The 576716-nt window shown below is 37.0% G+C and overlaps 2 protein-coding genes and 1 pseudogene across 6 annotated transcripts; 1 reads left to right on the top strand and 2 right to left on the bottom strand.

Moving 5' to 3' along the window:
• Positions 1–207483: 207483 nt before the first annotated feature.
• TMX3 (thioredoxin related transmembrane protein 3) lies at positions 207484–251560 on the bottom strand. 2 transcript variants are annotated; one of them, XM_047696568.1, is made up of 16 exons: positions 251327–251560; positions 250253–250307; positions 243130–243169; positions 241822–241945; positions 234030–234075; positions 232616–232696; positions 229135–229234; positions 228452–228529; positions 224447–224513; positions 222131–222229; positions 219739–219796; positions 219498–219551; positions 218621–218677; positions 214062–214191; positions 212205–212273; positions 207484–210789 (listed from the first exon to the last, which is right to left on the bottom strand). In XM_047696568.1, exons 1-16 carry the CDS (start codon positions 251370–251372, stop codon positions 210532–210534), a joined length of 1362 nt encoding a protein of 453 aa, XP_047552524.1. In that variant the 5' UTR covers positions 251373–251560; the 3' UTR covers positions 207484–210531. The 2 variants fall into 2 exon arrangements, with proteins under 2 accessions (XP_047552524.1, XP_047552525.1); XM_047696569.1 differs by lacking the exons at positions 234030–234075; positions 243130–243169; positions 250253–250307; positions 251327–251560.
• A 46-nt stretch (positions 251561–251606) lies between these two features.
• Positions 251607–455230, top strand: CCDC102B (coiled-coil domain containing 102B). Of its 4 annotated transcripts, XM_047696565.1 has the most exons (8): positions 251607–251844; positions 254400–254545; positions 358512–359124; positions 360949–361169; positions 373941–374049; positions 401033–401149; positions 441170–441380; positions 453534–455230. In XM_047696565.1, exons 3-8 carry the CDS (start codon positions 358528–358530, stop codon positions 453602–453604), a joined length of 1326 nt encoding a protein of 441 aa, XP_047552521.1. In that variant the 5' UTR covers positions 251607–251844; positions 254400–254545; positions 358512–358527; the 3' UTR covers positions 453605–455230. The 4 variants fall into 4 exon arrangements, with proteins under 4 accessions (XP_047552521.1, XP_047552520.1, XP_047552522.1 ...); XM_047696564.1 differs by lacking the exons at positions 251607–251844; positions 254400–254545 and adding an exon at positions 314875–314955; XM_047696566.1 differs by lacking the exons at positions 251607–251844; positions 254400–254545 and adding an exon at positions 314970–315235.
• On the bottom strand, positions 287387–288107 carry LOC125081834 (adenylate kinase isoenzyme 6-like; annotated as a pseudogene).
• Positions 455231–576716: the final 121486 nt, after the last annotated feature.

Genomic DNA, 576716 nt, shown 5'->3' with positions numbered 1-576716 from the left:
TTCTCGGCTATATGACTTGTTATTTTTGAATAATGATTCATGCCTGGCAACACTGGGAACTTGGCTCTAATTGCTGAGCTCCCAAGTTTAACCCATGCCAACTGATAAAGTAAGGTAATTTTCCAGCTATACAGATTTATAACCACAGGAAGTAAACGAGCATCTGCCCTTAGCAACCTAGCTATTTATATAAACATTTTCTCATTTATGATATATAAAATCCTTCTCCCCAATACTTCTTTGACCTGACACATTATTATCTTCTTGTGAGTTCCTTCATTAACAAGTTAATATACTTTGACATGTGCTCAAGATCAATTTTTCTAAGAAATTTTGCTCTAACAACTCATAACCCACACACTCCATCAACTGACGATATTGCCTCCAAGTTCCAAGAGAATAAAATGAAGTTGTCAAGAGTAAAAACCATTTCATTACCCCCACTCTTCACTTATCTATAAAGCTATAATTATCTGTCCTCAAAATTATATCCTTTCCTGCAGTGTCAAATGAGAAAAGTGTTCTTCTATTCTAGGTGCATTCCTGTACTTGTGTCCTTGATCCTTTCCTATGACAAAGCCCCTAGAGCTTTATTATCCCCCACATATAGATCCTTTCTATATGATCTATATCCCTTCATGGTTTACCAGTCCTTCCATACAGGCTTCTTCCTACAGCAAAGACATGACAACTACTTGAGCTACAACATCACTAATTACTAGGATGTGAAGAAGGATAGAAATGGATAAAAGAGTTTTCATTTAGTTATTTCCAGCAGGGACCATCATAGCTCAGACAGGGGGAGTGTCAATGAAGATGGAGAAAAAGAATGTGTTCAAGAGACACTGTTGTTATAAAATGGGAAGGATTTAGTGAGAGATGACATAGGGGAAAATATTTATGGGGTGCTTTTCGTATGGGGGTGTCTAGGTGATGTTTTTAAAATGGAAAACACCAGGGAAAGAAAAGGGTTGGAGGTGAGGTGTTGGGTAAGAAAGTAGAGTTCAGTTTTGCCACTTTTTACTTAAGATCCCCACAAAACATCCAAATGAGGGTGGATACACAGCTGCACGTCAGTAACTTTCGGAGATAGAGACAGAAATTTGATGGTCACTGGCACTGGAGGGGTCATATTTAACTCTAAAAAAGTGGATGAGGTAACCAGAGAAACAAACACATGGAGAAAACAAAAATGTAGTCTAAGAACAAGGTCTGAGGATACTCCATATGTATCAGCACAGTAGCAAGGAAAGAGCCGGACAAAATGATCCAGAAAGGAACTAGAAAGGCAGGAAAGCATGGTATCATGAACTGAAGGGAAGGGAGTATTTCATGGATAAAGTATTCAACTGTGAGGTCAAGAAGTTGAGCAATGTGTTCATTGGACATCTGCCACATTAAGATGTTTAGTTAGCATCCCACATGTAATTTTCATAGAGTAAAAAGGGCAAGACTGGTTTTGAGTGTGCTCAACAGTGAATGGAAAGTGATGAAGTGAGTATCTATAGTCTGCGTTTAAGAAGAGTGGGGATTATGGACACTGGGGAGGGTATGTGCTATGGTGAGTGCTGTGAAGTGTGTAAACCTGGCGATTCGCAGACCTGTACCCCTGGGGATAAAAATATATGTTTATAAAGCTGTAAAAAAAAAAAAAAGAAAAGAAAAGAAAGGATGAATCCCCAAGTTTTGTAGCAACATGGACGGGACTGGAAGAGATTATGCTGAGTGAAATAAGTCAAGCAGAGAGAGTCAATTATCATATGGTTTCACTTATTTGTGGAGCATAACAAATAGCATGGAGGACAAGGGGAGATGGAGAGGAGAAGGGAGTTGAGGGAAATTGGAAGGGGAGGTGAACCATGAGAGACTATGGACTGTGAAAAACGATCTGAGAATTTTGAAGGGGTGGGGGGTGGGAGGTTGGGGGCACCAGGTGGTGGGTATTGTAGAGGGCACGGACTGCATGGAGCACTGGGTGTGGTGCAAAAATAATGAATACTGTTATGCTGAAAAAATAAAAAATTAATAATAAAAAGTTTTAAAATGAAAAAAAAAAAAAAAGAAGAAGAGTGACCGTAACTTTCCCTAAAGAGCCCAAGTTGTGTCTGTTGTTAAGGCAAAGTTATAAATAGTATCCTTTTTTTTTTTTTCAGCATAACAGTATTCCTTGTTTTTGCACCACACCCAGTGCTCCATGCAATCCGTGCCCTCTCTAATACCCACCACCTGATTCCCCCAACCTCCCACCCCCTGCCGCTTCAAACCCCTCAGATTGTTTTTCAGAGTCCATAGTCTCTCATGGTTCACCTCCCCTTCCAATTTCCCTCAACTCCCTTCTCCTCTCCATCTCCCCTTGTCCTCTATGCCTTGGAAAACTGTGGAGATTCCTCAGAAAATAAAAAATAGAGCTACCCTATGACCCTGCAATTGCGCTACTGGGTATTTACCCCAAAGATACAGCTGTAGTGAAAAGAAGGGCCATCTGTACCCCAATGTTTATAGCAGCAATGCCCAAAATAGCCAAACTGTGGAAAGAGCCAAGATGCCCTTCAACAGAAGAATGGATAAAGAAGATATAGTCCATTATACAATGGAGTATTATGCCTTCATCAGAAAGGATGAATACCCAACTTTTGTATCAACATGAAGGGGACTGGAGGATATTATGCTGATTGAATTAAGTCAAGCAGAGAAAGTCAGTTATCATATGGTTTCTCTTACTTGTGGAACATAAGGAATAACACGGAGGACATTAGGAGAAGGAAAGGAAAAATGAACTGGGTGAAATCAGAGGGAGAGACAAACCATTAGAGACTGTGGACTCTGAGAAACAAATCGAGGGTTTTAGAGGGGAGGGGAGTGGGAAGATGGGTGAGGCTGATGGTGGATATTAAGGAGGGCACATATTGCATGGAGCACTGGTTGTGGTACATAAACAATGAATCTTGGAACACTGAAAAATAAAATTTTTAAAAAATGAAAAAAAATGTTCACTGTATGGTTACCTTGTAATGAGAGGTAGGGATTGAGATATAAATGGTATGATTATTAGAGTGGCAGGTAGGGATCTATGATTATCCAAGAAATAATACACAACAAATGGCAAATCTTAAGACATATGCCTTTCTGGATAATTAAAAATTTCCCCATAGATTTTTAAACATTACAGTGTTTTGTTATGCCATAGATTTAATGGGATTCTCCTTGAAACAAGCTAAATATTCTCTTACTTTCTAAAATAAAGTAGAATGAATGTGACTTAATCTTTCTGGATCATTAGCTTATGGGAACATGCTGATGTATACTATAATGTTCTTGAGGGGATACCCTTCAAGTTGGCAGGGATATCAATCATTCACTAAATTATGTGTATATATTCAGTTACACTTGCATGTGAATAATGGAATGGATGCATATGGGTAATTGATGTGGGAGAGAAGATATAGGAGAGAGGTATAGAGGAGTGATGGGGGGAATAGTTCATGAAATGTGGAGGAGAAGTTTAATTTCATGGAAAGTAGGGGATAGGAGAAAGGAAGTATGCTGATGCATGTGAATATTGGCATGTATGTGTTAAGACGTGTATATGTTGTGATTGTGAATAATAGTTATGCTGATATTGGCTGTGGTCTGTGTGTTTATATGTATGGAATCGGTTGTACTATCTGCATGTATGTGGGATTTAGAATAGTATGTATGTAAATATGAGGTATTATGTGTACACAGGGATTGGGGGTAGTGTGTGTTTATGTTAGGAAGAGCATATATGCACTGAGACAGATGTTTACAGGTGAGTGTTACATGGGCTCTGTGGATACATGTGTCTGTGTTGAAGTATGCATGTTAGCATGTGTGAGGAATGTATTTGTTTCCATTTACTGTCTTTTTCTTTCTATTAAGTTATTACTTTCTCATTGTACCCAATATGACTGATTGACAGTCCCCTTCTACATCCTTATAAATTTCCGTATTTAATCTTTCTGACAATGATACCCATGCATGTTAAAATTATGTTCAGTAGGAAAATACCCTCTTTTTAAAGATTTATTTATTTATTTGGGAAAGAGAGCATTTGGGGGCTGGTGCGGGAAGGGCGGAGGGAGAGGAAAAAAATCTCGGGCAGACTCCCCGCTGAGTTGGGAGCCAGATCCGGGGCTCAGCGACTTGGGGCTTGATCTCACAACCCTCGATCTCATGACTCTGAGACCATGACCTGAGCTAAAGTCAAGAGTTGGAAGCTTAACTGACTGGGCCACCCAGGCACCCCAGGAAAATACCCTTTGAATAATTACCTGAGTGGTATTCCTATTAGTGAGCAAAATATGTAAGTTAAGTCAGTCGTGACAAAGAATTTGAGATTCAGACAGCTTTCCTTGTTCATTTAAAATTCTGAGCTTGGTTATAGACAGAGCTTTTGCAAAGCGTTTCTAACAGAAATTACATAAACAAAATGGTCATCTTTGTAAATTCATGTCTCCAGAGACGATGCACCTTAGAAAATTTTTTGAAAACATCTTACAACACATTTAGATTATGGTGAAAATATAATAAAAAAGGAGGAACTGGTAAATATATAGTTAGACAGCAGTGTCTAACTATATATTTTAAATTCTAAAAAAGAATTTAAATTGTACTTTAAATTTTTCCAACTTTATTTTTTTTATTTTGTTAAAAGATTTTACGTATTTATTTGTCAGAGAGAGAGAGAGCACAAGCAGGGAGAGTGGCAGGAAGAGGAAGAAGGAGGCCGCCTGCTGAGCAAGGAGCCTGATGTTGGACTCTGATCCTAGGACCCTGAGATCATGACCTGAGTCAAAGGGAGATCCTTAACCAACTTAACCAAGTAAGCCACCCAGGCATCCCAAATTTTTCCAACTTTTAACAAAATATTTGTCTTTGAGGATATTTTTCTTTTTTTTTCTTTTTTTTTAAGATTTTATTTATTTATTTGACAGACAGATCACAAGTAGGCAGAGAGGCAGACAAATAGAGAGAGAGGTGGAAGCAGGCTCCCTGCAGAGCAGAGAGCCCGATGTGGGGCTCGATCCCAGGACACTGGGATCATGACCTGAGCCGAAGGCAGAGGCTTTAACCCACTGAGCCACCCAGGTGCCCCTGAGGATATTTTTCTGATTGGCATTTCCTGAAAGGCTACCAGCTAATCAGCTCATCTCCCCGCTTCTCTATTTTTAGCACAATTTGCAGGTCTTCCAAGATCACTACTATTGAAGAAATTAGGGGAATATTTGGCTACTACTTCTGGAATGCATGATCTGCATGTAACTAGCCTTAGTGAGGTTTATAATCAAACCAGGTTGAAAATACGCATGTGAGGAAATGAAAGATTTAAGAGCAGGAGTTAAATCAAAGAGAGATTTCAGGGTCAGTATGAAAATTCCTGACCACTGACATGTTCTTCTCTGCTACATAGATAAAAGGATAAAAATTAATCACCTTGATGGAGGCTCAAAAGGCAGGAAAGAGCCAACTGGAACAACTTGAGCTGAAGTTGCAAGTTCAGGCAGAGAAACTGTCTCATTCAGGGACCTTGGCCCAATCCATTTTATCTGACAGTTTAAAGAAAGATGTGCAGGAACACAATCACATTAGGGAATAGAGAACAAAGCATCAGAGGAGAACAAACAAGAAACTTGGCTCTCACACCAAGGGCACAGCTAACAGTAAGATGCTTTAGTTTACTGGATTCCGAGATGGAATAAAAGTATTTTTCCAGTAAGTACTACTGAGGGGTTTGTGGGAGCACATTAATGCCAATCTTCAAGTACTCTGTTGAGATGACTCAGCTTTAATTTAGTGTCCATTTCCAAATTTAGATATTTGTCTGCACTGCAAAGGACCCCAATGCTATAGTCTATTGAGATAATGGGGGAGAAACTTTTTATAAGGTCAAATCAGAGGAGAGAAATAAGGAATTGCTTTATTTTTTTAAAGATGTTATTTACTTATTTTTGCAAGAGAGAAAGAGAGAGAGAAAGGAAGAGAGAGGGTATGGTGGGCAGGGGCAGAGGAAGGAGCAGACTCCCCAGTGAGCAGGAAGCTCATCCAGGACTCCTTCCCAGGACCCTGGGAGCATGACCTGAAGACAGACGATTAACCAACTGAGTAATGCCCTAGGAAACTGCTGAAGAGGTATCACAAATGGCAAAATAACATCTAAATTATTTATCTGCTGGTTTTCCTATGACTGAGATATATGGCTGCAAAGTAGCCTAGTAGAGAGGTAGCGACAAACTGAGAGCAGTCAGACACCAAACTAATGCCTGACATGAGTCCTCCCCTGTGGTACACACTCAGCTAGATTTAGTAGACGATGTACGAACTTCCGGAGTTAGGAACTCCCTAAACCATATCGTCCATGAAGACAGAGGATACTTCTGGGAGAGAGAAATAAAAAGCCATGCAAAGGACATAACATGTATTTAGAAAACTTAAAAAAAAAAAAAAAAAAAAACTGAACAACCTGTGTAGACCTGTGCCAGAGAAAGCAGAAATAACGGCACACAGAATAAGAAATTAAAATAATCATGTCAAAGACACAGGGAAGGATATATGTAAATGAAGCAAGTATAAGAAGTCATACGTGACCAAAAGGAAGTACTGTCTACGAAAACTGTAACAGGCTGAATAAGGAATATAACAGATAAGCTAAATAGCTGAATGGAAATAGCCAAAAAAATGAATAAATAAGTTAGAAGGTTAGATCAAGAAAAAGAAACAGAAGAAACGAAAATCGGATATGCAAAAGAAAAATGAACTGTCAACATTTGTTCAAGAGAGGAAAAGACATGGCTACGATCACAACGCACCGATGTTTACTTACTTTTGAGCTGCAATATTTTTCTGGATAAAAATGTATTTAATAAAAATGTTACATTAAAATTGGCATAAAATTATGAAATAATTTAAGAGGATATTTTTAATATTTACAGCTGTGATTTTCCTGATCCATTAATTCTTATCCCTTAACTCATTTTGCACATGACATGTTGAATGCATAATTAATAGACCAGATACACATCTAGTAAAAAAATAATAGCTTTAATTTTAAGCTGTCATCACCGAAAAGAAAAACTGTCTTCCTAAATCCTGATGCATCATCATCCTCTGAAAATAAGCACTGTATTTTTTTTTCTCAGATGATTCTCCTTCTCACCTAAAGCTCAAAAATCCTCACCCACATCTGTGAAAATTCAAAAAATAAAGTGCTATGGGACTCCAAAGAGCCTCTTTACTGAGGCTACTAATACTGTTGTTGCCTTTTTCATGTCAATCATGCTTCACAGGTAGCTTTTAGCACCTGCTATTGAATGTCAGGAGTCAAAACCTAGAAAAAACAATGACTAAGTAACTATTTTAGTGAGCTGCACGTGATCACCTAGTCTGTCTAGTTAGGACTAAGGGATGCAGGGTATAGGGCTGATTTCCTTCATTTCTCATAAACAAAGACATTTAAAAACGTGACACAGAAAGGAATAAATGTAGCGTACAAAGTACCCTCTTTTTCCCTACTCACCTGACCCTTGGTTATTTTCCCAGAAACTTCCCTGGACGTGCCTCTGCCAGGTTCTCTCCTTCAAAGGACCTGCAGTTCTCCGAACATCCCTTTCCTGCTCTCACATCCACGGCTCCAACCCTTCATTGTGTATGTCCTCTTTTAAACTCAGTTGAGCCCTCTCCTCTGTCCAAGTCACGAGGGAAACTGTATTTCCTCCACTACCTGTTCTGCCACCTGCCACCCACCACCTGGTAATTGTTATTTACTTCTCTGTCTCTGCCACTCATACTTACAGCCCCAGCATCTTCAAATAGTTTGCACTTGAAATCTATTCATATTAGAAGCAATACTTTTTTAAAAACTCAAATCATCTCAATACTTTTGCCAAAAAAAGTATATGATATTTGAATCCAAGGTGTATTATAATTCTTTACAAAAGATAATTGCCACTATTAAGTTCTTCAGTTGACAAGATTTTGTCACACAATTGCTGTGTCTCAATAAAAAAGTGAACTCTTGATGATGATGTGCCTAGATCTGCATATGTTAACATTCTGTTCTGTTTGCAACCTTTGTCTCTAAAGACCCGGTTTACCGGAGAACTCACACTTAGCTACTTTTAGACTTTCCATCTTGCATTAAAAGCTGTGTGCAGAGAGGTACCATTAATAATTATGGTTTGAATTGTTGCATTTCTACGCATTTAATCATTTTGGCTGTGTTGTTGCCCCTCTACGGTAGACCACCAATTTATCTAAGTGTGAGTATGTGTACTGGGTCTTCTTTTTTATCCGGTTTTTGAATCCTCGAAAAAACAATAGCCTTCTCTTCACAACGTCCTTCCTTAAGGGATCTCTGTTGACCACCGGAACCTATAATCTCTCTCAAAAGAAAAAAATATGAGGAATGGGCTAGAAATGGAGTAAAGAGTGATTATGGCCTATCCTTTAGCATCGGCATGTGGGATTTAAGTACAGTTGACTCTTGAAATGTCGGGGTCAGGGGTGCCAACCCCCTGTACTGTTGAAAATGGGAACATCACTTTTGACTTCCCAAACACTTAACTATTGCTTGCCTACTGTTGATGGAAGCCTTACTGACAATACACACAGTTGATGAGACCTATTTTGTACATTATATGTTTTATATACTGTATGCTTATAATAAAGCAAGCTAGAGAAATACAATGTTCTAAAGAAAATCACAAGGAAAGGAAAAGACATTTATAGTACTGTACTGTAAAAATTCCACATATAAGTGGACCTGAGCTGTTGTAAAGGGTAAACTGTTTACTTTGCTGTCTTCAGATGTCTTTATTGGTCTTTTTGATCTGCCAGTAGCCTCTCTGTGCAAAGTGATAAAATTAATTACGCTGACCTGGACTGGAGAGGTCCGTGGAAAAAAGATACTAAAGGGAGATTTTTAAAAAGGCAGATTAGGAAGTCTCAGAGCTGGTCACATCAGAAGCTGGCAGCCGGGCTAGGAACTGACTCTCCATCTAGTGGCTAAGAGCATGACATCTCATTCGTCTCCTGAGTAAGGCATGGTGCTTTTACTCTTTAGTCACAGGATGGCAAGTACATTTGGTTAATACTGCCTTTTCTCTTGAGTCAGGGCCATTCTACATAAGTGGAACATACACTGAGGTAAATCTCGTCAGCTTTCTTCAACCTGGATTTACCAGCTACTTGTATGTTAGGCTGTTATTTCCCCCATGTCTTTCTTAAAAAGAGTAAAAAAGTAACATTATCAATAGAATGCTGATAGTCTGAGAATTATCTTAAATCTCTTTACATGGATTATTTTGGTCAACAGACAATGTAGTTTTAGAAATAATGCCAACTATTTTCCATAACATTATCATTAATATAAGACATTTCAATATGACAGACTTAGTGACAATTCTCTCAAATGCATCAGGAAACTCGTGTCTTCAAATCAAGATAAATTAAGATCAGAAAGATGAAAGCCAGAAAAAATGGTAAACTTTAATTTTACTGGTTTTTTTTTTTTGTTTTTTTTTTTTTTTTGTTTTGTTTTTTTTTTTTTTCAGAAAGAACCAGGTCTGTTAGTAATTGCGTAGTAACACAACTGAATTGTCATGGTATCAAATAAAACAGATTTTCAACTAAGACATAAGTATTGTTATTCTGAGTTGAAATTTTAAAATAGTTTAAGTGGGTGTGGAATTTACTTTCTCAAAACCAGTACAATTTCTGTAAGTATTCTTGTGCAAGATGCAATAAAGATATGAATGCCTTACCTTATCATATTTTAAGCCCAAGTTAAGTATTACTACATAAGTGGAATCAAAATACATGGAAGTAAAAACACAATTTACCAAGACAGTCTGAGTGCTGACAATTTCATTTTTTCTATAGCTACTCTTCTGTAACTTGTATATTCACTTAAAACCATATTTTAGACATTCCACATACTTTTTTGTATTTCTATTAATAATCCTCCTCTCTCATATATTAACCAAAGCACTGGTTTCAAAAACCTCTTTGAACCTGATATAAAGAAGACGTATCTCTTTCATTTCAATGTACCTGTAAAATAGATTCATTTCAAATTCTACCTCCAATGTAATGATGGACAACACAACATGCAAAGAGAATTTTTAAAGTGAACTTTTATGGAGTGTTTAAGGATATGTCAGTATTGTTCTCAGAGAAATAATGAAACATCTCTTGAGTTAGGTACTACTATAATTACTATACTTGTAAATCATAAAATGAGGCACAGAGAAGTTAAATATTGTACCCAAGATCATACAGCAAGCAAGTAGTCAAGACATCTTTGGTATATAGCCAGTTTAACTCCAGAATCTGTGTTCTTATGGAATATAAAATTCCATGTGTGTGAGAAAGAAAGTAGGAGCGAGACACAGAGAGACAAAGAGACATACAGGGATGGAGGGAAGGAAGGAAGGATGGAAGGAAGGAAGGATGGAAGGAAGGAAGGAAAGAAGGAAGGAAGGAAGGAAGGAAGGAAGGAAGGAAGGAAGGAAGGAAGGAAGACGGAGGTAAGAAGCAAGAAAGATTTTCTAAGGCACTGCCAGTATGTTATTGTTGAACCTGTATAATGGTGACATGAGTGTTTTATTTGTATTACTTCAAAAGGGTATACGTGTATTTTATACAGTCTTCTCCTTGTATTGTGTTTTTTGCAAAATACACTAACATATTTTAAATACACATAAAAATGTGCTTGAAAAATTGCCATTTCAAACGTTCATACTAAAAAACCAAAATATCTATTCTCTGGGGCACAGAACTTCAATTACTAGGAATATACTTTCAGGATATTTTAAAAGAACTTTGATTTTAAAAACGTAGGAAAAAATAATAACAACAAAAATTTCAGATCAAAACCTAACATCTCAGGTACACACAGTGGGTTCTCGTACCTGAGCATTTGGGTTCAGTCACGAGTACAGGTGGAATCACCCACGAAAACAGGTGTTCAGCTCAACACCTTGGTGCTGCTCAAAACACTGATCTTGACAAAAAGTCAGATGTCTTTCTTTTACAGGAACAGGGGCTTTTGCCTTTTTTAACCCTAGGAATGATGCAGTGAACACAACCCAGCATCAACTTTACTTATTCTTCTAGATCTGCAGGTGATTGTTGTCCAATCCTAGCCATTTTTTCCATTTTCAGACATTTTAGTTATACAAAATCTCTCTCTCGGTCTCTTTCTTTCTCCCCCCCCCCCATCTCCCTCCCCCAAAAGAACAGTTAAATACTTTTGGTAGAGTATTCCTAACTTAGAGACCTACAATAGAGTTATAACATTAAAATACAGCGTGTCCCCAAATTTTTACTGATACTTTGAAACAAATGTAAAAATAACATTAAGTATATACACAAATTCTTACAATTTCTCATAAGCTACAGGGAAGTCAGATCCCTCACCCCTGTAAACTGAGCAACACTACATTTTCCTGACGAGCAAAAGGAAGGCACCGTACAATGGAGAAAGCACAGCGGTTAGTATACAGGATTAAAACTTTCCCATTCAAGGGGCATCTAGGTGGCTCAGTCAGTTCAATGTCCAATTCCTGCTTTCAGTTCAAGTCATGGTCTCAGGTCCTGAGACTGAGCCCCAGGTTGAGCTACATGTTCTGTGGGGAGTCTGTCTGAGGTTCTTTCCCTCTCCTTCTACCCCTCCCCCCACTCACACTACACACGTGTGCTCTCTATCTCCAAAATAAATAAATATTTTAAAAAATTTCCCATTCCAGTAACCTAATAAATTTCCAGTGACCAAATGAATCTGGAAGAGATATCAAAATAAATAAACAGAAATGCATATTGAATATCCAGAGTATGTATCTGTTACATTTGCTTAGAAATGTCAGTCTACTTTCAAATCATAAGAAGATCACAGGTTGAGCTCACAAAATGGCAAAAATATTTGAAGATACTCTGACATGTCTTAAATACATCCCTGTAGTTTTGGGGCACCTGGGTGGCGCAGTCATTAAATACATCCCTGTAGTTTAGAGGCATGATGTCAAAGGGGATATCTGGATTAAACGGAGCATTTCCTAAACACAGAGTCTATAAACAGTAAGTAACAGTGAAGTACACCATGACTAATAAAATCAATCTAATTGTAGACTGGGCTTTAGACAATACATTATTTTTCCAATTTAATTTCTCAATGGCAATTTTCAGAACTCTCCTAAACATGATTAGAAGTAAGCAAGGTCAAGTAAACTGAAAATGACTAATTCATATCTAAGTTCAGAAAAGAGACCAAATAGAGTTCTCTGTGAGTGAGCAGACTAGCTCTGAGATTAGAAACACCACTCAGCTGCGCAGTACCAGGCAAAATGGGATCCCCCAAATCATCACATATGTCTCTATTGCTCTCCAGGGCTGTGCTCCAGGGACAACCAGGAGGCAAGATGAGAAAGGATTCTGAGAATAGTCACACACTGACATTCCATTATGATTTCCACTTCTGTTTAGCAACCTGCACTCCTGCTAGATGAACATCACAGAAAACTGAACTAAACTTAAGAAATTCCAGGTTACTATACAGTAAAAAAATCATTTAATTTGAAAAATATGAACAGTGGTTCCCAATATACAACTATTTCATAAATCAAGTCTTAGGTTGAGGGTTTCTTAAAACATACACAACAGTTATCATTCCTTGTCAGATAACTTAATCTATTTCAAAAGCACCTTTATATTTTAAAAATGAACAAAATCATTTTTCCAATATCCCTGTATATGGAGTCGGTATAGAAAACAGGCAATATTTATTCTGGGAAGTATGAGAATTAATATGTGATCATGATAAATGCAACACATATGGAGAAAAAAACGATTGATTTTTCCATTAGTTAATGAAATTTCAACATACCACAGTTTAACGGACATTTAATGGAGTCACACAGGAATTTCCAAGGTGACCGCAACTGTCAATCAAGTGCTATTAGAAGCTCAAACTCCAATCTTACTCTTTCTGCCAAATCAGTGGGGCCATAAAACCCATTTCATGATGCAGAACATAGCATCTTTCAGAAGGAACCAAAACGAGAGCACAGACATATAACTCAAATTATTCCGAACAGAGAAAACAGACCATCATTGAGATTGAGCCACACAAAAGAAAAAAAATTCATTTAAAGGAAACACAGTTAGCAGTAGGAATCTTTCAATGCAAGCCAAAGAAAAGAAAAAATCAGACAATGTATTTGGGTATTTACACTGAAGTTTAAAAATTACTGAAGACTAAGTAAGGCTGATTTCTCTACAACTACTAGAAAAACAATAAATCTGAGTGTGTGAAGCAAAAAAAAAATGTAGGTTAAAGTAGCACATAGACTGAATGATAACAGAGAAATTTTCTTCATTATGTCTGCTTAGAGGTTTTTCATTAATTTCTAATGGAGAGAAATTGGAAGTTATGTCAACACCAACATATGACTCATATATACTAAATATTATTATATAAAATATGTAACATGTATTAATTCCTATTTATCCAGAGTAGATTATACATTACATTACATAACCAGAATGTTACAAAAACATAACTCCATGGATACAATCAGAAAATGACTTTATTTTTGCTGCTTTAAATTTGCACATTGGGGCTAATTTTTCCTTTGCCCCTCTGGAAAAACTGAATTCAAGATGTAAAATTCTCCAGTCAATCTTATAAAATAGAAAATCTTATAGTCATCCAAAATAATGAGCACGATCACAGTCTCAATTCAGTAATATGTTCAGTCCCAAGCAATCCCACCTTGGGTTAATAGAAGAACTTCCCCTATCACTGGGAATCTGTAATCTGCAAACTCCTTAATGCAGGAAATTGTATTCCACTTCTACCTGGTTAATTAATACCGCATCAGCCCCTAGAAATACGACATCTTAAATATGTCTCACTTCTCCATGTGAATTTACTGAACAGAACCCAATACAATTTCACATAAGTACTCTCTAGCATGTGGCCTATTATCTATCTGGTCCATGTAAAACATGCATCCTTTGCCCTAATAAATCATAAACTGCAAGTCAATACCAGTGTTGCCACTAGGGGACACATACTGAGTTCTATTTTCCCCACCAAACATTTCTCACTAAGTTTGAAGTGAGACAGGAACCTCAACCTCCACTCCTCCTATTCCCTGTAGAGATTTCTTATGTCTGATGTAGTGTTTTAAATACAGATAGATGATAAATGATGAAAGGAGGATAGATGCATAGACAGATATAAATAGAAATAAAATACAAAGTCTTCCCACTTTAGAATAGGGGCAAGACAAAATGACTCTCTATAGTATCTTTTGGTTGTCCCCTCCAGCTCCATTCAAAACCATTCATCAATTGTCCTGTGAGGTAGATGAATGCCACTAGGAGGACGGTATAATCAATCAGTATAGGATGGACTTATCTCAGGTATCCTTCCAAAATCAAAGACTAAACTCAATTATCCAAACCGAACTGAGGCTCTAAAGCCTACCAGCTGGCTAGAATGTCATGTTGGAGAGAGCCAACATGCCCCTCCCCAACTGATGTGGGTCTTCCTAGAGGGCATCAACAATTGCAAACATCACTATATTTCCAGGAATATTATGTGCACCCTTAAGACTACATCTTGTGTGGAAGTCAGTTATTATCTTTCCTCTTCCCCCAAACATGGTGGCTTGACTACATGGATCGTCATGGAAATACCACCAATATACCATGTTAAGACTCAGTTTACTGTGGAAGTCTATAAAAAAATGAAGTTAACCTTGTTTACTGAAAAAAAGATTCCCAAAGCCATAACCAACTCATATATTACTATGACTTATATTTATCCAGTGGCACTTATTCCTACAATAGTAGTTTTCCAGTTAAAAGCATGTTGTTTCATTCTTCCTGATGTTATGTGACATTGTGAATTATATCACCTTAACCACAGAAAGTAATCAGACCATCCACAATTCAATGGTCAGGATGGTTATGAATGAGAGAATTGCCCTAAACTTCTTTCCAGCTGGCCAAGGTGGAGTCTGTGCAATACTCTAACATTTCCTACTGTTCTTGGATTAATATCTGAGTCCAAGTAGAAATGTCAATTACTTAAGGAGAAAGCTGCCTGCATTTCTAAGATAGACCCTGACAGGATTTGTTCAGTTAGGTCTGGGATCCTGGGAGACACAGGGACAAATGAGGTCAATCCTGCAAGTTGGCCTCATCCTAATATTTGAGGTCATACTGGTAATAGTCCTAAATAAAGCCTGTTTGAGATGAATTAAACAAATATGCTTTCACTTTCTACTGATCATATTTATCAGTGGCAGGCATAGTAGTGTACTTAAAATTCTTCAGAAGTTAACAGACACAATTCCAAGGAGGTCCACACCAAGACACATAGTAATTAAAATGGCAAAAAGTAGTGATAAAGACAGAGTTTTAGAAGCAGCAAGAGAAAAGAAAACAGTTACATACAAGGCAAATCCAATAAAGCTACAGTTGATTTTTCAGCAGAAACTCTGCAGGCCAGAAAGGAATGCCGTGATACATTCAAAATGCTGAAAGAAAAAAACCTTGCAACCAAGAATACTCTACCCAGCAAAGCTATCATTCAGTAGAGCTGGAGTGGTAAAGAGGTTCCTAGGCAAAGAAAAATTGAAGGAATTCATGACCACTAAACCAGCCCTACAAGAAATGATAAAGAGGACTCTTAAAGTGGAAAGACATAATCCCTCTCTGGCAGTATGTGTGCAAGCCTCCATCTGGGCACATCTGCAGTTTCACCATGGGAGTCGGCAATAAGGGGAACTAGTGCAAATGTGCAGATGCTTGTGCTTCTTGCTGTGCTGTGAGTAATACTTTTCTTTATCTCTGACCCAGGAGTCTCATGTCTTTTTCCAGGATCTATAAAACTATGGCAAACTAACTTGTTAGTTTACAGGTAGGGTCAAATCTTCATAGTACTTGGTAGACATCCAGTCCAGAACTAATTCTAGTATTACCAAGTAATATGTTGAGTATACAAAAATATGCACAATGTACATTAATTTTACTAAATTTTAGCTAAACAATAAAGTCAGTTTTTCCATTATACAGAATACTAAAAAGCATATGAAAAATAGTTTAGTCATCTTCTGAGTTTCTATCATTTTTAACTTAAAAATCCAAGTTAATGCAAGATAATTGAGTTTCTAAATATTTATAAGTACTAGAAATACCCTTGAATTAGGCTGCTTTGAGACCTCATCAGAGAAGACATAGAAGTCTAACCATGGTCTTTTTTTTTTTTTTTTAAGATTTTATTATTTATTTACTTGACAGAGAGAAAGATCACAAGGAGGCAGAGAGGCAGGCAGAGAGAGAGAGGAGGAAGCAGGCTCCCCACCGAGCAGAGAGCCCGATGCGGGGCTCGATCCCAGGACCCTGGGACCATGACCTGGGCTGAAGGCAGAGGCTTAACCCACTGAGCCACCCAGGCGCCCCTCTGACCATGGTCTTGATGGGAGTCTGACACTGATAACATGGATTATGGTATGAGGTGAATTAAGCAGGGAGAATATTATAAACAAGAGCAAGAGAAAGCAAAATAGGGTCAATTATTTTGTACGGCATAAACTTTACTATCCATTGAAATCATTATCTCAAAATTATTGAACAATTTTCTTATTCATATTTACTGAATTCTATTACTCCTCTAGGACTAGAAAGGTTATACCAGAGGTGCCTGGGTGGTTCAGTCATTAAGCATCTGCCTTCAGTTCAGGTCATGATCCCAGGGTCCTGGGATTGAGCCCTGTGTCCAGCTCCCTGCTCTGTGGGAGGTCTGCTTCTCCCTCTCTCACTCCCCCTGCTATTCAAATAAATGAATACTGTCTTTAAAAAAAAAAATTAAAATAATAAAAAATAAATAAATAAAAAGTTTACACCAGATTCACACTCACAAAATGCATTGCTTTTCCCACTGGTGTTTGTCAGCATAGATCCAAGAGGAATTCATAGCCTCTGCTGAATCTGAAACCACTTTATTAATATGGAACACCTGAGTTAACAATTTGCACTGTGTCAAAGATTTTCATCTCCGAGTGACAGCATTGCTTCTTCCAAGTAATTCCAAATACTAAGTGGGGAGAGCAAACAAAGGCTTTTGAATTTCTTGATGTTTTTACATAAAAGATACACATTATTGCATTCTGGTTCAGCAATCCCAAGCATTTTTTTTTTAAAAAGAATCTAGAGACTCCATTTTCATGTTGATTTGCAGAAGCTGTAGTTCTAAATTGAACAGGTGGTGTATTCCCCTGTGCCAGAACTGGGCAGATGGATCACTCCTCACTGTTGTTGGTCATTAATGGTGAGCAGCTGCCTCTTGCCAGAAAAGTGAAACAGCACATGAGTCATCAACCCCATTTTAATGTATTTCTGCAAACAGTGACTCAACCACTTCATCTTAATGGACTTGTTCAAATATTTTCCCCCTTCCATTACACACCACAATTTGAGTAATAAAAATGATTGATTATAAATACATACAAGTTTTACTTTTCTCCTTTAATATATACTTCTACCTTGTAAGTAGGAAGCTATCCCTATTCTATGGTAGCTTTTGAGGCATACCAGCAAACCTGGCTTCCCAAAAATATTGTCCTTGATTAGCGTACTACAGTTCCTAAAATGTCCACATGAACATTTATTCCTTCAGGTTCTAGGCAATTTCACTGTAAGCATCTTTGCCATAAGCATTTTTGTCATATAACTAATTGGCCATAAAGCAATTTTGCCCTAAAAGATAAGTCAGGAAATATAAAAGAGGGACAGTCATTTAAAATGATACAATGAAACATGAAAAATGAATAACAAAATTAGGGACTTTATTGTAAAATATAAAAATCTGAGTACATCTAAATATGTTTAGAATCATGGCAAACTGCACAAATAACTGATCTGATTTTGTGGATTGCACTTAAGCACTTGTCTTCAAAGTCTTCCATTTACAGGATTCTACCTTTTTTTTTTTTTTTTTCATTTTTCTCCCTCCTTCTTTCCTTTCCCTTTCCGTTCCCCATCCTCCCTTCCCCTTCCCCCTTCCTTTCCTTTCCTTCCCCTTCCCCATTCTTTTTCTTTCCTTTTCTTTCTTTCTTTTTGGCTTGCTGATTTTCCTTCTTATTTGGCATCCAACTTTTTCTTCTTTTGCTAAATTTTTTTTCTTTTTTGCTAAAATTTTTTCCTTCATGAAGAGAGGTATCAGTTTCCAAATACTAGGATGCATGTTTGTAACCAAGCTTTATATTGCACTGTGAAACCTTTTACACTGTTATTTGTACTGGGCATATTGTCTGTTGATAGATATTTCAAAGTTCCTTGAGATAGATATCAACTTTGCACCACAGTATAGGCCAGTATGAAGCTAATATTTATATAATATAAAAAATGGAAGCACTGTCAATCTCCATTGATGAAACAAAACTGTCAACCTGTTGATGAAATCAATAAACCGTTAAACTAACTCAAACCAGCTATTTTTAAAAAATCTTTATGGTGAAACTGCCTTATGGCCAATTAGTAACATTTGTCCTCAAGTATCTTTTTTTCAAATGCAGACCCTCCTTACAGCAACACTGAACCATTAGCAGTTAGTGATGATTTCTTTTGATACATTTATTCAATCAGAAACAGGGCAAATGAGTTTTGACATGGGTAGTAAAAATAGCTGAGTTCTTACACACAGTATAAGAGTGGTTTACCATAGCTAGGGATCACTGTAATTTCTTGGAATCTTGTTAAAAATAAAAGTTTTCAGGCTTCATTTCCAGAGACTCGCATTTAGTAATTCTGGGTGGAGCTCCATAACGTACTTTTGTGTAAGAAAACTGGGTAATGCTGATGTAGCTGATCAGCAAACCAATGTTTGTGAAACACTAATAGCACATCATCTACTAAAGGTAATTTTGATGTCTCCCGAGATACTGTGAATCCAGGTAGGTGTGTGTGTGTATGCGTGTGTGTATGTGAATTTGCACACACTACACTGGTGCTGGGTAAGCCTGGGAAACTGTATACTCCACATCCGTAGGAGCCATATGAGGAAATCTAGCTCTAGTGCCTACAGGAATGCCTATGCCAAGTAAGTATATGATCATTTTTGAACAAATGAATATACAGTGATGAGGGCATGAGAGACAGAACCAAAGAGGGAGGACAAGACAAAGAAAGAATAACAACATAATAATAACTTTGGTCTGCCCATGTTTTTTCCTAATGGCCTAAAAAATGCTTTAACTACAAAGCTAAACAATGGTTCTAAATATATTAAAATTTCTTCTTTCTTCATGGCAGCCAGGAATTTGTACTGAACAAAAGTGGTACCAGTTGAATGAATGAATGAGAAAGAAAACTGGAAAATGCAAGGAAAGAGTAATTCTACAAAAGTTCTGTAGCTTTGGAATCTGCCTAAGAGCAGTGTCTCTTATCTATTTAAATGATGTAATTGTTTTACTTCTCAAAATGTATATTTGCCATATATGGAGCAAGAAATCAATCTATAAATTAGCTATCAGAAAGAAGGAAGGTGTTGAAAAGAAAAGAAAATAGAAATGGGATTTAACCGCAGTTCTGAGATCTTGGACAAGATCTTGGACAAGACTTGTGATTGTGTTTTTCAATCTGCCAAATTTTCAATGCAGTACAAAAATGATGCGGCATTTTGTAGTATGTTTTATATGTGATAAAAAGGAGCAACAGCATACTAAAAATGAAAGTAATAACATTTTGCTTTTCACAAATAGGACATAATTTTTATAGGTATTTTTTCTACTCTGCGAATTCTAGTCAATGAAAGTAATTGGATTAGATTAATTTCTTAACTATTTCCTTTAAACAGGTGAAGAAAGGTTGAGCTTGATTTTTCTCTGGTAAGATTCTCATGGGCCTAGGGCCTTCAAGGAACTAAATTCTCTTCTGATTGCTAACACGGTAGCTTCACACACACACACACACGCACAAAGAGAATTGGGTATAATAGTTTTCAGAAACAAAGAAAATGAGCGAGGAGACAATAAAATTCTATAAAGTTTTTCTTGAAAAGTATCGCACTTTTTCTCAAAAACTAGGTTATTTGCATTGGCAATTACACATTTTTGAAGTGATTCACTATGTACCAACAGGGCCCAGGATATAAACTTGGAGATTAAAGTATGATTCCAAGTTATTTTTTCTAAAGTTGATGGAGACAACTTAAGGCCAGTGAGTTAGATGGGTTTTCTCCATAATCACTATAGTTGGTGTATTAGGACTATTAGTATTTTTCAGTATTTTTCATTTATGCTAAAAACTGTCAGTCAGTATTGTGCTAAGTCTTAATCATCTTGCCAAGTATGCTCCTTTTGGATAGAACTTAGATACATAAAGTTCAGAAACTTTATTCAAGTTCACATGAATAACAAATAATAAAATATGACTCAATGTGGCTTATTGAAACTAGGAACACAAAAGGAACGTGGCACTAGCAAACAGGAGAGCAGAAATCAATTAAACTGAAGAGGGATCACCAAGCAGGTATAGGATGAAGGAAGGCAACAGAAGTGGGTTGGATTTTGTTCAGTGGAAAATTATTACAGAAACGAGAGCTAAGAAAACTTGCCTCAGGGTTCCTTCCAGAGCTCCAAGGTAAAGTTATTTCTTTGCTGACACAGATAGATGACCAGACTGTTTCAAAGACTGAAAAGGTTTTGCTTTTGCAGTCTAGTCAGCAGTGCATGTCCTACTTTTAGAATAACATCTAGCTCACTGGTGGTGAAAAACTGATGTGCATCTCCTCTGAGCCCACTCAGGTGTGAGGACTGGGAGGTGTATCAAAGCCTGGGTATCACACAGACCTCTGGCTTCCACAAACTGCTGAATTTGTGTGGAGTAGTTGGCACAATGCTCAGAACTAAACACTGTCCTGCTCTGTTTAACACGTCAGTCTAAAGTTGACAAAATGGGACCTTGTTTCTTGAATTGTGAACCCCTTAAGATTCTGACAGAACTTAAAAACGCCTACAAAGATTGGAATTTGTTCAGAAATCATGGCCTACTCTTAAGATATGTGAACTATGGACCAGGAAGGAAGATACTTATCTTTACTTGAGGGTAATACTTAAAGGAATTTTCTGTCATGTGGGCAGAGCCAATGGCTTCCTTTTGCTATATGTAGGAAAACCACAGAGAATGGAGAACTCTTGGAACATGAGAGTCATTTTTGGTCCTGCGACTGATGATCTGAATTACTTCCTTATTTTACAATGGGTTTCTTCCTAGACCTCTACCTTAAAACTTGCAGGCAAAATTCTAATTAAATCTTTTATCTAATCCTTTGTGTTTGTCTTGAAATGTTGACATTTTCCTCCTTGACTCTGCCTTCTGCTCTAAGTTAGATGACCTCAAGCTGAACTTGAGTCTATGAGACTCTCCTCTTGAGTCTCTGGAACTCCAATATGGCATCACAGTAGAGCTAAAGTATGTGAGATGACTTACACAATAATTATGAGAATAAAAGATAACTTTACTAAACATATAATATATGACAGGAACTGTTCTAAGGACTTTACATATATTAGTTAACCTTTATAGCTATTTGAGATAGATTCTATTATGTTTCTCACTTTATACATGTTAAAACTGAGACAGGAGAATTAAGTAACTTTTTCAAGGTTCAAGGATACACATGAGGTAAGTGGCAGAGCCAAGATCCTAACAGTACAAAGTAATATATAATCTAATGAATAAGTAAGTTCTAGAATTCACAGATGGGAAAGAAAATTCACATGTGAGCATAATCAGAAAAGTTTCACAGGGCAGTTCTAATTTCTGCTAGGTTTTAAGTTGGAGAAAAGTAATTGAGATGTTAAAAAAGAGGAAGAGCCTAAATAAAGACATAAATTATATATTAGGATGTATTATTATATGTAAATTATATATATATGTAAAATTATATATTAGGATTAGCACATAGGAGTCAGTAAAGATTGAGGTGTAAAAGTTCATTTGAATACTATTTAGACATAAGGTGATAAAAATAACAAAGGGTACTGAATCAGCTAGACATTTGGTCAGAAATGGGTAAGCAGTATAAATCCACTCAGGGAATTTAGTGGAATGACATAACAAAAGTTCTGCTTAATGAAAAATAATCTAACAACTGTAGAAAGAAGAACATAGACGAGAAAAAAAAAAAACTTAATTCATGAACGTATGGTAGGATTTGAAAGAGCACAGCTGTAAGAAAAATGCAAAGGATTAAATTCATGAGGTGTTACTCTATGAAGAAAACAAATGGAATCTACAAATATTAGTGAGTGAACAGCAAAGTTCAGAGGCCCTCTACGTCTTCTTCCTGTCTGATAGCTATGGCTAGGACTTCCAGAACTATGTTTAAAAAAGTGGTAGGAGGGGGCGCCTGGGTGGCTCAGTGGGTTAAAGCCTCTGCCTTCGGCTCGGGTCATGATCCCAAGGTCCTGGGATCGAGCCCCGTATCGGGCTCTCTGCTTGGCGGGGAGCCTGCTTCCTCCTCTCTCTCTGCCTGCCTCTCTGCCTACTTGTGATTTCTCTCTGTCAAATAAATAAATAAAATCTTTAAAAAAAAAAAAGTGGTAGGAGTAGACATCTTTGTCTTGTCTCTGATATTAGAGAAAAAGCTCTCAGTTTTTCACTATGGACTATGATTTCTCTTTCCTCGTAGAGATTCAGGAAGTTTTCAGCTATTATTTCTTGAAATAAGTTTTCTGCTCCTTTTTCTCTTTCTTCTCCTTCTGGGATCCCTATAAGGTGAATGTTATTAAGCTTGATGGTATTCCTGAGTCCCCTTAATTTATTTTCATTTATTATTATTTTTCTCTCTCCTGTTTGGCTTGATCACTCTATCCCCCAGATCCCTGATCCATTCTTCTGCTCCCTCTATTGTACTACTTACTCCATCTAGTATATATTTAATTTCAGTCATTAAGTTCTTCATCTCTCATTGGTTCTTTTTTGTTTTCTATCTCTTTGTTGAGAGGCTCACTGAGGTCCTCCACTCTTTTCTCAGTTAAGTGAGTATCTTTATGACCATTACCATTAAATTCTCTATCAGACATTTTACTTATCTCTTTTTCATTTAGCTCTCTTGCTGTGATTTTGTCTTATTCTTTCATTTGGGACCTATTCCTCTCTCTCCTCCTTTTTTTTTTTTTTTTTTTACTAATTCTCTTTGTCTGTTTATGTATATTAGGAAAGTCAGCTACGTCTCCCACTCTTGAAGGTAATGGCTTTATAAAGAAGAGGTCCTATAGTGCCCTACAGTGCAATGTCCCTGCTCACCAGAATGTGGCACTTCAGTACTGGATCCTATGTGTGTTGCATGCACCCTACTGTGGCTGAGTCACTTTTGCCTTCAGTCCAGTCATCAGCAATTGTTCTCCTTGCCTGAAGTGGGCAAGGTGTGGTACTTGTATTGTTAATGGGTCAATCTGGAGCTGCCTCGGGTCTGAGCTGAGTCAGACCAGGAATTTGCCAGAACTGCAGTAGCCCCAAACTGTAGGGCACTCTCCAGTGTTGTCCCCAGAGACGCTTTCACTGGTGAGCAGCTCCTGCAGTCAGACCAGCTTTTGGCTCCCAGCCTTCTGTGAGGCCACAGCTGGATTGGTAGGTGTGCTGTCTTCCCCTCTCTCCAGGGCAGGGGTCACTTTGGAGTGGTTCTGGCCCTTGTCAGGGCAGCTTGCACACAGCCATGCCTGTGGAGCTGCTTGAGATGGATTCCTGCCAAGGGCAGGTCCACAGGAGAATATGAGGGCAGAGCATGTGGTATTAGCAAAGTCACTGCAGAGAACTCCTGCAGCTGGGCTTGAAGGGACAAACCCGAGGGAGAGTGCAGGAGGGGGGCTGCAGCTGCCTGGGCAAACGGCCCGGGCTGGGATGGAGTGGGTGAGTCTGCGGAATAAAAGGGTGGAACATGAGACATGAGCAAGGTGTGTGCAGGTCCACTGTAGGAAGGGGACTACAGCCTCCTGGGAAAACTCCTGCCACGTCTGGTTGGGTTGGAGGGTGCAGATCCACAAAAGGGCACAGCAGCAAGGTCTGCTGTCAGCAGGCTGGGTGGAGAGTACGCCCACTGAGGCCTGGTCCACGTGATGGGGTTTGTGAATACAGGTGAGGTTCGGTGGGGTGAGGTCCAGAGCCGATGACCAAGAGAATTCTTGAGACATCTTTGGTGCAAAATGGTGGTTTATTAAAGCACGGGGACAGGAGCCTTAGATAGAAAGAGCTGCAGCCCTGGAGTTGTGATATACCTGGTGTTGGGGGAGTAAGGAAAGGAGGTTTCCCAAAGGGTTTTCATATGTTAAAGAAGACTCACAAGATTCTGGAGGCCTTGCTAATGTCAAGTTAAGGTTGTTTTTCCCTCCAGCAAGGTGTTACACTCTGCCTGCTGCAGGTGTCTGTCAATGGCTGCAGGTCTCAAGGACATTTAATTGTATCTCCATTTCGTTCTAGAAGTTAGGTTATTGACAGAAATGCTTCTTTCTCGTAGACTGCTAAGACGTTTGTAAACTGAGGGAGACTCCTGTCATGCAGGATTGTGATCTCCTTAAGTTAACTATTTGTTTTTCCTTTCCTTAGCTTTAGGGCAGCCAGAAGTGCATGAGGAATGTCACATGTATCCCACGGGGGGGGGGGGGGGGGGGGTGGGGATGTGTGTCAGCTTCTGCTTTGTCCCCCACTTGCCTTCTATTCCCTCATCATGTGTGTCTAGGCTGAGGTGGGGGAGGGGAACAGTGCTCATCACCTCTTGTTCTTGGAGAAATGTCCCAAGATCCCTGCCCCTCCAGCACTTGCTCTGAGGTTAGTAAACAAATCTCCCTCCTGTTTACCCCAAGTGTTTTTCAAGTTGCTGCTCAGTCAGTCATTAAGGCCCTTTGTTGCGCAGCCTTTTTAAGGTTGGTTTCCTATTGTCCACCCCACAGCTTTCCCAGGGTGGAGCCCTGCTGATTTTTAAAGTTCCAGGTGTTAAGCCCCATTGATTGTAAGAATTTGTTAAAATAGGCACCTCTAGTTTTCAATTCCAAATGTTATGGGAAATCCTATTCCCATCGTATTCACAGTGGGTCCCCCATGCCTCTGGTGCCTAGGGTGGTGTTCTGCCCCCTCACCCCTCTGCCCTGCAACATCACCCCCAACTCCAGACAGTCAGGGTCAGTTTGGCCCCAACCACATCTCCAGTCTTCCTACCGTTTTCAATGTGGCCTCTTCTCCACATTTAGTTGTGAAGAGTCTGCTCTGCCAGTCATTTTCTGGGTTATTTACCCTGATGTGGGTATTATCTAGGTGTATTTATGGGACAGGATGAGCTCCCCCACTCCACCATCTTTCCCGGAAGTTCTCCCTGGAAATGCACCTTTTTAAAATTTGTATTTATTCAGATTTACTTATATATCAAAATTAAAATTTATTTGGGTACAGTTGAGATATTACCTTAGTTTCAGGTGTACAACATAGTGATTCAATTTCTGTATGCATTATGCTACGCTCGCAAGTGTAGTTATCATGTTACCATACATTATTACAATATCATTGACTATGTTCCTTATGTTGTACCTTTTATTCTGCTGACTTATTCCATAACTGGAACCCGGTGTTTCCCACTCTCCTCACCTATTTTACCTATATCTTACCCCCTTCCCTCTGGAAACCAGTAGTTTGTTTTCTGCGTTTGTCGATCTCATTCTTTTTGTTTGTTCATTTGCTTTTGATTTTGTAGATTTTGTAGATTAAAGTGAATGAAAAATGCAGTTTAAACTGATAGAGACAGTGAAGACGGAATTTTAGTTTGGGGAGTTAGCATTCGCAAATAAAACAGGAGCTTTAATTGGGATTGCAGGGCAAAGGAAGGAATATAGACAATGGAGAATGCTCCAGGTGGAGTCAAGATACAAAAACACCCTGTTGATCTCTATAGGCCTTCCTTCTTTTTAAATCATAAATTTAAAAACTGACAAATGTTTAATATTTAGAAATTGACTTTCATTCAAATTATACTGAGTCTGATAGTATTTTCTCTTCAAAAGTTAATCCTGTTAAAATGGATAATATTCATGATATCTTATGAGAATATATATTATAATATATATTACTATTATATTATAACATCTTATGAGAATAGTTTTTTCTTTAATCACCTCTACAGGAAAAAGAAAATCAAGATTTCATTATTAAAATTTAACAAGGCATTATAAATACTTGACCACATGATAACGTAATAATATGTATATATTTTATTTCAAGTAATTTTTTGAATGTTCACTTTCAGCTAAATTTAAAAACTGTCAAAGTGATATCAAACTGCTGAAATATTTTTAGAAACCTTATCAGCCATATTTATACCCCCTGTGATCTCAAAGTATGTACCACATCAAAAGGATAGATGTCCAGAACCTTAATTAGACCCTTTGAGAAAAACTTACATTTCTAGCAATGATAAATGTAAATGGTTATACATACAGTTTTGAAGCTGTACCATATATACAACTTTTCTATGAGGAGAAAATCTAATTACATAAGCATATCACATAAGTTTAGAAAAGTTTGCTATATTCCAGCTTAATCTGAGCTAAAGATTGCTAGTTCCATGGAACCCGTAGTTTGTAGCATGTTCTGCAAACTGATCTCATCATATTGTAGAGCACCAGTGAAGCCAAGAGACATGTACTAACTCCCATCACATACACTCTGGCTTCGTCTTTTTCCTAGGGCATGACCTTCGAGACCTACTCAAAATTCAGAACTTAAAAGACCTAGTTACTTGAAATAAGTTACAGATCTGGTATTGTCCCTAGAGTATATGGATGACAGTTTAATAAGTGTTTTTGAAATAAAATAGAAGGTAAATTACAGAATTTCTATCTTAACAATGATTTAGAGGATTTTTCCCCAATTATTTCACTTACCCTCTTTTTCTTTTTTAAGATTTTATTTATTTATTTGACACAGAGAAAGAGAGAGACAGGGAAAGAGGGAACACAAGCAGGGGGAGTTGGAGTGGGAGAAGCAGGCTCCCTGCTGGGCAGGGAGCTGATGCAGGGCTCAATCCCAGGACCCTAGGATCATGACCTGAGCTGAAGGCAGCCGCTTAACTGAGCCACCCAGGAGCCCTTGTCCTCCTTTTCTATAACTTGTGCCTTATCCCCATCAAATGGAGCAGCTGTTGGCACCATACATCAGACTAAAAACATCAGGATGACTGCATTTTTAGAAAGGTGGTCCACCAATGCTGTTCTCAGTTCATCTCGTTCTACAAAATTGGTTGAGGTGTTTCACTACTAAAAATATATTGACAGTCTTTTCACATTAACAGAAAATTAAGTTGATTGGCCAAATTTCAGTAGTTCTCTGACATCCTTTTCTTAAAGGATGGCACATGTTAATACTTATCTGCTTGCTAGCAAAATCTAGATGATAATTTACTGAAGTCACTGCAAATACCTATTAATATTACTATTCCCGGCCTGTGATTTGCATTAATTAGATATTTGCCAAATAAATAAATGGGAAAATTTCAAAGAATCATGTTCAGTTGGGCTTTTTTTTTAAGATTATTATTCAGTGAGCATACATGTTTCTGGAACATTCCATATATTTATTCAATAAATAAATTCTTAGCCCAGTGTTCAGAACTGGTGAATTTGACAGACAATGGCCTCCTGGAGTTTATAATCTAGTACAGGGCTTCTAAAATTGTAATGTGCATGTGAATCACAAAGGTATTGTTAAAATGCAGATTGATTCAGTAGGTTTGAGGTTGAACCCAATATTCTGCTTTTCTAACAAGATCCCAGGTGATGCTGAGGATGTTATATGCATGGGCCACACGTTAAGTAGAAAGGATCTAGTAGATGAGACTGGCAGTAATCGTATAACTAAATAAACAAAATGTAAAATTAAAATTATGACAACACGCTATAAAGGAGACCATGTAATAGGAAATTTGTCCTGAGACGGTAAAACAGGGACATTATCTTCAAGGAAGCGAAAAATGAGTTGATACCTGGAAGACAGAAATTGTCTCAGAAAAAAAGACAAAGGGAAGAGGATCCGCAGAGAAAAGAGAGGGGGGAAAAGAAACCTTCAGGTTGCCCAGCAACAGTATAATCACAAACACTCTGCCTAACACAACCACAGTCAGATTAGTCACTTGGTCACCTTGGATAACTTCTCAGAGCATAATCTCAGACTGATAGTTCAATAAAGAATTATATAAGGTTTCTCAAAGTTAGACCTCAATCCATTTTAAATGAATTTTTGCCATCTGAACTAAATATTGTGTCTGGATTCTCAATCCACTTAACGGCTTGGGCTCTGTGCTGTTAAGAAACAGAGTTTTAGTAATGGAATAATTGTGAACAAAGGCCATTTAAAACTAGGTTTTTCAAATGATGATCAAATTCTGAGTAGAAAATAAAGCAGAATTCCAAAATATAGCAGAAGAGGCTCTCCATAACATTTCACATCATATTACCTATCTGCATGAAACTGGATTTTTCTAAAAACATCTTCACAAAACAGTATGGAAATAAATATAAAATTAAAAATATATAATCAATACCAAATATCACAATGATATAAAAAATACATGTAATGCATGTCAAACTTAATTTCATATCATACCATTGGGTAATATAGCCCACTAACCTAAAACAGTATTTCCTAAAATTTGTTATATATTTGTCAGAATGTTTCATGTAGCAAAATTCCTTGAACTGCCTTCCATTTAACTGCATCTTCCCATCCACGAAAGAGGATAAGGACCTCTTTATATGCCACAACAGAGGCTCTCTGGTTCTCAAATTGACCATTGGGTACTTCTGAACAGCTCTCAGTCTGTCATCATCTGCATGGTATCAATGCAAATTAGCAGTCACCAGCCAGCTGCACTGTCTTTGTAAAGACTTTGTAAAGACTTTGTTAAGACTTTGTTCCCTCCAATTTTTCAAATGTCTGCATCATCATATCTGCCATAGCATTCCCCTATACCGGGATGTTTTCTCAAGACACCTCCAAGGATATTAGTAATACGTGAGCTGCCCACTGGTGCCCCAAACCACATGTGCCCCAGCTAGCAATCAGGACAGCATCCTACTTGCCTACCAGGAGGTGTAAGAGTCAGTCTCAAACCCTACTTTGCTTCATGTTTTGCTAAACACTCACAGTACCACTCACAGTAGACTGGGCCCACTGAAGACTCAAACCAAAGCAAGATTAAATATGCAATGATTTTATTAAGAAAATTGTCTTTGTATGATAAGATAGGGAGAGTCCTGGGTAAGGCTGGGGAAACCTGTCAGATCATGAGCCGTGTCTAACCTTGAAAGAAAAAGAGAGGAAGAAAGCTTTACCAAAACTGTTGGGGAATCCTGGAGCCACAGCTGGTCGTCAGAGGACTCTCCTGTCCATGAGGGACAGGTCTGCTTTAAGAATTCATGCAGCACGGTCACTGCTGGGAACAGCTCATAGGAAGCATAGCCTTGTCACAGATGTTGGAAGTGTGGCAGCTGGGGCCCTTGATCCATTGCATCCCCTGTAGTCAGAGGCTTGTGAGAATATCCTCATAACTAGTTAAATTATCTGTATAATAAATCCCCACAAATTCCTCGAGGTCTAGAACTCAGGAATACTGGTCCTACTAACACAGATAATACACGATCTGCCAAAATGCATACAATTCATTTGCATAAATAAATGAGTACATGAACGATCAAATTAAAAAAAAAACCATACATACCAAACAAATACACATTATTCCTTATTTTGTTTTTTACTTTTGCAAACCAGTAAGATTATCATTTCCTTTCTCGGGCTGGTAGGTGAAGCAAATATTAAGTCTATGTCCATCATCCCTCCAATCAAGTGTGCTCTCTACAGTACCAATGCAATCATCCTTAAAATTGCTATAAATACATTGCTCCACTATTAAAAAAATATTAGTGGTCATGTTGTTTTCCAGTAAATAGAATCGAAACAGCCTGGTCTGGCCTTTCTAGCCCCTCTCCTCTGCCCTTAGACCTGTCTGGGTCTTATCAGCAATTTCTGACCATTAGTGAAAATTATATTCCTTCCTGTTCCTTACCACTTTTAATTTTTATTTTCCAGACCTTGATTGCTAGCACTTCAAAATGTTTTTTCTCCATCATTTGTTAAAATACCTGATCTACAAATCCCAACATGGACCATGGCCATAAGATTTCTCTGCTCTCTTCAGATGAAAGAATTCTTGGTATTCCAGAACTCATGGAAATTTTCAATCTTCTCCTTATACTTTTGAAATGCAGCCTTGTATTATAATCTTGTTTATGAATTTTGTAGATGCCCCTCTAGATTACAGTCCACAATTCATGGCAAAGATCACAGATTTCCACACAGTGACTTGTGCATATAGGGATTCAATAAATATTGGTGGCATTAATTATGTAAGAATGAATTTGGTTTCATTTCAGCTATCCAAAATACGTTCTTTGCTGTTTTGTTGTTCTTGGATTTTTTTTTTAATCATTGATCAACTGTATTACAACAGCAAAAAAAAAAAAAATCAATTTAATTTTTAAAAATCTGGTATTCAAGGAGATAGAAATACTTTATACAAAAGGCATCTCTTGGGGCGCCTGGGTGGCTCAGTGGGTTAAAGCCTCTGCCTTCGGCTCGGGTCATGACCCAGGGTCCTGGGATCGAGCCCCACATAGGGCTCTCTGCTCAGCAGGGAGCCTGCTTCCTCCTCTCTCTCTGCCTGCCTCTCTGCCTACTTGTGATCTTTGTCTGTCAAATAAATAAATAAATAAAATCTTTAAAAAAAAAAAAAATCTCTTTTCTTCCCAGTGAATAATACTTGTGTTGGAAAGCAGGAGGTACAAGAAAAAATTCATGTTACTTTTGGCATAATTTTTACTCAAAAAGAGACTTTCCATTTTCTTACACCATTCTTTGCATTTTCTTCAGATTCTGAACAGTGTATAATAGAAGTATTGTTAAATGAAACTCATGTTTTCCTTTTAAGTGAAATACATGCTTTTTTTTTTTTTCTTTTTTGGTAAGCTACTCACAGTATTTTGTCAACACTGAAAGCTGTAGATACTTTTTGAACCCAAGAAGAGAATACACCTCATATCTCTCTAGCACAGAGGTCTATGTTGAACAAGAATGACAATTTTACCTCAAAACAAAGAAGCAAAAGGATAATTTTTAAAATACAAATTCTTAGTTAAAAAACAAGAATTCTTAAAAAGAACATAAATAATCTAAAATCCAAGTTCCTTTATTGTATGCCTCCTTGGCAAAGAGAGACTCTGCTATTTTCCTTTTATTCACTCATAAAAGCATGCAATTAAAAAAACCTACAGATTCTAATTTTTGATCTGACACAGTAATTGTTTCTCATCTTGCACTACTTCCTATTATCTCTCTTCTTGTTTAGACCGACAAAATTTTCTTGTGGCAGAATGTTTTTCACAATTCTCAGCTTTGAGAACCAAAGGTAAGTCCCATCACCAGCCAGTTTCAAATGAAGATTACTGTGTTGATTACTGTTATGGGTGGAATTTTCTCTCCCAAAGAATTTTTGTTGAAGTACTAATTCCTGGCACCTCAGGATATGGACTCATTTGTACACAGCATAGTTGCAGAGGTAATTAGTTAGGTTAAGATGAGGTCACGGTGAAATGGAGTAGAATTCAGTATGACGGGTGTTCTTACAAAAATGGAAATTTGGACGCAGACACACACACAGGAAAAAAGTCATGTGCAAACTGGAGTTATGGTTCCATAAACCAAAGGATGTCACAGACTGCTGGTCAACCAGCAGAAGCTAGGAGGGAAGCACAGAACAGATTTTTACGTAGAGCCTCCAGAGTGGCATGGCCCTACCCACATTTGATCTTAAACTTCTAAGCCTCCAAATCACAAAAGAAAGATTTTCTGTTGTGTAAGCCGCTCACCTTGTGACTTTGTTACAGCAGCCATAGGACACTAATACAGTGACCTAATGTGATGTCATCCTCTAAAGTTGTTTTATAACATAAATATAGGCTCAGAAACATGCCAAATTAAAAGCAAAACTCCCTTAAAATACTGAATGCTGTTCAATATCAAGGCCAAATCAAGCCCTGAGCCAGTTAGCTGACCTGGAATGGCTAGAGTCAAGAGCTCAGAATGATGCATATGGAATTTAAGAAACAAACCAGAGGATCATAGGGGAAGAAAGGAAAAACTAAAACAAGACAAAATCAGAGAGGGAGAGAATCCATAAGAGACCTTTAATCATAGGAAACAAACTGAAGGTTGCTGGAGGGGAAGAAGGTGGGGGGGATGGGGTAACTGGGTGATAGGCACTAAGGAAGGCATGTGATGTAATGACCACTTGGTGTTATAGAAGACTGATGAATACTGACCTCTACCTCTGAAACTAATAATACATTATATGTTAATTAACTGAATTTAAATTAAAAAAAAAAATCCAGAGTGAGGGGTTTCTACCAGACTAGTAAGAATGTCTGGATAACTCAGGAAGAGTGATATTGAAGTGCTAGTATTTTCCAATTTTTTTGAAGGAAACCTTACCATTAACTATAAAGCAGCTCTGAGTAGTGACATCAAGTCAGTGATAACTGATATTCTATAGTCTAGAGCCATTGCTATTATCCAGACACAGACAATAAAAATGCTGTCTATATGTAAGAGCTGACTCACGATAACATGTCACTTGTATTCTGGTCCTCATTAGCCTAAAAATGAGCTCCTCTGCATTCGTCAAGCCCTGCCGCATACCCTTCATATTTATAGATAGGAGCACCAGTTGCTAACAGGACTTCTCTTTTTGTTCTCCCTCAAGAAAAATACTTCTTCAACTTTGCTTAAGTCTAACATCTCAACATTCCAGGCACATTGTTGCTTAAGAGAGGGGCAGGAAAAAAAAAAAAAAGTAGCCAACTACAAAACAACCTGTTAAAACACCATAAGGCAAATTAATGTAGTGTAGGCACTTGCATGCATACATACACACACACACACACACACACAAACTCAAGAGTTTGAGAGGATTTGGGGTATGAAAGGATAAGTAAAAGATATGTTCATAATAACTCCTTATGTCTTGGAATCAAGACTATTTTTAGTTACCATAAAGATGTTTGATAGTGCTACAAAGAAATCAGGCAGGAGCTCTTTATTGTCAGTCCTTAGAAAATCAGAAATGTGGGTTTTACAAGTTACTGTCCTTTATACCTTTGTACATCTCTATTACAACAATCATTATAACACAGTTTAAAATGTCCTAATGAATGTAATTAGTCTCTAAAGGAGAGAACAGTATATGAGGCAGAAAAAAATTTGAAGAAATAATGACTGCAAGTTTCCACAATTTGTTGAAAGATGCAAATTTGCAGATTTACCATTTATATAGCCTCCAAGCAGGTTATATATTAGAAAAGATATGCCAAGACATAGCATAAAAAACTGATGAAAGACAAAAATGTAGGAAAATTCTTGAAAGCAGAACATATCACAAAGGAACATCTTTAAAATGTAGAAACAAAAGCAACCTAACTAATCTTTGTCTACATATGCTGAGCCTATATAGGAATCTAGTTTGAATTAATTTATACAAGAAGAATATTGGTGAAAATGGAATGTGGCATAGGCCAGTGTAGCGTGTTTTAAGGATACTCAAAAACTCCAGGAGTGGGGCGCCTGAGTGGCTCAGTGGGTTAAAGCCTCTGCCTTTGGCTCAGGTCATGGTACCACGATCGTGGGATCGATCCCAGCATCGGGCTCTCTGCTCGGCAGGGAGCCTGCTTCCCCCTCTCTCTCTGCCTGCCTCTCTGCCTACTTGTGATCTCTGTCTGTCAAATAAATAAATAAAATCTTAAAAAACAAACAAACAAACAAAAAAACAACTCCAGGAGTATTCTGCAAGTGTATTGTCACAGTGTTCCCGATTTTAATGAATATTCTGTTTAGAAAGTTTTTTTTTAAAAGATTTTATTTATTTATGTGACAGAGATAGGGAGAGCATGCAAGCAGTGGGAGTGGTGGGCAGAGGGAGAGGGAAAAGCAGGTTCCCGGCTAAGCAGGAAGCCTGATGTGATGCTAGGCTCCATCCCAGGACCTTGGGATCGTGACCTGGGCCAAAGGCAGATGCTTAACTGACTGAGCCACCCAGGTGCCCCTAGAAAGCTTTTAAAAGCATGTGTTCTGAATGTAGAAGCATGCACTATCTAGACAATACTGCAACATCTCATTTCTCTATTAGCGTTCACCGTGACCATTTGGATCAGAATATCATTAGGCAAATATTTTTAGTGAAAGGGAAGAATTTAGTGAAAGGGAAGAATTTAGTGAAAGGGAAGAGTAAAAATTAAAAGAATTTTTAGTGAAAGGGAAGAATCTTAGGTCCTAAGATATGAGAATTGTAGTGGAGAGTCCTGAAATTATCAGAGGTATAATGTGAAGTCCAGATACCTGCGGATCCTAATAGAGAAGATTTCAAAAGAAAGGGATAGCAGAGATGAAATGTGCCTATTCACAAGTATGAGGAGGCTTAGCCACAGCAATGTGTTCATTTTACGTGTGTTTGCTGCTGCAAAAGCAAGTGAAGCACCAGAAAGTGAGAGCGCATTCCTTTAGAGGTTGGCTGGGGGTAAATGGATTCAAATCTGAACAGACTGGAAGTAGAAGGAAACACAATCTCACACTGAGACTCAAATTTGTGCTAAAAGAGAAAGTGCTGCATATCTGCTCTCTACAGTCATGTTTGGCTGGCTTGAAAATAGCAAAGGTTACAGCAATGTTAAACCTCTGGCTTTAACGGAGCTATATTATCCCTCGGAGGAAACTTCCATTACGGAATAAATGAGAACAAATATGGTTATAAATTTTAAAAAGAGATAATTGTATTCTATTTCACCGGCTCTTTCAATACAGGTTCCTCCCATCCTCATACAGTTATATTTTGTTTCGCTGTTCAAATGAAAAAGGAAAACCAAAAACCAGTTAGGCTTTTTCTCCCCCATTTAAAGTAGATAACTTCTTCAAAGTGCAAACAGCTGCGCTGAATGTAAATCACCAATGTTGGTCCCGAGTCCTGCCAGTTTGAACTCCATACTTAAAGACACGGGGGAAGAGCCTCTCCTTTCACTGGTGGCGTTTGCTTGATGAAACATAAGGAACATTATATCAAATAGTCACTAAAACATGCACGTCTCCAAAGTCGCATATGTTGCTGTGATTTTCATCGTCTGGACCACTTGTAAATGGAAGCATTTCCATACTGATTGTCCAAAGATAAAATGCAAATTACCCAAATAAAATTGAGCATGGTAGAGAAAACGCTGCAGTTCTAAGGCATATTTTTAAAAAGCACACCTGGTCTTTATTGAAATATAAAGACTCTAATTTCTCTGAATTAAAAAAAAATTAAAATATGTAAGAACGCTGGCCAAGAATATACAAACATTTCACTTTCCTAAAACTGATGAAACTTGGGGAGGTAATATTTTACAACTGAGAGTCCTTGTTTGTTTATAATAAAGTTAGTAACAGCGCTAGAAATCTCACCAGCTTTCTGTGATGTAAATTCTTGAAAGATTAGAGCATTTCTGCCTGGACATCCAGATAAACTGACATTTTGGAAACCCAAAAGAGCATCTAAGTCAGTAAGACTGAAAATTAATGAGATCTTCTGAGATATCACTGGATAGTATAGTTAAAAACAGAACAGAGATAGCTAAACAGGTGTCTCCTACTGAATTCTAAAATAAGGAAGGACCCACTGATTAATTCAGTGATACCAAGCATGATTACCACATTTCTAGCTGGAATGTGATTAAAATTATTTTATGTCAGATAACTTATTTCACTCTAATTTCTCACTTGAAGAACTCATTTCTTTTTTGTTTGTTTGTTTTCTACATTAACTGGAGCCAGAAAGAGAATTTAAGACAATCTAAAGATGTTTAAAGTTGTAATTATCAAGAAGTCAAAATGACCTTACACAAAATTATGAAGTAGGAAAATGTGATCTTCAGACTTCCTGCTTTATTTTACTCCTTTTCTTTCTTTGTTAATCTCATTTTCTACTCACTCTGTTCAGAGTGTCCAAAACAAAACAAAACAAAAATATATAACCCATACTACAAATTTTCCCTCAGTGTAAAAAATTTAATTTGGGGGTTTTCTTACAGTCTGAAGTCCTCCGATAGAATCACAACTATGATAAAAAGTAAGTGTATAACTGTAGATTGTCAAAGTTAATCCTTAGCAGATGAGAAGTGTTGATATAGATGGCCTTCCAAATACACCAAATTCTCATAAGGAGGGGTTTACTAATAGTGCTTATGAGGAAGACTGAACTATCTTAACTGAGCAGTTGGAGCAAAATCCCTGGAATTGGTCATTTATTCATTCTCTCAACTATTGAAAGAGCTTCCACTAGCTGCCAGGCCCCTGATAATTTGGAGATGCAGGTGAATAAAGTCATCATACTTTCCTTGAAAGGATCTTACTGTCTATAGAGAAACAGATACAACCTTACAAATACATGTTGCAAATACAGATATGTAGCAAGGCTGTTGAGAGATACATATTTTTCAAGAGAGAGAAATTGCTATTCCTTCTAGCTCCTCTAAAAGTAAAGAATAAGAACAGATTATCATCCACAAGTTTTGGAAATCAGTTCTGTTCTTTTGTAGGTATTCTGCTTTTTCTTTCTGGGAGCTCTTGAGATTCTTTTTAATCTCTGAAGTTCTGCAGTGTCACACTGTTATTCCTAAAAGTTTGTATTTATTTTTATTCTTTTTACTCAGGATTACTGGATCTAAGAATTTGTGTCTTTCTTCAATCCAGTAATAGTCTCAGGATATCTTCAGAACTTGTCTTCCAAAACCCACATGCCCATATTCTGTTTCCCCCATTCTTCCCTTCTAGAACTTTTATGATGTGTTCATTGGAAATTCTTACTCTATCATCCAAGATCCTCAAACCCTGTTTTGATAACTTATTTTGTATATGTTTATCTATGTATACTAAATTGAGTTCTTCCTATAGTCTAGTTTGCTTATTAATTTTCCTCTCAACTTTGTCTAATCTGCTACTTTCTCCATTCCAATATTTTGTTCTGCCCAGCCCCTTACCTCTAGACTACATTTGCTTGAACTTATTTTTTTGAATGATTTGCTCACAAGAAATAGACACCCAACTGACTTCTTTTCAGACTGATTTATTTGTGAGGAACCAGAGGAAATCCTGAAAGTCACATATAGGAAGTGCTCTCCCACTCCAACGGAGCCAGGCTTTGGAAGGCCATCAACTATGACAGCAGCCACACCTTCTCTCTTCCCCCTCACAACCTCTCATCCATGTATGCATTTTACCCTCTCTATATAGGTTCCGATTTATCTAATTTGGTACTAACAGGAGTCAGTGTCTTTATAACAGCATATTAATCTATTTCTCATCTTAATTCTCAAAATCTCTAGGAAATATGGAGAGCTCTAAAAATGAGCAGAGTTATAAAAAAAGAAAAATACTTAACAACTCTTTAGGCACAGATAATTACCATTCAGGAAAGGGTTCCTGAGGTCACTTCCTGTACCAGCAGTTGAGTTATGGGTGATCTGTCATGCCTTTAGTGGAGGTAATTAGGTGGAACTGGAGCATGAGGAGCCTTGCAGAATTGGCATTTTGATTCTATTCAACTACTCCCACTCAATGGAATGGTTCTCAGAATTAAGTCTCCTGACTGGATTCTGATCTGCCATGTTTAGCATGGGTTTTTAACATTACCAATATGATAAACAGATTGTACTAAAGGCACTTCTCTGAAGCCCACTACCTTCTCAGACCCTCCTTAATGAGCAGGCTTCATGAGAACCCATAACCTGGATCCAGAAGTGAACATCAGCTAATCCAATCATATTGTCTCTCCTAGGAATTGGGAATTGATATGTAGAAACCCAGGTTAATAAGCTGTTGATGCAGGACAGGAGCTTACAAAAACATTTAACATTGACTCTTAGAAGCGAACCTGGTTTGGACAGAAATAGGTGAGTAACACATGTAGTGGGATGAAATAAACACACAGAGACCAACGATGTGAAGAGGACAGGAGAGAGCAAACTTCTGGTCTAATGGCTTCAGCAAAGCTTGGTTTTAGCCTCTCTCAAAGTGTGACTGCATTTCCTGTTGGTCAGTTCCTCAACATCTCCTGATTCTTTAAAGTGCATACCCTTTCTTGGGGCGCCTGGGGGGCTCAGTGGGTTAAAGCCTCTGCCTTTGGCTCAGGTCATGATCTCGGAGTCCTGGGATCGAGCCCCGCATCAGCCTCTCTGCTCAGCAGGGAGCCTGCCTCCCCCACCTCCTCTCTCTGCCTGCCTCTCTGCCTACTGGTGACCTCTATCAAACAAATAAGTAAAATATTAAAAAAAAATAATAAAGTGCATACCCTTTCTTAAGATGGCTCAGTTAGATTTATTCTTTTCATGATGAAATCATCCCTAAGACAAAGCCTAGCAACATATATTCCAGAATTTGGAGAGGGGAAGAAACCGTGTCTTGGGATGGAATATACACAATGACTTAGGAGTGCTTCACCGAGGCTGTTGGTTCTTAGCTTTCAGTTCATAGCTTTCATCAAGAACCTTATCAAAGCTATGAAACTTTTATCAAGAAAATTTCATGTTCACACAAAATTTTCCATGTAATATTTCAGGGCTTAAAACTCCATGAAAGCCATCCCTAGGCTCTAAAAAAGAATCTAAGGAGGCATGTTAACACCTACAAATGAAATTCAGTTTCTATTTTAAATTGATACCAAGCATGAAAAAAAATTATTTCAAAAACACTTTCAAGCATTAACTGATGTTTGAATTTAAGCCAGATCGTATTGGGGCACCTGGGTGGCTCAGAAGGTTAAGCACCCAACTCTTGATTCCGGCTCAGATCATGATCTCAAGGTTGTGAGAATGAGCCCCCACGTTGGGCTCATGCTGGCCTCGTGCTGGGCATGGAGTCTGCTTAAGACTCTCTTCCTGCCCGCTGTCTGCCCCGAGTTGCATGCACGCTCTCTCTTCAGAAACAAAACAAAACAAAAAGCAGATCTTACCATCCAAATGAGAAATGCCGTATTTTACTAAAACTTTTCTTATATGACATTAAGACTACAATATTCTGTGCCCATTTAAAATATTAATTAAAATTAATATTAATTAAAATAGAAATTATTAATAATTTCTATTATTTTTAATTAAAATTATTATTAATAATTTCTATTAATTTTAATTAATAATTAAAATAGAAATTAAATGATATGTCATTATGGATTATTCAACTTAAGATTTCACAAGGAAATACAAGTTTTCTCTTTCATGTTTCTCTTTCATGTTTAGAATGAAAACTAAAACAATCTATGTGAAGCATATAAAACCCACACACATCCAGATCCCTTTGTTCGATTAGGTACAGAGCGAAAAGTGCCATAACACAATGTATTTCTTGTTTAAATGAAGGCTCTATAGAACTGGTAAGGTTTTTTTTTTTTTTCCTTAAATCTAAAATCTTTTATTCACAGGTATTTTATCAAAGTGTCTTTCAAAAATGGGGTATATATGCAGTACACTTTCAGGGACACCAAAGAGCCTGTCTGCCCAAAAATATCTCTCCTGATGATCTGTCATTTCATCGTCTATAGCTCACTCTTTGTGAGCAGTCCCTCTGCAGGCATCTACTTTTAAAATGCCATTACTGTCGGTCTGGAAGCGTAGAGAAATGGTAGTACTGCATAATTGTCTTCCAAAGTTTTGTTCTGTTAAAAGTGATTTTTTTTTTTTGTCCCATTAGAACGCCACTTGTCAACAACCATTGATTGACAGCCAGTGTTGCCTCCTAGAGGAGGCAGAGTATTTCCCCAGGGTCACCAATGAAAACAGGCCACACTACCTAAGTAGCAGGAACAGGGCTCTTTTGCAGGGTGTGTTAAAACTGCAAAGATAAAGCCAGTGGAAACAAGAGGGCCCAGTCTAGAAGCAACAGGAAAGGAATCTGCTGTGGCAATTGCTGTAAAACTTCTTGTTCGGTTTAATGAGAATGAACAAGGGACAGAACTGGCTACTGCTCTAGGGGAAAAAAAAAATAATAATACCATTAGATTCTTGAAGGAAATTAATTTTTTAAAAATTGACACATAGAAGGCTTCACGGTAATTCTGAGTTTACATCATCAGGCCAGCCAAGCCAAAAGTAACAGCAGACATTTAAAAATCTCAGTGTGTGGGGGCGCCTGGGTGGCTCAGTGGGTTAAAGCCTCTGCCTTCGGCTCAGGTCATGATCCTGGGGTCCTGGAATCGAGCCCCGCATTGGGCTCTCTGTTCCACAGAGAGCCTGCTTCCTCCTCTCCCTCTCTGCCTGCCTCTCTGCGTACTTGTGATCTCTGTCTGTCAAATAAATACATAAAATCTAAAAATCTCTGTGTGTGAAGTGCAGGATATAAAAAGAGATAAGATAAGTGGGAACTTATCAAGGCCCTTGCTAATAGGAGCAGAAAACAGAGAAAGAGAAAAGTAGAAATGAGTAGCCCATGCTGATAGGCGATGTAGAATTCAAAGAACAGGCTTGGGAGTAAGACGGTCACGGTTCAAATTCCCCGTCCCATAGACTTACAATATGATCATGGTTCTGTGGGCTTAATACTTAACTATTTAAAAAAAAAAAAATGGGGAAAAATGCCCTTAACTCGCAGTGGCTACGAGAAGTAACTGAGTTTATACGTGGAATGTACCTACAACAGGTGTGCCTGGCATGTCACATGTGGTCAATGATTTTCGAGTGGTGTTTTATCGCTTATTCCAAGTATTACCTAGAAAATGTGGGGTTTATAAAAGTATTTGGTGCACTAAATAGTTTACTTTGATGAGCAGGAAAAAAAAGAAAAAGGCAAACCACCCATGATGGGTTTTGTGACTTTCTTATTCTAGTAATCAATGCTGGAGGAGACATTTGCTCCCTCCGTCAATACAGAATAACAGCTCAATTGGCTGTTGACAAGGCTGAATGACAGCACAAAACCCCAAAGTCATTCTCAAATCTCTTAGGACTATGCCCTACGGAAACACTTTATTTTTGTAATGGCAAATGTCATAGTAGAAACAGCCTAGTAAGTAAAACAACGGAGATTCAATTATTTGATTTTTGATAGAAAAATGATAGAAATTACTTGATCCAAGACCCTATTGCTGCGGAGAAAGAAACATGAGGACAGGAAGACTAAATGATGTGCAGGAAGGCACACAACTATTCAGCCATGCAGAGCTGAGACCCGCACCGCGCCCCCCCCCCCCCCAGCCCCATCTTCTGAGTACAAGGGGTCATGCTGGTGCCGATGCACCCGGAAGCCTCCTCTCCCGGGGCTGCATCTGGTACACACTGCAAAATCACTGAGAGGTTTTTCCTCCTTGATAAAAGAATACAGTCACCCAATTCCGAAACAAAAATAATACACATAAATAGGAGCCATCTGTCAACTTCACTCTTTTGCTTAGAGATGAATTGAGATCTCTCCTCCCTGAAAGGCATTGAGCTTGACTACCAGTCTTAACTAAAATTTAACAGAAGGAGTTCTTGTCTGAGTTTGAAGCGGTACTTCTCTCCCCTTTGTTTGCCTATCCTAGCTTCTCCTCAGAGTTCTCTTCTTAAATTCAGCAGGGGTCGTCACCAAGCCACACATCCTCTTTCGCACCTGCATTAGGCATTGGCCTTTGAAATAGTAAAAGCCTGCCCTGCCCTTCGTGAGAAGAAAAAGAATAAATAAAATAAAATCAAGAGTGGTGAGATGTGTTTTTAATGTTCTTTGCCTGAGCCAGATCTTCCATTTGAACTCAAAGATCTTGGTTTCAATTCAAAGTTAGTTTCTGCAGTTGCCTCCAGCTCACACAAAGCATTTAAAACCTCTCTGTTCCCACCATATTTCCTGGCAGGGTATTTTTTTTCTACTTAGGAGGAACATATTGAAAGATGAACATTTACCTACTCTTGTCCCCGATGTTAAGATACTCAGACTGAATTTTCTCTTACCGTGTTGACCTCCACAACCCCATCCCCAGCTGAAACTTGGCTCCTCTTTGGGGCCAGCAACAGAACCCACAGTAGGTGCTCTATCACTTCCTCCCATTCCGGGTCATTTCGAGTAGCAACGTTGTCTTCTCAGACGCTCTCAATGACTCAAGAATGAATGCGTGTCTTCAAGAACTTTCTCTACCCCTCCTCAAGTTGGCTCTGTATCATCCCCATACCCTCCATCCACACAGGGAGATTAAAGTTCCAGAATTCCCATGTGAATGAGTTTTTCACATTTTTCCAAGGAAGCTATGCAAAAACGATCTCACTGATGATACTGGATTAAAAACATTTGGTATTCATTCTTGAATCACTAAATATTCTACCTTTAGAAACTGTCATTCAGGGATTTCTATCTTCATTTATAATTTTAGTGCCAGAGCACATATTTTGGATGATGTTGATTTTGAAAACATAATTTTGACTGTAAAGACTTGCCAATGAAACTTCTTACATCTAGCAAATCAAATGATTCATAACCAGGTGTCATTTACAATGGCTCACTGTATAGTGTTCCTGTTTTTTCATTATATTCTTAGTTTCCTAGTTCTATAAATATTAAAATTGAATTACTACTACAACTTATATCATAATACATCGGGGTAATTTAAGTCCTAATTATAAAGCCTCCCATATAACTCATTTACCAATGAGTCATACTGAATTTCCTAAGTCCTTCTTATTAAGACATTATTCTTTATTATCTTTATTATTTTTGCCCGAGCTTTAGTTATATTGGACAAATGTCTTCATGCAAACTCACAATAAAGTACTTTTTATTTACTTTTCTGAATGGTATATGGTTCATCCATAAGAAATAGGATAGGAACCTCTTACACAAGCAAATTTCACCAAAGTGTTTGGAATATAATTAGATTTCACCAGTTAAAATTAGAGGAGCGTCCATATACTGCTTTCTGTTATGGAAATATGGTTCCTTTGTTGCATTTATTTAGACACTTTAAAAAACAATATGGAAAAATAATATGTTTCTTATTTTGAAATCACTTTTAAATGAACCTCCTTGAATTTCAATGTAAGAGTTGCAATGTCCTTTGAAAGCCACTCAGAATGGGGGAGATGACTAGCAATTCTAAGTCTCAATTAAATAATGGTCTCTTCCAATAGTACCTCTATATTTTAAAACTATTGCTTTTTAAAGCTGAATTTCATGAATATTTGAAACACCAGAGACCAACATATATTCATAAAGAAATAAATGTATCAGTGCATAAATGTCTTGTTATGCATGGTTTGTTGACAGAGCTAGAAGCATGGACGAGAAGAGGCTGATCATTGGCTCAAGACTGCCGTGTTAATTTTGTTAGCTTAGTAATATAAGGTGATGGTGTTTACACTAATTATTCCTCAAAATGCATTTAGAGTCACTCCAAAGAATCTTTCATTAGAAAGATAATTGTAGCAGAAAAAAAAAAATCTTGCTTAAGTCATGCAAATCAGTGTTGTTGAACTTGCCCCATTTATGTGTTGTGTTAGCAAATTGCTTGTGTTTTATAGACATTTAAACTCCAGATTTCTCACCACCAAACCAGAAATAAAACCCCTGAATCAGAATTGTCCCCAAGTTCACCTTGGTAGATATAAATATTATTAATGTCTTGTTAGCAAGGATTAATATTCTACTACTCAAGTGGCAGATAAACAACAATAGCAAAAAACCCCACCGATCAATACTCCAAAGTTCAAAATTGCTTGATAATTAACATGCAGCAGAAATCAGATAAAGAACAAAATATTGTGAACATCTCAAATAAAAACAATGCAAAAACTTATTCATCAGATACTGCGTACTGCTATGTTAGCACGTTTTGTTTTTTTTTTTTCAGGTCAGTTAAATTATCATTTATAAATGTTCTTATAACCACAAATGTATGTTTTTCTCTTTTGTAAGTACATAATTGTAATTGGTTCTCCAGAGAAATAAGACCAAAAGAAGCTAAAGTCAGCTCATTTAATTATGGAGGTTGAGAAGTCCAACAACCTGCCCTTTGCTAGGTAGAGACCCAAGAAAGTCAATGGTGTGATTCAGGCTGAGTCTGAAAATCTGGGGACAAGGACATCAATGCTCAAGAGCGGGAAAAGATGGATGTATCAGCTCAAGCAAAGAGTATAAATTCACCCTTCCTGTGCCTTTTTGTCCTAGTTGGTCCCTCAACAGAGTGGACCACATTGGTGAGAGCAAATTTCATCACTCAGTCCCATTCAAATACTAATCTCTTCCAGACACAAACACAAACAGAAACAATATTCTACCAAATCAAGCTGACACATAAAATGAACCATCACAATAATCATACTGCATTCATTCTATAGGACATTTTCCCCTATCTTCTTATAGCCCGTTTTATTTTATTCCCAATGAACAACAGGAAACCAGTTAAAAATAACAAGGATAACATGAAGTCTTTCATATTAGGGGTTTCAGAATGAAGTTTTAGCTTTTACTTAAACATAGATTTGACTGAAACTCTGGGAATATAGTTCCAATAAAAAAAAGTCAAAACACATGGTGAGAGTCTAATTCATTAGGATTGGAAAGCTCTTGAAACTCCCTGTTTTTCTGAATTCATTTGACAATTTCATGCCATGCCTGCAGTCACAGCTCTTTCAGATGAATCTGCCAACCTAGAAAAGACTTCTTCCTATTTCTAGGAAAACAAATAAAGAGGTGAATGTCAAAGAGGGTCCTTAGTGCATTAAAATGGTCCTTTCAGACATTATGGCAAAAGGTAAGGAATGTACTATTCACCTTGAAGAGACTACATCATTCTCTAAGGCATGAAACAAATACTTTGAGAATCATTACCAATTATAAGATGGCCCTTGTGCATTTTTTGTTTACATCTAGTGATCGAGCATAGATAATGTACAGAAAACTAAAGGAGCAGTAACCATATATCTAGTCACTTGTGTTTCACACATTAAATAAGAATTCTCTCTTCTAAAGAGATAAGCTATAATATTGTATTATACAATCGAGGTCTAATGGTTTACTTTCTTGCTTTTTATAAATCCCAGAGCACTTCTTTCTAAATTCTTACGTAAGTAAAACAAATGAGTAATGAAAAAAAAACAAAAAATTGAGTTTCCATTTTTTTTTTAAAGATTTTATTTATTTATCTGTCAAAGAGAGAAAAGCACACATGCACGCACAAGCAGGGGGAGCAGCAGGCAGAGGGAGAAGCAGGCTCCCTGCTGAGCAAGGAGCCTGACAACAGGACTCGATCCCAAGACCCTGGGATCATGACCTGAGCTGAAAGCAGACGCTGAACTGACTGAGCCACCCAGGTGTTCCAGAGTTGAGTTTCTACATATGGTTTTGCCATTTATCACTATGTGTTGCATCCAAGGCACAACCTCACCAAGTGAGTAAAAGGGCAAATGCCACCTTGTACAGAAATAGAATTTAAAATTACATAGATAAGTTTACCAAATATTTAGAACTGATTAAATAAAAGACTTCAAAATCTCCACTACAAACCTTTAGGTGAACATACCCTCACCTTAAAGAGGTAGGTGAGCAAAGAAACAGCTTTCTGTCCCTTGCTAGACTGGAGAATCCAGAGCTAGCTCAACACACTGAGACACAGGCCACATGGTTAAGCCTGACAGGCTAAGCTCTCATGAAAACATCTGGGTAATTTTGAGTAATCAAACTGAGTTGAATGTGTCTCAAACAAGTTAGTTTTGGTTCCCATTCTACTGGTAATAAAGCTGTTTATTTCAATGATGCTCATCATGACTCTTCTACGATCACTTGGGAATCTCTAAAAATTAACGACAAAATCTAGGCCGTACTTACAAAATCTGAATTAATGTTGTCAGGGGGGGCTTAAACAAAGGCATTTTTTACAAGGGCCCCAAATGATTACAGCAGTCAATTTTAGTATAAGTACTATAGGATAAAGAAATACTACGTTTTTCTTAATTATTCAATTTAAATGTATGTGTGTGGATGTGGGCATATGTGTGTGTAACAAGTATGAAAAGAGAGTTATATTCCTTATAGCTAATTTGTGTTCTTTGAAATACTTCAATAGAGGTGAGTGGCTTTAAAAAATGTGTGATTGGGGGCGCCTGAGTGGCTTGGTGGGTTAAGGCCTCTGCCTTTGGCTCGGGTCATGATTCTAGGGTCCTGGGATCGAGCCCCACATCGGGCTCTCTGCTCAGCGGGGAGCCTGCTTCCTTCCTCTCTGCCTCTCTGCCTACTGTGATCTCTGTCTGTCAAATAAATAAATAAATAAAATCTTTAAAAAAAAAATGTGTGATTGGTTACACGTGGGGAAAAAAAACTAAAATTTTAAAATTCAGAAGTATTCTGCATTCGAACTGTTCTGCAAGCATTACTAAATTCTCTTTATACTTCAGATAAACTGAAACCATAAATGACAGAAGATACGATGTGAATTATGCCAAAAAAAAAAAGATATTAGGTAGTGGTGTCAGAATGAGATTTACACAGATTTTTTGACACTGACTTTTCCTTCTGCTCAAGATGAAGTAGCCCCCGTTCCTCCTAGGTCTTAACTCTTACAACTCAATAAAAGCAAATGTGGAAGAGGAAGGATCAGTCTATATTCTCTATATTCATACTGAATGATCTATATTTTTCTGTTTTCTAGTTCTAGGATTTTCCTCTGATCCTTCCATTCTGCTATGCCCATCCACTGTATTTTTATTTTGGTTATTTTGTGTTTATGGACCCTAAATTCCATTTGATTCTCCTTTTTCTCAAGTGGGAATCAAATTGTACTGTAGAAGGATACATACTGTCCAGTTATGTAAAACTGGAGGAAGAGAAACTAGAAGCAAAGAGATCACAGAGTGATAAAAAAAAAAAAAAAGGTGGAATGTCAAAGATAAATTTACTGGGACCATTTGCATTTGATAGGTATTCTAGATAGGAGACATTAGAGACGGAGGACACTCCAAAACCCCTCAGAATTATGTAACATAACAGGAATAGGAAGTCTGTTCAAATAAAACTAGACTTCTAAATTGGACCAGAGGTAGGCTCTCTTCCCCTAAGTTTTGTCTCCAGCAGGAAAACAATTCAAATGGCACCTTATATCAGAGTATTTAAGAGAGGCAGTTGTTAGGAATAAATTATTGAGAATAAATTAGACGCTTTGAAAGACACCTAGATTCATGCTCTAAATATTAGATAACCCAGAATAAGAGACTGCAAGGTATTGCAATGTGCACCATGCTCTGGTTTAACATGCATAGCCAATTCTAATCAAACTGAGCAGAGAACTGTTCAGTTGCTATTTTTCAAAACACGGTGCTGAATTTGCACAAATGCGATTTTCCAGCAATCCAGGAAACCCGCTGCACAACTGCCACCACAGTCAAAGCACAGCAGGACATTTTAGAGAAATGATTCCTGGAGTACTTAGGTGGCTATTCTATTACTTTATAATATGCTCGGTTCTGAAAGGTGACTCCAATCCACCTGTCTCCTTTTCTACAGCTTCAACTCACTGTCACATATTAGTTCCTGTTTCATATCCACATGTGCATCCTCAGCAAAAATGTTAGTTAAATGAAAAATACTGTGCCATATTAAATATATACAAGATGAAAAACTGAATTGAGATCAAGAAAGATATTCCTGCATTTTACAAAAGGTTCTAAAATGTTGTCAGCTTCAATATTGCATAGGGTTATATGCTGATTAATGTGTCATTCTTCCACATTTTTTTTAATCATTTCCACAGAGGACAATCTTATAGTCCACTAAGACTATTTGCCTAATTATTGAAGCAATTATTTCTTGGTTAAAAAGAAGGAGGAGAAAAATAATCATTTTTCAAGTACTGAATACATTGAAAGCTAAAAAAAAAAATTGTTTTCCTTTCTGGATTAAAGGCTTAAGATGATTATTTTTACTAATTACAGTTAATTAGATTTGCTCTATGCTATTACCGAAGATCAAATTAATAATAGAGTAATTTGTAACAATAAAGTTTATATTAATAAAGGTCATCACCTTCAAATATTACAATATTTACCACAAGGAAAAAAGTGATACTTCCATCATCCCCATCCCATTCCAAACTGAGAGCTTATCACCACTTGGTAGGAGAGACAGGCTCCTCACCTAGATATTTTTCTTTTTTTAAATAATAATGGGAAATGATATGATGAAATTTAATGAAATGATATAAAAAAAAAGGTGAACTAAAACAACTCATTAAAGCCCTCTCCCTAGTTCTCAAAGTGCCATCGCATTTACCCTAGGAACATACATATGTCAGCTGGGGAAACGAACATTTCTGGCATTTTAAGTAGGGAGATGCTAAAGCAGATGATGTCTGGGTAACTTGCCTGTGGTCACAATGTAAATTTCAAAACCACCAATATCATTCTGTTGCATATTGTGCTCTAGATTATATCCCACTTTTATTTAAAAAAAAAAAAAAAAGAAGAAGAAGAAGAAGAAGATTTTCCCCAGAATGCTGTGACTGGGATTATCTGAGCAATTGTTGCCTGCACACCACAGGATCCTCGTGAGCTCTAAACACACTGGCCAGACCTGTAATGTCCTCACCCTGTAATTGACCTCTGCTCTGGTAAACTCAGTGATATCCATGGACTTGGAGTTGTTTCAACTGTCTTTTAACTCAAATGTGCTGTATTTCCTCTTGACTCTGACAGTTTGTAAGATACAGGTAACAGCTGCTATTGGGTAAATTGGCAAGCTCTTTCAGGAAAGCTCACTTTGCTCAGATGTGAGGTCTCCTTTTCCATCCTTCCCCTGTCTCCCAGCCTCCAATCTTCCTTAGTAGTTTCTGGGAAAAACTGTAGAACAGAAACAGTAGTTTCTGGCCATCAAGGGATGGCCTTGTACTTTTTGTATTCACCTGTCATTCCTTTCTTTCCTTCCCCAATTTCTAACTTCTCAAAAACATATTTGGGAACAAGAAACAAACTTCCTATGAAGCTTGTTGCTAATTATAAAAGTTTCATACCTACGTCTTTTTGTTTTAGTGATTGAATTAGTTAGTAATTTCCGGAAAATAACGAAGTAATGAAATTCATTTTTTTAAATAACATCATTAAAAACTCAACAGATCACAAAACCACAGATGTTTTACTGGATTTTTCTTGCCCCTTTCCAAATTCAATACTTCTTTCCTTCCACTTCACGTTTTTTAAGATTATAGTAAGATTGCGCAAGCAGTTCTTACTTATTGTAAATTGCCAAAAACGTAAGGAATGCAAAAACTTGAAAAAAGAGGTTTTTCTACTCCAGGAACCCCTGATGTAACTGTCATTGGGATTTAGTTTCTCAGATATATTTTCTTCCTTCCCACATTTTCTCTTCATGGTCCTGTCCACTGAGAAGCTAAGAAATCCCCAAATCATGCATCTTTCAGTATGTTTACTTACCCTTTATATGGTCACCTGGCTTTTCATCTGTCTTTTCTCAAATCTATTATTTATGGTGTAAATGTTACATTTCAAACTCAATATATCATGGCTCTTATAATACAAAGCTTCCTTCCTCTCAAAGCTCCTCTCTCTGCCATGGACTCCAAAAGTCAATTCTGATAGCCAAGGCAGAGCAATGAATGATTCTTCCTCTATGTATTTCTATGGTAACAATGCTAAGTGGAGGTCAAAATGTAAATAAAGACTTCCTCAGTACTACAGCAAAAGGAGTCAGAAAGGAAAATCACCTAGGCTTATGTTAAAATACGGAGAACTGTTCATAATTGATGACTATATCTACTTTCATATGTAGTTTTTTAAAAATTAGATTTAATTATTTAAAACATGTTCTTCCAGTGTTAGCATAATATGGACATATTTCCACGCCAGTAGATAAAAAATTACACTTATATTCCAAAAATAAAAAATAAATAACATAAATAAAAATAAAATTATGCTTACTTTCCAGTAGTTTTATGGTCTTTTATTGGTTAGATATATCAATTTTAAGAAATCATTCTCTTATTGATGAAAAATGTTACAGTGAACATCTCTACACATATATTAGTGAAAATACCTAAAGGTAGAATTACTGAATCAAGAGTCAGTCATTTTTCTAAATGCTATACAGTTTTGCCAAAATCCATTCATAAAATATCAGAGGAATCTTAACCATGGTTACACCTGTTTCTATAAACAGATGTAAACATTCCCACTTCTTCAAGTCCTTTTCAGTCTAAGAATTTTTTTCATTCATTTTTGAAAAAAAGTCAACAGATAATTACTAATACTACCAAAGGGGGGGAAAAAAGTAAGTTTCTGTAAAAGGAAAGTACTATTGTTTGTAACTCTTCCTTTAAGAAAAATAACTAGCTTGTTTTATTTTTAAGATTTATTTATTGTTTTGGGAGAGCGAGCTCATATAGGGGGAAGGGCAGAGAGGAAGGAGAGAGAGCAAAAGAATTTCAAGCAGACTCCCTGCTGAGGGCAGATTCCTTCTGGGTTCAATCCTAGCGCCCTGAGATCATGACCTGAGCCAAAATCAAGAGTCAGACACTTAATCAAATAAGCCACCCAGGTGCCCCAGAATTGTCTTTAATTAAGAGGTGATCATGAAGCAAAACATTTGAACATAAAAGTATCATATTTTTCGAATGCTTTATTCTGAATGTTTTATAATGTGTTGATAAGGAAACAAAGGCCTTTTGAACTAAGCAAAGAACTTTGTTGACTACCTATATAGACAGAGTCAAATGTTCCAAAAAGATTTTATTTGACTATGCTTTGTGTTACATCATGACTGGTATTTCTGCTTTTTTATTTCAATTCAATATACAGACATAAATATTATTGTAACTGAAAACACACAAAACAAAAAAAGCAGAAAACATGTAAGGTAAGAAGTCACACATGTAAGTCAGTAAAAATACAAAGAAACAGACTTAGAGTCTCAGGCTCTTTACTATTAAAACCATCAAACACAGAAAATAAAATAAAGCTATGCATGTCAAGGTTAAAAGACATAAAATATGTATTTTTTAAAGAGGCTATAAAAAGAATCTAACAAAGACCAGAAAGTTTGAAGGAAGAAAAAGAAAAATGTAAAAATAAATACTAAAATAGCTTAAGTTAAGAACTCAATGGATGGACAAGTGAGTGGCAGCATAAGTGAAGATCATTGACTTAAAAGAAACACCTGAAATGATTGGTTTGTTCATTTTCAAAAGAGGGAGAGAGCGATAAGACAGAGATGAAAAAAAGGAGAAAGCAAGGGGCAGAGAATATGAGACAGAAAAGAGATTTAAGAACAAGAAAGAAATGCTTATCTGAGAGCCCACCTAAGAGTTAAGATGAAACCAAATAGAATATGAATCAACAAAAAAATTAAAATTTCCAATATGTCAAAAACATAAATCCACAGAGACAAGCAGCACAATGTACCAGAATTTTTAAAATCTATAGACAAAAATACAAATAATTCTAGACCAGCACAATAAGACTCAGTAACATCAAAGCCAAAGAGCAGAAGTTTGAAGAAGTCAATAAAACAAAACAAAACAAAAATTATCTTCTGAAATAACACAGTCTGAAAGCACACTTAATGATATAAAATGTCACATACGAATTTATCATTCAAAAAGTCTCCCCTCCCCCTGCTCATGCACACTTGAGAGCATGCGCTGTCACAAATAAATAAAATCTTAAAAAAAAAAAATTCAGAAAAAGACTATTATCCCTGAGTTACGTAACTTCCTAGCTAAATTGACTTTCAGAAATGAGGGGGAATATAAAGATACTTACAGATAAATGCAAAACTGACTGTGTCTGCACCTCTAATGGATACTCTTAAAGAAGAAAAGTGAGCCCAAAAGGAAGGTCTGAGATTCAAGAATAAACAGGGAGTGCAGGAAATGCCAAGCTTATAGGTAAATCTAAACAAAAGTTTATAACATGGTAATAATGACGGTAATAATAATGTCTTATTTGGGGAGATAAAAATTCTAGAATTAAAATATGGAACTACTCAAGAGAATGAGAAGACAAGTCACAGGCTGGGAGTAAATCTTTGCATAAAACAGGAGATAAAGAACTGTTGACAAAATATCAAAAGTATTCTTAAAAGTCAACATTTTTCATTAATTAAGGAAAGAAACAACCCTATTTTAATAAAGGACAAACACCTCAACAAAGAAAATATACAGAGGGCAAATAAGCATAAAAACATGCTCCAAGGGGAGCCTGGGTGGCTCAGTGGGTTAAGCCTCTGCCTTCAGCTCAGGTCATGATCTCGGGGTCCTGGGATGGAGCCCCACATCAGGCTCCCTGCTCAGTGGGGAGCCTGCTTCCCCCTCTCTCTCTGCCTACTTGTGATCTTTCTCTCTGTCAAACAAATAAATAAAATCTTAAAAAAAAATGCTCCAAGTTCTATGTCCTTAGGGAAATGAAATTAAAACAATAGGGAGGCACCACTGTACACCTATTAGATTCAAAACACTGATAACCCCAAATGCTGGCAAGGATGTGAAGCAACAGGAACCTCTAATTCATTGCTGGTGGAAACATAAACTGTAAAATGGAAGAGTGACTTTGGAAGACAGTTTGAGAGCTTCTTACAAAACTAAACATATTCTTACATGATCCAGCAACTGCACTCCTTGATTTTTACCAAAATGAGTTGAAAAATCATGTTCACACAAAAGCTGTACACTAATATTTATAGTAGCTTTCTATATAATTGGAATTACATTATCTTAGAAGCAATATGTAGAAATAATATACAGTATGGAAGCAACCAAGATGCCCTTCAATAGGTGAACAGATAAACTGTGCTCCATCCAGATAATGGTATTATTTAATGCAAAAAAGAAAGAGCTATCAAGTCATGACAAAAGATGGAGGAACCTTAAGGGTGTATTACTGAGTGAAAGAAGCCAATCTGAAAAGGCTACATATGTATGATTGCAACTATACGACACTCTGGTGTGCCTCAGCATACTGCCAATCATTAGATGTCACTACTATGCAATGCTGGACAAACGACAGGGAAACAGAAAGTCACATAAAGTGCTGGTGGAGGTATAACTTGCTACAGTCTTTCTTAGTATCTCTTAAATGCTATAATGTTTATGTCTTCTGATACAGATAAGTAACTGTAATATATTTATACTATATTGTATATTTGCCCATGTAGTTATGTTCACTGGTGGTCTTTATTTTGGTACAGTGATTTGATTTTTCCTCTAGTGTCTTTTCACATCACCCTGAAAGCCTCCCTTCAGTGTTTTTGTAGGACAAGGTCTGCTGGGGACAAATTCTAAGCTTTTTGTTTGTCTGGTAATGTCTTAATTTATCCCTCATTTTTGAAAGTCAGTTTTATTGGATATAAAATACTTGTCTGAAAGTCCTTTTTACTTTGTCAATTTTATCAATCTTTTTTTCTTTTTTTGCTTTGTCTTATGAAAAATCTGCTATTAATCTTACTGAGAATCCCTAGTACATAATCAATTAGCCTCTTCTTTCTGCTTTCATGAGTCTTCTGGCTTTTGACAGCTTATGTGTTTAAATATGACTTTGTTTTGTTTGTTTTTTTCGGTTACCCTTCTCGGAGTTTGTTCCTAAGCTTCCTCAATTATAGATTCAAGTTTTTCATCAAATTTGATAATCTGTCAGCCTATTTTTAAAAATATTTTATTTATGTGACAGAGAGAGAGAGAGCGAGAGAGAGATCACAAGCAGGCAGAGAGAGAGGAGAGGAAGCAGGCTTCCTGCTGAGCAGAGAGCCTGACGTGGGGCTCGATCCCAGGACCCTGGGATCATGACCTGAGCCGAAGGCAGAGGCTTAACCAACTGAGCCACCCAAGTGCCCCTGTCAGCCTATGTTTTTTAAAAAATATTATTTCTGCCCCTTCCTCTCCCCTCTCTCATTCTAGGACTTCCATTAGACCTATGTTGGTATGCTTGATGGCACCCATGTTCTCTGAGACTCTGTTCATTTTTCTTTGTTCTTTGTTGTTGTTGTTGTTCCTCAGACTGGATTATCTCAATTGACAATGGTTCAATTTTACAGATTCTTTTCTTCTGCCTAGAATATACTTGGGAAGCCTGCTACAGAGTTGTTTTCTTTTCTTTTTATTTTTAAAATAAAAACTTTAAAAATTTTTTAATAATAAAACTTTGTAATCTTTTTTAAATCTTTTTAAACTTCAGTTCCCATACTTTCCAACTCCAGAATTTCTATTTGTTTTTTTTTTTAAATAATATCTATTGATATTCTCTATTCTGTGATACATTACTCTCATAACTTCTTTTAGTTCTTTGGATATTATTTCCTTTAGTTCTTTGAATATATTTAAAATAGCATATTTTACATTTTTGTTGAGTAAATTCAATGTCTGGGTTTCTTCAGGGATAGTTTTTACTGACTGTTTCCACCTCCCCTTACATAGGACATATTTTCTTGTTTTTCTGAGTCATATTTTTGTTGTTCTTGTTGAAAACCAGATATTTTAGATAATATAATATGACAAACCTGAGAAGAGCCTTTTCTTATTGCCCAAGTTTGGTGGTGTTGCTCGTGGTGGTGTCTTTGTGGGCATGTCTTTGTGTTGCTATTTGTTTTAGTTAGTGATTTTCTAAACTAATTCTGTAATATCTTTATTCTTTATCATGTGGGGCCACTGAAGTATCTGCTTGATTAATTTAGTGGTCAACTAATTATTAGACAATGATTTCCTTAAATGTCTGGAGCCAGTAAGTAGCCCAGTCCTTGCCAAGGGGATCTGTGTCTGTGTTGGGGCAGGCTTCTAACAACAAACCAGGCAGTTGATAACTCTGCCTTCACCAGCACTTCCTAACGAAAGCCCCAAGAAAAGCCAGAGATGCGAGATTACCTTCTTAAGTTTTTCCTGAACATGCATACAGTCCAGGGCAAGTGTGTATAGCCCTACTCATGTGTGTGACCTTCTAGATTCCCATAAATATGTCAGAGCTCTTCAAAGCCCTTACAAACATCTCACTCCCAAGATTTCCTTTTTCAACTTTTTGGTTTGTCTATTGTTTGTCCCAAATGTTATCCACTGCCTTAAGTGGCTCTGAATTTAAACAATTGCTGCTGATGATTTTTGACAAATGTCCCCAGGAGAAAAGCCTTGTAGACCCTTGAGTTAGGTTAAGTAAAGACCTGCAAGTTTGTTTTTTCCAAAAACTACCAGATAGGCCACATAACAGCAATTCTTTGGGAATAAGGCTTTGAAAAAGCTCCACAACCATTCTACCACTTCCAGTGGATATCTGGCTGCTGATTTTTCACTTTAACTCTGGGCTGTTGGTTATCAAAGCTACTGGGGAGCTGGGGAGAAGAAGATGGATACAGACAAGTTAAAATATCAGAAAACTCACTTTCTTACAAAGATTCTACTGTTTTACTTAAATAAATGCTCCCCAGATTCCTGCAAAACTTTATTAATTTCTAGAGTCCTGAAAACAGTTGATTCAAGATTTTTTTGCCAGTATCCTTGGGGCTTTAATGAAGGAGAGGATTTTGAGAAATCCTTATTCTTTCATTCCTGCTGATGTCACTGCCAATCAGTTTCAAAGGTAAAATGTGTGTGTGTGTATGTGTGTGTGTGTATACAGTTTTATTTTTTTATTTTTTAAAAACATGTATTGATTTAGTTGAGAGAGAGGGAGAGCGAGCATGTGCTCACGAGTGTAAGGGGCGGGGTGGGGGGGCATGCAGATTCCCTGCTGAGTGCAGGGACTGGATCCCAAGACCCTGAGATTGTGACCTGAGCTAAAACCAAGAACAGGATGCTTGGCTTTTTGACTTTTTGGTTAATTGACTTATCTTATAAATAAGAAAAATTTTGAAAAGATTTTATTTATTTATATGAGTGAGCAAGAGAGAGTACATGAGCAGGTGCAAAGGAAGAGAAAGAAACAGACCCCCCCGCTGAGCAGGGATCCCAATGTGCAGCTGGACCCCAGGACCTTGGGACCATGACCCAAGCCGAAGGCAAGACACCTAACCAACTGAACCACCCCCAGGCACCCTTAAACAAAATTTTTTTAAAAATAAACAAATGTTTAAAAAAACAGAACCTGTTCCTCTCTAAGAGTTTACAGATGCAAGATATTCAACAAAATGTTAATATTAAATGTCTGTACCTTCTTGCACAAGTAATATCCTTTTTTTTTTTTAAATAACTATTACGAAAATATAGACTACTTCTCTGTTAGTCTCATAAAGTGGTACTCGACTCTGGCTATATATTAGAGTCAACACTAGTCACCTCACATCTATTTCTCGCTCAGTGTGAAGACAATCAATAATTATCTCAGGAATGTCCGACTTCCCACACAGACTCTAGAAGAAGAGCTCTGTGAGAGAAGGGACAGCAGCCGGTTTGTTCACAATTCCAGTCCCAGCCTCAGTGAGCGTATCTGACACATAGTAGTACCTCAATAAACATCTGCCAAATGCGTCAGTGAATGGGCGCGGGCACAGATGATGGGATGAATCCTCGGAAGTCAAAAATAAGAATTACTGAAGTGGGGATAATGTGTGTGCCTGATTTAAAGAGAAAAGAAACTACCTATATGCAATTATCATTATGTTTATAAAACATATCTAGCAAATACGTTTGAATGTGGTTATTGGACTGGAATAATTTTATCACTATATTACAAAAATTGAATTTCACCTTTAAACAACAGAAAACTCAGTATCAACTTCCATCCTCCCGTTGATTTTCTAGAAGCTGTACAGCCGTGGGCTACATTGATCAAAGCAGCATGTACAGATGAAGGGAGCTATTGGTCTGGAATAGTCTCTTTGGTGACACATCACTTGAAGTGTTGTTTGCAGTTCACTCCTAGCCTCATTCACTACACTGTGCCTATTTCCACATTCTGTGAGGAAAAGCAGTTCCATTACTTATAAATTTTGGTCATAACACTAAAAACAAACAAACAAAACCTTGTATGCTGGGATGAGTAACTATGATGATGAAAGGTCGGACAACTTGTTATATGAAGAAAGGTTTAATTAAGTGACATGTTTGGCTTCAGCAGAAATTCTTGTGGGAAGAATTATTCACAAATATTTGAAGGACTGTCACGGGGAAGAGGATGAAATGTATCCTGTGCGGCTTTAGGGAGTAGAACCAGGGCCAGTGTGTGGAAATTACAGTGAAGCTGGCTTCGACAGAGTAAAAAGAAAACTTTCCAACACTTTAAACTTCTTGAAATTGGAATGAGTGGCTATATAAAGACGGCCTCTAAAAATAAGCTGAAATTGAATATTGTAGACAAAATTCTGCCTTGGATGGGGATCATTAGACTTGAAGATTTTAATGTAACTTAAATTTAATGGAATTTAAAATTCTATAAATCTTGAAACTCCTTTTCATATATCACTTTGAAAATAAAATGGGATATTGATTTTTTTCATATTGTATTTGTGAACATGAGACATATTCTTCATTATAAAAAGTTGTTGTAAAATTGTCCCCATAAATTATTATGTAAGCTTGTATAAAAACTCTCAAGTACACTTACTGTAAATTTGATTAGTTCCCTTACAAAGTGAAGAGAAAGCGTATGGATAACTTAGGGATCTTCAATTTTAAAATGTTTACATCTATGTTCTGGCATTTAAAACACATTTTTCTAATACATATTTAAATTTTTAATAATATATTAATGTCAGTATAATATGCCAGACTTAGAAGTGAATTTTGCTTCATAAAACCCATCAGTATTTTAACCCCACTTGAGTAAGCGATGGCGGTATCAGGGGGATGGAGATGGAGCAACTTCAAATCGATAATGTTGTGGTCTTACAAGTAGGTTCCCGCAGAGATCAGCTGAGAGAGGAGCTACAGGGATTCAAACTAAGAGATATGCCTTTAACCTAGGTTTTATTTCTACAGTATCCTACCTACATCTGACACTTACATAAATAGTAATTTCACAGGAAGTAGTATCTATCAGAAAATTACACTTAGAGTGTGTATGCACAGTAAAACTCACCTTTGAGACATAATATAATCAAGTGGGGGAAAAAAATCTGAAATTGCTTCACATCTATGAGAACAGTGAAAGGACTGCTCCTTGAATTATCAGCCCATGGGGAAACCCTTGTGTATACAAAAGCTACAACCCAGCAACCTCACATAACATTTAAAAATCTCTACCTGTCAGGCCTTGGACCAGGGAAATAACAGTCTTTCAGCCCATTAGTCCATCAGCAACCCTATCAACACAACGTTGTTTTAATCTATGAATACCAAGCAAGTGAGTCCCTGAAAGGCAACGGACATTTGCTCGAGCATTCTGCACACCACAAGAGCATCAGTGAGCATGCTTGCCTCATGAGAAGTGACTGCATCACTTTTACCTGAACACAGAAGAGCAATATTCTAAGAGGAGTCATGCCTGGAACGTCTCTGCAAGTAGCCTTTCTCAGTTGCCAAAATTAAGGCAATAATCTGTACCTGTGATGGAAGGTACAGATGTGAAGGAAGAGGAGTAGAACCCTAAAGGGCATGGCTCTCAGAAGAAGAAGGAATGCAATTAATTACGGTTCTTTATGTAGGAAAGAAAAATCTGGAGAAAGAGCAAACTTTAGACCTAAAATAATAACACATAGCTGAGATTAACATGCACTCCTTTAAAAACAGGATGGACCGGTACTCAAAAATGCAAAACCAAACTGCTCCACTCAGTGATTTACCACCTTGAGCTCGTCAGTTAGGCTCTCTGAGCTTCAGTCACAGCATTAAAATGTGCATATTAAATCTGCTGGCGTCCCTCATCAGACTGTCAATCATTAAAATATCACTACTATCCAATGGTGGACAAAGTAGGGAGAAGGAGAAAGTCACATAAAGATAGAGGTATAACTTGTTAAAATCATTTATCTCTTAAAAACAACAAGGTTTATGTCTTTTGATGCTAATATATAACTATAATTAATCTCACTTATGGAAATAAAAAATGTGCATATATGGATGAATCTACAAATGTATCTATGTATCTATATGTATGCATATATATAGAGACACACATAAACACATGTAAAAATAGATGCTGTTCCACATATATGTGCACACATGCATATAAATGTATACCCCCCATAAGTATGCATACACACAGATTCGGGAAGACTTTGGAAACATTTTTTATATATTTTATCTATATATATATGTATATATACATATATATGCAGATCCTTGTTTATATTATATAAAAAAGAGTATGTGGAGGAAAAAAGTGGCAGAATAACATGTCAGATATTATCCTGTTTTTGTTGTTAATATATGCATATAGTGTATAGACATGTGCGCATGAATGTGTGTAAAAGAAGAGGGCTACGCACCGAATGGTTAATACCCCAGGTGAGCAGGACTGAAGGCAAGAATGAAGGGTCCCTCCAAAGTCACGGGTGTTACATGCAACTGATGAATTATTGAACACTACATCTGAAACTAATGATGTACTCTATGTTGGCTAATTGAATTTAAATTTAAAAAAAGTCATTCCTCACTGCCTTTTTCCCTTGCCTCCTCCCACTCTACTGGCCTGAAAGTCAGGTTACCCAGGAGCTTCCATGTAGGTACATCCCTGTCTTCAAGTTCTAGCCAATGAGCAAAAGGGCAGTCAGCTAGGAGAATTCGGAGAAATCATGACTTCTGAATAAAAGGGACAGAAGCAGCTGGCACTGCTTTCTTCCTCCTTCCTTGCCTTAAACTTGAAGGGTAACAGAATATGCATCCCAAAACATGCCTTTTTTGGCATATGATTATTTTGACCTATTATTTTCAGAAGTAGCAGACACAAGAGAAGCTCTGGAAATAGGGCAGCCTGCTGCCCTTCTGTAAGGGACATTTACATTTATAAAGGAAATCTCCATCGATAAGCATGTCTTCTTCTCTGTACCAGGAGGAGGAGGATGCCTCTAACCCAAGAAACTCACATCGCGGAGAAGGGTCCAACTTCAGTCTGCACAACACACCTCACCCTTATTTACCTTGCTTCTCCCAGTAAGCTCCCATACCTTTCTTTCTCTTGCCTTTAGCTTAAGATGGTATTTAAGCCAGTATATAGGACATGTCAAGGAATTACTCATTTTTCCCCTGAGTATTCCCTATGTATACAGAAGTATATATGTTAATAAACCTGTCTTTGTTTTCATCTGGTTTATCTGGTTTTTTATTACAAGGGTCTCACCCAAGAACTTTGAAGGGCAGAAGGAAAATTTTTCCTTCCCTACACACTCAAATATGATTCTTGGAGCAATAATATTGTAACCATGAGAAACACACCTAAGGAGCTGCAGCGATACACTCTCAAGACCAGCCACGGCTAACATAAACGCTTCTGTTTATATGAGAAAAATAAATGCATATTTGAGACTATTAGTCATTTTCTGTTACTTGCATTTCCAAAGCATGCCTAACTGATTTAAAAAAAAAAAGAGAGAGAGAGACTATTAACTTTGTCTTCATTGCTTAAATTGCTATAATAAGCAGACATTATTATGTAATTTTTTAGAATGACTTTTTAAAGTAGAAAAATGAAAGATAAAAGCAAATGAGGCAATTAGAGGAAAGAAGAAAGAATTTTAGAAAGATTTATTTATCCTGTGCCATACTTTAAGCATTATATTTATTTCAAAAGAAATATTATTCTGTCACTAGTTTGTCTATTTGTTAAGCAACCCTGAGAAGTATTTAAGATATACTTGTAGGATTCCATAATCAAGCACTGAATCCTGAGCTCAATTATTGAAAGAGATCTCAAGTGTTAATAAAAATGGGTGTTTATTAAGTGTCAAGTGTATTTGAAAGTAATCTACAGCAATCATCATTCCTTCAACAACACTGAAAGTCTTCTTAAAATGTAAATATTAAAGCTATTCAAGAACTGTCACCTACATAGATAGGGAGAACTTTTTTCTCCCATGCCACAGGAACATGACTCTGAAGAATTTTTTTTTTCTGATTAGAATTTGAAACAGTTGCCAATCAAATACTTGCTTATTACAGTATTTGTTTAAAATGCATAACAAGGATAACCTTCAGGGTCTATACAAGAAATGACAATATAGCATTTTACAAGTAAATATTATATTGTAATGAAGGTAGATGGAGGTGATCTAGAGAAATGTAGAGAAGAGGGGAGGGCAAGGAATACAGAAATCAGTTGGCACAGGAGTTAGCATAGCACCTGATACTAAGAATAACAGAGGAAAAAGAAGGTTTGGTGGTGTTGGCATAGATGCTAACGGTACCTAACAAAATGCAAAATATATTATTTATACACCAAACTTGTTTTTTGTTGGTATTATAGAGAAAGTCTAATTATTACCTTTATTAGTAATTAGAACTACACAACTCATTTTCCTTTCTGTTCATCTTACTTGTTGTTTATAATAACTATATTAGTTTAGGATTGGGATTATATTCTCCTCCTCAACAGGGTTTGTCAATTTTATTTCTATTTTATATAACACTTTTAACCTTTCACTAAAAACTACTTAGTGAGCGGCTGTGTCAAGAAAAAATGTGAAAGACTGTGAAATGGAATCTATCTATCTATCTATCTAGATACATATATATATATGTGTGTGTGTGTGTGTGTGTGTGTGTGTATGTGTGTGTGTATATATATTCTCAACATCTTTAATCAAAAAGGTGAAAAAATGGGGCGCCTGGGTGGCTCAGTGGGTTAAGCCGCTGCTTTCGGCTCAGGTCATGGTCTCAGGGTCCTGGGATCGAGTCCCACGTCGGGCTCTCTGCTCAGCAGGGAACCTGCTTCCTCCTCTCTCTCTGTCTGCCTCTCTGCCTGCTTGTGATCTCTGTCTGTCAAATAAATAAATAAAATTTAAAAAAAAAAAAGGTGAAAAAAGATCATACCTTCCAGAGTTATCTCACTCTATAAGGACCATTCTTTTGTTGTCTTTGAACTATTTTACAACACTGTTATTTGTGGAGAACTTAAGATAATGCAAATTTGTCCCAAAAATGCACATGAATTGTATCCAATAGAATGTTCTTCATTATCACACCGTGAAGACAGAGCAAGGTTGTGTCCCTTTGTAAATGAATTTCAGCAAATTTTCCTGCCAAAATATGTGAGTTCTTTGAAAAGTTTTTTGAACTGATTGTAATATCTTTTTTTAAAATTTTATTTATTTATTGGAGAGACAGCATGAGAGAAGGAAGGAGCAGAAGGAGAGGGAGAAGCAGACGCACACTGAGTGGGGCCTGGAATCATGACCTGAGACTAAGGCAAATGCTTAACCGACTGAGCCACCCAGGTGCCCTGATTGTAACATCTAATTGCTTCCTTCATTATTTGAGTTAAGCATAATATTGGACATGTGATCAGTTTTAAAAAATCCGTTAGAGCATTTGGAAAAAAATAGGGGAATAAGAATTGAATAAACAAGTGAATGGATTTTATTCTCAACAGAATGGATAGGACACTTTGCCTCTGCCACTAAATATACAACATTAAACAAATAATTTAAATTTAACTTCTTTGATATTCAGACAATGTCAACTACAAACATGTCAGCTAAAAATGTATAGTTTTGATAATGTTGCTTGCCTTTAAAATCTGTTAACTCTCTCTGCAGCGTCAGCTACTCACAATCTCAGTGCTTTTCTCCTAGAATTCAAATTCTCATCTTCAAAGGAACTGAAGAGTCCCTTTTTCTTGTGTCAAATGCTTCCTTGCTATCAAAAGTCCTGGAGATAAATGCGGGATTTGCTTTTCTTTGACTAAATATTTAGATTCTTTGTTGACATTCATGTCTTCTCTCTGTTTTTGCTACTAGCTGTCAGGCTACGTTGCCTAGGTTGATAGAAAGGGAGGCCAAGATGTTCCCCTTAGCTTGACTAAACATTAGACAGGTGTCATTGTGACTTCAGGATCCTGACCTCCCTTTTCTTAGAAAGCATTACTTGCAATTGTAAATTCATTCTCTGCCCCTTTGAGATGTAAATCTCATAGGCAGGTTTATAGCACAGGACCCTGTTTCACAAAGACCTGGGAGTCCGCTCTCTGAAGTGTCATCATCAAGAAAATAGTACCCCAGCGTTTTATAGTTTTCAGAGTTCAGGTCCTTCACCACCTTGGTTAGGTTGCTTTTGGTGCACTTGTAAATGGGACTGATGCCTTAATTTCTCTTTCTACTGCTTCATTATTGGATTTCCATATGTTGATTTTGTATCCTATAAATTTACTGAATTTATCAGTTCTAGCACCCAATTTCAAAATGGGCAGAAGACATGAACAGACATCCCTTCAAAGAAGACGTCCAGATGGCCAACAGACACATGAAAGGATGTTCATCATCACTTACCACCAGGGAAATACAGATCAAAACTACAATGATATACCACCTCTCAGCTGTCAGAAGGGCTCAAATTAACAACACAAGAAACAACAGGTGTTGGAAAGGATGAGGAGAAGGGGGAATATTCTTGCATTGTTGGTGGAGATCCAAACTGCTGTAGATGCTCTGGAAAACAGTGTAATATTTCCTCCAACAGTTAAAAACAGAACTACCTTATGATCCAGGAATTGCACTGCTAGGTATTTACCCAAAAATACAAAAATACTGATTCAAAGGGACACATGCATCTTGCATCTGCATTATTTATAGCAGCATTTAGAATAGCTAAATTATGAAAACATCATCACTGATGACCAGACAAAAAAAAGAACTAGTATATATATACACGATGTACCATTATTCAGCCATAAAAAAGAATGAACTCTTGCCTTTGCAATGACATGGGTGGGGCTAGAGAGTACTACAGTTAGTGAAATAAGTCAGTCAGAGAAAGACAAATCCATATGATTTCACTCCTATGTGGAATTTAAGAAGCAAAACAAATGAGCAAAGGGACAAGGAAAAAGAGAGAGGCAAACCAAAAGACACACTGTAGAGAACAAACTGGTGGTTACCAGAGGGGTAGAGGGGGTGGGGATGACATAGGTGATGGGGATGAAGGAGGGCACCTGTGATGAGCACCGGGTGTTATATGGAAGTGCTGAATCACTATATTGTCCCCTGAAATTAACACTACACTGCATGTGAGCTAACGGGGATTTAAGCAAAAACTTAAAAAAAGAAAAAGACAAAACAGCACCCCCACCTCCCAGTGTCTGTGGATGGTAGGAGCCTAGCAACAGCCACCAATAGCTTAATCACATTGACCAACCTCCCAGTACTTCTCCAGCACTTAAAAACTCTCTTGCTTTTTCTCTTAGCAGAGTTAAGTTCAATCTCTTTCATATTTCAATAGTCTTGCCTCCTATTGCAAATAGCTTTAAATAAAATCTTCCTGGACTGTTATCTCTATGTGGAATCATTTCTCTTTGACAAGAGTATATGTTGGACTGTTTAGTGCTGCTCCTCACTGAGGGTTGAGAACAGTCGTGTTCTCTAGTTTCCCTGTTCCAAGCGGCCTCTCTCCCCTGTTGTGGGTTCTCAGCCTCAAACTCTCTCTCTATCTCTCAGTAAGAATTTCTGTTTTCTTTTTCTGGACTTCTATCTGAAAAGTATTTCTTCAGCAACTCTACTCTCTTAGAAGATCTAAATTAGAGTTTACTTACATGGTTTATAGACAATATATTATCACCTTGTTAATTTTTCTACCAACTCTTTTTTTTAAGATTTCATTTATTTATTTGACAGAGATCACAAGGAGGCAGAGAGGCAGGCAGAGAGAGAGGGGGAAGCAGGCTCCCTGCTGAGCAGAAAGCCCAATGCAGGGCTCCATCCCAGGACCCTGGGATCACGACCTGAGCCAAAGGCAGAGGCTCAACCCACTGAGCCACCCAGGCACCTACAAACTTATTTTTTTTAAGATTTATTTGAGAGAGAGAAAGAAAGAGAGAGCGAGGTGGGGGCGGGGTAGAGGGAGGGAACGAATCTCAAGCAGAATCCCTGCTGAGCAGGGAGCCAGACACAGGGCTCCATCTCAGCACCCCTGAGATCATGCCCTGAGCTGAATCCAAGAGTCGGACGCTTGACCTGACTGAGCCACCCAGGCTTCCCTATAAACTTATTTTTTATGGAGATTGCTCTCTGGTATCAACCTAACTTTGTGATTCAGTCATAACACAGACACAAAACTAGTGTGATTTTTGCTTGTATGTTTGTTTGTTTTTAGCTCCTACCAAGCTGCCCCCTACTCTGGAACTCCAACAGCTCTTAACACTCCTCTCCAGAGATCAGCATTACCCAGAAGGCATTTATATGGTTATTTCTTACAACTGTCTATGGCTAAGTATTGGCAGATGTTAAATAATGTTTCTTAGCCAGTTTTATCCACTCCTCAAGGTACACACTACAATCGCTAGGCCTTAGCATTTTGGTAGAGGTGCAAGGGAGCTTGTGTTTTGGGGGATACTTTATGTTTAGAATGACAGTTCACTAATGACCTTTATATCAAAATAAAATGTTCTGAACAGAATAAATGAGAAAATGAAATAATTCTGTTGTTAGATTTCAGCCATAAAACCAGTTTCAAGAACAAAGTCAGATATGTTTTGTTCTGTTTTGTTTTGTTTCTAATAGGTGGTCTGGGTTTCTTAAAAATCAGCCAAAATTTGGCCTAAGGAATTGTTTTTTAAGGTTTTGTCTCATGGCCTTCATATCAAAATCACATGGACTTGTTAAACACGCGAGTCTCAGAGCCTCACCCTGGACTGATTGGACAGGAATCCTTGGCAACTCAGCTAAGATTCTGCACATTTTACGTGCATGCAAGACAATTTCTAAGCCTTGCTGATATCTGAGAAACTCAGCCTTGGGCTTCTCCAAATTGTGGTAAAGGTTTGTCTTTGTCTGAAACACAACCATCTAAGGACAGAGCATGCATGACAAGCTGTGTTGAAAGACCACGTACTCTTCTAAAGAGTGCTATGTTATTTTTCCCCCTCTGGTCCTACAATTAAAATATCAAAGCAGGAGTTCCTCCTTATTCTAGTACTCTAGTACCCTAGTATCTCTCTATTCTAGTATTCTTTATTCTGGCGGGAAAATACAAGTGGAAGAAAAACCCAAAAGAACAGAAAACAAAAAACCCTCACAAATATACTTATGTTAAAGTATGATAAATGTATCATCTCAAATTTGAGAACAAAGAATAGTATTTAAAATGCTATACACAATTTGACATATATGAGGGGAAAATAAAATTACATTTCATATTATATAAATAATTTCCAGATTTATTAAAGATTTCAAAGTTTAGAACTAAACAATAAAAAAAGATGCTATAAAATAGAAACCATAGAGATAGCTATAGGATAATTTTTTTTTTTTTATTTGACACAGAGATCACAAGTAGGCAGAGAGGCAGGCAGAGAGATGGAGAAGCAGGCTCCCTGCTGAGCAGAGAGCCCCATGTGGAGCTCGATCCCAAGACCCTGAGATCATAACCTGAGCCGAAGGCAGAGACTTAACCCACTGAGCCACCCAGGCGCCCCGCCATAGGATAATATTAAATGATTATAGAGTAGAAAAAAAATATAACCAAGGGAAGACATAACAAGGAAAATTCTGACCATGCACCCAAATTCTGCATGACTGAAGTGTAACAACAAACTAATAAATAAGTAAGAAACAGTGACCAAACTGTAAAGAAGATAAAAACAAATGGAAATAGGGAAAAATAAGTGTGTGCCATGTATGAACCTTGCTTGTCTCAATCGTCACTGTTCTAAGCAGTTCACAGCAACGTACCCTGACCCTTGCCAACAGTCCCAGTGCCCGAGTCACAGAGGGGACAGTTTGAGTCCCAGAGTTTTCTCCCGTGAGACCATGAACCCAAGTAGAAGAGGGGAGGCAGCCCGTGTGCACAGAGCATTTATTGTAATTTTTACATCTATTAACCACAACCTTGAGAAAGTCTAGAATATATAGCTTAGCACAGCATCTTTTATTTTCAACTCAAATATTTTTGCTCCACAAAACTCATTGAAATATGTCCTAAAGTCGCATTGTGCAAACGCATTTAATCTTAACCTTATTTGCATGTCATTGCCATCATCATGAGGATGAGATTTCATGACCAGGCCAGCCACATCTAAGGCCTCACAATTTAATCCTGTGGAACCTTGTTCCCACTTGACTAAAATCCTATTATGTCCTTAGTTGATCTGCAAACTTAATTGGGTCTTAGTCTTTATCTCCTTTCTGTCAGCCAATTATTCTTTCTCCTTATCTTGCCAACCAGGATAATTTCAGCACAAATCTTAAACCTTCCAAGTATTTATGTCCCTATGATCTCTGCCAAACTGTTAGCAAGCATTTCTAAAATCAATTGTAACTTACAGTAGCTATAGTCTAGGTATATTTCACCATATATTCACTCTCTAATATTTTTATTTACTTTGTCACATCCTGTCAATTGAAGTGTTAATATCACTGATTAAAAAAAGTTCTCACCATAAAGAAAAGCAAACACTACAATGTAACTTTCCGCTCAGAACGGGCAGCTCAGAAGAGAAGAATGGTAATGACCAATAAAGATAGAAAATATTTTATCTCCTCACTGCTCAAGGAAATTAAAATAAAAAGAACTGTGAGTTTGGGAGAAACACAAACATTCAGTCTGTAACAAGAACAATTTAGTCTTAACTATCAAGCCCATTAAAGAAAATGCCCATTAAATCAGAAATTCCAAGTCCTGGAAGTTATTCTCAGGAAATAAACACAGATCTACACAAAATTTTATGTGAAAAGTTTCTTATGACAGTATTGCTTATAATAGGAAATAAAGGACCATGAATACCCATTCAGTTGATGATTGAGTAAATAAAGGAAGAAACTGGATACAATTATTTAAAACATACTCTCAGAAATATTTAGGTAATTGGGGAAATGCTCATAATCAATTAAAATGAGAAAAGCACAAATTACATATCTATATAAGCAATATAACTTAATTAAAATACTTACTTGTGTATATCTGTATTTATGCATTTTATATTTAAATATGTAATTATGTTACATATCATCTTAACTGTAAAAATACAATTGAAAATGCAAAGATACATGTTTTTGTATATTGTCTCATATTTTACCTATTACGCAATTTAATAAGCGTAAATATATGAGTATATACATATATACGTGTGCACCTTTACATGACTGATGAGATAATACACATAAAAATTAACAGAGGAGTTTGATGGGGCACTGGGATTACAGGGGACCTTTTAATTAGCTTTCTGTGTGTTCTAAATCTTCTATAAATGCATTTCCTCTCTAATAAAAAAACTACGAAGAAAAGCTGAAAACCAAGCCCTCACATCCTCTGCCACATCACAAATCCATCTGGCCCAGCACTCACAGACAGGAGGATGGGGGTAGGGCGTGGGGCCCAGAGAGCCAAGGCAGCCAGCCACAGGGTGAGCCAGGGACAAGTGACAAGTGACAGCGCACTGGAGCAGAGCAGCAGTAATGCCGCACCTCCTGCAGCAGCATACGAGCAAATATGAAAATCTCATGCACGAGGCGGAAGACGAGAATGTGGCCCACATTCACCTAGGACTTTGAGAGAAGGGAGTTCTGGAAAATAGAGTGCTCATTTAGCTAAGCTGGCACAGGACAAATCTACATCAACCAAGGTGGCTTGGCCCCCAGAGAGCTTGCTTTTCAAACAAAGGATCTGTGAGTGAGAAGTTGGAAGCAATACCTCAACTGTTAAAGGCCTTTCCCTTGACGTGTAACGTAGAAGTCCCTGTTAATTCCTCAGCATTTGATTTCCTTAGCCAATTCCATTCGCTTTACTTTCAAGAGTAACAGAAATTCTTCCAGACGTGTAAAATGAGAGCTGCCCCCCATCTTACTCCCAGGATTTAGTAAAGGAAACCAAACTCCATTTCCCTTACTCTTGAAAGAGGGACTTTTAAAATTTTTTACTTGGCAGAAGAGAGAACATTTACTAGCATATTTATTAGATGTGAAGGTATTGCCTCCAACTTTCCCTCACAGGTCTTAACTGGAAAACAAATAAACTGCCACAGACTTAATACCAAAATAGTTAAATTACTTTATCTTCTCTTATGAGAAGCTTGTGCCCCGTCTGAAACGTGCACTGCAAATGGCTCGAACAAATTACATTTGGGAGAAGTTCCGACACCCTCCTCCAAAGCAGCATGCATCTCGATGCAGATGCCTTAAACCTTTGCTTAAACGGGCAAGTTATAAATAAAATAAAAAAACACAAGCAAACATGCAAATATATTTTTGCTATACATTGACAGTAGTGCCCATTTCTTATTATCTGTTCATTTGGTGCTTCTAGCATTTGAAGCATTTTGGTGAAAGTGCATCTTTTATTTCAAAGCTCATCAAGAAAATCCCTATCTTGAGGGACTTTCAAAATGGAATGCAATACAGGATAACTACAATAATTCTCACAACTGAAAAAAAAAAAAAAAAAAGCACATCTATACTGCCTGAAGTTCGCCTTGACACCTTGACTCACATCTCCCTGTAGAACTTTTGTCTTTTGAGATTCATGAAGATATAAATACGGATTCTGTTTATAAAAACATTTTTAAAGTACTAAAGAAAGTAAACTAAAAATTATGACATTTGGAGGAGAGTTAGAGTTAAATAAAACAAAGGGATTTGGAAATATTGCTTAAAGGTGGAAAAGATTACTTGTAAATCAATTACCGTGTGTTGTGATTTTCTTCTGCGAAATAACAATAACCGGGTTATGTGGGACACATATTAAATGAGTCTTTGAAATATTGCAGCAAAATTCATGAGTAGAAAAAGGTTAAAACAGAGAGGCAACTGGAGAGAAAACATTTCAGATAGAAAAATGTGAGGTATATGAAAACACTAAATCTACAAGTTACATTCATTTCACATGTCAAATTCTAGGAGATGGGACTCTGGTGCTCTTAGCCTTTAAAAAAAAAAAGAGTGTCATATCTGTCAATTTGAAACATTTTTTTCAATTAACTGATTTTCCAACAGGCCATTATCTTCCCCCAAATAACATACTATCTCAATAAAAAACAGGCTATTAAAAAATAATGTTTGTGGTCATCAACACAGAGAAATACCAAAAAATTTAAGGAAAAGTAATTTTTTTCTTTAAGTTCCGATCACCAACTAAAAAGGCCATGACCTCTCTCTTCTGTATTCATATGTTTAAACCTGCTGCGTAATTAGCATACATGATGGGTCTGCATGTTTGACTCCTGGCTTTGTCAGCTAGTTAACAGATCAATGCCATTAGACAAAAGTAAACTGAGCAGGAATGCATCATCTCTTTGAGAAAATCCCCTTACTTCTCACTTAGTTTTTGTATTTCAGTATTGTCTGAAAATTAAAAAAAATATATATATATAGCATCCTTTACATTTTAGAAACCGAATCAGGTTTGATCCGTGAGGACTCCAATGATAAACAAACTTGAGGTTCTATGTATTTAAATGAAACCTGGTAAATTATTTCACCTTCTCCAAGTCCATTGCTGCACTCTGAAAGCATTTCCTTCCCCAAACTGAGGATGAATTTTGCAAACCCCTGAAAATGTTGAACTCAAGTTTCGTAGACTCCCTCGCATTACGATGGTTTTCTTAGGTCCACTGGGGCTGGTGCCATGTTCTTCTGTCTTCCTTGCTCGTGGTTCTTGATATAAATATATACAGAATGAATTCAGACGAAGATCAAGCAAAACACCAGCTCAATAGATGTTCCATTTGTTACCTAGTCTCAGAGGTATCATATTTCTTCTGTCAGTAGCCTGATTTTTAAGCCTACAATCTAGACATATTTGGATAAAACACTATTTTATGAGCCCACAGAACTAGGTAAATTCACTTCCTTGTAGAATAACTAGTTGGAACTTGAAGTTTAACCTAGCCTCATCTGGTATACAATTTCCTATAAAACTGGACTCTCTCTTAATGAGGAAAGATGGTTCTGACCAGATGTGCTTCGCTGGCTAGTTTAGGGGCCCAGCCTGTATTTCCTGCTGACCTGGGGTTTCCTGGAGACTATACTGGTAGGTAGAACCTGCTCTTGATAAGACTTTAAAGGAAGGGAAAAGGAAGGGACCCATGTTGCCTTTTCTATTCTTGGTCCCAGTCAAATCTAGCTACCTTCCATGCACCCATTAAACAGACCAAAGCAGAATGCTTATATACCAATGTGCTATAGCCACAACAACCCAAAGAGATCTATCATGCTTTGTGCTTCTTTTTTTTAGTTTTGAGTTTTAGTTTTATAATACCGTGTCCTTATCTGGGAAGGAAAGTCCCAACATGACCAACCCCACTGAATTCTTACAAACCTCACTTATATGGCAGAACCTTGAATTATCATGGAGTTTGTTTCCTCCCCTCGGTAATGAATTTATCAAGACCATCATCATACTTGCCATTTCTTCTTGTCCATCCACTCTGATTAGCCTGACATGATGTCTATTGACATAATGGACCCAGGAGACATTCTGCAGAATGTCTGGATGGTCCAGGTGCCTTTGCACTATATTGCAACAGAGGGAAATAGAGTTAATGTAGTCTTAGGGCAAGAGTGAAATATATACTTTTAAATGTTCTCACCTTCATTACTCAGGTTCCCCCTTTCAAGTTTTCAGGGTCGTGACACTGGTGTGGGGGCTTGGCTGACGCTGAGATTTCAACTGTCTCTAAAGTTCTACTACCCTCCAATCAGATCCTAAACCTCCCTCAAAATTAGGCCCCAAATGTTCCTCCACTCTGTTAGCCTTCTGGCTGCAAGATACTAGGATTTTTTATTTTTGTTATCAAGATTATCTGGCTTTCACATTTTGCTTTAAACTATTGATTAATCACTCTGAGCCAGTCATTGTCTTTCTTCAATAAAGAGTCAAAGATTCAGCAGCAGTCACTTGGTTCCATAATCCTTAAGAGACCATTTCTTTCACATTTTTCCAGTGCCAGAGATACTTTAGCAGCCAGTGCACCAAACTCACCCACCTCGGTTTCTACCAGTTTCTGCCAGTCAACTTTTGAACAACTGCACTGTTATGGTGCATTCTGGGCTATCAATACTTCATCTACTATCAGTGATCTGCTCCTCCTTGCCCACCAACTGGAGAGTAGTCCAGCTCCATTTTCCTGTTTTGAGTCTGCTAACCTAGGACCACTTCTGATACCAATTGTCTTGGAGCAAGTTCCCTGGAAATAAAAACTGAGATGGAGAATTCCATGCAGGTTTGCTAGGAGATGTTTTTGTGGAATACGCCATGAAGGAATTGAGAAAGTCACATCATGAAGAGGGAGAAATTTGCAACGTGATTACAAATGAAGCTTAAGATGCCGCACAAGGAACCTAGGAGCTGGGATGGCACTTCAAATACCCCTAAGTGAGCGAAAGGGCCAGGCCTTCTCCCCACTATCAACCAGTCATCGACCACAAGATACCCCAGCGAGGCAACATACATTTTAGGGAAGTAGGTATCCATTACTGAGGTGTTTCTACTGATGGGTTCAGTGCTGAGTGGTCAGAAGCAGATGAAGATGAGCGTTATCAACCTTGAAGAGGATGTCTGGACAGAGGCCTCAGTATCCACCACTCTGCAGTAATGCCACAGAATATCACAAAACCACAGAATGTCATGTAGGACTCTGTGAGTAGAGAAGTGGACTCTGAGTTATGGTTTCACTGTGCTGCTAAAATATAACAGACCTTAGAGGAAGCAGGGTAATACAGATTCATGGAAACTGTTGTAGGTCTTGAGATTAAGAATTATGTATCGTCACAAACCAGAAGATCCCTCTGTCTCTGGATGAATGACCAGAGCGACCAGAACAAGCATTTGTTTATATGAGACACTGCCAAGATTCTGAACTCAAATTTCTCATTGTACATCAACAGGAAGGAGAAAAGACCTCTTTGTGTAAGTTGAGATTTTTACAAACTCTTCTGTGAGCTGTAAAACACAGCTCCGTGTGATGGGGTTCAAAAAAATCAGGCCCAGGGGAATGGAAGTTGCTACTGGATTGATTTAGAGTGAAGCCTTACAGAGGCAACTTTGACTTCACAGGAGACCAGAGGGACTTACAGACTTTTCACTGTTAGTGAAACTAATTTGGGAGGATGAATAGAAGAAGGTCACATTGACTGCCTTGGAGAATAAAACCAAGGAGAGGAGCTGGATAGATCTGGAGGCTTCTGTTGAGATGTGGAAGCTGGAGTGGCAGATCTGAGTCAGCTCACAGTACACAGCTTCGCAGGAGGCAGGGATAAACAAGCCCCCATCTCTTGTAAAAAAGCTTCCCAGACCAAGATCTGGTTGGAAACTATTGCCTAAAGGATGCATGTAACCTTCTGGGATTTGGGATATATGTCAAAAATGCCTGATTCTGCTAGGGGAAAGACCACACATGGAAATTTCCAGAGTTTAGGACTAAGGGATGTGGAAGAGAATGTAGTAATAAAGAAGTCTTGGCTAGAATGATTCACTAGTCTGGACCCGAGAAAGTAAAAGCTTGGGAAAGATAACCCTACACTTTGCAGAAGACCAAATTCCTAAAAACAAGGCTGAAAGGGGCAAGAAGTCCTACTAAAGATAACCCTTCATGTTCTATGGATGTCAAAGACATGGAGGTGAGTCCTGGCTCTGAGGATAGAGAAGGTAGTCAAGAACTCTGGAAATGCTGTCTACCTTCATAGTTCCATCTGACGTTAATGTTAAAATTGACAGTGTCGGGGGCTCCTGGGTGGGGCAGTCAGTTGAGTGTCCAACTTTTGATCTCAGCTCAGGTCTTGATCTCAGGGTCATGAGTTCAAGCCCCACACTGGGCTCCACACTAGGCATGTTGCCTACTTAAAAAAAAAAAAAAAAATTGACAATGTATAATCGTTTTGCAATTCTCCAAGACCCACAGGAGCTGAATAAGGAGTCCCTGCTGGTGAAACTGATATGTAGGGCATGCCCCTGAGGGGAAAGCTCCCTCTGCACCCAAGCCAGGTGGGTGATCTAACAGCCTGGTATCACACCACGCTGGGGCGGAAGTGCTTGCTGGTTCTCTTCTCCTGCACCAGGAGTATTTGTGCTTTACTGTGGCTTTTTTCAAGTCTCTATTTCTTTTCAACATTTTTTAGTCCACTTTTTTCTTAACTCGTTCTTGACCTCTATACAGCCTCTCCATCTTTCACCTCTCTGCCTTGGAGCTTCTTCATTATTTTGATGATTGCATCTATCTTCAGCCTATTTTGTATAAATTTCACTCCAATTCCTTCATATTCTCTTCTTGTCTCTTCAACTCCACTCACAGCGCATCCTGCCTGTTGAAAGATTCATATATAAAAATATCTGGGTGGCTCAGTCAGTTGAGAGCCTGACTCTTGATTTCGGCTCAGGTAATGATCTCAGGGTGGTGGGATCAAGGCCCACATTGGGCTCTGGGCTCATCACAGAGTCTGCTTATCCCTCTCCCTCTGTTCCTCCCCCTGTAGTGCTCCTGGTCTCTCTCTCTAGCTCTTAAATAAATAAAACCTTAAAAAAAAAAAAAGTATCTTTTTCTAGGATTTACATTTGGTCCTTTTCATATCTATTATTTCATCACATCTGTTCTTTATTTTATATCTTCAAGATACTAACCATTCTTAAAACTGTGTTTATATCCCTTTACTCCATTGAATTAATCTTTTCGATGAATTACACTGGGGCTCATACTCCTTAAGTTAGTTTTATGCCCTTTGCAGTCACTTCTTAAACGGGTGGGAGTTCGAGTTCTTTTATTTTTGTTTTGTTTTGTTTTGTTTTTAGTTTTTCTCCCTGCCTTTACTCCACCTCTCTGGCTTCCTCCAAAATCTCCCCCAAGTCAGAAATGGCTCAGAGGGCAACACGGAACTCCCAGTCAGAAACAATATTTGGGATGCCACAGATTATTTGCTGAGCCAGAGTGGTTTGCCTCACATCCTGGCCTGAGGTAATTCTGCTCTCCTTGCTGGCCGACTCAGGCAATTAGTTTTAGATTAGCCATAGCCCTAGAAGCGGCAAATCTCAGATGTTTCCCAGCTCCTGCCCCAGACACAGTTCAACAAGCAACATGGGCCTTAGTCCTAGATGTACTTGGGGTATCTTTAATAACCCTTGTCTCATAGGAATCTAAACTCTCCTGAATAAAAACAAACAAACAAACAAACAAACAAAAAACAACATTCAAAGCAGCAATCAGAAGTAAAGTTTAGACCTAAAGAACTCCAGGTCTGAAATGCAGCAGAAGTGTCCCTCCCTGCTCCCCTCAGCTGTCAGCCTCTCATGAGGGGCCAGAATGCATATGGAACTGGACAGCTTGGAAGGTCAGGAATACATCCTGAGCAAAAGTCCTTATTTTCTTTAATCTAAGAAAAGCTGTATGAATGCACAGAAGGGGGGATTTGAAGATTGTCTGTGGTGTAACCTGAGACAGAATCTTGGCATTGTTCCTTCTCAGGACAGGTTCCCCTCTCCAGGAAACATTGTGAGCAGGTAACCTGTACCTAACTAGTAACCACAACATCCAGTGAGGCAAGGATTACTGACGTCCAAAAAACTGAGTATAAATAATGTTACAGTTTGGAATACAAAGTCTTACTGTTGGAAAGACGTGGACCGGGACTTGAAACAGCACAGCAATCCTCCACGTACTCCACATAAAACATCAGAAGTTACCAATATTTTTTTTTTTTTTTTAGAAGTTACCAATATTGAACATTTGTTTTATCCACGCCTTTTTATTTATTTTTTTTAAAGATTTTATTTATTTATTTGACAGACAGAGATCATAAGTAGGCAGAAAGGCAGGCAGAGAGAGAGGAGAGGGACGCCTGGGTGGCTCAGTTGGTTAAGCAGCTGCCTTCGGCTCAGGTCATGATCCCAGCGTCCTGGGATCGAGTCCCACATCGGGCTCCTTGCTCATCAGGAGCCTGCTTCTCCCTCTGCCTCTGCCTGCCATTCTGTCTGCCTGTGCTCGCTCGCTCTCCTCTCTCTCTGACAAATAAATAAAATCTTAAAAAAAAAAAAGAAAAGAAAAAAAAAGAGAGAGAGAGGAGAAAGCAGGCTCCCCGCTGAGCAGAGAGCCTGGGGCTCGCCAGGACCCTGGGATCATGACCTGAGCCCAAGGCAGAGGCTTAACCCACTGAGCCACCCAGGCGCCCCTCTACACCTTTTAAAAAGGCTGTTTAAAGCACTTGTAAATTCAATACTTGCTTCAGTATGCCTCTCTGAAAACTGCAGGCACCCTTACACATAACACCAGGGCATTCCCACACCTAACAAAATGAAGAATTCTTTGGTGCCACCTAAAATCCTGCCCATAACTAAATTTCTGCAGTTATTTAAAATACACACACACACACACACACACACACACACACACACACACACATATATTTTATGTGATGCATCCCTGTCTCCTTTTCTCCAACTCTCTCTCAATTCCCTCCTTCTGTTTGTGTGTGTGTGTGTGTGTGTGTGTGTGTGTGTGTGTGTGTGTCTGTGTGTGTGTCTGTCCACCCTCCTGGTCAACTATTACGAACTTGTTCTGGTCTGCCATGTCCTTGCTATATTTTTGTCCACTGATCTATTCACGTCTGTGAGAAGTGTGTTAAAGTCTCCTGTCATTAATGGTGAATCAATCTTTCTCTGTCCTTACAGCCCTTAAATTATGTTGTGTGTAAGTGGCTGCTGTGCTGTTTCATGACCACATACAGATGACTGATTTGCCTTCAATGCGAACTGTGTTCTATACTACTACAAACTTTACGTCTTTGTCTTCTATACCCATTTTTGACCCAAATTCTATCATGTCATGAAAATGATGGTCTGTGCTGTTCATTTTATTTGCATTTGCTTGGTATATATTTACTCATCCTTTCATTTATAACCTCACTGAGTCATTCTGTCTGATTTGTTGTTCATACACAGTACAGAGCTGGATTTTGCTCTATTAGCCAAATTGAGACATTTTTAAAATAGAGAATTTGTACTTATTCACATTTTCAGTATGGTCTCTATGTTCTACCTTAGGTCTGTGAGACTGTTTACCTTTTATTCACTTGATGCTATGTGGCGCCTGTTATGTTTACTCAGTCTTTCATTATTATTTCTTTTAGTAATAAAGATTTTTAATTTTTCTCTTGCCTATTGATTTCTTATGTACTACCCTTAGATACATCTTTCTTTGGGAGCTGTAATTGGATTTCTAGCCTGGACATTAGCTGGAAACCATGCTCTCCCGACTGGCCTCCATCCACCTCACCCTTCCATTCGAGTCATTTCTATGCGGTGTAACTCTCTGTAACACTTGGTTTGTCAGCATTATGACCCCCCCCTAAGGCTTTTCTACTTTCCTCTTACTCTACCACACCTCTTCCCATTTTAATAGAAATATATCATTACATATATCTTTTCATTGTAACACCATTTTTAAATCCTAGTACTATATTTAAATATATTCAATGATCACTGGAGACCTAATGCTGAAAGTTTCCAATCATGTTGTGATGATCTGGAGTTTGTTTCTTACAGTCCCTTCAGGAAGATTCCCTGAAACAACATTCTCTGAAGTTCACAGACGTGTGTTTGTGGTATTTTTTATGAGCAATGATTTGGCTAGATTTAATTTATTTTTTTCTCATGTTCTTTTCTTGAGTGTGTTGAAACATTGGTCCTTTTTTCCTCACTCTCGCATAAGAAGAAACTGAGTGAAATATGAACATTATCTTGTTTTCTTTCTCTTGGATATTTTGTCTGGATGCCCAAGGAACTTTTTTTTTTTAATCTTCCTTTAAAGACCAACATATTTACTAGGACATGTATCGGTGTTATTTATTCTGGTTTAATTTTCCCAGATACACATTATTCCCTGTCAATATATAGATTTCAACATATTGAATTAGTCCAGGAAATTTTTCATAAACTCACAGTCCCATTTTCCAATGTCTATCACTATCTGTAGGAATGTTATGCTTTTCATTTTTTTCTAGTAATAAATTAATACGTGTAGATACCTGTCATGAGCATGCCAAGAAGATGCACACACGAGCTGTGTCTTTCCACGATGTCAGCTTTGTTCAATCATAAAGCAGTTCAGGATTCCAAACTCAGTGAGATTCCACCATGTGATTAAACTTGGCTTCTCACACAGCACCCGGAGCAGGCCAGAAGACAAAGCACGCAAACGGGATTACGGCAGGGTGCAGGAAGTTAACGAACCAAACGCAGTCAGTCCGGCGGGCGTGTGGTTGAGCTAAGGCCTAGGTCTGGTCCAGGTGAGCTCTCGGCACTCACGGCTCCTGATGTTGGAGCAGGGCAGGATCTCAGTTCTGTTCGGACGTCAGTCAGGCAGAGCCTTTGGCTGCAGTCGCTCAGATATAGAGAGGTCATAGAGAGGTCTGGAGGTCTGACAGTTTGCTGCCAAATTCCTTCCCTTTTTAAAGGGATGTAATCGGTTTGGGGTCCCTGCAGACCTCCTCTGGATCCACTCCTTATCAGTTCCGGGGTGTCAGCTGACGTCGGTCCCGGCAGTCTCTCCTAGCTGCAGAACCTTAACTGCTTGTGTCACTGCTTGACACAGGCTTCTGCTTGACAGGAGAGACTCCATGCTGCTCTCTACAAATGTTGTTTCTCCTTTGGTGCCCATGTTAAAGTGGTCAGTCTTCTAGCTGATTAAAGAATGTTGATGTACCGAGGGTGGGGTGGGCTGGGACTGAGGAGAAGTCCAGAATCCCCATGTGGTCTCCACGGCACTGACCAGCGGGGCCTCACTACCATCTGGCAGTGATGACAATCCCACCTCCTTACGTGGCCTTTTGACGCCAGCCTGGTGGGTACACCGGGGCACCTCTTTACAACTTCTCAAGGGTGAACGCTCGCATCCTGACTTTACTGGCATCAGGGTCACAGATTTTTGGCATTCTTTGGCTAGAATGAAGTGGTTATTGTCTCAAAGTTGTCTATCTTCCTCTTTTGTTCACTTTCTGGTTCTTTGACTAGAGAAAGCAAGCTCCCCCCACCACCCCAAGCCCACCCCAACATCTGTTGGCTTTTCCAGGTTGCCATCTTCAGCTTCACATACAGGACATACCTGACAGAAAGAAAATCCAAGCTACTCACCAACATATCATTACTCACGTCCCAGAGTCTATGTCTCACCTTGTTTACATTCCAGAATCATCTTATGTTTGTTTTACATATAATGCCCACTGTTTTTGTTGTACTTCAAAAGAATAAGGGGCAGAATTCTCACCTCAATTTTTTTTAATAAACAATTTTGCTGAATAGAAGTAATTTCATTAGCTTCATCAGTTAATAAATACCATAAACTCCTTATTTAGTCATCTCAAAGCAGAACAAGTAAGCAAAAGAGAACTTGAAGAATACACAAGACTCAAAAAAAAAAAAAAGTCAACCAAGAAAGCAATGAGGTAGAAGCAGGAAGATTCTCTGAATGTATGTCATCCAAACTGAATTATTTTCCCCAAAATTTATTTTACATATGCCACAGTGTAATTTTCTAGCTTAAATGCAAGACTGAACAGTAACCAAGCTTAGCAAAGGTAGCTGAACAAAACATGGAGAAGGTTCTACTTGGGATCAGAGAGAATTTTGTGAGACATAGTGAAAATGTTGGAATTCACAGGAAAGGATCAGAAAACAAATCCTCATCTACACTACTCTGCCGGCAGAGGGCCATTCTGAAATGCCTCCTGTTGGACTCTAAGGGGTAACTTTCTATCTAAAAGTACCCATGATTCCTGAGCCAGAGAAAAACAATTTTGCTACATTCTTTTCTCTTTAATTCCTAATCTCCATTGTCAAGAATGAATTTAAATTTTGATACCATTTTTTCCTAGTATGCCTCATATTAAAATTAATATTATGTTAATTATTCATATAAATAAAATATACCATTGCTCTATTTATTATTAGATACTATTTATATACCTCTTATTAGCAAAATTTGTATTATCATATTTTCTTTGATTTTTTATTTACTGAGAAAATTGCTGGCATAGCCAGAATAGAATCATGTTTATTGTGAGATACATTTTACTTTTACTTACTTTTTGCATTAATTTATTTGTTATTCTTCTTAAAAATAATTTTTCATTGCTTTCTGGTCTCACCAAATACTCTGTTGCCCTGTTTAGCAAATATATAGGTATTTGCTCAATGCAATATTTACTTAGAAAATACTTCATCCTTGCTTTTAAATGATAATTAAATGATTTTATTTTCCTAAAAGAATAAAAATATCAACTGCTTAAGTATAAAATAAGATATTCACTAAAATAATTCATAGAGTTTTTTACACAGGGGAAAAAGAATATGTTATCAAGAACATAATAAGGGCGCCTGGATGGTTCAGTTGTTTAAGTGTCTGCCTTTGGCTCAGGTCATGATCTCAGGTTCTAGGACTGAGCCCCGTGTTAGGCTCTCTGCTCAATGGTGAGCCTGGATCTCCCTCTCCCCAACCCAGCCCTGCTTGTGTGCTCTCTCTCAAATAAATAAAATCTTTTAAAAAATTAAAAAATTATAAAAAAATTAAATAAAATGCAAGTAGTCCTTTGGGTGAAAAAAAAACCTTAAATTTTTAAAAAAGAATGTAATAACATTTTTTAAGTAATGGTTACATTTCAAAAAAAAATCTTAAAAATTCTATCTTGCAACCATGAAATGCTATCTTTGAAAAGTTTCAAACTACCCTGTAAACATAAATCGTATTGTTCTAAGAATTCTGTGAAGATAAAGATTAGTGACAGATGACTACTTCATAGTATAGGTGAGAAAACTAAAACACAGGGAAATTGAAAGGCTTGAGTCAGAGTTCTTAAAGGCAGAAACAGAAAGCCAACGTATTGATCTGCTTTTTTCTCAATGATACAGCCATTAAAATATACTTTTGCAGGGATTTACCTAGAATCACACAGAAATCAGTGTCTCTCCCTCACCTCTCCACCTACACCCTCCCAACCCTATCTACACACTATATCAATAAGGTAAAATGACAGAATGCAATTTTAGCCTATTCACAAGATTTTAACATTGTTCTAAAGACATGGAATTCTAAATTAAAAGAGCCTACAGAGAAAAACCCTTGAGCTTCTACTGAAAGAAAGACATGGTTGGAATTTTCAAGTTTTATAAACTCTCCTGATGATTCCTCCAGAGAAAATTTGCACACTAAAAATAGCAATTTTGTTTTCAGCTGACTTCACTGCCTTATTGTCCTTAATTATACTGCCAAATTCAAAACCAAAACTGCTGCCCATGGGCACAGAGAAGCTGGGGGTAAGCCGCCGGGATTCTTGCAACCTCAGAGGTGCACGGCGGCACTGGAGTCCAGTTACTGACACGAACACACTCGGTGAAATTTCAAGGACCATTTTCTTCTTTTGCTTTCATGTTTATTCCCCTTACCATTCAATAGCAGTAACTCACACACACACACACACACACACACACACACACGCACGCACATACACACACCCTGGTTTTGATTTCCAAGTAAATCTATCACTAAGACTGAAAAATCAGAGATGCCTGGATGGCTCAGTCAGTTAGGTGTCTGCTTTCAGGTCAGGTCATGACCCCTGAGTCCTGGGATTGTGTCCCTTCTTGGAGCTCCCTGCCCAGCAGGAAGCCTGCTTCTCCCTCTGCCTGCTGCTCCCTCTGCTTGTGCTCTCTCTCTCTCTCTCTCATAAATAAATAAATAAATAAATAAATAAATAAATAAATAAATAATTTTTTAAAAGGACTGAAAAATCAATTGCTTGCAAAAACTCTCCATGAAGAAGATGGGACGTTATTGTCCTTCAATAGCCAATATACTAGTAGCCATATATGTATGTTCTATTGAAAAATTAGCATATTTCACTGTCTTCCTCATCAGCAATGCTGACATATAAGTAAGTTGTCACTTCTGTATATCAATTTTGTAAGATAATGGAAAACAAATAGCTTCAGTTAATTTAGAGCATTATTCAGATTATATATACATTAATTCATTATTTTAAATATACATTATTATATATACATGAATAATGTGAATAATAATAGGAGTAGAAATCTCCTAGGCTTAATATTCCAATAACATATTATATAAACCAGAGCACTTCTCTGGTAGTGACAAATTATTCCTGCTTCTCCATCAGCTGATTATAGCACATTGCTATTCTCAGTGAAAGTCCTTATATTTTGAACAAATAATACTTTGGCTCTTCATTACACAGAAATTTCAAATACTAGTAAGATTTAAGTGAGTGTCTTTTCACAGTTTCATGAGGGCTCGTCTAATAACTAGTTTCTTTCAAGTTTTTAAATTTTTCTTCTTTTTTCATACATATTTCTGTATACATCTTCCCACCATCATGAAAAAAGCATTCTGAGGATAAGAATCATGTATGATTTGTATTCATATTTAATTAACAGATGTGTAGTTAAGCACATGTTGGCCCACCGACTGAATGAACGAGTGACTCAGGAACGCATTACTTGACTCTCACACTTGTTCTGGAAACACCACCTCAGCTGACCACCACAAAAATGGAAAATCCACATACGCATTATCCCACTGGGGATGAGGAGCATAGGAACCGAAGAGTTAAGCATTCCTCAGCTTGCAAGAAGTCAGATCAGTAAAGGACTCGCTCAGAGTTCCCAATATCTACACCCATGTTCTTCTCTCCTGTCTTTAGTAGATGGAGATACAAAGAAATAGCATAAGCCACTTTCTGTCGTGAAAACAGCTGAATCTGAAGCGTAAGATACAAATCGTCACACCTCACCTGCCAATGAGGAGACCACCCTCTGCAGATGAGCACTGGTCAAGGTCCGCCGCAGCAGACAGAGTGCAAGGCTGTACTGCCAATCGAATAACTCATCTTTTTTATTCAGTTCAAGGGCACGAACTTAACACATTCAATGATGCCAGACAACAATGAGCTTTAATTTCTGTTTCAACCAGTTCCCTACCAGGCGATTGAGATTCAGAGTCAGCCTTGCTAACCTTCCGTTTTCTCATCCACAAAATGTGAGAAACACCAGTTACTCACGGCTGTTGTAAGGGTGTCCCTCTGTATTTTCTAGCTCTACTCAGACACTCGTGTTTGGCTGTTTTCTTTCCTACAGATACTGATCTTCTGATGTCAAGGATTCTATCTCTAGGGGCAGAAGTGGAGACTGTGTGATAATGTCTCAGACTATTGACAAAGTGGACTATTGTGTAGAGATGAGAACAGCATGGGGCGCGAACACGTGGCCATCTTCCAGATGATACCAGAAAATATGAAGACGATTAATGGCAGTAATGAGAAGAAAAACTCATGTGCTTCTCACGTGGGTGAAGGACTGGGTCCATCTGAGAAGAGAGGAATGAGCTGCCCCCAAATACCCTCCTCCTCCTCCATCCGATTCTACTCCCCCTGGAGAAAGTTATGACCGTCTTTCTGTAATGTCCAATCTAATACTTGTTACAATATTAACTCTATGATCTGTTACCCTCTAAGCCTTCCCATTTGAGTTGCAAAGTCCTAGACTGGATGTAAGATAACAAACAACAACCACCCTTAGCTATTTCTTTCCCTCTGCTCTCCTGCTCAAAAAATCCTAATTCTTTTCAGGCTTTGTGGGTACCTCCGATTTACCAGGAATGTTTCTTTTTCCTTTGTTAAAGTATTAGCTCAATATTTAACTAATTTTTAGGTGTTCACATCATCTCAGGATTAGAAAATCAAGAGAAATTTCCAGATTAAAATTTTAAGATTGAATGTAATAAATGCACATTCAATATTTTTACATGTTGATTCATCAATTGAAAAAGAAAAAAAAAACATTTTGAGTGCCTGCTATGAGCCAACACTCTGCTAGATATAGGTAATATAATGATGACTACAACTTGTTCCTGCCCTGTACTAACCACAGGTGCGAGATGCAGCTATGGACGGATACATACACTTAACATAACACGCTTAGTCTTCTAACAGAGAGTTCAACACAAGAATAGTTTAAAAAGCAAGTATCTCTTCTGTTAAGGATATGGGAAGGAATATTTGAAATGAGTATTGAGAAATGAGTAAAAGTGTTAACTGAGGTAAAGGGCACTTCAAGCAAAGGAACTGAGATAGGAAAAGTGAGAGAGATGGGAAATAGCATGGCAAAGTTTACCGATGGCTGCTCATGGAAGAGTGCTGTGAACAATAACTAGACATGATTGCAATGCTGCAGAGAACGACAGAAACCACAGAAACCTATGAAACCATAGGAAACTACTGGGAGATAAGCTGCCATTATAGGATATTAAGCAGAGGATGTCTATGTGAGGATATTAAGCACACAGTCTATGTGAGGATTTTCTGTAAACACACATGCACAATCATTTTGCAACTGCACCAGAAACAGGAGCACAAGAATGTTCATGGCAACAATACTTGAGAGTACAAATGAACTAGAGATACTCTTAGAAAGATGAGTTTTACTAATGTAATGTCCTAAAATATTTAAAACAATTTGCCCCTCTTTATCGATAAATATCAAAGCAACTAAAATAGCACATTGGTGAGGCATACGTATGTGAAGGCACTTCTCAATTCTGCAAGAAAGTAACAAACATGTGGATGTACTCCTTGACCCAACGATCCCAGACATAAACTGGCAGAAATATGAAATAACAAGGCCAGGACTGTGGCATTATTTCCAGAATCAAATCATTGGAAAAAACTAAAATATTAAGGAAAATGACTGAGTAAAATATAGAACGTCAGTGCAATTAAATATCACATAGCCTCAAAATGAAGAAAATGTCTGCATACAAAGAGGTCTTTTAGACTACATCATTTTACTTAAGAAAGCATTTGTTAGGTTTTCTTCTTTATTATTATTTAAACTACTTTTTTTTTTTTATTTTATTTGACAGACAGAGATCACAAGTAGGCAGAGAGGCAGGCAGAGAGAGAGAGAGGGAAGCAGGCTCCCTGCCGAGCAGAGAGCCCGATGCGGGGCTTGATCCCAGGACCCTGGGATCATGACCTAAGCCGAAGGCGGAGGCTTTAACCCACTGAGCCGCCCGGGCACCCCTTTAAACCACTTTCTTGAGGTATGAATGACATGCAAAAATCTGTACACACGTAACATACACACCTCCATGAGGATAAGTATACAGCCATGAAATCACCACCACTATCGAAACTGTAAACCTTCAGTGAGAAAAATTAAACAACAAGATCCAGAGCAGTGTTTGTAATATTTGAAAAAAAAATAAATATTGGAAGGAGAAACAAAAAAATCTTTCCCTAAAGGAGAGAGGAGTAGAGCTGCAGACAAACTAGAAGTGAGAATTCTCTTGAACATATCTTGTAGATAATAGTTTTATTTTTCAAAATATACAGGTTTTATTTTTTAGGAAATGAAATAAAATGAAAAATCAATCACTAGAAGTTGAAAGGAAACTGAAATCAGGGGCGCCCGAGTGGCTCAGTGGTTAAGCATCTGACTTCAGCTCAGGTCCTGAGTCCCGCGTCCGGCTCCCTGCTCAGCGGGAAGCCTGATTCTCCCCCTCTCCCTCCCTCTGCTTGTTTTCCCCTATCTCTGTCAAAAAATAAAATCTGTTAAAAAAATGAAATGAATAAAACTATCTGCATATGAACTTGATAATTCAACAACCCAGAGAAAAATAGAACTGCAAATGAATTTAACAGTGTTTTGATAGCAGACCCTTATAGGAATATTGTCTAAGAATTAACATCACCTCAAAGAAATCCTAAACTGAATTCAGAAGCCTAAGTGTTAGCTGTTAGTTATAATATTGTTCTTGCTGTTGTTTTTAAAGATTTTATTTATTTGAGAGAGAGAGAGAAAGAGAAATAGGGAGGGAAGCAGACTACTTGCTGAGCAGGAAGCCCAATGAGGGGCTCGATCCCAGGACCCGGAGATCATGACCTGAGCCGAAGGCAAACTCTTAACTGACGGAGTCACCCAGAGGCCCTTTTGCTGTTGTTTTTTAAATGACTTTACCAAAGTGGTTTTTGGAGGAGGAAGGCAGTGGTGATGATCATTTTAGTCTGACTAGGTTGACATAACACTTCATGTTTTATTGTGAACATCTTGTATTTTACTTCCCAAAGTTCCCATCCTATCTGAAACTAAAGAAAGTATTTTAATACTTTTGTTCCATGATTTTTAGATACTAAAGCTCATTACACTAACTGCATTACCATGAGCCTCAGGAAAGCAAGAAGCCCTCAGGAACCCTCCGTAAAAAATTGCTGATTAATGACCCATTCTCTTTGTGAAACCATTTGTTATGTCAGGAGACTAGACCAAAAAAGTAAAGATCAGTCTAGAAAGAAGAACCTTATTATTAGTTTAGTTCAGTTTAAAGATTTAACTTTTTAAATGTAATCTCTGCACCTAGTGCGGGGCTCGAACTCACAACCCCGAGATCAAGAGTTGCATGCTCTACCGACTAAGCCAGCCAGGCACCCCAGAACCCCATTTCTCATCCCATCATAAATGCTCCTTCTACAAATATATCCAACCCAGAAGAGATTACAACACTTGCTGTGCTGTTCTTTAGTGAAGTACAAAATGTAAGAAACCCTACGTGTGAATATAACATGAAACAAATGTGTTAAACTATATTTACAAGCATTAGAAAAATACCATCACAATCTTAGAATATTAGATTGAGGACAGACTTCATAGGTTATTAGTACCACATCCTATTCCAGAGGAGAAATGTGTTAGAGAAAGGATATTATGATTTATAGTTGTACCTTGTGTCTGCAATACTTCTGAGGTACATAAATTATTTTATTTGATCTTCATTCCATTTTTATGAATCTGGTTTCATTCTAAATATTCCACAAATGAGGGGACTCAGACAAGAGATTTTCTGCCATCATGTTGCAGAATTGAAGGTAGAACAAATGACTTGTTCCCCAGCCTTTGTCTTCCAGGTGCCACCACGGACAGTCTCACTTAGAAATGTTTACACAGGGGGGCCTGGTGGCTCAGTCAGGTGTCTGTCTTCAGCTCAGGTCCTGATGGCACGTTCCTGGGATTGAGCCCTACATGAGGCTCCCTGCTCACCGGGGAGTCTGCTTCTGCCTATACCGCACCCCCTGGCTCGTGCTCTCTCTCCCTCTCTCTCTCTCTCTAACAAATCAAATCTTAAAAAGAAGAGGTATTTACGCAACTACTAGTGCTACTCATTTCACTCAGATTATAGTTGATTTCTGCGGATATCCTAAATGATCTGTCTTACCTCACTTTTTTATTAGAACCAACTTTTACTCTGCAGCATTAAAAGTACTGAACAGTGATATCCCTATTATAATCTAAATGTTATATTTAATGAGAAGATAACCCCAAATTCAATTTGAAATTTAAAATACAGAATTTTAAATCTATGTAAAGTGTTGCTTGGCCTCAAAATCTCAATAAATTCATTATATTTAAAGTGTATACATAAAATATCTTACAAGTTTCTTTTTTTAAAGATTTTTATTTATTTCCTTGACAGAGAGAGAGAGAGATCACAAGTAGGCAGAGAGATAGGCGGGGTGGGGGAGCAGGCTCCCTGCTGAGCAGAGGACCCTAGACCATAACCTGAGCTGAAGGCAGAGGCTTAACCCTCTGAGCCACCCAGGTGCCCCAATATCTTACAAGTTTCTATCTAAAAGCAGCACCTGCAACGTCTTAATCAGCATGCTGGATAATTTCCAACTGATGACATGAAGTATTGTACCTCGGGATGATGACACATTCATAGAACGCATGTGGTACCTCAAGGAGGCCAAAAGGTTCCCACGTCCACATTAGGTGTTCAGATTCTAAAAACAAGTTCCAGAGGTAATGACAGACTGCAGAATGTGGCTTAGAAATGTTTTAGAGGGGCGCCTGAGTGGCTCAGTGGGTTAAGCCTCTGCCTTTGGCTCAGGTCATGATCTTAGAGTCCTGGGATCTAGCCCCACATCGGGCTCTCTGCTCAGCAGGGAGCCTGGTTCCCTCTCTCTCTCTGCCTGCCTCTCTGCCTAGTTGTGATCTCTCTCTCTGTGTGTCAAATAAGTAAATAAATAATCTTAAAAAAAAAAAAAGAAATGTTTTAGAAAACATGTCCGTATTTTGACAAGTACTTATACATTTAGTAAATAATTGAAGAGAAAGAGCTAATAGAAGGCCCAGAAGAACACAGTGATTAGAATGCAAAGATGTTCTTGTTGAAAGTGTTGCCTTTAAAATTCCCGTGGCTGGCTCATCTCTATCAACTAGCCTATGACAGGGGAAAAGAAATGCACGACACTCCACTACTATTGCCTCCTTACGTAGTCTTTGTAGAACGCATCAGTTATGCAGTAAAATGGATTCATAAGGTATAGCGCATTTTCTATCCTGGGACCACTACAAATCTGTGAAACGCAAACAGCTGTCTAGCTCTCACAACCTTTCACTAAACTCCAGGCTACCATTCCATCAACATCATTTCTGCTGATTTCCCCAATGCCTTCTTCTGAACAACTCAAGGAAATCTCGTCACGTACTCCATTTCTTGTTTTCCTTCGGTGCTGTCAGCTTTATCTTCTCATTTGACTTACTCGAGTTGATCAGCTCAATTTAATTCGACTCACCAAACACTGTTGAGTTGCTGCCGTGCACCAGGTGTGATTCGAGGCTGCAATGATATGCCTGTGACAAAGGCAAGTCCCTGGATCTGAAGATTAAGATGTGTGAAAACAACCATGCCCCAACCCCTGTCCTTTTCACTTAACGCGGGGCCTCCTTTCTCATGCCTCAGCCTTCCTCTCCTGGACGGGCACAAGTTCACAGACAGACTTCTACTCCCAAATGTCCAGGCACTCGTCTCCGTCATCCTCCGGCCAGATCTGCTGGCCTCGAAGTATGTTCCTTGATTATTCTCCTGGGATTCCAGGGCTTAACATCCTTTCTAAGCTTTGACTGTGAGAAACTCTTGGGACTGTGTTTATTTGCAAAGGAAAGTAGTGAGGGAGATAGGAAACCCATAAGTGCAGTAAACGTTCTTCACTTTTTTCACTGACAACTGAAAAAATGGGCCAGGGACTTGTGAGTGCTGGTAGCTACTGGTTCTGCTGGAATCAGTCAAAGTTCAAATGTCCTACACCTACAGCATCTCAATAAAATGGAACAGATATAAGAATCCCAGGGACTATTGGAGAAGTGACACCACCAAGACCCGCTGATACCCCAGAAGCAGTGTGCTGGAGCCCAGATCTTTCCTCAGGGGCGTTTTCTTCCAGCTCAGCGGCTCCGGCAGCCCTGTGTGGCCTCCTCCAGCGGAACTCTGGCTGGGACTGCATGGTCATCCTGTGCTCCCATCCCTCCACCTCCACTCTCTACTCATACACACACAGGCCGACTCAACCCTGCCTCCTGCGAGGCCGCAGCCTTTCCAGATAGCTTGGCCCACACGCTACATGGAAAATTACATTTCTCAAAAGCCCCAAATACAGGATCACTGATCTGAATAAACAATGATAAAAAATTCTATGGAGCAAGGACCCACTAAATGCAGGCTATTTCTTACATGATATTAAGAATTAACATTTCTTTTTGAGGCCTTATGATGATCCTATTTTTTAGGTTTTTCTATATTAGGTATACTCCCAAGTAGTTACTGGTTAAGTAGTATGATAAAAATCTGCCTTAGAATATCCTGTTAAAAATAAACGTAGGAGCTTTAAGTGAAACCACAATGACAGAATTGTGACCAAGGTTGAGGGTGGGAAGATGAGTGATGGATACCTGGGGTTTCAAAATTCTAGTCTCTCAATTTATGTGCTATTTAGACTTAAAAGTATATGTTCTGATAAGAATGTCAAATGCAATATATTCAGATAAAATCTACAGTAGAGGTGTGTACCGAGTGCTACTGGATCACAGACAAAGGAGTAACAGATTCTTCTCAGGATTCCAAAGAAAGCTTTACAGGAGGGTGGGGGTTTTTGTACTTTTTTGACCTGATTGTTTTCTAGGTTTGCTTCAGTGCTGTCATTCTGGAAATTTTATTCAACAGACTTTTATCCCGTATCATTCTAGATCTTTCTTTTCTTTTCTTTTTTTTTTTAAGACTTTATTTATTTACTTGACAGAGATCACAAGGACCCTGGGATCATGACCTGAGCCGAAGGCAGAGGCTTTAACCCACTGAGCCACCCAGGTGCCCCTAGATCTTGATTTTCTTTCTCATACTCTTAATTTTCTGTCCTGGCTGGGACTCCAGGAAAATGCTGAGTAATTTTTAATTTGGTGGGCATCCTTATCATGTTTCTAACTTTAACTGGGATTCTTCTGTTTCACCATTTAAGTTTTATGCAGAACTTTTTTCCTATTCTTACGGTATTATTTTAATCTACCAAGGTGTATACTTATTTATCTCTAAATGCTGTCAGTCATTTCTAGAAAAATATTGCCTAAGGCAAAGCATTCTAAAATTAGTGGAATAACAGCCTCTCTCCATGTTATATTATTCTTTTAAAACAACTGAGTTTAGGGGCACTTGGGGGGAAGCATGGAGTCTGCTTCTCTCTCTCTCTCTCTCTGCTCCTCCCTCCAACTCACACACTCTTTCTCTTGCTCTAAAGTGAATAAAATCTTTAAAAAAATTTTAAAAAACCCTGAGTTTAATTTGCTAATGTCGTCCAGCTATTAGTATATGAAATTGATTAATACATCCTATTTTGTTTTGTTTCTGTATGTGACTGGGGCTATTTCTGTCAAGTATATCCAGTATTTGATAATCTAGTCTACTAGAAATAAAGACTCTTGTCTACCTTCTGTCCTCTAGAAAAATTTAACAGACATGGAAATAGCAGATGTCTTCCTTGCAATTTTAGTAGAACTCACCTACAAAATTATCTGGGCACTCTGCTTCTTTGGGTCATAGTTTCTAATCGTTTTATCTTACACTATCTTATGTGTTTATTCTCTACCTATCTAGGTATGCTGCTAGCATTCAGAAACCATAAACTTTTTTAATGTGGCCTCCCTCCAATGCACCATGTAAATATATGAATAAACATATGCATTCAGCAGGCCGTAAATAAGTCATGTAGTAAGGAGTGTGAGTTTTTGTTACTCATAGAAGCACCTGATATATACACAAGTATGTACTTAATGCATTAAAGACATTTTTTAAGAGACCGAATGCAGACAATGAAATAAAAGAAAAATCTCACACAATCTGACTTTCTAAAAAATCACTTTTGACTATTTTATATATGTTCTTTCAATTACATACATTTTAGTGAATTTCCCAGATCATGCTGGCACCTGTTAAAAAGTGTACCCAGGTGAAGTGGGCCAAATGGTGCCCTGAATGGTGTCATATCCTAATCCCTGGAACCTGTGAATGTTGAAACAGATTTTGCATATATGGTTAGTCAAAGATCTTGATGTTTTCCTGGATTATGTGGACCGACACAAAATACTGTAAGAGCAAGACAGAGGGAGATCAGAGGAGAAGGCAAAATGAAGACAGAGGCAGAAGTTGGAGAGATGTGGCCACAAGGAAAGGAACACACCAATGATCACCAGAAAGTGGAAGAGGCAAGGAATGGATTTTCCCTGGAATCTCCTCTAGAGCGTCCAGAAGAAAGGGGAAAATCACTGACACCTTGATTTCAGACTTCAGTGGTCCAGACTTGTGAGACAACAGCTTTCTGTTGTTTTCAGACCCCCTGGTTGTGGTGACTTGTTACAGTAGCTGTAAGAAGCTGCTAGAGGAATACAGTTGCATTGCCCTGAGCACGCCTCAAGAACAGAAACAGCTGCACAGCAGGTCTTCATACGTTCACACGGTATTTAACCACCATCGGTGTTATCAGATATTTAAGCTAGTACTAATTTCTCTTTAGTATTAAGAAAGGCTTAAATGAACAAATTACACCTTTTGTATATTGGTGATTAACACAGGTTACATTAGAAAAATGGGGGATCTTAAACAAGCATACCCAGCTGCAGATATTTTTACCTCATTGCTCTGGTCTGGAGATAAATACTGGTCAAAATTTTTTCAACAAATTATATGACTTGATGAAACATAAATTCCTATGAAAAATACAGGATTTTACTACTAAATTAACCACATGCTGGCAAATGTATTCAAAGAAATATCTCAAGATGCCTCATTTACCTCAAGAGCTCTTTACCTTATAGAAAATATCACCAAAATATTCAAGTTACATATAGCTGTTTAATTATTATACTTCACCCCATTGGTGTTTTCAATTTTTGTGTTTCCCATCATTTTATACATGTGTAAACATGGTAATGGGACTATCTAGTTTACAAGCACATTTGTGCAGCTGTAAAAATGTGAATATACAGAAGAGATACTTATCAACCTTATTTTTTTAAAGATGTATTTATTTATTTATTCATCTATTTGAGAGAGAGCGAGAGCGAGCACACATGAGCAGGAGAAGGGGCAGAGGGAGGGAGAGAATCTCAAGCAGGCTCCACGCTGGGTGCAGAGCCCCGAAGCCGAGGTTCCATCCCAGGACCCTGAGACCATGACTTGAGCCAAAATCAAGAGTGAGAGGCTCCACTGACTGAGCTACCCTGGTGCCCCACTTATCACCCTTATAACTCAGGTATTTTTTTCGGTGTCAGATGTATATCAAAGTGAGACATGTGAAGTCTTCCATTTCTCATAACAACTCTAGATTTGTAGCATTCACGTACTCCTCTGTCTGCTGGATTGTGCTTACTCCAGGATACATAGCCCAAAAAATGCCTAAAGGCAGTACGATCAAACGTTGCACCTTGTCAAGTTCAGCATGTCCAGATGCCAACTCACTGACGGCGGCCCTTCCAGTGGCTGCATCTGGTTTCTGGGCAGGCTTCACCCGCAGATGACTTTATGTTTCCCACATGTACATTTACTTGGAGGCATTTTGTGTCCTACAGAAACAAGTGTCTTCCCCTAACTTAACACATTATTATAATTTGTTAGGGTCAACATTTTCATATTATAATAAGATACCGGTGTTATAACAAAGTTGAATTCCTCTGCAATTCTCTTCCAAAGAAATATGAATTCGTTTAATGGTTTTCCATTTATTCTATAAATATGAAGTTGAAATTAATGAGTGGTTGGAGCTATTATGGCCTTGTTAGAGAAGCGGAGGTACAAGGAATTATTTGACCATTTACAGAGCAAATTAGGAGTACATTTGATACAAGTTGTCGGGCCTTTTATAAATTCCAAGAGTAACTGTATTCACATTCTACATTTCCTTTATTTTGTGAAAATAGTGCATGAAACATCAATTCTTATTAATTATGATGTTGGGGTGAATGTAGAGCAGGAAGTCAGCCATAAGAGCTGGCCTGCTAAAACGTTAACACAGAGGCCCCCGAGGGCAGGGAGGGTTTCAGAGAGGCCTGGAGACCACTCTGCCTTTGGATTGTCCCCCGGGAGGGAGGTGCTTTCCAAGAAGATTTGTTAGCCCAAACACTCAGCCCTGTGATCTAAGAGATCTATGCATTGTGCCTTAGGCTACGTTTAGCAGAACTCTTAAAACACGCAGATTAGCATCTCCTATCTTTCCCATAAACAGATCCCCCAGTTCAGTAAGACCCCTGTCACCCATCACATGCTTAAGAACAGTGATAAGGATTTGTCCTGAAAGACCAATAAAAGCAGGAGAAAAGAAGAGCAAAGGGTCTTCATCTCTGAGCCTTGACCCCCTTGCCTTCTCTCTTTCACAGCAAAGTTTGGAGAAATCTTTCATCTGTTGGTACCGGGACAGCTGGTCATTCCCAGCATCATGATAATGTAAAATGGATTGAGTTTTGGAAGGCTTTTAGAAATTGTGCATTTTTACATAGATCTTTGTATATCTGTAGATACCCAACTGTAGAATAAAAGCATTAAAAAGTAAAACCTTGCACTTAGAGATAGTGGGTTTTGTTGGTGATATACAGTAGGTTTCTATTTTTAGGTATCATTTTTCTAGGTGTAAATTCAATACCTATTCATGGTAGAAAAATGTACTCACCAATAATAAAAAAGAAGCCCTCCTATAATTAAGAAATCTTTCCCAAAAGGAGCATCATTTACAGATCACAACCTGTAAATCATGAACTTCATCCGCTGAATCCTGCCTTCGTCAGGGCAAAGCTATCTCCCCACAGGCCTCAAGCTGCTCAGAGTGCCATCCTCCGTCCTGGAGGCTTGAGCATGTCCTGAATGTGAGGCTTAGGGCCTGGAGTTATCACAGGATGGACTCCACTGATACCTGTGCAGTACTTCAGGACACAAACACCATTTCATGCCAAATAAATGATCCTGGTATGGGGTCGCTACTATGCATTAGTGATCTTCTTTGGGGAGCAAACAAGACAGACAGCCCAAACTCAACTTCTCACATTCCTGATGTAGGAAAGGATGTTGCTGCTTCTGCCAGAGTCATGGTTTCTGAACTTCAGCTCCCCTTTCTGCCCACCAGTAGTGCTGTCTTAGCTGGCCTCTCAGTGCTGTCTACACCTCAGTCCCCTCTCTTAACCTTAGATCTTCAGCCTGCCAACTTGATGATTCAGTTTGCAGTCACCGTTTTTCTGATTTTTTGCAGTAAATGACTTATAGCTGAAGAATTCCAACCATGAGGGCATTGGGAGAAATTTCATAAATGCTGGGAAGAAAACCACATTTTTTCATACTTAAAAAAGCTTCACTTCCAAAAGTGTGAGAATCCCTTGTGATGTATGTGAATGGTTCCTCATAGACACATAGAAGATTTTTTTTTAAGATTTTATTTATTTATTTGTCATAGAGAGAGAAGCGAGAGCGAGCACAGGCAGACAGAGTGGCAGGCAGAGGCAGAGGGAGAAGCAGGCTCCCTGCCAAGCAAGGAGCCCGATGTGGGACTCAATCCCAGGATGCTGGGATCATGACCTGAGCTGAAGGTAGCTGCTCAACCAACTGAGCCACCCAGGCGTCCTGACACATAGAAGATTAAAAAAAAAAAAAAATGTTTCTTTCATACTTGAAAAAAGAATGTCCTGATTCTCAGCAAGAAACCAACATCAGAATGGATTATAGGTGTGGTTTTAAAATATTAATACATTAATATGTATTAATGTATTAATACATGTATTAATACATGTATGTATTAATGTATTAATTAAAATATTAATAGTCACATGATGGAACTACAAATATATGAGTAATTTGTTAGGACGGGAAGAAAAGGGAACTGTGATTGACTGACCAACTTTAGGATAATCACAGGAAGCAAAAACTAACTTGACAGCTACACCGGACCAGCCCTAGAGATCAATGGAGAGGTAAGCGATATTACAGCCAGAATTGCTTTAATAATATGTTCTTATGTACAGACAGTCACACAAAGCAAATATATTATACACATGAATCCATTTTATAAAATACGTTGATATGTATAGCCTGAATAAATCTATGTGTCTCTTTTTTATGTTCCTATCTCTTAGTCTGGGTCCCACTGAAAGCGGAGTCCCAGACAAGGATTTGAGTGAAGGTTGGATAAATGTAGCATATTTGAGGCAAGGGAGTACACATATAAGTCACCTCTATAAACATCCCAAAGTTTGAATGATATTTTAAAATAGATTACTTAATGCACTTCTGTAAACGCCATTTGTCTACTTGAATGTGGGAATGTTATCTGCCTATTGAGGATTTTTCAAGAAAGGTTATAGCTGATATATGGTGGAGGCCAAGAAAAAGAAGGCTGAACCCACCTGGAGTCTAGCCCTGACATAAGTACAGCCATCTTGGCAAAGCGGAGGCTGGCACCTTGCACCCCCTCTCTGCCCACTCCCCTCCCCTTGGTAGTATGTGTGATATTCCTCAGCCACCCCTGGCTGCCCTAAAAGAAAAACAAATAGTTAACTTGCAGAGATCACAGTCCTGCAAGACAGGAGTCTCCCTTGGTTTACCACTGTCCTAGAGATTTACAACAAAGAAGCTATCTTAACAATAGCACAATTTCCAGAGGCAAATAACTCAGTTCCTTAAGCCCTAAGGTCGCCCTCCCCACCATAAAACTGAAGGAAACTGAGGCAGAAGGAAATGTAAATAAAGTTAAATTTCTTTTAAACCTAAATCTCACTGACAAGGACACTTGATAGGAGAAATGTGAAGCTTTATCTCTAAACCTCCAAGATAGTGTCAGCGATCATTCCCAAGCATATGACCCACTGATATACATCTAAAGGGTCTCACAAGAAAATTTTTATTATTGGTAATGAATAACCTTTTCCCCAGACAACAGCTAGCCCCTCAAGGTCCTGGAGACCTCGCTTCCAAAATTCCTTAGAGACTTACATCATCCATAACCCCCTTTGTCCTCACCCACCGCTGAGTCCACCCCTACTCTGCCTTTAAAAACTGTGACTGTAATCTGGCTCGGGGTCCAAGTCCCTACTCCGCTGTGTCGGGTATACTTGGGCCCAAGCTTAAGCTTGTCAAATAAACCCTCGTGTCATTGCATCGGTGCTTGGCTCCTTGGTGGTCTCTCAGACGCGAAAACTCGGGCATAACAATATGATCATGGAAAGAATGCAAGTAATCAATAGAATACAGCAACAAAAAAGGATGATTACTTGTTTACAAATAAAAATAGTAATAGTGACATTAACAACTTTATGGCAGCAATGTGCTCAAGGTTACTTAATGTTTTGACTGACTGATACTGTGGCATGATGGGAAATGATGCTTTAATGTAAAGCATTATTTTAAAAAAAGATTAATCTAAAGTCTTCAGATCTCTTAGGACCCTGGTTCTGCAATTCTCCAGCTACGTGGCTTTTGATATTGATTCAAATTTCTCTGTAATATTAGGAAATTTTACTTACCTATCTGTAAGTTTCTTAGTGGATCAATGTTTTATGGTTTTCGACAGGTAAACTAGATTGAGTACTTTAGGAATACATCAGTAAATAACACTGGTCATTAAAATGTTCTTTCCATAATCATGAAAAAAGTATTTTAGAAAAACAAAAAGAATGTACATCTACCTCTAACAACCTGATAATCTCATTTGAAGTAGTATGTAAAGCAAAGGTCTATATTAATTTAATTCTATCAATGTGTTCCAAAAATGTTTAGTGTTTTCCAAGCACTGCCCTAAAATCCTTAGGGGCCTTTTTCTCACTTCCTATATATAGTCTATAGTATTTGTAGTCACAGGTTTTCAATTGTTGCTTATATCTCACTTTTCACGTAAATCAATATTAAAGCTGTCTATTAAGGATTGACATTTAGATTCATTTAAGCTACTAATATAAGACTATTTCTTACCTTGTTTTTGCACAAACCCCAAAAGTGCATAATTTTTTTTTTTCTTCCCCAAAATCCAGTCAAAAATCAAAAGAGAATTAATGGATATCTTTGAAAAAATGAGGGTAAAACCTTTAGCCTATGGAAAAGTATATTTGTATCATTTTATACATGTAAGGAGATATGCATACACATTTTTGTATTCTGTGTTGAGTATATTTATTATAAACTTCCAAGGAATTATTTTTTTTTGTTTATTTTAAGTAAATGGAATGTAATATTTATTTAAAGTTAATACACAGGTTAATACTACTATACTATTTTGGGTTCTACATCTTTGATATTCAAAACAAATGAGGAATATTCCTCTTTGGTGGGACATACATTCTGCATTTTCCACTTGAGGTTCTAATAAATGGAGAAGAAAAAGCAGAAGGAAAATAAAAATGAAGCAAAAATCAACCAGGATCACCATCACATTGTGGTAGTAGCATTAATACCTGGATAAATCCTCCCAAGGAAACCTGGCCCTAAAATGCTGGAAAACAATCAGTTGGTTACCAGGAGCAACTCAGTTAGACAGCAGGGAGAGAGTCTCAATTTAGAGTGCAGTTGAAGAAGCACAGCGAGATCTTCAGATTTACCATCAGCCCTGTTTGACTTTAAAAACAACAAATAAAATGGGAAACTGAAAGGCTTGTCACCTTCAGGCCTAATAATGAATGGCATATCAACTCATATTTTGCCATGTATAAAATATTTTTGTAAATATCACAATTAAATACAATATGTGTAAAAACTAAATAAGTGCATTCTTCCCAAATGTTAACTTTACCACTTTTTATTTATAAACAAATAATCTAGGATTTGATCTGTCTTGAATTATTAAAAAGCAAATTAATTATATGCTAACTTTAGAAAAGAAGCACATTCCTGAGAGTCAAACTTGGCTAAAACATATCCAGCTAAGGAAATAACAGCAGTATAATGACACTGCAGTAGAAACTAATGCACTTATGAGAGGCTTTAACTATAGAGAAGCAAATGATTTTAGCTAAGAAACAAGCATATCAGGCCCTACAGAATAAAACCCCTCTATTTCATTCTGTAAGATTTACCAAGTTCTGGCACAGGACCAGACAATAAGGGCCTGATAAGGGCCTTATCTTCCCTAGATAAATTTCATTTATGAATACAGATGAAAAAATCCTAAATAATAATAGTAACACATAAAATCTAGCAGCTTATTAAAAGAAAAATATATCAGAATTGAATCGGTTAAACAAAAATGCAAAGATGTCTTAAAGGTTCACAAAATATATTACTGAAATTTATCCTATAAGCCAATTTCAGGAAAAAAGCATGTTATTCCCCCTAAATGACACGAGGGCACTTGGTGAAACTGAACAAACATTTCCAACTCAAAAATCATAATCCCCAGTCTTCTCTTAATTGATAATGGTTATATAGCAAAACCCAATCATAAATAATATATTTACTGGGGAAAAAATAGGAAAATTTCATTAAAGTTAAGGAAAAAATTAAGGATACACATTATTATCACTGCATCCTGCATTTCCCTAGAATTCCAGCAAATGTGGCAAGAATATAAAAAGAAACAAAATATAAATTATTAGAAAAAAAAATACAAACTGGAGTAGTTTGGATTTACTAGTAAATAATTTAATTGTCCACCTAAAAATCCAAGGGAATTAGCTAAGGTATCATAACAAATAAGAGCACTTAGTAACATGACTAGATGCAAAATCAACAGGCAAACATCAATAATTATCCTAGAAAACAACAGTATTTAACTGAAAAATAATAAAAGGGAGCCTCAACTTATAATACTAAATAAACTAGGTTGTACAAAGGAAAAAAAAAAAAAACAGAATGTCTAAAACTTTGATGAGGAAAATTATAAAACTTCATTGGAAAATTTAAAAGTTTGAATCCAAGGAAAGACATATCATGTCTGTGGATTTAAAGACTCAACCTTTTGAACTAGATGAAGAGTTCAATCTCCTGAATTTACTCGTCCAATGAAAACCTCCATAAAATTTTCAAAACAGACCTTGACAGGATGATCCCAATTTTCACTTGAAAAAACTAAATAGGAACTATTGATTGTATTTTGTAAGAACTACGAGGAACAATTTGTCCTAATATTTGTTAAAACAGATACAAAAGTTATTGAAAAAAGTTGAAGTGTGATACTGGTTCAAGAATAGACATATCAGGGGCGCCTGGGTGGCTCAGTGGGTTGAGCCGCTGCCTTCGGCTCAGGTCATGGACCCAGCGTCCTGGGATCGAGTCCCACGTCGGGCTCCTTGTTCTGTGGGGAACCTGCTTCTCCCTCTGCCTCTGCCTGCCATTCTGTCTGCCTGTGCTTGTGCTCTCTCTCTCTCTCTGACAAATAAATAAATAAAATCTTTAAAAAAAAATTATAAAAAAAAAAAAAGAATAGACATATCAGTGTAACAATCGAAAGTATAAAAGAAGACCCAAGGATATATGAAATTTTATTACAGATAAAGGTACTATTATTTCAAATAAATGAACTTCAATAATGGGATTAGGATACACACACACACATACCCAATTTAGATCATTAAGTCACGCCATTTGCAGAAGTGAATTCTAGTCAAAATAATAAGCTAAATATTTTAAGCCTTAAAATAACTACATGAGGGGTGCCTGGGTGGCTCGGTTAGTATAGCAGCTGACTCTTGATTCCAGCTCAGAGTCCTAGTTACAAGCCTCCCCTACACTCCTGCTCCCCCAAATTGGGCTCTGTACTCAGCAGGGAGTCTGCTTGAGGAGTCTCTCTCCCTCTCCCTCAACCCTCCCCCTGCTCACAAGCTGTCTCTCCCTCTCTCAAATAAATAAAGGAATCAAGAACACATATAAAATAAAATAACCATATTGAAAACATAGACCAGTATTGGTGTAATCTCTTATTAAAGATTAATGGCAAAAACCATACTCAGAATATTGACAAATCTGAATACATAACAATATGAAGTTCCCAAGCTACAAAAGACATTTTAAGGTTAAAAAAGAAAAATATGGAAAAACATGTGAAACACATAAAAGAAGTGATACTCATAGATGAATAATCTTAAAATCAAGAAGAAAAAAGATAAACTTTAAAAGAGAAGATTCATAATAGGAACAAGTCAGAAAAAAAAAAAGCAAACACTATCATGGGGTAACCAGCCAACTGTACACTGAGGTCACAATGAGACACACATCTTGTCCATCAGAGAGCAAAAAGTATGAAGTCTGAAAAAAACTGGTGTTGGTATCAGTGTGGGGAAATGGGAACTTTCATCTCCCATTTTTAAGAGTTCTGGATGGACAATCTGACAAAATCTGTCAATAAAAAACATGCATTACTTTTGATTCACTGCATCCACTTTTGAAAATCTTGTCTACAAAACTATTCACTTTACAAGGTGTGTAAAATCAAGAATTTTCAAAGCTACATCTATAAATAGAATCTTGAAATAATAAATGTTGTGAGCCATACTATAAAATTTAGAAAGAAAGAAGTGAAACTCATTATCCACATAAAGAAGATCTGTAAGATATAATGTTTACTAGAAAATGTACATTCTACTTAGAGAAAATACAGATAGTTACAGCAAATGTTAAAACATAAGCTATTCACTCCATCACTGCCTGCTGGATGCTATCTGCCCTGCTGTGCCTCTTTCATACCTATAAAATGCAGACAAAACTCATTAAAGAGGAAATTAATTTGAGGGACATACATTCTCTGTATGATGCTTAAATCTACCTGTTATGTGCTTTGTATTAGGAGCCAAGGCAAGAAAGGAGAGAGAATACAAGAATGAGTAAAGATTCACTATTACAGCCCTTATGAAATAAAAACTTGAATTTTAAAAAGGGGAATAAAAGCAGGGCACAAATAACTGTGAAATAAAGCGGTTTGCAATGGTCTTGAGAGAGAAATCATGTCAAGCTGGGCTTCATGAAAGCCAGGCCCTGAGTGATAGCTAGAAATCTGTAAGGTTGGGACAGGGCGAGTGCAGATTTCAGACAAAGGGAGCAGTGTGAGATAAGCTGAGATGTGTGGGGTATATAATTAGAACAGAATGTTGCCTGATCCCGTGGGAGCACTAAGTATATGAAGTTGTGGATAACAAAGCTGAAAAAGAGAGGCTCATTGTCCTCTGATATGGAGGGTCATCAACATTTCAACTATTCACATCTTAACACAGCACAGTCACAGATGAAGATGGCTGTGTTTTTGTGAGCTTAGCAGGGCTCTAGCAATGGGTAGCTCTCAAACAGGGTAGGAAGGAGGAGAAACACCATCTAACAAAGGCAATCCTGCGTCTCTCCTCTGTTTTCCTCCCCAACCCCCCCCCCACACACACACATACACTTTATTTTCTCAATGTTTTTACCATGATTTTATTTCCAGGCACTCAGATTTTCAATGTCTTAAGTCTTGTTTTTTAATTTCCTAAGAAAAATGTTGTATTATTCCAATAGTGTTTTTTTTTTTTTAAGATCTTATTTATTTATTTGACAGACAGAGATCACAAGTAGGCAGAGAGGCAGACAGAGAGGAGAAAGCAGGCTCCCTGCTGAGCAGAGAGCCAGATGCGGGGCTCGATCCCAGGACACTGAGACCATGACCTGAGCCGAAGGCAGAGGCTTTAACCCACTGAGTCACCCAGGCGCCCCCCAATAGTGGTTTTTAACCACCCACACAAAACATAGAATAATTTTAGATTGTATCTGTAAGAAAACTTAAAGATCATTCAATGCAAGCAGCCCATTTCCCTTACAGATGAGGAAATTAAGGCATTGTTCTTGGTAAAGTGATCAATAATAAAAATTAACCATATAATTTGCCCTAGGTACAGTAAACGGGTACCTAGTATTATGTGAGAAAAAGTAGAGCTTATTATTTTAAAGAAATTCACTCTGAACTAAAGACAAATAATAAATGAGGGTTTGCATTACTTGGAGTTACTACAATAAAATATAACTTTTTGACAGGAGGCTTACTGAACTTCACTGAAACTGAACATCTCACCCCAACTGGGCTTACTTGGTGCAAAATACACCTTTTTTTGGGAACTGGCTATTGAAATTCTCCCTTTAAGCTCAACCAAGCACAGCTGATTCTGTGGAAGGAAGAAAAAAGATACATAGATTATTAATGGGTAAAAGAGAGAACTCTGATGGTTTCCATTTGGGAACACAAGAAAAAAGAAAGTTGAAAATATTTCTTTCATTTGAAATCATAGTATTTCATTTAAGAGAAATGGCTTTGTATTAGACTGGTGAAGAAATAAGGAATGAGAAGCAATGTGTCATAGCAGGTTTGGATGAAAATAAAACTTTCTCTGCTAAAACCATTTGGGAAGTCTTCCTTCTCTCAAGGACATTTGAAATCTTGAACTTGAAAGGATAACATAGTTTTCAGTCTTTCTTGTTTAAGCCATTCATCTTGATTCCCATACCATGCACAGAAAAATCCAGTAATTAAGCCCACAGAGGTACTACAGTATACAATCAGAGATTATGTAGAAAATGATTTTGGCAACTGGACACACGTCAGACATAAAGTTTGCCCTATTCCAAAGCTCAAGAGTTACATTGTCTTGTTTGGACACAGAAGTTAGTTCTGTACTCTACCCACTTCCCTACATATTACTGAAACCACATTGCAAGAGAGGGGGGAAAAAAGGACAGAGCAGATCTTTAATGTTCTCACCAGTTACACACACACACACACAAATGTAACTATGTATGGTGGTGAGCAATACATTAGTTGATTGTGGTAATATATTTCACAATGTATACATGTATCAAAAATATCACTTTGTAAACCTTAAATATGTACAATTTTATTTGCCAATTATATTTTGTGGGAGGCCACAATAAGGCTTGAGACGAGGACCAAACCAGGCCCTGACTTGTGCCTCCTTTAAAGTCCGAATAACCTGACAAAATGTTTAGGACGGGAAAAGTTGAGTAGCACTGAGAAAGGGTCTGTGCTATGTGTTGTGTGCTCGCCTACGTGACTTCCCACATGCTTGCTAAACAAATGAGAACAATTCGGTTGGGGTCAAAAGTTCGTTGCTGGTCCTTGCTGCCCTAATACTGCTCATAAATTACTTTCAGGTTTGCTGTATCAATACAGAACAATTGTACTAGCATCGGCCGTTTGGCATCATGAAGTCTGCTTACAGTTAAATGTGAAACTTACTATGGGAACTCATGGTTGTTTAACTAGACACAGGTGTATTGCTTCTCCTATCACTATATATATGGCCTTAATGCTTTGGATAAACTTAGCACAGTTGGACATCCTCCTCAGTGCTCCTCCTGCCCCCATCTCTTTGTTTCTCGAGTTCTTTTCTTTATCCTCTTACCCTCACGTTCCTGGTCGATTTGTCACACCGGCTGTGACAATATTTCAATAAAATTGAGGGAATATTCTATGATGCAGCAGTTGCACTACGATGTACTTATCCAAAGGATACAAACATAGTGATTTGAAGGGGCACATGTACCCCAGTGTTTATTGCAGCAATGTCCACAGTAGCCAAAATATGGAAAGAGCCCAGATATCCATCGACAGGTGAATGGATAAAGAAGATGTGGTATATGTAGACAATGGAATATTACTGAACCACCAAAAAGAATGAAATCTTTCCATGTGGAATGATGTGAATGGAATTAGAAGGTATTACATGCCAAGCAAAATAAGTCAATCAGAGAAAGAGAAATACCCTATGATTTCACTCATATGTGGAATTTAAGAAACGAAACAGATGAACACAGGGGAAGGGAAGGAAAAATAAAATAACATGAAAATAGAGAGGGAGGCAAACCATAATAGACTCTTAACTCTAGGAAACAAACTGAGGGTTGCTGGAATGGAGGTGGGTAGGTGGATGGGGTAACTGGGTCATGGGCATTAAGCAGGGCTCTGGATGTAATGAGCACCGGGTGTTATATGCAACTGATGTATCACTAAATTCTACCTCTGAAACTAATACTACACTACATGGTAACTAAATCAAATTTAAACAAAAAAAAAATTTTAAAAAGAGAACCTTGGAATTTTAGTCCTTAAAATAATATGATAATACTAATTACCATTAAACTGATGGCAGAAATGGAGTCTAATAAATAAACTGTCAGTGTGTTTTATCACAGTTACCTATTTATTAGAAATTACCCCAAATATGGGGCACCTGGGTGGCTCAGCTGGCAAAGCATCTCTTTATTGGTTTCAGTTCAGGTCATATCTCATGAGTCATGAGATGGAGCCCTACGCAGGGGTCTGCACTAAGTGGAGTATTTGCTTGAGATTCTCTCCCTCTGTCCCTCCCCCACTCACATGTGCTCTACCCTCTCTTTCTACAATAAATAAATCTTTAAAAAAATTACCCCAAATTTCAAATAGAATTTGAGGCAATTTACTTATAATAATCACCGTGCATACAAATACAGAATAGCACACTTGCAGATATGAACATTAACATGTAATACAGTAAGATATAATTGAACTATGTACATTAAAATTAACAGCTCAAGTAAGTGGAAAATTGTTAGTAACTAACACTGGAGTGAATAGCATAGTTTTCTAAAGACATGGAGTTTTTCTATATCCAAGAAAGGGTTACATTCTAAAGGAATTCTAAAGGATATGTTGCTAGAATTTAAATAAAAACTGAAATATAGATAGGTAGATAGATGACAGGAAGATAAACAGATAAATGGATAAATGATTCTAAAGGAATTTGTACCTAATGACAACCACCTCTTGGGAAATTGTATAGTATCAAAATTACTGATCCAGGAAAACTTGCTCACGTTTTCGAAAATATCTCTGTATGCCTCTTCTATTTTTCTAACGATATAATTTCTCCGAGTTTTTAATTACTGTGAACATTCATTATCAAAGTATTTACTAAGTAACTCCCATGTGTCAGCTGAGTTTTAATATATACTAAGCTAAATAACCACTTTCTTCTCTATGAAAAGAGCTTATGAAGTAGGAGAGAAAAAAAAAGAATTCAGATATACAAACAAATAGCTCAACTGGAAACACAACATTGGGTATCAGAGTACTCAACTGTATTCTAATGCTCTGTATCTTATTCTTCCGACCTTGGTACCCAAGGGGCTCAGCAAAATAATAGAGTAGGAAGTCAGATTTTAATAAATATACATTTTTTAAAAACATAAAATAATTTTGGAATATTTCAAAATATTGTAAATGATGAATCTACCTGGTTGTTTAATCTTTATCTTTTCCCATATGTTTGACTTATTTTTAAGTTTGGTTTGTTCTTTTTCCTCCTTCCAAAGTTACAGGAAGGAATTTCTATACACCTGTATTATTTTTTTTAAAGATTTTATTTATTTATTTGACACAGAGAGAGAGAGAGATCACAAGTAGGCAGAGAGGGAGGCAGAGATAGAGGGGGAAGGAAGCTCCCTGCTGAGCAGAGAGCCCGATGTGGGGCTCAATCCCAGGACCCTGGAATCATGACCTGAGCCGAAGGCAGAGGCTTTAACCCACCAAGCCACCCAGGTGCCCCACACTTGTATTATTTTTGATGATACTTTATTTTGCTTCAATATTATTAAAACACCTAAAATTATTTTATACCTGTTATCCTTCAAGATGCCTCAGGAGACTGATTAACACAGATGTGGCTTCTGAAAAATACAACGAAAAGTGCCATCTGCTAGCTGTAATATTGGGCAACTTATTTAACTGCTCAGGGCCTCTGATTTCTCATCTGTAAATTGGGGGTAATATTAGTACTTACCTCATGAAATTATTGTGAGAATTAAAGGTAAAGTGCTAATAAACAGTCACAATTTTAATATTTTAGCTGTTGGATTATAAGTTTTTATGAAAAAGAGAAGAATCATGATTTTGGGGAAGAAGCTTATGTAAAAGATAATGCTTCTTAAAAAATATGTACTTATCTTATGTACAAAGAAATATGATTCTGAAAATTTACCTTGCACTTGGTAAAACTATTTTGTTTCCAAAGCCCTGATTAAGAAATGTCACTGAGTAACTTCATCATATGATGACAAAGTATAGCTAATTCTATTTGGAAATTAAAAGAATTTATTTAAGAATCTACAGCATCTGGGATAATATTCATTATAGTATTATATAATATTAAAACAATCAACCACCAGTACTATATAGCTATGAACCAAGGATAATATTATGAAGACTAACAATATGAAAAAAAATGTTAATGACATGTACAGCAATATAAACACACATACTGAGAAAGATAAGAAATATGTAATTGCAATTATGAAGTTATGAATGACATTTTAATTAATGCTAACGAAATGTTTTTCCTAACAATAAAAATATTGTTAAATAAAACTGGTAGAACCATTGGAACTATTCTGTTACTACACCTGGAAGAAATTAAACAGTTTAGGAAGTGGGTTTTCTGTATCCTCTGAAATAAAAGAAAATGGTTTAACTATTGTCATTCAAATAATGCCATATAATCCTGTTGTTTTTTTAATATGTTCACATTTTACATTAATTATTTATTGGCAAAAACATCTTTTTGTCTACAAGTGAAAGTTAAGGAGGTAAAAGCAATGATATATATTCTTGACTTGTTGATTTAGCCCTTTTGAAACAGGAAGACTTTTTCTTCAGATATTAAAGAAAAAAAAAAAGACTCTAATACAAAACAAACACTCATGCTCTTTCTATAAATCCCAGTAAAAGCAGTACGACAGAGCACATGAGTCATTTTCAATTACATGAGATTCATCTCATGGTTGGTTTTGTTTGTTTGCTTCATCTTTGTCCTTTGGTGGGGATACAGTTTTCTGGGTGAAAAACTTAGTCCTTGTTTTCAACTGGGTCCCAGTTCATTGAGGGGTTCGCAGCACATCAAATTGCTTTATTTTTCCCATTATATTATACTCACATGGGGAAGAATTTCAGCGGAGTGCTAGAGTCGGTTTGCACCGGCACCGAAGAGCCAACTGGTTAACTGGTAGTTAACCACTGGTACTTGAAACAGGCCATCGTGAGGGTATTTACACCGCAGAAGTCATCAACTTACAAATCAGAGCCTATTTTTTTCTAATCTTCTAGTGGTGCTTCACAATTAGCAGCCACAAGATGCATGCGTACAGAATTTTTATGAGTGCATCACTGAACTCAATGGACCCTCCACGTGAGACATTCCATTCACGCAAGCCCTGGAGTACGAGCACAGACACCTGTCAGACCGAGGGGCTTGCACGGTGCTTGGTCCGCACTACTGTCCTAATGCGGCCCACCTCCACTCCCATGAAAACACTCCCCCCTTGGAAGGAGCATTCTTGCCTGGAAACTTCTTTACCCTATTTGTGAGCTTTTTGCAGAGATAAAGAAAAACAATGTTAAACAACAACAACAAAAACAAAACCATCCACAATGAACTCAAAAGACTGAGTTGTGCCAAAATTAGAGACACCTGTTAGTCCAAAAATCAAATATCTATTAACCTGCTCCTGCAATAAAGATTCAATAAAAATTATTGTCCTCAATGACAATGAAGCCCTACATTATCACAAATTTTTCTAAATATTCAAAGAAAGAATAAATCATGTTCAATGTCATTTTACTATTTTCTGTGTTTTATGCTTTTATAAATCACTTATCCATGGACATAGATGTTAACTGAAGATAATTACTGGCTGTGTTGGACAAAGGAAAATGTATTCTTTTATTTTTTTAATTTATTTTAAAGATGTTATTTATTTATTTGTCATAGAGATAGAGAGAGAGCACAAGTAGGCAGAGCAGCAGGCAGACGAGAGGGAGAAGCGGGCTCCCTGCTGAGCAGGGAACCCGATGCGGGACTTGATCCCAAGACCCTGGGATCATGACCTGAGCTGAAGGCAGATGCTTAATGGACTGAGCAACCCAGGTGCCCTGGAAAATGTGTTCTTTTGAAAATATATTTATAACTTACCGTCTATAAAAATGAAGAGAATAGTAGTTTTTCTTTCTTTCGTTCTTTTTCTTTCTTTCTTTCTTTTTGTTACAATATGATGTAAGAATAATAAATTATATTTGAGAACTCTCTGGTGTAGTACTGCTCTTCAGAGGTGAGTAATGATTTCTGCCAGGTAAGTACCAGAGATGACTGAACTGATGTTAACACTTTCCTAGTTTCTGGAAGAAGGTATAAACTAATAAACACACACACACACACACACACACACACACACACACCCCTCGGGAGCTGATATGTTACCTGTTAACAAGACTATTTTAAGACAAGGTCACATAAAAAGCCAAGATTTATCTTCCTATTAGTTTGTGGTGGGAGTCACCTAACTTGGTTGTAAAATTAAAATAATGGGTACTAACTAATCCCAAAGGTGCTTAAATCCCCAAGTAGTAAATACCTCTAAAAACCTAGGGAAACCCTACTCCAAGAAAGGAGTTAACATTTATTTTGTGATGGTAAGGTGCCCTCTGTAATTGATATAGCTAAACCAGGAGCCCTGACTTTTTACTGTTTATTATTTACTCACCTCAAAACGCATGAGATCACAAAGAATCATTTTGTTACCACTAAAGCCATAACTCTGCTTATATAAATAGTATCACTATAACAACAATGGTCTCAACTTGAATTCCGTTGTAAATTTTTTTTAAAGCTTTTTTTTTTTTTTAAGATTTTATTTATTTGACAGAGAGGGAACAGAGAGAGAGGGAACGCAAGCAGGAAGAGTGGAAAGGAGCCCCATGCAGGGCTCGATCCCAAGACCCTGGGATCATGACCCGAGCCGAAGGCAGACACTTAAGGATTGAGTCACCCAGGCACCCCTGTTGTAATTTTTAAATGAGGAAAAAAAAAAGCAGCTGCTGACACTGGGAGCTAATATTACTCTCCCAGCTAAGCTATGTTGAAAAGGATTTTAAATTAAGTATGTTTGAAATATCTAGGGTATAAAAGGAATAATCACACCAGAAAGCAAAAGCGGGAAGTAATGAAGTAAGAGGGAATATGAAGGACCAAGTAGAAATCCTAAAAGTAAAAACATAATCATCGAAAGAAAAGGGACAACAGATGGACTATACACAGGCCCGATAAAGAGAGAATTTGGGTCTAAAAAGGCTGGATCAAAAGAAATTACCAGAATGCCACAGATAGATATAATAAAAAATATGAAAAGTTTCAAAGGTTAGCAAAATACAAATCTGACTAAAAAGCCTCAATATTTGGGGTGCCTGGGTGGCTCAGTGGGTTAAAGCCTCTGCCTTCGGCTCAGGTCATGATCTCAGGGTCCTGGGATGGAGCCCTGCATTGGGCTCTCTGCTCAGCGGGGAGCCTGCTTCCTCCTCTCTCTCTGCCTGCCTCTCTGCCTACTTGTGATCTCTGTCTGTCAAGTAAATAAATAAAAAAACTTTAGAAAAAAAAAAACCCTCAATGTTTAAGAGGAATTTAAAAAAAAAAAAAAGAGTTGAGAGAAAATAATAGAGAGTCAGTATTTAGCTTATAATTTTCCAGAACTGAATAAAAGATATGACCTCTCCAACTGGAAAAATTTGTAGATTATTTCATTTAACTTTCAGAACCATATTGAATGAGAACGACTTCTGGTTACAGAAAATAAGAACAAAGAGGATAAGTGAACTGACTGAATCCATTCCATGACCAAGTGGTAGATAGTTCTTGATTTCCAAACCCTGTCCCTTCCCTGTGAGTGCCTGTGTCTTGTCAGTTACATCACCACAGGTCTCATGGCGGTGCCCAGGCCCAATTCCAATACCCTCCATCTTCCTAACCACTTGCTTGCCATGTCACCTAGGCAGACCAAATCAAGTCCTGAGACACGGTGCTTGAGAAGATAAACAAGATGAAGCATTCATCTGGGTAAATAAAAAGCCAAGAGCAAAAACATAACCATTTTCAAAAAAGAGTAATAAAATGCTTTTAGCTAAAAAATGGTCCATTTTGGGAGAACCTTGAGCTGATAACTAGGATGCTTGAATTTGAATGTGAACTATCTCCCCACTGTGCCCCAAGTCCTCTGAGCCAAGGGCATGCTTTTTAGCTTGTTTTCACAGTAGCACCAATCAAGTGGCAGACGGGAGAAATCCTTTTTGAGATGTGTGAGGAGTTTGAGAACTAGACCCCAGAGAACACCCAAATTTAGGGACTTGAAACAGAAAAGGAGCCAATTAAGAAGACAGAGAAGAGTTCAAAGATACGAAAAGATTAATGTAGCATTAAGGACGTTAAAAGAGTCTAAAAAAGAGGAAGTAGTAATCTGTGTCCAGGGTCTCCGAGAGGAAAAAAAATGATCAAAGATGTGTAAGAGACTATTGGATGTGGCAACTGAGAGAGAAGCAGTGAACCCTGTTGAGTATGCCTATTTTCAGTAGAGAATGAAGAAAAGAAACCAGGTACAACGTATAATCTCCTCCTTCTGGGAACTTACAACCCAAGTGGGCAGATAAAATGTGATCATCAAATGTAATAAGCAATAAGAGTTATGAGCCACAACATTTTTAGAATTTCAACAAGCTCTTCTTGTTGTTTGATTCTGTAAAATAATCTCTACAAACTCACAAAAACAAACACAGAAAAATAACAATCTAATTTAGAGAATATTTTGAGATAGTCAAAGATAATCAAGGTAATCAACACTAGAAAGATGGAGTGCTGTAATTAAACTCATATTGTCTGGTATAGTTAACTAAAACAATAACCTTTAATCAGATAATCTTCCTAGATTTGAAGACTTACAGTTTAGAATCTATTACAGTAAAAGTAAAAATACATTCACAATGGTCATTTTAGAAATATTATTTTTCTCTCTTAAAACTTAAAGAAGATTAAATTTAATAAGGACAAGGTTATTTGTTTTGTTATGCTAGAAGTTTGATTTTTTTGAACATATTTCCCTTAAAACATAATTTTTTCTCTAAGATTTACAGAAGAGTATTATTTTTAAATTTCCTTTTTCAAAAGACAATCATTTTCACTCATGGCATTATCATTCATATTTATTCCTTGCAACATTAACACTGAACATTTTTATATATGCAAATACATGTATTGCATATATGTACATAAACATATGTGTGTGTGTATATATATATAGAGAGAGAGAGGATATACACAGTGTATGTATATGCCCATCTGCACAGCCCACCAGGGTAAGAAGGACTCATCTCCTGGGGCCTGAGGAGGAAACAACTAAGTAGTCTGCTAACCTTTTCAACACAAGCTGAGAAGAATAAGCCAAGAAATATGTATAATTAGTATTAGTAAGGAAGATTCTAATTAACTTCTCAGCAAGGCAAATGAGTTTCATCAGCATAAGTTTCTTATAAATAAGATCTGTTTACACTCCCACATGCTTTCTTCTTTGAAAATCAAAGCTCTCAAGAGAGGAGCAGCCGACAGCTACATTCAAGTCCGATATAACAACAGGAAATAAGTCATAGACATGGAGTTTGCTTTTGCAGAGAAAAAGAGCTACAACCTAATGTTTGCAAATATATCAAATGACCAACTGACTTTTTCCTGAATTCTCCACTTCCTTCAACGAAGGCTTTTATTTTCATGTTCTTATTTTTTTTCCTTTTTATACCAAAATTGTCATGTTCCATATCGACTTATGAGAAACAAAGCCTTCAGATCTGTGTAGAACAGAGCCTTAGCAGTAGTTCCTAATTAAGGGTGCACATCAACACCAAATAGGAAAACTTTTCCAAATATGCATACATTTATGGGCTTGTCTATAACTGAAACAATCCCCAGTGTTATTCTGTTACAAAATTCTGGGTCTGAACCACTTGTATAAACTATTTTTTTTAAAGATTTTATTTATTTATTTGACAGAGATCACAAGTAGGCAGAGAGAGAGAGAGAGAGAGAGGAGGAAGCAGGCTCCCTGCTGAGCAGAGAGCCCGATGTGGGGCTCGATCCCAGGACTCTGGGATCATGACCTGAGCCGAAGGCAGAGGCTTTAACCCACTGAGCCACCCAGGCGCCCCTTGTATAAACTATTTAGAAACTATGCGTATTGCCAATAAATATGTCAATGAGTCAATCAACAACTTGCTTTAATTGTTTGGATTCTTAAACATTTACCTTTGCATGTGAACGTGAATTAGATGTCAAGGGTCTATCTTCACCCTTTTTCAGCTGTCTGAATGCACCGCTTTCTTTTCATCTACATTTTAATAATCTCCAGTTACTTCCATATTAAAAGAAGGCATCCTGAACCTTTCCCCTCCTTTCAGTCATTTATTCTTCTCTCTCCTTTTCAACAGGTCTTGAGAAAGTTGTCAATCTGGTTGTTTTTACTTCTCACTCCCCAAGACAGTAAAAATGACCTCTGACTTCACAACCCCAGCATTCACCAATATTTATGTATTCCTATAGTACATATAAGGATGCCATGTGGAAAATTCAAAGACAAAACACGAAAGACCAAGCAGTGATGAATGTTAGCTATTGCATTTAGGGCAGCTACTCCTGTGGAGCGGGACCAAGGATGAGAGAGGCTGGGCGAGTAACAAGGGAAGGGATTCACTGGAAGACCTGCTGGTCTAAACCTCTGCTTTATTTCTAATTGCCTTGACAACTTTCCCCTCTAGGTCCCAGGTGTTGGTCACATACTGTCCTAAGCTTGCTGGAGTTACTCAGCACTGACAACAGATACTTCAACTAAAATGCAGCCCCCATAGAATGATAGCTTTTTTGTTTCGTTTTGTTTGATTGCTGATAGTTAATGCATAGCTAGTTTGCCCAGGGAGACAAACCTTTGCTCAACCATTGATTTTTATTTCAGGGGACAGATAGAGAGCAATTTTAAGCTATGGAGAGAGTGTGGATAGGGTCAGAGGCTGAATCCTTTAGGAAAGATGGGGACACGTAGCTAAACACTTGGCAAGGGTAGAAATAACACCGAAAATAAACCCAATTTTAGTACACGGTAAATCCCTTCATCCTGAAAATAACTTGCTAATTTGAATTATAAATCTGCTTTGCCTGTTGATGATCTATGGCTCTGAGCAAATCTTTCTTATATGTTGCAAGCCAGTTTCTACTCATAAAAGAAAGGAATAATAAGATTAACTCTGGCCTTCTAGGGATGCTGGAAAGATAAACGGGGTAATATTTCAAAAAGTGTGAAGCATTTCCTTAGAAGAAAATTATTATATTTATCTAAGGAATAAATGTAATTACAAGATGGCCCTCTTGTTATGAATTGACCTAAAAACAGTACCTATATCTCATGAAAGGATTTGGCATTATTGATGTGGTGTCCATGAAAACCAAGGGAGATCAGAGCAACTGTTTTATAACATTTTATTCATCAAACCATCTTGTATATATGTAGACGTAGATGAACATGTAGATTTATACATAAGTAGTTACCAACTCAAGTACATAGCACTATGCTAGGTATTGTGGGATTTTTTAAAAATAGCTATCGTTTTCCAGAGTTTAAAATGGTGTTACCAAAACAAGGTGATTATATAATCGTGTGTGTGTGTGTGTGTGTGTGTGTGTGTGTATTCTTATTTTTCAGATGGTTTGAATACAGAGATCAAATACATCATGGTTTTAAAATCTTCTCTAAAAATTGTGTACTAGCAAATACTTTGTTCTCGATTTAACAGATCAAATTATAGATGTAAGACTGACTGCATGAAAATAGAAATTTTCAGAAGACCAAAAAATGTTTTTAAAGAATGCAGTAGATTTCAGAATACTGAAACAAAAGGATTCATACAATCAGAGCAATCAATCATTATAGAGTTTTTATTTTGTGAAACTGGCAGTCTAAACATTATATGAAATTTGTATCTGCTCTAAAAGTCCTACCACAAAAAAACATTATCAAAATATAAACCATGTTACTGTTTAATTTCAAGACACCACTTTTAAATGGTACAACAAAAAATTCCTACGTAAACTTTTACGCATACATATAACATTGGGGTTTCCAAATCCTCCTTCCTTCTTTTTCCTGATTCCTCATCGTTTCTCTAGAACTATTTTCTTTGCATCTACATTTGAACGATTTCTAGTCATGTCCACATTAAACACACAACCTCCTCCTGAATCCTGTTGGTCTCTCCAGACCTGTGTCCCTTCATCTGGTACCTTTCCAACAGGGCTTGAGAACGTTGTCTATACTGCTGTCCCCACTTCAAAAATGGTCTCTGATCTTATGACTTCAGAAATCACCAATAGCCTTCTTGGTGACAAATCGAAGGGCCCATAGCTAACTCGCAGCATATGTTGGTGTTAATCAAGGCTTTTTTCATAAACCTCTCTTCTCAGGTTTTGTGACTGTGCAGGCCACACTCCAGTCTTCCCTGAGGGGCTGATCACTCTCCTTCCCACAGTTAGACATTAGCATTTCTCAGGACCCTCCCCAAAACACTGTTGTTTTGTTTCCTTGTTTGTTTGTTTGTTTGTTTGCTTTGGTTTGGTTTTTTTAGACACGCTGTTTTTACCAATACTATCTGCTCTCCTGGATTCAATAACATCCTCATAATAAAAACTTCTGTATCTCTTTTTTATGGTTCTACACTTTTATTGTTCACTCAGCAGACCATCATTTTTAAATCATAGGACCATGTCACTCTCCTGGTAAATCCTTCAATTGCTTTCATTGGAAAGGATAGAATTCAAATTCCTTAATAGAACTTATAAGACCACAGATGACTTAAACCCTACCTACCGCTCCAGCATAATTTCTTTCTTCTGTCTCCTTGATCCCTGTGTTCCGGGTCTGATGGCCCTCTTGGAGGTCCTGGACCACAACAAACTGCTTCCCCTCAGGTTAGCTAATCCCGCACACTAGTCAGTTCCCAGCTGTAATGTCATTTCTTCAAAGAAGACAGCCATGTTTTCCCAACATCATTTTGCTCTCTCTCACAGTTTTTTTCCAGGAAATGACACTAACTATCCACTACTATCCTCGTTGGTAGGGCCAAACAAACATCATCTGTTCTTAATTCTCTCTCCTATGTCCTCATCCAATAATTATCATGACTGTTTTTTTTAGTATTTCTCATATTCAACTCCATTATTACTATTACTACTACTACTATACTACCATATTTTAGGGCATCTATTGATTTTATTGAAACAATGAAATATTCTCCCACTGGTTTCTCATTTCTCCATTCTTGCACACTTTCTGAACCAATATCCTCCCCCCACAACCCATCTTTCACAGACAGGTATCTTTCTGAAACTTTAAAGTGAACATGTCTTGGAGTGCCTGGGTGGCTCAGTCCGTTATGCATCTGCCTTCAGCTCAGGTCATGATCCCAGGGTCCTGGGACCAAGCCTGCATAGGGACCCCTGCTCAGTGGGGAGCCTGCTTCTCCCTCTCCTTCTTCTACTCCCCCTGCTTGTGCTCTCTCGCTCGCTCTCTCTCTCTCTCTCTCTCTCTGTGTAAAATAAATAAATAAAATCTTATAAAGTGAAAATGTCTTTTCCTCCTCACACAAATGGATCAATGATTCCCCTTTTGCTGGCAGATATCTTCTGTCCCTCACATTGCCTTTATGATCTCACCACTCTATCTCCTCAGTCCCTTCTCGCTCTGGTCTTTCTCCACCCATGCCTGGATGATGCTCACACAGCTTCCGCTATCTAGAAGGCCTTGTCCTTTATATGGACTTCTCTGAACTGTTACTTGCTGTCCAGTCTCCCCAAGAACTCTGCAAGTTCCAGATTAGGTATCATTTATTTTGGAATATTTACATTGTTTGATCTCTAATCTCCTTTAAATCTTTGCTTAGATGTCTCATTTATAATAAAAAAGACCATGTGCAACACTCTCACTCCTCATCATTCTAAATCCCTTTAACTAGGTTAGACTTTCTCTATTTATCTATTTATCCATTATACCTTTCATCACTATATAAAAAATATACATAGAATATATTAATATAATAATATTGTTATTTACTTCCTTAATATGAAATGATAGCCTTAACACATTTTATTATATTTTTTACTGATATATCCCAAATACCTAGAATAAGTGTCCTGCTCATACTTATTCAATAAATCTATAAAATAGAATAATAATAACAATAATATAATAGTAATGCCTAACCTATAGGGTTTTGTAATCTTAAATAATTGCACCGTTCCTGGTATATGATAAGAGCCATATAAACATTAGAGGAAATGAAATATTTTAAGATAATGATCACCAAGATTTACTTACTCATTCAAAAACTTCAAAGAAAAGAAATTGATTCAAGGGCCAAATGATGAGCAGTATTAAATTATAAAGCCCACCCCCTCCACCTTATTTAGATTGTCATTCAACAGCAAACCAGCTCCAGAGCTCTATGTGCGATCACCCCCAGTACTACTTCCCAGCAGCCCAACTTCTGTCTTTGTCTAGTCCGGATCCCTCATTCTCCAGGAGCTGCTCTCTGGGAGTCTGCTGTCCCAGAAAACGCCTGCTTCGAATCGCCTCAGAGTCTTCTTCTAAGGAGTTCCAACTGCGCATCTTGATATTAGTCTGAGCAACGGACTCTAGAAGGAGACTTCAGAACAGGACTGGCTTCCAGTGACGGGCAGTGACAACCACATGATTGGGGGGGGGGGGTGCGTGGGGTACGGACAGACTTCTGCGTACAGCGGTTTTACAGTTGATATTTGCACCCCCAGCAAACCTGTGGAAGGTGATGGGTGAAGAAGGGTAATTAAGAGGAAGATAGACTTTAATGGCCATATCTGGGGTAACGGTTTTTTGGAAAAGACAATCGAAGTCTGAGGTTAGCAATTAAGGCCGAAGGTGAAAGTTGGAGAGCCTGCAAAGCAGCATTTAAGAACAGAAAAGCTAACTCCAGAACTCAATCCTAAAAAGAGCAGAACTGAAGAAAATACTGGATTCTCAGCTCTATAAGGTCTGCCATACCGAGGTCAGAATCTTGAATGAGGAGTGACAGCATGATTAAGAGCTGAGGAACTCGGGTTGACGCACTTAGAAAACAAGAGTTCCCAGATACCCATGAATTCTCTCTGGGTACGTCGATTTGGCCACTGTGTAAAGACAGTGTGGACTCTGCCTTACCAGTAAACACATGACCCTAAGTGGGAAAATACAAATGAAAAATAAGAGGCTTAATTTTGCCTGTTAAAATAAGGGAAGAATCCCTTTTCTTAGAGCACTGACTTTAGAAAACTTGTACATTTTTTCTCTATCACTTTGAAGTACATGTAAATCTTTTTAAAAGCTAAATAAGCTTCCTGTCAGCTTTATAACCCAGTAATGTTTTTCTTTAGAACCTGAGAACCATCTCTTTTGAAATGTAATCTTCAAAGAAGATAACTCCCTTATTTTCCAGTTTCTGTGGGAGGAGGGTAGGAACCCAACTTCAGAGGCCCCTCACTTCAAGTTACAAAATGACCTCTAGTCCCTCTAGTCATAATGGGAGAAGCTCATTTGTCCTTTGGATAATGCCAATTAACAAACACAGATGATCTCTCCCATTACCAGATGAATTTGAGAAAAATGTGTGACAAATAAGGTCTAAGTCCTCTGGCTGGAAACATTTACTGTTTATCTTGAGAACATGTGTGCAAAGGGTTGTATCTGCTTGGTTCTATGAAAGAGTGGGATCTCTTTCTGTCTTGGCAATATCTTACTGGATCTCTTGCCATGCACATTCTATTACAATGCTTATTCAATACAACACTGTTTCTCCCTCTTCTGCCTTTGTGGAGAGGGTTTCCTGGATTGGAAGGACATTTCTCCAACGCCATCCTCGTTCAGTCCCTGCCTTCTTCTGAGCACCAGATCAGGACCTGACAGGGAACTGCCAGTCTGCAAAGGAAGAGTCAGGGCCATCGGCCAGAGGAGCTGCAGGACGTGCCCGGGAGGACCGTGCGTGAGCCTGGAGTGAATCTGAGAATGGAGGACCAATAAAAGAAGAGAGGATCGGGTAGAGACTGTTTCAATATAGACGCATTCTCAGCAGATGGGATTTAACCCCCTCCTCGAGGTCTCAGCAGACTTTGTTTACAGTTGCTGCTAGATGACTTGGAAGCTTAAGAAAAGTGAAGTCGCCTATGAAATGTACTTAAAATGGTGGAACTGCACTGGCAGAGTCTGCAGGGTGGGATGTAAGGGTAGGCAGAGGTCTGGCGCGGCCGCATGAGACCCAAAGACCTACTGACGGACCCTGCTTGTTGGAAAGATCTGCCTGGCGCTCTTCTTATCAAAGCAATAAAGAGTGTCCACCTCAGTTTATCAGAGCATTAATGAATATGTATCTTCCCAAACAGGATCCCCCAAAACCAGAAAACAGTGGAAGTGTTCAACCTCCAGAGACGTACAGTACCACAGCGAGCAGCCAAAGTGACGTGGCAACCACCTGAGCTTCAGAAGTGGATGAAACAGGTAAAAGAAGATGGCCTTTCCAGATCTGTGTGGGATCAGAAAGGATACTGTCCAATCCATACAATCAGAAATACAGAGTAGATGATTAAGAGGCAGGAAGCATTCACTTTCATAAAAAGCCACAACAAAGCCACGACCCCTTGTCCAGTCTCGGGACATGCACTGGTTTTCAAATCTGGAATCCATTTCCTGAAGCAGAGGCTGGGTCTAGAGCAGGATGTACCCTGAAACACCATGGTGAGTGTAGAAGTTAAGGATTCCCCCAATTCACCCCCAAAAGACCTATGGCCATTTGCTCAGATGCTATATATTCCTACAGGGGAAATACTCATACATTTTGAGGTTGGGCACAGGGTCTGAGTAGTCACTGATATCCAGAAATACATAGCATCATCATCCTGTCCCTCTAGGACACAACAGAGCATATGTGTGAGGCAGTGAAAATGGACTTCTGGCCCAGGTCCAACTCATACTGGGTCCACTAGAACCATGGACCTCATAAATTAGACAAAGTGGTTGTCAGAACTTTTACAGGGGTCCTTGGTTTGGTGAGGAAAGATTTCTCATAGTGGGAAAGACCAGGTAGAAGTTTTTGAAACCACTTCCATCCTCTGCTGGCAAGACAGTGAAACAATCATTATATTGCATCCTGACATCTAGGTTAGACATTTAAACCAGTCTTAAAGGCTGCTGGGTGATGCTCCCCATTATATCTCCATTTAATTCATCAGTCTAGATTAGCACCTGGCAAACTTTTTCTGGGAAGGGACAGATAGTAAATACATTAGGCTTTGTGAGACATACAGTCTCTGTCACAATGATTCAACTTTGCTTTTATAGTACAAAACTGCCATAGATAATACTTAAATAAATGTGTGTGGCTCTGTTCCAATAAAACTTTATTTATAAAATTTAAGGGCCAGATTTGGCCCACAGGTTATAATTTGCTGAACTGCATTCTAGACAATATTAAAAGATAACAACTCATTTATTGAGAATTTACCATATACCACATACAATCAAATTCTTCACATTTATTGTTACATATTCCTTACTACAGAAACATAATTAAAGTCCATTATCGACCCCATTTTTAAAATACGGCTATTTTTCAATGCATAAAATAGGAAAATGTTTAGATCTTCAATAAGAAAAGAAAGTAAGCCAATATAAAATATGCGAATTATATGCCTAGGACATTCATAGAAGACAAAATTCCAACAATAACTAAACATATGAAAAGATACTGATGAGGGACGCCTGGGTGGCTCAGTCGTTGAGCGGCTGCCTTCCGCTCAGGTCATGATCCCAGCATCCTGGGATTGAGTCCCACATCGGGATCCCTTCTCCGCAGGGAGCCTGCTTCTCCCTCTGCCTCGGCCTGCCACTCTGCCTGCCTGTGCTGGCTCTCTCTCTGACAAATAAATAAGTAAAATCTTGGGGAAAAAAAAAAAGAAAGAAAAGATACTGATTAGATACTATTTTATATGTATGAGTACCACAGAGCAATAGATGTTCCTGCTCAAAATATGTAGGTCTCCTCCTGGAAGAGGAGGATACTTCTCTTATCTCATTGGTGTCAGGCTTGGTATGTAACTCAAAATTATTGTGTGATGTACAGAGTCTCTCCCTGACCTTAGGCATGGCCTTACCCCACGCCCCGCAATGCAACTTTGGGAGTGATCACGTAACTTGCTTTGGAAAACATGTGGACAACAAGGTGTGTCGCTTCTGAGTGGAAGCTTTAGAAACCAGCTCACAGCTGTGAATTCTTTTCCGTCTGCCCCAAGACAATGTGCGAGAGAGAAAGTGCTTCAGCAGGCACAAAGCAACCTCTGATGAACGGCGGGCTTGCAACAGGAGGACTGTGCAGAAACGGGGCTTCGCACGTATTTGCAAGGGTCACAGAAGTCGGCTATCACCACTCGGAATTTGAACCTCAGGGTCTTTGTCAGCAACTCCACCTTGGCCACTCTGCCTTTACTTCCTAAACTGTAAAATGTAGATAATGACAGTATTTTTAGAGATAAGTTTGTTTTGAAGATTAAGAGAATGAATCCCAGTAGCATATGCAGAATTCTTGGCACGTGGCAGAGAGTCAACGCTATCTCCATGACTCATTTTACTTAAGGAAATGAGTACTGGTTATGTTAAAAAGCTGATCTGGGTTATAGAATCCACAGCTACTGATAAGACTTGTTGCCCTTCCTCATTCTCGAACCTTCTCCTGCCATTATTTTGCATCAGGATATTTGTTTTGAATAGGAGATCCCAGAGGAACACAGAATCACTTGGCAGGCCCAGAGGAAGCTCCATTAGCATTTTCATCAAGTTTGGCAGATGGCCCCTCAGATAGCATCAGACAGCGTAAGAAGGGACTATGTTAAGGGCCAGGCGCCTGGAAAGAGTTTTAACTAAGTAGAATGTCTATTCAAAATAAAAAGAAAAAGGAGAGATAGGATTGTCCACAGGAAAGAATAAAAGAAATCTGAAAGTCATAGTAGTTTTATCTAATCTTTAAATTTTCATGTAGAAAAGAGTCATTCTTTCTGATGCCCGGTGAAGTCTGGTATTGTAATCACTGTGATATTTACATATGAAAAGCATCTAGTTAATTATATTCTGACTGTTCGACCTGTGCGAGAAAGATAATCAAAACAAAAAAAAAAGTGTCAGGAAGAACGTACAACATTCATAAGCAATCCAACGGAGTTCCGCCTCTGGAGAAGTGGGAAGTGCTTTTGCTAAACTAAGACACTAAGACACTTCAAGGGTCTTGTCAGTCATGATATCCCTGAGCATTGAGACTTAAAGGAACCTTAGAGTTCAGTTTAGCACAACCTGCATTCCTGGCACATCATGTGTCTGCCCCGCTCTGCTGGTGACTGGAAATAGAAAGGGAGAGTGAGAGTGAGTGCCTGCTGCCTAGAGGGACATACGCCCTCCTGGAGAACACAGGACCCATGAGCACAGTCCCATAGTAAAGGGACGTCTAACTACAAGCCAGTAAGCAGCAGAGAAATACAGAGGACGTGATTAAGCCTGCCTTTCTGAGTCAGAAAAAGAAAACTTCAGAGAGAAGTAAAATCTCATAATTGTAAGTTCAAAAAAAAAAAAAAAGTAACTTATCAAAGCTCACCCAGTTGGCTAATTGCAGTGGGATTTGAACTATATAGACTTATTTTTTGTTACATCGAAATCTTAAGACTTTTTTTCATTTTTTTATGGTTTTACTTATTCTAGGGTCATCTCTTTCAGAATGTAAATTAAAAATATTTCCATTTTTAAAATAGCATCTGATCTTAATTTGCATTAGGATAAGAGAGTTGCTCTGTCAATGCAAGGATTAGAGCACTGCTTCAAATTTAAAACTGGGGAAATTCAGACTAAAGTAGCAGGATCAAATATCCAACACGGAAAGCACATAGTAGAGAATATTTGGTAACTCACATGTATGGAAATACCCCTAACTGTCAGGAAGATGTCATTATTCTACAACATTATCTCCTTCTCAAAAGAAAAAGAAAAAAACTAACAGAAACATGTGAATTTCCTTTAGACAGTTGGGACAAATTTAAAATATTTTAAATTTATGTAATTTTTTGGTAATGCTCACTACCTTGGAAGTACTTGGGATTTGACCAACTTGTTAACCACTCTATTTCTAAGATCTAACTAAAAGCCTGGTGTTTTAGCCAGGCTTCTTGAGAGAATCAGAAAGAGCAGAATGTATATATTATACAGAAAGAGATTTATTAAAAGAAATTGCACATGCAATTATGGAAGCTAAGAATTCCCAATATCTGCAGTTGGCAAACCAGAGATGCAGAACTGACAGTGTAGGTCTAGCCCAAGTCCAAAGTTCTGAGAACCAAGAGAGCTAACGCTGTAAGTGCCTTAGATCTAAGAGCCAAAATTCCTGAGACCCAAGAAGAGATGTCTCAGTTCAGGTCTGAAAGCTGGAGAAAAAAAAAGATGTCCCACCTCAGTAGTCAGGCAGGAGGGACAGTTTCTATTAACAGAAATCTCTGCTTATTCAATGCATACCCCCACTGGGGAGGACAGTCTGCTTTACTTGGTCTCATTCAATGTTAATGTTATCCAGAAACACCCTCACACACAACCCCAGAATACTAGTTGATCAAATGTCTGGGCATCCTGTGGCCCACTCAAGTTGACACATAAAATTAACCATCCTGTCCGGCAAACAATAAAGCCAATCAACATTGCTTGAATGAATGAATGAATGAATGAAGAAAGCCTTGGAAATAGATTAAAAAAATGTGTAAAGATACAGTTTTATTCAGGTGCTGGACTGGAAACATGTTGTAATTTTTTCCTAATGCAAAAGAAAAAAAAAAGGATCTTTAGTCAAAGGAAATTAATGAAAAATATTCATTGAGCTTCGTGATCCTCCCAAATAAAGATCAAGTGGCTTGGGTGGAGAGGTCAGTTTTTCCTGGGTAGATGCACATGAGGTGTATGCCTCGCCATCTGGCCCCTGGCTGGTGCTTTTATTCCAAACAGCACACAGCTAGGAGGTATCAACCTTCCACTGAGAAGTAAACACCAGAAGTGTTTACTTACCAGAAGTAAACTCAATTCACTGGTTCCTCACAGGCAGGTGCCTGCCTTCCTCAGTAACAAGTCGAGGAATATTGTAATCAAAACTGCTTTCAATTTATTTCCACCCGAGACCCTTGGAATTCTACACCCACTCTGGGAGTAGCTGAGACTCCCACCTGCAGTGACAAGTCCGGCTTATTTGTAGCCGTTGGTGGTCTTCTCCTTCTGCGGTGCTTTAAACATCAGCCCCCCTCTCTGTTTAGGCTGCAGTCCCTTCCTTCCACAGCCTTCTTTGACCTACTCCCAATTTCTACTCTGCAACATTTCCACTGGCACACTGATGCAATCTCGCTTTGCCTAAACAATTAAAAAAGAAAAAAGGTGTGTATATATGTCTATGCGACATGTCGTTGTTTCAGTCATAACTATTAAATAACGAATGGTAAGGACTCATCTCCTAGGGATTTGCTATTAGATTATGATCTAGATTATCCCTAAAAAAATACTCTTTAAATCAAAATAACATATGATAAGCCCAGCAATTATTTAAATGAAGCATCAAATACTTGTACAGCACTATACTTTAGTCACTGTTCTTAATGCTTTACACACATTAATTTACTAAATCCTCACCACAGACCCGTGAGTTAGACAATGCAGCTATGCCCATTTTATAGATAAGGACCTTGTGGCAGGTTCAGTAACTTGCCAACGTCATGAAGCTCGAATGGGTTGGGATCAGAATTTGGACCCAAGCACCCTTGTTCCAGAAACTGTACATATCCTTAGCCATACACCATTTCTGGCGATGTATGGTATGAGTTCCTTTTTTTTAAGCTTTTATTTATTTATTTGACAGAGAAAGAGCATGAGAGTCAGCATAAGCAGGGGAGTGGGGGAGGGAGAAGCAGGCTCCTTGCTGATGCGAGGCTCAGTTCCGGGACTCTAGGCTGGGATCATGACCTGAGCGGAAGGCAGATGCTTAACTGACTGAGCAACACAGGTACCCCACTATGGCCTGAGTTCTTAGGGGAAAATAAGACTCTTATCTTCACTTGGACACTTCTAAGCTGCTGAGATGCTAGAAATGATGCCTTCTTGGCTTACATCCATTTTCTCCAAGTCACTCTCTAGTGTTGCGCTAATTGCAGCTGTCAACATCAGCAGATCAGTGGGATGAAAATGTCTGGCTCTTTGGAGGGAAGGAGTTGGGGAGTCCTTTCCAAAACATAAAGAATTACTATTTTACCCAAGAGCATGTCTTTCTCCAAGAATATACAAGAAGATATCCACCCCCAACCCAACTGAAGTTCTTCTTGGCCACTGCCCAAACAGCCTTTCTGGACTTTTCTTTACCATCTCTCTAAAATTTATCTATAATTTCTCTCCTTGACCTTAATCCTCCTGTTGCTTTCACTCCAAACCGTGATGCTAGAACTTGTTTTCTGAGATCTGTCAAGCTGTTCTCCATTCTCAATTACTTCACATGCTCATCTTTCTTCCTATAACTGAAATCTCTGTAGGCCTGTAAGCAAATATTCTATTCTCTTACATCTCAAGTACTTCTGGGTCAAAAGAATGGAGTTATGTCCTCCATTAATGCCATGTTGGAATGAAAACTACTGTTCCTAAAAAATCCCTACACCTTTGAGGTTCATCCCAATCAACTTAAACTATTCTACGATCTGTAGTAATAATCTATCAATGGGTCCCTTCCATTCACTGAAGACTTTGTTATATGACTCATGCTTTCCTCTTTATCAAACTTGAACCTCTTTAAGAGTAATCTAACCTCCTGCCCTTGTAATTCCTTGATCTTCTCTCCAATGATCTCCTTTACTCTGACCCAGTTCCCTCATTTCGACCCTTCACTTTTCATTCCCTGAAATTCCTTCCTACTCCATACCATTAATGTAAGTATCCCATCCTGAGACCACCACACCATCCTATATTTCCAACGTGATTTCTTCAGTAACGTCACTACAATCCTGTTTCGCTGACATCAAAACCTTCAGTCACTGACCCTTCTATTCATTAATCTCCTTTTCACTTAATTTTTTACTGAGTTTAGATTCTATGGAACATCAGTTAAGCATTGTATAAGAATTATTTTAAATACACTCTAAACTTCTTTGATCACATTTACCTGAAAAAACACAAACTCCAAGCCCTTGCTAATAAAAATGTGTCTAACAGACCAGCAGCACTGTATCACCTGGAGTTTGTTAGACATTAGAATTTCAGACCCGAGATCTAAAGAATCAGAACCTGCATTTTAACAAGATCCCCAGGCAATGCCTGTGCAGAGAGTGCTAGAGAAAACAAATTCCTGGGTCCTTACCGTCCTTACCATGTAGGTGTTCTTCTGTCTTGCACAAATTAATCTCTCCACATGTACCCTGAATCCCATTCTCTTCCCTTTTCTGAAAAGCTATGAACTATGAAATATCCCATTTCAATGTCTCCTTCTCTTTTAAATCCTTCTTTTAATTATCTAAGCATGATTTAGTCCAGATTTCTCAATCCTGGTTATATATTACAATCATCCAGAAAATTTCAAAACTTTACTGATGCTCCGACCAACTCCAGATTTATTAAATCAGAATTTCTGAAGGTGGGACACAGATATAACAATTTTTAAAATTCTCTCTGCACACAGTAAAAAGATCAGTGTTTCCCAGAGGCTGTGAGAAGGTGGGAGGGAAGAACAAAAACAGGCGGAATACAGATGATGAAATACTCCGTATAATACTATAACGATGAATACAAGTCATTATACATTTATCCAAACACACAGAATACACAAAACCAAGAAAGAATTCTAATGTAAACTATGCATTACGATGTGTCAACATAGGTCACCACATGAAACAAATGTACCATTCTGATGAGGGATGTTGATAATGGGGAGTCCATGCATGTGTGGGGGCAGGAACGTGAGAACTCTGGACCCTCCTCTCAGTTTTGCTGTGAATCTAAAATTGCTCTACAAAAATTAAGTCCTTAAAAAAAAATCTCTTCAGATAATTCTATTATGCAGCGAGGGTTGAGAATCAATAATCTAGCCTCTTTACCCTAAAACAGCTCTCAGTAATACACAATCCTCCCTTCCACTTACACAGCTAACCTGCTGAAATAGACACATGACTGATGTTCTGGCCCTGGTGCCCCTTAGAGCCTGAGACAAAGGTTAACACAAGAGCAATTTACTGGGGGTGTTTAATCCCAGGGACCTGGATCAAAGGACAAAGGGAGCAAAGCTGGAAAGCAAGAAGAGCCAACACAAAGCTGCATTATTCAATCAGCCACCTGGGTGACTTCAATCCCTTCATGGGGACAGTCTGCAAAGCTATAGAAGTGTCTCAGGGCTTTCTATTTGGGAGAAGAAGAAAGAAGTAAATATTTATCCATGGGCTCCTGTACCCACATTCTGAAAATGTGCCCATGGAGCATGAACTCCCCCACACGTCTGGTTTGTGACATCTGGGTGTAGAGCTGGCTCCGGTGCCATCTCACACTATGGCCAAAGCAAGGAAGCTCTGGGCAAGCTATGTGACCCGAAGAAAGCAGCTCTGTTTTGAAACCTCACCGCCTGGTCCCACCTCTGGTATACTGTCACATTTCCCAGGTGTCATTCCACATGGCACGTTCTCATCTAACAGACTTTCCGGGATCCTGGAGGACAGTACCGCACAGTGGTGAAGACCGTACACTTGCGAGTTAGAGTGCGAGCATCTGAATACCAATGTCTCCACTTTCTTTCAACAAGTTGTATGCCTGTTCCCTAATCTGAAATAACATAGTAAGACTTTTTTTTTAAGGTTTTATTATTTATTTATTTGCCAGAGAGAGAGAGAGAGAGAGCAAGTGCACAAGCAGGGAGAGCAGCTGGCAGAAGGAGAAGCAGGCTCCTCGCCTGAGCAAGGAGCCCAATGTGGCACTGCCAAAGGCACAAACTTAATGACTGAGCCATCCAGCCATCCCTATCCTAAAGGCTTTTTAAAGAGGTTTAAAATAAGTAAAATGCATGGAAGACTGCCTTACATAGAAGGACATGTGGGACCGGGGATGCCTGGGTCGCTCATTCAGTTTTGTATCCAACTGTTGATTTTGGCTCGGGTCCTGATCTCAGGGTCCTGGGACCAAGTCCCAATTCCAGCTCCACACTCAGCAGGGAGTCAGCCTGTCTCCCTTCCCCTTGGCCCCTACCTCTTTGTCCCCCACCCCACACATGTGTACATGCTCTCTCCGTACAATGATTTTTTTACATTAAAAACGGTAGAGCTGTTTTAAATAATTTTTTTTAAACAGAAGGACATGTTGGCAATTATTTCTAGGCTTTAATATTATGCTTCTACAGATTGTCAAATTTTATCATAAGCATAATCCTACAAAAAGTGCTTCCTCCTCCTAACATGAGCTGCAAAATGTTGACCGTTGTTTTGATTATTCACCCAGATCAGGTATTTCTCTGTTTACTTGACCCTGGAGTGTCCTTGAATTTGAATATTCCGTCTTTTATTCTCTCTGCCATAAACAACATTCCATGTGGGATATGATAATGGAGGGAACTTTTAAACTTCCTTCACTTAGAGAACCACATGCTTTCTCTTCTCTCTCTCCCTTCCTCTCTCACATACACACTTCAACCTTGAACAAAAGTGTTCAAACTTCTCCCTAGGAGAGTACCTTTGAAAAGAATATGGGACTGAAATCTTAAAATAGACAGGTCTAAATTTTAATTGCCAAAGTGACTAGGATATTTTCAAGTCTGCCCTAAAATGATATTAAGTGATGGGAAAAGATGAATCCCTGGAACACATATGAAAGGAACCTTTGAAAAACTGATTAGATTATTATATATCTAACAAATTGAAATTCTTCAACAAACTTATAACTAGTAAATACTTGTAACTTTTTTTTTAAGTTTTCAATTATAATTAGCATAGTATTTGCATCTCTGCTCTACGGCTGAATATAATAGGGACATGAATATATGGTCTGCTCTTTCACCAATGAGGAAAATTTTTGGATCAATTTGAACAGATTAAGTTCTAGGGATGTGGATGCAGTATAATGCCACCTTATAATGTTGACTACATTATTTTAGTAATACATACCTCCAATGTAAAATAAACCATTAATATATTACTTTTTCTCTGTGAAACAATTTGTTTAAACTCATCAAATGCATCTTTTATATCAATAATTTTTCATTCCTAAAAATAAACACTTGAGTTACCTAACCCAGTTTCCCAGAGCACATTTCTCTTTAAGTTGCGGAGGTAACTTTTTGAATAGAGGCATGGATGCTGTCACTAGAAGTTTTACGCAAAGCCACAATCTCCCCTATCTAACCCCAAATCTCCACTTACTCAGTCTCTAAAGACACGTTCATAATCATCCAGGCTTTGTGACTGTCATGACAATGTGTTTCCTGCAATAATCACTAAATCTACATTAAATTTCTTTGTCTTACATTATATTTACAAATTACTACAGATGACCTTTATGAGCAACCAAAAATTGCTACTAGGATTGTTTTAGGCTAATGTGTCTTCTCCAAGCTATACTTTGGTATTAACAATAAAGTTATTGATCGTTTATTCTTTAATATTTGTAACTTTTAAAGGAATCTTGTATGAGGTACCTTTTGCTTTCCTGAGAAAAGTTTGGGGAAGAAAAAAACCATACCTTATATCTAGGCATATCTAGGTATATACAAGATATCTTTGTTCGTCTCAATATTTGATTAGAATAAGGCTCGGGTACCTGGGTAGCTCAGTCGGTTGAGCATTTGATTCTTGGTTTCTGTTCAGGTCACAATCTCAGGTCCTGAGATCAAGCCCTCTTGCGTGCGTGCTCTCTCTCTCAAATAAATAAATGAATAAAATATCTTTAAAAAAAAAAAAAGCATTAAGGTTCTTTAAAAATGCTACTGATAAAATTTGGCCAGCAATTTTCTGTCACTTGCCCTTTCTCATTTCACCTGCAAAACAGAACAAAACCACTCTCCTTTTAAACGAGAACAATACACACACACACAAAGAGAAAGACATTGAGAAAACAGGGTTCATAAAAGATTTGTACTAAATATGTATTTTGGAAGTATCAAATATATAAATTAAAGACTATCTCTTCAAATATTTATTTGTTGTGTTATCCCTGTAGTACCAATAGTTTATCAATTTTAGAAGCTTAGTATGTCATAATTTTTAATTAAATGAAAATATTTTAGAGAAACTACATAAGTTAAACTTCAGGAAATCTATTCTGTTTTCTTTGGAGATAATGCTGGTATATTGTATGGTTAATAAATTATCTCACAAATATTTGATAAAATCAAAGCAGGAAAAAGTACAAATAAATTTAAGAATTTATTAATATATATTTTTTAAAGATTCTATTTATTTGACACACAGAAAGAAAGAGAGAGAGAGAGCAAGCACAAGCAGGGGGAGCTGCAGGGGGGAGAGGGAAGAAGGCTCCCTGCTAAGCAGGGAGCCCAACGCAGGGCTCTATCCCAGGACCTGACCTGACACTTAACCAACTGAGCCACCCAGGCACCCCTGGAATTTATTAATGTTTAACTCGACATTTTAAAATATGAAATCAGAAACAGCAATTGTGCTCACCTCTAATAAATAAATATTACGGGAATATTTTACGGAAATATTTTTAAATAAATAAATATGGAAATATTTTTAAATAAATAAAATTAATCTTCTTAACTTACTAAAGACTTGTTTCTGACGACATGCACATCATAGAGAATATTCCATGTATGCTTGAGAAGAAGGTATTCTGATGCTGTCTGGGTAGGTCTGTTTGGTCTAGTGTTGCTCAGGTCTACTGTGTTCTCATTGCTTTTCTGTCTGATGTCCTCCGCACTGTTGAGAGTCGGGTACTGAAGCATCCTACTACTATTTCATTTGTGTCTCATTCTCTCTTGAGATTCATCAATGTTTGCTTTATAGTTAGGTCCTCTATTGTTGGGTGCATATAAACTTAAGATTTATTTAAATGTATCTAAACTTGTACTTTGTATCTTCCTCATGAATTGACATTTTTGGTGATCATTATAAAATGATCTTCTCTCTCTCTTGTGACAGTTAAGCAAACTTCCTTGCTATCCTAGTAGTTAAATTACTCATTCTAATGAAAAAATAAGTATCTTTTTGTTGATATTAGAATCACCACCAATATTTTTAGTCAATGAAAACTAACCCTAGAGGGACTGTTTCCCCTCAGAGCAAGATGGGAAACCCAACTGAAATACAAGCAATGACGGCCACAGCAACCTTTTTCTAGACATGTCTTCTGAGGCAAGGGAAATAAAAGCAGACATAAACTGTTGGGACTATATCAAAATAAAAAGCTTCCACACAGTGTGGAACAATTAACAAAACTAAAAAGCAGTGTACAGAATGAGAGAAGATATTTACAAAGGATATATCCAAAAAAGGGTAGTATCCAAAATACATAAAGAACTTCTCTAAAACTCAACACCCAATACCAACAATCCAATCTAAAAAGGGGCAGAAGACATGAACAGACATTCTCCAAAAAGACAAAAAGATGGCGAAGTGACACATGAAAAGATATTCATCATCACTTACCTTCAGAGAAATGCAAGTAAAAACCATAATGAGATGTCACCTCACAGCTGTCGGAATGACTAAAATCAAAAACTAAAGAAACCAACAGGTGTTGGTGAGGAGAAAAAGGAACCCTCCTGCACTACTGGTGGGAATGTAAACTGGTATGGCCACTCTGGAAAACATTATGGAGGTTCCTCAAAAATTTAGAACTACCCTATAAGCCAGCAATCGCACTACTGAGTCTTTATCCAAAAAATACAAAAACACTAATTCAAAGGGATACATGAGCTCCTATGTTTACAGCAGCAGAAAACCTGGATAATATCAATTAATGGTAATTGAGATAAAGGTATTCTCAAGCGCTTATGGTGGGCATGTAGTAGTAACATCAAGTCCAGAGAATAATCTGATAGCCAAAGTAAGTACATTTGTATTCAATAATTTATCAAAGTTGTTTCTGAGTATATATTTCAGAGAAGTTGCCAGAGAGGTTCAACAGGAGATACTATGGGCCTGTGAATAGCAGCCTTGTATGCTATAGAGAAAGGTCTGAGCAGTCTACTTGCCCAACACTGGGGAGAATGGCTCAGTAAAAGGAAGTGGATACGTAGTTTGGAATACCATAAAAGAGAAGCAATGGACTGGATGAACCCAGATAATATCTGAACACGACCAGATATTAAAAAAATGATTCTAATACAGGGGCACCAGGGTGGCTCAGTCAGTTAAGCATCTGCTTTGGCTCAGGTCACGATCCTGGCGTCCTTGGATCTAGCGCCATAGTTGGCTTCCTGCTCAGTTGGGGAGTCTACTCTCCCTCTCCCTACTCAGGCTTTCTCGCTCATTCTCTCTAATAAATATTTTTTTTTAATTCTAAAAAAATTCCCAGATTTTAATATAATCTGAATTGAAAAAAGAAACAAAATAAGATCTATATCACAGTAATATATTTTAAATACAAATACATACACATCAACTACATGAGGAAAATTTTAATACACATCTGAAAGACTCAAAGAATATGAACAAATATATACTGCTTGTACTTAGATGGGACGACTCAAATTGCAAAGAAGTATTGAAATCAGGAGGCTTATTGTTGTTAATATTATGGTTGTAATTTTGAAATTATATTTGCTTTTGAGCAAGTGAATAATATGTTTCAATGTGAGAATTTTCATTGGGGAAGGAGGGGGATATAAATGTAGGAGAGAAGATGGTGAGAAAAACTTAATATTGAATTTTAATTACAGCTATCAGTACGAATTCATATTCTCTAAAATATGTGTATATTTTAGTTCTATTCACAGAAATACCCCAGGAGCGAATTAGATCCCAGTAGCCTTGAATAAGCCCATGTCTTGCAGGCTATGTTCACTCCTCACCAGAAGAAACCAGGGCTCCCAGGATTAATTCCAGGTCTGGGACAAAGAAAGTACAAATGAAACATGTGAATAAGTATTGCAACTTCTTGGATTAGAAGGCCAGAAAATACTTAAAGAGATAATGGGGCTGTATCAAAAACACACAGGAGTCAGCTGAAGGCATTCCACATTCCAAAGTCGTTCAATTTGGTCATGAAGAAGAAAAATTATTGCAAGGGATTTTGACAAACAGAATTTTTAAAAAATGGATCAAAAGAGGAAGGGATAGAGAAAGGGAAAGCTCTTACTAAATGCTAGGAACAGAGTTAGAAAGTAATTGTCCTGCAATTCCTAAGGTAATGAGAGATTGAAGGATCACAGACAGAAAAGAGACAACATGGTAACGACTGTAAATCTAAATTCTTCATTTTACTCATCCTTCAACATTTCTGCAGCTTTGTAAATTTTACAAATAAAACAAATTCTAAAAAGATACACATGGAATGCTGCCACATTTCTCAAGGACACATGCAAATAATACAAGGATCCAGGTCAAACAATGTATAATTATTTATGGTGGGACTGGAAAACATGAATAATGAAACACAAAAAAGAGACAGCATAACATTGTACTCTGAAATGACAGTACGAGGATTCCATTTCACAAGTGGAAAACAAACAAAAATAACTAAAGAAAAAAATGAATCATTATTTCTAGATCGATCCAGCCCCTAAAAAAACCTGTTTCATTTTAAATGTTTCTTCTCTCATCTTTTATCAAATGTAAGCTCTGTTTATAATTTTGGTACAATAAAATATCACAGAATAATATTTTCTTCTGTGTGAACCAGCACTACAATACCTATGTGCTCAGATACACAACTGTGTAGTAAATGTCCTTTGCATTTTTATTACTTACAAGACTTTCAGCAAGGGATTGGGAGCTGGAATGATCTGAATAGAGAAGAATCCTTATTGATTGGTATCATTATATAAAAAAATTCATTTACTCCTATTTTTGAAATCTTGCCATTATCTCCAACCTTTTAAATTTTACACTTTTTTCCAGAATAAAGATAATCACTTGATGTAATAATCACATGGACATTTGCATATTAAAAAAGCATCTACTTAATTATATTTTGACTACCAAACCTGCCCGAAAATAAAATATCAGATCATCAAAGCAAGCAGCCGATCAGCAGGACGTCCAGACATCAATAACAAGATAATTCTCAGTGAGACATAATATGTTAGCGCTTCTTAATTCTAGTATCAACAGAATCACACGAGGTTTTTTTTTCTTTTTTATGCAAAACAGAAAAAAGACTTTTAAATTAAAAGTGCCTGCATATGTAAACTGGTTAAAAGAACAGATTTCTGTGGAATTTTATACACTGTGGGATCACTACAATGAGGTTCCATCGAGTTCTAGGATTCTAAAATTTAGGAAAGACTTTGAGACAAGGAAGGATGGGGAGGGGGACAGTGGGAACACGGGACACTGCCTGAGCCGGCGCTCGCCATCACGGGTCATTCTCACTTCACAGGCATCCTTTCTGGAAGTTCCCAGCACCCGAAAAGGACAGTGAAAGGAGACCCTCACTGAAATGGTGGTCTGCGGCTCTCAGCCGTGAAATACCAACTTCAATAACCTAGACCCTCACCCACGACTGCTTTCACATAGGGTAAGCCCTGTTTTGCCTCAGAAATGCATTGATCATGAAGTTCCCGGAGCTTAAGCTTCAGAACTCGTTACAGGTGCACTTTTATGTGTGCAAAATGTGTATCATTTTTCTTTTTTCTTTTCTTTCTCTTGTTTTTGTTTGTTTTGTTTTGTTTGTTTGTTTGTTTGTTTGTTTCAGGACTACAAATGTGTATCATTTTTCTTAAACACCAAAACTGCTTTTGGAGACGTGAAGTTGGGATCTGTTAAGGTCATGAAGCAGGAGACCATTAAACTGATGTGGTTCTAAGGTCATCACGGTCTACGCAGCAAAGCAAACTCCAAGCCTATGCAAGCCTCAAGGTTATGGAATCAGGACGCTAAGGACAAGCAACACAACAGCCGTCAAAATGTCCCTGCTCGGTTTCTGCGTCTCCTCTCCAAAGGCCTCTCCCCGAGCTCCTGCGGGTGGAGAGCTCCTTCCCACGTCCAGACTGGCGCTGCCCAATTCAAATTAATTTTTGCTCAGATGAACTCTGAAAATGTTTAATCTGCCTCAGTTTGTCTTTTAACAATTCTTCTACCACAAGAGGGACTCGCAGGAAGCCCCCACCGGCGCCCCCGCCCCCGGCCCCCAGGTACCTGCTCGCAAGGGGGCAGTTTTCTGAGTCTTTCTTCTCTTTAACCTGCAGGAGTGGCTCTGGATTTTGAGAGGGTGCGCCATCTTGGGGGAATCCTCTTGCGTCCATGGGGTCATTCACTACTGCCAGGAATATTTACTGTTTCTTCTGGGTGAAACCTGACGAGATATTTGAAAGGTTTGTTTTTTGTTTTTTGTTTTTAAAGTATAGGCATGCATACCTCGAAGATACTGCCCGTTCAGTTCCGGACCACCCCAATGAAGCAAATACTGCAAGAAAGCTAGTCAAATGAATTTTTTTGGTTTCCCAGTGCATATAAAAGTTATGTTTACGCTCCACTGTAGTCTAGTAAGTGTGCAATAGCATGATATCTAAAAAATAAATGTACATACCTGAATATAATAATATTTTATTGCTAAAAAATGTGAGCCATCATCTGAGCTTTCTGTGAGTCATAGTCTTTTTGCCGGTGGAAGGTCTTGCCTCAGTATTGACTGATCAGGGTGGTGGTTGCTGAAGGTTGGGGTGGCAGTGGCAATTTCTTAAAATAAGAAAATGAGGGGCGCCTGGGTGGCTCAGTGGGTTAAGCCTCTGCCTTTGGCTCAGGTCATGATCTCAGGGTCCTGGGATTGAGCCCCGCATCCGGCTCTCTGCTCAGCAGGGAGCCTGCTTCCCCCTCTCTCTGTGCCTGCCTCTCTGCCTACCTGTGATCTCTCTCTCTCTGTCAAATAAATCTAAAAAAAAAAAAAAAAAATGAAATTTGCTCTGTTGATCAACTCTTCCTTTCACAAACAATTTCTCTGCAGCATGCCATGCTGTTTGATCGCATTTTACCCCAGGTAAATTCTTTTGGAATTACAGTCAATTTTCTCAAAACTTGCTGCTGCTTTATTAACTAAGTTTATGTAATATTTTAAAACCCTTGTTGTCATTTCAACAACCTTCACAGCATTTTCACCAGGAATAGATGTCATCTCAGGGGATCGCTTTCTTGCTCATCTGTAAGAGGGAACTCCTGATTTGTTCAAGTTTCATCATCAGCTCCTAGCAATTCCGTTCTGTCTTCAGGGTCCGCTTCTAATTCTAGTTTTGCTATTCCCACCACATCTGCAGTTACTTCCTCCACTGATGTCTTGAAGCTCTCAAGGTCATCCATGAAAGTGGGAATCGACTTCTTCAGAATTCATGATAATGTTATTTGGACCACTTCCCATGAATCCTGAATGTTCTCAATGGCATCTAAAACAGCAAATCCTCTCCAGAAGTTTTCAAATTTATTTTTCCCAGATCTGTAAGAGGAATCACTATTATGACAGATACAGCTTTATGAAATGAATTTCTTAAGATTTAAAAGTCAAAATGACTGCTTGATCCATGGGCTGTGGAACAGATGTTGTGTGAGCAGGCATGAAAACAACGTTAGTCTGCTATCTCGGTCAGAATTCTTGGGCGACCAGGTGAATTGTTATTGGACAGTAATATTCTGAAAGGAATCTTTTTTCGGAGCAGTGGGTCTAACAGTGGGCTTAAAATGTTCACTAAACCATGTTGTAAATAGACGTGCTGCCACCCAACACTGTAAATGACACTGGCTTCTACTCTATCAATTATTTCCTGACTTGCTTTCACCTTTTGTCTATAAAGGCCTCTCTTACAGCTCCTGTTGGTACTAACCCACTTCCAGTTTGGCATTGCCTGACTCAAACAGATTTTTACACAAATAAAGTTCTTAAGATTGTTAATATGCTTTAGTTTATCTTTTAACAATTTATCTATGTGCCCTTTTTCTCAAAACCAAGATAGTCCCCCAACAATAAATCTTGCTACCCCCTTCACAATAAATTTCCTAACCACATCTGTAGTTGAGCTTTACATAAGTGTTAGGAGGGACAGACTGACATTTCGAACACTTTAAGGCAGACAGTGTGCCAAATTTACTGAGATAAAGATTTCACCAGTTACATAGGATCAGTTAACGAAAAAAAAAATGTTATCAAATTCTAGGAATGGGGGTAGCAATAGCTATTTTGTTTAAGCTGTGAGGATTAAATGAGTTAATATATTAGTAGTATTTAAAAGGACAACATGTTACATAGAAAAGTAGTTAATACCTATTAGGTATTTTTAATCATTGCTTTTGTGTTATGGCTTTTTTTGAGTTCCTTAGTATCTTGTACAGGCAAACAAATCAGCTTTGATGAAGTAGTTGGCAGAAACATAAAGATAGATAGATAGATATAGATACAGAAGTGCAGCAAAATGATCCTATAGGAATGCAGCCAGGGTGGTTTCTAATAAGGAAAATAGAGGACAAATACATCAGTCTTGAGAGGGGACAGCAGCTAAATGCTCTGCTTGGAGAAGTATGAAGCATAAAAAAACACATAAAAAAGATTTAAAAACAAATATAGTAACAGTAAAAGCAATAACAATGAAAACAACACAAAACAAAATAATGCAAGTAAGAGCTATATTGTCAGCGAATATATAGAAAATAGTAGAGGAATTCTAAGTGTGGAGTTACATAGAGGTTTGAGCTTAAGTACTAAAAAAGGGTCATTTTTTAAAAAAATATGCACCTAGAGATTGATTTTAAAGGAACAATGAATTGTAGGTGGTGGTATACTGACTAGAAGGGTGCCTCCAACCATGAAATTTAAGATTTCTATGGGAAGGTACAGATGCAAGTAAGGAAAGGCATGGGCCATGGGGCAGGAATTTTGGCAGTGAAAAGGAAATAAAACTATTACCCCAGCCATGATTTTATTTAATCCTAATAAAGTCTCTTGTAATACTTCTCCAAATCTGTCTCCCATACTCTAGACTCTTGTCATTTGAATCTGTCCTAAACACTTCATCTTAGGAATCTTTTCAATATGATGATCAAATAGTAATACTCCCTTTCTCAAACATACTGGTGACTTCATTGTGATGTTTAAATTATGTAAAATTTTTCAGACTAGTCTGCAGGATCCTTCAACATCTTAAGTAAAATTGCTTCCCATTTATTCTCTGACTGTTCCCCCAAAGTATATTATGTGCTGTTGCAAAATTATCATATTTACTATTTTGCAAATATGCCTGAATTTTCAAGCTTCTATACTTAAATGGTTTTTCTTACCCTTAGTTCAGAGTAAGATTTTCACGTCATTATTTTGCATTCTTATATACTCCCACACCATACCAAGAGCTGCCTTCTTCATCAAGCCTTTCCTGATTGCTATGGACTGAAATGTGTTCTCTGCATATTCACATGTAGAAGCCCTGATCTCCAACATGACTGTATTTGAGATAGGGTTTTTAGGAGGTAACAAAGGTTAAATGAGGTCATATGGCAGAACTCTAATCCAATAAGACTCCTAGCCTTATATATATTTTTTTGCAAGCTCTCAGAGGAAAGGCCATGTGAGTTCAAAGAGGCCATCAGCAAACTAGGAAGAGAGATCTCATCAGAAAGCTGGTTTGGCTGGAAAATGAATCTTGGACTTTTCGGTCCCAAGAACTGTGAGAAAATACTGTTTCTGTTGTTTAAGCACCCCCCCCCCCAATCTGACTTGACTAATACATTGATCCAAAATGAAATCTCATCATTCACTTTTTTGGTCCATGTACAGAATTCACTTTTGCTAAACTGTGTAATTATTATAGTCTGAAGAATATTGTATCTACTGTTATAGCTGTCTTATCACAAATATTGGGATAAAAATCATGGAGGGGAAAAAATATAAAATTTGTTTTTGCATACTCTATCTACATTATATACTGCACATTCATTATATAATTATTATATTGAATTGAAGTTACAAAAATTCTTTGACTCTAACCAAGTCAGGTCCTATTAATAAAATTACTAAATATGTATGAATTGATGAAGCAATCTTCTCTCTCAGAAGTTAAGAGTGAATGCTGGAGCCTAATATTCCAAAAGTACTATCTTTTATGTAAAATCTTCACATTGCATACCGTATAGACCCATCTGAAAATCTATGTGGATATTAAAAACAACTGCCAACTAATGTATATGAACCTGTATTAAACTAGAAAAGTCACTTTCTTCCTGGACCACATTTCACTGTTCTAAAAGTAAAAGGAGTAGAATGTGATCTCCAAGGCTCTGGATCATTTTCATGCTTGGGTCCATAGATTTGAGATGAACAGACATGCCAGCCAGGTTGTGGTGTTTTCACTGTAGCACTTTCTTACAGCTGCAGTCTTAGCAATGGAGTGGCAAGGGCCCTTTAATTTGCCACTGTTTGGACTCTGATTAGAAGTCATTTGCAAGACTGTGATTAAATGAACAAGTAAATATAGGAATCTTCAAGGGGCACCTGGGCGGCTCAGTTGGTTAAGCAAACGACTCTTGATTTCTGCTCATGTTGTGATCTCAGGGCTGTGAGATCAAGCCCCACATCAGGCTCCATGCCCAGTGAGCAGTCTGCTTGAGATGCTCTCTCCCCCTGTCCCTCAGCCCCTTCCTCCACTCACATGTGGTTACTCTCTCACTCTCTCTCTCTCTCTAAAACAAATAAATAAATCTTAAGAAAAAAAGCATCTTCAGAGTACATTAATCATACTCTTGGTGTTAGCTAATGCTTTGCATTGGGCCCTTTAATATACCGTTTGCCTCCACTACAATCCTATCATGTTGATACTAGAACCCTAGTACCTTCAGAATAATCTCATCCAGAGATGAGACCGCTGAAGTACAGAGCAGTGGAGTTAAATTTCTCAAGATTTTGTTATCTAGATATATACATATATAATATTATGTGATTATTGTACATTATACATTATATGTTTTATTATATAAACTATCATTATAACATTAATATGGTATATATTTATGTATTATATAATAATGTATTATGTTACTACTATATCATATATATGATATATATTCATAAATATTACATAATATGAAATGTAATAACAATATAGAATAATATGATATAATATCATGTGATACATAGATATGTAGCTAAAGAAGGGATGGGCACCCTAAAACCTGTGCTGTTTTCAATATCCTGTACAGACTAAAACATTTATTTTTTATTTAAAGATTATAAAGTAGGGGCACCTGGGTGGCTCAGTGGGTTAAGCCTCTGCCTTCGGCTCAGGTCGTGGTCTCAGGGTCCTGGGATCGAGCCCCGCATCAGGCTCTCTGCTTGGCAGGGAGTCTGCTTCCCCCTCTCCCTCTGCCTGCCTCTCTGCCTACTTGTGATCTCTCTCTCTCTCTCTCATTCTCTCTCTCTCTGTCAAATAAATATATAAAATCTTTTAAAAAAATTATAAAGTAATTAGAGGAGAAATGATCATTTGAAATCAGATATTATTATCAGCTACTATTGATGTCTACAATGAGAAATACAAAGAAAAATACACATAAAGTGTCTCTTGCTATGCTGTGTATTAAAATCTCTTATCTTAGGTTAACTCTTTTCATTTTGGCTTTTTGATATGTATTGTATATTTCCCCACAAGGAATAAACTGAATTCCACATATCTTTAATTTAATCTTGAAACCTGACATATTATATTGAATTTCATTTGCTTCTAAGTAATGTACGGTATGAGTTTGGCCCATCAAATTATGAAATTCAGGGTTTTTTTTTCTTCCAGGTAATGGAAAAATTTTAAATGACATTTAGGTTCACTATATTACATTTGGTAGTGTGTCATAGATAAGAGTAGAAAAATGAAAATCTGAAGCATTTACATTTTTTAAAACCAAGTCCACTGTTTAATCTCTGTAATAACCTCTAAGGGTTTTTTTTCTTTCTTCTTCTTCTTTTTTTTTTTCTTTCTTTTTTTTTTTTTTTGGCTAAAATTAAAAAAAAATTCTTAAGCTTTTTCTGCACACATTAAATTGACTATTTTAAGGTGATAAGCATTTCAGATATTAGACATTTAGCATAGCTAAAAACCAACATTTTGAAAAAATGGACTGAGGACTGAAACCAATTAAAATTTATTGCACTGAATTTAATGCCAAAAGTTGAGATGTAATGAGCTCAGAGCATGAAGCTGTGAGAGAAATCTGTCAATACCCACCCCCTCCTCCCTCCTACCTCCACTCCAGTTATGTTCTGATCTCTCATTTTTAACTTCTTTGCAACTTCCCACACTTTCCTAGTTACCATGCAAGATCCACATCTATTAAATTCACCCATGCATTTTCCAACTTCTCAGTCCTTCCTTTAACTAATTACTCCACTCTGACCAGCTCTTCTTCATGGACTACCAGCCACGTGGGTGGATGATGGTAGAAAATCTCCCCTGCCTGCGGCTGGTGCCATATATGCCTCCATCCACAGAATTCGAGAACTCTTGATGGTCACATGGACTTCTGACAATTCTCCATTTCATAAATGTTGGCAACCCACATTTAGTTTATCTCAGGCTCTAAAACTTTGGAAATACAGAGGCATGCGAAAGCTTAGTATCCTGAGGACAGGCAACAGTTACTGTCTGTCAGCAACATGCAGGTGTCCTTTCTCAGGGAGCCCAGAGAAGGAGATTCCCCTGACCAGCCTCATCCAGCCTGCCTTGTCTCTTGCCCACGTCTGTGCACTTCAGATGACCGTCCCTCAGTTCCTCACACTACTGCCACATGTGTCTTCTGGAAACTCCTCTTTGCATATGCTGATCTCCAGCACTAGAACTTCATGCTCTATTATTACCTGTAAAGTAGAGTTAAAACCAATTAAGTTGATGCTCACATCACATCTGTCTCTTGATCAAGTCACAAGTCATTTGCTGAAATACTATTATTCGCCTGCAAGAAATCTGGGTACTTCTGAACTAGTCTTTTAGCAAACATTGAAACAATGTTACATATTTTTCCAGGCCTTCAAAATTGTTCTTCCTTAAACAACCTTTCTCCTTGCCTACACCTACCCTTCCTTTAAAACCAAACCAATTCCCACTTTGCAGGGAAGGTTATGACCATCAATTTTAGTGATATCTTCCTTGTCAAACTCCTATATGCTTCTTGTCTGCCTTGTCATTTGGCTTTTAGTAATGCTATCTCATAATATTGATTTGTATATATGTATTTTCTCTTACAGGCTATAAACATGTTGGGGTTAAAGACTATTCTCAATAAATTTATGTCAATCATGATAGAGAAATTAAGGTAATTCAAGGATATATACAATCAAGGAATTTGGGAATTAGCTTCAGAATAACCAGGCAGTCAACTAACCAATATTTATTGCCTACTTTGTTTATGAAGCTTGTTACTTTGCAGAGATTTTTTAAAATGCGTAGATAGTAGTCTTTGCTTTCTTCTCAGGAGATTAACAGTCTAATCTAAATAACATACATGAGTATAAAATACTTCGAACAAATGCAACTGATCATAAGATGCTGTAAAGAAAGAATACTGTACCTTGCCCTTCCCTTCAGCCTTCAGTATACAGTCCATACCAAAGTCTCTGTCCAGGTAGGTGTCTCTTTGAGACACAAGGAATCTGAAACAACATTTAAATGAAGGAGAATGGAAATTACAGTCTTTTTGAGACATATCTTCAATGAACGATCTATGCAGACTGTTGGAGATACTGCCAGGTGCTCAGGAATAAAATATTAAATCTCGCAACCTAGGGGAGTACACCCATGTCAATAAACTCCATTGTTTTAATATTAGATTGAATTTTACTTAATATAATACTTTTAGAACCTATGCTCATTAATATGTCCTAGACTCTGCATGGGCAAGGTCCTGCACTTGTTTCAGCGTATGAGTCATCTCCTTCCTTACCAGCTTCTGTAGAGCAAGACGATTGTGGTGTATCCACGGAGGTAATACAGTGTGAAGGGTGGGGAGGATTTAGCCTGGAATGAAGAGTTGTCCTTTCATGAAGTTACTGTCGAAATGTAACTGTTGAAGGAGAGTGGCACATGGCTTCCTCTCTAGCAAGGAGGATTTGAGAACTTTGGGAGTTCAGAGTTTTCATTTGTACTTTTCTCTTGCTACTTTCCCCATACCGTGATTCAGGTTCCCACTATGGACCCATCAAGGCCCCTCATACCGTCGGCATGGAGGCCTGGCGACCGTGTGCGGCAGTCGGTACTGAAGCTCTGCAACAGTATTGGTCAGGCTCTGAGCCTGGGGCTTCTGCATAACTTCCCTGCGGCTCCATGTAAACAACAAGCTGCCGTAGAAGACTTCTGGTTTTCCTCTTTTGCTTCCTGTTTCCTTCTGTGCACAGGGAGGTTTTAAAACGTCAATTTTTTTCTTTTCTCTTTGTGTTCTTTCTACATGAGATGCACCCCACCCCACTGCCACCATATGAAATAAGTGCCACAGCTCTTTCTTTCCACTTTGCCTCCAGCCGTGCTTCACCCCATGTCATCAACAGTTTGAGCAATTTGAGCACTTTGAGTAATTACCGACGCTATCAAATGACATATTAACATTGCCCCCTTTTTTCGTGGCAAGTCATACACTTGCTAATGCTCATCAACTGTTTGGCAACTCAATTGCAAAATTCCACCTTGGGATTCCCATTCTTAATACACATTATCTTATCAGTGAGGGTTCCAGCAGAAGCACATGTCAACACCAGATTAGTGATTAACAACAGTTTAATGCAGTGACTCTATCAAAGAAGTGTAAAGGGGGTTGAGAGAAACCAATAGCACAAAGCATCCCAAGGCTAGCAACAGGAGAAGATGCTACCTAGGACTGAATGGGCAGATATTCACTGGACTTCAGCAAGACCAAGTGGGCCATGATGGGAGCCATGGGATTTGGCTTGGCAGTAAGGCAACTGTTAGAAGTAAATATCCTGATCCCTCTTCCCCAATGCACTCCAACCTCTGCCTGTTTGTTCCTGTGGCCAAATCCTACAAGAACCATGGGGCAAAGAAGATGTATTGATGTGGTCCATAAAACCCAATCTTTTATTCACAGAGAAGGTCAGAGAAGGTTGAATGGTAGCTGCGTGGGAAAATGAGGGGAAAAAATGTACATCAGAATTTTGTACACAAATGGAACTCTGATGTCTTCTAAAAGAACTTTCAGAGGTCATTTAGCTATACAATAGTTAGAATATATATTTGTCCTTTTAAGGTTAAACTCTAACTCTGTGACCTACTAAGTGGATAAAAGAGTCACTTTTTGTAAAAAGGAATTCTCAACCAAGGTAAATTCTGCACTTGTAGAGTGTAAATTGCAGTGTAAATTCTGCACCGAAGAGAAATCTCCAGGATCATAAGTAGCTTACTAAATAATTGAAAAGCAATGAAAAAAATAAAATTGTATTAAGACTGGATTCCACATTTAAGGATCATGCCATTTACAAAACAAAATGATGTAGAATCATGTTTCTCTGATATAAACAACACCCTTTGAAAGTGAATGACTATAATGTGCTTAAAGTTATGAAAGCCTGGATGCCAAGGAGTTCAGATCTGGACCTCATTCACTGCAGCAGCACTAGGGAGCTCATGCAAGTGGGCCTGTGATTAAAGCTGAGAAGGGTGAAGTGGCAGGAAGAGAAGAGTAAAAACCGGGGACAACCCATTCACTAAGGACTGGATTAATTTCTGTCCTACTTAGGCAGAAGATGCTAGCCCTCGGTGCTAAGCCTTCTGGTTATTACATAATGTGATAACAGCCCTTTGGTTGGTTATGGCAATATAAGCTGCGGATTAATCAGTATATATTTAGAAAATCAAGTGCAAAGAAAGTAGAAATGGGCCATTCACAATACACTCTAGCTGAGATGCTAGGAAAGGAAGTCATTAATGTCACTACTCTATAAAAAATGTAAAATTTCAAAACAAGTGCCAAGAAAAAGACGTTTCTTCCCTCCATTTCCATAAATCAGTATGTGCTTTCTGATAATTTTTAAAATATTCAAATTTCTTGGAGGCATACTCCTAGAGCCAGTCTCCAGAGATTTGTGTCTCAGCTTCAACACTCACAAACGGGTACCACTGGAGCAATTCATTTAATAGGTCAGCACCTCAGTTTACTCTCCTGGCATTGGGGTAATAATAGCACCTGCCCGAGAGTGTCATCGTGTGAATAATGTGAGTGTCAAAGGGCCTAAGTGAGACGAGAACCCACGAAAGAACAAGTACCGTCTGTGTTAGCAATGTTTACTATGACATACAAATGCGGTAGATTCAAAAGCAAACAAATATGGATCTGTGACTATAACTTAGGATAAAAGGAGGTGAACAAAAGGGCAAAAATGCAGCAGTAATATTTCCTGAAGTCTATACTTATTTCTATTGGAAAACAGTGAACATTTATAAATGATATGAAGAAAAACTATATGAATGACGTGAAACAATGTATTTTAAAGGTTAGTAGTGAGTAATAATTCTGGTATCTATTCTGAAAACTAAAACAAATTCAAAACGTATCAATTAATGCTAATGGGTAACAACTGACAAAGGCTCAGAAAAAAGAAAAAGAAAAATGCTTAATACCATTACCTATGGGACCAAGGGAACACTACTTAAAAGAAGTTAAATAGGGGCGCCTGTGTGGCTCAGTGGGTTAAAGCCTCTGCCTTCGGCTCAGGTCATGATCTCAGGGTCCTGGGATGGAGCCCCACGTTGGGCTCTGTGCTCAGTGGGGATCCTGCTTCCCTCTCTCTCTCTGCCTGCCTCTCTGCCTACTTGTGCTCTCTGTCTATCAAATGAATAAATAAAATCTTTAAAAAAAAAAAGAAGTTAAATAGCCTAAATATCTTAATCAGTAGGGAATAAAGGTAAAAGTAAGGAATCTAAATTTTTATCTTAAGAAATTAGGAGAACAATTTAAAAAAACAAAGAGAAACTATGAATACAAAATTAATACAGATATAGCTGATGTAAACTGAAATTTAAAACAAAAGCTCTTTGAAAAACTAGATCTGAAATGATATTTGAAAATATGACTAAGGTGGATTAACTCCATGCAAACATTACCAAGGTACAAGGATAGAAACATTAACGACAAGATCAGAAATTAAATAGGAAACAGAAGAATAAATATAGGAAAAAACTAGGCCGATTATGGGCAAATACTTCAGTGAACTGGATGGTAGCAGATCTGAAAATTTAGGAAAAAATATGATTTCTTAGCAAAATACAAGTTACCAAAATCAAATCAAGAAAATAAGAGAAGGTGGTAATTCACTTACCATTGACAAAATTAGGAAAGTGTTTCTCGAGCCCTGTCATTAAAAAGGGCATGAGGAACAAATGGATTCACAAATGAGTTTTTTTCCTATCTCTTAAAGATCAGATAATTCCATGGAAAAAATGAAAACCTAATCTATTTTGTGAATATAACATATCCAAAACATAACAAAAGTAATACCAAAAACTAATCTGACTTAATAAGAGTAGAAATGCAGATATAACAAATAAATATTAGTAAAAAGATCTAAGAAGTACAAAAATATATTGTGCAGGGACCATATTGGGTCTGCAGGATAGGTACAATGCCAGGAATGGTTAAGTACATTTTACCACAGCAACACACTCAAGAATAAAAGCCATCAGATGACATTAATAGATACTAAAAAGTGCTTTATAACAATTCTGTGGTTATTAATAAAAACTCTACCCAGAACAGGAAGAATTTTGCTTGGGAAAATAATAGAATTCTCACAATATTTTCTTGCTACAGAGACTTGCATTTCATTAGATAAAATAAATGTTGTTTCTGGAAATAAAGGCACTTGATTACAAAAGACCCCTGGAGCTTTTAACTTCATCTCAGTTTCACTTTAAAATATTAAAGATGGAGTGTTAATTAAACATTAAGAGGTAAGATTTAAATATTAACTTGAAGACAACCAGAGTTATGCTTAAAGGAGAATGAGAATCAACATCTTGGAAGTGCTTGGGGGGAGCTTAACTCACACTCTACAATTTACTTCAAGACATTATTTTCCCCAAGTAAGTTCAGATTATTGCAGTTCTGAAAAAGACAGTGCAGGAAGCAAAGTATTTCCAAAGGAACAGAAATAGCTCTGAGTTTTCTTCACTGCCCACTTAAGGGTATCGTATCACTAGATCTAGGCTGGACAAAGGCAGTGGTGGCCACTTATTATCAGAGAATGCTCCCCTGAATTGGACTAGAGGCTTGCATTTTTAATACAAATGATGGAATAAAAAACAAGCAAGCAAGCAAACAGAACATTAAAGAAATCTTGTTCTAATTTGTTATTGTATGCTCTGCTAGTTAAGGAAAATCATGTGTTACTTCATTTGTGTCCTTATACCTGGAAATCTATAAAGGGGGTCTGTTTAGTTGGTAATGCAGTTCAAGATATTTTTTAAAGCACCTGTAAGCCTTGTCAGACGAATGTAATGATGCTTTGATATCATTAATTATGCTCACTTTTAATTGAGGGTATTTCCACATCCATGTGCTGCAGTATGTAAAACCTATTTATAATCATAGAAAATTCCTGAATTAAAAAACTAAAAGTGAACTCATCTGCTTTCTCATGAGATAAAAGAAAACACATTGGCTAAACGGTGCAGATTCTATATCTAACATTATTCTGATAAATTGAGAGCAGAATATCACCTTTCCCATTTAAATGGAATTCGATCTTTCTGAAAATTTGATTTGTAAAATGTCAACTTCCTAATTATATATGAACTATTAGCATTATCCAGCTCAGTGTGAAATCACTATCTGCCCCTGAAAATAATTACCCAGTGGCACCAATCGTATGTTTATAGCTCAATAAATTAAACAGAGGACTATGAAAGCAAATTTTACAAGAAGAGAAATTGTAATCTTTGGGTTTTGTAACCTTCACTTCACAATGACTATCACTTATGGACTTGTACTCAGTGTAGAAACACTGTCCCTTCTCAGGAGAAAGTTACTGTCTAGAGCAGGATACAGATATAAAAATCAAAATTAAATGGAATAGGCACGGAAGAATGATGTTAGCAAATGGTGGAATAGACTTTTACAGCCCTCATCTGTTAGAATTAATAAACAATTTCAGTAAAGTTGCAGGATATAAAGTCAACATACAAAAAGCAGGTGCACTTCTGAACCCTAACAATAACTATCCAAAAAAAAAAAAAAAAGAAGAAGAAGAAGAAGAAGAAAGAAGAAATGAAGAAATTAAGAAAACAATCCCATTTACAACAGCATCAAAAAGAACAAAATACTTAGGAATAAATTTAACCAAGGAGGTGAAAGATCTGTATCTGTATGCTGAAAACTACTAAACATTGAAGAAAAAAGTGCAAAATGTGCAAATAATCAGAAAAATATCATGTATTCATAGATTGGAAGAATTGATATTGCTATCCATACTACCTAAAGTGATCTAGATTCGGGCAATCCTATCCGAACATCACGTTGTACACCTTAAATATAAACCACTTTATCTGTTAGTTATATGTAAATAGAGCTAGAAAACAATCACATGGAGAAAAGCGCTGTGGCATGGTTCGCATGCTGTACCTCTGTAGGGTAGGGGTTTTGTTCGGCTATGAATAAAAGGAGGTGTCCCAGGAAGAAACATTTGGGATGAGAATAGAAAAAATAGAAAAGAGAATTAGCAAGGTAGAAAGAAGTCGTTTCAAGGAAGGAGAAAAGCTCATTGAAAGGCCCAGCTAAGGAAAGGCATGACTATGCTGAACACAGGGGAGTTACGTGATCCCATGGTAATCGTGGGAGAAAGGGAGGATGGTGACCCAAGTCAACGTGGTGGCAAGGAGAAGAGAAAAACTAAAGCTCCTTCAGAGATATAACTTGCAAGACTTTGTGACTTTGGGTGCAGGTAGGAAGCTGGGAAAAGGGTTGTTTTAAAATAACAAGCTTCAAAAATTGGTGACAGAGACATGCTAGTCACTGACATGTAAAACATGATAGGTCTAGAGGTGTATTGGGCAGTATGTTGAGTCCGAAGTGCTGCTGGAAGCTTGGAGACCGTCGTAGTGAGATACACTCACAGGCCCAGAGAAAGTCATTTGGGAACCTAGGAATGATAGCTGAAGCCATGAGTAAAAGCCTGTAAACTGTGGAGAGAACAAGAAATCACACTGCAGTAGTTAAAGGTCACAAAGTCTAACCATCCGTGGAACTCGAGTCTGTTTTTTAAGTGTTTTCTTCTAACAAATCCGGCAGATAGAACATACTGTCTTCTAAACCAGTCAGTATATTTATTAGAAATTCTTCTTTTTTAAAAGATCTTATTTATTTATTTGGGAGAGAGACAGTGAGAGAGAGCATGAGGGAGGGGAAGGTCAGAGGGAGAAGCAGACTCCCCATGGAGCTGGGAACCTGATGCAGGACTCAATCTTAGGACTCAGGGATCATGACCTGAGCCAAAGGCAGCTAGCTGCTTAACCAACTGAGCCACCCAGGCACCCCTATTTATTAGAAATTCTTCTGTATAATCTTTTAAAATGTCTCTCCAGATTCAATTCTTCTTTCTTAATGCTCATTTTCCCCCCATTGCTTCCCTTCAAGGACTCCACTTACACAAAGTTAAACCACTTGAAGCTCCACAGTTCAATGATGCTCTGCTCATTTGTTTGTTTTTGTCCCTGTGTTTTCATTTTGGGTGGTTTCTACTCTGAGTCTCCAAGTTCACTAATCTTCTCTTTTGTAATCTGCTGTTCATCCAACCTAGTGTGTCTTTCATCTAAGATATTGTAATGTTCATCTCTAGCAGTTTGATTTGAGTCTTTTTTTTTAAACCTTTGATGCTCTGCTTTATATACTGAAACTTACCTCTAGTTCTTTCATATATAGTATATTTTAAATAACTTTGATGCCCTTGCCTCTTAATTCTCATTCTCTTATGTACTGCTTTTGAATTATTAATTGCTCTCCCCATAGTCATAGTTCCCACTCCTTTGCATTCATAGTGATTTTCAACTATGTGTCAAACTTTGTATATTTACCTTGTTGGGTATTGGGTATTTTTGTATCCCTATAGGCATTTTGAACTCTTTTCTGAGATACAGTTAACTTGCTTGGACACAGAGTGATTCTTTAGTATGTTGTTATTAACATTGTTAGTCAGGACTATAGTAGTACATAGTCTAGGGCTAATTATATCCTGGGTTGCCAAATTTAAATAGAAGTGTAGCACACCCAGTTAAATTTTAAGACAAGCAACAAATAATGTTTTAGTATAAGGATATTCCATACCACATTGGGATATATTTATATATTTATTAAGTTTTCTTGAAGATCCAATTCATTCACTCATTTGTTAAATCCTAATGAATCTCAGATGTTCTATTATGGACTTGAGAGGTTGAAAAAAAAAAAGAATAATGAAGTAGAATATACTGTCTTATTCGGTGAGGAGCCTATAATCTATGTAGGAGTCTACACAAGAAGCAACAATAAAATATTTTGTTTAATAACAGGTGAACAAGTATTAGCACTGTTTTAGAATTTTAGTCCAGTGCTCCAAAAAAGTATGCTAAAATGTTTATAAATGTAAAAAATGATCACTTTACAGTGGGTGTTGTTTTAAGGAACATTACTCAAACTTTTTCGAGTTTAACCTGCTTAAAGAATGCATACCACAGAGCACTGCACAAGGTGAATTTTAAATGAATTAATGATGACATTTGCCCCAGGCAACTTGTAAAAGCTCAGCCTTGCATGCATGTGCTTTGGTGGTGTGAGATGGTCTCCCAAAACCCATTACTACTCCACGAATAAAATGTGCAATAGTATCCAACTGTATCATTAATATTGGAGCAGGGATTTCTCCAACACTGTTATCATTTCATATTCTTAAGGAAATTTAAGAGCAATAATAATTAAAAAATCCATTACTGAATTTCCAAATATTTTTACCTCAAGCAAAAGAAAATGAATAGTAATTGTACTGTATGTATCACCTGTTAATTTTGCTTTTTGGCCATTTTGTCAAATGGGGATATGTTAAAGGAAGATTATTTACTCAAAACTGTATTAAATAAGTACAAGGAGAAGAATAAGATCTATATGCTTGTTTAACTTTGAATTAACCCCAAATATTTACGATCTATTGAAATTAATGGTAGCCTTTTTAAAATGCAACTTAAAATTTCACAGAGAGAAAAAAACCTGTAAATTTAACAATGTTCTGCAAGATAATAAAGTTATATAAATTGAGTATCCATCAAATGAGTTGGGGATTATGATTTGATGCAGGATATATCCAAATCTAAATTAATTTGACTTTAAACAGTGGCGTTCTCCTTAAGGCAACTACCAGCAATTTAAACAGTTAGAATTTTTATATTTCAGAGCCAGATCTTTTTCTAATTAGAAAGTTTAAAAGACTAATTCTGCAGTTGGAATTTTATTTCATTTATTAGGAAAAAAATATCTGGTTTGGGAAGTTTGAATGATCAAATTCTTTGAAAACACCTTCATGGTACAGTTAGCTGCCAGATTTCCAAGAGACATTGCTCTGTGGAGGGCAGTCACAGAAAGTATGAATGAAGAAGTGTTTGTGTGTTATGGTAAGTACAATATCTGAAATCATATTAGATGAAAATTTTCTAGCACTTTAAATACGGACCTAAAATATTTCCTTGTAAGCATTTGAGACTTCTAAAATGCTTAGATTTCCAAAAAATACAAACTAATGACATCCCCCAAATATATCCTTTCATTGCCATCTCTTTTTTCTACATACTGAAACTCAATGCATACCATGGTATTTCATATGTAAAAGTGCCCTGGTTTTAAATGTGTATATTATCTTTAGGAAAAAGAAAAACAGGGGAAAAAATGAAAGTATTATGCACAAAAGGAACACTTAATATTCCAAGTCCTAATTAACATTACAAAGGTTCAAAACTATGATCCTTTCACTTGTCTTCTTTATATTATTTCCCTATTTACATAAACTGGATGTTATTTTTCAAACATAAATCTTTATGTTCTTTTATGGAATACCCAATTTTCACACACCCCTTTGTTATTTCAGACAAAACTTCTAAATGCACAGTGATCTACATAAAGAAAATTCTGCAACTCACTTTGTTTCTAAAAATTTTGATATTTAACCCCTGACATAAAACCATTTCATTTAGTATGTGGCCTGCAGCAATAGCTAGTAACTTAACTAGCTGTCTCAGAGAGAAGATGAAAAGCTCCCAGCTATGTTGTAAGCTAGTGCAGTAATATCTAGAGATGGGTATGTAGAATTGCTTTCTGATTCTGGGGATGGTGAATCTACAGGAGAGATTCCCCCATTATATAACCTTAGTCTACAAAGCTCCTACATATTGCAACATTTGCGTAATTGCAAGATGTAATTAAGGGGTTTGTGGTATACCTTCCTCGTAATGATAAGGTGGTACAGGTTTGTTTTTTTCTTTGAATTAAGAATGTATCCCCTGGGGTGCCTGGGTGGCTCAGTGGGTTAAAGCCTCTGCCTTCGGCTCAGGTCATGATCCCAGGGTCCTGGGATGGAGCCCCGCATTGGGCTCTCTGCTCCGCAGGGAGCCTGCTTCCTCCTCTCTCTCTCTCTGCCTGCCTCTCTGCCTACTTGTGATCTCTGTCTGTCAAATAAATAAATAAAATCTTAAAAAAAAAAAAAAAAAGAATGTATCCCCTAATGTTTTCTAAATGAATCTCCCTAATATTTTGGAGCACATATTTTAATGTTGAAATGGATCAAAGTGTTTTTGATTATTTATAATATTTCTTATATCTGATACTTTATAAAGCTTCTTTTAATACTTAGAAGCCTAGTTTTATAATCTATTAGTTACATTTTGGTGTCTTTATGCAGCTGTCACTTTACACAGAAGGATTAGAATTAAAAACATGCTTGCTTTAAAATGAGAACTATAGGTAAAAATAAATATTAAAAATGTGTTGAACACCTTATCATTAACAGTTGATAGTACCTTGTTAAGTTAAAAGCAACATAGATAGGAATGCGTATACATGTTTATAATGGTGTATTAATAAAATAGAATATTATACAGTCTTAAAAATTTTAGGAATAATAATTTCATGAAAAAAATGTTGACAGTACAATATATAGTGGAGAAAAACCACTGCTTAAAGCAAATGTAATAATTATTTAATTCAGAGGGTGAAAAATAGTAATTTTACAGTGAAAAAGTTGGGCAGAAATCCCTTTACCCAAGCATTCTGCTATGATGAGACTAATCATTGTGTGCCACCTTCCAGAAGGCAGTGAGGAGAACACAAAATCCTTTCTCTGACCTACCTGCAAACTATAACCTGGAACTTGTCACGATCAAACATCAGGCAAACCCAAACTGAGGGACACTTAACGAACTGCCTAACATGTACTCTTTCAGTGTCAAGGTCGAGAAAATCAAGGAGAAGTTGAAGAAGTGTTACAAATTGAAGGAAACTGATAAATACAAAACAAGATTCTGAATGTGAATACTTTTGTTGTAAAGAACATCACGGCAGAAAATGGCAAAGCTTGAATCGTATCTGAGGACTAGACAGTAGCGAATTATCCCAGTTCATTTCTGGGTTTTGATGGCGAAAGCCTACTTACGCAGGAGAATGTCATTGTTGATAGGAAAGGACATTGGTTTGGAGGCATTTGGGATCATCATGCTTCGATCTACACTACATGGCTCTGGGCGAAAGTAAGCTCTGTTCACTGGTCTTGCAGTTCTTTATGTAAGTTTGAGGTTTTTCACATAAATCAGTAAATGAAATTAGTAATTACAGGCAGCCTGGTTACCTCGATAACTGAGAAACACGATCTAGTTATGTTCTCATGCCTCTGTTCAGAAGTGTGTTTTCTAGTGAGTTACCTCTCACCTGGGAAGCTCAGTGAGTTCCCGAGGATTGGGTTTTAGTTCCACAGATTCATCCCAGCGCTCACTTGTCCTTTTCTCCAGCCAGTGTCCCTCCAGACCTCCAACTCATGCATCTCTAGACCGCAACTGCTTTCTCTGCATGACTTCTCCTCAAGTGCTGGGATAGTTAATATTATGTGGCCTGTATACTTGGTCAAATATTAATCTGGATGTTTCCTTGAGGGTTGCTGTTTTTATTTTTTAGGTAAGATTAATATTTAATTGGTCGATTTTGAGTGAAGAGGTTTACCCTCCATAATAAGAGTAGGTCTCATCAAACCATTTGAAGGGCCGACTAGAGCAGACTGATTTCCCATAAGCAAGAGGGAATTCTACAGCAGACTGTCTTCAGATTTGAACTGCAATGTTAGCTCTTTCCTGCGTCCCCAGGCTCATGATCCATCCTGAAGATTTTGGCCTCGCCAGCCTCCATAATCATGTGAGCCAATTTCTCTCTCTCTCCCTCTCTCTTTGTGTGTGTATCTGCGTGTCTCTCGCTGTTTCTGTCTCTCTCTGTATATATACATCAGCTGTTAGTGTAAGGAGCTACTTTGGGGGCCTGAAAAAACAAATCCAAGAAGCCCTACGTAGATTAAGGCAGACCTCACAGGACAAAGGTAGTTTCCATCCCCAAAAGGAATCTGCTAGCATCTGTCTATATTGGAGTCTTCATCAAACAACAAATTTTACTCCAAGAGGAAGAGTGGGGCCTTCCTTCTGTCAGGTTTAAGGGCTTTAATCTTTCCTGCTGTTGACAAGAAGGCATCTTGTTTCTTTGAGGACAATCCCTGATTTCACTCAACACCGTACTCTAGCTCCCATTTCCCAGGAAGGGGAATCATGTACATTTTCTTCTCTAAAACTTGCTACATTTCTTGTGTTTTCAACAATGAGCTTATAGTACATTTGTGATCACAAAGATATTACTTCAAATAAATTAACCATCCATTAAATTTGAACAAGTATTCAATAAATTCTGGCAGATAGCTTTGTAACTTTCCCTATAATGTATAAATTACGCATTGTAACTGTTATCATGTACTTTAATCACTGGCATATTTTGTCCAGATACCATTGTTAAACCAATTCTGCTTTGTGTTTTGTAAGTAGTAATTCAGAGTATCCTCTCAATGGGAAACCTGAAGCATTGGAGAAATTTCCATTGATTTCTAAAAATATGTCTTACCTAGAAATTTACTGCCTTATGCTATGTATGACCTACAGCCGTATGAAGTCTTCATCTGCAGATTTTTTTTTCTTCTAAATGGAAGCTGTGCTATGGCGACTCCCACGGCTGCAGGGTGCAGGTACGATGCTGAGATCAAGATTGATCATCACCCATCCTGGGCAGCTGTCCAGACACAGACACAAGTGAGCTCCAAGTGGAACTAAGAATGAGAATCTACAGAGAAGCTTCCACAGGTCCAGTCTATGCTCTAGGAAAATAAGGGGAGTGTGTGACATGTCCTGGTTTGGAGGAGACCTTTCATGCTCAAGCCACTCTGGAAAGGGCCAGACTGTCAGAACCTAGTCTTTTCAATCTGGAAAGTGCAGTCACCCCTCCATAATTTTACTAAGGCAGGTGTTGGGGCCAGTCTGATATTCTTGGGCAATTAGTCTGCAGCAGTGCCATATACAGTGCAACTTTTATTTTATTTTTTTTTAAGATTTTACTTATTTATTTGACAGAGAGAGAGAGATCACAAGTAGTCAGAGAGGCAGGCAGAGAGAGAGGGGGAAGCAGGCCCTGCTCAATTCCAGGACCCTGAGATCACGACCTGAGCTGAAGGCAGAGGCTTAACTGACGGAGCCACCCAGGTGCCCCAACCATGAGCAGTTTTAACCCACTGAGCCACCCAGGTGGCCCTACAGTGTAACTTTTAATTGAAGTTCCATCTTTAAAGTCACCCCTGTAGTAATATAGAAATACCCCTGTGCAGCCCCCCTTTTTTTTTCGTCTTTCTTTCTTTTTTTCTTTCTTTCTTTCTTTCTTTCTTTCTTTCTTTCTTTCTTTCTTTCTCTCTTTCTCTCTTTCTTTCTTTCTTTTTTAATCATTTTTTAAATTTATTTTCAGCATAACAGTATTCATTGTTTTTGCACCACACCCAGTGCTCCATGCAATCCGTGCCCTCTCTAATACCCACCACCTGGTTCCCCCAACCTCCCACCCCCCACACCTCTTCAAACCCTTCAGATTGTTTTTCAGAGTCCATAGTCTCTCATGGTTCACCTCCCCTTCCAATTTCCCCCAACTCCCTTCTCCTAACTCCCCATGTCCTCCATGCTATTTGTTATGCTCCACAAATAAGTGAAACCATATGATAATTGACTCTCTCTGCTTGACTTATTTCACTCAGCATAATCTTTTCCAGTCCCGTCCATGTTGCTACAAAAGTTGGGTATTCATCCTTTCTGATGGAGGCATAATGCTCCATAGGGTATATGGACCACATCTTCCTTATCCATTCGTCCGTTGAAGGGCATCTTGGTTCTTTCCACAGTTTGGCGACTGTGGCCATTGCTGCTATAAACATTGGGGTACAGATGGCCCTTCTTTTCACTACATCTGTATCTTTGGGGTAAATACCCAGTAGTGCAATTGCAGGGTCATAGGGAAGTTCTATTTTTAATTTCTTGAGGAATCTCCACACTGTTCTCCAAAGAGGCTGCACCAACTTGCATTCCCACCAACAGTGTAAGAGGGTTCCCCTTTCTCCACATCCCCTCCAACACATGTTGTTTCCTGTCTTGCTAATTTTGGCCATTCTAACTGGTGTAAGGTGATACTCAGTGTGGTTTTAATTTGAAATTTAAAATTTGAAATTAATTAATTTGAAATTAAAACCACATTGAGGTCTGTAGTTTGTCTAACTTTAGCTGATCTCATAGAATGAGCTTCGAAGTGTTCCATTCTCTCCAGTTGCTTTTGGTTTTTGTTTTTCTGTCTGACTGTTCGTTTTTGAAGAATTTCAGCAGGACTAGTACTAATTCTTCTTTAAGGTTTCGATGGACTTTTCCAGTGAAATCAATTTGGTCCTGGACTTTCTTTGTTGGGAAGTTTTTGATTCTGATTCAATCTCCTCATTCGTTATTGATGTGCCAGGGCTTTCTATTTATGAGTCAGTCTTCGTAAGTTATGTGTTTTTAGGAATGTATCTATTCCTTCTAAGTTGTCCAATTTGTTGGTGTATAGTTGTTAATAGAATTCTTGTATATTTATTTTTTTTTATTTCTGTGACATTTGTTGTAATGTCCTCTCTTCCATTTCTGATTTTAGTTTACTCTTCTCTCTTTTTTTTATTAGGTTTGTTAGCTAAGAGTTTTTCAATTTTGTTGATCTTTTCAACAAACCAACTCTTAGTTTCATTGATTTTTTTCCTGTTCTCTATTTGATTTATTTCTGCTGTAGTTTTTGTTATTCCTTTCCTTCTGTTGGCTTTGATTTTAGTTTGTTCTGGTTTTTCCAGTTTCTGGAGATGTAAAGTTAGTTTGTTAATTTGAGATCTTTCTTCTTTTTTAATGTACACATTTATAGCTATAAACTTCCCTCTTAGGACTGCTTTGTGTACCCTACTTTCAGGCTGTAATTTTAACCAATATTAAGTACCTTATAAAGTGTGTTTCTTTATTCTCCTTTTTTTCCCACACTGGATCCTCATTCTTCTGTGTGAAAAGTATCAGTTGAATGTCTTTTCTGTGCCAAGCACTGTATTGTAGCTGGTGGACATCACAGACAAACAAAAGAGCAGTTATCACAGTATAATAAAGACCTCAAGGAAAGTAGTATATGGTGATAAGAGAACATGATGAGCGCTGTATCAACTAGACGTTTTGTCTGCAAGCAAAAAATCTAAGTCATTTTGGCTGACAAATAAGGACATGAGCTGTATTATGTAACTGGAAATTCAGAGGAATGGCAAGCATAGTGACTTTCTTAAGTTTACAATTCTATCTCTATTTCTCTGTGATTCTCCAAGTCTGTTCTCCTTTGTATTTTGGGTTCATGTTCTGACTGGTAACAAGGAAGTACCGCAGTTATGGGGTACACATTCAAAAGGAACAATGTCTAAAGGAAGCAGAGAAATATTGCTGGCCAAAAGGATGAGATTAATATTCCTTATAAATGGACTTCAACAAAGTTTTCCAGAAACACTGCTTATAACTGTATGTCATATACTCTAGTTTTCTATTTTTCAATTTTTTAAAAATTCTGGTCACCCCCAAATAAATTTATTTAATAACTGACCTATGGAGCACACTCTAAGGGGTGAACGGTTGCTTAGATCTATCAGGGCCTACCCCCAGAGCTAGATATAGTCCCCAGAACAGCCTGGTGTTAGAGGCTGATAGCAAGATTTCAGGAAGGAGGACATTACAATGTCTGCCATAGGCTCCTAACCCAAACCGGTCAGGTTGTGGTGGGAGGTGAAGGTATTTGAAGCAGAGAACATTCAGAGAAGTTAAAAGTTCATTATGGCCAGAATATAGAAGAGGAGATCAAAAGTTTGAAGATGGGCATTGAAAGGAATTTTAAGCAGATAGGACTTATCCTAAAGTAAAAGGAAGTCATTAAAGATTTTAAAGCTGGGTGATAATAATAGAAAGGAAGATAATTCAAAGTATAGTGTAAAAAATGTCTTAGAAAAGTATGACATGTAGCTGAGCTCATGGTGGGATCTAGAGGGGATGGGTGTATGGACAAAGAGATTGAAAGAGTTAAAAAGGATTCTCAGGATCTGTGTAGTATAGCAAGGAAAATGTTAGCCATTAGTTAGGAAACAAGAATATTTGCTAGACTGAAGGGGGAAAATGAGCTAAAACTTGGAAATAGTGTGTTCCTTTGTCTTTGGACTTTCGGAGATAAATCAAATCAAGAGTCTAAATCAGGATTTGAAAATGAGTAGCATACAGAAAGAAATGGGATTAATCTGGAAGACTATGGGGAGTGAGAGAATCAAGGAACCGTAAGGCATACCCAGCATTTCAGGGGTGAGCAGAAAACAGGCACCTACAAAAACTGGAAAAAAAGTAGCCAGATCTGTGGGGAGATCTGGAGAACGTGATAGCAAAGAAGCTGAAGGAGAAGAATAAAAAGAGGAGAACCAGGAAATGCCATAAGGAGGTCAACTCAAGATAAATATGAAAATACATATTGGATACAGAGGAAGGGTAGAGAGGCAGAGATCCCTAACCATCTCTGGAGAATAACGCCACTGAAGCTCAGGGGACTGGTGTCCGCTGTGGGCTTAACGGGTGCATTATCAAATGAACAAATGCTTCATTTCCATAGACTTGGCTATGAAGGGCGGGAGGGAGATCTATCTTGACAAAGACAGACAGTTGAGGGAGGGATTTATTTTTACTAAGCTATAGAGACATGCAAATAACTTAAGTAAATATAACAGCACATTTTGGAACCACTAAGTTGCCTAGAATGTCATAGACAAGAGGTACTACATATGCCCTAAGAAACATGCATTGCAGTAGATCAAAATGAATTGGTGTTCAGCACAGTCAGTATAACTTATGGCATTTTCACAAGGATACCCCTTCTCCATCCTGGTTTCCCACTCAGAGCAGATGGTGGCCAAGGAGCATCATTACACTTCTACAGAGGCACTGCCACAACACTCCTGCAAGCAAAGGGGGTTGGTAATCTCCGTGCATATGAAAATAGCCGTGCAGCCCAGCACAGGCCCTGTTGGCGATGCATTGCCCAACAAAATGCAAGCAGCTTGCTCTCCCAGTCAGTACTTCCTCAGAAAAGCTGCATCATAAGTTAACTCCAAGGAATCCTTCCCCTTGGGCAGGAAGATACCTCCCCATAGGGGGTAAAGAAACCACTACCTTTCCTGGTTTCTCTGAAGACACTTGCATCGTTTCCTATGTGTTTTATTTCTAGGTGGTACTGGACATCTGTATTAATGGAACATATAGCTGGGATTTCTAAAGTAAGTGGACACACAATACTGAAATACAGTAGGTCGAAGAAAGAAGCCTTTGCTTCAAAGGCTCTGAAAGCCCAGTAAATTCCTCTACTTCCTATTTACTTTCACCCTCCATCTTCAAAAGGATAGTGTCAACCCACTTTGCTTCATATTCAAGGCCCTATGAATCTGGCTTTCAGATTACCATCTAATGTTTTCTCTAGTCAAATGCAGGAATTATTTAAGCCACCTGGTCTACCTTGCTAGCTCCTTGCCTTTGCAACAAGCATAGTGGAAAGTTGTCCCCATTCTATTCTGTTCAGTCTTCCCCAACCAACAGGTCCCACTGCCTGCTGCATATTGTGTTCCCTGAACACTCTACCTCCCTACCTTCTCATAATTACTCATGCTACATGTTTTGATATGAACTTCATAAAAAGTTGTGGGTCATATATAGCTTCCTCTTGTATTCCAGATATTCATTCAAGAAGTATTGATTGATGAGTTACTAGGAGCCATACAGTACACACAGAAAGTTCTTGCCTTCTTTGAACTACAGTTGTAGGGGGAAAAACAAAGAACAATTGTATAATTGCCATTCAAACCCATATCTTTTGACCTGACTCCTAGCTATACAGAAGACTCTGGAAGTCAATTTGTTGTACTAGGTACAGATTTGGAGTTAGAGATGCCAAATTCATGTCTCAACTCTGTGAAATAAGGTAAACCAGTTAACTTCTCTGTAGCTCGGTTTCATCACTTGCAAAATGAAACCATTACTGTCTACTTCTTAGGTTTCTTGAGAGAATTAAATAATGTAATGGTATGTAAAGTTTTCTTATACTAAGTGGTTGCTCACTGAACAGGTACCGAATGAATAAATGAATCTTTAGATCTGTGTGAAATGATTAAGGTGATATATATATATATACACATAAGTACATGAAAGTGAGACTTAAAAATCAAAATCACTGCTCCCAAAAACTATAGGAAAGGAACACAAAACTGAAAAAAAGGAACAGAAAAAAATACTATGACAAAAAAATCCAAAAAGAAAACTGAATGGCTCTCATACTGTTTTTTAGATGCATACTATGTGCCTAGCACTGGGCTAAGGAATTTAACTGTGTCTCTCAAAACCAATCTGTGAATAACCTTCCTTGACAGATAGCAAATTAAGGTTTAGGAAGGCAAGTGACAAGGCTAATAAGTATCGTATCTGTTTATGTTTACTGCCCAGAATACTGGCCAAAACATGGGAAAAGATTTTTTAACACACAAGAATTTTCCACAGACACACCAGAATAACTGCACCAAGGCTGCAACTCTAAATTATTAAGTTTTCACATTCTCTACACGTGGCTAACTTGTTGGCATTCATGGAAGACTCAGCAAGTGTTTAACAAATAAGAGTCAAGTTTTGTATCTAAATAAATGTTCAGTTTAAGTAGTCTTCTGTAGTCTTAGGAAAGTCACTTACGTCTTTCAAGTGTTATGATACTATTTATTTTCCAATTCCCAACACAAACAGTTCTACAATTTATGTAAAAAAGTTTTGTTGGTTTATTTTATTCATTCATTCATTCATTCATTCATTCATTTATTTTGCATTCCTGGAATTGGGGCATTCTCATCTTCTAAAAGTGGATGGGATTTTTGAAAATGATCAAAACTCATTCAAGACCAAACCTGGAAAATAAAGAGTCTGAGCAGGCTGGGCGCAATGATTGTGGCGTGGCTGGGAAGTCATACAACAGATCAGATAAGCAAATTCAGGTAAAGCAGGTGTAACAGATACTCCTTTGCTGTTGTGCACATTGCTTTCACTCCACTCAGTTGTTTGGTAGATTTGATTGATGCAAAAAGCACACCGTAGAAAGAGTGCAATTAACCTCCATCTTCATTTTCTATCCCTTTGGAGGAAATGCATAGTCAACACCATGTAGAATCACTCACTAGCAGAATCTATCTCAAGATACTGCTTTCATCGGACATTGTGAGTTATAACACTTTGCATTTGTAGGGTGATTTATGGTTTTTACATATTCTGCAGTTAGTTAACTTCCCAATGCCTCTAGAATGTAGCTGGTGGTATTTTCACTTCCTTTTTTCCCCTGAAGCATTGCAAGGAAATTTCCCTCACATAGTGTTTCTGCCACATCATTCTAACCTAAGAAAGTAAGTAATTCTCTTTGGGTTTTCACATTCTTTGGGAACTCTACTCACTTTTTTACATCCCATATTAATGTTGCTTTCAATTTGATTTTAAATTTTAAATACTAAATCATGCCTATTCAGAAAAGCCCCTTTCTCGGCATGAAAATCAACACACATCACAATACCACCATACCAGAAGCATTAAGACCAAAGATAGATGAATATGGCTACATAATTCAAAAATAAAAAAATCATCATATAGCAATAAACATCATAAGCAAAGCCAAAACATAGATGACAAACTGGGAAAATCATTTAGCAACTTTATATGACACTGTGGGTTACAGTATTTTGTACTTGTACAGTGATTTGTGGATTGAACATCATTACATAATTGCCATTCAAATCTATATGTTTTGGCCTTCCAACTAAACAGGACTCTGGAAAACAATTTGTTGTTGCACTAGGCAGGGCACGGACTTTGGAGTTAGACACACCTGAATCAAGTCTCAACTCTGTGTGGCATAAGGTAAACCACTTAAATGTTTGGTGGCTGAGTTTCTACCGTTGTGAAAGTAAGCCATTACTATTTACTTATATTTTAATGTAATGTAAGTGGTATCATTTACATGTGAAATCTGAAAAAAAAAAAAAGTCAAACTCTCAGATACAAAGAGTAGAAAGTGATTGGGAGGACATGGGGGCTGGAAGGAATGAATGGAAAGAGGTGAATAAAGGCCACAAACTTTCAGCTCTAAGATGAGTAAAATTCGAGGAACTAATGTAAAATGTGGTGATTGTAGTTAATAACACTGTATTGTATAACTGAAATTTGTCAAGAGAATAGGTCTTAAATGTTCTCACCAAAATCAAAAGCAAAACAAAACAAAACAAAACAAAAATATGATGAATGTGTTAATTAACCTAACCCAGTGAGGGGAATCCTGACACAATGTTTGCGTAGATCAATCATCACATTGTGCATTTTGGATATTTACAGTCTTGTCAGTTAAACCTCAGTAAAATTGGGAAAGTAAAATAAAATACAGACATACAGACATACAGACATTTGAGCATCAAAAAAAGTCATAAGGGCAAGCACTTTAGAAGTTATCAAAGATGTTAAAATGCACTAGTTATTATTTTTGCTGTTACTAATAGTAGTAAAGCTAATGGGCCAGTACTAGAAGTTGCCAAGATCCTAGATCACAACTCTGATGATTGATAAAGACTTCCTCTTTCAATTTCTTTCAGCTGTATTTGTGTGACCATGTAACAAAGTTTATTCATACCCTAGTTCTTTTCCTGAGAAAATAAACAGGGACCCAGGGTGAAATCCCATTGGTATTTTCTCTCATGTCATTTGGGAAAAAAAAAGCAGAAAGCATCTCTCAGCATCTCAGGAAATTTTGCCACCTTCATATTAGAAAGCAGAGTTTAGTTACGGAGTGTTTCAAAAGAAGCATTCCATTTCATGCCATTTCTGAAGACATCCAAACCAAAACCAGAATCAAGCTGATTGCTAAGCAGAGGGGATTTAAACAAGCCATTTGCAAATTTCATTCGCTCTCAGTGCCTGTATGCAGTTATGTTTTGAGAAAGATTATAGACCGTACCAAACATGCTTAAGAGCAGGAGTTAGAGGGGTGCCTGGGAGTCTCAGTCATTAAGCATCTGCCTTCAGCTCAGGTCATGATCCCAGGGTCCCGTGATTGAGCCCCACACTGGGCTCCCTGCTCAGTGGGGAGCCTGCTTCTCCCTCTCCTACTCTCCCTGCTTGTGTTCCCTCTTTCCCTCTGTCTCTCGCTGTCAAATAAAAGTCTTAAAAAAAAAAAAAAAAAAGAGCAAGAGTTAGAATCTGTTAGTACTTTGCTCCACCAAGATGGGAAAATACTGTTATCATAATGTTAGAGTTTTTGGCACTATTCAGAGATTACCCTTTAAGGGTACCCTGGCAGAAAATTCCTATGTTGAAAACAGCTGCCCCCCACCCCCACCCCACGGGGTCCAGTGCCTCACAGTGTGACAGTGTTTGGAGAGAAGTAAGTTATTTGCAGAGGTAATTAGGTTAAAATGAGATCACTAGGATGACTTCTGATCCAATATGACGGACGTCCTCATAAGAAGAGTATTTAGACAAAGATATAGACAGAAGGAAGATGATGTGAGGACACAGAGAAAAGATGGCCATCTACAAGGCTGTCTACAAGAGAGGCCTAGAAGGGACCTGTTTTCATGGCTCTCAGAAGGAACCAACCTTCCCAACATGTTGATCTCAGACTTCTGGCCTCCAGAACTGTGAAAAAATAGATTTATGTAATTTGAGCCACTCAGTCTGTGGTACTTACTTATAGGAGCCCTAGCAAACTCATGCAAGGATTGAACCATATATTAGTCCAAACGGGCAATTTCTTAACCACCATGACTGACGCCTGGAACCTAGATTGGGGCAGCATCCACACGAGAGACAAAAAGTATATATTCACGTAGGGATAATGAGGTGTGGAAAATAATGTAATTGTAAAGGGTAGAAGTAAATGTAGAAACACAAAAAGAAAACATTTGGTGACAAAACCATATGTTATGTTTTCTACTCACGTGAGTGTATTTTCCCTGTAAACTTCAGGAGATTTTGCTACCTTCATATTAAAAAACAGAGTTCAGTTACTTCGGGTATCAAAAGAAGGATTCCATTTGGTGCCATTTCTAAACCTAAAGCTCAACATACTGTAACTGAAATTAAAGGGTACAAATATATGTTTACTTCCATAATTGCCCTTAAATGTATTATTTATTTTAGAAGCTTTAAGATTGAGTGAGTCATCTAAAATACATAATAGAATGGGCTATTGTTGTGTGCCTTTCCCCAGTAAAGGGATATGTATTAAGGAAAAGCAATTGTTTGATGATGTGTGGGACACACCAGATCTATTTGTATTCTGCCCTTTGAAATAGTCCTTGTATATACATATTTTTTATGCCACACAGCTCAAGGGCTGGTGATTATCTCTTTAAAGGAACTGCTAACCATTTCAGGAAATTGTTGAATATAATATCTGAAAATGATTTCAGAGTGTGAAAACATTTTATACTCTTTGCAAATCATATGCATTCGGCTGGAAGGGACTAGCTTATGTTGCTGGCTCTATTTTGCATGTTTTTAATACTTAAGAGTTAGATGGTTTAGTCTGTGGTTTCTTTGATAAGGTGCAGGTGCAATTACATTGATACACCTCAGTAAGCGTCCTCCCTTAACTTAATGTGAGTTTTCAAGTTTGCCTCCTGACATGACATTTTCTGCTGATGGTAGAATAGTAAGCAAATTAATGGGTCTTTTTTCTATAGATTTTTTTCTGCTTCCAGTCACACCTAGAGTTAATGAATATAAAAAGTTCACTCAGAGTTGATCCAAAAAGAAAAAGGAAACAGTAAAATTGCAAGCAAAAATCTCTAACAAACTTGGGCTTGAAGCCAGTTTTAGAGTAACACCCTAATTAGTTTCTTTTGCTGACAGGGGAAAATGGGAATAAGTAAAAAACAGACATGCATAGCCATTAGCATAGGGTCACTACTTCTGTAGACTACGGCCCTAGTGACTCGGTCACATAGTGATGACATCCCTATGAGATCTGACCCTGGGTCTAGACCCTATTTGCCTATAAATTATATTATTTAAAAATACACAGTTCCAAGGGGGTATATGGGAAATTTCTACACATTCTAAAATGTTGCTGTGACCCTAAAACTGCTCTAAAAAGTTGCCTTTACAAAATTTCGTTTTAAATACATAGTCCTACTTTAAAAGAAAAAAAAGAAAAGAAAAAAAAAACACTTAAGAGAATGAAAAGGCAAACCATAGACTGGAAGAAAATGTTTGCAAAACACATATGTAATAGCGGACTAGTATCCAAACTATACAAAGAATTCTTAAAAATCAACAGTGGGAGAATGAACAGCCCAATTTAAAAAGCGAACAAGAGATTTGAACAGAAACCTCAGCAAAGAAAATACACAGATGGCAAGTAACTATATTAAAAGTTCCTCAGTATTGTATGTCTTTAGGAAATTGCATATTAAATCAGCAATGAAATACTACTATCCGTGCATGAGGATGGCTCACATCTGAAGCCTTGACAATACCAAATGGTGACAAGGCTGTGGAACAACAGGAACTTGCACTCATTGTTGCTGGGGAAACAAAATGGGACAGCCACTTTGGAAGACAGTGAGAGTTTCTTACAGAACTGAGTGTCTTACCATATAATCCAGCAGTTGTGCTGCTGTTTATTTACCCAGATTGGTTAAAAACTTACATCTATGCAAAAGCCACAGCAACTTTATTCACAATTGCCAAGATTTGAAAGCAACCAAGACGTCCTTCAAAAAGTAAATGGACAACTGTGGTACATCCAGACAACAGGATATGATTTAGCAATAAACAGAAATGAGCTATGAAAAACCATCGAGGAGCCTTAAATGCACACTGCCAAGCCAAAGAGGCCAGGCTGAAAGGCTACTACGTATTATATGATTTCATCGATATGACATTCTGGAAAAGGCACAGTTGTGGAGACAGTAAAAACAAGCAGTGGTTGCCACGGATTCAAGGAAAGAGGGGGAGCATTAATATGTTGAAAATGAGGACTTTTTAGGATAGTAAAACTGCTTCGTAGGATACAGTAATGGTGGATACACATGATTGTACATTTGGAAGAAATAGAATTACAGAATCCACAACACAAAAAGTGAGTCCTAATGTAAACTGTAGAGATAATAAAGTATTGATATTGGCCCGTCATTTGTCACAGAGGTGCTATACCAATGCAAGATTTAAGTTAATAACGGGAAGAACTGTACTAGGATGTGGTGGAGAGGGGGTCAGTGGACACTCTTTTTACTTTCTGTTCAGTTTTTCTCTAAATATAGAATTTACTAAAATTAAAGTCTATTAATTTTTTAAAACTACACAATATTATAGCCTATTGTAAGAAATAATTTCCTAAAATTGGAATTAAAAGCAAAGGTCTTGTTTTTTTTGTGACACTCAAGTAATACCAAGTGCCTTTTCTTTTTTTTTTTTTTTTTAAGATTTTATGTATTTGGGAGAGAGAGAATGAACACAAGCGGGAGAGAGGCAGGTAGAGAAAGGGGAGAAGCAGGCTCCCCGCTGAACAGGGAGCCCAATGTGGGACTCTATCCCAGGATCCTGGGATCATGACCTGAGCTGATGTCAGACATTTAACTGACTGAGCCACCCAGGAGCCTGCCCAAGTGTCTTTTATGCCTAGATTCTACTCATTTTTATTTAGTAGGTCTCAGCCATAATGGCATTTGGAAATGAAGGAAATACATTTTGTTTTTCAGCCATTTTCACATATTCCAGACTCTTCATTTCAAAATTTTTAGAGAACAATGGAAAAAATCTTCTAATAAAATATATACACAAAGATACAATGTTATTAGTTGTGCTTAATGCTCTATGAGCAATGACCAAAGGAAAAAATAATTTTACATTAACCTACACAGTGTTTACTTACTCACTTGGACATTTTTGAGAAGAGTGTCTCTTTTTTTTTTTCAAATAATTATATATTTAATAGAATATCTTTCCCTTTCTAAACACTGCATTTCTTTTATTTCTTCCCCCACCTCAATTATTTTGACAATTTTTTTTTTTTTTTTTTTTTTTTTTTTTAGAACTGGCTCTTGCTTTAATTAAGTTTGTGGGGGACCTGGGTGGCTCAGTTGGTTAAGCGTCTTCCTTTGGCTCAGATCATGGCTCAGGGTCCTGAGATCGAGGCCCACAGCAGGCTCTCTGCTCATTTGGGAGTCTGCTTCTTCCTCTCCCTCTGCCCTTGCCTGCTACTCATGTTCTCTCTCTCTTCCTCTCTCTCAAATAAAATTAGGTAAGTTTGCTATTTGCATTTTGGTAATTATTTATTTTCTATTTCATTTATTTCTGCTTTTTCTGTACTAATTTAGACATTTTACTTCCTTAGGACTTAATTTTGTGTCTTTATTTGTTGAATGAGATTCTTATCTACTTTCACCCTTTTTTCCTTTCAAAAATTTTACTTAAAGCTCTACAGTTTCTTCTCTACCAGTTTGATCACATTCACAGTTTTAACGGGTGGTCCTATTCCTATTGTTTATAATTCAATAGCTCTGAGTTGTGAATTTGAAGAACTCTATAAAACTACATTTTAAAAAATGCATTTAAAATATAATGTGTAAGCTTTTTATTTATTTGTTGTTGATTATAAATTAATTTTAAAGCAGTCAGAAAATAGTGATCGTATAATTTTTTCCTTGAAAACTTCATGAGGTTGTCTTTATGGCTAACACAGGGCCAATTTCTGTGATTGTTTATCTTTTTTAAAAAATAATATGCAATCTCTCTTGATCGGTTGTTTTCATGAATGCTCAAGATTCTTAACTGAAGTCTTCAGATTCACAGTATCCTTACTTACGTCTTCTATACTTGATCTGTTCAGTAACCAGAAACTACTTAAAAGTTTCCCACTGTGATCATTTTGTTTTCATATTCTAGTATTTTCATCAATTTCTATTTCAGATTTTTCAAACTTATAGTGTGTGTAAACATTCATGACTTTTGTACTCCCTAGTTGGATTATATATTCCATCAGTACAAAATATCTCTCTGGATTCCTTTTAAATGCCAAAGGCTATGTTGTGAAATAATATTAGTAAATCTGATTTTTAAGTATTTATCAGAAATCAGGTTTTTTTTTCTTTTTCTCGTTCTTGCTCTCTCACTCTCTTCTTTTTCCTTTTCATAAAATAATAAAACCTGTGATAGTAGCCAAATTATGCTAAAACAAAAGTGAGATATGAAGACTTTCCTTTTTAAAAAATTAACCAAAATGTCTTTTTTATCTTCAATGTATTTAAAATATTCCTCTGGAAATCTAGATCATGAACCTATATCTTATTCAATCCAAGCATTTTGATTTGGAGTAGTTGAAGCTATGATTCCAAAGTCTCCTTCTAAAAAGATCATTTAACAGAAAATTATCTTTTTTCCTATCCTGATCAAATTTCAAAATCCAAATTTGTCAGTTCTCACCTCTCCTCTCTAGAAACAGGCATTTCATTTTTTTTTAAAGATTTTATTTATTTATTTGACAGAGAGAGATCACAAGTAGATGGAGAGGCAGGCAGAGAGAGAGAGAGGGAAGCAGGATCTCTGCCGAGCAGAGAACCTGATGCGGGACTCGATCCAAGGACCCTGAGATCATGACCTGAGCCGAAGGCAGCGGCTTAACCCACTGAGCCACCCAGGCACCCCAGGCATTTCATTTGTAATATTACATATATGAAAGTAAGTATGTATCGAAAGGGAGAGGGTTGATAATTTTAAAGATTCAAGGTTTATTTTTAAAAATAAGGGGAGAAGGAAAATGACAATAGGGGAAAGTCCATAAACTGCTAGCAGACGCAGCACACAGCGGCATGTTCCCTCTCTCAAGAGGGTTTGCTGCCCCCCTTTGGTCTTTGCAGAAATAGGATTCAAAAGAAAAAAAAAGGCATTATAAAGGCAAAACTAATTTTTTCAAAAAAGTCAACAAATGGCAAGCACCTGTTAATAACGTTCTTAAATAATTCCCCCCCACCACCACAAAAAAGAGGCAAAACTGTAAGGGCTCGAGTTTCAAGTATTTCAAAGGACAGCTTCTGTGGTGTGTAAAATAGCCTTTGTAGAGGGATCCATGAGATTCTAAAGCTGCCTCATTCCTGGTCCCTACAGAGAAAGAGAGCATTAAGGATCCCACCATGTGAGCCGTCAGTTTTATGTTATCTGATCACTCCCACGGATAGGTCTCCCTAATGATGACAACCATCTATACAGTCTGCACAATCTAGACCATATGATGCAAACTCCATATCAAACTGCACAAGAAACGTACTTTGTGTTGAAAGATGATTAAACAACTTTATAGGACCCACAAAGAACCCTATATGAAATAAGAGAAACAGCAGGTAAAAGATGAAGTTGATAGCAAAAGCAGGAATTGGCACAAAAAAGAGATAAGAACACCATAGAGAAAACAAATTTTTTAAAAAGAGCTCACTACAAGAGTTCGCACATTGAATGAGCCGCAGATACCCAGCTAAGGCTATTGTTACATAGGACAACATGAAGCCTGTTTGAGATAATTCCCTATACATATATACTTCGCGATTTATCCTTACAACAAACCTATCTTACCTAAGGCTTAAATATATTACTTTCCTTCCATGTGAAGTGAAAGAGATTATCTTATATAAGCTAATTTAGATCTACAAAGATGTTAGTGATTAGTATATGTGGTAAGTCCCTAAATATGGTAATGAAAGAAGATCTGGCCCTGTTTTTAATTGTTAGAACATAGAATTATACAACTTAGACAAACTTTTTTTTTCAAATTTTATTTTTTAAGTTATTCCCTCTTTATTGAGGTATAATTGCTAAGAATTATAATATATTTAAGGTGTAGAATGTGGTGATTTAATGTGTATATACACTGTGAAATGATTACATTTCAATATAGTATATATTGATTATATAATCAATTTAGTGAACACATTACTCATTTCACATAGCTAATCTATTTTGTGTGTGTGATGAGAACACTTCAGATCTATTCAGCAAATTTCAAGTGTATAGTACAATATTGTTACTGTAGTCATGTTGCTGCACATTATATCCCCAGAACTTATTCATCTTATAACTGAAAGTGTGTACCTTCTGACCAACATCTCTGCATTTTCCCCTACTGTTAGCCACCAGCAGCCACCATCCTACCCTCTGTTTCTATGAATTTGACTTTCTAATTCTGTGTGTCATATTTGGTTTTTCTGTGTCTGGCTTATTTCACTTAGCATAATGTTCTCCAAGTTCATCCGTGTTGTCACAAATGGCAGAATTTCCTTCTTTTTTCTGGCAGAATGATATTCCGTTATACATGTACCACATATATCCATATATGTGTGTATACAAACAAACACACACACAGATATATATCACATTTTCTTTATCTATTCATCTGTCAGTGGACATTTTGGTTGTTTTCATATATTGGCTATAGTCAACAATACTTCAGTGAACATGAGAGTATAGATACCTCTTCAAGATACTGATTTCATTTCCTTCAGATAGATAGCCAGAAGTAGAATTACTAGATTATGTCATGGTTCTATTTTTAATTTTTTGTAGAACCTCCATACTCCTTTCCATAGTGGCTATACAAATTTACATTCCCACCAAGAGTGTACCAGGGTTCTTTTTCATTCACACCTTTGCTAACCCTTATCTCATCTTTTTAATAATAGCAGTGAGGTGATATCTCATTGTGGTTTTGATGTGTATTATCCAGATGATTAATGATGTTGGGCATCTTTTCATGTGTTTATTGGTCATTTTTATGTCTTTGGAAAAATGTCCAAGTCAATTAATAAATAATAAAAGTAGGTCAAGTAATGATCAAGATAAGGACGTTTTAAGGATTATGCTTATTTAATTTCTGTGCTCCTGAGATTCAAAAAGAAAAGGAAAAAAAGGAAGAGAGAAAGAATTAGAAAAATTAAATTTACAGAACAAAATGGTCCATACATACACACATAATTGGTGTTCTAGAGAATAAATTTTTTAGTGGAAGAGAAAAGTATCGTTCGATATATAATAAGAAAAATAAACTTTCTGAAGTACAGTGTTGATTTCATATTAAAAGAGGAAAAAGTGGTAAAGAATTACTAATTCTTACTTACACATTCTTACTGAAGTGGAGTCAGAAAAATATAATTTTTACAAGAAGAAAAATATCAGATATCTTAGAGTGTTCCAGTGAACTTCCAATGTCAGCAAAGTTTTAAGTAAAACAAAGTGCAAAAAGAGAATTTTATTCCTATTCATTTTTTCCTAAAAGTATTAAGGAAATAGATACTTATTTTCAAGCACATGTAACTCAGGAACATAGGACCCATGAACTCTTCTGGGGGGAAAAAAAAAGTGTATTTGAAGGTGAAATCCTGTCAACTCAAAGCAAATTTAGAACAAAGAACTCAGGAAGGGAATCTGTAGTAAATGGATTGGAGATGAGCATTAAATTGATTTACATGTAAAACTGTAACTAAACAACTCTGGGAACTATGGTTACAAAGCAAAATGTGGAAATTACAAACCTTATTAAAAATAAAAATATAACAAAATCAATAGTTTGGGAAAATGGATGTAGGAGGAAGTATAAGTAGATTGATTTCCTCATTTTTCATAGAAAGGAGTTAGTAGACAGGTCTAATTTTAATAGTCTTTAATGGACTCTAATCTCCTGCAGTGTTATTCATAGTCTTTGTTCTTGAGAGGAACCCTCAGGAAATAATATCGCTTTACCATGAAAGCATTTTCCTGAATTTCACCTATTCTTACAGAATCATGTAAAGATCTCAAGAAAAATGTTACAGTTTAAAATTGTATATATGGAAGTTCATACCACACTAAAATCTAGAAAAGGGAAAAGTTAATATCCATTCTAAAAAGAAAAATATTATTATTATTCATTCCGAAGAAAAAGCACAAAACAGAAAAGGAAGACTCTAAGGACATTTGGAAATTATTCGATTTTTTATATCATTTCCATCAAAAGGCAATCATTGCTGACTCATCACCTTTTAGGAAAGAAGCACAACCTGTGGCATTAACTCCTATGTGCAATGATATGCTCATCTGTTAATAGTTTGTGAGCTTGGATGAGAAACATAATCATTGTCGCTCTCACATTTTACTGCACAATCCTAAGTGACACTAATATCAGCAGTTTACTAGTCAACAATAAAATTTTGTAGTAGAACGTCAAACTAATTGACACACTCTTTTTTTCTCATCTGCTATTGCTGGAGACTGAGACTTTAATAAATAATTCTATGATGATATGAATATAATTTTGATGAACACAAGTATCTAGAAATATTCTTAACTGGGGGAAGGTTTCTATGCATGACTCTGCAATGACATTAGCTTTAGAAGACCACATTCCTGCCTATAGACCTGAGAGAAAAAACATGAAATGCTAATTGCTTTCCTCAGCAGTTTGGCATGGGCTACCTAAGAAATGCAAACTAGCCCTGGACACAGTAACCCCTAAATTTCTCATCCATCTTTTCGGACTCCTTTTTTTTATTTTTAGCTTTCTCTAACATTCTATATTCTACTTATTTATCCTACCTATTGTCTGTCCCTTCCACCAGTGTATATATTCAATAGTGGAAGGACTTTATGTTTGATCACTGCTATGCTTCCAGATCCTAGAAATTTGAGACATATTTATACTTCATTAGATATTTGTTGAATAAACAAATTGAATGCACAAATCTATAACCTCTAACCATAAGTTATATGCCATAAATTTATATTTTAGAGGTGCCTGGGTGGCTCAGATGGATAAGCGTCTGCCTTCGGCTCAGGTCATGATCCTAGAGTCCCAGGCTTGAGCCCTGAATCCAGCTCCCTGCAGGGGGGAGTCTACTTCTTCCTCTACAGCTCGCCCTGCTCCTGCTCTCTCTCTCTCTCAAATAGATAGATAAATAAATAAATAAATAAATAAATAAAATCATTTAAATATATATATATATAAAATATTTTATTTATTTATTGGCTAAAGTTAACAAGTCAGGGAATGACAGATGCTGGCAAGGATGCGGAGAAAGGGGGGCCCTCCTACACTGTTGGTGAGAATGCAAGCTGGTGTAACCACTCTGGAAAACAGCATGGAGGTTCCTCAAAAAGTTGAAAATAGAGCTACTCTATGACCCAGCAATCACATTACTGGGTATTTACCCTAAAGATATAAATGTAGTGATCTGAAGGATCATGTATACCTGAATGTTTATAGCAGTAATGTCCAAGATAGCCAAACTATGGAAAGAGCCTAGATGTCCATCAACAGATGAATGGATAAAGAAGATGTGGTGTGTGTGTGTGTGTGTGTGTGTGTGTGTGTGTGTGTGTGTGTGTGTATAATGGAATACTATGCAGCCATCAAAAGAAATGAAATCTTTCCATTTGCAATGACATGGTTGGAGCTAGAGGGTACATATGATCTCCCTGATATGAAGAATTTGAGAGGTAATGTGGGGGCGTTGGGGAGTAGGGAAGGAAAAAATGAAACAAAATGGGTTCGGGAGGGAGACAAACCATATGAACTTAATCTCACAAAACAGAGGGTTGCTGGGGGGAGAGGGGAGGGAGAGGGTGGTTGGGTTATGGACATTGGGGAGGGTATGTGCTATGGTGAGTGCTGTGAAGGGTGTAAAACTGGTGATTCACAGACCTGTACCCCTGGGGCAAATAATATATGTTAATAAAAATTTTAAAAATTTTTTAGAAAGATTTTACTGGGGCACCTGGGTGGCTCAGTGGGTTAAGCCTCTGCCTTTGGCTCAGGTCATGATCTCAGGGTATTGGGATCGAGTCCCGCGTCGGGCTCTCTGCTCAGTGGGGAGCCTGCTTCCTCCTCTCCCCCTCTCTCTGCCTGCCTCTCTGCCTACTTGTGATCTCTTTCTCTCTCAAATAAATAAGTGAATTCTTAAAAAAAAATATTTCTTTATTTGACAGAGAGACACAGCAAGAGAGGGAACACAGGCAGGGGGAGTGGGAGAGGGAGAAGCAGGCTTCCTGCTGAGCAGGGAGCCCGATGTGGGGCTCGATCCCAGGACCCTGGGATCATGACCTGAGCCAAAGGCAGATGCTTAATGACTGAGCCACCCAGATGCCCCTAAAATATATATATTTTAGAAGGAAGCTGTCATTCCCGAAAGGAATTGTCACTTTGGCCACATGACTTTAAAAATATCCTTAAATTTTTGAATGAAAGCACTTGTTAAACACTGAATCTGTGGCCTTTAATTGATTCTGATATGGACATAATTGTCCCTAATCCTATTAAGTAGTCCCATTTTAAGTGGAAACAGATTCATGTTCCCATCCCAGTAGCTCAGTTTACTAAAATTGTAAATGTACCAGCTATGTAGATTACACACTGGATATGTAGACTTTGGAAAACTACCTAGTCTTGCTAAAACTCATTTCTAAATTGTAAAATAGAGTGTATAGAGACATCTAGTGTTTATCCATGCCAATTATTTTTTTCACTTTGGTTTTAGGTGATTTTTTGCACCTGGAAAATAGAGCAGGACCACATAGCTGGTCTCACCATTGCTTATGAACATAAATTGCTTTGGCAACGGAGGAGCCCCCCTGTTTAAGATCACGAAGCACAAGAGAGCAAAGTCTCCCACAGTCAGGGCCCTTGAGTCACGTCTAGCAGGGCTTTTTACCCCACAGACTCATGCTGAATATATATTGTAAGCAAGAGAATAATCTGTGTAGTCAGCCAGTGGGAGTTGAATTTAATCTGTTACTGAGACAGAATAAAAATCGTGAATAATCTAGGAGAATGATGTTTACCTCATAAGATTATTGAATAACTATCTCATACATATAAAGCAATAGGCTTGGTGCTTGCACAACTCTTGTAAAAGTTTGTGATTTACATCATTACTATTATTAGTTACCATTGTTATTATTTCCTCTTTATTCACATAATCATTTTAAAATAATATCAAGATATATGAAGAGGGAAAAATGAGATTAAATGAGTAAAAGAAACTATAAAAAAGCTGAATGTGGAAGTTAAACTGGTTTTAACATTCATAATGGCAAAGATGATATACAGAAGTTAACTGCTGCATCCACAATATTAGCTTAAATTTCATTACATTAGACAAGACTTCCAAAAAGGGTGAATTTTAAGAAAGAAGAAGTAGGAATAAACAATATATGAAAGTATTCTAATCCAAAGAAAAACTCAATTTATTGGCTTTAGTTAAAGCAGTTACATGGAGGGGCACCTGGGTGGCTCAGTGGGTTAAAGCCTTTGCCTTCAGCTCAGGTCATGGTCCCCGGGTCCTGGGATCAAGCCCCACATCGGGCTCTCTGCTCCACAGGGAGCCTGCTTCCTCCTCTCTCTCTCTCTCTGCCTGCGTCTCTGCCTACTTGTGATCTCTGTCTGTCAAATAAATAAATGAATAAATAAATAAATCTTTAAAAAAAAAAAAAAGCAGTTACATGGAAATGAAGAAACCTACATCCTCCTCTCACCAACACACAGAATACAGGTTGGAAATAAAAATATGTTATATGATTTTATGGAAATAGAGAAGCTTATTCTAAAATTTATATAGAAAGGCACAAGCTCTAGAATATATTACAACAATTTTGAAACAGAAGAATGAAGTGACAGGAATCTACTGTCCTCAATAATGTGGTTTAGAATATAGGTACATTAGTCAAAATGGTATGGTATCTGCAAAGGGGTAGATACAAAGATCCGTGAAACGAAACAGAATACAAAACTGAGAAAAGATGTACACAAATGTGCCCAAATGATTTTTGACAAAAATGCAAAAGCAATTCAACAGAGAAAGAGTCTTTTCAATAAAAGATACTGATGATGTTGAACATTCATAGGCTAAATTAAATAGTTAATTAATCTAAATCTCATATTGTACCTAAAAATTAATTCAAAATGAATCGTGGACTTATATGTAAAATGTTTTTTTTTAAAGATTTTATTTATTTGACAGAGAGAGATCACAAGTGGGCAGAGAGGCAAGCAGAGAGAGAGAGAGAGAGAGGAGGAAGCAGGCTCCCCACAGAGCAGAGAGCCCGATGTGGGACTCGATCCCAGGACCCTGAGATCATGACCTGAGCCGAAGGCAGAGGCTTAACCGCTGAGCCACCCAGGTGCCCCTTATATGTAAAATGTTAACACTATAAGATTTTTAGAAGAAAAAAAGTTACAGAAGAACTTCATGATCCAGGGCTAGGCAAAAAGATCTTAGACCTGACATCAAAAACATGGTAAGAAAGAAAAAAAACATAAAGTTGTATCTAGTCAGATTTTAAAATTTGCTTTGTGAAAGGCCCTGTCTTTTCTTTATAAGTTTTTATTTAAATTCCAGTTAGTAAACGTACTGAGATTATGTTACTAATGTAGTATTAACTTCAGGTCTACAATATAGTGACTCAGAACTTCCATACTTTGGTGCTCATCAAAGGGCCCTCCTTCATCCCTATCACCGATTTCACCCATTCTCCCCCCACCACCCACTTTCCCTCTTGTAACCATTGGTTTGTTGTTCTCCACAGTTAAGAGTCTGCTTCTTGGTTTGCCTCTCTTTCTTTTTTCCTTTTCTCTTTTGTTTTGATTCTTAAATTCCATACATGAGTGAAATCATGTAATTGTCTCTCTGATTGACTTATTTTGCTCAGCATAATAGTCTCTAGCTCCATCCGTGTCTTTGCAAATGGCAAGATTTCATTCTTTTTGTGATTACGTAATATTTCATTGTGTGTGTGTGTGTGTGTGTGTGTACAGTTAAAGTCTTCTTTATCCATTCATCAATCAGTGGATACTTGCGCTATTTCCATAATTTGGCTATTGTAGATGATGCTGCTATAAACATTGGGGTGCATGTATCCCCTTGAATTAGTATTTTTATATTCCTTGGGTAAATACTGAGTAGTACAGTTGCTGGATCATAGGGTAGTTCTATTTTTTTAACTTTCTGAGGAATTTCCATACTGCTTTCCAGAGTAGCTGACCAGTTTATATTCTCACCAGCAGTGCAAGAGGGTTCCCCTTTCCCCACATACTCACCAACCCCTGTTGTTTCTTGTGTTGTTGATGTTAGTCATCCTGACAGATGTGAGATGATAATCTCAGTGTAGTTTTGATTTGCATTTCCCCGATGATAAGTGATAATGAACATCTTTTCATATGTCTGTTGGCCATCTGTATTTCTTCTTTGGAAAAAATGTCTATTCAAATAATATAATTTTTAATTGTATTTTAATTTAAATAATTGTATTATTTGGGTTTTGGGTATTGAGGTTTAGAAGTTCTTTTCATTTTGGATACTAACCCTTTATCAGATATGTCATTTGCAAATATCCCATTCTGTAGGTTGCCTTTTAGTTTTGTTGATTGTTGCCTTCACTGTGCAGAAGCTTTTGATTTTGAGGTGGTCCCAACAGTTTATTTTTTGTTTTTGCTTCCCTTGCCTTAGGAGTACTATCTAGAAAAGAGTTGCTACAGCCAATGTCAGAGAAATTACTGCCTGTGCTCTCTTCAAGGACTTTTATGGTTTCGGGTCTCATATTTAGGTCTCTAAGTTTTGCGTGTGTGTGTCTGGCGAGACATACTAGTCTGGTTTCATTCTTTTGTTTGTTGCTGTCCAGTTTTTCCAACACCACGTGTTGAGGAGATGTCTTTTTCCTGTTGGATATTCTTTCCCGCCTTGTTGAAGATTAATTGACTGTATGACTGTGGATTTGCTTGAGTTTTCTATTCTGTTCCATTGATTTGTGTGTCTGTTTTTATGCCAGAACCATACTGTTTTGATCAACTTTGTAATATGACTGGAAGTCTAGAATTGTGATGCTTCCAGCTTTGCTTTGCTTTTTCAAGATGGTTTTAGCCATTCAGAGTCTTTTGTGGTTTCATACAAATTTGGGATTGATTGGTCTACTTCTGTACAAAATGCTGTTGGTATAGTGATAGGGATTGTATTAAACGTGTAGATTACTTTGGGTAGTACAGATATTTTCACAATATTTCTTCTTTCAATCCATGAGCATGGAATGTCTTTTCATTTCTTTGTTCGGTCTTCAGTTCCTTTCTTCAATGTTTTGTAGTTTTCAGAGCGTAGATCTTTCACCTCTTTGGTTAGGTTCATTCCCAGGTATCTTATTGTTTTTGGTATAATTGTAAATGGAATTGATTCCTTAATTTATCTTTCTGCTGCTTCATTTCTGGTGCATAAAAAAAACCACAACCGATTGCTGTTGATTTGGTATCTGCCGCCTTATTGCATTTACCAGTTCTAGCAGTTTTTGGTGGAGTCTTTCAGGTTTTCTACATAAAGTATCATGTCATCTTCAAATAGTAAAAATTTTAATTCTTCTTTTCCAATTTGTATTCCTTTTATTTCTTTTTGTTCTCTGATTGCTGTCGCTAGAACTTCCAGTGACATGTTGAATAAAAGTGGTAGGACGAGCCTGGGTGGCTCAGTCAGTTAAGTGTTCAACTCTTAAATTTTGGCTGAGATCATGATCTCAGGGTAATGGGATTGAACCCTGTGTCAGGCTTTGCACTCACTGGGGAGTCTGCAGGAGATTTCCTCCCTCTACCCCTCCTGCTTGCTCACACTCTCTCTCTCTCAAATAAATAAATAAATCTTAAAAAAAAGTGTTGAGAGGAGACATCCTTGTCTTGTTCCTCACTGTGGAGGGAAAGCTGCCAGGTTTTCCCCATTTAGGATGATAGTAGCTGTTTTTTATTTTTTTTTTTATTTTTTTTTTTAAGATTTTATTTATTTATTTGACAGACAGAGATCACAAGTAGGCAGAGAGGCAGGCAGAGAGACAGAGAGAGGGGAGGAAGCAGGCTCCCTGCAGAGCAGAGAGCCCAATGTGGGGTTCGATCCCAGGACCCTGGGATCATGACCTGAGCCGAAGGCAGAGGCTTTAACCCACTGAGCCACCCAGGCGCCTCTAGTAGCTGTTTTTTAAATATAGATATGGCCTTAATTATGCTGAGGTCTGTTCTATCTAAACCTATTTGTTGAGCGTTTTTATCATGAATGGATGTTGTACACTGTCAAATGCTTTTTCTGCATCTATTCAAATGATCACATGACTATCTTTTCTCTTATAAATGTGATATATCTCCTTGATCAAAATTCCAATATTGAACCACACTTGCAATCTAAGAATAAATCCCACTTGAACAATGCAGAAAAATACCATACTATTTTGACCATTTTGATTTATTGAATCATTGAATCAATGATTTTTTTAATGTATGGCTGAATTCAGTTTGCTAGCATTTTTTCGAAGATTTTTACATTTATGTTGATCAGAGATATTTGCTTGAAGTTCTCTTTTTTTTGTGGTGTCTTTATCTGCTTTTGTATCAGGGTAATGCTGGTGTCATAGAATAAAATTGAAATTTTTCCTTCCTTTTTGTTTTTTGGAGTCATTTGAGAAGAATAGGTACTAACTCTTCTTCAAATACTTGGTAGAATTTGCCTATAAAGCAATATGGTCCTGGATTTTTGTGTTTTTTTTGGAATTTTTGGTTACTGATTCAATTTCTTTTTTGGTTGTCAGTCTGTTCAAATTTTCTATTCTTGTTTCAGTTTTGGTAGTTTGTATGTTTCTAGAAATTTATCCATTTCTTCTAGGTTGTCCGGTTGATTGGCATATAGTTTTTCAAACTGTAGCCTTGGTAGTTATTTCTCCTCTCTCATTTGTGATTTTATTTATTTGGGTCCTTTCTCTTTTCTCTTTAGCAAGTCTGGCTAAAGGCTCATCAATTTTATTCATCTTTTTCAAAGAACCAGCTCCTGGTCTCATTGTCTGTTCTATTGTTTTGTTTTGTTTTGTTTTCCAGCTTCTATATAATTATTTTTGCTCTGATCTTTTTTTTTTTTTTAAGATTTATTTATTTATTTGAGAATAAGAGAGAGGAAAAGAGTGTGTGTGAGGGGAGGGGCAGAGAGAGAGTGAGAGAAGCAGACTGCCTGCTGAGCGTGGATCCTGATGTGGGGCTGGATTCCAAGAGCCTAAGACCATGACCTGAGCCCAAATCAGGAGTCAGCTTCCTAATCTACTGAGCCACCAAGGTGACCCACTCTTTTATTCTTTATTATTTATTTCCTTTAGCTGGCTTTAGACTTCATTTGTTGTTCTTTTTCTAGCTCATTTGGGTGTAAGTTGAGGCTGTTTGAGATTTTTCTTGCTTCTTGAGATAGGTCCCTCTTAGGACCACCTTTGCTTCATCCCAAATATTTTGGATTATTGTGTTTTCATTTCCATTTATTTCCATGTTTGTTTGTTTTTTTTTAATTTCTTCTTTTATTTCCTAGTTAACTCATTCATTGATTAGTACCCTGTTGTTTAACCTGCATGTATTTGTGGTCTTTCCAGATTTTTTCTTGTGGTTGGGTTCTAATTTTATAACATTACGGTCAGAAAAGTTTCATGGTATGATTTCGATCTTCTTGAGTTTGTCGAGGCCTGTTTTGTGGCCTGATATGTGATCTGTTCTAGATAATGTTCCATGTGCACTTGAAAAGAATGTGTATTCTGCTGGTTTAGAATGGAATGTTCTGAATATATCTGTTCAGTCCATCTTGTCCCATGTGTCATCCAGAGCCATTGTTTCCTTGTTAATTTTCTGTTTAGATGATCTATTAGATGATTTACCCATTGAGATAAGTGGGTGTTAAAGTCCTTTACTGTTACATTATTATCATTAGTTTCTTTATGTTTGTTATTCACTGTATTTTGTATTTGTGAGCATAAATATTTACAATTACATATTTTTTTGGATTGTCCCCTTTATTATTATATAGTACCCTTCCTTTTCTCTTGTTACAGTCTGTTTTAGTTTGTCCAATGTAAGTACTGTTGCTCTGGCTTTCTTTTGACATTCATTTGCATGGTAAAGGTTTCTCCTTCCCCTTACTTTCTTTCTTTTTTTTTTTTTAAAGATTTTATTTATTTATTTGACAGAGAGAAATCACAAGTAGGCAGAGAGGCAGGCAGAGAGAGAGGAGGAAGCAGGCTCCCTGCTGAGCAGAAAGCCCGATGTGGGGCTTGAACCCAGGACCTGGGATCATGACCTGAGCCGAAGGCAGCGGCTTAACCCACTGAGCCACCCAGGCGCCCCCCCCCTTTTTTTTTTTTCCCTTCCCCTCACTTTCAACTTGCAGGTGTCTTTGGTCTAAAATAAGTCTCTTACAGGTGACATATAGATGGGTCTTGTTTTTTTTTATCCATTCTGACACCTATGTCTTTTGATTGGAGTATATAGTCCATTTATGTTCAAGTAATTATTTTTTAAAGATTTTACTTATTTATTTGAGAAAGAGAGAGAGGGAGAGAGAAAGAGAGCGCATAAGTGGGGGTGGAGGGGAGAGGGAGAAGCAGACTCCCTGCTGAGCAGGGAGCTTGACATGGGGCTTAATTCCAGGACCCTGCGATCATGACTGGAGTTCAAAGCAGACACTTACCCAACTGAGCCACACAAGTGCCCCTACATTCAGGTAATTATTGATAAATATGTATTTATTGCCATTTTATTACTTGTTTGTGGTTGTTTCTGGAGATTTTCTCTGATCCTTTCTTGCTTTTCTCTCTTCCATGTTTGCTTATTTTTCTTAATGATATATGTGGGTGTGATTCTCTTTACTCTTTAGATATTTATTAGTGGTTTTTATATATAGTTACCATTAGGTTTGTATATTACCTTTTCTGGATATAGCAGTCTATATTAAGTTGATGGATATTTAAGTTTGAACCCATTCTTTCCTCCTCTACTCCCTACATTTTAGGTATATGTAATTATACTTAATATACTTTTTTGTGAGTTTATTGACTGATGTTTTTCATAAATATTCATTTTTCACTACTTTTGTGTTTCCTCCCGTTGTACTGTCACTTTTGGTCTCTCCTTTCTCCTCATAGAGTCCTCTTTAATATTTCTTGCAGGGCTGGCTTAGTGGTCTTGAAGTCCTTTAGTTTTTGTTTGTTGGAGAAGCTCTTTATCTCTCCTTCTATTCTGAATAATAGCCTTCCTGGATGGAGTATTCTTGACTGCAGATTTTTCCCATTCAGTGCCTCAAATATATCATGCCACTGCTTTCTGGCTTGAAGAATTTCTGTTGAAAAGTCTCCTGCTAGCTTTATGAGTTTCTCCTTGAAAGTTACTCACTTCTTTTGTCTTGGTGCTTTTAAGATTTTTTTTTCTTTATTACTATATTTTGAAAAATATATGTCTGCCTTTGTTGACTTTGATGGAAGTTCTCTATGCTTCCTGGATCTTGATGTCTTTTTCCAGATGAGGGAAGTTTTCAGCTATTATTTCTTCAAATAAATTTTCTGCCCCCTTTTCTCTCTCTTCTCCTTCTGGGACTCCTATATTATGAATCTTATTATATTTGATGGGGTCAGTGAGTTCCCTAAGTCTTTTCTCATTTTGCATAATTTTTTCTCCTCTTTTGTTCAGCTTCATCATTTTCCATTACTTTGTCTTCTAGGTCATTAATTAGTTCTGCTTCTTCCAGCTTGCTGTTCATTGCATCAAGAGTGTTTCGTTTCTAATCTCATTTATTGTCCTCTTTATCTTTAATTGATTCTTTCATAGCTCTTTTATCTTTGTGGTAAGAGTCTCACTGCTGTCTTCCAGCCTTTTCTCAAGTCCAGTGAGTATCCTTTTGATCATTGCTTTAAATTCTCCATCAGGCATGGTACTTATATCTGGTACACTTAAATCTCTGGCTGTGGTCTTATTTTGTTCTTTCCTTTGGAATAAATTCCTGTTTTCTTATTTTGTCTAAGTCTCTGCCTGCTTCTCTGTGTTAGAAAAGCCAGTTATGTCTCCAGCTCCTTTGTTCCCAGGGAGGTTGAAGGCTGCTTCTCAGGGACACACTCTGTGAAGAGCAAATAATCTCCCTGCACATGCCTCTGGGGCTTTTCAGATTGCTGTTTCACACTCTCTGCCCCTAGGTTGTTTGCCTTCTGTGAAGGAGCAGCAGTGCCCTCCAGACTTTACCCCAGCCAAACTTGCTGACCTTTAAAACTCCAGACTTTAAATTCTGCTAATTGCAAGAACTCTCACAAAATTCATCCCCTCTTGAAGCCAGTGACTGTGAGGAAATATTTCCTTGTGTATTCTCCTTTGTGTTCCTCTCTCTCTTACCCTTCTCCATAACCATGGCTCCCTCCCCTGCACAGTAGCCAGGATCCCTTTTTCCCCTAAACCATGTCTCTGCACTTCCTACCTTCTTTTCTGTGTCATCTTCTCTCCCTTTAGTTGTGGTATTTGTTCTGTGAGTTTCCAGGCCAATTTCTGGGGTATTTAGGATGATTTGACATTTATCTAGTTGCATTTGTGGGATGAGATAAGTCTAGGGTTTTCCTAAACTGTGTTATATCTATACCATAGAATATTAGTAATAACGAGGAATGAGCTACTTATAGGTGGCAACTTAGATAAATTTCTTAGAATTATGCTGAGTGGGGCGCCTGGGTGGCTCAGTGGGTTAAAGCCTCTGCCTTCAGCTCAGGTCATGATCCCAGGATCCTGGGATCGAGCCCCGCATCGGGCTCTCAGCTTGGCAGGGAGCCTGCTTCCCCCTCTCTCCCTGCTTGCCTCTCTGCCTACTTGTGATCTCTGTCTGTCAAATAAATAAATAAAATCTTAAAAAAAATAATTATGCTGAGTGAAAAATGCCAATTTCAAAAGGTTACACCCCATATTTTTCTTTATATAAAATTCTTTTTGAATGACAAAATTAAGAGAGGGCAAACAGATCAGTGGTTTTCAGTGATTAAGAATGGTTGGGGGAAATGGGAGGGATGTGAGTCATGGTGTACAAGAGCAACATGAAGGATACTTTTGGTGTTGAAACTGGTCCATATTTGACAGTGGTGGCTTATACACATAACTACAAATGTGAAAAAGTGGCATAGAACTACACACACACACACACACACACACACACACACACACACACAACCAAAATAGGGTATCTGAGACTAGTGGATTGTATCAATGTCAATATCTTGGTTGTAATATTTTACCACAGTTTTTCAAGATGTTATTTTTAGAGGAAACTACGTAAAAGTACATAAACTCTTACTTCTGACAACTATATGGAACTCTAATAATCTCAAAATTAAAAGTTTAATTAAAAGGTGTTACTCAAAAGCATAAGAATGATGTTTTGTATCTCTAGTATAGAAAACGAGGGAAAAAGCAACAATTTTCAGGTCCTGAAGGAAAATAATCTTGAAACTAAAATTTATTATTTGAATTCTCACTGAAATGTGAGTACAAAATAACATTCTTAAAAAAGGCTAAGAAAGGTGATCATTCATTAGACTATTCTGGAGAAAAAAAAAAGACAACAATAACTTAAAGATCTCTTTTAGCAAAATGAGAAAGGATTCCAAGAAAGGAAAGCATTATATATGACAAATAATATACAAATTATAACACAATAGCAATTGTGGTAAAAATTATTATTGCACATTTTGGAAGAATATTCCTTAAAGATAAAGGTACTAGATTAAAATGGTTGGGTTAGATTAAGATGGTTCTTTATTTGATAAGTATGTTTAAATCAACTTTTTAAAGCTTTTAGATCATCTTCTAAAATAACTGAAATGGGATGGAAAGTATATCAGACCTTTAAAGGAATCAAACAGAACAGAAAATTCTAACAATTGAACAGAAATCTGAAATGAAAGGAAAAATATTAAAGTGTAACAAATAGAAAATATCAAGTAAATAACAATAAGACCAATGGTTATCACTAATTAATAAATGTGAAAGTATCAAATTACCATATAAAATAACAGATTACTAAACAGGATTAAATATTCAGTTGCATTTCCTTTACTAGTGATCCATTAAATCAAGTTAATAAAATTGAGAAAATAGGAACTGAAACGGGAAAAATTGAAAGAAGCGAATAAAAAATAAACAGTTTACTAAAGAAGAAATAAGAATGGCTAGTAAGCATAAGTGATATTTAACCCCACCTGCTAAATTAAGTAACATTTACTTTTTTTCACATTAGCTTAAAATTTTTTAAAAAATAGTATTCGATATTCACAAAAGTGTTGGAAACTAGCTCTCCAGTAAATCGCTATGAAATAAAATCTTGAGTGTGTGAACATTAACATATAAAAGTCTCTGTGAAAATTGCAGTTTAAAAAAGGAAAACTTTATGACATATTTAACCTCTTTCCCAAACTTGTTTGACCACAGACCCTTTATTGCTAAGTAAGATATGCTAACATCCTATAAAACAATGATGCATAACATGCTGCCTTAGTGGATTACTTAATGCAATTTCACAGGTCTACCTACCCCAGAGCAAGTGTCCATTTAAAGGGAATAATAAAAACAACCAAGTCACTTGAAAGAGAGCGAAAGGTTTTTATATTAACATTCATAGCTCCTAATACAGACTGTGCATGTCTTTTAGATTCCCCCTTGTATCAAAACTTAGCACTTATTTTCAATAATTAACAAATTAAGAAATGCTTGACATAGGGTAAATAGAATTAATGCATATTCAGTCTACAGTTTCTTTTAAAGCCATTGTTATTTTTCCAAATATAGTAATTATTTGCCTGGTAATATTTTAGATAAGCCTTAATATTTGCTACTTTTATAGGCAATTAGTGGAAATATTTTTCTTAATATTTTAGTTAGGATTCTACCAATTGTCAGCCGATTGTCATGAAAATAATCTTCTGTTCATGTACTGTCAACATCAACCATATTATATTAGAATACAAAAATATGCTGACTTTTAATAAGAATTTATATATGATAGCAGAGATTGATTTTTAGGTGAGACAGATTTAGAATTATTTACTAATTTGATCACAGAATAAATATGCTATTACAAGATATGTCAACAGAAGGTGAGTTGGAAAAGCCATTCCTTGCTAAAAACAATGTCATTTTGATCTCATCTTCACAAATACAATAATATGTAGATTTTACTGTCACAGAGAGCTGATCCCATCTAAATGCAGAACCCACCCCCCCCATACCTAGTCTGTTTCTAGAAACCTTATTGATGTGTTTCCATTCCTCAGACAGCTGGCATTGACTCAGTAGGGCAGGGTTGCACTTTTCCTCTCTTTGGATGCTTGGTCTGTGGTCCAAATGTTTATGCCCCCCTCCCATACTGATAGTTGAAATCCTAATGCTTGATGGTGGTGGGTCATTCAGAGGAGGTCATGAGGGTGGAGCCTTCATCAATAGAATTAGCGCCTAATAAAGAAGACTCCCTTGCCCCTGTCACCAGGTAGAAGGTGCCAGTGGTGAACCAGGAAGAGGGCTTTCACTTGACCATGCTGGCATCTCCACCATCCAACCTCCAGAACTTGGGAAAGAAATTTCTGTTGTTTATAAGCTACCCAGTCTGTGGTATTTTGTTACACACAGCTCTCTGCACCACCAGGATCCCCAACACAAAATAGACTACTCATCGGTCCTTTCATGGCCCTCCTCCAGCAGGATTTTTGGCAGTCTTTCTCCTGACAGTAGACCTGTGATTTTCATTTTACTGAGCTAACCTGAGGTAGGGAGAAGGTAGCCCCGAGTGGGGCTTATGGAGGAACCTGCAGCTCTGGAGATAGCGGCGTTGAACTTACACTCTCAATTTCAATCAGTTGGGTGACAGCTTGGCCTGATAAGATAAAGTAAGATCCGCTTCACTCACTATTCTCTACTCCCAGTGCTACAAAGAATCTTGTCAGTTTTAAGCATACTATTCAATTTGGAGTAGCAATGGCTCCAGAATTTCTGTTGTGGAGGGAACTTGGGTCATAATGTGGTGGGGAGGGATGGGCCAGGCAAGATAGAACAGCTAAGGAATTTATCTAGATTTTTTCTCGCCTATAATAACACACTTATCTGAGGATGAAGATGGAGATCCTGAAGGAGTAAAGATTATCATCAGTCTTTTTTGGTGCCAGTTAGCATTAAAACGGAAACTGCTTTTCTTCCGCCATTTTTCTGCAGTAGTGCGCTGCATTGCTTCCTTTGTCGACTGGAGGTTCCGTTTGTTCTTGAGTACCTTTAATTCTGTCTGGGCATGCGGTAATTGTGTAGTTCTGCAGACAACGTTGAGGCTGGATCCAGCTAAGTCCACTGTTTCTTGTGCTCTCAATACCCTCTCCCATTGTGTTATCTTTTGGGTCTTTTATAAAGATGCAGAGACAAATATAAAAATTTTTGTCTGTCAAACCCTGAAGATGCTATTGTCCTTCCACATTTATTGACTTGTCTTGATTTTTCATCCCTGGACAGGGTAGGTGACAGTGTGATGTTGTCAAGAGACAGGAGAAAGGAGTTGCCCTTTTTCTTTTATAATTAAGATCTAACTGACAGCTAACATCCTGTAAGTGTAAGGCATGTAACCTATTGATTTGATACATTTGTGTATTGCAATATGCTTACCTCAGTAGCGCCAACTAACACCTGTATCAGGTCACATAATTATCATTTCTTTTTTGCAGTAGGAACAATTTAGAGCTGGCGTCTTGGCAACTTTGGAGTTCACAATACAGTATTACTGTCTATAAGCACTGTGCTCTGCATTAGATCTCCAGAACTTACCTATCTACTAGTTCTGAGTTTGTACCCTTAAACGACATCTCCCAGTTCTCCCACACCCCCAGCCCCTGGTAACCACCCTTCTACTTTCTGTTCTTATCAGATTCAACATACAAATGGTATCAGGAGTTGTCTTTCTTAATTGCTTTTTATGGGCTTGTTTGGTTCTCAGTAGAATGCACTGAGCTGGTTGGAGAGCTGGGGAGGAATGGTTGAAGAGCGACCCTCTCAGGTTTGCTCATGCATAATGAATTCATAATGTTAAGTAGAGCTTTTCACCTATAGGTTGACACACTCTGGTTTAATGTCATTCCACTGATACTGCCGACTTTTTCAAGAGGATCTGGGCAGAGCTATCATTTTATTTAAGAAATAGTACTCAATGTGGCTTAGGGATAATAAACTTTACTGGGGAGCAAAGGGGGTTGGTTTGTCCCTGGAAATCTGCTCTTTCAAAGTCTTGCTCTGTTTTGTTGGAGAGTCCCAGAGTTGGAACTTGTTCCTCCAGATAAAATCTTGCTCTGAATAACAGCCAATAATGTGAGGTTAGAGATGAATGACAGGTTGTAATGAGAACATTTGTTTGCTCAACCACTGGATTTTTTTTTTTTTCCTGAGAAAGAAACTAAAACTAAATTATTCATGTAACATTACTGATTCCCACACAATTGATTATAATCGCCATCATCAAGTTGATCCCCCTCCAGCCATCCCAACAGGTTATTACTTACACATTGTGGTATTATTTGCTGCCAGGATTGCATTTTTAAAAATAAGTATAAACAGTGGGAAGACATTTTTTGCATGCCAGAGAGTTCCTTTCCTCTTGAAAATAACATAAGCTACATCTCTGGTTTTTAATTAATCAGATTCCAAGAGTTGATCCTAAAATTTCAGACAGGATCAAAATGAGTGGCAAATGATAAGTCTGAAGTAATTGCGTAGAGTAAGGGGAGAAAATTATTAGAATGAGCCTCTGTGATTTAAAATCAATGCCAGAGTACTCAAATATTGATCATTTTATTTGGTAAAAGATTGAAATTAAATGATATATCCATTAATTGGACTATAAGATAACAGTCTCTTTTATTATAAATTTAGGCTCTGGGTATAGAGAGAAAAATATGATGTATGGAAAACTATAAAAATTATTTATCATTTATTAGCAATTAGGAGATTTTTAGTTAAATATTAAGTAATTTCCTTGAAGAGTTTTCTTTTTCCCTTCAGAATGCTGAGAAAATTCCATTTATCCAATTTCAGTACGGAGGTTAATAACAAGCCATGCAATATATCAGTGTGCCAATCTGCAGAAGGTGTAACTAGGAAAAAGCACTATTATATCGTATAGGAAAAAATACACTCAGTGCTATATACAAAAGGAGTAGTAAAGGGTTATTTTATTCTTTTAAAATAAAATGCTTATAGTTTTGAGAAGCTGTCTACTCTAAGTCACACAAACAACCAGAATATTAGAAATTTATAATTCCAGGTTATCCTGGAGCAGGGTCTGGAGCATGTCAATGTGAGTTTCCCACAACTTACTCTAATATTTGTGACACATATTTTCCTGCCCTGAACATTATTCCTGAGGTAAAACTGTGGTGATCCCAACCAGCAATGATTTAAAGAGACAATGAAAACAAAACTCCAACAAACACAACACCGCCAAGGCATTATTCAACCCCAGTTTGTGCTCCTGGGGGACGGGGGGCACAGGTAAAGTTACGGTGGTTGTATTGGTTTCTGTGCTTCCACAGCTAACGAATCACAGTAACACTAATACCCTTACATGAGTCTTAACCTTACTCTTAGAGTTGTTACAGGTTTCCCATTTATGTATTCATCTCCCCTCTCCTGACCCCGGCTCAAGACCGAGAAGTTTTCCTAACGTCTAAATGATTTTTTTTTTTTTTTTTTTTTTTTTTTTTTTTTTTTAGTTAACAAACAGCATTTGGTGTATAGTGGATAAATAATACAGCCTACTTGAATTCAAATGACCCACCTTATATGGTGCAGACTTTTTATTTTTTTGAAGATTTTATTTATTTATTCATTTGGTTGGTTGGTTAGAGAGAGCAAGTGAGGGGAGGGGCAGAGGGAGAGGAAGAGAGAGTCTCTAGCAGACTCTGAGCTGAGCATAGAGCTCCAGGTAGGGCTCAGTCTCATGACCCTGAGATCGTGACCTGAGCTGAAATCAAGAGTTGGACACTTAACCAATGGAGCCACCCAGCCACACCTTTTTAAATTAATTAACTGAAGTTGTTTCTCTATTTCTTTTCTGTGCCTTATCACAGGCATGGGCCCAAATGCACATGCAAACACACATTCGACATCCACTTTTTATATCTCTGGTACACTTTGGATTTAATTACTTATACTCACTTGTCACTTGGTTTTCTCCTAAAGAAAGATATAAAATTTTTTTTTTTTAGTAATACAAAGTAATCTTTATTACATAGGGACAGATTGCATTCAAATTTCCCATTAGCCTATAAGGCATGTACTGAATGTTTTCCCATAATTTTTTTAATTTAATTTTGTTTTTTCCGTGTTCCAAAATTCATTGTTTATGCACCACACCCAGTGCTCCATGCAATACATGCCCTCCTTAATACTACCACCAAGCTTACCCATCCTTCCCCCAAAATAAACCCAAATTGTGGGAGAACATTCAGCACATGCTTTATAGGCTAATGGGAAATTTGAACACAATCTGTCCCTATGTAATAAAGATTACTTTGTATTACTAAAATATATATACACACACACACATACACACACACACACACACAATTTGAATTGCTTAACAGATTACTGTCACCAACCTGGTAAGCCTTCTCCCATCATTTAGCATGCCTGTAGCATTTTGGATTTGTTAAGTGCTTTATAATAATTTTTATTCTCTTAACTATCATACTTTTGATGAGTAACACTATTTCAAATGTACTTTATTATCTTCTGGTTGCTTCTGTGCAACACCAGGAAGGAGGAGAAATGAGATCTAGTGGGCTGTCCTTGCACAATATTAGTCTGAGACTTTAATTCAGAATATTACTATTTTAACCAAATAGAAAACTTTGGAATAAATAGTATAATGTGAATTAAATCACTGCTGCTTTCCTATAATTTAGATTTATGATTATGAAGGTAAAACTGCTGAGCCTTCTCCAGGGTACTCAACTTTGTAAAGACAACTTTGGGCTGAATCAGACTTGTCAGTAAATCACTGATTCACTGATAATTTTTCAGGTTCAATGACAGTTTTTTTTCTTCTTTTATATCACATTATGGACTCTGGGTCCCTTAAGATAATTGTATTTCATCTTCAGCTAAAGACAGAATAACCTGTATATACAGAGTGTACATTTAGATTTTCTGGTGTTTCATTAAGTATACTGTTTGAGAAATATATCAGTTACGAGTCATGATGCCTTTAGCATTTTCCAGTATCCTTTGCTTATACATACCCAGAGTACATATCAGCATACCTCAGGAATCGGAAGTAGCAAAGGACACCTTATTATAAACTGAAGCTGCAAATCAATAACCAATATTGATTGCTGTTTGTACAATACAGCCTTATTCACATGACTCTCAGTCATAAACCCTTCAAACTATGCACACGGAATCACTTAGTATTAGCAGCACATTGATTCATCACGTGCCTTAATTCTATTCTATGATCATGGATTTCATTGCTCACTTAAATTTCAACAATCATTTCATGTCCAATATTCACCTCAAGAACATGCCCCAGCTGTTGTAATCCATGGATGTCTCCAGGAACAGGTAATGAAAAAATAGTGGGAAGACTAGGTTTGAGTCCTGGCTTAAGTGTTTTCCTGCCCCATGACACCAGGCACATGATCTGCTTCACTTAGGTCCAGGTTCCTGATTTGTAGAAGAGAATGCTGATTGTATCTGTTTCTCGAGTGTACAATTACTCTAAAATGAAATAATTCAAAAAAATCATTAAAACCTTACGGCATGTAAATTGTTTTTAAATTTTCACAATTTTTTTTCATTATTACACTTGTGAATCTGTGCCTATCACCTAGCAGTTGAGAAACATGTTGTATCCTGTTTGCCTTACCTCCTAAAATAGATTATGAACTCTGTGAAGCTCAATAACATGAAGACTGATCTTATGATCTTTTGCACAGCTAGTCATATAACTGAGAAAATTTGATGGTTGATAGATTCTTTCTCTATTCGTTAGATAAATAAATAGTTGTCTGGTTTAGATGACTGGATTAACAAATGATTTTAACTTGGTAGAACTTATTTGACATTTCTTTACCTCTTTTCTTCAAAAGTGATTAAGGCACTTGTGCTATTTTAGAGAGTTTCTTTCTGAAACAAAACATTGGAAGAGTAAGTAAATAAAACAGCCATACTCTTTTATGATGGGAATGAAACACTCTTTTAGGATAGAGCAGCAATAAATATCATTAAAGAAAAGATTATATGTATGGAGGAAAACTGAAACAGAGTAAGCGTTAGACAAGAAAGGAAATAGAGGAATTTGAAAATGGTCTGACCAAGACAAACCCACTCTGAAAACAATTGAAGAGCAGTGGAAAACTCTGAGTTTTAGTGACCATTCTAGTTCTGAGGTCTTGCACAAGTAAGTTAAACTCTAATTACATGTTTTATCATCTATAAAATGAGGGCATGATAAAACCTGGTACATAAAAGTAGTGAAAAATTTTTATCAATTGTTAATTTTACCAAAAAACAAGCTCTCTGGTTCTCTAATTTTGGAAAGTTTTCTCTATAAATTAGTCGTAAGAGGAATGTACTAGAATGATCAAATCTGAAGAGGTCATTAACCTAATTCAACAGATATGCAGGGTTTTGATTTTTTTTTGTAATTAACTGAAAATCAAACCTTCATCTATTATTTATGAAGCATGTTTTCTAAAAAAACAGTTTCTTCATATCAAATAAACTATGTAACAATCTTAGCAATTCCATGTAATAAAGTACAAAAATCTCTATTAAAGCATTATTAGATTGCATCATTCCCCCAAATTAATTCAAAACTATAGACCTCCAAGTAAAATACAAAACTATAAAACTTCTAGGAGATTACATAGGAGAAAACCTAGATGATCTTGAGAACGGTGATGACCTTTTAAGTACTACTCAAAGGCACAGTCTATGAAAGAAAGAATTGGTAAGTTAGACTTCACTGAAGTTAAAAACTTCTGCTTCATTAAAGATACTGCCAATAGAATGAGGAGACAAGCTACAGACTTGGAGAAAATATTTGCAAAGACATGTCTAATAAAAGACTGTTATCCCAAATATACAAAGAACTCTTAAAACTGAACAGTAAGAAAACAAAAGAAAAATCAATTTAAACATAAGCAAAGGATTTGAACAGACACCTCACCAAAGAAAATATACAGATAGCAAATAAACACATGAAAATAAATTTAACATCGTATGTCATCAGAGAAATGCATATTCAAACAATTAAAAATTAAAACAACGTGCCTATTAAAATGTGAAATCCAAAAAACTAACCATTAAATGTTGGTGAGGATGTGGGTCAACAGGAGCTCTCATTCATTGCTGATGGGAATGTAAAATTGTACAGACACTTTGGAAGACAATTTAGTAATTTCTTACAAAACTTAACATACTCTTATCATATAATTCAACAATTGGCCTCCAGTTTACTCAAAGGAGTTGAAATCTTATGTATACAGAAAACATTTGGTCCAACTCATGAAAGTTTATTCATAATTGATAAAACTTGGATGCAACCAAGATGTCCTTCAGTAAATGAATGAATATATAAACTTTGGTCCATCCAGACAATGGTATCTTATTCACAGCTTAAAGGAAATGAGCTATGAAGCCATGAAAAGATGTGGAGGAAACTTGAATGTGTATCCCAAGTGAAAAAACCCATTTGAAAAGGCTACATACTGTATGATTCCAACTCTGTACATTCTGGAAAAGACAAAACTATGGAGGCAGTAAAAAGATCAGCGGGTATCAGGAGTCACGGGAGAAGGAGGGAAGAACAGGCTGAACGCAGAGGATTTTTAGGGCAACGAAGCTACTCTGTGTGATACTAGAATGATGGATACATGTTTTTATACATTTGTCCAAACCCATAACCTATACAACACCGAGGGTGAACCCCAAGGTAAACTATGGATCTGGGGTGATTAAGTTGTGTCAATGTAGGTCTCCTTGTTCACAACCATCCACTCTGGTGGGGAATGCTGACAAAGGGGGAGGCTGCACATGAACAGAGGAAAAGGGTAAGTCAGAATGTCCCATGTTTACCACCCAATTTTGCTATGAAGCTAAAACTCCTCTAAGAAATAAAGTTTATTGAAAAAAAATTATTAAGATACCTAGAGAGGCACAAATAAGCATAAGTTATTAATGGCTTCTAAGACAATTGCTAGACTGGTTTTGCTCAAAGTTTAAACATTTGAGCTTAAGGGTGCCTGGGTGGCTCAGTTGGTTGGGCAACTGCCTTCCACTCAGGTCAAGATCCCGGACTTCCAGGATTGAGTCCCGCATGGGGCTCCCAGCTCCTTGGGGAGTCTGCTTCTTCCCCTGACCTTCTCCTCTCTCATGCTCTCTCTCACTCATTCTCTCTCAAATAAATAAATAAAATCTTTAAAAAACAACAACAACAGCATTCGAGCTTAAGTCACGTGAAAGAGACAAAACCAGTGAGGTCATGGTTCTACATGGCCCTTCCAGTTTCTGTCCATGAACATGACACTTTTATTTCTTTAATCCTTCTTCGTCCAATCTTTATACCCAACCTTGTTCCTGTTCGCAGGCTTTCTAAATATTGATTTTCAAATTCCTTATTTCCACACCTATCCTAATCTAATTCCAATTTATGTAACTCCATTTCTTATTTTTTCGTTTTGGTTTCTGGCTGTATCTTGTCTGTGTTTAACTTGGAACTAAAAATCCTGGCCCCTTCCCTTTGCATAACCGGGAGGATGGCAAATGTGTTATTTAGATAGTGTTCATCTATTTTCTCAAAAAGGTGAAATGTAAGCCACTTCTATAAACTTGCAGGTCAAGTTTCATTTTCAAAAGTAACACTTTTATAGTGTAATTAAGATATAAAATAACACTTCATAATGCTAAACTAGATTGCAAAGCTGTTTGGAAATTAGATATTATATAATTTACTTTATATCCATGCATGTCTAAAATAATTATAACCAACTAATAGAAACTGTACCAGCAACAAATACAGACATTTCACAGACACACAGGGTTTTAGTTCCTGCCTTCTGTTGAGACCAGAGCAAGACCTGATTTCTTTAAAAACTACCTTTGAAAAGATTACTGGAAAAAAATAATGTAAGTGTGATAGGCCTTGGTTTTTTGGTTCTGAAAAATGACTTGTTTGATTCATATACAAATTAAGAGGATTACTCAGTTCAATTCAGTTGTCAAGAATTCTAAGCCTGCCAGTTTATCTTGGAGAACCATGAAGCAGACTTATTCATGAATACACTTGGTGTCTTACTTGATCAATATGACAGTGATTGCTTATACAATCAGCCTGTGAAGCAATTTCTTTACTACTCATCATCACACTAAATTAGGAGTAAGAATATGAAAGTTTTATATTCTTACACATACCATTTTTCAAGGATTTCTTCCCCCTCTTTAAATACTAGAAAATAGAGATTGAGAAGCAGAAATTCTGCTGAAAAGCAGAAATCATGCTTGGATTATATTTGCTCCTAAATGTGCTTCATAAAGTTTTTGAAGATAGTACAAGAGTTAAGATGCACACAGCTGACAGCAACAGAAAACCACATCACAAGCTAGTTTAAACAATGAGAAAATGCATAATCGCACACAGCAGGAAATACTAAGAACAGTTCCAGGGTTCAGTGAGAGAATAGCTAAAGCTTAAAGTGAGGGTTCTCGTCATCCTCTCACATGTGGAAGTGTGCCTGCTTGGCTCTCAGCTTAGTGTCTCATGGTTACAAGATGGATGCCAGAGTTCCGGTCCTCTCATGTTAACCTCACATCAGTTAGCAAAAGGAGATGGAAAAATCTTCCTGTGTGTCTTTTGTTCTGAGGATAAGCATTTTGAGGGGAAAATTGACAGAAAATATGTCGCATTTCCCTGTCTAAATCAATTGCTGGCAAGGGAAATTGGATGGTCATAACTGATTTACGAACACAAGTGAAGAGTGTGGATATAGAAATAAATCAACATATTTTTCTAGGAATCAATCCTGCAGGCATCTTCGCTGGCTGTTGTGGAACTGAGAAGCAAAAATTTTTCTCCAGCTGTTTTTAAAAATTTTAATTCAATTTAGGTAACACATATTGTACTATTAGTTTCAGGGATAGAATTTAGTGATTTGTCAGTTACATATAACACTTAGTGCTCATTACGTCCAGTGCTCTCCTTAACGCCCATCACCCAGTTATCCCATCCCCCCACCCACCACCCCTCCAGCAACCCTCAGCTTATTTTCTAGAGTTGAGAGTCTCCTATGGTTTGCCTCCCTCTCAGTTTTCATCATTTTATTTTTCCTTCCCTTCCCCTGTGTTCATCTGTTTTGTTTCTTTAATTCCACATATGAGTGAGATCATAGGGTGTCTGTCTTTCTCTGACTTATTTCACTTAGCATAATACCCTCTAGTTCCATCCACATCGTTCCAAATGGCAAGGTTTTATTCTTTCTGATGTCTGAGTAATCTCTCTCTCTCTCTCTCTCTCTCTCACACACACACACACACACACACACACACACACATACACACGTATCATCTCCTCTTTATCTATTCATCCGTAGGTGGACATCAGGGCTCTTTCCATATTTTGGCTACTGTGGACATTGCTGCTATAAACATTGGGGTGCATGTGCCCCTTCAAATTACTGTTTTTATCCTTTGGATAAATACCTAGTAGTGCAGTTGCTGGGTGGTAGAATTTTTCCACAGCTTTATTGAAATATAGCTGACAAATAAACACTGTATATATTTAAAGTATACAAAGTGATATTTTGATACATGTATACATTGTGAATTGTATTACCACAACCAACGAATTAACATACATATCACCACCTTACATAGTTGCCTGTGTGTGTGTGTGTGTGTGTGTGTGTGTGTGTGTGTGTGTGTGAGTGGTGAGAACACTAAAGATTGAATCTCTTGGCAAATTTCAAAAATACAACACAGTATTATTAATTATAGTCATCGTGCAGTACATTAGATAGCCCAGAACTTACTCATCCTGCATAACCAAAAGTTAATACCCTTTGGCCAACCTTTCCCCTTTTCCTTTAGGCCCTAGCCTCTGACAACTACCATTCTATTTTTTAGATTCAACATATAAATAGGATCACACAGTATTTGTCCTAGGTTCATTCTGGGCATCTCTAGAAGCCAAAATCCTTTGGCAGTTCCATGGTGTAATGTGAGCATTCTGGATTTTGCTTGTTTATATTTTATTTATTTGAGAGAGAGAGCAAGTAGCAGGAGGACCCTGAGATCAAAACCTAAACCAAATTCCAGAGTTAGATGCTCAACCAAATGAGCTAGGTGCCCTAAGCATTCTGGACTTTAAGAAGCAAGTTATAATTGACAATTAAGACATATCACTTAATTGTTCTTTATCACATGTGATTAATTTTATGTACCTTTTAATGTTTCACTTCACATACTAATTTCAAAATTCTTTATTTAGAGGATGATCTATTTACACCTTTACACTTTCCTTGTCCACATCACTAAAATTTCTGGAGCTTTACTACCCTCATTTCAAAAACATGAAAACAATTTTGAACCTTTTCACTTTGCTAATAAGATCTATTGAAATAGAAATGATACAATGGTTTGGAAATCTTAATGAATTATATTTCAATAAAGCTGTCTGATAAAAAGGTTTCAGGACATGGGGATGTTAGAGTAGATTTATAATGTAAGACCTAGGCTGAGAAGGCCCAGAAGACACATCTTTCACCACAGCCACGAGAAATAAATAAATGAGGGAGCTCTAGCACTTTCGAAGAACTCTGTGGTCTCTTCCCTGTCATCAGTCAGGAGAGAACCGATACTTGGAAGTGTTCTCTCAAACAAATGGGGATAATGGGACCCCAGGGTAGCAGGAGCCAAGTGAAGGACTTAATCAGTGAAAGGCAAAGTGAGTATGGTTTAGGTAATGGCACACAGTTTGATATGAGTTAGCCTAGAACTGAAACCAAAGGGCAGTCTGGTAAAGTCTTACTTGATCTGTATAAATAGCAAATCTGCAGGTCGATGAAGAACGAATTGAATCACGGAAAGGGGGCCATGCCCCTTAATGTGTGTATCCCCGATTCATATATCCAGAGTCCCTCAAATGAAGGGAAGGTCAGATCCCACTAAGGGAAAGATGCTGCTACTCAGTATATATATAAAAATTATTTTCCTGGTTCTAGAATGGTTACCTAGAATACAGGTATAACAGCTTCCACATGGTAACTGATTATAGACTGAGGGTTAGAAGAGAGTCAAATGGAAACCACTGGAACTGACTCTACCTTTGAAAATCAAAACCGAATGCAGTACCACATTCCTGAAAACACTGTATGAATTATTGCCATCATCAGGGGTGTAAAAAGATACAGGGGTGGTGATTTCATCCAACTCTCCTCTTTTGCCTGCGTGGAGAACAGATGAGTATTCAAGAATGGAAAGAGATTATTGACCACTTAATCAGGCCCTGACTATAATTGTAGCTGCTGTTCCAGAATGTGATTTCTTTGCTGGAGCAAATTTAACACATATCCAGTCCCCATCCCCACCCCCGCACCCCAGCTCCCGGCCTTGTGTCTGATACGTAGCTATCCATCGGTGAATATTTTTTTTCTCTCTCTATCAGGTAAACTGGCTTGCTGACCAATTCCAGCCTGGAGCTTGTTTTTGAAGAGGGCTTGAGTTAAGAAAGATTTTACAGTTTTCAAAGAGTTTTTAAAAAATAGAAGAGGGCCGCTTGGGTGGCTCAGTCAATGAAGCATCTGTGTTCAGCTCAGGTCATGATCTCAGGATCCTGGGATCAGGCTCTGCATGGGGCTCCCTGCTCAGCGGAGAGTCTGCTTCTCCCTCTGCCCCCCACCAAATAAAATTTTTAAAAATAAAGATAAATAAATAAATAAATAAATAAATAAAAAGAATATGTGACAGAGTCCATATGTGGTCTTCAAAGCCTAAATTATTTATCATCTGGCCCTTTACAGAAAAATATTTGCTGACCCCTTGTGGGGCTTTAAAGAAAATATGTCTCTTTCTGCATTGTGAGAGCTTTCTGAGCACATTTTACTGAAACGTGGGGGCCTGGGCTGGAGGCAAACCTCACCAAGCAATTTATGACTGTTTGCATGGAACTTGGGAGAGTTTGCCTTCTGGGGGTATTAGTTTCATTTCAAGGACGGGGTGGGGCTGCCGAGACCTAGGATTTGAAGACATCCCTGGTTTGCTGGATAGAATGGTGCTCTTTTTCCTGGAGAAATGTATTTACATTCCAAAGGGTTACAGTAAGAACTCAGAATACTCAGGAAGGAGTAGAGTTTTTTCCCTTCTTCTAAGAGGGAAGTTGGACATATATATAAGCACCTAGAGGAGTATATAAGCACCTCATTTTGCAGGATTTCTCACTCGCACCTCCATTATGGACTGAATGTTGGTGTCCCCAGTAAATCACATGCTCAAATCCTTACCCCAAATGTGATGGTATTAGGAGGTGGGATGACTGCGGGGGATTAGATCAGCTCTCATGGATGGGATTAGTGCCTTTGTAATAAACACTTTTGCCCCTGAAACCATATGAGGCCCACCAAGAAGGCTTCAAGTCTTTGGCTATGAACCAGGAACCCGTGGGGACAGCAAATGTTCCACCTTCCCTTGGGTCCTGCTTTTCTGCTCCGAGGCAGGTGTTCGTGTTGAGCGCTGTGAAGGCTTCAGAAGGATCCTCCTACCACCAAGGTCAGAGGCAACAAGAACGGACATGGGCTTCAGTCAGCTTCTGGCTCTCCACCACCTTATGTCCATCTCCCTGTCCAGATAGCCTGCTCTGTGTACCCACTCATCCAAGCACCACATGCAGAGACCACAGCCTTATGGGGAACTATCAGCCCATTCCTACCACCGTGCACATCCAAATTCCTGCCGTGAATCCCTGTGTGTATACGTGCATGTGTGCGCACGCGCGCATTACAAAAATCAGCTAGTGGTTCTGCTTCAGAGATACACTGTACTTATTGATTTAGCTGTCACACAGATGGCATTTTGCAGTTTTCTAGTTTTGTGGAAATATGTAATAGAAATGTTGCCTTGTAATATTGCCACATGAAAAGTATGATTTTTGAAATTTATGTGTATGCGTGGGCAGGCATTCCCAAGCAACTGGGAGTGAAGATAGTAGCCTTTATTCGAAGGGTTTTGGGGGAGCAGTGTGATTTGGGTATTTATACCCATTCTGAATTTTTTGAAAATTCTATCTTGTCTGTCTACACATCGATCAATTCAATCATTGTTCGTTCAGACTCTTATTGAACATTCAGCTGAGGCCACATGATGTCAACTCTTAAAAATATAATTAGTTTGCAATAAATAAATACATTTAATTCATTAATAGTGCAATGCTATACATTAAATATCAAATATGTGTATATCATGTCCTGTGTAGCAAGATGGTGGGAAGAAGAAATTGATATTCTGTGAAAGGGCTAGTGAAAGCATCAAAGAAGTGGTGATCTATAAATTAGGTTGGATTTTTTTCTTTTATTAACATTGTGATATCATAAATGATGGCAGTCAGACTTACTTACATGCTTTCCTGAAAAAAATTATGTCTGCTTATATATTTATTATTTTCCAAGTTGCTTGAAAGGGATGAAAATTTCAATCTAGACTCATGGCTTTTGAATGTGATTTACTCATTTATCTTTAATAGCAAGAGACTTTAAGATTCCATGAACCAATTTGTTCAAACCTTTCATGTGCATCTTTGATATGATATCAAGGTTTTCATTTTACATGAAGCCATTAGGCATCTAAGTTACTTGAGGCACAGTACTTCTAAAAATGCATGTACAGAGCTGCCAGAGTACATTTTATTCAGAGCCACAATGTATATTTCCATTATATTTAATATTAAAGACACCTCTGGGTGTACATTAGAAATTATCACAATGAAAGTAGAGTTGACAGTAATGCTTACTCCTATTTCCCCCCCAACATTTATTTTGAAACCTTTGAAACCTACGTGGAAGTTGTAAGAATAGTGTAATTGTTGATTCTATGTGAAGGGTTCAGGATACCCTCTGGTCCTTCAAACCACCAGTTGTAAACATGTAGCAACATTTGCTTTACCTGTTTCCCTAAATATCTACAATAAGAAATATTTGTGTGTGTTTTTTTAAATAGAACATATAAAATTGACTAAAAGCAGAACCACTGGGGGCCAAGCCATGGTGCTGTCCCTTCCTTTGTAACGACCGGCAACGCTCCAGGACAGACTGGGCATTTTAGTTCTCTTATTATTACTATTCTCCAACATTGTGAAGTTATATAATCCATGTTCTTAGGGAGGAAGCTGCTTTTGATCACAAGAGTCCAGTTACCTACAAATGAGGTGTGCCTGCTGAGCACAAGGGGCTTGAGCAGAAGTACCTTCCTACGGAGGTGTTCGGGTTTCCGACCTTTGTCTTACATGGTTAAATGGGTGTCTATGTACACAGTTTATATCTGGGACCCTCTCCTGGTCACATATAAACTTGTTCTATATTGAACGGTGTAGAAGAAAGCAGAGCCGTGAACACTTTTGCATTCCAAATCTCACTTTCTACACAAATGACTCGTGAGGACACCTGGAGCCAGCAAGCGTGACACCCTCACGTTCGTGCCTTGCTGGTGGCCTCCCCTCCGACAGCAAAGTCTCATCGCAGTGCACTGAGCCACACTGCCCATCTCTAGAGGAAGGAGGGGAGAATGAGGAGAGAAATAAATGGTCCCAGCTGGACATAACCCACTTTCTTGTTGACAAGAATAAAAACCACTTCCCTGAAGCTGCTAGTGTTGTGCGAGCAAGTCTGATCGCTCGGGGTCGGGAAGGGGCCCTGGAGCGTGTCATGCTCTCCCACCATGTTCGGCCTCGGGATGCTCACAGGGAAATCACGGAAAACACAACCTCTTTTAAAGGCGTGGACACGTTTACCTTTCCCAATAATCATTTAAACCAGTGGTTCGCAACTGGGAGTAGACAGTAAGATCAGCCGCGGGAGGTTTTTTCCTCTTCGTTTTGGCTTCAAGCAAAAGCTCATCCAAAAGCAACCAAATGGATTTTCTACCAAACGGGCTCTTGTATATTTTTAGGTCATCTGAGGCAGTGAATGCTTGTGTAATTCTGATAAGCACTCCTGGTTAAGAATCCATAACTTAAAATACAGTAATTATTAGCACAAGGCTAAAAAATTTGTTTAAAAATTTTTTTATAAAGATTTATTTGAGAGAGAAAGCAAGAGGGCGCGCGGCATGCACTCACGTGCATGCGAGAAGTGGCAGAGGGAGAGGGAAGGAGCATCTCAAGCAGATTCCCTGCTGAGTGCAGAGCCCAATCCTGGGCTCCTTCTCAGGGCTCTGAGATCATGACTTGAGTTAGAACCAAGAATCAGACGCTTCATGGACCGAGCCACCCAGATGCCAAGGCTAACAATTTTAGACTGACCTTTATTTGCAAAAGAGCTAATTGTTTATTTTTTAGTAGTAGTTGAGGGTTCGAGAATATTTGGTTGCCTAAAAGTTTTCATAGTTCTTGATCTCTAATCTCTTCTTTTTTTCAATGACTGTATAGATTTTAAGATTTTGGGCCCTAAATTAAATAGTATATAAGTCTTCCATACTAAGACATAAAATATTTCCAAAGCATATGACTCTTTCATATTAATTACTTATATTTCCCATTGCTCAGTCAGTAAGCATTTAGATACTTTTGGAACATGCATTTAAAATCTGCAATTAAGATAAGTCTTTGTGATTTTTGTTAAAATCAGAAACCTTCAACACTAACATACAAGTAATAAATACATCATTATATAAATACAGTATATTCAATTACTCATTCCTCCATTCATTTGCTCTGTAAGTATTTATTGAATATATACTTCATGCCAGCCATGTTTCAGGAACTGAGAATGTAGCCTTGAAAAAAACAGATAATGTTCTGACCATTCAGGGCTTACATTAGTGTGCATTTAAGGAGGGAAGCAGGCAGTAAACAACACATAATATAAAGAAGTTGGTGTAAAAAAGCAGCAATGGGGTTAGGGAGAACTGGGGGCCAGGAGGTCTAATTCATGCAGGATAGTTAATAAAGGCATTAATGATGAGGTGACCTCGAGTAAGGAGGGCGTGAGTCATACATATCCAGGAGAATGTTATTCTAGTCAGAGGAAACAGCAAGTGCAAAGGAAATAAGAGGAGTAAGAGGGTGGGAGGATATAACAGAATGAGAAAGAGGGTGGGTAGGAGACAAATGTGGTCATGGGCACGGAGGCTGTAAAAAAATAATTATAAGTTGCATCAGTTTATAGTGTTGCTGTAACAATGTAACACAAGCCATAGGGTTTAAACCACAGAAAGTTAGTGTCTCACATTTCTGGAGGCCAGAATTCCAAGATCAAAGTGTCTGCAGGGCTGGTGCCTTCTGAGGTTGGGGGGTAAAACCCGCTGCAGGTCTTTCTCCTGGCTCCATGGGGTTTGTTGGCAATCTTTGGCATTTCTCGGTTTGTAGAAGCATCACCCCAAACTCTGCCTTCACATGGGATTCTCCTTGAGTATGTGTTTGTCCAAATTTCCCCTATTAGGATCCACTCTACTCCAGTATGGCCTCATTTTAACTACTTATATCTGCAATGGCCCTATGTCCAAATAAAGTCACATTCTGAGGTACCAGAGGTTAGGACTTCAACATATGAATTGGGGGGGACACATTTGAATCATTAACATAGTCCATGGTAAGAACCTTCTTTGTGACACTAAGATAGAAAGTTACTGGAATGTTTTGAGCAGAAAAATACTATGGTCTCCCTTACATCATAAAAAAAGATCTGTTTAGCTGCTCTTTGGATAGTGGTCTGCAGTCAGGGAGTGGTGTAAGCCATGAAGCCTGGTGATGGGGACGTGGCAGCCTCAAGCAGGCTGCTCACCTGCACACTGCTGTGAAGTCTGGCTTGTAAGTATATTTTAAAGATATCACTAACAACATTTCTCAAAGATTAGATAAGAGGTGTTGAAGGAAAGAAGTCTCGTATTGATCCAGGATGTTTGGCCCAAGTAATTACAGTGATGATGTTACCATTTACTGAGATCAGGAAGACTGAGCAAAAGCAGGTATTTGGTGGACAACCGGTACTTTGGATATGTTGTTCGGTTGCTCACTAAACACCCAAGTGGAGAAGGTTGAATTGGACATAAAGTCTGGAGTTCAAGCTGAAGATACAAATCTGCAAGATGTCCACATGTAGATTTTTAAAATCAAGAAACTGAATGAGGAAGGATGTTGGGCACCTGTTAACAGGTTTTTGACCATTCAGATATTCTTTTCTTAAGGTTCCTATTCAGGTCATGGGCTCATTGTTCACATTGGGTTGTCTTTTCCTTATTGATTTGAAGGCATTCTTTATATATTCTGGACACAAGTTCTTTGGTTGATTTAAGTGTTGTGAATGTCTCCACCTTTTCACTCTCTTACTGGCGTCTTTTCATAAACAGAAGAACTTCTGTTCTTTTTTTTTTTTTTTTTTTAAAGATTTTATTTATTTAATTGACAGAGAGAGAGATCACAAGTAGACAGAGAGGCAGGCAGAGAGAGAGAGGAGGAAGCAGGCTCCCTGCTGAGCAGAGAGCCCGATGCGGGACTCGATCCCAACACCTGGGATCATGACCTGAGCCGAAGGCAGCGGCTTAACCCACTGAGCCACCCAGGCGCCCGAGAACATAAAGCATTGCTTGGAGAAGACATAGGATCTTAAAATCTCAATTATGCCAATTCAGAATCTCATAAAGTTCCTTTGACAATCAGTTTAAAAATTAAAAAAAAGGAGACCGAGGACTTTAACACCAATTTATTTACACATTATTTCTGTGTGTACAACCTCAAAATTTTTACTATTAAAAGTCATTGTATGAGTCATTAAAATCTAAGTATTTACCGTATTTTGACTGGGTTCTTAGGGTTTGGAAGAGAATTTCTACGGATCAGCATCAGCCATGTTGAGAACCTGCAACGTCATCCAGCTGCGACGGAAGGAAACCACTTCGGTAAGGAGAGCCGCAAGCGAGCGCTGGTGGACGGCGGCGCGGCCGCATGGAGCGCGCACCGGCAGAACGTCCTGGGCTACGCCTCGTAGGCCTCCGTTTCACTGGACTGCTTCCTCCACACAACTGAAATTTATTTTACTTAACATACTAAAATTGGCCAATTTTAATTTTTAAACATTTTTTGTTGGAAAGAGAAGGAACTATTGTAAAACCACACAGAAGGGGTCTTTAGTGCGTACGTTTACCGCCTCAGAGTTTCAGCGTCGGAAGGAAACTCGGGAACAGAGGGCTGTCCAGCTCACGCGTGTGGGTTCTCTGAAGCCCGGGAAAGCCCTTTCTGCCTCTGGAGAGTCTTCTGGGAAGGTCCCTTCCCGTGCACTGCCTCCCACACCCCTTCTCTCCACCTCCAGGACTGGCAGAGCCGCAGACACAACGAGGAAACCCAGCGCCTTCCTCTGGTTGAAGAAGGCTGTTGTGCTCTGGTCGGCCCGGGTCTCTCACCCAGAGTCCCAGAGCTGCTAAAGATCCTAACAGCAAGGATTTTATGTTGAACAACCGGCTATATGAACAGGAAAACTAAGGCAAACAGAAAAGTAGAAATCTTGGAACTGAGGATATTCTGAGGCTACGTTATAGCCGTCCTTTACTACTCATAAATTGCAAGAAAACTGCCACTTTTTTACTAGTTGTTGAAAACCCCTTTTCAGTTCATAGGGAGATGGACTTAAAGGAAAGCTGAGGGCTGAAGACTATTGTCCAGGACGGCTTGTTGGAAAATCAAATCATCTATATCCAATATCCATTAATATTCTAAATCTGTGTTCAGATAACATTAATATCCATCTACACTATAGACACAGGCTGATAATCCCACTGGATACTTGTATCCTCTTAGGCATATTCATTTTCACTGAAAGCACAAAACCTAAAGGATTTTTGGAGATGTTTTAAACTTAAATATTTGCAATTATATTTAATTTCAATGTTAAAGAAATATCAAGTCCTTTTCATGTCTATCCAAAATGTTAGAGCTTGAATTGCAAAAAGAAGCCAAGCAAATTTAAACCTATTAGCATTTCATATTCTCAAAGTCTTGGCTTTTCTCTGTGGTAAATGACGATATAAATTCCGAAAGGGGTAAGATGAGAAATAAATTGGATACATACATGTTATAATTTGAGCTGTTTTCATGAGCCAGCCATGTTCTAAACATGCCTCATGTGTAACTCATTCAATCTCATAATCCGGTGAGATGGGTTCCATTCACCTAGAATCAGCCCAGGAGCAGGGAGGGTGGACATCTTCCCAACTCTGCACAGGGGTGATGGAGTCAGGACTGGAATCCAGTCACTGACAGCAGGGCCTCAACACTCAAAACATAGTCCAGCCTCTCAGCAGTGACGTGGGAGCCTGTCACCACCCAGGGAATTCACGTAGTGGACACATTCGGTCACTGAGCAGGGACGCTCCTGATGAGCAGCTGGTCTGTAGTATTCCCGTGTTGGGGACAGCTGATTTCTGGGCTGTTGTTCCAGTGCCAGAGCAAGCAACTCTCACTAAAAAATTGTGCCCAGGTTCAGGCACCTGGGTGGCTCTTTCAGTGAAGCATCTGCCTTCAGCTCAGGTCATGATCCTGGGGTCCTGGGATCAAGTCCGGCATTGGGATCCCTGCTCAGCGGGGAGTCTGCTTCTCCCTCTGTGACCCTCCCCCTGCTCGTGCTCTCACTCGTTCTCTATCAAATAAATAAAAAAATCTTAAAAAAAAAAACAAAACCTGTTCATGGCATAACATATGAAAAATCGATTATTGAAAATAGTATTTGTACAAACATTTTTTCATAATATACTCTCCCAATTTGATACTATTTTAAAAAAAGAAAATCTTGAGGCTTTAAATTCCCATTTTACTGACAATGAAGAGGACAGGAGGATGTGTTGTGTCCAAGATAACCACTGTGGCCGCTGATCACAGACTCAAGACCAATTAGTCCAACTCTAAACCCTGAAATTAATGTTTAAAAATAATCTGATTTTACAAATAAAAAATGTATATAACCTAAGAATCTCAGGTTCTTCATCTATAAGGGAATTAGATAACACTCTGATCTTTCTCGCCTATTTAAACTCATTATATGTTTCTGTAATGACAAATAGCTTACAGTTTAATAAAAGGAAAAATAATTTGTTGGAAATCAGTCTTAGCTGTCCTCTGCTTGTACAAGGAACTATTAGTGTTGAAAACAAAACATAATTAGTAAAAATAATAAACTGTTTTCAATTAATTTATTTTAGAAAATCAAAGGTTTACAATTGGTGCCTTAAGGCAAGATTTCATGAATTCAACAAGTTAGTCATACAGACTTTCAAAAACCTTTATAGATTTAGTCCAAAGTAGAAAATTATTTTTTTGCCCACTCTTGGACTCAGACACATTCAGAAAAAATATATATTTATAAAAATAAAATGGCAAACCTAATCCCACCAATTGATAGTCTTAATATCCCACACTGGTTTATTTGAACAATGTCTGCATAATAAGAATAGCTAAGTAGTTTTCCCTGTCCTACCTCCATATCTCATGAAACAATGATGAAAATATGTAAATTGCTTTTTAGCAAACCCAAACCAAAAAGCCCCTGAAGCAAAACACAAATAACATCAACAAAAATCCACTAAACAAAAATAATATAGTTGTTTAACTACTCACATAGTTTCCATCAACCTCTAGACATTTGGCTCTTAATGCTATTTCTAAGTCAGATACCTGGGAAGCACTAGGGGAGAGGAAGAAAATACAACTTCAGCTCTCTAATACACCTCAAATAAGTTTCAGATAAAGTAACTAGAGAAATATTAATGTGTATGATGAAGAAAACAAAAAAGGCTGCAAGCTATAATGGGATGCAAAGCTTGATAAACACACATACTTTCTTTCTCCTACATATAATATTGTCTGAGCACTAGATTCAGCAACAGCAAGCCATCTAGGATTCTGAATTTTTAGGATTCAGAAATAGAATTTTATTGCAACTGAAAGAAAAGGCAAAACTCCAACTTACTCAAGGATATTCTCATTAATATCATAAGATGACTCACCACTGAGTTAGGATATCTATATTCTACTACTAGATTCATTAAGAAATTAATTTTATTTGGGAGTAATATTTCCTGAAATTAAAATTGCATTCCTAGTTAAGTGCAGATACCAAATTAAAGGCAAAGACCTACTAGTGAACAAAAATTGTATATTTGTGTTGTGAGAAGTCTGATAATATCTAAAGTAGAAACAAATAAAAAGCAAAATTCTAATGCAAAAAGAAAGAAAATTGTGCATTTACAAACCATGTACACATTTTGTTTCCTATCAGACACACTTTGGAAACACGAACAGAGTTTGGGGCAACATAGCTGTGAAAAAGGTAACAGAGAACTAAGACGTTAACTCACTGACTGGCAAATCTCAGAACACCAAGGTGGCTGGACTTCCGTTTGAGACATGCTGAGCTTTCACTTTTTTTCTTTCTCTACTGATGTCTTTCATCTGTAAGTGATGCCTGACAAAGGCCAAAGATGTGCAGACAATGGACATCTGATAATGATAAACATGAAAAAGAAAACCGTGACATTTTCTGTAATTTTCTACTGTCCGTGGTGGAGACTGGCTTTACCTTCCTGACGGGATTAGACTCCAGTGAGGCACTGTACTCCCCGAAGCTTTTTCCGCTGCTGCAAAACAAGCCTGACCACTGGGAACATTAGTATTTATCCTCCAAAAGGACCCCTCATTACTCTCTGGAGAGGAATCTACTTGTTAAGTTAATGGCATTTGATTATGATATGCTACAAGAGCACATGGATACAACAAAACAATTGCTAGTAACTTCTCAGTACTCAGATACCAGTTTCGGTTCAGCTGTGACCAGCGTGGCATCAGAGACAACCAGCAGCTGCCTTGAGGACCGAAGTCCAAGCACCTTCAGGATCAGGACCATGAGTTGCATATTTTTAAAGTGATTAACCATTACAGTCTTTAATAAAAACCATTCTAATCATCACCCAAACAACAGTCATCTAGTAAAAATCCTAAACTTAGCTCAAATGAAGGGCTTAAAAAATAATCTGTAATAAACATACCATAATGTTGCTTAAAACAATGCCAATTTTATCCATTACTCAGGATAGAATTCCTGTGTTAAATCCTTATAGAGAAGAGAGGTCACTGGCTAAAGTGGGAGTCAGAACTGACAGGACAGAGAAGGTAACTGGCAGATCTCTTAAGTCACTGGGTTATCATAAATTTGTTGACAGGCTGATTATGTCACTCATTACTCATTATGAACATACACATGCCCATAATATTACATAATAGACATATGTCAATAAATTTTATCTATGTATACGTAAATATATTGTGCACGTGTGTGTGTATATACACACAGATACACACATATCATAAATTACCACAAAGTCACCATAAACAAAAAGTCTGATATATATTACTTTTTAAAAAGTAGTAGGAGCTGTTTCTCAGAATTCTTACAAGAAACTCCAATATAAAACAGAGACCCTCCCCTTCCTACAGCAACCACTGAAACACCTGCTAAGCATGTCCCAGGGCATGGTTTAAAATCAGTGTTCCAATCAAATTGACTCATTTTGCAAAGATTAGACATAAGACTATTTTTTCCCACTGTACAGATCTATATGAAATTTTCATAACATAACTGAGTATAAAGTTAAAAAGGAACATTTCCTCTCTGTTAAAGTAGTAACTAAAAATAAAATTGCTATGCTATATAAAACCAAATTATTTTTAAGTCATAATCTTAATTTCATCCATGGAAAAAGTTGTTTGTTCTCCTTAAAGTGCCTAAATTTTAAAGATTTAATTTTGTCCATGTAAATCTTATCTAAAACACGAGGAGAATGAATGGTGGGGGGTGAAGGTATTGCTTTTCTTTATCAAACATGTATCTTCTACCTGATTGACCAATTTAAATATTCTGCCCGAGAATCTTAATTGTGTCACAGAATATTCAGATAGAGAAACATGCAAAAGAACTGATCTGCTATAACATCTATAAGGTGAATTCTGATGGGGTGTCTGGATTTTTTTTCAGGATAAACATATCATCTCTTCGCTCCAAACATTTCCCTGCTTATGAAGGACTACTTTAACCCATGCAAGTTGATATTAGCAAAATACAAATAACATATTCTCTTTTGTAAAGATCATGGTTAAATGTCTAAATTCAATAAATAGGCTCTTTAATAATTTGAAATCCTATCAAATATTCTATACTAGCAAAGTCTCAATCTTTCTTCTTCTCTAATACATCTTTGGGTCCTTGCACTGTAGGCACTAGGGCGTCTCCACTCCTTGGCTCCTGTTCTTTGCTTTCTTCTGTTGGTTCTTGGCTTTCACTTTCACTTCTGGATACTTCATATCGCTCTTCGATGTAGCCTCCATCTGTGTCAGCTGTGTAGATGCCGTAGCACATGATACTGATGACACCCAGCGGAAGGCCAAAGAGAAAGCAGCCCATAAGCGGAGAGCTCTTGAAGATAGACTGTGGGAAGATAATCACAACTCAGTTCTCCTCCTATGTATTCCAGGATAAAATACATGAACGATTTTAAAACCTCTGCAAATTTCCTCCTCTTGCTACCACTCAACTTGCTCTTAGTTCCAATGAATCAATGTCAATATTTCTTCAGCACTACATGTTAAAGACAATGTAAGAGGCAGAAATTTTACACGTGTGTGTGTGTGTGTGTGTGTGTGTGTGTGTGTAACCAGGTACCTGCAGCAGCAAAAGGCACCGAATATTTTATAAGCTCACATGACTCTATTAGCCACAAAGATCTCTGGCAACTATGTGCCAACAGCTCTGGAGCTGTATCCTGGACTCCAGGAATCTGCCCATTGAGAATGCTGGTCATTTACCGTAAAGATGGTATATACCCATTTCTCCACATGACATTTTAAATATTTTTTACTTGCTGGTTAGCAGTAAAGCCACGTTAACTTAATAATCTCCCTCAGTTTATACACAATCTCCTTAGTTCTCAGAAAAGTGAAAGGAATTTTGCTGTGCAGGTTTTTCAACTCTACTGTCCTCTATAGCTTATGACTGTAACTCGAGCGCTACACAGGCACACTCAGAGGATGGCAAGGTCACTCTGGTCTGGGGTAACAGAAGAAGACTTCCCAGAATATGGGTGTTCTGAGGCAGAAATCTGAGCATCAGTAAGAATGAGGCGGTGTGAGCACTAGCGAGAAGCAGCAGGGACGCTTCCGCAACATTCAACAAATAATGAGACCATGTGAGATGGAGAGAGTGTTCTCACATGTGTCACTGGAAAAGGGAAGGACAGTGATCACAGTGGACTATTTTAGTCGTCTTCATTGTGTAGTGGTACATGAATGAATGGGAGACGGGGTAACAGGAAGTGAAGAAACCACGTGGAAGTTAGAGCAGCGCGAGGTACAGTGTCTTGAGAGCTGATCCGGAGGATTCCTACTTTGATGACTGACTGCTTTTGGCCTTAACGAAACATCCATGGAATCAGTAGCTCAAGAAGAGAAGTAGAACGAAAGTTGTCTAAAGCTCAAACAAATTTAGGAATGCCTGTGCTGTGAAGCTGACTGAGAGTTGAAGCGGATTCAGATCCAGTGACTGAAAAGGGCAGAAGGAGAAGAGAGTCTGGAAAACACTCTGAAGTCATGTCACCGAGGTAACGATTCTGAATGCCAGTTAACTCACCTGAATCACACAAAAATGAGTCATTAGAGAAACTTAATTTCCACCTGAAGAATATATTTTCTTAATATAACTACAGACTAGTTCTTATCTTTCAAATTAAAGATGCATTTTTACGTAATCCTTTAAAATTTCAGATTTTGCCTTCATTAGACATAAAGCAACTATACACCAACCTATTCTCAATTATCAGTGACACTAAGCAGACTGTCACAACTCACCACAATAGTAGATTTGGCATCAAATACTATTCTTTTCAGTCTCTGCAAAATGCTGTCACCTCCTTGGGCCTTAAGTTTAACAGGAAAAAACAAAAACAAAAACAACAATTAAATTGTTATTTAAGTACCATGACTTCATTTTTCTGTTCTCTAATGTTACAACTGCTGGTCAAGGGTTGACCCTACGAGATTACGAAAAGCACTCGAAAGAGCCTTGCAGTACGTTATTTACTGTTTTTTTTTTCCTTCTGCCTCAGCTTCATCTGCTTTCTTGTGGGAACACACTGTGATGCTCTTCTGAATCAGTCTCCCCGTCACACTCCAAGCAGCCTGGCTGAGGCTGACCCAGCAGCCCAGGCCTGCCTCACTGCCAGGGTTCAGGTGAGCTGTTAAACTGAGGTTGCTATAGGTATCTTTGCTATTGTGTCTCCCTAAGAATGAAGCCCCCATGCCCCACACCCACCTCATCCAAAAGTGCTGAAAGGCAGAGAAAAATTCCTGATGAAAATCGATCAAATCTCTGCATTTGGCCATCCCCGAAGTCTGGCTCATTACTCAAATTTCCAAACTATGCGAGGCTGTCTTTGTTATCAAACAGTTTGAATTGGATTTCACTAACTTATACATAGAGGAGTTCTCCCTCATAGAGGTGAGTTTCATTTCAACAAGTATTATTTTCACAAATATGAAATGCCCACTCTGCGATTGTTCCCAAAAAAGAAATGCTTGTTATCCTGTGAGTCAACTTTCAAATAAAGTTTGTAAAGCCTGAACAAAACTTTAATAAAAGCCTAGAAGTCACATATTTTTTCTATTTTATTCTAGTCTGTTGAAATAAGATGCTTGCTGGTCAGTGTGCTGAAGTAACTTCACGGCCCTGTAACGTGGACTGCAACCCACAGTCTGAATGACACTGCCGTAAGATTTATAGAAATAATGGAAAATTCAGACTGTGCGTTCAGATTTCTTTTTTAAATTCAATTAGCCAACAGATAGTACATGACTAGTTATGGATGTAATGTTCAATGATTCATTAGTCGCATAAACACCCAGTGGCCATCTCATCACGTGCTCTCCTTAAGGCCCATCCACCACTTACCCCATCACCCCTCCCCGCTTCCTGTAACCCTGTTTGTTTCCGGGAGTCAAGAGTCTCTCATGGTTTGTCTCCCTCTGATTTCTTCCCATTCAGTTTTCCCTCCCTTGCCTTGTGGTCCTCTGCACTATTTCTTGGGTTGCACGTATGAGTGAAACCATAAGGTGGTAATTGTCTCTCTCTGCCTAACTTCTTTCACTGAACATAAACCTTCCAGTTCCATCCACGTTGATATAAATGGTAGGTTTTTATCCTTTCTCCATTATTTCTGAGAAATATTTTATATCATTGGATTTGGAACTCTCCACCGAGGCTCTGATTCTCAGCACATTTTAGTCTTACTCACAGGTTTTCTTGGAGAAGCAATCTGAGTAACTTAATCCAATTAGCCTCTTGAACCCAGAAAGGTTAAGGGCCAGGAAGGTTTAATACTGGGATAGCTCTGAACCCTGCAGACCTCTCAGCGTCCACAGCCCAACTCCAAATGGCAAGAGCACCTCCCACTCACTGTGACAACCGAAACCATCTTCCACACAACCGTGAAAGAGGCATTTCCACCCATGAGCAGCTTCTTCCACAGAAGAACCTTCTATGTGTCTGAGAATGTGGCTCTGTGATGTGTGAGAAGCCAGCTGGGGAGGACTGCCCCTCACCCCAGGGGATGACTCTTCCTTTCAGAATCAGAGGAAGAGAAGAGAGCTTGTTTCTCCTCAGCCTCCTCCTTTCAGGAAGTCCCTTTGAATTGGGAGCGAAGGACTCACCTCTACTGTGCCGTCCAAGATGTTATTAATGAACTGCACCATGTCCTCAGCATCTTTGATCTGTCTGTCTAGTAAAAAGTATTGTTGGTTTGAAGTATTCAGTACAACCACAGTTGGGACTTTCAATTCACTGAAAACAGAAAAACAAAGAAACCAAAATACACATTAAACACAGAGATAACAAATATTCTGATATTCATTTATATCATGTCTAAGTAACTATAATCACAAAAGAAGGAAGCTGGATGAATAGCTTTGCCTCCCTATGCTTACAAGAAGGAAATTTCAAATTGTGCATTTAAAAAAATAGCTAAATTATGAAAAACATTATAGGGCATCTGGGTGGCTCAGCTGGTTAAGCATTTGACTCTTGAATTCACTAGGTCTTGATCTCAGGGTGCTAAGACCGAGCCCTGTACTGGCACCACGCTCAGAGGTGACACTGCTTGAGATTTTCTCCCTCTGCCTCTCCTCCCACCCTCCCACTTGTTTTCTTAGGGGGAAAAAAAAAAAAAAAAAGTGAAAGGAAACATTCCAATATATAATATTGGACAGTTGAGTATTTGTGATTAAGCTAAAACTTATTATGCACAATCCATTTTTTTAAGCCTAATGCTTTTCACGTATTAATGGGTAGGGTGAGTAGTTGGAGGGTTGTAAAAATTATGTGAGAAAACTTGGGGCGCCTGGGTGGCTCAGTGGGTTAAGCCGCTGCCTTCGGCTCGGGTCATGATCTCAGGGTCCTGGGATCGAGTCCCACATTGGGCTCTCTGCTCAAGGGGAGACTGCTTCCCTCTCTCTCTCTCTCTGCCTTCCTCTCCGTCTACTTGTGATCTCTCTCTGTTAAATAAATAAATTAAAAAAAAAATTATGTGAGAAAACTCAAGTTAAATATTCAGCACATTACCCTGTGTTCAGTAAATACTATTCCAAATTCTCTGAACTACTATCCCCCTACGTATTCTGCCGCAGCCTCAGGAAGTGCTTCACTGATTCACAAACATCAGTTTGCAAAAAGAAAACGTTATTAGAAAATGTTACTAAAAGAAAATGTTACTAGTAGTACTAGAAAATACTTCAATGCCATTTCACTGAAATCATTTTTCTCCTTTCAAGGATAGGTTGTTGCATAATCATAAAAGGAGGAAGGTGCTTGATTCTGTATGTCATCTGCACATGGGTTTGTGGTTATTGGTAGGTCTCTATGAAAATTATGCAGAAGTATAAAACTTTACAGTAGAAGCAATTCACACTGCAGTATAATCGCCACACAAGTAACGTGGCTCTGATTCTCTACCGTCACCACACAATCCCCTTTTCCCAGTTAGGCAAAACACGCTCATGTGACCCTGATGTTGACTTGGCCAAGGGGCAGGTTAACAGAGGCTTGAAGAGTGTGTGCATGGACAGGCTTGTCTTCCTGAGTTTCCGTGATGGCCACACGACTCCGCCCCCCCCCCCCCCCCCCCCCCCCCCCCCCCGGCCAGGAAATAGCCTGCCAGGGTCAGGACATGCAAGACTGTGCAGACCTGAACCTCAGAACCTCAGTGGCAGTTTGGAGCCACCTGTGTCTGTGCCCAGTCACCGTCAGCCAAGCCCAGGTACGTGAGAGAGAGCACATACCATAGCTTGAAGTCGCTGGGTATCAGGCCAGCGGATCACCTGCTATCATCAGGCCATCGCTGACCGCAGAATTAAAAAAAAAAAAATCTTAGCTTCACTCTCGCTTCATAAAATATACACAAGACAACTTTCTGATTTATAGCAGTTTAGTTATTAGTTGTAATAATGCATAAGTAGCAAAAAGTTCTATTCTAACAGAATGGATCAGAACTTAGCCTGCCTATGAAAACATGTATTATTAAAAAAAAAGTTAAATGCACAGTGGAACTACAAACTACCTGTTGTGAAATAATTCAATTTGAATAATTCGATTTGATTTGAACATCATTTCATCCTATTCCCTCTTAATTACATTCACAAAAACCCCAAACAAAACAATTTAACAGATTTAGGGTCTGACCGTACCCTACTTATTTTGAGACAATGTAAAACATAGTCATTGCTGTTGTATAACTATCTTACACCTTATCAAGTATTCGTCCTAAGTTAAAAATACTTGGGTAGGGGCACCTGGGAGGCTCAGTGGGTTAAAGCCTCTGCCTTCGGCTCAGGTCATGATCCCAGGGTCCTGGGATCAAGCCCCGCATCGGGCTCTCTGCTCAGCAGGGAGCCTGCTTCCTCCTCTCTCTCTGCCTGCCTCTCTGCCTACTTGTGATCTCTGTCTATTCTGTCAAATAAATAAAATCTTTAAAAATAACAATAATAATACTTGGGCATCCATACTTATTAAACTCCAGTAATTCCTCTGACAATATTAATGTCACAGAAGAGCTTCGGAGTGAATGGGATGCGACTTGAGAACTGAATCTCTTTAACTTACTTGTTGGGCCTCCTTTGGCATATTACTTAACTTCCTTGAGTTTCTTCTAAATTTCAATTTCCTCATCTATATAAAATGGAAATAATAATAGTACTTACACCTCACTGAGTTATTGTCAAACTTAAAAAACACCTACTGAACCACTCACTATAGTGCCAGTCACAGAACTAAGTGCTCAATAAGGACTTTCAATTATTATCACATAACCATCATCACGTGCTTCCTCTTCTTTTGAAAAAGGAAAAAAAAAAACAAGATATGAATAAAAAAACAACACAATGCAACAAGGTGTTGGTGGTAGAGATTATTGTTCTCGGAACACAACTGTAGCCCAAAATTTCTGCTATCTCACAACTCACATTAATAATCATACTCATGAAGGAATATCCACCCATCTGTACACATTCTGAATATTACCCTGAATCAAGGAATGGCTTATTGGACCCAAATTGCTTTAGCCTCTTACAATGTTTTATTGAATATTGGCTTGCCTTGAAGAACATTATAGGAAATGGATCTGTCAAAGTCCCTACTATATATACTGTAAAAATCCCTATCAAAAACATATTTCTACTATAGAGTGTCCTCTTCTGTGAGTTTCTATAGCCTAACAATTTCTCTTAGCTTTCTACAAGGTCTGCCATACTCCTTGTAACCCAAAGTTATTTTATAGGCTATGGGAAATGTATAAATAATGTTTTTCTACTTTGTTTTGAGTATTAAAAATTCAGGGCCAAAATTTTCAAGTAACTTTAGTAATTACCTATAAATGATGAATACCTAAAATGATATAGATCCTTTATTTTCCTTTGTCTTGATTTCTTCATTGTATATTATATCTGATACTTTATATCACTAGTAAAAAGTCTCACATTCTTATTGGAATAAGAGGGATAATAAATAAAAATGAACAAAAGTAACACTAATTTATAACGTTAGGCTTTCAACTGAAAATTCTGAATGTTATTTTGGGTTGTGAGTTTCATTTTTATTTCCCCAGTGTTCTTACTTGTAAAATGGAGTAATACACTGAAACATGAATGAAGGCAACTGCTACCCCTTTGCTACTGAGCAAAGCTGGAGAATACCAAACACAGTATCATGTTAACTTGAACTGGAACCTCGACGCTGCTGGATGGACAAGGTTACTTGTCTCCAGTGAGCTTTCCTCATCTTCACTTCATGGACTGGTTTTCAGGTCCACACCCTCCAGAGCTCCATTCTCCTACCACACACACACTCTTGTGTGTGCTCTGATGCCCTGCCTGAAATAATGTCTCCGCATTCTTCTTCCATGTAACTTCATTACTGCCTCCTCTGACAAGCATTTTCTGATCCCTTCCGCCTTTGTGTGTAATGGGGTGTGGGTGGGAGCCTGTACATTTCTAGAACCCTGTACTATAAAGACCTTTTCGTACAGGTTTGCAAATACTATGTTATCTTACCCAGCAGACTACGAACATTTGGAGACAGGGACTCTACTCATTTTCTGGATCAAGAGTACCAAACACAGTGTGTGACATACAGTAAATGCTAGATGTCTACTGCATAGAGTAGCTTTTTATCTGAAATTAATTTACTCTAAGTATGAAGTTTTCTAATAACAACTTTTTGAAGTGGCAAATGAGATTTTTATGTCATAAACATAACTGATGGAATTATTTTAGAATTGTGTATTTTCTCTGTAACGTTATTTTTACTCTGTTAAAATAAATTCTTCTAGCATAGCAGCCAATTCTTGAATGTAAAAACTTCCTACTTAAATTACCTTTACTCACGGAAACTGAACTTAAGGTAAGGTGTGCGTTAAACAGAATCTATAAGATTTTTAATTTTGGAATGCTGTCTTCTTTCCAAAATACATGGAATTTAGAGATAAATTTTTAACATGGAATTGAGAGATACATTTTTAATACAGAGCAATACTAAAGTTCAGTGAGTTTCCAATTTAGATTTAAAAACTAAAGTACAATACTTGGAGAATATCTGCATCAGCACAAATGAAAAGTTCACTTTTTTCCCCAGCTAGTAACGCTTTTCAGTGTCTCAGAAACATAAATTTTAAAACTGACAAAATTGAGAGCAAAATCACTCAGTCATTTAGAACTTTACTTACTCCATCAGCAAGGTATTTATATAGTCATTTCCATCCATATGGCCAAACTGAAAATCCCTAACCAACAACAATAACCAAAAGAAAAAGAGAGAGAGAGCAATATTAGGTACAAAATGAGGTAAATGTGTACAAAGAACTGAACATGAGGGCTGGAGCATGTAAACACTTAACATACAACTCATATAAAATAAATGCAGAAAAGAGTATGCCTTCTAATGGCTTCTGAGATAAAATACATATGAGTACGAGTAAATAAATTTAAGATATTTCTACTCTACTCTATATATTTAAAATGTAGGTCAATACTAGCATTTCTAACTAAAATATGTTTAAGAAAAATAACCCAATTCATTTACCAAAGGACTTATAAGAAGATGCTCCTACTATGTAACAGGAGAAATATAAATATATATCACTGATAAATCATTAGAAGGCTCTGAATAAAAAGGGAATAATTAAATAATATAACAAAATTTATAGGCTGTATGTTATGGCAGCAACAAACAGAATGATTTGGCACAAAGCAACAAGATCACTTTTTATATTCAGTTACTGTCTGAGTTCCTGTTATAATCATCATCTGTCTATATCTAACTTGTGATTGTTCACTTAACTTTATCTCAAATGAATGAGTACTTACACCTATTTCCTAACAACAAATGTATCCCAGATCCCATCAAGAAGCAAGTATGATACAAGTTATAAGGTTTTTTTTCACTTGTATGACAGAGCAAGTCCAAACAATTCATACTGAAATAGAACACACTGTAATTCATTTCAGTATCTTGATTTAAAGTATAAAACAGTTCCACTTTTGCTGTACTATACTACAAAATATAGTCGAACAAAAATAATCTTCTTGAATGCAAGCACCTACCTGTGGAATTGGTCTCTGTAATCTCTAGCAACTTCCTGAATAATTGACTTTAATCTGTGAAAGAATACATGAATATTTCATCTCTTCACTTCAGAAATATATTATCATTTTTCAATTATAATATCTGCTGCCTTATCTAATACTGTGGGGAAAGTAAGATACTGTATCAATTTTATCTTACGCCACGTAAAGTCTGACTTAGATGGTATGTGAAGCTTAAAACTATTTCAAGACACTATACCTGGTATGTTCAATTGATGTATTTTTCTCATCAATAACTGCAATAGCCACAAGCTTTCCTGAAATTAAGAATGACATATCTAAATTCAATAGCCCTCATCATACAAACTTTTCAATTATCATTGTAGCTGTGAACTGGGAATTAGTAAATAGTTTCTAGAATTTAATTCCGATTATGCTACGTGTTACGCACAGCAGAATGAATCAATGAATCAGTCAATTGGAAGTGAGAGGTTCCCTCCCACCTCCCATCCCCCAAATGTAAATAATAGTAAATATTTAACAGTTTACTAAATTGTACTGTTTTCACAGTACCCACAAACTGACTAAAATGAGTACTTTGTCAAAATCTAAGACATTAAGAAATAAAAGAAATGTATTATTAATTGATAAAAGGAATTTATTATTAGTTACTGTAACTCTAAAAGAATGACATATAACAAGAGAAGGATTTTTAGATGCTATTCCCTCCAGTACCATGGGTCACGTCCCTACTCGCCAGTACTAATACACAAAATGAAACGGACTCAAATTTAACCCTCAACACAACATAAATCACACTCGTCTGGAACATCCTCTAGCACCAGCGGACACAGTAACCAGAGCACTGGTACCGGAGTCAGAAGACCAGACGCCGCAGCAGAGCGTGAGGGTCCCATTCTAAGCTGGCCGGGAGACACCTGCGAAGCACCATTCACCAGCTGAGGGCCGGCCCCGGGGGGTGACGCGCACATAGACGCGGCTCTGAACTAGTGGGAAGCACAGTCTAGCAGGGAAAACAATAGACACATCCAAAGATCATTTACAACACAGCAAAAATGTATGGTTAACAAGGAGGAGAGCCGTGAAGGTGTTCGGAAAGAGACTGGAGTGAGCGTCGGCAGTTCGAGCGCATGCCTAGAAGACTTGCTGAGAAAGCGATACTCGGTCTGAGTCTGACGATGAGCATAAATTAACTGTACACTTCCAGGAATAAAGATGCGCTGATGCAAGGTGCGCGGCCTAAGAGACGTCAGTGTGGCTGGAGAAGGGAGAGTGAGGAACGAGCAGACTGAGAGGAGACGGGGACTGAGGCGCCGTCAGAGGATGCAGGGACCGCGGCTGCCAGGACTTCCAAGAAAGACAAGCCTGTCCGAAACCACGAGCGCCTGGCCGTCTGTGCTTGTGGGGCGAGGGGCCGGGTGGGACAGTGGGCAGGAGCAGAGCCGCAGCAGCACAACCAAACAAGGGCAATGAGGTTGGATACAAAAAAAGAACATTCCATAGCCAACTTCTTTCCAAACTCATTTGGGAGAAGACACTATCTGCTGAGAGCCCGAGCTGCCGGTTTTAATTACCTCAAGGTCATGCCGTCTCCTATGACTACTGAACTGAGAGCAAAACTAGTGCATTCCCCACATTGTTTCCCCTTTCCCTTCCCTTGAGTCTGAAAGAATCCAAAAGTAAACCCACAGTCTCTGACAGCATCCACAGCAACGTCTAGTGCTGAGCTAACACACGCATCCCTCTGCAAGGATAAACAAAGAAGGAAACGTCACCAGACACAGAACATGAATACGCAGGCGCAGGAGGCAGAGCAAATAACCGAAGAGTTTGAAAACACCACGAGGACCTATTAGAACATTTCTAATTTGTATTTTTAATCAGACTCAAAAGCAGGAAATCACGAAGAGGAAAAGCTACGCACACTACTTCTCATATTAAAGCTGAACCTTGAGTACAATTTTCCCGTTTTATTAAATCTAAAACTGTATTTCAATCCCCCTTATCATGAAGTTGTGAATGAAAACAAATGTGGCAATAATATTCATGAGTTCTCTAATTCATTATAAATTTACAAAACACTTCCTCCTAAAACTTTCCACGGTAACTTCTTAGAACCGTGGCAGTTTGCATCTACTTGAGACCATCCATTCACAGCTTCTTACAGCTTTCATTTTTGTATCTATAAATATATTTACTTTGCTTGTCATTTTCAATGTTGTGACTTTAAGAACCACGCCAGCGTGGCGCCCAAATTTTCCTCACAAGTAAAAGCAGGTTTCAAAGGTTGTGATGAGGTGTATTCCAACTCCTACTACAAAATCAGCTCCCAATACAGCTTCCTCGTTATTTCTTCTCATCTCCTTATCATCCAGGCTCTGCTTTTCCTGTCGCTATCAGCTCTAACTAGTAAATCTTTCCTAACTAACTCATCTTTTTCCCCGTACAAATGCTGCTTCTTTTTTAGTATTTTAATCTATATTCTCATGAAGAAGAACTGGCATTCAAGTCTTAAAAAGGAAGGAAATTATGAAAGAGAGTTTAAAATTCATTTCCTACAGAATCAGATTTAAGAAATCAATTAAGGAAAATTCTGCAGAGTGATGGAGAGTTGTATATACGCTTGTTACCAGTGTCTCCAAGTTCATACAAGAGGAAGCCATCCATAGTAAGGTAGTTCTGAAACCTCTCCCTGTTGATCCAAGATGACAGATCACCATCCTCGTACTCTTAAAAATAAAAAAAGCTAATAAGTTATATGTAAGTAAGAGTTTTAAATGTTTATAATGTTCTAATCTGGCAATATGTATAAAATGTCTTGACACGGAATCATAATCATAACTTCATAAATTTCATTTTTAGGAATCTATTCTAAGCAAACAATGAGACATACAAAAGCATTAATGGACAAAGAAATTCTTCACTACAGCATCATTTTTAAAAAAAGCAAAAAATAAGGAAATAAAAATAAAGGAAATAAGTGAAATACCCTAAACAGGAAATAATTTAAATAATTATGGGACAGACTGAGGAAGACCATTTATAGTCTTTGAAAAATTAATAAGTAGTAAAGCAGGTTGTAAAACATTATTACAATATGACTGTAACTTTGTTTGAAAGTCAAACTGACAGCATGATTAAATGAAGGCATACACTCCTAACTAAGTGGTTATCCTGGGTTGATAGTTATCCTTGAACAATGGCAATATGAGTAACTTTTTATTACAATTTCTTTGCTGTTTTCTATTTTCTGACATTTCTACCTCAGTTTACAACTCTTTCTCATATGTAAAACACAACACAAATATGAAGCCATAGTACTTTAGCCTTTTTCCAACATCGAATAATTCCCCTGCTAAGCAGACAGAAAACATCTGTAATATCAAGAGAAAAACTATGTCCTGATTAGAAATATAATGCTTAGGTAACTGTGAACAATTATTATAACTGCATGAAAAGAAGCTGATATAAAAGCCTACCAATATGTTTGGCTGAAGATTGGATTTTAATGATTTCGTGAAAGATAACGTTTTTTCTGTCACTTGCATTGCTAAACAAAACATTTTCAAGTTATCAAACCTATAAAATAAGCCCCATAACACAAACCTGAAAGTATTTATGGGTTTGGACTTACAAATTAGGAAAATAAACATAAAGCTAGGAGTTGAGTCCTGGGGCCACAATCTCCATTTCAGGTCAAAAGCCAACGTTTTAAGATTGTTCAAAGTGATATACATGAAACTCATCAGAAGATAAACCATCCTCCTGAGCCCTAACCCAAAGCATCAAAACTTATTGACAATTAAATATTAGAATAAGCATTCAAGGTATAGTCTCTGTATTAGCTGAGGCTTCAGGCAGGCTCTACATACTAACACCTGCAAGTCAGAAAATGACAGCCTCTCCCATAGCTAAAGGTACTTTTCTTATTCCTCCTGGCGACTCCCGGGAGGTCACATTTGAAACACGGAGAGAAGAGGAGGGGCAGTTTCTTAGCTATGATTACAGAGCAGATTTACATCCACACAGATATGATGACGCTTGTTCCAAAGATAAATAAAGTGGCTCTCTGGAGTGTTAACAAATTCGTACTAGAACTAGAACAAGAAATCTGAAAGCTGGGGTGCCTGGGTGGCTTAGCTGGTCGAGCAACTGCCTTCAGCCTCAGGTCATGATCCTGGAGTCCTGGGATCGAGTCCCACATCAAACAGCTCCCTGCTCAGCAAGAAGCCTGCTTCTCCCTCTCCCACTCCCCCTGCTTGTGTTCCCTCTCTTGCTGTGTCTCTGTCAGATAAATAAATAAAATCTTAATAAAAAATACTTCAGCGAAGAAAAACATTGTTGAAGCAAGTATGTTAAGATTTTGGTAATTGTCTAACGTGGTTGATGGGTATATACATAGGATTTTACTATTCTAGCAGTGTCTTTATTATGAGGTAGGTTTGTATAACAAAAGTATTTTAAAAATACAGCAAGTGTTTACTTCAGTGAAGAAATGCTGAATAACAGGTGAACGGTTGGTTACTCCTGTCAGGGAGGGACAGATGAAAGCAGGAAAGATCACGTCCTCCAGGGTCCTCACCAGTACTGAGGGGTTTTATTTCTTCACCTTTTTGTGAGTCTGAAATGTTAGATCTTTTTTTTTTAATATGAATAATTTTGAATGTTTTAAAATAATGTACAGAAAATGCATGCATAGAGTTCATGTCTCAAAAGGCCAATGACCTGACAAAAAAAGAAAAAAATAAATCACTGAAGGCAGAACCCAGAAAGCACACTAGACAGAAAAACCAAAGTGGAAGGCTAAGAAAAATCTGTTACTCAACTAATAGGAAATGTAAGAAGTAGCTGCACCTACCAAATCTTTCATCAACAACTAAATCCTCTAATAGGGGCAGCATTTTAATTTCAACATGTTTTGTATGAGTTAAAACGTTGGAACTTACCATCGTAAACAAAGTAAGTTTCATCTTTGAAAACAAGCACAGCGGGCATCTCTTTCAATGTCACATACTGCAAAAAATCAGATGTGTAAACAACTTTTACCATTAAAAAATTTTTTAGTTGGTAGCTATGATTTCAAAAGGATTGAAAGATACCAGAAAAAACCCACAACAAAACTGTTACAAACAATGAAAAAGACTCCCACAGTCCATCCCAAAGTCACCCAAGGACAGTTTTATCTCTATGCAACACCTGGCACAGTGCCCTGTTTGCTACTAAGATTTGCTACTGAGAAAACTGTGGATTGTTCTTAGAGCTGATAAGAGACCAAAGACATCCCGGGAAGTACAGGACAAGACATGCTCTGAGGAAGCTAAAGAGCCGTGGCTAAGGCAACAGCCAGCACTGGTAGGTCTGAGTCCTTCCCCACCATTCCCGGGCTGTGTGACCTGGGAGTCCACTGCTGTCCTGGGGAGCTGGCTTCCTCCTCTGTAAGTCAAGGACACCGAGTCTCCACCTCACTGCACAGTTACTAGCAAAACTAGATGCACTAACACATGTGAGAGCAGGTTTAAGATGTAAATTGGCTTTATAAGTGGGAACTTATAATGGCAACTAATAAGAAGAAATTATTTCAGAGGGTACCTGCCTCTTATACCTGTGCTGTCATTATTTCAAAATACTGACATTATAGTAATCAGTATCCCCCTGGGTTTACCACGTAGAAATAGGACATGGTGTGATAATACTGAAAAGCAGTGACAAATAATCATTAAATAACTAATAACAATAACTTTAACAATAAAATAAAAACAGAGATGCTGTCCTGGAAATACAAAGAAGGGAGAAGGAATACCTCAGGTAGTATAGAATGATTTCTTACACAATTACTAAAACATGGTATAGCACCATGCAAATAGCTATCTGGAGGGCAGTGGTGAAGGTCTTCGGTAAGTCTCTGTCATCACGGACGCCTGTGCTCATCTGCTCCCGGCAACGCAGCCACGGAGGGACTCTGCACGTATATGATAGCATCCGGCACCCCCCTTTCAAGGATACCCGCACTTGGCCTCACTCTGTAGATGGGAGCTTGCAGCACTGACTTGCACATACTCTGAATCCCCCTCCTCCTTCCTCGTATTCCCTTCAACTCATTACCACAGACAACAGTCATCTGTCCACAGGCCATTTTTCTCCATTCGCCTGTAAGTACCCTGAAGTCAGAAACTGCCCTGAGTCATCCTTATATCCCTTTATTATGCTTACTAGGGATTTCATCAATACTAGACGTAAAGCTAAGGAAGCTTTGCATGATCAAACATTAAAATTCAAAATATGGGGGAAATATAAAATTATGGGTCTTGTCCTTATTTGAGAATTCTCTGTGGTGGTAAAATTCCTCATACTACTCTGAAAGAATACTGATTCCCCTGAGCAGACTTTTGCAACCGTATACACAGGGGAAAAACAAAAAAGAGAGAGAGAGATGAGAAATACTGGTATTTGCAGGCATAATTAAGGAATGTTTGAGGAAACTAGTTGAGAGGTCAATAATAATAACCACAAGAATGCCCTCACTGCAGATACTGTGTGTGCCTACCCACGCAGAAGTTCTAGGTGCTGGAATTTTGATCTAAAACGTCTGTCACTATACAAGGACTAGGGGTGGGGGGGTGCCATGTGGGGTCAGGGCCTAGAACACAGCATGTCCTCTGGTGCACTCCAAGTAAATTGCTTGAACACTTCAAGACGAGGGTACGGTGTACATTCTCATGTCTAATACTAAAATGTGGCCCACTGGGCTTGGAGATGAATGGATTAAAAGTTCCTAGGCCTGGGCTGAGAACTAGATTCCATCCATTCTGGGCCTTTACACCACAGTAAGTATTTTAAGACATTCCAGAATACAGATTCTTAAGCTTTGAAGGCATCGATTTGAGAATCTAATGGCACATACAGCTCTTCTTCCTTCCTCTCATCTCCTCCCCATCGAAAGTAAATGCATACACATAAAATACTAAAAAAAAACTTCTGGGACAAAACTAAGTAAACCTAAAAATGAGTTTAAGCCGACCAGATTTGTCTCAGGTTCTCCAAAGGAAGTGACAATCATTTCAGACTATATTACACATTTATAAGATAAACATTTATACACAACATATTGCAAGAAGCACTAGACACATACAGTCTTAAAAATATTTAAATATTAAAAAATATTAAACAAAAATTAATCAAATGTGTAATATGACATACCTTTGTGGGGAAAAAAAACTGTTTTGATTTTCTGTAACTTACACCGATTAAAAAGAAAAAGCTTCCCTTGATTTATTTCATGTTTGCTCATAGCCACTGCCTAATTTCTCAGGCCCCCTTTTCAGGGAAAACTTTAATTTCTCAAGTCCCCTTCTCAGGAAGACTTTTCTGAAGAGAAGAGTCCATACCTGTAACCTACAATTTCTTATCTGCATTCTCCCAGATCACACCAATGAGGTACCTGTCCTTCTCGTAAAACCACTATAACCTCCACGTGGACAAGTGTCACAGTTATTTTCCTCAACTGATCTCAATCACTTTCCAAGTATCTTGCACAACAGACCCTCTTTTTAAAACATTTGTTTATCTTGGCTTTTCACTCACCTTGTTTTCCTACTCCCCAGCTATTTTCTTCTCATGTCATCCTTTGCAGTCTTTAGGTCCTGGGCCTATTTATTTCCTTAAAAGTTTGCATCCACGTCTAAGAAAGTTGTTTATACAGCCTGACTGCCAGGCACCTCTATCCACCTGAGAATTTGATGCTTCTTCTTGGATGTCTAACTAATATGTTGAACCAAGTTTAAATGAACAATTCAAAACTCTTGATCAGTCCCCCATTCCCAAACTCATTTCTTTTGCAATAATCCAAGGTCGTAGATAACACTACCACCGACCCAGCTTATAAACTAAAGACCTAAGAGTCATCCTTGATTCTGCCTTTCTCCTCCAGGTCAGTGAGCACAAACAATTCTACCTCTAGAAAACAATGCTTTTACTTCTCTCCCATCCTTTTGCAAACCTCCAAGCTTAAACTCCCCAGATTACTTCAAGAGTTCAACTGATCTCTGGGTCTATTCTATCCAATTCATTCTGTTCTCAGCAGAGAAATGTCCTTAAAATGAGCATGAGACAAAGTCCTTCACCAACCTCAACCCATCACATGCATGGCCGTGACCTGCAAGGCCTCCACTGCTCTCTGCCTATCTCCTATCTATCTCCTTTCTCACTGTATTATAGCACACTGGCCTACTACCTATTTCTCAAAGATGCCAGCAGTGTTCTTTTCTTATCTTGGGCATTTGTAATATCTACTCCCTGTTTCTAGTTTATTCTGGACACAGATCTTTGCGAGGCTCCTTCACAGCATATATGGCTCAGTTCAAATATTTTCTTCTCAGGCAGACATTTCCGGATCAACCAATCCAAAGCAGCCATCCGACTCCCATGTTCCTACAACCACAATGCTCTTTTACTTTTTTCATAGCAGTTACGTCCTGTTCACATATTTGTTTGCTGGAGATGACTATCTCAGGCTGTCGTCTGCAACACCAAACTCAGTACACTTTCTTTACCCACGAGAACGTGGGCTCTTCCCTCCCACGACCCTGATGTGTTTGCTTCTCACCAACGATCCAGGACTTAACACAGGGCACGGCACATGATTAGATAAGCAGCAGATGTGCATTAATATACATAAATATATTAATCACTCCATTACTTATAAACCAATTTAACAGTCTGGGCTATCATTTCTTACTACTGCTATTACTCTGAAGAGAAAAAAAGTATCAGTGTAATAAACAGTCCCTAAATGCTGTGAATCCGTGGTATTTGCTTATTAACAATCTAGTACCAGTAGTAAAGAGTTAACACATTTACTGTTCTACACATATGAGTAAATAAATCTGATAAATAAAATCAAGTAATAATTTAAAAAATGAAATTGATCATTACAGTCCATTTTTAAACATTACCTCAGGAACCACTTCTTCTGAGGCAGAAAAGAAATATGTATATACAATTAATTCTGAAGCAGCATCTATGTATTTCTCCTGTGAAGATACAAATAGAAAAGAGGTGACTTTTAAATATTAAGATCAGAATTCATTCCTCATTAAACACTCAGAGCAGGTAGTACCATCCTGGGCCCTGTCATCCCAATTTGATGCCTTAAGTGTTTTTATGTGAAAAGATGATGGAATATAAGCAGCAAATGAAACGAACTGTTTCTAAAGTAAAAGACCACCATAACTCAATGCTTTAATACTCCCCTAAATAAATAAGCTTAATTCATATATTTTAATTCAAGAGTTACAGGAGATATCTGTGCATATATCCACACATATAAACAATTTTCAAAGTTTACGTTCAAACTGCACTCCGCAATCTCAAAGAGCCAAAAATGCTAAAAAGTAACACAAAATCTGAATAACCAGGGCAAGCAACATCTTTTTATTCATTTCTGTTTCACGAAGGCAAACACAACAGGGGACATATAAGCAAGTGTTTTCATTAGAAAAACACTTAGATTGAACTAAAATATTTCCAATAAAAGTGAAATAATTTTAAGTTTTTGGGTCAAAGTTTTGGCTCTACTGAAAATTAAATTGTAATACATCTGTGTTTGTGAATTTAAAAAATAAAATCATTTGATAACCTTCAAAGGTGACTCTCCGCCTATGTAAACAAAAAATACACGATGTCTCTTTTGCACATGTTCAAACATTTGCTGACTTGGAAGTGGCCGAATTAGAGCCCTGTTTGAAAACAAAACAAACAGAAAATAAACTTGCATTTGAAGTAAAGATAATACATAATTTTAAAGTTACAAAGTTTTAATGTTGTATTAACTGAATTTTAAGTAATCACCCAATCCACAAAAATCTAATAAAACTTCTTAGCCCATGACCAAAACTGTACTCACACAATGAAAACAAAGTACCCACAACTTAATCTATCAATTTAAAAAATAAGTTTAAAATACATCCCTTTAGAGAGTACCATCTTGGCCAATATTGTGATAGTCAAGAACAGAACTATAAGCCATTTAGAGTCCTCAGCCACAAATACTAGGATCCGCATGAGAATTATTTTTTCCCTTTCATATGATCATTCACACTAACACACTGTGAAATCCTATCCCAGAAAATTATAATGCAATGCTAAGAAGATTTATGTCTATTTAAATGCTAGTTTTAAAATACAGAGGTTAGGGCGCCTGGGTGGCTAGATGGGTTAAGCCTCTGCCTTAGGCTCAGCTCATGATCTCAGGGTCCTGGGATCGAGTCCCGCATCGGGCTCTCTGCTCAGCAGGGAGCCTGCTTCCATCCTCTCTCTCTCTGCCTGCCTCTCTGTCCACTTGTGATCTCTGTCAAATAAATAAATAAAAATCTTAAAAAAATTTTTTTAAATAAAAAATAAAATATAGAGGTTAAAATCTAAATGTTTCATAAGTATGTTATTCTTTTCAGAAAAAATAAAATGGAAAGTGGTAGTCCTAATAATACCTAAGAACCTTATAAAAAGAAAACAAAATTCTACAAAGACTTTTACCACGCAAGCATATTTCAAAGCCAAATACACTGAGAAATAAATTACATCAAAATTTATTATAAAATTTATCACTTGTAAAATGTTACTAAAAACTAAAAAAGAGGCATGTTTTTACTGTCAGATTTTTCTCCACGAAATTTGGACAGAATACAGAGTTTGCCAAGGCAAACACATTTTCAAAATGCACCGTTCCCTACGTACGTCGCGTCACTCCCTCCAGCCTCTATTCTTGGACTGCAGTAATCAGCTGCTAAGTGATGCAACCCCAGGCCCGAGTCATGAAATTTCATTTGCAACAGAGTCACCTTTAGTTACATCAGTCCCTCACGTAATCCCCTCGTATCATATATCCCCTCATATAATATAAACTTATCTCACAATTTATTCAGAAAGCAAATAAAGAAAATGAAATATACAATCAATGAGAAAATACAGTGAAAATTATATTAATAAGCTTTGCAAACTTGAAAAAAGGTCATTCCTAATTCTGCCTTTCTCTCAAATAATGCAAGCCATACAGTGCCATGCCACTCAACAAACCCACTGCGATATTTCAATTTTACTTTAAAGCTATTTAAAGTTATCAATGTATCCTGTCAAACTCACAAGAAAGCGCTTATACTTCCAAAGTCAACATAGGTTAACTTACCTTGATAAATGTTCTCTTGAATAAGATCCACATAATTGCATTAAATAATTACAAGCACCAACTTTTACATCCCAGCAAGACAGATGTAGATGAAAAAGCAAAATCAACACATTCAAACCAACAGGAAATGTTTATGGAAGAAACTGTCTTCTTAGCAGTAAAATCTCAGAGATCTGTATCTCCGATAAGAATCTGGGTTCTAATTATGTCACATTCTAAGCAATGTGTAGTAATACCTCACAGGTGGCATAAAGCAGCAAGTGACAGATCAAGGAAAGTATTTTAGCTGTTATCTAAGAAGAATTTTCCAGTATCACAGGCCAGGGATTAAAGCCCAGGTCTAATCAGAACAATGATATTGTGGGGTTTCTTTTAAAAACTCTGGAGTTAAGTAACAAGAAAAATAAGTTGATGTAAATGAAGCAGTATAAAAGCAAATTTACAGTAAAATAAAAGCTACCATTCACAAGGTTGTTAGAAGTAATCAAATTCTGAAAATATTAAAAATCCACTGGCAGGGGCACCTGGGTGGCTCAGTGGGTTGAGCACCCATCTTCAGCTCAGGTCGTAAGCTCGGGGTCTTAGGACTGGGCCCCACATGGGGCTCCCTGCTCAGTGGGGAGTCTGCTTCTCCCTCTCACACTCTCCTTGTGTCTCCTCTCTCACTGTTTCTCTCTGTCAAATAAATACATAAAATTTAAAAAAAAAAATCCACTGGCAGGGGCACCTAGGTAGCTCAGTGGGCTAAGTGTCTGCCTTTAGTTCAGGTCATGATCTCGAGATCCTGGGATTAAGCCCTACATTAGGCTCCCTAATCGGCGGGGAGTCTGCTTCTCCCTCTCCCTCTGCCCACCCTGCTTGAGCTCTCAGTCTCTCAAATAAGTAAGTAAAATCTTAAAAAAATAAAAAATAAAAAATCTACTGAAGAAATTTTTTTTTCTACAAATGAAGTAAATTTAATACAAGGTTAACAAATATAATACAAATTACAGTTCCTCTTGTTTCTTTAAACACCTCTCCGCATATGCTACATATGCCTACCTTTTGTCATAAACGAACAGAAAGATGTTATTCAGGTTAAGTCCCTAAAAAAATGTGGGTTCAATATGGTCTATTAAAATACATTTAGCTTTAGTTTTCTTTCTTTTTTTAGACAGAGAGTACATGCATGGTGGGGAGGGGCAGAGAGAGGGAAAGAGAATCTTAAACAGGCTCTGGAGCTCAGCATAGAGCCCAGGGCTTGGTTTCATGATTCAAAGATCATGACCTGAGCCAAAATCAAGAGGCGGATGCTTACCTGACTGTGCCACTCAGGTGGCCCAAAATTGCATTTAACTTTAGGGTATTAATATCTTCAAAAAAATAATAATATATTAAATTTAGTTACTATATAGTATATTACTAGCTTTAGGAGTAGAATTTACTGATTTATCAGTTGAACGTAACACCTTGGGCTCATCACATCCAGTGTCCTCTTTAATGCCCATCCCCCAGGTACCCTATCCTCCCACCCACCTCCCCTCCAGCAACCCTCAAGTTTGTTTCCTATAGTTAAGAGTCTCTTGTGGTTTGTCTCCCTCTCTTGTTTTTATCTTTTTTCTTCTCTTCTCATTTGTTCATCTGTTTTATTTCTTAAATTCCAGATATGAGTGAAAATGGTGTGTCTTTCTCTGACTGACTTATATCACTTAATATAAGATTTCCAGTTCCATCCATGTGGTTCCAAATGGCAAGATTTCATTCTTTTTAATGGCTGGTTCACATGCAATTGCATATATATATATATATATATATATATATATATATATCACTTCTTCTTTACCGATTCATCTGTTGATGGACATCTGGCCTCTTTCCATATTTTGGCTACTGTGGACATTGCTGCTATAAAATATTAGTAATCATATAGTGAAAGCCTTTCCTAATAAAAACTTACCCAGACACTCTGTGAGCAAACTCAATAATATCATCTTTAGTTCGTGGTCCTCTATAATTATATGCCAAGTCCCCCTTTAATCTTAAAAAGAAAAAAAAAAAAAAGGACAGAAGTTTAGATTATTTCAACTGTTTTAATAGTTAACACTAATCACTACTGTTATGTTAAATTACAGTATATAAAATAGTAAATGCAGAGTTGTTTCAGAAGTACCATAATCATGTGAAATACAGTAGACAACTGGCTATAGGGGACCAACAATTCAAAATATAAAGAAAAAGGCTATATTTTATTGAAATTACATGAAAATATTTCATTTTATATCTAATAGTTGCACTGTGTCTGTGCTTCTGAAAAGTGCATAATCTACACATTCATGGTCAAGAGCTTGTAAAAGCAACATAATTCTCACTATTTTCTCAAGTTTAAAAAATGACAGGGAATTAATAGTATTTTGGTAGAGGTAAACAAATTTTAAGCAACACAGCATCACAAGAACTTGAAAGATGCTCCAAGATTATAGAGATAAATAAGACGTGAAACACCTATTCTATAAAATTAAGACAATTTTCCAAAAGCCTGTAATGATGTGTCCAGCTGAGATTTTAAAAAAAAAGTGAAAACACAATACAACATTTATAATCAAACAAAAAAGAACAAAATGGATCATTTACTTAACACAAGTAAAAGAGATTTAACATTTTTTGAAAGCAGGGCAAGGAGGGAAGTCAACACAAAACTCAAGAAATAAAAAATTAAAATTAGTCAAATTTTGAAATCTGAGATTTTAAAACACTGAAAAATAACTTACCTAATTATAAAAATAAGTTTCCAAATATTCCTCAACTCACATATTACCAAAATAAGGATGAAACTCAAGAGATAATTCAATAAAATTATGATTATGAAATAAATCCCTTAGAATTAGTACAGCATTTCTCCCAATTTATATACACTTTACATGAGACTTTGCCAACCCTTACAGATTAGAATTAAATCCATCAATTTGATTCTATTTCTTTCCTCTCTAATGAAGTAAGTCTATTTCCATTATAGAAAAGTAACATCTGTTAGGAGACAGGAGTCACATGATACAGCAGAATATACCCTTGAGCTCCTCAGGGTGAAACACCTTTCACACTGTACAGCTGTGCGTCTCGTCCTGCAGGATGCCTGCCCCGCAGCAAACGCTCAGAGCGCACTCAGCGAATCAGCCATCAACAACACACTCACTTAAATACCAAGAAAAGCAGGAAGATGCAGTCCCTCTCCTCTGCTCACATACTGCACCTAGAAAGAATCACTGAACCCGAATCTTCAATCCTCCACGGATGCTACTAGAAATTAATGTAATAAAACGTAAGCAGAGTGAACTAATAAAAATACACATATAAACATACAACACTCAACTTACAGCTTAATTGTTGGATAACCTCGAACTCCAAACTCTGAAGCAATGCCTTGATAAGAAAAAGAATAAATAATTCTAAATTTTTTTTTTTAAAATGAGAAACTAGGTAGTAAATGAGCCTTTTACTTATATATATGTATTTATACGAACCCATAAAATTGTGTTGTTTTCAAGTCTTAAAAAAGAATATAAATTCACATACAAAAAAGAAAAAACATGACATTCTCATACAAAACAATTACTTAATACTCCAACCTATGGCCACACAAAACACTATGACAAATTAAGAATAACTGCTAAAAGAATAGTTAAAATTTTATCTCTGAGATACTTTTTTAAAGATTCTTTTAAAAGATGTTCTTGTTAAAGATATTTTTGTTAAAAAAAATATATATAAAGTCTCACTTGTCATTTGATTTCATCTTCTAGGACAAATATTTTTTTCTATGTCTCATTGGTTCCTTGCAAAAATAAAAAACAAACAAACAAACAAACAAAGAAAGCCCATCCTTTCCTTTAGTGTTTTCTGAGATTTAAAAGAACGGCACTGTATTTTAATTAAAAAAAAAATAAATTGTATTTGCAAAATTACTTAATTTCTGCAGACAATACACGATCTAAAAGCAACTTTATCTACTTGTTTTAGAAGTTTCTGCTTTTGTAATAACCCAGAATAATTCTAGTTATTTTCAAAGATTATTCTGAAGTCCTCATATTAATTAAAATGGGATACAGTTGCTACGATGGCATCTTTTTTGAGGGAAAGAAGAAACAAAAACAATCAAATAGAGAATTAGGACTTTAAGAGGTATAGAAATCACTACTACAAATTAATACCGTCCTACTTTACAGATTCAAGACAACCAGAACAACAAAGAAATGAAACCATCTTAATTAAGAGACAATATACAATATATTTACACATATACCAGTTTAAATAAAATATAATGTATTTATTCATATGATCTCTCCCTTTGTTAATTTGATTTATTTCGAGGACATTTAACTGTGGTTGGGAATAAGGACACTACTGTATGTGAGTTCTGGTTTATCAATCACTTTAGTCACCATTACCCTGGTTTCTTAGCACCACCCACCACCTCCACCCAAGAATGATGACGAAGTGAATTTGTGGCCAAATAACAGTCAAAATCTCTCAGCCTTCCTTTGTTATCAACAGAGTTTCTCCCTTAAACATATAGAGAAAGGTGACTGGAAGGTTTTGGACAGTGATCAACATTGGTTTTTCTTAGAAGCAACACAAACAGCAAAGGTAACAAAAATAACATAGGTTTTGGAGATACAGATCCTGCCTCTGAATAGCTATGTGAAATTAAGCCAATTACGTATTTATTTGTGCCATCACTAATGTAGGATTTAATTATCAAACAGTCTAATTGAACACTGTGGTTATGGAGATTGACTTCTGAGTAAAAATATGAAAATGATTTGGGGGGATAATGTGAGTAAAAGATGTTCTTAATCCCCCCCTTCCCAAATTAAGGAGGCCGGAAAACATCAGCCCTTAATTCCCTTAAACTAAGATAATACAATTGACTGAGTGGGCGGAGTGGGTATACCCATCTATCAATTCTTTAATTTACTGTAAAGTTTTTTTAATAAACAAATAAAGAAAATATGCAATCAGTAAGAAAATACAATGGTGGTTCTCAAAACAGGTTTCAGAGAAAAAAAAAACCCCAGCTCCACATTTCACCCTATTACATTTCACCGGCCTCAGCATATCTGTAAAATGGAGATATATAATGCCACCCACTCTACTATACCTTGACTCTGAGCATTAAACTCCATTTTTGATAGAATTTCAACTGGCAGTGACTCCTAAAACCTTAAACTGAGGCTTCCCTAGGAAAACAATTTATATATGTATCACGCAAGGAAAGCATGGGTTATAGACGTAAAATGATGTAGGTTAGGATTCCAACTTCTCATTTATCATCTAGGCAGCTCTTGTCCTTCTGAGGACAGCAGTCATCTTCTTCAGCTTATAGGTGGGATTTTGAAATGAGAAAACATGCGGAAAAGAATCTAAGAGAGTGCTTGGCACACAGAGATCCTGAAATGATAGGTCCAATTCCTTTCTATTTCGGATCCTGATCTCACTGTTAAGTGATTAACTGCAGACACATCAGTGTATATATAATAACTATCACATAAAAAATATCTTATAGTTGACTTTAGTAGACCTTCAACTATACCTCCAGATAATTCTGTGAATAGGAGAAGAATACTAATATCACTTTTCAGGTAAAGAAATTGATATTTAGACTTGGTAACTTGTTTGAATGCAAGCACTGATTAGGTAGCAGGACTATGAATGAAGCTTAAGTCTGAGTTTAACTTTTGTTCTTTATATTTTCATATTAGAGAACAATGGTTTGCATAGAAACCTGAGATTAATTCCTTCACAAAGTCAAGAATCCATTTGTAACATGAATAACTTCTCTGAAATTTTATACTTTTAAATGCTCATAAAATGAGGTTAAACATGAAGCCCCCTATTTCCTGTTTTCTCCTTGAAATAACAACTTGATAGTAAAGCTAGGCTTGGAAGTGAATCATGATGATCTCAGACTCTGGTTCAAATTCTGCCTCTAACTTTGGTGTTTGAAATTACTTAGTCATTTCATTGCTAACGACCTGCTGTTACTTCATCTACACAATGGGCAGGGGAAGAAGGGAGGAGCTGTAATTAATGTGAAATCTTTTTCAGCTCAAAATACTATTTTTCTTAGTATTTATTGAGTGTTACTATGTATCTAATATGAAGAGGATATAAAATACAGCAGTTCTCAATGGGGGGAAATCTGCACTCCAGGAGACCCTGGGCAATGTCTAGAGACACTTCTGGTTGCAGTAACTTGGGGGGACAATGGGATGGGGAGAAGGGTGTTACTGGTATCTAGTGGGTGGAGATCAGGGATATTGCTAAATAGCTTACAATGCACAGCAAGCCTTCCCCTCAAACAAAGAATTACTTGGCCCAAAATATCCTTAGTGCCAAGACTTAGCAACCCTTAAATGGAATCACTGACAAAAAGTTCTTATCATTTAGAAAGAAAGGTAAAACTAATTTGACAATATAATCTATGAACACGAAAGTAGAATGTCATTGGCCAAATGTCATTCCAAGTTTACACATCAACAAGAAGCAAATTACAACCTTTAACATAAAGTAAGTATCACACTTACGTTGAGGAAAAAACACAATTTCAGTGGCTTCAAAACAGAAATCAGTACACCGTTACAGGTAGCATCATAACATATTTTACAAATGTGAAACAATTCTAGTACTTGATTTTGGAAGGGATTATGTACAGAAAAAGAGGCTAAAATATCTACCTTTATATAGTTTTTTTAATGTTGATTACAGCATTATCAATTAAAACCATGCATCAAGAAAATTCTGATACAATTCCAAACACACAGGGCAGGATATTTCATGACAGTTCAAATTTCTCTAGTTCAAGAATTCTGTACAGAGATGCACTGGACTGAGAGTGGTGCCACGTGCTTCCAATCTCTGCACTTGCAAGCCTGAGAAATAAGCTATCCTCAAATACTCCTACGAGATTTTTTTTATACTTGTTCACTGAATAATCCTATCCCACCCAAAGCCCAATACTATAAATCTATAAATAACTAGTCATCAGAATAATACTTTACTCCATGGTTCTCTAATTCAAACGTGCAGCATTATTACCTGAAGTCCACTTTAAAAATACAGATTCTCATGACCCAGTCTCAAAGACTGTCATTGGGTAGGGCTGATGTCGGTCTCCAGAGTCTAAATTTACACTGAGCAGCCCAGGTAATCCTAATGCAGGTGGTCTGCAGACCAAATGCTGAGATACACTAATGCTGGAAATGCCTGAAAAGTGACCTAGGGAGATGGATGAAATACATAGGAAACAGCCAACCCTTCAGTATTTACAGTTAGACATAGAATAATGTTGACAGCTAGTTTGGAAAAAAATTCAATTTCTTTACCTGTTTCTACTAAAATGCTTATAGTGGAGCTGCCTTGAGGTATTAAAGGAAACTTTAAGAATTATATGCTCCCCCCCAAAAAAATTATATGCCCCAAATCTATTCGTACAATCTCTAGACACTAGTTTTTAAATACACCTTAAAAAAAAAAAATACTAGGAAGATAGTATTTTCTCCATGAGCACATAAAACATCTTGATTCTACAGTAAAGTAGAAAATGTATCCATCGCTGACCTCAAACATTAAGTAACATAACAGTTTACTTATGTTTGTTATTGTCTCTCCCCTCTAGAATACCATCTCCATGAGAGTAGAGATTGTTGTCTGTTTTGGCCACTGATGCATCACTGATGCCTAGAATGTGCCTGGTACATCCTGGCATACAGTTAAGGGTTCTTGAAATATTCACTGAATGAATATTGACTCCACAGTGATTTTTGAATAGGCTACGTTTGTATGATGCAAGTAGTCATAAGGATTTACAAGAAAGCGTTACCATGGGAAAGGGGTGGAGGGTTCAGCATTGCACATCCAAGAAGTAAAGGACATAAAGTATAGGAAACACCCATCACAATCTTGGCAGAGATCACCCTCATGTACCAGCTCCCCTTCCCTTTTCCCAAAGCTACATGGCTTGCTTGAGATAATGTGCTCTGCATGCTCTACAGACATTTCTTCCTCCTATTAACTCAACGTAATATATAACACGATGCTAAATGAACAAATCTGTAATAGTCACATAACAGAGGCAAAAATTTAAACCTCTTAATGGATTATGAGTAACGGGATGAAAAAAGTCTCATCGTAAAGTACCTACAACGCTACAAACCATATATGAAGTCTTAACAGCTCTAAGAACATTGCACTTTAATCACAGCATTTAAAACGTTCCCTTTTCTAAGCTCCTGAGAAGTCTTAGCTATTTTTGCCCTAAACATAGTGTCACTTAATAGTGACACACAGAGGCACATACTGAAGAGTAAGCTAATGAATTAGGTACTATAAAAAAACTAAGTGTAAACAGTTATTAGCACTGTTGCATCACAGAAGTAGTTACCATTAAGGTTTTTACTGATTTGTAGGTACTATTTTTTCATTGATTATCTGTCTTTATATACCCACACTCCTTTATACATTATTCTACTTTATGACTCTGTTAAATGATTCAAATGATCACAAGAATTCGTTATATTTGAGACTTTATTCTACCTGTTGGTCTGTTCGTATTTTTCCTTCTATTAGACTAAGCATTTCCTGGACCAGATGGATTTGTTTTGGTCTTCCTTTAATCTCTAGAGACTAACACACTAGCTAGTAAACACCTGAGTGAATACGACTGACAACGTGCATGAACATAGGCACACACAGCTCTAATCAAACAAGACTGACGGACACAAGATAGCCTACACACAAGAACTTACTTTCAGGAGCAATGGGTGAAACCAGTCATTTCTCAAACACTGTTAAAAAGCTTAATTCTAAAACGATCTGAGAATTTTGAAGGGGTGGGGGGTGGGAGGTTGGGGGCACCAGGTGGTGGGTATTGTAGAGGGCACGGATTGCATGGAGCACTGGGTGTGGTGCAAAAATAATGAATACTGTTATGCTGAAAAAGAAAAATTAAAAAAAAAAAAAAAGCTTAATTCTAGAAATCAGTCTCTGTCTACAGTAATTCCTGCTATCGCTCTGGTCTCCTCTCAAAGTTTTAACAACTTACTTGTTTGACTATAATTCCATCCCTCCCACCTAACTGCTCTCTAGTTCCCTGTTCCCGAACATCAGGAAGCCAAATCCCATAAATTCACAGCAGCTGCTAACATGGAAACACACAGAAAATGAATTATTCTTTTCCATATAACCAGCAGTTGTGTAGTTCAGCAACTACGCTAAGAATCATGTCCTACTACTTTCGATTGCTCTTCTTTACAGGACACAGCCAGACTACCACATCTGTGATTTCATCCTTGAAGATGTCTGTGAGGATTACTGTGTCCCCTTTCACTCCACTGTCATTACTAAGTCTGGGCTTCCAGCATCTTTTTGTAGAGCACCAAGATGCATACAAAAATGGTCTTATATGATTTTCCTGACTAAATGCTTTTCTTTTGTACTGTACATGTTGCTGCCAAAAACATTTTTATCAAATCAACTGCTTCTCAAAAATGCCCATTACCTCTCAATAGACAACTGATAAAATCTTTAACACCATATGACGTGACAGACCCCTAAAATCTGGTCTTATACGTCGTCTTCTGTGCCCTAGGCACTCTGCAAGGAATTCTGCATGCGAAATGCTAATACAATCCTCCCGACCTTCAGGATTAGTACTCTCTCACTTACAGACACAGAAACTAAAATTGAAAGGTTAAGGCCTTCCCCAAAGGCCCAGAAGTAGCACTAGGGAGATATGGGATTAAAACATAAGCCTGTCCTGGGAGCCTGCGTGGCTCTGTCTGATAAACATCTGCCTTTAGCTCACGTCATGATCCCAGGGTCCTGGGATCGAGTCCTACACTGGGCTCCTTGCTCAGCAGGAAGCCGGCTTCTACTTCTGCCTGCCACCCCCAATGCTTGTGCGCGCAATCCCCCCCGTCTCTCTGACAGGTCAATAAACCTTTAAAAAACAAAACAAAACAAAAAACCAAAACCAAACCAACAAACAAAAACATAGGCCTGTCCTTTTCCAAAGCTGTATCCTGAGTATAATCCTGATTTCCTAAAAAGAAATGTGCATTACATAATTCCACTTGCTTCATTGATTAAAGGAAAAGGGAAGCTACGTGTACTGAATACTATAAGGGACTTGACATGTGCTGTATCATTTAATTTCAAAAAAAACCAATGAAAGACACATGACAATTAAATATTTACCAATGTAGACATCAAAGCTTAGAGATGTTAAGAAACTCTCCCCATTTTACATGGCAAAAGTAGCAGGCAGAAGCAGGATTTGAATTCAGGTCTGCTTTCTGAAGCCATGCTCTTTCCAAATTTCTATGATACTTCATACTTCTCTAAACTTAAATTCTTCTTTTCTCAAATCCTTTAAGATAGGCATTGGTGAACTTGTCTGTAAAAGGTCAGATAACAAATATCTTAGGCACTGTGGGGCAGAATCTCTATTGAAACTCCTCAACTCCTCCAGTGGAACACGAAAATAGGCAAAGACAACAGTAAACAAATGCATGTGACTCTGTTCCAATACAGCCCCTCTTACAAAAATGGGCAGTGGGCCAGTTTCTGTCCAAAGGCGGTTTGCCAACCTCCGCTTTAGGACGTCCTATTCTCTCATACATACTTATTAAGCTCATTTTCAACTGTTAAGATTTTGCTATAATATTCTCTCTAATGTGAATACTATCCTGATCCTCCCTTGTATTTTTTCTACCTCATCTCATCTTATAGGTCTCTATCTCCTCTTCTCCCACATCATCTATGGCTACTCAGACAACTCTCCTTCTGAATTCACACAGCAACATCCACAGATTGACACTCAAATTTCTGTAGCTGCATCAGGTAAACAGAGTCTCTCAAGGGGGCTCAAAGTAGAAACAGTGGTTTATACATACATGTCAGGCAGAAGAGTAATATACACTACATATTACACGTTTGATGGCTAAATCACTTAACTCATAAAATATACAATCTTTAATTATTAAGATTAACCTTAATTTACCTGAGCAAAAAGTAAGTATTTCTTCCTCCTACCTTGAATACAGCTTCACGTTCAGTACACCGTTTCACTATGAGAACAGTAAAATAATAAACTGAGCAAATGCTTACTGGAATAGGAGGTAGCATCCATCTTTCCAACTTTAACTGGAGAACCAATATTTTTCATCTCAAGACCAACTTCATTCCAAATCGGTTCCAGTTTTTTACAATGGCCACACCATGGTGCATAAAACTTGTTGGGGGAAAAAGAAAAGACAACCACTGAAATGTTGTGCTATTGCGTATATCAATTTTAATTTTTAAAGAATCTCTTTGACTAAGTGATCTGATGAAGAGTTCATTTTAGACAAAAAGTCTAAATATAATTTCTAAAGTAGTTACGTAATAAAAGGCAAAACACACACATGAATCTAATTAGTTTAACGCCTAGCATATACCTCAACACTGATATTACCTTAAGTTCATTTAAAAATGACTACTTATTCCTACTTAAAACAGAAAATTTACAGTAAAAACATCTTTGTCCAAAGCCAGTCTGTGTCATATATAAGACGAATACACGTACATCACACACACCTCCCTTAAGTGTTCACGACGAACACTGGTCTATTTCTGTTATGAAAATCCCAACACCATAGGTACCTTTGCTACTTTAAGCGTAACTACTAGCAAGGGATGGGAAATCACTAAGATGACTGGCTTGGCAAAGGGACAAGGCTGATTAATCTAAAATCACAGTTCCTTTTTCTTCAGGATCACCAGAGGGCTGAGATAAAAACAGGTTCCTCCAGTTAAATGGTATAACAAACCGCGTCTTGTACTTTCATGAAATAAGATTTACCTACTTTCGACATTGTAGAAATGTTCAAACATGCACAAAAGGAGAGAGGAAAAATTAAACAATGGACTCTCACGCCCCATCGCTTTGCTTCAGCATCTGTCAACTTTGCTGCTCTCATTCTCTCTCTTTTGCTGGCACTCTACGACATTTTTACTGGGGCAAGTTAAAATCCCAAACATTCTAAACGTGAAAGTGAAAAAAGTAAGATGAAAATCTGATTTTGTTCCCCATTATGATGAAAATAAATTTTTTACTGTCAAGTGATAATAACCGAAACAATTTCTTGCATAACAGGAAAAAAGAAGAGTGTATTTTGTAGTAAAATCATACAGCAATCTCCCTCAGACATAATTCATACGTCAACCTCTTCAGAATTTCAGCAAAAACAGGTTCCCTTGCCAGGAACCTTAAGGCTCTGACGTTCATTTTAATATAATAATCTACATAATACTATGTGACAAAAACTGGGTAATATACATAAACACTAACTATATATTACCTTATCTATGTGGAGGAGAATAGAAAATCATACTTAAAATGGCAGGGGTAATTAGCACAAAAATTTATATACTCACATCTACAAGCCAAATGTCATCTTTCCGATTGTCTTTAAACCTAAAAAACAAACATGAGAAAACAAATCTCCGATTGCATGTTTGTTTCTACTTTACAATACATAGGGCTGATAAACTGATAAATACTGGAGCATAGAAGAAATTCTTTCAAGTTTTTATGTAAAATTTTTACTAAGTGACCTCTAAATCTTATCCATTAATCATTTTTTATTTCTTCTAATTTTTTTTAAGATTTTATTTATTTGACAGAGAGAGTGAGAGAGCACAAGCAAGGGGAGCAGTACAAGGAGAGGGAGAGGCAGGCTCCCCGCTGAGCAGGGAACCTGATGTGGGGCTCGATTGGGATCATGACCTGAGCCGAAGGCAGATGCTTAACCATCTGAGCCACCCAGGCACCCCCATTAAACATCTTTTAAAAAGCACAGAACTGATCATCAGGAGTACAAAATAATAATAATAATAACAACAACAACAACAACAAAAATTGGAGCACCTGGGTGGCTCAGTCTGTTAAGCATCTGCCTTAGGCTCAGGTCCTGATCCCAGAGTCCTGCGATCGAGCCCCGCGTCAAGCTTCCTGTTTGGTGGGGGAGTCTGCTTCTCCCTCTCCCCCTGCAGCTCCCCCTACTCATGTCACTCTCCCTCTCAAATAAAATCTTAAAAAATAAGTTAAAAAAAAAATTAAGTGGGACTTGGTAGAAACACAGATACGAGCCTCAGCTCCTGGCCCCTCTACTCCATTTACTCTTAGGCATTAATAGCTAAGCTGAGACTGCTGTCCTTAACAAGGTCTGCTTCCAAGACTGGCCCTTGGTTGGCATCCGGGAACTTGAATTTCAGGAGGATTTCCACCATTTCCTGATAAGATAGCTCACTGTTCCAACGCTGTGCAAACAAAGTAGTTTTATGATGAACATCTGCTTTCCTTCCAAGAGTCTGAAATTTTGGTACAGACTAGGCAGGAAGGTCCTTACATGACCACCCCCCAATAAGAATCCCTAAGCACTGAGTCTCTAATGAGCTACCTTGGTAGAGAACATTTCACACATGTGGTCATAGCTCCTGATGGAGGAATAAGCACACCCTACGCGACTCTACTGGGAGAGGACTCTTGGAACTTGTTCCTGGTTTCCTCTGGAATTTACTCCACAATGGCTCTTCCCTTTGTTGGTTTTGCTTGGTGCCCCTTCACGGCAATAAACCGTTAACTGTGACTTCCACAATAGGCTGAGTCCCCTGAGTGCTCCTGGTCAATAACCAAGCCTGGGGGTGCTTTTGGGGACCCCCAGACACAAGGGCCTGCAGTTAGAGTTCTCCTAAAACAGCTGTGATCATCTGATCGTGTTACTCTTAATTTGAGACTTTTTAGGTACCCTTCCGTCACCTACAAAAAGAAGTATATGTTGCTACACGTTCTCATGTGCTGGCTCCACTCAAATATAAGCATCACATGATTTCCAATCAACCCATGGTATTTATCACAGCTAAATTCACAGTGTTTATCTGACTTTATATATTTTTTACGTTCACATCCTATCCGGCTAAAAGCATTTCTTACTCCATAATGCCTTCCTGAATTCCTAGCAGCTAGAAACAATCTCTCCATATTGTCTTTAATCTTCTTTAGGATTCTTATCAATTTCCACACGTTTTTACATATTATCCAACCATAAATATGCTTGTTTCATCTTTTGTACCTTGCACAGTGATCTATATCTAATTTATACTGAATGAATGACAAAAGTTCTTTATGGGGATATTTTAGGAAGATCCTTGAATCTACAGTTAAGACAAAGAGAACACCTGTCCATTATCTGAGTTCTTCAGTCCAACGGTGCTCACATCTGTCCAGATGTGACATAGTCTGTCCTGCACCATGGGCAAGGATAGCACCCTCAGTCAATCTCCCAGGTTGGTAAACCCAGATATTCTGCCTCTACTCCTCTCACGCTTAATAAAGAGTTCCATTGTATACACAATGGAACTACTCAGGCAAAGCAATACAGTCACTGTGAGCAAGTTGCTGAACTAGACACCTCTCATTGATGGTCACTGTTCTTGAGGCAAACACTCATACTCTGCACCCCGGGGGGAGAATGCAGGAGGTTACGGTCTCCCAGTCCTTAATGTTTAATAGCCATTTTCATCTCCCACTGATCTGAGTCTTCAGAAGGGGTTGGCATGGAAGTCCTTTATAGGGTCCCCAACAGAGACTGTAGAGTAACTGTCAAACTGAAGGAAGGGGACAGACAACCGGACAAAGTACCTGACTGGGGAACTGCTGCATTGAGACCCAGGCCTAGATGTGTAGACCAGGCTGGGGAATCTTGTCCCCTCCCATTCATCAAGCCCATACTTCAGATATTCATTAAAACACTCAAGCAGCCTTGTGGATTAGGGGAGATATGGAGTTCAGAGAGTCTGTTGTATGCCCAGGACCGGGCCAACTGCTGGGTAGCTTGAGCATAAATTCCAGGGCTGTTATCAGAAGCAGTGTTCTTAGGGAAACTGAAGAGGGAAAAAATGTGGTCTTGCAGTGTCTGGAGAGTGTGGCTAGGGTCCATGGAACGCATGCAAATGGCTAGGTGAAACTCAAAGAACGTGTCAACTGATACTGGGACACGATGGACGGCACAAGGAGCCCAACCTGTTCTATCTGCCAAGAATGCCTGGCCCACTCACTTGAAGGAAACCGTCTGGGGCAGCAGTCTTAGCCTTGACCAAAGTCTGACCAAAAGAAGGCTCTTTCATGCTGTCTTCTTGTCTTCTCGCCACAGTGGCAGCCCGGGTACTGCTAGCCTAGTCTAGGATGCTGTCTGACCTTCCACGGGCCATCCTCTCGGGATTCCAGAGGCAAATGATTGGGCACCTACTTGCTTTGGTGCGGAGAACGATTCAGTTTCCACACTGAGCTAAAAGCACGTTACATCTTTGGTTACGTCTCCTTCTGCAGCATCGGGGCCTTTCTGGTGAGCATCCACACGGGCTACAAGACACTCTGATGGGCGCTGCGTTACGTGCAGCACTGCCGAGTCACTATGCTGTACACCTGAAACTAATGTAATTGCAGGTTATAAAAGCATTTAGGAAAAAACACTTAGGAGGAGCAGATGATCTCCCTCCAGATGCCTCATCCCCATAGGGGGCCCAGCTTTGTACGCTACACGAGCACATGGCCAAGCCATCAGCCAGAGCCCGTGGGACAACAGCAGAGCTCGTCTGCTGCGCTGGAGGAGTAAGCAGAAGGTGCCGGAAGAGCGGGGCAGAGGATCCTCCGCGCTGCACGAAGCTGCCCACGGCGTAGGGCCCGCCGCCGCCCTTGATGAAGGACGGGTCTCCTTCAGGTTGGATGGCAGCCACACCCAATTCCCGTAAGTTAACCCAGAGGAGCCGTGAGTGACCAGGTCCTGGCGGTCTGTGTAGGTCCCCGTTGGGCCAGAGGAGGCAATGCCTCCTTTGGTGTTATTGCCGAGGTGGAGTGGCACTCACGAGACCTTTTCATGGTTGCAAGACTCCAGATGGGCTCCTCTAAGTTCCTTCTCCACTTGAGACCCAGAACGGGCCTTTTCAGCAAGGTGACTAAAAGTTCCGCTCGTGAGCCTACTACCGCACTCATCCAAGGGCAATAATCATCTCTTAAAGGGGGTGTACCTTTCAGCCAACGACTGGTCTGTCTGGCCTACAGTGCTGTCCTCCTGCCACACGCTCTGATCAGTGACCTGAGTTTGCTGACATGTGTAATTCAAATGGCGGTTGCAGATCGGAGCAGATCAGGACAGGGGGAGGCCTCGAGGCCTGCCGTAGGGCCTTCAGGGAATCCTGTTGGTTGGGGCCCCTCTCAAGAGCAGCAGCCCTTCTGGTAACCTGATGGAAGGGTGCCATCAAGGTCCCCACAGGGCTGTGTGACAGCATCAGTAGCCACATACGCCCACCAATCCCTGGGCCTCCTTTTTTTTAGCCAGGGCGGGGGTGGTGGGCAGTCAAAAAAGGTCAAAAGTTTGGTAACACTCTCCTCAGGAATGGATGTTACTCTGCTTCCCAGATCAGGTCCAGGAATTAGGTCCTTATATGTTGCCTATGTTTAAAAGCCCAGCCACAACGTCACTTGTGAGTCAACATGGCATCCAGTACTTGCTGGGCAGTGCCCTGTCTAGGCCCTCTAGGGTGGTTCTCATCAACACAGTAAAAAACCAGTGCTCCCTCCAGATGCAAGATTTTTTCCAGACCACGGCCTCCCCACTGATAGCATATAGATGTGGAATTAACAAGTCTTACAGAAGGACATTAAAGATGTGCTGGAATCCGTTCCACATGAAGGAAATTGACCCTGATGAGCCCATTGGGGAGGGATATTGAAAAAGGCATTTGCAATGTTAATTGCCACAGACCAAGCTACCTCCAGTAGCCTCTTCATGACGTCAGGTACCCCTGAGAGTGCAGAGTAGTGAGGGACCTACCAGCAATACCAGTCTCCTGGTCCCCAAGGCCTTGTGCAAAGGCCAAACGGGGCTATTGAATGGAGAAATGCTCTCACAGAGCACTTTGCACTTTGTCTTCCTTCAGCTCAGCAATCAGGATGGCTGTTTCCTTTACTCACCAGGCAGCCAATATTATTTTCAGAAGACTAAGAAATACCAACCAAGTAGGTTTACAGTCTTCCACATGTTCCATTAAAATGGCCCTAATTATAGCAATTCCCACTGACACGTAGGGACAAGGGTGACTGGGAGTACACAGAGGCAACACAGCTATGCCAGTAACACATTTAGTAGTAGCGGCTTGAAAGTACTCACCCTGAGCCAAGCCTGGGCAAAAGGGTCATCAGAGACTCAAACCTGGGAGGCATTTTATGTGTCCTCCTCATCCTGGTAGAAGGGGAATTAGAGATCCCACTCTCTTGTGCATGGATATCCCAAAGGCCCAAGAAGTACATTTCTCCCCCACTTTCCCAATGAACGCTGACACAGGATGTCCAGCTCACCCTGGGGATAGGGGGACCTCAACGTAACAGCTATTCTAGGTCGGGGTAGACGTTTAGGGCTCTTCCACTCATCTGGTGGGGACACAGTTTGTGACAGAGGGGCTGTCACCATGCTGATCCTAGTGGGACTGCCCATCAGATCCCTCGTGACTTAACATCTGGCCACGAGGGGCCCAGTAAGGAGCTATCACTCTCTTCCTTTGAGACCCCATTATTGAGTAAACAGACCCAGAGACTTTTTTCTAGAAAGGCTCACGTCTGGATTGCCCACGAAAGGGTGCTCAGTTCCCACGCTTATGTCACTCTTTGTGCTGGTCAATCTTTGCTGGCTTAGTAGGGTGGCTGCTTCTTCCATGTCTGGATATTTTTCACTTAAGGCTTGGACTGTGTCACAGACTGAATGAAGTGATGCGGTGAGGAGGCTCACGTGGGTCTGGTAAGAAGCAGGAAGCAAATAGAGACCTAGAAATCTGAGTCTGCCTAATAATCTCATTATCCAGTGTGTCCTAGTCTCTCCATGGAGACCCAAGGGATCACCAAGATGGCTCACAGAGGCCATAGCCTCTGTGAGAGTGGGGCAGCATTCTTCCTTGACAAGAAGCTTGTCACGGGTGGGCCAAACTGTCAAGTTCACACAGTATCCAGGTGAGAGAGAGAGGATCTTAGGTATCTGTGCCTGCCCATATGCTCCTTCCTTCTCTGCCACCCTCTTACCCCCCAGGTCAAAGTCACCACCGTGAGGGCATTCTAAGGGAAAAAGTCTATAGTGACACAGCCCTCAAGACACCAAGTTTAATAAGATTACCTCCATGTTAGCAATGGTTTTCCCTTCAGGGGCTCCTGGGTGGCTCAGACAGTTGAGCGTCTGCCTTCAGCTCAGGTCACGACCCTAGGGTCCTGGGATGAAGCCCAGTTCTGTGGGGAGTCTGCTTTTTCCTCTCCCTGGCCCCTAACCCTATTCATGCTCTCTCTTGCACATGCTCTGTCTCTCATATGAATGAATAAAATCTCAAAAGCGAAACAAAAACAAAAACCCCACCATGGTTCCCTTCAGAATCTGCTGTCACTCCCCAGTATCCACTAGCATGGCTAGTAAAGTGCTCCCGGGGATCCTCAGGAATTCGCCTCTTCCAGAACAGCACTGTGTTCATATGACCACCCTGCTACTGTAACAATTTTGTTGTGTAGAGGTAGTTAATTAGTACAAGTCAAACTGAAAGTAAGAGTCAAGACTTTATTTACTTACTGTGACAACATAAGCCAACAGGGAAAAAAAAAAAGGAACCAGTTCCTCAATGTTCCATTTTTCGAGTGGAACAGTACCAAGCGAGGGTCAGGTGGAGGCAGCATAGACAGAATTCACTCCACTGCAGAGGAGCACTGAACCAAAGGCTTCTGCCTCCTTATGAACCCATGGAAGGAGAAGGAAAGGGGGAAAGGGACAGGAGTGGAAAAGTACTGCAAGCAAAGAATGGCTCAGCCAACCCCCTAGATAAGGAGGTCTCAGTAGAGATGCCTAGGAGTGCTCTAGGTAAGGTCCCCAATAAGGAGGCCTCCAAAAGAGGCCACTTGTACATGCTAGATATGCATGTGAGCCTGGCTAGCCTCGGGGCCTGGGTCTATGTCTACAACTCCCTCCAGAGACTGCAATGCACTAGCTGTGCACCAAGTCTGGTGTGGGGAGAGCAGCTTCCCCCCAAGGCCTGCCAGGAAAAGCTTTGCAGTTACCTATGATCAGACCCGAAAGATCACACACAGGATTATGGTCTGTCTGGAACAGGACTCCTCACTCATCTACCTACTAAAAGCAAGACTTTCTGATTAATGCTATGGTACTATAAAAACAAATATACAGTATGGTTACTAAATTATAGCACTTGCTCAATCGTGATATAAGCAGAAAAGCTAACAAATATAATGAAGAATGGTAAAACAGAATATAGAACCGTCAGTAAACTCTATTGAGTACAACCCCACTTTGTACATCTATAATAGCACTCAGGACAACTTCTGAAACAAAATTAGTGCCATATGAACACCAGTCACTAAGGTTTCTATTATTAAAATAGATTCATGGAAACATTTAGAGAACTCCAGAGTTTAAAACAGTTAAGATACCATTTAAAATACATATATACTTACGATTCATCTAAATCTTCTACAAATCCTTTGCAGAAAGCCATATCAAGTAAAAAAACTGAAAAAAAAAGGGAAAAAGGACAAAATGTTTACAGTAAGGGCTGATTTGTTGTTTCACACTACATGCTTAGTCATCTATAAAATGTTTTTGATTTTTTACAGTCTACCATAAAATCCATCACTGATCCATTCCAAGGCACGAACATTGCCTAAGCATATGTAGTCCATTGCTTTCCTATTCACTCTGCAGACACCCAGGCTGTGACCGGCAAGGTGTAGGCTAGTAAATTTGAAACACACAGGTTCTCTTTCAACATAGTTTTACTCTCATTTTTTTTTCTTTTTCCATTCCATCTTTTGTTGTTTTTTTTTTTTTACACAGAAATCATTCTTCTTTATTTCTCCATGAGTAATTATCTCCTCCTCTGTATAAACTCCAACTGCACATTCAAAACACTGTGTTTTATTTATTTACTTATTTCTTTTTCGACTTCATAGGTAGAAGCAAAACTGAACGACATCTCTTACACTAACAGTTCTCACAGCCCGGCACACAGGGGGAACCAAAAGGCTGCGGAGGAAGTGAACACACCACAGTGAGGACAGGGCATTCGACGGTGGCAAGAGGAGGCAAGAGAATGGCCACCACCTACTCTGATCACTTCTCACACCGCACGGTCCGGCGACCTGATCATGACCTGTCCTTGGCCATCACGACCTGTCCCTGGCCATACCCCCCGGTGGGTAAAAATTCTTCGGACGTGCCAAGAGTCAGAACCTAAAGCCAAAGCAAGGTCTGGCCACAAGCTAGGCTGGTGGAGCCTTCTCGCCTATGAACGGAGTCAGCGCTGTTGAAACTTCCTGCCACACGAAGCAAAGAATCAAATGGAAGACAGGCGCATCCTTTTCTGGCACTGATCCCCGGCACATCCGCGTTAGGGGAAGGACCCAGAAGCGGGGTATATTTCGGAGGATCCCAGAGCCTCTCTGAAACCTGGCGGGAGACCTGTCCAGGCCCGACCCACCCGGGAGAGGGTCCCCGCGCGCGTCCGTCCCATCGCCCCGGGCGGCCCTTACCTGTGGCGCAGAGCCGCAGGCCGGCGCTGCGTCTCCCAGTTGCCATGCCTGCTCCAGGAGAGCCGCAAAAGCCACGAAAAAGAACGAGAAAAAACCGGCGGCCGCTACTTGCCCTCCCGGAAAGGGAAGCTGCCCGTGGGCGCGCAGAAGGGAAGCCCGGCGCAGAGGGCGGGGGCGGGGCAGGCCGGCCTCCGCCACCCTCTCAGGACCCCCTCCGGCCTCCGCCTCTGAGCATGCGCAGAACTACGGCGCATGCGTGGAACTTGGGCGCTTGCGCAGTCGTGCCTTCAAAGTCCGTGTGCTTCCCGCTGCCTTCGAGAGCGTGGGAACCTAGCAAGTGGGCGCCTTCCTGCGGGGGCGGAGCGGCGTGTGGAGTTGGGGGGCGTTTCCGGGAAGTTAGATCCCCGCTAAATTTAGAAAGGAAAGTGAGATACACTCCAATGCGGTTTAAAGTTTAGTTCTGCCGGGTCTTTCGCTTGCAGCTTCTGTGCCGCGAGCGGTCAAATTCGTGAGAAGAGGTGGGTGTGTAGAAAGATGGGAGGCTACGGATGTGTGAAGCTCCGTGTATTTTTTGGAATCTTCTTTGACCCTGTTTGCGAAATGAGATTTCTGCTCTGGTAGTAAGCGCTATTAATGCGTTTTTGCCAACTAAAGGAGTCCTGTCTTAAAAACTGTTTCTCTTGGAACCTGAGAAAGTGAAGTTGATTATAAAATACAAGTTTTTGATGATTTGTTCCTATTTTCTGATTCCTTTTGTTAAGAGGAATAACTATAAAACATTTTCTGCTATTTCACCTACACAGCACAGAATATTTATAAAAGTGATATTTTTTTGTAAGGTGATTCCTGCTGCAATCACCACATCTGATTTAGGTGACATTTTTATAGGACCCAAAATATCAGAAGATTTAGATTAAGTCAATTATTGAACATGTGTTATGAGAACAGAAATGGATTATGATGTCAGCCAGGTCATCGTGGGTTCAAAATTCCAACAGGAAGAGATCTCCGAAAACTCTCTTCCTAATGACCAGAAGTTTGAATTACGATCTGATTAAGAGTAAGCCCTAGATTTCACCCATTTAATGCATACAGCATAGTATCCATTGTGGGCCTTCAACAGATTTAAACATTTTTCTTAATTGCGTGTCTAGTCTATTTTGAGTTTAATGTGCGTAAATATTTAATCCTCCTTCAGGTTCCCAAGTAGGAATTACCTAGGTCCAGGGGCTCAGAAAAGGTAATTTACTTAATAGCTCCAAATGATGGAATTGCCATTTGAAACAGTTTCAGACTCCACAGCTGCTCTTTTTCTAACCCAACACTGCCTCACAGATCTCTTTCTGCTTAAGAATGCTCTTCCTCCCTTTTTCTCCCGCTTTCAGTCACCCTATTGTGGCTAATGATACAAATGTTTGATCAGCCAATTTCCCTTGGAGTTATGCTGGGTTCTTCCCAATTTAAGAAAGGTATTAACTGTATGACTTTATGTACATAAGTTTAAAATCAGGGAAATTAATAGTGTTAGAAGGCAGGGGTACAGGTAATGTTTTCTTTCTTGATCTGAATCCTACTACACAGATTGGTTCACTTTGTGAAAATGCATTGATCTCTGCCCCTACAGTTTGCGTACTTTCTGTATATATACCCTAACGATGCAGGTTTAAGAGTAAATATAGCTATATAAGTTTTTTTTTAATGGAAAGATGATCATTACATGGTGTTAAAAAGTGCTTCTCAAATTGTACTGAGCATCATTTACCTGGAGTACTTGATAAAACACAGTTTCTGAGTACTCCTTTCAGAATCTGGCCAGTAGGTCTGGATTTGCATTTCTCACAAGTTCCCAAGGTGATACTATTGCTCTGGTCTGAAGATCTCATTTACTGTTGAAGGAAAATAAATCCAGAAAATACCATTCATTTTTAGATTGCTTTGTGTAAAATACCTAAGGTGAAAAAGATCTCGAAATAAAAATCAAGGTTTTTTTTAGTAGTTATTTTTCCTTGGTGACATGTAATAGTTTTATTGTTAGTATTAAATGATGCTTTTAAAAAAAGTCTCCATTTTAATTGAAAATTTGGTAAATATTAGATACAACCCACATTAAAGAAAGGTCTGTGGAGCTCTTAATGTATTTTTAAGAGTTTACAGAGGTCCTGAGAATACGAGTTTGAGAACAAAGTGGACACTTATAAAACTCTGCATTAAATAAGCGGGGAATGCATAATGTAGCATACATTGAAGAAAATTACAGACCTAGCATATCATAAAGTAAGTTTAAACAGATTGAAAAAAAAGTGGTATTATCAGTGGTGTTTTTTTTTTTTTTTTTTAAGATTTTATTTGTTAGAGAGAGAACAAGCAGGGGAAGCCACAGGCAGAAGGAGAAGCAGGCTCCGTGCTGAGCAAGGTGCCTTCTGTGAGACTTAGTCCCAGATCCCTGGGATCATGACCCAAGCCAAAGGCAGACACTTAACCAACTGAGCCATCCAAGCTCCCCGTCAGTGTATTTTCTGACCACACCACAGTAAGATTATAAATCTATAAAAGATAAAAATATCCCCTAAATCTGGAAATTTAAAAACACTTCTAAATAACATCTCTATAAGAAGTAATAGAAATTAAAATATGTTTAGAAGTGAACCAAAAAAATGTCTCTTAAAATTATAGGATGCAGCAAAATCTGTGTAGAGAAATTTATAGATGTAAATATCTTTTTATTTTAGAAAGAAAAAAAATGAAAATTAGTTAACTATTCTCTTTAAGAAGTAGATGAAAAGACTTTAGAAGAAGAATGGCACAAAAGATACACAGGGATGTTTGTTTTATTTGCCAAAAACTGCACTGAGAACATAGCGTGAACAAAAGGGACCCTGGTACAGTTTACTTCCTAGTAGGTTGTAAGAGTTAACCACTTATAAGGCTTATCTATTGAATTACGTGGTGTTCTAAATGCTTTATATGTTAACTCATTCAGAGAGGGAAAAAGAAAAAGTTATAGTAGACTCAAAAGAGGTCCCAAAGTGTGTTTTTGAAGCAAACAATAAAATGGACAAATTTCTTGTTTTAGTGAATCTTGAAAGAGCTCATGAGAAAGAATGAGGAAATGAGAAAACACCTAAAACATCCAGAAATCAGGGCCACCTTCCGAGAGCCAGGCTGAATCATCCTTCAAGCCCAGAGGCAGGGAAGCCAATTCAAGGGAAACCAATTCAGGTAAGAGAACGCCTGTACACATCTCATGTTCCCTTTCTATATACTGACCCTTGAAGCATAAAGCCCCAGTTCACTCACTTGGAAAGGCAAAAAAGAAAGTGAATCAAGACCGCCAGTCCCACTGCAACATTCCAGCCTAAAACAATCTCAGGAGGAGAAAGGGAAACTTTTTTTAAGGTAAATCTAGTTCAGAATTTTGTTAATATTAGGACTGAGTATGCAAATAATTGAGCTGTGTTTTCAACTTAATTAGATCTTTTATATAGATGGAGTTGATAGAATTTTCATCCAGGCACAGGGGAAGAATACCCACACTGTGAAATGTATAAAGATTATGTTGCCATTTTGTTTTTTCAGTGTAATTGCATTAATATTAGGACCAAAGCATGGACATAGATACAGATATCAGAGGTTAAAGAGATAAGCAACTTTAACACAGTATAGACAAAAAAAAATTAAACAAAATCAAAGAAATTATAAACAAAAAGTTATTTTTGAAAAGTTAAGAAAATATAAATTTACCAAGATCAACTCAAGAACTAGAAGGGTAACAGGATAACCATGAAGGAAATCAAATCAAAAGTTTGAAAGTGTCTCATAAAAGTTGCTATCTAACTTTTATGAAAAAAAAAAATCTATTAAAAACTCTTCCAGAGGGGCGCCTGGGTGGCTTAGTGGGTTAAGCCTCTGCTTTTGGCTCAGGTCATGGTCTCAGGGTTCTGGGATCGAGCCCCGCATCTGGCTCTCTGCTCAGTGGGGAGTCTGCTTCCCCCCTCCCTCTGCCTGCCTCTCTGCCTGCCTCTCTGCCTCCTCTCTACCTGCTTGTGATCTCTCTCTGTCTCTCTCTGTCTCTCTCTGTCAAATAAATAAATAAAATCTTAAAAAAAATAGCAACAAACAAAACTCTTCCAGAGAACTTAAAAAAAAAAAATAGAAAACACTCCTCAGTCCGTTCATTAAGGCTAGTAGAAACTTGGTTTCAAAACCAGAGGAAGCATTTGTGAGAAAGGAATTATACAGGTCAATTCATTCATGAACAAAAATGCAAAAAATTCCAAATAAAATGTTATCAAACCAGATCTAGCAATGTGCCAAAAAGAGGTTAAATTAGGCTTTCTCTTCTCAGAAAAACCAAGTGTCGATTAACATTAGGGGGAAAACTTTGTGTAAATTTTCCACAGTACCTGATCAAAGATGAAATTTATGTAACATTTAAATAAATGCAGTAGAATAATTTGAATTTGATGCATATCAACCTTCCATCATAATAGTAAACCAGGACTAGAGGAACAGTTCCTCAGCATAGTGCTCTGTTCAGGTTAATTTTTCGCAGTCCTGGAATCAACCTGAACTGTTTTGCTTTAAAAGTTTCCCTCTGGGGGCACCTGGGTGGCTCAGTGGTTAAGCCTCTGCCTTCAGCTCAGGTCATGATCTCAGGGTCCTGGGATCGAGTCTCACGTCGGGCTCTCTGCTCAGCAGGGAGCCTGCTTCCTCCCCCCTCTCTCTCTGCCTGCCTCTCTGCCCACTTGTGATCTCTCTCTGTCAAATAAATAAAATCTTAAAAATAAATAAATAAATAAATAAAAGTTTCCCTCTGGCACTGAGCTGTGTTTGCAGTACCTGAAACACGCAAACAGGACTACTAATAATGTTGCTTTTATAACCTTGGACCCAAAGAGTTTTATGGTGGTTGTAAACAGCCCTTCAACATTGTTTATTGCTAATAGTGAGATTGATACTTGTATCTTGTCTTGGTGAGAGCCCCCTCAGAGAGGGCTCTGCTGTTGAGGCTGCTTTTGTACCAGGAATTTGCATATTAACCAGCAAAATATTAGAAAACCCAGGGAGACTCTTGGGCTCTCTTTTTGCAAGGTGCTTTATGCATGTGTTGGGGGGAGGGACTTAATAGGAGAGAGAAGGTGCTCACAGCCGTGGCCGTCATAGGAAGGAGAAGACAGACGCGTGTACCAGGTCTTCAGCAACTCCAGCAGCCAGACAGCCTTTGGCAATGATCCAAATTCTTACATCAACATTGTTGTTGCGCTGTATCCATTTCCTCTAATGAGTAATAGATTTAAGTATTGTTATTTGGGGTCAAACAGCCTTCTTATGTTAACCCTGTATTAGTACAGTTGGCATTAGAGATGGGATTGCTTGGAAGACTTCTGACTGATTCTTTGCTACAAATATGGCTAAAGCGTTATTTAGAAAGAAAAAAGGATTCTGATAAAGAGGATGGGAAGCATTGATGCAGAGGTGGTTGTCCAGCTGCTCTTGGTTCAAAGTAGCACAAACTTAACAGAGAGTAAGACTTTCCATGACAAAAATGACAACCTGAATTCTAGGAGCTAGCAGAATTAGAGGGAAAGTGCAAACTGATGGCAGGTTGGCTAAATCAGTTCCTAGTTGCTGCTTTCAGCATGAGCTAAAGTGACAGTCCAGCGTCTCCTGTGGCTGAGATTCCACCTCTCTCCCCAGCAAGCAGAGCTCCAACCAAAGGGGCGTGGGCGCTATAACTTCTGATGGCTTGGCGAAGCCTTTGTGAACCACTACAACTAAGAAGGTAATTCAAGAAAGGCAGCTGATGATGGAGGAAAGCAATCAAGTAAGGGATTCTTTGGTAACACAGGGGAGGCCTCTTATAGACTGTCAGCCTGTCGTAAGGATTGTCCTGTTGATCTTTACTGAGATGGTTACTGAGAGTTTTAGATCACATGGCAGTGACTCTGGTTCTGAATACTGGAGAGGATGGTTTGCACTCATCCTGGATCCTCCTCTGGCTGCTCTCTTCCTAGGGAGAGTTCCAGAAAAGTTTTTGCTGATTTGAATGGATTAAGGCAGGGAGCTACTAGAGAATAGTAAGTCCTCGGGGTATCTATTCAAACTGTGGAAATGCTGTGCTGTGCTGGACAGGCTATAGGACACTGAAATCAGCCCTACAAGGGATGCCTCTCACTCACATTATCATAAAAGGAGCCCTACCACCGTGGACACCATATGTGACACTGGTCTTAAACCTTAAAGGATGTAAAAGAGGCAGTTTTTGGATTTCCTGTCCCAGTTTCTTCCGATGAGACTTCAGGTTAATTACAAAGGTTAAAGTTTTACAAAGGAAAGGAAATCGAGGCAAGAAGAGGATAAGAATAAAGAACTTCTGCAACTCAACACCAAAAACCCCACAAATAATCCAATTAAATAAGCAGAAGACATCAAGAGTGGTAGTTGTGTTTTATTGACTTTATTTTTTTATTTTTTTAATTTCTTTTCAGCGTAACAGTATTCATTGTTTTTGCACCACACCCAGTGCTCCATGCAATATGTGCCCTCCTTAATACTCACCTCCTGGTTCCCCCAACCTCCCACCCCCCACCCCTTCAAAAGCCTCATGTTGTTTTTCAGAGTCCATAGTCTTCTTTAAAAGTCTACCAAGGTTTTAGTGGACACTTCACCAGTTTCCCCTTCTTTCTTTAAAAAAGATTTTATTTATTTATTTGAGAGAGGGAGAGAGACAGAGAAAGAACACAAGCAGAGAGAGAAGCCGAGGGAGCAGCAGGCTCCCCACTGAGTAGGCAGCCTCACGTGGGGCTCAAGACATTAACAGATATTTCTCCGAAGAAGACATACAGATGGCCAACAGACATATGAAAAGATGCTCAACATCATTCATCATGGAAATGCAAATCAAAACCTCAAGATATCACCTCACACCTGTCAGAATGGCTCACATCAAAAACATAAGAAACAAGTGTTGGTGAAGAAAAAGTAACTGTGCAGTTCTCTGTAGTTGACCTGGCGAATGCTTTTTCTTCAATATTACTTGCGGGGGAACATCAACAGCAATGTGTCTTTGTGGGGAATGGTTTCCAATATGCATTTCCTTCCAGGATGTCTGAACTCCTCTGTGTGCTCTCACAATCCACTGAGGCAGATCTAGTGTATTACAACCCTACAGTGTTCCATTTAACTTTATTGATGATATCGTGATTATTTTCTGAAACTGAGAATCAAGCTAATAACAACCTCATTGTAATCATAAGTCATAGGATTGATCGAGGATGAATTGAGGAACCTTGGAAAAGATCCAGGATCTTGTATGGACTGTAAAGTTTGGGAGGATTGCATGGACTAGAGTGTCTTGTGTTGCACTGCAGACCACGAATAATAGAATGTTCTTGCTCCCTGCCCTATAGACTAAAGAGGCGTCCTAACACCTAATTGGCTTATTTGGCTTTTGGAGAAATCATATCCCCCATTTAAGGAGACCGACGGGCTCAATCCATTGAAATCACCTAGGAAAAGTTCTTATTTGATTGGAAGCCTGAACACCTTCTCAGAAGGAGAGATGCTGTAACCCAAGCTTTCCTGTTTGGAACTTACGTTACAGCTATGAACTCAATTGTGCACCACCACACACACCACACCCCCCGCCACTGCCAAATTCAAATCTTGAAGCCCTAACTCCTAGTTTGATGGTGTTTGAAGATGGGGCCTTTGGAATGTAATTGGATTTAAATGAGGTCATGGGGGATGGGACCCCCATGATGGGATTACTGCCCATATAAAACGTGAAAGAGATCTGAGAGCTCTCTCTTCTGATCCATGTATGAACACAGAAAGAAGGCAGCTATCTGTAAGCCAGGAAGATCCCAACCATGCTGTCACCCTGATCTCGGACTTCAAGCCTACCCAACTGTGAGAAATTAATATCTCTTGTTTAAGCCATCCACTCTATGGTATTTTGTTATAATAACCTCCGCTGACCCAAGTAGGTCATGCTGAAATGATACTCAAAATGTCAGCCACCTGCCTTCATGCTGACTCACATCTTTGGCAAAAGCCCATAATCATAGTTAACAGTGACAATTTATCTGATACTACTCTCTGGTATATTTCTTTGAAAGATAGTTATTAGCTAGTTGTTGGGCATTTACTAAGACAGCCCCATTAAGTGAAGGACAACATTGTATCAACTCCTGAATTATCCATCTTGTGATGGGTAAGGTCAAAAAGCATCCCAACAAGGAGAGAAAGTCAAAAGAAGTTCCATCATAAAATCAAAATACTATGGAGGCATTCGGCCATGGAGCACAGCGGGACTCAATGTATTCATGAGCAAGTAGCCTATTTTCCACTAGGGCCACTGAAAAGCTAACTGAAGACTTGTCTGTTGTTATTACTGATGCATCTCAACTTCTACCAATTTCTCAAGGATGTATAGGAACTGACCTCATTCACAGATGGCAGTTCCTGAATGGCGTGTCATGGCTCCATGGGGAAAGCAGTTGTTCTGTGCCCAGCAGCTAGTGAACTCTTCATGGAAGGAAGCAAAAGCAAGTTAGCAGCCCAGTGGACTGAATTAAGGTCCTGTTCCTCACAAATGAAATTACCATAGTTGGGTGCATACGGCATTTGGACTGTTGTTTATGACTTGCAATTTGGTCTGGTTAGTGGGCCATAGGTAACTGGATGGTAAAGAGACCCCCGTGTCAGTCAGGTACCACTCTGTGGAAATCACTGTGGCAATTCTGAGTACAAATCAAAGTAGAACCAACTCACACTTCTCGAAGAACTCCTAGTTTCTGTATGTGACTGGAATCAAATTGATATTTGCTTCAGTTCTATCTCTTGAAGTGGCTAAGTGGGGCCATGTAAGGACATAGTGGAATTCCAGCCATGAAGATAGGCTGATACCACTGGTCTTAGCTGAAGCTCCAGTCTTTAGTGCTGTTCGCAACAGGAAAGGCAACATTTGTAGTTGTTTCTGGGAAGTATTCCTAAGAGACAAGGACCTGCACATACCATGCTTTCCCTATTCCTTCAAGAGGACTGGAATGGAATGTACGGGCATGAGACATGTTCTTGATTTGGCTCTGTATACTTGCTTGCTACTACTACCTGAGGGTTGAACGACAGAAGCAAAACTATTCAGCCAGTTTGGTCCTTCCAGTTACAGTCTTAAGGTCAAGATATAGCTTTACACCTGTTGCACCAACACTATGTTGCAGCCGTGCTACTGTGTTATCCCCCCAGGCTTAGGTGCAGCCGGTGTGGCTTGGAGTAGGCAGACCAACCTTGCCTCTTGCCTCCTGCCTTGAGCAGCCTCATTAATTTACATCAAAGGGTCTTAAAAACAAGGTGAACTTCTATGGGCTTTGCTATGTTCAAAGAGTTGGGAAGTACTAGGACACGTAATAAGGATCAATAACTTAGATCAAACATAGTTGTTTCCTTTTGAAGATATATTTATTTATTTATGAGAGAGAGAGAGAGAAAGTATGGAGGGGAGAGGGAAAGAGAAACTCACTCAGACTCCATGCCAACTGCAGAACCTGATGTTGGGTTTGATCTCACCACCCTGAGATCACAGTCCGAGCTGAAATCAAGAGTCAGATGCTTAACCAATTATACCACTCAGGTGCCTCTATGTCAAACATGATTGTTAAGGGTTAAAAAAAAAAAAAAAGGAAGGATTTCCTTTAATATTAGGAATCAGATGAAAAATTTATTAGCATACCTATTAAGTATTGCTCTGAAAATCCTGGCTTGGGTAGTAAAATAATGAAGAAAAAGGGATAGCAGAAGGATGGGAAGAAAAGGAAGCCATCATTAATCATAGATAAGACTATTTATATTGAAAAATTTTAAAAAATTCATGTAAATTATTAGCCCTAGTAACGGTTTACCAAAGTGTGTAGGTATAAGATCATTATACAAAATGCAACTGCAGGGATGCCTGGGTGGCTCAGTTGGTTAAGCAGCTGCCTTCGGCTCAGGTCATGATCCCAGCATCCTGGGATCGAGTCCCACATCGGGCTCCTTGCTCATCAGGGAGCCTGCTTCTCCCTCTGCCTCTGCCTGCCATTCTGTCTGCCTGTGCTCGCTCTCTCTCCCTCTCTCTCTCTGACAAATAAATAAAATCTTTAAAAAAAAAAAACAAAACAAAATGCAACTGCATTTCTTTAAAAGAACAATAGAAAACATATACTTTATTTTATTTTATCTTTTTTAAAGATTTTATTAATTTGTTGGAGAGAGAGAAAATGTGCGCATGAGTGGGCAGAGAGGCAGAGGGGGAGGGAAAGGGAGAGAATCTCAAGCCCACTCCTTACTGAGCTCAGAGCTTGACACGGGGCTTAATATCATGACCCTGTGATCATGACCTGAGCCAAAACCAACACTCAGACACTTCATCTACTGAGCCATCCAGGTGCTCCAGAGAAAACACATGCTTTAAAAACAGGTGAGCCTGGTGGTGGGTATTAAGAAGGGCACGTATAGCATGGAGCACTGGGTGTGCATAAACAATGAATCTTGGAACACTGAAAAAAAATTAAAACAAAACAAAAAAACAGGTCATTAATATTAATAACAAAATATCTCTTCTAATAAACTAATAAATTTCTAATAAACTAATATCCTTTCTAATAAACTAAGGATATGTGACAACCATATGCATTGTAAACATTACTTAATTCAACTGAAAAAGACACCAATACATAGAGAGAGAAAACACTTTTAAGGGATAGAAAACTCAGTATCACACAGATATCTCACCTCCTAGATTGCTTTTGGACTCAAAGACATGTTATTAGAAATCCTAAGAAGTTTGACATGCTAATAAAAATTCACATAGAAGAGCAAATACCCAAGTATATCCAAACATTCATAAAGAAAAAGAGTAAGATGAGAAATCTATTCTGCTAGACATCAAAACTTAAAGCTATAATAATGAGGATGATATGGTATTGTCTAAGAGATAGGCATATTGACCAATGGACTCAAATGGGCAGCTCAGAGGCAGACTCATGCATAAATGAAAACTTGACATGTGACAGAGGTCACACTGGAGAAGACAATATATTGCACTGAGACAATAATATTCATAAAGATGAAGCAATTGATTTGGATCCAAGTCTTACACCACTGACAAAAATCAATTCCAGTGAGAAAGAAGACAAATGAATAAGCAAAATAAATATAGGAGAATATCTTCAATACTTTGGTGTAGAAAAAAATTTCTTAACACAAAACTTACTGGTCAAAAGGAAAGGATTGATTTATTTGTTGAAAAATGCCATAGAGAGCTGGATCTGTTATGAGCAACATACACAACTAAAAGAGTAATATTTTAAAAATGAGAAGTATAAAGCACATAACATAACAATAAGTAAAACATAGTCTTCAGACATTTTACAGAACAGAAAATACAGATAAGAATATACGAAGATGCTGTACTTTATTAAATTGTGTGAAATTCAAAATAAGACCTCACTGATTGACCATTCAACTTTCATTTTGTGTGTGGTTGTGAAACACTGGGAATTCTCAGATGCCGTTGATCTGAGTAAAATTTATACTTATGAATGCCATCCACCTAAGTTTTCCTTGGACGTTCTAATAGTATATATAAACGTGAGATTTCATCTAAATTAACTCCTTGAATGACATACTTAGGATTAGATTCCAGGCTACCATCATAATAGGTCAGATGTACTTACCCATTACAAATATAGAAATACAAAAAATATTAATGCTCTGGTTTTTTTTTTCATAAATGTATCTATATTTACTTCTAAGTTTCCCTCGGGTTAAAAGGTGCTAACCTAATTATGGAAGTCAGTTAATACTCCCGTTAATTAGGTTACTCACCTCTAGAGAGTTATCCCTGGAGAATAACTTAGATTCTTGTCTATGACCCTGAAATAACACTTGAATCTTATTTTTAATTATTATGCCAATTTTTTTCATAATTTTTAGCACAGGAGTTACTCAAGTGATAATTCTGTCTTCTTATAGAAGTCTGCAGCTTCACCTAGGATAAGCAGCTGAATCGAACATTTCTATCTGTAATATCTTTTACCCTGAATTTTAAAGACTTTAAAACATTAATGCAATCTTAGTTCATTCATATTCTTTTTTTTTTTTTTTTAAGATTATTTATTTATTTATTTGACAGACAGAGATCACAAGTAGGCATGGGGGCAGGCAGAGAAAGAGGAAGGGAAGCAGGCTCCCTGCTGAGCAGAGAGCCCTATGCAGGGGCTTGATCCCAGAACACTGGGATTATGACCTGAGCCAAAGGCAGAGGCTTTAACCACTGAGCCACCCAGGTGCCCCAGTTCATTCGTATTCTTAAAAGCATGCAAATCTTACTGATTTTAATAGCAGATTGATTATGGATGTTATAGATCTTCATCTGACTTGATGTTACACAGATGAGGCCATTCCGGAGTCAGAAGGTGTCTTCTAAATGATGTATATAATACTTGCTAGAATCTGTGTCATTCATCAGCATGTAAGTGTGTCAACAGTACTAAAAGAGCTGACTAATAAGATCTAGTAGTAATATATTCCAATCTCCTGATTCTCTTTGGTGTATTTAAGGTAATATTTATCTTTGTGTATAAGGACTCAGGACTTTATAGATTTAGTATATTTTAATTAACTATAATCACTATTCTATGTTTGATGCTCATATTGTCATAATTAAACCTCTATAATTTGGTTCCTGTGTCTATTTGATCTGACTTCACTAAACTTGGAATGACGCCTTGTCTTCTGATAAAGAAGTTCTATATCTCTTACACCTTCCTTCCCCAGTCATGGAATCATTATCCTTCTAAAAAACCCTGGCTCCTTTTCACAGAAAATCAATTTTAGAAACTATAGTCTGGGTTTCCCATTCACATATTAGTTTGTTCCCACCTGAGACTCTGTTGACATTAGGCCAGTTCAGTGGGCTGAGGGAGAAACAATCTTCTTAATAATTACATATACATTATATGTGTACAGTTGACCCTTGAACAGCGTTTGAACTGCACAGGTTCACTTACACAGGGATTTTTTTTTTTAATAACTGCAATACAATACTGTAAATGTTTTCCTTATAATTTTCTTAACATTTTCTTTTTTTTTAGCTTTATTATAAAAATACAGTATGTAATATAACACACAAAATGCATGTTAACCAACTGTTTATATATGGGTAAGGCTTATGGTCAACAGGTTATTAATAGTTAAGGTTTTGGGTAGTCAAAAGGTATATGCAGATTTTTGACTGCATGGGGGTTGGTATCTCTAACCCCTGCATTGTTCAAGGGTCAATGGTATGTGGACATATGTATCTGTTGTGTAATATGCTACATAGCAAGGTCAGTTCAGGTCTGTATCAGTTGTCAAATTCATTTGGAGGGAAACTCTTCAAATAGAAAATTGTTCTTAAGATTCTGAAATATCTGAATACCATTTCCACATTAGTAGAAGTTCAGAAAATTAAATGAATCTGTGTAGTCCATTCTTTTTTTGGAGGAAACAATTTTTTAAAATAAACCTGTGATTAGATCTCACCCAAGGAGAATTTATAGTTTTCCAGATTTAAATTTTAGTGTCTACTAAATATTTCTTGCTATTTTTCTTTCAAATAATTTCTCAGTCCTTGACTTTAATATTTTATTTCTCTGAGGAACTTTCTCCATTTTGCTATATATTCATTTACTCAACTGTTAAAGTTCAGAGAGTGGAAGAGTTGATTTCGATAAAATATACTGCTTCAGGGGAGGAATCTTGAATCTTTTTTATGTGGGCCAGATAGAGTATACTAGGCTATGAGGCTTCTGTGGGAATACCTTGTGTATTTTAAGTCTTTCTAGGGTGGACCCAAAGAATGCTGAGGAGATAGTAATCAAACCTTGCGGTCATATTCCTTTAAATGGGTGTTTGGCATTTTCTTTCTTTCTTTACTTTTTTTTTTTTTTAAGATTTATTTACTTTTTATTTGAGAGAGCATATGAGAGTTTATGTGTGTGTGTGTTTGTGTGTGTATGTTGGGGGGAGGGGCAGAGGGAGAGAGAACCTCAAGCAGTCTCCCATCTGAGCGTAGAGCCTGACGTGGGGCTCCATCTCATGACCCTGAGATTGTGGCCTGAACTAAAACCAAGAGTGGACACCTAACTGACTATACCACCCAGGTGCCCCTATTTGGCATTTTCTTGAGGGCCTTTCATAGGAATGTCTCATGTTATCTGCTATTGTAACTCTAACTGCCCCACAGGTAACATCTATTCAGGGTTGAAGTTTTCCACTTTTCCCCTAAATGTTACAGCATATCATGGTTCCCAGAACCACTGATAGAAAACTAACTTTAAGTCATCCCTGCCATGCGTATCACAAATTTACAGACTAGCGACCATAACGATGTAACATCCATGCAACAAGGTTGCTGTGGGGGAGGGGGCTTCCTGATCCTTGGACTGAGAACATTATGTGGAGTGATCTAGCTAGGGACAAAAAGAAGCATGTCCAGTTTATAAAGAGAACTTCATGGAGATGTAAGAATTGGGGAAAGGGTTACTTACACAGAAACTAAACAGACTCCGTTTACCATCCTTACGTGAATTCTCAGGTCTTCCTGAACTAAAACAGCTCAGAAATGTGCCAAAGCCACCCAGGTCCTCCCCAGATAGCAAACGGGAAAGGAGATGGGTTGGGGAAAGGAAGACCAGTAGAACTGCCTCTCATGTAGTCTGTCTTGGTCCTGGAAGATAAGAGCAGACTCAGACTTAAATGTAAGTGTTGTTTACTAAGAAACACATGAAAAAGTGAATAAAGGAGAGGGGAGGAATATACAACACATATTGAGATTTAGGAAATAAACTACCAATAAAATTAGAACTTACCTAAAGAGGTCTTCCACCCAATTACTTCTAGAAGTTCAGCTACTAAGATGAAATTTGGGGCACCCGGGTGGCTCAGGTCATGATCTCAGAGTTGTGAGATGGAGCGCATAGTGGGCATGGAGCCTGCTTAGGATTCTCTCCTCCCCTCTCCCTCTACTACTCCCTGCCCACTCTCTCAACCTCTCTTGAAAGAAAGAAAGAAAGAAAGAAAGAAAGAAGAAAGAAAGAAAGAAGAAAGGAATTTACACTTGATGGCATGGTGTTACTCCTTCCACTCTATATTTCCCTCATAAGAGCCAAGATTGTTTCCATCAGCCTGGAAGGGTGTTTAGGTCCTGAAATTTTCTAGCCCTGAGAATGGCGCCATCTGCTGGAACCCTGTGCTTCAGCGTCAAGAGAGCTGGGTTCTGAGCAACTCACTAATTTGACCCAAGTCCTGTCTTTATTTTCCTAGTAGAGGTACAGGTACACATGAAAATGGAGAAATAGAGTCCACGCTTATTTATAAAAAAAATGTATTATGGACAGAGATAAGTTCTTTAAGACAAGATTTTGAAAGACCCAAAAGCTTCTAGAATATCTTTGCAGAGAAGGTACTCGGAAGCTGAAAAAGTCAGAGAGAAAGCACTTTGCAGTGGTTGCCATAGTAGCAAAAGTAAGCCTGTCCTCCAGCAAGAACAGAAAAGAATAGTTACCTGTCCCCAGGGAAGTTGGTTTCAGGGCTCATTAAGAGAGGCTCTGTGGGACAGGAGAAACCAAGCTGTGAAAAGACAAACAGCTGAAGAAGTGTCTGTAAGTGTGTTTATTACATGAGGCTGTTGCGTCAGAGGCGTAGAAATTTGCCAAAACGACAGGGTACTGATATATGCATTAAAGTCCAAAGGGCATCTTGTAGCCAGCATGATGCAGTATGTTTCCAACGCCACGGGCTGACAATAGCAAGAGATTACCGTCATCACCTTGCCTAAGGAGAGATTTTAACGCATCACATATATTTAAACCACAAATAGGAATCTGTAAACGCCAAGGGTTTTATGTGTAGGAACTCAAATGTCTCAATGTTAAGTCTATTTTAGATTTAAAGCAATAGCTCCTAATTCAATACTCTGAAAACAAGTTCCCCCCATATGTTCCTTTCAGACTTTTCTAAATGTCAGCCTTTTCAGATATTTTTTCAGGCCAAAGATCACAACCATTAAGTACTTTTCCTGAAAGAAATGCCTTGATCATTTTAACCATTCCTAGTCATTTTCTTTCTGCAAGTTGTCAGGACAAAGAGTTGCATGAATTGTAGGAGTGGTTGACCTTCTTTCTCCTGAACCTACTGAATTTCTAGACTTGAGAACAGTGTGTTTGTGGCATCTTCTTTTTTTTTGCATTCTTGTTGGAACTTGGTGTTTTAGACCTCACAATTCTTCAGGATGTCATGTGATCATTCTTCCCCTATCTCTTCAACAACTGACTTGAATATTTCGTTTGTGAATATTTATGTTTTCGTTAGGTAGAAAAATTTTAGAAGTCTGCTGTTGAAATATATTTTATAGCAATGTATTTAAGAGGATATTTGCTTGTGTATATAATTTTACATCTGAAATTCTTTTCTTAAAGACTGAAAACCATACTACTACTTGTTTTCTTCTATCCATTCTTGTGATGTGCTATGTTCTGATCCTTGTTCCTTTACAGGAGATCTGTGTAACTTTAACCTGCTGTAACTGTAAATTTTTGTTCTCTAATGTTTTCTATTTGGCCTGAAGGGAGATCTGAGCGGATTGCGTATGTCTAGGACTCTTTTTTTGATAAGTGAGATATGAGATTCAGTATAAACTCACCAATTAGAGACACCTAATGTTGTAAGATTTGTGTTGCTTACAATAATTCTAACTGAACATTTTCTGAGCAAAGATGGTCTTTCAACAATTTAATTTTTTCCTTTTTAAAGACTTGTGTTACAGTGACATCATGTGGTAAAGTGAGGTTATGCAGGCAAGGTTTGTTAGCAAGATTGGTTGTTTGATAAATGAGGTCAACTCTTCAGGGACAGGATACACTTTCTCTAACAGTTATTTTATGCAAAATACCATACTCTTTTATACTAAAGCAATATTTTTATCACTGTATAATAGAGCTGAATTAGTTGGGGATCTTCAGGATTTTAAAAGATATGTTTTTAAATAAGTATTCAGAGTAACAATGCTGTTTTTTTTCCTTTAAAATTCTTTTTTATTTGAATTCCAGTTAGTTAACATACAGTATTAGTTTCAGGTGTACAGTTTAGAGATTCAGCATTTCCATACAACACCTGGGGATCTCCATCACCTATTTCACCCATCCCCTCCCCACCTCCCTCTGGTTGGTTGTTCTCTATAGTTAAGAGTCTGTTTCTTGGTTTGCCCCCCCACTTTTTTTTTAACCTCCTTTGCTCATTTGTTTCTTAAATTCCACATATGAGTGAAAGGCTGTCCTAGCAAAATCAAACTTCCCAGTGGATGTCATTTTTGAGAAGATCTGAAGTTTAAGGTTATTTCAATTTTGAAAGCTAATCACATCTTACCTTGTAAGTTCCTGCATTTTTAAAGAACTGTAAATTTTATTTGCTTATCAGAAGCAGTGATAATAGTCTTAAATACCGTGTAATAGTATCTGTAGCCATGTAATAGCATCTGTAGAACATGAAGATCTCTTCCCAGCTTTGAGTGAGTTGACTGAGTTAACATTAACTGAATATGAGAATAACATAAGACCTGAATGATTTAAATTGTGGGTGGCTTTTTTTTGTTTTTTGTTTTTTGTGTTTTTTTTTTTTTTTTTTGCATTCTGATCAAAACCATTCTTAATGTTGTTGTACCAGGCATATCCTTAGCTTTGGGTCAAGGTTATGAGTTAAGCACATTGTTCTTATAGAACCTTCTCTTGATGGCATAGTGCTATAGTTACATAATTGCAGTGTTTTTTTCCATGTATTTTTATTTTGATTTAAATTATATCTAGTTGTTTATAGAACATTGAAGGCTAAACTTATCAAAACATCAAGTGTTTTCGGTTTGGTTCCTAAAAGAGCCTGAGGTAGGATTCTGTTTGGGGGATTTAGTGAGGAAGAGTTCTCCAGAGGAAAGCATTGGGCGAATCAGGGCGGAAGAGGAGAATCCAGATCACCAAGAATGTGGTCTTAGCTGAAGACTTGACTGATCCCAGAGGAAAGCTCTAGAGCAATGTCATCCAAAAGAAATATATTAAATATGTTGCCTGCCACATAAATAATTTTAAACTGTCTAGTAGCTACATTTAAAAAGGTAAAAAGAAACAGATGGCTTAACACATTCTGTTTAAACCGATACATCCAAAATATTGTCATTTCAGCATATATCAATATTAGCATTGATGAGATTTCTTACGTTCTTTTTTCATACCAAATCTTCGAAATCCAGTATGTAAGCAGCACTATCTCATTTCAGCTCTCCTGTAGCCACTAGTCATACCACGTATTCAACAGCACAGCTGTAGAGCGTCAGTTGCACAGAAGTTTGCCCTACCTTGTGCCAACGGAGTCAAATTTTATACCTCTATTTCAGTCACTTATGGACTATAAGATGCCCTTAGAAAACTGGAAAGAGTAGCCTGGACGGTGCAGCGCTCCTATTTGGCTGGGAGTAATTCTTAGGAGAAGGTGTCATCTGTGACTTTTGCTGTTAGGGGGATGGGTGTTCCTGCCATGAAGAGGATCTACGCATCCACCAAAGTATGCACCATAGTCCCTAGCACTGCTCACATCATTTGCTTGCCACGCTGAGTTCTTATAATACAGGCTCTGATTCTCCAGGATTCTAGTGGTTTCCATTTTCTGGGATAACTTTAAAAGAAGAGTAAGGGACGAATGACAGCCTCTGCTGCAGTTTGTATCTTTTTTAGCTGAGATCGAGCAGAAAACAAAATTGGGGTGGAATTAATTTCTTTGAACTTTTACCTTACAAGTACAAGAGATTTTTATTTTAGATTTTAATTTTGGATTTGAAGTCTTTGATCTTGAAAACTTTTATTATTTTTATTATTTTTTAAAAGATTTTATATATTTGACAGACAGAGATCACAAGTAGGCAGAGAGGCAGGCAGAGAGAGAGGAAGTGAAGCAGGCTCCCTGCTGAGCAGAGAGCCCAATGCTGGGCTCGATCCTATAGGACCCTGGGATCATGACCTAAGCCGAAAGCAGAGGCTTTAACCCACTGAGCCACTCAGGTGCCCCGACCTTGAAAACTTTTAGTTAGAAGTTGCATTTGATTTCTTCTGGAAATTTTATCAAAGGGAAACTATATTCAACATGTGGAACATTTCTATATTATTGGGGTTTTATTACTATAGTATCTTTATGTAACTTATTTTTGGAATATCTTATTGATGCCATTTCATCTCCTTGAAGGTCTTATGATATGCTCTATTGATTTACTTAACTAGACACTATTTGTGTAGGAAATATAACAGAGTTAATTTTCGATCTTGGTGGCAGACTCATCTCAGAGTTAATATCTTCTGCCTAATCTGCCTAGATTCTTATGAGACATAATCAACACTAACATCTGTTGGACTGTGAGGGTTTTGTAACATGTCTGAAAATATTTTGATATTCTCTCATGAGAGTTGGGGGTTTATGTTCCCTCCTCTCAAATCTGGACCGTTTTAGTTACTTGCGTGTAAAGAGTAGAATGCAACAGAAATGAAGTGCCTGAATTCTGGGTCTAGATCAGAAAAAGCCATATAGCTTCCATCTGGTTCTCTCAGGACACTTGTTTTGGAGCCTTGAGCAACTGCATAAGAAGTCCATCCAAACTGAGGTCTCCAAGATGTGAAGCAGCCCAGACCATACGGGTTGGCAGCGGGTAAGGCTCCAGCCAGTAGCACCAGAAGAGCTCCTGTCTATTAGCTTCAGCTGCCCAGTATCAGTGGTCAGACGTGTGTGCAAAGATGCCTCCAGATGATTCTCCACCTACCCTGTTACCCCCAGCTGTCAAGTTGCTCTAGTCAAAGCCCCAGAGAAACTGGAACAGGAACAGGACACTCACACTGCATCATTCTGTAAGCACAGAAAAATTATTGGTGTATATCGCTGAGTTTTGAGAGATTAGCTGTGCAAAAACTATAACCAGCATGTTACACCAGATGTCTAACAATGGAGCAGTGGTTGGCATTGGGGAGACAATCTAAATAAAACTGAAGCAAGACATCCTGATTGACATTTGGTTTATTTTCCTTGAGAAGAATAGTCAAAACCCAGTTGCCCATGGGGTTGGCCCAGAGGGCAAAGGGAATGAAAAGCAGAGCAAAGGTGGGGCAGACCTGTCCTCCTCCACTTCTGGAGCCAGGAGGAGAGATGCCATCAACATTCTCAGTTGTTCCACCTTTTCATTTACTCTCTTAGGGGTGGGAAGGAATGATGTTCTTGTTGGAAATTTGAGAAGAAATGGGCTGTGTTTGGTTCAGCTCAGATCCTCAGCTCTCCTCTTTGGGACCAGCCTGACCACAGGCAGTGCACATTCTCTGCTCCTTTGACTGTGTCATACTTTGGGTTGCCAGCTCTTGTAAGGAAAGCATGTGGTGCTCTAGCTTCTTCTGTGGCTGGAATAAGTCTGCAGGTCACATAGCTTATTTTACCCCTACTGTGTGCTATCTCCTCCCCTTACTTTTTTGAATAATAAAGATGATGTTTTGTCCCCCAAAGGCCTTATTCCTAACTTAATTTTTATTCATTACACGGGTAAGGGTGAGGGGTGCCACTTACTAGGCTTTCTTCAAATGCTAAGACAATTCCTCTGTGTTTATATCATATAATCAGTCCTATTATTTATACTGTCATGTGAACTAACACAGGACAGAGTAGACCTTTAATGTTTTCACTAACTTATAGCAAATTTAAAAAACATATACAATGTATGACATCTTGTCCTAATCCTTCGAAATGGAGTCCAGATGTATGCTTGCAAACCAGTCTGTCTCAGTATATTACTACCATACTAAGAGTGTTTTTCAAAAGAACTGAACTTTGCATAATTTCTGGACCCTTAGAATTGCCCTTACTTTAACTATTTCTGAATATAATTCACCATCTGAAGAAGTGATAAGACATTTAGAAGTGACTAAAAAGATACTTTAAGTGTTTTCATCTGGGAATCCCATTCTATCAAAGAGAAATTTCAAAGGGCTGTTGGAAGATTTATTAACTTTTTTTCCTCAGAAAAGAATCTTACACATTGTGATATGCTTCTTTTCTAATCCAAACCATACTGGGATTGCACAAAGGAATGACAAAGTCCCTGGTCATAGAATTACTGAGGAACAGTGATGGTATGGCCTCAGAAGGAGCAATAGCTCAATATCGTCTTTGATCTTAAGAAAAATACAGTCTTGAAACTTTTAGTTCTATAGGCAGAAATTTACTTCTGAAATTCTTTTTCTGAGTTTTTGGTTTTATATTCTTGTTCCACCAATATCAGCCCTTAAACTAGCTGCTCATTTTTTCTCTTTAGCTCCGTGGAATCTATACCATTACAAGGTTTTCAATTTTTTGAAATAACCAGTTACTGGACAAATCCAACGGGAGATTGAAGAGAAGAAGAACAGCAATTCCAGAAACAGAAAATCAACCACTTTCTGCAAGGTAGGACTGGCGGAGAAGTGAATCCAAAGCGACGAGAAGATAGACCGCGGGGGGAGGGGCCGGCTCCCGGCGAGCGGCGGAGCAACGGAGCAAAATCAGGACTTTTAAAAGTCTGTTCCTCTGAGGGACATCGCTCCAGAGGCTTAACTGGGGTGAGGCCCAGGCGGGGTAAGCGCGGCCTCAGGTCCCGCAGGGTCGCAGAAGGATCGGGGGTGTCTGAGTGTCGCAGAGCTTACCGGTATTAGAACGGGGAAGCCGGCTGCAGAGACAGAGCCGAGGAGTGACTCTCAGCTCGGGGTTGCCTTGAACCGGTCGCACACTCGGTCAGCTCGGAGCGCGGCCGGAGGCCAGGGTGGCGGGAGACATTGGGCGCTGTTCTCTGAGGGCGCACTGAGGAGTGGGGCCCCGGGCTCTCGGCTCCTCCGGGCCGGAGACCGGGAGGCCGCCATCTTTATTCCCGTCCTCCGGACTCTACGGAAAGCGCTCAGGGAACAAAAGCTCCCGAAAGCGAACCCGAGCGGATGACTCAGCGCGGCCCCGGGTAAGGGCGGTGCAGCTCCGCCTGGGGCAAAGACGCTTGAGAATCACTACAACGGGCCCCTCCCCCAGAAGATCTACGGGAAACCCAGCCAGGACCAAGTTCACCTACCAAGGAGAGCGGCGGAATTCCAGAGGAGAAGAAAGCAAAGCACGGAACTCATGGCTTTCTCCCCATGATTTTTTAGCCTTGCAGTTAATTTAATTTTTTTTTCTTTTTCAATTTTTTTTTTCTTTTTCTCTTCTTCTGTTAAATTTTTCTTAACTTTTACCGTTTTCTTTTTTTAACGTTTTTTAAATAGTTTATCTAATATATATATTTTTTTTCCTCTTTTTATATTTTTTCTTTATCTGCTTTCTTTTTTTTAATAGTTTTTTTTTCTTTCTTTCTGAACCCCTTTTTATCCCCTTTCTCCCCCCTCACAATTCAGGATCTCTTCTGATTTGGCTAAAGCATATTTTCCTGGGGTTGTTGCCACCCTTTTAGTATTTTACTTGCTCCTTCATAAACTCTTATCTGGACAAAATGACAAGGCGGAAAAATTCACAACAAAAAAAAGAACAAGAGGCAATACCAAAGGCTAGGGACCTAATCAATACAGACATTGGTAATATGTCAGATATAGAGTTCAGAATGATGATTCTCAAGGTTCTAGCCGGGCTTGAAAAAGGCATGGAAGATATTAAAGCAACCCTCTCGGGAGATATAAAAGCCCTTTCTGGAGAAATAAAAGAACTAAAATCTAACCAAGTTGAAATCAAAAAAGCTATTAATGAGGTGCAATAAAAAATGGAGGCTCTCACTGCTAGGATAAATGAGGCAGAAGAAAGAATTAGCGATATAGAAGACCAAATGACAGAGAATAAAGAAGCTGAGCAAAAGAGGGACAAACAGCTACTGGACCACGAGGGGAGAATTCGAGAGATAAGTGACACCATAAGACGAAACAACATTAGAATAATTGGGATTCCAGAAGAAGAGGAAACAGAGAGGGGAGCAGAAGGTATATTGGAGAGAATTATTGGAGAGAATTTCCCCAATATGGCAAAGGGAACAAGCATCAAAATCCAGGAGGTTCAGAGAACCCCCCTCAAAATCAATAAGAATAGGTCTACACCCCGTTACCTAATAGTAAAATTGACAAGTCTTAGTGACAAAGAAAAGATCCTGAAAGCAGCCCGGGAAAAGAAGTCTGTAACGTACAATGGTAAAAATATTAGATTGGCAGCAGACTTATCCACAGAGACCTGGCAGGCCAGAAAGAGCTGGCATGATATATTCAGAGTACTAAATGAGAAAAACATGCAGCCAAGAATACTATATCCAGCTAGGCTATCATTGAAAATAGAAGGAGAGATTAAAAGCTTCCAGGACAAACAAAAACTGAAAGAATTTGCAAATACCAAACCAGCTCTACAGGAAATATTGAAAGGGGTCCTCTAAGCAAAGAGAGACCCTAAAAGTAGTAGATCAGAAAGAAACAGAGACAATATACAATAACAGTCACCTTACAGGCAATACAATGGCACTAAATTCATATCTCTCAATACTTACCCTGAATGTTAATGGGCTAAATGCCCCAATCAAAAGACACCGGGTATCAGAATGGATAAAAAAACAAAAACCATCTATATGTTGCCTACAAGAAACTCATCTTACACCCGAAGACACCTCCAGGTTTAAAGTGAGGGGGTGGAAAAGAATTTACCATGATAATGGACATCAGAAGAAAGCAGGAGTGGCAATCCTTATATCAGATCAATTAGATTTTAAGCCAAAGATTATAATAAGAGATGAGGAAGGACACTATATCATACTCAAAGGAACTGTCCAACAAGAAGATCTAACAATTTTAAATATCTATGCCCCTAACGTGGGAGCAGCCAACTATATAAACCAATTAATAACAAAATCAAAGAAACACATCGACAAGAATACAATAATAGTAGGGGATTTTAACACTCCCCTCACTGAAATGGACAGATCATCCAAGCAAAAGATCAACAAGGAAATCAAGGCCTTAAATGACACACTGGACCAGATGGACATCACAGATATATTCAGAACATTTCATCCCAAAGCAACAGAATACACATTCTTCTCTAGTGCACATGGAACGTTCTCCAGAATAGATCACATTCTTGGTCCTAAATCAAGTCTCAACCGGTATCAAAAGATTGGGATCATTCCCTGCATATTTTCAGACCACAATGCTCTAAAGCTAGAACTCAATAACAAGAGGAAATTTGGAAAGAACCCAAATACATGGAGACTAAACAGCATCCTTCTAAAGAATGAATGGGTCAACCAGGAAATCAAAGAAGAATTGAAAAAATTTATGGAAACAAATGATAATGAAAACACAACAGTTCAGAATCTGTGGGTCACAACAAAGGCAGTCCTGAGAGGAAAATATATAGCGGTACAAGCCTTTCTCAAGAAACAAGAAAGGTCTCAGGTACACAACCTAACCCTACACCTAAAGGAGCTGGAGAAAGAACAAGAAAGAAACCCTAAACCCAGCAGGAGAAGAGAAATCATAAAGATCAGAGCAGAAATCAATGAAATAGAAACAAAAAAAACAATAGAACAAATCAACGAAACTAGGAGCTGGTTCTTTGAAAGAATTAATAAGATTGATAAACCCCTGGCCAGACTTATCAAAAAGAAAAGAGAGAGGACCCAAATAAATAAAATCATGAATGAAAGAGGAGAGATCACAACGAACACCAAAGAAATACAGACAATTATAAGAACATACTATGAGCAACTCTACGCCAACAAATTTGACAATCTGGAAGAAATGGATGCATTCCTAGAGACATATAAACTACCACAACTGAACCAGGAAGAAATAGAAAGCCTGAACAGACCCATAACCAGTAAGGAGATTGAAACAGTCATCAAAAATCTCCAAACAAACAAAAGCCCAGGGCCAGACGGCTTCCCGGGGGAATTCTACCAAACATTTAAAGAAGAACTAATTCCTATTCTCCTGAAACTGTTCCAAAAAATAGCAATAGAAGGAAAACTTCCAAACTCATTTTATGAGGCCAGCATCACCTTGATCCCAAAACCAGACAAGGATCCCAACAAAAAAGAGAACTACAGGCCAATATCCTTGATGAACACAGATGCAAAAATTCTCGCCAAAATACTAGCCAATAGGATTCAACAGTACGTTAAAAGGATTATTCACCACGACCAAGTGGGATTTATTCCAGGGCTGCAAGGCTGGTTCAACATCCGCAAATCAATCAATGTGATACAACACATTAATAAAAGAAAGAATAAGAACCATATGATACTCTCCATAGATGCTGAAAAAGCATTTGACAAAGTACAGCATCCCTTCCTGATCAAAACTCTTCAAACTGTAGGGATAGACGGCACATACCTCAATATTATCAAAGCCATCTATGAAAAACCCACCGCAGATATCATTCTCAATGGAGAAAAACTGAAAGCTTTTCCGCTAAGGTCAGGAACACGGCAGGGATGTCCGTTATCACCACTGCTATTCAACATAGTACTAGAAGTCCTAGCCTCAGCAATCAGACAACAAAAGGAAATTAAAGGCATCCAAATCGGCAAAGAAGAAGTCAAACTATCACTCTTTGCAGATGATATGATACTGTATGTGGAAAACCCAAAAGACTCCACTCCAAAACTGCTAGAATTTGTACAGGAATTCAGTAAAGTGTCAGGATATAAAATCAATGCACAGAAATCAGTTGCATTTCTCTACACCAACAACAAGACAGAAGAAAGAGAAATTAAGGAGTCCATCCCATTTACAATTGCACCCAAAACTATAAGATACCTAGGAATAAACCTAACCAAAGAGACTAAGAATCTATACTCAGAAAACTATAAAGTACTCATGAAAGAAATTGAGGAAGACACAAAGAAATGGAAAAATGTTCCATGCTCCTGGATTGGAAGAATAAATATTGTGAAAATGTCTATGCTACCTAAAGCAATCTATACATTTAATGCAATTCCTATCAAAGTACCATCCAATTTTTTCAAAGAAATGGAACAAATAATCCTAAAATTTATATGGAACCAGAAAAGACCTCGAATAGCCAAAGGAATATTGAAAAAGAAAGCCAAAGTTGGTGGCATCACAATTCCGGACTTCAAGCTCTATTACAAAGCTGTCATCATCAAGACAGCATGGTAGTGGCACAAAAACAGACACATAGATCAATGGAACAGAATAGAGAGCCCAGAAATGGACCCTCAACTCTATGGTCAACTCATCTTCGACAAAGCAGGAAAGAATGTCCAATGGAAAAAAGACAGCCTCTTCAATAAATGGTGTTGGGAAAATTGGACAGCCACATGCAGAAAAATGAAATTGGATCATTTCCTTACACCACACACGAAAATAGACTCAAAATGGATGAAGGATCTCAATGTGAGAAAGGAATCCATCAAAATCCTCGAGGAGAACACAGGCAGCAACCTCTTCGACGTCAGCCGCAGCAACATCTTCCTAGGAACATCACCAAAGGCAAGGGAAGCAAGGGCAAAAATGAACTTTTGGGATTTTATCAAGATCAAAAGCTTTTGCACAGCAAAGGAAACAGTGAACAAAACCAAAAGACAACTGACAGAATGGGAGAAGATATTTGCAAATGACATATCAGATAAAGGGCTAGTGTCCAAAATCTATAAAGAACTTAGCAAACTCAACACTCAAAGAACAAATAATCCAATCAAGAAATGGGCAGAGGACATGAACAGACATTTCTGCAAAGAAGACATCCAGATGGCCAACAGACACATGAAAAAGTGCTCCATATCACTCGGCATCAGGGAAATACAAATCAAAACCACCATGAGATATCACCTCACACCAGTCAGAATGGCTAAAATTAACAAGTCAGGAAATGACAGATGCTGGTGAGGATGCTGAGAAAGGGGAACCCTCCTACACTGTTGGTGGGAATGCAAGCTGGTGCAACCACTCTGGAAAACAGCATGGAGGTTCCTCAAAATGTTGAAAATAGAACTACCCTATGACCCTGCAATTGCACTGCTGGGTATTTACCCTAAAGATACAAACATAGTGATCCGAAGGGGCACATGCACCCGAATGTTTATAGCAGCAATGTCTACAATAGCCAAACTATGGAAAGAACCTAGATGTCCATCTACAGACGAATGGATAAAGAAGATGTGGTATATATACACAATGGAATACTATGCAGCCATCAAAAGAAATGAAATCTTGCCATTTGCGACGACGTGGATGGAACTAGAGGGTATCATGCTTAGCGAAATAAGTCAATCGGAGAAAGACAACTATCATATGATCTCCCTGATATGAGGGAGAGGAGATGCAACATGGGGGGTCGAGGGGGGTAGGAGAAGAGTAAATGAAACAAGATGGGATTGGGAGGGAGACAAACCATAAGTGACTCTTAATCTCACAAAACAAACTGAGGGTTGATGGGGGTAGGGGGTTGGGAGAGGGGGTGGGGTTATGGATATCGGGGAGGGTATGTGCTATGGTGAGTGTTGTGAAGTGTGTAAACCTGGCGATTCGCAGACCTGTACCCCTGGGGATAAAAATATATGTTTATAAAGCTGTAAAAAAAAAAAAAAAAAAGAAAGAAAGGATGAATCCCCAAGTTTTGTAGCAACATGGACGGGACTGGAAGAGATTATGCTGAGTGAAATAAGTCAAGGAGAGAGAGTCAATTATCATATGGTTTCACTTATTTGTGGAGCATAACAAATAGCATGGAGGACAAGGGGAGATGGAGAGGAGAAGGGAGTTGAGGGAAATTGGAAGGGGAGGTGAACCATGAGAGACTATGGACTCCGAAAAACGATCTGAGAATTTTGAAGGGGTGGGGGGTGGGAGGTTGGGGGCACCAGGTGGTGGGTATTGTAGAGGGCACGGATTGCTTGGAGCACTGGGTGTTTTGCAAAAATAATGAATACTGTTATGCTGAAAAAAAATTAAAAAAAAAATTATAAAAAAAAAAAATAACCAGTTACTGTTGTATTTGGTTCTCCCTTAAAGTTAAATGTTAAATAACTTACGTTGGCTTTGCTGAGGAATAATTGATGTATTAAAAAGAACTGAACATATTTAATGTGCACAATTTGATGAGTTTGCACATATCCAAAGGCCCATTATACCCACACCATGATTAGAGTAATAGACATATCCTTACCTCCCAGTGTCCTTGTGTCTTTCTCTGTACCACACCCTCCCAACCCCCGCCTTTGTTTGTTTCTTCATCTGTGGGTAAGGACACTTAAGATGCGATCTGACCTCTTAACACATTTTGGAGTGCACAATACTGTATTGCCAACTCTGGTCATTACGTTGTACAACAGATCTATAGAGTTATTCATCTTGCATAACTACAACTATATCCATTGAACACCAGCTCCCCAGTTCTCCCAGCTCCCACCCCCTGGAAACTGCCATTCTATTCTTTGCTTCTCTGAGTTTGACTATTTTTAGATACCTCATAGATACTATTTTAGATACCTCCTACTTAGTAGGATCCTGCAGTACTTGTCCTCCTGTGACAGGCTTTTGTCACTTAGTATAATGTCCTTGTTGTTTTGAATATTTTATTTAAATTTTATTTACTACATTTTAAAAATTATTCATGGATTGTGTTGTCTTTCATAAGCTATGCTAGATTCCCCCCCCCCCACCACAGTCAGTTTTGCAGTGTCAAATTATTGTTGTCGGTCAAGTGCCAGCAGTCTTCAAATTGGACAATTTGAAGAATTTAAAGGGAATGTTGCAAAGGTTTTGGCAAGGTATTGTAAGGGCCTACTTAGCCAGAGGGAGCCATTTTGTTGTTTATGCAGTAAACTTAGATTGACCCTGCCCCTCCCAGAGGAACTTACTTAAAAGCAAATCTGGGAAACCAGTCCCAGGTAGCAAAGCCCAGATACAAGGGCGAGTCAGGCCAGGTGGAGACATCCAATCAGTGGGGCGTGCTAGCCCTAGCTACCAAGGAGAGTGGCCCTGCCTTTTGGGCGCCAATTCTGACCAAGGTGATAGGCTAGTTCAAATATCTACTAGGGTAAATTGAAATTCAATTGGCCACCCGTGTGGCACCTAGCATGACTGTGCAGCTTTCTCTGTGTGTTACAATCTCATTGGCCACCTGTGTGTGGCCAGGCTCAACCACATGGCCTTTGCTCTATAAAAGTTAGGCTATGAGGCTGGGAGGGGTCGCCTCTTTGGCCCTGACCGGTTGGTTCGCTTGGTGCGAAATAAAGCTTTGCTTGACCTTCGCTTTGTATCAATCTTGCTCCTTTGATCACGGACCCATTATTGGGGGACCTATCAGTATAATGTCCCAAAGAAGAGATAATGTGAGATTCTGGGGTGGGCCGCAGTGGAGTGGCATTCCCAGTCATGGTTTAGATGGAGGAAGGGGAGAGCTTACACAGAAACTAAAGAAAAATAGCTTAGTGGAGAAGACTTCATGAAAGGAGCTGTGGTCATTGGTGGAAGGTCATATAGCCAACACGTGGTAACTCTGACGGTGGAAATTGGGGACAAAGTGGGGTCTGGCTTCCCATCTTCAGCCCATGTTTGTCATTGAATGACCCCAACAGCAAGCCAGAGAGCAAGTGAGTTTGATGTAGCCCATAAATTTCAGTTTCCTGGGGCACAGAGCAGGTAGAATGGAGAAAGGGGAAGGGAGAGGGGAAGATATATAACATGATTATCAAAGATACCAGTAGAAAAATTCATTTTTCAGCTTTCCAGATTTTCACTGTATTCAGTCTTTTACTCAGTGAACATTTATTCAGTATCTAACATGAGATAGGGCCATGAATCAGGAGAAAAAGACAGTATACGTGTTCAGGGATTCTATGGTTTAGTGAGGGAGTTAGAATACAAAAAACCAAAATTATTCAAGGAAATAAATCTTTAAAAAAAAACAAACAAGTTTTTTTTTTATAAAAGTAGGTATGAGGTGCTCAGCAGTACTTTGGAGGAGTGGATGGAGCGCCAGGAAAGGCTTTCTGGAGGATACGCCTGTGATGGACCTGGGAGGTTGAAGTGGGACTTACCCATATGAAGCATGTGGAGAATTATACTCCAGGTGGTTGAAGGACATATGTAGGTATTCAGAAACCTTAAGTAGTGTGGAGTTTTTCAGGAACATTGTGGCAGAGACAATTATCTTCTTCCTTACTAATAGAATTCCTTTTTTTTTTTTTTTTTTTTTTTTTAAGATTTTATTTATTTGTCAGAGAGAGAGGAGAGCGAGCGAGCACAGGCAGACAGAATGGCAGGCAGAGGCAGAGGGAGAAGCAGGCTCCCCGCCAAGCAAGGAGCCCGATGTGGGACTCGATCCCAGGACGCTGGGATCATGACCTGAGCCGAAGGCAGCTGCTTAAGCAACTGAGCCACCCAGGCGTCCCTAGAATTCCTTTTTTGTTGTTTTGGGGTACTGTGTGCTGGAAACACATACATACACATGCACACACACACATGTGTACACACACATATACACACAACTCCCAGGTGTCCTTTCCACTAAGTGTGTCCTTGGTGAAGGCCATGACAGTTAACAGGAGCTAGGCAGAGAAATCAATGGCATAAGTCATGCATTAAACAGTAACAAGAAATACAGATTTAATTACAAGAGAACTCTAGGTGTTGGAACTGTCATATACCTAATACAAGAAAAATGCATATAAAGTATTTAAAGTAATAAAGGATGCATTTAAAACTGTACTTATACAGTGAGGGATCTGTACAGATAAGTTTGAAGAAGAACATTCAGATAGAACTTTAAAAATGAAAATTAAGCACCTATTGAGATAAAAACTCAGTGAACAGATCAGATAGCAGATTAGATGCAGTTGAAAAAAGCATTAGTGAACTCAGAACCATGTACACATAGTCCTAAGAATTGAAAAACCTGAAGGAAAATCAAGGAAGTATGAAGCATGGAATAATGAGTGCTTGAACTTCTAGAAGTGAGAAGGGAGAATTATTAAACCATTATAGCAGCATTTACAGAAGAATTAAAAAGAGTAATCCATCACCAAGGAACAGAATGTAATTTTTTTATCATGGGAAAATACGCATGTCATTAAGTTCACCATTTTAACCATTTTCAAATGTACAATTCAGTGACATTGGATACATTCACAATGTTGTATTAACGTATTAAAAGATTATAGTAAGGCTTTGAAAAGGTCCTTCTAATCTTTGTATAAGATTTTCAAAGAATAAGGTAATAGCAATAGTTGTTTACAGTCATTTAAAATTTTCAACAAAATGAGCAAAATTAATGTTAAATGTACTCAAATTTTTTTTCACAAAATACATTTTTGTAAAGAAATTAATTACAATAAAAGATATGCAAACATCTTTAATCTAGTATATATTTTTTTCACCTTCAGACCTTTTTAAAAAAAATAATTATTTTTATTAACATATAATGTATTATTTGCCCCAGGGGTACAGGTCTGTGAATCGTCAGGCTTACACATTTCACAGCACTCACCATATCATATACCCTCCCCAATGTCCATAACCCAACCACCCTCTTCCTCCCCCTCACCAGCAACCCTCAGTTTGTTTTGTGAGATTAAGAGTGTCTTATGGTTTGTCTCCCTCCCCATCCCACCTTGTTCCATTTTTTTCCTTCCCTACCCCCCAATCCCCTGGCCCTGTCTCTCAAATTCCTCATATCAGAGAGATCATATGATAATTGTCTTTCTCTGCTTGACTTATTTTGCTCGGCATAATACCCTCTAGTTCCATCCACATTGTTGTAAATGGCAAGATTTTGGTTTTTTTGATGGCTGCATAGTATTCCACCGTGTATATATACCACATCTTCTTCATCCATTCATCTGCTGATGGACATCTAGGTTCTTTCCATAACTTGGCTATTGTGGACATTGCCACTAAAAACATTTGGGTGCATGTGTCCCTTCAGATCACTACCTTTGTATCTTTAGGGTAAATACCCAGTAGTGTGATAACTGGGCCATTAGGGTAGCTCTATTTTCAGCTTTTTGAGGAACTTCCATGCTGTTTTCCAGAGTGGCTGCACCAGCTAGCATTTCCACCAACAGTGTAGGAGGGTTCCCCTTTCTCCGTATTCTCTCCAACATCTGTCGTTTCCTGACTTGTTAATTTTAGCCATTCTGACTGCTATGAGGTGGTATTGCATTGTGGTTTTGATTTGTATTTCCCTGATGCCAAGTGATGTTGAGAACTTTTTCATGTGTCTGTTGGCCACCTGGATTTCTTCTTTGCAGAAATACCTGTTTGTGTCTTCTTCCTACTGCTTGATTAGATTATTTGTTCTTTGGGTGTTGAGTTTGATAAGTTCTTTATAGATTTTGGACACTAGCCCTTTATCTGATATGTCATTTGCAAATATCTTCTCCCATTCTGTCAGTTGTCTTTTGGTTTTGTTGACTGTTTCCTTTGCTGTGCAAAAGCTTTTGATCTTGATGAAGTCCCAATAGTTCATTTTTGCATTTGCTTCCCAAACATCACCTTTGGTGATGTTTCTAGGAGGAAGTTGCTGCGGCTGAGGTTGAAAAGGTAGCTGCCTATGTTCTCCTCAAGGATTTTGATGGATTCCTGTCTCACATTGAGGTCTTTCTTCCATTTTGAGTCTATTTTTGTGTGTGGTATAAGGAAATGGTCCAGTTTCATTCTTCTATATGTGGCTTTCCAATTTTCCCAACACCATTTGTTGAAGAAACTGTCTTTTTGCCATTGGACATTCTTTCCGGCTTTGCTGAAGATTAGTTGACCATAGAGTTGAGGGTCTATTTCTGGGTTCTCTATTCTGTCCCATTGATCTATGTGTCTGTTTTTGTGCCAGTACCATCCTGTCTTGATGATGACAGCTTTGTAATAGAGCTTGAGGTCTGGAATTGTGATGCCACCAACGTTGGTGTTCTTTTTCAACATTCCTCTGGCTATTTGGGGTATTTTCTGGTTCCATATAAATTTTAGGATTATTTGTTCCATTTCTTTGAAAAAAATTGATAGTATTTTGATAGGGATTGCATTAAATGTGTAGGTTGCTTTAGGTAGCATAGACATTTTCACAATATTTGATCTTCCAATTCATGAGCATGGAGCATTTGTCCATTTCTTTGTGTCTTCCTCAATTTCTTTCATGAGTACTTTATAGTTTTCTGAGTACAGATTCTTTGCCTCTTTGGTTAGGTTTATTCCTAGGTATCTTACAGTTTTGGGTACAGATGTAAATGGGATCAACTCCTTAATTTATCTTTCTTCTGTATTGCTGTTGGTTTACAGAAATGCAACTGGTTTCTGTGCATTGATTTTAGATCCTGACACTTTACTGAATTCCTGTATGAGTTCTAGCCCTTTTGGAATGGTGTCTTTTGGGTTTTCCACATAAAGTAACATATCATCTGCAAAGAGTGGTAGTTTGGCTTCTTCTTTGCTGATTCGGATGCCCTTAATTTCCTTTTGTTGTCTGATTGCTGAGGCTAGGATTCCTAGTACTATGCTGGATAGCAGTGGGGATAGTGGACATCCCTGCCGTGTTCCTGATCTTAGGGGAAAGGCTCTCAGTTTTTCCCCATTGAGAATGATATTTGCTGTCAGTTTTCATAGATGGCTTTTCATAGATGGGTATCCCTACACTTTGAAGAGTTTTTTTTTTTTTTAAGATTTTATTTATTTTATTCAACAGACAGAGATTACAAGTAGGCAGAGAGGCAGGCAGAGAGAGAGAGAAGAGGAAGCAGGCTCCCTGCTGAACAGAGAGTCTGATGTGGGGCTCGATCCCAGGACCCTGGGATCATGACCTGAGCCGAAGGCAGAGGCTTTAACCCACTGAGCCACCCAGGTGCCCCCACTTTGAAGAGTTTTGATCAAGAAAGGATGCTGTACTTTGTCAAATGCTTTTTCAGCATCTATTGAAAGTATCATATGGTTCTTGTTCTTTCTTTTATTAATTATTTTATCACATTGATTGATTTGTGGATGTTGAACTAACCTTGCAGCCTAGAAATAAATCCCACTTGGTTGTGGTGAATCATCCTTTTAATGTACTGTTGGATCCTATTGGCTAGTATTTTGATAAGAAGTTTTGCATCCCTGTTCATCAAGGATATTGGTCTGTAATTCTCCTTTTTGATGGGGTCTTTGTCTAGTTTGGGGATCTAGGTAATGGTGGCCTCATAAAATGAGTTTGGAAGTTTCCCTTCCATTTCTGTTTTCTAAACAGTTTCAGGAGAGTAGGTATTAATTCTTTTTTAAATTCTTAAATGTTTCTTAAAAAGGAATTGAAAAGGTGGTTGTAAAAAGGAATAGGAAAAAAAAAGAGGAAAGAATGTGATCAGGCTGGAGACTAAAACAAAGCCATGTGCTAGATTTAGGATATATTTTGATCTGTTAGAAGAAATTGTATCCCAAAATTTTAAAAGAAAAAAAAACCCTATTATGTATATGAAAAATAAGGTTAAATACAATGAAGGGATAAAATATGACTGTAACAATGAAGATTTAAAAAGATTTTTTTAAATGGTATTGTTAAGATAAACCAGTTTAAAAACGTTAAAAGAGGAAAAGTTTAAAAAAATAGAATAAGAAAAAAAATTTTTTTAATTTAACTTTGCTAGAAAGGATCATGGGGAAAAAGCCATGCATTCTATATGTTGCTTTCCCCTAGCTCTGGAGTTCTGCAATTCTTGTTGATCGGCGAACTTGGTCTTGGCTGGATGTTCTTGCTGATCTTCTGTGGGAGGGGACTTTGCAGTGATTCTCAAATGTCTTTGCCAGAGGCAGAATTGCACCACCCTTGCCAGGGGCCAGGCTCAGTAATCTTCTTGGGTTCCCTCAAGGTAGCTTTTGTTCCCTGAACGCTTTCCATATAGCTTTGGAGGACGGGAATGAAAATGGTGGCCTCCCAATCTCCAGCCCGGAGGAGCTGAGAGCTCAGGGCCCCACTCCTCAGTGCATCCTCAGAGAAAAGCAGTCCGTCCCTCTCATCTCCCTGGTCTCCAGCTGTACTCCGCGCTCACCCTGCCTGTGACCAAGCATTTCTATCTCTGGCCCAGAGCCCCGTTTGGAGTCTTCAAACCCAGCAGATTCCTGCCGCTCCTCCTGGAGGAGGAAGGAAGGGGTCTCTCCACTTGTGGGGTCCCTGCTTGAAGAGCAGTGTCCCGACTGTGCCTTGGATCACAGTTTAAGGTTACCCTGAGCTGAGAGCTAACTCTTGGGCTCTGTTTCTGCACCTGGCTTCCCCACTTGGATACGTGGCAGCTCTGCCACACTCAGACACCCCCAGTCTTTCTGTGACCCTGCGGGACCTGAGACCACAGTGGCCTTGCAAAGGCTCCACCCCCGCTTAGCCTCTGGAGTGATGTCCCTCAGTGGAGCAGTCTTCTAAAAGTTCGGACTTTGTGCTCCACTGCTCCACCGCTTGCTGGGAGCCTGGTCCCTCCCCTCATGGTCTATCTTCCTGTCGTTTCGGATTCACTTCTCCACACATCCTACCTTCCAGAAAGTGGATGATTTTCTCTTCCTAGAATTGCTGCTCTTCTCTTCTCTCTCCTGTTGAGTTTGTATGTTTGGAATGGTTGATAGCTATTTAGCTGAACTCCTGGGATCTGATGTCATTTCAGTCTGCTACTCCTCCACCATCTTTCTTCCTCCCCTATCCTAGTATATTGAGTTGAGAATTATATTTGAGATTTCAAGTTGTCATTATTGTACTTGTTTATAATTTTAATAACAAACCAAAATTAAAATTGGGGTACTTATATAAGCACTGATTTTGGGAGATTGACATCTTTCTGAATCTTTTTGTAATTTGCTAATTATCAATATGCAATTTAAACTATCAGGCTAATTTTTATAAGTAATGATCACAGTGATAGCATTACAAATCCATACTTTGTTGGGCTTCTCCAGTGATTTATTTATTTATTTATTTATTTATTTATTTATTTATTTATTTTTTTTATCCTTAGTCTTAATTTTTATTTTAAGGGATCATCTTTGTTTTCTTTTGCAATCAGCTTAGAAGATAGCTACCCCTTTGGTCAGATTTATTTATTCTTTAGCAGGTGAAGCATTTAAGATGACAGTTTTTACTCTAAATCCTTAATGATATTATATATACTATACTTGAGAATGTTTTGCTTTCTCATGGAAGAAAAAAGCCCAAACATAAACCTTTAGATTATCCATCTACTAGACCTGCAGCACAATCTTAATAAAGAAGTTTTACTGATAACTGGACAATTTATTCATTATGGCAGGGATATAACAAGAGCGGTTATAAAGTGGCCAGTTTTGTAAGTCAGGAGCTATGATCCTTTATCCACTGCTCAATCCACTTCAATATCTGATTGATATTATCTTCTAGATCTTCTGGTTTATTGCTGGGCAGTTGATGTACTATTTCTTCCTTGTACGATGCTAATGCTTCTTCATAAAGAACTTGAAAAATTTCACACTGAATATTGTCTTTTAGTTTCTTTTCATTATAACCCTCTATCTTCATCTAAAATGGGGCATTCATACTCTTCATCATAGCCATCATATAACTGCCCTTCCCGAGCTAAATCACCCACATTAATGTATTTCAGTCCTGATCTTGATGCAAGTTCTTTGCCTAGCGTGGTTTTTCCAACCCCTGGTGTACCGGTGAGCAGGATGTTCGGAAGCAACATGGTCCTCACCGCGCTCTTCTCCAGTGATTTATAATCTGAGAAGAAAGACTTTAAAGAATGAAGTTGTTGATTTTGTGCAATGGGCCCAATTTCTTGCTTCAAGGACTATTCTTAAGCCAGCAAAGATGGGTTTTACTATCATAGGGACAGTAGTTGTTCCCCTGATGACCGCTTTTTACAGAGGTTATTCAACTAGAGACTTCACTTTTGGTCTCACCAACTCATGCTCCCTTTTCTAGAAAGGAAGAACAGCTAGCAAAGATCACTTAAGGTAGTTTCCCTATCCCTAAACATGCACAATCATGGCATTATTCTCTGTCTCTTATCCAGAGTCAGGAAACTGAATACCTTCTTGGTGTTACATTCTCTTTTGTTATTGAATACTCTCCTTTGGACACTGTAAATTATTTGGCAGGTCACTACTAAATAAAAATATGAATGAAAGAACTTAGCCAACAAAAAAACATAAAAGTTCAATGAAGGGAGGCTTGGTGTTTTTATTAAATGCAAGGTAAATATGTTCCAGCAATTTATTTTTCCTGCCTAAAAATGTCATATTATCTGTACTCTTAGGGTCAGTGAATAGGATTATGTATATCAACATTCATTTCTGGCTTAATTTAATTAATATTCATTGTATTTGTGTACAGTGAATATATGAGATAGAGTGTTATCATTTTCAAGTAGCTTTCAGCATAAAAGGGAAATGTGCATAAAGAATTCATTATAACACCATAACATGTAATAGAGGTGATTAAAAAGGCATAACTTTAATTGGGGTGAAGAGAAGTTAGATAAAATTTAAAGATGGACTTGGTAAGTATGTTTTTCATACACACAGAAGTGGATGAAAGGTATGGTAGATTGGGGAGAGAACAATCCAAGGCAGAAGGTGTACAAAGTTTGATGTGTTAATGTCACACAGAGAATACCATACACAAGACAAACTATATGTTAGAAATGAAGATGAGTCAATAAGGTCACTGAGAAAAAAATATGTGTTCCATTTGGGATATTAAGAAATTAAGTGTCTTTAGAGCATAAGTTATTGGAAGAATATGGTGGTGGCTGTCACTAAAATCAACTTTATGTGAGATGTTGAGGAGCTTGGACTTTACTTGATAAATAATGGAGAACCACTGAAGGTTTTTAAACAAGAGAACAACCTGAAAAGACTTACATTATAACTAGATTGCTGTAGAACAGTATATAAATGAATTTGTTGGGTTTGGTACCAGAGTGAGTTCAATACTCACTAAGGGGAAAAAACGAAATCGGGCTCTTATCTCAGCTTAAAAAAAAAAATTCCAGATAGATTACTGGCATTCATAAAAAAGCCAAAAAAAAAAAAAAAAAAAGGCCAGGCTAAGAAACTTTTAGTAGGTAGATAACGTATCTGCACCACAAGGTAGGATTTCTAAAATAAGGCATTAAAATCTCTAATCAAGGGGCACCTGAGTGGCTGAGTTAGTTAAGTGTCTGACTCTTGATTTGGGCTCAGGTCATGATCTCAGGATCATGGGATCGCCCTGCATCCAGCTCTGGGCTGAGCTGCACAGGGAGTCGGCTTGAGATTCTTTCCTTCTTCCCCTCTTCCCGCTCATGCTTTCTCTTTCTCTCTCTCGCTTTCTCAGATAAATAAATAAACATTTTTTAAAAATAGAAAAATAAAACCTCCAATCAAAAAGAGAATATTGATAAATATATTCATATTGAAAACCTACCAGATTTTCAATAATTAAAAATTTGATGGCACCCTGTATAAGTCAGCTCAGTAGTAATTTAGGCAAGCATTTAGTTTTCACAGTTCTTAGAGGCTGGAAAGTGCATAAATAAAGGTGCAGGCTGATTCAGTTTCCCAGAGAGGACCCTCATTGTGGCTTGCAGATGGCCGCTTTCTTGCCATGTCCTTACAGGTTAGAGAGAGTGAGGAAGCAAGTTCCTGGTGTCTTTCTTATAAGGTTACTAATCCCATCATAAGGGTCCCATCTTCATGACATCATCTAAATCCAATTACCTCCACTTCCAAATGTTATTACACTGGGGGTTAGGGCTTCCACATATGATTTTTTGAGGGATGAATTTAGTCCATAGTACCTCCTATCCCCCACCATGACCACTGTGCCCCTATGCTTGCTCCTAGAATTATCCCCAGACAACCTAACTGTCCCCAAACTTTTGTCTCAGACTCTTTTCACTAGAAACCCAGACTAAGGAGTGAGCATTGGAATGCAGACACCAGGGATGGCATCGAGGAACTCACTGTCAATAGGCAAGAAGACTGTGGCTAATGGTAAGTGAAGCCTGTGAGTCAAAAAGAGGCAAGTTCTGTTCAGGAACTGACAGGAGCTGTTGTGTCTGCAGTGTGTGGAACATGGCTAAGATTAAGAGTTGAGGCTGAAGAAGTAGACTGGGGAGAGATTATGCTGGTCCCCACAGAATATGTTGAACAGTTTCATCTTTCTCCTAAAGCAAATGGGAAAGCATTGACGTATTTTGAGCCATGGAGCAATAAGGTTATATTTGCACCGAACCTGTTAGCATGAGGAACAGACTAGAAAGGGGTAGATGGTAGATGTTTCAGAACATGGGTTTTGAGGCTACTGCATTAGTCCAGGTAAGAACAGGTGAGAGTTTGGACTAGGAGGCTGAAAGCAAAGACCATGGGAACTTGCTTGGAATTTTCAAAAGAACATTTCTGCATTCAATGGAAGACTTGACCAGTTGAGTATAGTGGTTCCTCTGAATACTCCTTTGAACAACTGTCTGATTATTTTGCCAAAAGGAGAGAAAAAAGTCACATTAAAAAACATGATTTCCTCAATTTTTTAAAATTTTAAATCTATTCAATACAATACAAGGAAAACAATTCCCATATTTCCCCATTCCAAATGGTAGCTGTCTGATTTACAGATGGCAGGATATTTCAGTGGCATTCAACACAAAATCAGCTGGGGGTCAGTCAGTCCAGGCTAAGCTGTGCTGTAGTTTCTGCTTCTAGGTACGGGTCTGGCTGGGCTTGGACACCCCCCACCCCCCGGTCCTGGGCTGAGGAAGATACAGGAGTAATTCTGGGATCTAACCTCCAGTTGCAGCAGCTACCTAGGGAGAGCCCTTTCCATGGCAGTAACAGAACTCAAGAAAAGAATTCATACTTCTTAGGCTTAGAACTGGCAGAATGCTAGCTACTTCTTCCCATATTCCATTGGACAAAGTAAGTTGCATGGTGAAGACCAATACAGGAAATTGGAGAAGTGTACTCTGCCTCCAGGAGGCCAGCACAGGGTTGGGGATGAATATTACTTTAGAGAAGGGGAGAATTGTGGCTAATAATTCAACCTGCTGCAAAAACCGAACTAGATCATATTCTGCCCAAAAAATCCTGGAAGCTCTTTTATAATTCCTTTCACACCAATATTTCCCCTACTAGTTAGTCAGAATTAGTTCCTTTCTGTGTACCTTGCTTATAAAGGGATGGATGATAATTTTTTTTTATAAGAAAGTCTATGTAGCTTTGTAAGGTTTTTCTCAAATGAAAAGTTGTAATTACATTTGGAAGACCAAATATATTTCGGTTCATAAGAGCGGCTTTGTAGAAAGCAGAAAGGATTTTCTGTGATTTAAAAAAAAAAAAAACAAAAAACAAACAGTTTTAAAAATTAATAACCAAGCCCAGAGTACTGAACATAGTTCTATGCTACCAAAGGAAAAATATTTGATACTGTAAAATACTTATTGTTTTACCACAAATGAAAGAAAAGTTTAGTCAGTAGGTTAGAAAGGATGGTTCTGGAGGGACCTAATTGGCATTCAGTGCTGATAGGTTAAGAAATCAAAGTAAGAAAGTGATAGATTTGGGGAATTCACAGACTGGGGATTTTGTGGTTGGCCTTCCAGATTGCAAGAGGGAAAACATAATACCTGTTGAAATTATCAATTGCTGAGGGATGGTGTTTTGGCAAATGGGCCTGAAGTTAGTCTTAGAGAATTTGATATACTCCAAGGTGGTGTCTTCAAAGTAGCCATGAGTTCCCAAGCCTTGTAAAGGGAAGAAGTCTTTAGAAGACACCTTGAGTCAGAATGAGAAAAGGTAGAATGTATGACAAGTCAGGATGGGACTAATGATACTTGTGACAGGAGCCACTTCTAAACACCTAAAGTCATCATTGATGTAGTATATCAGTGCACAGGACAGCAATGATTAAAGATGGTTCAGGGGTTAGGTGTTCACCTCTCCATCCAGATGAATGCAAATCACATGCCCTTTATGACCACCTCTTTACCTCTTGCTCCCTGGAAGCTAACTCATATAAAAAAGTAAAGGAGAAGGAGGCTTGGAGAAATCTTAAATATATTTTTAAAAATGCTTGTGTCATATGGGGCGAGCTCATAAAACAGGGGTGATGGGAGCACTTTCTTTGCAAAACAACGTGGTATTGTCAGAGGAGTTTGGGCTTTGGGGCTCTGTAGATATGTGGCCATGAATAAATTTGGATAGCTACCAACAGAATAAATTTTCAACTTGAAAGTGACCGTTACCTTGAATTGGGAAAAATCAGAGCCTTCTGTCTTCAGTGGACATAGGGGTCAAAACTGAGGTCACCCAGAAGTTGAACTGAAATCATAAGAAAGTGGAAAATTTACATTTCTGCACATATGAGTTTTTAGTCTGAAATGTAATCACACATATCATTTTGAAATAAGAATTCTCGGGGCACCGGGGTGGCTCAGTGTGTTAAGCCTCTGTCTTCAGCTCAGGTCATGATCTCAGGGTTCTGGGATCAAGCTCCGCATTGGGCTCTCTGCTCAGCAGGGAGCCTGCTTCCCCCTCTCTCCCTCTGCCTGCTGCTCTGCCTACTTGTGTTTTCTCTCTCTGTCAAATAAATAAATAAAATCTTAAAAAAAAAAAAGAAGAGTTCTCAAGATGTTTACTTCTTAAACGTCGTATCAGAGTCCCTTAAGGTACATAGGTCTGTTCTGTTTTATGATGTTGTGGAGTTATTGTTTTACCATGCAGTTGTTTTGATTTGCAAGGTTAGAGATTGATGGAGCAATATACAATAAATGTAATGAGCAGAACCAAATTCTTCTATGATGGTGTCAGCCAAAGTTCCAAGAATTCTTGACTGCAAATTTGAACATATTGACTTGACTATCAAAGTCATAGTTCACCGGAGCCTTGTACACAATTTATATCATTCAACAGCATGAAGATTTGTTCACTCATATAGATTTATTTTGCTGGTTTTTTGTTACCAGCACGAGGTGAAGTGCAAAGTTTGAAATATGCCTGAAAAGCTGGTCAGGATCAGCAGCCAAACCAGATAATTAAGACAAAACCATACTCAACACCATATTCTTAGAATTTGTAAAGTACAAATTATATGCAGCTGTGAATAACTTCTAATATTTAAGCAATGGGTAAAAATTTTACTTTTTGACCTGAATTGTCTGGTTTGGCTCTCTCCATAGGCATTATGGCCAACTTTCCATTTTGATTTGTACTTTACAGGCTTGGGCAAAATCTAAATAGCTAAGAAACTGAGTAGTTTTGTTCTTAATTTGGTAAAATAAAACAAAACTATTTAGCAAGTCATTTATTATTTGTTGAGATATACTGTCTCTTGAAAATGATTTAAATCAAAATATTAATTTTATGTTTATTTGGAAATTGAGATTTAAAATACTTGTCTAGTCCAAGGAAAGAAGGAATGTTAGCATGGGAGTATAGCCAGATTTTTCTTGGTCATTCTAAATAGACTGATTAAAAGAGTAGGTTTAATATTTTCTTTGGGAGAACTAGCTGGTACATTCCCAGAGAGCTTGATAGTTTAACAGGAAAATTTCTGAAAGAAGGAATAGAAAAGAGATGCAAAATACATTAAAAAAAATTAAGAGAGAGAGACCAAACTGGTATGAGTCTGGAAAAGGGAGGTTAAAGCTTTTTGGTAAGTGAAAAGGACAATTGAATGTACAGAGTTCTGATTCCTGGAGCATGGACCATAAAAGGTGGAAATCTAAAAGAAAAATTACAAAGTGAAGGAAAGGACTGAATCAATATCACCATACATTCAAAAACTATATCGTTAGCTATAACAACTTCTTCCAGAGTAATACAATTTTTTGTTTTTGGAAGTGATCTGTTTACAACTAGAAAAAGAACGTCAAGACAAAGGAATTGGATTGAGTTTTCTCCCTTAAATTTTGAACCTGATCATTGCTTTCAGTGTTAGAGGATGTCTACAGCTGTAAACAATTTACACTCCAAAAGTTACAAGAATGAGGTTGAGTGAAATACTAGTAATACTGGAGAGGAGCCGGGAGAAAGGGAAGGTTAATTTGATATGTCCTGTAGTATCCAAGAAGTTAGTTCACTCCTATGTGGTAAAGAGAGATAAAATGTAACCAAAAAAAAGTTTTCAAAATTATCTTCTGTATCCCAAGTTTTTCCGTACTATTTCTCCCATCCAAGTACTAACCAGGCCGACCCTGCTTAGCTTCCGAGATCAGACGAGATCGGGCGCGTTTCCGTACTATTTCTATATAAATGTATCTACTGGAACTTAAAAAAATTAGTGAGACTAGAAACTTTTGCTGCATACAATCCTATATAAAATTTATCTTAACAAAAAACTCATATAAAAGTGTTACTTTTCAGCAGCTTTGCTTAAATAATTTTATTTCTTAAAATTGAATATAATTGTCATTAATAAAACTATATTTTTCTGGTGTATACCATATTATTTATTGGCTGTCATTAAGGGTGAAGATTTTGAGAGATGTAAAAGCTTTTTCTCACTTTAAAGATAGTTGTCAGAAATATAAACATGTTTGTTGTTGACTGGTATTAAGATATTTTTGTGGAAGACTAAGATGGCATGACTGATTTTAACATTAGCACTTAATTTTGGCTATTATCTTCTCCAAACACCCATTCCCTTCTTTGAGCAATAAAAACAATAATAATACCATAAATATTCTAATCAAATACTATATCTATTAATTCAGGTATGAATTTGCCCATGACTGTAATTTTGCTTGTGTTTAAAGAGAAAAAACATTTTTACAAATATGAGTACCTTGTCTTAAATGGTACTCATTATTTGTACTCATTTGTCTTTAAATGGTACTCATATTTGCCAAGTAGGAATGACCATAACATTATTAGTTTGAATATCTGATAAAAAAAAAGGGCACTAAAATACAATTTAAATTAGGCAGATAATTACTAGCATACTCCAAAAGGCAGCACTGAAATTATTTTTACTGATGCTTACATTGTGCCATTTTTTACTTCTAGTTCCTTTGAATGGGAAGTTGTTGCCATTATTCCTAGGCTCTTTCATTCAACAAAGTTAAGATAAAGACATATGTTTATCTTACTTATACATATAAACCATGTATAGTTTTCTAAAGTACATAGTTTTATATATCCCTTTATATGGTTACATATATAATTTATATATAATTATATAGGATATATATTTATACAAATGTATATATAACATATATATACCAGGAATTATAACATCAGCATATCACAGCTCACATAATTTCTCATTTGCTTTATCCACAATATACACACAGCAGTCTCAGAATAATAATACCAACACCTCCACCAAGAAAATGATTACTGTTTAAATTTGTTTGCAGGGGTTTTTTTTTTTGGTCAATTATCATGATTTAATAACTTGAAGTATTTAATCACTGTGTAGTTATGCCACTAACTGGATATACATGTAAGTTCATTTGTTTCCTTTTATTTTGAAGTTTTACAGATTGATTGTTTTTTAATTCTGCATGATCCCAAAGTTGAATATACTAAGCAAAATACACTGAAAGAAGTTTAACTTCTGTCCTGTTATCTCCACCCAATAACCGTAGTTGTTGTCAGTTTTATAGTTTACTCATTTATTTTAATATGTCATGTATTAAATATATGTACATGTGATATATTAAATATATGTGTTATCTAGTCATGTCTTTCCTAGGTAAATTGTAGCATGTTATACACTTTTTTTAAAGTATAGTTGACACACAATGTTACATTAGTTTCAGGTCTTCAAATCTATATGTTGGACAAGTCCGTCTGTTATGCTATGCTCACTGCAAGCATAGCTGCCATCTGTCACCGTAAGCTATTATAATATCAGTGATGATAATCTCTATGCTGTGCCTTTGTCCTTCTGTTCTTTTTAATACTATATTATTTTTAATACTATATTCTAGATATCACTTTTTATGGTCATGTAACAGAAATGTCTTCATTCTTTTTATAACTGGACAGATTTTGTTGTGTTAATATGCTACTAATTCATCCATCCCAATATTGACAAATATTTATGCTATTTCCAAGCTATGCTTTTTCAAGTTATTCTTGCAATTAACGGTATTGGGTATGAGTCCTTTTGTGTGTTCACCAGTTTGTCTTTGGTATATGTTTCTACAAAGAGTATTGCTATTGCATGAAATGGTAAAAGATATATTTAATTTTGCTAAATAGTGCCAATTTTTATGATATATGAACTTCTTTTATATTTCCTTCATAATTAGATCTAGATATGATCTATACTTTGCATTTGGTTGATACATATTTTAAAATCTCTTCATCTATAATCCCTGTTCTTTCTTTTTTCCTTCAGATTTATTTATTGATGTAACCACATGTAGAATTTCATTTCTTTGTCTTCCCTGTATTTCTTATAAACCAAAGCTATATTTTGAGGTTTGATTTGATTTTGGCAGTAAGTGTCCAAAACTTCTGTGCCAGAAGTGTTGCATACTTCCTTTAGGAGACATGTGGTAACTGGATGGCTCTCCTTGTGTGACATGATGTTGGTAGCCGCTGACGACTATATCTTGCATTCCTTAGTAATTAGTGTTACAGAAAATGATGATATTCTAAGTCTATTGTAATATAGCTGATTATTTCTTTTCCTCATCCTTTTTGTGTTTCTGTTTCTGGAACTATGATTAGATATATATTTTTTTTTAATCTCTACATGATCCTTCATATTCTGTAATCTCCATTTCATATTCTCCAAGTCTTTTATTTCCGGACTGTATTCTAGATTTTTCCTTTGCTTCTATTTTCAAGTTCACTTATTGTCACTTCAGCTTGGTCTGACTGCTGGTTAATCATCTCAGTTGGTTATCTACGGGTTAGCCACTTCCAGTGAATTTTAAAATTTTAATCATTTAATTTTTATATTTAGAATGTTGCTTTAAGAACTACTTGGACAACTTTCATAACCTTTTGATTTTTCTTGTACTTTTAAGACATTGACACACATTGAACTTACGTGCTTTTGGTCTGTGCAACTCTAATACATGAAGTCTTCCTAGTTTTTAATGTATTCTATTTTTTCTTCCTGGTTTCACTTATCATGTCACATGTACTCATATATTTGTTGTGCTGTGCTGTGTGTATGTGTGTATATATGTTTATGTACAGATCATTTGCGGGGGGACTTTATCTGGGAGAATTTTTGAAGTCTTGGGAGTACTTTCAATTCAGAACCATTTAAAAATAAATTTGCTGAGAATTTCAAGATTAGTCAGGTCATGGAAGTGATCTGAATCTCCTATTTTCAAGTTGACCTGCAAACTCATGCAGGTCCAGCTTATATTTCCATATTTTCAGGGAATATTTCTACTGTTAACATTTGATCAAGCTCAAGACAGGCAGAAATTAATTGATCATTTATCTCCCACACCGCAGGCTAATTCATCATTTACTTTTATTGTGAGGTGATAAGTATTTGGCGTTCTAGTTCAGCATGAGGATCTATGCTGTTGGTTCTAGGCTTTCACTTCTCCTGTGCCCTAAGATGTCCTCAGAATGGAGGTGCAAGGTTCCTGAATTTAGGAAAATACCCTTACAATGAAAGTTGACTTTAGCACTCTTCCTCCTTGATTTCTTAATTTCACTTATATTTAGCCTAATATTTCTCAGTTTCTTTACAGTTCAGCAAAACATCATTCTGTTTTATACCAGCTATTTAAAAATCTTATCATAGGTAGAGTTTTAAGGGTTATTTAGATCATTATGCTGCCAGAAAGAGGAAAACTGTTTCATGGTGTATAGAATTTTAAAGTTAATAGAAGTGATAAACTGTCCAAACCAAAGGACTCAGTGTCATGTGTCTCAAGTTAAACAGATTTAAGAATAACTCTTAAGATTTCCTTGCCTGGACTGTAAAACAGACAACCAAAAATATGAACAGTTTCCTAAATACATCAAACAGTTACTGCAATTGTTTGATTATCAAGGGGCAAAATAAGTTTTAAGGTTGACAAGCACATTGCAATGAATTAATAGAAATGTTTAATTTTCTAAAGGAAAGTTCTAGTTACTAAGTTACATTTGCTGGCATGTTAGATTTAGTAGATTAGAAACTAGAAATGATAGGGCTTGTGTGAAGGTGTAATTAAACGGCTGATCCAAAAGTTTAACAAGAGAGGTAACTCTTTCTGGCAAGGGAATGAGAGCTATAACTCAAGGTGTTTGTACCTACAATCTAATAGTAGAAACACAACTTTATAACACTTTGATGTACTTGGGGATCTTGAGATAATCAACATTTTTCTCTCCCCATATGCCTGTCTTAGCATATTTCTTTTAATTAATGACAAAAGTTACTGGTTACTGGGTCCAAAGTTATTATTTGCCAGCAAATGGATTTTCTAGATCAATATGCCAAATAAAACATCATCTGGTTTTATCTAAGTTTTGTCATTTCATTTTCATCAACAGATTTACTCTTGATGAGTTCATGTTGATTTATTTACCAATTTTGTATGACTCTGATTGCCAAGAATGCCTTCCTTTATCTCTGACAAAATTATATTCATAGTTGGGTAGCTGCTATGATTTGGTGTGAGATGTAGATTTTATTTTATTTTTTAAGATTTTATTTATTTATTTGACAGAGAGAGACACAGTGAGAGAGGGCATACAAGCAGGGGGAGTGGGAGAGGGAGAAGCGGCTTCCAGCCGATCAGGGAGCCCGATGCAGTACTCAATCCCAGGACCCTGAGATCATGACCCGAGCCGAAGGCAGATACTTAGTGACTGAGCCACCCAGGCTCCCTGAGATGTACCATTAAGATGACCAGATATGACCAGATCAGGGATGAACAGAATTTTGGATACCATCAAGCTAAATCCTTAAAAAAAAAAAAAAAAAAAAAGTGGAAAAAAAAATAAAGAACAATGCACAGTGATTTGTGAAACTTTCCCCAAAGTCATTCAATTAAGATATGGTTATGTTACCAAAAAAACCCTATCCACATTTTTGATGTATCACTGATTGAGCAAATCATAGCGTTTACTGTAAACCTGGTACTTATCAGGCCAGTGTGCTGAAAACTGAGGATAAAAGGTGAATAAGGCATGGGAACTGCTCTGAAGGAATTCACAGAGTTGGAGCAGTACAACTATAAAGAAATAGTTATGACTTTTGGTCAAAATAATTCTCATTATAGCTTTCAATGCATCCTTTCCACATTTATCACTGCAAAGATGAAAAAGGAGAAAATTCAAACACCAGAACAAAACAAGAACTGAGAAAACCTGTGCCAGACTTTTGAAGAATTGTAGACAATTATAGGGTGGGTATGTGAAAAAGTGATTATCAGCATCTGACTTATCCTAAATTTTGATAGAGGTTATTCTGAATAATAGCACAAAGATGGTTTTTGTGTTCCTTTTTAATGACATATACCAACCTCCTAGAGAACTGGACTTTCACTCTCAAGTGTGTTTCTATGAGGTTGACAGATGTTTGTAAATCCCTTGCTTTCATCCCCTAGTAAACAAGGAATCCAAATGCCAAAAATTTACTCCGGCAGGAAATTTTTGTGCAACACATGTGTTTGCATCTTTCTGTGGTGTGTGAGCTGGCAATGTAGCAGAAAATTAGGAAAAGTATAGTTCTCTTCCAAAAAGAATTACAAGGAAGTATGATGACAGGAAACCTAACAGTGCATGCTGGGAATTCTACCGTTTTTACATACTATGTGGGTGGATTGCATAACACAATTTAAAAGTATAAAGAATAATAACAAGTTATTTACATTTTAAAACTGTATTTGTAAATGTGTATGTTCTTTTTTTTTTTTTTAAGATTTTATTTATTTGACAGAGATCACAAGTAGGCAGAGGGGCAGGCAGGGAGAGAGAGGAGGAAGCAGGCTCCCTGCCGAGCAGAGAGCTGGATGTGGGGCTCAATCTCAGGACCCTGGGATCATGATCTGAGCCGAAGGCAGAGGCTTTAACCTGCTGAGTCACCCAGGTGCCCCTGTAAATGTGTATTTTCATAACTCTGATAACATATCACATAGTGATACAATAGTACATGAACATATTGTATAAATGAATATGTGTATTTTATATATCAGTTCATACTGAATATAACTTGTTGATGATTGCATAATCAAAATGTTTGGAGACTACTAAATAGAGAAGCTGAAAATCACGCAGTGAGGGAGGGGAAAAGTCAGTTTAAAAAATAGCCAACTACAGAGATGAGTTGTATTAGTAATTCTACAGAGCTTGTAAGGATTAAAGGGAGCTCTGATAACAGGCAAACTTGTTCCCTCTCACAAAGGCTGTTGTTTTGTTATGAAACAGCTTTATTGAGGTATAGTTCATAGGACCTGTAGTTCACCCATTTAAAACATATAATTTGGTGGCTTTAGTATATTCATAGAGCTGTGCAACCATATCACAGTCAGTTTTAGAACATTATTATCACCCAAGAGGGAAAAGAAACAAGAACCCGGCAGCCTTTAGCAGTCACTTCCCATTTCCCTTCAACCTCAGCAGTACACAAACAATAATCTACTTTCTCTCTTTCTATATTATCCCATCCTGCACATTTCATATAAATGGATCATAGAATAGGTTGTCTTTTTCTGGCTTCTTTTACTTAGTGTAATGTTTTCAAACTTCCTCAGTGTTCTAGCATGTATCAGTACTCCATTCTCTTTTTCACTGCCAAGTAATATGCCAGTATGGAGATGTACCACATTTATCAATCAGTGGGCATTGGGTTTTTCTCCTGTATTTTGGCTGTTGTGAATAATACTGTTATAAGCATTTGAGTACAAGTTTTTATGTAGGTGTAAGGTTTTTTTCAGTTGCATCTGCAGCTAGGAGTGGAATCAGTCACTGGGTCACATGGAAACTCTACATTTAACATTTTGAGGAACTACCAGACTATTTTCCAAAGCCGCTGCACCATTTTATAGGGTAGGATCTATTTCTTCCATATCCTTCGTGTCAACATTTGTTATTATATGTCTTTTTTATTTTAGCCATCCTAATGGGTATAAAGAAATATTGCATTGGGCTTCAGTTTGCATTTCCTAATGACTAAGATGCTGAACCTCTTTCATCTGTTTTGTTAGCCATTTGTATATTCTTTTGAAGATATGTATATTCAAGTCCTTTGGATGTTTATAAATTGGGTTATCTTTTCATTGTTGACCTGCAAGGGTTCTTTCTATATGCTGGATACTAGGCCATTGTCACATATGTGATTTGCAAACATTTTCTCTCATACTGTCTTTTGATTTTCTTTATGGTTTCCTTTCATTCATCCTGATTAAGTTCAATTTATTTATTTATTTTTGTTGTTGTTGCTTGTGCTTTTGACGTCACATTCAAGAAATCACTGCCAATGAGCACCTGGGTGGCTCAGTTGGTTAAGTGTCTGACTCTTGATTTCAGCTCTGGTCATGATCTTAGGGTTGTGAGATTGAGCCCTGTGTTGGGCTCTGCACTGGTTGTAGAGTCTGCTTAAGATTCTCTTTCTCCCTCTCCTTTTGTCCCTTCCCCCTCTTGCTCTCTCTCTTTCAAATAAATAAATTTTAATAAGGTAAATAATAAAATAAATAAATAAAATAAAAGTTTTAAAAAAGCAACCACTGCTAAGATCCAGATAATGAAGATTTGTCCTTATGTTTACTTCTAAGGTTTTATAGTTTTAACTCTCAAATTTAGATCTTTGATCTATTTTAAGTTTGTGTGTGTGTGTGTGTGTGTGTGTGTGTGTGTGTGTGTGGTGTGTGTGTGTGTGTGTGGTGTGTGAGGTAAAGTTTCAGTGATGTGGAATCCAGTTACCCCAGCACCATTGGTTGAACAGACTTTTTTTTTTAATCCATTTGTCTTCACAATCTTGTTCAAAATCAGTTAGCCATACATCTGTAGGTTTATTTCTGGACTCTCAATTCCATTCCATTGATCTATAAGTTTATTCTTCTACCATACTGTTTTTATAGGAGTGGCTTTGTAGTAAATTCTGAAATTGGGAAGTGTACATTCTCCAATTTGTTCTAATTTTTCAAGATTATTTGGCTGTTTGGGCAGATTGCACTTACATATGAATTTTAAAGTTGGATTTTTCATTTCCATAAGAAAAGGGTATTGTGATTCTGATAGTCCCTGCATTGAATCAGTAGAGTTTTGAGAACTATTGCCATTTAACAATATTAAGTCTTCTAATCTTTTGAGAATAGCATGACTTTATTTATTTATGTATTCTTCATCTTTCAGCAATGTTTTGTAGTTTTCAGTGTACAACACTTACACTTTCTTGTGTAAATTTATTACTAGGTATTTTATTCCTTTGGGTAGTATTGTAAATGGAATTTTTAAAAAATATCCTTTCATATTTTTTGTTGCTACTGTACTGAAATATACCTGATCTTGTGTTGTTCTTGTAATCTACAATTTTGCAGAATTTGTTTATGCCTCCAACAGATTTTATGTGGGATCTTTAGGGTTTTCTACATATGAGATTATTTCACCTGTGAGCAGAGATAGTTTGTATCTAATTGAGATGCCTTTATTTCTTTTTCTTGCCTAATTGCTCTGGTTAGGACCTCCAGTAAATGTCATATAAAAGTGATGTAAAAGTGGGCATTCTTTCTTGTTGATATATTAGAGAGTTGAGAAAGGTTTCAGTGTTTTATAATTGAGCTTTGTATTAGCCGTGGGTTTTTCATATGTACCTTTTATCATGTTGAGGACATTCCTTTCTACATCTGGTTTACTGAGTATGACTATCAGCAGGTTGTCAGATTCTGAAAATTGCTTTTTCTTTATCTATTGACATGATCTCCTGTGTTTTTTTTCCCCTATCTTCTATTATAGTGTTTGGTTATATTGATTTTTATATGTTGAGACACCTTTGCATTCCTGGAATATATCCTACTCCTTTGTGATATATAATCCTATTAAAATGCTATTATATTCTATTTTCTATAATATTGCGAGGGTTTTTACAATCATATTTAAAAGGGATGTTGGTGTGTAGTTTTCTTGTGATATCTTTGGTTTTGGTAGCAGGATAATGCTACCCTCATTGAATTAGGAAGTGTTTACCTCCTGTTCTGTTTTTGAAAGAGTTGAGAAGAGTTTGGAAGAATTAAATTAATTAATTAATTTGGAATTCAGTAATTAAACTGTTTTCTGGTTATGGGTTTTACGTTTGGGATTACTCATTTTTCTTTATTTGTTACAGGTCTATGAGATTTTCTCTTGACTCCGAGTCAGTTTTGGTAGTTTCTACATCTCTAGGAATCTGTCCATTTCATCTAGGTGATCTGTTTTTTGGCATTCAGTAGCTCGTAGTATTCTGTTATAATCTCTTCTTTATTTCTCTAACATTGGTAGAAATAGCCCTACTTTCATTTCTATTTTATCAATACAATTCTTGTCTTTTCTCTTCTCATTATTCTACTTTTAAAGGCTTCAGTTTTGTTCATCTTTTGAAGAAAAAAAACTTCGTTTCTGTATTGTTTTTTTCATTCTCTATATTGTTTATCTCGGCTCAAATCTTAGTTTCTTCTTTCTGCTAGTTTTAGGTTTAGTTTTTTTTTTTTTTCTTTTAATATAGTTGTTTTTTTTTTTTAAGATTTTATTTATTTATTTGACAGACAGAGATTACAAGTAGGCAGAGAGGCAGGCAGAGAGAGAGAGGAGGAAGCAGGCTCCCCATGGAGCAGAGAGCCTGATGTGGGGCTTGATCCCAGGACCCTGGGATCATGACCTGAGCCGAAGGCAGAGGCTTTAAACCACTGAGCCACGCAGGCACCCTTTAATATAGTTTCTTAAGGAATAAAATTAATTTGTTGATTTAAGCCACAAAAACCTCCTACTTTGTTTCAGAGGACTTCTTCCTGGTAAAGTATCTGGTTGCTCTAAACCTGTGTTTATCTTGCAGAGTTCCAGTAGGTAGATTCTGACAGTTTTAGCAAGTTTTCAATTTCTGAGCTCCAGAGTTGCCTCTTCCACTGTTTTTGCTGATGTTCTTTGGTTCAGAAACATTTTGCATTCATTTGGAATGGACATAGGTCTTTTCATAGGTCTATGTTAACTTTTCCATCCTCTGTCATGATAAGGTCTAAAAAGACCTGGGCCACTGTTAGAACAATGACATAAGGCTAATCACACTAGATGAGTGAGAAGTGACTAGTATGTTGAAGGCTTTGCTAAGTGCATGCCCTACCAGGAGTGAAGGAAAAATTCTACCACGTTAGTAAACTTTTAGCATGTAGGATAACCCATTCAGGTTAGTATATCTTGCATCTCCCACCATGATAAAAGAAGCATAACTGATCTTTTTGTCATTTGTAGTAATTAGCTAGCAATGTTGTGAATGGTACATAACTAGATTACTTATTTGTTCATGGGGTTTGTGGATAATAGTCTTATTTGTGCTTATTTATATTTTCTGGTCTCTTTAAAATAAGTATTTATTATGTTTTAAGTATTATTTTTTTAACAAAAACATTTAAGTTCTCATAAAATTAATAAGAATGAGTGGGTAGACAGAAAAAAATTTGGACATGTAATTTTTCCCAAGCTGAAATCGAGATTCTTTATCTGTAAAATAATGATTTGATTATATTAGTTGTTTTCCAAAGTGCTCCTTGGAGTCTGGGGAGTTTGTGGATGACCTCCAAGGGCTATTGTTGGAGGAAATTAGATGGGAGGAGAGTTTCCAAGTGGGCAGGTTTCCAAGTCCTCCTCCAAGAATTAATGGGAAAAGTTCCACTTTTGATATACATGACTTCTGTGTAATATATATATATATATTTTATTTTTAAAAGAATGAACTCCATTACTTTAAAAACCTTTTGAAAGCTAATGTGAAAATAATTTACTTCTGACTATACACTGTCAAAATATTAAAATATAATTATTATTTTGTTATTTTTCCAATTACCTAGAACATCATCTGAGCTTAGCTTGAACAGTGATTTGGGGAATAAATAGAAGACAAATGCATTGGGTTATGGGTATTTTAAAACTTTTAATAATAACATATGTTGCTGAGTCCATGTAGATTATTCTAATTAAAGTAGTAATATGCATTAGTTTCAAGTTTTAAGATCTCAAAGATATTATAAATAGGATACTGATAAATAAGACAGTTGTCTTTGAGGTAGTTTTCAAGGTTTCTAGAATCAACAGATAAAGGAAATTGTAAACACAGAAGGTACCTTATTATTATTGTCTTGTATTAATTTCTATCATTTAGCGAGAAAGGTAAATTTTTACTAGTTTGAACCAATAAGAATGCAACTTTTTCCCCAAAGTTTTATTTAAATTCTCATTCATTAACATATAGTGTAATATTTGTTATAGGGGTAGAATTTAGTGATTCATCTCTTACATGTAATACGCAGTGTTCATCATAACAAATGAGGAATGCAATTTCTATTTGAAGAAAAAAAAATATGGTTCTGTTGTTATACTACCAAACACATTTGGGAAATATGTTAGGTAATATAAGCCTAGTTTTAATACTTTTATTTTCATACATGTAGGATTTAGGTGAAATTATACTTTTTTCTTTGGATCATTATCAAAAAAGTTTTCATTTTTATTGATTTGAGACATTTTGAAATCATGAAAAAAGTCAACATACACATTTTTATGACCTTATTGTATAGGGATATACCAAAATAAGATTGCCTTAAAAACATGAACCTCGATTTCTTTTCATTCTTCTTTCCCATAGTATTTTGAAGTCAGAAGACATGCCTGGGTAATGGCAGATATATAATGAAAACTCTGGGGCCTTTATTTAATTAGCTAATTGTAATATATATCTTATTATTATCTAAATTAAAAGGTTGTTTTGTATATCTTTTGCTTTTGCAAAACTTCAACTCTCTTACTTTCAATAGTTGAACATAAAGAGATTTGAATTCATCAATATCAATTTAACCAGAATTCAATAAAATCCTGAGGGACATTTACTCTTTTTAAGTGTTTAGAATAAAAAGAATATCATTCATTTTTTTCATATTGCATAATTGAATCTTATGTTATTATTATTGTTACTATTATTATTATTACACTTTTTTTTAAAGTGTTTACAATGTGCCAGACTCTGGATATCATTTTGCAAGTTTAGAATAATCCTTATAACAACAGATTGGCCAGTTTTTGCAGATGAAGTGACAGATGCTCCGGGCAGGTTGGTGAAGTGGGTACATTTGTTTACCCTGCAGACCTCTCTCTGAAAGGACCCCTGATGAGGGACTTGTGAAGGAGAGAAAGCCTGTTTCCAGAAAGGATTTCCCACTATGGTGTGTGGGTGGAGAGCAGGTGAGCAAACTCTAGACATCCACAATCTTTTAAAAAATGTATTTCATTTTTCAGTGGATTTCTTTAGTATGTTTCACTAGCAGTGGGGTCTCTTTTCTTTATTCTTCAGTGGCTTTTGTAGTCTTGAATTTTCCTGAAACTTTGTTCTCCTCTCCCTGTCCTGGGTGCTCATGCTTGGAACCCTCCTCAGGGAGATTATCTACTTTATTTAATAGCATTTCTTCAAATGGATAGACCTAGAAGGAATGATGCTCAGTGAATGAAGTCAGTCAGAGAAAGACAAATAACATATGATTTCACTCACAGGTGGAATTTAAGAAACCAAAAAAACAAACAAAGGAAAACAATGAGAGAAACAAACAAAAACAGACTCTGAACTATGGAGAACAAACCGATGGTTGCCAGAGGCTACAGGGTGGGACTTGGGGGAAATAGATAAAAGGGATTAAGAGTACATTTACCCGTTTACTGTGATGAACACTGACAAATGTATAGAATTGTTGAATCATTATATTATATACCTGAAACTAATATAACACTGTATGTTAATTATACTTAAAAAAAAAGTTAGGACATTTCTCCTGGCATTTTTCTGTCCTTAAGTAGCTGTTTCGTATGTGAGAAGGAGAAACTAGGTCCCAACGCCCTGTGGTCAGGCAGGTAGCGCAGGGATGATCTTGGTGATAAATACCCCATAGGTTTGGGTTTATGCTGCTCTTGGATTCCTCCAGACACTCTGGCAAGATTGACTTTTACCTTGTGGCAGCTTTCTCTTTTGGATGTTGTATTTTGTAGTTTCCCCCACATTGTTTTGCTGTCATCAGATTCAGTATGCTTTTGATGTTTAGAAATTTCCAGAAATGTCTTGTCAGATGTAAGCCCTCTTTCTCTTAATTTCAGTACTGTTATGGGTTTATTTTTAATTCAACAACAGCTACATTTTTGCCACGTCAGTGGGATACAGCATGTGAGGCAAGGAAAACATGTATTTGGAGTCCATTATATTAAAGTCTCCTGATGCCATAAACGAGTTTTAAGTATCTCATCTCAGGCTTAACAAAACTGATACTCAAGACTGTGCTTCATGTTTTGCTCTTTCTTGAAAAGAAATTTTATAACTATACTAATGGTGCCTTTTTTTTTTTTTAAGATTTTATTTGTTTATTTGACAGACAGAGATCACAAGTAGGCAGAGAGGCAGGCACGAGCCCCCCGCCCCCCACAGGCTCCTTGCTGAGCAGAGAGCCTGATGCTGATCCCAGAACCCTGGGATCATGACCTGAGCCGAAGGCAGAGGCTTTAACCCACTGAGCCACCCAGGCACCCCACTAATGGTGCTTTGATCATTGTGTTGTTTTCTACTATCTCATAGGATTTCTTTCATTTTTTAATAGCTTTGGTTTATTTCCGATATAGTCTGTTTTAAATATTTATTAAGAGATTTCAAGCCTGGTTAATAGTGTGATAATAAAGCATGTTACAAAAAGATTGAGGTTAATTGAATATAGTACTTTAAAAATTCATGCTTCATAATTATAAGAGATTTGATGTTTTTATTAGAATGTTTACCACTTATAGAGATCCTTATAAGATAAATGATAATTTTCTATACATATATATGTTTTTATTTCCCAGATTTTCCTTCAGTGACATTAAGTACAGGGTCTATCATAGGCAATGTACTGGGGTTGAGAACAAACCCATATTTCTTAAGACGTGACTCACAGTTTCTTTAAAACAGTAGATTGTGCTAGGAAGCATTACTGTTTTGGTATTTTTTTTTTATTGCATTTTGATCATAGCTGGAATATTATTACCAAAAAATGGAAATCCCTTACAATATAAAGAAATAACTTATTTTTTTCCTTTCAGAGTTCAGGTAATTCTTTTTTTACAAGAATTCAAAAGGACAGATTAGCAAAAACAATGAATTTTGGAAATAGTTAAAGAAAACTCATGTTATGTGGAGAAAATAATTTCATAAACTATTAGCAAATAATAGTTTACTGCTTCCCAGAATATTTATTAACATTAATCAGAACAATTATGCATTGAGGAGGATTAGTTCTGTCTGGAATGAGATGATTTAGCAAGGTTATCCAATGATTATAGTTTTAAGGATTCAGAAATTAAATAGATTTACTAAATCAGTTTAGTAAAACTAATTTTTCTCTTTGTGGATCATCTTTCCTCCATTTGGTCAAGAAGTTAAATTATAATTTAACATAGTTCCTGAGTAGAAAATTACTTTCCATTCATACAGTAAATGTTTAGTTGTATTCTTTTGAGGAAAATACAAGATGTTTGACCTTAGCAGTTTAGATGTATTAAGGAGAAGAATTTTTGTTTCTTTGTACATAGTGTTCCTCAAGCTGAATTAACTAAGAAGCGTTAATGATAATTCTGTAAAACCAAGTTAGAGATGGGTTTCCTATGTTATACATGGGTTGTAACATTTTTGTTTTCACCTCTTAGCATTTGATATCCTAATGCATACAGCTGCTTGAGTGACTGTGTTTGACGGTGTGAGTAGAGTGGTAGTGTGTGTGTCGGGGGGCGGTGGGGGTGGTGATGGGGTAGATATTAAGGCACTCAAGGTTAGGAAGATAAGCCTTTGAGGTTATCTAGTCGCATTTCCTGACATATGTATATGGGGAAAAACAAGGCTGGGAGGTGGGTCCCTTTCCCCAGGCCACAGCTGACAACTGGTTACTAGCAGAGCTAGCTGTTGTCTTAGCCTCACCTTTCACTACTCCATCACTCTGAACAATGAACTCACTTGATAGCATTTTGCCCCCCAAGAACGTTTTGGCAACGGTCTGGAAATGTTTTGATCCAACGTCATAGTGCTGAGCTTGAGAAATCCCTCCGAAACAGGATGTAATCACAACCGTTATTAACCAGGGAAGAACATTAACCATTTACTTCTGCTATGAGCTTGATCAAATCTCATGACTCATTTTTAATCCTTACTATGTTTTATATATATATATATATATATATATATATATATATTTCCTTATTTAAGAAGAAAGTATTTGTCTCTGGGCCATTTTCTCATAAGTAGGTATTCCCAAGGAGAGTTCCTGAAATGTCAGTTGCAAAGATAAATTCATTATAATTTCACAGTCTCACGAAGATGAATTTTTCATATACTTATTATAACTTAAGTAAAAAATCTAGATGGTTTTGTCAGAGCCTAAGTGTTGATGCCAGAACAAAATCACAACTTCAGAACCAAACTGCTTCCTTGCAAGACATTTTCAGTTACTTTGACAGTTAACAATGCTTTTGAATAATTCTACAAATATTTTTAAAGCCATTAAAATTGTAGCAATTAAGATTTAACAGTACAGCTGAATTTAAGTAGTGACTAAGGTCCACAGAAGATAATTTGTTTGTCTTACTTTCCATTATTTCTCTATCCTACTTTGTCAGTGAGAGGCACATATGTGTGATGTTGCCACTATTAATTCTTTCAGCATATGAAGGTAAGAAAAAAACCTAATAGTAGGAGATATTTAAAAATCACCATATATGTTTTATTTTAGAAGTGTATCTTTCAGATTTTTGTTTCCTTCATTGCTTTTCCAGAACACCCATTCACCCATCATTTATGCACTTGTACCTTCATTCACTTATCCATTTATTTGCTTATCTGCCAAAAATTAAAAGACAAATACAACATTATACCCTTAAAAATTTATAGTTCTCTGAGGAAACAAGTAAATAAGTACATGAATATTGCCGTTGATTGTAACATTAACTTCCTGTGGGAATCAGGAGAAGCCTCAGAAAGATCATGAAAAATAGCTCTGAAATTAGGTAAAGGTTACTGTGAAAGTTTTCAAGCTTAGGGTTTCTTCTGAACTTCCCCAATGAGCTGATAGAGATCCTGAGTAAAATCAGTTTTGATTAATATAGTCCCCATTGTTTCTCCAGTTAGATAGTGTTATAAATTTCTATGGGCTTATAGTTCCCAATTTAATAATAAGGCCACAGGAGAAGACTGATGACAGTGACTTAACCAGGTAAGTTCTCTTTTCTTCCCATCACCAAAAGCCTGCATGAGGCTAGTCATGGTTCTGGCTGTTTCTGCCATTCTTGATGTGGCATTCCTCTGAATTATGACTTCAAGACCTTAAGATCAGTTCATGCTTCTCCATCTCCAGCTTCCTATCCTTGTTCAAAGAAGGATAAAGAAGTGAAATGGAGAGGCATCCATATAAGGAAGACAAAACTTTTCAAAAATTCTTATCAGGCCTCCACTTCTGTTTTACTGCCAAACTGTACCACATAGTTAAGTATGTCTGTAATGGGAGTCTTGGTAACATAAGCTTTTTTTTTTTAACTATAGGGAGGAAACAGAGAAATAATGCTAGATAGGTAAATAGCAGACTTTTGACAGGGAGGACCTAATATATAAATATAAAAATAAAATTATATATAAATATGAATATAAAATTATATATAAATATAAAATATAAATATAAAATTAGAATCCACACATTAAAAAAATCAGCTTTCACTGATGTATGTTGAGTGCCATAAGATATTGTGAACTTGCCAAGAAAGTATGAAAATTCCAAGGCTGAATTTTCTCCTCCTTTTTTCTTATGCTCCCCTGCTGTTTATGGGATATGGAGTATTGAGAATAATGAAGGTGTTGTGTGTGTGTGTGTGTGTGTGTGTGTGTGTGTGTGTGGTGTGTAAGCCATGGTTGCAGTGTACCATTTGAAATAAGATGGGGACTTAGATAATTTTGTTCCCGTCATTGCTGGTAGGTCCTGTCTGTCAACAAAGCATTTGTGAGCCAGACTTGGTAATAAGCACAAAGTATGAACTTTCTTTTCAGGAGAAGTGAGGTTGTGTGGGAAAATGAGCTTTCACTTGACAAAGTTTCAAATGAGAAGATGCTTACATATATAGTTAGATTTTTCTGATCTACTAGTAGTTCATAAACTCGAGAATAAAACCTGCTGTGGGGAATCAAAAATCTGATTGGTGTGGGCTCAAAAGAGAGGGAAGCGGATGAAATGGCGACAGAAATGGACAGTTCGTTCAGGTTTTACTCTAGGAGTAGTTACTATGTGTCAGGGTGGAGTGGTATAACATCTTGGGAATAATAAAAGGGTTTCTAGCTTGACAGACTGCATGGGTGGCAGCATCATTATTTAAGATCGAGAATACAAGACACAGGAGAGGTTTGGAAGAAATGTAAGAGATTTGCTGTTTGGGAATTACTGAGGGATTTAAATGGCTCTTAGTGCCCGTTCTCATTAGACTGTAAGAGATCTGGATCTCAAGCTTGATAAATGGTTATAGACTGACCATATGTATTTGGGAATTAAATGTATATTAGTGTCATTTCTAGGGCTACCATAACAAAACCTGGTGGCTTAAAACAATAGATATTTATTATCTCCCAGTTCTGGGTGATAAAAGTACAAAACCCAGGTGTCAGCAAAGCCATACTCTCTCTAAAGGCTCTAGGGGAGGGTCCTTCCTTGACTCTTTCTAGATTCTGGTAGTTGCCAATAATCCTTGGCTTGTAGGAGCATCACTCTGGTCTCCGCCAGTGTCTTCTCATGGAGTTTGCCCATGGGTGCCCATATCTAAATTCATCTCTCTTTATAAGGACACCAGTCATTCATTGGACTAGGGCCCACCCTCCCTCATTCAGTTGACCTCATTTTAGGTGGATTACATCTGCAAAGACCCTATTTACAAATAAGGTCACATTCACAGCGGTTGGGGGAGAGGACTTCATTCAACATATCTTTTCAGAGGACACAGTTCACCCCACAATGATATGTGTAGACAAAGAAGCCACAAAAACAGATGTGATCACCCAGACAGAGGATGTGGAATGAGAATAGGACCAGTGGTAATCCCTTGGAAGTACTCCACTTTAAAGGAGAGTAAGCTAATAAAGGGAGGGAGGATATAAAGACATGGTATAGTCAACAAGGACAGAAAAAGTAATCCAGAAAAGTTTCATTTGACAAACGTATTGTACAGATTTGATAAGAGGGTTAAAAGTCTTTCAAGATTCAAGTAGCATAAGTACTAAGAATAGACGACTGTAACTCTGCTAAATATGGAGAGGAACAAGTTTGGGAACAGATGAATAATTTAGGACAATTGTAGCAATCCAGACAGATTATGATGGCTGCTTGACCCAGGATGTGGCTGTGGAAAGGAGAGGACTGGGCATATTACTGAAGTAAAGTCAAAAGGAACTGGTACTGGCTTGGATATAGACTAGGAGTCAGAGATGACTTCCAGGGTTTTTCTTTAGCAAACTGCAAGACTGAGTTGGCATTATTGAGAGAAACAATGCAGTGAATCCATGGAGAGAAGATTATTTCAGTTTTAAATATGTTGATGACATATCTGTCATATTTTCTAGTGGCAGGGTCTAGTGTGTTGATGCATATTAGTGTCAGAGACTCAGAGGGGATTGAATCCAAACGTAGCTATGTGGAAGTTGTCTGAAAAGAAAAATGGTAATTCAAACCATGAGAATGGATGACATTATCCAGAGAGATAGTTGATTTACAAGGGAATATACCTGTTGTACATGGAGGGATGGGGAGAAAAGAAGCACCACCAAAGAGACTGGGGAGAACCAGCGAGAAAGTTCAAGAGGAAGGCCAGGAGAGTGTTGTGCCAAGACAGAGAAGAGAGCCTCCGTGTCCCAGAGCTATGAACAGTGGCATCAATGGGTGCGATGACAAGCAGAATGAGAGCTTAGAGGAGTATATAAACTATTGAAAAACCAAAATATGCATGTTGTGTGAGTCCGTGTGTGTGTGTGTGTGCGCGCGCGCACGCACACAAGCACGTGTGTTTGCAGAGAGTCATTTTTGTGCTTTAAAAGGAGTAGGTGGCAAATTAAATGGAGTTTTTGGTTGGAAAGAAATCTTTTAGTCACCTGACCATGAAATGGAGGCAAATTGTACCTACAAATGAAAATGACCGAATTGATAGGGAAATACACAGACATAAGTGAAATTGACTAAAGCCTTGGCAATGTTTAAAATCCAATGGGGAATTCCAGACAGAACAGAGTTCAGAGGAAGAGGAGAGAGAATGGCGATTGAGCACATCTCCCCCGCCCAAAAAAACCTGGGAAGGGAAATCCGAGCTCAGTGGGTTGGTTCCCATTCTGTGGGAGAATGGTCACTCTCTGTTGCATTGGGAGGTAAGAGGAAGAGGATGCTGTTAACTGGAAATAGGTGGCAAATATGTTATCAGCTAAGAATGATCATCCAAATTAAGGAGGGGAGAAGAGTAAAATGACTTACAGACGTTAACTCTAACTCCAAATGCTGTGTTCATGCTGTTTATAAGAACATGCTGATTGTGTTTCTTCTGTCCTTGCCTCTTTCTTTGGACATTCAGTGCTGGTAGTATCAACCAGAGAAGCTCTCTTTTATGTGGTCTGCTGCCACCCCTTTGTCAGAGCTTCCTGACAGCTGTGTCCTGTCACTGAAGGTCACTCCCTTCCTCCCTCACCCCAGGGGCCAGTGAATTCTCCCTGGGGGGCGGGCCCTCTGGAGATGGAGCTCCCAATTCCTGCCACATGGCTGAAATCCAGGGCTTTGATATTCCGTTTTTGTATCATGATTTGCTTGCTCAAATATTTTATTAAGTATTCTTTTTTTGCCAGTCTACTAAAAATCACATTGAACCAATGGTATTTCCTATTGCTCCTGTGATCTGTAGTATAATCTCTAAGTCTTGCAGATAGGTACTTTGTTTTTTTTTTCCTTCACCATTTGAGTTTTCTCTATTAATATTACAAGTTACATCTATCGCTATTAAATTTACATGTTAAATTTATATGTTAAATTTATATGTTAAATACTTGTGGATGAAGGGATGGTTATTTTCTTCCTTTTTCACTCACAGTACATGGTTTAAAATGGTTGGCGTTGGGTAGAAAGCTTTGTATAGCGTACTTAGTTAGGGAACATTAAAGTGATTTCATTTTGGTTCACTCACTTGTGATCCAAAGAGGGTGTTGTGGTATTGGTTTTGATAAAACCTCACAACCAATGGGAATCTTTTTCGAGTTAGTGTGGAGGGGCCTTAATGCTGGAAATAATCCTGTTGGCCAGGACCCCAGAGCTATACAGATGAGAAAAGGATGCAGGAAATTCTGTTGTTTACACATGTGTCCTGTAACACTGAGCCGCTGGAGCAGCCCAGCAAGCCCAGAGGGTAAGATGCCTAATAACCTTGTGGTTTTCTATTTAATTATTATATTTTCCTGCTGGAGCAGAGCATGTGGTATTCTCGGAGCAAAGAAAAAGACAGTTGCTTATAAGATGCAGAACAAAACTACTGTAGGTCTGGGAAACAGAGGGATTTGGAGTTTCTTCTTAAAGTGGACTTGATTCCTTCCCTCTTTCTTCCATTTTCCACTGTTGGTATTATTTATCCTGACAGCTTGCCATACTTCTCCTGTTTTTAAAAAATAACTATACTAAGCAAAACTCAGGTAAGAATTTCAACTCTAAATTTAGACATTCATAGATTATGTTGATATTAAAACTTTGTTTTGTAGTTCCAAGTGAATACGAGTTAGTCAATATGTTTGAAGTAATCTATATCCTTAGAATTTTTTAAAAATATAGAACTGTTATGCGAACCCTCATATTTATGTCTCATGCATTCAGAGTTATTTTCATTTTGATGGATAGCCTCATGCTGAATTCCTGTTATTGTTAACAGAAAAGTATATTTCAAACTTAGGACTAATATTGATTTCCTTATATAAGTTACCTGGGTAGTATGGAGGAAATAGGGCCATAGAATCAAATAATAAAATCCTGTAGATAATAAAAAAGAAATGGATCTTTATATGGAAAGTAATTATAGAACTAAAAGGGAAAAAAAAGATCTCTGGAAACCATTGGGAAATATTTGTTAATGTTTTCCACAAAGATAAATTATAAAATGAATGTTGAGTGGGTATGTCTATTGAATAGAAATATAATAAAGATATTTAAAAACAGACACATGTAAGTAACTTATGCAGTTGAAATACACAATGATATTTCTTGATATGCTCATTTATACCAAGACTAGTTCTCTGTTTCCTGAAATCATGCAAATATACTTTTGCTAATACTTTTGTGGAATTGGGTTTTGTTAAAACTGTTGATTAAATGCCTTGCTTTTCGTCATTTTTTTGTTGAATATCCTTGCATATGCATTAAATATTCCTGAATTCTGACATTTATCCACATTTTTACATAACCATTAGATTGAAAAGGAAGCTTTAAAAGCTAGAGATACAATATCTGTGTAATTTTTCTGTGATTTTGCAAAATTGATTTAAGGTATCAATAAATCTATTTGCATGACATTCAGAAAAATGCTTTATGTGAATTGCTTTTTCCCCCAAAACTTAAAAAAAAATTAGTTTTCTTGTAAAATGACAGATCATATAATGGTCTCTCTTTTGCATTTTTCATGTTTTTGTTGGATTCAGTAATTGCTTGATCACTGGGACATAGATAGCTTCTTGGTGCTTTGCTACAGTTGTGACCTTGAAATTTATGAGCGTTTCCTCTAATTACTAGAGCCACAAATATAATGACAGTGATTCTTTAAAATTAAAAATGATATAAGGACAACTTCTCTTTGGAGAAATACCATTTCTCCTGGGTTGATACTGCAAAGTTAATTGAAATTTTCTATAATGGCAAGACCTTCAAAAATCCTCTTTTTAGCAAGATTTCATAGAAGCCTTGAAAGAAAAGTCCAGCTTCCTGAGCTGAGTCTTGAAAAATCAGTAGAATTTAGATAGTTGTTAAAAAGCAAAAAGACCATTCTACTTCGCAGTAATAGTTGAAGCAGAGTTTTGAGGCATAAATTAATATGAAACAAGGAAGGTGAGGGGTGAGCCTCACTGGAGAAGAAAAGAAATGCACCACTGTGAGTAGCAGACATTGTGCTCAAGAGTGAGACAAAGTTGTGAGGTGCAAAACTATATACTCTGAATACACAGAGTAATTTTTTCCCTATATATTGTACAATGGGGGCAGTTGGGCATTTCTGAAGCGATGGGGAGCACTTATTCCTCTTTGGTTTGTCATCGTCGTCATTATCATCACCACCACCGCACTGCCAGCAAATAATAGCATTTCCTATGTGTAAGATAATTTACATACTTATCTATAATTTTGATAGTTGCAGAATAGAATGAACTTCATTTTACATATCTTCATTTTACACTTGAAGAAATTCGATGTTCAGAAATGTTAAATGATTTCTCTAAAGCCACAGATAGACTAAGTTCTGGAGCAAAGATTCCAAATAATGTCTTTCTGGCTCCAGAGCTATTTCCACTCCACTCCACTGGTATTTTAGGAATGTAAGTCTGGCAGAAGTTAAGCAGAGTGGTTTGGGACGGCATTGGGGTAATAGAGTGCAGGGAAGAGGCAGTGAGACAGCATTGTAAACGGGAGCTAATCCCAGTTCTCTCAGGTGACCCATTCTTACCTGTGGGAATAGAATGAAGAAATTGAAAATAAGCAGTTTTTATATTTAAATTGGCTGTTCTCACATTCAATTCATGCTTTCCTCTCTTATTTTCTTGAACGTTGTATTCAAAGATGTCTTTTGATTTCTCAGAGGAAATTTAACCACTGATTTTCATCAGATATCACGTATTCATAAAAAAATGCATGCAGTCACTGGAATTGATACTGGGAACACATTGGGACTCTTTCATTTCTTTTTGATGTGTGATATGAATGAATGCTTAGTGACCACACCTCCTTAAAATTATGGGAAGACTCAACTGTTATCAAAGAAAAGTATCATGTAAGTTTTATTTGAATGGGTGAAGAATATATATAAAATTTATGTTGCTAATAGATAATGTGGAGTGCAGTATGTCTGTAGTAAAAAGAATAAACCCTATTAACATTTTTACTCCGATATCTAACCTTAAACATATTTTACTTTTCTCTAAATAGGTGTTTTATAAAAAATGTATAATTATATACATGTATATATATATATATATATATATATATATATATATAAATAGTGTCTATGCTATCATTTGACAAATGTACTATCTACTATTTTGCAAGTTTATTGCCATTTAAGTAGGTTTTACTGGCCTTTTTTGCCATATGCCCAAACAGATGAAGATAGTTGAAATGTAAAGATCCATTCCTTTAAATTGTCATTACTAAAACACTAAGTACATTTGTCAGTTCAAATACTGTCATCACTGACTTTAAGACATTTCATTTTAATTAAACAGGTCTAGGCTGTATTCCATGATTTTATAGACGGCCTTTTGCATACTCAGGGCCTGGTCCTCAGTTTGGTCCTCAGTGACCTGGTCAGCTGTAGGTGCACAATTGTTATCAAGTGTACTAAAGGGAAACTGGGCTTCTTATTGGAGGGAAGCAGCCCATCAAAGAAAAGGTAGGTTGTGCTCAGTGCCATTCCATTAAAGTCATAGCTTTGCAGATTACTGATATTTTCATATAAGTAAATATCTGGGTGATTTATGTATGATGATATTTGCTAAGAGTTACTGTTATATATAGAAAAGATGAAAAGATATTTGATATTAAAAACTGATAGAAGCAATTTTTGATAGCTGAAAATAGAAGAACCCCTTTGAGTAAAAAACATGTTCATTGCAGAGCTTACAAATGGTATCTTATAATCCTTGTCTTCACATTTGTAGAATTAAGGCTCCCCCACCCCCCAAAAAAAAATATTAGTGCTAGAGCACTTCCACATCAGAGGCAGACCCACCAGGGCAGAATGAGGAGCAGTACTCAGTGAGGTAGGAGGGAACCGGGAGAGAGGAGTCTTCCAGAAGCTAAGTAAATGAGTCTGGAAAGATGAAATGGTCAGTTATATAATATGCTGCTGATTGGTCAAGGAAAATAGGACTTAACTGTTAATTAGATTTTGCAATACAGAAGTCATTGATTTCCTGTTTTTGTAGAGATCTAGGCTTGAAAACTGATAGAATGAGTTCAAGAGAGAATGAGATGGGTGAAAATACCTTCTAAAGATTTTTACTTAAAAAAATGCCAGATAAAAGTCATGGCCCCTGTATGGGGATCAAGATGATTTCTGTTTTTCAGGCCATATTATAGCATGTCCATTTGCTGATGAGAATGATTTAGGAGAGAGTTTAATTTGGTTAGGTAGGACAGAGAGGACTGTGTTTGTATTTGCAGGAGCAAAGTCTCTTAGTTAGAGGGGATTCAGATGGAACATACAAATGGGAAGTTTGACCTTATGGGCACGGATGAGAAGGGGAAAGTCAATTGATAGGGGAAATGTAGTAGGGTTGAGTTGGCAGTACTAAGGGCTTATTTGATATTCAGAGTCAAGAACAACTGAAGTGAGACCTGAAACCGAGCAGTGTTTTCTCAGAGTATTAGCAGGTGCTCAGATGCATTTGTAGAGCAGGCAGATAGTTGGATGCCAACCAGAATTGGAGTTTTCTAGACAAGTAAGGTTAAGAGAATACCATTCTAACTGAGGGTAATTTGTTAGTAATGGAGCTTGGAAAAGGGAGGGCAATGTTGATATGAAGTAGGTGGTAAATAGAAGGTAATGGGGTCAATTAATAGGACATCCAAGTTGAGTCAAAGAAGAGAATTTTCAGGACAATAGGAGAAGGTAATCAGAAAGGTGCTTAACATTGAAATGGGAAGAAATGCTAGTATGGTAATAGTGCCTAGGCTGTATACCAGCCAGTAGGTGGGTGAGGTAAAACCATTGGAATTAATAGGAACTGAGAGATGAGAATATTGTAAGGATATTGCATGTGAAAATATTTTGGACATTAAATTAGTGTTTCATCCCTGAAAACATTCCATTACCTAACCAATTAGTACCATAATTGGTTTTACTAGATACATCTTATGTTTTATTAATAATTTTTTAAAAATTTATTTAAGTGTGAAAAACTACTCCTGTTACAAAATACATGGAAAAACACAATATTTTATGTATGGATTTTATTATGGCAGAAGATAAATATCCACAACTAAACACTAATTTTAATACCCATTCCCATACTGAGACTCTAATTTTGTTAATAATTTCATCCACTTACCTTCTTGCTACTTTTTTAACATATCCATCACCTCATACAGTTACCAACTTAAAATTTTTTAACTAAAGCATAGTTGACATATAATATTAAATTAGGTTCAGGTACAGAACATACTGATTCAACAATTCTATACCCTTTGAAACGCTCACCATGATAAGTGTATTACGGTATTATTGATTATATCCCCTATGTTGTCCTTGCTATTTTTAATGATGTTTTGGTTGATCTTACAGAGTACTGTATGATAGAAGAATCTTCAGGAAAGGATAAGGTATAGACAGAATTTTTTACATCTAACAAATTGTAAACTCATGATTTTTCTAGATAGTTATTATTTTGCCAATGTTTTGAATAAAAATTTAGTTATAGTTATTAATGATGTTCAGAAACATGAATCAATAATATTATTCTTGGGCTTTAGTTCATAATAAAACTGATATTTTAACAACTATATATATTTTAGTATGTAATAATTATTTTTGTCTAAAAGCCCCTGCTGTCTAAACAGCTTCAAACAAATGGGGTTTCTTTTAAAGCTTAGATGAGAATGTTGAACAGTCCTATCCAGTGTTTCAAATAATGCCCATTTTACTTGGATGTGACTACTGCAGCTCCTTCATTATGTGACCAAGTGGCAGAGAATGAAAATGTCCTGTTCGTTTATATTTGAATGGCAGCCATAGCTCTGATGTGTGTTTAAATTATCAAGAGAATGCATTTTTTAAACATATATTTTTAAATTTATTAGCAGTCATCTTCATTTGAAGCATAGATAGGAAGCCTCTCTAAGATAGGGAGAAATTTGGTGAGAACACACTGAACACGTTTGGAAAAATTAAAACAAAGTTTTCTATTTCTGTAAAATTCTCTTTGAAAAACACTTAAATTTCTTTTGGATGTTCTAGAGTGGAGGTGTCCAACAGAAATAGAACTCAAGCAACATTTGCAATTTAAAGGTACATTTTAAAAATTAAAAAATAGGGGTGCTTATGTGGCTCAGTGGGTTAAGCCTCTGGCTTTGGCTTAGATCATGATCTCAGGGTCCTGGGATCTAGCCCAGCATTGGACTCTGCTCATCAGGGAGCCTGCTTCCTCCTCTGTCTCTACCTGCCTCTCTGCCTACTTGTGATCTCTCTCTCTCTGTCAAATAAATGAATAAAATCTTCAGGAAAAAGAAAAAAAATTTTTTAAATTAAAATTAAAACAAATGTGACATTGATTTGAATAATATTTTTTACTTAGTATCTTTATTAAAATCTTAAAATATAATTAATATAAAATTAATGAGATAGTCTACATTTTTATTTTCCACACTGTCCCTAATTTAGACTTAGAGTGCATCTCAGTTCAGACTACCTTCACTTCAAAAGTTTGCTCGATCCATCAGGCTTGTGACTGACCTATTAGACAGCACAGGCTATAGTACTTCTGAATAGAAACAATTGCTCAGTGCTCTCTCAGCAAGTCTAGGTCATGTTGAAGGCATTAGATTTATCTTCTCGTTGTAAATGAAGATATGTGTTCAAGTGACCATTCTAAGAAACAGATTTACCCCAGGTTTTCTGATTCTGAATCCAGTGTTCTCTGATTTCCGCTCTACCATTCTGATGACGGTTATGTTGATGTATTTATGTTATATTGATTCTGAGCAGTATGTAAAATACGGTGACATCTGGAAATTACTGGTATGAATATATTCTCCCTTTGCTATCATTTAAGAAAATCTAATTACTGTGAAAAATAAGCAGTAATGAAAATGATCAACCCAATTCTAGGATTCCACACATTTCTTAGAGTTTTTTTTTTCTTTTTTAAATAAATTAAATGAAAGATCCAAATCTGGTAGAGCAGAGAGATAGAAAAAAGTAAAAATAGAGGTTCAGAGGAAGATTTAAAACTGTGGCATTATAGGGATTATTTGAGAAAGAGTTGAAATATTTATATGACTGGGAGGGTAAATAAAAAAATAGCACCTTTTCAGAAATAGAGGAGTTTAATCTGGTCTTCAGCTTTTTTCAGTTCTCCTTGCACATGTCTTACATTTTTTATTTTAGGGACTGGAAATTCAGATCTCTTGAGAAATGTAAACACTGGCTATTCACTTCCTGTTGTTTTGGCATTTTTAATCCAGTTTCTGGTCTTTACTAAGGGAGTAAAACACTATGCCTGCATTACAAAGAGGTGAAAACTGATTTCAGATCCATTAGCAATTTGCTAGGAAAGAACTCTGCTTTATACTTAAATTGCTTTTCTCTTTAGCGTTACTTTCTTTCATGCCAAAGGACAAAAACCCAAAGTATCAACACTTAAAAAGATGATTGGTGGGGTGCCTGGGTGACTCAAGTCAGTTAAGCGCCCACTTTTGGTTCAGGTCATGATCCCAGGGTCCTTGGATTAAGTCCCACATCAGGATCCCTGCTCAGCAGGGAGTCTGCTTCTCCCTCTCCCTCTGCTTCTCCCCACTGCTCATGCTCTCTCTCTCTCTCTCAAAAAAAAAAAAAAAAAAATCTTTAAAAGATTTTTATTTATTAGAGAGCACACAAGCTGGCGGGGGGAGGAGCAGAGGGAGAAGCATACTCCCTATTGAGTAAGGATCTCTATGCGGGACTTGATCCTAGGCGTTTGGGATCATAACCTGAACCAAAGGCAGATGCTTAATGGACTGAGCCACCCAGGTGCCCTCCAAAATAAATAAAATCTTAAAAAAAAAAAAAAAAGATGATTGGAGACTCTGTATCTAAACAGAGTACAAAGACATTTTGGCTAAAATGGAGAATGCATGAACAGGAAAATGTTTCATTAGCATGTATAGTAACTGTTATAGTAAGTGTTCTTCAAATCAAAATCTAACATTAACACTTTTTGATGTTTCATGTTTTAAGATAATACATGAAATTTTCCCAGTGAAATCAAGATTTTGGGTTTCATTAGTTTAAGAGGTAACTAAAGTATTATACAACTACCAGATTTTTTTTTTTTTCTGGAGAAGGTATTTTCCTCCAGATAATATATCTGAAAGCTAATCACTTGTTCTATTTTACAAAATATATAATTGATATCAATTTAATCTTAGGAGAGTCCATAGAGATGTAACGAGACTATAATCTCATGCAAGTAACTAGGATAAAAAGTCAACCTTTTCTCTAAACACCAATGTATTATCAATTGCTCTTCTGATAATTTGTAGTCATAAATATGTATATATTACCATTTCTGTTTTTGTTATAACAAAAAAGCATTCAGTTTCAAACAATTCCATTGTTTCTCCTTTGCTTTTTTATATTATTTTATTTCATTTTTTCTGAGTATTAGTATCTTCCTTACCAAGAGAAAATAATTGGTTTATGGGAAGGTAGTACTGTAAATGGCTATGTTTTAATTATATACAAAGTCAACTTTACATATCTGTTTTGTATTTTTTCCATTTATGTCACAAGAGATACGATATACTTTCTGGAACGTATGCTGTTCCTATTCAGAGGTAGATAGCCTTGTGATTTCAAAATAGATTAATCATATATTATAAGAAAAAAACATAATTATGAACCTTGGGTAAGTCCATATTCACTAATAATTTTGTTTTTTCAACTTGCTCTGCAATCACATTCATAACGACTTATAATTCAAGGACTAAGTCTGACCTGCAGAAATTTGGAGAATTCAAGGACTTAAATGAGCTCCTGCGGTATGACACTTTGAATACATTGCCATGGGTGGGTGGAGGCAGCTGGTTTCCTGTTTAAAATATTTTGGAGAACTTTTAGAAAGTTCAGTTCATTCTCAGCCCAGAGTTCCTTCATAAAAGAAGAGTTGAACATGTGTAAATATTTATATTTGGAAGATTAATCAGGAATATGTGATTAAACTCCAAAAACTGGGTTAGTTTGTGTTAGAGTTTATGCAGTTCTGTTGTATCCAGTTCTTCCAACATGTTCAAAATAATTTCTTTGGATTCTTTCATAGCAAAATTTTGGTTCCATTTTAAGATGTGAAAACATCTTGATAATTTGCTGCAAGTGAATCTTTGAAGGAAAAAACCTAATATATGCTTGAGTTTCTGTGAGTCAGATTTCACATATAATCACAATCTAAGTTCCATGAGAACATTTATATATTTATTTTTAAAGATTTTATTTATTTATTTTTTGTTTAAAGAGAGAGAGTGCTAGCAGAGAGGGGCTGAGGGAGAAGGAGAGAGTATCTTGAGCAGGCTCCAAGCTCAGCACAGTGCCCACTACAGGGCTTGATGACCCTGAGATAATGACCTGAGCCAAAATCAAGAGTTGGATGCTTAACGGATAGAGCCACTCAGGCACTCTGAGAACAGACATTTAAATCCATTTATTTCCTAATGTACCTTCAGAGCCCTAGAACAGTGTGCCTGACACACAGGAGAAATTCAGTAAATACTTGTCCATGGAATGCATCAAAGCTCAAAAGCTAAGAAATGTTTATCCTTAGTCTATGTTAGGAGCATGCAGAAATGAATCGACATTATTATATACACATATGTGTTGTTTTAATAAAGTGATTATCAAAACACACTGTTATATATGCATTTCATGGTTTTGTCTTTTATTTTGCCTTTGTTTCACATGAGTTGCTGAAAAGATTTTAAAACCCTAAAGTGGCTGAAAATTGAAATAAATATGGGTACTTTTAAACAATTAAAACTACTCTTGTTAAATTAATTAAACAAAGAGGTCATTAGACTGATGTCACTCTAATGCTATGGTGACCTACATAAACAAACCAAAATCTAAGCTGTAAGGTTAAAGAGATTGAAACCAAAGATCAGCCAATCACAAACAGCCAACTAGGCTTTAAGCTATAATCAATCATTAATTTCCTTACATTGCTTCTGCCTTTTATCTGCAAAAGCCTTTCCCTGAGCTCCTATGAGTAAAGAACTCCAAACCACTTCTAGTTTAGAGCTGTCCCAATTTGAGTCAAGTTTTTTTTTTCAAATTCTTAAAATGTTTAATATGCCCCAGTTTATCTTTTAAACTTGCATAATTACCCCCTGCTCGCTTTTGATTATGTGAATTTGAGTTTGTATAACAATTTTTCAGTCCAATGTAGAGTGACAGGGAGGTTTGCAAGAGTGTTCATCTTTGAATAGGGGGCATTATGTAAAGGGATGCTGGTTTAAACAACAACAACAAAAAAACCGAATAGGGCCAAAAATTTGTAGAGTTAGTAAGCAGTGTTTTTCACATGGATTTCTTAGCTCTACCTTTGTTTTATCAACTAAGGAAGTTATTTGTAAACCTCAGTGAAGAACTTTCATAAATGGACAGTCATTTGCATAAACACACTCAGCGGGTGGTAAACCCCCATTCACAATGTCACTATGCATCACACATATGACTTCCATCTGATTAAAATAAAAATGCAGGGGCTCCTGGGTGACAGTCTGTTAAATTTCTGCCTTCTGCTCAGGCCCAGGGATGGATCCCCGAGTTGTGTTCACTGCTCAGGGGAGCACATGCTTCTCCCTCTCCCTCTGCTCCTCCCCTTGCTTGTGCTCCCTGTCTCTTTCTCTGTCAAATAGATAAATAAAATCTTAAAAAATTAAATAAATAAAATGCAATAACAAAAAACCCCAAGTATTTGATTCACGGTTCTAGAATATCAGAAAAAAAAATTTTCTCCCAATCTGCCTTAACAATCTAGAAAATAAAGTCTTTAATGTTAGTTTCGTAGTCTGCATTGCTTTTGAATGCTTCCTGAATGCTTCCAGGGTATTCTCTGGGTATTGGTAAATTTAGTGATTTTTCTTTTCTTTTCTTCTTCTTCTTTTTTTTTTTTAATGTCTTAATTTAATTTTATTTAATTTTTTTCAGTGTTCCAAGATTCATTGTTTTGTTTCTTTTCTTTTCTTTCTTTCTTTCTTTCTTTCTTTTCTTTTTTTTTTTTTTTTTTTGAGAGAGGGACTCTATTTTGAAGAATTTTCTTAATTAGGAAGTCTGAATATAAAATCATACAGAACTTCCATGGAAAATATCAAGAAAACAGTTTTCTTACTAGAATTGGTACAATGTAAACTTTAAGAAAGATAGTGATTTAGGGGGAGGCACAGGAGTTTTGAAAGGGATAGCCAGGTGATTAAGTGATTGAAAGGTAGAAGGCTTTGTGGAAGTTTGGAACAGGAGAGAGAGCAGGGATGACAGGTGATGATCTTGGTGTTCTGTGAAGCATGAAGGACAGCAGTCTGCCTCTCATGGGAAGGAGAAAAGCTGAGTTCAAAGAGTGACTGTCTGGAGCTAGAGGAGACAAATACCAGACTGATTCGGATTTAAAGCACTGAGCGTGTTCACTTAAATCGGAAGATGACACAGTCACCAAATGTGGGTATCTTTTGTTACCCGGGTTGGAAATGTGGTAGATTTTCCTGCTGACACAGAACACAGTAGAACTCCCATGAAGTAGAAGCATAAATATACTTAGAGTGTTAGATTTTCATTATTGCATTATCAGTGCAATTTTATTGTTTATTTTATTGTTAAACACTCTATTGTTGCAAATAAGGAGATTGCAAATGTTGTAAGTCCTGGTTGAGTTTACAGAAAGGAAAATTAGCTTTTCCTATCTCTATTAGGAAGTTCCAGTATTTTATTTATTTATTTATTTATTTATTTATTTTTAAGATTTATGTATTTATTTAGAGAGAAAGAGAATAAGCATGCAAGCTGGGGGAGGGGCAGAGGGAAAGGGAGAGAATCCTCAAACAGACTCCCTGCTGAGCGTAGAGCCCCACTAGGGTCTCAGTCCCACAGGGGTATCAGGTCATGGGATCAGGACTTGAGCCAAAATCAAGAGTTGGCCACCCAACTGACTGAGCCACCCAGGCACTCCAGGAAGTATTTTAATAATAAGTATTTTAATAAGAAAATATATTTGAATCATTTTATTTAAAAAGATTCAAAATCCACATCACATTAATATGTCAAGTAGTCTTTGTTCTAATTTATGAAAAGTGTTAAGTTTTTTAAAAATGTATTTTGTGACAAATTTTAAATGTTGACCAAATGATTTATTTCAGAAGATATTTCCCTTTTATGTTCTCTGAGCTTTATCATCATGTAGAAATTGTGACTCTATGTGATCTCTTGATGATGGATGTTATAAAGCAGTAGAAAACAACTGTCTGTGGTGGTTCATTTTAAGGAATAGGAAAGCATTTGAAAAAACATAGTAATGAATTTGAGTAGCTCCTTTGTATGTTAGGGTTAAATATATGAATAGCATAAATTATATCTGTTATATGTTGAGTATTAATTGAGTAGGTTGATACTTTGAATTACTCAAGAGGAAGAAAAAGAAATCTAGAATTTAGTGAATATTTAAGAATTATCTATTTTTAAAATACAGAACATACATGTTTAGTTCAAATTGGAACTTCTGCATTTTTTGTGAAAGAAATATTCTCTCTGAAGAATTAATATAAGAATAGAGCCTTGATACCCAAAGAAAGCTGAATTATTTTGGTAATCCAGGACTAAAAGCCTGGCTAGAATAAGAAGTGCAATCTCCAGGTATGCAAGAACAGGAAGCTTGGAGAGTCTGGAGTGGAAAGAAGAAGGGAGACCAGCAGGTAAGGCTGGTGTCACTCCAGTAAGGGTTCTGAATTTGATCCTGAGAATAGCAGGAAAGCACATTGAGGTTTTCAGCAAAGATGAAATAATCAGATTAAAAATACAAAAATATCTCTGCAGTTGGTGAGTGGTGAACAGTATTGGAAGGGAGAACTGCTGGTACTCTTTTCCAGTAACCTGAGTGAGGGGGCTATGTTTGGACTCAGGTGGCTGAGAAGGAGAAAAGTAACCGTAGATTAGAAACTTCCTTGACAGTGAAATGAACAGGACCTGGTAATTGATGGGAAATAAGGGGTGATGAAGAAGGATCAGTAAGGGAAGTCTAAATTTTTGGCTTACACAAACTGAGAGGATGGTGGTGATGTTGATTAATAGGAAAAAATGGAGGAAAGCCAGTTAATCTTCATGAGAGTAAGAAATAGAGGCCTTCCCTAAACTCCCTGAAGCAGCAAAATTCACGTTTTCTGTTTCCACATAAACACAAACACACACAGCAAATAACTCTTTGCATTTCCAACAGACCTGAGGATTCCACATGAATAAAATAAGATTAATTTATTAAGGCCCACTGGACATGCATAAACATAATTGCATGCACATGGATTTTGGCAGTTGTAAGCTCCTTTAATTGAATGGTTCAGTTGGTTTCCTCCAGATTCATTAATTGAGTATCTTCTATCTTCTAGTTCCCTCTAGGTTCATTAATTGAGTATCTTCTATATTCTAGTCACTGTGAACACAAAGATAAAAAAAGCAAGTTGCAGAAGCTCATAGAAGCTCATAGCCTGATGGTAGAAACGATTATTAAAATTACTGTGTGATATCATAAATCCAGAATAAGATAATTAACCAGCGCATGGGGCCACAGATAAAAAAGGAGCGAACTGAGCAGGAAACTTAGTTTAGACACATCGTTTTTCTCACTGTTAGCCATCTTCCCCCCCCCCCCCATTACATGCTCAGACACCACAAGCAGCCCCACACATGCGTATGTGCATACACACACACACACACACACACACACACACACACACATACACATATTACCAAATTGAACTGTATTCGGGTTTTCAAATAGTTTCTACACCAACATCCTTTTATAGGCACAAAATCTGTTCTTTTTAAGACTGTGTAGCTCATATATTATAAGTGTAAGCTAAGAGTTGATGACAGGACCAGAGTAGAGTAATAGAACAGCTTGCTTTTAATATATGTGAGCCCTTTATATGTGAATTGTGCATCCTGTTTGGACAGGAACCAAGGAAACATCAGTTTGAGTTGTTTATTTCAGTGTATCATTTCATCGTTCTCATTGCTTCAGATAATTTGGAAGTGGGTTTGTTTACATTCCTCTATCTTCTTCTTTGTTTTTTCCTTAAGTGCTTTGCTTTCTAAGTTGTATTAATCTCATTTTTTCTTGATTTCATTTTAGCAGATATTTTATGACCCAAAGGAGGGATAGAAAATAGAATAAACTGTTTAAAGAGCTGATTGTCAGGATATTATCTGCTATCTTCACCGAAAACTTGGTACTGGTAATAAGAAAAGTGTGAACGTTGGTTTTATATTCTATATTTTAGTCTTAGTCATAAATTCATGATATGCAGAAAGGGAATCTTATATAGTAAAAAGATTCATAAAATAATAGTTACCCTACCGAATGTCAGCACTGTGCCTGGATCTCTTTACGTATTACAGCATTGCAATCTCAAAGCAAACTGATGGAGTGGTCTCATTACCCCATGTTTATTGTTAAAACTCATCTGGAAAAGTTGACTTCTGCAAGATCTCACACCTGGTGGGAGGTTATATCAACCTCCTTTGCAGGATACCCTCTTTCCAATTTCCTTCTCACTTTTTGGAGTAACAAGAGAAAGTACAGAAGTTTTCTTCAAAAAGCTAATAGCTATTGTAAAATCAGGAAAAATGGCTAAAAGCAGCAGTAAATAGTTAAGAGATGTTTGACTAACGTTGAGCTATAACAATATGGGAAAGAAAATGTTTCTGTATTCAATTTAACTTCTGTTATTAGTAACAAGATGTGCTTGCCTGCTCTGTTATTTACCTTATGATAGTTTATTTAAGCCAGAACAGTCCCAAAGTAATCAATACTTTCTTATTCACTGTTTAGGGGAAAAAAAAAATCTATCTTCAGTTTATTTTTTTTTAACTTGTAGGAATATCTGCTGTTTTAAAATGTTACTTTTTTTTAAATTTCAGGTTTTTTATTTTATGAAATGTTTAATTGACTTACGATATTTGAGAGTTCTTCTGAGTTGTGCAGATTACTTTAAAGCATAGTAGAAATTTGAATATGGGTTTGTTTTCTAGATTTTATGCAACAGAACTTAGTGGGAGACTTGAGACTCTGAGGTCAGATCTTTTATGCTGCCAAAGATTGTTAGAAATTTAAAAGTAGATCTGGCTTTTGTAAACATAATGAAAAAGTGGAATTCAACATTTGAATCTAGTCTTCCAAAATATCAAGTTACTTTCTTTTTTCTTTTTTTCCATTTTAATTTAAGCATTTGAAGAACAAAATAATTTTCTTTATTCTTTTTTTTTTATGTGTCCCAAATTTTTGAAAATGGAAATATGTTCAAAGAAGTTAGAAGTGGTTGGGTTTGTCTCCTACCACGCCCGCCCCCACTACAATTTGTTTTAGTCCTCATTATTTTGAAGCAAGCGCGGATAATCTTGTTGGTTATCTATCTAAATTAAACATTTTTATAAATGCAAGAAAGATAATGGTGAATGGAGACATTATCAAGCGCATAATCATAGTTTTTGTGTGTGGGTGTTTAAGGGAAACAGGGCAATCGGCTCTCTTGTCATGAAACTTGTTAAGAGCCTTACAAACCACTTGTTTGCTGAGACTCAAGCCTTCGTTTCCATTAAGAGGAGAGATATTTGGTAGAGCCTTACAAACCACTTGTTTGCTGAGACTCAAGCCTTCGTTTCCATTAAGAGGAGAGATATTTGGTAGAGCCTTACAAACCATTTGTTTGCTGAGACTCAAGCCTTCGTTTCCATTAAGAGGAGAGATATTTGGTAGAGCCTTACAAACCATTTGTTTGCTGAGACTCAAGCCTTCGTTTCCATTAAGAGGAGAGATATTTGGTAATGAAATTCTGATAACCCAAACGTAGCTCTTTTAATAAGCTTTGATTTCATGTAACAAGGAAACATCCTGAGAATTTAATCTGGGTGATTGCATAAGTAAAGCATGAATCGAATAGTATATTATGTTATGTTTCCTTGCATTAAAGAGACATGATTAGAGAAAGAAACCATTTTAATTGTATATTATATGAACAAATTTCATCAAGCTTTTTGTTGAATTAAACAGTGAGTTAACTGGAAATTTTTATGTTTTATACCCATTCAAAATCCGCATAATAAAACAAACTATTTCAGTACAACTAATTGGGAATCATTTCGTTTAAGCGAGGTATTGTCCTTTCAGGGAACATATTTCCTTTCAAGCAGAGCTGATCTACAGTTTGCTGGCAGCTGTGAGCTACATGAACTAGTCATGTCACGGTGTTCTCCCCATCCTGTGACCAAAGACACTGATACGTTTTTCTCTACCGCAAGCAGAGGGATAATTTCGCCTCTTCTATGCCTTTCCCGTGCTTCCATTAGAGCACACACTACAATATATTGTGATAATATTCCCTGTATCCTGTGTATTCTGCCACCTAATCCGAAAGCTTCTTGATGGCTAGAAATCTGGGTAGAGGTAGTATTTGGAAAGACAGCCTGGCAACTGGCTGTTTTCTTATTATCTAAACGATGAGGCTCATCAGTGTTGGTTTCATGTAAAGTGAGCAGGTTGTGAACATACGCTGCTCAATGAATTTTTAAAAAGGACACACCCATGTAGCCACCACCCAGATCAAATAATAGACCCTTGTTAGCATTCTAGAAGCCTCCCTCAGGCCTTCTTCCAGTCATAGCTATTCTAACTAAGGGTAAACGCTATCAATCTCTGTCAGGAGGAGTAGCTTGGCGTCTTTTTGAACTTGTTGTAATGGGATCATCCAAAAGGCACATTTTGTACCAGCTTCTTTTACTTGTCGTTCTGCATCTGAGATGTATCACTCTGTAGCACGAGAGCACCCATTTTTATTGTTATGCAGTTTTCTATCCGTGACTATAACGAACTTTCTGTACCTATTTTTAGTTTATGGAAAATGGGCAGTTTTAGTTTTGAGCTACTAGGAATAATGCTACTCTGAAAGTTCTTATGGGTAGTAGCTTTACATTGAAGTCCCTTGATAACTGATGATAGAAGAACATTTTATATGTTTAGTGACTGAAGATCGTCTCTCATGAAGTATATTTAAACATATCTGGCATGTTTTTAAAAAAATCATATTAGATTTTTCTTGAAAATTTCTGATAATTCTTTATACATCCTAGATTGGAATCCTTAGTGGGTATACATATGGCCAAGATCTTCTCCCCTACAGTTGTTTGCATTTACATTCTGGGAACAGTATCTTCTCATGAACAGAAATTCTTAGTTTATTAATGAAGTTCAGTGTACAAACATTCACCCTAATGCTTGCTATCCTGTTTGCTTTCTATAAGGTAATGAGAGATTTTTCTTAATTAAATTTTTTTTGTCAGTTCTCTAATGGAAGTGAACTTTTTATATGGTGTGATATAGCAGTTAGTTCCATATGGATATATGGTTGACTAGCACCCTTTGTTGAAAAAAGGAAAAATAATTTCTCTTACTGAACTGTCATAAATCAGGTACCACTGACATGAGGGTCTGTATTTGGACTGTGTTCTCTTGCGTTAGTCTGTCTGTCTTTCCTTGTGCCAAAACTTCATTGTTCTAATTATTGTAGCTTTATATTGTTTTCATATCCAGTCATATAATTCCTCTTTGTTCTTCTTTAACATTTTCTTGGCATTTTTCACTATTGACATTTCCAAATAAATGTTAGAATTGACTTGCCAGTTTCCACAAAATCAATCTTCTTGGTTTTTGAGTGGGATTACATTGAATCTGTAGGTCGATTTGGGGAAGTGTCATCTTTTAATCTTAAGCTTTCCAATCCATAATCATGACATAGCCCTTCATTTATTTAGATATTATTTAGTTTCTTTCAATAATGTATTGTGGATTATAGAACATATGTTTACCTATCTTCTGTGATATCCCTAGCCATTTTGATATATTTAATGCAATTATAAAATGGTATTATTTTAAAAATTTTATATTTGATATGTATTTGTTTCTAGAACATAGAAATACATGTGATTGTGTATATTGACTTTATATTGAATAACATTACTAATTTCACTTACTGGTTCTAATAGTTGGTGAATTGATTTGAATTTTTACTACATACTATAAGCATGTTACAGTATAGTTTTATTTCTTCCTTTCTACTCCTGTTTAATTTTCTTCTCACTTGCTGCATAATACTGAGTGGCAGTGATAGCAGGGACCCCTTTCCTGTTTTCCATTTGGGGGGGAAGCTTTCATTAACATATTATTAAGGATTATTGCTTTAGGTTTTCTGCAGATAACTATTATCATATGACATATCTTCCTTTTTGTATTTGATTTGCTAGGTTTTTAAATCATAAACTGCTTTGAATTTTATCAAATGCTTTTATTTAATGAAATTCTTCTCCATTTTATTAGCATGGTTTATTAAATAAATTGCAGTAGTTGATAAGCAGATGCTAAACCAAAGTTATGTCCCTGGAATATATTCAACTTCTTTATGATATATTAATCTTTTTAATCACTAGGTTTTTCTTGCTAATGTGTCTATGCATGTTTTTATATTGATGTTAGTGGGAGATATTTGTCATAAACTTCTTGTCAGGTCTTGGTATGACGGTTGTTTTGACTTCACAAAATTAACTGGGGTGTGTTCACTCATTGTCTTTTATCTAGAAGTGTAAAAAATTGGTACCATTTCCATATATGAAAATATTATCTTTATAAATTCTTTATAAATAATCTTTGCTGGATTCTAGAGACACTTTTCTCTTAAATATCTCTCATTCATTTACTCTTCCATTCAACCACAAATATTTACTTAATGTTTACTTTAACTCACACATTGACCTCGCCCCTGGGGATGGAATGATGAGTGAAAACAAACATGGTCCTTACTCACACTGCGCTCACAGCTTAGTGGGAAATACAGAGAGTAATCAAATAATTTTAAAACATGGACCAAACTCTGTTAAATATTTCTGAAGAAAGGGTACAAGTTCAGAATTCGCAGTAAGTGAAGGCTTATGGAGGCTTTCTAAGGAAGCTAACAGTCAGAAATTGATCAGTTAATTCACCTTCTCTTATTTGAACTGACATCTAATTCTTGTGGTTAGAATGCTGCTACTGAGAATAACTGTTGGTCCAGTGTGCTTTATTTTTCATGTTTTGTAGCAGATTTCCCAAAGTAAAGGAGTTTGGTAATCCAGGAGCAAATTCATGTCCTTCCCTCTAACTGAATATCTGGCACAAAAACTGCATATTTAAGTCAAGAAAGGAAAACACTGACAATAAATGAGCCTCCCTGGGCTCTTAATAGCAATGACTAAAATAGATACTTGCTGCCTTTCTTAAATTCAGTATAGTCATTCCTCCTTCCTTTTTTATCAGTGTTTGCATTTTCTAGGTAGTTGCATTTTATATACTTTTTTCTGTCTTAAATTTCCTAAATATGGTATTTATATGTTATATTAACTGTGATTACACTGGAAGTTAGCTAATGCAATACAAAGGCATGCCAAACAGGCAACAAGATGATATGCACAATTTGTTGGAAAGGTCTTTTTTTTTTTTTTTTTAAAGATTTATTTATTTATTTTAAAAAGAGAGAACATCAGGGATGGGGAAGAGAGAGAATCCTGAAGCAGACTCCACACGGAGCACAGAACCCATCCTGGGGCTCAATCCCAGGACCCTGAGATCATGACCTAGCAGAAATCAAGAATCGGGGGCGCCTGGGTGGCTCAGTGGGTTAAAGCCTCTGCCTTCAGCTCAGGTCATGATCCCAGAGTCCTGGGATCAAGTCCCACACTGGGCTCTCTGCTCAGCAGGGAGCCTGCCTCCCCCTTTCTCTGTGTCTGCCTCTCCGCCTACTTGTGATTTCTGTCTGTCAAATAAATAAATAAAACCTTTAAAAAAAAAAAAGAAATCAAAAATTGACTGCTGAATGAACTTGAGTCACCCAGCACCCCACAAAGTTTGTTTTTTTAAATATCATATATGTTTATTGTAGAAAATGTAGGAAATGCAGATAAACTAAAAAGAATTACCCATTTTTCTACCACCCAGAAACCACTTACAATATTTTGCTAATATTAACCCCAGACCTCTTTTTATGCATAATTTACCTTTTTTACTTTTGTTTTTATTTTCTGTTAACTCCCACTTTATTTTAATTTCTTTAAATTTTATTATGTTATTTACTATGTTATTAAAATTTTATTATGTTAGTCATCATTAGTTTTTGAGCAAAGTTCTTTATTTAAAAATTATTTCTTAGGGAAAATATCAATAGTATTTAACTAGTAAGTTAAATTAATTTAAAAAAATTTAAAATACCCAGTATATCATTTTGAATAAAGAATATAAATATCATGTAATGTAACTTTAAGTAAAAATAAAATAAAATATCTAAAAATAATTTCAAAATTCCCTTAGGAGACAACTGCCAAATAGTTGCAAGATTTGTATTATTCTTTTTGGAGCATAAATGAATTTGGAGGTTTTGTTAAATACACTGTCAAGTTTCACTTTAAACTAGTAACTTGTAAAACTGTGAAATCAGAGCCCTTCTAAATATCACAGGAATTGCTTTGGAAGTTTTCTAACAACAGTGGAATTTTTTATTGTTTAAAACAGAAATTTTACAGATGCAAATGGATTAATGTTTAACGTATCAAACTGATATCTTTGTTTGAAATAAGGAATTTTAAAATATGCTTTCTAATTACATTCCTGAAATAGATTTAAATGAAAGAACAGTAGCCAGGAAAATGAAAATACTAGCATGTGCACATTGTCACTTGAATAGTACAGAAGAGCCAGACTAAAGTGGTATTATAAATACTTGGAATTCTTTTCTGTTAGACCAGAGACTGTGCAGTTACAATTAATAAAATTTATCTGTAATAATAAAAAGTTAGAACAGTTTTTTCTGAGTAATTTGTCTGTCGTACATATACCCACTCTCACACATGTACATCTGCACTCAGAGTAAGTAGAAAATAGGCATAGAAAGATAAATACAATCAAATATACTATTTGGATTATGGTGAAAAGTGAAAAGACTCAAATATGTGAAATGCTTAAGAAAATGTTTGATAATTTCACTCTGTCTCTGGATTTCACTATAGATACCAAACTTTTCAGTTTATCATCATCTGATTTGCAGAAATTATTCTTCTATCAAAAATGATAATGATTACAAAATATATTAGTTGTTAAGCACTGAAAATACATGTTATCCTCAAATTGATTTCAATTGATAAAACTAAAAAACAGATTTTAATGCCACCTTATGTGTTCAAAATAAGCACTATTAAACTTAAGTAAGGTGCTGTTTGCATGGATAGCTTTCCTTATACTACTGTAATTTGCATTGAAAAATGGGAAGAAGAAGTCTAAATAATTTGTAGACAATTTTCATTTTTCAAAAGCAAAACAGTATCTTGATTTTAATTGTAAAATTTCTTTTTAATAAATTTAGCATTTATTAGAATGTCAAAATGTACAAATGAGCATGCCCATTTTTATATATAGCTATAGAGAAAAATCCTATTTGTTGAGTTACCTAATTATAGGTAGTCATGTGCTCTTGAGAAACATTTTAGGAAAGTAATTCTGTACTCTATTTCCTTTTTAAGTTATTAAAGGCATTGTTTCATGTCAGTTTATATTTCCTGGTACTATTACCCTTCAAAGGGCCAACTTATACCAGTGAAAACCCAGAATATTTTTCCCTTGTTGGTTTTTTATTTCCCAGATGTCAGCAGAGGCAAAAAATAGATTTTTCTGAAAATTAACTTTTTTTTTTTGGTGAAAACTTCAGTCTTTTAGTTATTTTAAAGTAATTTATAAAGAAACTTTTCTCTGCTGTCAAACCAGCATCAGAATTTTAGAAGAATTACTAATAAATGGAAGCTGTCTATAGACTCTAAAATTGTTTTGGGATTTCAATCAGCTTAAATAAAATAAGCAAAAACAATAAAAGGTAATTATGTTCATTTGTGGCCATCCTCCTGATTACACATCTCGTTTGCTTGTTCTGTGATGCCTTTCTTCCTTTTTGGATTAGTCACATAATGTTCTTCCTATAGACTAATGGCGTGAGTACCTGTCCTTTGTGATAAGCTTCAAAAAGACCAGCCAGTTTTACCTTAGGTCAACACGTGTAATTTAAACAAGATAATGTAATATTTCATACATTTGATTCCCTGAATAGAATGTGTCTTTAGTGCCATGTGCTCTTTACATTTTAAGATCATCTGAAGCTACACCATAAAATTGACTTACTTTAATCCTATGATTGGCATTTTGGATTGAGACTTACTGTTTCTGATTCCCTCATTTTATATCTCTTAACTTCCCAGTTAGCCTGACTTTAATTGGTCAGTTTTAACAATTTATTTCTTAAGTATTGACACTTTTGTGTAAGGTTAAATTGTGATGGATAGCAATGATAATTGATAATTTGAGGAAGTGTTTTTTTGTAGTCCTATGCTGCCTTTCTGTTTTGCTGCCCAAAAAATTATACCAACACTTAGTGGTTTAAAACACTATTTATTGTCTCAGTTTCTGTGGGTTAGGAATCCAGGTGTGGCTTAGTTGGGTCTCTGAAGGGGATGTAATGCAAGTGTCTACCAGGGCTACAGTGATCTTTAGGCTCAGCGTGGGGTGGATGTGCTTCCAAGTTTCCTCAGAATAGTGTGGGCAGGATTTAATTTTTTATAAGCTGTTAGTTTCTTGCCTCAGTTCCTGAGCCTCTCTACAGGACAGCTTATGAAATGGCTCTTGGCTTCATCGGAGTGATCACCAAAAGGGCGGTTGACAGAGTGCTCCCAAGATGGAAGTCACACTCTTTTCATAACCTAACTTCAGAAATGATGTTTTTCATTCTGGCAATGTTATATTCACTAGAAGCGGATCACTAGGGCCAGCCTCAATGAACAGGAGGGAATTACACAAGGTTGTGACTACTAAAAGTTGGGGATAACTGGAGGACATTGTAGAGATGTGCCCACTATACTCTTTTTATAATAATATAAAAACTTGATATGTACATTGGGAAGAAACATTCTGAACTGTTTTTCTTTACCATTTTATCCAATTTCCTGGGGTTTAGGAAACATTTGAAGCCATAGAACAAAACATAGTTATGTGGCTTGAAGTCATGGACCTAATCTTGCTTTTTATTGGCATTTATTTTTTATTAGCAATACCCAAAATGATCACATCGTTACTTAGCCACTATCTATATTTGAAACTTAAGGATAAGAGTTAAAATGAAAAAAATTATATGCTATAATGTTCACATTATTTCCACAAGGTTGTGGCACATTTTTAAGTGGTGAAAGAAAAGAACTAAAAATCATATATCTGGTGAAATGATTCTTCAGGAAATAAAGGGAAATACAGAGACCAGTTGAAGAGAAACTACCCTTAAAAGAAGTTCTTCAAACAGAAATAAAATGATAAAAGAAAGAATCTTGGTACACCAGAATACAAGGACAATCAAATGCCACAAATATGATTACATATAATAGAATATCTTTATCCTCATAAATTTTACAAATCACATTTGATAATTGAAAGAAGAATCACAGGATTATCTTATATTAAAGAAAGTGATATTTAAGAATGGAGCAGGTACAAGCACCTAAAAGGAAGTAAGTTTTCCTCATTTCACTCAAAGTGGTGAAATATTGATTTCAATTGACTCTGATGTCACATTTGTATTTTTTAATTCCCAGGGCAACAAGTTTGAAAACTATACAAAGCAATACACTCAAAAACTCTTTAAGTGTATCAAGCAGACAATATCTTTAAAAAATGCTCAAGTAAGGGCACCTGGGTGGCTCAGCGGGTTAAGCCTCTGCCTTCGGCTCGGGTCATGATCCCAGGGTCCTGGGATCGAGCCCCACATCGGACTCTCTGCTCAGCAGGGAGCCTGCTTCGCCCTCTCTCTCTGCCTGCTGCTCTGCCTACTTGTGATCTGTCAAATAAATAAATAAAATCTTTAAAATAAAATAAAATAAAATAAAAATGCTCAAGTAGGGGCACCTGGGTGGCTCAGTTGGTTGGGTCTCTGCCTTCGGCTCAGGTCATGATCTCGGGGTCCTCAGATCGAGCCCCGCATCGGGCTCTCCGCTCGGCAGGGAGCGTGCTTTCACCTCCCTCTATGGCTGCCTTTCTGCCTACTTGTGATCTCTGACAAATAAAATCTTTAAAAAAAAAATGCTCAAGTGATCTGCATGAAAGGAAAAGAAAAAAGTGTGACAAACATAAATGAAATAAGGGAAACAGAAAACACAATAATATGGCCAATATAAGCTCTAGAATATCAATAATTATCTTAAATGTAAATGGCACAATTTCACCAATTAAAAGACAGAGATTAGCAGGCTGGATAAAACAAAAGAACAAACAAAACAAACAAAAACTAGAGAGGTAGAAAACCATAAATAAACCCTTAACTATAGAGAACAAACTGAGGGTGGCTGGAGAGGAGGCAGGTGGGGGATGGGTTAAATGGGCAATGGCTATTAAGGAGTGCACTTGTGATGAGCATCAGGTGTGGTATGTGAATGATAAATCACTAAATTCTAATCCTGAAACTAATATATTACACTGTATTGTTAACCAACTAGAATTTAAATAAAAACTTGAATAATTAAAAAATTAATAAATAAAAAAATTTTAAAAAATGAGCAAAGTATATGCGAACAAGAAACTCATTTCAAACTCAATGACATACAGAAGTTGAAATTTAAAAATCAGAAAAATACACCATGCAAGCATTTTTAAAAAATCATGTTCAGTTAGCTGCTGTATAGTACATCATTAGTTTTTGATGTGATGTTCAGTGATTCACTAGTTGTATATAATACCCAGTGCTTATCACAACACATTCCCTCCTTAGTACCCATCACCCTGTTATTCCATCCTCCCCCCGCCCCGGAAACCCTGTTTGTTTCCTGGGATCCATAGTCTCTCATGGTTCATCTCTCTCTCTGATTTGTTAAAATAAAAGCTATAGTGGCTATATTAATATCAGAGAAGTTACATAGAGTGAAACAAAACAAAAACACCACAGATTTACAGACAAAGAGGAACATTTCATGATAAAGAGATCAATCCACAAGGAACACATAATGATCCTAAATGTGAGTACACAACAAAGCACCACAATTTTTAATTGCATGAAGCAAAACCTGATGGAGCTGAAAGGTGAAATTATAGTTGGGAACTTCAGCAACTCCTCACAGCAACTTATAAGCTAACTAGTGAGTCTAGGAAACAAGACCAAAACTCTGTGAAGATAGAGATCTGAGTAAGGCAATCAACCAAAATGATCTAATTGTCACATATAGAACATTCTACCCCCAAACTGTAGAATACATGTGTTTTCAAGTGCCATGGAATCTGTGCCAAGATAAACTGTGTCCTAGGCCAAAACAACCTTTAATACCGAAACAATGAAAATTATGCAGGGTATGTTCTCTTACCATAATGGAATCAACCAGAAATCAACAATAGCAGTATTTCTAAAGAAGTAGAAAATTAAACAGAACATGTCTAAATAATGCCTGGGTCAATGAAGAATTCTCAAAGGAAATAAAAATTATACATAACTGAATGAAATAAAGGTATAACATATCAAATATTTAGGAGACAACTAAAGGAATGGAAAGAACAAAATCTGTAGCACTAAATTCTTACATTAGAAACAAGGAAAAGCCTGAAAACAGTAAACTCCTACTTTAAGAAATTAGGAAAAGAAGACAAAATATACCCAAATAAAGAAGAAGGAAGGATGAGGCACCTTGGGTGGCTTAGTCATTAAGCTTCTGCCTTTGACTCAGGTCATGATCCCAGGGTCCTGGGATCAAGTCCCGTGTCAGGCTCTCTGCTCAGTGGAGAGCCTGCTTCTCCCTCTTCCACTGCCCCTGCTTGTAGTCTCTCTCTCTCTCTCTCTCTCTCTCTCTCACACACACACACTTTGTGTCTCTGTCGAATAAATAAATAAAATCTTAAAAAAAAAAAGAAGGAAGGAAATAATAAAGGTAAGAGCAGAGATCAATGAAATTCAAAACTGGGAAATAGTAGAGAAAAATCAGTGAAAACAAAGTTGATTCTTCAAAAAAGAATAGTTAATGAATATCTATTCATTAGATATAGAAAAAGAGAGTAGACATAAATCACCATTGATGATGTCAGGATTATAATAGAGAAATCACTATAAATCCTGCAGCTACTAGGAAAACAGGTGAATATTATGAACATCTTTATGATCATAAATTAGCAGTCTAGGAGAAATGGACCAATTCCTTGAAAACATAGCTATCAAAATCAACCAAAATGAAACAGTAAATTGTCTTACAAATATTAAAGAAATTTAAAATTATAATTTAAACTCTTTAAAAAATGAAATTGCCAGACCCATTTGGCTTCACTGGAGGATTCTATCTCTTTTAATCTATTCAGGCTGCTGTAACAAAATATCATAAAATAGGTAGGTAATAAACAAAAGAAACCTATTTCTCATAGTTTTGGAGTCTGGGAAGTCCATGAACAGGGTACCAGTGTGGTCACATTTTGGCAAGGGCCTTCTTCCTGGTTCATAGCTTGTACCTTCTCACTGTGTCCTCACATGTGGGAGGGACAGGCACGCTCTCCAGGGCCTCTTTTATAAAGTCACTAATCCTATTCATGAGGTTCCATCTTCATCACCAATGCACTGTGCAAAGACTCCACTTCTTAATACCACCATATCAGGCATTAGGTTTTCAACATATGTTATTTGGGCAATGGGAGATTGGGAGGTAGTCACAAACATTCAGACCATAGCACTACTAAGTATTTTAAGTATTAACATACTCTTCCTAAAAATTAAAGATGGCATATTTCCCAATTTGTTTTATGAAGCTGTTATTACTGACAAAGACAGTGCTAAAAAAAGAAAACTACAGACCAATATCTTGTACAAATTTGCATAAAAATCTTCAACAGAATCTTAACATGACAAATTTAAAATACAAACAACTATACACCATGACAAAGAGGACCTTATTTCAGGTATACAAGGCTGGTTCAACATTTGAGAATAAATCAGTATAATTTCACTCAACAAGAGAAAGAATAAAAGTCATTTAATAACATGAATTGATATAAAAAAAGCATTGATATATAAAAAGGTACAGTTCACTCATTCATGATAAAAACTCTCAGCAAGCTAGGAATGGAGAGGAATGCCTCAACTGGCAATAAATCATCTGGAAAAAAAATATGCAGTTATCATCATACTTAATATGGAAAGACTATTTTCCCCTAAGATGGGGAACATGACAAGAATGTCTGTTTTCACCATTCTTATTTAACATTTCTGGAAGTGCCAGCCACTGCTATAATGCAAGAAAAATAAATAATGAGCACTTAGATCAAAAAGGAAATTATACAACTATCCCCATTTATAGATGACATGAACATCTACATAGAAAAATCCCAAGGAATCTTCCAACAAAATAAAACTCCAAGAATAAATGAGTTCAGCAAGGTTGCAGGATATAAGAGCACCACACACAAAAAATCAATTTTATTTCTGTACACTAACATAAGTACATAGAAAAGAAAAAAAAATTCATTATATTCACCCAAAGAAAATGCAACTTAACCAAACCTGTACAAGCCTTATATGCTGATAATTCCAAAATGCTGATGGAAGAATTCAAGGAAGAACTAAATAGGGCAAGCATACTGTGTTCATGTAAATACACTGTATCTCCCTAAATTGACATATAGGTTATATTCAATTCCTATTGAAACCACAATAATTTTTATGTATGCACATAGATGAGCTTATTCTTTTTTTTTAATTTTTTAAAAATTTTTTATAAACATATAATGTATTTTTATCCCCAAGGGTACAGGTCTGTGAATCACCAGGTTTACACACTTCACAGCACTCACCATAGCACATACCCTCCCCAATGTCCATAACCTCACCCCCTCTCCCAACCCCTTCCCCCCAGCAACCCTCAGTTTGTTTTGTGAGATTAAGAGTCACTTATGGTTTGTCTCCTTCCCAATCCCATCTTGTTTCATTTATTCTTTTCCTACCATCTAAACCCCCCACGTTGCATCTCCACTTCCTCATATTAGGGAGATCATATGATAGTTGTCTTTCTCCGATTGACTTATTTCACTAAGCATGATACCCTCTAGTTCCATCCACATCATTGCAAATGGCAAGATTTCATTTCTTTTGATGGCCGCATAGTATTCCATTGTGTATATATACTACATCATCTTTATCTGTTCATCTGTTGATAGACATCTAGGTTCTGTCCATAGTTTGGCTATTGTAGACTGCTATAAACATTAGGGTGCACGTGCCCCTTCGGGTCACTACGTTTGTATCTTTAGGGTAAATATCCAATAGTGCAATTGCTGGGTCATAGGGTAGTTCTATTTTCAACTTTTTGAGGAACCTCCATGCTGTTTTCCAGAGTGGTTGCACCAGCTTGCATTCCCACAAGCAGTGTAGGAGGGTTCCCCTTTCTCCACATCCTCGCCAGCATCTGTCATTTCCTGACTTGTTCATTTTAGCCATTCTGACTGGTGTGAGGTGGTATCTCATTGTGGTTTTGATTTGTATTTCCCTGCTGCTGAGTGATGTGGAGCACTTTTTCATGTGTCTGTTGGCCATCTGGATGTCTTCTTTGCAGAAATGTCTGTTCATGTCCTCTGCCCATTTCTTGATTGGATTATTTGTTCTTTGGGTGTTGAGTTTGCTAAGTTCTTTATAGATTTTGGACACTAGCCCTTTATCTGATATGTCATTTGCAAATATCTTCTCCCATTCTGTCAGTTGTTTTTTGGTTTTGTTAACTGTTTGCTTTGCTGTAGATGAGCTTATTCTAAAATTTATAGAGAAATGCACAAGCTCTAGAATAGCTAAGGCAATCTTGACAAAGAAGAATAAAATGGGAGGAATTGCCTCACCAGATAGTAAGTCTTACTATATAGAGCAGTAATCAAGATACTGTGATACTTGCAGAAGGGTTGTGATAGCACATAGGTTAATGAAACAGAGTGGATAGTTCAGAAACAGACCTAGATAAATAGAGTTATGTCATTTTTAACAAAGATATAAAAGAAATTCAGTAAAGGAAGGATAGCCTGTCAACAGAAGGTGTTGGAGCAGTTGGATCTCTATACACAGGAAACAATCATGTCTTAAACTTTACATGGTGATTCAAAAAGACATTCAAAATGAGTCATTGACTTAATGATAAAACATTACACTATACAACTTTTGAAACGAAAATGTAGAAGATCTTCAGGATCTAGGTCTAGGTGAGGAATTCTTAGATTGGACACCAAAACAAAATCCATAAAGACATAATGATAAATTGGATAGTTTCTAAATTAAAGAAACTGTTGGTATGTGAAAGACCATGTTAAGGGAATGGAAAGAAAAGATACATATTGAGAGTAAATATTTGCAAACCACATTTCTGACAAAAGACTGTATCTCTGGAAACCAAACAATAAAAACAAAAAGTACATTTAGAAAATGGTCAAAGACATGAAAAGTCATTTCACTGAAGAATACATGGAGTATGTAAACACGTGACAAAGGTATTCTTAGCTATCAGGAAAATGCAAATTAGAACCACAATGAGCTGTGTCCTTATCAGAATGTCTGAATTTTTTTTTTTTTAAGTGAGAACACTAAATGCTGGAGAAGATGAGAAAGTAAAATAGAATGGTTTTTCTTCTAGAAAACAGGTTGGCAGTTCCGTATAAAACTAAATATGCAATTACTATAGGACTCGGCAATAAAACTCATGGACATTTATTCTAGAGAAGTGAAAACTTATGTTCATGCAAGAACACATATACCAATGTTCATAGCTTTTTTTTTTTTTTTAAATAATAGCCACAACCTGAAAACAGCCCAGATATCCTTCCACAGGTTAGCAGGTTAAACAGACAATGTGGTGGGATTCTCCTCGTGATAAAAACAAAAACCAAAAAGTGGACTATTCATATATGCAACAACTTGGATGATCTCCAGAATGCTATGCTGAGTGAATGAAAGAGCCAGTCCCCAAAGATTACATGGTGAATTATTCAATTTCTATAATATTTTAGAAAAGAGAAACTTTTAGACATGGAGACAATCTAATAGTTTCCAGGGACTGGAGACGGGGGGGGGAACATGAAGATTATGTGTTCTGTCTTGACTGTGGTGGTGGATACATGAAACTATACATATGATAAAATTGTATGGAACAAAATGGACAAACCAAACAAGTCCATGTTAAATTGGGAATATATGATTAAGGTCAGTGAACATTATTGATTTCAATATCCTGTTTGGGACATTCTGTTATAGTTTTGGAAAATGTTATTATTGGGGGAAACTGGCTGAAGAATACATGGGATATTTTGGTATTCTTTCTTACAACTGCATGTGAATCTGTAATTTTCTCAATAATGAATTCAGCTATAAACAAGAAATTTAGATTCTCACAACTGTTAGTCTTGCTATTGAAATGAATTAAAGCTTCCCAATGTAATTGTATGGGGGAGCGGGGAGATACCGAGATTGAGAAGAAGGGAGAGAATGAGAATCAGCTAGTCATGATCAGGAAATAAAATGGCTACTATTAATGAAGCAAAAATGAAAGTGTGGTCTACATAAAGTTCTCAGTAGTGAGGTTGGAAATCCACATATGCTGTGAATGTCTGAAATACTGACACATACACACATAACCATACTTAAGACACATTGCCTCTACCTCAGTGTCTTAACCAGTACTGGGTTCATGGGAAGTACTCTAATAGAATGTTCTAATCCCAAAATCCCTAAATTTCTAATTTAGGAATTAGAGCAGATTTACATTTGACTTAGCCTCTTTTTATTTGTGCAGAATTCATTCCATACATTGTAGTATGTTTTCTTGTCACCAAATATACCTGTGATGCATCATTACCTTACAGTATCTAAAAGCTACACAGTCTCGCTATTATTTATGGTCCTTCTGATGATTTTTCCAGTGTGCTCCAGCTCTGCCATCTGTTGAGCCATTTGGATGCAAATATATTTAAATTTAGAATTTATTTCAAAATCTCTGTTTTATGTATTATTGAATTGTCATTTGAGTGATATATATATACATATATATACATATGCATATTTGCATATATGAAAAACTATGCTATATATATTAGAAAGCATTATAAAGAAGAAAAGTGTAATCACATAATCTAGATAAAATCACTCTTAAAAGTTTACATATTTTTACTGCAATCATAATTGCTTTAAAATTAAATGAAAATATTCTTTCTATGCAGCTTTTGCTACCTTAATATTTTATCTATATTTTCAACATTGAAAATTGTTATTTTATATACATTGGTAGACAGTATTTTTAAAAATATGCTTTTTTTGAGGGTAATAAAAAGTACCTGATTTCCTTGGTAATATTTAAATCTTCACTGTTTCTAGGTACTCACATAACATGAGATACTTAACAGTCAAAAGCATAATCATCTGAAAAAGATTGCTCTAGGTTACGTGAGAAAGGATACGGAAAATTACTGTTTTTAAATATATACATTTTTAATTTTGCTTTTCTCTTGATTTCTCAGTTTTTCTAGCTCCAGAATATAAAAACAGATTTTAAAAAAAAACATCTTAGCTATCTAATGTATGGATTCATTACTGTTTATTACAAAGATGCTTAGTAAAGATTGATATTTTAATTTTAGAGTAAAGTATTCCAAAATAGGAGAGAAGGTTCTGTTTACTCAATATTAGAGTGAAAATCTCATCTGTCTTTGGGGTAGTTGAATTCCCTGTCTAACTTCTCAAATGTTTTGTATTATGGAAACCTCAAATGTATTTTGCTAAATTCTTTACCGCTAAGGTTTAGACTCAAGTATAATTTAAAGGAAATTCCATCCATATGTTTATAATTTAATATGTTAGGCTGGTTTTTTCTTTTCTTTTTTATATTTGGTGTCCAAGAATTCTCCTGAGCTACTTCTTTCAGGGATCTTTTGGCAAGATTAGACTAAGTCACAAACCAAAAACTTAAGTTTGGAATTCAGCGTACATCCATATTGTGCAGGTTCTGAACAATACCAAGATGTTTTCTCATTTTGATTCTGAACGTAAAAAATACAGAGTTGAAGATTACTCTGTGTCACTAAAATGACACTAAAAGACAAGGTAAATAATTCTAGTTAACATTAACTCATAGTCAATAAATTTTCTTATTCTTAAATTGTACTTTATTTGGGAAAAGCATTAATATTTTTAATAATTCTTTAAAATTTCTTTATCTTACTATTTACTATTTAATGAGAGTGAATCTTCAATGAACAATATTTTAACTGCATATCTTCATATACTCCACCATATCTGTCAGTTTCTAAATGTCTAGAGTTTAAGTATAGGCAGTGCTTTTTTTCTGTCCTAACATAACCATGCATGTATGATTATAAATATAATGTAGAAATATAATGTAGTATAAATATAATATATATAATATAATATAGTATAAATGTAAATATAAAGTAGAAATATAATGTAGAAATATAATCTTCATATATGCTAGTGATTACCAATTTACGGTCTGCAGTAGAGCATATTAACTTATGGTCTGCAATCTATGGTCTGAGAACTTGATAATCTATGCAGATATATTTTTTGAGATCTAAAAAGGACTATATAAGCATATGACATGATCCTTGGAACAATAATGGAACATAGAAGTTCATATTCACAATACATGGAGAATCACTATGATTTTGTCTCAAGTCTTCATTTGCTGCATATAATTGTAGTGAAAATGGATTTAACAGAAAAGTGAGGGTGCCTGGGTGGCTCAGTCATTAAGCATCTGCCTTCTGCTCAGGTCATAATCCCAGGGTCCTGGGATTGAGCCCCACATCAGGCTCCCTGCTCAGTGGGAAGCCTGCTTCTCCCTCACCCACTCCCCCTGCTTATGTTCCCTCTCTCGCTGTGTCTTTTTCTGTCAAATAAATAAAATCTTTTAAAAAAATTATTTAAAGAAAAGTGATTTGATGTGGAGGAATTATTTTCTGCAAGTACTGCTGACTTTCCTAAATATACACAAAAGTTTAGCTCAGTCTGCTAAATAATAATATTAAAATCATATGCAACCTAATTAAAATATATATGTGTACTGTGTGTGTATATACATACACACATACGTGAATGGTAAATGTTTTTTGAGGTGACTTGGGAAGGCATATTAAGGGTACTGAGCCTATTTTAAAAAATTTTCTTCTTTTGAACAAGGAATTTAATGTTTTCCATAGAGGAAAGCTGGACTCCAAAAGAGTCTCTTGTTCTGAGGCTAAGAACATTAGAACCAACATGGAGTGTTGGTACCATTATTTTCCTCTGCATCCAGTCCTCCTGGCCTTTGGATTTTCCTTTTATAAGAAACACAAGTAGGTGACATTGGCTACTAAATTCCATAGCCCACTGGATGGTTTGGTTTGAAACTAAATTCTTCTCCTTGACCCTGACTCTCCATAAATCAAGGGGCATTGAGATCACACAATTTGCTGTGTTTCTGTCAGGATACTGATGTTTATCCTGAACATTTGTAAAAGAAACAAATTGGTATAGTGGCAATAGCTCTGAATTTTGAGATGAAACTTCTGAATCAAGTCCTGTCTCTGCCACTTACTAGTCATGTTATTCTAACCTTGATGCAGGCACCCTTACCTACCTAATAGAATTTCAGTAAGCATCGGGCAAATTGTACACTAAAGGTGTTTTAAAAGGGGATACATTCTATAAATGTAGAGTTACTACATCTGGAGGCTGTGCTTTAATTATACTGGTGGCATTTCATCCTCTTCATTTGAACCTTCAGTGCCTCTCAAACTTTAAATATTCAGAAAGGGGAACATACCTGAATCCAGAGATCGGAGGGAAGAGCATTCCACCCACAGGATCCTAAGGCAGGAATGAACATGGTCTCTTCAAAGAACAGGAGGAAAGTCAGCATGACTGGAGGAAAAAGGGAAGGTAAGAAAAGGATGGGAGATAGGAATCAAGGCCAGGAAATAAGGTTGGTGGCTAATCATGTGGAACAGACTGTGATTCAGTGTTTTCACTTTATTCTAATTGTAATAGAGGTGTTAGCAAGTTGTAATGACACAGTAATGTAATTTTATTAAATTTTTTAAAAATTTTAGACTTCTGCATATTAACTAGACAGGAGTATTAGTAGGCATTTCAGAAGTAGTAATGCTGGAAGGGGTGCTGGTGATTTCCACAGGATAGATACAGTGAAAGTGGAAAGAAATACATGGATCTAGAAAGTTATTTGAAGAAATGAGGTAATAGAACTTACCGACAAAATGTGAGTCATAGAGAAACTAGGTTTTTTACTTCAGCTGTTAGATGGATGGTGGTACCATTTGCTGGGATGTTAACAATGGAAAGAAAACAAATCTGCTGCAGGCTGGGGAGCAGAAGTTCAATTTTGTATGTTAGGTTGACGTGGAGATTTCTTAGGATGTCCAAGTGGAAGTACAGAGTCACTATGTGTCTGAAGCTCAGGAGAGGTGAAGGGACTGGAGATAACAACTTGACATTCAATGGCAAAGACGTTCTATTTCATCTTAGCAAGCTTTGGACTCTCCAGCATTTAGAGAGGAGCAGCAGGGAGAAACAAAGGAGGCCAAGAAGGAGGAGATAACAGAATAATGAGAAGCATGTGTGATAAGGAAAAAATGTGACAAATGTGTTTAAAGAGCAAGGAATTTTCAGTTGTTGTGAACATTGTTGAGGTCACATTAGGCAAGGGTAAAAAATGAATACCCAATTTGTCACTCTTAAAGTCATCTGTGATCTTGACAAGTGGGATTTCTGTGGAATGGAAGGTACAGATTTGCAATTAAAATGGGTGGATGAAAGAATGGGATGTGAGGAAATGAAAGCAGTGAAAATAAACAACACGTGAGATAAACTGTCTCTTGTCATTGGAGCAGAGAAATGGGGGCATTCCTTCATGAAGGTGGTGATGGTGCAGACAGTTGCTGAGGTTATACTGAGGGAAATGACCCATACAGAGGGAAAATTCATGAGGTGCCCTTGAAACAACCATGGCAAAGCTATTAATATCCCCATTTTATAGATGAAGAAACTCACACATAAATTAAGTTTCTAAGGCCACAGGATGGTAAATCACAAAGCAAGAAATAGGCAAATTATGGAAAGAACTTGATGTCATATTTATGTGGCTTCAAAATCCAGTCTCTTTTCTACTATATCACTGATGTAGGCTGAACAAGATCACTTGGCGCCCAGAGATGTCCACATCTTAATATCTGGAACCTGTAATCTGTTACCTCACCTGGTAGAAGAGATTTTACAGGTGTGGCTAAATTAAATCTCCAGAGATGGGGAGATTATCCTGGATTATCAGGATGGGGTCAATATAATTACAAAGGTCCTTACAGGAGAAGAGAAGAAAATCAGCATTGGCTATAGGGGAAATGATGATGGGAATGAAGAGTTGGAGTAGTCTGATGAAGGGACCACGAGCCAGGGAAGGTAAGGGGCCTCTAGGAGCTGAAAAGGGCCAGGAAATGATCCTCCCCTTAGAGACCTTAGAAGAAACCAGCCCTGTCCACACTTTGATTTTAGAGATTTATTTTGAGCATCTGAATTTCAGAAGTGTGAGATAATAAATCTGTGTTGCTTCCGGCCATTAAGTTTGTGATAGTTTGCGACAGCAGCAATAGGTAACTAATCTACCACCTTTACTATGTTAGTAACTATTTGCAGAGTTGTCTGTTGCTCCTTAGTGCAAGTTATATGTGTTTTATCACGGCACTATCTAATGATTAAACTGAATAAACAAATACTAATTTCTGTATTTAAAACATTGCTTTACTTGACCCTCAAGACAAGGATGGCAGGACAGCGGGTGGCTCAGCTGGTTAAGTGGCTGCCTTCAGCTCGGGGCCTGGGATTCAGCCCTGCATCAGCCCCTCATGCTACGCCTCCCAACCCTGTTCTTGTGTACGCTCTCTCTCTCAAATAAATAAATAAAATCTTAAAAAAAAAAAAAAAGACTAGGATGACAACCTTACACAACTTCTTGGGGGATATATTTGAAACTTCTGAAGATGACTCTGGCAAATATTTTGGATACTAGGCCCTCGGTAGCCCTTAATGGGGAGTAGCTACAAATCTGAGGGCTTCCAAATTGCCTCTTAAACTCTGGAGTCTGGCTTTCTAAAATGTGGTCTTATCCAGAAAAAAAAAAAAAAAATTACCTTGCCCATCTCTTCTAGATGTTCTCTATAACTTTTGATGAATCAGCAGTCTTGTGATTTAGGGGAGTTGAGCTTTTTAAAGACTTATTTGATCTGATTTATAATTCAAAGGATGAATTTTAATCTCTGCCACCCAATATGGTCATAGCTCTTTACCCTGAAAATCAAATTCCAAATCATACATTAAGAAATAAAGCTTAACAAATACTATCTTGCATGATTTTATGTGAATATTGGTTTGCTTTAGTCAGAAGTAGAGTGAATGCAGCTAAGTACTCGGAAATATTTTGCATAGGTATGGCTCGTAATCTACATGCATTATAACATTTCTGCTTCTGATTCCAGTTTTTTTCTGTTACCCTTTTGATGTGGGATACATTTTAGCCAATTTGGATTATTAATGTAAAGAATGTACAATTGGGGAAATGAAACAGACTTTAAGAATAGTTCTTTTTATTAAAAAATTTTATAACTGCATTTCAGCAGTAAACATGACAATCAGTTGGACTGTATTCTCCAAACTTCATTACTAAGCTTGTGAAAATGTTCCAGTCAGCTAACACGGAGTAGTTGGCAACTATGCACATTCCATCAGATGGCTGTGAGAAAATATTACTGAGTCCTATTGACAGGAAAGGGCTTTCTCTTGTTCAGTGCAAAGTGTAACCAGATCTATGAAGAATTTCTGACTTTGCCTCATACATTCTTTAGGACCAAGTGTGAATGGGTAAATGATGTAGGAATTTTGCTTAGGAAATGCATAGGAAAACTGGAATAGTTGGTGGTTTCAAACCCTGAAGTGGACAGAAATATTAGAAAATGTTGATGGATCCAATATTAAAGAAAATCTATAATTTTAACAAATAAATAGTTTTTAAATAACAAAAGAAAGCATAACCACTCTCTTTTAGCACTGCTTGGTTTGTTGTGGAACTGTGATAGGAATTATTTTATAGGGTAATTCACTTTCACATTATAAATTAATAATAATCATGATTGGCTATTTGCTCTTTGGAATTTTTATTTTTAACTAATATTTATGGGCAAAGTTACATTTTCCTCTCATTCATTAATTTTTATGAAATTATACAAAATGATACTTACATAGTGATGCATATTCCAGATTCAGGGTCACCTGTCCAACTTTGGAAAGTGGTAGGATCTTTGACATGACCACATTTTTTTCAAAGCTCTTTTCAAAAGACATGCACTCTGATTGTTGGCCACCTGGAAACAGTAGCAAGATTATTCTTATATGAAAATCAGATTCCACAGGGCTTTATAGTTCCACAGCTAATACTAATTTTATTTTTGGCGTAGTTCTCAACAGGTATTTTCGTTTATTTGCCGCTATTAAGTTGGATTCGATTGCATGAGAAAATTAGGATCATTTGTGGTTTTGTTCACCAAAACCTTGAAATTTAAACATAAATATGCCAAGGAATTTAACAAGTGTCAGGCTTCCATGCAACTAGGTAATAAATAACATAGGTTTTGTATATATCGTTAGAAGAAACATATTTAAGCTATAAACTCAAATCTTAGATAAAATATCTTTATGTCTCAATATTTGTGCACTGGTGAGATATTTCAGGAATATTTTAAAACAGAACTTGCTCGAACCTGATTGATACCCTAAGTTCTACATAAGAATAGTTAAATTATGTTATATCCTCCAAGAAATTCTAAATGATCTGAACCTAAATTGGTAATTGGCAGGCAAAGCATTATAAGAGCTTCAAGATGATCAGCTTGCCAGAAAAAAGAAATTTTCATTTTCCAAGCTTCATTACAAATGATACATTGGCTTTTATAAAATGGAAATGGATTGTGGATTTTGGATCTTTCTTTATTCCTCTATTCATACTCCAAAGAAATAAGTCTGATCACTTTCTATGTCTGATCTATAAGGTGTTTATTATACATGTAGTCTTTTTTATGGGCTTTGTTTTTGTTTTTGTTTTCTTCTTTAAGCAGAGAAGACATTGCTATTGTCTGGGAATGGTAGTAATGACATCAAGATATGATGTGGAGAGATTATTCTGAAATAGATTTTTTTTTAAAAATGGAGTTTTTTTTAATCATTGAGCATTATCTAAGAAATATATCATTTTTCTTAAATAATTTTTTACTGAAAATCTAGACTAATATAAGGCATCACACATGTCTTCAACAACACTGGGGAAGAGTAAGAGGTTAAAGACTTAGGAAGCAGGGAAGAAGAGTCTGCTAAGAAAAGGGCGGGGCTTATATGAATTCCATGCCAATTCTTTAAAATAAAGTTAATTTCTAATTGATCAGATAATGAAATTTACAGTTTGATAATGACTGTTAGGAAACATAAATATATGTGTTTTAAAGTGTTTTCATTTATGCTTTTACTACAAGGCTTTTGGGGATAAAAAGTATCCAAGCTTTAAATAACATATAAATTTATTCGATATTATTAATTACCTTTTTGTGCAAGTATTTCCTGCTTCTGTATGGTTCCAAAATCTCACATTCACAACAACAAATATAGACTATAACTGTATAATTTGTCACAGTGTGTGGATTTTTAGAATATAATACTTACCATGGGCAGACGCTGAGCTTTCCCGTAGTGGCATGATCTCGCCATTCCCTGTAATTGTTCACCTCCCTTCCTGTTACAGCTGGAGTCTCATATTTCATATTTAGTGTTCTCTTGCAAAACTTTCCTAAAAATATTTTTTTCTGCTTTAAACCCGTACAGTATATACATTTTTATTATACTAATCACATGCGTATGTTTGACGGGCCACACTTTAACAGTATGGTGTTTTACTTTCCTGGATATTAAAAACTGATTTTTCTTTTTTGTTTTTTATCAGACTGTATGGCATCATACCTAAAATAACAACTGTTCCTTAGTGTTATGTTTTGAATCTGTATTTTTCTATTTACTCTTCGCTTATGGCTTTTATTAACATTATTGTGTATGCATTAGCAGTCCTGTGCTTCTTAGGGGAAAAAAAAAGTCCAAGAAGGGTTGCATTTAGAATTCATTTCCTATAGGTTAATGGAAAGCAATAAGTACAAACAATAAAGCAGAAATCCCTTTGGACCGTATTCGATTCTGCCCTGATAGTATAACTTCTGCCAAAAATGCTTTTATTTCTGGTCCACTCATTCTTCAGATAATACATGAGACATCTGTCACTTCGGAGAGACTTCCTTAAGTATAAGGTATGTGTTGAATCACAACACACTGTTTATTTCTCTCAAAGAGTGTTAAAATTTGTGATTGTAGCTTGATTTATTGCTTTTGGTTATTAACAAGGTCCCAGGATGGCAGAATCCATGTGTATTTTGTTCACCACCACAGAGGAAGCTCAAAGTACACTTTCTGCTCAGATGTCAGGCCTGTAAGGGATGGAGGAGAGCCAAGCATGGGTCTCTCTGACTGATACCTGAAGGATGAGAAACCAAGGGGAGGTGAGCGTGTGGAGAGAGGAGAGTCTCTTGCATAGCAATCTGATTGATCAAAGGAGAAAGTTGAGGGGAGGTCTGTGCGGGGAATGGACACATCAGGGTAACTGAGGCGTGGGGCACAGAAGCAGGATGACAGAGACAAGCTGCAGGGATTTCTGGGCCCTAAACTTCCAGTTCTTTTAAGCACTGATGAGATGAAATTCACTCAAAGCCTAGTGTCGGGATCAGTTGACCAATTGTGGTGTGATTTAGTGGGAGATATTGGAGCATAAACATATCCAAAATGGAAATATGCCAACTATATTTCCGAAATAACCTAAAAGATGATCTTATTATTGTGAACATAGTATTTTGAAGTTGTAGGCTTTTGATATGGGGAGGCAATGACTCTGGATTCAAATTTCTTAATTCCCGAACTGGGTTGGCCCGTTCTTAGTATATGACTTGAGTTGGTTACATTAGATCCCTAAGCCCTGGTTTCTTCATCTCTAGGATGCAGATAATAGTAGCGCTGAATATTTCACTGATAATATGAATATGATATAGAAATTGATTTTGTCTTTATTACATGAATTTAGGAGCTTTTTGGTAAATCTTATTTATCCTTTGCTGTCCTTGTTTTTAAAGTATAACATCACTCTTTCCAGAAGAGAAAAGAAACTGAAAAAAAAAATGATACAGTAGTCCAAACTAACATATTTGGTGACTTGTATAGCACTGGGGAAAACTGTCACCTTGCCTAAGAGACAACCTGGACCGGACAGTCTGTGGTGTTTTTCATTTAATGGTCACAAGAACTAACTGAAGTACAATGATATTTCTGTCTCCCCTTACAGATAAGGATAATGAGTCAAAGGAAATTTATATAATTTGTCCAAGATCATTTATATGGGAAGTGACAGGATCAGAACTTGAATCAATGTAATCTGGAACTCAATGTCGTATACATTAAGCTTCTCTTTAGTGAAATATAATGTTTAATAGTATTATTTATACAGAGTAGGCCCATCATATTTAATTTATTTGGTTATATATTTTACTGTTAGTCTTCAGGGTAGCCTGATTATATGAACATTTTTTAATAGCTTTATTGAGGTGTAGTAGATACAAAATATTGCACGTATTTAACATATATGATTTGATGAATTAGGACATTGACATGCACCTGTGAGCCCATCGCCATAATCAAAGTAATAAGCATATCCACCACCTTCAAGAGTTTCCTTGTGCCCCCTCCCTCCTTTTTATGGTAAGGACAATGCAAAATTTAGTGTAAGAAACCCAAGAGTCAATAGCATTAAAATATTTTCTCATGCACCAAAGACTTTGTGCTACAACCACTGACAAATACTTCCACAGTCATTGAAAGAAAACATAAGGAACATGCACATATGTATAGGGAAAATGAGTGCCTTAATAGATACACATAAGGATTCAATATGTCATTTACACTTGCTTGAGAAACACTTTAGAACAGGAAAAACTATTCAAGTTCAAGGACTGAATGATTAAACCCCAACTCAATTTTGTTTAGTCAGATGTGAAAAAATACGTAGTTAATTGGTAGGAAAGGTCTCCATGTACCAGAATCCAATTATAGAATCTTCAAAACAATAGTGAAATAAAGTTAATGAGAATTTTTAAGGACATTATAATTTTATGATACTGATTTAGTTTGAAAAATGGCAAGGATAAATTTAAATTTAATATGCTAAAATAAGTTTTCTGTTTTTATTTTGGAATTCCAGCCAAGGGAAATATCGGAAGTATTATTAAATAGTGAATAATGAATATATATATGTATATTTGCACACACGCACACACACACACACACAAATATATGTATTTGTATGATATGTGGACATATACATAAACTATGTGGTGTGCTTCTAAGAGTTCCTTATTTTCATTTTTAATATTGGTCTCAGTTTACTAATGGTCCAAGAAATTTGGTCAGCTTTATTATCATTGCCCTCTGAATTGCAGTAAATGTAGGGAACAGTTACTCCAAATCAGCACTAATTCAAATGTGCTTGGACTTGTACCAATGCTAACAAAAATAATTACAACCATGAATCTGTAGTACTCTAAGTGTTATAATAAGGAGTGAATTGGTCTGGCACCTCTACAGAACACTTGTTAAAATGGTTTTTTTTCTTTTAACTTGAGAGTGATATACATTTAATATTTTTTTTTTCAATAAAGACTTATTTTGTAAGTCAGCATATAAAGATTTATTCTGGGGGCGCCTGGGTAGCTCAGTCAGTTAAGCAGCCAACTCTTGATTTTGACTCAGGTCATGATATCAGGGTTCTGGGATTGAGCCCCACACCAGGCTCCATGCCCAGAGAGCAGTCTCCTTGAGGATTCTCTCTGTTCCTCTTTCCCTGCCCCCACCCCGCTCATGCTCTATTTCCCTCTTAAAAAAAAAATCTTTTAAAAAAAGAAAAAACTTATTTTCTAGGTTGTTAGTTTTATGAAATCCCTTCAGTTGATGAAGAGGATGGTTTGTAAGGAGACAGCTTATGATCTGTAACTGTATAAAAGCAAATAAAAAATGAGAGGAGTTAATGTCATGTACATTAAATGTTATTTATACCAATATATCTTATTTGATAGTAAAAATGGGCAATCTTATATAACTACAGAACTTTATTAATTTGTAGATTAACCTGCATGTTTTAAATGTTCAGTTTAAAGGAAAGGTTCTCCTTGCTGTCATCAATATAGCTATGTTGCCATATTGAATAAAGTAATGGATATACATACTGATAAGTAGGTCTGCTTTTACCAATTAATTTGTCTTTGTTATTTATATGGAAAGTGGCCTGCAATTCCTTTATAAAGCTTTGAAATTGCTAAGACCCCTCAGTGTTTTCTGTGCCGGGAAGCCTCTTCATGTAGGAGACGTTTCATCACTTTCCTGAGCAGTGCTCCTTACAGCACCTCCTACATACCCTAGCAACCTAGCACCAACTTGACACACAATATGTACTAAGTAAAAAATTGATGGAGTAATAAATATATTTTACTGTGTGAATATTTATTTTTTAATTTTTATGTGCCTGTCTCATCCACTGAACTACAAAATCTTTAAGACAAACACCATGTCTCATTCAGTATATATATTTTTAGAATTTATCATAATATTAATCATGGGATGAAAATAATTCATGTATCAGTCTGATGCCATTTTGACTGCAAGTGACAGAAAACTCAGCAATCACACCTTAAATAAAGTTAGGTAATCATTCTCACATGGCAAGAAAACCACAGGTACACATTCTAGCTTTCATGCTGCAGTTCATCATTCAATCAAGTGCTTTTCCTCTTTCTGTTCTACCATTTTAAATATTATAAGGTGGCTGTTACACTTGCCTTCTTCCAGAATCATGTCTTGGTTTAGGCAGAAAGAAGCAGAAGAAAAGAGTTTTTCATTTTGTAATTGTTTTTTTCCCGTGTTTTTTAGGTGGGAAACTTTCCCTGCAGATTTCCCCTGAAATCTCAGCCACGACTAGTTCCTATGCTGACTTGAGACTAGTAAATGCTCAGTGAAGTGGAGGCCATCATGGAAGAGACCAGTTAGGATTTAGCCCCTAGGATTAAAATAGACATTTATCCTCCCAGAAATCAATAGCTTCTGCCTTCCACTTAAACAGGTTGTGCTTGAATTAGCAGGGAAAAGAGGATCACTGAGTAGTTAGTGGACAACATATATTACAGTAAATATTACCTGAAAAGAATTGGATTTCTTAAAATGAATTATTCATGTCATATGCTACCCCCCAATTGCATCATTATATTTTTATTTTTACTCATTTGGCAAAATGTAATAGGAGCAATTTCTGGTTTTTTGAGGAAAATTATAAATGCATGAGTTTTTCCATATTTTTAGTTACAGTGGAAAGGAAAATATGCACTATTGAAAGATACATTGTTTTCATAAACCTTCTTTTTTAAATGTAGGTCTTGCTCTTGTAATTGCAAGGGAAACTCAAATATAATTATGTTCTCTGTCTTTTCTTAGACCTGAAAAGATAAATATGAATTTAGATTCCATCCATCGGTTAATTGAGGAAACACAAATCTTCCAGATGCAGCAGTCATCAACAAAACCGCCTTGTGACATGGTAGCACCTGCTTCCCTGCCCAGGGACACTTGTCATTACTGTTTGCCACTTCAGGGGCTGCAATCACATTCTGCTCACAACATCTATGCACACTCATGCACCAGCAGTGAATGGAATATCTGTGAAGAGCTTCGCCTGCGGGAACTTGAAGAAGTCAAGGCCAGAGCTGCCCAGATGGAGAAGACCATGCGGTGGTGGTCAGACTGCACTGCCAACTGGAGAGAAAAGTGGAGCAAAGTTCGGGCTGAAAGGAACAGCGCCAGGGAGGAGGGAAGACAGCTCAGAATAAAATTAGAGATGACAATGAAAGAATTGAGTGCATTGAAAAAGAAACAAAGTTTGCCACATCAAAAGGTGTTAGAAATCACCCAGGACCTGAAGCATCCTGGTTTCATAGAAGTGCCCTCTGCACAAGGAGAACGATTTCAAATTGGTTCACAAACATGTAAGTCTATCAGAGAACGTCTGGTGAAAAGAGAATTTCCTACAAAGGACAACACAGATAGTAAGGTAAGAAAAGAACTCAGTAGAGGAATTCAGAGATTATGAGCATATTCAAATGCCCTATACAGTAACGGGGAGGAAAGGGAAAATGACAAACCCGGTGGTGACTATATTTATTTGCTTGGGCTGCCATAACCAGGTACCACAGACTGGGTGGCTTCAGCAACAGAAGTTTATTTTCTCATAGTTCTAGAGGCTAGAAGTGTGAGATCAAGGCGTAGACAGGTTTGGTTTCTTGAGAGACCTCTCCTTGGCTTATAGATGACCATCTTCTCCCTGTGTCTTTATATCATCTTTTCTTTGTGTGTGTTTTATCTCCAAATTTCCTCATAAAGAAACTATCTCTAGGCCCACCATCATGACCTCATTTTTAACTTAATGACCTCTTTAAAGACCCTATACCAAATGCAGTGTCATTCTAAGGTACTGGGGACAGGGCAGGGTAAGACTTCAACGTATAAGTGTTTTTTTTTTTTTTTTTAAGATTTTTATTTATTTGACAGACAGATCACAAGTAGGCAGAGAGGCAGGCAGAGAGAGAGAGGAGGAGGAGGCAGGCTCCCTGCTGAGCAGAGAGCCCGATGTGAGGCTCGAGCCCAGGACCCTGAGATCATGACCTGAGCCGAAGGCAGAAGCTTTAACCACTGAGCTACCCAGGCGCCCAACATATAAGTTTTTGAATGAGACACAATTCAGTAGCCCATATTACTGATCTTACTTATAGTTTTAAGAAAAGTTAACTCAGTATTTTTTATGTGAAAATTAAATATTTAGAGAGACTACTCTCTTTACCCTAATTATGACAATAATAATAAATTATTCATACAGTAGTTTATTTATTTATTTTTTTAAAAGATTTTATTTATTTATTTGTCAGAGAGAGAGGGAGAGAGAGCAAGCACAGGCAGACAGAATGGCAGGCAGAGGCAGAGGGAGAAGCAGGCTCCCTGATGAGCAAGGAGCCCGATGAGGGACTCGATCCCAGGATGCTAGGATCATGACCTGAGCCGAAGGCAGCTGCTTAACCAACTGAGCCACCCAGGCGTCCCTCATACAGTAGTTTAAACATTTCCCAAGGTTTGGGACTTTAGCCTCACAATTAATTCCTATAAAATGGGTACCATAGGGAAATATCTTTATGGAATGCTTCACATTATCCACTTTGGGATTTTCTTGGTATTCTTGAAATCTTGAAGTTTTTGAGAATTCTGCATGAAATAAACTTTTTAAAAATTTATTTTATATAGCAGTTCATAACCTTATTTATCCATTTTTTTTAACCTGGAAAATACTGTTAACAACCTATGGACCATACTTGCAGAAACTTTAGGAATTCATTTTATCTCTTTAAATAAAATCTCTTTATATCGTTATTCCTTTCTACTTAATTCTACTTATTTCCTTTAATTCCTTTCTCCTTAATTCTACTTATATCGTTATTCCTTTCTACTTAATTCCTTTCTATTTAATTCCACCTCTAAAAATATAAATCATAATATCTTGCTCTTCTATAATTCCATCTAAAATTTTAAGCCTTTCTATGATACATGAGATTTATGGTAGCTATAACCTAGATTCCATTGAAATGGAAATTTTTCAAAGACTGAAATGTATTTCACTGTAATGTAGAACATATAAGAAAAAAAACTTGAGGAATGCAAGTTAAAGTTCAACCATATACCTCTTACAGACTGATAAAGAAATGAAAATAGGAATTTCATGCTGAATCATAACATTTATTTCCTTCCAAAAATATGTTTTCTTCATGATTTTTCTACACCAGATTTAAAAAATAACAATAATTATTTTATATGTTTTTTTTCTTTTCAGGAAGAAGGTTTGATTATTGGCCAGTTAAGATTAAATGAGGAGATGAAACTCAATCTTGACTGTCCTAATTCATTCAAAAATGGTGGTTCTGAAAATTGCACACTGAAATCTGCATTAAGACTGCAAGCAATAAACCTGCCTTTGGAGAGTAAAGTGCCTGAAATTTCACCTTTGCAGGTGCATCTGGATGAGTTCCAAAAAATTTTATGGAAAGAAAAAGAGTAAGTGCTAATCATTTTTTCCTTTAACCAAGCCTGATTTTCAAACTTATTGACGTTAAGTCTAGCAAGCGCAAGCAGGCCATTTGATAATGTATTTGACCTATGATTAGCCATGAAGTAGTAATATTTTAAAAATGAGTTAGAGACACCTGGGTGGCTCAGTCCTTAAGCATTTGCCTTCAGCTCAGGTCATGATCCCAGGGTCCTGGGATCAAGCCCCACATCAGGCTCCCTGCCCAGCGGGAGCCTGCTCTCCCTCTCCCACTCCCCCTGCTTGTGTTCCTGCTCTCACTGTCTGTCAAATAAATGTTTAAATAAATAAATAAATAAAAATAAAAATGAGTTAGATGTATATTCATTTTTTGAATTTTTAAAATATTAAATATTTAATATATAAATATTAATAACGCACTACTGCACAGGCAGTGGGCCAAATTACAAATACAACAGCAAATCAGCATGTTTCAAAACATAAGAAAAAGAAAATACAATATTTTAAAATCTGTGGGATGCAGCAAAAGTAGATGTTAGAGTGAAATTTATCCTAAAAATACTTGTGTTAAGAAAAAAAGTTCAAATAAATAACATTTTACCACAAGGAACTAGAAAAAAAAGAACTTAGCTAAAATTTAGTAGAGGAGGAAAATAACAAAGGAAAATCAGAATTAAATAAAAAAGACCAGAATAAACAAAAACTTAACATTAAAGTAGTGACCAGTTTAAAAAAATAATAATAATAAAATAAACAAAATTGGCAATGGTTTAACTACATTAATCAAGAAAAAAGAGAAGACTCAAAAACCAAAATGAGAAATGGAGGAGAAAATAATACAATAGATATCCACAGAAATATAGAGTATGATGTTACCATAAACAAACTTAGGAAAAACAAAACAAAACAGATGATTTCTAAAAACAAACAAATTACTAAGATTGAATCGTGAATCCAAGAAATAGGAAATCTTCTTAGACCAATAACAAGAATGAAAGTAGAATTAGGAATCAAAAATATTCCAACACAGAAAAGTCCAGGACCACATGGTTTCATTGGTGAATTCTATCAAACATTAAAAAAAATAATGACAATTTTATCAAAATCTTACAAATAATGGAATAGAGGAAATATATTCAAAATCATTCCATGAGACCATCACTACCCTGCTACCAAAGCAGGACAGAAACAATACAAGAACAAAAAATTCTAGTTTTAGTCTATATATTTAGTCTAATATAAGCATCGCTCCTCTGACTTTCTTTTGATATCCATTTGCATGATAAATATTCCTCCATCCCCTCACTCTCAATCTGCAGGTGTCATTAGGTCTAAAATGAATCTCTTATAAGTAGCATATAATTTTTTTAATCTATTCTGATACCCTGTGTCTTTTGATTGGAGCATTTATTCCTTTACATTGAAAGTTATTATTGATAGATATGTATTTACTGCCATTTGGACCCTTACACAAAGATAAAAGAGTTTAAAAAGAATCAATCAGCGATGAAGAATGCAATAAGTGAGATTGGCAACAGGCTTGATGCAAGGAACTACAGGCTGGAAAAAGCAGAGGAATGAATTAGTGACCTAGAAGACAAAATAATGGAAAATAATGAGGCAGAACAAAAGAAAGAATTATACAACATGAGAATAGACTTGGAGAATCAGTGACTCTATCAAGTGTAGTAGTATTCATATTATTGGAGTCCCAGAAGAAGAGAGAGAAAATGGAGCAGAAAATATATTTCCAGAAATAATAGCAGAAAATTTCCCTAATCTGAGGAAGGAAATAGTCATCCAGATCCAGATGCACAGAGAACTCCCATGAGAATCAATAAAAGCAGGCCAACACCAAGGTATATTGTAATTATATTTGCAAGATACAGTGATGCAAAAATAAGAAAAGCAACAAGACAAAAGAAGTCCTTCACTTAGAAGGGAAAACCCATAACGCTAGCTAGAGATTTCTCAACAAACTTGGTGAGCCAGAAGGGAAGGCATGACATATTCAAGGGCTAAATGGGAAGAATCTGCAGCCAAGAATACTCCATCCAGCAAGGCTGACATTCAGAAGGTAAGGAAAGATAAAGAGTTTCCCAGACAAAAAGAAGCTCATGACAACTAAACCAGCCCTGCAAGAAATATTAAAGGGAACTCTTGATTATAAAGGAAAGACCAAAAGACAAGAAAGGATCAGAGGAAATCTCCAGAAACAATGGCAAAGAAGTCAATTTTTGAATTTTGAAGACTAATTTATAACTTGTTCATTTTTAGTTTCTCTCATTTTTTATTATAACCTTGTTCTCATCATCTTTGGCAGATTTACCTTAATTGTGTTTGAATCAGTAATGTATATGGCTAGAATAGCCAGTGGGTTTTCTAATTTTTACATCATTAGTAGACATCAGCAAGTCAATAAAAATGAAAAATATGTTAATATTCATAAGGGACAGTTCACAATTTGTGATTTATTGATTGCAGAAAAACATGCTTTATTCATTGATCATTTGTGAGCACTAGATTTGAGATTAAATGACCTGGATATCCTCCTTGGTTCTGACATATTCAGCTACATGATAGTGGGTTAGCCAAGACTGTGCTGTTGTTGCCTTTGTAAAAATATGGATAGTGGTACCTCTATTCCAGTTATGTGTGTGTGTGTGTGTGTGTGTGTGTTTAATTTATTTGACAGAGATCACAAGTAGGCAGAGAGGCAGGCAGAGAGGGAGGAAGCAGGCCCCTGCTGAGCAGAGAGCCCGATGCGGGGCTCGATCCCAGGACCCCAGGATCATGACTTGAGCTGAAGGCAGAGGCTTTAACCCACTGAGCCACCCAGGTGCCTCTTATATGTTGTTTTATAATAAAACTTCCCACACAGTGGTTAGTGTTGAAACAGCAATCACCATTTATTCTGTTCATGAAGCTTGAGCATGGCTTTGTGTGGACAACTCATCTTTCACTACATGTGGATTCAGCTGGATGGCTCAAGGCTGGAGATGACTTGAAGGCTGGGGGCCAGAATCATCTGAAGCCTAACTATACTGTCATATTTGAGACTATCATTTTGAGGGATCATTTGAGACATGAAGGACTATCCATGTGGCCACTTTGATTCCTCAGAGTGTAGTGGCTTGGTCGAAAGTGAACATCTTGACACAAAGAGAAATGTATGGCGTTTTAACGACCTTGTCTCAAAGTCATATAACATCACTTCTGCCCTCTCCACTGAATTCTTGTGAGGATCAAACATGAATTATGTGTGGGAAGGTAACTACTAGTGTGATTTACTCAGTATGATTTTTTTGTTATTTATTCATGATCACCTTAGACAATTATTAGCATTGTGTGGAATAGTTGATACACTGTCAAATACAGTCCCCAAATCTGAAAATCATTATTTTTCTGTCTCTTTAGTTATAAGACTCTTAATGGGTAGGAAAAAATGGGAGAAATAAGCATGAATATAAATAAATATGAATATAAATATATATTATATTATGGTTTCAATTTTCCTTATTTAAATGGATTGGAATAATGATAACATGCCCACAAACCTTTCACAGGTAGTATAAGCCCTTTATATGCCATTCTGTATGTTAGCCAGAAATTTCTCATTAGTCCCTCTGAAATTTAGTCCCACCCCTAATTCCCTTTTTCAGATGCTTTGTCTGTACCTCACCATATGAATTGATTGTGATAATGCAATCATAATACAATAGATTATAATAATATTCCTGTGTATGGAATAAATATTTGTTATACTACCATCAAGTATAAATTCCAAATAGAGGTGATTGACATTAGTGGGAAGGAGAAAAAATTGAATTAATTTTTAGGTCTGTACCCATATAGAAATTTCATCTGGAATTGTAAGTTGCTGTCAAGTTCTAACCTCTGTGTTTTATTTCTTGAAGGATTTAACTTTTTAGTGGTTATAGACTTCTCTCACACCCACTCACAGTGTTACTTCCCTGACATAATGTAGTAGGACCATAGGAAGCTGCTCCTTCCTACATGTAAACAGCCTGAGGTGCCAGCTTTAATGATACACATGTGTATCTCTACACTCCCACTCAGACACACATACACACACACATTATGTTTGACTCCCTGGGGATAAATTAACAATCCCTATAGTAAGTAAATTCTCCAGTTTGCTGGGACGTCAATATATAAACCATAGTCAGGGCAGAAAATAAGGGGGAAAGAAGACCTCTGATACCACTTTGTCTCCTCACTCCTCTCTTTCATGAACAGGTCCGTGGGTGTTATGTGTCCGTGAGTCAGCATCAGCATGCCGTCCATGCGAGGCAATCACAAAGCCTTTTTTCTATCACAAGAGAATGTTTCCCAAGGATATAGTATATGCTGTTGCAATAAATCTGTCTAACTTTTTCAAGTTTTCCTCCTGGAATCTCAGCAAGTGGATGGGCCAGAGTTGAGAACATGTGAATGTAATCTTTTCTCTGTTTCCAGCTAGTGGGAAAATTCTCTTAACTGGAGCACAGGAATCAGCCAAGAGAACTCAGGGGATCCTTCCCACCGTTGTCACTGATGAGAACCTCCTTACCAGACACAATAAACTTTATCATATTATTTGCATTCTGAGCACTATTCAGTTTTATGAAAATAATTATCCAGTATCTAGAAGTTCCTCAGGTATTAGAATTTATGCATTTTTGATCTCTCAGATAAAGACTTCCCAGGCAGAAAAGGTGAGGTGAGGAGGGGATCTGATCCTCCTAGAGAGAGAGCTAGGTGTACCTAGACGTTGAGGGAGAGGAACTTTGGCGACGTCAGATCGTAAATAAAGGGGACGATGAGGTAAAATATTTTACCATTTAGAACCAGTTCTCAAATTAAACTGCAGATGGCACCTGTATCCCTTAGAAAATGTTTGCTCCATGTCATTTCAGCACAGCTTCCGTCCTCCTCTCTCAACTTTATTTCTTGGTTTATTTTCTATAGCAGGAAGGTAATATGCTTCAATTATTTTGCTTTGCTTCATTAAATGGTGTGTTTTTTCCTCAATAAAATGAGACTTAAAATCTTGTTGAGAATTCCTCAGTGAACACAACAGATTGGCATGCAAGTCTAGTTAATACTATTTAGTGTAATATTATTAAAGACTAGCCAGGCCTATTTACTTGTTCATTATTACTAACAGGGTATGCGGTAAACCTTTGCCTTTTTAATAAAGTGATTTATGGCTTGTCTTCCTTTATACACATGTATTTATTTTTCTAGCTTCATTGAAGTATAACTGAGAAACAAAATTTGTGTATATCCAAGTTGTACAACAGGATGGGGTTTGGGTGGGTTTCTTTTTCTATTTTAATTCCAGTTAACATGCAGCATCACGTCAGTCGCTGTTATACGATAGAGTGAATCAGCAGTTTCATATGTCACCCGTGCTCATCCCGACAAGCACACGTGATGTTTTGGTAGCACTATGAAATGATCACCACAATCCCACTAGTTAATACATCTATCACTTAACGCCATTAATAATTTGTGTGTGTGGTGAGACCGCTCGCGATCTACTCTCTCAGCAAATCTCTGGTGTCCAACACGCTATTGTTAGCTACAGTCCTTGTGCCGCACATTAGATTTCCAGAACTTACTCCGTAAGTAAGTTCGAAAGTTTGTGCCGTTTGACATCTTCCAACTCTCCCCACTTCCCAGCCCCTGGCGCTCACCATTCTACTCTCTGTTACCGTGAGTTCAACTTTTTAAGATTGTGCGTATAAATGAAAGGGAATAGTATTTGTCATCCTGTGTCCGGCTTATTTCACTTAGTGTAACGTCCTACGTATGTACGTACACACACACCCCTCACATTTTCTGTATCTTGCATGTGTAGATGGACAATCAGATTGCTTCTGTATCTTGGCTTTTGTGAACAATGCTGCAGTGACACCAAAGTCTGTTCGAGGTACTGATTTCCTTTCCTTGGGTTGTATACCTAGAAATGGGATTGCTATATCATATGACAGTCCTGTTTTTAATTTTTTGAGGAACCTGCATATCTTTTTCCATAGCGGCTACACCAATTTTACATTCTCCTCAACAATGGCATTTTAACTACATGCTGAGCCTCACTTGTTACTGTTTGTCTTTTTGATAACAGCCGTTCTAAAGTGGTGAAGAGATACCTCACTGCGGTTTTGGTTTGCTTTTCCCTGATGATGAGTTATGTTAAGCATCTATTCATTTACTTGGCCATTTATATGTCTTCTTGGAAAACTGTCCACTCTGCCTTGCTCATTCTTTGTTTTGGTTTGTTTGGGGGCGTTTTTGTTTTGTTTTGTTTTTGCTTTTGAGCTGTGTGAATTCCTTATATAATTTGGACATTAACCTCTTATCAGATACATGGTTTCCAAATATTTTCTCCATTCCTTCGGTTGCCTTTTCATTTTGTTGATTATTTCTTTTCCTGGGCAGAAGCTTCTTTTTTTTTTTTTTTTTTTAAGATTTTTATTTATTTATTTGACAGAGAGAGATCACAAGTAGATGGAGAGGCAGGCAGAGAGAGAGAGGGAAGCAGGATCTCTGCCGAGCAGAGAACCTGATGTGGGACTCGATCCCAGGACCCTGAGATCATGACCTGAGCCGAAGGCAGCGGCTTAACCCACTGAGCCACCCAGGCGCCCTGGGCAGAAGCTTCTTAGCTTGATGTACTTCCACTTATTTATGTGTGCTTTTGGTGCCAGATCCAAAAGAGTATTGCCAAATACCAATATCCAGGAATTTTTCCCTTAAGTTTTCTTCTAGGAGTTTTAGAGTTTCAGTCTTATATTTAATCCATTTCAAGTCACTTTTTGTGTACTTCTGCAATTGTTTTTCACTCTCTAGTATCTCCCTCTACCGAGGGAGATGGACTCTCTTTCTCTGCATAGACTACACAATTGCTAGTAAGTCTCAACCTGAGTTTCCCTGGTAGTTAAGGAGCAGAAACTTGACATAGGAGCATCTCTTCAGGGGTAGCCACCCAGACTTTCTAGCAGAAGCTAATGCCCCAAGAAGCAGCGAGCACCCAGAATCCATCGCGGTGAGGAGAAAGGCTGTGGCCATAGCCACATCTTGATCCCAGAGGCAGCAGTGGGCTCTGGTCTCTAGTGACACTCTCGCCAAGTCTGGAGTTGGTGGTGTTGAGGCCATGCTGTGCTGTCTGTCCCTAAATGGTGGCTGCATTGAAATGCTGATGGGAAAATAGCTGTGGCATCCTCTTTGGTACCCCTGACTCTGCAGGTTCCCCATTTGCTTCTCAGGATCTTCTCAGAATTGCCTCAAAAAGATTCTTTGAGCTATTAATATCCTTTACTACTTAAATTGGCTAATTTGAAATACTTACTTGTCAGACACACAATTGATAACCAAGAAAGTGCATAGGCAACAGGCAGTGGGGTCTTCATAGGATCAGCTCTGTGGCATCAGAGTAGTCCTCTGCTCCTGGCTGGATCGCCTCCGGATCCAGTCTGATCAGTCTCTGATCGTTCCAAACATCTCTGATCTTTATAGTCATCTATAAATTCACCTCTTTTCTAATTAAATTAACTATATATGGCTTTGGCTTTTCACTGAAAGATGCTGCAAATGCTCAAAGTTGTAATTGTAACTACTTGGGAATGGAATCCCTAAATGACAAACACTGCTGATTAAAAACACATTTAGAAACTTCTTTTTATTCTTTATAGTTTGATACTAACTCTATAATTTGAACTAATAGAAAAATTGGTATCTAGATGTTATTACAAGTTAATTTGTTTTTGTCTGGCAAAAGCATTTGATATTAATAGACCTTTAAGAAAATACTTATTAGATATTTTACAATGAAACCATTCAAAAATGATTAATTCTATCCCCAAATATTTATGTTTCAGAAATTTTCATCCCTGAAAAATATTTTGGTTTATTTTCCTGTCTATATATATGTCCAAATTTTATGGTCAATTTTTTAAAAGGATTTTATTTATTTAATTTCAGAGAGAGAGTGAGAGAGGGAACACAAGCAGGGGGGGGTGAGAGAGGGAGAAACAGTCTTCCCGCTGAGCAGGGAGCCTGATGCAGGGCTTGGATTTCAGGACCCTGGAATCATGACCTGAGCCTAAGGCAGATGCTTAACAACTGAACCAACAAGGTACCCCTTTATCTTCAATTATTATGGAATCATGATAGTTAACAAAGTATCAAAAGATTACACAGAGGGGCACCTGGGTGGCTCAGTGGGTTAAGCCGCTGCCTTCGGCTCAGGTCATGATCTCAGGGTCCTGGGATCGAGTCCCGCATCGGGTTCTCTGCTCGGCGGAGATCCTGCTTCCCTCTCTCTGCCTGCCTCTCCATCTACTTGTGATCTCTCTCTGTCAAATAAATAAAATCTTAAAAAAAAAAAAAGATTACACAGAAATACAATTATATCTTTCCATAAAAATCATTTGGGTTCACACTTTATCTTTTAGTTCTGCAAATGTTAAATATTTTAGCAATTAGATCTTTAAAAGTTCATATCATCATATTAAAAATACTTCATTTTTTCTGGACCTTGTTATTTTTTAAAAGAAGTGCATAAAATATGCAATACTCTTTAGAGTAAAGTGAGTTTTTTTTTGTCACCTTGTAGTTCAAGTGATATGATAATTTCAATTTCAGTTATAAATTTACCTGTAAAATTAATCAATTTTGAAAATCCCTCCAAAATATAGAATAAATTGATTAGGCCAGGAATTAAGAATTTGAAGAGGGCCCTCTGCTGCATAAATTTAAGTGTGCAATGTCCTTATGGCCTCAATGCTTGCTTGCATAGAGTCACAAAATTTTTTCATGAAGCCATACTAAAAATAAAAATATCCAAGCATCACATTACCACTAAATATGTGTTTATGAATTGCCTGTCCTTTCATTTCTCTGACAAAATTTTACCATTTTATGTAATAAAAATACATAATTTAATTTCAGTAAACTAATAAATATTAGTTATTGCATTTAAGATAAGATTGCATTAAGAGATAAATAATACTCTATTTTAAGCATTATTAATTTGCCTTAAATAAGGAATAGGAATCCATTTCATTTTAATACAGTTGGGCAAAATTCTATTATTTTCATTTCATGAATTGGCTTTGACTATTCTAAGTCTAGGTGTAATTTAGATGTAATTATATGTTTAGAATACACCTATGTTTCTCTATAACTAAGATTAAAAGTTTAATTAATACATAGTTTGAAGTGGTCTTCTTGAGCCTCTTATAAAATTTTTTTTTAAAGATTTTTATTTATTTATTTGACAGAGAGAGATCACAAGTAGGCAGAGAGGCAGGCAGAGAGAGAAGAAGGGAAGCAGGCTCCCTGCTGAGCAGAGAGCCCGATGCGGGGCTCGATCCCAGGACTCCGGGATCATGACCTGAGCCGAAGGCAGAGGCTTAACCCACTGAGCCACACAGGCACCCCCTCTTATAAAATTCTTGAAAGAATGTTTACCCCAGTACTTTTTTTTTTTTTTTAAGATTTTATTCATTTATTTGACAGAAATCACAAGTAGGAAGAGAGGCAGGCAGAGAGAGAGGAAGGGAAGCAGGCTCCCCGCTGAACAGGGAGCCAGATGCGGGGCTCGATCCCAGGACCCCGGGATCATGACCTGGGCCAAAGGCAGAGGCTTAACCCACCAAGCCACCTAGGTGCCCCACCCCAGTACTTTTTGATGACATTTTTGAGAATTAACATTTATTCTGAAGTAATAAGAAATCATTTTTATCTTAATATGAGTTTTTTGCTAACATTATCATTTGATTTATTAAAGTGTTACGTTAAAAAACTCAGAGTGATTTCTGAACATGTATGATCTTGAATTTGGAAATTTTAAAATGTAGACTTTTCTCAAGTAAAGTTTTATATTATTGTACTGATAAATTTTGAGAAAATTTATCAATGTGTGCTTATTACACAAATGTAGTTAATTAGTATCCTTTAATGAAGTGAATTTATTAATTTACTGTATTCCTTTTCCTTTTTAAAATTTTCAATCCCTGACAGAAAAAAGATTCCCATGTTCTTCTCATGCAACTCTAGTAAATTAAAATTCTAAATATGGTGATTTTTAAACATTCCAATGAAGTTACAAACTTAGTGAAATTTTCTTATATTTTGAAACAAATTTCTAAGTCTAAGTCAATACTCAATTTCTTTTAATATTCAAATATGCCTAATCATCCAAAAACCTCATTATCCAAATGCCAAATATAGAACATATTTTAATGTACAGTGATTTTTACATGTTCCATTTAAGTGTGACACCGAATATTAGTATTTGGCAGTTTGTTCATTATTTCATACCAAATCCCCTTCTTGAAATCCCAAACATAGTCACTAAGAATAAAAATAATATCTTGGGAGGCATCTGGGTGGCTCAGTCATTAAGAGTCTGCCTTCGGCTCAGGTTATGATCCCAGGGTCCTGGGCTCAGCCCCACATTAGGATCCCTGCATAGCGGGAAGCCTGCTTCTCCCTCCCACACTCACCTGCTTGTGTTCTCTCTCTCGCTGTCAAATAAATAAATAAAATCTTAAAATAAATAAATAAATAATAAATAAAATCTTTTATTTTAAGTTATAGAAGTTATTTATTTTTTTATTTTATTAGTTATTTATTTAGTTATTTATTTATTTTAAGTTATATAAATTATTTTAAGTAAGTAAGTTGGGGTCATTAGCTGGCTGGGTCTGCTTATCTATCAGGATTTTGGACTGAGGTTGTTGATCCGTAGTTGTGGACATTCATAGGCAGTATTCATAGGACATACTTTTATATCAAGCCCTTTTGTTTGTTAGTTTTAATATGTTTGCTGTTAATAAGGCATTTAAAATTATAGTCATAAATGGTGCTGGTGTTTTTGCAACCTGAGTCTTCTGAGGTTAAACCCTAACATTCTCACATGTTCTCTTCAGTTCTATGGCTTGGTTCATGCAAATATACTTACATAACTTTTTAATAAGATGTTTAGCCATTGATTGAATTAAATTAATGTATTTATGACCTAATTCTATTTTAAATTATTTTCATAGTATTACTAACTGGAAGATTCATATTTCTCATAAATATGTAAATGACATTCTGTTTTGATTCTGGGAACATCTTCTAGATCTGTGAATATGTTTCTAAGATCCTTCTAATGACATTAAACTAAAATAGAGCCAAGTGTGTGTATTGGTTAATTATAATTACAATAAGGTTTATTAACTAACAGCCACAGAATCTCAGTGGTATACAACAATGAGACTTTACTCAGCTGGACTTTGTGAGCCAACTAAATGCTGACTGATCTAAACTGGGCTCTGCAGGAAAGACTGGTTATGATCCCGTCTCTCATACTCCCATGAGGAGCAGTGAGTCTGCATTGCTACATACTTCTCTTTGCTATGGCCAAAATACAAGAAGGTAAAACCAGTTGCATAAACACTTTGAAGGCTCAGCCTAATGGTGCCCAGCATTCCACTGGTGATGTCAGGCACCTTTTCCATTTTCCAAAACACGGCAAGTGTTGATGATGATTTCCTCATTACTTACCATTACCACCATTTTCCCAGCTGCTTATGTTTTATCACCATTTTTTCCTGTAGCATCCCCCTTTTAAGTATCATTTTCTATGTCAGTTATCTTTTGCTACAGGAAAAACACAAAAGAACAACACACGCACACACACACACACACTCACGCATGAAATTCAGTGGCCTAAAACAATGATTTATTTTAACCCATATGGATACAAAAAAAGACGAGCCAGATCAGCTTGTTGCCATAGTAAGGTTGGGCTCAGATCTGCTTTATGTTTTTATTTGGGGACATCAATTCCTTGGGGAAACTTTTCACAGTGATGGCTGAGACATAAGAGAAGAAGCCCAACCACACAGATTCTTTACAAACATCTGGGTCTGTCATATCTGCTAATATCCCATTGTCAAAGCCTAGAAACAAGGATTGGGGAAAGCAACTCTGTCCATTGAGGTAGAGAAAAGAGATTGAGCATTTTTTAACACTAATCTGGTGCACCACACACAGATGAGGATTGGCCATCTGCAAGGGTCGGTATATGCTAATTACCATCAGAAGTAAACAATTATTTTCAGTGAGTCACTCTGACAGACATATGGCCATACAAAAAAAAGTCAATAATTGAGATATTAAAGGACCAGACTTCAATCCTAACTTGTCATTTGTTGTACAAATGGATAAATTAATTTCAATCATTTTAAATAAAGATGCCAGTGAAATTGCTTCATTAAAACAAAATTGCAAATATTTTTTAAAAAGTATTTTTATATCTCCAGTAAATTATTTCTTAAATTACTTTGTGGAGTCCTTGCCATTCTCTTTCATATCAAAGGATTCTTTATTCATATATAGTCAGAATATGAAGTTGGATAAAAGCCATGTTAAAATTAGATATATTTATATATCCTCCTATATAAGAAAACAATATGAATAAGAGAATGAGAGAAATAAATGAAAAATACAGGAGAAAGCAGGCAGAAAGTCAAATATTTTGATACTAGCAAAGCCAATTTAAATATGTTTAACTTACTCTAATGCTAATTGTTAGAATAACAAATTAAACCAAGTTTTATTCAATATTTATAATTTTTAATAAGCTAGAAAAGTTTTCCTGTGATTACAATGGCCGTATACAAGTATAAAAATAAGGAAAATAGGAAATCAAATATTGAATGTGTTCCTACAATTATTTTTAAATTTTAAGTCTATTTTATTTTTAATTCTTTATTTAGAATGCGCTCATCTTTGGAAAAAGAAATAGAACGACTGGAGTCAGCTTTGTCTGTATGGAAATGGAAATATGAAGAACTGAAAGAATCAAAGCCAAAAAATCTGAAAGAGGTATGGAGGCGCGCGATGTCAGGGGAAAATGAAACTGTTGTCTTGTTGGGATGTGTTACCTAGTGGGCGGAAAGCTCCATAGACGAGGAAAAGTTAAAAAATTGAATTTCCTCCATAAAAGGGATATTTTCACTCCCATGTCCATGTGAACTCAGTTAGACTCAACCCATAAGGAGTCTTTTTCTAAAGAACACATATTTTGAATGATCAATGTGACACCATTAACTATCCATTCCAGGCACGTTTAAAGGGACTGCTAAGGAGGTCATTATATCATAGCACTTGCAGTAAACAATTTTATCTTTCATGTAGCAGTCTGAAAATATCAATATATCCCAAGTGCACCTAGGTTCTTTTCATATTGGCTTTATGGGTTCCTCAGGATCAGGCACTTGCCTTTATAATTTTCCTTTGCTGTCTGAACCTTTCCCATGCCAATGATTTATTAATATTCATTGTTAAAACAATATTAATTGCCCATCTTGTGTATACCAAAGCATCGTTCCAGGTAAGCAGGTGGGGTAGAATAATGAGCAAAGAAAAGAAAAATCCTGACAAAATGATGACAAGCCAAATGCTTCAAATGAGTCTTCATTTATTTGGGTGTGTATATATGTGTGTTTATATTAATTATATATTATACATTATATATTATATGTATATACACACATGTATATCTATGTATACAAAGCATGTATATGCTGACCAGCTGTCTAGAGAAGGTGAGTATCTAAATTCTGTATGTAATTGTGCCTCAGTCAGAAGCATTATTCCATTTGTTGTTAAAAAAAAGTGGTAAGCCATATTTCTCTTGGTGAAATCCCATCTTAATGTTGCTTCAGGTTTGTTTCCATCAAGTGGTGAAGTTTAGAGTCATTAAGTTTGCTGAAATCACATGAGGAACCTTAGTTGCCAGCATACACCTGCCTTCCGAGTCACTCGCAGGCGTCCTGACGTCCGTGGAGGACGGTGATGGTCACGCACCGGCTCTGTTAACACAGTGGACCCCTGAGATTTCAAATGAGGGAGAGCTTTTCCTAATACTATTAAGCAAATATCTCCTGCTTAAAAATCATTTATTAACGAAAAGTAATCTCAGTGAGAGCCACAGACCGTTAGTTTGAGAACATCTCTCAATGAGGGGTAAATGGAACAAGTAAAGCTAACCAGCCACATCAGGTTTACCTCTCCTTTGTAGATTCGTGTTAGATTGTCAGAGTTGTTTTGTTTCTAGCTCAAGCTTTAGGTATGTACATACAGTGAATGTGTGTGGACACATACCCTGCGTTTATGTATGGATTCATGGTGTTTATATTCACAGACACCTAACTGAACTGATGTGAACGGGGACAGTAAATTATTGTTATACAGGAAAAATAGTTCAGAATACAAAAATCATTTATGTTTAGAGCGTATGTGTATTTGCCCTTATAATATTTTGGGCTCTAAATTTGAGAAAGCTAGTATTGATGATAGAATGGGTTTTAACTATAATTTTAAAATAAATGTGCATTTACTATCTTTTGCCACTAGTGGGCAGTGCAGACTTGATAACGTTAGTTTCTTAATGCTTTTTATTCAAGCAATTAACATTTATGTAGCAACTGTTTTTGAAAAGGGGCATGATTTTGAGTTGGTTTACAAAAGGATATGTATATTTTAAAATGTTAAATGCTTTATATTCAGAGATGACATTTTGGACATTAAGTGGGAACAAGTCTACTTTAACAAAGCTTTATAGATGAGAAAAAATAAAACCAATGTATTTTATTTTACAGTATAAAATGGGCTTACATTTTAATGTAAAAAACCCATATAATTACAATTTAATGTAAAAAACCCATACAGAAATATATATTAGTACATATGTAATCCTTTTACTAGATAAAATTATAGGGATTTTGGAACAGGGAAAACCTCAACATTGTCGTGAGAAACTTGTTCAACTATTTAAACTTTGAGCACATGTTTCAGTTCAGTGAACTACAAATTTGAACATTGAGTGGAAGTGACAATGAATAAAAAAGCTTTACAGTAGATGATGTAAAGTTCATTTTAACAGAGATAAAGAAAAACGTTGTTTGAATTATTTATATGAGATTACTTTTTAAAATCTCTCTACTCCCTAAACCTGGAAGCCTTTTTGAAGAGATGTGGTATGCACATGTTTAAATTATTTTTAAAAATATTGTGGAATATTTAAAAACTGAATAAAAATATGTTGTCACATAATTTTTATGTATGCTTTGTTTAATTGTTTTATAATAGATTAGAACAAGAAGAATTTTATGGTACATTTAGAAATGGTGTTGCAGAGTAATCATTAGTGTAAAATATTCAAAGTTTCTGTTCAGTTGAATGGCAGTCTAGAAATGTGTCATGATATATACTTCATGTGAATACTTTGGGACTTCATGTAAATACTCCTTTTTACTCCAGTCCTCAAAAATTATGGTAAATGACCTTCATTTTATGTAATTCTTCATCTATAAAAAGCTCTTGAATACAAGTGTAATTCTGTTTCAGACGCCTGAAACTGTTACAAGCAAATGCACGCCTGGCTAGGAACTGCTGATACAAAGATTAGCAATTTTTAGAGATGGAAACCCATGTGCCTAATAGACCAGGGTTTTTAAAAATGTATTTGAAAATCTGGCTTCTTTAGAGGGAAATCATTCTTAAATCACTGACATTTAGTGAAGAATAAATATGAGAACTTAATTGTAAAATCTAATACGTATTTAAAATGCAACCAAGACAATGAGTGGTAGAAGTGATCATATTCCACATGCTGTTCCCTTGCTGAATTTAATACTTATTCAGCTTTTCCTTTGCACATCTATAAGTATTGATTTGGAACTAGATGATGAATTCCAATTTTTTGAAATGGTCATTTTCATGAAATCTCATGATTTAGAGAATCAAATATTCATGGAAGTAATATTGATTACAAACAATTATGGTACTTTTGCTTTAACAATAAATGACTCTGATTCTTTCCATAATGGAAGAGATCTTACCATATGTGGAGAATACTGCTAACATTTTAAAATTGGTCTCAAACTGAAAAATGAAGTATAATTTGTCTTTGACAATTTTGTACTTTTACTGGTATTTTTTTAAGGATTTTTATCGAGGAGTCTTCTCTCTTTTCGTGATAATAACAATGTTTCTAGTAATTTATAATTTACAATGTTCTTTTATAAATAATTATGTTAAATACTTACAGACACAGCCTTTGTGGGACTATGTATGGCAGTAAGGGCTGTCAATAAAGCCTTCTCTGAAATACTTCAAAACCTCTTTCTGATTTGGGGGAAATAGAAGGTTAGAATTAGGATTATATGTAGCTAAAATTCTACACTAACACCATTAATTTTTCAGAAATAAGATTTTTTCTAAATTTTTGTTTTTTAAATTTTTTACTTGAAGTTTGGTTGAAAATACATTCACTTCTTAAAAGATTGTGCCAGTGGACACTTAGGTTGCTTCCATAATTTGGTGATTGTAAATAATGCTGCAAGAGATATAAGGCTGTATATATCTTTGTGAATTAGTATTTCATTTTGGGGGGATAAATATCCAGTAGTGTAATTATTGTGTCATACAGTATTTTTATTTTTAATTTTTTTGGGGGAAACTCCATACTGTTTTCCACAGTGCCTGTGCCAAATTACATTTCCACCAACAGTGCACGAGGGTTCCTTTTTCCCCCACATCCTTGCCAACTCTTGTTATTTCTTGTCTTTTTTACTTTAACCATTCTTACAGGTGTGAGGTGTATCTCATTGTGGCTTTGATTTGCACTTTCCTGGTGATGAGTGATATAGAGCATCATTTCATGTGTCCGTGGGCCATCTATACATCGTCTTTGGAGAAATGTCTTTTTATGTTTTCTGACCATTTTTAATTGGATTATTTGGGGGTTTTTTTGGTGTTGATTGTATGAGTTCTTTATTTTGGATAGTAAGTCTTTATCAGATATGTTGTTTGCAAATATCTTCTCCCATTCAGGAGGTTGTCTTTTAGTTTTGTTGATTGTTTCCTTTGCTGTGCAGAAGCTTTTTATTTTGATGTAGTCCCAATAATTTATTTTTGCTTTTCTTTCCCTTGCCAATTTGGAAGCTATTCTGCACGCATAAGGAAAGTGTCCTCGATGATACTTATTTGAAATAGGTGGATGGTGGAGTGTTAGTACTGCCGTGAGCTCAAAACTTATTTGAAAATTGTCTGATTTTGATATTTTTGTGACTTAAAGAAATTGCTCCATAGAAATGACCAAAATCATTAATATATCTTATGAATTCTAACTCTAAACTGTAGCTCCTATTATTGCTTTCCATCTCTGCCACTTTCCCAGTCATAACCATCACATCAGCTTTGCTCCCTCCTGCCGGGTCTCTTATCCATCACTGTTGACCTTTTTATTTTTCCATCCAGCAACCAGAGTGATATTTCTAAAAACAAAAACTGGATCGTATTACAACCTTGTTTCAAACATTTCAGTGACTTCCCTTTTACTTAGAGTGTAGCTGCCTTCCAAGTGATTGGAAGTCTAAGGAAATCTAATTCCACCTGATTAAACCACCAGTTGTTGACGATTCAAAGGATGTCTGATAATGATACCACTCTTTTCTATCCTCAGCTGCTCTAATAAGCAGTGCCTCAAATTTCAATAGATAGGACCCAATAGAGGATAATTTTTGACTCACATATACCCGCTACATGTGTTTGGAGGGTAGCCTTCTCTTTCTGTGCAGTGACTCTGTGCCCTGGGCTCTCAGAGGTCATGCAGCTGACACTCTGCATCTGGTCAAGATTAGAAAGAAAGAGAATGGGAATCATGTGGGGATGCTTTGTGCTCTAGGCTTGGGGGTGATGTACCTTATTTCCACTTATAACCCACAGGCAAGAATCCATTTGCATAGTGACACCTAATTGTAAGGAATGTTGGGAAATGTATTCAAGCTATATACTTAAAAAGAAAGAGAAAATGAATTTTGTAACCATCTAACCAGTTTCTGCTGCAGGAATCAATATATTACATAATTAGTAACATGAACTGATAAATAGGTTATTAATAAATATATTTAATATATTGCCTTAATTGTTACTGATAAGACTTATATTTAAGGAAAAGTGAGCTTCCTAATCCTAAAATCCATATTAAAAAGCTTGACTTATATCCCCACAGATGAACTGGACTGGTGAAAGCTATTTTTTATGTGAGACCCTTTCACCCTTCATCCTTTGTGTTTGAGAAAGATTGTGGAAGGTGTATTTCTTGCAGATCTCTCTTACCCAAAGAATGGGAGAGGAAGGAGTAGAGCTACAGGTGACCAGTTTTTCCTTTAAATTCACCAGTGAAATAACTTCTCCTCCTCCTGGGAACAAAAGAGTAACAGATAGAGGGACACGTGGAGTTGCAGGCCAATAGCTTGCCGTCCACAGGGATGGATACTTTAAGTAGAGCTAGAAGCTCCCCTCCCTTTTTCTATTTACTATAGTCTACATGATTTCATTTCATTTTATTTTTTGAAATCAGCTGGTGGATATGGGTTCCTATGCTGGCTGGGGTGATTGATCCTGCGTACCAGGGGAAATTTGGACTGGCACTCCTCCATGGAGCTGAGGAAGGTCGTGTCAGGAATGCAGGAGGTCCCTCAGGGAGTCTTAGTATTACCCTGTGATTGTGGTTGATGGAAAACTACAACAATCCAATGCACGCAGCATTTCTAATGGCCCTGAGACCTCAGCAATGAAGGTTTGGGTCATCCTACCAGGTGAAGAGTCATGACCATCTAGGTGCTCGCTGAAGACAAGGGGAACACAGAATGAATGGTTGAAGGAGCTACAACCAGGTGACCAGTGAAAGAAATGAGGACTGGAAGTGTCATGAGTGTTTGTTCCTTATTTTCTTTTGAGTATGCCTGTCTCTCTCCCTATCCCTCTGCCTGCCAGCAGCAGCAACCAACAATGCTTATCTTTTCATATGTTTTTCTTTCCTCTTTGATTCCCTATCGTTAACATAAGATGCATTGCTTTTATGTCAGTATTTAAGCATTATTAATTTAACTTCAGAGTATTTAACTTAAGGATATCAGAAGAGTAAACGTTACCCAAGGACTTTGCTGCCTCTTCTGGGGAAGAATTAGTACATTTTCAGTTCTATGCAGAAAAGTTTTATCATGTTAGATAGAATTAAGACCTTGTTTTTGTCTTAATGAGAAGACTAAGTGTGGTTTTAAAAGATGCATATGGATGCCAGATTGACACATTGTGTACTTGGGATGGTTAATTCCATCTCCTCCTGCCCCAAACATCACCACACCTGGTTCTTGGGCTCTCAGACTTGGACTGGGAATTATAACTTTGGCTCCCAATTCTCAGGTCTTTGGGCTTGGACTAGAATTTACTTTACTGGCTCTCTTGGTTTTGCAGTGTACAGATCCTGGAACCTCTTGGTCTCCGTAATTACATGAGTCAGTTCCTATAATAACTGTATCTCTTTCTCTGTGTCTTATCTCTCTCTCTCTCTGTGTGTGTGTGTGTGTGTGTTTATATTTATACTCTTTATATTTATATTTATATTCTTTTTCTTTGGAGAACCTTCACTGGTACCTTTTGGTCCATGCTGTTTTCTCGGTCTAGAACAGTCACACGAAATGCTTTTGCCTCCTCCCGGCCAGTCACATCTTATCATTAACCTCAGTTTACATATGCTTTATAAAGAGGAATGGTTTCAGTCCACAAAATGCTTCCTTTACTATTTCACTTCAAAGAAATATCAAGATTTTAAAAGACCATCTCTAAACATGTAGTTATTTTTGTGTTTCCTTTCAAACTGTCAGCTTCATGATAATATATGTCACGTCTGTTTTATTCATCTCCCTCTAGGCAGTGCTGAACAAATGGTATTATAATTTGTGGTGACCAGCCCTTTTATTCTCTGGCTCCATATGCTTATATTTCTGAATGACCACTGCAGCTATAGTGTAAGGAGGGTAGTGGAAATCCTAGACTTGTCTTTTATTGGCCTGATGAGGCTACTGTTCTACTTTACTGAGGATTTTAGATTTTCCAGGGCATTGGAGTGAACCTTCACCCCTAACAGCCTATCTGTCATGAAAATCTCTTCAGTTTGTTCTTTGCAAGACATAAATTAGCTTATCAGGCCAAGGAATGAGGCTGATAAAATACCGTGTTAGAATTCTATAAATGTATAAGAACAATGAAGCATTATGGGACACGAGTTTGCCAATATAAGTGCCTTCAAGACCTTTTTAAACAAAACTAATTAAGAATAATATAAGCACTAAATTACATAAGTCAGAATTAATAGAACTACTAGTGGATAATTTATAGACATTGCTAAGGTAATGCTCAGAACACTGTGATGACTTACTTAACTCAAAGGCTATTATAAGAATTATAAAAGAAAATTAGGCTATTCAGAAACCACTTTGCTTGTAGATATAAAGATATAGATGGTATAGATATACCTGAAGCTAGATATAAAGAAAAAGGTTGAAATCAGATGTTTTAACATCTATTTAAGTTAAACAATGCCATTTTAAAAATTAAAACCTAACACAAAGGAATCCATTGATATTTAATTATAGAAACTAATAGTTTGAGAAAAATGATAAAAGTACGTCAAAAAGAAAAAAAACTGACCCTCCTGCAACTAAGAGATAACTCCACCTGCCTGATTGTCTTCCAGCTAGTATATCAGTTTTTTCTTGATTTCAAACTTGAACTGAAACATCAGCTCTTCCTGGATCTCAAGCCTGTGCGACTCAGACTGGACCTCTACCAAGGGCTGCTCTGGTTCTTAGGTCTTTAACTTGGCCTGGAACTTTCACCACTGGCTCTTCTTGGTCTCATCAGCTTGCCAACTGCAGAAATTGGGGACTTGTCAGCCTCCATAAATCATGTGAGCCAGTTCCTTATGATAAGTATCTTTATGGGAAAAAGTAAAATTTAAAAATATATGGAAAGATTACAATGAAATATAAATCAAAATAAGGATGACATATATCTTCTATTTGTCTGTCTGTCTGATGAACCCTGACTAATACACCAGCCTTACTGAAAAACCTGCAGCTTAACCAGATCTATTCATTGCAAGTCCTGGTTTCTTTCCATCTGATGATCTGATACATGCAACTGAAAAAGTTACATGTATTCCTAGTTGGTAATATAAATTATGAAATGGAATGTATACTTTACTTTCCTTATTTTTCATAATGACTGGTAGATTGAAATAGAAGTAATTTCTTTATGTATTGTAGAGAAAATACTGTACTAAAAGAAAGATACTTGTTACTTGGTGATTTAGTGTTTTGAACTACATACACTACTTTCAGATCTTCAGAGGAGAACAAACATGGTTCCTTCTCTGCAAAGGCCACTGTACAGACAAGCTGAAGAAGTTTCAGTCCCATGTCCCTGACATGGACCCCTTCCTGGACCTCGGCAGCCATACTAGCAAGACATATTTGCAAAAGATACATAATTTGCAAAAATAAGATAATTGATACACACTTGTTTAAACCTCTCCCTCTTTCCACTTTGAATTTTCCCCCAACACTCTTGTCCTCTTCTGTCTTGGACATGAAGTAGCCATAGAAATATTTGGGGTCTCACCAAGTTGAAATTGAATCGAGGATACACAAAGTCTGTATCCAGTGGAATATATTTTTGGAAGTGTTTGTCTTGTATACCTAGTCAGTATGGAAGTTCTCTCCTCTCAGGAACATGGTAGATACTTTTAAGTGAAAAAATCATAGAAAAGATAATTTTTAGGATACCTATGTTTGTGGGGCACAAGTTTCAAAAAGTAAATATTCCCAACAGCAAATAGGCTTGTGTGTTATCTTGTGAGCTTGTTTATCCAAACCTAATTCACAAAAAACTGACCAGCTAGTCTGGAAGAAAGACTAAACCCTCTCTATTAAAAATGATGTTACATAGTCACTGTCATAGTAGAGGTTGATGACAGTCAAAAGGCTAGGAAAAATTTTTAGTTGTTACTCAGTAGTTATTCCTAGAACTTTACATGATTTTTCAGGATTTTGTGATCTATTACAGTGTATGTCGGCTTTCCAAATATTGTGAATGTTGTTTCCTCATTCGAAATAACTATTTATTTTCATTCCTAATTGTGCTTTGTCCCCAGTTGTTTAAAAAAAAAAAAATCAGCCTCTATAAAACCTGAATTTACTCATGTTCCTCTGCTTTCCTTAGCTCAACCTCCAAAATTTCAGCAGATGCTTTTTTCTGCATAGTGTGATTTCTGGTGTCCTTGCTGTTATTTTATTACTTTTTACAAGTGCCTGCCTGCTTTTTATCTCTTCACCTAGACAATAATCACCTTCAGGGCTGAGATGCCTTCCATTACCTGAGTCCGACTCAGTGCGAAGTGGTCAAAAGACACTTGCAATGGACTTAATAAGGGTAGGTAAATGTTTTAGGCCAAGGAAAGGAGAGTTGCAGGAGGATTCCAACCCCTTGCTTTTGGTCTATTTTCCATTGTTCTGGCTCCACACACAGCCCCCAACTGTATAGATGGCTTTTGCTGATTCTACATACAGCCTTGGTTACACAAAAAGACATTAAGTCCCAAAGAAGAAAAGTGGATTGTCCGCTATTTGGTCATGGGAAGGATTTGCACAGGTCAGGCTCCTAGCTCCGAAGATTTAAAAAATGCCATATGTTAGGGGAGAGGAGGAATGCATTAACCACCTTCAAGTCACCAAATTGGTGGAAAATTATATAAGATGGAATGTTTCCAAGAGTAACTTATTTGCATAAAAAGTAAAGAGCATTGTATGCATTTTAGACTTAAATCATAAGTTTAAGTTCTCTTTTAATATTGACAGACTTTGGGAAGTATCTAATTCACCCCCCCCCCCCCCGTCTCAATGTTAAGTAATGAAATACGCAGAGCAAGGAGTGAGCAGGCTTTTTCATTCTTCCTCAGATAGGGATGCCAATGAGACAAATTAAGAGGTGAAAGCTCATTTTGTGCTTCAGGTAGTTTCATCAAGAGCGCTCCTAACAAAAGCTCTTTGTGATTTAAAATTAAAGGAGATGGCATAATTGCTGTGATTCTTTCAATGAAGCAATCTTTGTTCTTTACATATTTTTAACAGCTTTATGGTGATATAATTCGCGGGCTGTACAACTCATCGGCTTAGAGCACAGTTCAGCGGCGACTGTATTCATAAACTTGTGTTGCCATCACCACAGTCAGCTTTAAAATATTTCATCAGTCCGAAAAGAAACCTCTGTCCATTAACATGGCCCTCCAAGCGCCACGGGTTGAGGTAATGACTAATCCAATTGAACACTGTAGAATTGACAATTCTGGACATTTCCCATAAATGGAATTTTGACTGGCCTCTTCCACGTTATGTTGGTTTTTTAATGCGTTTCTGTGTTCTGTACCTCAGCCACTGTTCCTGCCACAACTCAATAAAGACATAAACATTATGCTGATCTTTTTTTTTATGGAGACCTCATTTTAAAAAAATTTAAAGGTCTAATTATCCAAAATACACAGAGAACTCTTAAAACCCAACAGTAAGAACACAAGTAACCTGATTTAAAAATGGGCCAAGAACGTAGACACCTCACTAAAGAAGATACACATATGGCAAATAGACATATGGAAAGATGCTCCACATACTATATCATGAGGAAAATGAAAATTAAAACAAGAATGAGATTCCACTGCACGCCTGTGAGAATGGCCAATATCCAGAAGACTGACAACACCAAATGCAGCCCAGGATGTGGAGCCACAGGAACTCTCATTCATGGTAGGAAAGCAGAATGGTGGCCCTAGTTAGCAATGCTGTGCTGCATACTTACAAGTTGCTATAAGAATAGAGCTTTAAGATTTTCACAAGGATAACAATAACAGCAATTTGTGATAATCGTATGAGGTGAAGGGTGTCTAACTTCATTGTGGTAAACATTTCACAATGTAGGTGTATCAAATCATCACATTGTATACCTTAAACTTATACAGTGTTGTATGTCAATTGTGTCTAAGCTGGACAACATTTTTCTAAAAAGATCTTTACAGGAGCCTGGGGGGCCCAGTCAGTTAAGTGTCTGACACTTGGGTTTGCTTCAGGTTGTGATCTCAAGGTCGTGAGATCAAGTTGTACATCAGGCTTGCACTCAGTGTGGAGCCTGCTTAAGTTTCTCTCTCCCTCTGCCCTCTCCACCCTAGTTCTTGTCTCTCCTCTCGCTCCAATAAATCTTTTTTTTTAAGATATTTATTTATTTATTTATTTAAAGATTTCATTTATTTATTTATTTATTTAAAGATTATTTATTTATTTATTTGACAGAGAGAGAGATCATAGGTAGACAGAGAGGCAGGCAGAGAGAGAGGAGGAAGCAGGCTCCCTGCTGAGCAGAAAGCCCGACGTGGGGCTCGAACCCAGGACCTGGGATTATGACCTGAGCCGAAGGCAGCGGCTTAACCCACTGAGCCACCCAGGCGCCCCTTCATTTATTTATTTGACAGAGATCACAAGTAGGCAGAGAGGCAGGCAGAGAGAGAGGGAAGCAGGCTCCCCGCTGAGCAGAGAGTCCGATGTGGGGCTTGATCCCAGGACCCTGGGATCATGACCTGAGCTGAAGGCAGAGGCTTTAACCCACTGAGCCACCGAGGCACCCCTTTTTAAAAGATTTTTAAAAGACATTTGATAGTTGTAAATGATGGGGGAGAAAAAGACTTTTTTCACTACTGGCTTTGAATTTGATTTTGATATGTGTTGATAAAATCTTTATATATCTTTGCCCTTGAGTTTGTGGAATTTCTTGAATCTGTATATCTAGGTTTTTTTTTTTTTAAATTGGAAACTTTTTGATCATTATTTTTTAAAAATATTTGTCCCCAACCCTTTCTCAGGGACTCCAATTACATCCAGCCACTTGAAGTTATCTTGGAGCTTGCTAATTAGCACCCATTGTAGTGCTATTGTGGTGAGCTAATGGAAATATACCGGAGGGTTTTGAGAGAGGAAGTTTGGTTAGTGGGCTCTATCCAGCACCTTGATTGTTCCTGAGTTTTCAGATGGTCTTCCCTATGATTAGGTTAGCAGAGTTTGCTAAATGGCACAATGGAAGTTAGGTCTCTACCCTCCCATAGAGATTGGGCAAAGAGTGCTACCTCCTTCATGGGTACATTTCAAAGAGATGGTTCCCAGCCCTTAGAGAAAGACATGCCTGGGTCATAAAGCTGGCAGAAGGCTGGGAGAAGGTTTATACTTCAAAGAGGTTGAGAAGGAATTTATAGTTGCTGGGTGTTGTTTTCAAAAGAAACATGAAGAAAATGAAAATTAAAGAGCATGTCATCACAAATAAACCTGTCTAAATTTTAATCAAGCTGAGGGGAACATTAAGGCCTTCTTGGTCATTTTTAATTCTATCATTTTTATTATTTCTGAGCAAGTTTCAATTGATTGATTTTGCTACTCGTTATGGGTCATGTGTTTGTATTTGTTTGCATGACATGTAATTTTTGATTGGACTCCTGTTATTAGGAATTTTATCTTGTTGAATGGGTGGTGAATATTTTTATATTTAAAAAAATATTTTTGAGCTTTTTTTCTGTGACCTAGTTCTATTACTTGGAGACATTTTTATCTTTTTTTTGCCGTGAAGCTTTTAAGCCTGGTTAGGTGGGAGCAGAGTAGCATTTAGTCGATGGTTATTTTTCCTACTGAGTCCAGAGGCAAAACCATTCTGAGTACTTCACCTAATGGGCCATGAATTGTGAGGTTTATCTCGAGCAGTTGGAATTAAGAATTCTTATTGCTGGTCTTTTATCAGTTGTAGGGATTATTTCTTTTCATCCTTTTGGGGGTAACTTTTCTCAAAGTTATGCTCAGGTCACCACCCTGGTGAGTACTCGGTAGACCTCCAGGGTTTTCCCTGTGCTCAGGACCCTTCTGGAACTCTTGCCCACACTAAGCTTTAGCCCTCCTCATTCCCAGCTTCACCTCAACTCAGGGAGACCACCTTGCTTTTCCTTCCTAATCTATGAGCTGAACATTCCCTCCAGGCAGTAAATGAGCAATGTGGGGGGCTATTTTTCTTTGTTTTCCACATCTCCAGAATTGCCTGATAATCAGTGTTTTTATAACAGTTGTTTGCTCTATTTTTCTTGCTATTTTAATAGTTTCAGGTTGCCAGATTTGGTTTCTGCTATTGTTTGGTTTACTATTGTTTTGACCATATATTAGAAGTATGGTTTTCCATCCTGTTTCCCTTACATGTGGCTTTTGGAAAAAAGCGGTTAGTTTTTACTTAGAATGTGTTTTACATATGTTTTGTGAATGTTTTGGTTAGTCATGATAATTTGTTTTTGTTTTTTATTTTTTCTTAAATATTTATTTTTTATTTGACAGACAGAGATCACAAGTAGTCAGAGAGGCAGACGGCGGGTGGGGGGAGGCAGGCTTCCCGCTGAGCAGAGAGCCCAATGCGGGGCTCGATCCCAGGACCCTGGGATCATGACCTGAGCTGAAGGCAGAGGCTTTAACCCACTGAGCCACCCAGGCACCCCATGATAACTTGTTTTAAAATAATGTTTGTCTTAAATATATTTTCTTCTTTTCTGGATTAAAAAAGTACAGAAGTTATTACCTTATTTTAGGTAACATTTTATTTTTTTATATAATTTCTAACCTGTTTATCATTCTTCCTTTTGCTAATTTATCAAGGTATATAATTTCTATCTCTCACTTTCGCATAATATTCACACTGGAAAATTATATAGAATAAACTCTAGCTTATCTTACTCCTTTTGTGAAAAGCAGAATAATTTGAGGCCTAAATGTCTGGTTGTCCAAGGCCAGAGAAGAGCTTTAGTCAGACCAGATTTAGAACACAGTTTTCCTGATGTTTTTCTAGTAGTCTTTTGACTACTCTGCTGTTGCTCTTCTATAAAAATGGTAGAAATTTTATTGGGAGTCTGTGACCAAGCAATACAACTTTTGTTGTCTTTGTGATTTAGTACCTGAAGTTGGATAAATCAAAAGTTAAGAGGGAAAAAAAGCAATATCTTTAGATTCAACATGGAATAAAGGAAAGTGATGATTTCTCTATTTATCATTGTGCAAAATAACTTCTTTCTATTTGTAAAACAAGTTTGTATAAACATCTCTTGACAAACTTCCACACAAAGAACTGTACCCTATTGTATTCTTATTAGTTTTTTTATCTAAAATACATACTAGTTAACTTCTTGACAAAATACAAATTAAATTTCTCAGATGAACATTCTCTGCAAGTCATGATTAATCCTCCATTGACCAGTGTGATCCTTTTTGATAACCTTGTGGGTAAATCTGTTAAGAATAATAAATTATTCTTTGAGACTCTAATTGGCTTTCCCCTGGCCTTTGAGTGATTCTGTGGACAGAAATCAGCTATCAGTAAAATGTATAACCTTGGATTACTGAGGCAACTAACAAGCCTGCACTTGAATGCAGCTGGAAGTCAGGTACTATAACAGTGGTATTCAGAATGCACACATTCCACTGGACACAATAGAAATGTGTTATTTTTCATACTCCTGATTTCTAATCTTATGACTTGATTAACTCTTAGACAAACTACCATTCGTATTCATCTGCACCCCCACAACCACATACAGACGATAAAAGTCACCTGCTGTAACATGTATATTATGTGGTTTCTATATGAAAATCTAATCATGTCTTTAATAGATACAGATTCTGAACCTGAATTACTAACAGAACAAAGACTGTAGATTAACAGATCCTATACTTTCAGATAAGCCAGAATTGGGTAGCTTTCCAAGTATGCTCATGCATAGGTATAAGAGATTTTACAAGCAGGGGGACCGTTATTTTTTAAGCTTTTTATAATAGAAAATATCAACTGTATACAAAAACAAATAATATACTATCATGAACCCTAATTTTTCCATCAGCTATATTTAATAATGATTGTCTCTTGGCTTATCATTTTTAACCATACCAAATCCATCCACATTACAGCCTTGGATTATTCTATCTGGGCCTATTTCTTTATGTATCTCAAAATGTAAGGACTATTATTAAACATAGAAATACCATTTTGAAACGTAAAATAATAACATTAATTTGCTAATATCAAATGTATGGTGATAAAATTTCCAATTTTCTAAGAAATACCAATTTTATTTTCACAATTTACTTATTTGAATCAAAATCAAATAAAGCTTAGGCATTCTAATTGGATATCTTTTTTTAAATTTATCTTATTAACATATAATTATTATTTGCCCCAGGGATACAGGTCTGTGACTCATCAGGCTTACACATTTCACAGCACTCACCATAGCACATACCCTCCCCTTGTCCATAACCCAGCCACTCTCTCCCTCCCCCCTCCACCCAGCAACCCTCAGTTTATTTTGTGAGATTAAGAGTCTCTTATAGTATGTGTCCCTCCCAATCCAATCTTGTTTCATTTTCTCCTTCCCTACCATCCACAATCCCCTGCCCTGCCTCTCAAATTTCTCATATCAGAGGGATCATATGATAATTGTCTTTCTCTGATTGACTTCTTTATTATTCTCTGATTGACTCGGCATAATACCCTCTAGAATAGAACAGAGCCACCCACTTGATTTGGGCTATATTCTGGTCTGTTAGAAGAAACTACATCCCAAAATCTTAAAGAAAAAAAAAAAATATATATATATATATAAGGATAAACATAATGAAGGAATGGAATATGACTATAAAGATGAGATTTAAAAAGATTCTAAAAAAGGAACTGATAAGATAAGTTGGTTGGAAAAGAAAAAAGAAAGAAAGAAACGGGGAGAGAATGTGATCAGGCTGCAGACTTGAACAGAGCCATGCACTAGATTTAGGGTATATTTTGAAATTGTATCCCAAAATTTTAAAGAAAAAAAAATCCTGTATGTATACAAAAAAAAAGATAGCTACAATGAAGGGATATTATATGATTATAACAATGAAAATTTTAAAAGATTTTTTTAAAAAAGATATTGTTAAGATAGAATAGTTAAAATACCCTCTAGTTCCATCCACATCATTGTAAATGGCAAGATTTCATTTATTTTGATGGCTGCATAGTATTCCATTGTATATATATATATACCACATCTTCTTCATCCATCCGTCTGTTGATGGACGTCTGGGTTCTTTCCATAGTTTTGCTATTGTGGACATTGCTGCTATAAACATTTGGGCACACATGCCCCTTCAGATCACTACATTTGTATCTTTAGGGTAAATACACAGTAGTATGAATCCTGGGACGTAGGGTAGCTCTATTTTCATTTTCTGAGGAGCCTCCATGCTGCTTTCCAGAGTGGCTGCACCAGCTTGCATTCCCACCAATGTAGGAGGGTTCCCCTTTCTCACATCCTCGCAAACATCTATTATTTCCTGACTTGTTAATTTTAGCTTTTCTGATTAGTGTGAGGTGGTATCTCACTGTGGGTTTGATTTTTATTTCCCTGATGCTGAGTGATGTAGAGCACTTTTTCATATGTCTATTAGCCACCTGGATGTCTTTGCAGAAATGTCTGTTCCTGCCTTCTGCCCATTTCTTGATTGGATTATTTGTTCTTTGGGTGTTGAATTTGATAAGTTCTTTATAGATTTTGGATACTAGCCCTTTATCTCCTATGTCATTTGCAAATATCTTCTCCCATTCTGTCAGTTGTCTTTTGGTTTTGTTGACTGTTTCTTTTGCTGTGCAAAAGCTTTTGATCTTGGTGAAGTCCTGGTAGTTCATTTTTGTATTTGCTTCTCAAACATCACCTTTGGTATGTTTCTAGGAAGAAACTGCTGCGTCTGAGGTTAAAAACGTTGCTGCCTGTGTTCTCAAGGATTTTGATGGATTCCTGTCTCACATTGAGGTCTTTCATCCATTTTGAGTCTATTTTTGTGTGTGGTATAAGGAAATGGTCCAGTTTCATTCTTCTGCATGTGGCTGTCCAATTTTCCCAACACCATTTGTTGAAGAGACGTTCTTTTTGCCATTGGACATTCTTTCCTGCTTTGTCCAAGATTAGTTGACCGTAGAGTTGAGGGTCCATTTCTGGGCTCTCTATTCTGTTCCATTGATCTTTGTGTCTGTTTTTGTGCCAGTACCATGCTGTCTTGATGATGACAGCTTTGTAATAGAGCTTGAAGGCTGGAATTGTGATGCCACCAACTTTGGCTTTCTTTTTCAACATTCCTCTGGCTATTCGGGGTATTTTCTGGTTCCATATAGATTTTAGGATTATTTGTTCCATTTCCTTGAAAAAATCAGTGGTATTTTGATAGGGATTGCATTAAATATGTAGGTTGCTTTAGGTAGCATAGACATTTTCACAATATTTGATCTTCCAATCCATGAGCATGGGGTGTTTGTCCATTTTTTCGTGTCTTCCTCAATTTCTTTCATGAGTACTTTATAGTTTTCTGAGTACAGATTCTTTGCCTCTTTGGATAGGTTTATTCCTAGGTATCTTATGGTTTGGGGTACAGATGTAAATGGAATCAACTCCTTAATTTATCATATTCTAATTGTATTATTTCTTCTGAAGTTATTATTTGGAACTTTTTATTTTTTTAAGATTTTGTTTAGTTTTTTGAGACAGAGAGAGCGAGCACAAGTCGGGGGGAGTGGCAGGCAGAGAGAATGGGAGAAGCAGGCTCCCTACTGAGGAGGGAGGGCTCAAGACATGGACGCCTAACCAACTGAGTCACCCAGGCACCCCTTTCTGGATCATTTAAATAAAAAGAACTTCCTCTCTGGTAGACCTGGCTGGTGCACCAGCCTGGCTGGCTCTGTCGGTGGAGCATGCAATTCTTGATCTTGGGGTTGTGAGTTTGAGCACCACATTGGGTTAGAGATTACTTAAAAAATAAATATATATATATTTTTTAGTAATCTCTAACCCATTTTATATATATTAAATATATAAATATACACATTTATAAGTATATATATTTTAAGTAATCTCTATATTATATATATGTGTATATATATAATATATATATATATATATTTTTTTTTTAAAGTAATCTCTAACCCAATGTGGTGCTCAAACTCACAACCCCAAGATCAAGAACTTCCTTCCATACAGTATTTTGTTCATTTAGACATAGTTGAGATACAGGGTAGGTTACTTTCCCTTTCTTTAAATGAATTGGATCACTAGCATTCCCCAGTATTAGGTTTCTAAAGTAGTATTATAAATTCATGAATTTAAACTTATTGGATATTTTCCATAGTACCTGTACTTATCATCCTTATGATATTCAAAAGAGCAGAACATTTTTTATATTAGCAACTGCAAACATTTGATGAAATCGTAGTACTCTTTTGTAGTTTACTTTGTGGTATGACAAGATATACACTCAATGGCATGACTCATCTTCAAAGAGTCCTGGGTTCTTATAATAGGAAATATCTTAAGACCACAGTCTGCATGGATGATTATGTTGCTGCAATTATGGTCACTATTTCAGGCCATTTTAGAGGAAAAATTGGGAAATTTATAAATATGCTAAATCCTTGTCACTTTACTCAGTCACAGTTTTTGATATCTTTTTTAATATTTTATCTTGATTACTTTTGGACTTTCAGCATCTTATTTCTTTTTACCTTCTCTCTTAAGACATTATCTATTTCATTTACTTGCTCTTATGTTCCTTATAGTTTATTCTGAAATACTTTTTATTTCTAATTCTTTTCCTAGTAGTATATTCTGAGTTTCTCTAATTCTAGGGTGTGCTGCTCCTTCATATTATATATAATTTTATTATTTTTGTTTAGGTCACAATGAAAAATTTGTCTTGTTTTCTTTTTCTCTAGTGGGCATGTATTTCTAGAATGTTCTTATCTATAGCATACTCTAGAATTATCTATGGCATACTCTAGAATATTCTCTCTGTATTCTATATTCTACATATATAGCATACTCTAGAATGTTCTTATTATCTATAGCATACTTTCTTTATAAGAGCATCATTCCTTTCTTCATTCTTTTGTTGTTATACTAACATAACATGATTCAACCATGATCCTTTTTGTTACTCACTCTTACATAGAAAGAGAGTGGAAGAAAAAGTGTTTTCTAGAGCTCACTACTCAGTATTTGTGTAAAGTGCCCTAAATTTATGACCTTGTCTTGTCCTTTCCAAAACTCCCTGACTCTGTTCCCTAACTGATTTCTCTGGATCACTCTGCCTTTATTGCCATTGTTCCTTTCATATCAATTCCATTTTCATCATTTCCCACTTTAGTGCAGGGTGTTTTGTTTTGTTTTTAAAATTTTTTTTTATTTACTTGGGAGAGAGAGAAAGAGAGCAGGAGCAGAGAGAGAGAGAGAGAGAGAGAGAATCTCAAGTGGACTCCATGCTGAGCATGGAACCCAATGCAGGTTTGATCCCATGACCCTGAGATCATGACCTGAGCTGAAATGAAGAATCAGATGCTTAACCAACTGAGCCACCCAGACACCTCAAGGATGTGTTTTTAAAGAAAGTTTTATCTGTTTTGGTTTTTGAGAGTATACAGGATATAGATTGTTGCATTTCAGATTTCATTGTGGGCCTCTTGCCCTCAATGTATAAAACTCCCTTAGTTTCATCTACTGTTTTCAAATCAACCTGACACATTTTCAGGGGAGGTGTACTGTCAGTTTGAGGTTCTCCTGTTCTCAGGGTATGTTGTTCCTTCCATTTAATTTTCTCAAACAGATGCTGATATTCTGGAGTTCTTCAAGCTGAGTAGATTGTCTTAACACACCTGTTATCTTAGGATTTTAGGGAAAACTTCCCACCTCATTTTGCTATAGGCTTCCATGGGTTTTAATTTTGTTATTGTCATTGCTCTGCCTATTTTCATGCAGAGATTTGCATACCCTAAAAGGACTGCCACCACCACACCACTACTATCTTCCCACAGGTCCCCATGGGATAGCTATGTGGATTTCAACATCAGATTCCCAAAATTTCATATGCGGCCTTCAGAAATCCATTTGCCTAAAGAAGTTTGTACTTTTCAAGTGAGTTCTCTTTTCCCACATTACCCTCCATCCACTTTTCAAATGAAAGTCATGCTCGTCTCCCAACCCAAGTGTGGTTTTAGAACATTGTGCCAGTGGGGAAAATGCAGAAGTACCAAACATAGAGATATTTTGAAATATTTGTTTTGAGAAACCAGCTTATCAGTGGATCACAAAAATTTTGTCATTTCAAGTGGTTTTCTCATTTCTTTTTCATAAAAATACTGGAATGGGACCTAATGGATTTGTCACTTTACAGATAATAAAAAAATTAATTTTGTTATAAGATCAGAAGTAGCTTTGTCATTTATTTAGAAGGATATTAAAAAACAACACAAGCAATGCCTTTGCTATAACAAAACATCTTCCATATCTATTAACATGTGATCAACTTTCTCAGTGCCTACGTTTAAAAAAGAATAGAGAAAACTGATGATAATTCTTATTTCATTCTATCAATAAGTAATTTCATCCATGGATACACAAACTAATTGAAAAAATGTATCTATCTATCTCATTAAGAAATGCATTTCCAGCAAATGATTAGTTTATATTTAATAATTACTTATCACAATATGTGCTGTCTTGTCTTATTTTTAAGCAACCATGTACCCATAATAATTGTAGAGATAATTCAATCCAAAGAAACTTTTTAACATTTAGAACCTTACAGCCACAATATATACATACAAATTTTATATATGCATTTTTATTGCATGTTATTGAGTAAAAACATTTTCAAATATAAACATGTTACAGTATGATGATCTGGGGAAGGTGAAATAGAAATAAAAATTCAAGAAATAAAATTATTACAATTTTTTGAATAGATGATAGCATTACAGTTCTGTGGGTTTTAGATGTGAACATTCTGTAAGATATGATGCAACCATTTTATTTAAAATATTTAAAATTCAGCAGGAAATTCATTTTTGTATCTAAATCAATATACTATTTAGTCAAGTCTTTAAAAAAAGTAAAGGATACATTAGCATGAGAGCAAAACAGTTTAAATACCACTAAGATTAACTATTTAGAGTTTTATTTTGACTTAAAGAATAGAAGAAAATTTGCTGTGAGCATAGTTAAACATTGTTTTATTCTTTACTACCATTCTTTAAGATTGAGGGAGGGAATTAGGTGAAGATTAGTTTAAATAATTTTGGCTAAAATTTTTGCAGTTATGTTAAATTTTGGAGGCTTCTCCATGCACTTAGAGTTATTAAAATCATTTGGAACCTTTACCTTGTTGTTAGCTATCCCTGGGTCCACTGCATTTGGGTCATTTTCTATTTGGGCACATTTCCTCCTTTCCTCACTTTTCGTAAGAATATGGTATCACCACCAGAACCTACCCAATTGCTAAAAACTTGGTCTTAGACTCTGTACTATTTGATACTCAATACTTATTCCAAAGCCAAATTATAAATGTATGCATCAACATGAGGGCAATGGGAAAAGCCATTGCATTGTGTTAACCAGCATCAGTTTGATTACATCACTGAAAAAATGACTCAACTTTCAGTGTGAAGAAAAGATTTCGGGGGTATAGGTGATGAAGAAAGTTCTATGAGTCTGTTGGTAATCCAGAAAGAAACAATCAGGTGTCCTAAGTTTGGTTGGGGGATGTGGAGAGTTGAGAAATATACACGTGAAAAACATTGTGATGCTTGGTGATTCGGTGAATGTTGGAAATGTACAGGGATACTAGGGTGTTAGAAGAGGTTTTGGATTTCTGACCTTATCTATGGAGTTGACTTCCACCAAAGAAGGCACATCACGAGGAAGAGAAACTTGAGGGGAAATGATCATGTATTCAAAACTGAGTATACTAAGCTTGAGGTAGGAGTGTTTGGTGGGACTTGGAATTTATGAGTTTAAGAAAGAAATGTGAACAATGAACCATGAGATGGTGATGGAAGCATGGGAGTGAATGGGATCCTGCCCCCACCCCCACCCCCGTGTTGGTATACTGAATGAAACAAAAGACGGTTTGGAGGATTAGTACCAGGTAAGGCAGACGGAGAAAGGGAAACTGCAGAGAAAGAAAACCTTTCCTCCCATGAGCCAGAAGAAAAGAGTGCTTGAGCAAAGGCATTGTTAACAGGAATCAGATTCTGCCATGGACTCAAGTTAAGGACAAGGTTGAATATTGTGTGTTGGGAAATATTGGGAATGGGTGTAGCAAAAGCCAATGTAGGAATGAGTGAAAGGGGAGCATGGGGAAAATGTGAATGTGAGCAACTCTTCCAAGGCACTTGAGAGTGAGAGGAAACAGAGCTGGAGTGGAAACCTCCAAAACGGGAAAAGAGGTGTTTTTTCCAGAGGTGGGAAAGAGAGAGAGAGAGAAAGAAAAGGAGAGGATCTGCTATACTTGATCTCTCATACTTTGCTATACAACCTAAATGGAAACTATCAGTCAACTAAGTGTTGATGAGGGAGAAACCAAGAGATCTTGAAAATCCAGCAGGTGAACAGTTCGTAGAATGAATTAACCAAGTACCCCAAAGGTACCAAATCCTGACTACAAATGAAATGATTAGTGTTTGGCTCTAGGAGAAGGCTATTTTAAGTTCTTTAACAAGAGGAAAGAAGGAAAGATTTGTATAGATGGTTGAAAATTTGTAGATTATGTTACAAGAAGTTGAAGATCTTTCCTATCTATAGCTTTCCTGCTTTTCCATGAATGAAGCTGCAAGATCATTTGTTGAGAGTTATGGGAGAAATTATGGGTTCAGTGTCTGAGGAGATTGAATTTTGTTGTATTATTAATAACATTGACATAAATATTGAACACAATATTTCACAAAAGCCAGATCTTTGGGATAAGCAATAACTACCTAATCGTTTTCGATTATTTTGAAGGGTAAAGTGTGAGGCAAAATCAAAATATCAGGGTATGTTAGATTATATTTTTGTGCCATTTTTGAAGTGAAATTTTCTTCGTACTTGATCTGAATAAGTAAGAAAATATTTTTATTTGTAAGTTACACAATATTTTTGTTTTCCAGAATCATCTTCAAAAAGACTTTCATTCCATGCTAATTTGAATGTAGGAGAATAAATATTTACATATAGCATTGCTAATTTTCCAGAAGCAAATTATGGTAAATATTTCTGAAGTCAGAGATGTGAAAAATTGCCTGGTTTAACCTTTCACAAATACTGCATTTGAAAAGAGAAATTTTAAAGAGGAATTTTGGAATTATGATGCAATTTCAGAAAAAGAAATAAGAGACTATACTTAAATTTAACTATTAAATAAAAGGACCTGAACTTGGAAAATGCTTTCTAATGCTGATTCATTCACTTTCTCAGGTACCTTCTATTTCTGTCACTTTCAATTTAAGTTAATGTGATATATCACTTGTGGATGACATTCATAATTCTGCTAAAATAATCCTTAACATATACACATCTATAGCTTTCAACCTTTTAGCTACTAATTAGATTTTAATTATAACTCCATTAGTCTCAACCTGAAGTTTAATAGGGTAAGTAGCAAAATTAAGGTGATTTTGAGTCCAAAGTATAATTTTAAAATGATCAAAATAACTCAAATTTTCATAGGGAAAAGTATAGTTGTTTTATTAATCTGGCCATCAGAGTGGGTTTTTTTTTCCTGTTACAGTGTTTTAAGTGCCTTCACTGTACAATATTTCATTTACTGTTTGTATTTTATTTTTTGCTGTTTCCTGCCTGGAGTGTGTAGGAACAGTGAGAAGGCCAGAGTGACTCATAGAATAAGAGGTAGGAGTAGGAGAAGAGCACTGAGGGGATCCAGGACCAGGCAGATGGTCTGAATACTCTGAATGGGTTGGAAAGCCACTGGAAAGATTTGACCACAGAATAACATGATTTGATTTACTTTGAAAATGCTTTATTGACTGCTGTTTGGGGAAAGGGACTACAGAGCTACATGGAGAAGCAGATTGTGGCAGCTATTAAAATAACTGATGTGAGAGAACATGGTGGCCTTTGATCAAGGCAGTAGTAGTATAAGTAGAGAGATGGTTGGATTTACTATATATAGTTTGAAGGCAATGCTGAATTATTTTGATTTTGGTTTGGATATGATGTGTCAGAGAAAGAAAGGAGTTAAAAATAAATCCAAAATCCTTGGTCTGATTAAAGGGAAGGATAGAGTTGATACTTAACTGAAATGGCAGAGATTGGCAGAGAAACAAGTTTAGGGAATTCTTAATTTGTCTTTGCAATGTGTTAAATTTTAGATACCTATAGAAGTGACAAGGAGTTGGACATGTGGGTCCGAAGTTCAAAGGAGACCTACAAGATAGAACTAGACGTTTGGAGATTGTCAGAATTTCGATTAGTGTGCAGTGCTGTGGGTGCACATCAGCTTTCCCAAAGGAGTGAATGCATCAAGTGAACAGTTCCAAGAACAGAGCTTCAAACACTTTAACCTCTGACACTATTTTCCAATGTTTCTAGTGAATTTTTCCAAAGGAAAGGATGACTAGACACATTTAAAAATTTTTCCTTTATTGTTCTTTGAAATTTTGAAACTGTTCTGTCCTTAATTTGAGTGCAATTCATTTTTTCCCAGTGATTATATTTTTAATAACATTTTCTTTCATATCTTAAATTATACTATTTATCTCTGTCCTTTTTTTCCCCCTGTATCAGACATTGTGATTTCAAATCTTGGCTATTTTATTCATGTTCTTGGTTTCTTCGTATGTCCAAAGATCCTTGATTTTCCACTACCATTGAAAATGGAATTATTTTAGATAATTGGTGTGGATTTCCCATACTGTATGAAAAGTTATTTTCTTACCTTTCTCTCCTTTGAGTGGTAACATTGACTGCAGTCCTGTTAACAGTGAGAGAGCTTATTGATTGATCTAATTCCCTGAGAATTAATGGTCAAGATTTTAGAAGTAAAACTAAGGGCATTCAATTACCAGAATGAATTGGGTTTTACTTTGGTGAACTAAAACCAAAACCTGATGCTTTGATTTCTTTGATTTTACTCTTGTAATTAATTATTTTCTTTAGCAAAGTGACTTTTAGTTTTTAGTTTAGTTTAGTTTAGCCAGAGGTGAATGCCACATTGTCTATTTACATGAAGTAGGGTGAGACACGCATGGACAGGCTTTGAATTTCGTCGCATTGTATCCGGTTCCACACTTGCTTTCCATGGCATGTTCTCCATGTTACTAACTCTGAGCAAAGAGCCTCTCTGTACTCGGCACATCGGCACCCTAACACCATTGTAGTTCATTTCGAGCATGTGGCTGTAAGTCTTTTGCCTTTCAGTAAACTATACAACGGCTTTTAGCTTTATAATTATAGGTGTAGCTACCAGCTTATAATTAAGAACTCAGGTAATGAATTTGACAAAAACATTCTTAAAATGTGCACTTCCAGTTACTAGCTTTGCAAATTCGGGGAACTTGCTTAAGCCTAGTAAAAATACGCCTTATTTTTCTTTAAGGTAAAGATGGTACTATATACCTAACGCATAGGATTACTCTACCTTTAACTCAGGAAATATATATCAAGTCCAGTTCCTAGAGACTATTACATACTCAATATTACTATTAACAATGATAATGTTATGAGTAATGTCATTTTAATTATAAATAGGTAGTATAATGTTTGCTTTTATTTTCTAATTTATTGTGGGATTCCTTACAAATTATATAAATTCTGAAAATATTTGCCTACATATTTTAGGGAAAAATATAAGTTAACAATACAAAATATTATATGTGTATGTATTACGCATTTTGTAGGTTTATCAAATTTTGTGTTTCTGCTGAGAACTATAAGAACAGTTAGGACGAAAAATTACTGTGTGTTTCCAGGATTTTTCTCATGATCCTATGTTTCTCTTTATAGACTATTTTTTAGAGCAGTTTTTGATTCCCAGCAAAATTGAGTGGGAGATACATACACTTCCCCTGTGCTCCCTGTCTGCACTTAAGCACAACCTTCTGTTATCAGTGTCCTCCACCAGAATGATACACTTGTTACAAATGATGAGCCTACATTGACACATCACAGTCCATAGTTTACCTTAGAGTATACTCTTGGTGTTGTGCGTTCTCTGGGTTTAGACAAATGTATAATGACATATATCCACCAGTGTTATACCAAATAGTTTCACTGCCCTGAAAATCTCTGTGTGCCACCTACTCATCCCTTCCTCCCCAAGAACCTGAAAAGCACTGATTTTATATTGTCTCCATGGTCTCGCCTTTTCCAGAGTGTAAAAAATTAGAGTTATACAGTAAGTAGCCTTTTCAGATTGGCTTCTTTCACTTAGTAATATATATTTAAGTTTTCTCTGTGTCTTTTCATGGCTTTTTAGTGCTGAATAATATTCCATTATCTGGATATGCCATAGTTTATTTATCCTGTTTTCCTGCTAATTTATTGGCATCTTTTTATAAACATATTTTTACCAGTTCTAGCGTCGTATAGATGATTTTTTTTTCCCATTGCCCAAGTTTGCCTCTGTTATAATCTATATACTCTTTGGACTTAATAAAAAATGGACATTAAGTAGGATTATGAAGAGTCCTGTATTATAAATATTCAAGACTATAAGATCAGTATTAATTAGATTTCTTTAGAATTCAGTTGGTCAGTTACCAGGATTCTGTGTGGTAACCAAGTTTTGCCCAATTTTTTCAATTGGTGAGTTTGGATTTATGGAGATTGCTGATTTGTTTTCTAACAACCAAGAATTTTTCAAATATAAGAAATAAATGGTTTAACTACATTAATTACCACAGCAATGATAAAGCCTGCTGGAATCCACATAAAAAGAAATGAACAAAAAACTAAACTAAAAGCAAAATGAAAGACTAATATGAGTTATCCTGGAGCCAGACACTGGAGCATTATGTGATTATAATTTTAACTTTTCCTTTTTTTCAGTTTAACATTATTCCTGGTCAGCATGAAAATGAAATGGAAGAAATATCAGGAGATATAAAGGAAGAATCAAAATCTCAAAAGAGCAAGGATAGACTGATCTCTGAGTTAAGAGCTGAGGTAAGATATTGGATAAAGATTGTAACACCAAAGCATACCTGAAGGTTATTAAGTGATATACTATTTTAAGGGGTATAATAGAGGCATTGTTGGTTACTCTATGAAGAAGGATTCTGCCGAAAATAAAAAATAATAAATATAAGCACTTTGTATAGGACTTAAAATGCTGTGGGATGATACTGACTCATCACTAGATTGGAATTACCTGACTATTATAAAGACAAAATATTTGATGAAAAAAACAACCTATAGCAATACAATTTTAACTGTGAGTAAATACTTTTTAAAGGGTCAGTTGGCTGCTGGATCTAATAGGTTATCATCAGGACCAATGATTGACAAATGTGTTACATGTAGCTTCTGGTGGAATTAACATGGCTGTTGGCAGCCACCAACAGTGAGAGACAAGGCAGGGTAACTTCACTCTTATTAGTTCATTTCTTAGGTATGACAAGTGAAATGGCGGGAACATTTATTTTTAACACTTCTACCACCATCACCACCTAAAGAATTTTCACAGATTGTAAACTCTGTTTTCTCCATCATGTTATTAAAGGAGGAATTATTGTTCTTAAAGATAGATTATTGTTCCTATAGATAGGATATTGAATTATTTGTACTACATCGTAAATAGTGTTAGTACCCTAAAAGTGGAAAATCATAAATTACTTATTTTGTATCATAATTTTGGAAGAATGTCTTGGATATCAATGTGTAGCAACAATTCAGGAAATATAGGGTGGGAGGAAGGAGATTTGTATTAGATGCTTTCTTCTTTCTAAAGGTCCATAAGGACCGAACTCACACCACAGTATATTTTATATCAGAAGAAAATAGTGCAGTGGAAAATGCATAAACCAAAGAGTTTGGAACCAGAAGCAGCTCCATTACTGATTACTTTATTCTGGTCAACTCCTTATACCTAAGTCTCAGTATACAGATTGATTGAAATAATGGAAGTAAGAATAATAAAAGTCATCACACAGGATTTTTGAAATGATCACACACTACAAGGGAAAACTGGTCGGAGACAGCCTGCCTTGATTTGGGGAGTTACACGAAGTTGTTAAGGAGAAATAGCTCTTCTTGATTGAATCAGCATCATTCCTTGCCACCTCTTCCATGAGTCATGTAAAGAAAGAGGTGGTGGGTGAGGGAAGGGATATGAGAGATCCGTGATGAGAAAGGCTGATGTGTTGAAAACAGTTCTTTCTACCAGTTAGGTCAAAAGGGAAAATGGCGGTTTGTGTGATGGCTGTTTTCTTAAAAAAATCAAACCATCAGGAGAGGCGCCATTTTTTCTTGGTCCTGAGATCTGAGAACATCTTAGATTAAGCTTTGCACAACATGTATAGAACTTTACTTAGCAGTTAGATACAAAAACAGAGAAAGATGCATCTGGCTATATATTATAACTCTCCTCAAAAGCTGAGGATGTAATCTTTTATCATCATTTTCAGATGCACTGGGAGCCATAGCAAAATAGGGTCTCTTTTTTAGTTTGATTTAGTAAAAAGTTTGGAGACTCATTTATTAATTATATGGCCTTGTGTTAGGTGTTTCATATCGATATAACTCAACTGTGTTTCTGTGTTAGGATATAGACCTTTTACCACCTAAAGATAATCTCCCACAAGACATTCAAGTACTATGATATATGGTTTTATGATTTAAAAATTCTTAATAGAGCACTGAAAGCTGAAAGCAAATGAAAGACATGAATTGGCTATGTCTAACTATGTACACTTAAGGGGTATATTCTGTTGAATTAAATTGAAGAAGGAAAGCTTTGTTCAAAAGAAAACAAATAAAATATTAAATAAAATATTGAGACAGGTTCTAAATAGAAACAATGAGCTTGTGTGTGTATATGTGTGTGTTATATATGTGAGCATCTGGTTCATTTCAGTTTCTAAGTTAGTATAGAAGCTATTTTTTTTTCTTAGAAAAGAAGACAGATAATAACCACCCTTTGCTGGCATTATTTTATTTTTTACACTGGCTATGTTTAGGTCTCTAAAATCATATCATAATGTGTAATATGTTTTCATAAAAGCCATTGTGTGATTGTGCTATATCTTAATTCAAATATAACCTATTTTTAAAAATCAGGTTTTTGGGGTACCTGGGCAACTCAGTCGGTTAAGCATCTGTCTTCAGCTCAGGTCATGATCCCAAGGTCCTGGGATTGAGCCCTGCCTTGGGCTCCCTGCTCAGCAAGCAGTCTGCTTCTCCCTCTCCCTCTGCCCCTCCCCCTGGTTCTGTTCTCTCTCTCTCCCTCAAATAAATAAATAAAATCTTAAAATATAAAAAATAAAAATTGTTTTTTTTTTTTTTTTAAGATATATAATCAGTATTGCAGTTTGTGTGTGCACATTCATCTTTGGGTATTTTTTTTTTTTAATTTTTTTATTTTTTTCAGCATAACAGTATTCATTATTTTTGCACCATACCCAGTGCTCCATGCAATCCATGCCCTCTACAATACCCACCACCTGGTGCCCCCAATCTTTGGGTATTTAAAATGGCTTAGGGTAAATTCCTAGAAATATTATAGCTTGGTCAAGAGAATGTTTATTTTTTAAATTTTTTATACACATCACCAAATTGTCCTTTAGAAATATTATATCAATTTACATTCTCACTCACCTGCAATAAACATTCTCATGCCTGTATAAACATTTCATTTCATTATTCTATAGCTAACAGTATATATGATTATTTTTAATGCTTTGCTAACTGATAGATAAGAAGGTCATTTTAATTTGTATTTTACTTATCTATTCATAAATTTCTAGTTGTTTATTCATTTTTTTTAAGATTTTATTTATTTATTTGACAGACAGAGATCACATGTAGGCAGAGGCCGGCAGAGAGAGAGAGAGAGAGAGAGAGAGAGAGGAGGAAGCAGGCTCTCCACTGAGCAGAGAGCCCGATGTGGGGCTCGATCCCAGGACCTTGAGATCATGACCTGAGCCGAAGGCAGAGGCTTTAACCCACTGAGCCACCCAGGTGCCCCGAGTTGTTTATTCATTTTTACTGATATGTTTATTAAAATAGCTACCAGTTACTAATAACTACAAATATGTCATATTTATAGTGCTGGGCCATTGAAATATAAGATCTCATTTATTTATTTTTTTTTAAGATTTTATTTATTTATTTGACAGAGAGATCATAAGTAGGCAGAGAGGCAGGCAGAGAGAGAGGAGGAAGCAGGCTCCCTGCTGAGCAGAGAGCCTGATGCGGGGCTCGATCCCAGGACCCTGAGATCATGACCTGAGCCGAAGGCAGCGGCTTAACCCACTGAGCCACCCAGGCGCCCCATAAGATCTCATTTAATACCTTAACACTTTTATGACCTATATATTCTTTTTTATTTTTGTTTTTATTTTTATTAAGTTTTTTTTATTTTAATTCAGCATAGTTAACACACTTCTTTTTGTTACTTTTTTTGTTTTATGATATGTATATATTTTTGTCTACTTTTATAGGAAAGAGCCTTTGAGAATTTACCTTGCTCAAGGTTACAAAATAACCTCAAACATTGTTGAAATAATTTCTCACCTATATTGTCATTTAGTTCTAGTTTTCCAGAGTACACACTCAGATTCAGGTTAGGCCACTTACCAAGGCCACGTAGCTAATGAGTTTGAATCCAGAAGTCAAATGGGGCCGGCAGTCCATCTCTGACATTGACGACCTGGTCTATCACCTTTTGAGTTTTTTGAAGAAATGTAATGAATTTCCAGCAATCTTTCTTGAATTGGAGAAAAACGGTATTTTAATATCAAACATCACAATTTTTTTTAACGTTGATGATCCCCATTTATGATGAACAACTTTTAAACTGTTACTAATACTCACAAATTTGATAATAGTATTGTTTTCACTTGACTAGTGTGTTCTCCTTATTTCTTAATCTGCCTCATTTTTTTTTCCCCCCGAAGGAAGCTTCTCATTGTAGAAATTTGGTCAAAGAAATTTGAAATGCAGCATTGACAGAAAGGCCCCATAGTATTTACATAATTGGCTCTTCTACCCCATGTGTGAAGAGGTAAATTCTTGGCACACCAAGTCGCTAGGTGAATGGCTGTGTCTTGGTGTATGCATACGTCTAACACAAACATTTCATCTGTTTTCCATATTTAAGACCAAGGCCCTTCAAACTGGAAATTAAAAGTTTGTTTAGAATGGAAATTAATTGGCATTCTGAGTCTGCTGTCTGGATGCTGCTTAAAACCAAACTCAATCAGGAAACACTCCTTTTATATTTGTTTTAGGCCAACATTTTTGGGATACACATTCATCCAAGAAATAACTGTTTTATCTTGTATTATTCTAAAAAACATATTGCCAACGTTTCAGTTTCAAACTTTTTGGAATTTTGATTTCTTATTTTCTTGTTTCTTATTTGTGAATTGTTCTTTTCTCACCTATCCAAACATTTACATCCAATTTCTACTGCACTTTGGAAAGATGAAGTCAACATACTTTTCCCTATTTAGCCCAATAAGTACAACTAAAAACTCTGAAGATCTATTCTGGTCCCTCACTTTATGTCTCCCATTCCGATACTAGCGAATCATCCACAGTAGGCTCTGCCAGCTCTAGCTTAAGGCTCTGCTGTTGACATGTATTTTCTGATACTTCATTAGGGTTTAAATCTTTCTATATGGTACCAAAAAATGCTCTAAAAATGATTTTTCTTCATAATCCTAATTGAATGCAACATAATATAAACTGAAGGGACCAAATATATTCACTTGTTTTTATTTCTCTCTATTTTGGAGTGTCTTATTTTTTAAAAAACAATTTCATTTATTTTGAGAGAGAGAGAGCACGAGCACATGCATGTGCATGTGCGAGAGCATGAATGGGGGCGCAGAGGGAGAGGGACAGGGAGAATCTCAAGTGGACTCCACACTGAGCACAGAGCCCCATGCAGGCCCGATCTCGGGATTCTGAGCTCACAGCCTGAGCCAAAACCAAGAGTTAGACGCTTAACCGACTGAGCCACTCAGGTGCCCCAGAATGTTGTCATTTATTCACTTTTAAAATGCTGCATCCTAACTGAGGGAAAAAGACCCAAATGGGTAACATGTTAAATTTAACTAGTGATTATGGAAGTAGCCCTCCTTATTTTGCTTATGCAAGACAAAACATAAACATTTGTATCATAAAATTTTCATACCCAGATATCATCTTATTGATTGGGGTTTCAAAGGAAAATTTTCTCAATGTGAACATCAAGCAGAGTCTCTCTGTTCTCTCTGCGTAGGCACAGTGAAATAACAGAGAAGTAGAAAACAAAACAATATAACACAAATAGTCCCCATGCTCATTTGTTCACTATCTTATCCATTTACCAACAAGTATTAATCAAACATCTCCAGTGTGCTTGGCACTAAGGGTCTGAGAGAGTGATGGACCCAGGGATGGCCACAGTGGGAAAAAACCCCACACCCAAGACAGTTAAGTACAGTGTGTTCTGTACGTCAGTAGGTGAAATATAGTGACCTATGTAAGTACATAGAAGAGATGTCCAGAATGAGATATGCAATAAGGGTGTCAGCTAGCCAAGTGATGAGTGCTGGTGGGAAGGGGAGAATCAGGTGAGACAGTGAAGACTACCGCATTAGCAGGAAATAATGTAATAAAGAGGGTGATCTGATCTGTAGAAGATTTAGACCATTTCTTTTGAGTAGAGGAATATATTGAAACGTTTTTTAAAAAAATATTGACGTGCTAACAGTGAAGCAAAAATTCCTCCTTTCTCTCTTACATAGCAATAAATATCAGGGATTATGCAGATTTGGGACAATATTTTAATCCCTAGATGAGTAAACTAACATAGTCTAATAGGAACAGTTCATCGCCAGATTTTGTGTGGTAAAATAGGGGAAAATATAGAGGGCACGAAAATGTTTTTGTTCTATGTTAAAAAAAGGAAAAAATTATTTTCAATGTGATTTCTTAAATTCTAATTCAAACTTTCATTCTGTATATATTGTATGCTACATACTGTACTAGGATCTAGTAATTCAGTGGTGTGTGATACAGAAATGGACCTGGCCTCAGAGAGGAATACTCTCTGAAGAGAGAGAACTGCCTTCAGTGAGGGATACAGGATTCTTAAAAAATTATAGTTAAGTGCATGTTTTCAAATATATGGGATCTATGTAGCAGATTTGCATGAGCTGGGAAAGTTGACCTAGTTATAAATTTTAAATGAAGAAATGCCTGGGATTTTATTTATTGACAGTTAAATAGTATTATCTTTGACTGGAAGGGAGCTATATAATTAGAAATCCAATTCCATCATAATTTAATTTTCTGAGATTGCCACAAAAGATGTTAATCTAAATTGATTTAAATCTCTTATATATCATACCTCTGACTTTACATGTTGTAATAAAGTGAGTTAGATTACTGAGAATACTCTTAATGTATCAGAAATAATTGTATAATTTTGAAACAGGATATGGATGGCTGTAAGCAAGTTAATTTAGAAGACTATTAATGACATGGATTTAAGCATTCTGGCACATTTTGGGTTTGTATTGACAGAACTCAGGAAACAGAATCTCTAAAGAGATATTTTATGTGAGTAAGCCATTAGAGAAAAATAATATTCTGGAAAAACTGAAAATTAAACTGTCACACATGGATATGCATTCTGGTTATTTAGACAAATATAAGTCTAAATAGTCCAATTATCTAAGACCAAACTGTCACTTGTCTTGCGTTTACAGAAAACTGATAAATATAGAAATTGAATAACAGATGAAAGCCTGTAATGATTTATCCAGGGAGTATTAGGTGCCTTGAATGATAGATTTTTTTTTTTTTTTTTTCAAAAAAGTTTTAGAATTCTGTAGGGTGGGCTGAAGAATGTAAAATTCCTTTGTGCAGATGCCCCACCAGCAGTAGTTTCCTGGTGGTCAGGTGTTCAGAAAGCTTGTTAGCTAAATTAGATTGATGATTTAATTACAATCTGAGATTTTTTTCTTACTCATAAGGTCTTTATTGTATTCTTTTGGATAGAAAGCAGTCTGTGTGGGAATGGAAGAGACTGCGGTAAGGAAACCTGCCAACCCCTGTCACCTAGTGCTTTCTTGATGACCTGCCTACGGCTTCCAATCTGATGCCTTCCAGGTCTTGTCCTCTTTTGGGTGTAAACAAATATATTTGGGACTTTACTGGGCCGCTTGGCCCATCATTTCTGTGCATTTATTTCAAGATCCAGCTTACTGTTTTCCATAGGGGCAACAAATGGGCTTGGCTTTGTATTGTCATGCTTATTTACATTCCATAATCTCATCGATTATTACTCTCACTGCTTCAAACTCAAAACTTTTACTAAAACTGTTAGAGTACAGTTGCATGTTTAACAAGGGTTCACATATCCAATAAAGAGAATTAATTCTATTTTAGATTAGTGGTATTTGATTTAGAACTTTCCCATTATCATCCTCAGAATGTTTCCCTTAGAGAACACGTTTTCATATGAGCTAAGTGAACAGTCGCACTTCTCTTCTGTCGAAATCCCAGGTTAATACGAATGTGACATAAGGGACTGCCAGTTTGGTGGGAGAGCTCAGCTTCATTCTGCAATAGTGCTTGCCTCATGGTAGATGCCCAGCAAATGGCTGTGCTGGAAAGGATGTGGGGAGGGATAAAGTACATCTCAAAAAGAAGAGGGCTTTCTATTTTGACCTTTTGTGAGGTTGAAAGAAGAAAAAAGTCAAAATGGAGAGAGGGCATGACTTTATGTCCATACTCATTCAGAATATGATTTGATGTGTTTTATATTTGACTATATTCGATATGTTCCCAACACAATGACTTCATGTGTGCCCGCTGATAGAGCTTGGTGAGTGTAATGTTTTAAAGGACAAGTGTATCAAGAAACCAGTGGCTAGTCACCTAAGCTATAAAGATAAGCCCAATTTTCATGTTATACTCTACCTTCTGGGTTTAATTGAAGAAATTCAGTACCCTCTAAACTTCTTATTAAATTCATTTATTTCCTAGTAGGGTAGGATGTTTCTCTCAAATTTTAGAAATTCAACTATATTTAAAATATTTAAGCAATAGAATATGCTATTAGTTAGATAACCTTTATAAATACAGAAATTTAAAACTTTGTTCCTAATATGTATAACCCTGGTAAGCATGGGTGGCTATTAGAATAATTATTTTTTATCATTTAAAAATTTTTAATTCCATTATAGTTAACTTACAGTGGTATATTAATTTCAGGGGTATAATATAGTGATTCAACAATGCTATACATTATCCAGTGCTCATCATGATAAGTGCACTCTTAATCCCCATCACCTATTTCTTGCATCCCTCCACCCCCCTCCCCTCTGATAAACCTCTGTTCTCTGTAGTTAAATGTCCATTTTTTGGTTTGTCTCTTTTTTCCACCCCTTTGTTTGTTTCTTAACTTCCACATATGAGTGAAACCAAATGGTATTTGTATATTTGCCATTTGTAATGGCATTTGTAATGTACAATGCCATTGTAAATTTGCCATTATACTAAGTCCATCCATGTTGTTGCAAATGGCAAGGTTTCATTCTTTTTTATGACTGAATATCCATATGTATATGAATACTATAAAATATATGTACATATATATATTTAGAAGTCTGTTAGTGATATGGATTTAAGCATTCTGGCACATTTTGGGTTTATATTAACAGAACTCAAGAAACAATCTCTAAAGAGATATTTTATATAAAAAATATGTATGAGGGGCACCTGGGTGGCTCAGTGGTTTAGCCTCTGCCTTCGGCTCAGGTCATGATCCCAGCATCCTGGGATCAAGCCCCGCATCGAGCTTTCTGCTCAGCGGGAAGCCTGCTTCCCCCTCTCTCTGCCTGCCTCTCTGCCTACTTGTGATCTCTATCTGTCAAATAAATAAATAAAATCTTAAAAAAATATGTATGTTTTATATGTATTTATATTAGAGAAAAATAATATTCTGGGAAAACTGAAACTTTTTTTTCATATGGCTGCTCCGCCTGCTTGTGTGCCTGCTCTTTCTCTCTGTGTCAAATAGATAAATAAAATTAAAAATCTGAAAAAAAAATTTATGACTTATTTGAGAGCGAGAATGAGTGGTGGGGAGAGCAGAGGGAGAGAGAGAGAGAGAAGCAGACCCCCCGCTGAGCAGGAAGCCCAATGCAAGGCTCCATCCTGGGACCCAAAGATCATGAACTGAACTAAAGGCAGATGCTTATCCTACTGAGCCCTCCAGGAGTCCTAAATAAAATCTTTTTTTTTTTTTTTTTTTTTTTTTTAAGAGACACTTAGCTAACTGTGGCACTCAGGTGCACAGGGATTGCTGGGATTGCCTTCTTAATTTCTTTTCCTGTTGCTTCATTATTGGTGTAAAGGGTTGAAACAGATTTCTCTACATTGATTTTGTATCCTTTAACTTTACTGAATTCATTTATCACTTCTAGTAGGTTTTTGATGTAATCTTTAGGGTTTTCTGTATATGGTATCATGTCATCTGCAAATAGTGAAAGTTTTATTTCTTCCTTACCAGTCTGGGTGCCTTTTGTTCCTTTTGTTCCTGGTCTGATTGCTCTGGCTAGGAATTCCAGTACTAAGTTTAATAAAAGTAGTTAGAGTGGACACCTTTGTCTTATCCTGATGTTAGGGGGAAGCCTGTAAACTCTTCACCATTGAGTATAATGTTAGCTTTGAGTTTTTCATATGTGACCTTTATTATGTTGAGGTATGTTCCTTCTAAACCTACTTTGTTGAGGGTTTTTATCATGAATAGATGTTGTACTTTATGAAGTGCTTTTTCTGCATCTGTTGAGATATCATATGATTTTTATCCTTTCTCTTATTGATGTGATGTATCATGTTATTTGATTTGCAAATATTGAACCACCCTTGCATCTCAGGAATAAATCCCACTTGCTCATGGTGAATGATTTTTTTTTAATGTATTCTTGGTTCAGTATGCAAAAATTTGTTGATGATTTTTGCATCTATGTTTATCACAGATACTGCCCTCTAATTCTCTTTTGATCTAATATTTTTAACTGGTTTTGATATCAGGGTAATGTTTGTCTCAAAGAACAAATTTGGAAGTTTATCTTCCACTTCTAGAAATTTTTTGGAAAATTTTGAGAGGAATAGGTATTAAGTCTTTTTTTAATGTTTGGTAGAATTCACCTATGAAACTCTCATGTCCTGGACTTTTGTTTGTTGGACTTTTTTTATTATTGATTCAATTTCATTGCTGATAATTAGTGTGTTCACATTTTCTACTTCTTTCTGATTCAGTTTTGGTAGGTTATGTATTTCTAGAATTTACCCATTTTTTCTAGGTTGTCCAATTTGTTAGCATATTAATTTTCATGATATTCTCTTACGTTGTATTTCTGTGATGCTGGCTGTTATTTCTGCTTTTTGATTTCTGATTTTGTATGAGTTTCTCTCTCTCTCTCTCTCTTTGATGAGTCTGGCTAGAGGTTTATCAATTTTGTTATCTTTTCAAAGAACCAGCTCCTGGTTTTATTGATGTGTTTGATCTGTTCTATTGATTGTTTATTTTAGTTTCTATATCATTTATTTCTGCTATTACTTTATTATTTTCTTCTTCCTGAGGGTTTTGGGTTTTGTTTGTTCTTTATTTTATTGCTTCCTTGGGCATAATGTTAAGCTGTTTATTTGAGACTTACCTCACTTCTTGAAGTAGGCTTGTACTGGAATTATTATTTTAATAGCAATGAATCCTATTAGCTTTTCTTTTCAGTACTGATCTGCTTAAGTTCAAAACAGTTGTTCTGGAATTATTTGAGTTTTATAGACTGAGGCCTTTTCGTGTGTTTTTACCATAGGTTGAAGTACTGTGGAAAAAGAAAAATTTTCCAAGGTCCGTATTTGAGTCTATGACTTTAAGCTTTCTAGTAATCACCACAATAATAATTATTGTACTAAAGAAATAAACAAGTGATAAAGATTTTAAAGATTTTTTTTAAAGATTTTTTTAAAGATTTTATTTATCTATTTGATAGACAGAGATTACAAGTAGTCAGAGAGGCAGGCAGGGAGTGTGGTGGAAACAGGCTCCCTGCTGAGCAGAGAGCCCGATGCGGGGCAGGATCCCAGGACCCTAAGACCATGACCTGAGCTAAAGGCAGAGGCTTTTACCCACTGAGCCACCCAGGTGCCCCGATAAGATAATTATTCTTAACAATGTATTTTTTAAGGATTTTATGTATTTATTTCAGAAAGAGAGGGGAGAGAAAGAGATAGAATGAGAGAGCACAGAAGCATGAGCAGGGGGAGGGGCAGAGGGAGAAGCGGACTCCTCGCTGAGCAGAGAACCCAATGTGGGACTCTGTTCCAGGTTACCAGGACCCTGGGATTTTGACCTGAGCCAAAGGCAGAGGCTCAACCACCTGAGCCACCCAGGTGTCTCTTTACAAAGTATTTTATCCACCAAAGAGAATATGTCTTACAAAAAGTGGAGGGTGAGCATGGATAGAATTTAAAAAGGCCAAAAGAGAAAGGAAGAAGAAAAGTCACTTAATCTCTGCATCTTTACCTTAAATATTAAAAAGTAATGGAAGGTACACATATATCTATTAAAATACATGTTTCTGTTTTCTTTCAGACTGAGTATCATTAAATATTTACAGCTAATGTTTATGAATGCTTTGTAGATCCCATGTGCTTTATAAGCCCTTAACATATGTGATTTCACTTCATCAACACATCAACCCTATAAGAGAAACACTATTCTGGTTTTTCTTTTTACAGATGAGAAAGCAGACTCAGAAAGTTTAGAGAATGTGCCCCAGGCTTCACAGCTAGTACATGGCTGAATTAGAATTAAACCTCACACCCTCATAAATCAACTAAATATTTAAGTATTTTTCTTCTTACTGTTTTGAACCTATTTTTTAAATGTTTTTGGAACATAGGCCTCCTATGTTACAGTGTCAAATACAAATCTACAAAGCAAGCAAACCCCAGCTATATGATGCAGCTAAATAATGATACAATATGTGATTACAGGAACACTTGCTTTTTTAATATATTAAAAATATGTTTTAACCATGATTATCAATCCACCAGTCTTAAAAAATCATCAAGTATCCTTAAAAAAGGAGTGATTATGTGCAATACAAAAGCAGGCTTTGCCTTGCTGCACTTTAGAAAATTTGAATCTGAGCCATTTGGGTAAGAATGTAAATGAACAAGACAATTATTACCAAACACTGGAAACTCATGCCCTCTAGCACAGAGAAATAAAATGGGAAATATTATTCATTAGGCCATCACTGACTTTTGTAAGGAGATCCCACAATCCTGACCACTGTTTTTTGTTTGTTTAGCTCCTGGGTCTTTGAAAATTTCTGCTCCTGTTCTACATTTTCTCTTCTTCTGTGTCATATCCTTGCCTCCACTAAGGTTTATCTGTTAATGCAAGTTGAGTAGAAACCAATGTCATTCAAAACTCCTTAGATTGGATACTTTGACTACCCCTATAGGGGGAGGGAAGAAGGTCCTTCCTCGGTCTATTTTACTTTGTGGAGGTGAGGAGATGTGGAAGTGCTGGGAGGAAGCTGAAGTAAAAAACAAGTACATTAAGAAACGCAAAAGAAATTTGCCTGATTCTAGATGAGAGCCAGATTTTCCTTACAAGTGATTTTGAATCCAGGTCATAAATAATTATTGGAAACTAAATTTCAAATAATACTCAAGTCTATACTTTGACCTTTATCAAATCTGTTGGGGATATCTTTTCTCTACCATAAATGTCTAAGAATTTTTCAGTAAAAAGGTCAGGTGAGTTGAAGATTCTCATGTAATCGATCCATAGGCATTGACATTTGTTTTTGAATTTAGACAAATGTTCGTGTTGGACTTTAGCTCACTGACATATTTGAGTAATTGATTTTTTTAACTGACTTACACTTGAGAAATATTTTTACCTTTTCTAAAACAGAAAATTTAAACTACAGATGTAAAGCTGCACTTACATATACCTCTAATGTTGCTATCAAAACTCAAAACAGTATTTTGCCAGGCTCAAACTTTTAACCTTACCAAGTGACTAAAAACATTGAAAAAAATCTCAAAATTGTAATATATTTATAGTGCACAGTGGAAAAGCACGTTTTACATAGATGTTTTATCTCTCCCTGCCAGAGTATAAATAAAATTCTGCAAATATTGAGAATAACGGGGAGACACTATGAATAAAAGTGAGAAAACCATTCCTACTTTCATGCATTGGTTTCTGAATGTATATATCCAGTGTACTGGGACACAGCCTCTACGTTGGCCATTAGTATGTCACAAATAGGGGACTGTGTCCTGCCTTGTAGAGTTGCTCTCTCAAGTTGGAAAACACAGATGTTATTGTACAAACCATTCTCACCTTGTTAGGCTTTTACTGTTGGTTTGTGATTGGTATTTGGAAGACTGGTGCATCCCTTGGTTTATACCCATTTTTTTTCTCCTTTGTTAAATGTACCCAAGCTTTTAGGTGATGTTTCAGGAACAACAGGAATCTATGTTGGTAAACCACTTTCTATGAAGTCTTTAGATCATGGTGCTGGCAGAGAAAAGAAAAGACAAACTTAAAGTACTTTTCAATTCAGGTGAAAACTATACATTGCCCCTTACAGGAAGGTTTGGGTATATTGTCACTAAATGGCTATTCTCTGAGGCTCACAGATCACACATTCAGTCAGGGAACAGCTAGATCACCCTGCTGAGAGGAAGCCCATTCCATTGGACCCAGGAATAACCTTGAACCCTGATATTACAGCTCTATTTATCACCCATTATTCAAGCACTGGGCTGGTGGAGGATTGAGAGTGACTGATGTTAACTGATGCCACCATCCTTCCCATTTGGTTGCTAAAATGCCTCTTCTATAGTTTAAAGGGAAAAAAATCTGGCATATAGGATATGGGAGTCAAAAAAAAAATCATGCTTTTTTATGTCCACATCCCTATGTCCATCCCTTTGCTTCTTGCATAGACGTCTTTGCTTTAGTCTTTCAGTTTTGCTTTGTATCGAGGCCCCTAGCCAAGGGACCATGTGATTCACCATTTTCCGGTCAGGTGTGTTTATTGTTACCTTTAGTCACTTGTCCCCTCATTCAACATTGATGACAAGTGTATTTCTCCAAGTATTGGGAGGATTTTTTTCTCACCACTGTCTAAGTAGGTGGGTGCTCAAGTACCTTCTATTTTTATCTCCTGCTGACCTATCAAGATGTACTCACGGATCATATCTGATTTCCTGTCCTTCTACATTAGCTTACTGAAAGATACCACCCATGAAGTCATATGTGTGAGCTAAGAGGGAGACATCCATGTCATATAGATAGGTAACTTGAGGGTTAGGTCCATCTGTCTGTGTAAATTACTGCTGTCCTCTGCACCTGTTGGGCCTGAACCTCAATATATTATTTTCATTATAAGAAGGATTGCTCTTAAGGCTGCCTGATTTTATAGATTAATGGGTGTGATAATACCCAGACCATGATGGGCAGCTCCAGACTCCCATGGTCAGGACTCATTCTCTACTAGGAACTGGTTTTTGCATATGAGGAGCTAGTTTTCAAATAAGAAGTAGTCCACCTCTGGAGATGGCATTGCCTTATTTGAGAACCCTAGGAATCTGTTCTGAGACTCCTCGATTGGGGTCTGCCAGAGTCTCCATACAGTATCCTTTTCTCTGACATACTATTGGATTTGCATGGCCAAGTGAAATGAATGGCAGGGAAGCCTGCACAACATCTTAGAACTGCTGCTCCCTTTCTTGCACTAGGTCCCATTAAAAAATGCCATGCTTTAAGTCACCCCATAAATGGGTCATAACTTTACTTCCAAGTGCAATATCTCCAGGTTCCAAGGCCAACCATTCTGCCTCTCTCTTAGTGCTATAACTTTTCCCTTATTTTAGAGGTGACAATTCTGCATGCTCCAGAAAACTAGGTCCCTAAATATTTCATTGGAGTGGTAGGACCCTTGATCTATGTGGATGAACTTCCTACTCTCTGACATGCCTGTGAGTTACTAGGGCACCCCTAATACTTTCCATTCTTGTCCATCAGATGTAATTAGCTTGATATATTTAATAGAATGGACCGGTGACATGTTCTGAAGGACACCAAGGTCATTTGAGTTTCAGCAAAGATACGACATCCAGAAAGAAAATATGAAGATTGGGTTACCGCTTGATTACATTTGGTTGTCTGTCATCACCCACCATTCATCTGCTGTTTCTGAGGGCCCTGCAGGTTGGTTGTGTCTACATGGTCTTCGAGGCACTCCTTTCAGCAGTTCCACTGGGATGAGATACTGCTTCAAGGTGTTCAAGTGCATCTACTCAAATAAGCTCTTTTCAGGTTCCAAAGTCCCACTGCTTCCCTCTTTGGGCCCTGATTTAGCACAAGAGAACTGTCAAGACTAAGTGTTTTGCCTCCCATGCAGCTCTTCCATGTAAGATTAATTCCTGGGCCTGGAGACACTCAGTCTACCCACCGGATTCAGGAGATAAGAGCTTCTTTAAACACTGTCAGGGACAAATTCAGGCTTTAATAACATTCACTGATTTGAAAATTGGCTGACCTGAGTCTGTCAGTTATTTTCTTTATGGCTTCCAAGTCATTTAACAAAATTTGGCCAAGTTCAAAATCCGGATAATTACCATTCCCTCTATCTTATTTAACTCTTAAGTGACTATATACAATGTTTCCTCTTTAAATCTATGCCTCCCCTCACCTTCTCCAAATCCACAGGTGCGATTCATAGTTCGTATCCTGCTACCACCCCCTGGGGTCCTTGCAGCCGTCCTCTAGTAAGCACTCCATTACCAGAATCACATCCAGAAAGTCTACGTTTCAGGGCCACTATTAGTATAACTCTCTTAATTTGAATCTTTCAAGAAAATAGATGTATTTTCATCCTCTCTACCTTTCCATTTCTTCAAAATCAACCCTATTTACAGTTTCCTTTTTAAAAAAATATAATTATCTCTTTAAATTATGTTTTGGGTCGCATGCATACACTAATATTTATATTTGGATGTTTGGATTTATTTTTGTACTTAGACGCAGAGAATTTTTTTACGCAGTATTCCTTGGCTCATGGCATGTTGTCACCCTGGATCTCTACAAGGTCCCTCTCTTCTTTGCATTCATTCATTCATTTTTTATTATCTGTATACCCCCTCCCACACCCATTCCCTCCATAGGCATTTACTGCAATATGTATATGTTCTTGAAAAATGTACACTTTAAACTTTTATAAATGATGTTATCATATACTTGATTCTGTTTGTTAATTTTTAAATTGAACATCATCTTTTGAGATTAATTTCTGTCATTTGTGTACTATTTGAACACAAGTTATATTCATCATAGTACTCGTCTCAAATTCTTTAACATGTATCACCCTAGAATAGGTGTATTGTAGAGTTGCTCTCTCAAGTTGGAAAACACAGATGTCATTGTACAAACCATTCTCACCTTTTTAGGCTTTTGCTGTTGGTTTGCGATTGGTATTTGGAAGGCTGGTGTATCCCTTGGTAATACACCCATTTTTTTTTACTATGATGTAAAAATATCTGGTTTATACTAAATTCCCTCTATTTGTTCAAAGATATGTTTTCTTTCAGTTTGTCTAAATGCAATTGAGTTTATTAATGCATAAGGGGTTATCTTAATTTAGTCATTTTCTTATATTAGAACAGCTTCTCCCATTATTTCCTCATAGATTACTATTTTTTTAAAGATTTTATTTATTTATTTGACAGAGAGAAATCACAAGTAGGCAGAGAGGCAGGCAGAGAGAGAGGAGGAAGCAGGCTCCCTGCTGAGCAGAAAGCCCGATGTGGGGCTCGAACCCAGGACCTGGGATCGTGACCTGAGCCGAAGGCAGCGGCCTAACCCACTGAGCCACCCAGGCGCCCCGATTACTATTTTTTTATTAAATTTATTTTTTTATTATTTTTAATAAACATATAATATATTTTTATCCCCGGGGTACAGGTCTGTGAATCGCCAGGTTTACACACTTCACAGCACTCATCATAGCACATACCCTCCCCAATGTCCATAACCTCACCCCCCTCTCCCAATCCCCCTCCCCCCAGCAACCCTCAGTTTGTTTTGTGAGATTAAGAGTCACTTATGGGGACGCCTGGGTGGCTCAGTTGGTTAGGCAGCTGCCTTCGGCTCAGGTCATGATTCCGGCGTCCTGGGATCGAGTCCCGCATCGGGCTCCTTGCTCAGCAGGAGCCTGCTTCTCCCTCTGCCTCTGCCTGCCATTCTGTCTGCCTGTGCTTGCTCTCTCTCCCTCTCTCTCTGACAAATAAATAAAAAAATTAAAAAAAAAAAAAAAAAAAAAAAAAAAAAAAGAGTCACTTATGGTTTGTCTCCTTCCCAATCCCATCTTGTTTCATTTATTCTTCTCCTACCCCCTTAACCCCCCATGTTGCATCTCCTCTCCCTCATATCAGGGAGATCATATGATAGTGGTCTTTCTCCGATTGACTTATTTCACTAAGCATGATACCCTCTAGTTCCATCCACATCATTGCAAATGGCAAGATTTCATTTCTTTTGATGGCTGCATAGTATTCCATTGTGTATATATACCACATCTTCTTTATCCATTCATCTGTTGATGGACATCTAGGTTCTTTCCATAGTTTGGCTATTGTAGACATTACTGCTATAAACATTCGGGTGCACGTGCCCCTTCGGATCACTACGTTTGTATCTTTAGGGTAAATACCCAGTAGTGCAATTGCTGGGTCATAGGGTAGTTCTATTTTCAACATTTTGAGGAAACCTCCATGCTGTTTTCCAGAGTGGTTGCACCAGCTTGCATTCCCACCAACAGTGTAGGAGGGTTCCCCTTTCTCCGCATCCTCGCCAGCATCTGTCATTTCCTGACTTGTTAATTTTAGCCATTCTGACTGGTGTGAGCTGATATCTCATTGTGGTTTTGATTTGTATTTCCCTGATGATGAGTGATATGGAGCACTTTTTCATGTGTCTGTTGGCCATCTGGATGTCTTCTTTGCAGAAATGTCTGTTCATGTCTTCTGCCCATTTCCTGATTGGATTATTTGTTCTTTGGGTGTTGAGTTTGCTAAGTTCTTTATAGATTTTGGACACTAGCCCTTTATCTGATATGTCGTTTGCAAATATCTTCTCCCATTCTGTCAGTTCTCTTTTGGTTTTGTTTACTGTTTCCTTTGCTGTGCAAAAGCTTTTGATCTTGATAAAATCCCAATAGTTCATTTTTGCTCTTGCTTCCCTTGCCTTTGGCGATGTTCCTAGGAAGATGTTGCTGCGGCTAAGGTCGAAGAGGTTGCTGCCTGTGTTCTCCTCAAGGATTTTGATGGATTCCTTTCTCACATTGAGGTCCTTCATCCATTTTGAGTCTATTTTCGTGTGTGGTGTAAGGAAATGGTCAAATTTCATTTTTCTGCATGTGACTGTCCAATTTTCCCAACACCATTTATTAAAGAGGCTGTCTTTTTTCCATTGGACATTCTTTCCTGCTTTGTCGAAGATGAGTTGACCATAGAGTTGAGGGTCCATTTCTGGGCTCTCTATTCTGTTCCATTGATCTATGTGTCTGTTTTTGTGCCAGTACCATGCTGTCTTGATGATGACAGCTTTGTAATAGAGCTTGAAGTCCGGAATTGTGATGCCACCAACTTTGGCTTTCTTTTTCAATATTGCTTTGGCTATTCGAGGTCTTTTCTGGTTCCATATAAATTTTAGGATGATTTGTTCCATTTCTTTGAAAAAAATGGATGGTACTTTGATAGGAATTGCATTAAATGTGTAGATTGCTTTAGGTAGCAGAGACATTTTCACAATATTTATTCTTCCAATCCAGGAGCATGGAACATTTTTGCATTTCTTTGTGTCTTCCTCAGTTTCTTTCATGAGTACTTTATAGTTTTCTAGGTATAGATTCTTAGTCTCTTTGGTTAGGTTTATTCCTAGGTATCTTATAGTTTTGGGTGCAATTGTAAATGGGATTGATTCATTTCTCTTTCTTCTGTCTTGTTGTTGGTGTAGAGAAATGCAACTGATTTCTGTGCATTGATTTTATATCCTGACACTTGAGTGAATTCCTGTACAAGTTCTAGCAGTTTTGGAGTGGAGTCTTTTGGGTTTTCCACATATAGTATCATATCATCTGCGAAGAGTGATAGTTTGACTTCTTCTTTGCCGATTTGGATGCCTTTAATTTCCTTTTGTTGTCTGATTGCTGAGGCTAGGACTTCTAGTACTATGTTGAATAGCAGTGGTGATAACGGACATCCCTGTCGTGTTCCTGACCTTAGCGGAAAAGCTTTCAGTTTTTCTCCATTGAGAATGCTATTTGCGGTGGGTTTTTCATAGATGGCTTTGATAATATTGAGGTATGTGCCGTCTATCCCTACACTTTGAAGAGTTTTGATCAGGAAGGGATGCTGTACTTTGTCAAATGCTTTTTCAGCATCTATGGAGAGTATCATATGATTCTTGTTCTTTCTTTTATTAATGTGTTGTATCACATTGATTGATTTGCGGATGGTGAACCAACCTTGCAGCCCTGGAATAAATCCCACTTGGTCATGGTGAATAATCCTTTTAATGTACTGTTAAATCCTATTGGCTAGTAATTTGGCGAGAATTTTTGCATCTGTGTTCATCAAGGATATTGGTCTGTAATTCTCTTTTTTGATGGGATCCTTGTCTGGTTTTGGAATCAAGGTGATGCTGGCCTCATAAAATGAGTTTGGAAGTTTTCCTTCTATTTCTATTTTTTGGAACAGTTTCAGGAGAATAGGAATTAGTTCTCCTTTAAATGTTTGGTAGAATTCCCCCAGATGGGAAGCCATCTGGCCCTGGGCTTTTGTTTGTTTGGAGATTTTTGATGACTGTTTCAATCTCCTTACTGGTTATGGGTCTGTTCAGGCTTTCCATTTCTTCCTGGTTCAGTTGTGGTAGTTTATATGTCTCTAGGAATGCATCCATTTCTCTCAGATTGTCAAATTTGTTGCAATAGAGTTGCTCATAGTATGTTCTTATAATTGTCTGTATTTCTTTGGTGTTCGTTGTGATCTCTCCTCTTTCATTCATGATTTTATTTATTTGGGTCCTTTCTCTTTTCTTTTTGATAAGTCTGGCCAGGGGTTTATCAATCTTATTGATTCTTTCAAAGAACCAGCTCCTAGTTTCGTTGATTTGTTCTATTGTTTTTTTGGTTTCTATTTCATTGATTTCTGCTCTGATCTTTATGATTTCTCTTCTCCTGCTGGGTTTAGGGTTTCTTTCTTGTTCTTTCTCCAGCTCCTTTAGGGGTAGGGTTAGGTTGTGTACCTGAGACCTTTCTTGTTTCTTGAGAAAGGCTTGTACCGCTATATATTTTCCTCTCAGGACTGCCTTTGTTGTGTCCCACAGATTCTGAACCGTTGTATTTTCATTATCATTTGTTTCCATAAATTTTTTCAATTCTTTAATTTCCTGGTTGACCCATTCATTCTTTAGAAGGATGCTGTTTAGTCTCCATGTATTTGGGTTCTTTCCAAATTTCCTCTTGTTATTGAGTTCTAGCTTTAGAGCATTGTGGTCTGAAAATATGCAGGGAATGATCCCAATCTTTTGATACTGGTTGAGACTTGATTTAGGACCAAGAATGTGATCTATTCTGGAGAATGTTCCATGTGCACTAGAGAAGAATGTGTATTCTGTTGCTTTGGGATGAAATGTTCTGAATATATCTGTGATGTCCATCTGGTCCAGTGTGTCATTTAAGGCCTTTATTTCCTTGTTGATCTTTTGCTTGGATGATCTGTCCATTTCAGTGAGGGGAGTGTTAAAATCCCCTACTATTATTGTATTATTGTCGATGTGTTTCTTTGATTTTGTTATTAATTGGTTTAAATAGTTGGCTGCTCCCACGTTAGGGGCATAGATATTTAAAATTGTTAGATCTTCTTGTTGGACAGTTCCTTTGAATATGATATAGTGTCCTTCCTCATCTCTTATTATAGTCTATGACTTAAAATCTAATTGATCTGATATAAGGATTGCCACTCCTGCTTTCTTCTGATGTCCATTAGCATGGTAAATTCTTTTCCACCCCCTCACTTTAAACCTGGAGGTGTCTTCGGGTGTAAGATGAGTTTCTTGTAGGCAACATATAGATGGTTTTTGTTTTTTTATCCATTCTGATACCCGGTGTCTTTTGATTGGGGCATTTAGCCCATTAACATTCAGGGTAAGTATTGAGAGATATGAATTTAGTGCCATTGTATTGCCTGTAAGGTGACTGTTATTGTATATTGTCTCTGTTTCTTTCTGATCTACTACTTTTAGGGTCTCTCTTTGCTTAGAGGACCCCTTTCAATATTTCCTGTAGAGCTGGTTTGGTATTTGCAAATTCTTTCAGTTTTTGTTTGTCCTGGAAGCTTTTAATCTCTCCTTCTATTTTCAATGATAGCCTAGCTGGATATAGTATTCTTGGCTGCATGTTTTTCTCGTTTAGTGCTCTGAATATATCGTGCCAGCTCTTTCTGGCCTGCCAGGTCTCTGTGGATAAGTCTGCTGCCAATCTAATATTTTTACCATTGTATGTTACAGACTTCTTTTCCCAGGCTGCTTTCAGGATTTTCTCTTTGTCACTAAGACTTGTAACTTTTACTATTAGGTGACGGGGTGTGGACCTATTCTTACTGATTTTGAGGGGGGTTCTCTGAACCTCCTGGATTTTGATGCTTGTTCCCTTTGCCATATTGGGGAAATTCTCTCCAATATACCTTCTGTTCCCCTCTGCCTTTCTTCTTCTTCTGGAATCCCAATTATTCTAATGTTGTTTTGTCTTACGGAGTCGCTTATCTCTCGAATTCTGCCCTCATGGTCCAGTAGCTGTTTGTCCCTCTATTGCTCAGCTTCTTTATTCTCTGTCATTTGGTCTTCTGTATCGCTAATTCTTTCTTCTGCCTCATTTATCCTAGCAGTCAGAGCCTCCATTTGTGATTGCACCTCATTAATAGCTTTTTTGATTTCAACTTGGTTAGATTTTAGTTCTTTTATTTCTCCAGAAAGGGCTTATATATCTCCTGAGTGGATTTCTCTAATATCTTCCATGCCTTTTTCAAGCCCGGCTAGAACCTTGAGAATTGTCATTCTGAACTCTAGATCTGACATATTACCAATGTCTGTATTGATTAGGTCCCTAGCCTTCATTACTGCCTCTTGTTCTTTTTTTGTGGTGAATTTTTCCGCCTTGTCATTTTGTCCAGATAAGAGTATCTGAAGGAGCAAGTAAAATACTAAAAGGGTGGCAAAGACCCCAGGAAAATATGCTTTAACCAAATCAGAAGAGATCCCAAATCATGAGGGGGGAGAAAGGGGATAAAAAGAGGTTCAGAAAGAAAAAAAAAATGAAACAATTGAAAAAAGAAAACGAATGAAGAAAAAATATAAAAAAGAAAAAAATATATATATATATATTAGTTAAACTACTTTAAAAACGTTAAAGAAAGAAAAGGGTAAAAGTTAAAAAAATTTAGCAGAAGAAGAGAGAAAAAAAATTGATAAAGAAAAAAAAAATTAACTGCAAGACTAAAGAGTCATGGGGAGAAAGCCATGAGTTCCGTGCTTTGCTTTCTCCTCCTCTGGAATTCTGATGCTCTCCTTGGTATTGAACCTGCACTCTTTGGTAGGTGAACTTGGTCCTGGCTGGGTTTCTTGTTGATCTTCTGGGGGAGGGGCCTGTTGTAGTGATTCTCAAGCATCTTTGCCCCAGGCGGAGTTGCACCACCCTTACCCGGGCCGGGCTGAGTAATCTGCTCGGGTTCGCTTTCGGGAGCTTTTGTTCCCTGAGCGCTTTCCGTAGAGTCCGGAGGGCAGGAATGAAGATGGCGGCCTCCCGGTCTTCAGCCCGGAGGAGCCAAGAGCCCGGGGCCCCAGTCCTCAGTGCGCCCTCAGAGAACAGCGCCCAATGACTCCCGTCTCCCTGGCCTCCGGCCGCGCTCCGAGCTGACCGAGCCTGCGACCGGTTCAAGGTAACCCTGAGCTGAGAGCTCACTCCTCGGCTTTGTCTCTGTAGCCAGCTTCCCCGTTCTAATACCTGTAAGCTCTGCGACACTCAGACACCCCCGATCCTTCTGTGACCCTGTGGGACCCGAGGCCACGCTGACCCTGCGTGGGCTTCACCCCGGTTAAGTCTCTGGAGCAATGTCCCTCAGCGGAACAGACTTTTAAAAGTCCCAATTTTGTGCTCCGTTGCTCCGCCGCTCGCCGGGAGCCGGCCCCTCCCCCCGCGTCTATCTTCCCATCGCTTTGGATTCACTTCTCTGCCAGTCCTACCTTTCAGAAGGTGGTTGATTTTCTGTTTCTAGAATTGCTGTCCTTCTTTTCTTCGATCTCCTGTTGGATTTGTAGGTGTTTGCAATCTTTAGATAAGCTGTCTAGCTGATCTCCCACTACCTGAAGTAGTCTCAGCTGCTACTTCTCCGCCATCTTGACTCCTCCTAGATTACTATTTTTAAAAATCATAGTAGTCCTATGCAGAATATACCACATTCTGGAGTTGCCTAACTTTGTTAATGGTATTTGTTATTCTATTTCCCATATTACTTGTGAGGAGAAAAGTAGGTAGAGAGCAGGATTTTGTCAACCTCAGCACTTCTGATATGCTGTAGGGTGTTGTCCTTTGCGTTGGAGGACATTTAGCAGGATTCCTGGCCTCTACCCACCAAATGCCAGCAGCACCTCTTCACACATAGTGACCAAAAATGTCTTCAGATTTGCCAAATGTCACCTTTGGGTAAAAACCACCTGGTTGAGAACCACCGACTTACAGGCTAGGTTACAGTCAGGTTAAACATTCTTTAGCAAGAATAACATGTACTTCATAAGAAATACATGTATTTCATAAGAAATACATTATGAAGTACATAAGAAATATATTATGAAGTACATAAGTACTTCTTATGAATACATAAGAAATACATATTTCTTATGATTTGCATAAAGAGAAACATGGTGCCATCTTGTTCTACTATTAGTGATGCTGAGCATGATTCCTTGATTAGGGCATGGGCATCCTGCTCTCTCCAATACTCAGTTTGGAATTAGTAAATGATCTTTCAGAAAAGTCTCTGGTATCCTAAAAATACCCTGTTTTCTAAATACCTTTATCTAATGCTTTTGGCACCCATTGATGATCTTTATCTGAACTGGTTATAATTATTACAATTCATAGTTTTAAAAGTTCTAATTCTGGCTATCTTTCTATGGTTATTAGCTGGCATTCTTCTGCAAAAAAGAAAAAAATGTTTTAAAAATGTTCCCTCTTTGTTTATCCTTCTTTGGGTTATATTAATGACTTACGAGTTTATTTTTATTCAACTTATTATGCATTAATATTGTTTTCATTTTTGATGTTCAAATTGTCCCAGATTTAGCCACTAGGAGTTCTTTTAAGCTGGTGTTCTAATGACATTTTTCCATTAATCACTCAGTGATTAACTGTTTTCAGACACAGTTATGTTTTGGGTTCATCTTGTACTTTCCTAGCTTTGGGATTAGAATTACAGATTTCTCAAAGAGCCATGGTTTACCTTTCTGGAAGGATCTGGGTGCTGAACATGTTAATTTCCCTTGCAGTATAATTGCTCCCACGTCCTTTCAGTAGAGGGGGATAGAAAACTGCCTTGACATTCATATTTCAAATTTTTCATTTAAATTTAGCATTAAGTATTTATTGCTGACCTTTTCTGCCGAGATAAAATTTACACACAATTTAAAGAACAGATATTGAGTGATACTGATCAATGCATCATAAAATATGCAAGCATCTTTATAAAGCACACTCTTTACAAGATATGGAATATTTCTGTCACCCTGAGAAGTTTTCAAGTTTACTAATGCCTCTTCCCAGTCAATTTCCCACCTCAGAGGTGCCATAAAATTTTGCCCATTCTAGAACTTTGTATAGCTGGAAACATACCATAAATACTTGACTGTACCAGCCGCCTCATATTCTGTTTCATACGTGGTGTTTCATGTATCAGTAGTTTTTTCCTTTTCATTTAGTAATAATACCCATTGTATGAATAGACTGGAAATTATTTATCTATTCTCCTGTTGCTGAACACTTTTTTTTCCCATATTTTGACCATAATGAATACAACTTTTAATATATTTTAATTTATGTTTTGTGATCATGTTTTTATTAATCTTGGGAGTGGAATTTATTTCACTAGGTGTGGAATTGCTGGTTCATTGTGTAGGTATAAAACTAATTTTTTAGAAAACAACCAGACTGGTTTCCAATGTACATGTCTCATTTTCTTAATTTTTTATTTATCTCTTTTTAAAATTTTGTTTCTTTTTTATAAGGTTAATATAAAAAGTTATTTGCTTTGTCTGTACGTAAAATTGTTACAAACTCACAACATCAGTACTATGACCCAAAATAATCCTCTTGAATGTTGTTTAAGATTTCCATGCAGTCCTTACTGCTCTGAGAATATATCCCACTGGATATTGAATGAGAGTTTTGTGTTCAGAATCACTTAATAGACTATATTCTGGGTTATATAATCAATATGATACACAGTTTGTTAGTTTACATGTATCCTATATTATGGTTTTACATATTTTTCTTTTTGCTTTGATATACTTCATGTTGGAGTGTGGTATTATTACAGTTTTTCTTCGTTATGATGGTGGTTTTAGAAGAAGTATTTTTCAGCAATTCAAAGTTCCATTGTATGTATATACCACCACTTTATTTATTCATCTATTGATGGACACTTGGACTACTTCCATAGTTTGGCTATTGTAAATAATGCTGCAGTAAACTTAGGGTGCAAATATCCTTTTGAATTACCGTTTTCATATTCTTTGGGTAAATACCCAGTTGTGCAACTGCTAAATCATAGGCTAACTCTATTTTTAATTTTTTGAGGAACCTCCATACTGTTTTCCATAGTGTCTGTACCAATAGTGCACGAGGGTCCCTTCTTTTCCCACATCCTCACCGACACTTCTTGTTTCTTGTGAATGTTGTTTTGTTTTTGTTTTTAGCCATTCTGACAGGTGTGAGGTGGTAACTCATTGTGGTTTTGATTTGCATTTCCCTGATGATGAGTAATGTTGAGCATCTTTTCATGTGTCTATTGGCCATCTGGATGTCTTCTTTGGAGAAGTTTCTGTTTATGTCTTCTGCCATTTTTAAAATTGGATTATTTGGTTTTTAGCAGTTGAAAAATTCTGATTCTTATTTTATTTTCTACTTTTAGTAGTTTTGCATGGATACTGCATTCCTTTTTTCTGTTTGTGACAAAGTGGGTAGGATTTTCCTAGGCAAGCAAGAATAAATAATGATAGGTGGTTTTATGGAAACGGTGCAATAATGAAGAGTGTGTGTGGGTTATGTACCTAATTTCTTAGTTCTAGAGTATTCCCTTTGGTTGATACACTAAAAGGATTGGGTTTGTTTGTTTGCTTTTAACTAAAGATTTTAGGTAGAGGAATGCAGATTAATCTGTATTCTGATTCTTTGATAGGAGCATTAATAGCAACTTCTTGCTTTCCAGTTTTTCTTATCCTAGAAATATCCAAATGACAACCCTACTTTCAAGGGTATAATTACCCCATAAGTGGTCCCACCTCAGGACTGAAAGCTATTATCTTTCATACTTTCTCAGCTCCTTTCTTACATTTCTTAAAGTAGCTAGTATTCTGGTCCTCCAGGTCTGAGATTTCCTCTTGGTATCTCCCTCTGAAGGGTGATGTGATGTTCCCTGCTGGGAGTCCTCCCTACCTGGTGTTCCCTCTTATGCATAATTCCCCTCTGACTCTGCTCCTGCATTGTCTCCAGAGAGGACTTTGCAGTTCTCGGATATATATTTTAAATCTTGTGAGTCAAGATTTCTATTAAACTAAGTCTCTTAATTCTATTTGCAGAATGACTGATTTTATTTTTTTCCACCGCTGATTTTTGGAGGCTGCGTGGAGAGATAGGGATTTAGCATGTGGTCATGCTCAAACTGCATGATTCCAAAAGACACTATTGTTTGACCATGGGTGGTCATTTATTATAGCATTGATTACAGAAAATAACTAAGAAACCTATTGTTTGAATATTGGAAAACAGACATCTAAATAACTCATAGGCCAAAGAAAGATACTTAACAGAATATAAGACTGAAAGATAAAAGCCCTGAAGTCGTGAGGGATGCTGTAAAATTCAGGGATATTTATAACATCAAGGACTATATTAGGAAATAGTTATGTCTACCATGGGATGGTGACTCTCAGATCTCAATTACAGGGAATGTAATTAACCCAGAACTCCAGCTGCTGTACTCTGAAATCAGGCAGTTAAGATCCCACTTCCCACAGACTACTCAGGCAGAGGGCAGTCTCCTTGTTTTTGGGAGATGTGACCTCCTCACTAGTGACTTTGACTTGACAGCTCCTCCATGGCCTCACCTAATTCTCCTTGGACCACGCTGACATCTAAGATGATTTCATCCAACCTTCCTTCCTTCTCCTGCCACCTCCATATCTAAGTCAGTACTGATTGCAGTCCAGCTGCCCCCTGACTCTCCTGGCTCCCCCCTCATTTTCTCTCATACTAATTCCTCCCAATAAAGTCGTTGCTTTTTTAATCCCATTGTATAGCTTCTTCTTGGGGAGTACCTAGGGTAACAAAATAACAATGACCAAAAAAATTAACAAGCTAATTTCTAGCACAAAAAATAAAAATGGGCATGGAAAGAAGGAAAGATGGTATTAGGAATTAGTAATATATTTAGGAAGTGTAATAGAGATAGTAAACAAAGCCAGAAGTTGGTTCTTCAAAAAAAGAAAAAAGAAACTAAAATGAAATTTAAATAAAATTAATCAAGAGTTTTAATTAGAAAAAAATAGTAACAAAAAAAAGGACACAGCTTTAGGTAGAGCAGAGATTCACAAAGAAAGGGAAACACTAGGAAGGCATGACACTAAAAAAAAATAAAATCTTACAAGAAATAAGTTATTGACCAGAAAAATACAGCTTTATCCAGTATGACTCTTATACAAATAGAAAGCCTAAATGGATTTATAATATCATATAAAGGAAATTAAAAATTAATAAATTAAGACTCTTCCTACAATAAAATTCCAGTATCAGGACACTTTATGGTAAGTTCTACCATTCAAAGTAAATAATTCCAATTTTATAGAACATATTCCAGGAGGAAAAAGGGGAAAAACTTTCCAGTTTTATCCACTGTGTTAGTTTAATGTTAATATTACATCTAGACAGGAATAATACAAGAAAGGAAAATGAAATCATTCTCACACATAAATATAGTGGCAAAAATATTAACCAAACAGAAGTAGTCTTAATCTGATAGTGAGTGAAAACAATTTGGTTTGTCACAGGAATGAGGGGTATATTTTAACATTAGATCATCTATTATATAAACCAGCACATTAAACATTCTAAAAGAAAAAATTATATGGTTATTTCAAAATTCACATAAAAACAGATACTACAACTTATTTCATGATTTTACGGAAAAGCATTTTAGCACACTGGGAATGAAAGTGGATTTTTACATCTTGATAGAATAGCAAAATTTCAGAGAAAATATTTAATGATGGAGTATCATCTTTATTTTTTTAGGGAGAGAGGAAGGGAGTGTGAGAGCTTTGGGGGCCTGCGTGTGGAGGGGCAGAGGGAATCTTAGGCAGGCTCATGCCCACTATGGAGCCAATGCAGGGCTCAGTCTCATGACCCTGAGATCATGACCTGAACCAAAATCAAGAGTTGGACGCTTAACCCACTGAGCCATCCAGGCATACCCTGATATCACTTTTTTTTTTAAGAGTTTATTTATTTACTTGACAGAGATCACAAGTAGACAGAGAGGCAGGCAGAGAGAGAGAGGGAAGCAGGCTCCTCACTGAGCAGAGAGCCAGATGCGGGGCTCGATCCCAGGATCCCGGGATCATGACCTGAGCTGAAGGCAGAGGCTTTAACCCACTGAGCCACCCAGGCGCCCCAATGATATCACTTTCTTAGTTTAAGGTTCTCCTCCAGATGCCAGACAGCTCAACAAAAGAAGAAAAATTAATAAAATTATAAGAATTGGAAAGATACAAAATTATAATTAATTATCACAGATGATATAATTACCTATTTAGAAAATACAAAGTAGTCTACAAAACATAATTCACGAAAGTTTAAAGATACTGCTGGGTATAATATGAATTAAGTATATATACACCAACAAAAATTTATATTTATATACATAATATTAGTATATAATAAGTAATAAATAGAGCAATATTTGTGCAATGATTGATAGAGTAATTGAATAAGAGACCTGAATCAGAGCCACACACATATGGACAGTTGATCTGTCAACAGATTTGTCATTGCATGCCATTAATGAATGGAGGAGTCAGTAAAAAGTGCTGGCTTCAGATTAAAGATGAATGGAAGGAATTAACTTGCCTCATTATAAAATTAATCTTTTAAATGAACACTCTAATTTTAATGTGGAAAAAAAGGTGGTGTAATTCTGGCTTGATCAATAAGAGTAACTAATTTTTATTCTTCACTGTTGTTTTTTTTTTTTTAAGAATTCATCAGTGTATCTCTTTTGTCAAACTTCCCCCCAAATCAGATATTAAAAAGCAGCAAGCATATTTAAAACATGAATGTGTTATACCAAGTCATTCTTGATATAAAGTGGTCATGTAGGGATGCTTGTAAAAACGTGACACTGTTTCATTTTTACATCGTTGTACTTTTCTACCGTTTTCTCCTGTAAATTATATATACACTTTTTTTCCCTTCATAGCTCAGTGTTAATAATTAAAGTTAACTTTCTCTTTTATCTGAACTATCAGAGTACATGCAATTCGTCAGTATATGTTCTAGGTAAAATGATACTGAGAACTATCAAAATCTCTGAGAAGACCTGTTGGCAATTTTTTTTAGGGAGAGAGAACAAGAGCTGGGTTGGAGAGGCAGAGGGGGAAGGAGAGAGACAATCTCAAACAGGTTTCACGCTCAGCATGGAGCCCAGTGGAGGGTCCAGTCTCACGACCCTGAGATCATGACCTCAGCCAAAACCAAGAGTTGGAGACAACTGACTGTGCCACTCAGGCGCCCTGTTTGTCTACATTTACTTTTAGGAGAGATTTTGAAGATAAAGAAAGTCTACCTTTCATAGCTTGCTTAATTTCATCTTTCTTACAATGTATTTATTTTCCTAATGCAGATCTTGCTAAGGATTGTGTGTTTACATAGTTTTCTTAGTAATAGAGCCCATGTGAGGATGCAGTTAACCCATGACAAAATTAAGTCCCATTAAACACCTTATATAAACTTCTGGTTCCTGTTCTTACTGGAACAAGATCCACAGTTTAAACCCTCTGCTGTGTTTCACATCTCAGGTTCTGGAAGTCCTGCTTCTGTAAAGTTCATGCCTGATCAAGTTTGTAAGAAGTCCACTGCAGCAGAGAAAGCTTGGCAGGAGAGTGGCAAAAAAGCATCTTTTCACTATTTTGTTTTTAGATTATGGCTTTTCTCTGGCTTTTCTGGGACATTCTCATAAAACAATTTTCTATGATTAACATAACAACGTGTGATTATTCATATTTTTAAATCTTAACAACTACTAGGTTATTCATGGGTGATTATTACATCATTTTTCAATGATTCTACAGTGAAATGGAGAAAATATTTGTGTGTGAAATTCTGTAACACCAGTAAGAATTTTTTAGACCGGCCTGGCTGTTGCAAAATCAGGGTCCAAAATACCCATTTAGAGTTTTTACTTGTGAAATCTATAAGCTTTCTCTGCCAGAGTATAAGTAAAGTCTTTATACATGGATTTTCCTTGTCGTTTTAACATATATTGACTTATTTATACATAGATACTGTGCTCTTGTGTAATTAGCTTACATTGCTTTTGATTCATGTTCAATCAAGGATATGTATTTTTGCCTCCTTTTTTATTGAAGTATAATTAACTTATATTGTTTTAGTGTCAGATGTACAATATAATGATTCAGCAATTATATACATTACTCAGTGCTCATCACAGTCGGTGTACTTTTAATCCCCTTTATCTGTTTCACCCCTCCCCCACCAACCTCCCCTCTGGCAACCACCAGTTTATTCTCTATATTTAAGAATCTGTATTTTTTGGTCTCTTTTTCCTTTGTTATTTCATTTGATCTGTTTCTTAAATTCCACACGAGTGAAATCACATGATATTTATCTTTCTTTGGGTGACTTGTTTTACTCAGCATGATACCATCTAGCTCAATCCATGTTGTTGCAAATTCACCTTTATGGCTGAGTAATATTCCAGTGGGGGGGGGGGTGTATACCACATCTTCTCTATCTATTCATCTATTGATGGACATTTGGGTTGCTGTTGTATTTTAGTTATGTAAATAATCTTCCAATAAACATAGGCATGCATATATCTTTTCAAATTAGTATTTTCTTTTCTTTTTTTTTTTTTTTAAAGATTTTATTTGTTTATTTGGCAGAGATTACAAGAAGGCAGCGAGGCAGGCAGAGAGAGAGGGGGAAGCAGACTCAACCCTGAACAGAGAGCCCGATGTGGGGCTCGATCCCAGGACCCTGGCATCATGACCTGAGCTGAAGGCAGAGGCTTTAACCCACTGAGCCAACCAGGCCTCCTCAAATTAGGATTTTCATTTCCTTAGGGTAAATACCCAGTAGTGGAATTACTGGGTAATATGGTAATTCTATTTTTAATTTCTTGAGGAGTCTCCTTAGTGTTTTCCACAGTCTCTTCACCAGTTTGCATTCTCACCAGTAGTACATGAAGGTTCCTTTCCCTTTGGCTATCCTCCTTAAAAAAAAAATAATAAAGTTAATTTGTACTTCACTAAAATTTATAACTTTTGCTATAAAGACACTATTAAGATAATTAAAACACAAGTCAAAGATTAGTAAGACATATCTGTAAAACAGGGGCACCTGGGTGACTCAATGGGTTAAAGCCTCTGCCTTCGGCTCAGGTCATGATCTCAGGATCCTGGGATCAAGCCCCGCATCAGGCTCTCTGCTCAGCAGGGAGCCTGCTTCCTCCTCTCTCTCTGCCTGCCTCTCTGCCTACTTGTGATCTCTCTCTGCCAAAAAAGAAAAAAAAAGACATATTTGTAAAACATATATCTGGCAAAGGATGAATGTCCAAAATATGAAAAGGTCCCTTTTTAAAAAAATTTTTATTCACTTTTATTTTTTGAAGAAGTTTTAGGGTTACTACAATATTGAGGGTAAAATAATAGAGATTTATACCTCCTACCCCAGACATGCATAGCTTCCTCCATTATCAAGTCTATCACAGAGTGGCACATTGTAACAACTGATGAACTACACTGTCACGGCATTATCACCCAAAATCCATAGTTTACATTAAGGTTCAGTATTGATGTTATACATTATATGGATTTGAACAATTATATAAGGCATCTATCATTACGGTATCATATACAATATTTTCACTGCCTGAACAATCTCTGTGCTCCATCTGCTTATTCTTCCCTATCTCTAACCTCTCCTTTTACCCCCTACAACTTCTAAAAAACACTAATATTTTTCAGTGTCTCCAATTTTTCTTTTTCCAGAATGCCATTTGGTTGGAATCCTACAGTATGAAGCCTCTTCAAATTGGCTTTGTAGTAATACACATTTAAGATTCCTTCACACCTTTCTATGGTTTTTGATTGCTCATTTCTTTTGGGGGCTTCATTGTATTCCCTTGTCTGGACATCCTTCAGTTTATCCCTTCACCTACTGAAGGGCACCTTGGTTGCTTCAAGTTTTGGCAATTATAAATAAAGCTGCAATAGACAACCTAGTATGGCTTTTTAGGCTTATTTATATATTGTTATTTTATTTCTTGTGCAGCTTTCTGTGCGGACGTAGTTTTTAGTTCCATTGGGCAAATACCAAGGTGCATGATCACCAGATAGTATGATAAGAATATGTTTAGTTTTGTAAGAAGCCACAAAACTCTCTTTCAAAGTGGCCACATTCTTCTTCATTCCCACCAGCAATGCAAGAGCGTTCCTGTAGCTCCAGAGTCTCACCAGCACTTGATGGTATCAGTGTTCTGGATTTTCACCATTCTAATAGGTGTGTAGTGCCATCCTGTTGTTTTAATATGCATTTTCCTGATGATGTATGATGTGAAACGTCTTTTCATATATTATCTTACACCTGTATATCTTCTTAGTAAGATGTCTGTTATCTGTAGATCTTGGGCCCATTTTCAAATGAGTTTTTTTCTGTTGTGAATTTAAAGAATTCTTTGTGTACTTTGGATAACGGTCCTTTGTCAGATATGTTTTTTGCAAATATTTTCTTTCAGTCTTAGGCTTATCTTGACACTGTTTTTCACAGAGCAGACATTTTTAATTTTCATGGTCTAGTTTATCAACTGTTTCTTTCATGAATCATGCCTTTGGCTATGTATCTAAAAAGCCATCACCAAATCCATGGTCATCTAAATTTTCTCCTGTGCTATATATTTTCTGAGAAGTTCTGCAGTTTTGTGTTTTACATCTGATTTGTGATCCATTTTGAGTTAATTTTTTAAGGGCGTAGTGTCTGTATCTAGATTATTTCTTTTGCATGTGGTTCCCTCTTCTTTTATTTAACTTTGGCACACATTTTATTTCAAATTAGTTCTGGGGATGGCTCTTTACTTTTTGAAATTCTCCGAAGATTTAAAATGAAATTAAAGTAACTAAAATACATGTGACATTGCCCCTTACTAAAATCATTTATTTTTCTCTTGACTTCTGGTAAAAGAGGGTGTGAGCTATCACTGAACTGTATTTAACTGTGGGCAGGTGGGAAGTAGACTTTAATTTAGGAGAGAGTTTATGCAATTCTTATTTGTGATTTTAAGACTTAGAGAAAGAGTGTTAAAAGACCCTGGGGTGGGATGACATCAGTAATATGCACACTGCATTAGGTTTGAGTTGCCAGACTTTTTAATGGGAGTCTACAGAATTGTTTTTCTTTTGAATTAGTCTCTTGGTAGAGAAAGATGAAACAAGATCAAAACCCCAAAATATATCAAAAGAAAACGTACTTTTGCTGTAATGTAGTACAGTGGTTTCAAAATATGGTGGGTGCAACTGCAAAGGGATATAGATATATTAACAGCTAATTTGTTAGCATGGTATGGGTATAATGAGCTCAGGACTGGAACCAAGGAGGAACTACAGGTGAACCATAGCTTGGACTGTTTGCCTTCCTTGAGAATTACTTCTACTCTTAAGGACCCCAGTTTCCTCATGGCAGGAAGTACAAATTTACAGGATTATTTTAAGGATAAAAAATAACATATATAGCTTTACAAGAAAAATATATTACCCTCAGTAATAATCTCATATTGCTAGGAAATAGCAAGCTTCCTGCCTTTTGCCTCTTACTTCCAAAATCATAGTTTGTAATGTGATTTTATGGCTGACTTGTCTGAAATGAAAATTCTGAATATTTGCAAATATATTATTGGAATATCCACATGGTTTTAGGTGACTCCTCACGAGCCTGCAGAATGCTACATAGTACATTCTGTTGAAGGTTTTCTCAGTTAACAATGTCCACTTGCAAAATGATTGTCATCTTGATAAAATATAAAAAATTAAGATACTATTTTCATCTGTCATTATTTGATTTGGCTGATGATTTTTCTTTTTTTTTAAGTTTTAAAGATTTTATTTATTTATTTGAGAGAAAGGGAGAGAATGAGCAATGGGGAGGGACACAGGGAGAGGGAGAGAGAGAAGCAGACTCCCTACTGAGCAGGAAACCTGACGCAGGGCCTGATCCCAGGACTCAGAGATCATGACCTGAGCAGAAGGCATATGCTCAGCTGACTGAGCCACCCAGACATCCCTGTTTTTTTTCTTTAGAAAAAAAAAAAAATCACATGAAATATTTGAGTTTGGAATAAATATTTCCCCTAAATAAAATAATTTCTGCCTTACAACACTAGGCTGTAGGAAATATTTTTCATATTTTATTTAAAAAAATGGAGGCTTTCAAGATAAAGAGGATTGGGACTCAACTATAGGTCGTTCTACTGGAAGTCTTCTGTCTACATCAGTGCATTTACCTGCAACAGAATGCAGTGGAGGGATGCCAAGAGCAATGAGTTAAGAGTAAATCTAAGAAATCCTACCAGTGTTGGGTACGATAAGCTAAATAACTGACTTTTCCAGGATGCTTTCTTAATTTTGCTTTGTGTCTCATTGTTGTAACTGAAACCTAGGAAGGCTCTTTCCTAGAGACTACCATTGTGTGCTTCTCCTTCTCTAACAGAACTTATAGATCATTTAAATAGCATGTGTCAGGTCCAGACTGATAAACAAAATGGCTATGGCTCTGGATTCATAAACTTGCATTCTAGTTATTGTGTTGATTAGAATCTTTGATGTTCTTTCAATAGCATTAAGCAGCAATAACATTGAGTGAGATGAAAATGTTTAGAAATGACCCCATAGTTCTATCTTTGGGAATAATCGCAATATTACATTTTCCACAAGCAACTCAGATAATTCTGATGTTCACATTTACTTTCAGGAACCACTGCCTGCTTGTCTAGATTTCTTATCATACTCGACCCTACACCTAATATTTCATGATAGAACTCTTGGCTCTTGTAATGTTCAAACCTATTTCCTGCTTCTTTTATTCAAACATTCTTGCCTTGAATCTGCCTCTTTGACTTCTTATACTTCAGATTTCAGCTTGCATATTACTCCTTCAAATAACCTCTGATTGCCTCATTTATTTTCAGGCCTTCCTTACAGCACTCAAGGGGTTTCATCCCTCATATGAGTTTATGCCCAATTTATACCTATATTTGTATTTTGTCAATAGACTATTTGGTGCCTCTTATGTAAGAGATACTAAATAGTTTTTGTTAAACACTTGAATAGTTGCTTGGGTGTTTACATATTTTTATCAATGTTTATTTTGTTAATACTTTATTTATTTGACACAGAGAGAGAGAGAGAGAGAGCACAGGCAGAGGGAGAGGAAGAAGCAGACTCCCCACTGAGCAGGAAGCCCAATGCAGGGCTTGATCCCAGGACCCTGAGATCATGACCTGAGCCAAAGGCAGACTTAACTGATTGAGCCACCCAGGTGCCCCTATTCTCAGTGTTTAATATGCATAACATTGGAATCATTAAATAAAAAAATATTTTACCAATTACTCCTTAGAGAATATATTTTCACATTAAAAATTCTAGAAAACATTTTTTCAATAACTCCCATATTCCCTGAAATTTATTTAACAATAATACCCACTATTAGTGAAAATTCATGGTATGAATGAAAATAGAATAGAATAAATAGAATGAAAATATTTTAGGATTTTTTTCTTGATTACTAAAAGCAAATAAATGGAATTCTATTTCAATTTGATAATGATTATTAGAATTGCTTACAATAAATTCTGAAAGCTTAAAATAGTACCTGATTTTTCCTTTCTTTTTATCTTGCATTCAGTTGAATGTCTTTTAAGATTTATTTATTTTGGAGAGAGAGAGAGAGCACAAGCCAGGGGGAAGTTCAGAGGGAGAGAGGATATGGAGCAGACTCCCCACTGAGGGCAAAGCCCAAGGTGGGCTAGATCTCACAGCCCTGAGTCATGACTTGAGCCAGAATCAAGGAAATCAGGAGTCTGAGGCTTAACTGACTGAGCCACCCAGGCTGCCCTCAGTTGAATGGGTTTTTTAATGTTAATAGATTTTCATATGATTCTTAGAAAAGAATAACATATAAGAAAAAATTTTGTAAAATGAAAACAGAAATAAAACTGTTTATAGTATTTATGATGTTCTAATTTCTACATAACCTTTACTTTTTTGCTGTGTGTTGTATACATAAATTTATGAAATAATTGCTCTGTCAATAACTTGCAAATAGCAAATAATCAGATATCATTATTTGAGATTTGTTGTTACAACTGATAAAATCATTCCTTCCTTTAATTATTATTTTTAAATATTTGGAGTTTATTCATTCAAACCATCTGTTACTTATATATAAATCTGAGTTCTACCTGTAATCTGTTATCAGGTACAAAATTGACTTAGGAATTTTATTTTAAATGCCTACAGTTTCACAAACCCTTGACATGACATATTTGTCCTTGGCCAGAAATACATATGTTTTCCTAAAATTAATTTTTCATCACCAAGTTAATGACTTTTTGTGATAGCTTTATTATTTTCATTCTGATAAGTGATGTGATGATATCAAAAAGTTTAAGCATTATTCTTAATAATTAAAAAAATGACATGTTGGTAATTGGATTTTGAAATACTGTTTTCACCTCATATTCCCAAATAGATCCCCTGCATGTTAAACCAGTTCATCTAAAATTGATCCCTGGGGCGCCTGGCTAGTTCAGTGGATTGAGTGTCCAACTTGATTTCAGCTCGGATCATGATCTCTCCGGGTCCTGGGATCAAGCTGGCATCAGACTCCTCACTCAGCAGAGATCCAATCTCTCTCCCTCTGCCCCTCCTCCCCAACTTGAATGCACAGGCTCACGCTCTCAAATAAATCTTTAAAAATAAAATAAAATAAAATTTGATCCCTTAGTTTATTGAATGTAATTGATAAACAAGGTCTAGTCCCAAGAATGTAATTTTTGTTTCCTGCTTTTTAGAAGCCAGAGCTTCTCTTAGATTTGGGAACAGAACATTTTCTACAATAATGGTGCAATTTTATGTACATGAAAAAGCAGACTTTAGAGATTTTTTAACCAAATCCATTTCCAAAGATGTTTTGAAGTCTAACATTTTTCTTTTTTCTTTTTTTTTTTTTAAAGATTTTATTTATTTATTTGACAGAGAGAGATCACAAGTAGACAGAGAGGCAGGCAGAGAGAGAGAGGGAAGCAGGCACCCTGCTGAGCAGAGAGCCCGATGCGGGACTCGATCCCAGGACCCTGAGATCATGACCTGAGCCGAAGGCAGCGGCTTAATCCACTGAGCCACCCAGGTGCCCCAATTTTTCTCTCTTTTTTTTAAAGTATGACATTTTCAAGTTGATTTTGATTAAGTTGACTTGTCTTTTAGAATTTAAAATGTCATGAAAAATATTTTATAATAGTCTAATACTAATCAATACTCTTCAGTCAAGCCATTTGGAACTAACAATGTAAAAATAAATAATTGCCAATTTTTATTTTAACAATGTAAAAATGTCTCCTATTTTAATCATGTTACATGGTTCAGAAGGCATTTCGAATAATTGATTTCTTTCAGTCCTTATAATTCCACAAATTAGATGAATCTGGTGTCCTTGTCTTAATTTTATTTAAAAACAGGAACAGAAAGAAGAAACATGTATCAGATTCAGCCAATGAGAAAGTGACAGAATCAGGACTATGTTCCAGTTGTTTTTCTACTGTGAAGAATGGCTTCACCATTAGATTTATGCCATGAAATTACTTTGACATTTGGATATACGTATGCCCAAATTTATGGAAGAAATAACTGTATAATTATTTTCCCAAATTATATTACCACAACTTCTTCTCTAAGTAGAATATTGTTATGTAAAATGTTTTCCTCTCTATTTAATTAATTTTTACTTTACACAAACCCTGTCACATTGGGGAATAAATTGACCATATTGGGGATTTGAAGTTAACAGATTAATCTTACCCACAGAATCAGCGGTGAATCAAGATTAGAATTCAGTGCTCAGAATTAGATTTTAGAGCTGAAAGAATTACTAATCATTTCTACTTAAAACATCCAAAACAAGGAAAAAAAATCATAACAGGCAAACCCAATTCAACCACATTCTAAGAATGAACAACTTTTTAACATAATAAAACTACATAAAATTAACACATTTGATATTGTGTCTTAAAGTCTAAATTAAAAGAATGTTAAAATAAGAAAAACTGACCAAGGAAGACATTAAAATTACCCTAAATCCATTAAATCAAAACTTCTAGAGGTAGGTTTCTGGTCACTGGCAACTGTAAACATTTCTCCAGGAGAATCTCATGTGCAGCCTTGGTTGGGCACCATGGGGTGAAAGCAGAGGTGAGCAAACTTTTTCTGTAAGGGGCCAGATAGTAAATAATGGAGGCTTTGCTGGTCATATCAGTCTCTATCCCAACAGCTCAACTCTGCCATTGTTAGTGTGAAAACAATCATAAGCAACCAATGAATGTGGTTGCATTACAATACAGCTGTGTTTATGACACTGAAATTTGAATTTTATATAATGTTAATGTGTCTGAAATAGCACTTAAAATTTTTTTTCAAAAAGAAAACCATTATGGAATATACTAAAATGAATGGGTCAGATTTGGCCACCTGGCTGTGGTTGCCAACCTCTCTTCCCTAGAAATCCAATTAACCACTTATTCTGTGTGTTTGACTTTATTTTACAGTACTCTAATTGTGCAATTTATACTATTCTATTACATTCATTTTTCTTTGTTCTCCATGACCAGCATAATATGTGGAACTTGAAAGGTATAGGAAATAAATAAATAAATGACTGAATGAATACATGAGCTATATCCGTGCAACCAGAATTGCCCAAGAAATTATTTTGCACCTTCTCAATCGATAAATGTTCACCATTTAAGTGGAGATTGTTGGCAGGATACCTTAGTTTTTCACCTGATATATTTACTAGACAAATATGGTCTGTATTGTTATAGACATAGTCTCATGAGCCAGGAGGAAAGCTCTGTTGATCTAGGGCATGGCATGGTCTTAGGACCTTTGTGTTGTTCACAACTTTTCAGACAAATATGGTTTCCTTTTAAAAATTATACGTATGTATCTGTGAACCTTTGTTAGTGGGGGCTTTTTTGCTGGGTGCCTTGCCTTTTGGCAATTACAAGTGCTACATGTTGTCTCTTTGTGTTTTCTGTGTTTAGCTAGAGAGATTGCAGGCTGAAAATATCTCCGAGTGGGACAAGAGGGAAATACTTGAAACAGAAAAGCAAGGACTGGAAAAAGAAAATAGAAAACTCAAGGCTCAGGTGAAAGAAATGGAAGAGCTCCTGGATGGGAAAAACAGATTCAGCGCAAACTCTCAAAGTTCTGATTTCAAGACATCACAAATTGATCTGCAGGGAACAAAGCAAGGTATGGGTTCCCCCGGGAAGCAGTGTTCTCACTCGCTACACATGCCTCCCTGATTCTTGGTAGCTGCTGCCTCCCTTTTACCCACCTCTCAGTCTGAATATTTTCTTTTGTGTTACTTAACATCTGATCACTTGCTCTCTCTGTCTCTGTAAGGTAGAATAACATTGTTCATGAATATGAACTCAGAGTGTCACACATTTTGTATGAAAATGTTAGAATAGGACAAATCTGACAGTTTCAGTCTTTTCCAAAAGGAAGAAAAAACCAAAGGGATCTTTGTGTTTTTTGTTTCCTTTTATACTTTTGTCTCAGTATTTTTCAAGCAATTGATCTTATTTCTCAATAAGTAAATTTCTCCATTAGTTTGAGCAACTGTGGAGTAAGCGTTTGTCAGTAGTGACGGCACCTGCATAACCATTTCAGTTTAGCTGAACTTTACTCTCTTCCGGTTCGTTTTTAGTTTCAGAGAAATTATTTTTGAGTCAATTCAGTTCATCGTTTGGCAAATAGCTTTTATAGGCTATAATATAAATATTAGAACTAGAATTAAATTCACCCTCTGATTTTGAGAACTTCAGGTTTTTGGAATTGTTAAATCCTATAGATAGGATTTTTTAAAATAAATAGTTTTTATATTTAAAAAATAATCTCTTAATGGCAGTTGCAGTTTGTGTGTTTTAGGGTCAACATGCTGGAAAACATTTACATCTTGTTTCTGTTTCTTCCATTAAAGTACCTATAGTATCTTTTTTTTTTTTTTTTAAAGATTTTATTTATTTGTCAGAGAGAGAGGGAGAGAGAGCGAGCACAGGCGGACAGAATGGCAGGCAGAGGCAGAGGGAGAAGCAGGCTCCCTGCCAAGCAAGGAGCCCGATGTGGGACTCGATCCCAGGATGCTGGGATCATGACCTGAGCCGAAGGCAGCTGCTTAACCAACTGAGCCACCCAGGCATCCCAATACCTATAGTATCTTAATGCACAATTCTGTTATTTCACTCAATCTCTTTAACAGTGAATTAAAAGTGAGTTTGATAAGTTCATATTTTTTAATTATATAAGTAGTTCATACTCATAGGAGCTCTAACACCTAAATGGCCGGATCCCATATTACTTTTCCTTATTCTTTGCTATTCGAGGGATTAATTGCAAATGCAAGATTAAATCACATTAGAATTCCGTGACTTGGCAGTACGGATATCTGAAGTGAAATATTATAGTCAGTAATCATAATTCTCATTATATGTATTCAGAAACTAGCCATAATAGTGTATTTGGTTCTGACATATACAACTGATAAATCTGTTTTTGTGCAGATTTCTACTTGTGAAAGTACAGAATTATTTCAATTATGAAACAAGTTTTGGTCATCAAAATACCTGCTTGTGTTTGACTCACTTGAGCAGAACAAGCCTTTATATTATACTCTGTGTCTGGTCACTGCTGTAGAAGCTGACTGATATAAAGATTAATGAATCGTTATCCCTGCCCAGCCTGGGCTTAAAGTCTATATAGGGAGATAAATACATAAATTATTATCAGTAGTATAACATATTGATTGATAATAAAGTAAAATGGGAATACGGAGGAAGCCATTCATTCTAGTTCATTTTGATTCCTATCTAGTTACATCAAAATGTTATACTATAAAGCATGTCAGTTAGGAAATATGAGGGCTGACTGGGGACTTTTTGGAACTGACACATATATATATATATATATGTATATATATATATATATGTCAGTTGGCATGTCCGGTTGACGGGACACAGAGTCCAGACCTGGGCTCTCCGGGACAAGTGTAGTTCTTCAATCTTAGGAATAGACAGAACTTGGAAACTCAAGATTCCGGAAGGTCTAACCAAACCAATGGGTATGTTCATCAGTTAGAAAACTCTTCCTTAAGTATATATTATCTTGATGATCAGGAAGAGGTGTTGATTATTCTTATGCTCTTCATTAAGAATTCAGACTCACTACTTGGACCAAAATAATTACTTAGCATAGAGCAGCTGTAGGTCAGAATCCTTGGTGCCACAGAGATCCCCTCTGGGATCAAGATTTAAATGTCCCCAAATGCCAGATGAAACAAGCTGCATATAAAACATTCCTAAGTCCAGAGAATACTATAGATTCTATTATAACATGAAGTCAAATTGTAATTTTAACATTATTTTGATAAAAACTAATTTATATGTATATAAATTAGGCATTTAAGTATCATGTAAGGGTACCCTGTGTACATAGGTATGTAATTACGATGTAGAAGCAGCTTATATCTATGTGAATATAATTTCTATATATAAGTGACACTGGAAATAGGTGCTGACATGTAACAAAACAGTAACCAGTCAGTTATCACTCTCTGACAGAGTTGTAAAGTCTCATTATCTTTATATCTAATCACATTTAACAAGTGTCTGTGACAGACACAAAATTGCCTGCTTTTCACAGAAATCGCCAAATCAATATATTGTGTTAATTTCTTGAACTTTAACATTCTCATTGTTCAATGAATTTTTTAAAATAAATTCTTACTTATTCAAGAGGGGAAGAATTTCACATATATATTTGAAATATACAGTGCTATATTTTGCATACATTTTTGCAGTTTTTTGGCCTTAGTATTATAGGGAATAAATTTCTAAAGAGAGTATCTTTTCATTTTAAATGGCACTGTTGGGGCACCTGGGTGGGTCAGTGGGTTAAGCGTCGACTTTTGGCTCAGGTCATGATCTTGGGGTCCTGGGATAGAGCCCCACATTGGGCTCCCTGCAGACTCTGCTTCTCTGCCTGCCCTCTCCCCATGCACACTCTCTCATTCTCACAAATAAGTAAAAATCTTTAAAAAAAAATAAGTTGCACTCTTAATTTAAGGACAAAGATTCTCCTTAATACGAATGATCTCATCACATGAACCTCCATCTTGTGGTTGTTTTTATGTCCCATGTTGAGGCTCTGTGCGCATCAATCTTTTACACTTAAAAAAAACCAGCAGTGCACCTGAACTTTTAATGAATAGACTGGAAACTTACTGATCAGTACGAACATTTGAGAGGTGGGACTGTGCCTAGGAGAGACACAGACAGAAGGAATGATCAAGACAACTGGTAAATCACGTGATTAAGAAAAGCACATCTTCACCAGGGCTTGGTGAAAGGAAAAGGAAGCTTTAAGGACTTCAAGAATTCTAATCTCTTCTGAGCTTTTACTTCCACCTCCCCTCCTCCCTTTGTTGCCTTCCAGGGACTTTTAGGAGAACAGAGAGAAGAGGAAAGGAGAAGACAAATGAGGGGCAGAGAAGGGAAAAGTGGTGTGTGTCCACTCTAACGTGAGAAGACATAACAAAATAACCAAAATGGAAACAAACATATATAAGCTAACATTTATCAAACTATGTCCTGATTTTGCTGTAATAGAGAAAAGTAGAATTGTAATTCCCAACCATTTTCCTAAATATGATTCCCATCCTGTAAATGCTGATTTATTTTATTTACTTTATTGAAGTGAGACTGATTTTTTACTTGGAAAGCCTCAATTCTGTTGATGTGCAATATATGTATTCTCCATGCCAAATAATACTTCTTAAAGTGAAAAGTTACTGGAAAAAGTGGTCAGTATTCTACAGGGTAAAGCCCCATAAACCAGTCAACATGCCTCTCATGAAGCTTTGGAGGCTCGTTTTCTTAAATCATTCTGGCGACTGAATCCCTTCCTTCAGGTCACACTCTGGGTCATTTTCAGAAAGTTAATGTGACAGAGTGGTAATTGATGTGTCTCAGGAAAATGATGAATTAATCTGAGAGTGGAAAGGCCATCAAAGTCAATTCCTAATGGATTTACTTTTCTGATGGTGTCTATTCCTTGAGTTGGAATGACATTTATTTTATTTAGTAACTTTACCCTCAGAAATATTTTTTTTTCATTCAGAGGTTTAGCGAGCAAACCTATGGATTTGTTAACTTTTCCTCATTCACAATTTCTCTTTCAAAACCCTCTTTGCTCATAATATTATTGAATAATTTAAGAATAAAAATATCCTTAAAATGTTATAAAATAATTTAAATACAGAATAACATAATTTGATGTTATTAGATAGGGTCATTTCATGTTTTTCTTTAACTATTCTTACATAGCTTTGCTTCCTGAGCTACATTAGAAATTTTAATTTTTAATATAGTGATTAGTAAAACAGTGTATTACTATAGAGACTTGTGGATATATGGAAATTTTTAACCCTTTCATAGGTGGGATATATTTTATATATAAAAATGAAAATAATTCATTTTGAAAAATGTCTTCTTTGTAGCCAAATATTAAGCTACATTGGATGTCTTTTATGAATTGATAATTTAGTTATTTCATAAAACTTAGAGACACATCCATGATTTTGTGTACATTTTAACAAAAGTCAATGGGATTGTGTGGTTGAGCAGAACAATGTTCTTTTCCCCAAGAATTTCTGAAGTTACCAGAGATAGATTCTTAAGTACTGTTTATGAATGTCATAAGGAGGTATCTACTGAAAGTTCCCACTGGATTGGAATAAATCAATATACTACACAATAGGGTGACATTTTCTCTAATATAATATGACTGCCCTCACTCACCCTTAAATACACACAGGCATGCTGCACACAAATGCACATGCGCACACATACAATAAACTGATTTTTATAAATAAACTCTACAATAGGAGTTTTATTTTTTCTTTCTGTTTTGTGATTCTCCCCTGGGGAATAGGTACACAGATAGGGATTTTGTATATATGAAACCTTGTTTCTAGGAATATATTATCACTGGATGGGATTTCACTTTTTCTTATAAGCAAAATGCTGTCATAGCTTATTAAATTCAAATTATGAATAGTAAATCCCAACCCCTACTACAGTGTTTGGCACACCTTTTAAATGTGCTGTCAAATGAATAAGTAAATTTATGTTCCATTTTCATTATTTAAATTTCATTGTATATTTTGATTTATCTTTAATTCTTTTACTTTCCTTTTTATTCTATGTTAGAGGGCGATGAGGTCTATAAGATTGTTGGGGGCTTATAATATCCTTCAAAATCTCTTTCCTGTATGTTAGATCAATGATATTTTATCCGATAGCCAATTAAAACCAAGATGCAAATTTTAACACTTAGGTCACTTATATTTTGCAGATTTAGAACTTCATGAAATTTTATAATATAAATTGTGACATTTAGATGTGAAATTATATCATTTTGTGTTTGATATGTCTAGTGGACTACTAATAATCCACTATATTTTTACAAAGTGATTGGCAGTTCACATAACTGTTATCAGTGGATTTATATTAGCTTGATTTAAAGCACTGATAAAAAATAATATTTAGTTTCTTTTTTTTTTTAAGATTTTTTATTTATTTATTTGACAGAGAGAGATCACAAGTAGACAGAGAGGCAAGCAGAGAGAGAGGAGGAAGCAGGCTCCCTGCTGAGCAGAGAGCCCGATGCGGGACTCGATCCCAGGACACTGAGATCATGACCTGAGCCGAAGGCAGTGGCTTAACCCACTGAGCAACCCAGGCGCCCCAATATTTAGTTTCTTATTTAAAATGACAAAACACTATGGCTATAATACTTCTTTAAAACTTAAGCTAAAATTCAAATTAAAAATAAAACTGTAAGATGAGGGAAAAACCCATAGGTCTGAGACGTTCGCTATTTTGTTTTTCTTTTCCTTTTCCTTTTTCTTAAAGTGAAATTACATTACATAAAATTAAACATTTTCAAGTGAATAACCTAGTGGCATTCAGTACATTCAAGATGTCGTACAGCGGCTGCCTCTAACTGATGCCAGAGCATTTTCATCATCCCCAAGAGAAACTCCGTAAGCATCACATAGCAGCTCCCCAACCCTCGCTCCCCTGAATCTCCAGCAAGCGCAAGTCTGCTCTCTGTCTAGCCGGATTTACCTGTTCTGGATATTTCATATGAACAGGATCATACAATGTGGAATTTTCTGTGTCCGGCTTCTTTAACTTACATATGGAGTGTTCAAGGTTCGTGTGTACCTCAGTACTTCATTTTCCTTTTGGTTTCATAGTATGTAATTCTGTGTTTATTCAACAATTTGTTCATTCATTGATGTGCCAATGGACACTTAGGTTATTTTCATCATTTGGCTTTTTCAAATGGTGCTATTATAAACATACAGGTACATGCATTAATTTGAATACCTGCTTTCATTTATTTTAGGTACTTAACTAGGAGTAAAATTTCAGGATCATATCGTAGTTCTATATTTAATGTTTGAAGGAGCCAATGAGTTTTTTCCCCCCAGTGGCTGAACCGTTACATTCCTATCACAATGTTTAAGAGTTCCTAGCTCCTCATATCCTCAGAAACACTTGTTCTTTTTTGTTTTTTGATTTGTGTTTTTAAAACTATACTCATCCTACTGGGTTTATAGTGTGGTACCTTATGGTGGTTTTGATTTGCATTTCCCTCATGACTAATGATTTTTAAAAATCCTTCTTTTTTGGAAAAATGTCAATTCAAGCTCTTTGCTCCCCACTCCCCTTTTTAAAAAGATTTTATTTATTTATTTATTTGACACAGAGAGAGAGAGAGAGAGAGAGCGAGAGCCAAAGGGAATACAGCAGGGGGAGTGGGTGGAGAAGCAGACTCCCCACTGAGCAGGGAGCCTGATGCGGGCCTGGATCCCAGGGTACTGGGATCATGACCTCAGCCGAAGGCAGCGGCTTAATGACTGAGCCACACAGGCATTCCTCTCCCCGCCCCCTTTTTAAAGATTTTATTTATTTACTTGACAGAGAGAGAGATCACAAATAGGCAGAGAAGCAGGCTAGAGAGAGGAGGAAGCGGGCTCACCGGCTGAGCAGAGAGCCCGATGCGGGACTCTATCCCAGGACCCTGAGATCATGACCTGAGCCGAAGGCAGAGGCTTAACCCACTGAGCCACCCAGGTGCCCCTACCCCTTTTTTTAAACATGAAGTTGTTTGCCTTTCTGTTGCTGAGTTATAAGAGTTCTTTATGTATTCTGAATATTAAGTCTTATCAGATATTTGATTTCCCAGCATTTTCTACCATTCTTCAGTTGTCTTTTCACTTTCTTGGGAATGTCTTCTGATGTATGCAGTTTTTAATTTTGATAAAATCCAGCATATCTATTTTTGTTGTTTGTTTGTTCTTTTAAATTTTCATTTCTGCTAAATCCAAGGTTGTGATTCTGCTAAATCCTATGTTTTCTTCTAAGACTTTTACAGTTTAACCTGTTATATTTAAGTCATTGTCCTCTTTTGAGTTAATTTATACACGTACGGTGTAAGAATAGGAATCCAACTTCATTATTTTATATATGGCTACCCACTTTCTTCAGCACCATTTGTTGAAGAGACTTTTATATTTCTCCAATTCAGCGGTCCTGGTACCTTTGTCACAAATCAGTAGTTTCCAGATATATGGGGTTATTTCTGGAGGCTCAGTTTCATTCCATTGGTCCACATGGTTATCATTATGCCAGTACCACATTGTTTCAATTACTGCACCTTCGTAATAAATTTTGAAATCAAGAAATATGACTCCTCTAACCTTCTTCTTTTTCATTATCATTTTGGATATTTGGAGCTAATTAAAATTCCATATGAATTTGAAGATCCAGCTTTTCCATTTCTGCAAAAAAAAAAAAAAAGAAGAAGAAGAAGAAGAAGCAATAGCACTTTGGATAGGGATTTCATTGAATCTATGGATGACTTTTGGGAATACTGAGAACTGCTGGATGTTTATGTCCCTCCAAAGTTCATATGTTGAAACCATATTGCAAAGGTGATGGTATTTGGAGGTGGTGTTTGGGGAAGTGCATAGGTCTGACAACAGAGCTCTCATGGAGTTAGTGGATTTACGAGAGAGACTCCAAAGACATCCACATTACTACTCAGTGAAAGTGATAACCGCCAAATGTGTGATTCAGCAAATCTGTAACAGGAAAATGGAACCAGAGGTTAGAGAATGAAAGAATAAAATTCTTATCCTGGTCCGTGCTCAGTATTTTGGCCAAATAATACTCTGTGCTTTAGTTTTCTCATTTTTAAGAAAAGAGTCTGGAATAAATGGCTGAGATTCTGCCAGCACCAAAATTCCATTATCCTATTGTGTTTTCCAAAATTTAGCTACTATGTTTAAATAAAATCACTAATTTGGGTTCATGAGGACAATGTAATATTTCTTTAGAATTTCATTTTATTTTCACTAAAATAGCTGTTGGCTCCCGATACAGCTTAGTGTACTCTTTCCACTTGCTGGATTTATTTATTTTTAATTCATGCAGTTAAATTTAATATGGTTGTTGACATAATTGAGAGATTTTTCATTTCATATATCTCTGCTACTGCCCATCACTTTCTGTTCCCCTATCATTTTATTTTGCTTAATTTAATGGTATTTATATCCCTACAGCATTTGGCAGGCTTTCTAATTTTCTCTAAATTCTAGGAAAACAGACAAAAGGAAGCATCAGTATATCAGTAACTAACAACAATCATCTCTTTGCTTTTTAACCAACTTTAATTTCATTTTCCATTACATAGTTCCATGTGTGTGTGTGTGTGTGTGTGTGTGCATGTGCATGTGTGTGAACGTAGTTCTAGTTTAGTGTAACATGAGTCAAGAAAGAATAATTACTTCTGTGCTGATGTTATTTAGTAAGGTCTGAATTTTATACTTTCTATTACTACACAGAGAATTTTGCTGTTGATAAAAAACAAAAAAAATAAACAAAATTTAAAAAGCAAACAAAAAAATTAAAAAAAAAAAAAACAAAAAAACCTTGGGTTGCCTGGGTGGCTCAGTGGGTTAAGCCTCTGCCTTCAGCTCAGGTCATGATCTCAGGGTCCTGGGATCGAGTCCCACATCGGGCTCTCTGCTAGGCAGGGAGCCTGCTTCCTCCTCTCTCTCTCTCTACTTGTGATCTTTCTCTCTATCAAATAAATAAAATCTTTAAAAAAAAAAACCTCACACATTTAAAAAAAAACAACAAAAAGGATACAACAACAATAACAACAAAAAACATACCAAATGTGTAAAACAAGGCTATTCAATTACTTGGTACTTGGCCTTTTTTGTAGGGCTTTATCCAGGTTAGGAGATGGGACACTCCTCCTCCTTTCTGTAAGTGCTTTCATTTTCTGTTGAGAAAAAAATAACTAAATAAAATGAAGACCATGTGACTTGTAAAAAAAAAAAAAAGAAAGAGAATAATTACAAATCACATTCATATTTCACATTCAGCTCCTTTTCTAGCATTCTGAAATCATGTTATTCTGTGTCTGTTCAACATAATTCACATGGTAGAAGAAATTTAAAAATGAATTAGATGTTCTTATCTCCTGGAGCAATGTTTCCTGAAGTTGGATTATGGTCCTGCTGTACCAAATAGGGTGTTTCTGAAAACTAAAATTCTAAATTCATAGGCATGTAACTTGGGAAGTAGGAATGTGTATATGTATATATTTATATATTTTAAAATTAGTTAGATGTCCATTCAGTGATGAATGGTTAAGGAAAATGTCATATATATACACAATGAGATATTACTCAGCCATAAAAAGAATGAAATCTTACCATTTGCAATGATATGGAAGGAGCTAGAAAGTATGATGCTAAGTGTAATAAATCAGCCACAGAAAGATATTATTTCATATCATATGTGGAATATGATTTCACTCATATGTGGAATTTAAGAAACAAAACAAATGAGCAAAGGGGAAAGAAAAGATAGAGAAAAGATAGAGAGAGGCAAACCAAAAACAGGTTCTTAACTACAGAGAACAAACTGATGGTCACCAGAGAGGAGGTGGGGGGGGCGGGTGTAACGGGTTGGGGGTGAAGGAGGGCACTTGGGATGAGCACCGGGTGGTAGAAGCAAGTGTTGAGTCACTGTATCATACACCTAAAACTAATATTACAGTGTATGTTAACTAACTAGAACTTGAATACATTTTAAAAAATTATTTTCGCAGCCAAAAAATAAGTAAAAATAAGATGTTGATAGATTTAGCCAAAATCCGTCCCCCCCCCCCGAAAAGTATCTAGATGACTTTTATGTCCACTAAAACTTGGAAAACCACAAGTTCAACACAGAGTGTTTTCAAAGTGTATTACAATGCCCTTCATAACTGTAAATGAGTAGGTTATTTCTGATTTGGCATTATCAAAGAGTGTGTGTGTGTGTGTGTGTGTGTGCGCGTGTGTTTGACTTTAGTGAATATGGTAAATATCTTTCATTAGTGACAATTTCAAATTACTTTCAAGAATGTTTTATATACTTCATAGTTAATTTAAATAAACATCCCAAATGAAATTTATTTTCCAATCTACTGCACTAATGCCTGAAAATCTGGTTCTCTGTGCTGGAGGCAAATTGGTGGCTGTTTTGGTGGCATGTCCTTGACAACATGGGGAAGGAGCTGGGAAATGTGAGAGGTCTGCTGTGCCAAGGTGAAACAGGTGTGGGGGAACAGTAGCATATGGAGAAATAATTAGCTGTCTGAGTCTGTATTATAAGAATAATTTTACCTTAAGCCAGTTAAAATTAATTATCCTACCTTAAGCCAGATAGAATTAATTCAATTTCTCCCAAAGAAACTGTTTATTTGGCTCAATTTGGGCAGACATAGCTGGAATGTTTTTTAACCATATTAATGAGCATTTCGTAATTAGAACTATGTCCTTTGGCTCTGTATACAAATAGGAAAAAAAGAAATTTGGATTTATGAAATTTTAAAACCCAAATATGTCCTTTTCTCCAGATAATTATCTGAGTTTTAATGTTTTCTGGTCTTTATATTTGAATAAGTCACTGCTTATTAGCTTAACCTGTACCATATGAGGAATGCCTTGTTCATTCTTTTTATTAGATTTGTCTTATCCACCTTTTGCTTATTACCATGTAATCCATTTTAAGATAAAATTAATTTGTTTTTATTTTAAATGATTGTAAAGGAAGGATCAATTTTTTTTCAAAACTAGGTAAAAAGGTTTTCAGTTTTTTCTGTGATGAGACAATACGAATTTTCAAATGGTGTTATTTATCCCATTATTTCACATGTGTTTGTAATATATCATTTTAAAAGAAGAGAAGAAGAATATTAAGACATAATTTTATAAAAGATAAGGTATCTCATCTATTATTTGTAAAAGAAATCATTTAAAATCAAGTGACATCTACTCTTTCTTTTGTTATTGATTAATTCAACAAACATTTGCTGAACTCAGAATTTGGCTATAGATATCCAAAAACAGATAAATAACAGAAATGTATATAATACAAGGAATCTGATGACTTGGGATGTGGGGACAAGCTCCATGTTGGATGTACAGGAATGACCCCTGGTTCACCACCACAGAATAGGCCTAACTAGAGAATGGGTTCCTCAGAAAAGGTATCAGGAAGAGACAGAGTTCCATGACATCTTTTCTTTCATCCCTGTCCCCAAGGTCACTCACCTTAGCTACAAGATGGGGATAGACGGCACCTAACGACTGGACTTGGCTGCTCTATAATTTCCTATTACCACTCTTCCCCACTGAGATCAGCCCAAAATCAGGCCTTGCTTGAGCACATTTATTTTCCAGCATCTAGAGCTTATCTGGAGCTCTAGCTATAAGAGATTCAAGAACGTGTAGGTGTTTAGCAATCCAAGAGGGAAAACTAGAAGAACTCTGGCATAGATGTTGAAATAGCCAATCTATATTTCAGACACACACACAGGGTGGGTAGCGAATGTAAGGGTGGCAAGACACACAATGTAACAGCTGTCCTCATGAAACCTACAGTCAAATCAAATCATCAACAAAGAAGTCTATAATGGTGACTGAGTTAAATGCTGAAAATTAGTAGATTTAGGTTATATTGCTTCTTCCTGGGAAATGACAATTCAGAATGAGATCAGAAAGGAGAGAGGAGTTTATTACCTGGAGGGGCCTGGTGTAAGAACATTCCATACCCAGTGAATAAGTGCAGGGGTTTATTTGCTTTGGGTAAAATTTGAAGAAAACAAGTGAAATCTACTAATTTTCTGAGATTCTTCTAAGTATGTGGGGTAGAGGAGAAAAATGGCTTTGGAAACTTGGGAGAAAGCTGAGATTCTGTCTCTATTGTCTCACAGGTCCCTTGCTTGGTGATGGAGCTCCAAGGACTGATCTGAAGACTGCTGGTGAGCGAAGGGAGGAAGAATGATAGCAAAAGTCCACATGCTATGGAAAGGGTGGGGAAGGCACAAAAAAAAGAAGTCATGGGATCTCCTAAGTTGACTTTTAAGTACTCCCCTCAAGGGATCTGGTGGCTTACTTAGTTTGTGTAGCTAAAAGAATTGTCATGTCATGACCTTTACTAGTTGCTTTATCCTTAGATCCTGTTGTTCGTCTCTGACCAAATTTTTGCACTGAAATTAAAGTACCTTTCTGTGTTGTTTTAGGGACTTTATCCATCAATTCAGATTATTCTTGGTGTACGCTAATGATGTAGCTTAGTTTCTTTAATGATTAAGCCTGTACCAAATTGTTATTTTGGAATTTTTCTGTTAGCATCTGCAGCAAAATACTTGTTGATTACTTAAGAGTATTATCTAAGAATGGCTACAATATGTTCTCTACCTTTATCTCTTTTTATTCCAAACATTGTACACTATCATCAGTGTTCACCTCACCATAGAAATAGAGTTATTTTTATTGGGATACAACCTGAAAATAAATCTCATCTTCAAGTAGAATATGGAGAGGATGGTACTTATGTCAGAATATGTCCCACCATTTTATTTGCCATATGCATACTATAGAATTCATATATAGATATATAGATATATAATATATATTACATCTATAGCTATTTTATATATATGTAATATATAAAACATCCCCCCATTACATACACAGACATGCAGAGCTACATATACATAAGAAAAGTATAACAATGTGGTAGGCCAAATATTGATAAATCCAAGAGGATAAAGACAATCAATTAGGATAATGATCCGGTGATCTGAGATCTGAGAACAGATGATATAAAATATACACTTAAATATTTTATGAATGCAAAACATGAAAGTAAATGTGTTGGAGATTGAACATCCATTCTGTCTCATTAGTGGGTGGATGTCGTTTGGGGAACCCTAACGTGTATACACCTGGCTTCTACTTAACATGCTTTGTTTTTCCTCTAGGATCAACTCCACCCCCAAATTTCAGGCCACATCCTTTGGTTAAGGTTAATACCACCTCTGCCTTCAGGTTGGGTAGGTGATTCATGTATATCTAATGAAAACATTTAAGTTTTCTGGACACACATGCTAGTATGGGCAGGTAACCACATCAGAGACAATGAAATGTAATGATGCTTAGATTTCTTGAAGAGATGCACTGTCTTGCTGCTAAAATTAAACCTAAGGAAATAAAGATTTAGGGTGATAAAAGCATCATACTTTCACTAGGAGCTGCACGAGAAAGAGAGTTGAGGCATGGAGAGGGGCCTGACCAGGAGGCATAATGAGCCTCTCTGGCTTAAGCCATAGCCTGGGTTAAGATACTCCTGGGAACTGTAAATAATGCTGCTGTAAACATAGGGGCGCATGTATCCCTTTGAATTAGTGTGTTTATATTTTTTGAATAAACACCCAGTAGTGAGATTACTGGATCATACGGTAGTTCTATTTTTAACCTTTTGTGGTACTTCTGTACTGTTTCCCACAGGGGCTGCCTCAGTTTGCGTTCCCACCAACAGTGCACGAGTGTTCGTTTTTCTCCACATCCTCACCAACACTTGTTTCTTGTGGTTTTGATTTTAGCCATTCTGACAGATATGAGGTGATGTCTCGTTGTAGCTTTCATTATTTACAATAGCCAAATTATGGGAAGAGCTCAAAGGTACATCAATTGATGAATGGATAAAGAAGATGTGTGTATGGATATATATGTGTATACATACACACACATATATACAGACACACATGTATATATGTATATACACACATACACACACACACACTCTATCTATCTATCTATCTATATATATATATATACACATACACCAAGAAACAGACTCTTACCTATAGAGAACAAATTGATGGTTACCAGAGGGGGATGGGTGAAATATGTGATGGGGATTAAGGAGTGCACTTACAATGAGCACCCAGAGTTGTCTGGAATTGTTGAATCACTATATTGTATACTTGAAACAAATATAACACTGTATGTTAACTATATGGAATTAAAATAAAAACTTAATAATAAAAAAAAGATACCCCTGGGATTTTAAGTTACTTGTGTCCATGAATTCTCCTCTCCATTAAAGAAAATTTGCATTGAGTTTCCAATAAATTCCAATAAGTATAAATGTATTTTCTAATAAATCAAAACATTTGCAACAATAATAGCAAATATATTCTTTTTGAAAGGCAATTTTTAAAGGAAAATATAGTTTAAATTAAAAAATAAAGTCTTTTGTCTCAAGAAAAAACGGAGTCGATCTCTAATTTTGTTAATCATTATTAGGATAGGCAAGTGGTATCTAGCTTTAGCTAGCAAGTATCTATATATAAACATAAAAGGGGAATGGCATGAATACATGTAGATACATAGATGAAGTGAATAGCACATATGGAAAATTGATAGATGTTTTTTTCACATCCATGTTGGAGAAAACCATTTCCTTAATAAATTTTGTAGATTTGCCTCCTATTTGAAGAGTTATATTCCATGATATATTTTTTATTACTTACAATCTCCTAATTTTACATAATTTCCCCAGCTACTGGTTATCAACACTTAATATAAAGTGCTAATGAAAACTAGATTATTCAGTATGTGTGTATACACACACCCATACACATATACACAGACTACTATTTGGAAGGGATACACACTGGTAGAATATAGATTGAACGTTTCTAATATTGGTCACGGTCTTATTAGCAGAAGTGCTGGCTCCTCTTATGGCAACACCTGAGAGAAATGAATATAGCTTTGTCATGTGTTCTTACCCATACTGTGCTGAAAAATATTGGCTTCCTCATAAACACCACCAGGTGTATTTCAGTAATTAATTATTAAAAATTTGGAAATTCAGAAGAAGCACTGTGGTGTCTAGAACAAGTATTCCCCTCATTATAGTAGCGAGTATCCTGGGATTTATGGAGAGTCAACATAATGGAACTGTGTTCCCCTCAAAATTCTGTTATGCTTCTGGAGACACACAGTATGAAGTAGAACTCTGCTGCAAATTTAGTGCCAAAGGAGACTTTTCCTATTTAAGCCCTCGTTATGATTCTCTTAGCATTTGTGGATGTGAGGTGAAATCATTGTACAGTTTATCCAATGAAAACGGTGTTGAGCTGAGTGTCGTTTATTCAGATCTATGGTTCCGGGATGTGTGAGAGAATAACTCCAGTGTTCGCCATGATGAACTTTGTATATATGCTTGCATTCTTGTTTTATAACAGGTCTTGATTACCAAGATGCTGTGGGTATTTCAAAATTTTAGTTGAATTTTGGCAAAAATCTGAAGGATGCTACCTGAAGAACCACACTATTAAACATTAAAAAAGCCACCAGTTCCTCTTGTAGGTACCATGGGCAGAAAATCAAACAAATGAGACTTGTTTTCATGGATATTGCATTTAGTGAGTAAGAGAGATGACAATATACAATACGTAAGTAAGTGTTCTTTATGAAGAAGAACGTCAATTTCATGGAGCCAGCAATAACGAGATTCCAAAGGTAACAACTAGAGCTTTCATTAACAAATCATCGCAAACCTGTTCCTTAAACATCAGAAGTTTTTTCTCTCACAGTTCTGTAGGCTAGAAAATCAAAATGAAGTTACCAACAGTGCCTCTCTCCCTCCAAAGGGCTCTTGGGGAGAATCCTTGCCCACCTCATCCTGCTTTTGGGTACTACTGTTCTTTGACTTGTGGCCACATAACCCTCAATCTCTGCCCCCATCTTCACCTGGCATGCTTCCCCATATTTCTGTTCCACTGCGTGATGTACAGACCAGACGTGGCTCCACATGCCCTCAGCAGCATGAGGGCTGAGCCAGCTGCCCTTTCCTAGAGACTGAAAGCAGTAAAGGAGTCATGCCGTGGTCATCTTCACCAACTTAGTTACCTATGTGACTAGCTTCTTCAGAGGTGCATTCATCAATAATGTGCGGGGACGTTCAGGGTCATAGTCAACTGCCTCTTTCAATAACTGACCCCTTGATTGTACATATTCTTGGCCAGGTTTACATTTTTATGACTGTGTGCTGATGATACAATAATGGCCCCAAAGATACCCACACTCAAGCCCCAGAATTTTGGACTGTGTTGTTTTGTATGGCAAAGGAAATGTGCAGATGGAATTAAGACTGATAATTAGCTGACATTGAATAGGGAGAATATCCTGGAATATCTCCAGGGAGCCAATGTAATCACCAGGGTCCTTAAATGTGAAAAAGTAAGGCAAGAGAGTTCATCAGAGAGATGTAGAACATGAGGACTTGACCTACTCTTGCCATCTTAAAAGATGGAGGAAGGGGGCCATAAGCCAAGGACACACAGGATAACAGGCTGAGGATTGCAGTCAGTGTCTAAAACCTGAAAGTCTTTTCATTGACAGCCAACAAGGAAACAGGGACGTCCATCCCACAACCTCAAGGAACTAACTTCTGCCAACGCTCTCTGATTAAATAAGTTCCCCCCTAGAACCTATAGAAAACAATGCAGCTCCGTCAACAACTTGGCTATAGCCAAGTGAGACCCATGTCAGATTTCTGACCTCCAGAATTCTAAGATAATATATGGGTGTTGTATAAACCAGTGAATTTGTTGTAATTTCTTGCATGACAATGGGGAACCACCACAATGCTACTGCTCTGCCACTTGGATTTGATATTCTAATAAAGGCTGAGACCAGTTGCATTCAATTTTCATACAACACTTGGTTAGGGCTGTTATCAACAGAATTCCAATTGGCAGGATGAGCCAACTAGCACCACTGACCTCAGCATGCCCCTCAGATCTCATCCTCAGTGTTAGGTCTATTTCAGATAACTGTTTAACCTTCTTTTCTTTTCTTATGGCATGTTACACCCCAATAGTAGGATTAATCCAGACACGGTGAGAAGTGTTGACAAGCCTACCTGTCCTCCTTGTGCAGCTAGGATGTAGCTTATGGGTTTTGCATTTTAATCCATAGAAGGGTGACTGATCTAGGGTTTGTGCTATCGCACTGTGGATATAGGCTACTCCAGTTTGGAATTTGCTGTTGAACTTGCTTTGGATTAGTATTGCATTGGTTTGTTTAAGCCACAAGAACATTGACACAAAATATTGGCAGCTTCGATAACCATGCATAGCAAAACTCAGAATCACTTGGGGGCCAGGAGAAGCGTATGAATTTGCACCAGTCCAAAGAAACAAAGTTGTCCCGTTCTGCCTATGTGTGAATGCACGAAGGTGGTCTGCGATTATGAGCAGTTGTTGGTGGCACAAAGCCCAGTCCACCTGGCTACACCCACATGCTTTTCTGTTCCCTGGAGGGGCTGAACGGAGAAGACATACTCTGTGGTGAGTCAGATGGCTAGCTGCAACTCTTGCTTGACATAGGTGGACCAGGTGATTGTTTTACTAGGCTGCAGTGATAAATTTTAAAATAATATACAGGAATAATATACAGAAAACAGCTTCTATTAATTGAGCACTAATTGAATATGTACCATGCCTTGTGTTGGGTGTAACACAAATATGGCACCATATAAAATCTGCTGATAGTATTTTTTTAAGGATTTATTTATTTATTTTAGAGAGAGGGAGGGAGATAATCTCAAGCAGACTCTATACTGAGCATGGAGCCCAATGCAGGACTCGATTTCAAGACCCCAAGATCATGACCAGAGCAGAAACCAAGAATTGGACACTTAACAGACTGAGTCACCCAGGTACCTCCTGCTGATAGTATATTAGGGCTGAGAAACTTGAAATCCTGTGAGGTTAATTAACACAGCTAATAAGTAAAGGAGCCTATATTCAAACCCAGGCTTGAAGTGAAAGAAAAGCAGTGAAGAAAAAAGTTATTGGAATCATGTCGCCTTCCCATGAACCAGAAATTAAAAAGTTAGAAGCAACCTTAGTAACAAAATTGCATTAAGCTTGTTGTCTTTCTATCACCTGGAAAATAATATCATACATGAGTAGCCACCAACACAGAGTACAGGGCATCGTGGGACTGGATTTGTCTGCATTTGCAGGGGATGGATTCATGATAATGAATATATGGAACCCAGGGGAATGCTTTTAATTTACTAACTATGACAAGGGATCTCTGGTTATCATCAGCAAAACTTGCTGTTTGTCCCAGAGCTGCCTTCACAAAATGCTTGTTTTCTTCCATGTTTACTGCTATAAGTAGCATCATCATCAACTGAGGAACTCTCCTAGGATTGACAAAATTGAACTGCCTATTCAACTAAAATTAGTCTTCTAACTTCTGGTCCAGCGTCTGCCTGTCTGCCGCCTCGCTCCCTCGTTCCCTTTAACAGGTATCAATCATGTCATCTTTCTATTTCTACTGGCTCATTCCTCAGTGTTTTCCTCATGAACCCAGATCTGGTTGGAGATGTCAACAAAAGTGCCACATCAAAACATACTGGAGGAGCATTTGGGCAGCTCAATGGGTTAAGCCTCTGCCTTCGGCTTGGGTCATGACCTCAGGGTCCTGGGATCGAGCCCCGCATCGGGCTCTCTGCTCAGTGGGGAGCCTGCTTGCCCCTCTCTCTCTGCCTGCCTCTCTGCCTACTTGTGATCTCTCTCTCTCTCTCTGTCAAATAAATAAATAAAATCTTAAAAAAAAATCCATACTGGATGCACAGCTTCTCGAAGAGGAAAGAAAATTTCCATGTGAGAGGAAGCAGGAGGTAGATCAGCTGACTCTTACCTACCTGCCCCCCCCACTGTTTTTCTCCTGCCTTAAGTCCCACTGCCACGCACCTGCTAGCCCATGCTAGTCCTCAGTTTAAGGCTCTGGGCAAGAACTAAAGAAATAAATCATTCTCGTGATCACACTTAACTTAGCGGGGTTATACTACCACCTTACTTATATCAATATTTCTCTAGTTTTAGTGAGTAGCCAGAAGCACCCAGAAAGCTTGTTAAAGCAGTCCCCGCCCTCAGATTTACTGATTGGGTATTTCTGGGTTGGGGCCTAAGCATTGCATTTTGAACAAGTTCCCAGGTGATCCTGATGCTGCTGGTCTCATGATCACAATAGAAACCACTACTATATGCTAAGGTACTCGGAAAAGAAGCATGGAAAAATCAGGAACAACCTGTGCTCCCCATAATGGTTCTCCCATCCTGCTGTGGGCAAGCATTCTATTAAGTACCCCCATCCTAGTTGTTCCTACAGCTTCTGAGAGAACTGTATGCCATCCCTTTGGTCCTTTTTTTTTTTTTTTTTTTTTTTTTTTTGTCAGAGAGAGAGGGAGAGAGAGCGAGCACAGGCAGACAGAATGGCAGGCAGAGGCAGAGGGAGAAGCAGGCTCCCCGCCAAGCAAGGAGCCCGATGCGGGACTCGATCCCAGGACGCTGGGATCATGACCTGAGCCGAAGGCAGCTGCTTAACCAACTGAGCCACCCAGGCGCCCCCATCCCTTTGGTTCTTGACTCTAGCTTCATATTAAAATTGCTTGAAGAAAAATAAATTAAAAATAAATAAAATTACTTGGAGTGCTTACTAAGAAATATTCAAAAAGATGCTCAACATCACTCATCATCAGGGAAATGCAAATCAAAACCACAATAAGGTATCACCTCACACCTGTCAGAATGGCTAAAACAAGACACAACGAATGTTGGTGAGGATGTGGAGAAGAAACCCGTGTGCACTGTTTGTGGGAATGCAAACTGGTGCAGCCACTGTGGAAAACAGCATGGAGGTTCCTCAAAAAATTAAAAATAGAATTATCCAGCAATTCAACTACTTGGTATTTACCCAAAGAAAATGAAAACACTAACTTGAAAAGATATATACACCCCTATGTTTGTTGCAGAATTATTTTTTTAAAGATTTTATTTATTTGACAGAGAGAGAGATAGCAAGAGAGGGAACACAAGCAGGAAGAGTGGGTGGGGAGAAGCAGATTCCCCACTGAGCAGGGAGCCCGATGATGCGGGGCTTGACTCTAAAACCCTGTGATCATGACCTGATCCCAAGGCAGATGCTTAACAACTGAGCCACCGAGGAGCCCCTAGAATTATTTATAATAGCCAAATTATGGAAGCAGCCCAAGTGTCTATCGATAGACAAATGGATAAAGAAGATGTGATATATATACATATATAGGTATATACAGTGGAATATTATCCAGCAATAAAAAATGAAATCTTGCCATTTGCAACAACACAGATGGATTGAGAGAGTATAATGCTAGGTGAAATCAGCTATCAGAGAAAGACAAATATCATATGATTTCATTCATGTGTGGAAGCAAAACAAGGGAACAAAGTAAGAGAGAAACCAAGAAACAGCCTTTTACCTACGGAGAACACACCGATGGTTACCAGAGAGGAGGTGGGTAGGGGGATGGGTAAGACAGGTGGTAGGGATGAAAAGTACACTTACCATGATGAGCACTGGCCGATGTGTAGCCTTGGAATCCTAGTGCACACCTGAAGCTAATGTAAAGAAAAAGGAGATACTCAGACACAGTGACATCATCTGACCTGTTGCCGTGCTATGTTGTTTAACTCGCCCCCACCTGAAACGCTTCTCATGTGCAGCGGGGGTGGGGTAAAGCCGCAAGTACAGAAGGGGGCCAAGTCTGCAAGCACCCAGCACTTTCCTGGTCCCCTCCCAACGAACTGGCTCACATGTCCACGGTTTCCCAAGGCGAGGTTCATTTCATTGGGATGGACCTTCTAGAGTTGCTGTTTCCCTAAGTGATGACAACTGAACGACTTCAGAATGAGACCCTGCCCCTCTGCTCAGCGCATAGCTACTCTGAGAAGATGGAACCCTACATTATGTCAAAAGTTCGGAAACAGCCCAAGTAAAACCAGTGAATCCCCTGAGCGGTCATGAGTAGGAATTCCTGGCGCACAGGGCAGACACAGCGTGGGGCGAACCAGGAGCGCTCAGAGCAAACATGGGATGAGGCTTGGAGGTATGTTTTTGTAAAACAGCTTCTACAGGGAGGAGGCAGCGACTGTTTACTCCTCACAGTGATTAGTTACAATATTAGAGTTTTCTTCAGTGGCTGGGAATTGCCGGGTGGTTATCTCATCCATTTTGGGAACCAGCTTAAGTTTTGCTGATGCGGTATAAGCGAGAGATGACTTAGTCTTGCAAAAGAAGCTAAATGAAGCTTTGTATTTTGTTAGCTGCAGGAATTGTCAAGGCTAATCCCCAGTTGTTCTTGATTCCGACACTTGCAACGACGCCCCCCCCCCGGACGCCCAGAAATCCTGCTGGAATGTGCTGGCGGGAGCTTAGAGGAACCCATGAAGCCCTTCTCCTTTTTCCTCCTCCCTCCAGCCCTCTTTTAAGGTGAGCTGCTTCTAGCTGCTTTTCCCTCCTTCCAATTCCTTCCCCCCCCAGGAAGCTCCGTCACTGGGGACTGGGAACCTCAGCACATCAGGAAATGCAGCAGCAGGTAAGCCGTCTCCTCATTTCCCTGTTTAGTCCTGAGGTTTCTGACCACAAAGCCTGTTCCATTTGATGATGGTAATGACATTGCTCTGTTCTTGCTTCGTGAGCTCCGGTACTGTTCCAGGGCTGTGGCACCAACGATTTCATCTTGTATGTCTATGTATATTTGGTTACTAATTCAGATGAGGGTCGCTGACTTTGAAAAAGTGGAAGGAAGCTAGCACTCTGAGCCACTGTATGTTTGGAAGATAGCAGGGTGGTCCATAAACTTACCTACCAGTTATCATCCCCCATCACGAAGCCCCCTGCTGAACAGTTACTTCGGGGCACACATTATAGTGGGTATATGTCATTCTAATAATTCACTTTTTGGTAGCATATGATCAATACAAAAGCTGTGAGACTGGGTGCATAAAACATCAACCTCTTAATATTTCTTTGCTTTTTATAAACCATTTAAGATGAAATATTCTGAGCGATATTACATTTATAAATTAATTGTAGAGTTTCCTCTGACGGGAATAAAAATTTAGCAAAATATTGTTAAAACTGGATTAAAAAAATCAGGATGAAAAGAGAGCCAAGTGGATGTATCATGGCTTTTTTGCTAGCATTTGATGAGAAAGGTAATGCACAAATACTTCATGATCTTTTCTTGAATATCGGATATTAGAATTATGGCTATAACAATACAGATTATCTTTTAGATCTGGAAGAACTATGAAATTTTCAAAATGTAACCTGGGAAAGGAAACTAAGAGAAAATGTAAACATATTTTTAAAAAATTTTTAAAACCATTTAATCAAATATGGCACCAATATTTATAATTTTATGTTAATTGGGACTTCTGGCTTTTAAAATGTCTGTTATTTCTTTAGACCAGCCATGATGAATCAGATTATGAGATCAAATACCTGTAATTATTTATAAAACATGCATGAAGGCAAAACAGATTTGAAATTCTCTATTATTATTTCTTTGACTTGCTCTTCAAATCTAGTAACATAAATAAAGCAGTATAATTTTAAAGGAGATAGGAGCTAGAAATAATATAATTCTCTTTTAGAACAACTGTGATAGACATAATTGTTCAATTGATTTAAAGGTAGTAATTGAGTGTTATTTCATGTATATGAAGTCATGAATACCAACGGTATTATTAAAATATTTCCATAATGACTCTGATTGTCATAATTTCCATAAATATTATTATTAAACATCATTATTTAGTGAATAATTTTGTGGCACTGCCTTTTTTTTTTTAAAGATTTTATTTATTTATTTGACAGAGAGAGATCACAAGTAGGCAGAGAGGCAGGCAGAGAGAGAGAGGAGGAAGCAGGCTCCCCGCTGAGCAGAGAGCCCGATGCGGGGCTCAATCCCAGGACCCTGAGATCATGACCCGAGCCGAAGGCAGCTGCTTAACCCACTGAGCCACCCAGGTGCCCCGGCACTGCCTTTTTTACATATCTCTTTTAAAATGCAATTCTCTTTTGAGATGATTTTCCTTCCAGGGTTTACTCAAGTTTAATTTGTGCTCATTACTTTTCTTTATGGAGTGTATTTATTAATTAAGGTGCAGCATGGTCAATTCTTTCTAAATTAAAAAATACAAATCATTACCTTAAGCAAAATTTGAAAAATCAAGTATAAGTGAATCAGGACAATATTAAATTTCAGCTTGTTCTTTAAGCTTTTCACATGTCAAACAATATTCTCCTGCCAATGGCTTATACAAAACTCATACAATGAAGGAGTCAAAGGTTAGAGTTTGAATGAAACTTCAATTGTTTGTACTACCTGGAAATATTTGAGCCTAAGATAAATGAAGTCAGCATGTGTAATGGATAACAGTACAGTGCAGGAGAAAAAAAAAAAAAAAAGTATGAACTCCAGAGTCGAGCATATACTGGTTCCAGAATCTGGATAAGATTTTTTAAACCTCATCGAGTCCCAGATTCCAGATTAAAAGTCCTTCCAGAAATATTTAGAGCATTAAATAAGATAATTTATGTAACAAATTGATAACATGTGATTCATGAAAGTTGTTCTATTCCATTTAAGCATTTACTTAATTTATTCAACACATATCTGTGACCACCTGTAATGCAAGAGCGCTCTGGTAGGCACCAAAGATACTGTGTTAGTAATAGAGACATAGTCTTTGCCTAATGGAGTTTAGATGCTTATGCTTAATAGTTTTTGCCTCCCCTGTTTCCTGTCTTCCTATAACCGGTCTATTTTATCTTGTTTATGAGAACACAAACACATTGAGTAGCAATTTCCCTGCCTGAGAACTGATCTAATCGTTCTCAGAAATGACATTGACAACAAGAGATGGTATATTTCTGTGTCTCAATTCCACAGGATTTAACCTCAGTAGTTAATACAGTTAATCCATCAGTTAACTAAACTTTTTTTGACAGTGAAATGCTAAGTATGCCCTCTGCCTCTGGGCATACAATAGTGACCAGGACAGAAAATGCCCTAATGGTTTGTAAAAATCTATTGGAGAAGGGAGGGTCAGATTGGAATGGAATAAGAATTAGAGTGGAAAGTGAAGAAATGAAAAGTATTCTAGATTACCATTTTGAGATATTTGATTGTGAAATTTAAAAAAAATAGAATAAGACTTATATTAGGTAGTGAAGTAATTTTTTTTTTTTTTTTTTTAGAAACCTGAGCCTTTTTAATGCAGATAAATGGAGAAGCAGAGTTGGAAAGGAGACCACCAGTGATTCAGTTTTTCTGAATAGGTCACCTCTTCTATGGCAGTGAGATGAGAGGAGGGTCACGTGTTTGCTGGAGGGAATCTCTTTCTGTCGAGAGTAACACTGATGTTATTCTGGGCAGGTGGATTTTGGATAGAAAGGAACTATGGATTATTGTAGGGCAAGAAGGTGAAAGGATGGATGTTGGTATTTAAGCTCAATAGTAAGAGAAGTGGCAGAGATTTTCCAGTGATGGGCGGGAGGTCATGATCAAGTGACCAACAGGTCTATGTGTAGGGAGTGGCATGGGGGCAAGAAGTAGCTCAACTTAAAGATTGGAAATTTGTGCTCAATGAGTTCTTTGGGTTTAATCAAATCTATTTTAAATCATCACAACTAAGGTTGAGTAATTAAAGGTTTTGTATTTTTCCATATCTATAAAGGACATGAAAGACCTTGAAAATTCATTGTCAAGTTTGTGGGATTGGAGCAGAAGTCTAATAATTTGAGTAGAAAATGTGACCTAATAGAGGCCTTTTCTCTCAAATTCCACACAGCAGGGGTTTCATAGCTAGTAAAGCCTTAATTTCACCCTTCAGTGTCTCGTAAGACTAAAAACTTCAATTTTGACGAAATGGATGGAAAGGCTGTGTAAAGAGTTTTCTACCTGAAATGGAACAATTTCATCCTTCTGCTGAGTTTTCCACTTTACAAAAGCATCAGTTTTCCAACAGACTGCCTTTGCATTGGTTTTACTGAGGAAAGTAAGTGGCTTTTATTGAAGTCCTGCTGGTAGGCTGACCAAAGCTTCAGTTTTCCTCTGAGGGAAAAGCACCAGGGGACCTGAGCTTGTTAAGCATTAAAAACAGAGCTGGTGTTTCAGCGTTAAATTCTACTTTCCATCTTTAGATATTTCTAGAAGTGAATGGGTTTATTTCAATGACTTAATTTGATTTAAAATTTCAGAGAATGAATTTCTGATAATTTGAAAAAATTTGGGGGGAGTCCTGCCTTTTTTAGACCAAGTACAAGTAGAGTATATGGGACATAATGTAGCTACTAAAAATGAACAAATTGTGTGTGTGTGTGTGTGTGACATTCCTAAAATTACCATATCTACCCTATATTTAATGTTTTTATGATAAATTTATTACTCTAATTACCATACAACCCTACAAATCAAAACAATAATGTGTTGCTTTCTAGAAATGAAGTTTTTGTTTGGGTTTGTATTTTTCATTTTATTCTTCATTCATTCATTTCTCCTCTAACATCCCAAATTTCCTAGGATGAATTTGATAATCGCACAGACCTTGTGGGAAAGATCTTGAGCAAAGATAAGGCAATGAAATCTATAAAGGACCCATACTTTAACATCTGTATGATATATAAGTATGCAAGGTGCATATAGATATTTTTATAGACTATTACAGATGTTCTCAGAATACTAGTAAAAGCAAATCTCATTCTCCTTATCGTTTAATATTAATTAACAGTAGATATCACAAAAATAATAATTCAGTGAATGGCAAGAAAATAATTCAATGATGTGTTTATGCATGCAGATTGGACACCTAAAACCAGGCACAATAGGGTTGAAATTTTAAAGATGTGCTGAGTTCTTCACGTCATGGGTTCTGGTCTGCTCAGTATCTACTGGGGAATAACTTTTTAAAATCAATGTGAAGCCAGCATGTGAGCTACCTGCCCAAACTGGCAAATCTTATAAATGTAAGGGTCAAAAGTGTAAGCACTGATGGAGGGATTTTCTTTGCAAATTGCCAGAATGTAAGTTTTGGATGGTTACCTTAATTTTCTCCACCTCACAAATGGCTCTTTGGTTAAATTTAGGGACATTCTATTAGTAAAGTCTGGCTAAAAAAACAAATATTAATAAGGCACAATGTCAAGAAATCTATAGAAAACACAACATCACAATAGCAACTATATACACGCATTAGACACATACATTTTCCCCAATGAACTAATGATTTATTTGAAAAGCTTATTGAAACTGTTAGAGAATTTTTCAATTCTGATTTTTACTTTATACCACATCTTTCATTCAAAGGCATGATCAATAAATTTAGGGTTTTGTTTTGTTTTACAGTTCAATAATCCAGCCACCTTAAAATTTAAAGTAGGTTTTACAATTTGTTTTCGAGAGTATCCATTTTCTTAGACATAATGTAGATTTTTGGTACAGATTTTTCTTATGCTTATTTTAGCTGCCACTTTTGCATACTCCGGAAATCAAAGGATCGCTTGTATACAATAAATTTGGCCCCTTAAGTGAGGCATACTATTAAGCTGAATATTTTTCACACTCAGAAGCCATAATGGATGAATTGGGAAATCTGCCACCCTTCTCTTCCGATTAAAAAAACACCATACATTATCATTAATTGAAAGAATTTCAGCTGAGCCTTCAGGTGCCTATATGTTTGAAAAAGTAAAACAATTGCAGGAAAACATTAATAACAAAAATTTAATTGTCGAAAGTAATAAGAATTGTGTAATATTTCATTACACAATGAGAAGGTAATTTGTATTCAGGCAGCATTTGTTGTGCTAATAACATCATAAAGCTTAATTTAAACTTTTAAAATAGTTGTTATTTTATATAATCTACATAAAATTTTTAATTCCAAAACCAAAATAACTGTGAACTTAAAGGATTCTAAATTAATCTCCTATTGATAGATTTCTGTATTATTTTCTTTTTTGTGGAAACACAAAGGGAATTATTCAGACTGCCGCATGTTCTCACTACTAACTTTTGTATGATGTGTATAAAGTAAGGAATACCTAGTCTATGCATATCCTGTGAATGAATGGCTTTCTAGAGAGATAGCTCTGAACAGTGAGCCTAATGAGGTTTTGGGGCAGTAATTGAGCCCCTTTTATGTTTGTTTTGAAGGCCGTTCTGTGAATGAATGGATGTACTTATAGTCTGATATTGGGGTCAGACTTCTCTTTCAAAGGGAAATATCAAGATATTTATAGATTAGTAATAAGAGCCATTTTATATGAAAAATTCATATTTAAATGTCAAAAAATATTGGACAAAAAAAGACACAGCAAAAGCCTAGACTAAATTTACAGAAAAACTGGTTAATTCAAAGTTTTTAGAATTACTAGTAGGTCACTACTATCTAGTGGAATTCTTTATTTTTTTGTTTTACATAGCAGGGATTTTACTGTTTGCTATTAATTTTTACCAGCTGTTGGATTCTTTAACTAAGTGGACAAAGTATATTATTGCATTTTGTAGGAATCATTTTAAGACCTTCATATTATTTAGGATAGACTAATTTGTTATATTGGACCCCAAATATACAATGGCTCAGCATATTAGAATTTACATTGTGTTCATAAAACTGTCTAAATTAGACCCTGACACTTTCCATTTGTCATTTCATGATTTCTCAGAGCATGTATTCTCAAAATGGACCATATCATCCAAGAGGGGTAAAAATTAGTCGGGTGGGTTTTTTTTTGGGGGGGGGAAGGGGAGGGTGAAATGGATAGGGGTGACAACAATTTTAGTATTGCAAGTCTGTGGTCCTCCAAAGGACCACATTATGTAAACAGATATAGCACAGAGTATTCACAGTATTACAATTTTATGTTAAGGATTATGAAAAAGTCCAAAACCATGTCTTGGCTAAGGTAATAACAGAAAAGAGGGCTGAGAAATTATTCTAGAGACTTGCTCTTGTTTTTTGCTTCCATTTGACAAAAGATGATAGCCAAAGAGTGTGTATAGAAAGGCTTCATGACCAAGTATGGCAGTGGTTGGAAACACTCTTGCCCATAGTGATTGGCTAAAATAGAGTCACATGACTGCAGCTAACTTCAAGGGAAACTGGGAAATGTAGTCTGGCTATGTGTCCAGGAACACAAGCAAGTTTTAGTGAACAGCTAGTGATCTCTAAATTCTGATTCATACGTGTGTACTATCAGAGTGTATGTTCAGTGAGTGTTTCCTGAACTGTTTGCTGACCTCATGTATGGATCTCCATGTCCGCTTCTTCTGACAAAACTTGGATTCCAGCTCTGTAGATCTTGTTGGTGGATTGCTGGCCAGTTATGGAGAATTGTGAGTCCATTTCACTTTTATGGGATTCTTCCTGATTCAGTGTTAATACTATGTAATTAACCAGTATTTCTGTGAATTTAGTCTAGGTTTTTTGCTGTGTCTTTTTTGTGCAATATTTGACATTTAAATATGAATTTCTTATATAAAGTGGCTCATATTATTAATCTATAAATATCTTTTTTCAAAATGCCTTTTTTAAAAAATATATTTATTTATTTTAGAGAGCATGAGAGTGTGGTTGGGGGTAACACAAGGAGAGGAAATCCTCAAGCAGACTCCCCCAGAGTGTGGAGCCCCACACAGGGCTCAGTTCCAGGGCCCTGAGATCATGACCTGAGCTAAAATTAAGAGGTAGGCACTTAACCAACTGAGCCACCCAGGTGCCCCTAAAGAAATGCTTTTTGAGTGATTATTTGCATAAACACATGGTAACTCCTCTTGAATGGAGAAGCAGTACTTTTCTTTACAATCACCAAGTGACAATATTGTTTATACCACAATATAGCTGCGATTGCTTATGTTGGAGAAAACTGTAGATAAAAACTACCTCACAAGGCAAACTGGGTCCTTACAATTTTAATGGATTATTTGCATTAGAATTTCTTTCTTGTTTATTCCATTTTACATAACACAATCTTCTGAAAAAATTCCTAGAGACTAAACTATCCATTTCAAAAAATATTTAGTTCAGGATTAAATTTGATGTAATGGGGCTTGGGGAGGAAAAAAAAAATAATACTGTTAGGACAAGGAAGAAACTTTGGTTCTGGACCTCACCATGAAACACACAGATCATTAAATCACTCTATCTTAATTTTCTGGTTAAAAAAAGAAAATGAAGGGGCGCCTGGGTGGTTCAGTGGGTTAAAGCCTCTGCCTTCGGCTCAGGTCATGATCTCAGGGTCCTGGGATCGAGCCCTGCATCGGGCTCTCTGCTTAGGAGGGAGCCTGCTTCCTCCTCTCTCTGCCTGCCTCTCTGCCTACTTGTGATCTCTCTCTGTCAAATAAATAAATAAAATCTTTAAAAAAAAAATGAAGAGCCTTCTTGGGTAAAACATAATTTCTTCAACTTTATTGGCAATGATACAGAAAGGTGCCTCTCTTTCTAAATCTGCTTTCTGCTCCTGAGTGATAACACAATTTAGTTTAATGTCCACTAGGAATTTTGAGAACAGTCAGTCTTATTTGTTGAACAAGCATTCATCTCAGTATTTTCAGCTGTAATTATAGTGCACATTCACTTTCTATTTTGTATTTTTCTGATATATGTTGAGTGATTATGATCTCCTCCATTCTATGTGAAGAATTTTTAAAGTATTACTCAAAAAACCTTAGGAAGAGATTATTTTACTGTTTACATTTTATATATTTTTATTTTTTTAATTTTTTTTATTTTTATTTTTTCAGCATAACAGTATTCATTATTTTTGCACCACACCCAGTGCTCCATGCAATCCGTGCCCTCTACAATACCCACCACCTGGTGCCCCCAACTTCCCACCCCCCACCCCTTCAAAATTCTCAGATCGTTTTTCAGAGTCCATAGTCTGTCATGGTTCACCTCCCCTTCCAATTTCCCTCAACTCCCTTCTCCTTTCCATCTCCCCTTGTCCTCCATGCTATTTGTTATGCTCCACAAATAAGTGAAACCATATGATAATTGACTCTCTCTGCTTGACTTATTTCACTCAGCATAATCTCTTCCAGTCCCGTCCATATTGCTACAAAAATTGGGTATTCATCCTTTCTTTTTTCTTTTTTTTTTTTTTACAGCTTTATAAACATAAATTTTTATCCCCAGGGGTACAGGTCTGCAAATCGCCAGGTTTACACACTTCACAGCACTCACCATAGCACATACCCTCCCCAATATCCATAACCCCATCCCCCTCTCCCAACCCCCTCCCCCCATCAACCCTCAGTTTGTTTTGTGAGATTAAGAGTCACTTATGGTTTGTCTCCCTCCCAATCCCATCTTGTTTCATTTACTCTTCTCCTACCCCCTCAACCCCCCATATCCCTCCCCCTCATATCAGGGAGATCATATGATAGTTGTCTTTCTCCGATTGACTTATTTCGCTAAGCATGATACCCTCTAGTTCCATCCACGTCGTCGCAAATGGCAAGATTTCATTTCTTTTGATGGCTGCATAGTATTCCATTGTGTATATATACCACATCTTCTTTATCCATTCGTCTGTAGATGGACATCTAGGTTCTTTCCATAGTTTGGCTATTGTAAACATTGCTGCTATAAACATTCGGGTGCACGTGCCCCTTCGGATCACTACGTTTGTATCTTTAGGGTAAATACCCAGCAGTGCAATTGCAGGGTCATAGGGTAGTTCTATTTTCAACATTTTGAGGAACCTCCATGCTGTTTTCCAGAGTGGTTGCACCAGCTTGCATTCCCACCAACAGTGTAGGAGGGTTCCCCTTTCTCCACATCCTCGCCAGCATCTGTCATTTCCTGACTTGTTAATTTTAGCCATTCTGACTGGTGTGAGGTGATATCTCATTGTGGTTTTGATTTGTATTTCCCTGATGATGAGTGATATGGAGCACTTTTTCATGTGTCTGTTGGCCATCTGGATGTCTTCTTTGCAGAAATGTCTGTTCATGTCCTCTGCCCATTTCTTGATTGGATTATTTGTTCTTTGGGTGTTGAGTTTGCTAAGTTCTTTATAGATTGTGGACACTAGCCCTTTATCTGATATGTCATTTGCAAATATCTTCTCCCATTCTGTCAGTTCTCTTTTGGTTTTGTTCACTGTTTCCTTTGCTGTGCAAAAGCTTTTGATCTTGATAAAATCCCAATAGTTCATTTTTGCCCTTGCTTCCCTTGCCTTTGGCAATGTTCCTAGGAAGATGTTGCTGCGGCTAAGGTCGAAGAGGTTGCTGCCTGTGTTCTCCTCGAGGATTTTGATGGATTCCTTTCTCACACTGAGGTCCTTCATCCATTTTGAGTCTATTTTCGTGTGTGGTGTAAGGAAATGGTCCAATTTCATTTTTCTGCATGTGGCTGTCCAATTTTCCCAACACCATTTATTGAAGAGGCTGTCTTTGTTCCATTGGACATTCTTTCCTGCTTTGTCGAAGATGAGTTGACCATAGAGTTGAGGGTCTATTTCTGGGCTCTCTATTCTGTTCCATTGATCTATGTGTCTGTTTTTGTGCCAGTACCATGCTGTCTTGATGATGACAGCTTTGTAATAGAGCTTGAAGTCCGGAATTGTGATGCCACCAACTTTGGCTTTCTTTTTCAATATTCCTTTGGCTATTTGAGGTCTTTTCTGGTTCCATATAACTTTTAGGATTATTTGTTCCATTTCTTTGAAAAAAATGGATGGTACTTTGATAGGAATTGCATTAAATGTGTAGATTGCTTTAGGTAGCATAGACATCTTCACAATATTTATTCTTCCAATCCAGGAGCATGGAACATTTTTCCATTTCTTTGTGTCTTCCTCAATTTCTTTCATGAGTACTTTATAGTTTTCTGAGTATAGATTATTAGCCTCTTTGGTTAGGTTTATTCCTAGGTATCTTATAGTTTTGGGTGCAATTGTAAATGGGATGGACTCCTTAATTTCTCTTTCTTCTGTCTTGTTGTTGGTGTAGAGAAATGCAACTGATTTCTGTGCATTGATTTTATATCCTGACACTTGAGTGAATTCCTGTACAAGTTCTAGCAGTTTTGGAGTGGAGTCTTTTGGGTTTTCCACATATAGTATCATATCATCTGCGAAGAGTGATAGTTTGACTTCTTCTTTGCCGATTTGGATGCCTTTAATTTCCTTTTGTTGTCTGATTGCTGAGGCTAGGACTTCTAGTACTATGTTGAATAGCAGTGGTGATAACGGACATCCCTGCCGTGTTCCTGACCTTAGCGGAAAAGCTTTCAGTTTTTCTCCATTGAGAATGATATTTGCGGTGGGTTTTTCATAGATGGCTTTGATAATATTGAGGTATGTGCCGTCTATCCCTACACTTTGAAGAGTTTTGATCAGGAAGGGATGCTGTACTTTGTCAAATGCTTTTTCAGCATCTATGGAGAGTATCATATGGTTCTTGTTCTTTCTTTGATTAATGTGTTGTATCACATTGATTGGTTTGCGGATGTTGAACCAACCTTGCAGCCCTGGAATAAATCCCACTTGGTCGTGGTGAATAATCCTTTTAATGTACTGTTGAATCCTATTGGCTAGTATTTTGGCGAGAATTTTTGCATCTGTGTTCATCAAGGATATTGGTCTGTAGTTCTCTTTTTCTTACTGTTTACATTTTATAAAGGAGAAAATTGAGGTGGAAGAATAAATGACCCGAAGCTTGTCAGTAAAGAGCCCTATTTGGATCCAAGGCTGGCTTACTCCAAGGGTCACCTCACCACAACTGGGAGTTGTTCTCCATAACCTGACCACTTGTATTTAACAAAGAAAAATCTCATGTTTCTTGCTAATTTGTCTACAATTTGAAGCTGAATTTAAGGAAATAAACTTATTTTTACCTTTTATAATTTTTTCCAAGGTTTTTGGAGGCCAAATGATCTCAATTTTAAGCATAATTATAATTTTCATTTTCTCTATAAAACATTTCTAGATATCTTAACATCATTTTGGTAACATTTGACTCTTTTGGAAATTTAGATAATAATCTTGATGGGATATGTAACCAAACCACAGGGACTGATACTGGGAGAGTCAGTTGAATTTAAAAAAGTCTGGGCAAAATACTTGATGAGTATGTATGTAGTTGTTAACTGTGGAGCTCTAATTTCCTTAGACTGTTCAAGAATATTAAGTGATGGATTAGTGGAGCTGAGTATCAGTTTAAAAACTTGTTGTAGGGGTGCCTGGGTAGCTCAGTTGGTTGAGCATCTTACTCTGGCTCAGGTCATGATCTCAGGGTCCTGAGATCAAGACCTGAATGGACTCCCCCACTCAACAGGGAGTCTGCTTGTCCTTCCCCTTCTGCCCCTTCCCCAGCTCATGCTCGCTCTCTCAATCTCTCATAAAATCTTTGGGGGGGGGGGACTTGTTGTATAATACTGTCAGGCTTTATTACAATCAAATTGTAGACGTTCATGTGTTGTAATTCTTATAATATGATAATGTAAGTGTAATTAGGATAATTGCCACTAACTGAAACTCATAACCTTCTTAATTTGAATTTTAAAAAATTAACCAAAGAACAAAAGTAGAAACAAGCCAAGCAAAAATCCAAAAAAATATGATTTCTACCTACTATCAATGTATTCTAAGGAATATTTGACAGAGAGAGCTATTTATGTATTACAATAACTGAATTGCATTCATTTTAAATGAGGTAGTAATCTTTTCTCAGATGCCACTAGCTAAATGTCCTTTCACCTATGATTAGTTATTACTGAAGAAAAATAATGTCACTAAAGCAGCTGATTTCTACTGTGCCCACATTCTTATCAGCAGGCAAAAAACTGTATAGGATCTATCCTTGGAGTAGAGAAGTAATTTAAATGTTTTATTGTAGTGAAAAATAATTGGAAGACACTTTAAGTTGTAAGTTTTTTTTTAAAGATTTTTATTTATTTATTTGACAGATCACAAGTAGGCAGAGAGGCAGGCAGAGAGAGAGGAAGGGAAGCAGGCTCCCCGCTGAGCAGAGAGCCCAATGCGGGGCTCGATTCCAGGACCCCGGGATCATGACCTGAGCCAAAGGCAGAGGCTTAACCCACTGAGCCACCCAGGCATCCCTAAGTTGTAAGTTTTAAATTAAGATGACTTACCTATTAAGTATTGTTGGCAAATTCTCTTTAAGGAAATGAGGTTTTATTTCGGTTGTTTTTTTGATCATTAGAAAATTGAGAAATTCAGGTTTCTTGAATTCTTTGAACTAACTGGATAGCTCTCCTAAATAAGGAATACAAATCTTCAACAATTTTTTTAACTTTATTGTAGCAGGGATATGATCACTTTATATCAGGAAGCTATTTAAAATGGATTATCACAGGGACCCCTGAGTGGCTCAGTCAGTTAAGTGTCTGCCTCCGGCTCAGGTCATGATCCCAGGGTCCCGGAATCCAGTCCTGCATTGGGTTTCCCGCTCAGTGGGGAGCCTTCTTCTCCCTCTGCCTGTTCTGTCTGCCACTCCCCTTGATTGTGCTCCCTTTCTCTCTGACAAATAAATAAAATCTTTAAAAAAATAGATTATCACAAATTAACAATCCTACTTATGGTTTCTGAGACCCTCCATATTTTCAGCTTTTTTTTTTCTAAAGATTTTATTTACTTATTTGACAGAGATCACAAGTAGGCAGAGTGGCAGGCAGAGAAAGTGGGAAGCAGGCTCCCCGCTGAGCAGAGAGCCCGATGTGATCCCAGAACCCTGGGATCAGGACCTGAGCCAAAGGCAGAGGCTTTAACCCACTGAGCCACCCAGGCACCCCCATATTTTTAGCTTTGAAGAAAATAGATTTATTTGACATAGGCATTTAATTGAGGAAAAATCTTACCCTATATCTGTCCTAGAAGGCAATAATTTTTATACATGTATGAAAAATATATAAAATATTTGGTAACTAGAAGTCAGCTGGCAATTAATAAGAAAATGGCAGTGCTTTTTTTCCCCAGCGAATACTTTATCCAAATAGATTTCATAGTCTACTGATGATTTTCATGTAGTTTTATTTATTTATTTATTTATTTATTAAAGATTTTATGAATTTATTTGACAGAGATCACAGGTAGGCAGAGAAGCAAGCGGGGGCGGGGCGGGTTGCGGGAAGCAGGCTCCCAGCTGAGCAGAAAGCCCGATGCAGGGCTCCATCCCAGGACTCTGGGATCATGACCTGAGCCAAAGGCAGAGTCTTAACCCACCGAGCCACCCAGGCACCCCTCATGTAAAGTTTTAAATGTGTCTCATATTTGGTTCATTCAACCAGTATTTACTGTCTCTTTATGCTAAACTGTCTTAAGATCTAGGTACAACATATGGTGGAAAATGGCAAAAAATAGGCCAAAGTATGTATTCCCTACCTCAGTTAATGGAAATAACTTTTCTCTAGTCTTTGAAGTCAATCTTTCACTCCTTGCTTTCTCTCATACATATATCCAATCCATTACCATACTTTGTCAACTTTACCTTCAAAATATATTCAGAATGCAATCACCTTATACCACTTTAACTGCCAAAAGCATTATATATGTTTATATAACACATACTTAATGCATATGACACTAATAAAGCGTACTCCTAAAGTCTATTGAAGATCAGTAGAACAAAATAGAAAATCCAGAAATAAACCCACAATTACATGATCAGTTATCTCTGACAAAGCAGAAAAGAATATCCAATGGGAAAAGGATAGTATCTTCAAAAAATGGTGTTGGGAAAATTGAACAACAATATGCAAAATAATGAAACTGGACTACGTTCTTATATACAGCAATACACTCAAAATTGATTAAAAATCTAACTGTTAGACCTTAAACCATAAAAATTCTAGAAAGGAACACAGGCAATAATTTCACAACAGCTGTAGCAAGTTCTTTATAGATATATCTCTTGAGGGAAGGGAAACAAAACTAAAAATAAACTATTGGAACTATGTCAAAATAAAAAGCTTCTGCACAGCAAAGGAAACAATCAACAAAACTAAAAAACAACCTATACGGAGAAAGTATTTGTAAAATGACATATCTGATAAAGGGTTAGTATCCAAAATCTATAAAGAACTTATAAAACTCAACACCCAAAAAGCAATCCAATTAAAAAATGGGCAGAAGAGGGGCACCTGGGTGGCTCAGTGGGTTAAAGCCTCTGCTTTCGGCTCGGGTCATGATCCTAGGGTCCTGGGATTGAGCCCTGCATCGGGCTCTCTGCTCAGCAGGGAGCCTGCTTCCTCCTCTCTCTCTCTGCCTGCCTCTCTGCCTGCTTGTGATCTCTGTCAAATAAATAAATAAAATATTTTTTTAAAAATGGGCAGAAGACATGAAAAGGCATTTCTACAAAGGAGACCTACAGATGGACAGCAATCACGTGAAAATAGGGAAATGCAAATCAAGTGAGAGATATCACCTAACATCTATCAGCTTGGTTAAAAACAAAAACACAAGGAAAAACAGGTGTTGGTGAGGTTGTGGAGAAAAAGGAACACTTGTGTAATTTTGGTGGGATTGCAAACTGGTGTAACCACTGTGGAAAAGAGTATGGAGTTTCCTTAAAAAGTTAAAAATAGAACTACCTTATGATCCAACACTATTAGGTATTTACCCAAAGAATACAAGAACACTAACTCAAAGGGATCCAGACACCCCTATGTTTATTGCATCATTATTTACAACAGCCCAGATATGGAAGCAACCCCATTGTCCATTGACTGATAAATGGATAAGGATGTGATGTATAGACAATGGACCATTATTCTCCCATGAAAAAGAATGAAACCTTGCCATTTACAAGGACATGGATGGAGCTAGGGAGTACAATGCTAGGCAAAGTAAGAGAAAGAATACCACATAATTTCACTCATATGAAGCATTTAAGAAACAAGCAAAGAGCAAAAAATGATAGACAAATCAAGGGAACAGACTCTTAATTATAGAGAGCAAACTGATGATTACCAGAAAAGAGGTGGGTGGGAGGGTGCGTTTAATTTGTAATAGGGATTAAGGAGTGCACTTGTCATGATGAGCACAGGGTGAAATATAAAGTGTTGAATTACCATTTTGTACACCAGAAACTACCATAACACTATTAACTAGAATTAAAAACTTATTTTTTAAGGTTTTATTTATTTGACAGAGATCATAAGTAGGCAGAGAGGCTGGCAGAGAGAGGGGGGAAGCAGGCTCCCCACTGAGCAGAGACCCCAGTGTGGGGCTTGATCCCAGGACCCTGAGGTCGTGACCCAAGCTGAAGGCAGAGGCTTAACCCACTGAGCCACCCAGGTGCCCCTGGAATTAAAAACTTTTAAAGAGGCTATTGAATTCAATAAAATAGTAATTAAAGATTTTATATTTTCCTTAATTTCTCCAGAAGTAACTGGTTATAGATTAAATTCTTTATTTTACAGGAAATATATGAAATAAATAAGTATACTTTCTGTTTAAAAACTATTTCATTTTAGTTTTCAATAAAACTTTCTCATGATAATGTGATATGTGGGAATTGGAAAAAGAAACAATCTAGTGAAATTTTTGCATTTGTATCTCACATTTTTTTAAATGACTTGAGTCAGCTTATTATATATGGATATTAACCAATGTAAGTCATCCCAGTAAATTTGGATACTTCTGTGATTATAGTTCTGAGGTAGGAAATAAATGTTTCTGCCTAACGAATGTTTTTGCCTTTGGTTATTCTCATCTCAGGGGTTTTAGTTCCATTAATTTCTTTTTTAAAAAGGGAAAGGTTACATATTATGCATTTTTCTCAAGATTTTAAAATGCAATTTATACTTTTTTACTTTTTCAAGTGGACTTCTTACATATAGTTTATCATAAATTTAGGGGGAAACAATGTTTCTATTCTGCTAAACACTGTTCTTGATGGTAATACCTTGTTGATCCTGCTAGATCTAAATGTGAAGCTTAATCTATAACCCAAAGAATTTGCCATCTTTACCCACAGTTGCTGGTTGATGGGTGAAATAAAGGCTTTTTTTTTAATGGAGAGAAACATTGTTTTTACTATAGAAGATACATATCAAATGCTGGAAGGTACTGCTAAGTTAAAATAAATTTTAGAAGTTTAGAATAGATACTAGAGGTCACAAATGATGAATTTTTTTCATTTTATTTTCCTTTTGCATTTAAGTGAAATGTCTCTTCATCTTATTTTTTATGTTTCCTTTCAACAGATTAAACTCTAATGGAATTAACCCAATGCACTCAACATGCAGGCTCCTAATAGTCTATGATTAAGTGGCAGTATTAGATGATTCACTTCATTAAGGTACATAAACCCATGAGAAATAATGAATCACTTGAACATGTGGGCTTGCCAATTTCAATGCATTTTTTTGCCTACTACAAAATATATTTATTCAGTCATCATATCAACATTCTTTCTAACATAATTTAGTTTGGTTTCCATTTTTCCCAGATCAAAATTCTAACACCATTTTTTAGTATTCCATTTTTTAGAAATTATGATCTTTCTAGAAAATAGAAATACAAGAAATATTATATGAAGTAAGGAGATCTAGAAATTTTTTTTAAGATTTTGTCAGACACAGAGTACAAGCAGGGGTAACAGCAGACAGAGAGAGAAGCAGGCTCCCCACCAAGCAGGGAGCTCAGTGTGGAACTAGATCCCAGGACACTGGGATCATCACCTGAACAGAAGGCATATGCTTAACTGAGCCACCCAGGCATCCCTGGAAATACTTTTAAATTAGGAAATAAGAATTGTACAAAGAGGCATAATGTTTTAAGTATATTTAATCTTGATTTATTGAATATTGGCATCTGAAATAGCTTTTGATATCAGCCTTTGTTATAAGTATTAGGTCTGATGTGAGTCTCTTGTATGCAGCATATAGAGGGCTCATTTTTTTTAATCCAGTCACCCTATCCAGTTTTGATTGGAACATTTAGCCCAATTACATTTAAAGCAGTTATCAATAGGTAATTGTTGCTATTTTGTTAATTGTTTTCTCATTTTATGGTTCTTTTTTCCTTCATCTTTTCACTTCACATTTTTAAATTGAATTAACCTACTATGGCAGTTTTCCAGGCCCTAGGCTTTTTCTACACTGTCAGAGTACATTTTTGCGCTTCCTCTACAGCAGTTGCACATAAGTAATTATAATATTGACAGATGTTTCTTTTGTAACATCATGACCTAGATTTATTTAAAAATTTGAAGAAAATCAATATTTTGAGTCATAAACAATAATGAAAGTTGCCATTCATCTATGATTTTACTGATTACTAGTCATTGAATTCCTATATTATATAGATCTAATCATCTATATTTATCATATTAATAACTAGGAGATCAGTATTAGTATCACATTTCACAGATATGAAATGTGATTACTAGCAAGATCAGGTAAATTGCCCGTTGTCACAGACCTGGCAAGTTCCAGATTGACAGATCGAGATTTACACCCATTCTGACTCCAAATCATATGGTCCTGACATTTCCCCATGATACTGCCCTCAAAGAGAATAGAATTCTCCTTTTCTCCTCCATCCTGATATATAAAAGTCATTACCTGATTCAAGTTTCACCAGATGTCTGATAGAGCTAGAGACATTTGCTTGGATACAGAAAGCCTTGGGTTTTTTTTTGTTTTTTTTTTTTTTTTTAAGATTTTATTTATTTATTTGACAGAGAGATCACAAGCAGGCAGAGAGGCAGGCAGAGAGAGAGGAGGAAGCAGGCTCCCTGCTGAGCAGAGAGCCCGATGCGGGGCTCGATGCGGGGCTCGATGCGGGGCTCGATGCGGGGCTCGATGCGGGGCTCGATGCGGGGCTCGATGCGGGGCTCGATGCGGGGCTCGATCCCAGGACTCTGAGATCATGACCTGAGCCGAAGGCAGCGGCTTAACCCACTGAGCCACCCAGGCGCCCCCAGAAAGCCTTGGTTTTAAACATGCCATAGGCGCTACTGTTCCCCCTCCCTCTTCTCTTTTTCCTCTTACTCCTTTCGTCCCTTTTCTTCTACTCCTCACTTCTTTTTCTCTCCCCTCCCTCTCTCCCTTTTCCCGCTTTTCTCCCTTTCCCTCTCTCTCTCTCTCTCTCTCTCTCTCACACACACACACACACACACACACACACATACATATACATACTTACTCACTTGCCCAGCTACCCCCATTAACCCTGATACTCAAGTAAGTTTACTTGTTTGTTCATTTGTTTATATGATTTAGATAAATAGACAAGTAGTGATGATCACTTTTTTTTTTTATTTACCATGGGAAAAAATTTACTTTGTGAAAAAAAGCTACTCAGTGAATAGTTTGCACTGTAAACTCTAGTTTATTTTAATATAAATCTAATGATAATTTAAATTAATTTGCAAAATTAATATTTTCAAGGTCATGTAGTATATATGATTTGCCTATCATAAGCAAATAAAAATTTTCAAAACTTATCTGCCCATATCTGTGATATAAAACAGATAGTTTCTTAACAACAATTTTAATCCCACAATTAACAAATGCTGATATAAACATTAGTTTACTTGACCTGACTTTGTTTTTACTGGTTGGCACAGGATTTTATAGTTTGTTGATTTCCAGTAGATAATAGATTGAAACTGCTTTTAATAGTGTTGGTTACTGAAGCATGCTGTTACAATGTAACCTCAAGGTATCCCTCATAAATGTTGTGGAAAAATCTCCTGTAGGACAGCAGTAAAATAATTTGTCCTTGTTTATTCCCAGGAGAGTCTATCCATCCACTTTGTTCCTATGAGAGGATCCTTTAAGAATTGTCCTTTATCATGTTGATATTGTAATGGCCTTTTATTGCTGAAACCACTACATTTTCTGATCTAATTCATAAATATTAAAACAATTGACCTTGGTCACTATTGGCTCCTGGGAAAAGCATTTTTAAAATCCAGGCTTTCCTAAAATAATCACTCTGTTTTCTCCTTCTCTAGCATACATTGTGTGCATTTATTTTTTTTGTCCTTTTCTGAAATATTTCATTGAATTTTTGGTTTAATGTCTTAGTTTTTCTTAAATAGATAAATTTCTTAAATAGATAAGATAAGATGGATAAATTTCCTTGGTGTACCGCCCCCCCAGCTCCACTCTACAGCTCCATAAATCTCATTCTGCAAGAAGGAGAACTTGATACATTTTAACTTTCTTTTTGATTAATTAGAGTTGTGTGTGTGTTTGTATGCACTAATTAGAAATTTATGTCTTTTGAAATGCTACATGACAATATGCAAGAAGTTAGCATATTTGTTTTCATGGTAGCAATAATGAAAATAGAAATTACAATAAGAGCATATTATTGTTATGCAGGTAATTGTCTTACGCCAGTTTATTTTATTTTATTTTTTCCTTTTAAGCCCAGGATACCAGTCTCTTTTCTCTAATAACTAAAATGCACTTCCAGGCGCTGCTTAAATTGTACCAATCTGTTGGCTTTACTGAAGGCTCATTGCCCAATGGTATTGCCTTTTTCTTTTACTTACTATCTGACATATTCTTTTTTGTATTACCATTTTTATGTTATTTTCTTCAATTTATGGCCTTTTCCATGCTGGGCCAAATAATTAAAGTATAGCTGGAGAAATTAATGAAATATGGAATCTGGCACTACCATAAATCTATGATCGCTGCATCACCAGGTGGCCTCAGATGGGTTCTTAAATTGCCTGGAAAACTGACTCTGCCTCACTTGTCCAGTTATGTTTGCATTCTGTACAGCTTTCCACTTCAGACCTCTTCAACACATAGAAAGTTCCACCATGCCTACCCTCTCGTCCCTTCTCTACCTTCCCAATGCCACCAGCAGAATCAATGTCTTTCTTTTCATCCATATTTATTGAGCACTTATTGGCCAACTGATTGAGCACTGATGGCTCTTGGTGCTAGGTATAACTGAGAACAAAATAGGCAGAATTCATTCTGTCATACAGATTTTGATCCATAAATAAAGGAGTATTCACTATGCTAGGTGATGACAAGTCAATGAAATTGAAAAATGCATTATGAGAAATAGAAAATGACTACTAGGCCTTTTGGACAGGATGATTAGGGGAAGCACTTATGGTTGAGGAGGAGTGGGAGTGGTCCTTCCAGAAACCCAGGTAGGGGAGGTTTCACATGGAAGAAGTAACAAATAGTAACATTTAAGGTGGGATCATGCTTAATTTATTTGAGCAACAAGCACAAAATATTGTTTTAGGTTTCGTAGGGGAAACAGAATCCCTTATGTATTAATCACCCCCTCCCCCCCGCAAGTTTATCATGTGATTCCATCCATTCTCTCTTCTTTACCTCCTGTCACAGTGACAATATCCTTCTATGGGAAGCCAATCTCCCCTTCCAGAATACAATCTCCATCTACTGAGAAATCTTGCCTCGTGTTATTCTGAGAAATCTTGCCTCGTGTTATTCTGTGTCTGCTCTATGTTTCCCATTATAATATGTTCTTGTTCTAAAAATAAAATAAAACAAAATGTTAAATGTTAAACAGAATGTCAAGTTCATACCCACTTATAGCTATTGCACTTCTGAGAGAGCATCCAATATGAAATCCTGGCTAATAAATAATACATCATTTGCATAGCCATGTGTTTTATATTGAACACCAACTCCAAGTCTTGGTTTAAGTAGAGGAAGGATTTCTGGTTGCAAAAACTAAGAAATGCCATTAACCAGAAAATTGTTTTTTTTTCCCCATTGTTTAAATGTTTTTATTTTTTCTATCAATTTTTAATTACATTATTATATCTAAGAAGTATACAACCTACATATGGCTTACTTAAACTATTTGATTTCTATTCAACAGTTAGGAGATAGTCTTATAATCCTTAGTTTTGGGGGCTGAGTTGACTAGAACTTGGTGAATACTCTTTAGCAGTATTTTTATTCTAAAATATTTTTATCTGAAGTAGACAAAGTTTTACAAACGCAAGTATTTCAAAATGTACACATCTGAGTCTGCAGAAATGTTAATAGGTGAACAAGAGTAAATGGCAAAATATCGAGTGCTAAAAGCTTTAGTCTACAAGGCTTTTATACTGGGCTTCTGTGTATTTTCATAGCATTTGAAAAGCTGCAAAACTTCTACATTATACCCAGGAGACTGAGTGGTATAACTTACATAAATATTTAAAATATAGGTGAAAGAAATTATATATATGTTATTAGATATTATATTTATATATTATGCTATTAGGTAAGTCAAACTTTAAAAAAGTGTATTTGAAATAATAGAACATTGTGTAAACTTTTGCTCTTTAATTTTATCTTCTCTGGAGTATCTGTTATCTTTCTATAAATGGTATTTTTACTATTTATTCTAAGATTGTGTCCTGTTGGCTTATTAGGCTATGGGGACATTCATGATAATGGAAATATAAATATTCATGTTATAATAATATAAAACATTATATATTAATACATAATTACAAAATGCAAAATATATAATATGCATATGTTAATAAGTTTATAATATGTACTTTATTTTTTAATATTTTTCCAATTTTAATTCCAGTAGTTAACAGTGTTATATTAGTTTTAGGTGTACAATATAGTGCTGCAGCAATTCTATATGTTACTCAGTGCTTATTACTATAAATGTTAACTTAATTCCTCTCACCTATTTCACCCATTTCCCCCTCCACCCCCACCTCCCTGGTCTGGTAACCCTCTGTTTGTTCTCTATGGGTAAGAGTGCTTTTTGGTTTGTCTCTCTTTTTGAAATTCATTTGTTTTGTTTCTAAAACTTACCATAAAAGTCAAATCCTACAGTATTTCCTTTCTCTGACTGGCTTACTTTGCTTAGCATTATTTCTGTAGATCCATCCCTGTTACTGCAAATGGTAAGAATTAATTCTTTTTTAGGGCTGAATAGTATTCCAGTGTGTATGTTTACTTCACTTTACCCATTCATCTATTGACAGACACTTGGACTATTTCCATAATTTGGCTATTATAAATAATGCTGTATGCATCTTTACAAATTAGTGTTTTCATATTTGGGTAAATACCCAGTAGTGCAACTACTGGATCATAGAGTAGTCCTATTTTTAAATTTTTGAGGAAGCTCTGTACTGTCTTCCACAGTGGCTGTACCAGCTCACATTCCCACTAACAGTGCATGGGGGTTTCTTGTTTTTCACATTCTTGCCAACTCTTGTTTTTTCTTGAGGTTTTGATTTTAGCCATTATGACAGGTGTGAGGTGATGGCTCATTGTGGTTTTGATTTGCATTTCTCTCGCGATGAGTGATGTTGAACATTTTTTTATGTGTCTGTTGGCCATCTCTTTGTCTTTTTTAGAGAAATTTATTTGTGTCTTCTAACCATTTTTTAATTGGATTATTTGTTTTGGAAGCTTGAGTTGTAGGATTTCTTTATATATTTTGGATACTAACCCTTTATCAGATATGTCATTGGCAAATATTTGTAAACACCTTCTCCCATTCAGTACATTGTTTTTTAGTTTAGTTGATTGTTGCCTTCACTGTACAGAAACTTTTTATTTTGATGTCGTTCCAAAAGTTTATTTTTGCATTTGTTTCCCTTGCCTTGGGAGACATATCTAGAAAGAATTTACTAAAATGTTAGAGAAATTACTACCCGTGCTCTATTCTAGGATTTTTTATGGTTTCAGGTCTCACAGATAGGTCTTTAAAACGTTTTGAGTTTATTTTTAGGTATGGTCAAGAAAGTGGTCCAGTTTCATTTTTTTGCATATAGCTGTCCAGTTTCCCTAACATCATTTGCTGAAGAGATTTTTTTTTTCACATTGCATATTCTTGTCCTTTTTGTCAAAGTTTAATTGACCATATAAAGGTAGGTCTCTCTTTTTTTTTTTTCATTTTACTTTATTTCTTTTCAGTGTTCCAAGATTCATTGTTTATACACCACACCCAGGGCTCCATGCAATATGTGCCCTCCATAATACCTACCACCAGGCTCACCCAACCCCCCAAAACCCTAAGTTTGTTTCTCCGAGTCCATAGTCTCTTATGGTTTGTCTCCCCACCAATTTCCCCCAACTCAGTTCTCCTCTCCATCTCCCAATGTCTTCCGTGTTATTCCTTATGCTCCACAAGTAAGTGAAACCAAGTAAGTGAAACCATATGATAATTGACTCTCTCTGCTTGACTTACTTCACTCAGCATAATTTCCTCCAGTCCCATCCATGTTGATACAAAAGTTGGATATTCATCTTTTCTGATGGAGGCATAATACTCCATTGTATATATGGACCATATCTTCTTTATCCATTCGTCCATTGAAGGGCATCTTGGTTCTTTCCACAGTTTGGCAACTGTGGCCATTGCTACCATGAACATTGGGTACAGATGGCCCTTCTTTTCACTACATCTGGATCTTTGGGGTAAATACCCAAGAGTGCAATTGCAAGGTCATAGGGTAGCTCTATTTTTAATTTCTTAAGGAATCTCCACACTGTTTTCCAAAGTGGCTGCACCAACTTGCATTCCCACCAATAGTGTAAGAGGGTTCCCCTTTCTCCACATCCTTTCCAACACTTGTTGTTTTCTGTCTTGTTAATTTGGGCCATTCTAACTGGTGTAAGGTGGTATCTCAATGTGGCTTTGATTTGAATCTCCATGATGGCTAATGATGATGAACATTTTTTTTCATGTGTCTGTTAGCCATTTGTATGTCTTCTTTGGAGAAGTGTCTGTTCATGTCTTCTGCCCATTTTTTGACATGATTATCTGTTTTGTATGTGTTGAGTTTGAGGAGTTCTTTATAGATCTTGGATAACAGCCCTTTGTCTGTAGTATCATTTGTGAGTATCTTCTCCCATTCTGTGGGTTGCCTCTTTGTTTTGTTGACTGTTTCCTTTGATGTACAGAAGCTTTTGATCCTGATGAAGTCCCAAAAGTTCATTTTTGCTTTTGTTTTCTTTGCCTTTGGAGACATATCTTGAAAGAAGTTGCTGTGGAAAAAATAAAATTGTAGGTTTCTTTTCTGGGCTTTCTATTTTGTTCTGTTGATACACATGGCTATTTTTGTGCTAGTGCTATACTGCTTTGATTACTACAGCTTTGTTATATAACTTTAAGTCTAGAATTGTGATACCTCCAGCTTGGTTTTCTTTTTCAAAACTGTTTTGGCTATTCAGGGTCTTTTGTGGTTCCATACAAATTTTGAGGATTATCTGTTCTAGTTCTGTGAAAAATGTTTTTAGTATTTTGACAAAAATTGCATTAAATCTGTAGAATGCTATGGGTAGTATAGACATTTTGGCAATATTTGTTCTTCTAATCCATGATCATGGAATGTCTCTCCATTTGCTTGTATCTTCAGTTTCTTTTATCGGTGTTTTCTAATTTTCAGAATACAGGTCTTTCACCTCTGGTTTAGTTTATTTCTAAGTATTTTATTATGTTTAGTGCAATTGTAAATAGGATTGTTTTCTTGATTTCCCTTTCTGCTAATTCATTAATAGTGTATAAAAAGCAGTGGATTTCTGTACATTAATGGATTTTGTATCCTGAAACTTTACTGAATTCATTCATGTTTTTTGGTGGCATCTTTAGAGTTTTCTGCATATAGTATCATGTCATCTGCCAACAGTGAAAGTTTTATTGCTTCCTTTCCAATTAGGATGCCTATTATTTCTTTTTGTTGTCTGATTGCTATGGCTAGGAATTCCAGTACTATATTGAATAAAAGTGCTGAGAGTGAACATCTTGTCTTTTTCCTGATCTTAGAGAAAATGTGCTCAGTTTCTCCTCACTGATATGATGTTAGCTATGGGTTTTCCATATAAGATCTTTATTATGTTGTGGTATGTTCCTTCTAGATCTACTTTTTCAAGGGTTTTTATCTGAATGAATGTTATACTTTGTCAAATGTTTTTTCTGCATCTATTGAAATGATCATATCATTTTATACTCTTATTGATGTGATACATCATACTGCTTGATTTGCAAATATTAAACCACAGTTGCTTCCTAGAAATAAATACTTGATCATGGTAAGTGATTTTATTAAAAAAATGTGTCATTGAATTTGGTTTGCTAATATTTTGTTGAAGATTTTTGCATCTATGTTCATCAGAGATATTAGCCTCTAGTTTTAATTTTTGTATTATTTTTATCTGATTTTGGTATCAGGATAATGCTGGCCATATAGAATAAATTTGGAAGTTTTTTTTTTTTTTTTTTTTTTGAAAAGTTTGAGATGAATAGGTGTTCTTCTTTCAATGTTTGGTAGAATTCACCTTTGAAGCTATCTGGTCCTGGGTTTTGGGGGTAGTTTTTTGATTATTTGATATCCTTGCTGATAATAAGTCTGTTCAAATTTTCTATTTTTTCTTCAGTTTTGGTGGGTTATGTTTCTAGGAATTTATCCACTTCTTCTAAGCTGTCCAATTTGTTAGCATATGATGTTTCATAATATTCTTATAATTGTTTGTATTTTTGTGGTGTCGGTTATTATTTCTTCTTCATGGTTTTTTATTGAATCTTCTCTTTTTTTTAATAAATACTTTTTTTTCTAAGTTGGGAGAAGTGAAGGAAGAATATTCCCCAATTTGCACCCTTTTCAATTTCTTAAGAATGTTCTGCATGAACTTTATGTATTTATAAATATAGCAACAAATTCTAAATTTATTGTAGAACTGACATGTTAAAAACTTAAAAGAACCGTCTTTTTTAATCATGTTTTTATGTGAAAATTAAACATGCTAATGATAAATTATAGATATAAGACATAAGCTAATTCATGTTATTTATACTTTCACATAATAAAATGTATTATGAAAAAAAATCCTCTTCAGCCACATAGAGATGCTCTTTGTAGTACTGGAAATGTAAGTAAATGTGGAACAACGTTAATGATTTCAAGGAATTATTAACCAGACAGACTGATTCTGTAGAATTCAAATGTAGTTGGAAAGGAATGGGCAACTAGAGTATTAGCTGAAAGAATTTGTCCAGGAGGCCCTTTTAGCTATGACTAGGGGATGGATAGAATTTAAATAAACAAAAATGATGGGAAAGGACTCCCAGAAAAAAAAAAAATACAGTATCAGAAAAGAAGCAAAAACAAGAATTCAGATAGGGTGTTTGGAATCAGGTGACTAAGGATTTTGGTCACAGTTGAGGATTCTCAAAGTCCATTTTTGGAAATGAAATTTGATTGGTAAAAATATCTGATTTTCATTTATCCACTTAATGAATACATCACCCAAAATCTATATTTCACTGATAAAGGGTAAAATATTTTAAAATAGGGATGGCTATAAAATAATCTAATTCTAAAACAAAATATTTGTTTTCTCTTTTTTTCCCCCCATAAAATGGACAGGTATTTTCTATTACATTCACTTTTTAATTATTTTAAATTAATTCAATTAGTAAATGATTAAATTAATCTAATATTACTTGTTCCTTTCTCTCTCTCTCTCTTTTTGGTTGGTACATCCCTTTTTCTTTTTTTTTAAATTCCAGTATAGCTAACATACAGTGTCTTATTAGTTTCAAGTGTACAATATGGACATATTTTTCTACTAATGTAGAACAAGATTGCATACATGGACATAAAATTTCTTTACAAATTTACTGGAATTCTAGTTCTTCACCAGAGGAAGATCCTGATTCTTACCTTTTAATTTTTCCTTCAGTATTCAAAGATGTATGTAAACTTTAAAAAATACTTCTTTGTTATACTACTCTACCATAGATCAACTAGATTAGGAGGCAAACTACTTAGCTTTCAGTACTGCTCTTTCACTGAGTCATGAAACGATTTTTACAAATAATATAAATTTAAAGATGTTAATTTTTATGTCCCTCTTTAAAGTGGGATTAATCACAACTAACTTTGACTCTTCAAAATCGTGACAATCTAATAAATAATTAGAACATGTTAAATTGTAAGTTCTAAAAAATAAAGTACTTTATAATTTAATTTAGATTTTAGAAAGATATTGGATCCACTTTACCTAATAGATTTTAATATTCTCTTTAAGCGTCTTGGACCAATTTTTACTTCTAAATCTGAAGTTTAGTTATAGAATGAAGAGATCATTTAATAGAGATGGAAAGAAAATATTTAATCCTGTCATTTGCAGCAATTTAAAGTATCCAAATTTTAATTTTAAATTGCAAGAGTATTAAGAAAAAATGTTCTTTCGTAAGCCCTCCTCTCCTCACCAATGAGCTTGCCCTGAAAAATAAGCTTGCCCCGAACTTCTCTTATACAGAGGACATTAAATGTGCATTTTTCTCCCTAACTGTGGAAATTAACCAAGTTTGTTAAGAAAAATAGGAAATCCGTGTCTTCCTACTCAATAGCAATTTATTTCACCCAATTCATCTTACTATTAAGTGCATCAACACATAAACAACCCACCGATTATCAATCATCTTAACAGCTTGACTTTATAGTCAAGAAATGTCAACCATCACTATTTAGATTAAAACATGCTTTTTTCAGAGTCTTGGTGGTTTTGATGTATTTTTTCCTCTCTACAACTCTTTGGTGGAGTTTAAGATTTATACATTAATGTCCTTCTAAACACTTATCATTGTATTAGTACCAGTTAAAACATTGACAAGAATGAGCAGAAGTATATTAGTGAGTAGATATCTGGAATAAATGAACCAAGAGAGAAGTAAAATTCTCAGAATGAGCTGTTACATGGAGGATGATGGGCTTTAGTGCTTGGTCAAACTTGGTGACAAACCAAAGTTTAGGGCCTGTATTCTAGAGAGAAGCGGAAATAAAGTTTTCTTAAGCCAAAGTTCAGTAGATAATTAATGGGCGATTGTACAACCTTGGTCAACCCCTGTGAAATGCAGTATCATTGGCAAAAATTATAAAACTTGGTAATTCCAATTGCTATCAGGGATTTGTGTTAACAAAACTGTTAGACATTTTTTTGTTGGGGAGTTAATGTGGAGCAACCACTTTGGAAGAAATTTGCATTATTGTGTTTCAGTGTGCATTGCTCATGGATTAACAACTAGGGCATCAGGCATCAAGCCATACCAAAACTCCTGTTCATGTAGATTTAAGACATAGAAGTACTGGGGCGCCTGGATGGCTCAGTGGGTTAAAGCCTCTGCCTTCGGCTCAGGTCATGATCCCAGGGTCCTGGGATGGAGCCCCGCATCAGGCTCTCTGCTCAGCAGGGAGCCTGCTTCCCCCTCTCTCTCTGCCTGCCTCTCTGCCTACTTGTGATCTCTGTCTTTCAAATAAATAAATAAAATCTTTAAAAAAAGGCATAGAAGTACTGTATGAAGTGGCAAAATATAAAAACAACCTAAATACTTATAAAAATATAATGGAAAAAATAATGATACAGACACACAATGGTATATTTTAGCTGCATATGGCAACATTGATGAATCTTAGAAATATAATACTGTGTGAAAAAACATGCCTCAAAGTACTACATCCAGGATAATTCTATTTTTGTAAATATCAAAGACAAAAATCAAAACAATATGTTGTTAATAACGTTTAATTTATATATGGAATACATTTTTGAAAAGCTTAAGGATGACAAATATACAAGTCAGGATTGTTTACACTGGGTAGGAGGCAGACAGATGGGCTACGGGGCAGACATACAGGTAGCCATAACAGAATTGGTAATATTCTACTTCTTACATCTGTTGTTGCTTGCATCGGTAATCATTTCATTATATGCTTTGTATCCTTTATATCTTTTGAATGAATCTAACATTACATTAACAAATTTAAATGTAAAATCATGTGAGTTTAGTATCCCCAGTAAATGTCATGGGAGAGACTATGTTATAGTTGGGTATCATTTTATATGGGAGAAGGAGAATTACATTTCCTGGGTAATAGCCTTTGCTAAAGGGGATCATGTTTAAATTCAGGAACTGATTTCTGTTTAAATGACCAATGTTACTGTCCCAAGAAAGAATGAATTAGGAAGCTTTTTCTTGGGTCTTCCACATGTTCTACTTAGGCCAAATCGATCCATTATTTTTGTCTAAAAATATTATTTTGTATTCATTTATTTGATGTTATAGAATATGTTAAGTGAAAATAAAAATGTTTCCTCAGGAGAAAAAATTATTTACACATAAAGTATAAAAATAGCAGATGACCCCTGAAGAAATCTTCCTTTCAAGTGGCTATGTCTCACCATTGTCCTAGAAGAGTTCATGAAGCCTTAAATAGTAATAGGCTTTTAGAACTTTTAGAATATTTTTTAGAATAATTTTTATTTTAGAATAATTTTTAGACTTTCAGAATAATTTCATAACTTCTGGAGTGTTATTTGAATCTGTAGCATTAAAATGCTCAAATGATTTTCATTGAATTGCTACTTTTAATGTCTGACTTATGATTACATTACATTATCACTGGCATTCTTGAATATCTGCAGTGTTACTCATGTACATTTTCAAAATGAAAACATCATAACCCTTAAGTACAACCACATCGGTGATAGCATTGACAAAATACACTGCTTCACAGGAATGGCACAACATGAGTAAGAAATGCTCATCTCTGGAAATATCTCACTACCTGTTCAGAGAAAGCTAGAACTTCCCTAAAAGCTTTATTTCACTTTTTTCACTTGTCTGAAAACTCTGTAATGAAAATGCACCAGATATTTATAGCACTGAACATCAAATATAATTACTTCTCAGTGGAATATGCACTCACATTTATTCAGTTTAAAAATTATTAAAAACAAATTTTCTTTTTGTAGGCATGAGGACTATAAAAAAGTCTAATTTGTATTTCAATAATACAGAAATAATATTTACATGGAAGAAAGAAAACTTAAAATTACATTTTCAGACATCTATTAATTTTCACATTTTGTGGCAAAGCATTTTGTATATATTATGTAATTTAATATTTATGAATCTGCAACAACCCTGTAGCACTATGATTAACAGCCTGATTTACAAAAGGAAAACATGACGTTAGACATATCAAGTGATCTATACCAACAACATTCACACAGTGGGAAAATAATAATTTGAATTAAATCTTTTCTACTAAAACTAGTTAGGATTCTACTCAACATGCCACTGTGAAGAGACATTGGGTGCAGATAACACTCTGGGCTATCTTCATAAGTATACATGTATGTTGTTGGAATTCATTTCTAATTAAGGAATTCAAATTTAAACGTCTTCATTTTTTTTTTATGCTTCAGTTACCATCTGCCCTTACCATTTAACCATTTGTTAAAGCTCGGCATTTCCAAATGTTGTTGATGAAAGAACGCTTTTATAACTTATCTATGAGGATTTCAATATTCGTGACCCCAATTTTTATATTTTCTTAAATATTGTGAAAATATCTCTGTTGCCCCATAGAATGCCTTTCACAATCTCTACCTGAGATCAGTTTTTTGTTCCCATAAGACAAGACTCCTCCCGAAAGAATAAACTTTAAATGCATCCGATGTATCTCTCCCTTCTTTTTCATCGGAAAAGCAGTGTCTGTAATAGAAGACTTTGAATTCAGAATTAGGAAAGTCCCTCGTTACCAGAGTGGAGGCGAGTTAGAGGGATGGGTGAGATAGGTACAAGGGATTAAGCATATACTTATTAATGATGAGCACTGAGCAATGTACACAGCTGTTGGATCACTGTATTATACACCCAAAACTAATAATGACACTGTATGCCAACAAGACTGGAATTAAAACACTTGATAAAAAAAAACAACATTATTTTTAAATGAATTTAATTAACTGGGGTACTATGGAAAGGTAGCCACACAGACATACCTCAATTTAGGAAAACATAATACATAAAATCTGTATACATTCAGAAAAATGCATAAGGTGGCAGAGAAGTGGTTAATTTCCATTCTAAATCAGAAAACGGAAAGTCAGTGAAGGATACTTCCATATATTTCTTTGGAAAGATAATATTTTGTAAATTTTAGTTATTATGTCATGGAGTTAAGTATAGTTAGCATTTCCTATACCAAGATAGTATTCCAGAGGTGTAAATTCTAGATTTGTAATGCTTTTATAACTACTTGAGAAGATGTGTACATGTGAAGAGTAATGAGGAAAATGTTTAAACTCAATGAAAAATATTTTGAAAGTTTGGACTCAATATAATGAGCCTCCCATACACTAAAATAATAAAATCTGTGTGTATCTTTGTGTTACATATTGGCCATTACCAAATCATTTTAAATAAGAGGTTCTATGTATGAATTTCCCATAGAGGATATATGAATCCCAGTTGCTAGGTCTCCACCTCCTTCTAGGTCTCCAACTCCAACATTTTATATTTGAATATAGTAAAAAAAAATAGAAATATTATTCAATTATTTAAGGGTTGGGAGTAATTTCATGGATTTCATTGAATTCCTGAAACCTCTTTGGAGTGAAATATTAAGTTACTGTGTCCTTTAGTAATGAATATTGTGACCTCCGTGGATCTTGACAGAATTATCTGACTTTGGATTTTTCTCAACCCTTACCTGCTCTCTTTTCACAAGGAACACAGGATATGTTTTCCATTAATACAGGAAAACGTGATGACAAACCATTTTGCTTTTGCAAATTTCATTTCACTGAATTAAACCCCAATAGCACCAATATCCCAGTGTCTTTGAAGATGTGTAAGTTTCAATCTGGGTTTGAAATATTAGAAAACAAATGTATCATTACTTTATTAATGTTTTAAAAGATTGTATTTTAATGTTAACTAAAGGGATGTGTTAAATTGCTACACATAGATATATATGATAAATGCAAATTGGCATTTTCTCAAATTTTGAAGAATAAAAGAAGGTATTTTTTTTTTACAGAATTGTTTTGTATAGAAAATCATTCATGTTAACATGGAAACAAAGGTGACAAAAAATTTGTATCATTTGATCTTACAGTTTCAAAAAATTAGATGTGAGATCATGAGGATTTTCTAGCTTAGATATTACAAAATTTTCACACTTTCCCTTGGTAATAAGACAAACTACATTTCCCTAAAATAAATTTACAATAATATTATTTTATGTAGTAGTACTTTCCTAGTATGTGATTAAATTTATAAGAAATTTTAGGATATCATTTATTATAAAAAGTTAGAATGTGCCTATAAATTAACCAGGTTTTCTGCCAACAAAATTGTTACTTGGAATGAATAAGGAGGCTTTGAAATTTATCTTCTACTTTCTCATTCTACAAATTACATAATAGCTTTTTTCATATTGAATATTCTGTGCCTGTGGTGTTGTGTGTATGTGCATATAAAAATAACATTTCTATAGGAATATTATGGTAATTTGAATTCTCCAAAAGGGTATAATTTGACACCAGCTAACGTACTACTCTATGGATTTTAATAGAATTTTACCTGCTTTTATATATTCATTCTCTGTGGGACTCTGTAAATTTATTTTTAAATTTCATAAGATGTAGAATCTTTGAACATTTTACTGCAGATATTATTTTTGTATATTGAGTATATGTCTTATAAAATAATCATTTCTTTCACTAGATGTTTTTGCTAATGTATCCTGGAGAACTAATTCTTGCTTTTCCAAAGAGCAGCCAAATTGGTATTTAGAAATGTCATCCTAAGAATCGTGTTGTATTCTAATATATTCTAGGATATAGTCTATCCTCTTATTTGTTTTAGTTTCTTTTAATTATGTTGAGGAAACATGTTGCATTAGTTTTGTGATGCAGTTTTGAAAAGCAAATAAAACTTTGCTCCATTTACTCCCTGGAGTCTCCTTGGGTTGAGTTCTTCGTTCTACTTGAGCAACTTACAAATCTGTGCATTTGGTCTAGTTCTCTCATGCTCACTCCAACCCTTTACCTCCAATTGAATGCCCTTGGATGACTCACTAACACCTCAGTATGACATCCACTCTTTAATTCTGTTTCCAGGCTATTCATGCTTTTCAGTTGCAATAATATTTTCCTTTACACTTAAAACATTTTAGTTACTACTGGATCATCATTTGTATATCATATGGCCTATCTTCAGAAACTGATTGAATTTTTATTGACAATAATTATTTCATACATCCTCCATTCTTCTTGTCAATGTTCAATAGTCTATATTGACCTCTTGTGTTTTGGTCCTAGGCTAGGTACTGTATATATAGTAGTAAATCTAATGAACTCATTGCGTTCATGGAGCTTGAGTTAAGTTCAAGTAATAGGGAAATACAGTTCAAATCCTGTTTATTTTCCTTATGAATATGTCTTAACTGATATCTATCACCTAAATGAATTTCTATTGTTTTCCTATCAGTAATTTAAATCCCTGAATGGTACCATCTCTAGGCTTTCTTCCAGTGATTCCTCCATACTGGCCTTAGCAGTTTTGTTTTTCCCCCAAAGACTTTTTTGTGACTCCCTGTTTCGTGTTACATGGAAGAATCTAAATTATTTTTCCTGTCCTTTAAAGCATTGTTTCATTGATTCACTCTTTCATTTGTGTCTTGGTATATTTGTGACATTTTTTAGTATAAATATAATCAGGCTCTCTACTTTGGCATTGTGGGGATTGGCAATGGGTGGGACTTTGTCTTATCCTTAGGGAGCTTGCCGTCTAGCTGGGAAAGGATCTGTAAACCCATTGTCCCAGTCTACTGTTAGATTGGCCATATTTGGAAGTTCTGAAGAATGTGATTTATCACTAACAAAGTCAGGAGGTTATGGAGAGTCTCCAGGGAGGCAGGTTGTTGTAAATATAGAGAAAATAAGTGTGGGCCTCACAGATTGAGAGGTTTAGAGGAAGAAGGATTGTGGAGAGGGTGGGAGGAGACACTGACCAACTTAATCTCATTACATTCAAATAAGTCAAACATTAACGCATGTCTTGTGTTAAGAAATGTAATATAGACTAAACAAAAGTTACTGTTGATAATACCTTCCAGTCTATTCTTATTTTCAGAATTGATCACTGTTTTCAGTTTTCTCTGCATCTTTTCAGATGTGAATAGAATTTGCAACTCATTGTTTCCTTGGATGTCTCTAATTATTATGTAAGTTTTCATCTCTGATCACTTATAAATTTGAGGTTTTTTCCAAGTATGTATTAACCTTTATTGTTTCTCTTCTTTGAGATTGGCTTTTTGTCCTTTGACATATAGTGTGGTAGTGGCCATGACTGGAGAAAAAGACCAGTGTAGGTAAGATCAGAGAGAGAGAGAGAGAGCATGCGAATGTGAAATTTGATACATTAAAAACATGGTAATTCACATAGGGGAAGAAAGGATTCGTAGTAGGTGTTGTAGAGAAAAATATAAGTCACACAATATATAAAGGTAAAATTTAAATTTATCATGGACCTATTATGAATAGTAGGACCACAGTTTTATAAAAATCTAGGAGGAAAATATTTTCATGATTTTACAGTAAGGAAGAACTTCTTAAAACCAAAAATCAAAAGAAAATAAATGGCCTATTTTTCTGAACAAAAAAATGTAAGATTTCTATTGAATGAAGAATACATTTAAAAGGCAAATCAGAGATTAGGAGAAAGTATTGACAACTTTAAAGTCAATAAGGGAAAAGACCCTATAGGGCATATAGGGTGCTCCTGAAAATTACCTAGATTAAAAAGATAAGAAAAATACACCATCCACAAAAGGGTAAATTATATCCTATATCTACTCTACCAAAGATTACTTTTAAGTATTAATATTAAAAGTATAGATTTTACCCCGTGTTAATTAATGTGTATTCCTTGTCTGTCAAGATAACTTTCACTTCCACCTCTCCCCTGTCTTCATCTGTTCTGGGCTACTTCCCATATTCAGATAATCTGGGATTCTCCTTGGAGAATATGATTATTTTTGTAATCAACAACTGGCAGATGTTTCAGTAACATCTAACAACTTAAGATATTACTGCAGGTTTTCATGGGCTCCTTGCTATTGCCTACAGTTTTGTACTCGTAAATTCTTTGTGATATGTATGTATACAGTCAATACTTAAATAACATGGGAATTAGGAGTACCAGCCCCCCCCCACATAATCAAAAATCTATGTATAACTTTTGACTCCCCAAGAACTACCAAAAGTCTACCAATATGAGAAGAAGCCTTACGAGAGTCAATGAACACATATTTTGTGTGTTAATTGTATTACATATTGTATTCTTTTTTTTTTTTAAAGATTTTTATTTATTTATTTGACAGACAGAGATCACAAATAGGCAGAGAGGCAGGCAGAGAGAGAGGAAGGGAAGCAGGCTCCCTGCCGAGCAGAGAACCGATGCGGGGCTCGATCCCAGGACCCTAGGATCACGACCTGAGCCGAAGGCAGAGGCTTTAACCCACTGAGCCACCCAGGTGCCCCTACATATTGTATTCTTTTTTAAAAATGTGTATTATATTTGTTATTAATCTGCTAGTATGATTAAATTTTTGTTTTTACTCTGTAAGATCAGTATACTTTTTTCTTAATTTATTTTTTTTTTCAGTGTTCCAAGATTCATTGTTTATGCACCACAGCCAATGCTCCCTGCAATCTGTGCCCTCCTTAATACCCACCACCAGGCTCACCCATCCCCCTACTCTCCTCCCCTCGAAAACCCTCAGTTTGTTTCTTAGAGTCCACAGTCCCTCCTAGGTTATCTCCCCCTCCATTTTCCCCCAACTCACTTCTCCTCTCCATCTCCCATGTTATTCCTTGTTATTCCTTATGCTCCACAAGTAAGTGAAATCATATGATAATTGACTCTCTGCTTGACTTATTTCACTCAGCATAATCTCCAAACCCGTCCATGTTGATACAAAAGTTGGGTATTCATCCTTTCTGGTGGAGTCATAATATTCCACTGTACATATGGACCATATTTTCTTTATCCCTTCATCTTTTGAAGGGCATCTTGGTTCTTTTCATGGTTTGGCAACTGTGGCCATTGCTGCTATGAACATTGGGGTACATATGGCCCTTCTTTTCACTACATCTGGATCTTTGGGGTAAATACCCAGTAGTGCAATTACAGAGTCATAGGGAAGCTTTATTTTTAATTTCTTTTTAACAATTTTTTTATTTTCATTAACATATAATGTATTATTAGCCCCAGGGGTACAGGTCTGTGAGTTGCCAGGTTTACACATTTCACAGCACTCACCATAGCATATACCTTCCCCGATGTCCATAACCCTACCACCTTCTCCCTACACCCCTCTCCTCAGCAACCCTCAGTATTTTTAATTTCTTAAGGATTCTCCACATGGTTTTCCAAAGTGGCTGCACCAACTTGCATTCCCACCAACAGTGTAAGAGTGTTCCCCTTTCTCCACATCCTCTCCAACACATGTTATTTACTGTCTTGTTAATTTTGGCCATTCTAACTGGAATAAGGTGGTATCTTAATGTGGTTTTGATTTGAATCTCCCTGATGGCTAAAGATGATGAACATTTTTTCATGTGTCTATTAGCCATTTGTCTGTCTTCTTTGGAGAAGTGTCTGTTCATGTCTTCTGCTCATTTTTTGACATGATTATCTGTTTCGTGTGTGTTGAGTTTGAGGAGTTCTTTATAGATCTTGGATATCAGCCCTTTATCTGTAGTATCATTTGCGAATATCTTCTCCCATTCTGTGGGTTGCCTGTTTGTTTTGTTGACTGTTTCCCTTGCTGTGCAGAAGATTTGATCTTTGATGAAGTCCTAAAAGTTCATTTTCACTTTTGTTTCCTTTGCCTTTGGAGACTTGTCTTGAAAGAAGTTGCTCTGGCCCATGTCTAAGAGGTTACTGTCTATGTTCTCCTCTAGGATTTGCATATTTTATTCTTACAAAAAAACAAGGTAGAGAAAAGGAAATGTCATTAAGGAAGAGAAAATACATTTATAGTCCTTACTGAAAACACACACACATGTAAGTAGGGTTGAGCAGTTCAAACCCAGGCTATTCAAAAGCCAACTGGATATGTATGCATGTGCTTATTTTAATAAATCTTGTTACTTTTTCTGGATAAACTACATGGATTAACATCCTGAGTCATAAAATGTGTATATCTAGAAAGGTCTTCTCTTTTCTACTTCAAAAATGGATGATAGCTTCCAGAACTTTTAGGTATTACTAATGATTTTCAGACATTGAGGACTACTTTCTTCAAATATATTGTGACAGAGATATCAAGTTTGGTATCTGGTGGGGGAAGGGTTCTTTCAGAACCAATGATGTCTGTAGTTCTGGAAAAAGTCCATCTGTATCGCTTTGGGTATTATATAACTATGAATGTTTCTTCTTTAGAAAAATCCATTCAGGCAAATACTTAAAGTTCTTGATATGCCCTCTCCTTTTAAAAAAATTTTTTTTTAACTTGATGCTTTCCATAGTTATTTGCTGTACACTCTAGGGTAATTCCTTGACTTTATTTTTGAGCTAAAAAATTCACTCTTCAGTTTTAACCATTTTGTTATTCTGCTAAACCATTGTACCATTTTAATCTCAGTGACAATTCCTAATTTCTAACAGCTCAGTTTAAATTTCTGTTATATCTCTCTGAGGTTATTAATAATATCTAAAGTTTTGTGTTTTGTTCTTTTACTCTTTGTTACTTTTTTTGTTTTGTTTGTTTTTAATTTTATTTTTTATAAACATATATTTTTATCCCCAGGGGTACAGGTCTGTGAATTGCCAGGTTTACACACTTCACAGCACTCACCATAGCACATACCCTCCCAATGTCCATAACTCCACCCCCCCAACCACCCTCCCCTCACCAACCCTCAGTTTGTTTTGTGAGAATAAGAGTCACTTAGAGTTTGTGCCCTTCCCAATCCCATCTTGTCTCATTTACTCTTCTCCTACCCCCTAAACCCCATGATGCATCTCCTCTCCCTCATATCAGGGAGATCATATGATAGTTGTCTTTCTACGATTGACTTATTTCACTAAGCATGATATCCTCTAGTTCCATCCACGTCATCGCAAATGGCAAGATTTCATTTCTTTTGATGGCTGCATAGTATTCCATTGTGTATATATACTACATCTTCTTTATCCATTCATCTGTTGATGGACATCTAGGTTCTTTCCATAGTTTGGCTATTGTAAACATTGCTGCTATAAACATTAGGGTGCACATGCCCCTTCGCATCACTACATTTGTATCTTTAGGGTAAATACCCAGTAGTGCAATTGCTGGGTCATAGGGTACTTCTATTTTCAACATTTTGAGGAACCTCCATGCTGTTTTCCAGAGTGGTTGCACCAGCTTGAATTCCCACCAACAGTGTAGGAGGGTTCCCCTTTCTCCACATCCTCGCCAGCATCTGTCATTTCCTGACTTGTTAATTTTAGCCATTCTGACTGGTGTGAGCTGATATCTCATTGTGGTTTTGATTTGTATTTCCCTGATGATGAGTGATATGGAGCACTTTTTCATGTGTCTGTTGGCCATCTGGATGTCTTCTTTGCAGAAATGTCTGTTCATGTCTTCTGCCCATTTCTTGATTGGATTATTTGTTCTTTGGGTGTTGAGTTTGCTAAGTTCTTTATAGATTTTGGACACTAGCCCTTTATCTGATATGTCGTTTGCAAATATCTTCTCCCATTCTGTCAGTTGTCTTTTGGTTTTGTTAACTGTTTCCTTTGCTGTGCAAAAGCTTTTGATCTTGATAAAATCCCAATAGTTCATTTTTGCCCTTGCTTCCCTTGCCTTTGGCAATGTTCCTAGAAAGATGTTGCTGCGGCTAAGGTCGAAGAGGTTGCTGCCTGTGTTCTCCTCGAGGATTTTGATGGATTCCTTTCTCACACTGAGGTCCTTCATCCATTTTGAGTCTATTTTCGTGTGTGGTGTAAGGAAATGATCCAATTTCATTTTTCTGCATGTGGCTGTCCAATTTTCCCAACACCATTTATTGAAGAGGCTGTCTTTTTTCCATTGGACATTCTTTCCTGCTTTGTCAAAGATGAGTTGACCATAGAGTTGAGGGTCCATTTCTGGGCTCTCTATTCTGTTCCATTGATCTATGTGTCTGTTTTTGTGCCAGTACCATGCTGTCTTGATGATGACAGCTTTGTAATAGAGCTTGAAGTCCGGAATTGTGATGCCACCAACTTTGGCTTTCTTTTTCAATATTCCTTTGGCTATTCGAGGTCTTTTCTGGTTCCATATAAATTTTAGGATTATTTGTTCCATTTCTTTGAAAAAAATGGATGGTACTTTGATAGGAATTGCATTAAATGTGTAGATTGCTTTAGGTAGCATAGACATCTTCACAATATTTATTCTTCCAATCCAGGAGCATGGAACATTTTTCCATTTCTTTGTGTCTTCCTCAATTTCTTTCATGAGTACTTTATAGTTTTCTGAGTATAGATTCTTAGTCTCTTTGGTTAGGTTTATTCCTAGGTATCTTATAGTTTTGGGTGCAATTGTAAATGGGATGGACTCCTTAATTTCTCTTTCTTCTGTCTTGTTGGTGTAGAGAAATGCAACTGATTTCTGTGCATTGATTTTATATCCTGACACTTGAGTGAATTCCTGTACAAGTTCTAGCAGTTTTGGAGTGGAGTCTTTTGGGTTTTCCACATATAGTATCATATCATCTGCGAAGAGTGATAGTTTGACTTCTTCTTTGCCGATTTGGATGCCTTTAATTTCCTTTTGTTGTCTGATTGCTGAGGCTAGGACTTCTAGTACTATGTTGAATAGCAGTGGTGATAACGGACATCCCTGCCATGTTCCTGACCTTAGCGGAAAAGCTTTCAGTTTTTCTCCATTGAGAATGCTATTTGCGGTGGGTTTTTCATAGATGGCTTTGATAATATTGAGGTATGTGCCGTCTATCCCTACACTTTGAAGAGTTTTGATCAGGAAGGGATGCTGTACTTTGTCAAATGCTTTTTCAGCATCTATGGAGAGTATCATATGATTCTTGTTCTTTCTTTTATTAATGTGTTGTATCACACTGATTGATTTGCGGATGTTGAACCAACCTTGCAGCCCTGGAATAAATCCCACTTGGTTGTGGTGAATAATCCTTTTAATGTACTGTTGAATCCTATTGGCTAGTATTTTGGCGAGAATTTGTGCATCTGTGTTCAAGGATATTGGTCTGTAGTTCTCTTTTTTGATGGGATCCTTGTCTGGTTTTGGGATCAAGGTGATGCTGGCCTCATAAAATGAGTTTGGAAGTTTTCCTTCTATTTCTATTTTTTGGAACAGTTTCAGGAGAATAGGAATTAGTTCTTCTATAAATGTTTGGTAGAATTCCCCCGGGAAGCCATCTGGCCCTGGGCTTTTGTTTGTTTGGAGATTTTTGATGACTGTTTCAATCTTCTTACTGGTTATGGGTCTGTTCAGGCTTTCCATTTCTTCCTGGTTCAGTTGTGGTAGTTTATATGTCTCTAGGAATGCATCCATTTCTTCCAGATTGTCAAATTTGTTGGCGTAGAGTTGCTCATAGTATGTTCTTATAATTGTCTGTATTTCTTTGGTGTTAGTTGTGATCTCTCCTCTTTCATTCATGATTTTATTTATTTGGGTCCTTTCTCTTTTCTTTTTGAGAAGTCTGGCCAGGGATTTATTGATCTTATTAATTCGTTCAAAGAACCAGCTCCTAGTTTCGTTGATTTGTTCTATTGTTTTTTTGGTTTCTATTTCATTGATTTCTGCTCTGATCTTTATGATTTCTCTTCTCCTGCTGGGTTTAGGGTTTCTTTCTTGTTCTTTCTCCAGCTCCTTTAGGGATAGGGTTAGGTTGTGTACCTGAGACCTTTCTTGTTTCTTGAGAAAGGCTTGTACCGCTATATATTTTCCTCTCAGGACTGCCTTTGTTGTGTCCCACAGATTTTGAACCCTTGTGTTTTCATTATCATTTGTTTCCATAAATTTTTTCAGTTCTTCTTTAATTTCCTGGTTGACCCATTCATTCTTTAGAAGGATGCTGTTTAGTCTCCATGTATTTGGGTTCTTTCCAAATTTCCTCTTGTGATTGAGTTCTAGCTTCAGAGCATTGTGGTCTGAAATTATGCAGGGAATGATCCCAGTCTTTTGATACCAGTTGAGACCTGATTTAGGTCCGAGGATGTGATCTATTCTGGAGAATGTTCCATGTGCACTAGAGAAGAAAGTGTATTCTGTTGCTTTGGGATGAAATGTTCTGAATATATCTGTGATGTCCATCTGGTCCAGTGTGTCATTTAAGGCCTTGATTTCCTTGTTTATCTTTTGCTTGGATGATCTGTCCATTTCAGTGAGGGGAGTGTTAAAGTCCCCTACTATTATTGTATTATTGTTGATGTGTTTCTTTGATTTTGTTATTAATTGGTTTATATAGTTGGCTGCTCCCACGTTAGTGGCATAGATATTTAAAATTGTTAGACCTTCTTTTTGGACAGATCCTTTGAGTATGATATAGTGTCCTTCCTCATCTCTTATTATAGTCTTTGGCTTAAAATCTAATTGATGTGATATAAGGATTGCCACTCCTGCTTTCTTCTGATGTCCATTAGCATGGTACATTGTCTTACACCCCCCACTTTAAATCTGGAGGTGTCTTTGGGTTTATTTTATTTTTTTTTAAATATTTTATTTATTTATTTGACAGACAGAGATCACAAGTAGGCAGAGAAGCAGGCAGAGAGAGAGGAGGAAGCAGGCTCCCTGCTGAGCAGAGAGCCCGATGCGGGGCTCGATCCCAGAACCCTGGGATCATGACCTGAGCTGAAGGCAGAGGCTTTAACCCACTGAGCCACCCAGGCACCCCTGTCTTTGGGTTTAAAATGAGTTTCTTGTAGGCAACATATAGATGGGTTTTGTTTTTTATCCATTCTGATACCCTGTGTCTTTTGATTGGGGCATTTAGCCCATTAACATTCAGGGTAACTATTGAGAGATTTGAATTTAGTGCCATTGTATGGCCTGTAAGGTGACTGTTATTGGATATTGTCTCTGTTCCTTTCTGATCTACTACTTTTAGGGTCTCTCTTTGCATAGAGGATCCCTTTCAATGTTTCCTGTAGAGCTGGTTTGGTGTTTGCAAATTCTTTCAGTTTTTGTTTGTCCTGGAAGCTTTTAATCTCTCCTTCGATTTTCAATGATAGCCTAGCTGGATATAGTATTCTTGGCTGCATGTTTTTCTCGTTTAGTGCTCTGAATATATCATTCCAGCTCTTTCTGGCCTGCCAGGTCTCTGTGGATAAGTCTGCTGCCAATCTAATATTTTTACCATTGTATGTTACAGACTTCTTTTCCCTGGCTGCTTTCAGGATTTTCTCTTTGTCACTAAGACTTGTAACTTTTACTATTAGGTGACGGGGTGTGGACCTATTCTTATTGATTTTGCGGGGGGTTCTCTGCAACTCCTGGATTTTGGTGCTTATTCCCTTTGCCATATTAGGGAAATTCTCTCCAATAATTCTCTCCAATATACCTTCTGCTCCCCTCTCTCTTTCTTCTTCTTCTGGAATCCAAATTATTCTAATATTGTTACGTCTTTTGGTGTCACTTATCTCTCGAATTCTCCCCTCGTGGTCCAGTAGCTGTTTGTCCCTCTTTTGCTCAGCTTCTTTATTCTCTGTCATTTGGTCTTCTATATCGCTAATTCTTTCTTCTGCCTCATTTATCCTAGCAGTGAGAGCCTCCATTTTTTATTGCACCTCATTAATAGCTTTTTTTTATTTCAACTTGGTTAGATTTTAATTCTTTTATTCCTGCAGAAAGGGCTTTTATATCTCCTGAGAGGTTTCTCAAATATCTTCCATGCCTTTTTCAAGCCAGGCTAGAACCTTGAAATCGTCCTTCTGAACTCTAGATCTGACGTATTACCAATGTCTGTATTGATTAGGTCCTAGCCTTTGGTACTGCCTCTTGTTCTTTTTTTTGTGGTGAATTTTTCCGCCTTGTCATTTTGTCCAGATAAGAGTATCTGAAGGAGCAAGTAAAATACTAAAAGGGTGACAACAACCTCAGGAAAATATGCTTTTACCAAATCAGAAGAGATCCCAAATCATGCGGGGTAGAAAGGGGATAAAAAGAGGTTCAGAAAAAAAAAAAATGAAACAATTAAAACGAATAAAGAAAAAATATAAAAAAGAAAAAAAAATATATATATATTAGATAAACTAGTTAAAAAACGTTAAAAACGAAAAGGGTAAAAGTTAAAAAAATTTAGCAGAAGAAGAGAAAAAAAAATTGAAAAAGAAAAAAAAATTAACTGCAAGGCTGAAGCATCATTGGGAGAAAGCCATGAGTTCCGTGCTTTGCTTTCTCCTCCTCTGGAATTCCGCTGCTGTCCATGGTATTGCAACTGCACTCCTTGGTAGGTGAACTTGGTCCTGGCTGGGTTTCTTGTTGCTCTTCTGGGGGAGGGGCCTGTTGTAGTGATTCTCAAGCGTCTTTGCCCCAGGTGGAGTTGCACTGCCCTTACCCGGGGCCGGGCTGAGTCATCCGCTCGGGTTCACTGGGTTTGCTTTCGGGAGCTTTTTTCCCCTGAGCGCTTTCCATAGAGTCCGAAGGGCGGGAATGAAGATGGCGGCCTCCTGGTGTCCGGCCGGGAGGAGCCAAGAGCTCGGGGCCACTCCTCAGTGTGCCCTCAGAGAATAGTGCCCAATGACTCCCGTCACCCTGGCCTCCGGCCGCGCTCCCAGCTGACCAGCCTGCGACCGGTTCAAGGTAACCCCAAGCTGGGATTTCACTCCTCGGCTCTGTCTCTGTAGCCAGCTTCCCCGTTCTAATACCTGTGAGCTCTGCGACACTCAGATGCCCCCGTTCCTTCTTTGACCCTGTGGGACCCGAGGCCATGCTGACCCTGCATGGGCTTCACCCCGGTTAAGCCTCTGGAGCGATGTCCCTCAGCAGAACAGACTTTTAAAAGTCCCGATTTTGTGCTCCGTTGCTCTGCCGCTCGCCGGGAGCCGGCCCCTCCCCCCGTGGTCTATCTTCCCGTCGCTTTGGATTCACTTCTCTGCCAGTCCTACCTTGCAGAAAGTGGTTGATTTTCTGTTTCTAGAATTGCTGTTCTTCTTCTCTTCGATCTCCCATTGGATTTGTAGGTGTTTGCAATCTTTAGATAAGCTGTCTAGCTGATCTCCCACTACCTGAAGTCGTCTCAGCTGCTACTTCTCTGCCATCTTGACTCCTCCCCTAATCCTTTTTTCTTTCAATGGAATACTAGAATTTGGTGCTTCTATATAGTTTGCCTTTTCTCAGTTCATTGAATCTTGGCTATGAATTTAATATTTAAGATTTGTAGTTACAGGATTGTCTTAATCAGTTCAGGCGGTCCATAGCAAAATCCCATAGACCCACATAGCTTTTCCTCTGGTCTTGTGTGGAGAGGCATAGAGGGATGGTGGGAAAGTGAGACAGAGAAAAGAAGAGGAGAAAAGAGGAAGAAAGATCCATCTCTCTCTCTCTCTGGGCTTTTATTTGTTAGAGGAAGATGAAGAGAAAGCCCAAGCAGGGGGAGCAGCAAGCAAATGGAAAGCAGGCTCCCTGCTGAGCAAGAAGCCCAATGCAGGACTCTATCCCAGGAACCTGAGGTCATGACCTGAGCAAAAGGCAGACACTTTACCCACTGAGCCACCTAGGTGACCCAAGAGCGATCTCTTTCTCTTATTATAAAGCTACTAATTCCACTACAAGGGCTTCACTGGCATGACCCTAGCTAACACTAATCACCTCCCGAGGGCCTCATCTCCAAATACCATGACATTGGGCATTAGAACATCAACATATAAACCTGGTGTGAAAAAAAGAGGCAGAAACATTCAGTCCATAGCAATCATATATGGATGAAATTAATATAGCTAAACCTAGTTTTCTTTCACTCAGCTTTTTCATTGCATTCTTTCTCCATCGTTTTTTCTTGAACCTATTTAAAGTAAATTTCTAACAGCATGTATTTGAGGCATGCTTTTATAACCATTCTGACAATATTTGTCTCTTCATAGGTAAGCCTAAAACATTTGCCGTGCCTGTTCTTAAGTGGTAGCTACAATTCAGGGCTCCAGGGTCATTAATTCATTTTCTTCAGGATCATTAATCACAGGCTGTAGTATAATTTCCACAGAACTAAAAATAGCCCATTAACCAATAGAAAAGCATGTAACCTGAGATAAGCATTGGTTTCATCTGGAAAGTTTTGACGCTGCTGGGAACTGCAGCTTTGAGGTACAATAATCTGGTGTTCAGAAATACATGAAATATTTGAACTACGTGAACTACATGAACTACTGAACAAAACATTGAACTACATGAAATATTTGAATTACAGAAATACATGAACTTTATAAAATTCTTAGAAATTCCAAACTTATCTGTTAGTATCCTAAGCAACCAGATCATGCCTATCACCCAGGTAATAAATACTGGGTTTTGGAAAGTGTAATGATTAAACAGGCATCTTCATGAGGGTAAACTCTTTAATCAACACGTGAAAAGATGCCTAGCCTTAGTGGTCATTTGAGATGCACCTCTTAATTATTCAGTACTCTTGCAGAGTTACTAGATCAGGAGAAATTTAAAATCTCATTGTACAAGCATGATGACAATGTAGAAAAATGAGAACAACTTCATTTAGAGAACAATTTGGTACTGTATGGTAAAATCACATTGTTCATCAGTCTCCTGGTATCACCATATAACCAGTTCAAGTGGTATAGAGTTCTCTCTTTACATCCCTTAGAGAGCCATGATAAATATTTTCTCTGTAGATTGTGAGAGTCTCAGATGGTGTTAAAATTTTTACTTTAATAAACAATTTTAAAAATCTCAAAAAATGGACTTCTATGCTATTTACCCATACTTTTCCTTTTTCTTTGCTTTCCTGTTTCTTGATGTTCTAAGATTTAGCATAGGTTTCCTGATGACAGACTCGTAGTTTCCTTTCATCTGCGAATGTCTTCATTAATTCTCCATTCCTAAAGGATATTTTTCCTTGATAATCTGGTTGATGATTTTTTTTTTTCAGCACTTAAAAAATGTTGGACAATAGTCTATCAGCTTTGATGGTTTCTTATGAGAAATCTACCATTTGAACTGTTTTTTCCCCTATAGGTAGAGGCTTATTTACTCTGGCTGCTTTTAAGATTTTCTCTTTGTCTTGAATTTTCAGAAGATTCACTAAGATGTGTCTTTGTATGAATTGCTTTGAATTTATCTTATTGGTGTTTGCTCACCTTCTTGAATCTGTAGGCTTATAACTGTTGTCATTGTTCCTACTAGTGCTTTTTCAGTTCTGACATCTGTGTTCCCTTCTTTCCAGGCCTCCAGTGATATTACTGTTAGACTTTTGTACCAGCCCTGCAAGTCCCAGGGACTCCATTCATTTCTTCTCATTCCATTTTCTCTTTTGTTCATTGGATAATTTCTATTTCCTGTATTCAAGTAAAATTATTCCCTTTTGTTCCCTCTGTTATGTTAATCAACCCCATTCATTTTTTTAAAATTTTGGTTATTGTACTTTTCACTTTTAAAATTTCTATTGGAGTCTTCTTTATATATTTTATTTCTTTATTTGGAACTTGTACTTCTTACTGAGAGTTTCTATTCTTTTATGTTACTAGTCCATTTGTAATTGCTTGTGGAAGTATTTTTATGATGGTGTCTTTTCAGATCATTCCAACACCTATGTCATCCCAGTACTGATGTCAGTTTATCTTTTCTCATTCAGGTTGAGGTTTTCCTGGTCCTGGGTATGACATGTGATTTTTCTACTGAAGTCTGAACATTTGGGTTACCATGAGACTCTGGATCTCATTTAAAGCTTTTGTTTTATCTAGCTTTCTCTGACACCACCGCAGTAGTACTTCCAGGTTTTGGTGAAAGTCCAGTTTCCCTGATTAGCCTCTGTCATCAGACATGGGTGAGAAGCTCCTTATCACTGTCAGAATTCACACTCCCCACTAGGCTTCTTCTGGAACCATCCTACTGAGAAGTGGAGGGATTTGTTGTTACTGCTACCACGTGGTCTCCACTGATACTCTGGTGTGGCTTCACACTGTTTTATACTTTCTCACAGCTCTTGTATACTCTGTTCTGTTTTCCCACTTTTCTTTCCATTTTTCTATTTCAGTTTGGTTAGTTTCTAATAACCTACAAGTTCATGATTCATTCCGTGAATGCATATCGAGTCTACTGGAGATCTCTGGTAGTTCCAACAACTACATCCTCACTCAGCCTCCTTCTGTTAATTGCTCCAGGCTGTTTCCTTGCCCTTTTATGTATCTCCCAATTCTTTGCTGAAAGCTGGACAAATTATATATCACAATAAATACATAAATAATTTTTCACATCTGTAGATGAACAAGGTTTCCTCCTGTTAGGCCTTTAGAGAATGAGATAGTGTTCATCTAACCCATTTTGATTGGTTTGGGTGCTGGTTAATATGTCAGGTTCATCTCAATATCTGATCTCCCTTTGACTTTGGTTGATCCCTTTACATTACCCCCAGGGGGACCTTGCTTTATAGCTGTCCCAGCTGTGCTTGACCAGTATTTTGTTAGTGTGGCATTGAGGGGATGGGAAAGTAAACTATTACCTGATGTTCTGATTGAGCCCCAGTCTTGTGCAGGCACTGTGAACTGGGTATTGGGAAAGTATCCTGCTCAGGTGTCCTTGCCTGTTCTCCACATAGGGTGCTGGACAGACCATGTATTTCTTCCTCTCCCATAAGAGTAGAGTTTTGGGTTTCTTGTCTCCCCTTCCCCCTGATTTCCTATTGATAACTGTTAGCACTATGAAGTCTATTCCTGTATTTGTTTATAATGATACAATGTTAAGTACACAATGCCCAAATGATATTTGTTGAACCAATAAATATTGTAATTACCATAATATATACAGTGATAAAATATGTGTCACAAAATTCAATTTTTTAGTGTTATATTTCAAGGTCTTATTTTTTCCTCCAACTTAGAGTTTGACAAAAACTATTATTAGTGAACTATAATAATTTTTTGTTGCATTATTAATTTGTGTCTGTAAGAGTTTTTTGATGAATGACATTTCCTTTTTTACCTGTCAGTGTAAGAAGTACATGATCATGAAAAATATTAGACCCCCCATTATAAGTGTTTATAAAATTATTTAATTGACCAAGAGTTTTGTAACTCACATATGCATATTTATTCTGGTAAAAGGAAATTATATAGCCTTGAAATACAATTTCATTACTTTTCAGCAAATCTTACATCATGTAAATCCATCAGCCATGGCTGTTTTCCTTATTGAATTTGAGAATGAGAAATTTAAGTCCCTTTTAAGCTGTCAGAATGAGAGAGTTTCATAAAATATATTAGCAAATGAGAAATATTTAGCATATTTATGGCTATGGTAATCATAGACTGACTGTATTTCAATAGTAAACAGAGATACAATATTAGTAGTAAATCTTTAAAGAGCACTTATTTTTTTATCTATCAAGATTCTTTGGATAACCCTTATTGCCTACGGGAAGAATATAGCTAGGACTTTGTTTTTAGATGAAATAAATCAAAATATAAGGAACAAGAACTTCTACTATAAATTAGAAGTAGCATAAATATTCATGATATTTTTATCTAACATAATTCTTCTTTTAAAAATGTTTGTCCGTATCTTGTTGGAAAAAATGACTAACACTATTTCATGCCAAACTTGGAGAAATGATATGCTTAGAGAATTACTATTCTTGTGATTCTTTAAAAATATCTATGTGTGGAATTCATCTTTATGATTGTATTGTTTACTTTTATTTTTTCTGCCTGGTTTCCAATTCCTTCTTTACCACACACACTTGCAGTTTGCCCTTGGGAACATGTAGCTTCTTTTCACCTCCATGTCTTCATCTGTTAATTGGTGATATAATAGTACCAGGATTTTTAGAGAACTGGATGGTTTCACATTTGTTAATAATATAGATCAGCCTTTAACACATAAGGAATTAATATATTGATATTATTTTCTGAATGCAACAAGCTTTATCATTCTTTTTTAAATAAAATTGTCTAGGGGTGCCTGGGTGGCTCAGTGCCTTTGGCTCAGGTCATGGTCTTGGGGTCCTGTGATCGAGCTCCACATCAGGCTCTCTGCTCAGCATGGAGCCTGCTTCCCCTCTCTCTCTGCCTGCCTCTCTGCCTAGTCAAATAAGTAAATTTAAACAATTTTTAAATATAATTGTCTAACCGGAAACACTTCAATAAGTTACATACAACACATGTGGAATCTGTAATAATTTTGATAGTAGCAACTAGGATAATGCTTACAACCTAGATTATGATGCTATATTGAAAAATGCTTTGCTATGAACATGAGTCTCATAATTTGATTCAAAGGATAAGTGAACTCAAGGTGATTTATTGTGTAGTAATATGTATGTGAGATATACACATTAAAAACAAGCAAATATTTGGTTATAGTCAATGCAGCAATATTCAAGAAGAACAATGTGAAATAAGTATGTGGAAGCAAAAACTTTGAAAAGGAATGCTGTCCATAGGAATAGTAACAAGTCATATTTAAATATCTCTTATCAAAATTTATTCTTCATGAGATTTTAATCATTCGTTTCGATTAGGTCAGATTTTTTCATACTTTTTGTTACTTGTATGTAGACCTAAGAGAATGTTTGCAAAAATATTTTCTAATTATATATAATTAAAATCACTTCCTTTTCTTACTGTGACTTCAGGGACCTGGTTATCTCTCATTGTTAATTTGCCAATGATATGTTCAGTTCTACTTCTGTCCCATTTCTTTTTTACACATATTCATCCACCCCCCCCAGCAATTATCTAGTGAAATTACAAATAGAGATACATGTACACAAATAGTTCTACAGATAAAAGTCAATAGTTTGAAATTTGCTCCAGTTATTAAGAGATATGATCACCTGCTGTCAAACAGAGTTTCTCACTCCCCTTTTTTCTAACATCTTCAAATGTCTCTCTACATTGTCTCCTGTAAATACCTGGTAAAGTTAATGCCTGGCACCAGAAGCCAAGGCAAGGCAACATGGTGTAAAGCATGTCTTTAGTAGCAAGAAGAAAGTCACTAAAAATATTAGGATAGTAGTTAAGTAGATATTTTTAAAAACCCCCAAGTGCTAGATTTTGGAATTGCATCCTGAATTCTTTCCTTCAAAGACAACATTGGAATTTGGAGTCCAGACTAACTTGTTAGCCTTGCTTCATGTTTCCATCTAAGTGTCTTCCTCTGCAGAAGAGGAGAGAGTTACCCAATGGGTATTGTTGGCAGCAGGAAGCAGGCATACACAGTCCCTGCCTGCCGGTCCCCTCTGATCTGCCTGCAGGACACCCATCTGCTGGGCTCTCTGTGCTGCTGCTAAAGGGGCATGCCCACACACATCTGAGTGCAAGGGACAACCGTGCTTCTGTGTTTCCACGCTAAGTAGGAATTCTGTTGTTGTCCTGAAACTGAACCAGAGCCTCTCAGAGCCTTCTCTAACATGTTGATTTCTGTCCGTTTCTGTTTGTCTATTTCAACTGTCTGAACTATTGGGGAAAAAATTATCAGTCCACTTAAAATTGCAACGGGAAGTTGACAAGACAGATGCTCAGTATCTATTTTTGCAAGTTTGTTTGTTTGTTTGTTTGTTTTTTAAGTAGGCTCCACACCCAGTGTGGTGCCCAATGCAGGGCCCAAACTCATAACCCTGAGATCAAGACCCAAGCTGAAATCAAGAGTCAGATGCTTACCTGACTGAGTCAGCCAGGCACCCAGTATATATTTTTAAATTAATCAATTTCAGAATGTTGACCTTTGACTTCAGAAATATGCATGAAAAAATTAGATATTAATATCATACATATCACTATAAGTTTAACTGAATGTTAATGAAAATTTCAGAGATTCTTTAATGATTATATTAAAATTTAATTAAAAAGCAATGACATGGTGAATTTTGCCCTTTTTTAAAGCAATATTTTTCTACTTTGTAGTTTTCTTAGCTCTTTGAGCAAAGATATTCATTTAAAGTTTATGTGTGACTTCTAAGATCTACAATAGTAAAGGAAAATGAACATACATTTGCAATTTCATATAGGATATTTATGAGATTTTTAGTCATGTGATACTTTCATTTAGAAAGTATAGCATATACAGGCTGTGAATTTCTAATGCTCTTTTAGTGAAATTTGGACAGTTAGGTAGTCTAATGGTAATACACTCAATTCATTGAGTCTACTTACAGACTTACATATTGTTGCTGTGTACAAGGAGTTCCTAATCCATAAATAGCCTGGTCACATAAATACGGAATGTCTTAGTAATTTAAGTATTGCGTTTTGTTTAGTTCTTTGTTGGACAGATCTCTCCTACTATTTTCTATAAAATAGGCATATAGGAGTGCCTGGGTGGCTCAGTCATTAAGCGTCTGCCTTCGGCTCAGGTCATGATCCCAGGGTTCTGGGATCGAGCCCTGCATCAGGCTCCCTGCTTGGCAGAAAGCCTGCTTCTCCCTTTTCCACTTCCCACGCCTTCTGCTTGTTCCCTCTCTCGCTGTGTCTCTCTCTGTCAAATGAATAAATAAAATCTTTAAAGAATTAAAATAAAAGGCATATAATTGAAAACAAAACTATCCCTTATTGAGACCATGTCTATTTCTGGATATGAAGCAAACTAGAAGACAAAGATATGATCCAGGAAAACCTATAAATGGTTACCCAATCACAGGACAGTAAATCACTTTTGTTTTCTTTGCAATAATTATGATACTGTAGGATGTTGCTGACTGGGGGTAACCCATGCCATTTTCAAAGCTAACATATCTGTGTATTCAAAGTGTCTCTGGCTTAGACCTAAGAGGAAAATCACATAAACCTTAGCAACCAAAGGCATTATATCTGAGGTCTGTCTAGGGTTCTTAGAATTGGATATACTTTTTAATATATGGCATAATTTACAAACATACTATTATTTAGAAAGACCTTAAGTTGCCAGCTCCCACAAATACACAAGATTTAGGATTCATCCCTTTTTGCATATATAGCATATTTTCAGGAAGAACATTTTCTTTCAGAAAAAAAAAAAACCTTCAAAATTATGGCAAAATGCTTATTGTTTGAGAACTAGGTTCTTAAATGCTGACTAATTCTTTTTTCACACAAAATAGTCACAAGTGTGCTTTTCACTTTTTTGCAAGATCCACAAACATTGCATCCCCTGTATCTTTAGCTGCTGCAGCTTCAAATCTTTACAAGGTCCAAGACTCTCTCTGTACAAATGATATTAAAAAGTATTCATTATAAAGGAACCAACTATGAATCCTTGGTGATTTTACAAACTTTTGTCAGCTATGCCAGTGACTTGATGTATATTTAGCATTGTATGAATAAGGTTTAAAATAAAATTCAAAGGCTGAATACGGAATACTTTTTTGGGGGGGTGTTATGTTATACTCCAGCTGTTTGAGGCCATTTTTTTCCTATGACATTTTCCCATTTATTTTATTGACAAAAGATTATGTTTGTGGGATAGAATTAATTTGTATATGGTAGAACCCTTACACATGCACTACTTCACTTTCTTGAATGCTTTTTAACTGCAGTATATCATAATTTCCCCTTACAACTATAAGGCTATACATTCAAATACATCCTAAAAATTTTACTGAGTCTATTACTCAGTAAAAAGAGAAGTGGAATTATGATCTGGGAGTATAGGAAAAACGATTCTATGATTTATAAGAAAGCCGACACGACATCTTTAACTATGTGGCTATTTTCCCCTGAAATGATTAAAAGGAAAATTGACCAAAAACCATTTAAAACATTTAGATAGGATTTTTTATAGATGAAAAGTATAATGGTCTATGAAAATTATGTCTTTCAATCCTATGCAGTATTGAGAACCATTGTGCTAAGTGCTATGAGAAATTTAAAGGATAGTAAGATGCCATATCCCTCAAGCGATGTACAAATTAGCTGAGAATTCTAAACATGTCATCAGGAAAAGAAGCAGAGCCAAAAGTCAAACAAGAAGTATAGGCTTCTATCTTAGGCACCACTGCCAACTCTATCTGCACTTATAAAATATGTGAAATTAGTTCTTCAGGATTGATTATTCTTGGAATATTGTATACCCCTTTCTTCTCCTTATGGATAAAATTTCTAATCATTATTTTCTCATGAGCATTCCATAGGTCAAGAGAAAGTAGAAGTTCAAGTATTAAATATTTAACTCATTGTTTTTGACTTAAGAAAGCGATGAGATTATAGAGCAATCCATTGTATATTTAAAGTCACCAAAGGGGCACCTGGGTGGCTCAGTGGGTTAAAGCCTCTGCCTTTGGCTCAGGTCATGATCTCAGGGTCCTGGGATTGAGCCCCGCATCGGGCTCTCTGCTCAGCAGGGAGCCTGCTTCCCCCTCTCTCTCTGCCTGCCTCTCTGCCTCCTTATGACTTCTCTTTCTCTCTGTCAAAGAAATAAATAAAATCTTTAAAAATATATAAACTCTCACCAAATATCTGAGGAAGGAGGCTGATCCATACTTGTGTAGTCTATAATAATGTTCGAGAATTCTGTGTGAATTAACTTTTCTCATGTTACCTCCAACAGTTGCTACCATGCATATAATCAAACCAATTCTGAGCCCTTTGAGGAAATCCTTTCGGATGTTGGCTTTATTGGGAATACACTAACAAATGATGAGTTAAGCCTGTGAACTCCAGGTCTATTTCCAAGTTGAAGTGTGTAGTTTGGGAATATTTTCCGAGGTCAATCTGCCTGCTGTGTACCATTTTTGCTGCCTAGTAATGTGATTTCATAAGCAGTTGCCTAGAGACTTTGCACTCTCATGTCTTAGGCCATTCTGCAAGTGAATTCTTTCATTTATTCTCTAAACAAACAACTTAACCTTTTATTTACAGAGGAAAAGCACATTCCATCTCCTACAAGTGGCTCATTTAAAAACCTTTCCCTATATGAAATTTGTATAGATCAGCCCCATGGGACTTTACGTTCTTCCCACTCCACCATAATCATTATATTTTCCCTCGCTCCTCTGGAATATTTACTGTTATTCATACATACAGTGCTATTTGAAGTTTATGTTCATAGGATTCAATAGAAACCCAGATGCCTTTCAGAGAATTTTGCTCTGAAGAGACAGTTCCCATAGAAAATTACCTTTTCTCAGTTAAATGACATTTTTCTCTTCATTGCTTAAATTATACAAAGCTTAAAAAGTATAAAATATTCTCTTCGGTTTGGTTTTGGTTTCAAGTATTTGATATTTAGATTTCTATTTATTTGTACATAATCTGTACAAAGACAACCAAACTATTTGACTGACAAAACTTAAAATTCCCTAATAGATCTAATGTATTTTCACAAATCTTAAAATTGTCAATTAAAAAAAATAATTAAAGCATGCCACGAATAGTAATTAATTTTTTAAAAACAACGCTTAATAGTCTTAGTTTGATAATCAGAATGATGTGAATTCATGTAGAAATTTTGGAAAATAGAGAAAAATCACAAACGTTGGGGATATTTTATAAAATCATTAAATTTCCTTTTGCAAAATAATTCTTAATGGGTACATTATAGTGTGTACAGAATAATGCATTTAACTGAAGACCAGTAGGGGATGTCTATGTCCATGTGAGCAGGTACTCAATTATTACTTATTTTGCAGTACTGGGTCAAAAGTTGGACACATTTTAACTGATAAATTTGCCCTGCCAAGTTGTCTCTACAAAAGTAGTATCGATTTGTTTGCATTAGCAATGGACAACTAGTTTATAATTCCTGTGACTCTTTAGACATATTTCTGAGTTTCTTCCTTCTTTAAACTCCTTGTTATTTCTGTCCTAACACTGCCTGGTTTAAAATATTGTAACTTTCCTGTATTTTAATTCATTGAGTGAGGATATCAGTACATTTCTTGTTCAAGTTCGATTGGCTCTTTTCTTATACCCATACAGGTAGATAACTTTCCAGATTATTGTTCTGTGTTCCTAAAGAAAGCCCAGTATGATCCCATCAATATAGATGTCATTAAATTATGTGAATTAGAGCTGGGCTCTTACATCATTGATAAATCTTTACAGCAGTCTGGTTTTTCTTTCCCTTCAAAAAACATTCTATATCTTCATATTCTTATGGATTTCCTATTCAGTTTATTCTTAGATATTTTATAGTTTTTGGGTAATATTAATCGACTCTCCTTTTCATTATAGTTCCTCTTATGTCAATTCTGGACTATAAGAAATGTCGTGGTTTGTATGTATTTTGTAGAATATAACCAGATTGACCCCAATGTGTTTCATATTAGTCGATTTATGATCTTGGGGTTTGCTTGTGTATACTCCTGCAAAGAATGATGATTTTTTTATTCCCATATTTATATTAGGTGTAACTTATAAAAATATAACATTGGCTTGCCCATAATTTAAAGAGCAGTACTAAAAATAGGGTTAGAAACAAGCATTGTGGGCTTTTTCCTGATTTTATAAACATGCATGGTATTTTAACATTAAATATGATGGTTATGAAATATAGAGACTGTATGAGTGTGAATATCCTCTAATTCTAACTTACAAATTTCAGTTTTTTAGACTATATTTTTAAATTTTATTCAAATACATGTGGGCTTATATTGATTTTTTTCCTTCCATTTAGTATTATATAAAGTGAGTTATATATATAACCTTCTAATAGTAATAATATTTCTTCCAGTCTGGAATAAACACTTCCTTCATGTTTTATTATTCATTTTAATTTACTGCCAAATTCAATTTGCTACTATTTTATGTAGATAGAATTTATCAATTTATACTTAAATTTGCTTTCATATACAGCTTTAAAAGCTTATTTTTATTTGAAATATTTGTTGAATAGCTTAGAAAATGTATTCATCATCACAGTGGCAGCCAAACCTATCTGAATGTGGGGGTATATTGGACACTATTTATACTAACCCCTTAATGTACTTGATGACTATTTGAAAAGGAGTTAGGATTTCATTTTATATAAATTATTGAATTAATGTAATACAGCTTTCTTTAGACTCTATTATGATTAGTAACAGGTCTTTGGAACTCACAATCAATTTGATGAAAATACAGATGCAGTTGTACTCTTTTAAATAATGTAAATTCAACATGGGGATAGAGGAGTTCTTGTCATTTGTGTATCTGGAGAAAGCAGTGTCTTGCAGTCTGTCCACCCTTGTTTTGTCTAGATCAGCTCACATGGAAACGATGAAAGCCATCAATTAACCTGCAGGCACAGACATATGCAAATATGAGCTGTTGAGTCCATTCTCTATCTGTAGAAATCTCTTAATTATTCACTTTCAACAGCATAATGAGGAGTTAACAACCCAGGCCTTGAAGTCAAGCTATAAAGTGCACAACCATGTGATTCAACGCTTAATAAGCCTTTTTTGGTAATAATATTTTTGTTATTAAACTACTTTTCCCATGAGCCCTGAGCACCAGATAGCCTTATGAACTGTCAGGGAGGTGCTAAGGTTTTCTGGTGATTAGTAAATTCTCTTTGCAAGTGATTTTAATATGATAATACTTACTAATATCTAGTCTCCATATTGTCTGTAAAAATAATTATGCTGTTTTCAACAAGGGATAAAATATGCTAAACATTGAAACAAAAGTAAAAGCTAAATTCTCAACTATTTTATAAAAAGTAATATGACTTAGAGCTAATCCTAGATTAAGTTAACGAAGGTCAGAGACACAGAGATGAAAGAATGATGCAGAAAAATGGGCTATGCCTTTAATGTGTTAAAAATACTGATTTGTGTTTAAAATTGATTTCACCTTTCAAAGTGTTTATAATTTCAAACTAAGAATGAAGCCTTTGTGTATAAAAGGAAACAATCAAAAACGTAATAAAAATCTCAAATTTTCTTTTTTTTAATTTAATTTTTTTCAGTGTTCCAAGATTCATTGTTTATGCACCACACCCAGTGCTCCATGCAATAAAATCTCAAAACTTTTCTAATGAGAAATCAGATAGGCCATGATGCCTCAGGGTATCCACTGATGGGCATTCAAAAGTCCTTTGGGATGTATGGGTTTAAAACTCTATGCCACTGTATAGACCACTATGAGGGCTAAATTTATATAATATAAAAAATAGAAGAACTGTGTCAATGGAGAAATGAAACCAAATAGTCAACCAGTTATTTTTTAATCTCTAATGGCAAATTTGCCTTGTTGCCAATTAGTGAGCAGAAAATGTTTGCAGTGAAAATGTTTGTGGCAAAGATGCTTGTGGTAGAAATACCAGACACACTTGCAGACAGTGCTGAATGAAAGAAGCATATATAAAAGAATATAGACCATGTGATTTCATTTAGAGAACGTATTGATAGGAGGCACACCAGCCACTGATAGGACAGAGAGAAAAACGCAGGTGGCTTGTGTCACATTGACAACATCATATATCTTGAGCTGGGTGGTGGGCTCAGGCATGTTCCCTTCTGAAAAGTTTATCCAACAGTATAACCAGTCTGTGCACTGCATCCTATATAAGTTATGTGTTCTAAATAATTCAAAATAGCTTAGGATATGTTCAACATGCATTGCAGTAGTGGTGATCATCCAGTGAGATAGGCATGCAAACTGGTATATTTGTGAAGAGAAAAATTGTAGCAATATATATATTGCTATATATACACACACATACACACTCACACACACACACACATATATAATATATATATAATGTATAGACTTAAAAAGTATTCTTTTTCAAGAGTATTCTTTTTCTTTAGTCTCACACTTTCAGAGAAATGTAGACTCCAGAAAAAAATGAAATGCTCTCTAGTTCATTTAATAATGTAAACCTAAAGCCAAAGATGGGGGAGAGGAACAACAACAACAAAAAAATCCACTCGAGCTACTGCTTTTAGCCCAGCTTTATGGGGAACTAAAGGATCCCTAAAGTTCGGGGGTGGTGGGAAGAAAATAATATTTACTAGATTTCTTTTTAGGGAGAATGCTGGATACAGTTCAATGTGGAAAATGAAGACCAAGTAAAATGCAATTTCCTTCAGCAGGGGAAGAGTAACTGGTTCAGATACAGGATGAACTGTCATGCCATTTTCAAAAAGACAGTTGAAAAGACTTATGTGTTCACTTTCATGGAAACATACTTGTATTAAGTGAAAAACAAGTGTGTGGAATGGATTGTGGTAGATCCGACAGATTGCTCTCTTACAATGCTTTCCTTTATTGTAGAGGCAAAAAGCCAAAACGTCACATTCGGAGATCCCACAGAGCATGAGTTCTGGACGTTAGTGAGGTTCTACACTTTTCTAGATTTGGGAGGCCAAAGGAATGCAGAAGCCATAGACCGTCCTGCTTTCCGGTGGCCGGGGTGGGCGAACAAGCTTGTTGGGCAAGAACAGTGGTGGGCTGAGGTGGTGTTTCATTGTAGGCACTGTACTGTGGGATGTAAAGGGCCATTGAAACAGTGGCCAGTTTCTTTAGGTCCTGACTTTCTGTTCCAACCTCTCCTGAAATCTCTGTACCTTCCAGGTAGAGCAGTAGTTGGTGCCATTCTGGAGATCCAGGATGGAATTCCCTCCTCTAGAATCTTAAAATGTTTTATAAACACCTATTCCATTATATTAAATTCCTTTCTTCTTAAGTTACTTACAGTTTCCTCTGTTCATCACAGGATGCTATAATGATCTTAAACAAGGTCATTTATGTATTCAACACATATTTACTTAAGGCTTGGAACTTCCTAAGTACTGGCTACTTAGGATACATCCCTGAACAAAACAGACAACGATCTTAGCCCTTAAACAGTTTATATGGTAACCAAGTTGTCAGCAAAGGAAAACCAAACATGATCTAGAACTGTATACTATCTGAGAAAACTGTATACTTTTGTTTTGCTTTATAAAAAGAAATGAGGGGCACCTGGATGGCTCAGTGGGTTAAGCCGCTGCCTTCGGCTCAGGTCATGATCTCAGAGTCCTGGAATTGAGCCCCGCATCGGGCTCTCTGCTCAGCAGGGAGCCTGCTTCCTCCTCTCTCTCTGCCTGCCTCTCTGCCTGCTTGTGATCTCTCTGTCAAATAAATAAATAAAATCTTTAAAAAAAATAAAAAATAAAAATAAAAAGAAATGAAATCGATCCAGGAGGGCATAGGTGACATAGTTTGAAGCGTAAAGCAGAGTGGTCAGATTATCACATTGAGAAGATGACGCTTGAAAAAAGATTAATAAGCATCAGATAGCAAGCCATTGGGTATCTGGGGACAGAGAGAATGGCTAGACCCAGGGCCAGAGATTGGAGTGGACCTGATGTATTGGAGGAACAGCACAGAAGTTTGTGTGGTTGAAGCAGGAAGAAGGCAGATTGTGGGGGATGATGAGGCCAGGGAGATGAGAGGGGCTATTAGGACACAGGCTTTTACTTAGAGAAAGGGGGAATACTGGCCTTTTGTGCAGATGAGTATATCTGATTGGTGCTTTAAGAGGACCGAGGCTCACTTGGCTGCTGAGAACAGATTGTTGATGGGCTGGATGGGTCCCAGTAAGGAGACTGTTGACACAGTCCAGCAGAGCAAATGCTTGGAATCTGGGAGAGACTGGAGTGGATGACCGAGTTTGTTTTCATGTTTTCACTTCTCCGTGCCTTCAGATTCCCTACAATACACGCAATTTGCTTAATACTAAGACCACATTTAGGAGTACAATTTATGGTTGGTAAAAGAAGAAAAGTGGCGAAAGGAGACAGTCATTTAGTTCCAATTTAAAGCCTCTGGAGAAAGAGAGGAGAGGGAGGGGAGAAAGGAAGGGAAGATAAAGGAAGCTGAAGAAAGGGAGTTCATACTAAGAGTAAAGTATAACCCCAACAAAATGGACTAATTCATATGGTGACGCTGGCCTTGGTGCTGGTAATAATAGTGATCATAACATTAGCATCTCCGAGACTTACCAAAACAAAAAATTATCTCTGCTCACTCCACAGACAAAGTGTGGTTGGTGGGGTGGGAAGGTCAGCTCTAATTCCCTTATTCACTCAGGGACGTTTGGAGAGGGAGACCCTCTTCTCATTCTGCAGAGCAGCCATGAGGTTCACCGTGGCAGGCCCCTGCCTCGGAGACATATGGCAGAACATTAGGTCTGGACTGGTCAAATGCCCAGACAGAACAAAAGGTAGTGGGAAATTTAGTGAGCAATGAAACCTCCAAACTTTGGGTAAAGAAAGAATAAGGAGCAAATTAGAAGGAGACATGAGAACAAAGGATATCCAGGTAAGAGAGCTGTCCTAGGAAACAAGAAAATAAGATCCTTTAAGAAGGAAAGATAACTGTCCAGGGTCTTGGCTGACTTTACCACTGGTGATCTGAATAACAGTTGCTTTGATGGAGAAGAGAGACCAAAACCTGATCAATGTTGATTGACAATATAACTGGAGGTAAGATAGTGGTAGCAGTGAAAAAGTATAATATTATAGACACACACACACACACACACACACATATATATATATAGTATAATTTTCCAGAAGTTTGTCATAATATGAATGGGAAACCAGAGTGTCCCTGCAGGGCTGTTTTGATATTTTATTTTTATTTTTTTATTTTATTTTTTTTTAAATATTTTATTTATTTATTTATTTGACACAGAGAGAGATCACAAGTAGGCAGAGAGGCAGGCAGAGAGAGAGGAGGAAGCAGGCTCCCTGCTGAGCAGAGAGCCTGATGCGGGGCTCGATCCCAGGACCCTGAGATCATGACCTGAGCTGAAGGCAGAGGCTTAACCCACTGAGCCACCCAGGTACCCATGTTTTGATATTTTAAAATATTTAATGATATCAAGATCTTAGTATACTTAAAGGTATCAAGTGTATTTAAAAATCCTTAACATTTCTCACAAAACAAACTGAGGGTTGATGGGGGGAGGGGGTTGGGAGAGGGGGTGGGGTTATGGATATCGGGGAGGGTATGTGCTATGGTGAGTGTTGTGAAGTGTGTAAACCCGGCGATTCGCAGACCTGTACCCCTGGGGATAAAAATATATGTTTATAAAGCTGTAAAAAAAAAAAAAAAAAAAAAAAAAGAAAGGATGAATCCCCAAGTTTTGTAGCAACATGGACGGGACTGGAAGAGATTATGCTGAGTGAAATAAGTCAAGCAGAGAGAGTCAATTATCATATGGTTTCACTTATTTGCGGAGCATAACAAATAGCATGGAGGACAAGGGGAGATGGAGAGGAGAAGGGAGTTGAGGGAAATTGGAAGGGGAGGTGAACCATGAGAGACTATGGACTCTGAAAAACGATCTGAGAATTTTGAAGGGGTGGGGGGTGGGAGGTTGGGGGCACCAGGTGGTGGGTATTGTAGAGGGCACGGATTGCATGGAGCACTGGGTGTGGTGCAAAAATAATGAATACTGTTATGCTGAAAAAAATAAAAAAAATTAAAAAAAAAAAAGTAAAAAAAAAAAAATCCTTAACAGATTTTAAGTTATTAAAGATATTCTGTGTGCCAAGGGCATTGGCCTACTGAGATACGAAAAAATAGATGGTGCAGGCAAGAAGGGGGCTCTGCTGAAGATCAAAGTCCTTAAGACCCTGAGGGAGGCAGTGGAGAGTTTGGTCTTAAATAGGAAGACCACTTATTTTCCTTTGTCACGGGAAAGAAGACAGCAGGTGAAGGTGCAGGTGCAGGTTGGGTGTTGGGATTGGGGGCAAACATATGTGGTGTTTGTCTGTTTCTATGCCTCCGTGATGTATTCAGCTAGGTGACTAGTGAGAGCGATGAGAAGTGGAGATTTGATAAGAAAGTGTCCTAGAAATCGGAGTGGACTTACTAGTAACATGTAGTGAGTACCAAGGGCAAAATGCAAGACCAACAGAGAGGAATATTCAGGAATAAGTCTTGTTTGCAAGGGAGACATTTTATTGGAATACTTTTCACTTGTGCTTGTGAAGAAAAGATGGGAAGGCAACAGAAATGTAAAGAAAACAATGATTATTGACAGTAGGTGATTTGGAAGTCAGAGAACATGGGAGCATGAGAATAGGTGAAGTCAGTAGGACCAGAGATATTTAGAATCAAGAGTTATTATGATGAAGTCATTAACTCATTAATGAAATATGCATCTTTTAGTGCCTATTCAAACTGCTTTCATGGTAGTTACCAGAAATGAGGCAGTGAAAAATACACAAGGCCCTTGGCCTAATGAAGTTTGGCATTTCATTAGTGCAGTAAAGAACCAACACAGAGATTTCTGAGATTATGTCATAGCCCATGATGCCTGCTAGAGGGATAAGAAAGTGACATTTGAGCTGGAGCTTTAAAGTGAGTGGGATCTTGAGTTACTTAGGAAGTAAGTGGGGAGATCAGAGAAAAACTTTTTGAAAAGGAAGAAGATTCTTTTGAGGATGAGAAAAAAACCCAGGGAGCTGGAGGTTATGGGGTGTGAGATATCAACATTGTCTTTGATGATAAGATTATACCCTGTCCTTGAGAAAAATCTATGCAGAATTTTCTCTGATTAAAATATAGGACATTAAATGCTGTAATGGAATACTCTCAAAAATGTTGTCTTCATTTATCCCTCACAGGATATTAAAAAAAAAAGTGCAATGTGTGGATATTTTATCAGGTATTAGAATTTATGGATTATATATATTTAATACATGTATGGACACATATGTAGGTGTGAATATATACATATTGATAATTTTAAGGATTACACATACATATACATTACATCCAAACACATGGGTTGTCATATTTTCTTCCTCCAATCTATAATCCAACACACTCATTTGCAGAGTACATCTCTCTTGAAAGAGAATAGATGTATCTAATTCTCTTCTCCAACATATCAATACCAATTTTATTTTCTAGTACATTTTTCAAAAACTTGATGTTTAATAAAATAAGTGATTATATTTTAATTTTATATGGATGAGACTGGAAAACAATTTCTAAATTTGTTACAAAGCTAATTTGCTTTCTCAATTTCAACACCCAACCTGCACCTGCACCTTCATTGTATTTTATTCGCTAGAATATGTTCCCTCTCCTTCTACACTATACTGTTCTTCCATAAGAAATAAAAGGTCTGGAGAGTAGTAGCCAATGAGAAATACTTGTTAAGTGACTAAGAACCTAGTGTAATATCACAGCAATATTTTAATAACCTATTTCTTTTTTTTTTTTTAAGATCCTATTTATTCACTTGACAGAGATCACAAGTAGGCAGAAAGACAGGCAGAGAGAGAAGGAAGCAGGCTCCCCACTGAGCAGAGAGCCCGATGCGGGGCTTGACTCCAGGACCCTGTGATCGTGACCCGAGCCGAAGGCAGGGGCTTTAACGCACTGAGCCACCCAGGCGCCCCTAATAACCTATTTCTTAATCTTCAAGTGTATCACATATCTATTTTCTTTCAAAATTGTACATAATTAATCTGTAGGTAGAAATTTTAAAATGTGGGGCTCCTGGGTAGGTCAATTGGTTAAGCATTTGCCTTCGGCTCAGGTCATGATCCCAGTGTCTTGGGATTCAGCCCTGATTTGTTGGGTTCCCTGGTCAGATGGGAGCCTCCTTCTCCTTCTGCTCCTCCCCCTGCTCATGCTTTCTCCCTCTCTTTCTCAAATAAATAAATAAAATCTTTAAAAAAATTTTTTTAATATTTTAAAATGTATTCATAATTTTTCTAGTTAACATTACAAATCACTAAAGTTGGCACAAACCACAAACATTTATACTAAAGGTAAAATATAGATTTTAAAATAAGAGCTTTTATCATCTGTTTATTTGTGTCTCTCTTATTCAATTTCCATTTTTAGTAGCATACTTTTTCCCCCTTACATTTGAAAGTATTAATTAGTTTAAGAGGACTCCTGAGGGGTGATTAAGTTATTTTTTTGAGTATAATTTATGTAATTTGGGGGAATATATGAACTCTTTCAGTCATTTAGTAAATCATTCCCATAATCTTATCTGGCTGCCAAAGTGAAGTGGACATTTGGCAAGTGACCAGTTAATTTGATTGATGCAGACACCAGACAGTATTATGCACACACACACACACACAAAATTGCCACTTGGAAGCTTTACTGGGGTCTTAATGGATCAAAAGTCTTGATGCAACTGCTGGGGTAGCTGATTCACCTTGTATGAACTGACCCACACGATTCAGAGAAAACGGGAGTGGTTGGACACAGGAACTTGGGCAGATGTCTTTGACTTATATTTTACCAATCTGTGTTCAGACTGATTGGAGCCATCCTCGCTACATATGAAACAATATGCATATTTCTCCTCAACTACATATGCAACCATATAATAATCATCTCCTTTCATGATTTGAAGTGAAAGTCAGGAAAAAATAATGTTATTTAATGAAGTAGCAAGTAAAATACACCTTACAAGGTGTTTGCCAAGAGCTAACATTTATTATTGGTGTATAAACTCAGAGGAGAGCTTTTCACTGAATTTTCCTTTTTAGGCTTGTTATTAACTTAATCTAATACTTACAAATTGAATTTAATAAATGCTAGTCTCATCTGATTTTTGGATGATGTGAAATGGGTTTTGTACAATTATTAATTGGGGAATAATTCTAGCTGTATGTTTTAAGGAGTGAAAAAAATATTTTGGTGAATAATACAAAAGTCATAACCAAAATAAGATAGATTCCAATAATTTTTATAGCATGTTAAAGAACAGATTTCATATACAGGAACTGAGAAAGAAATTGTTTTCTCGTATACCAGAATTGCAATTATCATGGCTTTACTTTTGCATTTCTAAGTGCACTTGTGCCTTTGACAGAAATATACTGTTATCATGATGAAAAAGTTTTTTCTTGAAATTGTGTTAGACTGTGTTCAGCAGTATCTGTTTATGTAACACTTGGGCTTAAACAGACTGAAATAACCGTATTTCATACCACTGATTTAAAAGATTATGGACAGAATTCCATTAAAATTATGGGATAAATGTTTGATCCTCCATACACAAATTACACATGGAGTCTACTGATAGCTTATCTAAATTGATAAAGTATTTCAAGAGAAAGTATACTTAAGATATGCCATATAAATAGTGCAGGAAAAGCAATATTTAGAGCTCCGAATGCTTTGTGTAATGTTTGGGGTAAGACTCTTTAACCTGATTCAATTTTGCATGTGAAGCATTTTATTGGGAAGTTTACTGCATAACCTTTGCATGTATAACCTTTGCTTAATAGCTATGGCATTGAAATATAAAAAATAATAAAAAACCAGTATCTGTGGCTCTATTTTCAATTAAGGACTGGGGAGATATTTATAGCTGCCAATAAAAAATCAAGAACATATTTCTAAATTTACTTTTTCCCTCCAGAGTCTTAGGCCTTTTCATATTGCAAAGCCAACAAGAATGTGTATAAATTGAATTAATTGCATAATGATAGATACTGAAGTCCTTTAAATTCTTGTTTTTGCCATCGAAAAGAAAGAAGATAGAAGAGATACTAGCTACCACTCACACAGGTAAAATTAATATGAATAAGAGGCGCTAGAGTATATTCCCTATGTAGGAAAGTTATTAAGATTTTCTCTACTCTGGGGGCACCTGGGTGGCTCAGTGGGTTAAACCTCTGCCTTTAGATCATGATCACAGGGTCCTGGGATCAAGCTCCGCATCAGGCTCTTTGCTCAGCAGGGAGCCTTCTTTGGCCCACCCCCCTCCCGGCCTGCCTCTCTGCCTACTTACGATCTCTGTCAAATAAATAAATAAAAAATCTTAAAAATTTTTTTTTCTACTGTTTATCTGCAGCAACCATCCCCAGACCTACTGTAGCACTCATCATGTTCTATTTTAATGCACATTAACTCATTTCATCTTACTGAACATGAGTTCCCTAAGGCTACGACTGTTACTTTTGTAACACAGGAGCTTGCAAAATTTTAAAAAGTAAACAATGGACTCTCTCTGAGCCACTCTAGGCAGCTCTATCATACTCCTGTTCTGACAGACCCTAAATCCCCCAGATTATGGACAACTGGCATTTGGGGACTATTTGTGTGAATAGCTAGCACACAGATTCCCATCACTTGCTAAGCAGGGGAGTAGGAAGGAGGGTTGATTTATTGGAGGACAGGTCCACGTGATGTTTCCAGCAGAGCACCCAGCTCTGGCAGTTTCCCCTGAGACACGTAGAACATAAACCTTTTGTGTTTTACTGACCTAAGCTTTCCTAACTCTGTTCTTTCCCCCAAAGAAACTCTATTCCTTAATGCACACAATACCGTGTTATTGAATTCCTTACTGGCCTGGGAGCAAAGCTGATGAGAGCATCCACAAAGGGACCTATTTTGCCCAACAGGCAACCCTTGTAAATTAGATATGGGGATATGTTTAATTTTTGAGAGACTTGTTTTGCCAATTTTAAGGTTTTGCCTAACTTTGGCCTCTAGTACCTCTCCTTTAGAAACACGCAACACTGAGAAGAGAGACAAAACCCAAGTAGTCCACATTGAAGGATTTATTTTTCTTAATTTACATTGAACACTTTTATATTTCAGATTCCCTAGGAGACTACCTTGGAGTACCAATTAGTGTTAACCTATAGGACAGTTTGATAATTCCATTAGATAATAGATATTGATTCCTGGATATGGAGGCTATCTGGAGAATTAAATGTTAATAAGTGCTATAGCAGGTGGCTAATTCCTATGGCCTGAGATTATCTGGGTTTGTGGATAAAATACGCATCACTTTTCTTAGATTGAAAAACTGAGTTAGCTTCATGATGCTATATCAACGTTTCTTTATTTCAATAGAAAGTCAAAGGCCGAGAGGCCACTGGATTTGTATACCTGTATACCTCACCTTGCTCCCAAGGTAAATGTTCTGTGAAAAATTATGGCACGTTTGGTATTGCATGGAAAAGTAAAATTCTAGAGAATGATATATATTTAATTATATGACAATTTAAAGAATGCTTAGACTCACTGTAATGGCAAGAAATGTTCTACATCAGCAATTCATACTTCAATTTGATATACTCCTTTTGGAATATCCTATACATGTAATACATTATAGATGCTGAAAAAGATATAAAATGAATAAAATGAAACCACTTCCCTCACAAAATTTACAGTTTATATCAGTGAGGGCCCAGTCAAGTGAACAGAAGATACTCTAGGTCTCCATGGGGAGGAGATTAAATTCAGGGAATTGGTTACAAAGTAGTTGAAGACCCGGGAAGCTAAGGAGACTGCAGGCAACAGTCGGGAGAGGCTGCTGGGGGAGCCAGTAACAGTGTGATAAGAACTAAACCTACTGTTGAAACTTCCCTTCTCTGAGGGAAGGGCCATCAAGTCAGTGTTAGAACCACAGTGGATAAGCTACTGCGTGACAGATGCAACTCTAGACAGAGTAAGGGAAGAAGAGCTCTGGATTCTCCCCTCCACCTGTCCTCTCATAGTATCAGGATCCCCCATTGCTGCAAGCTGCCTGGGAGCCCCTGGCAGGGACCCTGGGAAAAACGCATACAAATCAGAGCAGGGAGGAGGGAGGAATATGTCTGAGAGCAGGTCAGCAAGTGGCCAAGCAGACACAGAGATATTCAAATAACTAGTAGAGTGGAGCATAGGAAAGGCCATGAGAAAAGTACAGATTAATTGCTCAGGTGATAAACTGAAGGAAAGACATAAACTGAGAGTAGGTGGTATGATGTGGGTCAAGATTAAAGTGGATATATTGCTTATCATCTAAACCAAAAAATCTTAAAGAATGTTGGGGAGGCGTGTCCTGGGTGGCTCAGGTGGTTAAGCATCCTATTCTTGGTTTCAGCTCAGGTCAGGATCTCAGGGTCATGAGATGGAGCCCCAGGTCAGGCTCTGTGCTCCGCTCAGAGTCTACTCAAGGTTCTCTCTCCCTCTGCCTCCTCCTCACGTGTAGCATTCTCCCTCCCTCAAATAAATAAATAAATAACATCTTAAAAAAAAAAAAAGAATGTATGGGAGGTCTTTTAGTGAGTACTCCAAGACAACAGGCATTAAACTAAACAAACATAATACTCGAGAAATACAACAGTGGAGTCAGTCTGCATGACTGTGTCATTGGAGATATTTCATGGTTAAGTACCAATATCTGCTAAGGTGTGTCAGCATCGTTTTTGTGGGAGAACCACTGTACCATTTTCTCTTGGGGAAATACGGACTTCTCATTTAGGGAAGATTACAATCAGGTGGGTTTTGGACCTGTTGAGTGGCAAACAGTGGTAGGACATCCATGTGGACATGTGTCAAAAGATAACACATACCGCAAGTTCGGTGCTTCCTTTGATGGATCACTCCATGATACCAGGACCTCGTACATGTTTGATGACATTAGGTACTCACATCACACAGCTTCATCACTGCCATCTCCTTGGTCAGGCATTACTCACCTCGCTTCCTCTGATGGCTGTTTTTGACTCTTTTGACACATCGTGATGACTATTCCATAATATTGGTTCTATTTAATTCTTGGAAATCTATATTCTATCTTATTCCATTCCTCTGAAAGTATTCACTCACCATTAGCTAACAAATGCCCAGATATCCTATGAAGCCCACATTTTCAGTGTTGATACTCGTCTACATTTCTAGATCATTTGAGATGATTGTTTCCCTTCAAAAAACTGACATCCTTAGACAAAAAAAGTATGTTGAATTTCTTGTTGCCTTAAAATACTTTAAAGGTAAAGACTAATATACAAAGTAAAATGAAAATCATCTGAATTCTAGACTTTATGGAAAAAAAACTGTAGATTTTGGAGTGTTTGGTTACTTAAACAAGTTGCAAATGGGAAGGAAAGTATTTTTTTCATACTGCTGCCTAGGACATGTTTTGTCCTTCATTCTTTTCTTCGTTTTTCCATTTTAATTTATTTCATTTCTTTTCAATGTTCCAAAATTCATTGTTTTGCACCACACCTAGTGCTCCATGCAATACATGCCCTCCATAATATCCACCACCAGGCTCACCCAACCCCCCCTTCCCAAACACTCAGTTTGTTTCTCAGAGTCCACAGTCTCTCATTGTCTGTCTCCCCCTCTGATTTTCCCCAACTCACTTCTCCTCTCCATCGCCCAATGTCCTCATGTTATTCCTTATGCTCCACAAGTAAGTGAAACTATATGATAATTGTCTCTCTCTGCTTGACTTATTTCACTCAGCATAATTTCCTCCAGTCCCGTCCATGCTGATACAAAAGGTGGGTATTTATCATTTCTGATGGAGGAATAATACTCCATAGTATATATGAACCATATCTTCTTTATCCACTTGTCCTTCATTCTTAATTAAAATCTAGGACTAGCAGAGCTTTTGTGCATTATTACTGGATGCTAACAAATGGTCTATTATATTACTGGTTAAGGAATCCAATCCTATCTATTATCAAAGCTTCATTCTCTCAGCTGGATCAAAGCTTTTGCATTTCTTCAGTCTGGCGAGCCTGCAGGGAGAATGGGCAATGCCTGCTTCTCTCTTTTCTCTCTTTTCTCTTTCCCACTCTGTCTCCCTGACTCACTAGGCTGCCTCATGGTTTCCAGGGCTATAGTAGATGGCTGGGAGAGAGCACAGAGGGAGGGAAGGTTCTATGAACGGGTACATTGCTTTGGCCATGCATGCCTCTCTTGTCATTAGATGGTCAGGTGTCACTCTGTCATGGCGCTCCTCTCCCACTTAACCACTGGTCACTCTGCCATCAGCCTTGTGTTTTCTGAGTCCCTAGCACAGATTTCATCTCTAGGTATCACCTTACCCATCCCAGCTGATCCCATAGGGTGATTTGTTTTTTGTTTAAATGATGCAAGTACAGTACCTCTCCAGGTCCGCTTGTGATTCATCCCAAACATTCATTCATTCTTTTTCCAACAAATTGCCTGAAAGTACAGGCATCTACTAATGGAGCACCATCTTTCTGTTCTGTAGCAACAGGCTGCTTTTTCTTTTTCTAGTGTGATTGAGGAACCAATCTACCCCCTACCCCCCACCTCCAAAGGACATGTATTAAGATTGTCTCCTGGAGTCCCCTTGATTTGGCTTCAGGTGGTGTTAGGGTACAGAGCCAACCACCCCTCAATTAGACAGAGGACACTCTTGATAATGCAAGTCACACAGCAAGGTTTATTTCCAGCTAGCTGGGGTCCAAGTATCTGCCCGACACAGCGTGTTTCTACAAGGACCCCAAGCACTCAAAGCCAAGGGTTTATATAGCATTTTTTAAACATCCAACTCACAGTAATCTTCCATCTCTTCAGAGACCATACATACTTTTGACTTGCGCCCCCCCTGGTGGTTTAGTAAGATAAGCTTTTTTTAACATCTAGTCCCCATGGGCGCAACTGCCTAGCGGCTCTGGTGGTTTAAGCTGATTAGCTGCTGCCAGGGTGTTGCAGGGTGGGGTATTTTCTTGGAACTAAAGCAGGGTGGGGTTCCCTGGAACTAAAGTAAAGTAGGGGAAAGTTCATCCCTAGGGCCTGAAATGGCCGCCCAAGCTAAGATGGCTGTACTTATGAAAACCCACTCTTACAGTGGGTGTGGGTAACCTGCCTTTGTTTCTCAGGCAAAGAGGAGAGGAAGTACCTCAGGGCTCAGATAACAGGAATTTCCAATGTCTCCCTGTCAATGTAAAATCCCCCTTTTATTCACCCTCCTTCCAGAATGGGGAGGACCTAATGGGTACAGGACCAGATTTCATCCCTCCCAGCCTTTTTTTTTTTTTTTTTCCTGGTCATCACGTTATCTGTTTTAGGAGAGGTATCTAAGAATCCTTTTTCCATGTTGAAGACTTGGGCAAAACTGGGTAAAGTTATGGAAAAGCCTCACTTCATAATACATTTTGAATATCTTGCTACCATGTGTTTATGTGGTATATACATTCATAATTGGAATCATTAAGTATATAAAATTGTGCATTGTACTTTTTTATTCCTTATTATGTTAATGCCTCATTTTTGTGTTACAAGAACTCTTTCTACATAATGTGAAGGCATATAATATTATACTGTAAGGATAATTATAATTTCCTCAATAAGGGCCCAGTTTTATAGATTATTCCCAATTTTTATTATTGTTGTTGCTATTATAAATAATGCAGAGTGAATATGTTTTTAACAGAAAACTTTCATATATATCTTGGCGTTTTCTTAGAATAATTTTCTTGTTTTAAAATATAGTACAGATTTGAGAACTGTTGCTGTATTTTAGGAAATTTCTCTCCCAAAAATGTCATGAAAATTTACATTCTCCTTCAGCACTGTATGAGAATGTGTTTCCTACCATTTCTGTATTCATATTCTTACTAATATTGTTTCCTTTATTGGGTTTTCCTTTCTGTGAATTTTCCTTCCTTTGTATATCTTTGTCTTAGCCTCTGGATTATTTCCTATTAATTTTTAGGAACAATAAATACAATTTTATTTTTTTATAATTAACATATAATGTATTATTTGCCCCAGGGGTACAGGCCTATGAATCATCAGGCTTACACATTTCACTGCACTCACCACAGCACATACCCTCCCAATATCCATCATCCTGCCACCCTATCCCTACCTCCCCACCGCCAAGCAATCCTCAGTTTGTTTCCTGAGATTAAGAGTTTCTTATGGTTTGTCTCCCTCCTCAGTCCCATCTTCTTTCATTTTTTCCCTGCCTACCCACCACAATCCCCCACCCTGCCTCTCAAATTCCTCATATCAGAGAGATCATAAGATAAATTGTCTTTTTCTGATTGACTTATTTCACTCAGCATAATACCCTATAGTTCCATCTACATCATTGCAAATGGCAAGATTTTGTTTCTTTTGATGGCTGCATAGTATTCCATTGTGTGTGTGTGTGTGTGTGTGTGTGTGTGTGTGTGTGTGTGTACCACTTCTTTTTTATCCATTCATCTGTGGATGGACATCTAGATTCTTTCCAGTTTGGCTATTGTGGACATTGCTGCTATAAACATTCGGGTACACCTGCCCATTTAGATCACTACATTTGTATCTTTAGGGTAAATACCCAGTAGTGCAATTGCTGGGTCGTAGGGTAGCTCTATTTTCAGCTTTTTGAGGAACCTCCAGCTTCTATTCCCACCAACAGTGTAGGAGGGTTCCCCTTTCTCCGCACCCTTGCCAACATCTGTCATTTCCTGACTTGTTAATTTTAGCCATTCTGACTGGTGTGAGGTGGTATCTCGCTGTAGTTTTGATTTGTATTTCCCTGATGCCCAGTGATGTGGAGCACTTTTTCATGTGTCTGTTGGCCACCTGGATGTCTTTGCAGACATGTCTGTTCATGTCTTCTGTGCATTTCTTGATTGGATTAGTTGTACTTTGGGTGTTGAGTTTGATAAGTTCTTTATAGATTTTGGTTATTAGCCCTTTATCTCATATGTCATTTGTGAATATCTTCTCCCATTCTGTCGGTTCTCTTTGGTTTTGTTGACTGTTTCCTTTGCTGTGCACAAGCTTTTGATCTTGATGAAGTCCCAGTAGTCCATTTTTGCCCTTGCTTCCCTTGCCTTTGGTGAAGTTTCTAGGAAGAAGTTGCTGCAGGTAAGGTTGAAGAGGTTGTGCAACTCAAGGATTTTGATGGATTCCTGTCTCACATTGAGGTCTTTCATCCATTTTGAGTCTATTTTTGTGTGTGGTGTAAGGAAATGGTCCAGTTTCATTCTTCTGCGTGTGGCTGTCCAATTTTCCCAACACCATTTGTTGAAGAGACTGTCCTTTTGCCATTGGACATTCTTTCCTGCTTTGACAAAGATTAGTTGACCATAGAGTTGAGGGTCCATTTCTGGGCTCTCTATTCTGTTCCACTGATCTATGTGTCTATTTTTGTGCCAGTACCATACTGTTTTGATGATTACAGCTTTGTAATAGAGCTTGAAGTCTGGAATTTGGATGCCACCAACTTTGGCTTTCTTTTTCAAAATTCCTCTGGCTATTTGGGGTATTTTCTGGTTCCATATAGATTTTAGGATTATTTGTTCCATTTCCTTGAAAAAATCAATGGTATTTTGATAGGGATTGCATTAAATATGTAGGTTGCTTTAGGTAGCATAAATATTTTCACAATATTTGATCTTCCAATCTGGGAGCATGGAGCGTTTGTCCATTTCTTTCTGTCTTCCTCAATTTCTTTCATGAGTACTTTATAGTTTCCTGAATACAGATTCTTTGCCTCTGGTTAGGTTTATTCCTAGGTATCTTAGGGTTTGGGGTTCAATTATAAATTGGATTGACTCCTTAATTTCTCATTCTTCTGTCTTGCTGTTGATGTATAGAAATGCAACTGATTTTTGTGCATTGATTTTATAACCTGACACTTTACTGAATTTCTATATGAGTTCTTGCAGTTTTAAAGCAGAGCCTTTTGGGTTTTCCACATAAAGTATCATATCATCTGCAAAGAGTGAGAGTTTGACTTCTTTGCCAATTCAGATGCCTTTAATTTCTTTTTATTTTCTGATTTGTGAGGCTAGGATTCCTAGTACTATGTTGAATAGCAGTGGTGATAATGCACATCCCTGACTTGTTCCTGACCTTAGGGGAAAAGCTCTCAGTTTTTCCCCATTGAGAATGATATTTGCTGTGGGTTTTTCATAGATGGCTTTGGTGATACTGAGGTATGGACCCTCTATCCCTACACTTTGAAGAGTTTTGATGAAGAAAGGATGCAGTACTTTGTCAAATGCTTTTTCAGCATCTATTGAGAGTATCATATGGTTCTCGTTCTTTCTTTTATTAATGTATTGTATCATATTGATTGATTTGCAGATGTTGAACCAACCTTACAGCTCAGGAATAAATCCCACTTGGTCATGGTGAATAATCCTTTCAATGTACTGTTGGATCCTAATAGCTAGTATTTTGGTGAGAATTTTTGCATCTGTGTTCATCAAGGATATTGGTCCGTAATTCTCCTTTTTGATGGTTTTGTCTTTTGTCTTTGTCTGGTTTTGGGATCAAGGTAATGCTGGCCTCATAAAATGAGTTTGGAAGTTTTCCTTCCATTTCTATTTTTGGAACAGTTTCAGGAGAGTAGGTATTAATACTTGGTAGACTTCCCCTGAGAAGCCATCTGGCTCTGGACTCTTGTTTGTTGGGAGATTTTTGATGACTGCTTCAATCTCCTTACTGGTTATTGGTCTGTTGAGGTTTTTTTGTTTTATCCTGGTTCAGTTTTGGTAGTTTATATGCCTCTAGGAATGCATCCATTTCTTCCAGATTGTCAAATTTGCTGGCGTATAGTTACTCATAATATGTTTTTATAATTATTTGTATTTCTTTGGTGATGGTTGTGATCGCCCCTCTATCATTCATGATTTTATTAATTTGGGTCCTTTCTCTTTTCTATTTGATAAACAACTGGCCAGGGGTTTATCAGTTTTATTAATTCTTTCAAAAAGCCAGCTCCTAGTTTTGTTGATTTATTCTACTGTTCTTTTAGTTTCTATTTCATTGATTTCCACTCTGATCTTTATTATTTCTCTTCTCCTGCCTGGTTATACTTTCTTTTTTGTTCTTCAGGTCATTTAGGTGTAGGGTTAGGTTGTATTTGAGACCTTTCTAATTTCTAAAAAAGGCTTGTATCACTATATACTTTCCTCTTGGGACTGTTTGCTGTGTCCCAAAGATTTTGAACAGCTGTGTTTTCATTTTCATTTGTTTCCATGAATTTTTCAATTCTTCTTTAATTTCCTGGTTGACCCATTTATTCTTTAGTAGGACGCTCTTTAGCCTCCATGTATTTAGGTTCTTTCCAACTTTCCTCTTGTGATTGAGTTCTAGCTTCAGAGCATTGTGGTCTGAAATATATGCAGGGAATGATCCCAGTCTTTTGGTACCGGTTGAGACCTGATTTGTGGCACAGGATGGGATCTATTCTGGAGAATGTTCCATGGGCACTAGAGAAGAATGTGTATTCTGTTGCTTTGGGATGGAATGTTCTAAATATATCTGTGATGTCCATTGGGTCCAGTGTATCATTTAAAGCCTTTATTTCCTTGTTGATCTTTTGCTTGGATGATCTGTCCATTTCAGTGAGGGGAGTGTTAAAGTCCCCTACAAACATTGTATTATTATCAATGTGTTTCTTTGATTTTGCTATTATTTGGTTTATATAGTTGGCTGCTCCCATGTTAGGGGCATAGATTTGTAAAATTGTTTGATCTTCTTGTTGGACATACCCTTTGAGTATGATATAGTGTCCTGCTTCATCTCTTATTATAGTCCTTGGCTTAAAATCTAATTTATCTGATATAAGAATTGCTACTCCAGCTTTCTTTTGAAGTGCATTAGCATGATAAATTGTTTTCCAACCCCTCACTTTAAATCTGGAGGTGTCTTTGGGTCTAAAATGAGTTTTTTATAGATAGCATATCAATGGGTCTTGTTTTTTTTTTTTTTTTTTTAATTTTTTTTTTTCAGCATAACAGTATTCATTATTTTTGCACCACACCCAGTGCTCCATGCAATCCGTGCCCTCTACAATACCCACCACCTGGTGACCCCAACCTCCCACCCCCCACCCCTTCAAAATTCTCAGATCGTTTTTCAGAGTCCATAGTCTCTCATGGTTCACCTCCCCTTCCAATTTCCCTCAACTCCCTTCTCCTCTCCATCTCCCCTTGTCCTCCATGCTATTTGTTATGCTCCATAAATAAGTGAAACCATATGATAATTGACTCTCTCTGCTTGACTTATTTCACTCAGCATAATCTCTTCCAGTCCCGTCCATGTTGCTACAAAACTTGGGGATTCATCCTTTCTTTCTTTTTTTTTTTTTTTTACAGCTTTATAAACATATATTTTTATCCCCAGGGGTACAGGTCTGCGAATCGCCAGGTTTACACACTTCACAACACTCACCATAGCACATACCCTCCCCGATATCCATAACCCCACCCCCTCTCCCAACCCCCTCCCCCCATCAACCCTCAGTTTGTTTTGTGAGATTAAGAGTCACTTATGTTTTGTCTCCCTCCCAATCCCATCTTGTTTCATTTACTCTTCTCCTACCCCCTCGACCCCCCATGTTGCATCTCCTCTCCCTCATATCAGGGAGATCATATGATAGTTGTCTTTCTCCGATTGACTTATTTCGCTAAGCATGATACCCTCTAGTTCCATCCACGTCGTCGCAAATGGCAAGATTTCATTTCTTTTGATGGCTGCATAGTATTCCATTGTGTATATATACCACATCTTTATCCATTCGTCTGTAGATGGACATCTAGGTTCTTTCCATAGTTTGGCTATTGTAGACATTGCTGCTATAAACATTCGGGTGCACGTGCCCCTTCGGATCACTATGTTTGTATCTTTAGGGTAAATACCCAGCAGTGCAATTGCAGGGTCATAGGGTAGTTCTATTTTCAACATTTTGAGGAACCTCCATGCTGTTTTCCAGAGGGGTTGCACCAGCTTGCATTCCCACCAACAGTGTAGGAGGGTTCCCCTTTCTCCGCATCCTTGCCAGCATCTGTCATTTCCTGACTTGTTCATTTTAGCCATTCTGACTGGTGTGAGGTGATATCTCATGGTGGTTTTGATTTGTATTTCCCTGATGCCGAGTGATATGGAGCACTTTTTCATGTGTCTGTTGGCCATCTGGATGTCTTCTTTGCAGAAATGTCTGTTCATGTCCTCTGCCCATTTCTTGATTGGATTATTTGTTCTTTGGGTGTTGAGTTTGCTAAGTTCTTTATAGATTTTGGACACTAGCCCTTTATCTGATATGTCATTTGCAAATATCTTCTCCCATTCTGTCAGTTGTCTTTTGGTTTTTTTAACTGTTTCCTTTGCTGTGCAAAAGCTTTTGATCTTGATAAAATCCCAAAAGTTCATTTTTGCCCTTGCTTCCCTTGCCTTTGGTGATGTTCCTAGGAAGATGTTGCTGCGGCTGACGTCGAAGAGGTTGCTGCCTGTGTTCTCCTCAAGGATTTTGATGGATTCCTTTCTCACATTGAGATCCTTCATCCATTTTGAGTCTATTTTCGTGTGTGGTGTAAGGAAATGATCCAATTTCATTTTTCTGCATGTGGCTGTCCAATTTTCCCAACACCATTTATTGAAGAGGCTGTCTTTGTTCCATTGGACATTCTTTCCTGCTTTGTCAAAGATGAGTTGACCATAGAGTTGAGGGTCCATTTCTGGGCTCTCTATTCTGTTCCATTGATCTATGTGTCTGTTTTTGTGCCAGTACCATGCTGTCTTGATGATGACAGCTTTGTAATAGAGCTTGAAGTCCGGAATTGTGATGCCACCAACTTTGGCTTTCTTTTTCAATATTCCTTTGGCTATTCGAGGTCTTTTCTGGTTCCATATAAATTTTAGGATTATTTGTTCCATTTCTTTGAAAAAAATGGATGGTACTTTGATAGGAATTGCATTAAATGTGTAGATTGCTTTAGGTAGCATAGACATTTTCACAATATTTATTCTTCCAATCCAGGAGCATGGAACATTTTTCCATTTCTTTGTGTCTTCCTCAATTTCTTTCATGAGTACTTTATAGTTTTCTGAGTATAGATTCTTAGTCTCTTTGGTTAGGTTTATTCCTAGGTATCTTATAGTTTTGGGTGCAATTGTAAATGGGATGGACTCCTTAATTTCTCTTTCTTCTGTCTTGTTGTTGGTGTAGAGAAATGCAACTGATTTCTGTGCATTGATTTTATATCCTGACACTTGAGTGAATTCCTGTACAAGTTCTAGCAGTTTTGGAGTGGAGTCTTTTGGGTTTTCCACATAGAGTATCATATCATCTGCGAAGAGTGATAGTTTGACTTCTTCTTTGCCGATTTGGATGCCTTTAATTTCCTTTTGTTGTCTGATTGCTGAGGCTAGGACTTCTAGTACTATGTTGAATAGCAGTGGTGATAACGGACATCCCTGCCGTGTTCCTGACCTTAGCGGAAAAGCTTTCAGTTTTTCTCCATTGAGAATGATATTTGCGGTGGGTTTTTCATAGATGGCTTTGATAATATTGAGGTATGTGCCGTCTATCCCTACACTTTGAAGAGTTTTGATCAGGAAGGGATGCTGTACTTTGTCAAATGCTTTTTCAGCATCTATGGAGAGTATCATATGGTTCTTGTTCTTTCTTTTATTAATGTGTTGTATCACATTGATTGATTTGCGGATGTTGAACCAGCCTTGCAGCCCTGGAATAAATCCCACTTGGTCGTGGTGAATAATCCTTTTAATGTACTGTTGAATCCTATTGGCTAGTATTTTGGCGAGAATTTTCGCATCTGTGTTCATCAAGGATATTGGTCTGTAGTTCTCTTTTTTGTTGGGATCCTTGTCTGGTTTTGGGATCAAGGTGATGCTGGCCTCATAAAATGAGTTTGGAAGTTTTCCTTCCATTTCTATTTTTTGGAACAGTTTCAGGAGAATAGGAATTAGTTCTTCTTTAAATGTTTGGTAGAATTCCCCCGGGAAGCTGTCTGGCCCTGGGCTTTTGTTTGTTTGGAGATTTTTGATGACTGTTTCAATCTCCTTACTGGTTATGGGTCTGTTCAGGCTTTCTATTTCTTCCTGGTTCAGTTGTGGTAGTTTATATGTCTCTAGGAATGCATCCATTTCTTCCAGATTGTCCAGTTTGTTGGCGTAGAGTTGCTCATAGTATGTTCTTATAATTGTCTGTATTTCTTTGGTGTTCGTTGTGATCTCTCCTCTTTCATTCATGATTTTATTTATTTGGGTCCTCTCTCTTTTCTTTTTGATAAGTCTGGCCAGGGGTTTATCAATCTTATTGATTCTTTCAAAGAACCAGCTCCTCGTTTCGTTGATTTGTTCTATTGTTTTTTTGGTTTCTATTTCATTGATTTCTGCTCTGATCTTTATGATTTCTCTTCTCCTGCTGGGTTTAGGGTTTCTTTCTTGTTCTTTCTCCAGCTCCTTTAGGTGTAGGGTTAGGTTGTGTACCTGAGACCTTTCTTGTTTCTTGAGAAAGGCTTGTACCGCTATATATTTTCCTCTCAGGACTGCCTTTGTTGTGTCCCACAGATTCTGAACTGTTGTGTTTTCATTATCATTTGTTTCCATAAATTTTTTCAATTCTTCTTTGATTTCCTGGTTGACCCATTCATTCTTTAGAAGGATGCTGTTTAGTCTCCATGTATTTGGGTTCTTTCCAAATTTCCTCTTGTTATTGAGTTCTAGCTTTAGAGCATTGTGGTCTGAAAATATGCAGGGAATGATCCCAATCTTTTGATACCGGTTGAGACTTGATTTAGGACCAAGAATGTGATCTATTCTGGAGAATGTTCCATGTGCACTAGAGAAGAATGTGTATTCTGTTGCTTTGGGATGAAATGTTCTGAATATATCTGTGATGTCCATCTGGTCCAGTGTGTCATTTAAGGCCTTGATTTCCTTGTTGATCTTTTGCTTGGATGATCTGTCCATTTCAGTGAGGGGAGTGTTAAAATCCCCTACTATTATTGTATTATTGTCGATGTGTTTCTTTGATTTTGTTATTAATTGGTTTATATAGTTGGCTGCTCCCACGTTAGGGGCATAGATATTTAAAATTGTTAGATCTTCTTGTTGGACAGTTCCTTTGAGTATGATATAGTGTCCTTCCTCATCTCTTATTATAATCTTTGGCTTAAAATCTAATTGATCTGATATAAGGATTGCCACTCCTGCTTTCTTTTGATGTCCGTTAGCATGGTAAATTCTTTTCCACCCCCTCACTTTAAACCTGGAGGTGTCTTCGGGTTTAAGATGAGTTTCTTGTAGGCAACATATAGATGGTTTTTGTTTTTTTATCCATTCTGATACCCTGTGTCTTTTGATTGGGGCATTTAGCCCATTAACATTCAGGGTAAGTATTGAGAGATATGAATTTAGTGCCATTGTATTGCCTGTAAGGTGACTGTTATCGTATATTGTCTCTGTTTCTTTCTGATCTACTACTTTGAGGGTCTCTCTTTGCTTAGAGCACCCCTTTCAATATTTCCTGTAGAGCTGGTTTGGTATTTGCAAATTCTTTCAGTTTTTGTTTGTCCTGGAAGCTTTTAATCTCTCCTTCTATTTTCAATGATAGCCTAGCTGGATATAGTATTCTTGGCTGCATGTTTTTCTCATTTAGTACTCTGAATATATCATGCCAGCTCTTTCTGGCCTGCCAGGTCTCTGTGGATAAGTCTGCTGCCAATCTAATATTTTTACCATTGTACGTTACAGACTTCTTTTCCCGGGCTGCTTTCAGGATCTTTTCTTTGTCACTAAGACTTGTCAATTTTACTATTAGGTGACGGGGTGTAGACCTATTCTTATTGATTTTGAGGGGGGTTCTCTGAACCTCCTGGATTTTGATGCTTGTTCCCTTTGCCATATTGGGGAAATTCTCTCCAATATACCTTCTGCTCCCCTCTCTGTTTCCTCTTCTTCTGGAATCCCAATTATTCTAATGTTGTTTCGTCTTATGGTGTCACTTATCTCTCGAATTCTCCCCTCGTGGTCCAGTAGCTGTTTGTCCCTCTTTTGCTCAGCTTCTTTATTCTCTGTCATTTGGTCTTCTATATCGCTAATTCTTTCTTCTGCCTCATTTATCCTAGCAGTGAGAGCCTCCATTTTTGATTGCACCTCATTAATAGCTTTTTTGATTTCAACTTGGTTAGATTTTAGTTCTTTTATTTCTCTAGATAGGGCTTTTATATCTCCCGAGAGGGTTGCTTTAATATCTTCCATGCCTTTTTCAAGCCCGGCTAGAACCTTGAGAATCATCATTCTGAACTCTATATCTGACATATTACCAATGTCTGTATTGATTAGGTCCCTAGCCTTTGGTATTGCCTCTTGTTCTTTTTTTTGTTGTGAATTTTTCCGCCTTGTCATTTTGTCCAGATAAGAGTTTATGAAGGAGCAAGTAAAATACTAAAAGGGTGGCAACAACCCCAGGAAGATATGCTTTTGCCAAATCAGAAGAGATCCTGAATTGTGAGGGGGGAGAAAGGGGATAAAAAGGGGTTCAGAAAGAAAGAAAAAAAAAAAACTATTAAAAAAAAGAAAGCCGATAAAGAAAAAATATAAAAAGAGGAAAAAATATATATATATTAAACTATTTAAAAAACGTTAAAAAAAAGAAAACGGTAAAAGTTAAAAAAAATTTAGCAGAAGAGAAAAAGAAAAAAAATTGAAAAAGAAAAAAAAATTAAATTAACTGCAAGGCTAAAAAATCATGGGGAGAAAGCCATGAGTTCCGTGCTTTGCTTTCTTCTCCTCTGGAATTCCGCCGCTCTCCTTGGTAGGTGAACTTGGTCCTGGCTGGGTTTCCCGTAGATCTTCTGGGGGAGGGGCCCGTTGTAGTGATTCTCAAGCGTCTTTGCCCCAGGCGGAGTTGCACCGCCCTTACCCGGGGCCGCGCTGAGTCATCTGCTCGGGTTCGCTTTCGGGAGCTTTTGTTCCCTGAGCGCTTTCCGTAGATTCCGGAGGACGGGAATAAAGATGGCGGCCTCCCGGTCTCCGGCCCGGAGGAGCCGAGAGCCCGGGGCCCTACTCCTCAGTGCGCCCTCAGAGAACAGCGCCAAATGACTCCCGTCACCCTGGCCTCCGGCCGCGCTCCGAGCTGACCGAGCCTGCGACCGATTCAAGGCAACCCTGAGCTGAGAGTCACTCCTCGGCTCTGTCTCTGCAGCCGGCTTCCCCGTTCTAATACCGGTAAGCTCTGCGACACTCAGACACCCCCGATCCTTCTGCGACCCTGCGGGACCTGAGGCCGCGCTGACCCCGCCTGGGCTTCACCCCAGTTAAGCCTCTGGAGCGATGTCCCTCAGCGGAACAGACTTTTAAAAGTCCTGATTTTGCTCCGTTGCTCTGCCGCTCGCCGGGAGCCGGCCTCTCCCCCCGCGGTCTATCTTCCCGTCGGTTTGGATTCACTTCTCTGCCAGTCCTACCTTGCAGAAAGTGGTTGATTTTCTGTTTCTGGAATTGCTGTTCTTCTTCTCTTCAATCTCCCGTTGGATTTGTAGGTGTTTGCAATCTTTAGATAAGCTATTTAGCTGATCTCCCGCTACCCGAAGTAGTCTCAGCCTGCTACTTCTCCGCCATCTTGACTCCTCCCCTGTTTTGTTTTTTTTTTTTTTTTTAATCTGTTCTGATACCCTTGGTCTTTTGATTGGGGCAGTTAACCCATTAACATTCAGGGTAACTATTGAAAGATATGAATTTAGTGCCATTGTATTGCTTATAAGGGGACTATTACTGTATATTATCTCTGTTCCCTTCTGGTCTGTTACTTTTAGGTTCTTTCTTTGCTTAGAGGATCCCTTTCAATATTTCCTGTAAATTCTTTTAATTTTTTTGTCCTGGGAACTTTTTATCTCTCCTTCTATTTTCAATGACAGCCTAGCTGGATATAGTATTCTTGCCTGCATATTTTTCTCATTTACTGCTCTGAATATATCATGCCAGTCCTTTCTGGCCTGCCAGGTCTCTGTGCATAGATCTGCTGCCAATCTAATATTTCTACCATTGTATGTTACAGACCTCTTGTCCCAAGCTGCTTTCAGGATTTTCTCTTTGTCACTAAGACTTTTAAGTTTTGCTATTAGATGACAGGGCATGGTCCTATTTTTATGGATTTTGAGGGGGTTCTTTGTACCTCCTGGAATTTGTTGCTTGTTCACTTTGCCATATTAGGGAAATTCTCTACTATACTTTGCTCCAATATACCTTCTGCTCCCCTCTTTCTTCTTCTTCTGGGATCCCAATTATTCTAATATTGTTTCATCTTATTGTATCACTTATCTCTTGAATTCTCTCCTGGAATTCTCTTCCAGTAGTTGTCTCTGTTTTGCTCGGCTTCTTTATTCTCTATCATATGGTCTTCTAGATCACTAATTCTCTCTTCTGCCTCATTTCTCCTAGCAGTAAGAGCCTCCATTTTTTATTGCACCTCATTAATGCCTTTTTTTGTTTTCAACTTAGTTAAATTTTAGTTCTTTTATTTCTCCAGGAAGGGGTTCTCTAATATCTTCTATGCCTTTTTCGAGCCCAGCTAGCACCTTGATTATCATCATTCTGAACTCTAGTTCTGACATATTACCAATGTCTGTATTGATTAGGTCTCTAGCCATCATTACTGCCTCTTGTTCTTTTTTTGTGGTGTTTTTCCACCTTGTCATTTTATCCAGATAAGAGTAGATGAATGAGAGAACAAAATACTAAAAGGATGGCAAAGACCATGGAAAAATATACAGTAAACAAATCAGAAGAGACCCAAAACTGGGGTGGGGAGGATAAAGGGAGGGGGTGGGAAAAATATACATATATACATACATACATACATACATACATACGACTGGTGAATAGAATAGAACCACCAACTTGATTTTGGGTATATTCTGGTCTCTTAGAAGAAACTAACTCCCACAATTTTAAAGAAAGACAAACTTATATATATGCACAAAAATAAGGTAAACACGATGAAGGGATGGAATATGACTTTAAGAAAAATTTTAAAAGATTCTAAAAGAATTGGTAAGAAGTTCATTGGAAAAGAAAAAAAAGGGAGAGGATGTGATCAAGCTAGAGACTAGAACAAAGCCATATGCTGGATTTAGGGTATATTTTGATCGATTAGAAGAAACTGCATCCCAAAATTTTAAAGAAAAAACCTATATATATACAAAAATAATGTTAAATACAATGAAGGGATAAAATATGACATAACGATGAAAATTTTAAAAGATTTTTTTAAAAGGTGTTGATAAGATAAAACAGTTAAAAACGTTAAAAAGAAAAGAGGAAAAGTTAGAATAAGAAAAAATAAAATTTAAGAAATTTAACTTTGAAAGACTAAATGATCATGGGAAAAAAAGCCATGAATTCTGTGTTGCTCCCCTAGCTCTGGAGTTTTGCAGTTCTCATCGATTGGTAAATTTGATCTTGGCTGGATGTTCTTGCTGATCTTCTGGGGGAGGGGCCTGTTTCTGTGATTCTCAAATGTCTTTGCCCTAGGTGGAATTGCACTGCCCTTGCCAGAGGTCAGGCTAAGTAATCTGCTCGGGTTCACTTTCAATAGCTTTTGTACCCTGAATGCTTTCCATACAGCTTTGGAGGATGGGAATGAAGATGGTGGCCTCCCAGCCTCTGGCACAGAGGATCTGAGAGCTCGGGGCCCCACTCCTCAGTGTGCCCTAAGAGAAAAGCAGTCAATTCTTCCCTGGTCTCTGGCCTCGCTCTGAGCTCATCTGGCCTGTGACTGAGCATTTCTATCTCTATCTCTGGCACACAGCCCTGTCTCCAAACCCAGCAGATTCCTGCCACGTGCTGGGTCTCTCTGGATCTGCTACTTATGGGGTCACTGCTTGAAGAGCAGTGGCCCGACTGTGCCTTGGATCATGGTTTAGGGTTATCCCAAGCTGAGAGCCCAGCCCACTCCTCAGCTCTGTCTCTGTAGTTGGCTTCCCTGTCCTGATACCTGGCAGTTCTGCCACACTCAGACATCCCCAGGCTTTTTGTGACCCCACAGGTCCTGAGACCACACTGCCCCTGCCAAGGTTCCATCCCTGATTAGCCCCTGGAGCAACAAACCTCAGTGGAGCAGACTACTAAAAGTTCAGATTTTGTGCTCCACTGCTCCTTTGCTTGCCTGGAGCCAGCACCTCCCCCCCACAGTCTATCTTCCTGTTGCTTGGGATTCACTTCTCTGAATGTCCTACCTTCCAGAAAGTGGTTGATTTTCTGTTCCTAGTATTGCTGCTCTTCTTCTATCTCCTGTTGAGTGTGTAGGTGTTCAGAATGGTTTGATAACTATCTAGCTGTACTCCTGGGACCTGATGATATTTCAGTCTCTTACTCCTCTGCCATCTTGCTTCCTCCACAGTTTTATTTCTATTTGCTTTTCTAGTCACTTCCTTGTTCTCTCCTTCGCTGGCTCCTCTGTTCTTTTTACATAAATAAAAGTAGGAGTTGTTTGCATAGTCTGTAAAACTCAATAAGCAAGTCTACTTATTTAAGTTACTTATTTCTCTAGAATTATGACCAAAAGCAATAGCCTTAGCTATCAGCAGCGTTTGCTGTGTGAGGAACCACTTTCATATAAAAGGGCTGCCAGGGAAACTTTGAAAAGCCTGATTTATTAAATGAAATTAAGCATTTTCTACAAAAAAGTACTTTCCCTGAATATTTCTAGTTTTGTGTAATTACAGAGTGCTGGGTGTGGGTAGAGGGAAGGTTATAACTTTAGTTATAAAGCATTACTTAGCTAAGTGTGCGTGGCTTTAAGAGAAAAACTATGTAGGAGTAATGCATTCCCCCACTGAGAATGAGTCAGTGATCTCTCTTTCTTTTCCCCATGGAGACCTGTGAAATAGAAAAAGAACTTATGATTCCATCTACAATTGTGGTGGCTAACCATTGAGGATTGAATGTAATATTTGTATGTTCTTTAGAGACACAGAATGGTGCATGAATACTAAATTATATTTGTAACTTATAGTTATGGTTTAGCTGTAGGGTTAATAATCATATTTGCAATTCTTTAGAAATCTTTAAATATCACACAGTCAGGATACATATTATAGTAGATGAAATGTATTGCCTACTGTTATAGGACTTTATTGTGCATAAATTTAATTGATTAGTGCATGCAATTAAAAGAAAATGAATCTAAGGAGATATTTTTATTTAACCTATCGCCTAAGAACTAATATACATCTGTGCATGAGCCATATATGAGATACACTCAATATGTACACGTATATAAACACATATGTAAGTGTAATGGAAAACAAGTATAATTTGCTAATTAGGCCCTATAGCTTTTCTTTGTAATATTTCCAGGTACATTTGAAAATTGATCTAGCCTTACTTTGCATGTTAGAATATCCTGATTGTTTTGCTTTCCCCTTGATTTTTTTGATTAAAAGGAAATAACAGCAGTTACTGTGTACTGACATCTAAATAATCCGGATTATTCTTGGACAAAGAGCATGGACTTCCATTTGGAATCCATTCAACATATAGAATAGGGCCCTAATATTTTCATTATGCTCATTCATTATTTCGTTCATATAGATAATTAATGGTAATTGGCCACTATCCTTATGCCATTCTAAGTAAGAAATATATTGACAATGAACTCAGGGAGAAGGTCAGAATCATCTCTTAGATTTGCCCAGAAGCCTTCTGGCTGGACTCCACATGTCCATTTCTGCTTCTTCCATTTTTCACTTGGTCCAGGCAACTGCTGTTTACATACCTCTTCAGACTCCATATCAACAAACTTCTCCCAAGTGTTTTGCCAATTTATGTTCCTACAGTGTGCATCTAGACTGGTTATTACACTTTAAATATAATTTCATAGATATTTTATATCCATATAAATATTTTAATGTAATTTTTGTAGATCTTTGGGTATTCTCAGAAATTAATATGGTACAAGATTATCTATTCCTCTAAAATTTGGTAATACCTACCCAAAATGTTTTGTGCCTTGACTGTTCAGTTTTTTTTTAATGGTCATTCATTCACTCTAATTTTCAAGTTTTTCCTCAATTCAATTTTTGGTAGAGTATGTTTTTCTAGAAAGTTGTCCATTTATTTTATTTTGTTATGTCTTCATATGTGTTGGCATAATAGTTTTCTCAAATCATTTATATAAATATGTATGTGTGTGTGTGTGTGTATATGTATTATATATATTATATATATATATTATATATTATATGTATATGTATATGTATTATTTACAGGAACTTTTCCTTTATTTTCATTATTTTTGTTAGTCCTTGTTCTTGTGCTTCCAATTTTCAAAAATCTGTTTCACTGTCTCAAGTTTCACAATTTCTAATTTAACTAATTTGTTTTCAGTCTTCATGTCATTTACTAAATGTATCCAAACTGGCCTTTAGACACTGGGTTAACTGAATCCTGCACAGTGTTGTGCAGGATTTTGTTGTTGCTTATATTACAATTTTCTTTAACTCACATAAATTTCCAAATAATTTTTAAACTATTTACAAAAATATATTTCTACCTTAGTTGCTTTATGAATCCAAAATATCATCTATAATTTGATGAAATTTGTCAAGATGGAAATTTTTTGGAATTTGCTAATACTTCTTTGTGAGCAAGTGTACCAGCAATTTTGTAAATATTCTATTTACTAAAATATATTTTACTTAGGAAAGAATGTGTTCCCTTTTTACTGGTTCTTCTTTGACGGATATATGGACATAACCCCACCCCCCCACACACATATTTTATAGTAGATCAAACTTTCAATTTTGCTATCAAAGTATTCTATATAGTTACTATATTTATTTGCTACTTTTTGGGTAAAGACTTGTAAGTGCACATAAAACGCATTTCCTCCTCTTTCTGGGAACCCATCACTTATAGGTGACCATGTAACTAAGTGGTGGCCAAGGAATGTGGGTAGATGTGATGGCTGCACTTTTGGGGTTGCTCCTTGGGAGTTTGTTATATATTATTATGGTTTATGTATCTAGTAGACAGTTGGATATGCAACTCTGGACCTTAATATATTTTAACCCTTCCATTATAGTTAATAGTTACTTCATAATTCTTTGCTATATTCTCTATAATTTCATTCTGATCTGTCGGGATAGTTAATTTCTTCTTCAGTGGAATCTAAACTTCTATTTAATTCATCCATTGACTTTTTAATTTTTAGAACTTTATTGAAATTTCCAAAAAGTTTTACTTGGTTCTTTTTCAAATCTGCACTTTCCATTCTCACAGTTTACTTTTATTATCATTTATAGTCATTTTATCTTGCAAAGGTATTGTGATTATTTCGTAACATTTTCAGATTGCTATAACTCAAGTTCTTGGGGTGCTAATTTTCCTGTTGTGTTTGTTTACTCCCCCTCACATTGACTCATTACTTAATGGTTTGAAATTTTTGTTTTGAGCTAATTTTCCCATCAGATTGATTTTTCTATAGGCCTATGCACTCCAGGATCTTGGATCATTTGGTTTGTTTCTTCTATGTATTCCAAAGGTCTCACTTTTTCTGACTTGGTGACTACTTGAGCTCCTCCATGTCAGCGCCTGCCCAAATCTGACTTTTAATTTCCTTCTTCTTCTTCTTCTTCTTTTTTTTTTTTTTTACTTTTTTCTTTCCCAGGAGAGTGATTTGTTTATATTCTGTTGTAGGCAGAAACAGGATTGATTTTTCACTTGAGCTTAACATCACATCTCCTGTGCTAACATGAGCATTAAAACCCAACCACTAGTTGTTAGGGCTTGTATCTTGGTCCTATTCCTTATTTCTTAAGGTTGTAATGACATTTCTGTGTATTTATCGTAAAAAGGGTATTGATTAAATTTCCCATATTATTGGAATTATTAGAGAAATAAATCTTTTTACATTTCAAATGTTCATTAGACATCTAAATATAGACACCAAGTAGATAGTTGGGTATACAAGTCTAGAGTTCAGTATTCAATTGAATTGTGTGTGTGTGTGTGTGTGTGTGTGTGTGTGTAAAAATAAATTATAATCTTCACAAAATAGAGAACATTGTTGAGAGTCCAAGTTAAAGACTGGGAGGTAAGCAATGTGTTTGGCTACCTGTAAGCCATTGGTGACCTTAACAGAATAGTTTTTCCGGAATCATGTGAATAATAATGGGAGAGTTAAAAGAAGTGCATAAAACAAATATTGAAAATTATTTTAGAAAGTTTTACTTTGAAGGGGAATAGAGATATGGAATATATGTCTGGCATTGGGCAGAGAATCAAGAAAGGTTTCTGTTTTGATGTGAGGTTCTTGGGTAAGTTTCATGATGAATGAATATCTGAGTCTTCCCAAATCCTTCATGTTTGTCTTTTGTCGCCTTCCAATGTGCATCTCTTGTGCATTTCCTTGCACTCACTAAACTCTGCTTCTATTACTTGTTCATTTGCCCGCACCTAAAACTTCATCTGTGAGAGTAGAAGCAATGACTTTGGTTCACACTTATCATCAGCATCTAGCAGTGTGTCAGAGTGCAGAATAAGTGTATTTGTTTTTAAATCTCTTTAGCAGGAAGACATGTTTAAGATTGGAGACAAAAAGTATATTTTGCTTCCCTAAGAAACATTCCCTCTGGGAATTGTAAAAAATAAATAAATGGAGTGAAGTTCTATTTACTCCAAGCAAAATTTGCACATATTAAATTTGAATTTTTTTGAGTTCTTCCAATTATTGAATATGTGCAGCAATGATTAGAGCACAGTGAAAATAGTTTATTCTTGGTAATAACAATAATTACTAGCTATGTATGAGAAAACAATTCTGTATTTGAGATATATTTTTATTTAGTTAGTTTCAGAGGTAGAGTTTAGTGATTCATTAGTTGCATACAACACCCAGTACTAATTACATCAAATGCCCTCCTTAATGCCCATCATCCAGTTACACCAGTCCTGTACCTCCGACCCTCCAGCAATCCTCCGTCTGTTTCCTATAGTTCAGGGTCTCTTATGGTTCATCTCCCTCTCTGATTTCATCAGATTTTATATATACATATGTACACACACACAGACACACGCACACATATATATACATGTATATATATAATTTATTATGAAGACTATGTCTCTGAGGTATGTGTTTATTACATTTAACATAGTAGAAAAAGTCTTTTTGCCTGAAGAGATTTCCTCTCAATATTTCCTCTTCATACGGTGATTTTTAATGAACTCTCAAATTTCAGATTCAGTGTTCCTTTCTCTAGGAAATAATGCCTTTCTTTCCCCCATGCTGTTAGCTGCTTTGTATATCTTTGTGAGCATACCGCAACATAGTTCTTTCCAAGATAAGTATTTAAATGTTCTGCTTTTATTCTCCTCTGCAAACAAGTCTATGGGTAGCTTTTACATCCCTATCCTTGATGCTTACTGTAGTGTCAAGTACATAGCTGGTTGTCAATAAATACTTGTGAATGAATGAATGGATGGAATGGGGAAAACAGGAGAAAGGAAGGAGGGAGAGCGGGAGAAAGTACGGAGAAATCAGGCATGAATAACAGGCATTTTTGGTTGCTCAGTGTCCATCTCCTTGTCCACTGTCCCTTTCTTGATGTAGAAACAGGTATACATTTTAACATGGGATCAAGACTATGAAGAGAAATAAACAGGTCATGCAAAAGATTATTAAAAATCATACTGTGAATCATTCTTCAGACTTGGGTAATCAAGAAAGCCTCTCAGAACAAATCATATTTAAACTAGGACCCCAGTGATATTGGGAGTCAGATTAGGGTAGAGCTGTAAAAGCTTTTGCAGGGCGAAAGCAAGAGCGTGTCTCGGTTCTCCGAGGTGGGAAAGGGTTTGATTAATTCAAAACTGTAAGAAGGGGGGTGCCTGGGTGGCTCAGTGGGTTAAGCTGCTGCCTTCGGCTCAGGTCATGATCTCAGGGTCCTGGGATCGAGTCCCGCATCGGGCTCTCTGCTCAGCAGGGAGCCTGCTTCCCTCTCTCTCTCTCTCTCTGCCTGCCTCTCTGCCTACTTGTGATCTCTCTCTGTCAAATAAATAAAATCTTAAAAAAAAAAAAGAATTCTGCATTATTCAGCAACTGAAGACATTCTTTTATTTAATAAGGTATCTTACTGTGGCAGATTATAAATATTAGTTCCTTCCTTTACATAGTTTTGGTTTCTCCCATTCTGCTCGTGCTTTAATAATCTCTTTCAGCCTCTTTGTTTCTGTTTGTTTACAATATGTCTGGCTTCAAATATATGTTTTACATATCCAGCTCAATATTTTGTGCAGTGCTTTTCTCTTTATCATTTTCCCCCATATATCATAGCATTGGGAGGCTGTCTTATCAACAAAAAGGCAGAATCTCACTAGGAGAAAACCATTTTTATCATTGATCCTTTCGCTCCTACTTCCTGCCCAGCAAGAGGCAGCCCATATTCTGTGATTATAATACAACAAGCTTAAGGAAAAAGCGTTTAAGGATGAGTAAGGGTGGCAAGGCAGAAAGATGAAAATGGCTTTGATGGTTTTTGCTTTATCTGCTCTGGATTACTGAACCATAGCCTTATTGCATTCGATAAAAACTAGCCATCTCTTTAAACAAGTCTGTTTATTTCTTCTTTGTGTTTAATTAATGTATCAGAAGTGACTTATACATATGGTATCATTTAAAGCTATAATTCTGTGAAGTTGCTATTTGCATTTTTATAGATGAGGAAATTAGGACTTAGAAGTTAAAAATAGTGATGCTTTTCCATATTTTCTCCAACTTGAATATTATTGGGAATACTGACCTAAGTAAGTAACTAGATAGAGACCTTAGGGGATGCTCAACAAACATTTTTTGGTCAATTGCTTTGTTATTTATGGCATTGAATAAACACAAAGTCGTACGTCAACATTTGATTTTCCATATGTGGGCTTTACTTCATCATATTCACACATATTCAAGCATGGTCTCTGTATAGACAGTTCCAGAAACTCTCTTCAGACTTAGAGATGGGAATTTCTATCTCAACATAAATGTGCACAAAGATGACCCACTATTACCTCAAAACAACATGACAAAATTGAACTCATTACCTTCTCTCATTTCTCAAACTTCACTTTTTGACCACTGTTTTTACCCAAGCTAATTTAAGAAACCTCTTTTGATTCTTATAGGAAACAAATTTAATTTTGACTTACTCCTTGCCCTGAACTAACCACCTATTTGTGAAACCTGCCTCCAAAAAAATATGTAATATTTTTCTATTGCTATTTATCTATATTCCCTACTTCAGTTCACAATTTCATAATTTCTCACCTTGACCACTGCAATGTATTTTTAACTTGCTCATTTCCTCTACTCTTTATTAGGTCTATCTCTAAAACTCTGGTGTGAATATTTTTGTTCTTCCTCAAAAAACACTCTTTTGCTTATTGAGTAAGTCTCAAGTGACTTAGCATGATATTTAATAAACTCATAATTTGTGTTCCAATATGCCTTCCCAAACAAATTCGTCTATTCCTCAATTACTTGGGTTCATTAATATATACATACAATATTAGTGAATATGCTACCACATCTTCACACCCTTTCTACATTACTTTGGCAGCTAAAGTTTCTATCCTCTATTTTTAGATCCATGACCTTTTCCCCATGATATTTAGTTCTCCACAGTAGATCTCTCCAAGTCACAGCCATAGGACACTGGATGTTGAAGTATGTATTATGTGGGAGGCAGATTCTGAGACAGATAACAAGTAGAAAGTTTATTAGGGGGTATAATGTCTGTGGGGAAAGGGAACAGGCAGTATAGGGCAGAGGGAGAGAGGGGACCAGAGCGAGAGATAACATTACTTCTGCTGACCTCTAGGCAGTTCTGAAGCCAGGATGAACCTATGGATTGTGTCTAATCAAAGTGAGAAAAGCAGTTGTTTCTATTCTAAATTGGCCAGGCTGCTCCAGGAGGGGGATGTAGACTTGGAGAGGAAGATCTTTGACCCCAAGGGGAAAGAGTCATCTTACATTTCCAGCTACTGGTGAAATACATCCTCCCATCCTGAAGGTGGCTCTGAAGGGCACGGGACAGCATTCCCTAGGACCAGGTCTTCCATGCTTCTCATCTACCCCCTCATGATTTATCCCCAATTCCCTATCTTAACAACTCATTTGACTATTTCTTAGTACTTGTCATAGTTGGAAAATTTGCTTATTAGACTGTCTTGAATCCATTACCTCTACTGGCTTCTAGACTCTATAAGGTTAAAGATTGTGTCTGCTTGTTTACTGTTATATAGAGAATCCATAGCCAAGTCATTGGCACATAGTAGATACTCAGGGAATGCTTATTGACTGAATGACGGATAATGTGTCAACTCTATAGCTAGCACTAAAATATTCTATTTAAATTTGACATATAAGATACTAAATGAACCCTCTAAAGATGCTACTTAGAACCACAATGCCCTTACAGTAATTTGTCACCAAGCCTCTAAATATGTTTATGAAAAACACTGAATTTATTTCTGTTGAAATATATGTTGCTTTGATTTCTATATTTCTTGATTTAAGAATTATTATATATATAGATATGGATATTGACATTTATCATAAGGAATAGGCAAGTGGTAAAAGATATTTTTAGAATATGCTCAATTTGGATGAGATTGTGAGTTCTTTAATGTATTTAAGCAGATGGATTTGATCTGATAACAATCCAATCTATCAGAGTCAACTTTGAGAAAAATCTGTTCTTATTGATAGACTCCAGCTGTGTGTAATACTGCTAGGAAGGCTATCAACAGACCATGAGCAAGTTATTTCCAATTTTCCAAGTGCTTCTCTCTATTAAATATAGTTGCACTATATATTTTATTTTGAGTTTCAGGTTTATACGTGTCAATACACTATTGTTATGAATATTCACTATTATAAATGCAGAAATTCCCAATTTTCTGTACACTTAAAAAATTGGACAAAGAGAAATAACATAGTAATACTTTTAAATCTGCTCCATGTTATTTTGTTTTCCTTCAAATAGATGCTTCTAAATGTATGTGATTAATTTTTACCAGCCTCTTATGTCATTTTAAGTTACAAGAAATGTATTTTAGTTCTGTCAACTTGCCACAATCAAAAGCATGTAAGCCTCAATACTTGATGTACCAGATATAAGATTAATTCTAGGTAGAAAGCAATATTCTTACTTACAAGAGCATAAACTAATGCATGAGTTCAAAAAACATACAAAATTTAAATCAAATCCTTTATATCACTAGAAGCAGTCAATTTACTTGAGAAACTAGTATTATCATATCAAAATATCTTATATAAGCACATTATATATGTTTATTCTCTACATCAAGACCTGGTATCATTATTCATATCCACTTATAAAAGGATTGTGAATTATATTTACTGTTCAGTTTTATATCTTTAGATTTATAGAGGATTACACACTGACAAAAATCTGTAGTACTGTATATTCTTTATATATGTTTGATTTCCTTTCAGATTTTTCTCTTCCAAAATTAAATATGCTACATCATGGTTTTATGGTTTTAGTGCATGCTTATCCTAATATATTTTAATGGTGAAAAGTCCATAAGAATCTTTATTATCCACTTAATTCTATTCTCAAATGTAAACCATTAACTCTTTAAATCAACATATATTTGGATGTCTTCCAGTTGGATATTTATAAGCAATTTACAGGGAAGTAGATATTTCAGATAAAGGCATTAAACATATGCATGGGACTGTGATTTGTGATCTCAAGAGCCTTCATCCCTTACAGTAATGTGTATTCAAAGAAAGAACTGGATTCGGAGAGGACTCATTACAAGAATAACAAAAAATAGGTATAAAATAGCAAAGGTCAGAGCTATGAGAATTAAAGAAATCCTTCTCTCCCCAGAAAGTCAAATGGGGATTGTGGAGAATTAATGGCTTAAAATGTCAAAGAACTTGTGAAGTCTTGAAAGATAAGACATGATAACAAGATTAAAGCCAGTTATGAGACCGAGTTTTGATTAGATTAAAAGTGCAGGAGTAATTTACAACTAGGTTGACTATAAGGAATTTGCTTAGCCTCTTTAAGTCCGAATAGTGAAAATGGTGAAAAAGAGAAGGTATGTTGGGGTGGTTGGGTGGCCCAGTCAGTTAAGTGTCTGCCTTCAGCTCAGGTCATTATCTTAGAGTCCTGAGATTGATCCCTGTGTCAGGTTCCCTGTGGAATCTGCTTCTCTCTCCATCTCTGGCCCTCCCCCAACTTATTCTCTCTCTCAAATAAATACAGTCTTTTTTAAGAGAGAAAAGTATGTGGAGAATTTGGCATTATAGTAGGTACTTGGCTATTAATTCCTTTTACCCTAAACTGATTTTTAAAAACATCTTTGTATTAATGAAATAACCTTTTTCTCCTAAAGTGAAATCCAGTTTTCATCTTTATTAGAATAGAAAGTAAAAGTACAAAAAGTATGCAATAAATGTAATTAAAATATGTTTGTAGATAAAATCTGGTATATTTGCTCATGTAACAAAACATCCTCAGGTCTGACCAGGTCTGCCAAACTCAATTGTAAGCAGGATTCCCCTTCAGCCTATGTTGTTGTAGTGCCTACTAGCATATATCTCCATTTACACATTCAAATGCTAAAAATTCTAGATAATCTCCTACCACCGAAAATTGTATTACTCAGTTAGGTTATATCTACTTTCCTAAAAAAGTACCTAGAAAGAGTAAATCTTACTACAACTGGCATATACTAATTGTCCCCAAACTTTAAGCTGAATCAGAAACACACGAAGGGCCTGTTAAACCCAAGATTGCTGGACCCTAGTTGATAGGTTTCTGATTCAGCTGGTCTTGCATGGATTTCCTAGGTGATGCTGATGTTGCAGGATTGAAGATCATGGATTGAGAATAGATTTTAGCCAATAAGACATAGCCCCCTCTGGTCCTGAGAATAGGTTAACCTTCCCTAACCAAAGGTTCAAGTAGTAGAATGTGAATGCTAGGGCTCTGCCTGTGAGGACGACACATGGTTGAGGTGCCATTTATGTTGACACGTTGCAGTGTTGTTCCCTTCTTTCCTTTTTCCTCCCTCCTTGCCTTCTTCTCTTCTTTCTTCTCCTTCTCCCTACCATTCCCTCCCTTTTCCTTCCCTTCTTCCATCCTTCCTCCTTTCTTGTGTCTTTTTTCTTACTATATGCCCACTGCAAAGTTGTTTTTGTTAGTTTTACTTAGTAAACAAGCGAGGCTTCCAGGGAAGATGGCAGGGTAGGAGGACCCTAAATGCATCTTATCACATGGAAACACAGAGATAATACCCACATCAGGGTAAATAACTCAGAAAATGACTGAAAGACTGATAGAACACTATAACTATATAGAGACATGGTTGGACTCCTGGGACTATCTGCAGTAGGGAGGGACACTGCAGGAGCAGAGGAGAGGAGAGGAGCAGAACCTACATCAGGGACCCCAGGCATGGGGAATCTGCAATGAGAAAATGAATTCCCATAAGATTTTGCTTTGAAAACCAGATGGGTTAACTTCTGAGTTCTTATAATTGGTGAGGCTTAACAGCTGGAACATTATAAATCAGCAGCTTGGCTCTGAAATTTAGAGAGTAATAAAAAGTGAGTCCCGACCCTTAAAGAAAAAGCATAACTAATAACACCACTGAGATACAGCTTTGAAACAGCAGTTTGAAAAACACCTGGGTATATGGGAAGACTTACTGACTAATCTCAGAATGTGTGCTATAGGATCAGGGATCTTAAGGAGACTTCTCTGAGAATAAAAGAGCTGGGAAGGGGTGACATTTCCCTCCCCTCCTCCTCAGCCTAGATACATGACACCTGCTAGAATCATCATAGAGCAAACACTCTCTACCTAGCTTGCAAACCAATGTGCCTCACTTCTGCCTTCTCCTGCAACCTGCCCCCTCCAACCAGTACTGGGAAAAAGTTTTCCAAAGCATGTATAGGTTCCCTTCCACAGTAGACCCATGTAAACCTTGCTAACCCCATGTACCCTCCCACACATTCTCCTGCAGACCAGCCCACTCCAACAGGCCTTCAGCAAGAGTCCAATCCAAAGTAGCACCACATGCATGGCAGTATGCAAGCAACCCCAACAAGGGCCAAAGTAACTGTGCTAGGGAGAGGGGAAGATAACCACGCATACCAGTTTAACTATGGCCCTAGCAGTGGGTGGGGGGCGGACATCTGGTCTGACTACAGGCCCTACCCATCCAAGAAAGCTTCTCAAGGGACAACATGGGAAAAGAACCTTGCAGTTTGATGCAATCATAGATCTGGCAAACATCTGGCCTAACCCAACTCAAGACACTGTTTGCCTCAGACTACCTCTTAACAACACAGGAACCAAACTTTGCCTACAACAGGCAAAGAGAGCCATTGCAAATGACTAGACTGAAGGCAAACATAGCTTACCCTCAGTAGTGGGGTGCATGCCAAACACAAGGGACATCCATGAAACACCAGGTTTGGGTGAACAGGGGACATTGTACTACAGGACACTATAAGACCTCTTCTTCATAAGGCAACTACTTTAAAGAGCCGGAGATGTAGCTGACTATCCTAACACAGAGAAGCAGAAACAGAGTTAGAAAAAAATGAGGATACAAAGGAGTATGTCCCAAATGAAAGAATAATACAAAATCACAGCAAGAGAGCCAAATGAAATGGAGATAAATAATATGCCTGATAGAGAATTTAAAGTATTGGTCATAAAGATATTTACTGAACTTGAGCAAAGAGGTGAAGATCTCAGTGAGACATAAATAAATACAGACTAAAAAAAAAATCAATGAAATCAGGAGGTAGTTCTATAAAAAATTTAACAAAATTGATAAACTTTCAGCTAAATCATCAAAAAAACCTCAGATAAAATAAGAAACAAAAGGAGAAAAAGAAAACATCATAGAAATATGAAAATATAAATGTAAGATTATGAAAAATTATATGTCAACAGATTAGGCAATTTAGAAGAAATGGATAAATTCTTAGAAACATATAACCTCCCAAAGCTGAATCAGGAAGAAAGAGAAAAATTTGAACAGACCTATTACCAGCAAAGAAATTGAATCCATTAAAAAAAAAAAAAAAAAAACTTCCAAAAAACAAAACATCTGGCTCTTCCAGGGCCAGATGGCTTCATAGGTGAATTCTACCAGTTAAAGAAGAGGTAATACCTATTTTTCCCAAACTATTCCAAAGAATAGAGGAGGAAGGAAAGATTTCAAATTCATTCTATGAGGCCACCATGACCCTGATTCCAAAAGCAAATTAAGACACCATAATAAAAGAAAACTACAGGCCAATATCTCTGATGAACATAAATGCAACAATCCTCAGCAAAATATTTGCAAACCAAATCCAAAAATACATTAAAAGATCATTCACCATGATCAAGTGAGATTTATTCCTGGGATAAAAGGGTGATTTAATATTTGCAAACTAACTTATGTGATACATAACATCAAAAGAAAATGATTAAAAAACTTATTTCAATTGTTGCAAAAAAAGCATATGACAAAGTACAATATCCACTCATGATAAAAACCCTCAATAAAGTAGGTTTAGAGGGAACATAATAAAAGTCATATATGAAATGAAAAACCCAAAGCTAATATTATACTCAACAGAGAAAAATTTAGAGCTTCCCCCTAAGATCAGGAACAAGACAAGGGTGTCCATTCTCACCACTTATATCCAATATCATACTGGACGTCCTAGCCATTACAATCAGACAAGAAAAAGGAATAGAAAGCATCCAAATTGGTTAAAGAATAAAACTTGCTATTTGCAGGGACGCCTGTGTGGCTCAGTTGGTTGGACGACTGCCTTCGGCTCAGGTCATGATCCCGGGGTTCTAGGATCGAGTCCCACATCGGGCTCCCAGCTCCATGGGGACTCTGCTTCTCCCTCTGACCTTCTCCTCGCTCATGCTCTCTCTCACTGTCTCTCTGTCAAATAAATAAACAAAATCTTAAAAAAAAAACTTGCTATTTGCAGATGACATGATACTATATATAGAAAACCCTAAGGATTCCACCAAAAACTAGTAAAACTAATAAATGATTCACTAAGTTCACAGGATGCAAAATCAATATGCAGAAATCTATTGCATTTCTATACACTAATAATAAAGGAGCAGAAAGAGAAATTAAGAAAACAATCCCATTTACATTTACACCAAAAAGAATACCTGGGAAGAAACTTAAGCAAGGAGGTGAAAGACCTGTACCATAAAAACTATAAAATATTGATAAAGAAATTGAAGATAACACAAACTAATGAAAAGATATCCCATGCTCATGGATTGGGAGAAAAAATTTTGCCAAAATGTCCTTAGTACCCAAAGAAATCTACTCATTTAATGCAACCCTATCAAAATACCAACAGTATTTTTCACAGAACTAGAACAAATAATCCTAAAATTTCTATGGAACCACAAAAGATGCCAGATACCTGAAACAATCTAGAAAAGGAAAAAAAAAAAAAAAAGCTGGAGGTATCACAATCCCAATTTTAAGATGTACTACAAACTGAGGGTTACTGAATGGAGGGGGTGGGGGTTATGGGGTAGCCACATGATGAGCTGATGGGTATTAAGGAGGACACATATTGTGATGAGCACTTGGTGTTATACGCAACTAATGAATCATTGAACACTGCAACAAAAACTTATGATGTAATATATGTTGGCTAATTGAACATAATTATAAACTGTAGTAATCAAAACACCATGGTACTTACACAAAAATTGACTTGTATATCTATGTAACAGTTTAGAGAGCCCAAATATAAACCCATGATTATATGGTCAATTAATCTTTGACAAAGGAGGCAAAAATGTGCAATGGGAAAAAGATAATTTCTTCAACAAATGGTGGAGGAAAAACTGAACAGCTACATGTACAATAATGAAATTGGACCCACTTTATTACACCATCCACAAAAATAAACTCAAAATGGATTAAGGACTGAATATGAGACATGAAACCATAAATATTCTAGAAAAAGTCACAGGCAACAACCTCACTGACATTGTTGTAACAACAACTTTCTACACAGGTCTCCTGAGACATGGGAAACAAAAAACTAAAACTATTTGAAACACATTAAAATTAAATGTTTCTGTACAAGAGACAATCAACAAAACTAAAAACCTACTGAATGGGAGAAGATATTTGCAATTAAGATATCTGATAAAGGATTAGTATCCAAAATATATAAAGAAGTGTTATAACTCAGTATCAAAAAAATCTAATTAAAAATGGGCAGAAAAATAGACATTATCAAAAGAAAACATGTAATAACAGAATTGTTGAATCACTATACTTTACACCTGAAACTAATATAACACTGTACATAAATTACACTGGAATTAAAAAAAGCAAACTAAGTGAATTGTACAAATCTAATGACAAATCATTTACTATCCATGAAAATTTTTGATACATTAGAAAGGTATCTAAGTAGTGGTAACTAGGTGCATAATTCCTGAAAAAAGCCATCTTTTTACAGATATAAATTTCCTTTAAGCTCTGCATTATTTCTTTGGCAAATCCTTTGCTTGACAGATTAAGAAACTCTTTCATACAATGTTCCTTTGTCATTCCTACTAATAGAATTGTGTTCCCTATCTCATAGATAGATAGATATAATTATATATATGTATATATATATATATATGTATGTATATATGTATGTGTGTATGTGTGTGTGTATAAAAGAGTAAGGTGTATAATTTGGTATTTGAAAATTATATTCTGGAGAGAAGAAACAAGAAATTGGTTTGCATTTTAAATGTAATTTGTGATGTAATTTGATAAAATAGATACAGATGGCCAAGAAATACATTAAAAATTGTTCAGCATCACTCATCAAAAGAGGAATGCAGATCAAAACCACAATGAGATATCACCTATCACCTCTCACCTCTCAGAATGGCCATATTCAAAAACACAAGAAACAGGTTTTGGTGAGGATGTGGAGAAGAACCCTGGCACACTGTTGGTAGGAATGCGAACTGGTGCAGTCACTGTGGAAAACAGTATGGAAAACAGTTCTTCAAACAATTAAAAGAATTACCCTATCATCCAGTAATTGCACCACTGGGCATTTATCCAAAGAATACAAAAACACTAATTTGGAAGGATATATGCACCGTTGTGTGTCTTGCATCACTACCTACAATCTTCCAAGATAAGGAAGCAACCAAAGTGTCCATCGGTAGATGAATGGATAAAGAAGTGGGGGGTATATATTAAATGTTACATAAATTGGAAAACTATTTTCCCTAATTTTGAGTGAAGCTAAATAGTTTTCAATATTTAAGAGATTATTTTCTTTCTTGTGAACTCTGTCCTTCATATTTTATATCAATTTGCATAGAACTGATATAACTCTTCATATAAGAGACTTGTCCCTTGTTACATTTTCTGTGTAGAATATACTTTATTTGCTATACACAAATTGTATATTTATTTGATTACATTTATAATTCTGTGATCACATGATTTGAGATCATACTTAGGTAAACTTTCCCAGTTGGTAATAAAAAAATGCCCAAATTTTTCCCAGCATTTTCTAATATTTTATGGCTTTATCTTTTACTATTGAATCTCTGACTCTTTAGTAGTAAGTGGTAGTAGTAGTAATAGTAGTAGTAGTTGTTTTGGTGCTGGTATATGATGTGAGAAAGAAGTTCACTTTCAGTCACCTAGTTTTTGGAAAATTATTTAACTGTACACCTTTAGTGTTATTTTACATGGTTTTCATAAAGTTTTATGGCAGGATTTTTATAAAATTTGAAGAAATATCCTTAGATTTTTCTTAAAGGATTACAACATTATGAGAACGAGATGCTTTCTGCAATGACTGGTAACTTGGCACAACACCTTTTATGAGAAGTTCCATTAGTAACAATCTGAGGCCAATTCATGTAATCTGTTAATTCATATCTTGTATGATATTTATAACAAGATTTATTAGAGATCCAATCATTTCATGATAGGTTTATTCTGTTTCTTCAGAGCATAGACCCTTTACTCTAGGTCCCTGAGCCAAAACTATGTGGTTTAAGAAGGGTGTTGTTCACATCAGAACTGCAGCAGCATAAAACCTTGTTTTAGAAAAATAATTAAAAGCAGATAGCTAGAGTGAGCCTGGTGGTGGGTATGAAGGAGGGCACGTATTGCATGGAGCACTGGGTGTGGTGCATAAACAATGAATTTGGGAACACTGAAAAAAAATTAAATTAAAAAAAAAATAAAGAAGTTGACCCACATCAACATTAAAATAAGTAAAAAACAACAAAAAAAGAATAAATAAGAAAATAAAACTCTTGTTTATGTTTAAAAAAATGCAAATAGCTAGGTTTTAATACCCTGATTTGGCAGATGAATGGTTCTTCTTGCATTTATTTTTATTATACTTTATTCTTCATTTATGGATATGTGATTTCCTCTTTTGGAAAGCATACATAGAAACCAAATTTGCATGACGCAGAAAATGGATAATTCATTCAAGAACATAGAGTTATGTTGTGTTTTAGCCATTCCAGCCACACAAAAATACATCTTCCATTTATGGTTATATGCTAATCCTACTTAATTGCAGAAATAAAGATTCCCAGATGAAGAGATGCCTCATCTGAATTCCTCCAAACATGTTTTTCTCCTCTATCAAAAGAAGTTGCCATTCTTCTGACCTTATCAGAGCAAATTATAAATAATGGAATGTCTGTTTTCTTTTAAAAAGAATTGTTGGGCTTTCAACATGCCCACTACAAACTAAGCAGAGAATATGAAGCAAAAATAGAATTGACACATGCAAACTTGTGGATCAAAACAAAGCTGAAGTAAAGAATCAGACTTCCAGTGGAAGAACTGAGACAGGGACTCAGCCAAAAGGAAAACAAGGTACTTTATATACGAGCACCTGTTGGAGAGAGTCAAAGTACCATTTTATAGCTTCTATAAATCATTTTCTCCTCTATTAACACATGGCTTCATTGAGATAAAAATCTTCAGGTTTAAAAAATGAGAATCAAATAAAAAAATGTAAGGAAAGAAAATACTCCATAGACAATATGCATATCTTTGTGATGTGAATTGTGTATTTTTGTGTGTGTACTCTGTAACTCTGGTTCAGCTGGCCCTCTGTGTGCATTTACATATAAACACAGTCTCACAAAAGCTTGATGTTTTGAGCTTTAAGCTTTAAGCCTACAACACGTACTCTCCCCAGTGCTCTCTGATGTTTAAAAAACTTGTAGGCACCTTTGTTGTGTAAGGTCAACTTGTTATTGGTTCATGGAGAATTTAAGAGATTTCTGGAAGGTAGAGGCCTTGATGGAATGTCCTGCACACCTGCAATGAGGAGGTGATCTCAGCTGCAATTACAAACCACAAAGAGATTTTTTTTGGAAGGAAACAGCCTCCAACGTTAATGGGATTGTGAGTTTGTCTCCACATGGCAGCAGCTAGTTCAGATGGAGTTCCTGTCACTGCATCTGCTCCTGTTGGACAACTTATGAGGTAAAAAGCATCAGTTCCCTGGTTAGTAAGGCTGTTTCCTGACAATGCCAAACACTTGGAAATTTAAAAAAAAAAAAAAAAAAGAACCTGAATTATTTATCCAAGTGGTAATTCCATAACAGAATATACTCCACATTTTGAGATTTTATTTTTAATCAATACTAGTCAGGCAAACTAGATTTTCTTCCCTTATAAAGCACATGAAAACAGAATCATTGGCCAGCAAGGCTCATACATTGTCCCCTGCTCTTACTAGCAATGGCTTTTTGGTGGATATTTTATCATTGATCCCTTCTTCTTCTCCTTAATACCCTACATCTATTTTGTCATTCCCTACCCCCATCCTTTTTGCTATGACCAATTTGTTTTCTATATTTATTCTGTTTCTGTTTTATGCTTGTTCATTTTTTCTTAGATTCCACATGTAAGTAAAATTATATATTTTTCTCTGAATTTCACTAAGCATTAATACCCTCAAGATCCATTTACAGATGACAAAATCCCATTCTTTTTATGGCTGAGAAACAGTCTATTGTGTGTATGTGTTTACACTTACCTTTATTTTTTTTTTAATTCCAGTATAGTTACCATTCAGTGTTATATTATTTCAGGTGTACAATATAGCGATTCAGCAGTTGCATACCTTACTTAGTGCTCATCATGATAAGTTGTACTCTTTACTCCCCATCACCTATTTCACCCGTCCCCCTACTCACCGCCCCTCTGATTACCTCTGGTAACCATCAGTTTGTTCTCCATAGTTAAGGGTTTGTTTCTTGGTTTGTCTCTTATTTACTTTGTTCATTTGTTTTGCTTCTTAAATTCCACATATGAATGAAATCACATGCTATTTGTCTTTCTCTAACTGGCTTATTTTCCTTAACATTACACACTCTAACTTCATCCATGTTGTTGCAAATGGCAAGAGTTCTTTCCTTTTCATGGCTGAATAACATCCATGTGTGAGTGGTGTGTGTATGTACACACATCTTTGTCCATTTATCTATTGGTGAACACTTGGGTTGCTTCCGTATCTTGGCTCTTGTAAATATACTGCAGTAAAAGGAGTACATATATCTTTCCAAATCAATGGTTTTGTTTTATTTTGGTAAAAATCCAGTAGTGGAATTACTGAATCATGTGATATTTCTATTTTTAGTATTTTGAGGAACCTCCATACTGTTTTCCACAATGGCTGCACGAGTTTGTATTCGCACCAACAGTGCATGAAGTTTCCCTTTTCTCCACACCCTCACCAACTCATTATTCCTCCTTTTTGTTTTTAGCCATTTTGGCTGGTGGAAAGGGGTATCTCATTGTGATTTTGATTTATATTTCCCTGATGATGAGTGATGTTGAACATCTTTTCATGTGTCTGTTGGTCATCTGGGTCATCTTTGGAAAAATGTCTCTCTAGGTTTTCTGCCCATTTTTCAATTTGATCATTTATCTGCTTTAAGTTGTATGAGTTTTTCATATATTTTGGAAACTAACACCTTATCAGCTATATTATTTATAAATAATATTTTTGTGTAGTTTAATCACTTATTTTGCTTCTTAAGTTGTATGAATTCTTCAGATATTTTGGATACTAACCCTTTATCATTATATTATTTATAAATAACATTTTTGTATAGTTCCAATCACTTATTTTTGCTTTTGTTTCCTTTGCTTGAGGGAACAGTTTCATAAATAAGTTGCTAAGGCTAGCATCCAAGGGATTACTGCCCATGTTTTCTTTTAGTGTTATAAGTTCAGGTTTCACATTTTAAGATTCCAAATATAGATGGAAATCCTGTGATATCTTTCTCTGACTTACTTCACTTAGCATAATACCCTTTAGGTGCATCCATGTCGTCACAAATGGCAAGATCTCATTCTTGTTTATTCATCTTTATTTGAAAAATAAATGTCAGTTAAAGTTTAGCTTTCTGGCAAGGATCAAATTAATGGTAAGGTCATCAAGGCTGTTGTTAAAAGCTCTTAATCTATTAAATGTTACCTGTAAATATTTTGTACTGAACAAAATGGCACAAGGAGATTGATATTGTGCTTTTAACAGAACATCTCCTGAATTCAAGGTAAGTGTGAGTAGCTCAGAGGTAATGGAATGTCTCCAAAAGAATTGCAGATGTGACAAATGACATGTGGAATTTATCGGAACAAAACAGAGAAAAAAATTACTTAGTTTTTGTGAAAGTTATACTGGCAAATGAGTCTCCAGCCTGGAATAAAAGAGTGATTTGTCAAGATTGGAGTGAATCCATCATTCCTCACTCTTCTGAACTTCCATGGGCAGGAAGCTAGCTAAGCAAGCTGTCAACATCTTGGGAGGAAATAATGTCCATAATATCTATTGCTATTCAAACATGGAAAAAATATATATATATATATGGATCTCCTAGATAGTAAAAACCAAAGACCATAGTGAGTTACAGACTGAGCAACTATTTTCAGGGGGGCAGAACCTGGGCCAAATAAAGGAGCATTTCCATAGGCATAATGGAGTTAGATTTCATAAATATTTTCTATATTTCCTTTCTAAATGGAAATGTTTATTGTCCTAGCTTCATTATGTTATATTCTGTTTCGGGGGAGGGGTTTAAGCCACTTGCTTTTGAGTACACAGACTTCTGGAGCAAGAGAAGACATACGAGGGGTGCCTGGGTGGCTCAGTGGGTTAAAGCCTCTGCCTTTGACTCAGGTCATGATCCCCGGGTCCTGGGATCGAGCCCCAAATAGGGCTCTCTGCTCAGCAGGGAGCCTGCTTCCACCTCTCTCTCTGCCTACTTGTGATCTCTGCCTGTCAAATAAATAAATAAAATCTTAAAAAAAAAAAAAAGAGAAGAAGACATGCGGAGATCTGATGTACACATTGTCATAAAAAGATCTTTGACTTTGAGGAAGGTTGTTTGAGTAATTTCCCTTGGAGGGAGAGTAAAAAATTTTGAATGAAGAAAAGAGGCAAATACTTTGTGACCAAGACAATGGACTGTGTTATATTGTATGAGATTGAACATGGTCATATTTTAATCCTTGCTGCCCTTTTCTGTGGGAAGAATATAATCTCAAGCACAAATGGTGAGCATGATCCTGTGATTTATTTGGCAAAGGGAATTTGTGCAGCTTTCCAACAGAAACTTTAGGAACATAGTTCCATATGGAAAACTATTTGGAACCTTTCATAGTTGAAGCCTAGAAATAGATGTATTGACATGTGTTCAACACACAAAATATTTCAATGTTCTGCACCTCTACATCCAAGCAGTTGAGCACCAGAGAGGATTGACCCAAAGCACTGTCAACTCATACAAATATTGTAATTTGGACTATTTGAATGCAGTTGTCAAATCTTCAGTTTTTCTCTGATGAAAGGTCATTACTGTTTCCGGTGGATGGGAATGAAAATATTCCTCATAGAAATAAGATTTTGCAATAGCAATCAACACTTCCACAATTTGACTTTTCACTGGGAACAAAGAAAATTCTGTCACTTTCACTGCTCAGATTTTTAATTTTATATTAGCAAATTCTTCAAAGTATAATTAGTTGAAATTAATGTTTAATTGAAACTGTCAAATACAATTTCCAAGTCCCCCAAGTTAACAGATTTTAAATAAGTGAAAATGAAATATTAATCCTCTATATCATAGAATAGATATTTGGGGCTCGTAAGAGAAAACCTAAGGCTTAATTAAAGAAATGAGAAAATTAAAAAATTATTTTGGATGAATTGCTTAAGATGTATTTACAAAAAAAAATTGTATATTTGTTAGGAGGTAAACATTCTTATCATTTCATTGACATCTGTGAATATGTGATTTCAAAATATGTAACTTGTGAAATTTAATAGAGACTTCATTCCCATAATGCAGGACCAATAACATCTATAGCCACATTAAAATATCAAAATAACTGATGAATTTAATAAATATGGTGGAAGAAAGGTCTAATGAATATAGTAATGAAATAAAGCTATTAGAATCAGAACAAGTGTCTGCATTTACAAGATTATGCCTTAGTACCTAAGAGGCAAGGAGTATAAAATGCATAATTACGAAGACATGTGGATGCTCAGACTATGGAACTAGTGTCAAGAAGGCTAAAGGATGAATGAGATAAGGTGGCCAAAGAATATTTTAAAATTTCTATTTTTTATATAGTTTTATATTAAGCAGTATTATATTACATAAGAAAAAATAAAGGGAAAAAGTCAATTATCCACTGCACTGTGTATTCTTCAGTGCATTTATTTCAAATATTTAGGCAATTTTCTGCATAATTACAGTCACTGTTTGCCAATAATATACTCTTACCAACTATTATAACCAGATTTCATGTTGCTATGTAGTTTTAATAGTTGGCATTTCAAGGGAATATATAATATTTTCTAGAATATGAATTTATTTAATTAACCAATACTCCCTTATTAAAGGTCATTTGGATTTTTTCTATAAGTCTTCTTTTCCTATTGGATAAAAAAGTTTTCTAAATATAATTATTTGGTTAAAGGATATGAATATGCTATGGCTCTTCATATACCCCGCATTCCCAATTTTCTGTGCTTCTCAATGATAGGTCAAATTATGGAAGTGTTTATTGTCTAATGAAAAATCTTAACTGCATTTTAAATGATGCAAAATAAGTTAAACCTCAAATGATTTACTTCAAAATTAGTACGAGTTTAATCACTCAGTTTGCTGAGTTGCTAATTGGATATACTTTTAATTTCAGTTTCTTCCTCTTGTAGAGTTCTTTTCCCCTAGTGTAATTCAATACTTACTCTAGGTTTGTTTTCTGTATTTTTTTAGTAATACCTTCTCTATATAAAAGGACTTCAAAATACGCTGTGAATATCTTATACTAAAGAGGTGTAAATTCAGGGATCAAGTTCTTCTTATCCTCTAGATGCCTATAACTCAAAAACCAAGATGCAGGGGATAAGAGTTAACATACAGTCATTGAAAAATAAAATTCCTATGGTAAGGGGAAGAATTGCCTAACTTTAAGATGATATTCATGCTTTAAGTAATTCTGGATTTATCAAACTAACATTCATGAATCTAGGTAATCAGTACAATTCTGGGAGAAAGAATATGGAGGTAAAATATAGTTCCAACATAAGGCTTAATGTCTAACACACTGATTTTTTAAAATTTAATTTTATTTTTTTAGTGTTCCAAGATTCATTGTTTATGCACCACAGCCAGTGCTCCATTCAATACATGCCTTCCTTAATACCTACCACGAGGCTCACCCATTCCCCCTCCCCTCCTCCCCTCCAGAACCCTCAGTTTGTTTCTCAGAGTCCACAGTCTCTCATGGTTCATCTCCCCTCCAATCTCCCCCAAGTCACTTCTCCTCTCCAACTCCCAGTGTCCTTTGTTTTATTGCTTATGCTCCACAACTAAGTGAAACCATATAATAATTGATTCTCTCTGCTTGACTTATTTCACTCAGCATAACCTCTTCCAGTTCTGTCCATGTTGCTACAAAAGTTGGGTATTCATCCTTTCTGATGGAGGCATAATATTTCATTGTATATATGGACCATATCTTCTTTATCCATTCATCTGTTGAAGGGCATCTTGGTTCTTTTCATGGTTTGGCGACTGTGGCCCTTACTGCTATGAACATTGGGGTACAGATGCCCCTTCTTTCCACTACATCTGTATCTTTGGGGTAAATACCCTATAGTGCAATTGCAGGGTCATAGGGAAGCTCTATTTTTAATTTCTTAAGGAATCTCACACTGTTTTCCAAAGTGGCTGCACCAGCTTGCATTCCCACAACAGTGTAAGGGTTTTCCCTTTCTCCACATCCTCTCCAACACTTGTTGTTTTCTGTCTTGTTAATTTTGGCCATTCTAACTGGTGTAAGGTGGTATCTCAATGTGGTTTTGATTTGAATCTCCCTCATGGCTAGTGATGATGAACATTTTTTCATGTGTCTGTTAGCCATTTATATGTCTTTGGAGAAGTATCTGTTATGTCTTCTGCCCTTTTTTTTTTTAAGATTTTATTTATTTGACAGACAGGGATCACAAGTAGGCAGAGAAGCAGGCAGAGAGAGAGGAGAAAGCAGGCACCCTGCTGAGCAGAAAGCCCGATGCGAGGCTCAATCCCAGTACCCTGGGATCATGACTTGAGCCGAAGGCAGAGGCTTTAACCCACTGAGCCACCCAGGCGCCCTTCTGCCCATTTTTTGACGTGAATCTTTTGGAGTGTTGAGTTTGAGGAATTCTTTATAGATCTTGAATATAAGCCCTTTGTCTGTAGTGTCATTTGCAAATATCTTCTCCCATCCTGTGGGTTGCCTCTTTGTTTTGTTGACTGTTTCCTTTGCTGTGCAGAAGGTTTTGATCTTGATGAAGTCCCAAAAGTTCATTTTCGCTTTTGTTTCCTTTGCCTTTGGAGACATATCTTGAAAGAAGTTGCTGTGGCCGACGTCTAAGAGGTTACTGCCTATGTTCTCCTCTAGGATTTTGATAGATTCCTGCCTCACATTGAGGTCTTTTATCCATTTCAAGTTTATCTTTGTGTATGGTGTAAGAGAGTGGTTGAGTTTCACTCTTCTACATATAGCTGTCCAATTTTCCCAGCACCATTTATTGAAGAGACTGTCTCTTTTCCACTATATATTTTTTTTCTGCTTTGTTGAAGATTATTTGACCATAGAGTTGCAGGTCCATATCCGGGCTCTCTACTCGGCTCCACTGGTCTATGTGTCCATTTTGGTGCCAGTACCATGCTGTCTTGGTGATCACAGTTGTGTAGTAAGAAATTGACAACCTGAATAGACCAATACGTAATAACAAGATTGAAGCAGTAACCAAAAATCTCCCCCAAAACAAAAGCCCTGGACCTGACAGATTCCCTGGGGAATCCTACCAAACATTCAAAGAAGAAATAATACCTATTCTCCTGAAGCTGTTTCGAAAAATAGAAATAGAAGGGAAACTTCCAGACTCTTTCTATGAAGCTAGGATTACCTTGACACCAAAACCAGGGAAAGACCTCGTCAAAAAGGAGAATTTCAGACCAATATCCTTGATGAATATGGATGCCAAGATTCTCAACAAGATCCTAGCTAATAGGATCCAACAGTACATTAAAAAGATTATCCACCACAACCAGGTGGGACTTACCCCTGGGATGCAAGGGTGGTTGAACATTCACAAATCAATCAATGTGATAGAACAAATCAATGAGAAGAAAGAAGAACCACATGGTCCTCTCAGTTGATACAGAAAAAGCATTTGACAAAATACAGCACTGGTTCCTGATTAAAATGCTTCAAAGTATAGGGATAGAGGGAACATTCCTCAACTTCATAAAATCTATCTATGAAAAACCCACAATGAATATCATTCTCAATGGGGAAAAGCTTCCAGCCTTCAGGAACACGACAGGAACACGACAAGGATGCCCACCCTTGCCACTGTTGTTCAACATAGTACTAGAGGTCTTAGCAATAGCAATAAGACAACAAAAAGAAATAAAAGGTATTCAAATTGGCAAAGAAGAAGTCAAACTCTCTCTCTTCACAGATGACATGGTACTTTATATGGAAAACCCAAAAGACACCACCTCCAAACTACTAGAACTCACACAGCAATTCAGTAATATGGCAGGATACAAAATCAATGTACAGAAATCAGTTGCTTTCTTATACATTAACAATGAAAATATAGAAAGAGAAATTAGAGAATTGATTCCATTTACTATAGCACCAAGAACCATAAGTTACTTTGGAATAAACCTAACCAAAGAGGTAAAGGATCTGTCCTTGAGGAACCACAGGGCGCTCATGAAAGAAATTGAAGAAGACACAAAAAAATGCAAAACGATTCCATGCTCATGGATCAGAAGAATAAACATTGTTAAAATGTCTATACTGCCTAGAGCAATCTATACTTTCAGTGCCTCTTGATCAAAATTCCACCAGTATTTTTCAAAGTGCTGGAACAATCCTAAAATTTGGATGGAACCAGAAGAGACCCCAAGTTGCTAAGGAAAAGTTGAAAAACAAAACTGGGGGCATCACATTGCCTGATTTCAAGCTTTAACACATTGATTTTCTAACCCATCTGCACAACAGAAACACTTTGGAATATTTTAAAGATACTAATATTCAAATCTCATCTACAGAATCTGAGCCAGTTAAGGGGGTACTATACAGGAGTATTTTTAAAAATGTCTCAAATGATTCTAATGTCTAGCTAACTGTCAGAACCACTGGTCTGATGAGAAGCTGCCATTAGTGAGACTCAAATTCATAACTTTGGCTCCCATTGAACATATGTTATTTGTGATAATAGATTTCACCAGTAAAGCATAAATAAAATGGCTTGCAGCTGAATAATTTCTTATTCCATTATAGTTTGTACCTGTTAACATTATAATATGTAAAATTAATGTAATGTCTTCTGATTTGACAAAAATCAAAAGATGAAAAATCACTTCAACAGATGGAAAAAATAAGATACCACTGAGCATTGTAAGTTCACACTAAAAGTGTTAGTGTTTTGCTAAATACATTGTTGCTGTGGCTTTACACTTAGCAATTATCACATTATTACAGTTTAGCTAATTCTGGCCTCCCATTTTAATGCCTTCTGGTGTCAAAAGGTGAATCTTTTCAAAAGTCTGATATCACCAGCGATGATGAATGTGAGAGACACTTTGTTTAAACTTACAAAACAGTAATTATCTAAATTAACAGCTAATTTTTAAACAAGTCTTTATATGGAAGGACACAGAAATCTTTTCCTGGCCCCAAAATCTCATTAATTTGCATCTCACTAATTTTAAGATTGTGAGAATAGTGATAGACTGAAATTCACATTTATTTATGAAAAAAGATGTTATAAGTGTTTCAGGTAAAATGGGCTAAAATAATAGAGAGGCCAATTTGCAGGTTCATATGGGGACACAGGAAGTGACCACAGACCCAGGATCTGAATTGAATGTAAAAAGCAGACCAGCTCATTTAATATTTCTTACTTCCTAACCACTATGTTAGATGTTAGAACATACTTGAGTTCTTCCCAAGAGCAGGTTTTAGTGTGGCAGGGGATTTTCAAACATAAATATAGGAAGTTAAATATAACAAAATAGATGTCAGGATGGTGACATTCGTTCACAGGATGCACCAGAAATAATTTGCCATGTTTCTTTTCCTTCCAGTGTTTAAGGGCTATTTGTAATTATGTGTTTATTTTTTGTCTAACACCCCAACTGGAGTATATGGGCAAGGACAGCACAGTCTGTGCCCTGAACAGTGCCAACATTCAGTAGAGCTGTCCGGAGTGCTCTAAAATGAAGACATTATAGACACAACAATGCAAATAAAAGTCCAGCAACCAAGTCTCCATATATTTCTAATCTAAGTCACTCTAGTCATTTCCTTCTACTTTCCCTGGATAATTTGAAGGTTACCATTTTTTGCAATCCTTTATCATGACCTTGTTCTCCTCCATTGTGTAGCACTTTTGCTCCCCTTTAGAACTTGGTAACAAACCAAACCTAGCATGCATGCTGCATCCTCTACTAAATGTTCTCTGGGTTTTATGGAAAAGATCTTCTGTTTTTCCTCTCCTAGATTCAATCTAGGAATTTAACCTTTAGCCTCTTGTATATATTTCTTCTTCTGAGGAACATGTGATAGTTTATCCCCTCTCCTTCAGCTCTATGACTATTTCATATATGCTATGAAAATTGATGGAAGTGATGGCTCTCATTCTATTAAAAGGCAACTCAGTAGAGAGCAACTTTTTTTTCTTCTTTGGGACTCTGGTGTTGAAGGTTGAGTTAATCTCACTTATTTCTTGGCACATTTTCTTCCATGCAAATCCATTGTCTTTACTTATACATCTCCTTGTATACTCACACTCCATTCTCTCCCACCACGTGCAGCCATATGAATGAGGTTTTTGTGTGTCATGTGTTTGTGTTGTTTCACACCATGTCCTTTGTTTTACATGTATGTATTTTGATTTCTGCTACCCCTGGCCCCCATATCCCACCATATCCCAGGGAAATTCCCACAGAGTCGAGAAGGGACAGGTACAGAGTATTTGTGGCAGGATTGTTTCTAAGGGCCAAGAGAGGGGTGCAGCTGGGCCTCGCTCACTGGGAGAGCAGCCAGAGCCAATCTGTGTAGATGCACCATGGAGTGGTCTACTTAAACAGCAGAGTACACAAACACACCATAATGCAGAGGAATTTTTAAAAACATGCTTAGTGAAACTAGAGAAGGGGATTTTTTTAAGAAAATATTTTCTAGATCTGTGACTGCGA

The sequence above is a fragment of the Lutra lutra genome, chromosome 12, assembly GCF_902655055.1.
Source record: "Lutra lutra chromosome 12, mLutLut1.2, whole genome shotgun sequence".
NCBI lineage: Eukaryota > Metazoa > Chordata > Mammalia > Carnivora > Mustelidae > Lutra > Lutra lutra.
This window is presented reverse-complemented; position numbering and strand designations above follow the sequence as displayed.

What these genes read in the sequence shown, in the direction of transcription:
- TMX3 (XM_047696568.1), bottom strand. Translation starts at nt 251,372, where the DNA reads ATGGCAACTGGGAGACGCAGCGCCGGCCTGCGGCTCTGCGCCACAG. An exon ending in CCTGCGGCTCTGCGCCACAG is followed by an intron (nt 250,308 to 251,326) that starts GTAAGGGCCGCC and finishes TTTTTTTTTCAG; the next exon opens with TTTTTTTACTTGATATGGCT. An exon ending in GTATGAACTTGGAGACACTG is followed by an intron (nt 219,797 to 222,130) that starts GTAACAAGCGTA and finishes TCTTAATTTCAG; the next exon opens with GAAAGCTTGTGGCTATTGCA.
- CCDC102B (XM_047696564.1), top strand. Translation starts at nt 314,882, where the DNA reads ATGCAGGAAATTCTGTTGTTTACACATGTGTCCTGTAACACTGAGCCG. An exon ending in ATTTTATGGAAAGAAAAAGA is followed by an intron (nt 361,170 to 373,940) that starts GTAAGTGCTAAT and finishes TTCTTTATTTAG; the next exon opens with AATGCGCTCATCTTTGGAAA. An exon ending in TCTGCAGGGAACAAAGCAAG is followed by an intron (nt 441,381 to 453,533) that starts GTATGGGTTCCC and finishes ATTGTCTCACAG; the next exon opens with GTCCCTTGCTTGGTGATGGA.